The sequence below is a fragment of the Eptesicus fuscus genome, chromosome 4 (genome assembly GCF_027574615.1).
Source record: "Eptesicus fuscus isolate TK198812 chromosome 4, DD_ASM_mEF_20220401, whole genome shotgun sequence".
NCBI lineage: Eukaryota > Metazoa > Chordata > Mammalia > Chiroptera > Vespertilionidae > Eptesicus > Eptesicus fuscus.
The window spans coordinates 74,183,578-74,760,293 of record NC_072476.1 but is presented as its reverse complement, the minus strand read 5'-3'; the positions used below and the strand labels follow the sequence as shown (position 1 = coordinate 74,760,293).

The 576,716-nt window shown below is 43.0% G+C and overlaps 5 protein-coding genes and 1 pseudogene across 12 annotated transcripts; 3 read left to right on the top strand and 3 right to left on the bottom strand.

The window, feature by feature from the left end:
• Nucleotides 1–98,344: 98,344 nt before the first annotated feature.
• LOC114230216 (small nucleolar RNA SNORA48) lies at nucleotides 98,345–98,489 on the bottom strand (annotated as a pseudogene).
• A 32,435-nt stretch (nucleotides 98,490–130,924) lies between these two features.
• FOXD1 (forkhead box D1) lies at nucleotides 130,925–133,414 on the bottom strand. Its single transcript, XM_054714299.1, is given in 2 exon segments — nucleotides 130,925–132,894; nucleotides 132,897–133,414. Coding segments are annotated over 2 exon segments (1,401 nt in total). The 5' UTR covers nucleotides 133,027–133,414; the 3' UTR covers nucleotides 130,925–131,623.
• A 41,085-nt stretch (nucleotides 133,415–174,499) lies between these two features.
• On the top strand, nucleotides 174,500–181,779 carry BTF3 (basic transcription factor 3). 4 transcript variants are annotated; one of them, XM_008161928.3, is made up of 6 exons: nucleotides 174,500–174,627; nucleotides 175,203–175,271; nucleotides 178,654–178,767; nucleotides 178,880–179,081; nucleotides 180,515–180,571; nucleotides 181,479–181,779. In XM_008161928.3, the coding sequence occupies exons 2-6, from the start codon at nucleotides 175,203–175,205 to the stop codon at nucleotides 181,523–181,525; spliced, it is 489 nt and encodes a 162-aa protein (XP_008160150.1). In that variant the 5' UTR covers nucleotides 174,500–174,627; the 3' UTR covers nucleotides 181,526–181,779. The 4 variants fall into 4 exon arrangements, with proteins under 4 accessions (XP_008160150.1, XP_008160149.1, XP_054571151.1 ...); XM_008161927.3 differs by having other exon boundaries at nucleotides 174,500–174,865; XM_054715176.1 differs by lacking the exon at nucleotides 175,203–175,271.
• Nucleotides 181,780–203,929: 22,150 nt separating this feature from the next.
• ANKRA2 (ankyrin repeat family A member 2) lies at nucleotides 203,930–213,889 on the bottom strand. 3 transcript variants are annotated; one of them, XM_008161929.3, is made up of 9 exons: nucleotides 213,421–213,888; nucleotides 210,709–211,100; nucleotides 209,893–210,051; nucleotides 208,770–208,835; nucleotides 206,764–206,861; nucleotides 206,156–206,281; nucleotides 205,784–205,850; nucleotides 204,990–205,070; nucleotides 203,930–204,451 (listed from the first exon to the last, which is right to left on the bottom strand). In XM_008161929.3, the coding sequence occupies exons 2-9, from the start codon at nucleotides 210,995–210,997 to the stop codon at nucleotides 204,396–204,398; spliced, it is 942 nt and encodes a 313-aa protein (XP_008160151.1). In that variant the 5' UTR covers nucleotides 210,998–211,100; nucleotides 213,421–213,888; the 3' UTR covers nucleotides 203,930–204,395. The 3 variants fall into 3 exon arrangements, with proteins under 3 accessions (XP_008160151.1, XP_054571148.1, XP_054571149.1); XM_054715173.1 differs by having other exon boundaries at nucleotides 213,560–213,888; XM_054715174.1 differs by lacking the exon at nucleotides 206,156–206,281 and having other exon boundaries at nucleotides 213,421–213,889.
• Nucleotides 213,890–214,005: 116 nt separating this feature from the next.
• Nucleotides 214,006–229,315, top strand: UTP15 (UTP15 small subunit processome component). 2 transcript variants are annotated; one of them, XM_028139631.2, is made up of 13 exons: nucleotides 214,006–214,169; nucleotides 216,369–216,503; nucleotides 216,893–216,985; nucleotides 217,067–217,251; nucleotides 218,939–219,117; nucleotides 220,031–220,156; nucleotides 221,820–221,955; nucleotides 224,325–224,409; nucleotides 225,232–225,381; nucleotides 226,305–226,406; nucleotides 226,794–226,927; nucleotides 227,103–227,161; nucleotides 227,931–229,315. In XM_028139631.2, exons 2-13 carry the CDS (start codon nucleotides 216,414–216,416, stop codon nucleotides 228,134–228,136), a joined length of 1,545 nt encoding a protein of 514 aa, XP_027995432.2. In that variant the 5' UTR covers nucleotides 214,006–214,169; nucleotides 216,369–216,413; the 3' UTR covers nucleotides 228,137–229,315. The 2 variants fall into 2 exon arrangements, with proteins under 2 accessions (XP_027995432.2, XP_008160152.2); XM_008161930.3 differs by having other exon boundaries at nucleotides 216,331–216,503.
• A 17,646-nt stretch (nucleotides 229,316–246,961) lies between these two features.
• Nucleotides 246,962–510,721, top strand: ARHGEF28 (Rho guanine nucleotide exchange factor 28). 2 transcript variants are annotated; one of them, XM_008161933.3, is made up of 36 exons: nucleotides 246,962–247,163; nucleotides 287,716–287,759; nucleotides 337,058–337,205; nucleotides 339,586–339,879; nucleotides 361,015–361,198; nucleotides 366,064–366,244; nucleotides 369,445–369,517; nucleotides 380,251–380,303; nucleotides 380,881–380,941; nucleotides 417,484–417,605; nucleotides 421,084–421,358; nucleotides 425,923–426,130; nucleotides 429,406–429,517; nucleotides 433,101–433,143; nucleotides 435,940–436,063; nucleotides 436,409–436,541; nucleotides 442,661–442,716; nucleotides 443,778–443,826; nucleotides 445,778–445,922; nucleotides 445,999–446,120; nucleotides 447,365–447,505; nucleotides 451,164–451,411; nucleotides 452,606–452,728; nucleotides 453,940–454,057; nucleotides 458,500–458,754; nucleotides 460,219–460,295; nucleotides 463,385–463,563; nucleotides 464,659–464,750; nucleotides 466,682–466,864; nucleotides 468,574–468,702; nucleotides 471,985–472,085; nucleotides 474,875–474,913; nucleotides 475,011–475,058; nucleotides 479,399–479,884; nucleotides 481,453–481,753; nucleotides 509,486–510,721. In XM_008161933.3, exons 2-36 carry the CDS (start codon nucleotides 287,727–287,729, stop codon nucleotides 509,647–509,649), a joined length of 5,100 nt encoding a protein of 1,699 aa, XP_008160155.3. In that variant the 5' UTR covers nucleotides 246,962–247,163; nucleotides 287,716–287,726; the 3' UTR covers nucleotides 509,650–510,721. The 2 variants fall into 2 exon arrangements, with proteins under 2 accessions (XP_008160155.3, XP_008160156.2); XM_008161934.3 differs by lacking the exons at nucleotides 246,962–247,163; nucleotides 287,716–287,759; nucleotides 337,058–337,205; ... (4 more) ...; nucleotides 380,251–380,303; nucleotides 380,881–380,941 and adding an exon at nucleotides 397,886–398,232.
• The last annotated feature ends 65,995 nt before the right edge of the window (nucleotides 510,722–576,716 follow it).

Sequence of the window (576,716 nt, the reverse complement as noted above, 5' to 3'; positions counted from 1 at the left end):
CTGCTGGGCTGGTCACAGGCCTCCCGATAGTCCTGTTCAGACTGGGTGGGGTGGGTGGAAGATGGAGGCACTCAGGGCACATAAGCAAAGGCTGCAACAGGAAGGCATGTGGAGCTGTGGGTACAGCATCAACTTTAAAATATATAAAATAATAAAATCGTAATATGCTAATTAGACCAGACAGACAGATGACCTTCCAGACATCCTTCCAGACGAAGCCGGGGCTGCCAGGGCCAAGGTAAGCCACTGCGGCTGCAAGGGCTGAGCCCCTTGCACGGATTTCATGCATCGGGCCTCTAGTGTCTATATATCTTACAATTTTATTTGTCACTATAAATCAATAAAGCTACTCTGCCATCTCAGCACCAACTTTAAAATCGAACCTCTCCCATCAGTTAGGTCTGTCATCTGGATTAAGTTGGTTTGCCCCTCTTGAGTTTTTATGACAAAATGGGCAGAATAATACCTGGTAGAGTGGTTAGTTATGTGGATTGAATGAGATACATGAAGAATACCTACTAAGCTCCTACTATGTGCACAGCTGGAAGGGATTGTCAGGGTCCAGCCCCACTCTCTCATTCTGCTGTCTGGGTTTATGACAGTACTGAATGGCACTTAGATCTTTTGCTGTCAAAGCAAATCAGGAAACTCAAAACACCTCTCTTTGAAATGCTTTTAAAAAGAAGCCAGTGTTTGCCAATGATTACGCCTTGAGGATGTTGGTTTTTACCCCAGCAAGAGCCCACTGGGGTGTCACCTTGTAGACTTTCCCAGAGGGTCCTACTGTGATGGGAGGCCTGGCCCCTGGCCTCAAGGAAGGGCCTGTAGGCAGGGCGAGTTCCACTTCCTGCTTAGATTAAGGAAGTGGCCAGTTAGGACTGGTCATGGACACCTGCTCAGGAGATGCCATATGCAGACCACTGAGTCATTTCACGGAAGTCATGGGACAGCCATTGGACAAGAGCATTCACTCACCACCAACCTGCCTCTTGATGTCCCAAGTGAAATGTTCCTGATCCCAGTACCAACCCTAAGACATCCATGTTCCCTATCACTGCAACTCCCATCAGCCTAGCCAGAGATGTTGAGCCTGAAAGTTGCCCCAGTAGAAGAGGAAAGAGAATAATAATGTTTTTACTGGGCTTATCACATATATCATAACATTTCTAAAGTTTGAGCTACATAGATTAAAAAATAATAAAATGGAGCAATTCCACATATAAGCAAAGGTTGGGAGTAGAAATGGATGCAACCCCTATGAGAGGCACTTTGGCTATGTCTATCACAATCTCACATTTTGACAAATGAACATTAGATGAAGCAGTTCCACTTCTAAGGATTTACCCTGTACAAAATGACAAATGTTACTTATTCATTGCAAAATTATTAAAATATTTTAAACAACCTAAATGTCTATCAATAAAGGACTTGATTAAATTATGGAATAGGATATTATACAGATGTATAGGTACATGGTTATGCACATGTGTGTATACTTTCTATGTATATAAACATCTACATGAAATGTCAAAAAAGCAAGTTGCAAAATAGCATGTATTGTGTGCTACCATTTGTGCATACATGTACAAACAACTCTGGATGGATCTGCAAGAAATGAATTACATTGGTGGCTTTTGGAGAAAGGGACTCGGTAGCTGGGGAACAAAAGCAGAAGTGAGACTCTCCTTATTCATTCATTTTTTATGCAATTTGAATTTTGTAGGTTTGTGTGTGTGTGTGTGTGTTTAAGTTTGAAGAGCTTTATTTTATTTTTTAAATATATTTTTATTGATTTCAGAGAGGAAGAGAGAGAGGGGGAGAGAGAGAAACATCAATGATGAGAGAGAATCATTGATTGGCTGCCCCCTGCATGCCCCACATTGGGGATCGAGCCCGCAACCTGAGCATGTGCCCTTCACCAGAATCAAACCTGGGAACCTCCAGTCCACAGGCCGATGTTCTATCCACTGAGCCAAACTGGCTACGGCTGCAATTTGAATTTTGAACCATGTGAATATGGTAACCTATACACAACATTAAATTAAAAAAATAGTTGCCTTAAAAATAAATGAACACTTATCCATTGGTGAATGAAAGCATAAACAAAATGTGATATAAACATACAATGGGATATTATTCAGTCTTAAAAAGGAAGGAAATTCTGACATATGGATGAACTTTAAGGACCCTAAGTGAAATAAGACAGTCACAAAAAGACAAATACTGTATGATTCCACTTATATGAGGTGCCTAGAGTAGTCAAATTTGTAGAGACAGAAAATAGAATGGTGGTTGCCAGGGACTAAGGAGAAGAGAAACGGGGAGTTATCATTTAATGGGTACAAAGTTTCAGTTTTACAAGATCAAAATAACCTTGTAGATTGCATGCACTTAATGTGCTGAACTGTACACCTAAAAATGGCTGAGATGGAAAATTTCATATTATATACACTTTATCACCACTGACTATGTTGATGCAATCACCCAACCTAGGACTGCTCTGAGTGCAGCAAGGTAGTCAGCAGATTCCAGGGATCTACTTCTCTGTCTGGCCTGTCCCTTGGGCAGATTTTCTGATTTTCTGGTTGCAAAGCCAGATTATCTGGTTACTCTCTGCTTGCATTTTTTTTTTTTAATCTGAAAAGTAGGAACATGATTTCCCAGCCCTGATATCTTAATTGGATTATTACAGATTGATGCCCCACTCAGGTTCCCAGCCATGAGGATAAAATCACCCCTTTGGGATCATCTAACCTCATTTTGTGACCTTCCCCTCACCCAGGCTTTGAAGAAGACTATGAGTTAGTATTTGTGAAATGCTTTGAGTCCTCTAGATTTAAATAAGGATAAATAAAGAGGATCCTTTTGACTCTATTGGGCAAGCCTGGTTGCATGTCTTCTGAACCCTGATTATGATGGTCATTTGTACACAAAGCAGGGAGCAGAAAGCAGAGGTCATAGAACCCTGTGGCCAAACTGTGAAGTTGGCCCGAAAGTGTAGAAGCAGTTATCAATGTCCTGAGCCCCAGGCCACCGTCAGTGAGAAAGGTGGCAGAGAGGTGGGAAAGAAACAAAGGGCTCCTGCTCCTTCTCTCAGCACCCCTGCCAAATACTCTTATAACATCCTGCACCAAACGGGCAAGCCAAATAGGCCAAGCCATCCTCATGGGCTAAAATAACGCTTGTAGGTTACATTATACTCTGAAATTAACATTTGAAACCAAACTGCTTATTTTTGAAGTGCTTTTCACAAGCAGCCAACTTAATCCCTGATTAGTGCGGTGGGGAGTTGTCAGTCTTACATCTTCCAGCACCAGCCCTAATTAAGAGCCTCCCATTACCCCCCACCCCAGCCTTTCCTCCTCACTGCCAGGACCCAGAATGAAGGAGGGGAGGATTCTCTCCTCCCTTGACCCAGGTTGACCTGAGTGTGAGTGTCAAGGCTAGTGCCTGTTCTCTCTTTACATACTGAGTCTAAATTCCATTGCCTGGCTTTCCACGTCCATTAGGACTGGATGCTACCTTTCCATCCAGCCAACTTCTCACTTACTCGGCCTTGTCCCTAACCCCAGGGCCTGGAGGGGCCCTCTGAATCCTCCCTCATACCTCTCCTACAAAGCCAGGCACCAGTCCAACCCTCCACCAGCTCAAATCCAACTTTTCCTCCTCTGAATTCCTATGGCATTTATAGTTAACACCCTGCAATTTACTGAACCACTTAATTATACCTCTCGGGTGTGGTGATTATTTCTTGCATTTTAGTCTGGCCTTCTGAGTAGATATTGAACCCCAGTGGGGCAGAAAACATACTTTATACATTTTTTATTATGTCCATAAAGTACATAATAATAACAGTGGCTGTTTATTAACCACTTATGGTATACCAGACATAGTACTTTATATATGCTACCTAATTTTTTTAAATTGCATTTTAGAGAGAGAGGAAGGGGGGAAGAGAGAGAGAGGAAGAGAGAGAGAGAGAGAGAGAGAGAGAGAGAGAGAGAGAGAGAGAGAGAGAGAGAGGAAGGAAGAAAGGAAGGAAGGAAGGAAGGAAGGAAGGAAGGAAGGAAGGAAGGAAGGAAGGAAGGAAGGAAGGAAGAGAGAGAGAGAAACATCAGTCAGATGCTTCCTATAGGAGACTGACCGGGGATCAAACCTGCAGCCTAGGTATATGACCTGACTGGGAATCAAACCCATACCCTTTTGGTGTACAGGATGACACTCCAACCAACTGAGCCACCAGTGAGGGCTATGCTACCTATTTAATACTGACAACACCTCTAGTGAGTCATTCTCATATCTATTTCTCAGAGGATAAAACCAATGCTCAGAAAGAGTAGCAGAAAAAAAAAAAATTAAAAAGCCGAAACCGGTTTGGCTCAGTGGATAGAGCGTCAGCCTGCGGACTGAGAGGTCCCAGGTTCGATTCCGGTCAAGGGCATGTACCTTGGTTGCAGGCACATCCCCAGTGGGGGGTGTGCAAGAGGCAGCTGATCAATGTTTCTCTCTCATCGATGTTCTAACTCTCTATCCCTCTCTCTTCCTTCTGTAAAAAATCAATAAAATATATTAAAGAAAGAAAGAGTAGCAGGCCACGTGGCTAATAAGGAATCAAATCAGTGGTCTCCAAAGGTTTTAATCAAACTTTTTGACAGATACAAGAAAACTGAAGTAAAGAAAATACTTTCCTAGGATCATCGGTGAAAGGAGTGAACTAGAACTACTCGCAATGTTTCTAACAAATGTACGCTCCACCATAAAGGAAGCTCCGGAAACAGGGTCTTTCATCTGTTCTGTTTACTGGTGTATCCTCAGCCCTTTGAGCAGTCTGGCTCACAGTTGGTGCTCCAGAAAATATTTGCTGAATGAACAAATAAAATCTAATCAACAAACCTCTGTTGAGTGCCCACCAAGTATAAAGAATTGCTGAAGACAATTACTCTAAGAAAAACAATGTAAAAAAACACTCTAATTTGCTTGACTCCACTTCACTCACTACAAAATACTTGTAGAGGATCATTTGAAAAGAAAAATGTGATGCAAACCCAGGTCCTCAATTTGATGCCAAATTTGTCCTTTCAGACTCGGGAGGGCTGGGGGTTTCCAATTCCCTGTGCTTCAATCCTCCCTCTATTAAAACAATCAGCTACCAAACAGAACACAACGTTCCAAAATGATTTTTTGAAATTATTTAGATTTTTTTTGGCCTCGGTCATAACCATGTAAAAGTAATGAAAACAAAACTAAGACTTTTGGGCCTAATTACTGTCAAATTGTCATTCTCTCCAATTGCTTTGATGGTTTATTTCTTTTTGCAATTCAGTGTAGCCTACAGGAGTATGAAGCAGTACGGGCTGGCATCCAGTGGTGGCAGTGGAAATAGGAAAGGACGGATGGTAGAGAGTTTGGGGTTGGCTGGATGTGGTGCTGAAAGGGAGGGAGAAGACACAGGGGGCTGTGAGGGCTCCTGATGGGGCGTCCAGGCTCGTACCTTCATTGAGAGGGTCAGAGAAATGTGAGAGTCAAGTTCAGTTGGGAGGAAAGATGATGACTTTCACTGTCCTACATGCTCATTATGCTCCAGCCACACCAACCACCTTTAGTTTGTTTCTAAACCACATCACCCTCCTCTCATCTATTCAAATGAAAGAATATTTTCCCCCAGATTTCCCCGGGGCTGGCTTAGTTCCAGTGTCATCTCTTCAGAAAGGCCCTCCTGACCACCCCACCTGAAGTAGCCATGCAGTCTGTTCCTTCGCATGTTTGTTTTCGTCACAGCACTCAGCACTACCTGAAGTGTTTTTGTGTTCATTTCCTTCTCCACTGCAGTGTGAGTTCCAGGAGAGTAGAAACTTCCTTCGTCAGAGTCAGGTACAGAGAAAGCACAGGGGAAACCTCGGGTAGTGACGTTGGGGTCACAATGCAAAATGTAGGCCTTCAGCTCAGGGAAGAGGGTGGTTTGAAGATGTGAGCCTAGAATATGACCGATGAAGCCCAAAACAGGCACAAACTCTTTTTTTATGACCAATTTTGGATAATAAGCTCAAGCCAGTGTAAGAAAATGCTCCCCCAAAACATTTTTCTAGATCAAGTGAGAAGAGCTGAAGTGATCCATTTCCCTTTCTTTGAGAAAGGTTGGCCCAGCTTCTGTTGTTTCCAGCAAGATTGTATACATATGTGAAACTGGAATAACATTAACGAAGGGGGAAACTGAAAAGTAGAGGGAGTGCTCAAATATTTTAAAGTTTTGCCCAGCCAGTGTGGCTCAGTGGTTGAGCATCAACCCATGAACCAGGAGGTCACGGTCCTATACCCGATCAGGGCACATGCCTGGGTTTTGGGCTTAATCCCCAGCAGGGGGTGTGCAGGAGGCAGCCAATCAGTGATTCTCTCTCATCATTGATGTTTCTGTCTCCCTCTCCCTTCTTCTCTCTAAAATCAATAAAAACATATTTTTTAAAAAATCTTTTACGTCCTCACCTGAAAGTCACCTAAGCTACATAAACTTGGGTAGGCCTGAGCCCTAATTTAAGCAGGGAGAGAGTAGTTTGTCTCTCAACCTCCCACTGATTTCGTCCCTTTGTTGTTTCTAGTAAAAACCATTGAAAACAAAGCAAATGCCCATCAGTAGGAGTCTGATTAAATAAAGAAGTAAATGTGAGACATGAATACAATGGAACCCCATGTAGCCTGGCCATTAGAAATGGCAATATACCTACTAAAGCTAAACATACACTTACCTTAAGACCCAGCAGTTCTACTCCTGTATAGACCCAACAGGAACGTGTCTATATACCCACCAAAAAATATGCAAAAGAATGTTCACATCAACCCTATTCATAATAGCCCTAAACTGAGAACTACCCAAATGTCCATCCATAATTGACTGGATAAGTAAAATGTGGTTACAGTCATGTGATAGAATGCCACACAGCCATTGGGGGGGGGGGGGGGGGAGTAAACAATATAGAGAAGTACACAGATTATTCTCACAAACAGAAAGCTGAGGGACAGAGGAAATAAAGAAATCATCCTGTGAGATTCCATTTATATGAAGTTCAAAAGCAGGCAAAGCTAATCCCAGGCTGGTGGAAGTCAGGACAGTAGTTACCTTGGAAAGGGGTGGTGATTGGGAAGGATTCTGGGGTGCTGAAATATTATGTTTCTTAATCTGGGCACTGGTTACATGGGTGTGTTCACTTTGTGACACTGTACATGTATGATTTGTGCACTTTTCTGTGTGTATGTTATACAGCAAAAAGCGGGGTGGGCAAGGATGCAGATCTACATTTGTTGACATGGGACATGGAAATATGTTCAGGCCCTGTCACAGAGGCATATTCCACTTACTCAAATTGTTAAGGTGTAGATATCAAACCTACATGCATAGAAACTTACCCAAAGAATTGGTTCTTATAAATCAAGGATGGGGAACGTCCAGCCCACGGGCCATATAAGGCCCAAGAAATCATTCGGTCTGGCCCTGCCAAGGCATTAGGGGTGAGTTAACTAAATTTTTGACTAAATATAGCAGGCTAATTTTTAAGTTGATAATTGTGTATGGTCTTTAAATGATTTTATAAATATCCAAATGGCCCTTTGCAGAAACTTTGGGTCAGATTTTGAGATTTTTTTACTTTCTTCTTTACACTTTTCTGTATTTGTTTGCATTTTTACACAGCAAAAGGATCATTTTACACTCAGAAAGTTATTTTTATTTTGAAAAAAACTCCTCCTTGATTAAAAAGAAAATAAAAACCTGCTTTTTATATTCTCTAGACGCAAACCAGTAAATACCACAGCCTATCAACCAAGGGCATAATGTACGCTGTGTGCATCTTACACACTCTGCAATTGTCTTAGTTTGTAAGTGTTTCCAAAGCTGGTTCTGAACAGAGTAGCCACCGTCCTTCATGTCAGTGGACAGTACACATTTGTGGTAAAATCTGAGGGTGGATGAAGGGGCGAGGTCAGAGTATCTGAGAGCTCAGGGTAAATGCTATAGATTTTAGGCGATCTGTTCCTCCTCCCTCTGAAGCAGGGGTCCATTTGTTAAAGGAAAATCATCTCCCTACCATTAATCTTCCCTCTACCTCAAATCCACATGCTTCCCACGGAGTTACCTCTCTCTTTTGTCCACGGTGCTGCCTCCCTTTTGTCCTCCCTTTTGCTCAGGTCCAGAGGACTGCACCAGTTTCCCCAGCCCTGCATTATCTAGCTTAGTAGAGAGTTTCCTATTTCTCTCCCAACACGATTTTCCACCAAGAGCCTCCTCCACATGTTCACATGCTCAACACTCTTTAAATGGGGATAAGTACTTTCTTCTGCAATCAAAGTCCAAGCTTAAAATGTAAATAACCCTGAGTAGATTAACACCTGGCCTTAATAGTCACACCAAGGTGTAAAAGTCTAATATAATGTCTAAGGAGTAAAATTAGGTTGGGGGATGGGGATGAGGAAAGTGAGGCCTGAATCCTTCACAGAGCTGGCCAGGTTACCCATGGTAACTGCTTTTCCTTCACTGCAGCCCCCAGGCCTCCACCCAGGCCTGCTCAGAAGATCCCAAGCCACCCAGAAGCAGAAGGCAGCCACTGTGACCCTGGCCAGATCTATATCCATTCCAGACTCCAGATTACAATAATTTGGGAGAGGGTCAACCAAGTCAGAGCCCCAGATGGCAGAAGAGCTGCTTTAGCTTAAGACTCTTAACTCCTTTTCCTCGGGGCAGGAAAGGTTTGAGACAATGAAGGATGAGGCTTTCCAGGCCCAGGACACAACCTTGATCCAAAGCCTAGTCATGGCTTTAATTTTTGTAAATCAAAGCCTCAAGTTTTTCTTTACTTTCTTAGCTGAAGATATGTTTCCCAGGATGCATAAAAAGGTACCAAGTTGGAGATTGTGTGACATCGTGTGCCACTTAACCTCTTTGCAGGCAGGCAGAAATCACTGCTTTACTAAGCTCTCCCTCCCCTCCCCTCCCCCCAACCATTGTCTTCACAAGATCTTCCCATACTTGGAAAACATTTGTCTAATTATCATCACACACGATGGGCCTATTGCCAGCTGCTTTTTATTTTAACTTGAGATTCTTTCCAGGGTGTTTGTTTCTCTTTTCATTGGGGGTGGAGAACAGGAGAGAGAAGTGTGTCTGTTTTTACTATTACACAGAACTGATCAGATTTCCTTTATAATCACAATTAAACTTCCAGACCCAATCATATGAATACTTCACATTTAGAGGATTTGGATGCTCATTGATTTGGTCAGTCTCCCAAAACCTTCCAAGTCTGGAGGTGAGAAACTGATCCATGAGGATGAGCAAATCATTCTAGAGCCATAAGGAGCACAGATGGACTCGAAGAGCCCAAGTCAGAGTCCCAGCTCAGTGTTCTCTCCATCAGCTGAGACTGGGTAGCATGGGGCTAAGCCCCCAATATATTTGCTGTCGTCCCTCTAATAGAAAAGGTAAGCCCCAGAGCAGAGTCTTGGTCTCTTGTTCACCACTGTAGCCCCAGCACCTGCTTGGTTGGCATAGTAAGTGGCGGGGAGCAAATACTTGTTGAAAATTGAATTACCCTTTGCCATGCCCCTACAGTGTTGGGGGTGGGGTGGAGGAAGGGCACACTTCCTAGAATCTCTATAGGAAGCAGGGCCATAAGGTATTAAAACTGATCATAGCAGTGACAGCTATAGAAGGGGCTTAAGGACAACAATCCGGTTCACAAAGGAAGGTGTTTGTGCTTAAGGATGTATGGGCATAGCCAATACAGTTTTACTTCTTTTGCATTTTATTTCAGGGTTCCTCGTGGAGTCTATGGGGAGGAAAAATGAAGGGCTCAAACTGCTTACCCCACTTGCTGGCACCTCACTGGCCCAGACCATATAAGAGGTATGAAGCTATGCTAACAGGAATCTGGGGTCAAGTGACCAATAAGATTCAGGGGACTTGGAAGATATTTTCCTTCTGCTCCCAGGAGTCTGCTCTCCTGCCCCTTAAGAGCACAGAGCAGCAGGGGGAATGTCTGTGCAATTAAGTCTGGCTGGCCATCTTGACCCAGTACTTCAATTATAATATCTACTACTATACATTCTTTTTTAAAAATATATATTTTTTTTTATTGATTTCAGAGAGGAAGGAGGGAGGAGAGAGATAGAAACATCAATGAGAGATACACATTGATCAGCTGCCTCCTGCATGCCCCCAAGTGGGGATCAAGCCCACAACCCAGACATGTGCCCTGACCAGGAATTGAACCCAGGATCTCTTGGTCCATGGGATGATGCTCAATCCACTGAGCTATACCAGCCAGGCGTATCATATCTACATATTCTTAAGTGAGAGCATCTTCACCAGGCTCCCAAAACCTTTCAGAAATGGAGCCCTGAGATATACTGTAATTCACTGATCTGCTGCTGCAAACAATGGCCAGTGTGGCCCACCCCACCTCTCTAAGATTCACTGGAATAACCAGCTCTCCTTAATAAAGGCATATGTATTCCACAGGGGTTAATCCTGTAAATTAGTCAAACTTCAGTTAATAAGTTAACAGCTCATATAATAAAAAGAAAGTTATTTTACTATTTATTGGCATTCTCTTTCTTCTTTTGAGGAGGGAGAGGAAAGAGGAATAGTGAGAAAGTATTATTAACTGAAAAGAATACTGCTTGCTTTGTATGTGCTAGGAATTAACAGTCTATAATCTAGAAGGGGAAATAGGACAAAGACCCAAATGACTATTAAACACATCTATATAAGTAGTAGCAAAACAAATTACCATGAGACTCAGGGGAAGGAATGATTTCAAACAGCTGGAGAGTGAGTAGGGTTTGAGTAAGGCTTTGAAAGATTTTTGACCAGTGAAGATGGGATAAGGAAGGGTCTGCCATGTATTAGAAGGTTTGATAAAAGGTCTGGGGACAGGAGAGCTGATGGGATCAGGATGGTGGAGAAGAACTCAAGACAAATGCTCACAGGAGAGGAGGGCAGGGAGGGGAGTTGAGATTATCCCAAGGAAGACTCAGCAGCAAGGCTGAGACATGACCATCCATCTGCAGTGGGTCTGATGGCTTCTTGCTCTAGCAGCCTTGTGACTTAGTGGCAGTGGAAAGCCATGGAGGCTTTGGGTCAGATAAGGGACATCAAAGTTGGCTTCTTAGATGACTGATGTGGTGGCGAGTGCCAGGTGGGCTGGAGGGAAGAAGACGGACAGATGAATAGGAGGTGGGCTGGCACGCTGCCCCAATGGTGCAAATGAGGAATATGGGGCTGACCTGGAGTACTGGCAGAGGAAATGGAAAGAAAAGGCAAAAGTCACTCTGCAGAAGAGGAAAAGTATGAACTTGGAAAAAAAAGGGCGAGAGATGACTGGGGTTCTTTGTGTGAAGGAAAGAGGACAAGTAAATCCTGAGTTTGACAGCCTAGTAGAGCTCAAGATGGATGGGTTGGGCAAGACTTGGGATAAAGGATGAGACAAGCAAACGTCTGAGCTGGGGATGACTCTCTTAGAGACTTTGATCAGTCAGCAAGTGCACCAGAGTGCCAGAGGATAGAAGCAGAGCAGGAAAAGGAGTGGGTGGGGAGGCCTTTTGCAAAAGCTTGCCTTTTCTCCAGAACAATTCACAAGATTCTACTAACAGTAGTTGCACTGGGAGGCTGAGGAGAGACATTTCCTGCTATGCCCATTTGCTTTCTTTGAATGTTGAACTTCTTGTATGTACTTCCGATCATAATTAAATTTGAAAATGTTGGGATCCAGGGCACTGGTAACTGAGTGCTGTAGTAAAGAAAACCTGCGTTTCACCTATCCTTCACCTGCCTGGTTTGAGTTAGGGAATCTTCATGTTTCATTCCCTCCCACCCTTCATCCCTCCTCCCCCAGAGAGTTGAAGGTTTTATCAGGGTTTGGGCTTCCACTTCATTACCTCCACCCAAGAAGCAACCAAGTTCTCAGTTTTGTCTAAGACGCCTGGGGGTCACGGACATTTTAGTTGGGCCACGTCTAAGGTGGGCATCACTATGCCAAAATCTGGCAGAGGCTGAGAGAGGGTGTGACAAGTTGGGAAAGGAAGCTGTGGAGGGAAGTCCCCGCCATTGCTCCAGTTCCCACCGACCCGGGAAGCAGTGCCGGGATCCACCCTCTTCCTCAGTCCTGCTCACTTAGCCAGGCGGGCAGTGGGACGGCCTGGTTCCGTCCAAACGGTGTTTTACAGAGACTAGGTCGCACCTCCCAGCGTGTCCAACTCCCTGGGCTCACCCAGGTCTTCCTGAGCTTGGGACCAAGCCTCCACAGTCTCCCGGTGGGCTGGGGCGCACCCTGGCCCGCTCCCCCCCTCCACTGCCGCACGGTTGCCGACTCGTCCCCAATGTGTCCGGCAGAAAGCGCCCCAGAGGCCCCGCCGGCGACGTGCAGCCCAGTCTCAGGGGCCCGACTCCTGGGCTCCGAGGTCTGCGTGCCCTGGTGGTTCTGGCGGGGTCCGGGGCGGGCCCGGATTTGGAGCGGTGCGGTCAACTCGGACCCGCTCCCGGGGAGGCTGGGCCTGCCACCGCGTCCCTGACCAGCCGCGCACCGTTCGCGCTACTGAAGCCCCAACCCCGAGGGTTCGCGAGCTGCCTGCCCAATGGGTACGAACCCGGACTGCCCTAAATTCCTCTCTCCCCTCCCTTCTGGTCTGTTAAATTGACTAATAAACTCAACACAGCGTACTCTGTGCGGCTTCAAAAAACTCGGTAATTTCGTTAGAAAACGTTGAAATTCAACCCCGAAGTATTCAGCCCAAATGTTTAGTTAAAGTAACCCCGTGGGTTAATAAACTAAACAAAGGCAACCCATGCAAAACTGGAGCAATGAAAACCAGGCTAAATAAACGAAGGGAAGTTTATAAGAACCCTTTCGGAGGGGAAAAAAAAAGAGAAAAGGCATCGGGCACGAAGGTTTAATGTGAAGCATGTGAGCGGGGCTCAGCTTACAGGTACGCGGGCGGCGGCGAAGAGCGCTGTCAAGCGGCCTCCAGGGTTTCGGGCGGGTTTGCGCCTCCGGGAAACCCTACCCGGCGCCGCGAGCGGCCGGGCGGCGCGGGCGCTGGTGGCTGCGCGCTCCCCGCTCCGCCGCTAGGCGCCCCCGCGCGCCCACCCCGGCGGCAGCCGAGCGCCCGCCCGGGGACCGGGAGCGCCCGAGCCGGGGCGCGGCGAGCCACCCAGCGGGAGCGCTCTTCCACCGGGAAGGACGGCGTTAGCTCGCTTCACAATAGCCCCGAGGGGAGAGCCCTTTGCGTGGTGGGTTTGCAGAACCAGTGGGTCCCGCACCCACACGAGTTCCGTCTCTCGCCCCGCCCCGCCCCCTCGCCCTCCGGAGCGGGCAGCGCAGCAACAAAGACGCTGCCGCGCCACTGACCCCGAAGGAGCTCTGATGAAAAGGAGGGCAGGCCGCGGGATGGACGTTTCTACAATCATTTTCTTTTGTCTTTACGTTCCCCGAAAAGAAGCAGAGGGGGCGAAGGGAAGAGAGATCTGGGAAAGGCAAGACCCAGAAACCAGGAGCCATTGTATTTCTCATTTGGGAGAAAAGCTGCAAAACAGCTTGGCCTCTGGTCCACTTGGTGCCCAAACCAGGTCTGACTATGAAAAGAAAAGGGCGGAGGTTTATTTTTTAGGCCACTCTTCATTTCCCTCTCCCGGGCTCCGTCACCCTCGGCCCCTCTCCGATTCTAGAAGAGGCCGCCCCCGAGCCCTGGGGGCCGATGAGGGGCGCTCCGCTGCAAGATCAGAGGCGATACAGGTTCGAAGCGAAAAGAACCTCGAGGCCGCGGGACAAAGGCGCGGACCTCACACGGGGGGCCCCGCGCCTCCCCCCAGCTGCCGGCGGCTCCCGCCGCTTCTTTATTCCACGCGGTGAATCTTCCGCATCTCCTGCGGCCGCCCAACCACTGGGCCGACGCGGGAGCGCGGGGCGCGCTGCAGAGGGTTTGAAAGGAGGAGTGGGTTTTAATTTTTAAAGAGCATAATTGGGCTAAGGAGGGTTATTTTTTTCCTTGACCAAGGGGAGGAGGAAAAAAAAAAAAAGAGGAAGAAGGGGGGAAAAAAAGTCAGGCGAAATACAACACATTTATCTATCAACCGCTAGACAAGACAAAGAGGTTTTAACAACAGTTTGAAAAGAGCGGCCTGTGAATGGTTACTATTCAATTTGTATTTTATTCCCCGCTGGTCATGGAATTGAGATCAGAAGAAAAAGTGAAAACACATGGCTGAGGTCAGGGGATCAGAGAACCACCACATACAGCAAAGGGAAGGGAAAGCAATGGGAACTCGTGTGAAGAAATGGATTATATAAACAGAGCTTACCATCGCCTGCGCCCCATTATCCTATAATTTACCCTGCATGGGAGCAAAGAAATATATTAAACTAGTGATAGGTTTTACCATTTCTTTACAACCCAGCCTCGTGCCAATCAAGCCTACTATATACTTTCAGACATGTTTAGAATTCTTGAACTAATGTGTTTATTTTAAATATCACAGGGAAATTATTACATCACCCGAAAATAATGCCAGAGCGGGGGTCTGCCGCCCTTTTGAAGTCCTGCTGCAACGAAACATGATTTTAATTACATAATCACTTTGAAACTATAATTATACAATAAACGATGAGGATTAAGCGGGAAGTATAGAGTACATTAAAAATTGCTTAGGTCTTGAGAAAACAAACTGAACATACAGGGGGGAAAGAAAGAGATGAAATCCGAGGTCCCGGGGAGGGGGGTTGGTAAATCCTGCCTCTGCCTTCCTCTGAGCTGCCGCTGGGACCGGGACCGGTTCGGGGGAATGCGGGCGGGTGGCCCGGCCCGTGTAGCCGAATAAAAACCAGTAAATCTGAGACACAATCAAAGAGAAGCAAGAGGGCCGGCTTCCGGGCGTTTGCTAACCTTTCTACACCAAAACAAACAAACAGAGTCGTTGTTTTGGCTTTTTCCGAAATACATTTACATTGAAAACCATCCTGCAACGGAATGCCACCGGGAGGTGGAGCGTTGCCAAATACTGGTTTGTTTGCCCTTCCCTTGCAGGAGGAAAGGCACCCAACGCGAGCCTCGTGGTCCCGATGCTCAAAACGAGTTTATAAACAACAGCGCGTCGGAGGCGCGGACAACCCCGCGCGCCTGCGAACACCCCCCCGGCGCGCCCGCTTCTCCGGGCGCACACCCCGCCTCCGACCCGCTTTCTCGCCTGAGTCCCCCTTTCCTGAAAGTTGCCCCGTCGCGTAACTTGGTCTTTGCGTTTGCTTTCCTGGGGAGGCCGAGGGCAGGCGCACGGTTCTTTCTTGAAAAATTAGACCCTTGGCTACGTCCAGAGCCCATTCGCGCGCCTCTGCTTGACTTCCCTGATCTCCAGAGCTTGTCCACAGCCCGGGGCGCCGGGACCCAGCCCTGGACGCCGGCTTTCTCCTCCTCCTATCCCGTCGGGGGACGCTGCACCGGAGCCCGGAGAGGAGGGTTCTGGGCCACGGCACCGAGTCCCGAATGCATTTGGAAGCGCCCTGGGGCCTGGGGACGGAAATGCCCGATTGAACTGCAGAGGGAGAGGCTGGTGATTACCTTTTTCAGGGACACCCACTTTACCGCGGGTGCTGTGCAGGGAGAAGTGCAATCCCTGATCTGAGCCTCATCAGGCACCAAGGCCTCTCTTAAATGAGATTGCCACCACCAACATTCAGGCCAACCACAGGCAGCCCGCGTGGCCTTTAATACCTCACAGCAGGTGCCCGGAGTGAGGGTGGTGTGGAATGCGGGTGCCTGGCTCAGCCAAGTTTCACATAGAAAGGGTTAAGTGCTCCCAACCTCGGCAGACAGGGGCGCCCCGGCGCGGGAGGGCACGCCTGCTTTTTGCTCAAGCAGAAAATGACGATCGCAAAAGCAGCGATGTTTACATTCACTCGCAATCCAGAAGGTGGTTCCCCCGGAACTCAGACGCGAGTACCGGGCTAGAGAGGGAGAAAGTGACAGGAGTCTTTTGACGCCCTCGCTGGGGCCTCCGGGTGGCGTCCAACCTTGTGAGGGAGGCCCGGGCCGCAAAAGGCGCGAGGCGAACGGCTGTCTTCAGCTCCAAATCATTAATATTAAGGTACATCAGCATCGCATTAGTCTGCAGCGGACCATCAACGACCAAGAACAAAAGCAAAAGAGAAATAAAACAGTTCATCTGAAGAGTCCTACTGTGAACGTGTTTATTTCTTGCTCTGCTCAACCCAGGATATAATGTACTCACTGCCCGTCTGCAAACAAAAGCGCAGCGCTAGCCTGGCAGCGTGGAAGATCCCCTTTCAAAGCCCTCAAGGAAATGACACCCGGGCATGAATTCAGGGGCCATTTTATATGGAGCCTGCAACGCCAATTCGCCTTTCTTTCCCCCGTGAACTCGAGGGGAGGACAAGATTTAAAAAGAAAAAGGAAGAAAAGTCCAATTCCCCGGGAGCAATAGTAACATTAATAAATACTATGTATCTGCCACTTACTTAATACAGGCAATTTATCTATGTTATCTCAGTTATTATGGCAACTCTGCAGGATGAATGTTTTGATTCCTACTTTATTAACAGTATCAAACACTTACACAGGGTTTATTATGTGCCCAGCACTGTAGTGTTTTACATTCATTTGTTCTTCACAACAACCCCAATGCGAGTACTATCATTCCCAGTTTGCAGGTGAGAAATCGAGGCACTCAGAGATCGCCTGATCTGTCCATGGTCACGGGGCCATGAATGGCAAAGCAGAGATCGGAACCCAGACTTTGAAATGTTGGCCCGGGCACTACACCGCTGGGAGGAACTGAGGTTTATTTGGAACTCCAGAGGAGACGTGGAGGAGCCCAGAATGGAACCCAAGTCCTAGAGAGCAGAGAACACGGTGCGTCCCCCGCTTTGGGCCCTCCCCCTCCAGAGATGCTCCAGGGAGAGCCCAGCGCGAGGGCGGGGCCAAGAGCCGTAGGCGTGGACTGTGTGGGGCAAAGGGGTCGGAGCCAAGAGGGGTATGGTCCACGAGCACGGAGCTATTTCCTCTGCTGCCTGGTCCCCCGTCGTCAGGGCAGCAGTTTGTTTTCTGAGACGCATCCAAGGAACCTCAAGGAGGGGCTTTCTGCCTGGGATTGGGGCGCGATCCTGCAGAGCTCGAGATGCGTGGGGGCTCAGAGATCCAGCCAGATTGAGGGGAGAGTGCAGGGGGCCTGACCGGGAGGCAGGTCGGGCGCGCCCTGCACGTGAGGAGCCGCCGCTTCCCTTTGGGGCGAGAACCTCGTTCCTCCCACAGGACGCGTCCTGGCGGGCTTGGTGCGCCTTTTGTGGAAACGGCGGCGCACACCTCAGGGAGGCGCACAGCCGTCTGCGCTGGTTAGAAGTCTGCATCTCCACGCTGCGGACTGGAACTCAAAGTCCGAGTGCAGCTGCGAGGTGGGCTGGGGTGGAGAAAGGTCCGAGATATTGGCCAGGAGGGGGCGGTTTAGAGATTGTGTCTGCGACAGGTTACCCGCCAGCCTAAGGAATCGCCTCCGCCTTCCGGAACTCCCCCATCTCTGCAAGGTGTTATCAGCAGTGACCTGCAAATCTGCACCAAGGAGGCAAGGAACCACTCCTCCCATTTATTGGCCTAACCTGAGGGCCAGATCTGTCTGGAGGCTCTTTGCGGGGAGGGGGGTGCGGAGGGGACTTTGTCTTTTCCTCCTAGCAGCGAATAATTCTCAGGCAGAAGTTATCATCCCGCTTGGAGAAGGCACTCTGTCCATACTGCTTAGCACAATGCCCACCCCTCTGGGGGCATAAACATGACAATTCCCTCCCATTTTATAGGAGGAAGGCACGGAGAGGGTACACGATCTTTCCTGGTAGACACAGCCAGGAGGTGCCTGGGATGGATGTGTGGGCAGTCACCTGATGCCAGGCTGCCTTTCACTTCCCCACTGACCTCTCAGAGCAGGAAGTCACCAGCCCAATGTTTCAGAAAAACTCAGGATGAAATTTCTGGTCAGAACTGGGAATGGGGAGAGGGAGGAAGATCCTTGCTAGAAAATCCAAAAGAAAGAAGGTCCTCAGAAGGGCTGTGAAGTTCTAGCAAGAAAGGAGCTTTGAATCATCATCATTTTTCTACCCCTGTGAGAAGCTGATTATTTGAGTGCTGCTCGTTTGTCTGGTGCTATGCTGAGCCCTTTCCCAGCCATGTTTTCCATCTTGGCTGCACAGTTGGAATCGCTTGGGGGGAATTTTTGAAATCCAGATGCCTGGAGCAATTAAATCACAATTTCCAGGGGTAGGACCCAGCCGTGTGTGTGTGTGTGTGTGTGTGTGTGTGTGTGTGTGTGTGTGTTTAAGCTCCCCAGGTAATTCCAATGTGCAATCATATTTGAGAAACACTGCTTTAGGGAAAATTTCTCATTTAAATTCTCAGCAACCGCACAAAGTAGATACCATTATGATGCCCATTTCATAGGTAAGAAAGCTGAGGCTTAACGAGGATCTATATTCAGTCCAAAGTCAGCTCAGAGTCAAAAACAGGTTTCTCTGTTGCCAGAGAACAGGTATCCAACCTCTCTGAGCTGAGTTCCTTCTAATTTTAATACCTCTCCCCACACACCCCAAATTTTACCCCACTGCAGAGGCACCCTAAGGTTACAGCAGGCAGAGGCACCCTAAGGTTACAGCAGGCAGAGGCAGGAAGGCCAAGGACATTTCCCAACCTCAGGCACCTATGTTCAGGGTCTTGAGTAGAGAGGGAAGCAGAATGGGGACAAGAATATCATTGGTTTCCTTAGAAAAAGAAAGGACACCAAATGACCCTGGGTCCCAGGTGATGTGTGAGGGTCAAGCCCAGCCACATGGGTGTGGCATGGACACTGGGGGAGTCTGGAGTGAAATGAGCACTGAACTAGGAAACCTGACACAGGATTTGAACTCCAAGTCAGAGTGCAGCTGGCAGTGTCACCCTGGGCAAGGCTCTCAACCCCTGGGCCTCACTTTAAAAATATATATATATATTTATATATTTGTTTTGTTTTTTTAATTTAATAAATCTTTATTGTTCAGATTATTACAGTGTTCCTCTTTTTTCCCCCCATAGCTCCCCTCCACCTGGTTCCCATCCCACCCTCTTCCCTTACCTCCCCCCCACTGTCCTCATCCATAGCTGTACAATTTTTGTCCAGTCTCTTCCCGTACCCCCCACACCCCTTTACCCCTGAGAGTTGTCAGTCCACTCCCTTTCTATGCCCCTGATTCTATTATATTCACCAGTTTATTCTGTACATCAGATTTTTAATTTACTTGATTTTTAGATTCACTTGTTGATAGATATGTATTTGTTGTTCATAATTTTTTTTTTATATTTTATTGATTTTTTACAGAGAGGAAGGGAGAGGGACAGAGAGCTAGAAACATCGATGGGAGAGAGACATCGATCAGCTGTCTCCTGCACACCTCCTACTGGGGATGTGCCCGCAACCAAGGTACATGCCCTTGACCGGAATCGAACCTGGGACCCTTCAGTCCGCAGGCCGACGTTCTATCCACTGAGCCAAACTGGTCAGGGCTGTTCATAATTTTTATCTTTACCTTTTTCTTCTTCTTCCTCTTCTTAGAGAATACCTTTCAGCATTTCATATAATACTGGTTTGGTGTTGATGAACTCCTTTAGCTTTTTTTTTTTTAATCTGTGAAGCTCTTTAGCTGACCTTCAATTCTGAATGTCAGCTTGGCTGGGTAGAGTACCCTTGGTTGTAGGTTCTTGCTATTCATCACTTTGACTATTTCTTGCCACTCCCGTCTGGCCTGCATAGTTTCTGTTGAGAAATCAGCTGACAATCGTATGGGTGCTCCCTTGTAGGTAATTAACTGTTTTTCTCTTGCTGCTTTTAATATTCTCTCTTTGTCTTTTGCTCTTGGCATTTTAATTATGATGTGTCTTAGTGTGGTCCTCTTTGGATTCCTTTTGTTTGGGGTTCTGTGTGCTTCCTGGACTTGTAAGTCTATTTCTTTCACCAAGTGGGGGAAGTTTTCAGTCATTATTTCTTCAAATAGGTTTCCAGTATCTTGCTCTCTCTCTTCTTCTGGCACCCCCAGAATTCTGATGTTGGTACGCTTGAAGTTGTCCCAGAGGCTTCTTATACTATCTTAAAATTTTTGGATTCTTTTTTCTTTTAGCTTTTCCAGTTGAGTGATTTTTGCTTCTTTGTATTTCAAATCTTTGACTTGATTCTTGCGTTCCTCTAGTTTGCTGTTGGGTGTCTGTATAATATTTTTTATCTCAGTCAGTGTATGTTTAATTTCTAGTTGGTCCTTTTCCATATCCTCGAGGGTCTCTCTCATATCCTCAAGGGTCTCGCTAACTTTATTGGCCTTTTCTAGGAAATTCTTGAAAAAACCTTATAACCGTGGTTTTGAACTCTATCTCCAGTCATTTGTTTTCCTCCATTTCTTTGGTTTTTTATCTGTTTCTTTGTCTCCACATTTTCACTGCTTCCCTGAGTTGGTAGGGTAGCTTTGTATGCTAGTTGTCCTATATGGGCCAGTGGCTCGGCCTCCCCAGTTACCTGAGGTGGACACTCTTGGTGCACCTCTTTGTGGACTGTGTGTACAGCCTTGTTGTAGTTAAGTCTTAATTGTTGTTGGTATCAGTGGGAGGAGTTGACCTCCAGTCCAATTGGCTATGAGGATCAGCTGTGTCTACGCTGGGAGACAGCCTTATTTGACTAGACTTGCAAAATTGTAAAAGCTTCTGTGCTCAGCTTGGATGGGGCAGAGTTTCAGAGTGGAGCCTACAGCCTTGGCTTCCCGTCAGCCCCTCCCTATGAGGTTCCTAGGTCTCAGTGTCCCTCATTGTCCCTCGGTACTAGCTGCAAGCACCTCTGAGAGAAAGGCGCCCTGGAGTTTCGCCCACTGCCAAACAGTCTAGTCTAGTCTCTCCCCCAATGAATCTGGATTCCCAGATTCTCTCCCGGAACTGGGGTTCAGTGCAGTCAGAGCTGGGGTTCAGCGCAGTCTGGAGCGTTTATCTCCTTCCCGCTAGAGAACGCCAGCCAGGCACTCAGCTGCCCTGTCCTCTCTCGCTCCATCCTCTCCGCACACACACGCCCATGTCTCCGTACCTCAGGCTTTTACAGCTCCTCTGATTTTCCTTGTGGTTTTCTCTTTCCTTCTAGTTGTAGGATTTCCAGTCAGCCAGCTTTCCTGTGGTTCTGGATGATGTCCGTTCTGTCTTTTAGTTGTATTTTTGAAATTGTTGTGCGAGGCTGCAGTTTAGGTGTTTTACTATGCCGCCATCTTGGTTTCTCCCCTATATATATGTTTTTATTGATTTTAGAGAGGAAGGGAGAGGGAGAGATAGAAATGTCGTCACATTGTTTGGCTGCCTCCTGCACGCCACCTACTGGGGATGGAGCCCAAAACCTGGGCATGTGCCCTGACCTGAATGGAACCAGCAACCTCTGTGCATGGAACAACACTCAAACCACTTAGCCACACTGGCCAGGCCTCACTTTCCTCTCTAATAAAGTGATTGGACAGGATTCTTTCTAAATTTGCGTCCTGAAGAGACCAACCAAAGGACTTGTGTGCATGCATATGAGCCTAACCAATGGTTAAGTTCAACAGGGGGTTGAGGCATCTGTGGGGAGGGGTGTGGGATGGGAATGGGGGGATGAGGACAAATATGTGACACCTTAATCAATAAAGAAATTAAAATAAATAAATAAATAAATTTGCATCCTATGCACACACTTATGGTTATTTAAGGCTCCCATGTGAATAAACTCAATTCTGGATTAAATTATAATACAAATAACAATATTTTAGCATTTTCATTATCTCCCACTTGCTTTTCTTGCCTTCTCTGAAAGTAGGAAATGTTACCTGCTTTAATGGTTAGGGAAACTGAGTGAGGCTCAGGGTTATTCTGACTCCTCTGGTAGATTCTAGCTCTACACATAGAAACATATCTCCTCTCAGCCCCTCTGTTCATGGCTGTTGGTCACCCTACAGTTGGAGGATCCCAGGGCATTGGGAGAAGTCAGAATCGCTGACAGAATGGAAAACTGCGCTTGAGGTTTTAAAAGCACCCTAAAGCCGCTGCAGAATTCAAGCAGGGTCAGGGCAGGTTTTGTGTTTGGGAAGGAGTGGACGGGTAGAGAACTAACCTTCTACATGTCTTGTCTCTCAGCCTCAGTTTTCTCGTCTCTAGCCCAAGGATTACTTCTGATTCCCAGTGGGGCTACAGATTCATCAATGAATGCCTATACGTAGGTTTGAAAAGTCTGAGGGTCAGCATTGTGGTTTATTTTCCTGGAGGAGGGCCTCGTGTGCGGGTGCAAAGGGGGTCCTCTCCAAAGCACTTCAGCTCTCTACATATAGGGGCCTTGCACCGTGTCCTAATTTCTGACTGCTCGTTAGAATTACCTGGAGACATTTAAAAATAATCATGTTCAGAACTCATTCAGATCAATTAAATCAATAGCTCGGATGGTAAAGCTCAGACATGGGCATTTTTAAGAAGAGGCCATGATTCTAATGTGCAGCCAAAGTTGAAAGCAGTTGCTATCGACGCGTTTAACCCTTTGCACTCGCTTGCTTTTTTCTCAATTCCTTTATTCTAATGCTAACCGTGTCGAGTCACACTCGACATCCGAGTGCAAAAGGTTAAAGCATCCACAGATGCCTGGAGCTTTAAGAAAACAAGTATGGTTGGAGATCCAGACGTAAGATTGAAGCCATGTGGCTGCCCAGGAAAAGGGTGCAGAGTCTGGGAGAGCTGAGGACAGAACTTTAGGAACGCACACACCCAGAGAAGTGGAAGAAAAGGCTGAACTGGAGGAACTGGAGATGCAGGAGAAAAACCCGAAGGTTGACCTCCTGGCAGCCGAGGGAGAAGAGCATGATGTGGTGGACAGAGAGGTCAACAATGCCAGTGCCGCCACAGGCGAACTGAAGATTAGGGCTGAAAAGTCTCCATTGGATTTGACATCTGAGAAGTCTTGGGTGGCCTTAGCTAGAAGAGAAACATGGTGAGGCCAGGCAGCTGAACTGCAGTGAGTTAGGAAGTGAACGGAAGTGAGCCAAGAGAGACAAGGCCACTTCTTTCCCCAAGCCAAGGATGCAATTATGACTGGGACAGATCTCCTCCCCAGAAAATATAAGCTTCTCTTCACCACTCCACTGAAAATACAAAAATAATTTGGCTGCTATTTTTTAAAAAAATATGTTCTTGGTTTTAGAGAGAGTCAGGGAGAGATAGAAACATCAATGATGAGAGAGAATCATCGATTGACTGCCTCCTGCACGTCCCCTACTGGGGATCGAGGCCGCAACCCGGGAATCAGACCGTGACCACCTGGTTCGTGGGTGGGCACTCAACCACTGAGCCACATGAGCCAGGCCCCACTGCTGTTTTCGACGCAAGTCGACATGGGCTCTCCCTCACAGGTACAAACATGAACTCGAGCACTGAGAGTATTATATGCCAGAGGGAAGCCAAGCCAAAACTCGGAACCAGACCATAAAACCTACTGAAACATGCTCGATCCTCCTCAGAAACAGTGTCCAACTCAGGGCAGAGCAGTCTACTGGAGCCAGGTGGCAAACTAAGCAAAAGCAGCCGTGACTCCAGGCCACAAGAATCAGTGTAGAGGCTGCCAAGCCATGGAGGCCGGACTGCTGCCTGACAGGAAGCCGGTGGAGCAAAACAGCCCACGCTCCTCTCCCAGAATGGTTGACCACTATAAGGCAAGTCGGAGAGCCTACAATGAGAGAAAACCCACAAAAACACCAAAAAAGAAACAGAAGGAGCCCTATGTGAGCAGCCCGATGCTCTCAAGTATGACCAAGAACCTGAACAGCTGAGAGGAGGCTGGTGTCTTACCTTCACCCGCCTTGGGCAGGGCTGAGACCAGCCGTGCAGCCAGGCGGGAGGGGCCGCAGGCAGGTGGGTGGTCTTGTCTCCTTAGCTGTGCCTTCCTGTCTTTAGCCTCCTCTCCTGGAGGCCCTGCCCACTCTTCCTCTTCTAATCTGACCCAGTCATGATCCAAGGCGCTGCTGGGCACGCTAGGACCCAGCAGGCGTCCAGGCTGGGCCTGCAGCTACAGAGTTGTGGGAAAAATCTGGACAAACTCCACCACACTGTCTCCTCCAGTCGCCACTTGGCTTACTTTAAAAAGACAAGGCCAAATCAGAATAGCAGTTCCCTTTGGGGCTGGGATGCCTGGAAGGGGACAGAAAGGGGTGTTCTCTTTCTTGATTTGGGTGCAGGTTAGCGATTAGGGTTATAAAAATTCATTGAGCTTTATGACTTGTGCACTTTGCGGTTTGTATATGGACTGAGTGATTGTACTTCCATAAAAAAGTTGTTGTGTGTGCATTTTAAGGCAATGATGAGCATGCTCAGTAGCCCACTGTCTCCAGGCCCCAAAATACCACCCTGCTATTTCTCTCTCTCTCCAGGCAATGGCCTACAATTTTCCTCTTGCCCTGCAACCACCACCATGCAATTTGCACCTCACTAATTTCCTGGCTAAGCCTTAATGCTGTCTGGTCACTGCTCCACCCTCCCTGAAAGCAGCGATCTGATGTCAGTCCTGCCCAGCTGTTTACTGTTTGGGGCTTAGAGGGTCCATCTGATTGGCCACCTGTGACCAGGGTGATCCTTTTAGAAATTCAGCTTTAAGGAATCACACAAAGGGGTTGACGCTCTGGTGACACAAAATAACTGTGTCGCAGCTTTCGCAAAACCCATGGTGTGAATGGAACCGACATCGCTTTGGAGTTGCTCTGAGCAAGCGAAATATTACATTTCCTTTAGGTTTGAGGGGGTGTCACTTGGCAGGACTGAGTGATTGACGCTTTTACTCTCTAATTTTCTGCTCGCTGAAGCGTTAAAGCGACAACCCTAAAGTCAGGAGAAAGCCTGGGCACAGAGCACTTAATTCCAATCTACAAATAAAGAGCTTTTATTAGACCTTCATCCCTTCCCATTTTGCCTTAGATCTCAAATTGTCTTTTGTAGGGGCTTGCCAAAAAACAACTGTAGCTGATTGTGAAGTCCTTTTGCAGGTGGCAATTAAAACAGCTGAGTTCTCCTCCGTAATTAAGGGTTAGGAAGACTATATATAAGTGGTGAGTAAACACCAAAGGTACTTTATTTATGCTTCCTGATTCTTAAGGCAGGGTGGGTTAGTGGAAAAATTCACTTGGGTTAGATGTCAGAAGAGCTAGGTTCTGGTACAGTTGAGCTATGTGACCTCAGATAACTTAGCCTCTTTGAGCCTCCGTTTTCTAATCTATAAAATGAGAGGACTGGACTAGACAAGGGTTTTTATGCTGTTCAAAATGCTACTAATCAATGATATTTTTAAATAGCTTAAATATACATTCATCTACCTTCGTTAACTGTTTCTTTTTGTAAGAAAAAAATCCCGATCACCTGGAGATGAATGTTCATTAAGCAAATATTTATTTAACACATTCTATGCTAGCACAAAAGACTAAGTTCTTACCCTGAGGTGTTTGTGAATATTCAAATAGTGCATGTGGCACGTATCTTCTTGGAAGACAATGATAGTAATGAACATGTAACTCCCTCTGGTCTGAGCATGGACAAGGCATGAACTCCTGACAGTTCTGACCCAAGTTCATGTCCTGATTCCTCCATAGTATTTTGTTTAAAAGTCATCTCTGTAAAGTTTCAGTCTAAAATGTCTTACGAGGGTTTTCGAATGAGTTTAGAAAATTTGCTCAGTGCAAAATATATGCAAATTGACATTTGATTCACTATTTTTTATTAAACTTATTGGGGTGACATTGGTCAAAATGAACATATAGGTTTCAGGTGTGGGTTTCTATGTTACAAGATCTGTATATTGCACCGTGTGTTCACTTCCCAAAGTCAAATCTTCTCCTGTCACCATATATTAGGAACCTCTTCTCCCCCCACCCCCTTGGTTCACTATTGACCTTAAATTGCTCAAGATCTATTTGGCCATTTGAAGGTTTTCTGTGTTCACACACACACACACACACACACACATTTGTATTCATTCACATTGGATATATACATTTGTTTGTGCTTTTTATTTAAAAAAAAATAAAGCTCCCTACCTAAGAATTACAAGCATATTTTTACTGCGTGCACACCTGAATATATAGCCATATCCACACACTCTGTGGATACCTCAGACCAGGGGTCCTCAAACTTTTTAAACAGGGGGCCAGTTCACTGTCCCTCAGACCGTTGGAGGGCCGGACTATAGTTTTTTTAAAAAAAAAAAAAAACGATGAACAAATTCCTATGCACACTGCACATATCTTATTTTGAAGTAAAAAAAAAAAACGGCAAAAACACCAGCATGTGGCCCGCGGGCCATAGTTTGAGGACGCCTGCCTCAGACTGTGGAGCTGGCACCTGTGGCAAGGGTCCCCTGCCAGATCAGTCTCCACGAGCTCCTGCTCCAGGAAGCAGCACACTGGCAAGTTCCCCTGCCAGAATTTGCTACATAATTTGTGGGGCCCAGTGCAAAATTGAAATGCAGGACCCTTTGTTTAAAAGTTATTTAAAATTTCAAGAGGGCAACAGCAGAGCATTAAATCAAGTGTGGGGACCTTCTAATATTGCACACCCACAAAAGCAGCCCCGCCCTCTGCTTTGCCTGTCTGTGCTGCTGGGAAGGGGCATGCATCAGGGCAAAGGACTATGCGTCCAGGCAGCTCCCAGGGCACCGTCTCACTCTCACTGCCAGGAGCTCAGGTTCCCACCAGTCCTGCCTCTGCAGGCCAACAAGGATGGAAAACTAGGAGAGGAGGGCAGGGCAGGGTGCACTAAAGGTGGCTCATATTCAGTAGCAGGGAATGTCAGCAAGGACTGTCAGATACCACATCACCCAGGCCCTCACTTAAACAAAATAATTAGAGGTTGCAGGGATGGGTGGCAGGGAGTGGGGAGTGATGAGCGTTCAGGTTTCAGGCATCTGACCTTCCTCTCTATCCTCCGGGGCCTGGATTCTGAGCTCCTCATCGAGGCACTCCTTGGCTTGCAGGCAGAAGCGGCCAACCGCAGATTTGTCACTCACCTGACAAACAGAGGAACTACTTATCTCCTCGGGGTCCAGCCTGTAGACACTGGCAGCCCCTTGCTTTACAGATGAGAAAACTGAGGCCCGGAGAGGTGCCACGCTTCTCCCAAAACTGCAGAACCAGCTAGAGTCAAAGCTGAGGCCCAAATCCAGGCTTGAGTGCTAGTGCAGGCACTTCTTGCTAACGCATAGATAACCACAGCCTGATCGAAAAGTCCTCTGGGAATGTAGCCCATTTACAATGAGGAACATGCTTTAAAAGGTTCCGGCAAAAACCTCTATTTGAATTCTTCCCGTTGAACATGAGGAAGGAGGACCTAGGGTGTGAAGCTGCCAAGTCTCCTCAGCCTGTCTTCAATATGCCCAGCCCAACGCTCACAGCCCTTAAGCTCTCCAAGCTGCACGCCTCCCTCTTCGTCCGGCGTGAGGGGTTGAGGCTTCTGGTGTGAAGGGGTTCCAGTCACTGAGCAGGGTGGTTTCCCAGCTGGGGGAGGTGGGGACCTTGGAGCTCTCTAGAGGGTAGTCCCGAGAATGGGATGAGAAGAGGGAAGGAGAAAACAGGAAAGAAAACCCCCTTCTTTGGACCCAGGAGGCACATGCTCAGAGAATCTAGAATCCCAGATCCAGAAGGGATGGCAGACACAGGGCCCACCTCACTCTCCCTGACATTCAACCTAGAGCAGGCAGGTGACTTGCCTGGGTCACAGGCTAAAAGTCATGGCTTCCAATTTCCATCCCAGCCTCTTCCCACTTTGCCATTCTGTCAATGGTCCATCCACTCTTTTACTTTAAAATCTTTATCTTGGAGCTTTTTATCCTTCCAATGTATCTTTATTAAGCAAGTGTGTCCTCCCCCCAAAACAAACAAACAAACAAACAAACAAAAACTGCCATAACCTGTGCTGCAAGGGTGAGCTGCTGCCAGCCCTCTGGCTGGTGGAGATCCTTACCGGCGGGCTCTGAAGACCACCAGCATCTTCTAGGACCTGGGCTGCCTCCTGCAGGCAGGCTCTGCACCCGCCGCTCTAGCTGAGCTGGGCCAGCTCCACTTGCTCAGCTTCCTTGTTCTTAGCCTACCCTTGCTCTCCTCCCATCATTCCTGTATTCTGGCAGGTTTGAGGTTAGCTCCATGGGTGTTTAATGATTTTCCATGTCACACCCCACCCCGTTACCCATACCCCCGGGCCTCCAGTGTGATTTCTCCTCCAACTGCCGAGTGTCTGATGAGGGCTGCCTGCCCCTGGAATGCACTCTCTCAGGCAGGAGAAGTGTCAGCGTGCAGAGCAAGCCGAGCGAGGCGGAGCATGTGCCTGGGAGCCAGCCTCAGCTCGGACAATGGGACTTTTATTTCTGGCCTGGCTCAGCTGGCAGTCTCTCTCCCACTCTCTGTCTTGGTTGGGCTTTGGTTTAAAGTTACCCTTCCAGGATTAGGTAGGTGTTTTCTTTCCCATGCCACCAGGGAAGTTTCTGTTTCCGAAGTGGACTGTACACAGACAGGTCAGTTAGTCACAGGCCTCTGCTGGATCACCAGCATCGCTGCTCAGAGGCCTCGCTAAATCACCCAGGCACACAGAGGCCAACCTAACTTGCTTCTTGCCATGTGGAGAGGCACGCTGCAGTGCAGGCTAATTTTGAAATTATTGTTTTCTATTTGGTATATACTATTATAACCAACTCCCCCCGCCCCCAAGGTTTTCACAGAAAATCCTAGAAAAAGAACGGCTGGGGATGGGAGGGGTGTCTGCGTAAGCAGCCTTGGCTCTTTGCTCCTCATTTTTATGCCTCTAGTCACCATGAAGTCTGGCCATCCAGGACACCCACATCTCCCCTTTTCTGAAACTCCATGAAAAAACAAATGGAACAACAACAAGAAGTTTTTGGTTCCTTTTAACCCCATTGAGATAGGCCTGCATTTTTTAAAAAGAAATACTGGAAACCCTGGGGAGTGGAGGCTGGGAACACAGACTTTCTGTGAAATCAGTGAGGCTCTGTAGGAAGTCCAAAGGCCTCCGAGACCCTGTCCCAGTGTGGCTGGCACCACCTTGCCCCAGGCGTTCCCGTGGCAACGTGGCTGGCCCTTTTTATTTTCTAATTGGAGAAGCTGTGCCCCATAAACACCCCCAACTCAGATATGAGACCTCAGCTTCCACACAGGGGTGTCTTGTAGGAGCTTGCCCCCTTGCAGGCGTGCAGTCTGGTGTTAATTTTACCACACACATAGCTCCCCCCACACCATAAGAGTAAGCACATTAAGAACAAGGAGTGGCTTCTCTCAGCGTACCATTATTTCATATGGGACCTCATCTTTTTTTTCCTTTCTCCTTCTCTTTAGTACAAAGGTAATACCTACTTGTAGGAAGGGCACAAAGTCAACACAACACTAGAAAATGCATTCCTCTCATCCCTTTTCCCCAAACCGTCCTCCCAGGAATAGCCAGGACTAACAGTTTGGTGTTTATCTGTCAGATCACAGACACTGTCAATGACCTAAAGAAATACTCCAGGGACAAGCTTTTGCTTTTGGTGGGTTTTTTTTCCAGCTTTTGTTTTAAAACTTTATTAAGAGAAAATTTCATACAATAAAATACGCCCATTTTAAGTGTACAGTTTGATGGGTTTTTGGTGAATGTGTACACACCCTCATTACCACCACCACGCTCATGACATGGAACATTTCCAGTAAGTCTGCTGTGCTCCTCTAATGGCACTCTCCCACCCAGTCCCAGCACCCGCTGCTCTGCCCTCTGTCATTACAGATTAATTCTGCTTTTTCTAGAATTTCACATACTCTTTTCTTTCTTTCTTTCTTTCTTTCTTTCTTTCTTTCTTTCTTTCTTTCTTTGCAGTAGAGTGTTTTAGAGACTCTTCATGTTGTTGTATGTGTATCAATAGTTTGTCCTTTTCTTTCTTTTAAATTTTTAAAATCGATTTCATAGAGAGGAAGGGAGAGGGAGAGAGATAGAAATCTCAATGATGAGAGAGAATTATCGATCAGCTGCCTCCTGTATGCCCCCTACTAGGGATTGAGCCAGCAACCCAAGCATGTGCCCTGACCTGGAATTGAACCATGACCTCATAATTCATAGGTCGATGCTCAACCACTGAGCCCCACCAGCAGGGTAGCAGCCTGTCCTTTTCTATTGCTGAGTAATATTCCATTACATGCATGTAACATTTCTTCATCCTCTCATCTGTTGCGGGACATTTGAGTTGTTTCCAGTTTCTGGACTATTATAAATGGCCGCAAAAGCTGTTATGTTATTGTTTCTAATCATGAAAGGAGAGAGAGAGAGAGAGAGAGAGAGAGAGAGAGAGAGAGAGAACACATCTAAATTTAGCTCAGGCCTATATATTTCAGAACTTAGTAATCACCAGGCATATTTCCAAGGCAAATATCTTTATGTGAGCAAAAGTACAGATGAGCTATTTTAATCGTGATTATAATGATGAAAATTGTTAGCATTACACTTCCAATTTGCTAGACACAATTTTCAATGTGATCACTGGCAGTGACTTGACACTGTTTAGAAATTCTAAAAATGCCAGGCTCTTAATATGTTCTTTCTCAACTTCGAAATAATTTAGGGACATGTACTAGTATATATCAAGGATAAAGTATCACTGTTTCACAATACTGTAGTAATTGAGTCCTTTTTCTAAGAGAAATGGCTTTCGCAAAATTTTGTACTACTGTGGTCTGAAGTTGAGAAACAGCAGATTCAGAAGGCCCCCTGCCCTTGCTTTTGCCTATCACAGGCAACTCAGTACCTGCTTTTCAAGTGTAGGTTTTGTAAGACACCTGCAAACACATTTTCTTTCTTGACTGCATATGTTAACCCTTCAAGCAGCATAGAAGTAGCAGCCCTAAGGACTCCCTTATTGAAGGAGAGCTCACTGAATAGCGGCACCCATGGGCCCCCTCCATGTGCTCCTGCGAGCAACAGCATCCCAGTCAAATCCCGTGGTCAAAGTCTGTTTCCTCATGACTGTTTCAATCATAGTAAAGATTTATTGATTACTCCCCTCAACATCAATCTTGATTAGCTAGAAATAAAAGGAATTATTCATTCCATTAAATTGATTATTAAAATATATCAAGACTTTTTGTAAGCTAAAGGAGAGAAAAAGGAAGCAAAGAGCTATGAAAGGACTAGAATGCAGCCATTTGCAAGATAGTGACAAGGGACACAGAGCCTACGGAACTGGCTGCCTTGGGAAGCTAGTTAATTCTCTTTGGTTTCTGTGTGAGCTGCCTGATCAAAGCCACATGGGTTACTGACATTCATTGGAGAGTTCACGTAGGCAATGTTCTATTGGTCCTGCAGCCAAAGTATGTCTGTCCTCTGACTCTGCTCTACTTGCAGAGATCTGGCCTCCCTGGATGAGTCCTGTGGCACCTAAGTCAGCCCCGTGAAGGAACTGCCTGGGTGACTTCCTGAGGATGACTTCCCAGCCTCACTTCCTCCTCCATGGTCTACAAGGAGGGGCAGGCTGGCCCCACTGGTACCCAGAAGACAGGAGGGACCCTGCTCATAGTTTTGCCCAAGAAACGTTGACCTGTGTGCCTGCTCACACAGATCATTGGATTCCTGATTTAGATCAAGTTTTAGGAAATTTAATAAGAACTATTCCCAGGGACCCCTCAAAGACAGGTCTGCTATATATACATCTATTAATTCAAAAGAGCCATTAAAAAGGACCTTGAAAAAATATATAAAGTAGATAGCACCGAAACATGGTTTGTGTTACTCTGCTGACTTCATGAGGTAATTTGGATGATGGAAGACATGCCACCCCAAAACCAAAATCATCTAGTGAAGTGGTAGAATAAACCTACACATTCAAGCCATGACGTCCATGCCTCTAGCCAGGAATGCAATTTTCCCCTCTTTCAAATTATTCATTTCCTTTTTAATAGGTCACGTCTCATTTACCTTGATTTAGCATCAGACCAAGTACATTTATGTATTTGGTGTAAGGGAGAAAAAATGAGAAGGAAAAAGAACAGGAGAGAACTTTGTGTGAAATATGGTGACCCCGTCCTTAAACTCCACATCCATGCAGGTCAAGACTTGTACCATGTCTTTGATTCTTTTTCTATTGTGAAAAGAGTATAGGGCTCCCCTATGTTTATATACCTGAAAGAATAATGAGAAGCATGCTTGAAAATACTGTTTGATGAATAACGCTTTAGCGTGTGTCACTGTGAGGAAGTATCATAATGCGTATTTCACCACAAAACCAAGGAGAATATTTAAAAGAAAACCCCACTGTAATGTGAAAAAATAGACCGATCCCTACATCTGTCTACAGGATGAATAAATCACTAAACAAATATCTTAATGGCATTAAAATATAATGAAAAGGGACAATTCCTTAACGTGGTTGGCTTGAGTCTTCATTAGAAGGTTTATTTTCTTTGAGCGTATAGATTGTTATATGTCTACAATTGCAATTATGATAAATTTACAGGGAAAACATCACATGACTACATCATGTTAAATGGGCATTCTACACATGATAAGGAATAGAAATAAAGCACTGAGATGAGGAACAGGCTCTAAAGACCAACCTTGATGAAGGAAATGCCACAATCTGAGGTTCCAATTCTGACAGGAACTTTAGGTAACTTTAAAAAATCCATCTAGAACCCTAACTGCTTTCCACTCCACTACCCTTGGTGGTATACTCTATCTCATTATATTACTTCCTGTTGTACTTACAAGCTTGTAAAGTGAGCAGAACTTACTACACCTGTTGAATAAACAAATATTGGACCTAATGTAGTTCTTAAGATTCTACTAACTTTTATATAGCACTCCTTTTTTTTCTTTTAAATTACCACTGGTCTGGTTAGAGATCATTTAATAAAAAGTAAGGAAATTATTATGATCTGCAGACATGATGAACTTTTTTAAATTAAAAAGAACATTTTTCTGATTAAATAACTTATTAGAAAAATTTTTAATGTAAGCAAAAAAGAAAAAAAGTATCATGCTGTACACATTGCTTTTCAGTTTGCTTTTCTCTTAGGTTCATGTGATAGACGAGGTTCCAGACTAGCCTTCAAAGAAAGGGAAGTTTCATTCATTAATCCATTGGACAAACATTTCCTGCGCCTCCACAGTGTGCCTGGCCTGTTCTGGGCACGGGGCATACAGCAAGGAGCCCCTGCCTGTGGCTGACCTCCCTGGATTAGGACTTAGTATCTCACTGTGAATGTTTGTCATCTACCTCTTCAAACTTGGGGAACACACACTTCAGTTACTAGAAGAAGCATCTGATTGCAACCTTTTTTGGGGTACTATGCACTAAGTTATAAAATTACCTTAATTAAATGTGTTAGCTAATAGGACTTTATTACATACTAGAGGCCTGGTACATGGATTCGTGCATGGATCCCCCGGTGGGATCGGGCCGAAACCAGCTCTCCAACATCCCCTGAGGGGTCCCGGATTGCGGGGGTGGTTCTCGGGTAATGCACCCCAGAATCAGAATCGGGCTCCCTCCTCTCTGGTTCCGGGTGCATCATCCGAGAACTGCAGCTGCCAAGTCACTGCAGCTTGGCAGTTTGTCTGCCCCCTGGTGGTCAGTGCGCTACTGGCCAGTTGGCCGGTCACTTAAGGCTTTTATATATATAGATATTTTGTATAATTTCATTGAAACCAGAATATATTTATCTTTGAGTTTATATTATATTTTGTCTTCCTATTGTTTCATTTGGGGATCCCTGACATGCAATACAGTGTAGCACTAGTTCTTTAATGTCTAGCAAGGGGGTTAGGAATCTCCCTCATTACCACCAAGTTATGCCTAAATCATACCAACAATCCCAAGAGAGAACATTTCTGGGGAGGAAGCAAGCCTGTTCTCATACACTGAGAGAAACTGCTATTATGGCTTAGATAAGATTCTGGAATGAAAATATTTAAGCATAGTGTTTTAGAGAGAAAAGATAAATGCATTCTAGATTTTCTTTTCATGTGTTTCCGTGACTAGGGGGAATAGCGTGTATGCCTGTATGCATGCGCGCGCGCGCTTGCGCACACACACACACACACACACACACAGTTAAATCCTTGATTGTCAAGAGTCTAGCCGGTAAGGTACAGTGGTTAGAGAGCCAGCCCACACACTGAGGGTCACGGGTTCTATTCCTGGTCAAGGGCACATACCTGGGTTGCAGTTTCAATCCCTGGCCCTGGTCAGGGTGCCTGCGAGAGACAGCCAATACATGTGTCTCTTTCACAACATCAATGTTTCTCACCCCACCCAACACCCCCACCTCTTTTTGCTCCCTTCTACTCTCTCTAAAAAGCAATGGAAAAATATCCATCCTCAGGTGAGGATTAACAAGAACAAAAAAAAGATTCTAACCTCCTGGAACCCTGGAGTCAGCATCAGTTCACTGCCTCACACTCTAGTAGCTTCCTCTGAGGGGTAAATGCAAACCATTTCTTAATGCTCTCCCCCTCCCCCACACCTGATTGGTTATGAGAAGAGGCCGAGCCTCAGACCCTCTCTGGAGGCTGTTGGCTGGTTAATCCGTCCTCCAGGTCTCTGACGGGCACCCAGAGTCAACCAGCCCTACACAGAGGTCCCATTGAGGCTCAGCTCTGGCTAGCTGGCTGGCCTTGTTCGGATGACATTTAAACTGCCTGCTGACCTTGTTTGGCCCACTGTAGACTGTGTGGGCATTGGTGTGGGCCCCGTGGGAACACCTCTGCCCAATTCTCCACCTTGGACAAGAACTTTCTGGGCCCTGGCAGTGGAAATGAACTGCCTGGAGGACAAAGAGGCATTTGCTGGGGCCTGTAAAGGAACACCTCCTAGGAGACACGGCAGTTGCTCAGCCCTGCGGGGCTGGGCTGAGGTCGGGAGAGCAGCCTGGGGGGCAGGGCAGGGACTCTGTGCTGGGAAGAGGCAGTCCAGTGTGGGCCCGTGTGTCCCTGCATGTCCTTGCTGAGCGTGCCACACTGCAAAGCTAACATCCTCTGACCCTGAGCTGTTTCTGTAGCTATAACTAGTCATGAAACATTTAGGCAGGTCACGGTGACCGTGGCAGACCACTCTACTGTCCACTGCTCACCGGTGGAGGGGAGTGGCTTGTTTCCTACTTCATGTAAAGGGTGCTGATCTCCTGGCCCTGGGTTCCTGAGCTGAGCACAATCCACAGTGTGCACAGCTGTCACCTGGACCCCTCACAGCTCCCATAGGACTTAGGGATGGGCATTGCTCCACGAGGGCAGCTCCGTGTGGGAGTTCCTGGCTGTTGGCTGTGTTATGACTAGCAGCTGACTTGAGTCTCCCTGTCTACTTGCAGTGCTTATGCAGCTGTGGCGAGCCAACCTGCTTGCTTGCTATATTAGCTTCCTATTGCTGCTGAAACAAATGAGCACAAACACAGTGGCTTGAACAACACACAAGTATTGTCTTACAGTATAGGAGACAAGAAGTCCCAAATTAATCTTATGGGACTAAAATTCAGGGGGTCAGCCAGCCTGCATTCTTTCTGAGGGCTCTAGGGGCAAATGTGTTCCCTTGAATTTTCCACTCCTGCTTTCCATGGCTTGTGGCCCCTTCCTCCAGCCTCTGCTGCTATCATCCCTCCTCTGTCTAGGCCTTCCTTCTATAGGGTTCCTAGTGATTGCATCAGGCCCACGCAGATAATATGGGATAATATCACCATCTTAAGATCCTTAATCACATCTGCAAAGTTCCTTTTACCGTGTATGGTAACATATTCACAAGTTCTGGGGATTGGGATGTGGACACCTTTGTGGGGCCACTATTCAGCCTCCCACACATGCTTAGTCATCTCCTGGATATTTCTCCCCCTTCTCTGTGATGTTACTCCCTGTCTATGACTCCAAAACCCAGAGCTGGCAGCAGCACACTCTTCAGGGGAGTTCGTCCCCCTGCTTTTACCTGATGCTCTGATAAGAGGGTGCAGCTTGCTATTCCTGAGCCAAACTCAGAGGTCTGGTACCTGTAGAATGAAGCACCATGAAGACAGAGAACCTTGCCTGATGTATTTACCACTGAGCCCCATGCCGAGAACGGCACCTCCTGAAACGTAGTAGGTACCTAATATATACTTGTTGGATGGGTACATTTATTCAGCTTGCTTGGTGCCAGTTGCCCACTTCTACTCAGACATGAATTTTTAAAATTACTCAAGACAGAAAAGCTCTTATCTATGTGATACGCTTGCTTCCCCTGCCACAGGTCTCAAGGCTGGATGCCTGGTGGTGCCTTTATCAGAACAGGCAGCAAGGAAGAAGGAGCAGGTTTGGGAGGAAAGTAAGTTCTGTCTGGTAGGTACTGAGTCTGAAGCGCTGAGCAGCCAGTCAGGCTGAGACATCAAGCAGGAGGCTGGAAAGGTGGGAAAGAGAAACAGCAAGGTTGGAAACGGAGACCTAGGAGCCAGCCTCATTAAAGAAGTAGAGTAAGGTATAAGATGGATGAAACTGCCAAAGGAATGGACGTGGAGAGGAAAGAGGAGAGCTAATTCAGTTCATTTTCCAGCACCTAAAATTAGCATTGATGTCAGCAACATTTGGGATAATACTCATACACTTGCATGATCACACCCATGGACACAGATATCTTCAGATTTGAAAGTTCTAGTAAGGTCATATCCTTACCCATGACATCTTATTTCCTGTGTCCTCTAGCCCCAACTATCTCTTCAAGAATGAGGTTCCTGCGTTTTACTCACCCACTCCCATTTTACAAATCCGTCCTGTGATTCCCATCATACTTGTGAGCCATGCTCAGTGGCCCAGCTACTTCGTTCCCTGCACACCCTCCACCTCTACCACAAGTCATGCCAAGCTCAAACAGCTTTAGTGGTGGTTCAATGTTTCTGAAATATATTAAGAACATTAAAAATTTCCCATACTCTTTGATGCAGAATTGATTATACTTCTAGGAATAGATCCTCTGAAAGCCATCAGAGATGCAGATAGAAATGTATAGCTAAAGAAGTTCAGGTAGCATTTAATAGCAAAACATTGGACACAAGCTTTGCCCTGTAATAGAGGATTTGTTTTGCAAGGAATTGTGGTACATCCATTTTATTTGAAATTGTGTTGAAAACTAAGGTTATAAAGTTTTTTATTATGTGGGCAAATGACTTAGTAGAAAATAATGATAGAAAATTATAAATGCAATATAAAAATTAACTCTAGAAATATAAATATATATGAATCAAAGACTGGAGAGAAATGTGCTGAAATATTAGGATCAATTATTATTTGAAGAATTCGCCCAGGCAAGGATTTGGGATAATTATTTTCTTCTTTTTGCTTCTCAATTTTCACTCTGACAGGTATTAGTTTCATAATCAGAAAACAAAATGTTTAAAAAGTTCAAATGCGCCCTGACCGGTTTGGCTCAGTGGCTAGAGCGTCGGCCTGCGGACTGAAGGGTCCCAGGTTCGATTCCAGTCAAGGGCATGTACCTTGGTTGCGGAGACATCCTCAGTAGGGGGTGTGCAGGAGGCAGCTCATCGATGTTTCTCTCTTATCGATGTTTCTGACTCTCTATCCCTCTCCCTCCCTCTCTGTAAAATAAATAAATAAATGAAAATCAATAAAATATATTTTTAAAAATAGTTCAAATGTGTGGAAAATGTCATTTCTTAAAGTATCTAGTATTTGCATTGCTCTTTAACCATGAACCACAATATTTTGGGTGGTTTGTGAATGACTGACATCAATGCCCTGGCGACATAAGCCCACACTTCTTTCAGGTAGAGAGCACTGATGGACAGTCCCTTCTACGACTGTGGATGCATTCAGTGCCCGGGAGGTGCTCCGAAAGAAGACCTGGGAACTCAGGACTCTGTTGCCTTTCCTTGGAGATAGAAGTGGGAAGAGAGAATGTAATTACAAAAAGTTGGTCACTGGCTCTAAAAAAGACTCAAATTACTGACAGCTTAAAGTAATCAACCCTATGAAAGCCATAATTATCCCAATATTGTAAAGGTTTGGGGTTTTAAAAAAAAGAAGTTCTTCCAATCTGTGTTTCTGTCTGGATCTCTCTGGTTACATAACTAGAAAAGCGAATGAATCACAGATGGCTCTGCGAAGTGTTTGCTTTGAAGTCAGTTCAACTTGATTTATCTGGTCCGTGGTTTGAGGACGGGGTGGAAGAATCCAGCGACACAAGTGTCCGGGCCCCAAATGAGCAACAGAGCATCTGACCCCTGGGCACAGTGTGTGAGAAGAAGAGCATTTGCCCTTCTGGGGTGTTGACTCTGGTCCTGGCTCCTTGGTGGAGAGGGCGGAGGGTGTGGCTTCCTGGACTGCTGGCTGGGGGCTGAGGGCTGGCTGAGGCTGCTACTCATGCCCAGAGGTGTGACTCTGTGGCTCTAAGCCCGAACTGGGTTTGTCCTGACTGGTCCTTTCCAACCAGGGAGGCATCAGACCACTCTTAGCTGGGCCAAGTCAAGGAGGGCCTCTGGTTCCAGCCTCCATTGTGGGTCTCCGTATTTACAGATTGTTGTTCGGTTCATTTTCTTTCAGGTGGTTCATTATATCATGTCTCTCTCCACTTTTCTGAAAGGAATACTGGTAATTGACTCAAGAAGTTGAAGTGTCAAATATTTGTGAATGGTGGTATAAGGTGACCATGGGAGGCAGTGAAAGTGAGAAGATGTCATTGAACATTGAAGAACAATGAAGACCAGCACCAGGAAGGCATCAGAAGTCATCTAGTTCCGGGGCTGCAGACCCAGCAGGTTGCCTAAAGGCAGGGAGCAGAGGGGCTGTGGATTGCAGAATGCACACCCTTCCTGATGGCAGACTAAATAACAAATCATAGTCATAATTTATAGGAGAAAGAAAACACAATTGCAGGTTGGATTTGGCCCAAAGGTCAGCAATTTGACATTCTTGTGTGATCCTGCCCCTTCAATGTACAGATGATAGACAGGTCCAGGGAGATGACCCATTCAATCAGTGACCAGCTGAGCCAAGAATCCAGGCCAGGGATCGTCTGATCTGGATCTCTGCTGAGAAACTGACTTGATGGCAGCCCCTGTTCCCCCACAGGGGCCATGATAACAGTTTGACCACAAAGAAAGCACCTCATCAACCCCGCAACTTGTTTCAGGAAATGGCTAGCCTCAAAAAAAAACCTCCACCTAACATGAAACAATCTTCATTTGAAATGTCCCCACACTGCTGCTCATTTGCCCCCTCGCAGCCAATAAAGGACTGCCACGTGTGCCCAAAGACCAATTAGAAAGTCTCCCTGCTTCCAAAACTCCCACCTTAACAGAATGCTTGCTCCTCAGTGTCTCAGTATTTACTCTTTTGGCCTCATGAAGCCACTGTACTTTCTAATATCGTGAAGAAAAGTGACCTGCAAAAGCATTAACAGCCTATGTTCATTTGGTCCCAGACTTAGTTTTGCTTTTGTCACTGCCATAATCGGTGTTCTGCCACTAGCAAACTTTAACTTTCCAAAGCAGCCCGCATTCCTAGAATGCCAAGTGGCAATGTCTGCCCACCCCTCCACCCCCTAACCTACCCTCCTACCCGCCACCCCCACACTGGAGCTGCAGAAGAGGTGCCTGAGCCCAGGATCCTGGGGACCTGCCTGTCTGCCCCTAAGGTCTTACACAAGGTGTTCTCCTGGAGCCCTGCCCATCCAGGCTCCCCACCCCTGCCCCTGCCCCTGCCCGCCTCCTTGCCACCCAGTCATCCCTAGGAACCTGCCACCCTGTGAGTCACATAGCCTCTCTGCACTGCTGTTTTCTCTCAACTGTGAGAACAAAAACACATCCAGTCCATACCCACTTACTGAATATTTTCTCCGTGGCTCACGTTTGAGCAAAAGCCTAGTGACCAGGACCCCTCCTTTTCCTGGGCCCCTGTAAGAATCTGCTGAAGGCCGCCATCAATACAATCACTAGCATTTATCAAGCTCTTACAATTCCCCAGGCACAGAGCTAAGCACCTTACCTTCTTCCTCTCTTCAATTCTCACAAAAATCTTAGGCATTCTTATCCCCATTGTGCCAGTGATGAAACAGAGGTTCAGAGAGGTTTAACAAGTTGACTGAGGTCACACAGGGGTAGAATTCAGGTTCAAACCCAGGTTTAAGCTGGACTCTTGACCACCTTCCTGTATGACATGTCTGCCTTTCAATGGGCATGTCAGCCTCTCCCTCACCCCCATCCCACATTACAAACCCTGTCCCCAGGCTACTGGTATCTCTTAAGCCCCAATGGGCCTGGTATGAGTTTCTGGGGGTGGAGAGAGAGCAGCACCAATTGAGGTCTTCGTAGGTCCGACTTACTTTTACAGACACCACTCCTGTGATAGTGATAAGGGGGACCTATAATCTGATAGATGGAGCACCTGAATTAATCTGAAAAATAATCATGTTATTTTAAATCTTAGAACACATATACTCATGTGAGCAGGGAGTTAAGTGTCTTATATATGAATAGGGGGTTAAGTTTTTCTTAAAGTTTCCTTTAAGAAACTGTGAATCCAGCAAGCAGAACCAATAAGCAGGGTCAGACCTACCCATCAGGAGTTGAAACATCACCTCAACAACGTCCGCTCATCACCTGAGGACGACAGGACAATAGCTGATGTCTGCAGACCTCCAGGGCTGCCTCACCCTAGCGCCTTCCCCTTTATAATCCTGACCCCTGTACCTTGCTGTGAAGACAGGATTTGATGCTTGTAAGCGCCCTGTCTTCTTGGTTGGCTAGCCTTCTCAGTAAATTCCTAATATGATTCAACCCCGCCTTCATTATCAGACACAGCGACAAGCAGCCTGAGCCCAATCGGGGGTTCCCAGTAACAATAGCAACAATATTAAAATGCTCTAGCATCCTAATTTAAATATAATGCCACTGACGACATTTTGAAAAGCATTTTGTAACTTTGCTTTGAAAATAATATCTTATTTTTACTTGGCCCCCTTATTTTCTTACTTTGAAACTAATTTAATTTTTCACTCTGAAACATTTTGTAGAATATTGAAAAGTCCTAGGTGCTGGGCTTCTATAGTGCTTAAATGATTTTTTAAAAATATATTTTTATCAATTTCAGAGAGGAAGGGAGAGAGGGAGAGAGGGAGAGAGGGAGGGAGAGAGAGAGAGAGAGAGAGAGAGAGAGAGAGAGAGAGAGAGAGAGAGAGAGAAACATCAATGATGATAGAGAAGCATTGATTGGCAGCCTCCTGCACACCCCACACTGGGGATCAAGCCTGCAACCTGGGCATGTGCCCCAATCAGCAATCCAACCATTACCTCCTGGTTCATAGGTCGATGCTCAACCACTGAGCCACACCAGTTGGGCTAAATGATTTTTGTTTAAATCATTGGGATGGGGAAGAACACATCTCCACATAAATTCCACACCCTCACCAACATGTAAACCTTTCACTCAGTCTCCATAAGCATTATTTTACCCTGAGGAGGGTCAAAGCCTGGGAATGAAGCATGTTAGACATCGACAGTCCTTTATCCCTGGGAAGGTGTATGAGACTGCCAGGGCTGCCACACAAAATTCCACAGACTGCGTGGCTTAAACAACAGACGTTTATTTTGAGTTTGCTAAGCGCGAGCGCACGTGTGTGTGTGTGTGTGTGTGTGTGTGTGTGTGTGTGTGTGTGATGGAGGGAAGTGATAAACAACTTCTTGCTTTGTGTTTTGTTCTGTTTTGTTTTTGTTTTGTTTTGTGTAGAGTGGTTCAGAGAACTGCCCTGGTCGATCACCCATAGTTAGGCCTTTGGTTTCGAAGACCCAGGCCCAGGAAGGGAATTTGGCTGATAGCCTAGCAGAAGGGGGGGGAATAGAGGTTGTGAGCTTGAGGGTAAAAGAAGAGCCCCCCACTTGGTCTTCCAAGATTTGGAAGGGGTCTGTACAAACGACATTCCAGGAGTGGCAGAAGCCTGAGCCCACCCCCACACAGGGACCAGAGGCAGCAGAGTCGGGGTGCTCAGAGCCTGTGGAGAGGGACACTGGCCCCTGCGGCTCTGGGACCCTCCATGATAGTGCCCGAGGCCACGCCTGGCGAGGAGGGAAGGCCATGCTGGAAGCCACCCTCCTTTAGACAGAGCGGTGACTGCTGGATGAGGACAAGCCCTACTGCCCTGCGAGCCAAGGCTCCTTACCTGAGGGGATGCAGAGTCCCAAGGACTGGTCCTGAGGTTCTCACCATCTGAGAGTGGGTGTGTCCCAGATTTATTTTGATTTAGAAGAGTACATGTGACATTTCTTAACATTTGAATGTCACATTTATTTTGGCTCTTTTCCAATTTTTCCCATCGTGTTCAAGCTGCAGGATCCCAACTGGGTATGACAGACTAGTCAAGAGTGTATAGAAAGGGGCTTGGAATCCACACTGACCAACCCAGCCATTTCCCGTTCCCTGTTCCCCTCACAAGAAGTAGCTCAGGTATAAGTGCCACAGGTGGACTTAGCGGCCACATCCGCATGGGGCCCATTTTCCACACCAGGCTCCTCCTAAGTAGGAACCAGACCTTTTCCGGTTCTCTTGCCCCATCCTGTAATGGTCAGCCCAGAGCCCAACATCTGGAGGATGACAGCTCTGCCCTTACAGGGGCACTGATCCCAGCAGCTGGGATCGGAGCAGAGCTTTTATGTTAGAGCAACAGAGTCAGAAATTGCCTGGAACCTCTCAACAGGTGCCAGACAAGGAGTGCCCTGGAAGTTGGCAACTTTCTACCTATTCTTGGCGTGCCAGACCCTCAGCTGGCTCAGCGAGAGAGGACTGCTTTAGAGTCCATGAGACTTGGGTTTTGAATTATTTAACCTTGGATGAATTCCTTGAGTAAATTACTTAGCCTCCCTTAACCTCATTTTCTGGCTTTTAAAACAGGAAAAAGAGCTATTACATTATGGAATTTCTAAGAGAATTAAATGATATAACTTACGTAAAGCCCTTCGCTCAATCATCACTGGCCTCTGTACCCTCCATCCCCATTCCTGGCCTCCTTCCTTTCATTCCTCAGGGATAAGACCAGCATCCATGTAGAAGCACTTCCAGGCAGAGGAAAATAAGCACTAGAAATCATTATTAAAGGAAAGAAAACAGCCTGGACACTGATCCAGGCTGACTCTCAGACTTGTAACACACACACACACACAGAAATGCACAAATGACTTAGGATAAGAAATACAGTCCATTGGGGACTATACTTTGTGTCCCTTTGGACCTGGCCCCTGCTTTCCCCACCTGAAGCCACCCAGTTGAAAAATCAGCTAAACATGCAGGCTCATAGGCTCACAGGCTCACATGGGGCAGGGTGGCAGGATGGTTATGATCACAGACCTCGTTTAAATCCTCATCCACCATTTACTAGCTTGTGACCATGGACATGTCACATACCCTATCTGAGTGTATTTTGTCCCTTGTAAAATAAACTGTGTGACACCACAGGGTTGGGGCCTCACTACCAACTGGTTGGGATAAAAGTTCTGGCTCCCTATTTGGCCTTCTCTAACTCCATCGCAGTCAGGGCGTGGGATGCCTCATCACAATCTTGGGAAGGCGGTGTCTACATCTTTGTTGGCATGGGTGGGTTTTGCCTGGAGTAGACTGATTATTATCTAAGTTTTCTGTTTTGCTAGGATGCATCTTTCCTGGCCCTCTGGCTAGAAAGAGTAGGCTCTTTTTGTTGTTGTTTTTTATATCTATATCCATTGGTGTTTCTTATGTGCCAGCTTCTTCAACTCCAAGGCTAAGATTTATGAGATAACAAGAAAGCCAGGGAACTCTCCTTGATGTCATTCCTTGGGTCCTCTTGTCCCTAGATGGTCTTCCATCTTTCCTCCATCTTTCAGTCTTCTTATGATTGTTTTGTACATAATGTCCAGGGTTGTTTTGTTGTTGTTGTTGTATTTAGAGGCAGGGATAGGGAATAATGTTTCTATTCTACGTTCCCTGTGGTTGAAGTCACTCACTCTTCATTTTAAAGTAACTAGTATAACTAAAAATTTCATTGCAAGGGTTGGAAAATCCTACTGCTAAGAAATAGTCAAGATTTTATAGGAACCCATAAAAGCTGATGTTTGGGGGCCAAGACTAACTTTTCTAATAAAGAGAGACTTTATGTAAGTTTTCACTCAATGTTATTGTTTTCTTTGGGGGACCCCTTTGGACCTGTGATAGCTATGACATGTCATAAAAAGAATATTAAAAGTGCCAGGCTGTCACTGTGCTTTAAAGGATCTGATGATAAGTGTAAGGGGTTTTATTACATTTAGTAGCACTTGGAGGTTTTAGGAGGATCCGATTGCCTGGTTGCTTTGAGTGAGAAGGTACGTTATTCTAGGCCAAGGGCTCCATTACATCTGAGTGGTCTGCTTAGACTCCCCAGTCAATTACATCACTGATACGTTGCGTGTCAGGAATACAGGCGGCAAGTCTCAAAAGGTGAGAGGAAATTCCCTAGGTTACCTCCACATGGAACTGCTTACTAGTACACTGGGTACAGGTCAGAAATGAGCAGGCTGACTGGATAACTTAATGAGCCCCCAAGTAAAGTGTACGTTCCGTGAAGGGAAAGTGATGATCAGGAGAGTCAGTTAACATTCTGGGATTCCAAAAGAAATTTCAGAAAGGATCCTATTACTTCTAGTAAGCTACAAATTAAACCATCTCTTTAGAAAGGCCCACTCTCCACCTTAAAAACGCACACTCCGTGACTGGCTGGGATTCAGACTTGGGTGATGAAGACATAGGAGTCACACTGGAACAGTCCACATGTTGCAGGCGTTGAAATATTTAGCTAGTGGTGTTTTAGGCCAAGCACACTGCTGTCTGGAGCAATGGGTGGGAGTCTTGGAATGGGGGAAGGGAAGGACAATGAAAACGCAACCCATGTGTTCCCTGCAAGAGTGGAAAGCAACTCTCCTTGACACACATCCATTTTCTTTCCCAAACAGTCCTGGCAGAGCCTCGTAGTATCAACTAGATATTCCCAGAGAGTGCCCACAGCCCCTTAGAGATCATTGTTTTCTTATGTATATTACCAGCAAAGATTTCACTATTCAGAAAGAAAAGAATTCAATGCTGTTCAGTCTCAGAGTACTTGACTCTGATTTTATTCCATAAGGCTCTATTTTCCACATCTTATGTAATGTTACATCTTGGAAATGCATGAAACCTAAGTTCTAAATTCCCACAGACAGCTCTACCATGGCATATAGAATGGACTTAAAAGATATGCATGCTAAGCAGGTAGTCTTGCTAATATAAAACCCTTCCTTCAAAATCTAATGATTAGCTCCCTGGCTAGGACCATGCAGTCAAACCAAATGAGAACATTGACAGCCCAAGATTCAAAAAGCAGGACCATATCTAGAAGTAACATTTGTAAAACTGGACTTTATTTTTCCTTTAGCTTCTTCAGAGGAAATCCAGTGTTCTTCACATTTTAGAAGAGAATGTGAAAACACTGCAGTACTTACAATACTGTCCACTCTCAAAGAGTCAGACCCAATGTGACCAACGATATGAGGAGGAAGCATCTAGTAAGACCAAGAGGAAGGGAACAGTCAATCAGCGAACAATAGCTATGTGCTATTTTCATAGCAAAGTGCTAGGAACTGTAGGAAGAGACAAAAATGAACCAGATGGTACTCTGTGCACAGTAAGTCAGCTTTTCTAGGCCACCACACCCAGGAAGACTAACTAGTCCCTGCATACCTTAAAACATGGGCACTGTTTACCAAAGGTTGAAGGCTGAAGTGATGGGGAAAGCACAGCCCTAGAGCCAGGAACACTGGGTTTGAATCTAGTTCCATGACTTACTAGCTGCCTTCTTACAACCTCCATTTCATTATCTATAAAAAGGGCACTTATTTAGCATTTTCAATGCATAAGTAAAGCATAGTATCGAGACCAGTATATGAGAAATGCTTAATAACTATTATTTCCATTCCTCCATTCCTCCCTCCCTGCCTCCCTCCTCCTCTTTTGGGGAGTGCAGAAGTAGTTTAATCCCAAACAACCACTTGTTCATGAAAGATAAATTATATCATCTCATCTCTGTCTCCAATACACTGAGAGCTTCACGCCATGGACTCCTCTTAGGGGAATTTGGCATCTCAAATGTTAGGATCTTTCACTAGGGCTTGAGATGGAGAGGTGGAAGGAGTTCCAAAGGCTTCCCATCATCCACCCACCCTCACCAATCCCCCAACTCTGAATCAATTCTTGGTGAGCTTGATGTCATATAGGAAGCAGAGTACTGAAGTGGAGGGTGTGCTGGGTCACTTCCCTATACCATTGACTTGCCATGTGACAGAGGTAAGTCATTTAAACCAATAGAAACAGCAGCCACCACCTACTGCATTCCTTAAGCAATGACCCACTGGACTAAAGGTTCCTTGAGATAAGGACTGATATATCTGTGTCCCTCCTTCAGTGAAAACCAAAGTGCAAATAGTTGACACTCAACCTTTGTTGAATGTAAAATTGGAATCATTCTGCTTTGCCCATGTTTTTATGATCAAATGAGGCCATTCCTATAAAACTCTCTGAGGTTGTAAAATACCATGCAGATGTAAAAAATTAATATCTGCCTGGGAAGGAAGTAGCAAAAAGAGAGAAATGGGAAGGATGAAAGAGACTGGGGGTTGGGGAGGCTATTGGATTTGAAAGCAATCTGAAGCCACTCTGAGGTGGAGGAAAGAGATTTCAGGTACTTCAAGAATGGGAGGGCCCCTCCCCCTCCCACACTACCTGACAACCTTTCAGTGACTGCCCTGTAAGACCTACTCAAAGGTATTCTGTCCTATGACCAGCCTCAGGGTATTGGGGAAAGGAACTATGACAGTCATATAATATGGTAGAATGCCACTATGCCAGCTTTTCAAAGGTCATGTTTCATCGTGACAGTAAACAACATGGGAAGGTGGTTACAAACAATTTAAACCATTTTAAAAATAATTAGAATCTTAACTTAGTAAATAAATAAATAAGCATATAGAAGAAAAAAAACACTGAAAGGAGAAAGGCCCAATAAGTTAACAGTAACACATTATTATAAGTAATTGTAATAACTATAAGTAATCTTGTTGTCTTGTTTATACCTGCATATATTTTATACTAGAGGCCCGGTGCACGAAATTCACACAGGGCGGGGGGTGGGGGGAGAGGTGTCCCTCAGGCCAGGCTGCACCCTCTCCAATCTGGGACCCCTTGAGAGGGGTCCCTCTAACAATCCAGGACTGCTGGCTCCCAACCGCTCACCTGCTTCTGCCTGATTGCCCCTAACCGCTTCTGCCTGCCAGTCTGATCACCCCCTAACCATTCCCCTGCCAGCCTGATTGACGCCTAACTGCTCCCCAGCTGGCCCAATTGCCCCTAACTGCCCTCCCCTGCAGGCCTGGCTCCCCCAACTTCCCTCCCCTGCAGGCCTGGGTCCTCCGCCGCAACTGTCCTCCCCTGCAGGCCTGGTCCCCCCCCAACTGCCCTCCCCTGCTGGCCTGGTCTCCCCCAACTGCCCTCCTCTGCTGGCCCGCTCACTCCTAACTGCCCTTCCTGCTGGCCTGATCTCCCACAACTGCCCTCTCCTGCAGACCTCGTCTCACCCAACTGCCCTCCTCTGCTGGCCCGCTTACCCCTAACTGCCCTCCCTGCTGGCCTGGGTCCCCCCCAACTGCCCTCCCCTGCAGGCCTGGTCCCCCACAACTGCCCTTCCCTGCAGGCTTGGGTCCCTCCCAACTGCCCTCCCTTGCTGGCCTGGTCTCCCCCAACCGCCCTCCCCTGCTGGCCCTGTCACCCCTAACTGCCCTCCCTGCTTGCCTGATTGTCCATAACTGCCCTCCCCTGCAGGCCTGGTCCTCCCCAACTGCCCTTCCCTCCAGGCCTGGTCCCCCCCAACTGCCTTCCCTTGCTGGCCTGGTCTCCCCCAACTGCCCTCCTCTGCTGGCCTGGTCACCCCTAACTGCCCACAACTGCCTCCCCTGAAGGCCATCTTGTGGCGGCCATCTTGTGTCCACATGGGGGCAGCCATCTTTGACCACTTGGGGGCGGCCATCCTGTGTCTTGGAGTGATGGTCAATTTGCATATTACTCTTTTATTAGATAAGATAATCTTCAATGAATAAGTATGACTTTTACAATTGGAATTATATCTGTGTGAGGTAAGCAGACATTCTCTTACTGGTTCTTGCATCCCTCCTGGGAGCTGATTCAGATCCAAATCAATTGTTCCAGGAACCAAATCAATTGTTCTATTCAAGTCCCAATAGGCAAAAATGAGACCCATAATTCAGCATTTTGATTTTGTCATCTGTAAGGCTAGATCAAACTCTTTCCATTATTATCCCAGAAGTTGGACTCCTGGGTTCCAATCACAGCTCTCTCTAATAGCTGTGTGTCCTCAGACACATTGCTGTCCCTTTCTGGGCCACCCTCCTCCTCTATAGAATGAGGGAGCGTAACTGAGGATCTGGGACCACCTGGGCAATTTTTATACCACTCACCGCCTCTCCTGGCTCTTCTCTGTGTGTATTTGCTTCATTTCACGCCCCTTGACAATTCATCCCCAGGAAAAGAAGTGAAGCACAAATGAGCCTTTTGAGTTTTTGTTGACACTTCTAATTGCAGGTTGAAGACCTGGCTGTCTGGAGGGAAGGGTTCTGCTTGTTGGGGAAGTCACTAGGCCTGACCCGGCCTTGTTTCCTCTCCCGAATCAGGGCTGGCATCAGAACAGCAACCAACATTTGGTTGACATGGGACATAATTTTTAATCAGGGAAGGCAGAAATGAATACAAAGGCCTCCTTTCTCCAAGCAAGTTTGAGTATCTGCTGTTGGGTTTGTGTCTGTCTGTATTTGGCAGAACTGGTCTTGGGAAGATCTGGCATTTGTGACCAAAGGGTCAGTCTCCTTCCTTCCTCAGGATAAAAGCAGCACAAATTATTCAGATCAGGGAGCCATAACATGCCACAACCCCCAGACCTCCCCGACAGCCTGAGGGGGGGCACCCAACCCCCATGTGCCCCAGTCACAGCAGCTCATGGCCACTGAGCCCCGGAGAGCCACATGCCTCACATCTCCCCAGCTCCGGCCTCCTTTCAAAGGCCCTTTATTAAACCACCAACTATTTGCTGTCGAGACATTTAGGATGAAATCATTGTGTTAAACAAATAAACGCAGCTTCATCCAGATTTCTGCTCTGGGAGCAGAGTAAGAAAATAATTTCTGTCTGCTCGCCACAAAAGCGGCTGGAAAGGCCCAAAGAAAAATATTATTTTTACTCCATTGTGTGAAATATTGTCCTAGAGGATCTGACGCACTGAGCGTTTGAAGAGTTTGTGCTGGCCGGTTTCAGGGGTCCCCCGGGCCGGCCCCCTGGGGTTGTTTTCTGCATTAATAAACTTAGCATGATGTGTGTTAAAAGGAACATTCTGTTTGCTTAGTAAATAAGGGATGTCAAACAAGAAGCAGAAGCCTTACAGACACTAGGTGATGTGTTCCCAGAGCCCCGAGAGGGAGGTGGGGAGGGACAGGCACCCTGGATAAATGGGCATTGCTGGGGCTCCTTCAACGGAGCTGAGGCCTTGTTGGGAAAACAAACCAGCCTGCTCGAGTCTAAACCGGGCCATTTCCTCACTGATCCTGGTGGGAAAGCTGCACACTTTGCCCTGAACCAGCAGGACGCAGGCTTGGGAAGGAAAGTTCTCAAGTGTCCGTCAGCTGTGTGTGTGTGTGGGGGGGGGGGGGGGCGCAGGGGGGACAGGAGGGGGAGAGGATGGCGCCTGGCAGAGGTCCTCCCCCTCCACACTCCCCACTCATCTCTTGTAGAGAAGTTTTTTGGTTTGTCATGATCTCTCAAAGCTGGTGGGCGGGAGGGGACAGAGGTTAAAGCCATATCTTTAGGAATGATGACCTAGAGCTCCTGTTGTATGGCTCATATGCCTTTCTCAGATGTCACTGCAGCCCCTGAGCTAGTCCCCTGTCAAATTCCTGATGGGCCCTGGGGAACACTGACATCGTGGGAGACACATCGCCCTCGGCCTGTGATCCCTGCCTCTGTGGGGAACCTGGAAGAGCCAGGGCAGGATGTGTACCGTCTCTGGCTCAAGTATTTGCTATTTTCACAGGTGCCTCCCCCTGGCCCTGCAGCCCCCTCCGTTGTCCAATCCAATGTTATTGAAGGCTCCCCAGACCTCCCAGGCGTTTCATTTCCACCCGCTGCCCTACTGGCCTCTCCCCTTTCTCCCCAAACTCCCCATTCCCCTCTACGGTCCTGGGAGGACTCCTTTGACATCTATTTCTTCTGGAAAGTCTTGGTTCTCTCCTGCTCAGAAGGTCACACTGTGTCTTGAGGCTTTGGAGGAAGGTGAAGACAGGGAATGCTGAGTGCAGTTCTGTGAGAATCAGACTCTTAAGGGAACAGACATGGAAACCAGGAGGCCTACACCTTGGGCCCCATTCATCTCCCCTGGAGAGCGTTCATAGTTTCTGTTTTCTGAGCCCACCCCCAAGTGGCTCTGCTTCAGTTACTTTGGGGCGATGCTCAAACCTCAGAATGTTGTTAACTTCTGGTGACTCCAGGGGTGGGTGATTCCAGTGCAGCAGCCAATTAAACTGTGGTCCCAGTCCACATGCTCATTTTGTGGAGGAGTAAACTCATGTGTCCGAGGCCCCTATATTAGTTTCCTGTGGATGTTGTAACAAATTACCACAAACTGAGTGGCTTAACCAACAGACATTTATCTCTCACAGTTCCAGGGGCCAGAAGTCCAAGATTAAGGTGATGGCAGGGCTGTGTTCTTTCTGGAGGTTCTCAGAAAGGACCCTTCCACGTCCCTTCTAGCTTCCGCAGGCTGCTGGCATTCCTTGGCTTGTGGCCCCATCTCTCTCTGCTCTGTCTTTACATTGCCGGCCTCTGTGAGGACTCTGTGTTCTCCCTTCCATCTGTGTTATCTCCCTTGTCTACTTCAAATAAGCACATTTGTGATGACATGTGGTTCCACCTAGATAAACCAGGATCAGCTCCTCCTCTTAGAAGCACTGATCACATCTTCTGCTTTATATTCTTCTATCATATAAGGTAATATTCACAGATTACAAGGATTAGGACATAGACATATCTTTTGTGGGGCCATTTAGCCCACTACAGTCCCGTAGTCAGTGCAGATTCAGACTAGAACCTGGGTTCTTTTATTGCCATAGAATATGCCTGCTCCTACATCAGGTCCCTGGACCATACCCATCCCTTTGAAGCTGTCTAGTGTAGAACTTCTGTGTAGGGTTTTATACTCAGCAGATCCAAGTTCAAATCTCATCATTTTTTTATTTACCACTGGTTCCTCTTCTGTAAACAGAGGGTAATCACAAAGCCTTGTTTGAAGGATTAAATGAGATAATGTATGTAAAGCACTTAGTAGGACCAGACATGCAGTAAAGGCTCAGTGATAGTTAGCAATAGTATTATTGGTCTGGCAGGGGTTAAATATTTTATTAAAAATTATATTTCAAATCACATTTCTGATAAAGGATTAATATGCAGAACATATAGAAAACTCCTAAACTCAACAAGAAAAAATAAGCAATCTGGTTCAAAAATGGGCAAGGGACTTAAATAGACATTTCTCCAAAGAATATATACAATTGGCCAATAAGCACATAAAAAGATGCTCAACTTCAATAATCATTAGGGAAATGCAAATCAAAACTACAATGAGATGCCACCTCATTCCCATCAGGATGACTACTATCAAAACAACAGGAAACTTGTTAAGTGTTGGCAAGAATGTAGAGAATCAGACCCTTTGTGCACTGTTTTTAGAAATGTAAGATGTGGAAAACAGTCTGGCAGTTCCTTAAAAAATTAAAAATATAGCTACCACATGATCCAACAATCCCACTTTGGGGTATATATACACAAAAGAATTGAAAGCAGGGTCTCAAAGAGATATTGGTACACCCATATTCACAGCAGCATTATTCACAATATCCCAAACATGAAAACCAAATGTTCATCAACAGATGAATTGATCCGCAAAATATTATATATACACGCAATGGAATATTAGTCAACTTTAAAAAGGAAGGAAATTCTGACATATGAAGTTCTACAACATGAATGAACCTTGAGGGCATTATGCTAAGTGAAACAATCCAGTCACAACAAAGACAAACACTGTATGATTTCACTTACATGAGGCACCTAGGGCAGTCAAGTTTGTAGAGACAGAAAGTAGAATGTGGTTGCCAGGGGCTGCTGTAGTGGGAAAGAGGAGTTATTTAAGTTTCAGTTTTTCAAGATGAAAGAGTTCTAGAGATGGCTGGTAGTGATGGTGGCAATAGATGGTAGTGATGGTTGCACAACAATATGAAAAAAGTCAAAACCATAATATGCAATAAGTATATTGCTAGTGCAGCATTAGCAACCTACAACTAGACTGATATTGAACAAGAAAGTAAAGGTACTGAAAGTCCCTACTTGGAGGAAGGGGAGAAGGGGGGCACACTGGGAAAGGGGCCCAGAGTGCAGGAGGTGGCAGAGCACGTGTGGGACGATCTCAGGGAGCTGCACAGAGGTCCTCTCCCGGACCTCAGAGCTAAATGGACCTCGAGGAACTGGGGCTGCCACCTGCACAGCCTGGTGACACCCAGCATAGCTAACCCCAGCCCACTATTCTCTCCGGCAAGTCTGTTTTAATATCCTTCACCTGCCTGAGTAGGTGAGTCAAAGAAAGGCAGGGAGATTTAAAAAGTTACCTTGACAAGTGTCCAAAACAGAGGCTGTGTCATCTACTGGCCTTTGAAAGATTCCATCTTGCTTTTGCCAGTACTCTCTCCCCCAGCCAGTACTGAAGGGAGATTTTTCTCGTGGCCAGAGTTCAGAGCAAATCTTCCAGCATCATGGAGGTGCTGACCCTCCCCATCACGCTTTAGTAGGCAGCACAGTCACACTCTATTTGAAAAGGTGACCATGCAGGGCCTGGTCTCTCCTCTGACATTCCCCCTGCGCAGCCACCACCCCTGAATGCACACAAACTGCCGATGGCTCTCCCACCCAAGCCCCAACTATTCATCTGAACATGCCTACAGCTGTTTGCTTCTGTTGCACCTCTCACTACAGACCTCACTCTGGTCACAGACTCACCAATGGCACAGAGGGAATTAAAGAACCGCAGAATACCACCAAACGCCCGGGTTCAAAATGCAGCTGCCCTGGGCTGGAGAGGTGTGAGCAGGCTCCCCAGTACCTCCCATCAAGAGGCCAGCCTCTCTTCCCTGGAGGCCCTCTCCACCTGATGGAATACACCAAGCAAGGAGGGAAAGCAGCTTTAGAAGGTTTAGGAACCTTCCCACAACTTCTCCATCCCCCACTACCTCCCAGGGATTTCTTTTCCTAATCTTGGTTCATAAGCAGTAAGTTACCAGAAATCCTAGTCTGGCTCTGGAGAAAGTTCAAGATAGGAGCTGGGCAGAGCCTGAGTCTTCAGAGCACTCTATCTACCTTCACAGCAGGGCACGCTGGCTGGCTGAGCATCTTCCCAGAGCTTCACACTGGAGGGCAGCCCAGACCCAAATCCAGGCCTGGGAAAGTGTGTCCCGTGTGCACAGCATGTAATCAGAACGAAGTGAAAACATGCTCCCTCTGGTATGTTTAATGTGTCCGCTGTCCTCTGCTGGTTAGTGTCACTTGTTGCTTTTTTCCTGACTTCTCTTTAACTGGTTGTCTTTTCATATAAATTTCAAAGTTGTAGTCAAATAAACATTAACATCATACCAGAAAGGGCTCTTTAAGATATTGCAGGAAAAAAGAAAGATGAAGACAATAGTTTCTATCCTATATCCCACGCAGCTAATTTTCCTGGCACATGTGGCTGGTCGTCTTTGCATTGTGCTCTCTGCCAAGGGAGTAAGAATAGTGTCAAGTAGCTCCAGCTACGGATATAATCAGAATCATGATGTGGTCACAAGATTTCCGTGGAGGTGAAAAATAACACTAGAGCGTCGCTCAGCAGCTTGCAACCGCTGCACTCCCCTCTGCGGTGCTTGCCCCCAGCACGCACTGGAGGGTGTGATTCTTACTCACCAAATGTTCTCGAGGGAGTGTGAGCACAGCACAGAGCCATGGAGTAAATGGGGCCAGTTCTAAGACCCATTTCAACTCAGATATCTGAGAGTCTACAGGTCTTCAGTTTCAATGGTGGGAAAGTTAGGGGTCAGACCCAAGCAGCCTCCTGTGGGAGGGAGGTTCCCAAGAACTGACCAGACTCAGGGTTCAAGATTTCCTGTTTCAGAGAGAACTTCTTTTTTAAAAATACCTACCTAGCTTTATTTTTTTAAATTAGGGTTATAAATTACATATAATAAAATGTACTCTTCTTAGCCAGACCAGCGTGGCTCAGTGGTTGAGCATCGACCTGTGAACCAGGAGGTCATGGTTCAATTCCCGGTCAGGGCACAGGCCTCGGTTGCAGGCTTGATCCCCAGGGAGGGGCATGCAGGAGGCAGTCAGTTTATGTTTCTCTCTCATACTGATGATTCTATCTCTCTCTCCCTCTCCCATCCTCTCTGAATAAATAAAAATATATATTTTTAAATGTACCCTTTTTACTTTACAGTTTTGCATGTTTTAACAAACATACCAATCAGGTAACCACTACAATCAAGATATTAAACAGGCCCTAGCCTGTTTAATAGAGCGTCGGCCTATGGACCGAAGTCCCGGGTTCAATTCCGGTTAAGGGCACATACTTTGGTTGTAGGCTCCTCCCGGGCTGGGCACTGGTCTGGGCTCATGCAGGAGGCAACCAATTGATGTGTTTCTCTCACATCAATGTTTCTCTCTGTCTTTCCCTCTCTCTGCCATTCTCCTTTTTAAAAAAATATATTTTATTGATTTTTTACAGAGAGGAAGGGAGAGGGATAGAGAGTCAGAAACATCAATAAGAGAGAAACATTGATCAGCTGCCTCCTGCACACCTCCTACTGGGGATGTGCCCACAACCAAGTACATGCCCTTGACTGGAATCGAACCTGGGAACTTTCAGTCCGCAGCTCTATCCACTGAGCCAAACCGGTTAGGGCTGCCACTCTCCTTAAAAATCAACGGTAAAATATCCCCAGGTAAGGATTAACAAACAAACAAAAAGATATTACACAATGACATCATCCCCTCAGATTTTCTATATCGCTTTGTAGTTGTCTTAGTCCACTTGGGCTGCTATAACAAAATATCACAGACTGCTGGGAGGCTTAGGAACAACAAACATTTATTTTTCACAGTTTTGGAGCCTAAAAGTCCCAAATCATGGCACTAGCAAATTTAGTATCTGGCAAGGTTTTCCTGGTTCATAAACAGCTGTCTTTTCTCTGCGTTCTCACATGGTGAAAGGGGCGAGGGAGCTTTCTTTGCCTCTTTGTTTTTTCAATTACAGTTTACATTCAATATTATTCTGTATTAGTTTCAGATATACAGCACAGTCTTTGCCATTTTTTGTAAGAGCACAAATCCCATTCATGAGGGCTCCACCCTCGTGACCTAATCACTCCCAAAGGCCCCACCTGCTGATACCACAGCCTTAGAAGTTAGGTTTCAACATATGAATTTGGGGGGACACAAATATTCCGACAATAGCAGTAATCAATCCCTTTTTCCACCCCCAGCCCCTGGCAGCCACTACTTTTCCCAGAACATCCTATCTAATAAAGAGGGAATATGTAAATTGACCATCACACCGTAACAAGATGGCTGCACCCACAGCGGAGGCAGGGATCCCGTAACACAAGATGGCTGCACCCACAGCGGAGGCCGAGTTCCCGTAACAAGCCTTAACAAGCAATCAGCAGGGACCTGAGGCTGCGTGGTGCTAGGCCAGGGCAGGGGACCTGAGGCTGCGCCCCCCACCTGGTGGGGCTTGACAGGGGACCTCAGGCCATACCCCCTGCCCTGGCGCCAGGCTGGGGGACCTCAGGCCGTGCCCCCCACCTGGCAGAGCTTGATGGGGGACCTCAGGCCACATCCCCCACCTGGCAGGGCTTGATGGGGGACCTCAGGCCACACCCCCCACCCAGCACGGCTTGACGGGGGACCTGAGACTATGTCCCCCCACCCAGCGGGGCTTGACGGAGGATCTCAGGCCGCGCCCCCTGCCCTAGTGCCGGGCCAGACGACCTGAGGCCGCACCCCCCACCCGGCAGGGCTTAACGGGGGTGGGGCCGGCTGGGTCTGGGTCTCACGTAATTTCGAGGTGCACGTGGGTGGGCAGGGACTTGACTCTGGTTCCCATGGTGCACCCCAAACTCTGACAGGAGGAAGATTTTCATATACATTTTACTAATTTTCTTTCATCTCTGACACTTCTATAATAGAGAAAGGGCAAATAGCAATATTAAAATATTTCCTCTAATTAATTCCCTTTTAATGTGCACGAATTTTGTGCACTGGGTCACTAGTCATATAAATAAACAATTCACTGAGACTGGCTCCTTTCACTTAGTGCAGTGGTTGGCAAACTGTGGCTCGCAAGCCACATGCGGCTCTTTGGCCCCTTGAGTGTGGCTCTTCCACAAAATACCACATGTGGGCGCGCACGTACAGTGAGATTGAAACTTCGTGGCCCCTGCGCAGAAGTCAGTTTTCAGCTCTCAAAAGAAATTTCAATCGTTGTACTATTGATATTTGGCTCTGTTGACTAATGAGTTTGCCGACCACTGACTTAGTGTAATGCATTGAGATTCATCCATGTTATTGGGAATATGGTAACTTGTTCCTTTTTATTTTTTAATATAATTCTAGTTATGGAATTATTTGTATGCTTACCTTTTCACCAGTTGAAGGACATTTTTCTCCCTAGGTTTTGGTGATCATAAAAAAGCCACTATAAAAATTCATGTATAGGTTTTGACATGGACATAAATTTTTCATTCACTTGGTAAGTATCTGGGACTGAGATTGCTGCATGATATGATAAGTGTATGTTGAATTTTATTCAAAACGGGCAAACTGTTTTCCAAAGCGGCTGTGTCATTCTGCATTCCCACCAGCAGTGGATGCAAGTTCCAATTACCCTACACCTTGCCAGCATTTGGATTGTCAGTTACAGTTTCTTTTGAAACACACAACAGACTTGTTCTTTAGAAAAGGAAGCTGAGCCAGCGACAGTGTGTGACTTATTCAACTGACTAAATAGTTGGGCCAGAATTTGAATTCAGATTCTAGACAATCCTATATTAGGTTTAGCCCGGTGTTTTAACTTGCTCTAAACCCATCTCCTTCTACATAGCTCCACAGTAGTCAAATAACACAATAAGAAAATAATAAATAACCCAATTATAAAACAGGCACAGGATTTGAATAGACATCTCGTCAAAGAAGGTATGCAAATGACTGATAAGCACATGGAAGGATGTTCAACATTGTTAGTCATCAGAGAAATGCAAGATATCACTTAATATCCACTAGGATGGCTACAATAAAAATTAAAAAAACAAACAGAAAGTAAGCGTTGGTAAGGATGTCAAGAAACTGCAACCCTCATACATCGCTGGTGGTAATGTAAAATGGTATAGTCACTTTGGAAAACAGTATGGAAGTTCCTCAAAATGTTAAACAGAGTTACCATATGATTCAACAATTCCCATTCAGAGCTCTATACCCAAGAGAATTGAAAACATATCTTCACACAAAGACCTGTATACAAATGTTCATGGCAGCACTATTCACAATAGCCAAAAAGTGAAAACAACCCAAATATCCATCAACTAATGAACGGATAAACAAAACGCAGCATATCCATACAATGGAATATTGTTCCGCCATGAAAAGGAATGAAGTACTGTCACATATTACCCCGCGGATGAGAACATTATGCTCAGTGAAATAAGCCAGACACAAAAGGCCACATATTGCATGATCCCATTGGTATGAAATGTTCAGAATAGGCACATCACGGAGACAGAAAGTAAAGAAGTGGTTGCAAGAGGCTGGATGGAGGGGGGATGAAGTGTGACTGCTAATGATATGGGGTTTCTTTTGGGGGTGATGAAAATGTTCTGGAATTACATAGAGATGGAGAACACTCAACTTTGCAAATATACTAAAAACCACTGAATTATACCTTTCAAAGGGTGAACTTTATGATATATGAATTAAATCTCAATAAAGCCAAAACCGGTTTGGCTCAGTGGATAGAGCGTCGGCCTGCGGACTCAAGGGTCCCGGGTTCGATTCCGGTCACGGGCATGTGCTTTGGTTGTGGGCACATCCCCAGTGGGGGGTGTGCAGGAGGCAGCTAATTGATGTTTCTCTCTCATCGATGTTTCTAACTCTCTATCCCTCTCTCTTCCTCTCTGTAAAAATTCAATAAAATATATTTTTAAAAAAATAAATAAAAAAAATAAATCTCAATAAAGCTGTTATTAAAGAAAAAATATGTCCTGACTTGGGGAACAGTATGAGAAGAGGAAGGTATGATGGGGCAAGAATCAAACTGGGGGATGGAGAACCCAAGTTCACCCCTTATTTGCTTTATGGCCTTGTAAAAATCCACCTTTAATCCCCTTGATGCCATTTCCTCATTTGAAATATAGGGAAATTGGCATCCCCCTCAGAGTGTTTTTGTATGGGCCAGATAAGATAGTATCTATAAAAGTATCTTATAACCTATAAATTGCTATTTAAATGTTAGTTATAACCCTAAGGTCTTAAATTTTTCTCTGAAGTGATAATTCTCTTTCCATAAGATTTGAGCTACTTAAGGGTGACGTAGTCACTTTTGTAGATTCTGCTGCCCCCCCCCCCCCCCGCTGCTGCCCCCTGGCCCTCAGGGCTTAACAGTGTTCAGCATAATAAATATTCCATAAACTTATTCAACAGTTGAGCAGCAGCATAGGTCTGGGGCTATAAACATAAATAAGATTTAATTGCGCCCCTCAGGAAGGCCAGTGGGGTGAGGTGGAGGTAGGAGACTAAATATATAAGTAAAATACACGAGCACATAATTACAGTGAGATGAGCAGGTGAGCATGTGTCTACACCCACCCCTTTCAATGTGTGTCTCCTGGAGATAAAAGATGAGGACTTGATGGGTGGGGAATTTCTGTCTCACGCCATTGGGTCCTGCATGCTTTCAATAAAAGGAGAGGGTTGAACATGATTCAAATTTTTTCTAAAATTTATGATGTTGGCTATTTAAGGAAATAAAAACATCACTGACGTGCGATAGCTAATGGAAAGGGAACTTGAAAAATAGAGTTCTGCAGAGAGCCATGTTTAGCTCACACTCTTTCTTGGTAACCTCTCAATCATTTTGTCTTAAAAACCCCTATTAAAAACATCATGTAGCCGAAACCGGTTTGGCTCAGTGGATAGAGTGTCGGCCTGCAGACTGAAAGGTCCCAGGTTCGATTCCGGTCAAGGGCATGTACATTGGTTGCGGGCACATCCCCGGTGGGGCGTGTGCAGGAGGCAGCTGGTCGATGTATCTCTCTCATCGATGTTTCTAACTCTCTATCCCTCTCCCTTCCTCTCTGTAAAAAATCAATAAAATATATATTTAAAAAAAACAAAACACCATGTAATTCCCTCTAATACTGTGTTCAAAGTAAAGCAAGAGAGAAAGGAATAGCCCATGTATTTTCTAAGTTGTTCACAGGGCTCCAGCCCCGTGAGGGAGGCATTAGATGCACCCACTTCTACTAGATCAGATGTTGTTCATAATGAGTTCCTGGAAATCCAGTTGTCTTTTCCTAGGATCCCAGGATGTCATGACCAAAAGCATACATTTCAGTACCTCCCCACCTCTAAAGACTTGCTTAACGGGGGTTTTGCTGCTGCCTTTCATTCTTAATATTGAAATATTTCCATTGATGATTACTTGGCACAGTAAGTTTCAAAACTTTGGTATTTGGAATAGCTTGCTAATGTTTTCTTAAATTACACCCTCTTGTGGGTCCATAAAATCCCAAAGTTATTACAAATAAATAAATGGAGTTTCTCTTCATGATGTAAACCAGCTTTCAATGAAGTCATTGAGGGGAAGTTTAGTTTGGATGGAAGCAGCGCCTCCCGGGGCAGGATCTGCTTTCCACTCGCCAGGCTGGAGACACTGGTCAGCAGCTGCTCTCCGCAGCGGAGGCAGCAAACCCCTGCTGCTTCATTTCTTGTTTTAACTTCCAGTGGGAAACTCAACATTTTAAAATGCTCCTTTTCCTAACATCCTCTGTGTGTGGTGGCCAGTGCTTGGAGCTGGTTGAAGAGAGAGGCTTTGTCGGTGCTCACGGCCCACACCCCAAACTTGAGGTTATGGGGCAACCCAACAGTGTGCTTAGCATGACGCAGAGTTCCCTGTCCTCAGTCCTCTTTTTATCTCCCTCACTTCCGAGCCTTTAAATACCAGGTGTGCATGGATAACCTGCAGATTTCTATCTTCAGCCAGACTCTCACCCAGACACAGACTTTTATTCCAACTGACTTCCAGGCAGCTTCCCTTGGAAGTCTCAAAGGCACCTCAAATGTAGTAGTCCCAAACCAAACTCTTGATCTCTCTTAAAACCAGCCCTTCTCATGACAGACAATGGCAACTTCGTACTTCAAGGCTCACAGTAAAAGCCTTGGAGTCATTCTTGACTTCCCCCTCTTACACTCACATGCAGTCCACCAGCAAATCCTATTGTGCCTTCTTTCAAAAAGTGTTCACAATCCAACTATGTCTCACTATCTCCACTGGCACCATTTCTTGCTCAAATCATGGCAGTGGTCTCCTCATTGGTGTCGCTACGCAGTCAATGATCTTTCCCACCATGCCAGAACACTGTGATTTTTACATCCTTCTGCTGAAGTTTGAGGAATGGTAAGAATTATGTATTAACAGATACATGAAAGTATTTCCCCATGCATATGCCTCAGAGAAATAAATATACTAGGATTAGGTCATAGGCATAATATTGACTCAATTTCAATGTTGAACTTTACAAAGACTCCTTCTGAGGCTGTGTCTAGAGATATACCGTACAATTAAAGACTGAATTGTCTAGGACTGAGAAATGCTACTTCCACATTTCTTTTTCTTTTTTTTTTTTTTTTTAAGAAGCTAAATTATACATGAAACAAAGAGTTTGGTCACTGACATTTTATTCCTGTTTATATTGACACAGACCTTAAGTATCTTATAAGCTTGAGTTAAAATGCATGATTCTTATATTAAGAAGCTGAAAAATATTAGGGAAAACTGCATAGTTGGACTCTATTCAATGTGCACATTCCTGGAAGCCAAAATTTTGGAGGTGGGGCTACATAACCATAACAACTAATTTTGTATTTTAGTTTTTCATTACTAATAGTACTTCTCACAAACTGATTTCTAAGTTTTCAAAGCATATCATTAATTTTAGCATTGCATCATGGTCTTTATTTACCTTTCTTAAAAAAAAAAAGAAGAAGCAATCCTAATTCTTTTACAAGAATTCCTTAAAAACTAACATGACAATTGTTTCATTGCCCCAACAAGGAAATATGTTTCTAATTACCTTTCTCCAGAAGCTCTCCAACAACACAAGCATTATTATTCATAATTCTCAATAATCAATAAAATATTGGGCAAGCACTTTATTACTAAGGTTACATGCAAAGAGGCATAGAGAATGTTATCTGCGGTTTATCCAAGAATCCTAATGGAATACCTACTGCAACCACAAAACCATGCTGAAATCTATGGAGACAAACAGACTTCCCTCCCCTTAAAACCTTGCTAACTTGCTCTGCAAACGTGAAAAGCTGAGTTGATTCTCAGAGAAACCAGTGGGGAAAGAGCAGCGCCTTGAGGCAGGCTGTGTCTGTGTGCAGGCATCCTTCCTGGAGTGAGGCAGCATTTCCGGGAGAGGGAGCACTGCCTGCTCCCCCCGCGCCCCCCCCCTCGCCCCCCAGACTGAGCAGACCGTGCCTTGGCAATCGCACTTCCTTTCTTTCCAATTCCCTGAAGTCACGAACTGGGTACAGTTCCTCCGGCTCCCATTCATATAATTGCTGCTAAACCTTCCAAGGCTGCTGTGATATTTGTGATTTCTCCCACAATGTCCAAGGACTTCCCCCAATCCCTAACTGCCTACTAACTTTACCCTGTGTTTACTCAACCATATCCTTAAGGAGGCATGAGCTGCTGTAAAACTTACAATTGTGGTCCGGCATGCTCTCGCCTTTGTTTCTCTGGAACAGGTCCAGCAGTTACTGTAGACCTTTTTCAGCCATCAGGGTTCAACACTGTTTGCAAGAATAAAACGCAAATGGCAGGAGAGGCCACAGCAAAGCAAACAGCCCACTTAACGATGTTGCCTAACACTCTACCCAGAATAACCTGGCAGGACCCTCATTGCCAACTGCATGTGGGGAGGGGGGGAGGGGAGCGGGGGGGAGGGCAGGGGGAGTGGCTATGCTGCTCTCATTGGCTAATAGCATGTGTGAATGGGAAAGATATATTATCTGTGAACGCTAATGAGTTACTCAGAGGTTCTATGTGCCTTGTGAGTCTCCTCGTCCCATCCCCTCAATACCTGAAGTGCTAACCCCTTATTAAATCTTTTGACAGGAAAAAATGGCTGAAGACCCCCACAAAGGAGGTTGATTCAGCTTATTTTACCTAATGTGACTCAGATTAACTGTATAAATGCTCCATGTTCTAGCTCAGTGTGTCCCCATTGTAACAGTCAAGCTGAACAGTAGTAGTAACAGTTTCAGATATTCCTTTAGCTCATATCCAGACTGTATTTTGGATAATACAAAGATTCTGTATCTTTGCCAGAATTCCCATAAAATTAAGGTTCATTGTGAAACACATAATCATTTCACTACAGATAACTAGACACCCTAATCCAGTCAGAAGCTGTCATTCAAGTTAGTGATTTTCCATACTTCCAATGAAATAAACAATGGTTGGCTTTTGTCCACCTAGCATCTGTTCCCTTTTCCTAATTAGCACACTAATTACTCGTGGGGGAATTACACCTTCTCCCCTCCGGTGTAGTGTTGGTGGGACTACACTCACTTCCCATCACAGAAGCTGAGAGGCTAGGTCCTTTCTTCTCCCATCACGTTAGAATAGCCACTGGCATAACTGGAATAAGCATCCAACCAATTGGATGCCTCCTGGACTTTGAACCTTGAGTGACACAAGGGTGGCAACTTTGCCTTATCCAGACTGTTCCAGCCCTGGCCTCATTCTCATACTACAGGCTTCCTCCCTCTGGCTTTCTGTCTATCCCAAGCCCAGGTCTGCAGGCTGCCTGCCAATCTGTGAACACCAGAGAGCTGCCAATAAACTCCCCTTTACTTGGGTCATCCAGAATCTTGGTCTGTTCCTTACACCATAGCCCTCTGACTAACCCACTAACACAATTAAGGAAAACATACTTCTAAATCGACAAGTATCTTCTCTTTGGCCTACAGGAGATAGTTCAGAAACCTCCTAATTATTAGGGCTGTGGACAAAAATGGGGCTTCTATGGAAAGTAACCCCACAGGGCGATCTGATCATAAATTCCTAGCTGTGCAGGTCATGGTGGGGTGTGACGCCTCAGGCATATAACTTTTTAGTACAAGGTTTATCTTTGCCTTAAGCAAGTCCTGTCCATTGTTTCTGTGCATGTAGGTTAACTTATCTTTGAAATAAACTGCAACTATCCTCAAGAGAGCTTATAGTCTGGTTCACTATCCTGTAATCTAATCCCCACCTTGCTTTCTCCCACCTCCCTGTAATCTTCCTTATGTCCCCTCCTTAATTTCAAATGCATAAAAGAAGCTAAAAAACTGTTATTCTCTGGAGCATTTGAGATCTTGCTCCCCAGCATATATCTTCAGTTTGGCTCAAATAAACTCTTATGAAAATTCTCTACAGGTTTGGGTGTTTTCTTACATTGACAGGGCTATGTATTTTCATTAAATCTGCAGATATATGATCCGGCTTGCTCCACGGGCACTCCTGGTGGACTACACAATGGCCAGTGTCCTGATGTGAATCACTTGAATACTTTTCAACCTACTGGACTATTCTGGGATTTATTCATCAGTTTAAAAAGTAAGTCCAGAGCCTTCGTTTTTATTAACCGGCTTAAACTACTACACTGAGTGGCCAGATTATTACGACCACCTGACGTTTGTAGGCAAATTAGCCGTACACTGCATCGTATGGGATATGGAAGCCAAAAGCCTGTTCGAACACCTTTGCTGTCTGCAGTTACCAAGATAAAACGTCTCCAATTGGCACAGGAACACAAGGATTGGACAGTCGAGCATTGGAAAAAAAGTCATGTGGTCCGATGAATCACGTTTCCAGTTGCATCATGCAGATGGCAGAGTGAGAATTTTGTGGAAACAGCATGAAAGCATGCACCCCACATGCATGAGTACACCCTTCAAGCTGGTGGGGGCAGTGTTATGGTTTGGGACATGTTTTCCTGGCATGATTTGGGCCCTTTAATTCGTGTAGAACAACGTCTGAATAGCACAACATACCTAAGTATCATTGCTGATCAAGTTCATCCTATCATGTTGATGGCGTATCCCAATGGAGATGGCTTCTTCCAACAAGACATTGCATCGTGCCATGGTGCTCATATTGTGCAGGAGTGGTTTCAAGAACATGAGGGAGACTTTACCTTACTTAGGTGGCCCCCACAATCATCAGATCTCAATCCAATTGAGCATTTGTGGGATGAAGTTAAAAGAGCCACCAGGCAGCTGGTTCCACAACCATCAAATCTCACAGAACTGGACAGTGCTATTCATCAGGCATGGTGTCAGATTCCTCACATCACCTTTCAACATCTCGTGGAGTCAATGCCAAGAAGAATCGCCGCAGTACTGAAGGCAAAAGGTGGCCCAACGAAGTACTGATGGGGTGGGCATAATAATCTGGCCACTCAGTGTATGGTCCGATGAGACAGCCTGCATTGTTGGTTGCATCATAGCTCAGTATTCCTGCTTGAAAGCCATTGGTGGGTGTGATGCCCTTTTTCCCCCAGAACCAGTATGATGAGAAGCTTCCCATTTCACCTGTCCTTCAGAGTCATCTGTGGGGATATCAAACGCTCCCAGGTGTGCTCCTCTGAAGTGGGTGAGAGGTAAGCAGGGTTCCAAAGTGCCTGGGCGGAGGCACCGATGACAGGGAGGAAAGCACATCATCACCCAGAGAGCAGAGCACGGAGGGCCATGAGGCTTGCAGCTAGGTGAGTGGGCGCAGCAATTGCCCAGGCTGCCACTGTGATGAGGTTTGCACCTGAGAACCCTCACACTTGTGTGGGTTCCACCCAAGGGCCTCAGGGAGGTGCTAGTGCTGAGTGGGGAGGGGGGAGGGGGGTGGGTGGGGGGCGGACAGCAGGAGAAGAGCAGCAGAGGTGTCCTCAGGATCCCCATGAGAGAGGCATCTCTTTACCCTAAGGCTTTGTCTTAGGACAGCAGAAATGACAGCAGTAAAAAAAGAAGACTGCCCGAGTTGGCAGTTTGCTAAGCCTTATTTATCAGCCAGTCTCTTAAAACAGCCTCCCTGCTGCTTTCCAACATTTAAGAAATCCAGCTTCCACAGGAACAGCTCACAGGAGCAGGGTTCCCAGGGACAGAGTGCTGATTGGAGAGCTCTAGCTAGATCAACCAGCCCCGGAGACCAAGGCAGAGTGCAGATGCAAGGAATGGCCATCTGAGTCTCGGATGATGGTCACTGAGGGGCAGAGATGTGGCTGGGAGGTAGAAAAGGAGGAGCCAATCGATGAGTCCAAAACGCAAAAGGTCTGGGGCATGCAAATGTTGGAACAAGGTTCCCCATTGGCGCAGAGGAAAGAAAGAAGGAAAGGGGGCTGCTGCTTCCTGGCAACTTGGGTTTTTGTTTTGTTTTGTTTTTGCATTTTTAAATTGTGATATAATTCACCATTTTAAAGTGTATGATTTGGTGAGTTTTAGTATATTCATAATGTAGAGCAACCATCACCACCATCTAATTCCAGAACATTTCCATCAACTCAAAAAGAAACCCTATACCATTAGCAGTCACTTTCCATTCTCGCTTCCCCCGACCCCTTGCTACCACAAATCAACTTTCTGTCTATGGCTTTGCCTATTCTGGACATTTCATCTGAGTGGAATCATCCCATATGTGACCTTTTGTGCCTGGCCTCTTTTACTTAGCATAATGTTTCCAAGGTTCATCCATGTTGTAAGAGGAGATATAAAAAAGAATAAGGCCTGGCCAGTGCGGCTCAGCTGGTTGGGCGGTGTCCCATGCACCGAAAGGTTGCCGGTTCAATTCCCAGTCAGGGCACATGCCCGGGTTACTAGCTGGATTCCCAGTGGGGGCGTGCAGGAGGCAGCTGATTGATGTTGCACTCTCACATTGATGTTCCTCTCTCTCTAAAAATCAATAAAAATATTTTAAAAAATGAATAAGACACAGTTCTTGTCCTCAAGGAATTTATAATAGTCATAGAAATATGTGAGGGAACATGATGTGTTGGACAAAAGAGAAAAGTTGAAGATTATGAGGGAGAGGGAGAGGCAGAGCCAGCACAGACAAACTGCTCTGACACTTGAAAGTCAGCAAACCATATGTGGACACTCTTTCTGCCTAGACCTCCACAGTGGGAGGGGACAGGGGAGTGGGGACAGTGGTTCTTTGGATCTAATGAGCCTGTTTCCTTGTGGCCTTAAACTTAGCAAAGCCCCCTTTCCAGACAGTACTGAGATCACAAACCCTACTAGGCAATCCTCATGGAGGAATTACTTGCTTAGAAAAGCAAAAAGATGCTGGTGGCCTCTTTCAGAAATGTGTTATGTCTGTGTAATTAATTAAATCAAGTGGATCCTTCTAATTCTAAGGGCACTGATGACCCAGATACTTCTACTAATACATTTAGCCAGGAGATGCTGGAGGTGGGGGCCCTGTAGCAGGAAGAGGCTGGGACCAGCCTGGAAGGGCCACACACAGCATACTTCAGCCTGGAGGGGTTGCTTCCCCCAGGAACTGGAATTTTAGCACATTTTTCAAGATCCTTGTCAAGTGTTCTGAAGAATTTCGGTCACATAACTGTGTCTGGAATCCGCATTTGGCAGGTCAGCTGTTGTTCTGGGAGATACTATGATAATGACAGCTATCGTGGAAATGGCACTTTCTGAGGGACCTGTCATTTTGTCAGTGACTGTCTCTTCGGAGTAATGTTTTGTATCCTTTCATCTGAAACCACTTTACAAATATGGACCTTCTCGCTGCTGCCCTGAGGTGAGCATCCCCCTTTGAGGAAGCTGAGGAACTCTCCCGGAGTCTGGGGGAGAACTTGGAAAGCAGGCGTGGAAATCTGCCCCTTGCCCCGGACTCTCAGAACAACGGTCCCTTGCTTCACCCCTCCTCTGCCCCTTGGAAGGCAAGGAGGCAAAGGCAGCACCAACAGGAGGCTTTCAATGCTTAAAATGTTAACTAGCATTTTCCAAAACGTGTTTCTGGTTAGTTTAAAGAAGGGTAAACAAGATTTAATAGCTGGCAATGAATCATATTTTTTTTCTCTCTCAAAATGCTATTTGGATCTACTCAAATGCCTGTCGTTCTACTTTTGTACAAATAAATAAATCTCCTTTTCTTTTGTGCATTTTTCTCTGTCCTGCATTTCCTAAAATACAATTTGTTTGACGGATGAGTTAAGCGGTTCTGAGGTTTGTTTTTGGCTCTGTAGGCAACGAGGTTGTTTTCTCATCATAATTCAGTGGGACAAGGTTATCACCCCACAAACACTAACACTTCATTTAGAATCAGAGGTACCCCCACCCGCCACAGAAGAAAGCAATCGCTAATGTTCTCGATGTAAGTTTCAGTTGCTACATATGAAGTTTCCCTGTATTAACATCTCTGCCCTGCCCTTTCCCTTGCCTCTCATTTCAGTTTTGCCGGGTGTACTTGGTGCACACACACATTCTAAAGTGAAATTACAGTCAGACGGAAAGTAAAGTTGGAGAGGAAGTCAGTCATCTGCTTAGGCTTGAGGCTCTGGAACCAAGAATCGGACAAACAGGGACAAACCCTACTGCAATCTGAAAGCAAAACTAACCCAGAGAGTGTTTTATTTTTCTGAAATACAAACCATAGCGTCATGGATTTTTTTTTTTTAAAAAAGACTCAAACCTGAGAAATAGTTGCACTGACATTAAATCTAGTATGTATTTTCAAAAGTCACTGTACTAGAATGAAACTGAAATGTTCTCCAAATAGACTTTGAACGAAGCTGACATTTCATTTGGTTTCCGTTCCTGGTTAAACAGAGAAGTGCCTTTTAAGTAATTGCCCATTGTAATAAAAGATGGGGCAGGTCTATAAAAACATGTTGAAGGTCTTATTTTCAAGTTCTCCTCACCAGCGCAGCGCCTCTGTGAGCCTGTTTCAAATGCTCTAAGTCTGGGGTAAGGCTGAGGCTGCTGGTCCAGGGATTACACTTTGAGGATGAGCAGGGGAGGGGGCTGATGCGCTTGTAGTTCTTGTGCTGACTAAGCTGCATGACTTCTGAGTGACCCTTCATCCATCTCTTGGTGCCCATGGGGAGGGGGCCTGGCCATGGCACCTTATACCCACAAAGTACTTCAAAACACAAGCTCTGGATCACTCACATGATCACACCTTTCACCTTCTTCACCGTGATGTAAACTAAAAGTGAGGAAAGAAGTAAATCTGAGGGTGCTTTGGAAAATCAGAAACACTACAGCAATGTACTGTTTCACTATCACAAAGATCCTAACTTTGAGTTGGGCTTTTCCCACTGGACTTCCTGAGTTGGACATCTTAGCATAAAAATACAGATGTTAATTTAATGGAAAAAACTTCCTGTGTTAGGAAACATGAAAAATGGCTGAAAACTTGTATGTGTTAGGGTGTGTATCCTGGAAGAGTCCACAATTTTCTGGGCATTCTGTAAGTCAGTACAGCAGGACTGGCATCTGCTCATACATATTTGTGCCAATGTCTCTACCCACTGATGCCACAACCACCAGGCTGCTTCCTGGGAATCTGTGCACTCACACGGCCTGGCTGCTGGCAGTGCTCACTCCAACATTAATCAACTTGACATCTGGAACCAACCTGAGGCACCCCATCTGATTGCCACAGATGCCTTTACTTTTCAGCTGTCAGCAAAGAGATTATTCAGTTTAGGGTGCCAGGTCTACACCGCACAATCCGCATGGAGAGGGGCTGAGTGGTGTTTTAAAAAGGAAGCTGGATAATCTGGGAGTGTGGGCGACACAAAAATTTCCTTCAGTAATCTGTCAACTCAAACCTATACCAGGAAGGCATTTTGCCTGCAGCAGCAAAATTACTGTGGTTGGATAGACCTGGCTAGATGATGCTCTGCATATTCTTGGAGTACATATTTTGCCCATTTTACAAACTACAGTCCTACTGAGTTAACTATATAGCAGCAGCAGCAGCTACTTTTGAAACCCTTTAGCATCCATTGGTCTGTGGCAGCCAGGGCTGCATCCTTGAGTGGTGCTGGGAAAGGTGGGGCATTTTCGTATCCTTAGGTGAGTCCCACAGAAGCTGGGCACTGCTTAGTGAATGGCAACCTACGCACGGTCATCACTGTGACAGCAGCATGGGACTGGGCTGGAGGGTGCACTGTCAATTACAACCCTGTTTATTTTAGCATCCTGGGTATTCTAATATGGAAAAAAAGGCCCGGGACATTATCTAGAAGAGTGGCTTGTTGGAAACTGCTCTGTGATGGGTTAGGATAGAACAGGCAATCAGGAATCAAACTTTACCTCATCAAGGGGGGGAAAGTCTGTAGATGACACTGTAAAACGAACGGGAGACAAACGTCTGCCTGGATGGTCACCCACCATTTCACAGCACTGACTTCTCAAAGCCTAAAACCATGCAGAACCCAAGCCAGAGCGGAAGGGCATACCTGGCTTCCCATGTTCACTGATCTAATTTTCCTCTCTGAACACAGACAGCCCCATAATTAGAACATCTACCAAGCATAAATACAATGTAAACTCTGTACATGTGTGCCTGCATGTTAGAGAGGCTTAGGCTGAGATACGGTTTCAATCAAAACACTCCTGCGCTGATTAGAATGTGTAAAGAGGAAATCTGTTTATACCGCAATCTACTCAAAACTTGTGTTGGCAGCAACACTCTCAGCTAATAAGTGTCAATAGCAAAGCTCCATGGAGGGTATGAATTAAACTACTCACAGTTGGAGATGCAGGGCTCTACAATGCCATGTCCAGCTCATTCTGCTACGTCCATCATGACGGAACACTACGACCCCTTGTCTGAATCTCAGACAGCTAACCAAGAAGGCATGCTTGGTGCGGCCCCTCCCACGGCTAAATTCAAGTCCACCCCTGCAAGGAGAGGAGTTTTTGGCAAAAACTGCAGAGTCCTGCAATGTTTGGGGAAGGCATTAATATTTATTCTCTCCCTCTTAAAATAATGGTGGTATCATTCTGGATTTATAGTAGCATGATGAATAAGGTTATTGAATTAATTAAAAACCAACCGGGCATTTAATTTTTGAGATGCTCCATTTTTCATTTTCTGCTGGTTTTATAAAAATCAGAAACCAAACATTGTCCTTTAAGTCCACCCCCCCCACCCCCCACGTACTCATCCAAACCAATAGCTGCCCTGGTCTGATTAGTGCAAGATCCCCTGAGAGTCTACAGGACACAGAAGAACCCTTGGTGACACTCAAGAACCAGAAGGCAGAGGAAGAACACAGTAGAAGAGCTGACAATGGTGGACGATCACAGGTGAAAGATGGAGGCTGTATCTAGAGGTGGAGTGAGGGTGTGGCCTGGGATAGCCTGCTGGGAAGGGTACGGTGTCTCTCCCTAGAAAACTGTTCAAGAGCAGTCTCAGGATGATGTAGGCATGGCCAGTGGTGCTGGTGAGAGCCACAGAGAGATCCCTGGGTGATGCAGTCTTCTCCTTCAGGTTGGCTGTGGGGTAATCTACATTTATTGAGCGGGAGGTTTCAAAAGGGGAGGGGGCAGCTCACTGGCAATAACAATAACAACAATATCAGCAAACATGTGCTGCCTGCCAGACACTGTGCTAAGTACTTGACATTAATTAATTCATTCAATCATAACCATAACCCTAGGAAGTAGGTATTATTGCCATCCCCATGTTATGGATGAAGAAACTGAGGCACACAGGTACAGGAACTTCACAAGGTCATCCAGTAAGTTGTGAAAGCAGACTCATGCAGTTCACTCCACATCATGCACTTTAGCTTGAGTCTCTGTTGCCTCTTGAAAGTACCAGTACCCAGTGTATGGAGCACTGTTCTAAGCAGAGACTTTTATAACCATCACTCCACACTGCCTCCAACATGGCTGGCATCAACACGACCTACCCATGTGCCCTCTACCTATGTCTTCTGCCCCGCCTTATACTCTAAGTTTGTATTTGTGTACCCCTGTGCTGTCATTTGGGGTACAATATGGGGCCCCACCCTCAGACCAGGCCACCCTTCCCTTCTCTGGGTACTTCAGGCATTCACTCAGATCCGATTCACAGTTGGAGAGGCTGTGCACACCCAAATAAATACAGGGAAAGAGTCCAGGCAATTTTTTTTCTGATGATTCAGACTCAAGAAAAACTCCAGATAGCCATACAGTCATTAATAGAGCACTTTCACTATATGAAATCAGTGCCTTCACATGTGTTATTTCATGTAATTCTCATAGCACCTCAGTGAAGTGGCCACTGAGGTCTCTGACTTCAATAGGAAAAATACTTAAGATTCAAGAAAAGCTATGTGACTTGCCCAAGACCACACATCTAGTAAAAATCAACAACTGGGATTCGAAATCCATGCCTACATCAATCGAGATGCTGCAACATGAAACACCAATCTTTCCTTCAGCCCTTTACAAATAACAGTAACTTTAAAATACTTTTATATCTACCCTCAGCTTGCGGGACAAGAGTGGTTTTCAGCTCAAATGGACCACATGTGTCTATTCATCCATGCAGCCCCGAACAAGGTGGGACAGGCTCTATGCTGCTTCATTCCTTTGACCTCCCTTCTTGAGTAAGCTCAGTCTCCACATCCTACCCCGGAATGCATTTCTAGGGGCTGGAAGCAGAGGGTCTTCCATAAGGGGCCCTACTCTGTGAAATACCATTCCTCTTGTTCTCCTGAGAGCCCAGTGAGCTGACCTTCCAGGCACGATGAAAGATAGCTCTTTTTGGTTTATTTTCCCTAGATAGTTGGAGGAATGTTGTTCTGGGCCTGTGTTCAGTGGGTTTGTGTTTTTTGTTGCTGTAATGGTGTTTTGCTCTAGCGGTATTACCATATTTTGAAAGTTTTCTAAGCCATTGCCCATGCACCCAGGGGTGACTATTAAAATGATGAGGACATTTTTATAAATCACAAAAATAAATAAATGTATAAAAGCACAGTTAGAAAAATGGGCAAAGCTAAGTCAGCTAAAGAAACAACTGAAAGTGTGTGTTTTTTTTCAGAACCTAAAATGAGTTTCCTGCCTAAAAAAGGTTTACAGAATAAAAATTCTGTACATTTTAAGGAAAAAATAATTTTCATGAATATTATAAGTGGTAAATGCTGACTCTGATTTCACATTCAATCCATGTATCTAGATGGAAGAAATGGAGACAGAAAAAATTAAGCATATGTGCATTAGGAATAACTCTAGTGTTATATCTTATTTATGTATAATCATTGTTTTGCTAGAATTAAACATGCCTGACAATTTTTTCTTTTTACGTTGCTTTTCTTTAAAAATTGGTCCTTCTGTTTTTTCTCATCTAATAACTATGATATTTACCATATCTGAAAGTGTACCATTATAAGATCATGGCCAGAACCTTCTAAGAAATATTAGAAACTAGAGGCCCGGTGCACAAAATTCATGCATGGGCGGGGGGGGGGGGGGAGGGTATGTGTCCCTCAGCCCAGCCTGCACCCTCTCCAATCTGGGACCCCTCGAGGGATATCCAATTGCCCGTTTAGGGGATTGGGCCTAAACGGGCAGTCGGACATCCCTCTCAAAATCCAGGACTACTGGCTCCCAACCGCTCGCCTGCCTGCCTGCCTGATTGCCCCTAACTGTTTCTGCCTGCCAGCCTGCTCACCCTCTAACCACTCCTCTTCCAGCCTGATCAATGCCTAACTGCTCCCCTGCCAGCCTGATTGCCCCCAACTGCCCTCCCCTCCTAGCCCAATTGCCCCCATTGCCCTCCCCTGTAGGCCTGGTCACCCCCAACTGCCCTCCCCTGCAGGCCTGGCCCCCCCAACTGCCCTCCCCTGCAGGCCTGGTCCCCCCCAACTTCCCTCCCCTGCACGCCTTGTCCCTCCCAACTGCCCAACCCTGCAGGCCTGATTGCCCCTAACTGCCCTCCCCTGCAGGCCTGGTCACCCCTAACTGCCCTCCCCTGCCGGCCTGGTCGCCCCTAACTGCTCTTCCCTGTTGGCCTGGTTGCCCCCAACTGCCCTCCCCTGCCGGCCATCTCGTGGTGGCCATCTTGTGTCCACATGGGGGCAGCCATCTTTGACCACATTGGGGTGGCCATCTTGTGTGTTGGAGTGATGGTCAATTTGCATATTACCTCTTTATTAGATAGGACTAGACTTTCTGGATGATCTATTCTCCCTCCCACTCCTTATCCACTGCTGCACTGACCCCACCCACTCTGCCAGGAGCATGGCCTCGACTAGTTGGAGGCTTTGCTGACTGCATATAAACTTAACCCTTTGCACTCATTTGCTTTCTTCTCGATTCCTTTATTCTACTCGGGATTTAATTTTTTAAATACCCCAGATTTTACAAAGCACGGCAGTAGAATAAAAAACTGGAGTTTCTTTTCATACAAACTTATTTATTTGGATTTTTTTTATATTTCAAATTATTGATACATTCAAAGAGTAATTTTAATCTCGACATCCAAGTGCAAAAGGTTAATCCTGGTCTCTGTGGCTATCCCTGAAAACTCACATAGTTTTCCAAAAGAGATGAAAATGATCATCAAATGCTCTGTGTGCTGGGCAACATTTCAATGAACAAATGAATACATACATGGAGGGGGGGGGAATTAAATGCTTAATAATTTCATTAATAGAAAAAAATCAACCCTCTGGGTCTGGGAGAGACCACGCGCCCCCGGGTCCGGGTGAGGCCATGTGTCCCTGGATCTGGGTGAGGCCTCGCGCACCTAGGTCCGGGTGAGGCCACGTGCCCCTGGGTCTGGGAGAGGCCACGCGCCCCTGGGTCCGGGTGAGGCCATGTGTCCCTGGATCCGGGTGAGGCCTCGCGCGCCTAGGCCCGGGTGAGGCCACGTGCCCCTGGGTCTGGGAGAGGCCACGCGCCCCAGGGTCCGGGTGAGGCCATGTGTCCCTGATCCGGGTGAGGCCTCGCGCGCCTAGGCCCAAGTGAGGCCACGTGCCCCTGGGTCTGGGAGAGGCCACGCGCCCCTGGGTCTGGGTGAGGCCATGTGTCCCTGGATCCGGGTGAGGCCTCGCGCGCCTAGGCCCGGGTGAGGCCACGTGCCCCTGGGTCTGGGAGAGGCCACGCACCCCTGGGTCCAGGTGAGGCCATGTATCCCTGGATCCGGGTGAGACCTCGCGCACCTAGGTCCGGGTGAGGCCACACGCCCCTGGGTCTGGGAGAGGCCACGCACCCCTGGGTCCGGGTGAGACCATGTGTCCCTGGATCCGGGTGAGACCTCGCGCACCTAGGCCCGGGTGAGGCCATGTGCCCCTGGGTCTGGGAGAGGCCACGCGCCCCTGGGTCCGGGTGAGGCCACGCGCCCCTGAGTCTGGGAGAGGCCACGCGCCCCTGGACCCGGGTGTGGCTGGGTCCCTGGGCCCAGGTGAGGCCATGTGCCCCTGGGTCCGGGTGAGGCCTTACGCCCTGGGTATGGGTGAAGCCAGATCCTGGGTCCGGGTGAGGCCATGTGCCCCTGGATCCATCCGGGTGAGGCTGGGTCCCGGACCCGGGTGAGGCCACGCGCCCCTTGGGTCTGGGTGAGGCCACGTGCCCCTTAGTCCGGGTGAATCCGTGCCCCTGGGTCCGGCCGAGACCAAACCAGCAGGAGTCGGACCTCCGTTACCACCATTTGTCCACCATCCAGAGCTGAGGGGTCAGTGCTGACATGTACACATAAGGAACTGGTGGACATTGAAATTGGGTCTCAAAAGAACTGTTGGTCCAGAAAGAAACTCACTACAGACTGATTCATTTGCCTGTCAGCATAACTATTATTGCTCGTCTCACATTCAGTTCTTATAAGTATATATCTAGTGACATATGATCTCGCTCATCTAGGGGAAATGATGAACAACATAGACTGAGGAACAAGAACAGAACCAGAAACAAGGAGGCATCGATCGGACTATCGGGCCTCAGAGGGAGGATAGGGGAGGGTGGGGGGAGGGGGGAGAGTTCAACCAAAGGACTTGTGTGCATGCATATGAGCCTATCCAACGGTTAAGTTCAACAGGGGGTTGGGGCATGCGTGGGGAGGGGTGTGGGATGGGAATGGGGGGATGAGGACAAATATGTGACACCTTAATCAATAAAGAAATTTTTAAAAAAATCAACTGTTCACAGGCTGACAAAAGTTTTAAGATAAGTATTGTGTTTCCGATATTGTAGGGGCAGGCAGGGCTTTTGGTCTACAGATGGGGGGTGGGGAGGTGAATGTGGAGATGCCAACCTGCGTCTCACCGTGGGCAGGGCCCGCCAAGCTCCTCTGGCTGCCCCAACGGCGGGGCTGAGCCCTGTTTACTGGCACAGGGGCTGGGTAGATTCAACACTGGGGCTCATTATGAATGATTAGGGTTATAGGTCTTGGGCAAAATCTGAGGAAAGCAGATTTCAGAACAACTGGACTTAAACTAGCTGTGTTTTAAATGACAAAGCAGATGGGCCATGAGAATCACCCTACCCCATCCCACCTTAGGAAAGCAGGGAACCTCTTCCCACAGTGCAATACTGTGAAGAGGCAGGTGGTCAAAAAGCAAGTCTTCTGCCAACTACAGAATTGATAAGACTATGATCGCTTATGGAACATTCAGATCGCTCTGTGTGTGGTCTGAAAAATCAAACCAGAGTGCGTGTTTGGGGTTGGGGGTAGAAGGAGAGGACTGTTAGAATCAAAACAGCAACTGTATCCAGATTTGTTTTTAACTCTGCCAAACGCATGTGGAGTAACAGAATCAAACAATTTTCTCAAGCAGAAAGAATTATTTTCCTCTCAAACATCAACCAGGTAAAAATGGCCTCGGAAATGATTAGAAATGCAGTGGCTGTTCCACCGTGATTATTCTTTCTAATCACGTACAAAATTTCAAATACTTCAGTAAATTACTCACAGGCAATTAAGTCCTTTAGATTCATCCTGTGATGGTGGCAGTCTTGTTGGCAATGGTTGTCCTAGAGCAGCAGTTGAGCGCCTAGCAGGGGGAAAAAGCCACATGATTCTTTAGCTTATAATCCAGTTAGTTGATTTTCCCGAGACTACATGTAGGTACATCATGCTGATGCAAATAGCAAGACAAGTAGCTCTGGGTCAACAGCCAGAAAATGGAGCTCCTCAACCCTACCACAGGCAGAGCATGACCAGACATTGGAGTCGGCCTTTCCCTCCCCCACCGCACCCCTACACACACAGAGACATATAACATGAATTCCAGATTTGCCCTTCAGTCTTTTTGGTGCCGCTACAGGAACAGACGGAGCAGAAAAAGAAACACCAGGCTGAGCCAGGCCCCATCTGGCCGCTGACTTCCCAATCTCCTCTTCTAGTGTTCTCTCCCATGTGGCCAGAAGACCACCTGGGTGACCCAGAAACGAGTCCTGTGACCTGTGCCATTCCTTGCGCTCTAATGGTGCTGCGAAGACGCTGCTGTCTCCCTCCCTCGTTCCCTCAGCAGTACTGTCTAGTCCCTTCCCATTCCTTAATGGATATGAATATCCTACGTTTTCTAAGTCTTTTCTCCCCAAGTAAATTAGCAGCTCCCAAAGGGCAAGAGACACATAGGATTCTCTTGTGCCCTTTCGTTATTGCCAGTGCAGTGCTAAGCTAAGCAAACGGCAGTCTCTCTAAAACAAATTGTGTAAGGAGTCTCTTTGGGGTAAGTTTTTTTTTTTTTTAATATATTTTATTGATTTTTTACAGAGAGGAAGGGAGAGGGATAGAGAGCTAGAAACATCGATGAGAGAGAATCATCGACCAGCTGCCTCCTGCACACCCCCCACCAGGGATGTGCCCGCAACCAAGGTACATGCCCTTGACCGGAATCGAATCTGGGACCTTTCAGTCCGCAGACCGACGCTCTATCCACTGAGCCAAACCGGTTTCGGCTCTTTGGGGTAAGTTTAGTCAGTGGTACTAGATGGGCAGGAAGGACAAAAGAAAACAAATATCAGGAATGACAATTAGTAAGGCAAAGACAGCCTCTACTAAGAAACCCGGTTAAATTAAAACCCTCTGTTTATGATTGCCCTGGATAGGTGAGCACTGTCCTCTCAGATCATTCTGTTGCCTTTCCTCATGCTTTGTGGCTATGCTGACCACGAATAAAAAGTAGAACCAGGACCTTAAAATCATTGCTTTTCAGAACAAACCTTCTAGTTCATCTTTACTGACTAAACCTAGCTTCTAGAGGTCTTCTCACATCCTCTGTGGAATAGTTTTGCATAGAAAGTACTGAAAAAGCCACAGAATAAAATGTTCAAGGATCTAAAAAGAGAGCTTGCCCCTATTCAAACCTATAGTCAAGTAGTTTATGTGAATCAAAATTCTCTTCCTTTGGGGGGGGGGGCGCGCATTATTTGCTTTGGGGGCTTTAAGGGGTTGGGGGTAAGTTGGAATTTTCACTCCTTTTTTCTCTACAGACTCTACATAAGTCAAATAGGGACTGTAGGATGGTGGAGGGGATTCCGGGCTGGTCAGCATGGAGGGAGGGGGCTTATTTCCTCCACCTTTGGAAAACACGGACACTTTATCTGTGGGGACACAGCTCTGTTTCCCTGCATTCCCGGAGGAGTAGACTTCCACCCTGATGGAGTTAGCAAAGGTCACTTCTCTAACCCATAAGACTAAAACTTGGGGCTCCCTTTGTAGCGGAGTCCTCGACTGACCTTATGGCCTCCCACAGACAGTTTTGGCTGTTTCCAGTACTGAGGTTTAAACCAACAACCGACTATTGCTACCTTTGCACCTTCACCAAGACAGCCCTGGTCACACTCGGTACTGTGTGTAACTCACGGTTTTCTCTCCCAACTTCTCCTCCCCGTGAAAGAGTAAGTTGGCCTGGGATGAACAGGAAGTGGCTCCTTTCTGCCAGGACCCTGGGACAAACGCCCAAGCTAAGGCCACAGACATGTCTGTCAACAGCTTCATTTTCACTTTCCTTTTCTTTTTTCTGTGCCCAGTCTTTAGGCCAAAGAAGCCCCCACATCAGACATAACCTGACCCATCACCCCACCCCGTCCTGGCGCTGGGTTTGCGCTCCAGAGCAGACCAGGAAAAAGCCTGACGGTGGGAGGCCAGCCTGCACCAACCCCAGGCTTTTCACCGCCGGCGGGGGATTAAGTAACACCCGCAAAATCAGCATTTGCACACAAGCCAGGGGCTGATTACGGGGCCTCTCCGCCCGGGCAGCCGGCGCGATTTCAGAGCAATTTCTCCGATTACTCAGCCCCAGGACAGCGGGGCGCGGCTCCAGCGCACCTCCTGGGCGCGAGGAGACCCGGCGGCTCCGCGCTCCTCACCGGGGTGGGCCTCGGCGGGCGCTCACCCAGGGCCCCAAGAGGCTGCCACCCGCCAGCACCGCGTCCGCCCGGAGCTTCCGGCTCCACTGATCCGGTCCCTCTCCGCGCCCCCAACCCTGGGAGGGAGACTTGCCCCTCCTAACGCACCGACACCTCCATCCAGCCTCCATCAGCTACACAGCGCGCCCAAGACCCATGGGTCCCAGGCTCACGCCCCTTCCCTACAGTGGCGCCCTTGGGGACCCGGGCCCAAGGCTGCCGATCACCGAGCGAGAAAAGAGACGCCCGATGCGCCTGCAGGGCGGGAAGAGGGAACGGCTGTCGGGGTCTCGGCGTCAGCCCACCCCACCCCGGTAACACCGAACGCGCCCCGACTTTACCCCGGCGACCCGCCGGCTCCCCGCCGCTCGGCCACCTCCCTCCCCCAACCCCGCGCCTGCGCCTCCGGCCATCGCCAGAGACCAATTGGTTTTCGAATAGTTAAGATAAACCCTAGGATCTTAATTTCCTTGATGGGACCGGCCGCGAGGCTGTGTCAATGTCCCCTGACAGACGTAATGGAGGGTTATTAGCAGTACAAAGCCTGTCGGACCCGCAGCGTTAGTTCAAGGGAATATTTCGGTGTCGCACCGAAATTGCTGCGCATGTAAACCAATTTCCCCGACAGAAGGGTAAACACAGACTCGTTTGAACCGCGAGATGAAAACAGATGGGATATCGCAAACAGTTCTCCCCAAATACAACAGACTTCTGGGCCAATTACACGTGGTTAGCGCTGAATGGCAGAGGAAATAGTTTTCCTTGCTGCTAAATGTCACAAAAGTCACCCAAAGGCACCGAAGGAGGCCGCTTTGTTTTCGCGAAACTTGCTAAAATTAATCTGTGCTGGAGCCACTTGTAAAAAAAGCAGAACAGCCCCCTCCCCGTCCCGCCGCGGGGGGTCAGGCCTTTGTGCAGGAGCCGAAGGGTGGGGGATCCGAGCGCCGGGACCTCCAAGTCCGAATCTGCCGGAGGAGAAAACGGGGCAAGAGACAGGAAACCCAGCAGGCGCTCTCGGCCTCGGGGGCGCGGGGCGCGCGCGGGGGCTCCGGGCCCCCATGTGGCACCCAGCCCGGGCGGGCACGGCCCCCTCTTCCCGCCCCAGCTGCGCGCCCCTACGGCACCCGGGAAGCAGGAAAACCGGGTTCCCAGGCCGAGGAGGTCAGGGCGGCCCACGTGCAGGCAGGAGCACGGGGCCCGGCCACGCGGGCGCCAGCGCCAAACGCCCAAGGAAATGCTCCAGCGCCCCCGGGGCCGGGCCGCAGGGCCGGCGGGCAGAGGCCAGGCTCCCAGCGGGTCTGGGCCGGGAGGGCCGCGCGCCGCAGCCCCGCGGGCTTGGCGCCCCGTCTGGTGAGGGAGGGGGACAAATGGGGGGAGGGCGTAGAGGGGGGAGGCCGTGGGCAGGGCCGGGCCTGCACCCCCAGGACTGACTCTCGAAGGCGGGAGGCCTCAGAGAGCATCGGCCCGGCCCGTAGGGACCCTCCGCCTCACGCAGGGCGGGGGGAGGGGACGGGAGGGGAGGAAGGGCCGGGCGGGCTGCGCCTGCTCCCCAGCTCCCGTCAGTCGCCGCGAGGGGCCCGTTCACCGCGCTCCCGGGCCCCGGAGGCCGCCTGGCTGGGCCGCGGGCGGGAAGACGGTGCTGGCGGTGCGGCCGGAGGAAGCGGCTCGGGCCAGCCGCCCCGCGCCCCGGAGCGCGTGCAGGGTTCAGCCGTGTTTCGGTTGCCCCCTGACCTGACCCTGGGCGCACAAAGGCCTCCTGGGTGCACCGCCGTGGCTCAGCCTTCCCGTCGCTGCCAAATTAATGAGCCCACGTCAGGTTGGGTTTACAGCTCGGCCGGGAAGCAGCCGAGTGGAAGAGGAGCGCGGGCCGCTCCGGAGGTACCTGCACGGAGGCAGAGGCCGCCTGGTCCTGGAGGCCGGGCAGGGCGAGGCCCGCGCGGTTCCGCCCTCGACGCTCCACTCAGGTCCTTCCGCTGACTCCCGAGGGAACGGGCCTGCCCCAGGGCAACCTCTGGGCCGTGAGAAATGTGTGACCCGCTTTAGGGAAGCAGCACAGACCCCGCACTTAGCACCCCAGCAGCACGGGCCAGGCGGACCGGTGTGTCTGTGCGCCCTGGGCTGCGGCCCTTTGGGGGCTGAAGTTCGCGTCCCCAGGAATCCGTTCCTCCTGACTCCAGAGGGCCGGGGTGTCCCCAAGTGAATGAGTGTGGGCCGGAGGGAGAGGAGCGAGGGTCTGAGGCCAACTCCGAGAGGAGGCATGTTCAGTCTGTGACTGGGTGCCGGTTTTGAAAACCAAAGATAAGTGGAAAGGGGATTTGTTGTTTGTTTTTGAATAAAAGTCGATCTACTAGTTCATCCTGAAGTCTAGAAGACCGGCTCCCCATGCTGACAGCTCTGCTTTCTTATTGCTCTTTAAACACTGTGGGGAATTCCGTTCAAGAAAAATGACTGAACTTGAAGCTGGTAGAGCTTAAGGCATTGATTTATCTTATTCCTTCCAGATTTTTCAAATATATTAAGAGAAAGCGCTTTCATTTAAAAACACTTAAAAGGTCAGAAGAGCAATGCCCTCTTTCCCTGCAGCTTTGTTTGCTGTGGAGAACCAAGAAGGTTAGAAAGTGGGAGGAACTGGTGTGACGGTTGACTCCTGCATTTCCTCATCGCTGCCTTTCAGAAGTGGAGGGCCTGCTACACCCCTGTTCTTCTGGTGACCTTAGCAAGGGCAGCACTAGGTCACCTCTCAGAACCCTCCCTGCGCGCGCGCGCTCGCTCTCTCTCTCTCTCTGTCTCTCTCTCTCTCTCTCTCATCAGTTTCCCTTGTCTAGATTACACACACACACCGTCTGGCATTTTTTTAAAAAACAAACACTTTTTTTCTTAATTGATTTCAGAGATGAAGGGAGAGGGAGAGATAGAAACATCAATGATGAGGGAGAATCATTGATCGGCTGCCTCCTGCATGCCCCCTACTGGGGATCGAGCCCGCAACCCATGTGCCTTTGACCTGCATCAAACCTGGACCTTTCAGTCTGCAGGCCGATGCTCTATCCACCGAGCCAAACCAGCTAGGACACCTTCTGGCATCTTACGGGCACTTCTGACACTTGCAGACCTGGCTGCCCTGTCTGCGCCCACACCTTCCTCTGAAATCTCAGTGTACTTAGAAGGTCAAGTTGTCTTTATGAGGCCAAGTAGTCATTGCCTTAAAGATGTAACTATCTCAAAGAGTGCACACAAGTAAGCTATGATGTCCTCCAATTATTTTTCTAGGTAAATTATCTCCTCAACTAAAAATTTTAACCCCTGGGGACAATGACTAAGACCAATTGTCTGTGTTATCTCACAGTATAGTGCCAAATCAAGAAATGTTATCTATATTAGTTGATTCTACAACTAATTAGAATTGATACAGTCCTTTCTAAAATGCTCATAACTAGAGTGGTGGTGGTGGGGTACCAACAGCTCCCCTCTTTCATTCCTACTTCATTCTAAATTATGTATTCCAGAAATTGAAGCCTCCTGCCAATATCCATGTGTGTGAGCCATCTTGGAAGTGGATTCCCCAGCCCCATTCAAACCTTCAGATAACAGCAACCATGACCAACTCTTGACTACATCCTCATGAAACACCTTGAGCCCAAACTACCCAGCTAAGTAACTCCTGAGTTTTTTACTTAGAGAGACTTTGAAATAATAAATGATTAATTGTTTTAAGCTGCTCAGCTTTGGGGGTGATTTGGTACATAGCAATAGGTAAGTTAATACAGTAATTGAGTAAAGCTCCTCTTAAATTTAAAAGCAAAAAAAAAAAAAAGGACCTTACATGTGTAATCACTTTATGTTTTCCATAGAAGATACATCTGGTCCTCACTGCAACTCTAAGAAGAATATAGAGTGCCATTTAGAAAATTGACCATCAGACAGATTCACTCAAGGTACTCAGGGACAAAATTAATAGGAAAGCATTCAGGGTCTCTTTCACCAAGCCTTTACAGCAAGCATGTCAAACTCTCGGCCCACGGGCCGCATGCCTCGTTTCTTTGGCCCGTGTTTGCCTTTGAGTTTGACATGCTTGCTTTACAGTATCACTGTTTAGACGTTGGCTTAGGCAGAAATACCCTGAAAGCAATACAAAATTTTTTTAAAATTCCCAAAGAGTCCCTAACTTTAAAAAGATTTCCTAAGAGACAGTCAGCATTATGTAACACTCCTGGTATTCCCAGCCCCACCGCCTCTCTGGTTCTTAAAGCACACAAGAGTTTGTGGTCGTGGACCTTGCCCAAAATTGTAGCTCGTCATGGGTTTTGAGAACATTCATATATTCTGAACAGTGAAACTATTAATGATTATGGTGTTTATAGCTTGGGTTTAAACAGGAAACAAATCAAGATAAAAATCTCTGTGTGATAAGGCGCTCAAACCCCAGTCAATGGAAAGAAAGCTTCCTGCTGCACAGTGAGTTGTCTAGGTACCTCACTAGGCACTGGATCCGGACTCAGAAACACGATAAGAGGGAGATAAAACTAACAGAGCTAATGCATTTTTCATAGAACTAATACTGACGTGGTAAGTGTTAGTTTGGGACAATAATGAACGAGTGAGTGACTAAGCCCTATAGAGTTTGTTTTGGTTTCCTGTTCACTTTGAAAGAGCAAGCAGAATCTCTGGGGCCAAAACTGCTCTGACAGAAACCTCAGCTGATGACCCTGACTTGAGTTGGGACAAACACTTGCAAATGAAGTCTTTTCTGCTCCAGAGGCAGTGAAGGTGTAATATGTGTGGCCTTTCAGGAGTAATCATCAACAGCAGGGAACTTGGCAGAAAGACAGCCCGAGTGTGTTTTTTAGAAGCCGTATGCGTTCAAGTCTAAACTGGACTGCAAAGTACATATGCATCTGCAGTAGATGTTGCCACAGGTGTAGGATGTTGTGGTTTCTAACATCTTACATGTGTTCTCTAAACAATACCTCGAGTGTCTTTTTGTTTCTGGCCTGTGTGGTTTCCTGCATTTCCGGCAGCTGATCCTATGTAGAAAGGCAGCTGCCTGCAAAGAATTACTGAAAATTATGTATAAAGACATGCATGCAGAAGATGGTGTTGGCTCTGAAAGAAGCTCACCCTGACCTCAGAGTAGGATGGAGCCAGCAGAAGTGGTTGGTGAAGCTGAAATAAGTACATTGTTATTGACGTCCAGGCCTGAGCAGCTTCCAAGCGCCCCCAGGAATTCCTTCTGTTTCTGAGCCCTTAAGGGACAGAAATCTGAATTCCAAACGTGGGAATGAGCTGGAGAGGGAAGGGAAAGAAGGCCCCTGTTAGGTGAGAGCTTTTGCCAGCACTTCACAACCCATCAGGGAATGTCAAGAATTTGTTGTGTAAAAAAATAATAATAATTTAAATAAATAATAAAAAGAATTTGTTGTGTGAATCATCCAAAAAAATATTCATCCAAGCAAGCTTTGTCTCTCCAGCCATAATCCTGGGAGGCAGAGATATCTGTGGGACACAGCTAGTCGACAAACACCCAGGATGTAGAGCTTAAGATGCTGGACAGCCAGGTGCTTTGAAAAGCAAACACATCGACAATCCTGAGGCCTCTCTACATATAGCCAGTTCATTCAGACTTCCTCCCATGCCTGCAAAGCTGAGTCCTCCCTTCCCCACTCCCATAAACACCCTCTTGAGACTATGCAATTCCCATTCTGTGGATTCTTTCCCATTTCAGGTTTGCCTGATATTCATTCAGGCCTCATTTTCCTACATAAAAGCATTGAAGGGAGTGTGTGTGTGTGTGTGTGTGTGTGTGTGTGTAAGTAGGTAGTTGGTAGCTCACCATGTAAACTCCCTTACTAAAAACTGACCCTGTTGGGAGCCCTTAGTTTTAAAAACGTTAAAATCTTCTCTTTTTTCCTTTTCCAAAAAAAGTGATGGAAATGAGAGGCAGATTAAACTGTCTCCTGGCAGGGATATGGTCATCTACTTAGCTTCTGAGAATAGTGACCTGGCAAAATTCTAGCCCCTGATCTCATAGGCTGGGCGGTACTTAGTGGAGTACTTACCCCTTCTGTCCTGGAGTTGTATAGGAGACCAGGGAAAGGAGAGGTCAAAAAGGCAGCCTGCCCTGGCTGTTGTGGCTCAGTTAGTTGGAAAATAGTCCCATTCACCAAAAGGGAGCATACCTAGGTTGAGGTTTCAATCCCATTTGGGGCGTATACAGGAGGCAATCAATAAATGTTCCTCTCTCACATCAGTATTTCTCCCTCTCTCCCTTCCTCTCTTTCTAAAATCAATGAAAACATAACCTCGGGTATGGATTTAAAAAGGGGGGTGGGGGACAGCCAGAGGGGCAATCCCATGGCTATGCCACTGGGTAGGGGAGGGAATGGCTTTCTTGGAGTATCAGGGCCTCTTCTTCCATCTCCAATCAGTATCTCTCCTCCCATTTGTAGCCTCTCCTCCCATTTGTAGCCTCTCCCTTATTACCCAGCAATCAGCCACAGGGGAGTAGGATAGAGTGGTAAAGTAAGAGTCTGAAACCCTCCCTCAAGGGCATAGGACTTCCTTTGGACCCCTAGCCAACATGGCAGTGATATGAATTAAGGATTCAACCTACAGATCTGATATTGCAAAGAACTGACAAAGGTACTCTTTTCCTTTTACATTAGCAACTTACAGTAGTCGGTAGACTGCATGTGTGTCAGGCACACAGAGGAAGCTTACTGTGTAGAACATTAAGTCTATTTTTTCTTTAAAAAGCACATCAGATTACTTAGTGGACTTCCAGTTAAAAATAGCTGGTTACATACACACATTTGCCTCCACTCCTTCCAAAACTTCACTAAAGTGACAAGTAAGGGATTAAACAAACATACAAAAAACAAAGGTAAACAAAGAGAAGGAGAGAAACACTGACAACATGCTGGAAGCTGAAAAGCATTTGGAGGAATGGTAATGACTTAGCAGACCCACAAAGTAGAAAAGCTAACAGGCAATCTGACTGACACCATAGAATCCTCAAAAGGTCTAAGCCAGTGGTTCTCAACCTTTCTAATGCCGCGACCCTTTAATACAGTTCCTCATGTTGTGATGACCCCCAACCATAAAATTATTTTCGTTGCTACTTTATAACTGTAATTTTGCTACTGTTAATGAATCGTAATGTAAATGTCTGTGTTTTCCGATGGTCTTAGGCTCTACAGCAGCGGTTCTCAACCTGTGGGTAGCGACTGAGCCACCTGGCCAGGGCTATTCTCCCTTTTATAAAAAAATGAATGTTCTCATCCTTATTTTTTAGTCAGGAGGCTATATAAAGATAATAACGTATGAAGTATAAGCCAGAGATGCACAATCCAAACTCATCCTTTATGAGGACATAATACAGTACTGCACTACCTCAGGGTCTAGTTTACAAAGGCAAAGCCTATGACCTTGAGGGCCCAGATTCTTCTGTGTGTTTATCTTCCCAAGACATCTTGGACTTTGTGCCCTGATGGGCAGGCCGAGCTGAGTGAAAGCATCTAGGCTCATTTGTCTACAAATGGCAAGTGACATCAAAAGCAGAAACTCTGGCTTCTAGTGAGAACCTCCAGTGCAGGGAAGGAGAGTTTTCTCTGCGTGCCTGGGGAGAAACGCCCGCTGTCCATTTCCATGAGTACTCTCAGGGAGGACTGCTCCTCACCGACTCTGTCAGCACAGACTAGATGCCACCTTGGTAGACTGCATGACATGTTATAAATGAAATGTTACCGTGCCAGTGGGGTAACATTTGGAGCTTCAGCTTCCAGGCCATGGTCAACACTGCTGTTTTAAATTACAAGAGACCAGAAAAATTCTTTGCTCTGCCCTCTCTTCGTGTTAGAAAAAACATAGGTGTTTGTTTCTTGAATCCAGACAAGTATTAGTCTGGGTTTGTCAGACAAAGTGTGTCAAGTTATTTACATTTTTAATTCATAAGTTAAAGATTTGAGCTACAAATTATCAGAGCTAGAAAAATGTAAGAAACTAGTATGCATGTCTTATGAGTAATTCAGCATTTCTTTCTCATTTTAAACTGTTTCTTTAAGTCTCAAGTCTCTGACTTCATCTTGTTCATTTGTCTGAGAGATATCTTAATGTTTGTATCTACCAGGGCTGTTTCTGAGGACCAGAAATGCTGTTTTAGCAGACTTTCCCTCCAGGTGGCTATGAAAGTGAGCGAGGTTTGTATTCTCCCCAAAGCTGATGAGTGAGAGGGACTAACATTCTGCTTAGCAGGGAAGGCCTGTGTGGATGATTCTGCTGATGAGCATATAATCCGACGTTAAAGTTTAACAGCTACCAAAAAAAAAAAAAAGTTTTATTGAGTGTTAACAGCAGTTCTGTGGGGTTGTACTCTCAGGAATTTTTTAAAACACACAGTAGGAAGCTCACGGGAAGTTATTCAACTGGACAGCATGGCCTTTTTCAGGAAACTGGCTACAAGCTCCAGCAGAGGCATCCAGAATAAGGCTCCGAACAGTGCCCAGGCACCCCAGGCTGCACAAAGCAGCCAGTTTTGCTTAGGAAGGCTCCTGAGCAATGGCAGTTAATATTTAAACCAACTCATATTATTTGACGATGGCGCTTTTGCAGAGGTGTTATTTCTCTTAGTGCACTCAACCTGAGACCTCCCAGACAAGCAGAGACCAGAAACCTTCTCATTCCATTTCAAATGCAGAACACACTCACCCAAATTGGAGGAAGAGATCTCTGACATGTTCTGCCTTTCCCTTTCTACATGGTCTGCTTCATTTCCATGCGTTCAACACTTACAAAGCACCTACTCTGTTCAGACACTGTTCTGGAATGGCGCTTTCAGTGGTGATCAAAAGAGGCTCAAACTGCTGCCCTTTGGCACTTATACTTCAGTCCCATGAACTCAGACAATGTCAGAGGTGGAGCCTATCACCTTCAGAAGTTATAAACCCAAATGGCTCCAAGGGTCAGGCCAGGAGTAAAAATGCACAAAGGTGATAGGAAGGGGTGGCAACTATAGCAAACCAGAGAGTGTGTCCTGGTCATCCAAACACAGTTTTTTAGAACACTATGCAGTCTAAGCAAAACACCTTTGAGTATTAGAAGCCTCTAATAGCTGCTATTGAACTTGCAAATGTCCTCAGGCCAGAAATCAAGGCCCTGAAATGGTGCCTTGCTCAAGGTCAAGGAACCTGGCAGTGGCAAAACTAAAGCTAGAGCTCAGCTGTCCTGGCCCCGGCCCACTGCTGTTTTCCTAGGCTATGTTCCCTCTGGTCCCATAGTTCAACTCCTTGGGGTATCTCAGAAAGTTACTAGTGTCTGACATGATCTTGGTGAACAACTCATTCATTCTCTCGACAATTATTTATAAAGCTCTATCATGTGCCAAACATCAACGAAAGCTTGAGAGGTTTGAACAAGATCAATGTCAGAAATGGGCCGTCACCTCCCAGAGCTTAAGAGCACATGGCTTCAGCAATCTAGATGTATAATTAGTAGGAAACAATAAATTCCCTTTTTCTCCTTTGAGCACTTCTGAGGCAGTAGTTATGACTCCAGGCCTGGGTGCACACATGGGCTTAACCTGAACAAAAATTAAATGTAATGTTAGATAATTGACGTCATGTGTCCTTAAAATTAACAACTGGCATAAAAATTACTATGGAACAGTAACTGGGTACATATTAGGTGGTCAAATCAGACTTTTGGCTGTAAGTTTTAATGTGTAATGCAATGTCAGCTGCTAAGCTGATGCCAAACTTTGGCTGCTTTCTAACAGGCTCAGCAGTAGCATGGTCAAGTGCCAGGGCTATCTGTTGATTGCACAAACATTGATGGAGTGTCTGCCTACCAGGGCTTTGTGTTAGAGCACATGTGTAAGTGATATGGTATTCAAAGGCCAGTGTTTATGAACCAAAGATAAGTTGAAAACTATTTTTTGCTAAGAATTTCTCAGAAGTGTAGTAGAATCCTTTGAAAATAGCCAAAGCTAGGTGTCCTGGGTCAGCAATTCAGTTTGTACCACCTGCTATAGCTGGAAGGAGAAATGACCAGAGGTATGATCTATGGTGATTCATGGACTATGGCTAATGGTTTGGCTGGATGGCCAGGGACTTGGAAGAAATATGATTAGAAAATTGGTGACAAGGAGATCTCACTATTAGCCCTAGCGATTCACAAGAAACGTTTTTATTTCCATCCCTGCAATTGGGCTCTGCTAGTTTAGGAGTTTTAATTTCAAAAGGAACACAGCAATGATTCCAGTGAACTGGAAGCTGAGACCGCCACCTGAACACTTTGTGCTCCTTATGCCAGTGAATCAAAAGGCAAAGAAGAGGGTTAGTATATTGGCTCAAGTGATTGATTCGGATAACCATGGGAAAAATGGGGATTACTACACAATAGGGCTAAGGAACCATATTTTGGAATGCAGAAATAGGCACCTCTTACTGTTCCTATTTCATAGGATTCAAGTCAATGGAAAACGAAACATCCCAATTCAAACAGAACTGCTAATGACCAAGACACCTCAGAATGAAGGTTTGAGTCTCCTCACCAGGCACAGAACCATGACCAGCTGAAGTGCTTGCTTAGGGGAAATGGAGTGGGTAGTGGAAGAAGGCAATGATATATACCAGCAACAGCCATGTGACCATTGCATAAATGAGGACTGTAATAGTTTGGGTGTTTCTTCCTTATTTTGATATTTATATATTTGTATGTATATTAACCGAACATGTTTGTTTTCTTTCCCTCCCTCATCCTCATATCACCTAACCTGAAGTGTGTTAGATAGTAGTTAACTTTATCTTCCAATACTTAAGTTAAAGTATTATGAATCAGCTAGAAGGATTAACATCACCCAAAATATAAAAGAGGGGACTCTGAATCCTCTTCTGAGGAATTACTGTGTTTTTACTGTATGTGTGATGGTTGTATCATGTCAGGCTGAAGCACAACTTATTATGGTTCTCATTTGGAGATAAAATATGGCTTAAGGAGCTGTGTACAGTGCAAGTTGACAAGGGGTTGACTGTGGTGGCTTTGTAATGTGTGGACATGGCTAGACGGAATTCTATTTCCCAGAGTTTCACTCCCTGTATGTTTCCAGTTAGATGTGTCACAAGAGAGATTGTTGTGTGAGATCTGAAAGCAGAAGAGAAGCAGCCACCACTGCTGTTGATCTCCTGGTTCACCCTACTGGTGTGACTCAGCAGCCAAGCCTGCCACAATGCCACCCTCTCCTGGATATTCCTTCAGCTTCTCAGACTCCTGGGCCAGGTGTGTGTTAAGTCCATGATGAAGGACATCAACTTCTTCTGCAGACACTGATACCATCAAGGTCAGAAGCAGCTAAAACTGCCAGCTTATGCGTGTATGTTCCTCCTTAACCTTGCTCTACCCTGCTTTGCACTCATCTTCCCTTTCCAGCTGCCTACCCTGAGGACTTGGATTTCTAGCATCTGACACAAGACAACCTTATAGAAACTACTTAACCAGCTCCCACACGTTGTTTAAGATGAAATCTCTGTAACAAATCCCTTATCACATATATATCTCCCTGTGTGTTTGCTTCTCTGATTGAACCCTGCCTGATATAGTGGCTTAAAGAATAGGGGGATTTGTTTCCATCACATGTAACAGTTTAAAGGTGAGTGATCCAGATGAGCACCAGAGCTCTGCTCCATGTGAACATTCAGGAACCCAAGTTCCTTTCATTGTATTCTACTATTGCCCTAAGGCCATGTTCGGCAAACTATGGCTTGCGAGCCACATGCGGCTCTTTGGGCCCCTTGAGTGTGGCTCTTCCACAAAATACCACGGCCTGGGCGAGACTATTTTGAAGAAGTGGCGTTAGAAGAAATTTAAGTTTAAAAAATTTGGCTCTCAAAAGAAATTTCAATCGTTGTACTGTTGATATTTGGCTCTGTTGACTAATGAGTTTGCCGACAACTGCCCTAAGGCATTGTCTTCACCCACCTGGTCAAAGCTGAGGGTCTCCTTCCAAATTCCAGCATCAGGAAGACACAGAGGAGGGTACAGAGGAGGCTTGTTCAACATATAAGGCCCTCAAAGTGGCAAAAACTTCTGTCCACAAATTGTAGGTGAGAACTTCATCACATGGCCTTACACAACTTCTAGGAAGACTGGGAAATCTGATAATGAGGTAGTCATGTGCCAAAAAAGAAAGAGTAAAGGCATTTTACTAGCTGTTTCTACCACACATATATAGAACAGTATGACTATTACTATAGGTAATAGGTAATATTAATCTTCACTAATAAAAGAGAAACATGCAAATTGACTGTACCTCCACAAGCCATGCCCACCAGCCAATCAGGAGCAAGTATGCAAATTAACCCAACCAAGATGGCGGCAGCAATGGAGCTGGAGTGAGCAGGAGGCTTGGGTTGCCCCGGCAATGGAAGGCTTCCTGCCCACCCTGGCCGACCCTGGCCTCTACTCAAGGCTACAAAGTTTCAATTATAGAAGATAAATAAATCCCAGATACTTGCTTCCAACCGGCCCTGGCCTCCGCTCAAGGAGGCGCTGAAAAAAAAAAGAGAAAAAGAAAAGAATAAAAGGAGGGGCTGGGAGCTAGGGTCACAGGGGGGTGATCAGGCCAGGAAGGGACGGCAGTTGTGGGTGATCAGGGGTCAGGGCCATTGGGGGTAAGCAGACCAGCAGGAGGGCCAGTTGGGGATGAGCAGGCCGTCAGTAGGGGTCAGTTGGAGGTGATAAGGACAGTGGGGGGGAGTTTGGAGTGAGAAGGCCAACAGGGGGGCAGTTGGGGGCGAGCAGGCCAGTGGGGAGGGAGGGAGGGGCAAGCAGGCCAGCAGGGGGGGCAGTTGGAGGTGAGCAGGCTGGCACGGGGCCGTTGGGAGTGATCAGGCTGGTGGGGGGGGTGGCATTTGGGGGCGAGCAGGCTGGCGACGGGGGGCAGTTGGGGGTGAGCAGGCCGGCAGGCAGAGTGGTTGGGGCAATCAGGCAGGCAGGCAGGCAGGTGAGCAGCTGGAGCCAGCAGTCCTGGATTGTGAGAGGGATGTCCGACTGCCGGTTTAGGCCCGATCCCTGTAAACCAGCAGTCGGACATCCTTCGAGGGGTCCCAGATTAAAGAGGGTGCAGGCCGGCCTGAGGAATACCCCCTACCCCGTGCACAAATTTCGTGCACTGGGCCACTAGTATATAATAATGCTATATAACATATTATAATAATGTACTATAATATACGGTAATATACTATACTATCCTACCTAATAATAGACAAATATGCAAATTGACCGTACCTTCGCTATGCCCACGATTGGCCAGGAGGCACAGGGGGGCGGGATTCAGGGTGGCCAGGGTGGCTGATTGGGCCGGCGGGACGCTGAGCTCACGTTGCCAGTGGCGGCGCGAGCTCAGCGTCTGTGCCATGGCTGTGCTGCAGCACAGAAGGGGCCTCTGGGGCAGTGAGCTCACGTCCCGCCATGGACCATCAAAAGCGGGGGAGCTGGGTGCCTGTCTGCTCTGGCACCAGGCCTTTCAGAAGCCTTCGCCACGCCGGAGGCTTCTGAAAGGCCTGGTGCACCAGCGGAGAGGCACCCAGCTCCCCCATGATCTAAAGCGAAAGTGTGGGAGCTGGGTGCCTGTCTGCTCAGGCACCCAGCTCCCCCGTGATCGAAAGCAAAAGTGTGTGGGGACCCTACACGTGCATGATTTAATCATGCACTGGGCCTCTAGTATGTAATAACACATAATTTATTTTATACTATATATAATAAAATATATAACTTATATTATACTATTCTACCTAATAAAATAGTAATATGCAAATTGACCACACCTTTGCTACGCCAAAGCCACGCCCACCAGCCAAAGCCACGCCTACCGGCCAGTCAGGGTGAGTATGCAAATTACCCAACAAAGATGGCAGTTAATTTGCATACACTGAAGGAGGGAGGAGTGAAAACTGAAGACAACTTAGAAGGAAGAGGGAGGAAAAGCAGAAAGCAAGGTGGCTGCCAGAGGGAAAGCCCTGGGCGGGGCGGGGCGGGGTGGGGCGGGCTGCAGTGGCACGCGGGTGCAGGCGTGGCGGCTGCAAAGGTGGCAGCAGCGGCAGCGTACGCGGCCACAGCAGCCGCTTGCAGGATTCTTCCTGCAAATGGGCTACTAGTCCTATATAATAAAGAGCTAATATGCAAATGGTCATCATGCCCTCACGCCCTCATGCTGCACCCTCACACTGGAACTTCTCAGACATTCAACACTGGTGAGAGAGGAATGGGGACCAGCCAGGCTGCAGCCCGGGAGAGGGACAAGCCGCCCGCCCTGTGGTCCCAGGCGCCTGGGGCTGCAGCCAGCCCAGGTGAAGCCAGCTTGGGTCCTGGGTGCCTGCAGCTGACCAGAGGGAGGGAAGCCCAGGTCCCAGGTGCCTGCAACTGGCCAGAGGAGGGAATCCTGGGTCCCGGGTGAGGGGCGAGGCAGAGGCGGTTAGGGGCAATCAGGCCTGTAGGGGAACAGTTAGGGGCAATCAGGCAGGCAGGCAGAGGGATTAGGGGCAATCAGGCAGACAGGAGAGCAGTTAGGATCCAGCGGTCCCGGATTGTGAGAGACAGTTGGACATCCCCTGAGGGGTCCCGTATTGGAGAGGGTGCAGGTCGGGCTGAGGGACACACACACACCCCCACCGCCATGCACGAATTTTGTGCACCAGGCCTCTAGTATATCATATGGGTAGTAACAGATAATAGATAATGTAATATACTATGATGCAGACCTCAAAGTCCTAAAAACAGCATAAAAGAACCACTAAAAATGAGCTGTGTTACCCTGCAAAATAAGTCAGGAGCAGCCTGGTACAATAAAAAATTGAATTGAATGCTTCCAGATTTAAGATTTTTTTGTGTGCCAATAAATAAATAAATAAACTACTACTGTAACAACAAATGCCAGGAACTTTCCCAACTAAAAATCATAATTGATTACAAGCTGTTGCCTACAGTATTGAGTTACATTTTGCCTTACCAACAAAATGCCTCAGTAGTTAAAATGATTTTTTGTTTGAGATTCACATGGATTAAATAGCCTAGAACACATCCATCCTAGACTTCATCTAAGAGAGAGGAGATTTGGTTCAAATGTTGCTTCTCAGCATGTCAGGAAATGTTTTCTTCAATTAAGTAATCTTATTTTAGAGTTAACTCTGTGCCAAGAAAATAAACAATATATCTTTCATGAACACATCCACTCTGTTGTATAAAAACTTTTATTTTCTGGGAGGCTGCTCTTGGAATTTGTACATATAATGAGATCAGAGCTGGAAAAATCCTGTTTTCTTTAGCATTTAATGGCTTTGGAAACTATAAGGGAGCCATGTGACATGGTATAATGACAAAGTTCTGTGAACAAGTGAATATCAAAGATCAACAGATAGTCTTTACCCCCCAAAAAAACTGCAGTTTTACAGGAACACTGCATTAAGCACAGTGGGATGTTTCCACTCAATCTTGAGCTGCGTAAAAATTAGTTGCAAGAGAATCTGTTGCCGATCACAGACCAAATGCTGTTATGCTTTCAACACATTTAAAGGGATTAGGCATTATGGCTATGCATTTCTAAGATCAAGTTGCATTAATGGGAAGTCAGGCAAAACCCTTGAGGTCCAAGTGTCTGGCTATCTAAAGAATGGCATTGTAGCAGGTAAAATGCTAGAGGACTTCTTCTTGGAGCTCTGTGCTCCCCACTCCTAGGGGAGGGCTCTGGATGGAGGCTGGAGCAGGAGTTGTGTTTGCTCCACCTCCCACTGCTCCCAACACCCTCTGTCATGCTCCAGCAGTACCAAATGGCTCCCACTTCCCCTGATGGGCAGTGCTGCTTCTCTCTCCCACGATTTTGTGTGTTGTTTTCCACCATTAAAGCTCCTTGCTGTCCTACAAGACCCAGTTTCAGCATCACCTTTTCTATGAAGCCCACTCTCCTATTAATTTCTCTTTTTCTGACTCTTCCATGCCGGTGAGCTTCTTAAGAGCAAGAAGCCACCTTGATATTATCAATCTTACATTCCTGTTGCCTAACAAATCCAGACTCATGGTGGGTATCTGACATATGTTTGTGAAATGGCAAGTGAATGTTAAATCTAACAAGGTGGGAAAGGGAACCTCCCAATTAAGACAACGGGGGCTCCCTTTCTGACACAGTGAAGGGCAAGTCCCAGAGTTCGTTGGTAAAGAAGGTGAGAGAAATCCCTCTGATCTTTCTCATGCTCCTCTCAGTCTGGACCTGGGTCAACCAAGACCAATTAGTTAGCTTCCAGTTGCCAAACGAGTTGTATCCCTCATATTTGCCTGATGACCCGTGAAATGCACTACTAAACATTTGCTGGTAGGAACTACATGGCAGACCCTCCACACTTAGAACTGCAGTGGGATGGCCCCTTTAGGGACATGTACCAGGGTAAGCACTAGGGAAAAATAGCAACGCAAAAGAAAACTTTCCCAGACCTATGTGGAAGAGCTTAAGTTATTCAGAAGTAAAAGGTGCCTTGGCTCTGCCTAGCTTTTGTGGGCTTCTTAGTGGGGACGAGATCTACCCAACCACCTTACAATGAGGAGCCACGCTTTGAAAAGGTTTGTTTCTACAAAACCTTTTAAAAGCCTTAACGTGCCGTACCAACACCTGCCTTCTCTCCCACTGCTCCTTTGCAAGTGCTCTACCTGTCAGCCCACCTGGGCTTTTCTCTAGTCTAAAAACACACTGTGCACAGGGCCTTTCACCTGGGAAGCAGTCTCCCCATTAAAATTCTTCTTCCTGTCTAACCTCACCCATGACGTCATGCAGATAGCAGGTGCCCCCTGACGTGGTGTGATAAACAGGGAACTGCTCCCCTTGTTCTTCACCTGATTCTATAACTCTGATCCAGGGATTAGAAAAACATCCGGCAAATCCAGGCTGGGGGACACAATACAGGATCCTGGCCAATACACCTTAAGATTGTCCAGGTCATAAAAACAAGCAAAGACTGAGAAACTGTCACAGACCAGAGAAGTCTGTGGAGCCATGACAACAAAATGCCCTGTGGTTACCTGAACTGCGTCCTAAAACAGAGAGGAGGCATTCATGGAAACACTGGTGACATCTCCAAAAGTGTGAAGTGTAGTTGATGGTAATGTACCAATGTTGGTTTCTTAGTTTCAACAAACATATCATAGAATTGTAAGGTGAGGAAACTAAATGAGAGATATGTGGCAACCTTCTGTACTGTTTTTGCACTTCCTGTATATCTGAACTTACTCCAAAATAAAAACCGCATTAAACAAAAGTCTACTTCCTCTTCAAACTTTATCCAGATCTCACCCCTTTTGTGCTGCCTTGCTGAGTTCCCCCGTTAGCTGTGCCCATTCTTTCTTCTAAACCCTCCCAGCACTTTGCCTCCTCTTTAAACGGCATCCTACATGTTACATAAATGGCGTGTCCTGTTCAAATCCCCACCCCCACACACATGCTCATACTGAGATGCGAGCCACTTGAAGGTGATTTTTTTAACCTGAAGGGCCCAGCACCATGCCCAACACACGATAAATACCTAATGAGTGTGTGTGGGTGGAGGGGTGGATGAACTGCAGCAGCCTGTGCCATTGAAGTGTAGAGTACTGCGGGTTCATCCTATCCAGGCTTAGCTGAACAAGACATTTTCCAAAATTAGAATATATTCTGTCAGCTAAAGCAGTGTCTGTGAACCAAGTCATTACTATACAGGGGTAGGCAAAAGTAGGTGTATAGTTGTTCGTATGGAAGAATGGATAATACAAGAATAAATAATAATACAAGAATATACTCTGTTTTACATACAATGGTATACCTATTTTTGCCCACCTCTGTATATTTGTAAAACACCTTTTATTCTAGACTCTTTAAGTGATTTAGAAACCATGACTTATTAATCATCACACCCTCCTCACATGAAATGCTCTTGGCATAATTAAGAAATCCAAACTGTACATACCATAAGAGATTTGAAAAGTGCCTAATTAAAGATAGAATGCTGTGATCACCTTATCCTGGGCTTAAATCCACTGAAATTAGTGAGCATTTGGATTCAAAAGAGGAAGAATTGAGGCATTTTTATGGCTGTGGATTTGAAGGGATTTGGGGCATCAGTACACTAGGCTTGAATGAGAAAAACAAGCTAAAAATCAGGAATAAGATATTTGGAAGCCAAACAGAATGTCAGAATTAAGAAAGAAAATTGGTCCTAGCTGTTTTGGCTCAGTGGATAGAGCGTTGGCCTGCGGACTGAAGGGTCTCAGGTTTGATTCCAGTCAAGGGCACATGCCCAGGTTGCCAGTTCAATCCCCAGTAGGGGTTGTGCAGGAGGCAGCCAATCCGTGATTCTCTCTCATCATTGATGTTTATCTCTCTCTCTCCCTTCCTTTCTGAAATCAATAAAATATATATATATATATGTGTATGTGTGTGTGTGTGTGTGTGTGTATTATTTTAAAAAAAGAAAAAGAAAGAAAATTGGCCCAGCCAGCATGGTTCAGTGATTGAGCATCAACCTATAAACCAGGAAGTCACAGTTCGATTCCCGGTTGGGGCACATGCCCGGGTCGTGGGCTTAATCCCCACTGTGGGGTGTGCATGAGGCAGCTAATCAATTATTCTCTCTCATCACTGATGTTTCTATCTTTCTCTCTCCCTCTCCCTTCCTCTCTGAAATCAATAAAAATATATTTAAAAATAAAAGAAAAGAATTGGAAAAGAATGGAAGTATTCCCTGGAACTGCTAAACCAAGGATGTGGACAAGGCCAGCTCAGGGGATAGGACTGCAAGAGATATAAGAAATGTTGTCTAAGCCTAACTCCCTCCTCTCTAAAAAGCAGAGGCGAGACATGGGTTTGCCTGTAGGTGGTTTCTTTTGGAAGTGAACCCAAGTAACAGGAGTGGAGTGCTGGTGAGTATGGGCCTGGCTGGTTCAAGGTCTCATTGTGGAGTCAAATTCCTAGCATAACCTGCAGTAACTTGGAATGTACATGATTATGATAAGTTGCTATTATATTCATGCAAATGTAACAGTTAATGGAGGTTTAGCTAAATTTTGTATGTTTTAAGGAACATTTCAAAAGCAACTTTCACAGGTTTGAAAATCCTAACAGAGTAGATGGTAAACTGCCCTATGCAGTGAATTCTTTCTGAGAACCAGCTGCTGTTTCAAAAGTCTGTATATCAGCCAGGTCCAGAGGCCGTAGTACTTTCATCACTGGCACCATTATTTTCATTTCTAAACCAACCCTTGGATAAACAGCAATTGCTATTATTGTAACACTGTGTTAGTGGGAGGGCATTCATGGGTCCTCCCAGACTCTCATTTCACAGCGACCTGCTCTGTGACATAAGTGATTATATCAGTTGCTTGATTATGTATTTCCTACATGGAAGAATAGATAATACAAGAAAAAATAATAATACAAAAATAAACTTTTATTTTTTTATGTGCCTCAGGCATGAAACAGCTCTGGCCACCGACACAGGCATCAAGCTAGGATGAACTAAGGATGGTAGATCTGCTTTGCCCCTGATTGATATAAGAGCAACACCACCAATCAGGTGTCTCCTTGCCCATTGCCAGGGAGTAAACTCTGTTGTATGTATTCACAACTGTATACCTACTTTTGCCCACCCCCGTGTATTTGTAAAACACCTTTCATTCTAGACTTTTAAAGTGATTTAGAAACCATGACGTATTAATAATCGCACCCCCTGAGCTGTTCATCTAAACATGGTCAGGTTAAGGGGCTGGAGGTTTCTGAGGTCCAGAAAGAACTCCAGCCGTCAGAAACAGAACTCTTCAGAGAAAGCGGATCTGGACCTCGTTAGCACCACTGCGGCTGCCATTGTTTCTCTGGTATGGCGACTCAGATTTTCAGGGCGACTCAGGGCCATCACCCCTCTCTCTTTCTTTGCCCGTTGTTGTGTGCCATTGTGGCCATGGTGTGGAGCGAGATGAGAAAGGTGCTTTGAATGAGCTCTCTGTAGCTGTGTAGCATTCAAAATCCAAGCAAACTCAAAAATGCAGCCCCCAGAGATGCCTTTGGGCCACCCAGGCACCAGGAGCTAATGCTGCTGTGCCTCAGTGTTGAACCGAGACCCCAGCCTCTCCCCAGCACCTCTGCACACTCAGAGCTTCCCCGGGCTGCGTGCTTTGGGAACGAAGCCTGCATCTCGAGGTTAGTGATCTGGTTCTGTTTCCAACTGGCCAAGGACCTCAGATAGTTCAGTCTCCCGAGACCTCAGTTTCCTCGGCTATAAAATGTGAGTGGAGGAATAGAGGGTCTTTCAGCTCCAAGATGTTATGATATAAAAATCTTGCCAAGACAAACATCTTAAGTTTGTTTTCTTGCATTTCCACACCTCCCTCCTCTGTACTTGACCTGCACATGGAAAATATCTGATGCCTCACCCTTCCACACCCTCACCAGACACTTGAGCAAATCCGAATGTTGCTTTTATAAAAGAGCTTGTGCCATATTTTCTGCACATTTGTCTCTGCTTTTCCAGTAAAATCCCTGCCACCTCCTCAAATCACAGTGGGTAAGCATTGTATCAGAAAGATAGCTGATTCTCATCAGTTCCATTCAGTCTGGTTTCCAATTTGGTTACTTCAGACATCCTTTTTTCTGTGGATCAGGTGATGGCTTCTGGTCTACCTATTCACCTCTGATTTACCCTGGGGGGTTTTGAAGTAGGATGCTTCTCATTGGGAGGGAGAAATGTGTTTGGGGAATTCCTTTGCCTATTCTGGCCTGACCGAATTCCAGCTGACAACCTCTGGGAAGAGTCACAAGCCGGCATTTTTATTTCCACAGATATTGTTTGTCAACAGAAAGCTGTGAGGAGTTGGTTGGGGCACCATGGTTAAGAGCAGCTCTTTTGTTCCAATCTTAAAAGAAAATTAAAAATCCACTCGTTAAGATACCTCACTGCATCCAGCATCCACTGAAAATATGGTTGCTGACAGCCGTGTCAGCGTGAAGATACAGAGCATCAGAGTTAGGGAGGACTTTCCAGTTTAATGAGAATGTCCCTGCGCTGGTTTCCTCTGGGTCTGGCGCCCTTTTGGAGGCCTTAGGCAGAGGCCTACTGCTGATAGATTTGCTAACATTTAACTTGCCATCTCCTACTTCCCAGAGAGGTGCTACATTAGATGCTGCTAATTCATTGTACCATGATAGAGAAGGGCCAAGAACTTGGGTTGCTGTGCACCCAGCACCAAACTTCTCAGATATCAAGGCCTTTTTTCATCTCCTCATGCAAAGTCCTCATGCAAAAATCAAACCAAGAAAAAGAGAGCAAACACAAAGCACTTGAGTTGCATTTTTTTCTGCTTGAAGTCTCTCTCACTTTTACTTTTCATGTTCCTTTCAACATAGTTGTACCTCAGCCCTTCCTGACTTTGTTTTATTCTCCAAGATGGATTTTACTCTTTCCTTTCTAAAACATCCAGATGACCTTTGCTTTGGGCTTTTTCTACATCACCATATGTGAGATAATTGTGCCCAGAGGAATTACTTTCAGAGTGGCCTAAACACAAAAGAAAAACACACAGCCAACTTTTTCTCTAGAGCAGTGCAAACATTTCCTTAAACCTAAGTGTCTCAAGAGGAAAATTGACAGAATAAACCTTTCACCCAGCGAGTCCACTCTGTGTAGTGCTTGTACTGAAGCCTTCTTCTTGAATTTTTATATCCCTGATTTATCTACTGTTTTGCCAATAAAAGCAGTCATGCTCTTTGATTTAAGTTTTTTTTACAATGGAAAAGTGGCCAGAGAAAATGACTCAATTGAGTGTTTTATTAACGGAAAGAACTCATATGCCAGCAGCAACCCAAGCTCTTTGCCCTTCTCTATCGTGTTACACCGTAATGTAGCACCTCTCTGGGAAGTAGGAGATTGCAAGTTAAATGCTAGCAAATCAATGTCTTTTCAGATGTTAGGTTCACAAAAGTGCCAACCACAAAACATAAGGACCTTTCAACATTGAGAATTGACACCTATTCATATAACTATCGATTGCAAAGCAACTACCAAAAAGGGGGCATTACCTTAACATGCCTTATAGGGTGTTGGCTGGGCTGTGCTTCCTCTGAAGGCTCTGCTGGAGGCTCCTCCCTTGCCTCTTCCCAGCTTCCGGTAGTTGCTGGCAAGCCTTGCCTCTCCTTGGCTTGTAAATGCATCACTCCAATCTCTGCCTCCATTGTCACATGGCCTCCTCCCTGTCTCTTCTCCTCTTCTTAAAAGGACCAGTTATATTAATCTGCCTGGCTGTTAAAACAAAATATAATAAACAGTAGACATTTTTTCTCACAGTTCTGGTTCTGGAGGCTAGAAGTCCAAGATCCAAGTGCTAGCCTATTTGGAAGGACATGGATTTTCAGAGAACACTATTCAACCTACTATATCCCCCTAAACAAATGATAATCTCTTCTGTATTTAAATGAAATAAAATTTTAAAATGTCTTTAGAAACTGAAAGGAAAGCTCAGTGGATCCCTAAGAATCCTTTCCATTTGGTCATCTACCCCATTGGTTCTCAAAGTGTGATCTAAGGACCAATTTGCCCCAATTCAGCTTCAGGAGGGACTGACTAAAAATGCAGACTTTTAGCCCGGCCAATATGGCTCAGTGGTTGAGCGTCAACCTATGAACCAGGAGGTCATGGTTCGATTCCCGGTCAGGGCACATGCCTGGGTTGCGGGCTCAATCCCCAGTAGGGAGTGTGCAGGAGGCAGCTGATCAATGATTCTCTCTCATCATTGATGTTTCTATCTCTCTCCCCCTTTCCCTTCCTCTCTGAAATCAATAAAAATATATATTTTTTAAATGCAGACTTTAAGCCATGGCCAGGTGGCTCAGTTGGTTGGAGTATCATTCTGTACACCAAAAAGGTTGAGGGTTCGATCCCCCTTCATTGGGGCAAGAACAGGAGACAACCAATTGATGTTTCTCTTTCTTTCCCCCTGTTCCCTTTCCTCTCTCTCTCTAAAAAAAAAAAAATCAATAACATATCATCAGGCGAGGATTTTTTTAAATGCAGTTTCTTAGCCTTCACCCCAGATCTACTAAGTCAGACCTGCTAAGTGTAGAGGCCAGCAACCTGCATTTCAAACAAGCTCCTGGGGTTCTGTACACACTAAAATGTGAGAACCACAGATCCACAGTGTCAGAAAATGCCTTATATTCCCCACGCTGCTACTTCAATTCAATTCTTTTTTTCCTTTTCAGATGAAATTGAGAACAGCTGGTCAACAATTTTTTCTTGTATTTGAACACCATTTTAAAGGTATTTCTTTTTCCCCTCCAGACCAAATAATATAAATTCAAATAATATTAACTCCTTAGTCTTGATAGGATGTATTTTCTAATCATTAAATCATTTATAAATTCTGGTCAAATTCTTGTCATCTCCAGAATCATAGGCAATACCTTTGACTATCATGGGAGATACCACTGTTTTATATTTCATATTAGAAAAATCTGAATCCTACAGAAGTCACACTGAATCATCCTAATCAAAGTTATTTCCAGCCAGGGGGTGGTAGGGTGGGGGGGAGGTACATACTTAGATATTAATAGTCTATGAGATAGAGTCTGCCTCTAATTCCTCCTTCCCTCATGTCGGCCCTTTGTGTCTACTTTTTATGAGTGAGGAGCCTACCAGCTTATGGGCTGTTTGTGTTCAGAGCCCTGTGGGGAGGCAACAGGAGGATGTGGAGGTGATGAGACTGGGAAAGAGGGTGTCATGGAGGTAAGACAAAAAGTTGAACTGAAGCTTTTGCAAGAAAAATGACTTGAGAACCAGTCATTTCTTTTTGAGCATCACAAAAATGACACTTGGTGAGGTCCGTACACAGCATTCTGATTCTGTTAGAACCTGAAGGTTTGAAAACCCTTGAACCAATAGCTGCTAATTCTCAACCATGAATTTTGCTCTCACCCGTAACAAAACTCCATGCTGATTCATCATTCACATAAGCATTCAGCAAACATCAGTCCACATCCCCTGAGTGCTCCCAGTTTAGACATGGAAAGCCAGATTTATAGAATGTATCAAATTGTGCTCCAGTCCCTGGAATTTTGAACCATTCAATGGGTCACAAAGGCATCAAAGAGTTGTGTGGGCAGAATTGTTATTGAATCTTAAAACTGAAAGGTATCTTGCAAAAGTATCACATTATCTTATTAAACATAGTGTGAACTGAGAAATTTTCTGGAAAACTTCTCCAGGTTAAAGAAATGACTGTCCAAGTGAATCGTCATTTCCATCCCTATCACCAAACCTGGGATATTTCCGGAGTTGCATCTTCTCCTGAAGCTATCATGCTTTGATTCCAACTGGCTCCTTGGAGTACCCAGTTCCTCCTTTAAAATTCTGCCTGGGCACAAGGAAACCCCCTTTCTTTAGTTTCCCTTCATGCGGCTAAGACAGGCTGGCATTTAAAATTGACTTAGCTGAGTATGATGGGAGAACCAAAAGAAAATACAGACAACATCATCATAGGTTTCCCAGGTATAGAGAGTTCTGAGTCAATGTTGACAACAGCAGAAGGACTAGTACAATGTCAGAGGCAGATCTCTGCCAGGTGGTCTGAGGTCATAGCTTGTTTTCTGACCTCCAGAACCCTGGCCCTTCCTACCGGACTGGAGCTTCTAAAGACCAACCAAAAGATACTGGTCTCCTACGCCAGGTGCTGGGGGTTCCATGAGCACTCACTACTAGCAGAGGGAAGAGTCTTTTCTTCCTTATTGCCCCGTTGCCCACAGTACCTGGCCATATCGGGGCTTGATGTAATGTCTCTTGGATGAAAATTCACAAGTTTTCCTTATATAAATGATCAGAGCAAACCAAAGTCTTCCCACTTACTTCTCGTGTTAGATGTGAGAGCCACACTTTCCTCAAATTGTTGGGATTGTGACGATGGGCTTCATGACTTTGGTGATCTGCCCCACCCAATCTGGAGCAATTTAGGGCCTTTCTCTCAGGAGAAGTTCCTTCTTCATACACTGGACAACTCAACGTCAACATGTGGACATAAGACGGGGAGGCCTCATGCAACCAGAAACAGGAACTGCCTTGCAGACCTGACCTGAGATCAGCAGACCGCCGTCTTCATTTTGAAAGAAAGAGGCTGGGACCTAGAGGGTGATTAGTAGCTCTTCCAGCTCCCTCGGCCACCAGTGGCAGAGATGCACCCAGATCACTGAACACCCAGGCCTGTGTTTCACCTAAGCTCTCTTCATTGCTCTGCTCCTCTGCTTGGTGACTTCAGAGAAGCTGTGGGAAGCTGCTCTCACCTGGGGCCCACGGGCGGTCCCAAGTCTCCCTCTCCTGCCCTCAGAGTCTGATGGACCTCTTGCTAGTACCCTACTATTGTATCACTTGAAATGCATGATGTCTAAACTACTGCATTATCTAAACTATTGCAAAGTAATGGTTAAAAAATAATTGAAGTCTCAGGTCACAAGAACGAACAGTCAGGGAAAGAGGCCTGCACATCCAGGATCTGTTGACACATGTATAAAGATAAGAAACGAGAAAACTCCATGTTTAAACTCGGAAAGAGAACACAGCATGTGGTATTCATGTTATCATTGACTGACACTTTTCAATGAAAAACGTGATATTAATTAATTTGTTGGCCAGGATGAGGATAAGTGTTTGCTGGGCTCTGACTACAGTCGGTGTCTGTTCTTTCGCTGAAGAGGAATGTACCCGCTTTATGAATCGGCGTGCTTGTGGGACCCGGCTGTGGCAGAGGCGGTGGCCGAGACAGCCTGAACACGGGAAATCACATTGGAAGGGGAAGCTCTGGGCTGGCAGAAGCGTGTTAACCTTTCATCCGTGTCTTTGGGTTTAATATGTTAACTTTGTAGTAAAAGCTTCTTCTTTGAGCTCAGGGTTCATAAAAAGTGTTACTGGTCCTTGATGTTCCCAGTTGAGGATAGTAAGGAAAACAGAACCCTGAAAGCTCACATTGATTGAAGCAACGACGGAGCTGGTGGGGGTCAGCCCAGTGCCCCGGCTCCTCCCCAGCCTGACAGAACTGAACGGCTATTCACAGCTGCTGGAGCCCTTCCAAGCTGCGAGTGTAAATTTACTTGTATCATCTTTGCAGAGAGGAACTGTGTAGTCCCCAGTGCTTCCTGGTTGATTCGGATCGACTGTTTATTTGTTTAGTCCTGTAATGATATTATCCACAGGACTAGAGCCACACAGGGAGGAGGAGGAATTCCTGGAGGAGGGCGGCTGCGTGTGTTTATTGCCCTGTCAGTCCTTCACGACAAAAGACAAAAGTTGCTGTAATTTGCGTGTTCCCACACACACGATCCATATGGACAATATCGAGTATAGGTGCTGATGAAGAAAAAAATAGAGGATTAGCAGAAATCAAGATGCCAGCTGCCTTGCGAGAAAGGCAGAGAAATGCTCTCACAATGAGCCTCTGATTGAACACCGCAGTTCCCGAGCTGGAAGGAATTCTGAGATGTTATCCATCACCAGAGGGAAAAAAGAACCACCAGCTCTTGACTGACTTGGGCCTTGTGGTGCCTTGGACATTGAGCCTTTTTTTTTTTTTTTTCATGCTCAGCCGTTTCTGTTGCGTTAGCAGGTTTCTCACAGCACTGTGGATTTGGAGGGACCCTGGTTTCCCTTTTCCTCAGCACATTTGTTGATCATTCAGTTTCAATGCAGTCCTTAGTTGTGGGCCTATAATCCACGCCAACTCTAGTTCATCTTCTCGGTGTCAGACTGAAACCCCTAAAATGTGCTGCCAGTTTAGCTCCTGATTGTTTTTCTGGAGCCTGCAGTTCTGAACGCATTTACCTCAAGGACGTGCCTTTCATCCAAGACACACACTGCTCGAAAGGAAAGGGCAAAACGAATCCGCAGAGGCCGCGTATCACTCAGGGGCTGGCAAGCAAGAATGTGCCGAGGGACAGTTGTGCCCAACCTCCTCGCTGACTGTGGGTCCACGCTGGCCCTGCCACGTAGGTGCTGCTATCGTGCTGTTTGATCGGTGCCACCTGAATGTCTCACGCAGTTCGTTTGATGCCAGGACAGCGGAAGACACTGCGGGGAGGGCTGACTGGAAAATAAATGCCAGTGGGATGGATGGCTGCCACAGGCCTTGAGAAACAACACTCCCTGACAGGCTCCAGCCACCCCAGCAAAGTGATACAGCACTGCCAGCGGCCAGTGAGAAATGGTGGCACTTCAGACAGCCTGGGCTCATTTTGACTAGTGAGGTAAGGCAACCATCGATGGATCACGAGTGGCAGCGGTCCCAGAAAATCGCCGTTTGTGGTTCCCAAACAATGGAGACATTTCATGACCAACAACATGGGATGCGTATAAGGAGCCCCCTCCATCTTCCTGGCAGCAGCATGCACTGAAGCAGCCCAGCCCCTGAGGCAGACACCTCCAAGGTTTCTCTAGGGAAAGCCAAGTGTACATAATTGTAATAGGAACAATAGGATAAAGGGAAATAATGCTTCACACGTGAACCAGAGATGCTTAGTGATCCTCAGTGCCCCTGAGTTGCTGAAGAGGCAGCAGTTGAGAGGCAGATGCTGCTGCGATGTGGATGTAACCTCAGGCTGGTACCCACCAGCCTCAGGGTTCGCCTTTGCAGCTCCTCTAAGAAAGAAAGAAAACCTAGAAGAATCCCCTCACTTTGCCGACTGGGTGTGAATGGGAGGGGCAAGGATGGGAGGTGAGGGAATAAACTCGCCCTCGAGAACAGCTCAATCAGCTATGTTAAACAGAGGGACTGTTATAAAAGCGAAATATAAACGGCGCGTGTATTTTTAACGACCAGGACCAGGGTGCCCTGTGCAAACATAAGCAGCTCCTGCCTGCCGAGGGCTAGAAACGCGCCAGGCGCGAAGCTTGGGTTCCCTGCCACCCCCTCCTCAGGGGGCCTGGCTGGCCCTGCCAAAAATCATCATTTACAAATAAAGAGCTCTCAGAAACGGGCCCTACCTTTGGCCAAAGAGGAGAACCTCTTTCCCGATCAATATTGGGCCTGGAAGGGGGGAGGGGAGCCAAGACCAACAAAGGGGGCCGGCGGCCTGGGTTTGTTTGCCTGGCCCGGCCGGCCGGCGCAGGAGCGGCCGGGCGCAGCTGACCACGGGCACAGATAGGTTAATTTCCACATGGAGCTGCAGAAACCCTATCCGCGGGTTGCGAAGCGTGGGTCAGCCCAGGCATGTTAATCTGTTTAGCATGTGCGCTGCGCCGAGGAGCCAGACCACCGGGGCGCAGGAGGCGCGGCCGCAGTCGCGCTGCTCCGGGAGTTAATAAAGAGCTGAAGGCAAGGAAGTGTAGCGGGTGGCGGCGTCTCCGCGCCGGCCGCGCCCGCGGGCCCCTCCGGCCCCACAGGCCCAGGGCTCAGCGCGGGCCCGGAGCGCCCGCCCCCCGCCCCCGGAGTGGGGGAGGGGATCGCCTCTTCTCCGCGCTCGCACCGTGGGGGGGCAGGGGAGCGAGGGGTTAGCCATTTAGAACATTTTTAACTAATCAAAATATTTGCTGATGAGTATTTATTTTTACAAGAACTCGGTTTGGCTGGAGACTTCCCGAGCCACAATATGGGCTGCCGTACTGGGTTTGTGACGGAGCCAAGTGCGGTTAGGCTCATTGAATCTGCGCGCCCAGATCACTCGCTCCGGAGATGGTTCTCCGTTCTGGGGAAGAAGGCTTCCCAAGACCATCTTTCTGCAGATGGTGCTTAGAGCACAACCACATGTCCCCCAAAGCACGAGAGGCTGCGTGTGTTGTGTTTGGGCTGAATGGGAAGAGGAACGCACGCCCTTTCCTATCCAGGCAACAGAAGGGAAAAAGCGCAGACAATGTCGCCGTCTTGAGAAAGGAAAGCCACAGCCTGGAGGCCGGAGGGTAAACACCAACAACAGGCCTGGATTAACACCACACATCGATCTCAACACACGCCTCCCACGTGCTCATCTTTCCTTCCTCTCTCGTCTTTCTTCCTCCCCATACTCTAGAAAGAATCACGTTTAACTTCACTGAAATAAAGTTGTTGAGTCTCGTCAACCGGTTCATTCAAGTCATTGCAAAGCGGCTGGCCACTATCTAGGAAAACCCATGAAAGATTTAAGTCAAGCGTGAAAATGGACAAAGAAGGGTTCGTAGTAAAGAACTTTAGATTGTAACGGTATCTGCAAAAATACTGGACTCTAATTGTTTAAATGCTGTTGACTAAAAACTGGATTAAAATCCCTTCATAACAGTAACAGTCATTAAGAAAATGGACTGCTGTGGCGTGAACTCCTAATTATTAACCTCAGACAATTTAACAGTTAAGAAATACTCCCTAAAGAGGACTCCTCCGTGGCTGTCTTGGGGAAAGGGAATTGGGGCCTGGTTCTCCTGAAGGGGGCATGCAGGGCCTCCCTGCTGAGAAGTGCCTGCAGAAAGTGTAAATAGCATACATATTCAAAATCAGAAGTTGGATCAGAGAAGCAGAACATAAATTTACCCATCATGAAAAAGAAGACTTTCCAAGTGCAAGATGAGACAGAACTGGTTCCTATACATAGAAAAAAATATATATCTAAAGAGTTCTAGAGACTCTCAGCTCAGTATCACTTGGCAGTGCCATCTGGTAACTTTCAAAGGCCAACATTAATACCAGGATAAAGAAAGTAAAGTCAACTGTTAGGAACAGTGAACCCACGTCTTCCTCTATTCTATATTAGAGCTTTTAATTACATTTGGGAGCCACAACTAAAGATAGTTGGAGAATTAAAACAGTCTTCCTTCTTTCCTATACTTCCTTCACTTACCTGGTTTATATTGGTCGTTATGTGTTCTGATCTTAATGACTTAATGACAGTTGCCACCTATATAATTTTGGCCCCAATGCTCCTTCAAATCAAAATTAAATTATCCGTGTCTCCATGAAGTGTGAAAAGAGATTGTGGCTTCTTTTGATCAAAGAGATCCATGGCTCTGAATAAAACAGAAAAGAAAAGACAGCATTAATAAAAATTGCCTGCACTTTATATTATTTTGAAACTGGTTGGCAGAGATGAAGAAACTAAGGAAAGTAAACATTTCAAAAAAACAACAACAAACAAACAAAAAAACAACAACCCATAGCTGAAGAACATAAATTCTTTGGAATCAAAGAAGAGAACGTTTTTTAATATTTCCAACCCGAATTTTCTTTACTCAGTGTCTCCAGCCAAAAAAAGCACACTCTGCTCCTGCCAGTCAGGAGAAAGACATCAGTCAAGTACCTGGGTGTCCAGTAAACCAAGAAACCTGCCTGTCAGGAAGGTGGCATATTCCCATGCCTGGCCTAGGCTTCTGATGACCTCTCACCTCCCTGTGAGAGTGTCTCAGTCAGCTCAGGAAGCTATAACAAATACTATAGACTGTGTGACTTACATAAATAACAGACATTTATTTGCCATAGTTCTAAAGGCCGGGAAGTCCAAGATCAAGGTGCTGGCAGATTCAGTTCTTAGTGAGGGCCTCCTTCCTGGCTTGCAGACATTTCCCAGTGTTTTCACATGGACACAGAGCAGTGAGCTTTTGTCTCTTCCTCTTATAAGGACAATAACCTACTGGGGGGAGGGGACATCCTCATGAACTCATCTGAAGCTAATTATCTCCCAAAGGCCCCACCTCCCAATACTATGGGGGTTAGGGCTTCAACATATGGATTGGGGGGAGGGGCATAGGCACATATCATGGCAATGCAGCTATTGAACTGATAGGAAGGGGACACTGTAGGGCAAATCCCACCCCACATCAAGGCACAAACCAAGACCCTGCAAAGGGCCCACCTCCCCCTTTAAACCTTTCTCCATCTTCCTTTTCTGAAACTCTCATCCCTCTACTAGAATTTTTGCCATCCTCATTTAGTTCTGAGCCTAAGCTACTTTGGTTTAGTTATATTCCAAGGCCCCAAATGTATCAATGACAAGGGTGATATGATGATTACAGCAGCTAATGTTGATTTGACCTGTCTCATATGCCAGTGCTTTGGATTTATAATTTTCACAATAAATTAGGTAAGTGAGATAGGTATTATTAGTGCCCTTTTACCAATGAGAAAACTGAGGCTCAGAGAGATTAGGTAGCTTTTCACCAGGTTAATTAGTGGTGGAGCTGGGTCTCAAACCATTGGCTTACTGAGCCTGAGCTCTAACCAGATCACTGCCACATAATCCCCTCCTTATGCACACAGTGGGTCCCCCAAATTCTGTAGAGAATAATAATGTTAAAGTCTATTTCAATGTCCCTGGGTTCAAAGAAAGCCTAAAATTTTGAGTATCAACCCTTTTCTTACTGGGTAGAAAAATTTTATTTCTAGTTTCTACGATGTATTAATTCTTACTCCCTCCCCGTTTTTAAACTGAGGTCTTTTTCCATCACTTATAACTAGATTCTGTTTTGCACCTCCCCTGAGCCTGTGTGTTTCCATTGGTTGCAATGAGTGGTTGACAGCTTTAATTTTTAGATGCATTAAACATCCAAGTGGTGGAAAGTTTTATTTATCCCATTTGTTGTTCTAAAAAATCAAAGACTGATAAGATATAGGGGGAAAAATCAGACTTACATGGAACTGCGTTTTCCAGGGCCCCCAGTAGGTACAGGGAATCAGGGCTGGAAATGAACCCCAAGCTTGCTGAAGAGCTCCAAGGGGAGAGAGTACAGAAACCCCGTTAAAATGTCCAATGGGCCTAGGAATGGCCTCCTAGTAGACAATCCTTGGACTAAGAGTTGGATATCTATCAATCAGAGAAAAAAGAACAGGGCCGTGAGTCCGGGTTCGCTCACGGGTCTCAAGTGTTCAAAGCTGGTAATGCTGGTGGTTTCCCTTCTAAGTAAGTATACTCTCAAATTGAGGGGCAAATCTTGTCAAGCACCTTGGGTGCCTCTGAGGAAAGCATCACGGAGAAGTTCTTTGCTACAATGATGTTGCCTCATGCCATTACTAGAAAGTATTTTTTCCCAAATAACGTGATTGATGAACTAAATAGCTTTTAAATTTCAACGGATGCATGTTGTTTAGATAAGCCATTTGTCTGGGGTTCCAAATGAAAAAGAGGATCCATCCCCCAGAATTCCTCAAACACCAGGTGCCCTTATAAGGGCCAGACTCGCCTGGAAAGGAGAACAGAATGACTCTGCCTAGTGAATCCCCCAGGCTTCACATTCCAAAAGTGTCCCATTAAATGAGTCCAAGCAGTTGCTTCTGAAATCATAAATTCCAAAAGACAATGAAAGTTACAATCACGAGGGGTAACAGAAGCCAAACACATTAGGAACATGTTCCTTGAGCAAATAGCCTAATTCCGGACACGCGGGAACACATGGTTTGCCTCAAACATGTTTCATTTTGTCATCGCACTGAGTGCACAGTATTTCTCTTTGGGTGCAAGAGTGATTGATTTCGTTGGGAGAATTGTTTGTAAGAACATGAAAGTTGCCAAAGCAAACACGTTGGAGGGAAGTGTGGAGAAGGGGAGTAAGAGTATTTGGAGTAGATCTGGGTATGGGAAGTTCATGCAGAGGTGAGACAGTGAGATGTAGAACAAATAAAAACATTCTGCACACTTCATCTACATAAATTATGTTCAGAAATTCGTTCTGTGTAGACATTTGCTGTGCAGCTACAACGCTCCCTAGTGTGCCTCTAGAATGTGGGCACTCAGCCAGGTTTTAAGTGAATGATTTGTAACTTTTCCTCCACATAAATTAATCTATTAACATTTAGATCATCCCGATTTTAATCCACAAAAGTCATGTAGTCATTGAAAAAATTCCTCTAATCTATTTGTCTTTTATGATAGAGTTCTATTACTGACTTGTATTAAAATAGATTGTCTTAAGATTTGTTGACAAAGTAGAAAACATTAAGAATATTTCCTTTGATCTGTTTCTCTCCCATGAAAAAAGAAAAACTGAAAAGCCACCTAATGTCCTGGCTGCTGTGGCTCAGTTGGTTGGGCATCAATCCCAGGCACAGAAAGGTTGCTGGTTCGATTCCCAGTCAGGGTACATGCTCAGATTGTGGGCTCAATCCCCAGTAGGGGCCATGCAAGAGGCAGCCAATTGATGTTTCACTCTCACATCAATGTTTCTCTCTCCCTTTCCCTTTCTCTCTCTCTAAAGATAAATAAAAATATATATATATATTTTAAGCTGCCTAAATAATACACAGTAGCATTTAAAATTAGGTGAGTTTGAAATGTTCCTTTTGGTCATTTACTTTAAATGGTCATTTACTTTAAGTTACGCTAGAGATGATTTTTTTTTTAGCTTTTATCTGTCTGTAGATATTACCTTCTAAGAGATGTAAAGGTGTTATAAAATACTCATGATACTGCCCAGCCAGCATGGCTCAGTGGTTGAGCCCTATGAACCAGGAGGTCACAGTTCGACTCTGGGTCAGGGCACATGCCCAGGTTGCAGGGTCAATCCCCAGTGGGGGGCATGCAGGAGGCAGCCAACCAATGATTCTCCCTCATCATTGATGTTTCTATCTCTCTTTCCCTTCCTCTCTGAAATCAATAAAAATATTTTTTTAAATAAAATACTCAGATACTTAGATGCTTAAGTGAGCAGTTATGTCACAAACTAACACATGGAATTTTTTGTTTACTCCATTAGCATTATGTTTTCCATATAGCTATTCTTGGAGTACAAAAGGAGAACTTGTGAAAATTAGCGATAGACTATCCATATAAACATTCTCACTTTAAAATGACCCTCTAAGTACAAAATAAGTAATTTAAACCCAGAGAATAGAGACTTTTTAAACCATCATCCAAGGATATGTTTTTTATTGATTTTAGAAAAGGAAGGGAGAGAGAGAGCGAGAGAGAGAGAGAGAGAGAGAGAGAGAGGCAGAGAGAGAGAGAGAGAGAGAGAGCTGTTTTTAAAGGTCTCCCCTGATTCCTTCCCACATGGGTTTCTCCAATGAGCATCTGACCATGTCAGCAGGCTGCATCATAATGAGTAAGCAAGTGAGCAGAGAGAGGACCACCTAAAGAGAGAGAGTGTCTCAGCAAAATGGAAGACACAATCTCACACCCTGAGCATAGAAGTGACATCCCATGGCTTTTGCTGGATTTTCTTTGTTGGAAGCAAATCATTATGTCCAGCTCATATTCAAGGGGAGGGGATTACATCACTGGGAGCTATGTCGGAAGCTGCCTACATGTCCATGATAACTATTGGGGGTATGAACCGCATCCAGCACGGCCAGGGGTGAACCTGAGCAGGGGCAGTGAAGGATTAAAGAAAACAGACAAGAGAATACAGTTGGGACCAGGTGGATCACTGCCTGGATGAGGAAACAGTGACACAGTCTGTAAGCCAAAGTTTTATTTTATAGTCAGATCACACAAAGCAAAACAAAGGGAGTGGTCAACAGGTTTACAATGTTCTTGCCGAGTTTCAAATCTGTTTGGTTACTCAAGCCTTGTTTTGGCAGCACTTGCTGCACCTTCCACAGCCCATTAGCTACCTAGGAACAAGGGAGGACTATAAGGTCAAGCTTAATTGTGCTAGGAGGGCTCTGCCCTCCAAGCTGGGACTTGTATGTGGCTCTGCCACAGGTCAGTCCGAGGGTGACCCTATAACCGCTCCCTACAGGAGTACACTTCCCTTGCATCCTAGGCCCACCCTAGGTTCTCACAGTGTGATTCCTGAACCAGCAGCAGCACCTGGGAACTAGTTATAATTGCAAATTCTCAGGCCCAATCCAGCCCTCCTGCATCAGAAACTCTGGGAATGGGACTCTGCATGCTAACAAGCCCACCAGGTGATTCTGAGCATGCTAAAGTTTGAGAAATATTGCCTTAAAAGCAAAGGGAGCAGAGCTGGTTGGACCTCCCAATTCCTCTCCTATAAGACCAGGAACTCAGGCATGGGAAGGTCTACCCATATTGTCAGCATACTCATAATTGCTAATGGTTTTTAATAATAAGGATAATGGTTTTAAATAATGAGGACAATGGTTTTTAATAATAATCATAAACCAGGGGGTATCTTACAGTGGTACCTCATATGGCATAGCCAGATTTTTAAAAATATATTTTTATTGATTTTCAGAGAGGAAGGAAGAGAGAGATAGAAACATCAATAATAAGAAAGAATCATTGACTGGCTGCCTCCTGCACGCCCCCTACTGGGAATTGAGCCCACAACCTACTGGGAATTGAGCCCACAACCTGGGCATGCACCCCTGATCAGAATCGAACCCGGGACCCTTCAGTCCACAGGCAGAAGCTCTATCCACTGAGCCAAACCAGTTAGGGCTAGCCAGAAGATTTTTTACTTGGATTTAAATTTTTCAACCTAATGGACCTCATTCACATAACTCCAAAGGCTGGTATTTGGTAGGTTTGGGGACCAAAGATCACTTGAATAAAGCTTCAAAACAGCTAATCAGTAAAATTTTATTCAGTTGTCTAAATGCCAAATTTATTCAAATACCTTGATTCTGTAAGTGGGCTCTTCTTAAACACTGTACTTGCTCTAAAAATAAAAATAATTAAAAAATGACCACAGTGTAAGGTATGAGGTGGCTAAGAAAATCAATTCTATGCACTAAGTTCTTCTAGTAATTCAAACTCTGGGGTGAGTTAGTATCACAGCATGGAATGCTGTAGCAAAATCTCTACTCTGCCCCAATAATAAGATCACTTGAATAAAGCTTCAAAACAACAGTGTCCTTTTGGTCTCTTTATCATCCTCTCAAACTCATCATCTTTGGGAAGGCTCCATGGTATTGTAGATAGTTAATCTGCAGCAAGCATTGGGCAATGGGGAGACCAGATGGGAAAAAAATATTTCAGTGGTACAGGCACAGGCTAATAGGGCCCTGACCTCTGATTTTAACAGAAGAGAAGAAGGGAGAAAAGACAAATCTTTGCAGAGGAAGAATTGACCAGACTTAGTGACTGGCTGCATGTGAGAATATAATGAAGGGATAAAAAAGATGATTCTAAAAATGTTAAGCCTGGGTTAATAGGAAAATGGAGAATTGTGGATAGAAGTAAAGCAGTCAAAATGGGAAGCTAATTATGGAAAGACTAGAGGCCTGGTGCACGAATTTGTGCATGGGTGGGGTCTGGCCTGCCCATCCCGATTGGGCCGGCTGGGGGGAGGGGCCGCAGGTGGTTGGCCGGCTGGCCCCGCCCCTTGGTCGAACTCCTGGTTGAACTCCTGGTTGAACTCCCAGTCGAGGGGACAATTTGTATATTAGCCTTTTAAAAAAATATATATATATATATATATATATATATTTTTTTTTTTTTTATTGATTTTTTACAGAGAGGAAAGGAGAGGGATAGAGAGTTAGAAACATCAATTCAGTTGCCTCTTGCACACTCCCTACTGGGGATGTGCCCACAACCAAGGCACATGCCCTTGACCGGAATCGAACCTGGGACCCTTCAGTCCGCAGGCCAACGCTCTATCCACTGAGCCCAACCGGTTAGGGCGTATATTAGCCTTTTATTATATAGGATGCTTCTCTTAAAAGAAATAGTGGATATATTTAGCAGGTGTTGGAAATGTAGTACTAGAGTTTGGAGAAGATGTTGGAGATGAGATCTGGTTATCACTTAAATAAGAGAAGGCTTGTGCAACGTCTATAAGTGGCATCACCATGAATCATCAGAATTTGTCCTCACTATGCCTAGCTCACTATCTTCACTTTTCCCAGCTGGCTCCAACTAGTAGTGTTGCCCTCTATCCCTTAATCCCCTTCCACCCTTGATCAGTATGGAAATTAAGAACAGGCTATAGATGACTGAGACCTGTCTCTAAAATCCCTCCTCTTCCTCTTCCTCCTCTTCCTCTTCCTCTTCCTCCTCCTCCTTGTGTTAATCTCTCTCCACATATAAATTTCCAAAAATAATAGGACACATGTGTGTCAAAGTAGTAAACCACCAATAATATTTAGAACTCCAAATTCCTAGTGGAAATCTATATATATATAAAAAAAGGTAATATGCAATTTAGGCCGGGATACCGTAACTGTCACGACCAGCTCAGGAGGAGGGGCCTGGTGTGGACCCAGAGCCTGAGAGAACAACAGACAGGGCGGCCCGTGCCCAGCCCCAGAGCCAGAGAGAACAACATGCAGGGGGGCCGACCCCATCCCCAGCCCTGTGGTTAAGGCGCTGGGCTGCTGGGGCCGGAGCCGAGATACAAACCCGCAGGGGGCCAGGTTCAATTCTGATCAAGGGCATGTACCTAGGTTGTAGGCTCCTCCCTGGCCAGGGCTCAGGTCAGGGCTCATGCAGGAGGCAACCAACCGAAGTGTGCCTCTCACATTGATGTTTCTCTCTGTCTCTCCCTCTCTCTTCCACACTCTCTAAAAATCAATGGGAAAATATTCTCATGTGAGGATAAAAAAAAAGATAGAAAGAAATGTCATATCCTATGAAAGTGACATCTTGAAAATGCCTAAAAAAAAGTTGTCATTTTTTCGTGGTGAAGGGACTGGAGTCCGTGTTGATGAAAACACCTTGGTGGCTGCGGTAGCCAGCAGTGGCAGCAGCAGCAGAGTGATGGGGGTGGTGCCTTCCCCTGATCAGACCAGTTGCCTCCCGCAGAGGGAGGCCAGACTGCAGCTTAGGCCCACTCCCAGTGCACGAATTTTGTGCGCCAGGCCTCTAGTAAAATAATAAAAACACTCAAGGAAGAGAACAAGTACCATGATTAAAACACTGGCACTAGAACTCAAAACTTGTCTGAAATCCAGTCACTTATGATTTGGTCTGCCTATAGTAGGAATTTAGATTGTTTTGATGTCATGGTCCACTTACAGATTGTCAGGCCAGATCTCATGGACGGGATCTGCATTAAGCCCCTGGTGTAACTGTGCCAGTTGTTGATCATGAAGGCTGAACACATTTATTGCTAATGGAGATTTTTAACAACTTAACTAATGGTAGTACTGGTTAAGTTACCCTATGCTTTAATGGAGAGAATAAGAGAGTTATAACCATGTTTAAAACATTTCACTTATAATGGTTCAAAATTACAAACCAGGTGAGGTAAAGTATATTGCTTTGCTTAGAAAGAGATAAGTACTACCCTTAAATACTCAATACCTTATTTATCGTCCTATTTCCAAAATAAGACACACATTTCCAAGAACCAAATTAAAGCCTGGCTCTAATAATGAGGCAAATTTTTAAATCTTCAACGGAGCTTATGCATGCAAATGATGCTTCCTTCTAAGCAATCACCCTGGGAGGCCATAACAATACCAGAGATGCTGTCACTCCCAAGAACAGTTTGAGAGCTCTCCTTTTGTGACCAGTTTACACAAGATGATAAATCTTCAGGGACACTTTGGCTTTGCCAAAAAACTGTTTTACCTAACTTGATCATCTGCTTTATTCACAATATTTGATTCTCAAGTACATTTGGCTATTTGTAAAAAATCAATTCCACCCTCAAATGATAAAATTTTTCAAATGAATGGACAAATATTTTTATGTTCCAAAAAGTCTTCAGCACTGGGTCTATTAATAGAAAATACAAATAAAAAGGGATCAGTCTTTTTTTTTTTTTTTTTTTAGTTGTCCATGCCCATCAGTCTTTTAAACATTGCTTATATAGTACCTGTTGCAAGGACAAGGCTAAATTCATTGCTGTTATTAATTATGAGAAATCAACCAATGAAAGATCTTCTCATCAGCAGAGTTCTATTAATGAAACACTGGCTGAAGGATCTTTTACATATTTTTTTAACTTTTTATTTTGAAATAATTATAGGCTCACAGGAAGTTGCGAAATTAGTACATAGAGTTTCATGCACCCTTCAACCAGCTTCTGCCAATGGTGACATCTTATATAACTGCAGTATAATATCAAAACCAGGAAATTGACATTGTATAACTCTGTTATGTAAGGCTATATTGGTTATAAGAAGACTTGTTCATGCTCACCATTTGAACACGAATTCGTGTGTGTAGTTCTATGTAATTTTATCCCATTGATAAATGTGTGTAACCACAGTTAGCAAGGCACAGAACTCTTCTATAACAAGGAACTCCCTCCTGCTACCCTTTTATATATGAACCCCTTCCACCCTTTACCTGTCCCATGGCAACCACCAATCTGTTTCCATTCTATAGTTTTATTATTTCAAGGATGTCATTTAAAGAGAATCACCCAGTATGTAACTGTTTGAGGTTGACTTTTCACTAAGCATAATGCCTTTGAAATCCAGTTCGTTGCATGCTCCAATCATTTATTCCTTCTTATTGCTGAGTAATATTTCACTATATGAATATGCCAGAGTTTCACCCATTAAAGGACATGGATGTTGTTTCCTTTTGTTTTTATTTTGCTATTATTCCAAATAAAGCTGCTATGGACATTTATGTACAGTTTTTCTGTGAACATACATTTTCATAAATGTCCTAGAGTATGGTTACTGGCTGTATGCTAAGTGCATATTTTGTTTTGCAAGTAACTGACAAACCTTTTCAGGGTTACTCTACCATTTTATATTCACACCATGAGAGATCCAGTTTCACTGCATCCTTGCCAGCAGAGAAACTGTATATTGTCATTTTAAGTTTGGATATTCTGTTAGATATGCAGTTTTTTTCAACTTATTTTCAGAAATTACTGATTCAATTTATATGACTGGTGCTATGATAATTCAGCAGGAATGATTTTGTCTTCACAATGTCTTTCTGAGTATGAACTCTAAGACATATTTATATCAATTTTTAGATTTAAGATTATAAAAAGATGTGTGTTCTGCTTCAAATTTACCAATGTCCAGTAGCAAGCAATCAAAACCTAACTTCAGTCTCTTCCACCTGGTCTCATACATTTTCCCATGGCACGAACATGCCCATGCCTAACCATGCTCTCCTTCCCGGGGAGGTGAGGGAGGGGGGAAAGTCCTACTGGGTGCATTCTCTTGTTTTAATTGGGGCAGGAGGAGACTAATGATGGGCTATACTTGTTGTCTCTGGTTGGTAACCCACAGCATGAATTCATGAGAGAGCTGGCTTTGCGGCAGATTGCTAGGGATGCTAGGAGAAAGCCAGTCATAATTCTGCAGTTTCCCAGTGCTTCTTCCTTTCTAGAAAACAGCTTTTCTATTTTCAAAGTTAACTGGACTGAATGATGACCCATAGATGGGACAAAATATAGACTGCTAGGTTAGTTGCAAACACTTTACTTTCAAACAATTCAAAGCACACTTGGCAGGCTGTTGCATCACCCACTTGCACATCTGAGGTAGAACAAACTGGATGCAATTTACTTTCTTCTCAAGTTCATGCCATTCTTTGTGAAGAGGCCCAAAGTACTTACTACTAGTGTGAGGGGCTAAAATGGCAAGTAGGAAATAGAATCCAATTACAAAAGTAGCTTGTGGCTTCTGCTCTCCTTACATTCACCCACAATTACATCTTGAAAATGATGTGACTAATAGTTGCTATGGTAAAATATTACATCGTATTTATTTACTGACTTGTAATCATAAAATTACCTCTGCTGTTTGATAATGACATGGCTTTGGGGGGTTGGAGTTTTGAGGGGTGGTGAGGGTGTTTGTTTTTAATTTAGTTCTGTTTGTTTTTAATTTCCAAGTAAGGTAAACCTTTCCAGTGTCTGCCTACCCTCCTTGACCTATATAAATTGACTTACCATTTATATTGTCTTATAAATAGGAGTTTGAGCAAGTGATTTTCAAAAACCTACTGATGAGTAAAAGAAACCAAAGACTGTATAATTCCATATATTTGAAGTTCAAGAGCATTTAAAACTGATCTAAGGTGATAGAAGTAAGAATAGTGGTTGGCAGTGGGGTGGTGTTGACTAGAAAGGGGCATGGAGAAGTTTTCTGGGGCATTTAAAATGTTCAATAACTTGATCTAAGATATGGTTACACAGGCGTGTATATATATGTACAAGCCCTCTTGGCACCTTTATTTTAGAGCAAAGTGTGTTTCAAATTTTTGTAAAAATATCAGATAGCACCTTGTTACCAAGAAAATCCATCAAGTTGTGTGCTTAGGAGCTGAGCAGCTTATTGTGTTATTCTTTAGTTAAAATTTAAATTAGCAACCGAAATGAAAAAAAAAAAAAAGAGGTTTGATGGTAAAATCAGAGACAGAATAGATTTTTGGTTTTTCATTTCAAAATTTCCAGGATTTTTAAAATTTTGAAAATTATAATTTCCCCAATGCAAATGAGTCACTCTTCCCATTTCTTTTCTGTTCTGCCCCTTCCAACTTCTTAAGTAGTTAGATTTGTGTTGCAATGTCATGCATATTGTAACTGTTAAAATATTGTGAAGCAGGGTGTGGAAGCAGTAAAATTCTATTAAGATCAGTTTGAGACTTTAAAAATTCCATAATTCTTTTCACTCACATGATATCTTTCATTCCTTTTTTGATGTTTGGATCCAAGGAATTTTGCATGCTGTGGGTTGACATTTGGTTAATAGCATATTTTGCTGAGGTTCCATTTTCTAAATTAACAAGATCAAGAACAATGACCTGATGATATTTCTTTGTACATGTGACTCTTTTCCAAAAAAAAAAAAAAAAAGGGATTAGGGCAACAGAAAATGAGAGAAGAAATCAAACCCTCTTGGTCACCTTTATTCTAGAACAAAGTGTGTTTCAAATTTTTGTTAAAAATATCAGATACCACCCTGTTACCAGGAAAATGAACAAACAACTCCACACATACACAAAATATGTAGTTGCAATATGTCTCCTATTTCTCATTTCTATCTCTTGTTTCCCTAATATTTTGTGTCTTGGTTCCTTCCTACTAAGCCATGAAAAAGATAAAATCTGCATTTATAAACATATACACCATGCGGATTAACATCAACAGCTTTCTTGGGGTATTGAACCAAATCAGGTTTAACTTCTTAAGACATATTTGGGGATGGGCTAAGAGGGAAGGAAGAAGGCTGAGGAGAAGCAGAGTAACAACCTGTCTAGATAGCAGTAGGTGCTCAATACACATTTCCTTTTTATTGTTGATAGTATTACAGATGTCCCCCAACGCCCCCCTCCCAGCCCCTGCCCCACCTCCAAACCCCAGGCCTTCACCACAGAATTGTCTGTGTCCCCTGGTTATGCATATATGTATATAAGTTCTTTTTTCTTATAACAAATTATTTATGCAAGTGAAGAAATCCCAAAACAGAGTGTGCGACCAAGGCAGTGGCACAGAGGGGCACTGAGATTGCCCTTCCCAAATGCCTGAGTTGGAAATTCCATGTTTAAGAAAAGGGTGGGTGGGTGGAGGGTTTAAGACCAAGCTATAATAGACAATAGGAGAAACACCTACGAAGACAGATGGGGAGAAAAAAAAAATTTGCAGCCTACCGCATGCAAAGGGGTGCTTTCCTAGACGGGAACAGGAAACTGGGAGCCCTTTCCCACTCTCCGCTGCGCTGGATGTCCCAACGCAGTTGGTTGGGCCTTCAACTTGGGGCGAGGGTGCAGGGGCTGTGGTTGGAGGGAAAGGAGGGCCTGGCCACAACAGGTGGGAAGGTGGCGGACTTCTGCCTCGGGGAAGGAAATCGGCTGCGCTGCGAGGGTGGAAAGCAGTAGCGCTTAGGACTTGAGTCTTGGGGGTCCTGGCGCTCTCGCCAGCGCCCCGGGCTCCTCTAATTAGAGGAGGGACGCAGGGTGGCATTAGTTCCCAAGCGGTTTAATCGAGCCTCTCTTCAATGGCCAGGGATAAATGTAGCCACTGTTACTCTGTGCTGAATGGGTCGCAAAGACTCCCGCCCGCCCCCCAGCGTGGCCATTCAGGGCTCTTTTCACAACCTCTCAGCGTTTCAGTTCCCGGGCCTAGCGACACTCCAGAGCGCCCCTAATTAGTCTAATTAGAAAGGTGGATTGATAGATGGAAAGAAGACAGCGTGGGTTAGGGAGATGCTCAATGCTGCCAATCTCGGCTGGGTTGCCGCTTATTCTTTCCGGAAAGAAAGGGCCGCCTAGAAGGCGGTCGGAGCCGGAGCCCGCCCGCGCGGAGGCTCTGCTGCGGCCGGATTTGCGGGCCTGGCGGCCGCTGACCCCGCGCTCCCCACAGCCAGGGCCTGGCCGCAGGCACCTCCCGCTCCTCCAGGGAAAGTCTCCGGGCCGCAGGCTGCCGAGCCCGGCGGGAAGGGCCGTGGACGAGAGGCGCACGGGCTCTCGCCCCCTGAATGGCGTCTCTCCGCCTCTCCGGGCACCGCGGACACCGGTTTCTCATCCGAAAAATCGTGCGGAGGCGCGGCCCAGAGGCCCAAAGGCCGGTGCGGGGCCGCGCGTCCGGCCTTGCCACGTGGCCGCTCCCGGCGCCCTCCCTCCACGGCCCTGCTTTCCGTCGGCAGCGCAGTGCCTCCTCCCCATAAAGCCGAAACCCCAAGAAAGGAAAAACTGGTTTGGGGACGAGGCTTAATTGCGCGCGTCTCCGGCTGGGGTGCGTGCGAGGCTTCTGTGCCCTAGTCCCGGGGGGCAGGCCCTCCGCCCGCGCCGCCGCTCCTCGGGGTCCGGCCGCGCGCTGGGTCCTGGGGCGCTGGGGTGGGGGGGCGCCTGGCGAATTCCAGCTCCGGTCGCGGCCGGCGGGAGGCGGGGAAGGAGCTGCGCGGGTGGCTTGGAGAACACTGAACCTTTAATTGGGCCATAAATCAGATAGGGGAGTGCGGTGGAGTTTGTGCAGGTGTAAAAACAGAGGGGAAAGCCCTGGCCGGGCCGCCGAAGCGCCGGGGCAGGTCAGAACCTCCAGCAACTCACGTCGAGATAAGTCCGCTGACAACAAAACAAACAGTGGAGAGGCCCGGGGTGGCGGGCGCGCGGTGGCCCGCAGCCCGCGCGCAGCGGCACGGCGGCCGTCCAGTGGCAGGCGGCCTCTCTCGGCTTTTTGTTTGGGGCTTGTGTAGGGTGCGGGGGTAGATTAGGAGGAGAGGCAATATCATCTCCCCTCTCGCCCTCTGGCTTTCCGCACCGCATCCCGGCGGGCGGAGGACTGTCGGACAGTGAAGGTTTGGGGAGTGCGCGCTGCCTCACCCGCCCCTGCGAGGTCTGGGCGCCCGAGCTGTCGGGGTCCGGGGTCGGTGTGGAGCACCCGACGGGCGGACGGGCGAAGGCGAGCGACCACGGGCCGCTGCGCCCCCTCCCAGACTAGGCGTTACCAAGAGACAAACCCTCGGCTCCCGCTTCATTTTAGGGGCTGACGTGGGGGAAAACACTGCTGCTCCCCAGGCCCAAGGAGGTAACAAACCAAGTAGGAAGGGTGATCAGAAATTAATTCGGTGCACTGCTCGGGAGCAAAACTCTGTCAAAGCCCCCATCGGAGACGTTGGCACAAGCGGCGAACGGATTCACAGACAAAGGAAAACAATACACGTCTCGTTAGATCATTTTTCTGGACATTGTTTAAGGTCTGAAAGGGACCAAATCGTTTCAAAATGTTGCCAGTAAAATTTATCCTACGCGGAATGCAACTAATCCTTTTAGGTTCCTGTCAACTGTTTCCACAAATGGAATCCGATTTTTCAAATCAAAGATCCAAAAGTCCTTAGGGAGAGATTTATTACATGCCAGAGCTTTAGTTACAGAATAGAGTTACAATAACAACTTGCACCCACCAACTCCCTAAAATAAGGGATCCCATCCCACACATTCTAAAGACCTGTATGTGTGTGTGGGGGGGGGAGGGGGGTAGTTTGCTGGATTCCTGCTATGTATAAAGATGGACGGAAGGAGGGGGAGGGAAAGAGGCAGGCAAAGAAATATTAAATTCCTTAAATAGAAAAACAACACAGAGCTCCTCAGCATTTTATTTTTGGCCTCTGTACCCCTCATTACTTTTGAATAAGAAAACAAGACCCAAACCTGATGAATTATCCACAATCTCTTGCCCATAACTTAAAGGTGAGGTTAATACGTGAATAGTTTACAGACTATTGAGGTTTTCTAAATGGTTCTCATAAATGGATAAGTGAAAAAATCACCTTGTTAGCCTCCCCTCCACCCCGTTGCTCCCTGCTGAAAGGCTTGCTCCCGTAGCCCCAGGAGTGTATGCTTATGTTATTAAAGGCAACTTGGTGGCGGGAATTCTTTCATTTGTTTCTTATATTTAAAGTGGTAATAAGAAGATTTGCAATGTAGCAGGTGCTCAATAAATACTGCAGACTAATCCCACTTTTCAAAGCTTAGTGGTTGAAGAGATGACTGGTGGATAAGTAACTAGAGAAAAGAAACAGAGCAAGAGACTACAAGAGTGGATTTTAAAAAAAACCACTGGTTTGTTTATTTTAGGAGGGAGGAGAAAGTTATCTGTCCAAATACACATCTGGCTGAAGTAAGAGAAAACACAATGCCATGTCTTTTTCCCTCACTATTTCTAGAAAGGGTTACGTAACAATTTATTTCATAGATGGGGTGGGCATTTTGAAAAAAAAAAAAAAAAGATGGGTTTTTACATAGAGCCAAAGATTTTCCTTAGCTAATTTAAGGATGTTGGAATACTACGAAGTTTAGAAGTTTTTATTTCCTGGAAGGATAAGGATGTGGGAAAGAAGTCACAAAGGAACCATGATTCAATACATTTGCATAGGTTTTATGTTTTCCAAAGCACTTTCACACAAATTGTCCTCTTTCACTCTCACAACCCATGTCCACACTCCCAAAAACTATAAATGAGTGTGCAAAGTGACCTAACATTTAATTTCAACCTAGTCTTATTTCTCCTGTTGTAGGCTTTGGAGATCTTTTGTGTGTGTTTGTGATTCCCTCCCCCTCTCCACAGTCTGTGACAGTCATTTTCATATATATATGAAACTCTCTACGTAAAAATAATAAAAAACAAATAATCAAGTTACTTTTCATTCATGATAACCCTTCGTTGTTGACTCTTCAAAAATGTGTCATGCCCTTTTATTGCTGAAAATAGCTGCCTTTTAGTTATATTAACGGGAATTCCTAGGCAAGCATGCAAAGAAGCTTCTGTTTTCAGCCACAATTAATACCCGCTACCTCCTCTTTTTTCTTTGCCAGTCTGTTATTGACCAGTATTTGAAAATAAGAGAAAATACTCAGTTTGTGCCTGCCTGGACGCCTCTGGGACAGAGAGACAGAGAGACATGGCCTCAGATCCCTCCTCTACCACTGGGCCTTCCTGATCCTCTCCTGCTGCTCAGCAGACTCGCACTCCGGGACCTAGAGGTGCAGTTCATGTTGCTTGCATTCTGCTTCACAGAGGACATAGATTCTCCTTAACGCTAGCATCCTATGTACAAGGAAGCACCCTATCTTGAACAACAGAGTCACTCTCACTTTAAGAGTAGGAAAATACCTTTCCAAACCTCATTTCAAATTCAGAATTAGAATTTTCCAGGTTTTCTAAACAAAGCTTCTGATACTGACTGTTTTTCTTTTGGGGATGAGTTTTTATTGTCTTTTACAGTCTAGAATTTAAAAGAAAAATGTTCCTAAGAAAACCACTCTTTCGCTAGAAAAATCAATGCTAGCTTGCATTAAGCACTGTCCTTTTGGGGGGAACCACTATACATTTTTGTAGGCAGCCTGCGGCTCACCATTAGTCAGGTGCAATCCCAGCACTGCCGCCAGCCTGGATGTCCTGGTGAGGGACAAAGCACTGGCCCCAGCACCTGCACGAGGAAGCTGGGCTGCAGGGAGGCTTCTGTGGCAATGGGCAAGGATGGGCTCCTCACACCTAGGGAGAGATGTGATTCCAGCAGGTGGTCTGGAATTCCCTTCCCCCAGCAGCATTTTCAGGGAGACCTCTGGCCGGGCAGGTCAAGCTCCAGGTGGCATTGCCCTGGGGGGCTCCAGTGCAGTGGATTCATCGTGCAAGGGCTCTTGGGACCTGCTCAAGCCACATCGGACCCAGCTGTTCAAGGACAGTAACATGTTTGAGATGGAGTCCTGAGTGAGGGTGAGCATATTCACAGAAAAATGATTTGCTTTCTCATTAAATGTGAAGTTGGTTGACCTGACTCTTTAGGAAGGATGTGGCCCTAGGTCTGGTTATAAAGACCTACTTAGCAGTTTAGCAAAAAGCTCTGCCAGTTTGGCAGATTCTGACCACTAAAAATCAGTGAAAAATGCAGAGGAAATGGACAAATAGAACAAAGGTGAAAAGGTAAGCCGTGGTGTGTGTGTGTGTGTGTGTGTGTGTGAGAGAGTGAGAGTGAGAGAGAGAGAGAGAGAGAGAGAGAGAGAGAGAGAGAGAGAGATGTTTTAAAGAAGATTGCTACTGCAAAAAAAATTTGGGGGGGGGGAAGCGATGCTAGAAGAGTGCCATGTAGAACTAGTTGGAAAAGACGGACACATCCAAAATAATTAGGTATAAATTCCAAATGCATTTAAAACAAGGAGCTGGGGGACCTCTGGAAAAACCTGGGTAGAGATGGCAGGGAGGAAGGTCTAGGGAGAATCTGAAAAAGTGTATAATAAATAAATGACTCTTCTACACAGCAATCTCTAAGGAAATTGCCCCATCACAGTGGGGGTTTAACAAAGTGGCAGTGTAATGTATTGGAAATGGAATTAAATGCTAAAGTCCCAGTAGCTGTGACATTGGGCAAGTCACTTCATATCTTTTGAGCCTTGATATCTATATTTCTAAAACGGGGTCAATAATAAATCTTATCCTCTCTATTTCATAATGTAGCTGAGAGAAACATTAATGCAAGTCCTTTTTAACAGTTAATGGAATACCCAGGGAAGGGTTTTCTGTGGTACTGGTAACATCTGCTTCTTGGTCTGATGCTGGTTACACGGGTGTGTTTACTTTGTGAAAAGTGGGTGAAATTTGTGCATTTTTATGTATGTGTATTATACTTTGCTAAAACATTTCCTTTTAAAAGTGTAGCTCAAAACCGTTTTTAAAGTTGGGATGATGATGATAAAGACAAGGAAAATTATAAATGTGGATCTGAGCTCACAATCTACCCTCATTTCTCTTCCTAGCCATTGTATCACACCTGGAGACTCAGGACTCAAAAAGGGGTTGGTGATAGTGATCAGTTGTTTTCTCTCTGTGTGTCTGCTTGTTACTGAGTAGTATTTTCCTGGTAAAGAGGCAGGAGGAGTGAACCAGGAAGTTTCCTGCATGCCAGAGGGGTCAACAATAAAAAGCAAAGAGCCTAAGCAGTTCACATCAAGGGAAAGATGTGATTAGAGAGATGTAACATGCAAAGAAATTATCTGAAAAGTGAATTCAGTTGGGAGAGTACAAGCCCCAAAGAGCCCTGAGCAGCTGGTCATGATCAGATTCTTCATCTTTCTGTCAAATGTAATTGTATCTGAGTTGGCAGGGTATTTATTGCTAAAGTCCAAGGGCCAGATTTTACACTAAACATATTTACACATTTACATTTGTGGCCCTATAAACACTCCACGTTTCACTGGCCATGACATCAAACACATTTACCAACAAAAAGCATATGCCTAATTACAAAATCATAAGGGAGAGGGGAGGCAAGTGGCAGCTGATGGGCAATGAGCGTGCACGCCTGTGAGTGCATATGTGTAACCCAGCTGCAACACCAGGAAACCGGTAGAGACAAGAATGGATGCTGACAATGCCCGGCCCTCTTCACTTGTCTTCTGCTCCCCAGGCCTGTCCTTGCTGGTTCAGTTCTAAAGGCGGAAGGGGACCCCTGGCATTCCAATTAGACCCAAGGTGACCCCCTGGAGGAGCCCAAAGACAACAGGGTTGTTCCCAGGCAGATTTCTGATTTGGATTGAGTTTGATGCTGTTATGACCTGTAAGTTGCCCCCAAATGACTTTTTGCAGTCAGTAGTAAAAACAGGTGTGAGCAAAATGTGCAGCCAGCAGAGAGTTTTAAAACTAGAACTGGAGTCCTTAGTTCCAGGCTTTGCGTAGTAGGATCACATCCCTGCCCATCAACAGCAGTTGTAATAACACCGTTAGTTGCTCCAAGCTTGGTCCTCAGTCAAGCAAGGAAATCAGAGCCACCAGGGCCATAGAGAGGAAAACAAAACTGGTACAACCACTGGCCTCAAACAGCCTTTAACAAATGACACCGGCTGGTAGTCCATCAAAATAATCACCTTCCATCAGAATAACCACCTCCCCCAGCTCTCTCAGAGGGCAGGCTACAGGAAGAAAGGGTGGGTTAAAAAGAAAAAAGAAAAAAATGCTGGGAAGGGCAGAAGCCTTTCTCCCAAATGGATGCTTACTACACTTACTGGAAGAATTTTGATAATAAATATACCCAACATTTTAGTTCCATCAGCAGGAAGTTCGGGCAGGAAAGGACCAAACTTTCCTGCTCAAAGAGCAGGGGACAGGGAAGTAGGGATGTGCAAGCAGATACCTCAGTGAGTAAAAAATAGGGAGAAAATAGGTACTCATATTTTTTTCCTTCATCTCCCTAGTTTCTCTTTCTTTCTTTCTTTTCTTTCTTTCTTTCTTTTCGTTCTTTCAGAGGAAGGGAACTGGCTCTTAAATGCAGGGAATGGAGATGGGGAATAAACGCGTTGTTGAGCAGAAGCGCTAGCTTATTTTAAAGAAACAAAATAATTACCCAATAGAGAAAAAAGAAACCAACCAAGAAACAATCTAAGGTCATGACACCATGTGTGGTGCAAGGAGCAATTCAATCCATAAGGGCTTCATTACCTCCGCAATAGATAACATTTGGCTAAATCCAGCCGCAGATTAAACCTCCGCGGCACAACAGAGCCCTGAATGGAGAGGCTGCTTTTTGTGTGGTCCATCTCCGGGATCTGCCCGAACCATTAGCCCCAATAGATCCCTCTCCCTATTAACTGCAATTCCCTCCCGGCTGCGCTTCGGTCATTTGTCTGCAGGCTCTCCGGGGGCGTTGGAAGAGCGGGGGGGGAACGAGGAGACGGGGAGAAAAGCGTCGGGTTAATGAGTTGTAGCAAATCCACACTTTGTAGTTGGGAGGAGGAGAGCTGGTGGCCAATGTTTGTCCAACTGGTTTATTTTTCGAGACCCAGCCTATTGAGGAAGGCTTGTTCCAGCGGGCTCCATCCTCACAAACACGCAAACACCCTTCAAAGGGACCAGAGCCGTATTTGCATGCGAATGAGGAGCCCCGGGAAGAGCCGTCCAGGCCCGGCAAAGGCCGCGGTGGTCGGGCGGCCTTTGTTCCAGCACCTGCTCGCCTTCGCGGCCTGACCGGGCTCGCCCCGCGCTCCCGGCTCGCGGGGTCCACGTCCACGGTCCCCCCGCCCGATCCTCGCCTGCCCCCTGGCCCTCGCCCCGCAGCCCAGATTCCACTGCCGTCACAGCCCACAGGGCACCCGGCCCGCGGCCCTCGCTGCTCCGTCTCTCCCCAACTGCAGGCCAGGCCGGGCTGGCTTTTCCTTGTGGCTCAGAGCTCACTACACGGTGGTGGTCTCTCAAAGGGCGCGGACGGAGCGGGACCCGTCCTCGGGGACCCGGGGCGAGGCCAGCGCGGGATCGCCCAGTGCTTACCTGCCATTGCCTTAAGGGCACGGACAACCTGGGAGGTGCGGCCTGCCCCGGCACTTTCTTTTTAAAATGCGGGGATCTGAACTTAGGGATTGGCTGGGATTCCCTGCTTTCAGGACTTCTAAGCCTGGTGCAAAGAATGACACACAAGTGTCTGTGTTTTGCTCTCTTCATCAGGACTTTCATATCAAAATGTCACAGCTACACGGTGTAGAGTGCCTGAGCCCTTGGGTTCCGCCCGCTAACGCCTCCCCACCCGGGTGGCAGTGCCATCGGATGCCCTCGGTTCCCATGTCCCCTCTCCCTTAGCGCGGACTAGAATAAAAGTAACTTTTGCCTAACAATACTTTGGTTTATATCTGAATGTTTAGTGATAACTTTGAGGGTGAATGTGTTTACTTTAAACTCACTTAATTTCTTCCAAGCATTTGGGGGGGGGGGGAGGAGACGGAATTTAATTTTGAGGCAGTGAATCAGTTTTTTCACTCTGTCTAAAAATAAATGAGAGAGGGCAGAGCATCCAGAATGCATGTCACTGCAAAATACTGGCCTATAATTCAGTCTTTGATAACTTGCTAGGTTAAATTTGCCGATACCTGTTCAGACATTTGAAAAACTATTCAGTTTTTATTTACTCTGCAACTCACTGATATTAAGCATTTAAATTATGTTTTACACATGCCTTGGTTTTATTTGAAGCCCTCAATAACATTTGTAGCCATCAAAAGTAGTCTCACATAACTTCAAGATCTAAAAATTGCCTGCAGTAAGTTTAAAGAAAACACATAGAATCTGAAAAGGGATTATAAGTTATCTAAATTGTATATAGTTAGTTCAATAAACACCTGATGCATTTTCATTTTTATTATTTATTTAAACTAGAATTTTGATGTTTGCATTTTAGGATAAAAACTTCTTCTTTATGCAATTACTGGAATCCCTTCTGTTGAGGAAATAGTAGCTTTACTAGTAAATACCAGGACTTTCAAATACAACTTATTTTGTATATGTAAATACACAAAATATATTTGTATATATTTTCTTATTCAGGACTTGAAAGCTATTTAACTGATGATCATGTCTATTAAATTTTTAAAACTAAAAACTGTCTATTTACTTGTGATGCTTCTGTTACTATAATACTATGTTGCAGAGTTTTTACAGACACATACAATACTGTGCTCAAACATGAATGGAAACTGCTTGAAATGGGGAGCTCAAAAATAAAATGAAAAGTTCTATAAAGTTATCCTAGGGTAACAGTGTCTTTAATTTTAAGTCGCCTTAATAATCACCAAAATGGAATGGAATTTGAAAATGTATACCAAAGTGACTTCTTTTATTTGTAGTCATTTAAAAATAACTTCTGATCTCCTGCAATGAAATTTTTGTTAAATTCTCTTTGAAAACAGCATTTGCCTTTTCTATAATAGGTTCGTTCCTACTACTTCTCTCACATAGAAACTTTTTTTTTTTTAATAAAAAAGAAAGCAAACTAAGAAGGGGACAACTGAAGCAAATTCTTTTGGTGGGTTTTCTTTGAAAAGTAAGCATTTTATTTCTGAAAAAGTGTAAAAATCTTACATTAGAATAGTACAATTGCCCGTAAAAATTTACAATACTCCTTGTAAAGAATATGCAGTAAGTACAAAATAAAAGTTCCGCGTGTCTATTATGATACAAAACACAGGTTAAAATAAGAAATAATTTTGACTTTTTTCCTTGTGTAAACATGTGAATTGTTTGTTTGTGTAGTTTTTTTTTTCCTTTTCATGAAAAAGTACACCAGACAAGTATCCTCAAAGAAAAACTATTGCTTTGCTGGCATTCTTCAGGACCTTTACTACTTTTGTATTCGTATTTTGAACATGACTGGTTAATGCCTGGACCTGAGAATCTCTAGACCTCAAAAAGGCTTTAGAATGTTTAAGATTTCCCCAAAGTCAAGGAAGCCCCTTGTGCCTGGACAGGGCGGACCGCACCAGCACCCTCTTCCTCCCAACCCCGGCTGGAGGCGGCAGCACGGGGCGACTTTGCATAAATAGAAGGACCGGCGGAGCCCGAGGGCGCGCCGAGCTGCGGCCAAACAGTCTCCTCCGAGGATCCGAAGCGGCGAGAACCGGGGTGTGAGGTCGGGAGGGGCCGCGCCGGGAGGAGCGAACTAAACGCCAAACCCACCGAGAGGAGAAAAGGAGCGGGTTCCTACCTTCTTTCTCAAGCGCGCTAACAGAGCGTTACTAACAGTTTGAAATCCTAGCGGTAAAGGTCTCCACACTGGACAGGGCAGTCCCTTGGTGCAGGGTCCCCAGGGCGGCCGACGAGGAGACGGAGGAGGCGGCGGCGGCCGCGGCGGCCACGAGGGAGCGAGTGAGCGCGGCCGCGGGACCCACGGCCGCCTGAGCCGCGCAGCCGCCGCCGCCGGATCCGGGCGCGGGCGCGGGCGGCGTCACCACGGGCGAGGGCGAGGGCGAGGCCTGCGCGGCGGCGGCGGCCTGCGCGGCGGCGGCGGCGGCGGCGGGGCCCAAGCTGCCCCCGATGATGCTCTCGATGGAGAAGGGCGAGCGCGCCAGGGCCGAGGCGCCGGGGCCGCCCGCCTTGGTCGCGGAGGCCGGCAGGGGACCGGGCAAGGCGGCGCCGAGCGGGTGCGGCCGGTAGCCGAAGGCGGTCCGGGCCAGCTCGGCGGCCGCGCCGTGCGGGGGCGGCGGGGGCGGGGGCGAGTGCGGGTGGAAGGCGGCGGCGGCGGCGGCCGCGGCGGCGGCGAAGAGGGCGGAGGGCGGCGGGTAGGGCGGCAGCTGCAGGCCGTAGCCGCAGCCGTAGGGGCCGTAGCCGTAGGCGTGCGGGGGCGGCGGCGGCGCCGGCGGGAAGAGCGCGGCGGCGGCGGCGGCGGCCGCCGGGTCGCCCGCGCCTCCCGCGCCCCCGGCGCCGCGGAGCAGCAGCGACTCGGCGGCGGCGGCGGCGTTGGGCGGGAGCAGCGGCTGCCGCTTGAAGCGCTTCCTCCGGCGCAGGAAGCTGCCGTTGTCGAACATGTCCGCGGACTCCGGGTCCAGCGTCCAGTAGTTGCCTTTGCCCGGGTTGCCGGGCTCGCGGGGGATCTTGACGAAGCAGTCGTTGAGCGAGAGGTTGTGGCGGATGCTGTTCTGCCAGGCGGGGAACTTCTCCCGGTAGTAGGGGAAGCGGCCGCTGATGAACTCGCAGATCTCGCTCAGCGTCAGCCGCTTCTTGGGGCTCTGCAGGATGGCCATGGTGATGAGCGCGATGTACGAGTAGGGCGGCTTCACCAGCGGGTTCTTGGGGCCGCCCGCGCCCCCGCCGCCGCCGCCGCCAACGCCGCCCCCCGCGCCGCCGCCCCCGCCGGCCCCGGCCCCCGCGGCCGGGGCTGGGCCCGGGGCCACCGGGGAGCCTCCCGCCCGCGGGGCCAGGAGGAGGTCGTCGTCGTCGTCCTCTTCCTCCAGGTCCTCCAGCTCGTCCTCGGCGTAGGAGCGGCGCCGCCGCGCGGGGACCGCCAGCCGGGGCCCCCCCCGCCGCCGCCGCCCTCGTCCTCTTCTTCCTCGTCGTCCTCGTCCTCGCCCTCCCCCACCACGTCGATGTCTGTCTCCTCGGCGAGGCCGGAGGCATCGGACATCTCCGCGCTCAGGGTCATCGCTGGCGCGCGGCGAGGCGGCGCATAGGGGCGCCGGGCTCCGGGCTCCCGCCGCGCCCCGGCCCTGGTCCCGGGCGGCGGGCCGGGCCCCGGGGCGCCACGCTGGGGGTGCTGCCGCCGCTCAGGCTGCGTGTGCTCCGGCGGTGCCGGCGCGGCCGAGGCTGGCGCTGCGACTTGGTAACTCCTGCGCCGCCGCCGCCGCCGCCTCCCCGCGGCTCTGCGCTCCCGCGCTCCGCGCTCCCCCGGCCCGGGAGGGGCACTTGACCTTCCCCTCCGAGCGCCCCCGGCCGGGTCCCTGGAGGAGGGGGTGGCAGGGCCCTGGGAGAGCAGGTCGGACGCCCGGGAGGGTGTGGAACCGGGAGTCTAGGGACGGAGCTCCGAGAGTCGAGGGCTGAGACCAGGAGAGGGCGGACCTCTGCTCCGCTTATAGCGGGAGGGAGCCTGTCACATGGTGTGCGCGTCAGAGCGCTACCGAGGGACGCGCAGCAGCCGCGGAAATCGGCTCCGTGCGAGGGAGAAAGTTCACCCGCAGGCGGGAGCGAGGGCTGAGGAGACCGCGGGAGGGTCCCGCGTTCCCGGCCACCCGGGCCGAGACCTGAAGGACGGGCTGGCCCGCGGCGGTCCGTCCCCGCGGCGGGAGTCGGAGCTCCCCGCCGCCGCCTCTTCAGTGAGCGCTCAGCCCCACCTCCAGGTGCACTCCCGCGACTCGACGGTGTGACCCCTCCGTCCGTCCGTGGCCTGCACGAGCCGTGCAGCCCGGCACCACGACACCCCCTTGTCTGCGGTGGCCCCTGGGGAACGGCTCTAAGGTCTGTTGGGCTGTCCCCTCTCCCCTAGACGGGGCGAGTGCCCCCATCGAACCCGATGAGACCCCCCCTCCCCAGTTTAAGCACAATCATTGTTTATTGACCTTTTAACCTGCCTCCTTCAGTTCTTCTCCAAAGACGCTTGTTTTCCACCATCTGTTAATAAAAATGCAGTTAGCCTGGCGTTTTAGTCACTTATCTGCAATTGGATGCTCTAGAAACCTGGCAGCTAAACTAAGCCACTCTAATGAGAGGACCTGAAAATTTTAATGGGAATCAAGACATGATTGAATGCAGAGAAGAAATAGAAACACTTAATGAAAAACCAAATACAAAAATTTTTCAAAAAAAGTTTTTGTACCTAGAAACTCAGTCTTTTCATAATGGGGGAAGGGACTCGCTAGTTATAGGTAAGAGGAACTTTCTACTCAACACTTCGCACTAATCTCCAAATACTTAAATTACTATAATGTATACAAACATCTCTACTCAGGTGGGCTTAATAATAGAAACGATCATGATAAATAAAACATTTCAGACCTGTTTTTAAATTTTTTTAATTCACTAAGTATTTCCAATAACTACTGGTGAAAATTGAATTTTAAAAAAGATTCGAGTTCTAGTCAACTCAATTTTTCTTTTCAGGTGACAGTAAGCAAATAATTCAAATATGATTCTATTTTAAGTATACCTATGTTTGTCACCAATTCTAATTATTTTAGCTAGTGAAAAATTTTAATAGCTGTGAATTCACACTCCCATAGCAATACCTTTTGGATTTTGGCATTTCCTAAAACACTTCTATTTCAAAGTGGGGAATTGGCCTCAAATTTCTGGCTTTCTAATTAAAATGACCACTTGGCGAGAACTGAGAATCAAAACTCAATGGCTTTCTGTAGGAACAATCATCAGCTGCCCTCGTGTGTATCATTTCATCGGCCAAGTACTTTTCACATTTTGAAACGTTTCATTATTCCCCTTATCAATCACGGAGCCTCAAAAATAAACTATTCCCCCATTTAAGACTTCTTCTTAAATCGAGTTTTTGTTGCTGAGAACAGCTACCAAACAGTTACACTTACAAATGACCCATGAAGTTCATCATAGATTTGAAAGATCTATGAGAATGTCTCAAAGTTCTAAATAAATTATTTTTCATTGACTCTCGTTTGATATATGGCTGAACCATTTAATTATTGTAATGGGGTTTAGGATTAACCTGAGCCAACATTAATCAGCACTATTAATCAGGCATTACATTGCTTTGTTGTTGTAGCCAGGAGTCCTTACCAAGGAGTTCGCTTTTAACATTTGAAAGTTTAAGTTTCATAAGTACTGCTCAGTCCATATCTAAATAAACACCATGATTTTCGTTGGGCTGGGGGGGGGGGGGGGTTGGTGTGTGGCAAAGTATTTAAAGATGAAACGGAGAAGAATTTGTTCGCCGACCATTAGTTACTTTAGAATCTAAAGTTACAGCCCTCGTTCTGTTGTTACCACTGCCCTGAACTTGTCTGGCCAAGCAGGGCGCAGAGATTGACCTGGCGGTCTGCTTATAACTGTCTGAAGGTCCCTCCCCAAAGGGTTAAAGGGCTCTTCCCTAAAAACTTTTTTTTTTTTTTTAGAAAGTGGCACATTATCTTCTGACTATTCAGGAGAAAGTGTTGGGATTTACTGAAGGTCAGAGCGAAAGATCAACCCAGGAGGACCGCTGCAGGGTCAGAGTGTTAACGGAGATTTGGGTGAGCTTTTCTAAAGCCCCACATTTGGGCAGTCCACTTGCTTTGTTTGTTTTAGTTAAGCTGCACATTTGTATGTGATTTTTAGCTCTGCGCTCGTAAAAATCCCCCCAGCGCGGAAACCCAAGCGTTTCATTTCCCCCGCGCGCCCCCTTTCGCCCGCCCCCCTTGCCCCCTACCTCATTGCCCTCCCTCTCTAACGAGCACCCCGCTCTCAGCCGAGGCTGGGAACGCCACCCCACTCCGCCACGCCGGTACGAGGAACGAGGAACATTTCCGTGAAGCGGGCCGGGGACCACACGTTGACCCCGGTCCTGCGCGTCCTGCTGGCGAGGACGCAGGAGTTGGCGGGGCGCTACGGGGCCACTGGAGACCGCGTCGGGGAGGGCTGCCCCCTGGCGGTGGCAAGGCGCTGTTCTGGTCCAGGCTCTAGCCGGGATCCTGAGCTCGCCAAGATCCTTTCCCACCGAATTTTTTCCCCCCCCCTTTCTTTCATTTGTCTGCCCGCCTGCCCCTCCTCCCGCCCTCCCCACCCCCTCTTTTTTTTTTTTCTTTTTTTCTGCTACAAGGCTTCGGTCGGTTTGGGCGCTCCAGGAGCCCTTGAGGTTTTGTGGGTTTTTTTTTTTACCGGGATTGTGTGAGGGAGGAGCGAAGGAGATGCCACTCAGCCAGTTGCCCTCGGCCTCTGACCAAGAGCTCCGTGAGGTCCGGGGACCTCCTAAGATGGGCGGAGGCTGGTGGAGACCTGGGGTGTAAGCTCCCGGGGACGGAAACCCGGGTGACTCCTCTCCGCGCTGTCCCAGTTTTATGTCATATAGCGCAGCCCAGGAGTTGACCCATGAACATGAACCTGAATGCGTTTCCAAATGGCAGATACTTTGGGCGGCGTCCCTCCCCAAAGAGTCATTCCACAAGCTGTATTGAGATGCTACTTGGTGGCTGGCATTAGGCTCTGGAGAGAGAAAGAAGAAAACAGGAGTCCCTGGTGTGAGGGTGCTCACCGTCTCATGGGGGAGCCAGGTAAACAGATCCTTGTGCCCAATAGTGCTTTCTACTAGTAAGTCCCCTAGCTGAAAGGGAGCGGTGCTTCAGGATCCCTGCCCAGTTGTCTGTTCCATTCCTTCAAATGCGCTGCCCTCTATTGTGGCTGTAACTTCTCTTTAAAAAAATATATATGTGTGTGTGTGTGTGTGTGTGTGTGTGTGTGTGTGTGTGTGTGTGTATATATATATATATATATATATATATATATATATATATATATAATAGATTTTTTACAGAGAGGAAGGGAGAGGGAGAGCCAGAAACATCGATCAGCTGCCTCCTACACGCCCCCTACTGGGGATGTGCCCGCAACCAAGGTACATGCCCTTGACCAGAATCGAACCTGGGACCCTTGAGTCCGCAGGCCAACGCTCTATCCACTGAGCCAAACCAGTTAGGGCTGTGGCTTCTCTTTTTAAATTCAAACATCTGGAGACCAAAAAGAGCTCCTTGTTTTTTGCTTGTTTGTTTGTGGTGTGCTAAAATATACATAGAATAAAATTGACCAGTTTAAGTGTACAGTCCAGTCATTAAGTACATTCACATTGGTGCAACCATCAGCACTATGTCTAGAATTTTTCCATCATCCCAAGCTGAGACTCTACACCCATTAAAGAATAACTCCCATTCCTCCCACCCCACTCCACCCCCAGCTCCTTGGCAACCATGATTCTACTTCTCTCTATAAATGTGACGACTCTGGGTACCTCATATGAGTGGAATCATTACAATATCTGTCCTTGGTGTCTGGCTTATTTAATTTAGCACAATGTCTTCAAGTTCATCCGTGTTGTAGCATGTGGCAGAATTTCATTCCTTTTATAGGCTGAAAAACATCCCACTGTAGGTGTGTTCCACGTTTTGTTTATCTGCTCATTAAACCCACTGGTGGACATCTGGGTTGCTTCCTCCTTTTTTGTTTGTTTTGGATCTCCACTCACCTCGCTCTTTGTAACACTCTGCAGTGCAGTAGGCACTCAGTGGAAGCTTGTTCGTTCTCCTATGCCCTTTCACCTCAGAAACCCTCAGAGGAACCCACCCCATTGCCCTAACAGAGCACACACATGAGTGACGGTGCAGGAATGGTTTCTGCCGTGCCCATCTGAGTTTGTAACCTCCACCTGCTTATAGTTTTGAGACTTTCAGACTCAGACTCTGTACATTATGTTTCATTTTTAAAAGTAGAACTTAAAACATTAGTTCCAGGTGAACGTGTGATCATCCCCCATGCACATGCTTTTCACGTCATTTTTATGCCTTATTATCTGTCTTGATTCTTGGGGGCCCAAGATGGCCTTAAAAGTTTTCTCTGGTTGTCCCGGCCCTCCACTTGGCATTCTCCTGTGCTGTAATATTACCTGCCAGGAGTGTTGCTTCACACACTATGGCCGGGTCTCTTTTCCGCGTCCAGTACGGAAAGAGAGATGATCCGGTTCTTCGAGTAGAGGGGCTGGGGACTGAGAAATAAAAGAAAGAGACAAGACACAAAATGGAAGGAAAAAGCTGGGAACCGGGTGGGACCGCTGCCCTCTTCTTCTGGAGAGACAGTGACCCCAGAGCCCATGCAGCATGTTTATTTATATCCCAAATACCAGGGGGTTTCACCAAAACTTAAGATAAAAGGAGCTTGGGTGGGGCCCAGGTCCTAGTCATTCCCTCATTCCCGGTGCTCGGCTGGATTTACATATCAAAGCCCACTTCCCGACACCTGGGCAAAGATAAGAGTCAATGCTGATAACACCCTTGCCTTTTTGGCAAAGCGTGTTCCCAGGGCATGGCTTTGCCTGTCGCCTTGGGTTCAGCTGACAATTTAAAGAAATGCCCATGTGCCTTCCCAGGCTTCTCTCTACAACACATGCCACTACACTAATTTCAAGGTCACAATAACTGGTGAAGTGGGTACCTCCAAAGGACGGCTGCGGACACAGGTGTGGGGAGTTGCTGCTAGCTGTCATGGAGGTCTCAGCAGCTGAGAGAGCCTTTCTTCATCGTGTTCCAGTTCCAGAAGCCTCTCCCAGTGCAGTCCCCCAACAACATGGGCCATGCTCCTCCCCTCCCCCACCTCCCCCCCTCCAACCTGTGCTTCATGGCTGTTAGGTGGCCTGAAAATAAGCTTAAAACATGGTATTACTGGCTGATAGTGCAAGATGGCACCTCTCCCAAGAATATGTAAATTTTAACCTGGGAATTCTGCAGATAAAATGCCTGTCTCTAGTTTCAAATGGTGGGTCTTTAGGCAGTGTAGTTGGGAGGTGAGATTCCTCTGTGAAGAAGCTATTTTAGTGGCCTCCTGGGTCTCACTGGGCAGCCTGTGCTTGCACAACAGCTCCTCAAACAAGCATTTCATGGCCTGGGCAGGATTCAGAAATCCTCAAGAATTTAGAATGTCAGCAAAGGTCTAAATCTGTGTTTTATAACAGCACAGTTACTTACACGGACTCAGGCATTTTCATTACCACAGCCAACCTGGACTAGCCCTCTCACCCCAACACATACCAACACAGAGACTTATTTAGCTCTGGGTCTGAGTGAGTGGTTTGCAGTGGCACACATTTATATTTTGTACTCCAAAATCAAAAGTTCAAAAGGTTTCTTTAAAAAAAAAAAGTATTTGTCTTTTTAAAAATTCAATATTATTTTGTATTAGTTTCATGTGTACAGCATAGTGGTTAGACAATCATATACTTTACAAAGTGTTCCCCCACCCCAATAATTCCAGTACCCACCTGGCACCATTCATAGTTATTACAATATTATTGACTATATTCCCTATGTTGTACTTTACATCCCCATGACTGTTTTTGCAACTACCAATTTGTATTTCCTTTTTTTTTTTCCATTGATTTCAGAGAGGAAGGGAAAGAGATAGAAACGTCAATGATGAGAGAGAATCATTGATTGGCTGCCTCTTGCACGCCCCCTACTGGGGGACGGGGTCAAGCTCGCAACCTGGGCATGTGCCCTTGGCTGGAATGGAACCTGGGACCCATTAGTCTGCAGGCCAACACTCTATCCACTGAGCCAAACGGGCTAGGGCCCAATTTATATTTCTTTTTTTTTAAAATATATTTTATTAATTTTTTACAGAGAGGAAGGGAGAGAGATAGTTAGAAACATCGATCAGCTGCCTCCTGCATGCCCCCCACCGGGGATGTGCCCACAACCAAGGTACATGCCCTTGACCGGAATCGAACCTGGGACCCTTCAGTTCGAAGGCTGATGCTCTATCCACTGAGCCAAACTGGTTTGGGCCCAATTTATATTTCTTAATCCCTTCACCTTTTCATCTAGCCTCCCTACCCCTCCCCTCTGGCAACCATTGGTTCATTCTCGGTGTCTATGAGTCTATTTCAATTTTGTTAGTTCATGTATATTTGTTTTTTAGATTCCACATATACTAGTAAGTAAAACCATATGGTGTTTGTCTTTCTGACTGACTTATTATACTTAGTATAATATCCTCTAGTTTTATCTATGCTGTTGCAAATGTTAAAATTTCATTCTTTTTTATGGCTGAGCAATATTCCATTGTATATGTGTACCACTGCTTTTTACCCACGCATCAATTATTAGGCACTTGGCTTGCTTCTATAGCTTGGCTATTATAAATGACGCTGCAATGAACATAGGGGTGCATATATCCTTTAGAATTACTGTTTTGTGTTGTCTAAGTTTTAAGGACCCTCTGTACTGTTTTACATAGTGGCTGACCAATCTGCATTCCACCAACAGTGCATTAGGGCTCCCTTTACTCCACATCCTCACCGACATTTATAGTTTTTTGATTTATTGATGATAGCCATTAGGTGAGGTGATAGCTCATTGTGGTTTTAATTTGCATCTCTCTGATGATTAGTGACATTGAGCATCTCTTCATATGTCTACTGGCCATCTCCAGAAGTGTCTGTTCTCCAAAGTGTCAGATTCTCTCCCTATTTTAAATTGGGTTGTTTTTTGGGGGTGTTGGTGTTGAGTTGTATGAGTTCTTTATAAATTTTGGATATTAGTTCCTTATCTGATATATCATTGGCGAATATGTTCTTCCATTCAGTAGGTTGTCTTTTCATTTTGTTGATGGTTTCCTTTGCTGTACAAAAATGTTTTTGTTTCATGTAGTCTCATTTTTTTGTTGATGTTGTTAACCCTTACCCACGAATTTTTCCCATTGATTTTTAGAGAGAGTAGAAGAGAGAGTGAGAGACATAGAGAAACATCATTGTGAGAGAAACACATTGATTGGTTGCCTCCTACATGGCCCCACCAGGGCCCAGGCCAGGGAGGAGCCTGCAACCTAGGTACATGCCCTTGACCAGAATGGAACTGGAGGCCCTTTGGTCCGCAGGCCTATGCTCTATCTACTGAACCAAACCGGCTAGGGCTGTTTATTTTTTCTTTTGTTTCCCTTGCCTGATGAAATATATCAGAAAAAATATTGCTAAGAAAAATGTGTGAGATTTTACTACCTATGTTATCTTCTAGGAGTTTTATGGTTTCGAGTCTTATATTTAAGTCTTTAATCCATTTTGAGTTTATTATTGTATATGGTATAAGAAGATGGTCTAGTTTCTTTCTTTCTTTCTTTTTTTTTTTGCATGTATGTGTGTAATTTTCTCAATACCATTTATTGAGTAGACTGTCTTTACCCCATTGTATGTTCTTACTTCCTTTGTCAAATATTGCCCATAGAGGCATGGGTTTATTTCTGGACTCCCTGTTTTGTTCCATTGATCTATATGTCTATTTTTATGTCAGTACCATATCAAACTATAATACCATGCTGTTTTGATTACTATAGCCTTATAGTACACTTTGATATCAGTTAGCATGATACCCCCAACTTTGTTCTTTTTTCTCTAGATTGTGCGGCTATTTGGGGTCTTTTGCAGTTCCATATAAATTTTTGGATTATTGGTCCTAGTTCTGTGAAATACTCCATTGGTATTTTGATAGAAATTTTATTGAATCTATAGATTGCTTTGGGAAGTATGGGCATTATTTTATATTGGTTTTTAGAGGGAGAGGAGGGAAGAAAGAGAGAGAAACATTGATGTGAGAGTGAAACATCAATTGGCTGCCTCATACATGCCCTCTACTGGGGATCGAGCCTGCAACCCAGGTGTGTGCCCTGACAGGGAATCAAACTAGCAAACTTTTAGTGCATGGGACAACACCCAATCAACTGAGCCACACCGGCCATGGAATGGACATTTTAATGATGTTTTCTTCCTATCCATGAGGATGGTATATGCTTTTACTTATTTGTATCTTCTTCAGTGTCTTATAATTTTCTGAGCATAGGTGTTTTACCTCCTTGGTTATATGTATTCCTAGGTATTTTATTTTTTTATGCCATTGTAAATGGCATTGTTTTCTTCATTTTCTATTGGTAGTTCATTATTGGTGTATAAAAATGCAACCAATTTTTGAATATTTATTTTGTATCTTGCTACTTTACTGAATTCATTTATCATTATAAAAGTTTTTTGGTGGACTGTTTAGAGTTTTCTATATACAATTATCCTGTCATCTGTAAATAAGGACAGTTTTACTTCTTCCTTTCCAATTTGGATGTCTCTTATTTCTTCTTCATGTATAATTGCTGTGGCTAGGACTTCCAGTACTATGTTGAATAAGAGTGGTGAAAGTGGACAACCTTGTCTTGTTCCTGATCTTAAGGTAAATACTTTTAGTTTTTCCCCAGTGAGTATGATGGTAGCTGTGGGTTTGCCATATAGTCATATATGGCCTTTATTATGTCAAGGTATGTTCCCTTTATTCCTACTTTGCTGAGAGGTTTTATCATAAGTAGATGCTGGATTTTGTCAAATGCTTTTTCTACATCTATTGATATGATCATGTGATTTTTAAAAATATTTATATTGATTTCAGAGTCAGTGACCAACCTTCTCTATTACACCACACACACACACACACACACACACACACACACACACACACACACTTTATTGCCTGATGCCCAGATTTAAACCAAGATGGAACTATCGCCTCTCTGCTCTAAGTATGTAAACACACTGGAACCTTGATGTGCACTCTCAGGGGCAACCCTTCACCTGAGACCATGATCTGACACCAATCTGCGGGGAGAGAGGGGGTTTGGTGAAATAAAGAACAAATAGATGGAATAATTAGCAGAATGGATACAGCTGTAGGATGGATTGAGTTTGAGGATCATTTTGAGGAAGTCTTTCAAAAGCAGCTGGAAAGGACAAAATTCTGGCTCATGAAATCAATTTAGTGGTTTCCCATCAGCACTGAGAGAGGGCAGAAGAGGATGGGATGGGACAGGAGGGGATGGGATGGGATGGGATTGGGATGGGATGGGATGGGACAGAACAGAACAGAGTGGAATGGAATGGACTAGAATAGAACAGAAAATATGACTGCATGGCACACAATAGTAAGAATAATTTGTGAAACTTTTACTTCAGTTATTTTTTTTGTTTTGTTTTTTATATATGTGTGTGTACTGGGTTACTATGTAAAATGAATCACTTATTGTGGGTCACAATAAAAATGTTTGAAAGCTACTGTTTTAAAAGAACATATGTCACACTTTTGCTATTATTTTCTAACTTCTCTGGGACTTTGCTCACTAATGATGATCTTTCTCGCTTAACTGTCATCTCAGCTTACAAACATGTTCCAACCCCTTGTAGCTAAAAATAAAAAACAAGCTGTTTCTCTCTTCTGTGCCAGTGCAAACTAGTGCCCCCTCTCCCCTTCCTTTCACCACCTAATTTTTCAAAAGCCTGGTGTGTCCCCATTGCTTCCATGTCATCGCAGGCTTACAGACTACCTTCCTTCTGTTTGATACCTAGGGTCTGGTGGACACGGTTCCTCAGTGCAGGTGGGCCATGTCTCCTTTCCTGACTGTGCTCAGGAGGCATCAGACACTTAGCTTGTGAGGGAGTCAGGTTGGCAGTGCCGCCTGATTTGGTTGAGACTTCAGGTTCTCAGTCCCTTCTTCTGGAATACCCAATGCTTCTCACCCCATGACAGGTTAGCACTTTTGCTTTTCTTTCCTGGACCCTGTGCCCCAAATGAGGAAAGTACCACTGAATGGACTCCATGATTTCTCCTCTGCTGCAGGCCTACTGCACTAACCTTACTAATGAACTCTCAGCCATTTCAGTTGTTCTGAAAATCCTATTCTCACTCCTGAGTCACTGCTCTCTGTTCTGTACAGTTTATCTGAAGCTCATTCATTAGTGGCCTATTAAATTGACTCATGGCAGGATCACCTATTTTTCCTGATTGACATCTGGACCTAATGTCATGGAAGGCCATGAAAGGTGAGGGCCATCGTCTAGGAGCTAAGGTCCCTGATGGTTCCAACAAAAACACCAGCTGTATCAGATAAAATTTTGTGAACAAGGATAATTTTAAAGACAGTGCCCAGTACTATGTAACAAGTTATCCCAAAATTTGGTGGCTTGAAACAACCATTTTATTATGTTCACAACCCCTTTGAGTCAGGAATTCACAAGGGGCATAGAGGGGCTGATACATCTATGTACCACAATATTTGGGGACTCAACTAAGAGGGTTTGAAGGCTGAGTGACCCAGGACTGGAAACAGGAATCATCTGGAGATGTCTTTATAGACACCTAGAACACCAACACATGGCCTTTTCAGGTGGTCTGGGTCCTCACAGCATGGCTGACCAGTCTCCCAACAGAAGATATATTACCTTTTATGACTGTGGGGAGCCGGCACGGACATGGCATACTCAGCCCTAGGGCGCCTTTTGTGCCACGCCAGCTCAGCCAGGTTCAGTGACCCTGAGTGGGGGCGCCCCGGTGAAGGATTAGAAAAGACAGACAAGAGAATGAAAGCTGGGACTCGGTGGGACGCTGCTTCCCTGATGGGGAGCCAGCAGCACAGGCTACAGGCCACATCTTTATTTTATAGCCGATGCCACGAGGCAAAGTAAGGGCGTGGTCAAGATGTTTACAACATTCTCATTCCATCCTACTCAATTACATGCACCTGGTCAAGCTTTGTTTACTTGCAGCCTGTATCACTTAGGCACATGGGGCCACGTGTTCGGGCCATAGGTTCAAGCTTACAACTACAGCTGTTGGCTATAATTGTGCTGGGAGGGCTCTGCCCTCCAAGCTGGGACTTGCACGTGGCCACGAGAGGACTGTGCCCTCTCATTAGTCCAAGGCTTGAACCTGTCCAAACACTGTAGCCGCGCCCCACATATGACCTCATCTAGGAAGTCCATAGTAGTCTCACCAGCCACCCAGATTCAAGGGGAGGAAACTGTATTATTTTATTAGGGCTGCCATAACAAAGTACCACAGACTGGATGGCTTAAACAATGGAAATTATCTCACTGTTCTGGAAGCTAGTAGTCCAAAATCAAGGTGTTGGCAAGGTGGCTTCCTTCTGAGGGTTGCAAGAGAAGGATCTGTCCCAGGCCTCAGTCTTTGGCTTGTAGATGACTTCTATGTCTCTTCACATCACCATCTTTCTTTGTGTGCCCAAGTGTCCAAATTTCCCCTGTCTATAAGGAGACCAGTCATATTGGATTAGGGTCTACCTGAATGACTTCATTTTAACCTCTATAAAGACCCTATCTCATGTGATCAGTGCTGGGGCCCCGCCAGCAGGCGAGGGGATCCCAAGACAGGAGCTGGGCATGGAGGCCACGGGGGCATAGGCTACCAAGGAGACAAAACTGAACCTCACATCACCCTGCTTGGCCCCGGAAGATGGCTGGTTAGCCAGAGACGGGTAAGATTCCTCAAGGAAGGAACAACCTAAGACAGGCACAGTCGCAGAGGGGCCATCAGGAGAGAATTTGGGGATCAACAGAGGTGGGGCACAGACCCTCACCCCCCCAACATTGCAGGGGCCTGAATCCTAGCCCCTTCTGAGGGAGGTCTCCTGCCCCCATGGCTGCTTCGTGCTTCCCATGCCCAGCTCAGATCAGGACCCAGGTGACCGACAGAGACTTGGCCGACAGCAGCTGCCCTCTCACTCCAACAAGAATTGTTTGAGTTGTCTTGTACCCATGTTGTGGGGAAGTGGGTTTATGATATCTAAATCCAGCCTACCACCAGGAATGCTCAGGACCTACTCAAGAAGGCAAATAATCCCTTCCACCAATATTTACAGGGTAAAACAAGATTATTGTTAGAGTAATAAATTTGACAGTAAAATAGTAGTCAAGTTTTCAGGCAAATTTAAATTGGCCAGTTGAAACAAGTGAATATTCTAGAAAAAATAATTGTACTGGACAAAAAGGTGTTCCTAAAGTGTCAACTAAAATTTTTATTGGTACTTCATCTCACGATAAAATTGTGTACCATATAATGAACCTAAAACAGTAATATTATAGTACAAAAAATTAAAATTTAAAAGCCATCAAGACTACATTATAAAATTTTCAAAAGCCTCCTAACATTTAAATAAAAAAAGGAGGGGATAGTAGAGGAATATCATGTAAGGAAAAATATCCTGTAAGTAAATTACATCTAGAAAATTAATACTTTAGAAAATTAATTGTAAGGCTAAAAGCAAGACACCCATGAAAAACACACAAGGTGACAAAACAAGCCAGAGGAAAATCATTTGGGCAAAAATTGAAAAAGGATCCCCAGTCTAATTTATAGAAAATATTCCTTTATTAACTTTTGGTCGAGAATATGTTTGTATATTTTCAGAAAACAACTCCGAGACCATGTGGATTCTAGCAAGAGAGGAATCGACAGGACTACTCCAGCCATGAAGACAGAAGAGAAGCAGTCCAGAGACAGAAGACGCTGATGTGGCCTTCCCATACTAGCAGTTAGCAGCTGTGCATCACTGCAGATTGCCCAGGACCAAACCAGACAGAGTCGGACCTGCATTACCACCATTTGTCCACCATCCAGAACTGAAATGTCAGTGCTGACATGTACACATAAGGAACTGTTGGACATTGAAATTGGGTCTCAAAAGAACTGTTGGCCCAGAAAGAAACTCACTACAGACCGATTCATTTGCCTGTCATCATAACCATTATTGCTTGTCTCATTTTCGGTTCTTATAAGTGTATTTCTAATAGCACATGATCTCACTCATCTAGGGGAAATAATGAACAACATAGACTGATGAACAAGAACAGACCCAGAAACAAGGAGGCATGGATCAGACTGTCGGGCCTCGGGGGGAGGGTAGGGAAGAGTGGGGGTAAAGGAGGAGATCAACCAAAGGACTTGTGTGCAGACATATGAGCCCAACCAGCGGTTAAGGACAACAGGGGGGTGGGGGCATGTGTGGGGAGGGGGATGGGATGGAAATGGGGGGACGAGGACAAATATGTGATACCTTAATCAATAAAGAAATTAAAAAAAAAGACCCTATCTCCAAATAAGGCCACATTCTGTGGTTTTGAGGGTGAGGACCTCAACTTATGAATGTTGAGGTGATCACAACTTAGTCCATAAAAGGAACATAGATCCCAACATTCAATTGGAGTGTGTCAAAGTCACCACATAAAAAGTGCATGTGTGAGCCCTGGCTGGTTTGGCTCAGTGGATAGAGCGTCAGCCTGCAGACTGGGGGGGGTCCCGGGTTCGATTCCGGTCAAGGGCATGTACCTTGGTTGCGGGCACATCCTCAGTGGGGGGTGTGCAGGAGGCAGCTGATCGATGTTTCTCTCTCATCGATGTTTCTGGCTCTCTATCCCTCTCCCTTCCTCTCTGTAAAAAAAAATCAATAAAATATATTTTTTTAAAAAGTGCATGTGGGAGATATTGCTACTGCCATCTTTGGAAAATATAATCTATGTCATGATATTAAAAAGTTTAATGATGAGAGTTTGATAGTTTACATTATTTATTTTATGTGAGTCAGCTCACAGTATACTAAAACATATAACTTGAGGGGAACCCATTTTTTTTAAATCCTCACCTGAGGATATTTTTCCTATTGATTTTCAGAGAGAATGGAAAGGACGGGAGGAGGGGGTAAGAAGGGGAAGACAGAGAGAAAAACATCAACGTGAGAGAGACACATCAATTAGTTGTCTCCTGCGTGAGCCCTGACCGGGGCCAAGGATCAAACCTGCAACCCAGGTATGTGCCCTTGACAGGAATCGAACCTTAGACCCTTCAGTGAGCAGGCCAATGCTCTAACCACTGAGCAATGCCAGCCAGGGTGGGGGGAAACGCTTTTATATGTTTCATATTTTATAGTGATCAGAGAGCTCAAATACCAACTGTTTGGTTCCAAACAAGACACCTGGAGACTCTACAGCTGACTCTTTCCCTAGACACTGAAAGGCTGTGCTTCAAAAGCTAGTGCTTCCTCACAGAATGCCCAGCACACTACTCTTTCTGGCCCCAGGATTTGCTCTACTTAAGGTCCTTTGCTGTTTTGCTTTTTTGTAGTAGACACTCAATATTAGTGCCTTGACCAAGCTTGTCTTCTCTCAGAGGAATTCATGCCTGTTAGTTTTATTTTACTTGCAGAGTAAATTTAAACATGCATTACCATCAGATTTTAGGAAAAATAAATATTAGTAAGTGCCTACCATAACAATAAATTGTATCCTGCCTCATTTGTTGCCATCATTGTTACTACTTGAGATGACACATATCGTGCAGAATAAACTTTACCCATAGATGGGGCTGCTGCCAAACCCAGACTGGTATTTTTTTTAAAATATATTTTATTGATTTTTTAGAGAGAGGAAGAGAGAGGGATAGAGAGTTAGAAACATCGATGAGAGAGAAACATCGATCAGCTGCCTCTTGCACAACCCCCACTGGGGATGTGCCCGCAACCAAGGTACATGCCCTTGAGCAGAATCGAACCTGGGACCCTTGAGTCCGCAGGCCGACCCTCTATCCACTGAGCCAAACCGGTTTCGGCCAGACTGGTATTGATAACCACTCTTATTGCCCCAAGCACATCCGAAAAATGTCTGCAACACAAACTATTGAATAAGGATTGCACAAAAACCCAGTCTCAAAATCTAAACATTCCTTTCAAAAGTGGGGTAGAAAAAAATAGTGGGGTGGAGTGTTACCTAGTTACCCCACAAACCACGTTTCTCCTCGTCAGCCTTTCCCTTCCTGCTCGCCTGGGGAACACACATCACAGGGCCTACCCACGCCTACTGAATTAGAGTGTCTGGAGGTGAGGCCTAGGAATTTGTTTTGGAAGTTCCCCCATGTAATTAGGCTTATCCAGTAGGTTTGTCAACTATAGGGCTTTGTGATCAAATTCAAATTCCTTAAGCTTAGCCTAAAAAGGCCCTCGCCTCGGCCCAACTCTGCAGTCACATCCCCTGTCACTTCCCACTTCATGATTCCCCATTAGTAATCCTGAACTACCAATAGCTCACAATACTTGACATGCTGCTTCACTCCACTTGCTGGGCCCTTGCCCAGGCTGAAACCCTCCTCCTACCTCAACTGCCAACCTATTTTCCCTCCAGAATCCAGCTCCCGTGTCTGCTTCCCTACTTCACTTCCACCCCCATCCAGAATTCGTCCTCTCTCTCCTGTATTCTGATAGTACCTCATGCACACAGCATATTAGCACCCAGTGGGGAGACAGCTGTCTCTTCCCTGCTAGAGTGTGATCCACCTGAAGGCGGTTTGTGCCATCTTCACTTTAGCCTCTCAGCATCTAACCCCAGGCTGAATTAGATTAGAAGCTGCTGCTTTTGTGGGGTTAAATGGAATCCTTTGGCAAGCAGAGCTCCCTCGCATGCGTATGTGCTGCTCCATATTACTCTTTTCAGTCAGGCTGCTGTGTGTTTTATTAACCTACCTGACCCTGACATAATCAGGGAGGTTTCCTTTCAGCATTTAGCATAGTACACAAGCTCTTTCCCTCAGCAAGAAAGCAGATCTCTCTAAATAAGAAAATGGATTTCACCTGCTGTTACAACAAACTTGAAGGGCATTAGCATCCAACAAAAAAGCATTCAAACCAATGCCCTCCTGCCTCTCCTCGCATGAACACTTGCTTTCCCTCCTTCCTCCCTCTAATATTCATGCCCTCGTTTCACATCCCGACTACAGGGGCCAACATTTGCTTCATATTGCCTGCCTTCTCCCGGTTACCTCTCCTTTGCTTGGAACTTTGACCGAGACTGCAGCTGCAGCCCATAACTGACTCTCCCAATGTAACGCCTCCAGTTTCCAGCCAATAAAAGCGTCACAGGTTATATAAAAACTCAGTCCCAGCAAGCGCTTTGGCAGGACTCATCTGGAGACATGGGATGTGGTATTGTCCAACATTTCCATGACTGAAGTCCTTGCTTCTTGCTCTGGCTGGTTTCTGGGGAGACAGCAAGATGACACAGCATTGGTTCTCTGACTTTAGGGTGCATCCATATCACCGAAGGACTGTTACAATGTGTTGCTGTGCCCCACCCCCAGAAGTGCTGATTCAGTGGCTGTGAAGTGCAGTTTGAGAATCTCAAAAAAGCTCCCAGGTGATGCTCCAGGGACCAGACTTTGAGAACCACTGTGGTAGAGAGTGTTTGGAGGGTTGACCAAGTTATTACTGGCTTGTTAAGTCTAAATAGTGGTTCTCACACTTGGCTACATATTAGAGTCCCAGTGCACGAATTCGTACACAGGTGGGGTCCCTTGGCCTGGTTGCTGATCAGGGCTGCTCAGGGCTGGCCAGTGTGGGGGAGGGGTCGGCTGCAGGAGGTTGGCTGTGTGAGCACACTGACCACCAGGAGGCAGCTCCTGCATTGAGCATCTGCCCCATTGTGGTCAGTGCATGTCATAGCGACTGATTGATTAGTCGTTCAGTCATAATGGTCGCTTAGGCTTTTATATATATAGATACTAGAATCAACTGGTGAGATTTTTTTATTTTTTGAAAGAGTAGTGCAGGTTTTCTAAAAAATATTTTTATTGATTTCAGAGAGGAAGGGAGAGGGAGAGAGATAGAAACATCAATGATGACAGAGAGTCATTGGTCAGCTGCCTCCTGCACACCCCCTACTAGGGATCGAGCCTGAAACCTGGGATGTGCCCTTGACTGGAATCAAATCCGGGACCCTTCAGTCCACAGGCTGACAACGTTCTATTCACTGAGCCAAACTGGCCAGGGCAACTGGGGAGATTTTAAAATTTCGGCTGCCCAGATGTGCAGAGGGCCCAGCAGCATACAGGATGCAAGAACCCAAGTCTCCCATGGGCTCCTTGCTCTCCCCAAACCGGAAGAGGAGGCGGTGGCCCATTGTGTACAGCGCACAACAGCTGCAGGAGCTGGAGACATTCTTTAAGAGCAACTGTTACCCCACCCGCAAGGAATGGGAAACCCTGGCGGCCAGGCTGAATGTAAAGAAGCACCAAGTGCATTCGTGGTTCAGGAACCACAGGGCCAAAGACGCTAGGCTGCTGGGACTGCGTAGTCAGCAGGGCACCGGAGTCTGTTTGCCTGCGCCTGCACCTGCAGGCCCTGAGTTCCCCAGGGGCCCAGGTTTCTGCAGTTCCCCTCCGCACAGCCCCTTGGAAGTCTTCCCAGTAGCCGATCCCAACGTCTCCAGCCACAGCCACATCTGGTGGATCCCTGTGCAGGGTGCACAGAGCACGGTTCCTGTTGCTCCAGCTCCAGCCGGGGCCACAGGGCCCCTACCCTGTTGTGACCCCTGGATTCAAGAGCTGCACTCACCCCAAGACCCCTTGATGGAACCCTCCTCCTCCTCCACCTGGGTACAAAGAAGATGACTTTGTGGATTAGAAGGACTGGACGTTACTGGCTCTATAAGAGATTGTGTCCCTGCAAAGTCCTGTCGATTTCGTGGTGCCAGAGGGGACTAGGGCATCTTTGGCCAGTTGGTGCACCCACGTGGGTGTGGGAAGCAGTGCCCACAGGTTAGTCTACTGCAGCGTGAACGCACCTCCATTTATTCAACTTGGGGAAGTGGCCTTGCTGTGTTCATTGTGTGGCCACCATGTGTCCTGCTGCTCTAAGTTCCCCGTTGTGTTAATTAGGGCACACGTGACATTCCTGAGGGTTCTCAGGTCTAGGAACTCAATAGCTGCTCGCGGTGGATGTTCTGCTTTGGTGATCCTGCCGGAGAACTTCCCAAAGAACCCAGCCCAGCCTCGTAGGCCATTTAATTTGAATTGCACTAAATCCACAAATGTTTCTGACATCTTCCTACAGCACTGAGCTTTACAAACTAAGCATATTATTCCTTCATTTAGTTGTATGCAGAGTCTTCATGAAGTGTTATTTTAATCATTGAGGTCTGGGGTACATATTTTTATAGATTTCTAGTACTTCTTTATTGACTGACATTTTGGGTGGTATTTTAAAGTCTGCCATATTTATAGGATTCAGTTGACACATTTTGTTATCAGTTGATTCTATATTTTGAGCCAGGGACCCTGATTCAAATTGTTAAAATTCTATAACTTTTGGGGGCATTATTTGGGGCTTGATAATTTGAAATTTAATAAAGTGCATGGTTACCTTGTAAAAAAAGAGAAAAAATTCGGCTGCCCAGGCTGCACTCCATTGTAAATCAGAGTTTTTGAATGTATCAGGAAGATATCAGTATGTTTAAAAACTTCTCAAGTGCTTCCAATGTGCAGGCAAATTGAGAACCAGTGATCTAGACCAGCAGTTCTCCACCCTGGTTGCAAATTAGAGTCATATGGGGAGCTTTGAAAGCTTATTCCTGCCAGGAGCCCCAAGCCAATTAAACCAGAATATCTGGGTGTGAGGCCTGGCTGCCTTCCTTCCTTCCTAGTCTTCCAGTTTTTTCTAAAGTTTAGCCAGTGTTGGGAATTGCTAATCTGGACTTCAGTGTACCCCTATTATATAGTCACTAGAGGCCCAGTGCATGAAATTTCTGCATTGGGGACGGGGTGTCCATCAGCCCAGCCTGAGCCCTCTTAAAGTCCAGGAGCCCCATGATTGAGCACCCCAAAGAGGTAGGCCCCGCCCACCCACCACTCCACAGAGGGAGGCCCTGCCCACCTGCCACAGTGCTGCAGGTCGGTGGCCTGGGCCTCCCTCTGTGGGGCAATCATGGGGTAATGGTAGGGCCCCCAACCAATCCCATCACACCCACCTTGGCTGGCCTGGTGCCAGTACGTGTCATAGTGTGGTTGTCCGGATGGTTGTTCGATGTTCGGCCATTTGGTCAATTTGCATATTATGCTTTTATTATTATAGACTTCTGTTCCAAGTAATAAATCCCTTCTCGTTTTGTATAGAACATATTGGGGTAATCACTTTTACTTTTTGAAAACTAGAGGGGACTGGCCTGAATAATCTGGGTCGGGGTGAGGGCAGAGAACAAAACTTCTCTAAAATCACCCCAAGCAGCACTTCTCAGAGCCGCCTGGCCCTGCAGCATCCACATCAGTAGAAATGCACACGCTCAGGTCCTACTCTGGAAGTTCTGAGGGGGGGCTTTGGAATCTGTGCTTCAACAAGTCTCCAGGTGATTGACGCATGTTAAAGTTTGAGAACCACTCGCCAGGGAGATAGCAGTGGGAAAATTAAGATCTTGCTCTTCCATTTCTAATGTTAATTGACCTATTATTTTTTTTAACACACCTTTCCATACGACCTCTCAAAAGGAAGACTATGGCAACAGCAGTAGCAATGCCAGAGCCACCTGGTTTGATGCCAAGTGAGTCAGTGTGAGATGGCACAAACCTCTAGCACCCTCTGCTGGGTATGGACTTCCTCCCTGACATTTCATTTAGTCTTAATTCATGGATTTTGTGTACTTACCAGGATGGCCACAGGCAATCCCCAAATTCTAACAGCCATGAGCATTTAGTAGATGCTCCAAGATGGCACAGCCACCCGGATATGATTAAAGCGCTCTGGGAGGCTCTGAGGCTCCTGTTTTCCCATCTTCTGTTTTCCATTTCCTCGCCAGATGGGTCACATACTCTCCAATTTTTATGCAAGTCACACACATGAGCCTGTGCAACGAGAGATTGGGAGGGAGGCCCTGAATGACTGAACCCATCAGTATTTTACCAGAACAGGGCCTTCCTCTCAGCCTGGAGACCAACAAAATAGGAAGCAGCTCAGTTTTTTTCCTAGAACCTTTTATCAAGGATTAGCCCTCAGGGCCTATTTGAATGGAACTAGAGCACTTAGGAGATGTGGAGGGACACCTGTAAAATGAATAATCCCTTTGCCAGCGCTCTTAGCAGGAAGGGAACCATTTTATTGAGCACGTACTAATTCTCAGGATTTTACATACACAGTTTCACTTAATCCCCACAACATTGTGAAGTTAGTAGTATTCCTACTTACATAAACACAAACATATTGGAAACAAATTCAGAGAGATTGAACGACATTCCTGAAACCCCACAGCTAATAAAGTGAGATTCACCCTCTCACTGGTAAGCCCTCAGCCCACCTGGGTGTGGCTTTGCCATCCACACCACACACAAATGCCAGCTAGCCCTGGCTTGTTTCTACCACTGCACTACACTTCCTGATATAAATGGTGAAAATGGATACAATTTTCCAAAGAAGCCAGTATAAATGTGTGCTGGTTTTAATAGGATGCTCTATAAAAGTCAAAAGTGTGAGCAAAAAATACTTTATAAAGGGAATCCTAGATGTAATGGCATCAGAAAGCACCCTATTTCTAGTACTCTCTTGAATTGGTTTTCTCATTTTTCTGCTGTCCAACTTCTGACCCTATCAAGAACCTTCATGGATTCTCCATCTGAGCTGGCCAGGACTAATACACACCCTGCGGGAACCCCTTTCACATCCTGCGTGGTTCAGGGTTCGGGTTCTGGAGGAGGCCGCACACAAATGAGAGACTAGAAAAGTATTAATTTGGGAATATTGGGGGCCAGGCGGAAGCCCACCTCTAGGGGGAGGACTACAATGCGCTCTGGACTTGCAATCCCTTTTATTAAGGTTTGGGATCTACCCATAGCCAGTAATAGCCAATCAGCAAGGATTTACATAAGATTGACAGGTGGAAGTTGCTTCAGCTACCAATGTCTCAATCAGAGGACAATGGGCGGCTTCCGACAACACCCAACCTCTTTTAGCCCCCGGGTGCTCTACCCCTGACTGCTCTACCCCTTTCTCTCACACGCCATCCTAGTTCCCACCTGTGTGTGAACAATCCACCTGAGAAGGGGAGAGTACCTTCTTCCTTACAGCCTCCCAGCATTGAGCACTATATTCTTTTAAAATCTTTACCATGTAAATAGTAGCAATAAAAATCTCATTATTTTCACTGGCATGTTCTTAATTGCTGTTTAAGTTGAAGACATGTATATTTGAGGGTTTGTTATTTTTTTTCTTTGTTAATTGCCCTTTCTTTACCCACTTCTCTTTGAGTGGTTCTTATTGATATACTGGAAGCCCGATGCACGAAGATTCGTGCAAGAATGGGCCTTTCTTTCCCTGGCTGCCAGCACTGCCTTTCTGCTCCGGCCCCGGAGCTGCCTTCCCGCCTTCCCACGCTGCCCAGAGGCCCTGAGCGCCTGCATATGCAAATTAACCACCAGCTTTGTTGGGTTAACTTGCATACTCACTCCTGATTGGCTGGTGGGTGTGGCAAAGGTTGGTCAATTAGCATGTTACTCTTTTATTAGGTAGAACTCTTTTTTTAAAAAATATATTTTATTGATTTTTTACAGAGAGGAAGGGAGAGGGATAGAGAGTTAGAAACATCTATCAGCTGCCTTCTGCACACTCCCTACTGGGGATGTGCCCGCAACCAAGGTACATGCCCTTGACCAGAATCGAACCTGGGACCCTTCAGTCCGCAGGCCGACGCTCTATCCACTGAGCCAAACCAGTCAGGGCGATATAACTCTTTATTTACTAATGATATTAATCTGTCACATATGAGCAAATACTTTGTCCCAATTATCTTTTGACTTCGGTTGTTTTCATAGCACAGGAGTTTTTCAGTGGTCAAAGGTATGGTTTCTTCCTTCAGGGTCTTTCTAAGAAAGACCTTCCCCACACTGAACTTTTAAATTTATTTACCTACTAGAGGCCTGGTGCACAGATTAGTGCACTGGTGGGGGGCATGGCCTGCAGGGATTGGCCCACTGCAGGAGTGCCACTCATCCTGGTCAGCTGAGTGGCTGTGGATCCACCCCCTGAGCAGCTGCTGAATGAGGAAATTAGTCTGACCTGATATTGTGGAGTAATGTCTTGGGTAAAGGAGTGTTCTGTGTCCTGGAGGAACCTGGCAGAGAGCTTGGCACCCCAAAGCCACTCGGTGAATGTCCTTGATGTGTAATTCCAGGTCAGTGACACCATCAGGGATGTTCAGGGAAGCTGTGCTCCAGGATCCTCAGCCATCAGGACAGCCTCCCCAGGGGGTCCATACTCACATCCACTCTTGCCATCTGCCTATGCCAGCTCCCCGCACTCTTTCTAGAACACACCTTAGAGGGCCTGTCTTAGCTGGTGGGGTCAGGCCAGACTCTGGATTGTCTCAGGTATCTGATAGGTACAGAGACTCGGCCTCACCCTGGGCCTGCTTGCGGCTGCTCCCACTGCAGGAGCAGCCGCTCATCCCGGTCAGCAGAGTGGCGCTCCCACTGTGGGAGCACACTGACCACCAGGGGGCAGTTCCTGCGTTGAGCGTCTGCCCTTGGTGGTCAGTGCGCATCATAGCAACTGGTCCACCGATCATTCTGGTCATTCTGCCGTTCAGTCACTGGGCTTTTATATATATAGATATATACCTTGTATAATTTTTATGTCTCACTTTTTACATTTCGACCATCTGACATTTATTTTGGTGTAAGGTATGGGAAAGGACTCTAGAGTTAACTCCCCCTCAGATGGAGAGCCAGTTGTTCTAACACCGTCAATTGAATGATAACACTTTCCTCACTGATATAAAGCACCACCTTTATTATATATACTAGTAGCCCTGTGCATGAATCCGTGCACCAGTAGCTCTCTGTGGGGCCTGGCTGCTCCACACCAACTGCCCAGAGGCCCATCTGCGGCTGGGCACAGGACACTTGCCTCGTTGCCATGGCGACAAAGCAAACATTCTGCTAGGCTGCTCATGCTGCCCACTCTCAGCGGCCGCCCCCCTACTGCCCCCGGGAACTGGGGGACTCCAGCGGGGCTGAGAGGACTGGGCACCACCATCTTGTGGCTATGGGCGCTGCCATCTTTGTGATAGAGTAATGGTTAATTTGCATATTACTTTTATTATATAGCATAATTTTTTGCATGTACTCTTGCTTGCTTTCTAGACTCTCTATTTTTCCAGTGATCTATCTATTCTTGTGCCAGTACCAGAGTTGTTTAATTTCTGCAATTTTTATGTTTTAATATCTAGTTCATGCCTTATTTAGTAACATTTTCCCAAATATTTCTTGGCTACTATTGAACATTTATTCTTCCAAATGAATTTTGGAATTATTTTGTCAAAGCTTAACTTTTCCACTTACTGTTCTAGAAATACCTGGGTCCACCTCTCCTTGGCTCTTCTTTCCAGTATTCAATAACCATTACCTGTGCCTCCTGTTCACCTGGCACTGTCTAGGCACTAGAGATATAAAACTAATTTGACCCAATCCCTGCCCTCAAGAGGCTCATCACATATAGGAAAATAACACCAACAAATGGGGGCATTAAATCATGATGTCTCTGTGAGGAGGACTGAAAGGGGTAGAGTACCAAGGAAGGTTTGATGTATTTCCTAAGAGAAGGGGTAGAAAAGAAAATAGCAAGAGGTCACCTGTGCTTCACCACTGGGCCTGGTAAGGGGACTCAAGAAGTTGTCTGTGATGACTATGCAACACTGGAACCCTAAGATTTTAAAGTTCTTATGGGCTTGACACAAAAGTTTGCATCCCATCACTGACCAGTGGAGCAGCATTTCTGGTTGCTCCCACCCCATGCTAAAGATTCCTTCTACATCATGTCTTACATGCTGGCAAAAGTGCAGTGCCCTCCCCTAGTCTACAGCTCTTCATGTCTTTCAAAGCATTATTTGCCTGTTTTATGTCATCTAAAATTCCCAACAGCCTTGCGAGTAAATATCATGATTTTCATTTGAAAGATATGTAAATGGATGCTTCCCAAAGCTAACACATAAAGTAAGCAATGTTGTGTAAATGGATGTTCAGAAAGACTAACAACTGAATTAAGTGATCTGTCCAAAGTGCTAAGTGACAGAGCCCAGCCTAGAAGGAAAGTCTCAGTTTCCTGGGTCAGGTCTCTTTCTATCACAGCCTGTGGCCTACAAAGTATTCATTGTAAGAAGGTATGTCTAGAACTCCAGGATATCACTCCTCTACCCTTCACCCCCCACCTCTGTACTGAAAGGGGAATCCTCTTTCTTTCTAATTCTCCATCCAAACGGAGAGGAGAAAAAAGGCTTTGACAAGACTGGGATGAGGATCTAGATGGAGGATAAAGAAGTGGAGCTAAGGGGAAATGGGCCTCTCTGGGACAAGGTTCAAGGAATTGTGGCTGTCAGGGTTTCTGGCTAAAGTATCTCCAAAGGCTCCCTGGCTGGATCCCCAGTCACTACCACTCACCTACTTCTGACACCACCATTAGCAGCTTCTGAACAGAATTTATCTCTTCCTCTGGCAACTGAAGGAGAATTCAGACTCAACTTTTCATCTCTTCAGATATAGCTTTACACACACACACACACACACACACACACACACACACACACAGCAAAAGAAAAACAAAACAAAAAAGTAGAACACATACATACACACACACACACACACACAAAATCAAAACACATGTCCTTAAAGCATTTTTGTTTTGTGTTGTGTTGCATTAGTAGTAGTAGTAGTAGTAGTAGTAGTAGTAGTAGTAGTAGTATTTTAAGGATGTGTATTCTTACTAGCAGTGGAAAAGTGGTAGAGACTGGTGTTATTTCATTAAAGAGAGAAAGACATTTTCCCTATCCCAGTTTTTCTTTGGGAATATCTGGGATAGGAGATTAATCTGCAACTCTTGCTCACCTGGGGATTTCATTGTTGGAGCTGTGAGTTAAAGAGAGTGAATTTGGGGTCAACGTTGGGAAATAGGCTGGAAGCTGCCAAGACTAATATTAAGGTGGATGGGGGCTGAGAAGAGCTATGGGGGAGTGTTCTTCCCTTCCTCAGCCTGGACCAGCTGGAGAGGGTGAAAGACAGTGGAGGTGGGGATATGTGCCAAAAAAAGGGACAGGAAAGAAGGGAAATCTTAAGTCAAGAAATTGGGAGGGAATTCCTACAGCCAGACTCTGGGGCAGAAGGTGGGAGGATTTGGCTTCTCCGGCACATGGGTGGGGGGAGGGGAAGGAGAGTGTGGAGGGAGGGAGATGAAATTAAGTGACCTAGGTAGCTGAGCAAAGTCAGGCTTGTAAGGCCAACTGCAAAGCTTGCTTCTGTACCTAACGTGTATTCCATCTGCCAGTAGAAGCACTAATAAATGTTACATGTTGAAACTGTTGCACTGGCTTGTACACAATAATTCCATATGCCAACTGACTGGACTACATGAACACATCTGTCAAAAACAGGTCTCTTAGGCATAATTTAGGATGTTCCAAATCAGCTTTATAATTGTTTCAGCTTCCAGCTGGTATGAATTAACTCTCATAAGCCAGGTCTATTCTCACCGAGGAAAGAATTGGGCCAAATGTCCAAATAATTCAAGTCAGAAACACTCTTTGCCTTCATTATCGAAAGTATCAGTAGCAAGGCCTTTTTCCCCTCAAAATTATGCTGCTGATTGACTCGGTGTTAGATGTCACATTACTCACATGTGTTAATCTAGCCATTTTTACAAGATTCTGCTACTCCAACAACATTTACAATTTAGAATGTACGTTAACATGTATTAGGTGATTAGATCTCAGGTGCCAAGTACATTTCAGTTGAAAAGTCAGTGTGTGAGAACTCCTGAGATGGCCCTGTCAGATCTGTTCTCTCCCTACAATGGATGCATGGAGGAGGAATGCAATCCTCCCCTTCAGGGGGAAGCTTAGATGTAAACATCATGTGTAAGTCTGGGCACATATATAACTCTGGGAACTAGAAAATTTGTTTCTTCCTTTTTTCTTATACTGATTTTTTGTTTATGTTCTTAACTTTTTAAAAAAGTCTTTAGAAAAGGAAGTATAAAGAATGACTGAATGTCCTAGCTGGTTTGGCTCAATAGATAGAGCATCAGCCTGTGGACTGAAGGGTTCCGGGTTTGATTCCCGTCAAGGGCCTGTACCTCAGTTGCAGGCTCCCAGACCTGGTCGGGGGTATGCTGGGGGCAACCAATCAATGTGTCTCTCTCACATCGGTGTTTCTCTCTGTCTCTCCCTCTCCCTTCCACTCTCTCTAAAAATCAGTGAAGGAAATACCCTTGGGTGAGGGTTAAAACTAAATAAATAAATAATTTAAAATGATCAATGGAAAAATATCCTTGGATGAATAAATAAAAAGAATGAATGAAATAACAGAATCAGGATCTTCAAATGTCTTGGCATGATGGACCAATGGGAAGTCTCACACAATGAAATGTAGCAAGCATGAATGCAAATCACACCCAGGTCTCAGTAAACCAGAACTGGATTGAGGAGAAATTCAGCATATCAAGAGGAGGTGTGAAGAAAGGCTTGGGGATTTTAGTTCACTACTCAATAGGCATCAGCAAGTCATTGAGGCTGCCCTGGTGATGTCTGAGACTATGCTGGTATATGAATTCCGTCCAAAACAGGGCAAGAAATCCTTCCTCAACTCTGATTCAGATACTATGCTCAGATACAGATTTCTCATGTATATTAATAAAAGGGTAATATGCTAATTAGACTGGGAGACCTTCTGGACGTCCTTCCAGACAAAGCCATGGTGGCGGGGCCAAGGCAGAGGCGGTTAGGGGCGATCAGGCCAGGAGGGGAGGGCAGTTGGGGATGATCAGGCCGGCAAGGGGGGAGGTCAGTGGGGGGCAAGCAGGCCAGCAGGCAGAGTGGTTAGGGACGATCAAGCAGGCAGGCAGGTGAGCGGTTAGGAGCCAGTGGTCCCAGATTGCGAGAGGGATGTCCGACTGCCGGTTGATTGGGCCTAAATCGGCAGTCAGACATCCCCCAAGGGGTCCCAGATTGGAGAGGGTGCAGGCTGGGCTGAGGGATAACCCCCCCCCCCCCACCACCCACACACACCACCACCACCGTGCACAAATTTCGTGTACCAGGCCACTAGTCTATATATATAAAAGCCTAAGCAACTGGCCAACCGGCTGGTAGCTATGACACGCAATGACCACCAGGGGGCAGGCACTCTGACCGGTAGCTATGATGCACACTGACCACCAGGGGGCAGACGCTCAATGCAGTAGCTGCCAAGCTGTGGTAACTTGGCAGCTGCAGTTTTCGGGTGATGTACCTGGAACCAGAGAGGAGGGAGCCCGATTCCAGGGTGCATCACCTGAGAACCGCCCTCTTGCAATCCAGGACCCCTCGGGGGATGTCAGAGAGCTGGTTTTGGCCCGATCCCCACAGGCCAGGCTGAGGTACCCCACTGGTGCACGAATCCAGCATCAGGCCTCTAGTTTTAATAATAAATTGGAGTGGATCCAAACAGGGAACCCCACCTGGTAAACAAGACATAGTGTCTGCCCCTAAAGGGCACCTAATGCAATGGGGGAAACTGAGTCAAACTGAGTTCAAGGAACCTGTGAATAACTTTAGCCTCAGAAAGAATGCTTAGAGGAGCCATTCAGTATGGAGGGGATATAATTTTGGTTACCAAATATTTGAGGATGTCATATGAAAGAGATTAAATCTGTTTGGTATGGGAAAATTAGAAGCAATAAGTGAACTTGACTGGAAGACAGAGTTCTGCTCAATGTAAGGGGAAAAGATGCTCTTTAAGCTACCTATGGATATTAGTATATCCATTCTCAGTGGGAGTTAACAGTGCCCTCAATGGGGCAAAAATTGATTCTTGGGAAGGGCAAAAAAATGATATTACAAGGGTGTCTAGCCCTCCAAAGTCCAACCTTACCCAACAAAGTCTTATTCCTTAGTATTTAATTCCTCATGTTGAGCTTTCTTAGGTGTTGCATGAGCATCATTGACACTGACCTGGAAGATTCACAAAGTATGCAAGATCACTACTACAAAACTATGGTGAATAGATGGCTGTGATTGGAGGACTCTCTCTCAATTGATTGCTTCATCTCAGTTATATTGTTACAAGTGGCCTGCATGTGCTATTGTCTTCCACTGGCTGCCTGAGGATGTTGTCTATGTTTGATCTGCCTTTGTGCATTGCTTGAGCTTTGAGAATTAAATAAAGATGGCTTATGTTTTATTTAAATCCACAGAAGTTACTCAACCCATCATTAGCTATGTCAAATGCTGAAAAGAAAAAGTGTCAACAATATTTGAATATCCAGCATCTAGTTAAAAGCCATTTTTTCCAAATCAAGCTAAAGTTAAAAGTTAATGTTTAAGAAATTTACATTTTTTCAGTTGTTCTACTTTTGTTGAAAAAAATAAATTTTGAATAATTTTAAAACATTGATCACATTGCTATTATGTAGTTCTAAAATTGCTAATATGCATATATAGAACCATTAAAATTCATAAGTAAATAAAATATTGAAAGTTACTCAACAAATGCAGTTACAAAGATAAATGTTAATAGCTTTGACTTTCAATTTAACTAAAATTTTATTTTGTTGCTCTTAACCCTTCATGATAAAGAGTAAGCTTTATACTTATTCTTCGTATATATAAAGCACAGATATACATACAGTATACAAACAGATACACAGTATACCTGTGGAATTAACATTTCATGAGGGGTAATTAGAAGAAAATAAAAAGGCTTTTTAGGAGAGCAATATTTTTTGTTTGTTTGTTATTCCTCACCCAAGGATATTTCCTTGATTTTTTTTTAGAGACAGTGGAAGGGAGGGGGGAGAGTAAGAGAGAGAAACATTGATTGGTTGCCTCCTGCATGCGCCCCAACTGGGGCTGAGGATAGAATCTGCAACCCAGGTACATGCCCTTGACCAGGAATCTGACCCGTGACTCTTCAGTATGCAAGCTGAGGCTCTAACCACTGTTTGGGGCAGGAGAACAATAATTTTTTAAAAGTTGAGAAACTTAAAGCCATCTAAGTATTTCAGGATAAAAACATTGGGCTATTTGCTTGCCAGAATGAATCCAAGCCAAAATTTGAAAATAAGAATGGGTTTATTCACATTTTCTTCTTGTCCTTATGTCCTCTTTTTTTTTTTTTTTTTGCTTTTTTCACCCCAAGATACTGTACATCTGCTAGTAACAGAATCCCTTTTTCCCTTTGGGGGCACAATCCATTTCCTAGCTGTAGTGGTGGTAGGTGACCCAGGCCTGGCTAGCAGTGGACGTGTTACTTGAACCAGGACAATCCAAGTTAATCCTGGGACTTTTCCTGGAGCTAAGAATAGGACATCTTTTTCTGTAGGGTTTACATTTGTCAGGCTGTGAGCTGGAAGTTGTGGAGTGTCTCTTTGCCATAAGCTGGGGAAAGCCTACCAGAGAATAAAGCCAACCCAGCAGAAAGCAGGGCCAGAGAACAAAGCAGAGGTAGCCTTGAGGACCTAGGTCTAGTCATGCTTGAAGCTTTCTGAACCCTTGGAGCTCCTGGTGTGGTTTGAGGCTTAACCCAACTGGAGATGTGTCTCTGTCACTAGCAACCAGAAAAAACTAACCAGTTCATAGCTGTGGGCCAACTAAAAAAAAGAATGCTCATATTCCTGAAAGTATGTTGGAGTCTTGAATCAACCTCCAGGCATCTATTGGCTGACCATAAACACCACTGCATCTTGTGTATGCAAGAGCTTTCAGCTTGTCTGTAACCAATCAAAAGCAGTAAATATTTCCTATAGACTGTGTACCCATCATAGAACCGCCCCCACTTTCATCTTTCCCTGCTCCCTTATCTGTAGCCAATGTAAATTCTTTCAAACGTCTTATAGCTTTCTTCCTCAAAACGTGCCTGTCAACTCCAGAACGGCAGACATGCTTGTCTTTCCCCCCTAGCCATCCATGCCACTGGTGGTTTAGACTTCATGCTCCAGGACCTGGTCTTCTACTGGCTAGCATTGGCTCAATAAAACCTTTCTTTCAGAAAATATTTCAGCTGTGAAAGCTTTTTGTCTAACACATCTGCGTGAGATCCTATCATTATCAGTTCACTTATCAAGTATGTATCATTACCCTGGCCAGGTAGCTCAGTTGGATAGAGTGTCATCCCAATATGACAAGCTTGTAGGTTTGATACCCGGTCAAGGCATATGAATGCATAAGTAAGTGGAACAAATTGATGATCCCTCTCTCTCCCTTCCCCTCTTCTCTCAAATTAATAAAAACACACACAAGTATGTATTATTAAGATACTACATATTGAAAGGCAATAAACATGAATTTATACTTATGAAATTCTACTCTGACCTCCATGAAAAATGCCTATTGCTAATTTATGACAAATAGAAGATGAAATTGATTTAGATAACTGTATCACAAGGTATGTCTTTCACAGGTATTTTTAAAATTAAACTATAGCCCTAATGGTTTGGTTCAGTGGATAGAGCGTCGGCCTGCAGACTCAAGGGTCCCAGGTTCAATTCCAGTCAAGGGCATGTACCTTGGTTTTGGGCACATACCCAGTAAGGAGTGTGCAGGAGACAGCTGATCGATGTTTCTAACTCTCTATCCCTCTCCCTTCCTCTCTGTAAAAAATCAATAAAATATATTTTAAAAAATTAAACTATAGTATATTGCCTAATATATTTTAGAATTTGTTTGTAAGGTTCCAATCAGTACATTCATTAGCAACTAAAGCTGTTCAGTATTCCCCATGAGTTTCTCCATTTAATAGTCCCGTACTCAATAATCTGAAATTCAGTGAATTCTAGATTTTTCAACCTACTGCCAAATGCCTTGTCCTCAAAAAAAAAAAAAAAAAAATTCATAAAGCAAAGATACTAGCAACAAAAGATGGTTTACAATCAGTTAACATTGTCCATTTCTCTGTGGACACAAAGCAGACCAACTAATGGGAAGTGAAGTCCCAGTCTGTAGTGTATAATTTATCAGCAGCAGCAACTGGTAGTCAAAATGGGATGGTTAAGGAGTTTTAACTCACTAGGAATACTTATGTTGGGATACACTACACTTGAGGACATTCAAAGGATAGAGATGCAGAGACATCAGAAGACACAGGCTTGGGAACAAGGGGCCAGGGTTTGTAATACAAATTCAGAAGTCAACAGAAATTCAATTGTGGAGGCTCAAACAATGAGGAGGCTGGAGGAGAGAGATAAAAGCAAAAGGTCCTATAGAAAGTCTAAAGTCAAGCAGAGAAGGGCCTAAAAAGCATTGGAAAAAATTAAGCCAGTTTAGCATCAAAAAGTAAAAAAGAACAAAAGGCCACATTGCAAGTGCCTGTATCTTCACAGCTGTTGAGAAGGTGGGAAAGGAAGTCTTATAATCGAGGCAATCTTTGTTTAGGTTATATGTTATATGTTAAGTCATCTAGTGGGTAGGGCTTCATTTTGATCCTAGTTGATAGAAGACAGATGTCTGGCATCTGGTTCTATGACCAAGTATGGTCACTGTGTTATAGCAGCTGGCAGTCATGCCTGGCCCAATCTCTGTGGAGGAACAATGACCACTAACAGTTGTGCATCCAGATTTGGGAGGGACTGGGGAGTAGTATGAAGTATTTCACCTAAATTACATGGAAGAAAAGGGTTTGAGTTTGTCTTTTAATTTTTGGTACCAATTATCATAAAGCAGCTATAAATTTGTTATATTCCACACTTAAGAAATTTTAGCATGGAATATTGCCTCTGTAACTAATAATCTGTAGAGCTGTCATGATCTGTAGAGTCATGTATTCTGTTCATACCTAAACTACAGCTACCAGCCAAACAGGGCTGAAGGCTCTTAAAATGATCAACTTCACCCCCTTCAGAAGTCTCCATTGATTTAATGAATAGAGCAAGTCTGTAGAGAAGAACAGCTTTGGATTGTTTATAGCCAAACCTCTGAGAATTCCCTCTACCCACCCTATCCTGTTCCAGCTTCTCCACTATCATTTGTGGCTGTTTCCAAGTTTAATTCTCTTGTTTAACACTCTTCTGGACTCCTCATTCACTTCACAGTAAAACTCAGGCTTGCTTCCAGGATCCAAACCCTGTTGTTGAGGAGTTTTTATGGAGGTTTCACTACATGGGCATGATTGATTAAATTATTGGCCACTCGTTACTGAATTCAACCTCTAGGTCCTCCTCTCCCTGGAGGTTTGGTGATGGGGGTAGGGCATGGGACTGAAAAGTCCAACCCTCAACCTTCTAATCATGCCTTGGTCTTTTTGACAACCTACCCTATCCTGAAGCTACCTAGGGGTTCCTAGCACACTAGTCATCTCATTAGCGTACAAAAGACACTCTTTTAAAAATATATACTAAAAATAAATAAATAAATAAATAAATAAATAAAAAAAATAAATAAAAAAATAAAAATATATACTAGAGGCCTGGTGCATGAAATTCGTGAACGGGGGGGGGGGACCCCCCTCAGCCCAGCCTGCACCCTCTACAATCTGGGACCCCTTGGGGGATGTCCGACTGCCGGTTTAGGCCTAATCCCTAAACCGGCAGTTGGACATCCCCCTCACAATCCTGGACCGCTGGCTCCTAATCGCTCACCTACCTGCCTGCCTGGTCACCCCTTACTGTCCCCCCTGCCGGCCTGGTCACACCCAACTGCCCCCCGGCTGGCCTGGTTGCCCCTCACGGCCCCCCGCACCAGCCTGCTTGCCCCACACAGCCTGCCGTTCAGTCATTTGGTCATCCCTCACTAACCCCCCTGCCGGCCTGGTCACCCCTAACTGCCCCCACTGCTGGTCTAGTTGCCCCAACTGCAGCCCCTGCTGACCTGGTCGCCCCCAATTTCCCCCCCCTGCCAGCCTGGTCGCTCCTCACAGCCCCCCCCAACTGGCCTGGTCGCCCCACGCAGCCTGCTATTCAGTCGTTTGGTCATCCCTCACTAACCCTCCAGCTGGCCTGGTTGCCCCACGCAGCCTGCTTGTTCAGTCATTTGGTCGTCCCTCACTAACCCCCCTGCTGGCCTGGTCATAGGCAGCCATCTTGTGAGGGCATAAGGGTCAATTTGCATATTACCTCTTTATTATATAGGATACTTTTGTTATTGATTATAGAGAGGAAGAAGAGGGAGAAAGAGATAGAAACATCAATGATGAGAGAGTATCATCGACTGGCTGCCTCCTGCACACCCCCTACTGGGGATTGAGCCCACAACCCGAGCATGTGCCCTTGACAGGAATCGAACTCAGGACCCTCTAGTCCACAGTCCAATGCTCTATCCACTGAGCCAAACCAGCTAGGGCCAAAAGACACTCTTAACAGTCAAGGGTTTTAGGAGCTGTGGGCTAGAAACCTGGGACAAAGAACAAATATGTATTTCCCCTCAAACCACACAACTCTAATGTTGAAAAGTGACCTTCAATATGTATACGTCTTTGTATCATATATGTTGTGTGCTTTAAAAAAAAAACTTTTCATTGTTACGAATAGCAAATATGGAAAACTGCATACCACTATACAGGTGAGAAGAGAAATCCTTGTTCACTATGCTAGCAACATTCCATTTGTCAGGTGTCTCCTCCCAATTACAATCCCCTTTCTCCTCCCAATAACAATTACTATCCTGATATCCTATATTAGGGGTCCTCAAACTTTTTAAACAGGGGGCCATTTCACTGTCCCTCAGACTGTTGGAGGGCCAGACTATAGTTTAAAAAAAACTATGAACAAATTTCTATGCACACTGCATATATCTTATTTTGAAGTAAAAAAACAAAACGGAAAAACACCCACATGTGGCCTGTGGGCCGTAGTTTGAGGACGCCTGTCCTACATAATAGAGGGAATATGCAAATTGACCATCACTCCAATACACAAGATGGCCACCCCCATGTGGTCAAAGATGGTGGCCCTCATGTGGACACAAGATGGCCACCACAAGATGGCCAGCAGGGGAGGGCAGTTGTGGGTGATCAGACCAGCAGGGGAGGGCAGTTGGGAGGGACCAGGCCTGCAGGGGAGGGCAGTTGGGGGGAACCGGGCCTGCAGGGGAGGGCAGCTGGGGGCGACCAGGCCTGCAGGGGAGAATAGTTGGGGGGGTCCCAGGCCTGCAGGGGAGGGCAGTTGGGGGCGACCAGGCTGGCAGGGGAGGGCAGTTGGGGGGGGACCAGGCCTGCAAGGGAGGGCAATTGGGAGAGACCAGGCCGGCAGGGGAGAGCAGTTAGGAGTGACCAGGCTGGCAAGAGAGGGCAGTTAGGGGTGACTGGGCCGGCAAGGGAGGGCAGTTGGCAGCGACCAGGCCTGCAGGGGAGGACAGTTAATGGTGATGAGGCCGGCAGGGGAGGGCAGTTAGGCGTCAATCAGGCTGGCAAGGGAGTGGTTAGGGGGTGATCAGGCTGGCAGGCAGAAGCGGTTAGGGGCAACCAGGCAGGTGAGCGGTTGGGAGCCAGCAGTCCTGGATTGTGAGAGGGATGTCCAACTGCCCCTTTAGGATCGGGCCTAAACAGGCAGTCGGACATCCCTCAAGAGGTCCCAGATTGGAGAGGGTGCAGGCTGGGCTGAAGGACACCCCTTACCCCTGTGCACGAATTTCGTGCACCGGACCTCTAGTTTATGATAATCACTTCTTTTTCAACTTTATCACCTAAACCTGCATCCCTACTATTGTTTTACCTGTTTTCATTTGCCTATTATGTATCTTTTTATCTAAGGAATCCCCTTTCTCCTCGTTTCCTTTGTTGAAATACCAAATTAACTGTCTTGTCACTTTATATAACCTGAATTTTTATTGCATTCTGTAGAGTAATTTAACGTGTTTTTCTGTCCTTTTTATTTTTATTTTTTAAATTTATGGCTGCCTGGCCAGTGTGGCCCAGTGGTTGAGCGTGGACCTAGGAACTAGAAGTTCACAGTTCAATTCCTGGTTAGGGCACAAAGGTTTTGGGATCAATCCCCAGTAGGAGGTGTGCAGGAGGCAGCTGATCAATGATTCTCTTTCATCATTGATGTTTCTCTCTCTCCCTCCCTTCCTCTCTCTGAAATTAAAACATATTTTTAAAAAATTGATGGCTGGATCACCTTGTGGTAAAAAATCGATATATTTCTTTCTTTTTACTATATATTTTTTATTTCAGAGAAGAAGGGAGAGGGAGAGAGAATCACTGATCAGCTGCCTCCTGCATGTCCCACACTGGGGATCAAGCCAGTAACTGGGTCATGTGCCCTGACCAGGAACCCGTGACCTATTGGTGCATGGGACGACACTCAACCAACTGAGCCATACCAGCAGGGCTATACTAGTGTATTCTTAGCATGAGTAACACCTATTATGGGGTTTTGATTCTACCTTGTCCTACTGGATGGATGCAATGGTAGCAGCTCCCTTACCCCGGTTCTGCATTATTATCCGGAGATAGCAAATATCCTGAGATATTTAAACTTCAAGCACACAAAAGTAAAAATAACATAATGAACCTACATAAGCCCACTCAATATTTTTCATATATGAAAATATGAAATGAATACCTTTAAACAAATTTCTAAGCACCATTTCCCTATTTTAAATCCCTATATTTAAAATAGCCAGATGCATTTCCTGCAACTGAATGCAAACTCATACAGTTAGTAAAGATATAAAAGCCTCCCAAATTAATCTACACAATCAATCCCAATAAAAATTTTAAAATAATTGAACAAAACCTAAAATGTATATGGAATAAAGGTCTGCAAATATGTCAACCTAAAAAATTGGGGGGAAAAGGTACTCACCCTACCATATATTAAAAATATTGAGTTTATGTATTAATTTAATAATAGATGATGCTGGGTGATCGGCTTATGTAGGTTCATTATGTTATTTTTACTTTTGTGTGCTTGAAGTTTTCCATAATAATGTGAAAAAAAATATTCAGTCTGGCGTTCAAAAAGTTAGGGTTGGAGTTATAAATTTTGGGCTCACCAAAATAAAGATAACATTTAAAGCCATGGGATTGGATAAAACCATTTAGGGAAAGTATATACAGGAAGGAAAATGGGACTAAAATGTGAGCAACTCTAATATTTATAAGACAGTGAAAAAAAAAATAAAGTAGACTGAGAAGATGCCATGAGGCAAGAGGAAACCAGGAAGTGAGATGTTCTGGAAGCCTAGAGAATAAAATGTTTCAAAAATGTGGAAGTAGTCAAGCGTGTCAAATGCTTCCTAAAGGCTAAAATGAGAACCGAATTTATCTTTTGGATTTGTCAAAATGGAGGTTTAGACAGTTTGGAGAAATTTTGCTATAAAAGGGAACAAAAATATTTAGAGGCTGGAGAAAAGAGGTTAAGAAGAAGTATCTTGTTCCCTTTTCAGATACCTGATACTAAGGCATACTAGTGTACTAGTAGAATGATCTAGTTGAAAGGGGGAAAACAGAGATATTGGTTAATAATGCGGATTTTGTAATCAAAGAAAACATGATAATTTCAAGAGAAACATCAAAAGTGCTTTATGCAAAGTAATGTCCATCGCTAGCTACACATTTCCCCTATCTTTCAGGTAATTTGTGGATACCATCCCAATAGAACTTTTGTTTTGAGGCAAACCATTCAGAGACCCAATTTTCCACTTCTTTGTACGTTTTGAAGTACTGCTCAGAAAGTGCGTGTGCCATCGATCAGAACAAGTGGTAATCTGAAGCAGCAAGGTCTGGTGAATACAGCGGGTGGGTTAATATTTCCCAGGCAAGATCTTTTAACGTGTCTTTAACTGGTTTTGAAGTGTGTGATGGTGTATCATCATGAAGCAAAATTACTTTGCCGTATCTTCTGGCCCATTCTGGTCATTTTACGGTCAAAGCGTGGTTCAAATTGATTATTTTTTGTCCGTAGCAATCAGTATTAAGGGTTTCACCTGGTTTTAGAAGCTCATAATACACCACACCTTCCTGATCCCACCAAACTCAGAGCATTGTCTTCTTTCCAAAGCGATTTAGCCTTGCAGTCAATGTTGATGGTTGACCTGGATCAACCCATGATTTTGTGTGTTAGGGATTCTCAAAATAAATCCATTTTTCACTGCCAGTCACAATTCTATGCAAAAAAAGAGTTTCTTTCGTGCTGTTCAAGCAACATTTTACTGATGACTTTTCGGTTTTCCATTTGTCTTTCGTTCAGTTGATGTGGCACCCCTTTTCCTTCCTTTAATATCTTTCCCATTGCTTGTAAACAATTGGAAATTGTTTGCTGAGCAACGTTTAATCTTTCTGCAAATTGTTTTTGAGTTTGATATGCATCTTCATCCAATAATGCTTGTAATTGTTGGTCTTCAAACTTTTACGGTTGACCTGGACGTTGTCTTTCACATCGAAATCATCACTTTTAAAGTGTTTAAACCAGAATTCACAAGTATGTTGAGATGGAGCATGTTCACCATAAGCTTCCTGAAGTGTACGATAACTTTCAGCAGCACTTTTCTTCAAAATAAAATAATGGATTAAAACTTCCTGCAAATGCTCTTTTTGGCACGAAATTCAACATTTTTAAGTGTAAAAATATCTATGATGTTAAAACCTTCAGAAAATTTGACATATGAAGTTTTGAAGCTTGTTGTCAATACAACAAAATAGCATACATATCAAACCGCATATATATCAACATATGTAACTCCATCTAGTGAAAAAAATCCGAATTATTAACCGGTACACCTGTAGGAAGAAAACACTAACAGAAGAATAAAGGTGCTGAATGAAATAAAGTGGATGTCTTTCCTAATGCACTCCAGTGCAGAGGAAATATTTCTCCCATGTTTAACAAAACATGGAGTGAAGGCAATATTTATAGGTTCAGATACATACAGATGGATAGATTTGGTAGGGGAGGGGAAGATGAGGCTGTTTGTGCCTATTTTCAAACCTTTAACTCTCTAAGCCTCAGATCCCTCACCAGTAATATGTTAAATACCTACTTCATAAGATTTCTGGGATCCAACTACTATACCAAAGAGCCAACTCTGAATATTAAATTGTTATTAATATTCCTAGTTCAAGTCTCCATGAATTCTACAAAATTATCAATCTCTCATTTGCATTTAACAAAATACCACAACTAAAAACAACTATAATGAAGGTAACTTAATGGGATTGAGGGTGTCAGGGAAAGCTTTCCTGAGACATTTAAACTGAAAGCTAAGTGAGGTATAGACATTAACTTGACAAAGGTGGAGTGTTAGAAGAGTTTAAGGAGGTTTAGAAACAAGCAAGCAGAAGTCCATTGTGGCTATCAATCAAGAGCCACTACATGAAGCAACTAAAGGCATGGTAACATTTATCCTCAGTGATTTCCAATACCTCTTGTGGATCAAAATAGGGCTCTTAAGAAATGAACATAATATAAATATTTTAGCTCTTGCTGAAAGACTCAAGTCCAATTGAGACGTGAAAACAATACATGGACTTTGATTAAACCATAAACTATAAACCAAGGAGGGAAAAAGGTTTCCTGTTTCTTGCCTACTCTATTGACACAGGCTATGTTGAGTGCTGAGTAAATGATTCTTAGGCTTATTCAAGATCAGCAGTAAAGTGTGGGGCCAGTTACCCCTATTTGCCATAAACACTGGGAGCACACAGGAAATGGTAACATGTAAATTACTCTTTTTGCCATCCCTGAGCTAAGATAGCAACTTAGTAACTAATTTTTAGAGTAAAAAAAAACACACCACCACCTTTATATTAAAAAATGCTTTATATATTTAATATTACATTTAACATTTATAATATACTAGAGGCCCGGTGCATGACATTCGTGCACTGGGTGGCGGGGCTCGTTCTGCCCGGCCCGTGCCCTCTCGTAGTCTGGGACCCCTTGGGGGAATGCCCGACTCCAAGGAGGCGGGAGAGGCTCCACCACCTCCGCTGTGCTCGCCAGCTGAGCCGGGATTCTGGCTGAGCAGCGCTCCCCCTGTGGGAGTGCACTGACCACCAGGGGGCAGCTCCTGCATTGAGCTTCTGCCCCCTGATGGTAAGTGCGCATCATAGCTACCAGTCATTTGGTCGATTTGCACATTAGCCTTTTATTATATAGGATACTTGATATTTAATATTAGCAGAAGCATGATTCTGCTAAAAAATTAGCATTCACAAAATAAGCAGAAGCAGCTGAAGAAACCAGAAATCAAAGTATTTTCTTACTATTAGGGAACCTTTCATGATTTTCCACATGGTGCAAGTCTTAAAAGTTACAAAAGAACGCCTGGCTGGTGTGGCTGTGGGCCCATGAACCAAGAGGTCATGGGTTCCATTCTTGGTGGGGGCACATGCACGGGGTTTCCGGCTTGATCCCCAGTAGGGGGCGTGCGGGAGGCAGCCCATTGATGTTTATCATCAACGTTTCTATTTCTCTATCCGCTCTTCCTTCCTCTGTCTAAAAAACATATTTTTTAAAAAGTTACAAAAGAACAATAGACAAAAGTGGAAACCAAAGGAAAATAAAAAATAACCTGGAATATTTCCTGAAAACAGGTGTGTAAAAGGTGAATCAGAATCTTGTGTTTATGTAAATATTCAGAAAACATCACATGACTAGGAAGCTTAGAATGCAGTATAACATGAAGGGGGAAAAACTGCTCCTGAACAAAGATCAAGTTTCAAAAAGGGGAGTATTTCTATGTATTTTGTAACATTTCTATAGTACTGAACAACGTTGGCAGTTATTTTGACCTTTATTGTTAGGACAGTGACCCACATAGCTTAACAGTACAAACACCCTTTTCTGTGCTACACTTGACTCATATTTAATAACAGAAGCAACACTGTTTTTTGAGAAAATATCAACTGTTGCGATTATTTTTAAAATGTACTCACAGTTTAAACAGATTTAAATAAACTTTTCCAAAACAAAAAGCACCTACACGTTTTCTTGTTGCATAAATTGTATTTTCTCTAGCAAAGATTTTGAACATGCAAAGGCTTTTCATAGCTAAGACCACAAAAAGGCTGAACAGAGAGCATTTTTATTTAAATTTCCATTTTTAATACCGGTCGTTTTATTTTAAGGTTGTCTTAAAACTTGTCCTAGAGTTTAAAAAATTTCAACTCACACCAGTTTAGCCTCTCCAAACACACCGGGCATAAGTTCTTGATTGACTTGGTACTAGTTAAGACAGGTAAAATTTGTTCAGTTGTGACTCGCTAGTTGTCAAGTCCATGCCAACAGATATCAAGTAAACTCTTTGTCTGTTAGACAAGAGAAGTAAGGTAATCACGTACCCGGGTCTAAGGCCATCAGCCACCTGCTATGGGGCGGAAATGAACATTACCCGGCCCCATCCCAAGCCCGACTCAATTACTTTCTGAACACGCTTCTCAGATTTTTCGGACCCTGGTCCTGCAACAGACCAAACCACCTAGCCTTAGAAAGCAAAATTAGCTTCACTGTTTTGGACAAAACATTTTGGTGATGGCTCATTCGGGCCGACGGGTAATTTCTTAAAACTTTCGGGGTCACCCAGCGAGCCGAGAGCAAACGCTGGGCGCCCCAAGCGTTTCCGCAAACCTGAGATCAGGGAGACAGGGCCGACTTACTCAACTCTAACTGCACAAGAAACTGTTCTCTCTGACCCCCGGTATGGCTTCCCCCAGGCCTCCTCGCGGTGCCTCCAGCCCAGCCTTTGGCGTGGTCGCCGCCCGGGCAGCGCTGCACGCGAAGGGAAGAACGTCCACGCGCGAGAGTCACAAAACCCGCGTCCCGGGGCCGCGCTTGCGCAGCACCGCCCAGAGCTCGGGCCAAGTCCGTTTCCTGACTTCTCCAGGAAGTGGCCTCGCGTCACTTCCGGCCTCCCTCTAGCTGCCATCTTGCGTCCCCGCGTGTGTGCGCTTATTCTCAGCTGGTCTGCCCTAGACCCCCTGAGCGTCAGCCCTAGTCCCCCGCGCGGCCCCGTTTCCTCTCCAACAAGGTACAGAAAGGCTGTGGACGCCGGCGTGGGAGGAGGACGGGATCGGGGGCGGGAAGTGCCCGGAAGGAGCGAGACAGGGAGGGACAGGGCTGAGGAGAGGAAGGCGATGCGACGGACAGGCGCACCCACTCAGGCTGACTCTCGGGGTCGAGGTCGAGCCAGGGGCGGCTGCCCTGGGGGCGAGGCGACGCCGTCTCTTCCTCCACCTCGCGGCGGAACCAGAGGACAGGAGCCTCAGGTACCGCGAGGCTTTCGGAGAGTGGCCGGTCGGGCAGGCCCTGGCTAGGCCGAGGCCGAGGCCGGGCCAGGGCCGGGGTGGGGGGTGCTGGCCGGGCGTGGTTTAGACCCCATTTCCCGGGTCTGTAAAAAGGGGGGCTTTGCGGGGGGTGGGGGGAGGAAGGTGGGTGCTCTTTCGGCCCTCTGGACACTGAAATTGGGAGCCCTGCGGGGTGGATTGGGGATCCAGGCCTCGGCCCGTGCGGGACATTTGTTCTGCCGGTGTGTCGGGAAATAACGAGCGTGGAATGCTGGAGCGAACTAGACCTTTCCTCGCTGAGGGTTTCCTGTTTTTCTAGATGAAAGAAACTATTATGAACCAAGAGAAACTCGCCAAACTGCAGGCACAAGTGCGCATTGGTGGGAAAGTAAGTTTTAATAGTTTTGTGTGTGTGTGTGTGTGTGTGTGTGTGTGTGTGTGTGTGTGTGTAAGGTTTAGGGTTTTTTCCTTTTGCATTTCTAATGTCGATGGCGTGTGACTTTGTCTATAGAGGGCATTTCACGGAACTAGCAAATTGGGGGGAGGGAGCGGCGGGTTAAATGTGATGTACAATGTGAATCGTGCAGGTTGTATACTCAAAGGAAAAAAAGCAAGTGAGTGGAGATGAAAAACTACTTAGACTGCAAACATTGTACGTGTGTAAACATACTCCCCGGTGTTACAGTGTTTGAAGTGGAACAAAAGTGTTTCCTAATGTACTTAGTAAGGAAATGTGTCATTTCAGTGGCGTATCATCGTGGCCTTTATACCTCCGACTTGTTTTGGCTTCGGTTGTATACAGTCGCCTTACTAGTGAGTTGGTTTCTTTTGTAGATTAAGACCTTTTTTTTGTAATGCTTCCTTGGCTAATGCGCTCCAGTGCAGTAGTTGTATATTTCTGGGGCGTTTGAAGATCTTTCTTGTAAGTACATTTTGGAGTTTAAGAGCAGTGGACTATGGATTCGAAAATATTACTACCTAAAGTGGATGTCTTTCTATTTTTACTTTGCGATTTCGCTAAAACTGAGGGAATGAGAGTGTTTGGTGGGTTTTTTAATGATCAGTTTTTGGTTCATTGGTCTTTCCTGGTGGATACTGAGTCCGAGGGGATTCCTTTTTTGAACTTTGTAAGTTTTTAGATTGTTCTCTAAGTAATTTACATAAATCAGAAGTCCACTCTAGACCGAGGTCTACCTGGTTAAATTCTGCATTGTGAGCACATTCCTAGTATTTAACAAGGTGTGGTGTAGCCTGTTGGAACAGAGCATGTCTTCACTTGTATGGTAAAAACTTCTGTACTACAAATTTATTATCTATTAGTGGGTTCTTTTTTTCCCCAAACTTGACCCATTTACCTTTAAGTACAGTCTACTGTGAAATAGCCAAATTTGCACTAAGACTTAAATAGTAAGATGTACATCTGTTAATTACTGGACTTTGCCAGTAGTGTATGTATCTTCATCCACCCCCACCCCCCCATCTAGTAGTATTCAAGATCCCACACCTACCTGTTAACAACAGTAGGTATTTCTTGTTCTTTTTAGCAATCGTTGTAAGCTAGGTGTGACTTGTAAGCTAGGTGTGACGGAAAAACTCATTATAATCTTTGTGGATCAGTGTTTGGATGCTCTTATGGTGTTTTTAACCTTAGTTAATGTGCCTTTTTTTTTTTTTTTTTTTGGTTACTTTGATCACTAGTCCCTTTAACTTGTGAGAGAAATCATTCTAGGTAAAGGAACATCGGGGTTATCTAGGATTCTTAAGGCTGATGTAGGATTAAGCTTTACTTGTTAACTAGTTAATAGAGGAAGTATTTCTGTCATTGTAATATGGAAACATTTTCTTCACCTTTTAAGAAACCTGCTTATTATGGGATGTGAAATCAGGTGAGTGAGTTTTGCCTTAGAGAAAATTGCAAGTGTTAGATACTTCTAGGTAAGTGTTACAAGAGCTCTTCATTTCAGTATCTGATCAGAACATTGATAATAACTTAATTATTTCAGTGAAAAGTAAAACCTATATATGTAAAGTGTATGAAAACTATAGAAGGTGTGCTGGTTTTGTTTTTAGAATCTTATAGTAGTTTCTTAGAATGTCTTTTTAGAGAGGGTTCTCTGGGAACCAGGTTTCTACATGACCACTTCAAGGTAATTGTTATTTTAAAGGTTTTTTGAGGGCGTTGGTCACCAGTATTCCATGTAATTATTGATATTTTCTTCAGTTACACTATGATTTATTTAAGCCTTTACTATGCTGGATCCTGAGAATACAAAATTTAGGTAAGGTATCTAGGGGGCTTTAAGGCTAGTAGGGGAGATAGGCATTTTTTAAAAAATATTTTTTTCACATACATGGTGCAAGATAAGCATTTTAAAGATAGATGGGAGTGGTTTGGCTGGGTAAGGATATTAATTGTATAGTTTAGGGAAATCACGGAAGAGATGCTGGCTTATGCAAGATTTTTAAAGGATCAGAATTGGTATGGAGGCTGGGTACAGTGAGGTAGGTGGGTGGTGGTAGTCTCCCATGAAGAGCCTTGTGTACAATATAAATGTCTTAGCCCCGTGGTCAGCAAACTGCGACTTGCGAGCCACATGCGGCTCTTTGGCCCCTTGAGTGTGGCTCTTCCACAAAATACCACAGCCTGGACGAGTCTATTTTGAAGAAGTGGCATTAGAAGAAGTTTAAGTTTAAAAAATTTGGCTCTCAAGAGAAATTTCAATCGTTGTACTGTTGATATTTGGCTCTGTTGACTGATGAGTTTGCCGACCACTGTCTTAGCCTATATGGGAGTCTATGAATGTTATTAAAGAGTTTGTAAGCAGAATGTGGATGGTCACATTTGCCTGGTTTTTGGAAGTTTATAGGATATTTTAGAGAAAGGGGAGATTGGAGACTTGGCATGTACAAGAGACCACATGTTTTCCTGAAGCCTATATTCATTCACTCATCAAGTTATTGACTACCTTCAGTGAGCCAGGTACTGTTATAGATCCTGAGTTTTATAGCAGTAAATAGAATAGAAGCCTTCAAGGAATTTACATTCTAGTAAGGGGAGACAGACAATAAAATATACTTATCTTTATTAGTAATAAGTGTTATAAAGAGAAATAAACCTGGATAGATGGGAAATGGTGAGTGTGGGTCGTTGGGAAAGGCCACTCTGAATATGGTGACATAAGAGCAATGATCTTGAGTGAGAGAGGGAGCCATGCAGATGCTAGGGAAGAAGAACAGTATGTCCAAGAACTCCTGTTTGGCCTATTTTAGTAACAGTAAGGTTTATTTGGCTGAAGATGAGTTTGTGTGTGGTCAAGAATGGCATAGTAGGGGCAGGACAGATCAAGGTTAAGATAAGAATTTCAGATTTTACTTTTGCGTACTATGGAAGTTTGTACAGACATTTGTGTCATACACTGTCTTGCCTATGAATATTAATGGATGTTACTTTTTCTTTAATGTAAAAACAAAAGGTTAGTAATTTAGGTTGACACATGCCACCTCTTTGGTCACTTTAGAGCAGTTAATGTAAAAAGTAGGACTTCAAAAAGATCATTTATATCTGACAAGACTAGAATTTTAGAAATTATTAAGGATTTGTAGACAAGTCCTTTCCCGCTTCACCTGCCTTCTCACTGCATAAAAGTTTGTGGTTATGGTAATTTTCTTATACATATCCAAAGGTCAGAAAGGAATTTGAACCTTTCCATTTGAAAATGTCTGTTACAGTATAAATGTGTGCTGTGTTCTTTCCTTTATCTCCACTTTAGGGAACTGCTCGTAGAAAGAAGAAGGTGGTTCACAGAACAGCTACAGCAGATGATAAAAAACTTCAGTTCTCCTTAAAGAAGTTAGGGGTAAACAATATCTCTGGTATTGAAGAGGTAAGTGTCAAGTTTTATTTCTTTAGAAAAACAAGATTTATCTGAAAAATGCTTTTAATACTCATACATTTGGTGGGCACTGCTAATTAAAAATGTATTTTTTTCTTTATAGGTAAATATGTTTACAAACCAAGGAACAGTGATCCACTTTAACAACCCTAAAGTTCAGGCATCTCTGGCAGCGAACACTTTCACCATTACCGGCCATGCTGAGACAAAGCAGCTGACAGAAATGCTACCCAGCATCTTAAACCAGCTTGGTGCAGACAGTCTGACTAGTTTAAGGAGACTGGCTGAAGCTCTGCCCAAACAATGTGAGTTTTGCACAGGTTATTGATTTATCCAATAGATTTCTAAAATGTCGGATTCAAAGTGAATATGAATATCTTTAAATTTGGAAATGCTACCTTTTCTCCAAAAATATCAATTTTTACACTGATTTTAAGCAAGTATTCATAGTATATGCAATAATTTAGTATGCTGTGATTATTATACTTGTTTGTTTCCTACTAGCTTTCTTGGGTTGGATAAGAGACTTTAAAATGTTACCCTTTATTAGCTGGAAAGTATGAAAATGTTAATTTGGTGCTCTTTTGATAACTGGCAGTTTAAAATTAATTAAATATATATTATAAATTATCAGAATTCTTCAGTTGTATTTATATAACTGATATTACCAATAATCTTTAAGAATTCGCTTGCCACTATTCTGGTGTTTTTAATTATAGTATAATAAGGATTTTGTTCAGGGCAGAAAATCATGTAGTTGAATAATTGTACCTCAGGGGTATGGATACTTTATGCTAAAGCTCTCTGACTAAAATTTTGAAGGATAGGAATGTAGAAGCAAGTCAGGCTTATTATATGGCCTTTTAATTAGTCATCCATGTTTTTCTAGGCATTCACTCACTCTGCTTCACTTTATATATTGTTTTGTCACCTGGAAAGGCATAAGAGTTTTGTTTGTTTTAATATATTTTTATTGATTTCAGAGAGAAATGAAGAGGGAGAGAAACGTCATTGATGAGAGAGAATCATCAATTGGCTGCCTCCTGCATGCCCCCTACTGGGGATCGAGCCCACAACCCAGGCATGTGCCCTTGACCAGAATTGAATCCGGGACCCTTCAGTCCACGGGCCGATGCTCTATCCACTGAGCCAAACCGGCTAGGGCAAAGCATAAGAGTTTGTAGAAAGTCGTCTTGGGCTTTCAAAGCTGAAATAGGCGTTTGAAGCAGTCCACTGAACATCCTGGGGCCAGTACTGTGAGATTCCAACTCTCAAGTGTAGTTCACTTTCTGTTTAATAAAAGGAAGCTGGATGCTTACCACTCAAAGAAGCTTACTTTTTTTTGATCATTTTATTTTCATTTCAGTAAAGGTTTGTTGAGCATCTCCCTTATGCCATGCACAACACAACAGAGTATTTGAGAAAACAGCCTCTTAATTTGCCCCCCCAAGTAAAGCTTACCATAATTTGGTACGTGGGTTTACTTGTACCCTGGGGGCTCCCCATTATTCTCATTCTCAATGTTTGTGGTGGGCCAGAGGATTGAAAACCTAGGTATAGAATTTGGTTTGTTGGCTATTACTAGTGTTGTAGCTCATTTGTAGAATATTATGTTATTGCTAGTACTATAGATGAGATCCCAAATGTCACATGAATATAAACCTTTCATTTGTACTTCTTTTGGTTAATGTTTATTGAAGACAAATGTGTGAGTAATGTTTACATTTCCCTTTCACAGCTGTGGATGGAAAAGCGCCACTTGCTACTGGAGAAGATGATGATGATGAAGTTCCAGGTAGGAACCTTCACTTGTGGTTAAACTGGAGAATCTTAGCAAGGGAGGATAAAGAATCTTTATTCTATAGGAAAGACTACCTTGAGGGAGGTGGTATAGAGTAAAGAGGGGGTAAGGGAGACATGAACCTTACTCACTTAGAATGAGAAAAGTAGTGTACTGTTATTTCACCGGGAGTTGTGTTTGTAGATTTGGTTTTTTTCTATTTGGGATCCCAAGAAGTTGGAGGTATATAACCATAAGTATTGAATAAAAAGTATGCATATTGTTACCTAAATGTAATAACTACTTACAGACCACAAATGACTTGTTTCCTACTGTGAGATCCATAAATTTATAAGAAGGCACGGAGAAGTTATTCAGATATCTTGGGATATAACCATTCTAAAATCAGCAACAAAGCTGCTTTGGCAATATGAGGCATTTTTCTATCTCAGCTGTTACTGGATATATTTTTGTGTGGTAAAACAAATATTGGGGAGTAGAATCACTAGATCATAAATAATTCCACTTTGCACGGACAAGTGTCCTCAGGAATCCAGGAAAACTTTAGAATTGTGTGTCACAGTACTCTTTAGTTCTGCCCCCAAACTGACTAATGTGTTATATTGCTTAAGTTTAATTCTTGGAGTGCGATGAGAATAGGGAGAGTATATACATATTCTTTAAGCACAGCCATGGGCAAATTAATGACTTTCCCTCTTTCCCTTGTTTTAATTATATGCCAAAACATATACTTCAAAATGTGCCAAATGAGTAGTGGTATTATTGGAAATAAAAACTTTTAAATTTGTATACTGAGTTAACTGTAATATATATTTTGAGAACATTTTCTTATTTCCTCTTAAGATCTATATTTGTAGATTTGGCTTTTTCTGAGTTTCTTCCTTTTTAAATTTTTTTCTAGATCTTGTGGAGAATTTTGATGAGGCTTCCAAGAATGAAGCAAACTGAATTGAGTCAACTTCTGAAGAAGATAAACTTGAAGAAGTTTCTGGGAGCTGCTATTTTATATTATGACTGCTTTTTCAAATTTTGTTTATGGATCTGATAAAATCTAGATCTCTAATATTTTTTAGCCCAATGCCCCTGGACATTGCAGCTCTTTTCAGTTTTTGCTTATACATAAATCATTCTTTGCAGCTAATTAAGCTGAAGAAGCTTGGGAATAAAGTTTGAAACAGGTTAATAAAAATCTTTGCCTAGTATAGTTTTATTTTTTATTTCATTGACACTGATTTGTACACAGAAAGCAAAGTTGTTTGTAGAAAGCTAATCATGGCATGTAATATGACATAATCTTTGATGAAATTTTATTAAAGATTTAACATGGTAGAATCATGTAACAAAGGTGGTATAAAGTTTCATGTTTGAAAACTTCCCTCCAGTAGCCCTCAGGGCTTCCATGGTTTATATGATGGGCATAATTGTAAGATGGGAATAGAATACTCCTTCGTGGTAGAGCAAGGCTTTTTTTTCTCTTAATGTTGTCTATATACTGAGTGCCTTTTTTAAAAAAGATTTTTATTGATTTCAGAGAGAGAAAGAGAAACATCAATGATGAGAGAGAATCATTGATCAGCTGCCTCCTGCACGCCCCCTGCTGGGGACCAAGCCAGCAACCTGGGCATGTGCCCTTGACTGGAATTGAACCCCGGGCCCTTCAGTCCCCACAGGCTGATGCTCTCTCCACTGAGCCAAACCAGCTAGGGCCTTATATGTACTTTCACACTTAATTTTCTCTCATTTAATCCTTATTCTATGAAGTTGCTCCATTTGATAGATGTAACCAAAAGTTACTTAAAAAAGTGAAAGTAGTTAATCCCTCCTTGTAGGCTATTCTCTAAGATAACTGGAAAAAAGGTAGTAGGAATGTCACCCTTCTTCCTTAAGTCATAACACAAAATGAGTAGGGCTTCTTTTTTCTATTTTAAATTAACATACTGTAAAATTGACCTGTGTATGCAGTTTTAACGTGTAATTGCCACCATAACTAGAGTACTGAACAATTTCACACCAGAATGGCCCCTCGGTAATAGAGCTACTTTTAAAAATTTGTATTAGTAATTATAATGAAGCAATTTAACAGTTTTAAAGTCTGCATATCACTTAAAGAACACTGCTACAGTAACAAGAATTCCAAAGTCTCAATGATTTACAAAATTACATGTATCCAGAGTATTACAGGTTAGGTTGGACTCTGCTATATTGCTATATGTTCACTTGAGATCCTAGGTTAATGGGGCAACCTCTGGGGCACTCAGCTTTCTGCCAGAGTGAAAAGGTGGTAGGTCATGTGCTGGTTCTTTTTTAAAAAATATATATATTTTTATTGATTTCAGAGAGGAAGGGAGAGAGAGAGAGAGATAGAAGCATCAATAATGAGAATCATTGATCGGCTGCCTCCTGCACAACCCACCCCTGACCGGAATCAAACCCAGGACCACAGGCTGACGCTCTATCCACTGAGCAAAACCATCTAGGGCCATGTGCTGCTGCTTAAAACTGCTACAAATGTCACATATATAACTGACCAAAGCATGTGGAGTGGGTAAAGGAGGGCGGAGGATTGGGATGGTCTGGAGTGGGGCCTGAAGATCTCCATTTCTGATAAGCTTCTAGGCAATGCTGATGCTGTAGGTCCACTGGCTGTGCTTCGAGTAGCAAAATTGAGATTGACTTAACTCATCCCAAGAGATTGGGGTGACTGACAGGCTGACAAGCATGTGAAGAATGCCACTACCTGAAGATCCAGTTGTTTACCCTGAATCTGTATAGGTAAGGGACAAAAGTAAAAAGTGCACTGGGCTTCCAGGCTAGGCCTATTCCAGGGCAACTTGCTTCCTGTGGCAGATGCTGGCTAAGGTTAACCCTGTTTTGCCTGTATTCAGGCTTTGTTCCAACAACCTCTAACAAGGTTATTTCTTTGGTCTATTTAAATAATCTGGTATATGTTAGTCGTGGCTACGGATTAATAAAGGGTTTTCTTGTAACGTTTTCAATATTGAGATAGGGTTATGTTACAGTTACAAATGACTAAAAATTTTAGTTGTTACAAAGGTTTTTCACACTTGATGTTAATGGTTTGTCTGGCTGGGCTCCACTCCTCCCCCCTCCCCCTACTCCTACCCCAACCCCTCCGGGAGGAGCCTAACTTGAACGTTGGCAGTATCAGGACAAGGAAAAGAAATAGCTGGCTCTTCAAACTTAGGTTGGGAAGAGATGCACATCACTAATAACCACATTTCATCAGCCAGAGCAAGTCACGTACATAGTCAAGTCTGATGGCCAAAAGGATTGGGGAAGAATAATCCCTCCCCAGAGCAGGACAGCAGTTGTTTTTAACAGCACAATCTACCGCATTCTTTCTTCAAGAACTGATTTGAGAAACATCCGTTTATTGTTTCACTTATTTATGCATTCCTTGGTTGATTCTTGTATGTGCCCTGACTGGGGATCAAACCTGCAACCTTGGTGTATCAGGCTGGTGCTCTCTAACCAACTGAGCTACCTGGTCGAGCCAATCTACCATATTCTTAACCATTTTTCTTTGCCCACAATTGCTATAACTTATATGTTAAACACTGTATCACTTGCATTATATCTCATTGCTCAGCATAACAATCCCTTGAAAAGAGCCACCTTGTACAGACAAGGAAACCATCTTCAAGAGGTGAAATTGCTCCTGTGAGGTCACACAGCCCCTTAAGTGGTAGAATAAGTTTCAAACTCAGGTCTGCTCTTAACCTCAGGACCTATTGGAAAGGATTCCGGCCCTGGCAGGCTAGAGAAGCAGATGATTCTGATCTGGTTGAACTTTTGGCTGTTGTGACTACTTGCTGGCTATTGTCCGATATTAAGACTAACCCTGGGCCAAAGTAGCTTTCAGCTGGATCTGAACCAGAGATACACTAATAAAGAGAGAGACAATTTTTCTGAGAACTCAGGATTTATACCCTCTATTTTTTGGAGTAATCGAACTAGAGCACACTTGTGACAGCCGCATAATAACCATGTGTGCACAGGGCAGAAAGCTACATTCTAAATTTTGGAAACAAGTTTAGAAATGGGCTCAAGGTCATTAACGTTTGGACATGATTTCTGCTAATTATTTTTTCTCCATTACATAACATTGAATTCTTTAGTAAATTACCTCCTCTCCCCCCAAAAAATAAATATGTCAATTTTTTTTTGGGGGGGAGGTGGAGGAGTCTTAAGGGAACTAAGCAGTTTTTAGCTTTTCCAAGATAATAATTAGAAAAGTCTTCTATTCACATAAATTTTCATCACTCCAATCAGCACAGTCTTGAATGCCATTTTTGCAGCGAGTTCTGGGAATGCAGGCACAGTCAGCAAAGAAAACAGTATCACATCTCCTAAACACTTTGGCAGTGAACACTAGACAATTTTATTTATTTTTAAAAGCACAACCGTTAAAATATCAAGGTGGACTGGAAAATATGCTATTGGAAATGAAATGGCCCTTTGGATCTTAACAATATTAGAGAAAACTGTCCAAGGGGGAAATTGAGGATGTTCATTAAAGATTCTACACACTTAGGTGAAAGAATTTATACTTTGAAAGCAAAGAAGAGGACTACCTCTCTCCATCGGCCTGCAAATAAACACACTGACATGCTACATAAACAAGGAAGGGTCCATGTGAGTTTGCATGTTCAGTAAGCTGGGAAGAGAATCAGTATTTGCTAATTGGCAACTAGCAAGAACAAAAGGATCTGTTTATACTTTTAGCTTTTTGTTGCCAACACATTGTTAGATTAACATGCAACTCCTCAGCAGCATTTCTTTTTCTGCCTTCCCTGGTGACCAGGCAAAAGGCAAGACACGATCTCTATAGTGTACTATATTCTGATGCCTTTTTAATATACTGATTAAGGCCATGAGGTATTGGAACTACCATGGTTTTAATAACCCAGCCTTGCCAAATTGCAAGGCAATCAAGGGTGCAGTGTCACGTGAAACCGCCATTGAGAACACTGGGAAGCGGAAAGGAGAGTGGGAGGTACAAGGAAGTACCAAAGGTTAAATACATAAAAAAATCTCTGAGAGCTAAAGCATTCAACAGACTCTTCTTTGATCTTTACCAAAATTCCCCAAGAAATCTAAAAGGAATTCCATAGCAGACAAGAGTTGTCCATCAAGATTAGTATTCCCTTTGTTTAATCTTTGCAAATCTGGCTTTATTTGCTTTTTTAGCCAGAGAACTCGTATGTAAGCTACTGGAAATGATGGGATTGCTTAATTGTGAATGTAAATATCCTTAGGACAGTTTCTAAGTATGGGTTGATTTATGTAATTGAACCCCTTAGAATACCAATCACATATTTTCATTTTTTTTTTTTAAACCTCTGTACACTTTATTTTCCTTAACTGTAATAAAGATATAAAAGGATCTACCTCATATGCTTATCCAATCACATATTTTCATCTTTACCTGATTCATCTCAGCAATCATTGTTTCGTGTCACACACCTTGTCCACATATGTCCAAGTCTTCTGGTTGGGATACTTGAATATCAAGTTTTGAGGGGGATGGCTGGGCATATGGCCTATATTAAACAAAGGCATGATTTCTAATAGAAATCACTCATGCATGGTAATGTTTTAATTATAATTCTAAATTTTAGTGATTAGTTGCTGGTGCCTATTTGTCCACCTCACCACAGTGGGCAGCGGATTCATCTTCGCCATGGCTGCAGTCCAGCTTCCTGTTACATGCTGCGAAGCTGTTTCGCACTGTCGACATGGCCAGTCTGGAAGATGTATAAGACAAGTACTGGATGTTGCATCTACGACCTTGAACATCAAGCTTTAATAATATAACAATCTGCTTCCCCCTCCCCCCTTCTGCTTCTTTCCATTGTTCTTTCCCCGGTTATTTCTTCTCCTTTTCTTTCTTTTTCCCCCCATTCTCCAAAACTCTCTAGGCCTACTTAGCTGTATGTCTTGCAATACCACTGGCATTTGGGCAAACAAGTGTGAACTCCCTCCTGCCTGAGAAGGAATTGAAGGTGCCTGGGAGGGGTAGTCAGTAAGCCCGGCCCTGGTGTGTGCTTTGCTGTGGATTGATTGGTCCCATGAGCCCCCTCCATGATTTTCTTAGCTAGAGATAGGAACAAAGGTAACTTGGAACACCAACCTCTAGGGAACACTGTGGGTTACATTGAGATTACTGTTTAGATGCAATGAATCTGTGCACTCAAAAACGAGTGGGAGTTTGTCAAAATAATGTGATGCCGGTTTTTTAAAATGTTTAAGCACTATACAATTTTGATGGAAGTTAAGATGTAAATAGCAGACTGATAACATTTATATCTCAAACATACTTACACCTAAATTAACATACACCTAAAATAACATATCTCCAGAAAATTCTGGTTTGATGTGTGGAGTGGTAAACAGGCTGGAAATACTTTAGGGACCTGGTTTCGCCTAGGTGAGGGCTTGGTGGAGGTGCATTATGCAACTTGAAATTTTATAGTTGAGACCAGGTTGATATTTAAGAGGCAGATGACCCCACATGTATCCCTTAATTCATGAGATGCTTAACATTGTAATTGTGACTGATTTTTCCTCCAGTTACTAACAATATTTAACACCCACCCAACCCAATTTAACACTGAAATTCATGCTCTTCTGTCTGGTTCACCACTGTTTCGGTAATCTCCCTGAGTCCGGCGGACACTCCGTGAAGGTAGAAACCATGTCCTGGGTAGGCTTTGGAGTTGGGCAGACCTGGATGGGAACCCTGGCTTGTCTGTTTACCAGCTACATGATCCTGGGCATGTCACCTACCTTCCCTGCATCTCTGTTCATAAGGGTGATAACAGCAGCCACCTCGTAACATTGTTGAAAAGGATAAAATAAAGATGAGATGTGTGAAGTGTCTAGAGCGGTGGTGGCACATACTATGTGCCCAACCATCCACTATCAGAAGAGTCACCCATCTTGGAAATAATATGGGGGATAAATATACTCCTATTGGTGGTGTGAACTACTAACACACCAGTCACCTAGGGGAGACATCTTGCAGGGTTTCCCGGCACCCCAAGGGTAATCCCCAGACCGATCACAGCAGCCAGAACTCTGAGCACAGGGACGGCCACACAGGAAATCCAGGCGCACTGCTTGTGGGAGGCCAGCATGGCTCTGTCACAACAAAACACACAACACGGAGGAGAACACATCGCCATCTCAGGACAGAGGCTCGAGTTGGGGGTACTGTGTTAACTCACCAGGTGCCCATGGGTGTCTCAGCGTGCAAGGCAGGAGCCCAAATGACAGGGCCTTAAACACGTGCTGTGAGTGACAGTGGTGCTTTTCCTGCCTAAGCTTCTAATTCGATCTTCTGGGCAACTAGCCTCGTGATGAATGAGTGTTGCTCCCTCTCAACCCCATTATGAAATGAAGTTTCAAAATGAAAAAAAAAAAAACAGAGCCAGGGCGAGGACATGACTTCTGAGGCTTATGCTGATTACGTGGAATATCTCACCCTAAACCCAGGGCTTGCAGTTCCCTGTCCGGGGCTGTCTACCATGCCAGGGTTTCCTCACACCTGGATTTCAGGTCGCCTACATCAGAATCATGAAGGAAATGCGGGTTCTTGGGCTCCCCCCCAGACCTACAAAATCGGGATCTCTAGGGTTGAGGCAGGGGATCTGCATGTTTTCTGAGCACTTCTACACACCCAAGTGTGAGGACTGCAGCCCTATGCCAACGATGAAATGCAGGCTTCGGTCTGGGGTTCCAGCCAAGCTTTCCAAAGGGCACTGCTTGGCGGAGCCCGGAGCCAGCCGGCTTTGAAGAGCAGGAAGGGAGCTGCTTCTCTTGAGAGAGGCTGGCCCGTGGGGACTTGCCTGACGGGTTTTGTTGGCACGCCACGCAGAGAAAAGCAGTGCGCGGTCAGTACCTTCAGCAAACAGTGAGACTCACCCTTGATATTCCTGAGGCGACCCATTGACCAGAGTGCTGAAATACCTCTGAACCTTCTTCAAGAGCTGAAGTCTGCAGATGTGGGATTTCCTGGGCCCCCACCGAAGGAATTAGCCTTCAAACCCACTTGTGGGTAAATTGTACGTTTTTAAAGAAGAGAGATGGGATGGCCTCCTTTCATAGGAACCACTCCTAGACTCTAAGGCGCTTACGCCTTTGGAACTATATTAAATATGAAAATTAATTCTGTTACCTCTAGCACTAAGAGAGCTTCAGAATCAGCAGGCCTGTCATGTAACTGAATATTCATATTATGGGTGACGAAACTTAGGCTTAAAAGTTTAAGGGTCATAGCCAGTAGGTGGGGAAAACAGGGATCAGAACTCAATCAGACACTCCAAGTCTTCCTGCCACACCCAAGCTCCCCCAAGGAATCTCGTTCTGCCAGATCACAAACCCCTTGTAAGCCTTCGCTCCTTAAACCAGAATCTCCTGCTCCTGGGTCAATATTAATTTGTCCAAATCCACATCTGGAACTCTCTTCTGTGCATATAATTGGATGTGTAGAAGAAAGCTTTTAGCAGAATGATTTTTTATAATGCAATTTATAATAGGAAATGCTAAACACTAAACAGTGCTAAAACACTTCAATCACTTTAAATATTATATGATGGTTTCTCGAACATATAAAACAATTGTATAAAAACATTAAGCATGAAAACAAAGGCTGGGGAGTTAGCAGTGGATGTCTTTGGATTGTGGGTCATATATTCATTCATTTTTTTAGCAAGTATTTGTGGAACATCTGTGTCAGACAGTGCACTAGGCTCTGTAGATACAATGGTGAACAAGATAGACAGACATTTTATTTCATATGACAGCCCTTAAAGGTGTTCAAAAGGCTAATGCAAACACTAATGGTTGAAATAGAATTGGACATTAAAATAGACCTGATATTAAAATGACATTAGAACAACAAAACCTGTCTTTATTACCTCAGTGGCTCTTGTGTAATTGGAAACCATGCCGCTGCCTGAGGAAACTTCATGGGCTCTCTGGGCCCTAAAATCCTTCACTAAGCAGTAACAGCCAAGAGGGAGGGAGAAGGACTTGTGCAGATGCAAGATAAACAGAGGGGCTTCCCCAGGCCAGGGGGCCTGAGGGTGTGCAGTGGCTCAGAGCCCGCCAAGGGCATTGGGATTCTGAGGAGGGCTTGGGGCTGGAATGGTGAGCTGAGGTGCCCAGAAGCCTTGGGCCTGCACAATAGCATTTCCCCACTTGCTGTGAGACCTGACTGGATGCCAATTTATGTACTGAAGAGGGCAGCAGAGAGCAACAAATGGGCTCTAGATTCCTCTTAGGATCCTCTCAGCCCCACTAACCATTGATTGCCATCCTCACTGGCTCAGGAGCGGCATGGACAGAAGGAACTGGAAGGGCCAGGAGAGACCCCTATCTGTCCCATGCTATTTAGGGGTGAATGGCCAGACATTTTATTTTTTTAAAGAGTGAAGATTTTTAAAAATATACATTTTTTTTAAATTGACTTCAGAGAGGAAGGGAGAGTGAGAGAGAGATAGAAACATCAATGATGAGAGAGAATAATTGATTGGGTGCCTCCTGCACACCTCACACTGGGGATCGAGCCTATAACCCGGGCATGTGCCCTTGACTGGAATTGAACCTGGGACCCTTTGGTCCAAAGACCAACACTCTATCCATGAGCCAAACCAGCTAGGCTGGCCAGATATTTTAGTGTTTGGAGGTAATGCAGCCCCTGCCCCTGCCTTTGTGATTGTGTTTCCATTTGTAAGCAGTAGGAGGATTGTTTTAGCACCTTCAAATACACTTTCTCATTCACTTTCAGAGTGAGCCTGTAAGGTAAATGGGATTTGTAGGACTGTTTTATAGATGAGGAAACAGATGCCCAAACATGTGAACACTTGCCCAACCTTCCATAGCTGACTCCTGAAAGCAAATGCAGTTTATATTTCCCAGCTAAACTAGCCTTTCTCAGTTCCTGGACAGTTTCTCAGGGATCTGCAACTTCTCTATGAAGATACAAATTTTGGTTTTCATTGTGATGATAGCCTCTAACAGTCATTCTCAGCACATCCTGAATCATCTGGATGACCACAATTGAGTCGTGGTATATGTATCATCAGAATTCTCATGTCTATCCTTTGATCTGTGTTTATGAGATTCGGGTGACTTCATGGTGTACTCTATCACTGGGAGATTTTGCAGGAGGTTGAACATGGGAATGTGGTGGGAGAACTGAGTCATCTCAGGGCACACAAAATACAGGCATGTCAGGCTGAAAAGGAACTTGCCCCATAACCATGTACACATTTCCAGTAGATGTGCACTATGTACAGTCCCAGTCAGCAAAAATATCAACTTTCAACCATTCCATTCACAATAATTTTAGTAGTAAGTATGAGTTGAGGAATGGCTCTGTTCTGGAGTGAACAATAATTAGATTAGTTGCCCGCTGAATGTAGATTAGTATCTTCAAATACAAGAGAGATACTAGTCGCCCTAACTGTTTTGGCTCAGTGGATAGAGCATCGGCCTGACAACTGAAGGGTCCCAGGTTCGATTCCAGTCAAGGGCATGTACCTTGGTTGTGGGCACATCCCCAGTAGGGGGTGTGCAGGAGGCAGCTGGTCGATGTTTCTCTCTCATCGATGTTTCTGACTCTCCCTCTCCCTTCCTCTCTGTAAAAAATCAATAAAATATTTTTTTAAAAAGAGAGATACTAGTTATCAACTGATACCTGCTTTGCTCAAGTACAGAGTGTTGGTTAAGTGAAAGGCTTGCTTCTCCTGAGCTACAAACCAAGGCTGGAATGTACTGACACTCCTGTTTCGTATGCAAACAGACGTTCTCAGGAGATATATTTACAATCTTACAACATAGAAACAGACTAAATATATGACCAGACCTGAACTAACATTGTCTACCATTAACTTCAAATTGGCCATTTAGTTTCTGAAAGATAATACCATCCACTTATCCACTACATTAAATTAATATCATAAATTTGAACTTTATCATCTTTATGGTATTTGACTGTAATTTTGTTCTGCAATTATACAGTAATCTACAAACGTATAGTTTATCCATTGTTTTTATGCTTGTACATATTGAAATAACGTTATAATAAAAGTTAAAGGGATAGTAACATGGTGAGGAGGCCTGCAGTAGTTTTCAGAGAATGTGAAGGGGTCCATGAAGTATTTGGGTTGAAGGAGCCTACCCCAGAGGACGCTGTCCTCTCTCCTCCTGGCAACCTCACTGCATCCACTTCCAGGACAGCTCACCTCTGAGAGCTGCTCTACATTCCTTTCTTCCTCCTTCTTCTTCAGCATGGGCCCAACACTTCTCTTACCGTGACTCCACGCTGCGCTGCTGTGCCCGTCAGAGAACTCTCCTTGGGACAAGTTTTGAGATGTTAATCTAGTCCAATAGCCTTCCTTTACACTTGGAGAACCTGGGGCCTAGATGTGTGGCCTTGCTGTGTTGATGCTTTGGGGTCATTGACCCCCCCTTTGCCAGCTTCTGACTAAAGGCCACTGGTCAAGGCGGTGAAAGGAGAGAAGGCTCGTGGCTTCCATGTGGAGAAGCTTCGTTCCTCAGCCTGCTGCCTGTGGTGAGAGAGCTGTTGCCAGAAATGCACCATTGATTTGAATACTCAAGGGGCTAGAAATATTAAGAGCTAATCCAAACCTTCAGGATTGTTGGCTCCAACTCTAGCAAAGAAGGATAAACAAAATCATTCTAAACTGGAAAATGGTTCAGGATTATTTTTCTTTGCTTTTCCAGCTCATCAAAAATAAGCTTTCAACACAAGAATGCTTTATTAAAACTTTTCTAATAGGCCTCATTGTTTTGTTAACCAAGCTTATTACCAGCATAGCATCTTTATATCTGTGTTGCTAATTGACTTCTTTCAAACCAGGTTGACATTTTAGTTGCTTTTGAACCACCTTCTTTTTTCTTTTCATGAAATAGGTCATGTATTATTAGCTTCTTTGAAGATTGGCTGCCTTTTTAGGGACATTTTTATCATACTGACTTATGTGCTTATAAAATATGCAGTGAGGACAGATGGGCAGAAGGCTGGAGTGGAGAAGAAGGAAATAATTATCTGCCTAGTGCAAAGGGTGTCCTTGCAATATTCCATGTATGCCGCAAACTAGAAAAGGTCACAAAATAATGGTGTGAGCCATTTAAGTTAACACAGTTGTTTTGTGTCTGCTCTCAGCCTAGCAACAGTGATGCTATCAGGTAGGAATGCTGGGGAGCATCCAAGTGGGGTGGTACTGCTGGTGGAGCCCCCACAGACATTTTCCCAATCAACGTGCTGTCTGGATCGACTCCTGCGGTTCTTATTATGATTGCAATAACCACCGGGGAACTTTGATAAAACAAGGTTTGTTCCCACAAGTAAACTAATCGAGGCCGTGAGGAGAGTGAGGGGGAGAGAAATAGAGAGAGAGAGTGAGAGCGAGCCCTGGAAGTCTCTGGGGACCTAGGGCTCTGTCTTTATTGAGGTTGAGGTTGGGGTGTCTAGGGTTTTATGGCTTCACTATCAGTGAATTCTAAATCTAGGATTAAAATATAACCTAGGTTCTAGTATTATTATCTGATCCCCATTTAAAATACACTCTTGTACTGTATCTTGCTTCAAGCAAGCCATTATGTATTTCATCAAATCTCAGGTGCTTTTGAGGTTGAGGATTTTTGATCCTAACCCTCGGTGTCCCAGGGACATTTCACATTACTTCATCATGACTGTCCCCTGGTGGGCAGTTATAGTATGGCATGTCAGCAGCAGCTTGCTTACAGAGATGCATGGTGATTTTAGAGAGGTTAAAATGGGAAAATAAAGAGTGAACTTTAGAATTGTTGGAACGGTATTTTTTTAAATATATTTTTATTGATTTCAGAGAGGAAAGGAGAGGGAGAGATAGAAACATCAATGATGAGAGAACCATTGATTGGCTGCCTCCTGCACGCCCCACACTGGGGATCGAGCCCACAACCTGGGCATGTGCCCTTGACTGGAATTGAACCTGAGACCTTTCAGTCCGCAGGCCGACACTCTATCCACTGAGCCAAACCAGCCGGGGCTGGAACGGTATTTTTGCATAAAAGAAAAATTAGGGATGAATCCTTCATTTTGCATACATTTTCCATAGTAGGCCCTTAATGCCTCTGCTTCTTTAAAACATAACCTGGTTTGCTAAATCCTGGCTGACACACCATGTTGATGGAATATCACTGCTCCACAAAATGGGTGGCAGCTGCGCAGGCAAGCTGTGCTTGTGCCTGCCTGTCACCTGTGGAGAGAACATCGCTCTTATGTCGGTACATAGTCCTCATAATCTTTCTTTTTCTCCTCTTCCCTTTTGCAAAATGTAGATAACAGAAAACTATTTACAGTCTGCCTCTTCTCTTTTAAATACAAAAATCAATAGCAGGCCTATAAAGATAGGTTTAATGGTTTGTGTTCCTCGGTATTTCAGCCTGGAAAATGCCAAGGTTTAGTCCTCTGTTTGGTCCTGTTTTGTTTTTTTTTTTAAATATATTTTATTGATTTTTCACAGAGAGGAAGAGAGAGGGATAGAGAGTCAGAAACATTGATCAGCTGCCTCTTGCACAACCCCCACTGGGGATGTGCCCGCAACCAAGGCACATGCCCCCGACCGGAATCGAACCTGGGACCCCTTCAGTCCGCAGGCCGAGGCTCTATCCACTGAGCCAAACCGGTTTCGGCTGGTCCTGTTTTAAGCATGTTCAGAACATAAGCGTGGGAGGTCTGGCTCCTTCACTGTTTACTGGCTGAGCAACTCTTATGCCTCCTTGCATATTGGTTTTCTTGGTTGTCAAATGGAAGGGACTTGGTTGTCAACTCCAAGGGACTCCTGGTGAACCAAACGAGGTAACTATTTTGGTACTTATTAAAAGCTTTATACCAATGTCTGATGAGAATCCCTGATAAAAATACTTGGAGGGTGTTTTGACAAGCGCTGCAGTAGTGGAAACAAATCTTTTCAGTTTATTAATTTATTTCTTTTACTTTTAAAATAATTTGGAACAAAACTAAATAATTGGATCTAAGTCTATGTAGTACAAAGAGTTTAGCCTATTTTTAAGGTTCAAAAAAGATGACAAATTGCTATCATATGGGACTGCCATTAAGCCACTGGTGATGATGCTAAAGTCCCGTTCAGTGAGTAGACACAAGTTTGGTGCACAGGTTGCTGGGAAGTCAACCCCGATAGCAGCACATTTACCTGGCAAGTGGGTGGGGACCTTCTGAGTTGGAGCATGAACCCCTCTCAGACCTTTTGCAGCCAAACCCTTAGGACCCAGGTTGTCTCCAAAATGAGCCTTCTTGAGATGGAGGGGAAGCCTGTACGTTGGGGACTGTGGGGAGTGGGCCCGTCTCCCCAAAGCTAGAGGCTTTCCTGAACTCTTCTGTGGGTTGGTCACCTGGGAATCCCTCTCTCCTTGTCCTCTCAATAGACATGATATGAAATAATCTCTGCCAGGGATTATAAGTGTGTGTGACCCTGGACCTCGAGGTCCTGTGGCTTGTGGGAAATCTGTTGAGGTCACCATCATGGAAAGTCATCTGCAGCAGGAATGAAGATTACTGCTGGCTTCTATTACTTTGTGAGTGGTTTAGCCTATTTATAACTTACAGGGCAACATTTTAAAACAGTTCAACTATAAATTTACTTTAATTAGAGACTATGTTTATATATATCAATAATTTTATTTAAATGTTTTATAATGAAACCATCTTATATATGTATATATGTGTGTTATATGTATATATCAATATAAGTGTATTGACATTTGTGGAAAGTTGATTATTGAAAATGATTGTCAGTGAATGTAACAGGGAAATTCTTGTGCACAGTCTTTGGTCTCCAGAAACTTTGAAGGTCTAAGGATGACATAGGCAGCCAAGTTTACCCCCACCAGCTCAGTCACTTGGAATTCACCTACATCTGCCCTCCACCTAAAGCTGCCCAGGAGTCAGAGTCTGGGAAACCCTGTTGGTACTGGAGGTGCCGTGAAGCCATCAGCTGGCCACAGGGAAGGTATTACTGGGCGGCTCCTGGCATGATTGAGGTCCTGGGACATGATCCCAATTTGGCAGATCCTTTTTATTTAAAATTTTTTTCATTTTTATCTTTTTTTAAAAAAAGTAGAAATGTCACCTTTTTATGATCCAGACCTGAAGGCATTTTCTTCCCACCAGAAAGAGAAGAGACTTGGGTCACCTACAAGAAAAGGAACAGCCTTGACTACACGGACTTACTGTGAGTTACAGAAGAGTCCGGGGAGAAGTGAGACTTCTCTGAGGGAGGGCTGAGCTGAGCTCTCTCATTCTGTCTCACCCTTAGGAAGTGCTCAGTGAATGCTTGTGGGAGAGACAGGGAGCGGGGAAGGAGATTGGCAGGTTCAAGCCTTTAGGAAGCAGGTGTCAGGCTCAACAGGAGTAATTAGGTCCGGCTAAAGACAATCCAGAAGGATCTTTTTAGAAAGAGGACAATTTATTTCTCAAAGCAACTAATTTGTCACTATGCAGGGGGGTCTAACGTAGGCACAAGTGGTGTGCTGGCCAGACAAGTAAGACTTGTCTATTTGTAGGAGCATGAATTGTGTGGGGTGAAGGCTCTTTGCAGGGAAGGTTTGTGGAGAAGGTTGAGGCTGTGAGCAGTGGAGAGAGTGTGGGGTGAATGTCTCTGATGTCGGGCTGGTCCTCTGGAATCATACCTGAGCCCTGGAGAGAGCAGGGAGGGAAGAAAGGTAAAGGAAGGGGATGGGAGGGGAGGAGAAGAGACGCAGGACTGGGGCTGAAGGACCTGTTTTCATGGACTCCTTGTGCTCAGGTGGCAAAGTGAGACACAGAGTCTGGAAGAGGGCTGTCCTCCTTCTTTCTTTGTAACTACCAAAATTCTTAGCTTCAGAGACCAACTCTGCTTAACAGAAAAGGAATGAACTGAAAAGCTGTCCTGTGGTTCAGGAGTACCAGGAGCCTTGAGAAGCAGGCTGGGCAGGCCAGGAACGAGGGAGGCCAGGCAGCTGCGGGGCCACAGCCCCGATCTTGCCAGTGCGATGTGGCCATCACATGTAGTACAGCACCTACTGCTCCCGGAAATCGAATATTGCGGTGGTTGCCGCTGTCACTGCTGTGGACTCTACCCTTCTCACTGCTGTGGGCCAGTAGCTACCAATTCAAAAAGCTGGGCTGGGAGCATCTGATCGGTTAAACCTCCATCACACACTTGCACTTTAACGGCAAAGGAGGCTGGAAGGGGGCTGGGTAAAGGGGAAGCTGGGAAAGAAAGCTCCTTGATAGCCTCTTTGATGGGCAAATACATTAACTTGCTTGTTTAAGCTTTCTTAAGTGGGTTTTATTTTATAGCTGAAAACGCCCTAACAGGCACAAGAGTGTACATTACTTTTGTATTCAGAAAAGTAATACATTTTTTTAAATGCCAAGTTATTGGGGATTCTGACCTTGGCTTCCTAAAGCCACAGAAATAATTTTCTTCCTCAAATCCATTCCTTTGATATTTACTTTTGTTATCTATTCATTGACATTCACTATTATCTATTGCCTCATCCTATTACTTGTGGTTACATAATTTGTACTGTATTCTCTCCCAGTCAAGACCCTGTGGCACAGTGGCCATGACTCCAGCATTTGCACAAACCTTGACATTTGCGCTAGGCTTTCTCATAAGACCACAGTGGTTGATATATTTAATTTCTTCCCAAGCAGGAGGCTGTGTGAAAACTGACCAAGTACACAAGGCTCTCTTGGGGAGGGCCCTCTAACGTCTCATCAATATAGGCAAGGCAACATCATCTTCTAAAGAAACGTCTACAGTGTCAAAGAGATTGGTTTATTCTTGGGAAAGGGCAGTGAGGCCAAACTCTGGCACAGTTGGGTGAGTGGGCTCTTTGTTCAAATTGGACAGCCTGAAGCGGCTGAGGGACCTGAGACAGGGTCACACACCATTGACCTCGTTCTGGTTGACAGTCTCCTTGGTAGCAGGGCAAACACCAGGACAGCCAAGTAAGAGGGGAGAGGGAAGTTTCCCTAACAGACATGCATTACGAGGGTGGGTTACCTGGCTCTGTGGGTGAACTCTGGGAGCTGGCATGAGTTCTGCCCAGTCAACACCCGGCTCCCGAAGGAAATCCTAGAGCAAAGGAATAACAAGAAACCTCTTTGGCATTGGTTGGTACAAACTGTTGTCCTGGATGTTCAGGACTCTTTTATCCAAAAGGTAAGCAAGGAACGTAAACAATTGTGAGGCATCAGAAACGGGCTCTTTCAGAAACACAGATAAATAAGGGACTCAGTCACAACTGCCATCTCATCGAGTGACAAAAGGTGAATTACTCACAATAAGTAAGATTAGTATTTTGAAATTCTTTGGCACATAGGCTTAAAGGGGAGCATGTTTATCTTTACAAAAAAAAAAATCATGGCAGGTACCAACAGATCATGATTTCATAAGGTTCTTTTGTAGAGAAGGTGGCACTGTGAGAGGCAACTGTTTAGCATGTGCTTTGTAATGTACTGGTTCCACCAGCCAGGAGCTAATTGTCCCTACAGCAGTGATTGTCAACATTGACTGTACATGAGAATTACCTGGGAAGCTGTTACATGTTCCCAACCCAGACTGATGCACCAGAGCCTCCAGGGGAGAGCCAGGCCTCAGTGTTTTCTAAACTTCTCCAGATGATTCCACTGTGCATCCTCAGTTGAAAACCAATTGACCTTGGAGTGGAACTTGCTTTCACCCTCCTCAGCCCTCTGATTCTCCCAGGGCACAGAGGCTTCTGATGTGCCAATAATGAGGACCATTGTTAAACCCGCAGAACAATTAGCATATGAGAAACCCACTGACAGGCATATTAAAGGCTTGAACAGGCCCGTTAGAATACAATATTTTTAACTTGTCCTCAGGATGTATGGGAAGAGGGGAGATACTTTTGAGCAAAGCCAAACTGGCCCTGGAGGCGGGTTTACTATGTGGGGTCTGCAGGGCAGGGCAGGGCACCAAATCTGTGTGGTCTCCACTGCATTCTCAGGGACCAGCCAAATCTCGTACAGGGTACGGGCTGAATAAGTGGGTGCTGAAGGACATTTATTCCTGAATGACTGTTAGGGGAAATATCTTCTCTCAAACATTTGACCTTTTAGAAGAGAGATGGTGAACAAAAGATCAACTGAGCACCAAAAAGATATTTAGGATGCTTTCTAAGAATTGACTTTGGGATATGATATATATATACTAGAGGCCCGGTGCACGCATTCATGCATGGGTGAGGTCCGGCTGGCCTGCCCCAATGGGGGCCCATTGGGCTGGGCTGGCAGGGAGGAGGGGCTGCGGGCAGTTGGTGGGGCTAGTCCTGCCCCCCTCCCCCCCCATTGGGGTGTTAGGGGCCGACTGGGGGTTGATCAGGCCCAGATCAGGACGGTTGGGTGCCACAGTGTGTGTCATAGCCACCGGCTGTTCCGCCATTCTGGTCGCTGGGCTTTTACCCAACTATTCTCAGTGGATGTGAGAAGGGAAATGAACAAAAATACCTAAAAATTTATGATGCTTCTCAGGCTTATAAAGCAATATGAGCGAATCTGTCCGAATGGAGAGCAATTTCACTGAATTTGTGTTCATAAAAGAAGTGGGGCAAAGGTATCTATAGTGGTCTGTGCCCCACTTCACAGAGAGGAGAACTCAGCAAGCAAGGAGTTTGCACTGGTCTATTCTCAGTGTAATAATTGTGTCTGATTGAGATTTCAGACACAAATAATAGAGTTTCTTGCCTCCCGTCACTGGCACGGTAGCAGTGCAGGTGGATTTAGTTCCTGTGCACACGGCTCCCACTCTAACAGAGAAGGCTTCACTGTATGAAGAGGAAAACCATGCAAAGGACAGGAAAAACCTTCGAGGTTTACTTTAATCAAAGAACATTTACTCAAATCTCTTTGGGTTGTACCCCTTTTCTTAAATGATTGCACTTCCTGTCAACACGCACACTTAAAACATTTCAATCACATTACAGTCCTTTTTCATATCTTTATTGTATTTAAAAACCAATATGCACATAGTGTAAAACTTTCTAAACAATAAAAATTGTGAAAGGTTCCTGCTACCATTTTGAGTTTTATCAACAGAATCCACTATAAAGGAGTAAGGGTAAACTGTGGAAGCTCTCACTAGGCATGATAGTATGAGAAGGCTTGTCACGGGAAAATAATTGAATATTAAAGAAAAGAACACTTAATTTAAGGATTTTATAATAGCCAGAGTTTGTTCTGCTTTTCATGCTATTTTTTCTCACTTTACAACTATTTGTAAAACTCACTCAACAGATATGAATATATTCAATGTCACCCACTGCAAACTTAAATGTTCAATGATGTAACTTGCAGAAAATATCTAAATATATATAATGTATGTATATATATAGCCAGCTTGTTGTAATAAACACTTAAGCATGTAACTGTTTGTATGTATAAAGATAAAAAAGTACAATAATGATATCACACAGAACATTTTCTAAAAATCAGCAGGCTACCGGCATTTCAAAGAAAATTCAAAGCTACAAACTTTATAGTTTAATGGTTAACATCATCTACTACGTTTTTCTTTAAAAATATACATTTTCAAGCTATTGGCAATATATTTTTAAAGTTCAAGAATATTAAAATGATTAATCTTTTTCATTCAGATCTTCAGTTCACAGCTTTTTTCACTGTGAAGGGAATCATGTAGTCTAGTCAGAAGGGTGATGTAAGAGAAGGTTGTCACCAACATGTGGACACCTCTATCAGTTTGCTTCTCAGCTGATGAAAGAAGAGTGATTACAAGGCAATTACCGTAATCTCAGGCTGGCTTTCACTGAAGTATTAGAAAGGTCATGGCCACTTGTCTTTTCGATGTCCTATGAAATGAAGGCTACCCAATGTTCTGATTTACCATTTACTATTTATTAAGGGTCCCATACTTAGTGAAGTTACATGTTAATTTGGATATTTGTGTCTGGTAATTTCTGACTTGTAGAAATAACATAATTTCTGACTTGTGGAAAAGATCCCCCAATTGACAATTTATGTTGGACATCAGCCAGATCTGTGCAGAACCCAGTAATCTGATCTCAATGTTGCCAAAAATGCTCAGCTTCTCGACTGTTCTTGAAGACAGTTTTCATTTTTTATATTAATAAGTTGAATAAAGTCTTTGTCACAAGCTTATTTTATTGTATGAGTCATATAACATTTTGAAAAATTACATTTCACCAGTTTTGAAGTTCATATAGTGAGATGGCTGAGAGGATTAACCTGATGGAGACAAATTGATTTGCCCAAACAGCTCTTCTTGGCTTCTGCATGGGATTCTGAATGCCAACAGAATTTTAACTTTTCTGACTCTCTAATGCTTTTTTTTCCTTTCTACTGATATTATGCACTTGTTTTTATTTCTGGTTTGTACACCTTCAAGGAGTTGGTAAGCATTGGTGGCAGTGATGATTGGGGGCTTGTTTTTATGGTTTATCTGGTAATGTCTATTGGATACATAATGAAGACCTGCACTCTGTTGGGTGAGAAGTGACAGAGAATCCAATTTATTAGTCTTTTCATTCTGTTTTGTTTTTTGATTTGTTTTTCTATTTGTAATCTCACATCAATTAAGAATCATGTGCTCACTGGAAAGGAAAAGAACTTTAAGTTTTTGTTTCAGGTTTACTTCTGACTTAGTTGTAGATCTGAAGCTATGCAGTCTCCATGCCTTTGTGTCTGCAAGTCTGTACCTGAGAAAAGCCTTCACTTCCCTTGTGCAAATATGAAATACTTTCCTAACACTGGAGGGTGCCAAAAAAACACAGGGTCTCTTAAATTAAAGAAGCATTGCTCTGATTGGCTTATAGAAAAATAGTTTATTTTTTAAATAACATATGCAGGAAATAATATATGCAGATTTTCAGATTTGGGGAAATGCTTTCAGCTATTCCAGCAGGCAATAATATGTATCTTCAGCCCTGCTGAAGCCTCAAAGTCCACCAACCTTTTGATGAACTTCTTGCATTTATAACCTGCTGGAATTAGCCCCCAACATCTTGGCTTATCTCACCTCAGTCTGAAAGAAGCTATATAAATATTTTAGAATTTCGGCAAATTTTTATATGCAAGATGATTTAAGGGAAAATAAAGAAGACGACAAAATCTTTACTAACAAATTTTACAATAATGCAAAGCTGCAATTTTTGTTTTCTTGCTGGCCTTGAGCATTAACTAGTGGCAGTAAAGGTTATTCTTTACCTTTAACGTAATCTGCATAGATAGTAGAAATTCCAGGTCTCACCAGAATAACTTCTCTGCATTGTGTGAGTTTATCTCCTTCTGGAGTAATAATTTTGGTTTTAAAAAATAATATTTCTATGTATTTATCTTGAATGCGGGATAAAACATTTCGGTTAACATGGGACCATATATACAATGGTGTCCTATAAGATTATAATGGAGCTGAAAAATTCCTACTGCCCAGTGACCTCGCAGCGCAGCCGTGGTGATGTCAGGACGTCGCAATGCAAAGCATTCCTCACCTGTTGTGGTCATGTTGGTGTAAATCAGGCGTCCTCAAACTATGGCCCGCGGGCCACATGCGGGTGTTTTTGCCGTTTTGTTTTTTTACTTCAAAATAAGATATGTGCAGTGTGCATAGGAATTTGTTCATAGTTTTTTTTAAACTATAGTACGGCCCTCCAATGGTCTGAGGGACAGTGAACTGGCCCCGTTTAAAAAGTTTGAGGACCCCTGGTATAAATAAACCTGTTGCGCTGCCAGTCATATAAAAATATAGTATATACAATTATGTACGGCACCTACCAGTTGATAATGATAAACAACTATGTTACTGGTTTATGTATTTATTATACTAATAGAGGCCTGGTGTACGAATTCGTGCATTGGTGGGGTCCCTTGGCCTGGCCTGTGATTGAGGCCTGGCCTATCAGGGGGCTGGCCAGCCAGCAGGAGGGACGCCAGGAGGTTGGCCGGCTGGTTGGAGGGCCGGCTGGCTGGGGGGAGGGGTCAGGGGAGGTTGGCTGTGGGAGAGCAGTGATCACCAGGGGGCAGCTCCTGCGTTGAGCGTCTGACGGTGGTCAGTGCGCATCATAGCGACTGGTCATTCCTGTCGTTCCAGTCATTCGGTCATAACTATCATACAGATCCCCTTTCTCTCTCTTGGTAAGCTATCTCTAACCTTCAATTTAATAGGCTATGTATCAGTAAACTGAAATGACATTTTTAAAAATTGTGTTTGATTCTTTCTGATGTCCTCAGAATTCAGAAACAAATACTTTTCAATGACTCTCCTTACTTTTCATGACAAAATAGTTATTAGCATGGATTCACTAAGAATCTGTCCTTTTTACCAAGATATAATTAGACAAATAGATTGTTCAAACAAAGCCATACTCAAGGGCTATATTTGAGAACAATGCTCTTAGTCAGGCATAAGAAGTCCATATTAAGGAACAAAGGGTTCACTTTATCTGTGGAGTTAGTGCCAACAAAACCCTCCCCCGAAAACTGGCCTGGTGCCAGCCGCTAGGTCCCGATCTGACTGGTGGTGACGAAGGTCACTTCCTGGAAAGCCAAGGATCTTAGCAAATTTTGCAGACCTCAAGAAGGGAGAAATTTACCCCAATTCAGTGATACTGTAGGTGAAGTCTGGTGGAAAGATTTTCTTGGGCTTAGAGCAAATAATCTAGGCTGTTAAAAGTCTGAGACCCACCAAAACTGGTTTGGCTCAGTGGATAGAATGTCGGCCTGTGGACTGAAGGGTCCCAGGTTCGATTCCTGTCAAGGGCATGTACCTTGGTTGCGGGCAGATCCCCAGTGGGGAGTGTGCAGGAGGCAGTTGATTGATGTTTCTAACTCTCTATCCCTCTCTCTTCCTCTCTGTAAAAAATCAATAAAACATATATTAAAAAAAAAAAAAAAAGTCTGAGACCCCTTAAGAAAGTTTCTGAAGAGAGGGTAAATTTTTGGCCTAATTCATTTCTCTAGTTTTGCAGAGAAAACCTGAGGCCTACCTATATGATTAAAATGCTGTGTGTGTGTAAATAATCAGGGCAAACCTAACAAGATCAGCCTTCTTGTGATCAAAAGAAAAATATTCTAAATATCCTTCTAGAAATGACAATCAATAAATCTTTGTTGACTGACTTATATTCAACTTCTTTTAATTATCTTGTTTGACCTAATGGAGTGCCCTGGAAGGACAGACGGGTTAGACTAAAAATCCTAAAGGAATCCCTTAATAACCTTATATAATTAAAAAAAAACACCTAGCATGCAAACTAACAGAAAATGTACTTTATTTACTTATAACATCTTGTAAACAATCACACTGTGCACGTTTAATTCAATAATAACATTTTTTCCCCATGGATTTATAGCAAACCCTATATAAAGTCAATGAGTTAATACAAGAGTACAGATGAATAGGGTATAATAATTTCTGAAAATGTTAAATTACAGCACTTGATACAAAGACAGATAACTATCTGTACCATAAAAATTTACATGCCACAAAACATTAATTTATAATTTTAAATATGCCATAAAACACATTTATAAAAAAGCATTTACATTAATTTTATTATAAACCAGTGAATTACTCAGAAGAATATTTATTAAAACTTAGTAGAAATCAGTAAATATTGCAACTGAGGTAAAAACTTATAAGTAAACAAAACTATCATTTATAAGGGCCAAAAAGTAAAGGGAAGGGCAGACAATACTTTCTGACGACTCTGTCTACTCCTTGATGTTTTGAAGCAGCTTCAATAGATGTGACTCAATAACCTGTTGAACTAGAAGAGATAGGTGATCAAGACCATAGCATGTTGATTTAACATTTTTTTAAAAGAATTATCAAATTCAACTTAACATCCCAAAGTTTTTCCTAAAATAAAGTTATTTCTAAGTAGATACTTAAATACACTTAACATTTAGTTTCACTGACTTAGTAACTGCCCAAATCACTGAATTTTCAGTTCTTGGTTTTTAAATTTTGAAACTGAAGGAGAATTCAGAATATAAGGTTGTTCTGAGGAACAGAAAAAGGCAACTATAAGAACATTTTATAGTTTGCTATAAAAATATGAAACACAACTTGTAAATAGGTGTGTACTTATCTTCCAGCACCTAATTATTTGGGCTGGTAAAAAGTAATAGTAACAAGTTCATTTCTAGACTCTGTAGGAATTTGTTGATTTCGCCCACAGTTAAAAGTACCTGTCAGCAGTTAGAGTAACATTCAATGTTCTACGACTACAGCGATGAAAATGGTTTGTAGTATTCACAGAGCTTTACTAAAATGAAAGCTGAGCATTATTCTAAAATACTTACCACTTCGATAGCCCAGGGCTACAGCCAAGTCCATAGAATTATATCCAGAGTCAGTTTCTATTGTTGGGTCAGCTCCATTTTCTACACCAAAATAGAAAAATCTACTTAAATAAATGAAAACGAGGATATGTTTGTCTATTACTGACTCATGTGCAAATAGCAAGACAGATTTTCAGCAAATTTAGAGAGCATCTGCAGGATGGCCTGACAAAGACCAGAGCACATGGACTGCACAGAATTCACTTCGGTTGTCTGAAGGGAAGACCCTTCAAACCAACGGGCATCCTCTAGAGCAGCTGAAACTCACAAACAACCAGAGACAGAACGTATGCACAAAGATTCTGCAGACAGAGAAAACAAGCATGGATCCACACGTGGTTCCAGAGGAAAGCAACCAGGACAGATGCTCCAATTGCAGGCCTGCTGTGTGATGGAGCTGCCTCTCACACGGGCAACGCTCTGGTAGCAGGTGCACCACAGTGAACAGCAGCAGGATTACTGCATTTAACAGTAATTAATGACTCTGCTGAGTCACACCACAGGAGGCCAGGTCAGCCCTGGCTGAGTAGCTCAGTTGGTTAGACTGAGCATTGTGCTGCTACACCAAGGTTGCAGGTTCAATCTTCGGTCAGGACACATACAAGAATCAATCAATGAATGCCTCAATAACTGGAACAACAAATCAATGTCTCTTTCTCTCTCTCCCCTTCCCCCCTCCACCCCCTATAAACCATTAAAAAGTAAAATAAAGTCCTCATGGAATTTTCTAAATATTTTCATTTTTATCTGCTTACCCAAGAGCATTTTTACACATTTCACATGATTCCCATGTACAGCATAAAGCAAAGGTGTGCCTCCATTCTACAAAAGAAAAAGGTGATTTCGTTTTCTAAGGTGAGCAAGATTTGAAGAATTTAATGCTGCTGTGAGAAGTTTTACGAAGAATTGGGCATGTAAATGTAGTTTAAGGTAATTTCAATATTTTGTGAAGAATACTTAAATCAGAATTAGTAACAGAGTTTATGATATTAACTTTTTCTTCCAGGTGTTTAATTAAGTTAATGAATTATTCTTCCAAGTATTTAATAAACTTTATTATGTCTTCCAAAACCAAATAAATCCTAGAGTTTGTTATACTAATTTAAAAATCAGTGTCACAGACTCACCCAATCGTATTCATTTACATCAACTCCACAATCAAGCAGCATTTTGACAATATCTGTGTAGCCTTTACTGCACGCCAGAGACAGTGCACTTTCGCGACCTTTTCCTAAAAGCTGGGGATCAGCACCCTGGAGATACAAGACTCTTCAATTCATTTAAACAAGAATATTGTTGTTTCTGTCAATCATAATTACAGTTCAACACTTAGGTCAGGTAATGTCCTGGGGTTAATAAAGAAATAACGCAAACTTCTATTCATGGATGCTCTTGTTATCAAGGTTGTCTGGATGCTTCTATCTCAACCCTAACTATGCTTTCACCCTGGAGTCAAATGACATCTCCTCTATGAAGCTTCTCCTACAGGCTGACAGTACTTTTGTTCCTCTTGCACTTAGAGGGGCTGGGCTTTAAATGATCTCTCACTGTTTCATGTATGACTAGTCTTGCCTGCCCAACTAGATCCAAGTTCCACCAGAATGTGATAAACATTTAAAAATTGTTTGGATCCTCTACCATTATATCTAGTTGGCTGGAGATACCAAAACTTTACTAAAGACTTAACTGAATTTAAGTAACTGTACATATACATTTTCTGAGGCATTTTCCTTACATTCTGAAGTAGAAACTCTACCACAGCTATTTGCCCGTGTGCTGCAGCCCACATCAGAGGAGTAAATCCTTCTTCATCCGTGTGATTGATAACATTTTCTATTTAAAAGAAAAGCAATTTTTGTGATCTAATTTAACAACCACATATTAATATCACTATGAAAATACTGGCATTCTAAAAAGTTGGTTATGTTACTCAGTGAGGATCACTTTGTGCTGACTTTTGTTCACTGAAGTCCTGTTATATGTTGCTGTAATTTGCACTCTGACTGTATTAAAATGTGCCTCCATGTATACAATTAAGTTCAAATAGCATGTTATTTAAAGTATAACATATATACTTTAACTACCAGACATGACATATATAATGTTAGGTACAAGGTAATCCATAGAACACTGGGCTGGTAATTAGGAGACCAGAGTTTGAATCCTGCCTGTGTCATTTTCTAAAAGTGTTATTCTGGGCATGTCACTTAATTTCTCCAATACACAGAATAATACCTTACTTATCTCAACGTGTAGCTTATATAATAGTCCTTAGCATTATATAAATATATACTATTATAAAAACTCCAAAATCTTATTAAAGCTATCTTCTAGTCTATAACTAGCATTGCTGCATTTGAATTTCATTCATTCTTGGTGGTTTGCTAAAATAATATGTGAAGACTGAATACGTTGAAAGACAGTACATGTAATTCTGCCTTGAATTCCCTTTTATCCCCTAGATTCAGTCTACTAGTTATAAAGGCCACAGTTTTCCTTCTAAATTTATTTAGTAGCTTGAGGATGAAATCTTCAAATATTTATAAACAAACCGAAACATAATGATGAAGTAAACTTTCTTATAAAAGATGATTAAAAAATAAACATCTTTTATCATGCACACTGTGTTCAATCAGTAAAGTTGGGACAATTGTCTAACTTCTTGGAAAATGAAAATAAATGTAAAGCTTGATCTTTATCTCATTATACCAAAACTTATTTTATATGTGTCAAAAATTGATATGTAAAGAGAAACTACAGAAGTTCTAGATAAGACATGAATGAATTTATTTATAATTTTAGAGTACGAAATCCTTTCTAAGCAGGACATAAAACTGAGAAGTCACAAAGAAAAAAGTAAATTTACTGCTTAAGAAGTATTTTTATTCAAATGTTAAGCGTTTGTTTGAAAAATATCAAAGTCAAAGGAAAAATGACAGACTGGAAAAAATATGTAACATAAACAACAAAAAGCAAATTTCTTTAATTTTTATAAGGGTTCACAGAAATAAAGACAAAAGGAAATTCAAATATGCCATAATTTAAAAAATGTAAACAAAACCAGTATGAGATGCTATTTTTTAAATTAGTCTGATAATATCTTGTATCAGTGAGGGTATGGGGAAATAGAAATTCTAACTCTGGTGTGAAGATAAGACAAACATCTGGCAATAAATAGAAAAATTCATATACCTTTTAACCTAGCAAATATTCTTGAAGAAATTTACCCATGGATATACTTAAAAAGAATGCCAACAACATTGTTACATAATAGCAACAAACAGAATCAACCACCACCCGGGGGACTAGTTAAAAAATGAAAAACAAGGTATATGTATATGCAATACAATGCAAAATCTGGACCTACAAAAAGAATAAAATAGATCTTATGTGCTTATATGGAAAGATTTCCAAAATTTTAAGTGACAAATAAAGGGCAGTATTTTTCCTCTAGTGTAAATAAGAGAAAGCACATATGCATTCTCACATACAACTCCAAATATAAACGGAAATGTTTTCTGAAAATGTAAGAAAATTATATTTGCTTTTGGGGAAAAGGCTAGGCTGGTAAGAGAAGCTATAACTTTTATACATTAGAGTACTTAAAAAATATTACATGCCTGGTAAGATTACACACCTTTTTTTTATCTTTATACTTTCTTGTATAAAAAGAAAAAAATAACAACTCTACTAAATCCTATTAAATTTGTTTTAAATATATTTTAACAAATAGGCTATTACCTTGTTCAATACGAGTAGCCAGGTAGAGCATCTCTCCCTGAGCAGCTAACTGGTGAACAGATAAAGCTGAAACAATACCATAAAAAGCTTCATGTATATATGTAGGGTACACATGTATATATGTAGGGTATGTGTCCTTTAGATAACTGATAAAACAGTTTTGTCTGTAACATGAGGCACATGAATCACATGATCTCCAGATATTTTGAGCTCAAAAATTCTACGGTTGGAATATTTTAAGACAATCTCTTTATTTTAAACAAAATCAAATAGGCACTGTTCTAAGAGAGTTCATATTAAAAATTAGTATCACTCGATCCTTGACTGCAGTGGTATGACTGGGTGGCCTCTGATACAGAAAGAAAGCAATTGGGAGGCACGTACAAGTAAAACAGAAATGGCCAATAGGTGGAGTAAGTCACATGCTACAGCATGTGATTCAAAATCAGGAGGAATCTAATACCTCCAAAGTAAAGATATATATATTTTACCATACATTATGATATAGATACATTTACATTATATTCTCACATATAGTTCCTAACATCAAATTGCTAACTGGTTTTCTCTCATTAATTTACCCATACTATACAGAATATAGTTTATATAGAAAAGCTTCATTTTATTTCTTCTAGAATGAATATACATTTTTTTTTAAATTGTGGATTCAAAGTATTTTTTAAAAGGTAGTTTCATATTTACATTATTATATTCAAACGAAAACTTACAGTAGAAATCACTCAGTTTTTAGTACAAATAACTCGTGGGTCAGTAATCTAGTTTACAAGCACAGTGTGAAGCCTGGCACTCCAAAAACACAAAAACACTCACAATATCTTACTTCACACAAAGTTTAGACTAAATCGTTGTTTTTATAGACTATAAAGGTTTTAAGAATTAACATTTCAATCTGTATTTGTTTTAAGCATAGGAACATAAATTATGAACTATTTGAATATGCAGTAATATGTAAAAAAGTTTTAAATTACTAAAACTATGAGCACATCACTTCAGCTTTCCAAAATGAAATATGCACTTAACGAAAATATGTTTCAAAGCCAAACTGCTGAAACCATTATATTAGTAACAAGAAGAGTTGAATACATCAGTGGGAACTACTTACAATTTGCTAACAGAGGTGTGGTTGAGACCTCATTTCCTCTGTGCTTGTTGGTTAAGGTGGTTGACTGTTTTATGGGTGAGAAGTGCTTTGTTGTAGAGGGAGTGTAGACATGCCTTACTTGGATTCCCGGGGAAGGAGATGTATGGATATTGCATTCAGCTAAGTAAAATAAATTTAAACACATTAAAACAATATTGAAATGACAAAGCATTTCTAAGTTCTATGTCAATGTTTACATTAAAAACGAAAGACATGAAGTATATCTTCAACTGTTTCTCAAATGATATTAAATTATTTTTGCCATAAAGTCTGTACTACGAGAGTGAATGTTCCAGAAAAAATTTGTATTAATGTTGAACAATTTATTCTTGGAATAGTGTTTTTATTCAATAGCTTGTTGTAAAGTAAATCTATAATATGATGACAGACTTCACTGAATTAAAACACAGGAAGCTAATGCTAATCAAATATTCATGGAATAAGGGATATTAAGCTAATTCACTTGTAAAAGACACCAATAATATTTTTCTCCTATGATTTAAAAAGGAGTAATAGGAACTTTATTAGAGAATTTCCAAATAAACAAAGGTTAAGCAAGAAATTCAAAAAAGTCAACGTATACTTATGGACATTATGCAACATGAAGTCATTTAATTTTGGTTTCTGTGAGATTTTAGAAAATCATATTAAAAGATGACTTCCAAAATTTCTTCCTAAATTCAAAATCTCATGATCAGAAAGGAATGAAAAAAAAACACACCACTCTAAATAAACAAAAACAAAACAAATGCAGATATTTATACCATAACTTTCAACCTTTAAATAGGACAGATGCCACCTCCAGGTCCGAGTTAACCTGATCTTGAATATTTTTACTATCCTCTTCATTTAAGGACTTCACAAATCGAGAACACACGTTCATATCAAATCGGTTAGGCAATATGAATTTCATCCCCATGGCAACACCCTGAGCTGATCCTTCTTGTGCATTTGAGTCCAGCTGATGTTCTATTTTAATGTCTGGCAAGCCAGTTAGACTGTAACTGCTGGGACACTCTTCCACTATCAGCTGGGCGCCAAGATCCAGATTTGCTGATGTGGCCATGATTTCAACTGTAGTTTCAATAATTAAAACATTTCTTCATAATTTCTCTTGGTTTTTTAAGAGTGTCATCCAGTGTATTCTTGAAATCTGGGTATAAAAAGATCTGAAAGAAATTAAAAGTATTATATCAACTTAGGTAAAAGTACATGAAATAATCATTTTCAATCAAGTATGCAAACAATGCTCTTATAAACACCTATTAATAAGAGAAAGCATACAATGTTCATAGGTAGAGAACCCTGGATATAAATCCAAGCTCTGCCATTTATTAGCTGAGTGAACTTGTACAAGTTACTCAGCCTCTCTAAGTCTCAGCCTCACTTGTAAAATGGAGATACCACCACTAACCTCACAGAATCCTGGTAGACCAAATGAAATACAGTAACATTTCACCTTCATCACTAAGTTCCAACAAATTTTAATTACTTTTCTCCTCTTTCCTATTCCTGAATATTGCCAAATGGATAAAAGATCAGCTAATAAGAAAAAAATAAACTTTCATGTGAAAACTTTAACCTCTCATCTTAGGTTCATTTTTTAGCATGCTATGTTTGTAAGTGGCTCTCAGTTTGAATTTAGGATAGCATTCATGTTTGTACTCAAGTCTACTGGCATCCACAATAGCCGTAATTCCTGGATAGTGAAAGACTTTACAAAGCTTTAGTTATGATGAACTGAAGATATATTTCTTTATCAGTTTTTGTTCAAATCGCATGTTACCAAATTAATATAGATTTTTATGAAAATAAAGTGTGGAAGTTATAGATTGGCTTCCTCTGCTTTAGCATCTCTAGGACATGAGGATCAAAGGAGAGTTTTTGGATCTCAATCTTTGCAGTAAGTATTAAGAATACTTTTTTTTTTCCAAATATAGGTCATCAAGACATGAACTAAAAAAATGCTGACTCTCAATGCATAGATTATAAGCACACCATTTACTATTATTTTAAAATTAGTTTTCAGTAATCATTGACACTTCCCTATGGACCTTAATATAATTTTAAGAGAAAATTCACTATTTTACCTAAAATTGGTTCTAAAAAAAGAACTCCAAGATATATAATTGTTGCAGATTATATAATCACTGAGACATGAAAACAATAACATCCAATGAATTATTTCATGTTAGTTTCCTGCCTCTTAGAATTTTGAGAGGGTGCAGGGTGTTTAAAATGGAAGACTGTCTTAGGATCACAGTGAAGCAGAGGTTGGTAAACCACACATTTACTGATAAACATTCTCCAAGATTGATCCTTATAACAATCCATTGAATAGTCAGGGCAGGTAGTCATTATGTCCACCATAGAGAAGAGGAAATGGGAGCTCATGAATTATGAGGGACCTATCCAGCTCTCCTGACTCCATCACACTGTCCACTAAAATAAAGCAGCACTAAACTAATCCAAAACTTCCAAGACAGAAAGAGCTGAAGAAATAACACATTGTAATAATAATTTAAAAAAAGAAAGTAACAGATAACAAAGTCAGTACCCTTCAGCAGAAGGAAAGAAGGAAACCAGAGCAGAAAATAAGAATGAATGGTGTTTCTTCAGGTGGGAGCCAGCCCTACAGACTCTTACCCTGAGGTGGCCTAAGTGCAGCTCCCTCAGCACCCTGCATATGTTTCTATGTTAGCATTTATCATTCTCTTGAAAATTTCCATTTCAACTCCCCCAAGCTGAAAACTCCTCTAAGATGGGGACTACTCTTACTAATAATCTTTGCACACAAAACAGTGCTTGGTCCTATCAGGTACTCCATAAATGTTTTCTGATCTACACTTTAACATCTTCATATTCTTTTCTATCCTGAAATGACCCTGCATTATGCTCAACAAACATGTGCTGATTACATCTGGTGTTCCATTCCCAACATCACTACTAGCTAGCTGTACAACCCTGGACAGACAAAACATGTAAAATCTTCCGAGACTCGTTTTACTCCTCTATAAAACAAAAATGGTTGAAAGTAACATGTCGAATAGCCTTTCTAGCTCTAAACACCTTCCATGTAATAAATCAGGGTTTATAGAAGCAACTCCGGGCCTTTGAAGGGAGGAGTGCCAATGTACCTGGGGGAGGAAGGAGCAGAAATGGGACGCTAATCTTGGCACTGCTCTGGAGAGGAGAAGCAAAGTTGTCTGGTTAGGCCAAAATTTGGAATTTTGGGGGGTGAGGGGGGGGTGGGAGATGATCGGTAAGAGAAGGCGGTGAGAAAAACAGGTAAGGCCAAGGATAGCTGAGATCACCTCCATCTACCAGAGCGCAGGGAGGGAGGGAGGGAGGGAGAGGGAGCCGAACGAGATCCAGTGGGCAACGGTACCAGTCCCCAGGGGACGCCAACAACAGGTGCCCCGGTTCTCCCTAATCCGGGAACTGTCCTACAGGGAAAGGCGAGTGCTATGAAAATGAATGATGCCTCACAGGCGACAGGTGTCCCGGCGTCCCAGGACTGGAGCCCGCTACAGGGGAGACTGTGGTGGGGAGGGAAGCCCGCTCCGTCGCCAGCTCCGCCCGGGACGTCGCGGCGCGGCTCCGGTAGCAGGCGGGCACTCTGGCTCACCCGCGGCGGGCGGGTCCGGGGGACCGGGGCCTGAGGCCCGCCGGGAGGGAGCGCAGGGCCTCGCGACCACCTCCGACAGCCAACAGCGAGTGGGGCCTTCCCATCGGCGGCCACAGATTCACTACAGGCCCTCCAGCCCCGGCTTGTTTTGACCGCGACGTCACTTCCGATTTCTTCTTTCGCTTTCTGGGCAAACGCCGCGCCGCGTCCAGGCCGCCGGGAGGCTCGCCAGGTCCTCTCCCGCCGCCGCGCCGCGCGGGGCTGGGCGCCCGAGCGCTAAAGGGACGGGGTCATTTCAGTGGGTCACCCTGAGTGACTGGAGCGAAGCCCAGTCTCGCCCTAGGGTCACGCCCCTCCCGAAAGCCCCGCCCACCTTCCCTGCCCCGCCCCCCGCGACACCTGTGCTGCGAGAGTCCGCTGAGCCGGAGCCGTTACGTCATCAGCGGGCGACGGGCCTGGGCCTTTCCACTCGCCGGGTGTCTCGGTGACTTCTGAGGGTCCATGTGGCCGTCTCCCAGTGATTCTGGGCTGTCCGGGGAGGGGCCTAGCGGGGTCCAAGAAAGTCTCCTGAAGTCCGGGTGTTTCGGCGGACCCTCGGGGCCCATCGGAGGTAGGTAAAAGGCGGCTCCCGATGAGGGTAGCTCAGACCCACGCCGGATCTGCCTTGGTATCTGGCATGCTCCTCTGGGCTCCCCAGTCTTCGCTGGTGACCTCTTAACCAGCCCATGAGGATCCCCTCAATTTCTCTTCGACCCCGATTTCCCTCCTTGACGATCACACCCCCGTTACACTGCCCGCTGTAACTCGTCCCCGGACTAATCCGCATCTTCGCAAGTCTGTGCTTAGGAGGTACCCTCGGTTTCGAATACTCCGTCCTCCGCCCGGTCTGTTTTAATATCATACGGTAATTCAAAGCCCAGCGGAAACGCACACTTTGAATCTTTCTGGGAGCCACCCGGATTTCACATCACGTCTGGCCTTTGCACTGTGTCGTGCTCCTCACTCCCCCACCCCCCTTGCCGTCAATGCCGTTTCTTACTAATCTGGCAAACCACTGCTACTGCTGCTCAGCTCTCCTTCTTAATGTTAAACTCTTTCTCTCAGGACACAGTTATGTGCTCTTCTGCTTATGCTCTAGTTTGGGTAAAGTCCTGCAGGCTAGATCTGGCCTGGTGCTTGTTTTTGGGTAAGTCAGTGAGCCAAGCATGATTTTTACATATGAACATTTGCAGTCTATTTGATGATAGGAAACACTAACTTTGAACGTGAAGTGAGTGAAATATTCTCCTCCCTCCTCCAAATCCCATTTTCATTCAAAAATAAAAAAATTGTAGTCATAATTATTTTGGGGGTTTCATTGGAAATTTTCTTTCTTACTATATAAGTAACTACATGAATACCCTCTGTTTTCCTGTTGGCCCACAAAGCCTAAAATATTTATCACCTGGCCCTTTACAGAAAAAAGTTTGTCAACTCCTCTTCTATAGCAATGTTCATCTTATAGATGCCACTTGTGATTTTAATTTTGTGTTTTCCCATGGAACCCAGCACAATGCATCCTTTCCTTCATTCTACAAACGTTCTTTGTAGTTAGATATCTCTGATGGCCATTTGGAAGATGGATGAGGGAGTTAGGAAGACCTTATGTTGCAGTATTAGTAGATGAGAAGATCTGAATTAGGGCAGTGGAACTAGGTGGAGTGAACGTGATGAAGTTTAATTTGGGAGGTAAAGTCAGCAGATCTTTTTGGATGTTAGAAGTGAGAAGGAAGGGACAAGTCAAGGCTGACTCCAGATTCCTAGCTGGTGCCAATCACAAGCTGAAATGGAGAATATTCAAGTGTGAGGGTACAGACCATGTCTTTCAATCATCCTTGTATCCCTAGTGCCTAGAACAGTGTGTACTTGGATGAACAGAAAAGTTTTCCCCCTTTTTAATCATTGAACCATGTTTCATCAAAACAGCCTTTAAAATACGTTACACTTACAGATTTTGGTGTTACTACTGCACTATTTTCAGGCTTTCTGGGATAGATGATGAGTTGTACCATTGGAATCATTCACCTGATAAAATGGAATCTCTTGCAAACTGAGTAGTCTGGAAAGACATTTTGGCCTTAATTACATGTCAGTTATAAGTTTCATTCTGTTCTCTCACTTTAATTTAGATTTAATTCTAGAATTGCTTTATTGTTTTCTTATTGTTTAAACCATCTTAAAAATTAATATAATTTTGAGCTTCTATATCAGAATATTATCTTCTTGTTTTATTTTCTTTTAAGCCTTTAAATTTAATTTTAAGCTTCCACATTAGAATATTAGTTTTGTTTTCCTTTCTTTTTGGTATTTTAGGCTTTCAGAAAGTCAATCCCTGTCTTCTTAAAGATTAAATGTCATCTTAATTTAATTTCAGGAAACTTTTATATTTGCAATTTCACCTTCAGTAAATGAACATTCTAAGCCATCATGTTTCTCTCTGCTTTGGCTACTGGACAGCTAAGTTATATTTATTCCCAAGTGTTATAAATTGGTCAGTTAGGTGTGAGGACATTTGTATGTAGCCTCTGTGTATAGCTGAGTGGGATGATGCAGTATGGTAGCCCTATTTGTATTCTTCCTTGTTCCTTTAGATTATTCTTCTGTGTTATAATTAAATGGTTTACTGATCACTAAGCTACTACACAGCCTTTTGAAAGGATGCAGAGTGAAAATCACAACTATATATATACAGGTTTATGAGTAACATGTATATAAAATATTTTCTTTTTCAGACATAAGGCAGAGTCACTAAAATTATTTCTAACATCAGTTTCAGACTACTTGCTTTTGGATAAAAGTCTAATTGTATGAAATTATGGCTGGTTATAAGCCTGTAGCTATTCAGACATATCCTATACTTGGTGAAAAAATCACCCAGGATACACTGTACTGGAACAACTATAAGGTAAGTATTTATGCCAATTTCTCCAGCATGTGTTATACTTTGGATACTCTAGTAGAGAACTAATAATTAAAAACAATATCAGCAGCTTATAGTTTGGGCAGAAAATTTGATATTAGATACTTTCTTGGGATTTTATATAAATTGCTGCTTAATCATTTTAATCATACAAGTGCCTAGTACAAAATAGATGATTAATCAGTGACAAATGAATTAAATTTTAGAATTTGAATCTCATATGCAAGAAGTTTTTTTTTTTTTGCTTTTCTTAATCTAAGGAGGAAGTGATGTAAAATTAATTCTTCTAGATTATAAAGACTTAAATAGATATTATCAGTTGTAACTCTGTGAATACTGCAATTGTTAATACTCTGTATTATTTTTTTATTAAGACCCCTGTTCAGATCAAGGAGTTTGGTGCAGTGTCAAAAGTAGACTTTTCTCCGCAGCCTCCATATAATTATGCTGTCACAGCTTCTTCAAGGGTAAATACATTACATTTATTTTTATATTTATTACTAAGTGTTAGCCATCTGGTAAAATACCATGTTTTTTTTTTCTTGTAGATTCACATTTATGGGCGATACTCCCAGGAACCTATAAAAACGTTTTCCCGATTTAAAGACACAGCTTACTGTGCTACTTATCGACAGGATGGTAGATTGCTTGTGGCTGGCAGTGAAGATGGTGGAGTTCAGCTTTTTGATATAACTGGGAGGGCTCCCCTCAGGCAGTTTGAAGGCCATACTAAGTAAGAGACAGTTTAAAAAAAAACCTTTTTTAATTGAGGTATAATTTACATACAACATTATATTTGATATTTGTATATATTGCAAAACTGTCGCAAGGCTAATTCATTTTTTCCACCATACAGTTTTAGACAGGTGCTTTTTATGTGTTCTTTTTGTTTTGTTTTGTAAACTCTGTTTTCTGGGCTTTGAATAAAAACATAGAGCTGAAACCGGTTTGGCTCAGTGGATAGAGCTTCGGCCTGCGGACTGAGGGGTCCCAGGTTCGATTCCGGTCAAGGGCATGTACCTTGGTTGCGGGCACATCCCCAGTGGGGGGTGTGCAGGAGGCGGCTGATCGATGTTTCTCTCTCATCGATGTTTCTAACTATCTCTCTCCCTTCCTCTCTGTAAAAAATCAATAAAATATATTAAAAAAAACAAAAAACCATAGAGAAGATTATGTATCTTTAAATACTTTATCTTGGTTGTTGTAAAATAGTCTATTTCCTGGTTCAGTCCTAAGGTGCAGTTTGATGGGGCTTATGAATTCCCTAGAATCATATGTTACATTTTAGGAAATGGATATTTATCTAGGGAGACATTCTATAGTGTTCATTAACTTCTCAGTGAGATCCGTGACCCAATTGCAATTATAAACCACTGATCTAAAGGCAGCCTCACAACTATTAATGAGAACTTTATAAGCCTGAACTGTATTAGAAGTTCTTATTTTGAAGTTAAGTTGGAAGGTGGATTTTCTTTCTTCTTGGATTTAGTATTTTGCCCCTTGATAAATTGAATTGCCAAGGCAATTTTATATTATAACTTTATTTCAGAATTACCAATGTCATTTCTATAATTTGCTATCAATTTAAAATCTCAAGAATGTTTTTTTTATATTGTACTAGAGGCCCAGTGCACGGATTCGTGCGCCAGTGGAGTCCCTTGGCCTGGCCTGCGGGGATCAGGCTGGAACTGGCTCTCCGACATCCCATGAGGGTTCCTGGATTGCGAGAGGGAGCAGGCCAGGCCGAGGGACACCACTGGTGCACCGGGCCTCTAGTATGCATATAAGATCTTTGGTTAATCTCTTCCCATCATCCCTCCTCCCCTTTTCCCTCTGAGATTCATCAGTCTGTTCCATGTGTCCATGCTGTGGTTTCCGCTACTGCTCTGTGTTGAGTGTCTGCCCCCTGGTGGTTAGTGCATCATAGCTACCGGTTGGTTGGTCGGCCGGTTGCTTAGGCTTTTATATATATAGATTATCAGGATGGTCTTATCCCATCAGTGAAACATTTAAAATATAACAGAAATGTACTTAACATGATCCTATTTAGTGGCAGATCTTATTAGAATTTTTAAAGGAACTACCCATTTTGAAATTTTTTAAATTAAAGAAAAGTACCTGTGTACCAACATTTAGAATATTTTACTTTCATTGAGCAGCTAAGTGGAATTGTTAACATATTAGAAAATATAATTTTAAGGCTATTGTTTAATATTCTCATTAACTTCATAGTGCATGGGTATTTTAAATTTTAAGTTAGCTTGTGGACAAACATCTGTTTTAAATATTTTTTTTTCCTCTTAAGATTTCACCCTGCAATTACACCCTGAAACATTTGGGGAAAAGAAGTGTTTTAGGTTAGAAGGTGTCAGAAATGTATTTTTTCTTGCTTTTTAATAAACTGATCTTTTATCTTTCAGAGCAGTCCATACAGTAGATTTTACAGCTGACAAATATCATGTGGTCTCTGGGGCTGATGATTATACAGTTAAATTATGGGATATTCCAAACTCCAAAGAAATTCTGACATTCAAAGAACATTCTGATTATGTGAGGTGTGGATGTGCTAGCAAGCTGAACCCAGATCTCTTTGTAACAGGTTGGTAAACTCTCTCTCCCCCCCCCCCCCCCCCCCCCCCCGGTCCCTCCAGGGGTCCCAGATTGGAGAGGGTACAGGCTGGGCTGAGGGACAACCCCCCACCGTGCACGAATTTCGTGTACCGGGCTTCTAGTTTTTTAATAAACATATGTTTTTCTTTATCCAGTTGTTCTCTTTTTCTTTTTTTTGGTGATTGTTCTTACTGTCCTCCAAATGTACTTGGAAACATCAGGCTGCCTAGAAAACATAAGACAGTCAGAACTGTAATGGGTTTAGTATTCTGATTTCAGAGTCTCCAGCAGCTAGGAAACAATGTAGTCAGTCTTTGGGTGCCTGTGCAGATATTCCCAGATGACTCAGTAGTGACAGAAACCTGTAGATGGGAATAGTTTAAGATTCTGTGTAATATAATGGCATGCTTCTTCAGAAACAGTCAGTGTTACCAAAGAGTTTGGAGGTACTATATCTTTATGAATTTACATATGACTCTTTAAAAATTTTATCTAAGCTTTTTTCCATTTATATATTTATTTATTTTAATATGTTTTTATTGATTTTTTTAGAGAGAAAGGAAGGGAGAGGGAGAGAGATAGAAACATCAATGAGAGAGAAACAATCAACATTGAGTTGCTGTCTCCTGCACAACTCTCACTGTGGATCAAGCCCAAAACCTGGGCATGTGCCCTGACTAGGAATCGAACTGGTGACCTCTTGGTGCATGGGTCGATGCTCAACCACTGAGTAACACCAGCCGGGCTAAGCTTTTCTCCTTTAAAATTTTATGTTTGAATATACATACATGCTCACACACACACACACACACACACACACACACACACACACACAATATATATATATATAGTTTTTGTTGTTTTGAGTAGTGAAACTCACATAATAAAAATTGACATTCTAGGGTCATATGATCATACTGTGAAGATGTTTGATACACGAACAAACAAGAGTGTTGTCTCGGTAGAGCATGGTCAGCCAGTGGAAAGTGTCCTGCTTTTTCCCTCTGGAGGTCTTCTGGTATCAGCAGGTATTTCTTTTAAAAATTGCTTTCACCAGTATGTTGGTCTTGAATCAGATAATTTCTTTATCAGTTACTTTTTATAATTTATCAGTGTGCACTTGAATTGCCCATCTATATGTGTTTGCTCAAACAATTGATAAGTGGGACAGGCAAGCAGTTATCATTTATTGAGTACCTATGTGAACCAGATACTGTGCTATTATCTCTGATGCCCTAGATGAGCCAACAAGGTAGGTAGTTTTCTCCTTGTTTTGCAACTGAGGAAATAAATAAAATTTTTAACTAATTTGTCCAAGGCAAAGTGGTAAATAGATCTGAAATCCCAGAACTTGAGAGCCTGCTTATGTCCTTAACCCAGAAATCCAGGTTGTACACCTGCTGTTATTCTTACACAAGAGATCTATGGCAGTTTTTGAAAACACAGTTTCTTTCGGATCTAGAATCAGGCTTGTCTTTTTCATGTGACTCTTGATGAAATGGCCTTACCCAGGAAATAGCTCCAATGCTGGAGGAGGAAGTAATGTGAGGTCAAAAGAGGCCTTCCTTCATCTAGGGTGGAACTGAAGTGTTCTTATGTTGATCATAGTGCATCTTCAAAATTATAATGGAAGAAGTGAATTGGCTGTTTTCATTTGTCAAATCAAAATTAATGTATTGACATCTAAAAAAAAAACAACAACAAAATTAATGTATTGACCTTGGAAGCATACATAGATAGTATGTGTACTTTATAGCATATTAGAAAAGGGCTGTGTGTAGCTTTTAAAAAAAATTCTGAAATTATCCTGTTTTATACTCTTCCCCAGTACCTATTTGATTAAAAAAAAAAAAGTTGACATTGTCCGACGTATCTATTTGTCTTGCTGTTGTTTTGAGAAATGAAAAGTTTAAGATGAGAAGTATGATAGGTACCTGTATGCTAATTACTGTGTCACTAGTTATGTGACCTTGAGCAATCCCTTAACTTTTATCGATCTTGAAAAGGAGAGGTTAGGCTAGATCAGTGGTTTCAAACTGTAATCTCGGTCATGAGCTGCCACCTGTGAGGAGACAGGACCGCGAATGGGGTTCCAGGCTCTTGCACAGTCAGGATAGGTGAGAAATTTGTTCCCCCCCTCCACAGCCCTTTTTCTAGTTTATCTCTTAGACTTCTGCTTAAGATTTCATTAAGATGCTATTAATATTTCATTAAGATGCTGCATTAAAAAATTCTTTTTTAACCATTGGATTAAATTGTGTTTTAGGATCCTTCCAACTCTTAAAGTAAGAAAAAGTTATAGGGAAGTGTTTCAGTTACATTGGGGTTCGCACTTTTTTTGGAAATAAAATCTGCATTATTTACATGGTATTACAACATTTCTTTTGAAGAATGTTTTATTATAATTTGTTAAAATTTTTTGGTTTTACTTTTTATTTTACCAGGTAGTTTTGTGTATTTTGAAAATAAGAAATTACTTAATTGTCATAACAGCTCTGCGAGGTAGGAGCTGTTATTATTATCAGGTACAGACCCAGCAGAAGGTAGTCAGCTTTGAAACCAGGCAGTCTGGCTCTGGAATCCCTCACTTAACCTCTGTGCTGTGGAGTGTCCAGTGAAGAATGCTCTTGAGGTCTTAAATTTTTTAATCTATAGGCGGAATATCAAACTAATGATTATTTCTTTTTATAGGAGGCCGTTATGTTAAAGTCTGGGACATGCTAAAAGGAGGACAGTTGCTAGTGTCTTTGAAAAATCATCATAAAACTGTGACGTGTTTATGTCTGAGCAGCTCTGGACAGAGGTTACTCTCTGGTTCACTGGATAGGTTAGCATTTTCATTTTCTTTCTTCATCATTAGTATACTAGAGGCCCGGTGCATGAAAATCATGCACTGGGCTGGGGTTGGGGCGGGAGCGGGGGGGGGGGGATCCCTCAGCCTGGCCTGCACTCTCTCGCAGTCCAGAAGCCCTTAGGGGATGTCCGACTGATGGTGTAGGCCCGCTCCCCGTCAGTTGGACAGTCAGTCGGACATCCTTAGCACTACCATGGAGTCGCTCGCCAGCCATGACTCTGGCTTCTGGCTGAGCTGTGCTCCCCCTGTGGGAGTGCACTGACCACCAGGAGGCAGCTCCTGTGTTGAGTGTCTTCCCCCTGGTGGTTAGTGTGCATCATAGTGACCAGTCATTCTGCTGTTCGGTCAATTTGCATATTAGCCTTTTATTATATAGGATAAGTATATACTGCTGGAAATGAGTTGTTTCTGCAGTTTTTGTGATAAAATATTCTGCCAAATAATTTCCATGAAAAAAATTCTGTTGAGTTGAAAGTAGTTTTGACCTTTTATTTACATATAGAAAACTTTGATGTAGTTTATTGCTTTAACGTATATACTTAAGGAATTTTTATTCTCATCTGAGGATACATTTTTTAATTGACTTTAGAGAGAGGGAAAGGGAAAGGGAGGGAGGGAGGGGGAGAGAAAGAGGTATGAGAGAGAAACATTGATCCGTTGCCTCCTGTACTCACCCTGACCAATAATGGAACCCGAGACCCTTCAATGCACTGGATGATGCTCCAACTGAGCCACAACAGCCAAGGCATACTTAAGGAATTTTACTGAGCCATTCAAACATTGATCTTTTAAAACAATCTATACCCTGTAGTTTCTTTTAAAATCATGGTATATTCATATATTTTCAGTTATAATGAGTATATGTATATATTCTAGTTTATATTCTTTAAAATTTAAAACTTCATGTAAAAATTGATATATATTAATGTAGTCCAATTTTACTATTTTAAATAGGTATTAGAATTCCATTAGTTAATGTTCTAGAACAGTGCTGTCTAGTAGAAATATAATGTGAGCTTGTATATGCCATTTAAAATGTCATAGTAGCCCTGGCTGGCTTGGCTCAGTGGATGGAGCGTTGGCCTGTGGACTGAAGGGTCTTGGGTTCGATTCCGGCCAAGGGCACATGCCCTGGGTTGTGGGCTCGATCCCCAGTGGGGGGTGTGTGGGAGGCAGCCGATCAATGATTCTCTCTCATCATTGATGTTTCTATCTCTCTCTCCTTCTCCCTTCTTCTCTGAAATCAATAAATATATATTTAAAAAAATAAAATAAAATGTCATAGTAGCCACATTAAAAAGGTAACAAGAACTAGGTAAAATTAACTAGGTAAAATTCATTTAATTCACTGTATCTAAAATATTATTTCAATATATAATCACTATAAAAATTAATGAGACACTAGAAACAATTTTAGCATGTAATACATGCCCTTCGATAACAATGTTTTACAGTGATTAAAGTGAAACATACTGGTGTTTAACAGAAAAATATTTTTATACTGCTTCAGCTTTAAAATTAAATTAAAATTAAGTAAAATAAAAAATTTAGTTCTTCATTTTCACTAGCCACATTTCAAGCGCTCAGTAGCCACATGTGGCTAGAACTACAGCACAGTTCTAGAATTATATTCCTCTGTTGTTGGTCATTTTTAGTTCCTCCCCATTATGTAAAGCCTTCCCCCCTCAGTCTGTTTATTAAAAAGTATTCATTTTAAAGCTAGAAAATACTTCTAATACAAAGGAATTTATTCTGTAAATATATAGCAAATTCTCTCTAATGGTATTACTAGGCAACTTTGGACTAAAAGCTAGATAATTTGGCTCTGTTGGCAGTAGTTCTCGACCCATAGTGATTTTTTGTCCCTCAGGGGATATTTGGCAATATCTGGGGATATTTTGCTTTTTGTCACAACTTGGGGGCGGAGTGCTGCTGGCATAGAGTGAGTAGAGGCCATGCAATGCACAGAGCAGGCCCTTCCCCCCGCCCCCAAACAAAAACTTATCTGGCCCAAAATGTTAATGATGTGAAAGTTGAGAAAGCTTGCTCTTTTGCACTTGCATTAATACTTGTTCTTCACTCTCGTTTTATCTTCAGGCAACAGTGGTTCATGGTCTATCCTTCTAGTGGCCTAGTCTTTATACAAACATTATGGCTAGTCCTAATAAATAGTTCTTTTTAAAAGAGAGGATTCAGTGATGAATTAGTTTGTAATTAATATTCTAATCATTGTTTATCTTCATTGTGTAAATTTTAATATTCATATATTGAATTTTCAAAAAATGAAAAATTTTATACTCACTTTTAAGATATTTTTATGACAAAGCTTTCTTTTTTATTAGGAAGGTGAAAGTATATAGCACAACTTCCTACAAAGTAGTCCACAGTTTTGATTATGCAGCTTCAATTTTGAGTCTTGCACTTGCAGTAAGTACTTTTAGTTTCTTTTAAAGCTTCCCCTAACTTTGCCTGTTAAATGAAACTAAAATGGAATGGTAGGGTTTATCTTTGTATTCGATTAAATCTTATTTTCTTTTTGCCACATTAGAGTATTGAATTAAGACAATTACTAGAATATATGACTTGTCCCAGTAACTTAGCATGCTTTCAGATTTAGGTCCCACACACTGCTTAGCTTCAAACCAAGTGCCGTGCTGTAAGTTGATAAAACTCTTCAAAACATTTAACTCAAGGGTTGGCTCTCTGAGGGGGAAAAAAAAATCGAGGGGTGGGGACCGTGGAGGAAAGGGAACGACAAAATAAAGTATCTCCTTTCCTTTGTTGACTGCTCTTTCTGGAATGTCCACTGTCCAGTTTCATGAGCCATTAAGGAGGAGGATATTTGAATACATTCTATAGAAATCCAAATTGGGAGAGGAAAATTAAATATTTTCTTGAAAAGAGTAGAAAATAATGTCATTACGTAATCCTTTTTTCTAGTAAGAGGATGCAGAAAAAAATATTTTGGAGTTTTCCAAGATGTCATTGACTGCATATTATTATACAAACTGCCAATGATGATTTATAACAGGTATAAGTTCTGTCCATATAATATTATCCTAGAGGAGAAAATGATTTTGCTCTAAATTTTTGTCTAGATATTGTTAGGCAGAATATCTATATCTGAATGGAACTCTTGGTGAAAGTATGGATAAGCAGCAAACACATTATAAATGGTATTTTGAAGAAAAAGTATGATAATTTATGAGTTAGGAATAGATTAACCTATTTTTTTGTAATTGCTGTTAGCATGAAGATGAAACAATAGTTGTAGGAATGACCAATGGAATACTGAGTGTTAAACATCGGAAATCTGAAGCAAAGAAGGATTCTCTTCCCAGAAGAAGAAGGCCTGCATATCGAACTTTTATTAAAGGGAAAAATTATATGAAGCAAAAGGTATTTAAAAAAATATATTTTTATTGATTTTAGAGAGGAAGGGAGAGGGAGAGAGAAAGAAACATCGATGATGAGAGAGAATCATTGATTGGCTGCCTCCTGCACCCTCCCTACTGGTGATTGAGCCCACAATCTGGGCATATGCCCTTAACCAGAATCGAACGTGGGACTCTTTAGTCCTCAGGCCGACACTCTATCCACTGAGCCAAACCGGCTAGGGCAAAAGGTATTTTTTTTTAAGGTATTTAAAGGAGAAATTTGTTAGAGTAGCCAATTCCCTGCACATTATTGGAAAGTATAGTTTACATGGCATTTAACTTTATTTTGATTTTTTCTATATCAGATTTATCTCTAGATTGCTAGATTGGGAACCCTACTAATAAGTAATGGGGAATAAGGATATTAATACCCTTAATTGTAACAATGCTGTAGTACTTTACCATATTCAAAGCGATGTCTTTCACATGCCATCTGATGTGATCTTCTAAACAACCCTGAAAAGTTGTAGAGTCAATAACGTTCCCCTTTGGCATCTGAGAGGATGGGGAAGTTGTAAATTGGTCCAGAATTTCATTCCTGGGAACAGAATTGTTGACTGGATCATAATTTCTCTAAATCTTTTTTTTTTTTTCTTTCTACTAAACCATATTGCTTGACATGTAAAGAGAATTGAAATCAGTAATGTTTTCCCAGAATGGAGGTATTGTGTATGCATTGTAAGTTAAAATCATAGCAGAGTTATAGAGTACATTGATGTGACAAATTATTCCATTTTCACTTTATCTATATTATGGGCATGTGATCATTATTCATGAATAGTTCAGGAATGCATTGGTATAAAAATACCACTACAAACAAGTTTATTTTGAATGAAACTCTATACAGGTGTTGATTTTTCTCTTTAAATTTACTTTTCAATGCAGGATGACATTTTGATCAACAGGCCGTCAAAAAAACACCTAGAATTGTATGACAGGGATCTGAAAAATTTCCGGATTTCCAAAGCACTTGACAGAGTCCTTGAGGTAAGTGAGCAGTGAGTGTGTGTGTGTGTGTGTGTGTGTGTGTGTGTAAAATTCTTTTTATTAAGACTTTATTTTTTAAAACATTTAGGTTCAAAGCCAAACTGAAGGGAAGGTACAGAGATTTCCCATATAGCCCTTGCCTCCACACTTGTACAGCTTCCTCCATTAACAACATTCCCTATCAGAACGGTGCATTTATTACAATTGATGAACCTCCAGGGAGCATATTTTTAAAGGAATCATTTTATTTCTTGTCTTGTGTAGTACCATGACTCAAAACTGTGAAGATGAAATTTATTTAAGTTTGGCAATTATTAGTAAGTTCCAATACTGTAATTTCTCTTGTGCTGTCTTGTCTGCTCATGTTGATTCTGAAAATTTTTCTAGCCCAGTTGTACAATAAAGACACCTGAGATTACAGTTTCCATCATAAAGGAACTCAATCGAAGAGGAGTTCTTGCAAATGCCCTTGCAGGTCGGGATGAAAAGGAAATCAGTCGTGTTCTTAATTTTTTGATAAGGTATGTTTCATATCTATGAAACACATGTATTTTTACATCTAAAATCCTTTATCCCCAAATGAGAGACATTTACTTTTAATGCGATCTTTGTAGAGAACTGATAGAACAACTCAAATCAATTTTAAGATTTTTTTTTCAAGTTGGCATGTTTCAGTAAACAATTTTTGCTTTGTAGGAATCTGTCTCAGCCGAGATTTGCTTCTGTTTTGATCAATGCTGCTGAAATAGTTATTGGTAAGTAATTGTTAAAACTTGAAAAATCCTAGCATGCTTGCAAAAGTGAGATGTCAAAATATGAAATAAAATTTGGAACTCAAATAAAAATATCTTGTTTTTATCAATTCTTGATTGAAGATTTTTATGGAGAAAACACACAATAGTAAATCAATGCATTTTAACATGGAGTAAAATGTTTACAGTGCTTCAACTTTGAATTGCTGTTATTAGGGTTATGATAAAAAAAACTTTTTTCTTAAACATCTACAGTGACTGTGACTATTTTTTAATGGGGAAATGAAAATAAGTCAGAACTTCCATGCTCTACTTTTTTGTTGTTGTTAATCCTCACTTGAGGATATTTTTCCATTGATTTTTAGAGAGAGTGGAAGGGAGGGGGAGAGACACAGAGAGAGAGAAACATTGATGTGAGAGAGACACATCAATTGGTTGCCTCCCACATAAGCCCCGACCAGGGCCAGGGGTCAAGCCTGCTACTGAGGTACGTGCTCTTGACCAGAATCTTACCTTCAGTCTGCAGGCCGACGTTCTTTCCACTGAGCCAAACCGGCTAGGGCTTCATGCTCTGCTTTTTATAACTACTTCTTCTTTGAAATGTATTTATTCAGATAAATAGTTTACTTTCTGTAAATCATAAATTATAAAATAAGTACAGATCTTTCAGTGTCTTTGTATATAATATTTTTATGCTTTTCCTAAATATTATTGTTAATTTATTGTTTAGAAAGATATTTCTAGTTATTGTGTTTTCTCTCTCTGTTTCTAGATATATATCTGCCGGTAATTGGTCAGTCACCTGTAGTTGATAAAAAGTTTTTGTTACTTCAAGGACTTGTAGAAAAAGAGATTGATTACCAAAAAGAACTGCTAGAAACCCTGGGGATGATGGATATGCTTTTTGCTACCATGACAAGGAAAGAAAGCACTCCTGCTTCTGACGGACTTCTGGAGAACAAGAGGACAGAGTCCTAGTGCCTGCTTCATAAGACACAGGACTGCTAACTGGGGATAAAACTGATTCTATTAAATATTGGAAAGAGAATCTCTCTGACACGATAAAAAAAACTATTTACAGAAGCAGTTTTATGGAAGAGACCGTAATAGCTATGATTGGAAAATAAGTATCTGGTTTGTGACATGGTTTTCCATGTAATAGTTTGAATTATTTTGTGGCATCTGTGGCTAGAAGATCTCAGTTGTCTTGATCATAATGCACCTCCACGTTGGACAAGTTGATACTGGTTTCCATGCAGCGAAGTTCTGTACCAGCATTTGGGTAGGCATTCAGAACTGTGGAGGTAGCTTCAAATGGAATCATTCCAAAGACACGGGCTTATTTATTTTTTACCCATTCCTGGAAAAAAATGAAACAAATGGCAGCAACAAATAAATTATTTCTTTAATCAGTGCCCTTGGTTTTTCCAGGCCCTGCTGAGCTTGCCACCTTCTCCTTGACATCACTCATCACAGGTCAGATGCTCTCCTTTAGCTGGTAATAGGCCTGGAGCTGTTCCAAGTGGGCAAATCAGTGGCCAACTCTGAATAAAGACACTTGGTTAGACATGCATTCAGAGAGACTGATGAGGCAAATTTGGTACCTAGAAATTGTGCTCTCCACCCCAGGTTTTCTTTTTCTTTTTTTAATCTTGACTGCCCTTATCAGAGCAAGGTCTACAGAGAGGCCTTATTAGGACCATGTTTTTATTAATTCCCCTTAGTAGACAACCTTTCTACCAAGTTTTCTACTTGCTTCAGGTCAGTGGAATGAGAAAATTTGCCATTTCTCTTACAATAAATAGCCTTTCAGCCTTTTATATGTTTGAAATTTATATTGTAGCTACCTAAGTGTCTGGAAACCATTTTCTCTCATCTGTATTTGGATTTTTTTCTTCTTAAATAATTCTTTATTGTTGAAAGTATTATACATGTCTCCCTTTTTTCCCATTGACCCCTCCAGCCTACCCCCGCCCCCACCCTAGGCCTTCACCACCCTATTGTCTGTGTCCATGGGTTATTGGATTTTTTTCTTTACACAGTCATATGTTTCAGAACTCCAAGCCAGAGTAGCTTGCTTTGGAAAATAGCTGTATTTTTTTAAAGTTCGGTATAAATCACATTTTAAAATAAAGAGATTCTTATTTTTTTTCCTTGGCTTTCTGAGATGTATCAATTCCTGATGGATAATCACTGGTTGTTTTCACACTTGCTACCTCTCCCACCTTCCATCAATTCCTGTCCTACCTCAAGTAGTTAATTATCTGTAAGGAAATACGCCTTGGGCTAGAAGAACCTTTAGTTAAAGGAAGATTTTGTATTGGGAATCTCTTCTTAAAATCAGTTCTGTGAATTCAGGTTTTTATTTTATTTAAAGCAGAAGAAAGTATTTCTGTGTTCTGGTAAGGGGAATATGCTCAAAAAAGGGTCTAGTTTCCCTTTAAGCAGTCATACAGCACAATAGTCTATAAGAAACCAGGAGTTTGCTTCCCTGAGTAATTATGAGATCAGTCAAGGTCAGAAACTGTTTATGTTGAGAAGGGTTCATTTATATAAATAAATTTGTATTTAAAAGCTTTTTTAAAAAATTGAACTTCATAAGTGTATATACTAATAAAAATTAGAAGTTGAAATTCTATTTAAAACTAGTTGCCATCAAGTGTCTAACATGTGACAAGGGTTTCCCATACATCATTTGATTCTCACTACACCCATCCAAGCTTGATGTTCTCATTGAACATTGAATTCGCCAAGCGTGAGGTCCTCATCATCCCAGCACTCTGAACTGGTCTGCCTGCTGGGGCTGAAAGTCCTTCCCTTGAACGGAACTCCACTGAGAGTTGCAGTTGTTAGATGCTGTCTGCATTTCAATTGCTCCATATTAGTACATATAGCTCAGCTTCATAACTTAATGTTGGCCTCCTATATCACTGTATAGATGTGCCATAATCAGTTTAACCAGTTTCCTATCAATAGGCAATTGGATAGTTTCTGTTTTATAGTCATAAGCAATTCTACACTGAGCAAGCTTTTATATACATTTTTTGTGCATTTTGAGGAGTGTTTACTGGGGTAAATCAATATGAATTCTGATCCTAGAGAGCGAGTCTGTTTCCACCCCAAAGTCTGTTTGGTAATGTCTTATCCCTGCTGCTCATCACCTAAGGAAAGGCCATCTGCCTTTCCACGCAAGACTCCACGCACCAGTGTCCCTTCCCAGATGTATTCCTTGAAGACCCTCTCAGACAGGGTACTTTGTATTCCACAAGATAGTTAATAATTATGGGGCAGAGGGTACTATTTTTCCCACTGCACGTGGTGACACAGAAGTGACAAAGTTTAGGTGACTTGTCCGAAGTCATGCAGGTTAGTGGCAGATCTGGGGTTTGAACTCAGGCAGTCTGAGTACATATTCTCAACCACTCCAGGAATAGTATCTCATATTCTAGAACCATGGAATATGTCCTTATTCATCTTCATATTGACTTTTCACAATTCAAAGTTGGTGCTTAGTAAATGTGCTGAATGAACAAATAAAATGAACAAATGTTTATTGAATCCAGCTTGGCAATTCACAAGAAAACAATAGTTTGGTGTATGAGCTGAAATTATCATTTTTCTGAGAGCTATAACTCAATATTTCTGGACACATTCCTTTACGCCCATTGAAAATTTTAATCAAATGAAACTGAAACCATGCATTAGGGCAACTTACCTTAGCTCACCACGAGGTGGCAGTATTATTTTGAAAATTAAGATAAACCTACAGCCCTTTCTCTAAATCAAGTTGGTCTTCCTAAAGATTAAGGTAAGTTCTAGAACACAATCAAGATATTTGGTTATTGCTATGTTGATAAAGTGGGTTCAAAAACCACTTATAATTATTAGATGCTAACCAGAAACATGGGCATAAATCTCACCAAGGCCCTCTTAAAATGAAAGATTAAACTTTTCAACAATGTAGAATAATGGAAAGAACATGTGATTTATGATCCAGGGCAAGACATGGATGCTCTGGGTTTCAGCTTTCATATCTGTCAAATGGGCTAATATCACCTACTTTGCAGGATTCTTGTGAAAATAAATGCAATATATAAAAAGTGTCTTACCTGCCTTTCTGTATTTCTCACATGTCTGTGATTATGGAAAGTCTACTTTTCCTACACCAGTTGGGAGATTTTTCTTAGCTTCCCTGATGATTAACATCATTTGGATAATTTAGATAAGAGTTGAGTTAAAGTTTTCTTTTATATAAATGATGTTTTCTAAATAGATAAGCCATAACATGAGGGGTGTAACTGACTTGAGACAGACTGTTTACAAACATTTTGAAAGTAAATGGTATGATTTGCGACATACACAAATAAGACGTTAACCACTTACTCATGAAAGTAAGATGTCAATTCCCATGGAATCATTAGTGTTGTAGTAGAAGTTGCAAATAGAATTGTTTGTCTTTAAGCATACTTATTAATGCAGACTTCCCTTTATTCAAGTTAACTATATTAACTCAGACTGTGTGATGACTTACTTTATTGACCAGAAGGTTAAAAATATAAACTGCGCTAATTTAATGAGAGTTGCTAATTCTCTATAGACATCACTATAAGAACATTGGATTCATAAGAAGTGTTTTCTCAAGGTTGTTAAAAATATAGAGATATAATTGATAGACAACATTCTATTAGTAAAGTGCTCCCAGTGCAAAGAAACCATGATCCCTGCATCAGAGGCAGTTTCCTCAGAGGAAACAAGTAAAAAGCAGCAGTCAGATTTTTTTCTTTTATTATTGTTCACTTTAGAATAAAAGATTTTGAAGCTTGCCTGCCTAACCCATTCTTATCTTCCAATGGGTAAAGATCTAGGTAGAAACAAAGAATTGAAAAAGAAGAAAGTAGGCAATTGCAGTAAGTTTACTGACAGTAGCATATATTAATTTCCTTATTCTATAATTTCTAAGAGAATACTAAGAGTTTATACACATGGTTTTCTAACATAAGATCATTAGTCATAAACTTAAACATAATCTAGCAGTTTTATTTACTTGGGAGGAAATTACAAGTTATTTAAGACAGTGTAAGTCAGTACATTATTAATGATGGTCAACTTGTAAGGAGGATTCTGTAGAATCCTGCCTAGCAATATAAGGATGATCAAAACTGGAAAATATGGACAATAATAATAATGATGGCCAAATCCAATAATATGATTACTAAGGCACTATTCTCACCAATGTACATATATTAACTCACTTAATCTTCACAACCACTTGGGTAGGTACTATTACTATCTCCATCAAAATTACTTTTTTTGCAAATACATATTTCTATACTGTGTAAAGTTAGTACAAATTAAACAATTAGAAACAAGGTGGTAACTGTGAAGTGGTGGATGCATTAATTAGTTTGGTCATCGTCATCATTTCATTGTATATGTACATCTAATCATCTTGTTTTCCACTTAAAATATATACAATGTTTACTTGTAATTATACTTCAGTAAAGCTGGAAAGAAAGGATGGGCCACTTAAAAAATAACCAAGAGTATTTGACAAAACTTTTAACAAATATATATTTAACAAGCTGGCTTACATGGATGCTTTTCTTGAAAATATAAATGAACAAAATTGGTCCCAAAGAGGCAGAAAATTGAAACAGAACACTGACCAGGGTCGAAACTGAGAAGGTAACCCAAGAAGCCCTGGATGCAAATGTGTTATTAGTGAATGCTTCCAAACTTTCAAGGAATAGAAAATTCTAATGTATTCAAACTGATCTAAACTTAGAGAAGAAAAATTTCAACAGTATTTCCTGAAGCCAGCCTAACATCAATATCAACCCGACACCCCTCTCTTTGGCAGTTTGTACTGTTCTTCACAGTATCTGCTGTCCCTCCAAAGTAGCCGCTTACAGTTAGTTCTTCACGCCAGGGACGCGAGGCTCCTCCCAGGGGCAGGATGCTATGTCCCCACCCTGTGGAAGTCCCGTGGTGTCTCCTAATTCGCCTTGGCCTATAAAATAAGGGCAGCATTGACAGCGTACCACTTATAAACAGAAGTTTTAAAATCCTGTTCATGGTTCACCAGTTCTCTCTTGCCACGATGACCAGCAATGTGCCCGATGAGCTGCTTTATTCAACCCACCCCAGAGGAGGAGGACTTGGAGGAGGTTCACAGTGGACCTACACTGGACACATAATAGGAGTAAGGATTAAACCCTCGATACAGTACGCAACTGAGATTTGAAGATTTTTAAAAAATATTTTATTGATTTTTTACAGAGAGGAAGAGAGAGGGATAGAGAGTTAGAAACATCGATGAGAGAGAAACATCGATCAGCGGCCTCTTGCACACCCCCTACTGGGGATGTGCCCGCAACCAAGGTACATGCCCTTGACCGGAATCGAACCTGGGACCCTTGAGTCCGCAGGCCGACGCTCTATCCACTGAGCCAAACTGGTTTCGGCAGATTTGAAGATTTCTTGTTATCATAGCAAAGTCTAGCCTACCCTGTTTGGTACATTCTTGTTCCCCACAAAAGAAAATGATCAACTATATTTACTTATGAATGACAATGTTAAAATTTTCAATTAATAAGAAAAAGATTTCAGGCATTGTAGGAATAAAATACCCCCAAGTAAGACCTCTAAATAAGTATGTTCCCCACTGAAGACTAATACATACCTGTTTCTTCAGTTTTCTGTAGGAAGCGGTTATAGGGTTAAGCCCCGGACTGACCTGCTGGCAAAGTCGCAAACAAGTCCCAGCTTGGAGGGCTCAGCCCTCTAAGCATAATTAAGCTTGATCTTGTGACTGCTCCCTAGATCTTTCCTGGGTAGCTAGTGGGCTGTGGGAGGGGCAGCAAGTGCTGCCAAAACAAGTGAAACTTACAACAATATTGTAGATTACCTTGTTTGTCCCTGATTATAAATAAAGCACCAGCTTTGCAGTCTGGATCTGTTCTGTGGCCTCCGCCAGGCACAGAAAGACCCACCCAGCTCCCAGCTTTATGAATCTATTTCTGCGCCTTGTTTTCTTTATTTCTATTATTTCTCAATCCCTGGCCGCCTCCATTTAGAACCGGTTCGTTGGGAGATCCCCGCCATTTTGGCCCCCGCCGCATCAGGCCCCCGCAGTTTTCTCCCTGATGTCTTTTTCCTGTTCTAGGATCCAATCCAGGATCCTACGCTGCATTTATTTTTGTCTCCTTAGTCTCTTCCCACTCATGATGGTCCATTAGCCTTTCCTTGTCCTTCGTGATCTTGAAACTTTGATGAATACTGGTCAGTTATTTTGTAGCATGAGTATTAATTTGAGGATGTCTGATGTTTCTTCATGATTACATTCAGGTTACATGTTTTGGGCAAGAATACCACAGAAGTGATATTGTGTCTTTCCAAGAGTATCCTATCAGGTTAATATTCTCAGTAATATGCCTTATTACTGAGGATGTTAACTTTGAACCCTTCGTTAAGGCATTGTAGGCCAGGTTTCTCCACCACTTTATGATTTTTCCCTTTGTGACTGAGAACTATTTAGGGGAGATACTTTGAGATGTTGCAAATATTCTGTTTTGGCTTAAAGTTTCCACCCACTAATTGTGGTTTTGATTTGCATTTCCCTGATGATTAGTGATATTGAGCACCTTTTCATATACCTGTTGCCCATTTGTATATCTTCTTTGAAAAAATATTTGTTCAGGTTGGCTGCACATTTGAAAATCACATATGTATTTATTTTGCTGTTGAGTTGTATGAGTTCCTATTTTAAACCAACCTCTTATCAGATAGATGGTTTGCAAATATTCATGGATAAGCTATTTGTGAGGGACTAGTAGGGAAAAGATCTGCAAAACTTTCTAAAAACGAATTGATTATTCATTCTTAATTCAAAATATTATTTTAAATCTTAGGTAACATGATGCTAATTTAACAGAGAAGATATATTATTTCATTAATAATGAGAATTAAGTGGCTGCTCAACTTATATATGTTATTGCTACCGAGAAATGCAAGTGATTTTATTCCTATACCCTATGAAGTTTTTTGTTCAAATGTGTAAGTTCTTAGCTGTGGACCATGAATAGACTCTGGGGTGGCTAAGAACCCCCTGAAAAGCAAATTCACAATTTGGTGAATACGAGTAAATGGATATCATATTGGGATGAATAGCTGAGCTTTTTTCAGACTCTCAAATGTGTTTGTGACCACACTCCTCCCCACCAACGCCTTATGCTTTTAATCAACCTAGTGGACAAACATAGATCATTCTTTTTTACTTACTCAGACATTAAGTGCTGGGTTTGACAACATTTATTGAGGAGGACAGAATAAACTTTAATTCAAGTAGATCATTTTGGTTGGAGAATAACATGTCCATACAATGGATGAAAGATAAGTTTTCCTTTTATGCTGCCAAGTACACAGATTTGGATCAGCATTGTACCATGAAAAACAATTTCGAATTACAGAGAAACAGATTTTGATGCCAACAGAAAAGCAAATATGTGTTTGGTATGATTAATGATACTTTCGCACTTGGGGCTTTAATCTTGCGGTATGATGTTTACTTATTATGGTTTATACAATTTGTCATGCACGCAGTATCAAAGGGGAAAGTCAAACTGCGGTATGTTCAAGGTTTTATGGGATACCATTTACCATTTACATTCTTCTCTTAAATGCTTTGACCAGCTTCTTAATACCGCTTATATTATATGAAAGAGCACTGCTTTATTCTGAGGAACATTTGAAGGCCTTTATTTTGTATTTGTCATCAGTCTTTTTAGTGGCACATTTTAACAGTGCTGAAATGATTGCCAAACAGATACTCAGCTACACAAGTGTTGTTGGGGCAGGGGAGCTGTGTGAGAGGGATGGCCAGTGAGGTGGGTTGATAATGTATTTTGTAATCTTGGAATATATCACGAGTGTTCTTGGCAAGTAATAGAAATTATTTATAAAATTCCTAATAGAAATTTTAAGAGAATATTTGTTATCTAGAAAGCCAAATACAGAGTCTTACAGAGAAATTGTAAAAAGTAAATGCCATTCTGTGTTTCTCCTCACTTGGCTTATGTATGTCCTTGACCACTGTGTCATTCCATTGGCTGTACCTGTTTATCTTTTTTCCCCCTGTATCTCCTTGAATTTAAGGTACAACTAATTCTGAAGACCTCATACTTTAAAATTTAAAGATAAGGGAGTTTGCATCTACAACCTTTATGTTGTAGACAACTATGAAGTGTTTCAATATGTCACACATCTAATTTTTGCAGCCTCCATCCAGAATTCCCAAGACCCTATTTCACCTGTTGCAGTAGGTCCCCACTAATAAGTCTAGGGGTAAAAGAGAGGATTTAAGGTTGACAAGAGAACTTTTCCTTTAGAAGAGTTGAGTTTAAATGGGGTCAGCTCTTTTTCAGATTAAGCTGTGTCCCTGGTTCCTCGGCTGTAGGAAAAGCATACTGGGGTGGGGTTCAGAAGGGAAAGTAGGAAAGGATGTACGGAGTATGAGTCTGTAGTTTCTAGATATTAAGTCTTGATAGGAGCCAGTTGGAAGATGTTCCTTCTTGCCCCGGACTCCAGAGTTGAATTAGTAAGTCGTTCCTGTAAGGGGAGGGGTGAAGGTATCATTGATGCAGATATTGTTTATTCAACCAACAGTCATGTGTTCCTTCTGCCAGAGCTTGTACTAGGCATCAGAGAATCAAAGATGATTGAAACTTACTTCTGACCTTAGCAAACTCTCAGTTGAAGGAGATGGAGGCAGACATAAGCCATCAAGATACTACACAGTAAGTTTGGTGATCAAGAAATGCACCAAGAATAAGGGAAGTGCAGGTAAGGCACCTAACCCAGCTTGGCATGGAGGGTGCAGGTGTTGGGGAAAATTTTCTGGTAGGAGACACTGAGCTAAGGCTTAGAAGATCAGTAGAAAAACACTGAGATCTGCAACACTGTATTCAGAATTTGTGTGGCTGAGCAAATGGGCGGGGGGGCCTGGGGTTGGTGGTAGAGTCATATGGACCAGAGTAGGAGTGGTCAGCATGGTGATTGGGATTAGTTTGACTATCTATATATCTAAAGGCTAATATGCTAAGTGTCTCTCTGACTGTCCAACCAGTCGCTATGACATGCACTGACCACCAGGGGGCAGATGCTCAACGCAGAAGCTGCTGTGATGTGCACTGGCCATTTACAAAGAAACGGCACCACGGACCTGGCACCAACAAAGCAACAGTAGGCTTCCCCCAAGTGGGACACAGGCCCCGCCACCACCCTGGAGTGACACCCCACCAAATTGCAGCCAATGCTGCTGAGACCCCATGGCACAAAATGTGGCCCATAGCCACGCCCCACCCAGAAATGGTCACTGTGGGGGCCGGGTAATGATGTCACATAGCAACTCCCTGCTTCCTCTCCCTAGAGACAACTAGCCTCCTTGGAGTTTCTTCAGCCCAGGAACACGACTTGCTTTATAGCCAGGTGCAAACATTTTACACTTTAACCAAATGTCTGTGAAGCGTTTTCCTGTGCCTCCTCTCATTTGATCCTCACAGAAGTCCTGGAGTAGGTAGATAGGAGACTCAGTAGAATCCCATTTTCTTTTCATTAGCCGGAAAACGGAGATTTAGAAAGTTTAGAAACTTGACCCGACTGAAAAGAAGTTAGAAATGGTGGACCTTGAAAATGACTTCAGGTTTTCTCACTGTGCAGAATATAGTCAAACACTGATGCAGTTTAATATTTTACCCTTTGTTCTCCCTGTATTACTGTTCTACAATAATAATATGCTTCATGTTGATATTTACTGCTGTGTTGCTGACAATTACCTGAAAGAGAAGTTGGGGTGCTTCATTGGGTTGGAAAAAGTTTAGCTAAATCAGAAAGCAGGTCTAATTAAGCAAGTTTATTCTATATATATAAAAGGCTAAGTTGTCTTACACATGCGTAATACATATAAAGCTCTTGCTGGTGTCAATCACACGTGTGTGTTTTCATCTGTCATTATCAATCGTGAATTTGGTTGACACTTCTATTATAGAGAAAGGGCGAATAGCGATATTAAAATATATCTTCTAATTAATTTCCTTTCAATGTGCACAAATCTGTGCACCGGGCCTCTAGCAAAGAGCTATGTGGCTCCTGAGGGCTTCTGAAACTCACTGCACGAGACCAGATAGGGTATTGGTTATGAGTATGAACTAGATTTAAGTCTGGGCTTTGTCACTTATTAGTTTCTTTCTTTTTTTTTTTTTTTTTTTTTTTTAAATGTTATTTTCTTTCTTTTTTTTTTTTTTTAAATATTTTTATTGAGGTATTATATGTGTACATATCTTACTATTACCCCCCCCACCCCACACCCACACATGCCCTCCCCCCCCAGAGTTTTGCGTCCATTGTTTATGCTTATATGCATGCATACAAGTCCTTCGTTTGATTTCATAACTCCCCCACCTTTCCCAAACTTTCCCCCTGTACTTTGAAAGTCTGTTTGATGCTTTACTGTCTCTGTATCTATCTTTTTGTTCACCACTTTATAATGTTCTTTACTATCCCTAAATGAGTGAGATCATGTGGTATTTTTCTTTCATTGACTGGCTTATTTCACTTAGCATAATGTTCTCCAATTCCATCCAGGTTGCTGCAAATGATGAGAATTCCTTCTTTTTTATGGCAGCATAGTATTCCATTGTGTAGATGTACCACAGTTTTCCGATCCACTCATCTGCTGACGGGCACCTAGGCTGTTTCCAAATCTTAGCTATTGTAAATTGTGCTGCTATGAACATAGGGGTGCATATATCCTTTCTGATTGATTAGTTTCTTTCTTGGTAAAAAGAAGATACCACTATTATCTCACAGTATCTCATAGTGTTGTGAGGAGTAAATGAGTTAATAATAAGTAAAGAGCTCAACACAGTGCCTGGTATATGTTAAGAATAAGTGTTAGCTGTCATTATCATGATTCTGAGGCTGCAATCCACAGCACAGTGCCTGGTATATGTTAAGAATAAGTGTTAGCTGTCATTATCATGATTCTGAGGCTGCAATCCACAGTGCAATTCTCTGCAGCACTGGTGACTGAGACCAGTGGCTAATGAGAAAGTGGCTTTCCAGAAACCATTGCCAAGACTAGCTCTTCAGAAGGGAGAACAGTTTACATTGGTGTTTCCCAAGGGCAGAGTCAGGGAGGAACTTAGCAGAATTACGTGGGGAGCATTTTGAAAACACACAGGTCCAGGATGCATCCCAGAACTGCTGAATCAGAAACTCCAGGGTTGAGGCCTGGGCATGAGTCAAGGAAAAGGTTTCCAGGTGCTATGTCTGCTCAGGCTCCCAGCTTGAGGAACACGGATGGCTCTGCTTAACCTTGGGATAACCACTCGACAAGAGAATGTATTTAGAACAGATACATGCCAGGTACAATGTGCTGCAGGGTAGTTTTCCTGAATGCACAGAAGAAATCAAATCGTTTCTCTTTCCATCCTGCAATGTGATGCTCCAATGTGCAAATGTCAAGAGACAGGGAGAGGCAAAAGATAAAAGGATAGGAGCAAACAGAAGAGCTTTGCAACCAAAGCGGTTAAGGCATAGTGCCCTGTGCTTTAGAAATCCGACTCAGATAAAACAAAAGATGGTCTGAGGAGCTTTGGTAGAGCCCTTGTGCTTCTTACATCACAACCACCCATGGAAGCATTGATGCAGGTGGACTCCCTGGAGGAGGGGACACATATGGGACTGGCCAGATCTGGTACTGAAAAGGACAGTCCCATGTGGGTGTTTGTCAGGACACACTCTGAAACAGACACACTGGCTACAGTACACCCAAGGGAAGCTTCGTTAAAGTAAAATACACTTATTAAACTGTGAAACATGAAAAAGGAGAAGAAGCAACAATTATTAGGTGTCTAGAATGTCAGAATTTCAAATGTTCCCCACACAAGAAGCTTTCTATGTCACTTACCATCCCTGGGGAGATTTTAGTTCCCATAGCTTCCCTCCTAGCTCCGGGGTACTACCTTGGGCGAGTGACATGAACTCCACTGGCACAGGCTGGCCTGCATGTTGCCGTCGTAGACATTTCCTGACTGTCTGACGGGTGACCCATTGCTGAGATGACTCATAGGGATAGCCAATGAGATGTAAGTAGAAGTTGTAGGGTAGAGATTCCAGGGAAAATCTTTAAAGAGGCTAACTGAACTGGGAGGTATGCCTCTTTTCCCTTGATCCTCCCTCCTTCCTGTTGTGTGGAGTACAGATATGATGGCTGGTGCTGTAGCAACCACACTGAGGATGGAAGCCAGTGCTAAAGATGGTGAAGCAGGAAGGGAGAAGGAATCTTAGGCCCTGGTGACGATGAAGTGCTTGAATAGCCTAGGACTGTATGCCTCTACAGTCCTTTGACATGAAAGAGAAGTAAACCTCTATCTTATTTAAGCCACTGATATTTGAGTTTTCTGTTATATGCAGCCAAACCTAATCCTAACTAACATGACCCCTCTATGCAGGCGGGCTGCTTGCTTCACCTTTGCATGAAGGCTGCATGATCAGGAGAATCCATGTCTTCACTTTTACTCATTGTCATGGCTTATAATGTCCTCCTTTCTGCCTTTGCCATCTTCCAGGCTCACGTCCTCCACAAGGCATCTTTGGCTACCCAGCCTTCACTGGCCTCTGTCCTCTTTTTCTTCCCATAGATATTGTAAAGGGCAAAATTTTCCCTCTCTCCATAAGATTATAAATAATTTCCTTTTTGTTTTTGATTATTAAAATTACAGAAGAAAGCCATGTATATTGTAAAAAAAAAGCAAAGTCAAAGGGCTGTTCCCTAACCCCCAACCCACTCCTCTCCTGAGAGATAGCCACTATTAACAGCTTCCTGCCTGGGGATCGAACCTGAAACCTGGGGAGGTGCCCTGACAAGGAATCAAACCCACCATTTTCTGGTGTATGGGACAGCGCTCCAACCAACTAGCCATACTGGCCAGGATGCTAGGCATTTGTTCCCCATGTTATTCCAGTAGTCTAGACTGGGTAGGCAAACTATAACCTGTTGGTCAAATCCAGCCCACTACCTATTTTTTGTAAATAAAATTTTTTTGGAACGTAGATAAGCTCATTTGTTTACATATTGTCAATCACTGCTTTTTACTACAATGGCATAGTTGAGTGGTTGTGACAGAGAGCATACCTATAGCCCACAAAGCTTTAAAAAATTACTATCTGTCCCTTTACAAATAAAGGTTGCTGATCCCTGGTCTAGAGGGAGAAGGAGGGGGCTGTCTTGTAAGCTCTGAATTCGTCCACCAGTCCATCCGTCACATCTGTCAAGGCTGCTTCCCATGATCAACCATCCCATCTGGCTGAAATGATTTTTCAAAATGAAAAGCAACTAATTATTTGTGCTATGAAATAATATCGGAGCGTGATAATTGAATGACATTTTTGGGGGGAGGGTTCTGGGTAGGACAATTTAAAAAATCACCAATAATAATTATAGACATTACTTTTAGATTCTCCATTTTTTCCAACCCTTTCAATTTTCCTCTGTACTCAGTGGATGAGTCTTAAGTCTCCTCATGTGAGTTGGCGTCTGAAGGCCTCTGAGAGCTTCCCTGCCCTACTTGCCTGCTTAGAGTGCTATGGGAGAAAAAGCTCCCCATGATGTCCAACTTCAGGGCAGAGTAGGAGTGGGGTCTTTTAGAATTTAAATAAACGAAACAATAACAAAAGAGTTCCCATGCACTGAAGTTGGCATTGACTACCTAGGTCTTTTGAGTTGAATTTAGAAATTGCAGGATATTTAACTTAGGCAATTTAAAAAAATTCTTGGATCCTTTGGTGGCAAGATTCCAAACTTAGTTCTTGAGTTATATGTTATGAGAAATCAAATGGGTCTGAATGAATTTTATTTTTTAAAATTTATTTTTATTTTAAAATATATTTTTATTGATTTCAGAGAGGAAAGGGGAGGGATAGAGAGATAGAAACATCAATGATGAGAGAGAATCATTGACCAGTTGCCTCCTGCATGCCCCACACTGGGGATCGAGCCTGCAACCCAGGTATGTGCCCTTGGCTGGAATCGAACCCTGGGACCCTTCAGTCCTCAAGCAGACGCTCTATCCACTGAGCCAAACCAGCTAGGGAGGTCTGAATGAATTTAGGTGTGTGTTTTTTTTTGTGTGTGTGTGTGTGTGTGTGTGTGTGTGTGCGTGTGTGTGTGTGTGAACTGATTCATACCAATTTAATTTAGAGATTTTTCTGTCTTTTCCTTTCCTCTGCCTGCCCTTTGTAAATAGAAAAAACAGGATCTCGAGCCTTTTGAATGAGTAGTAGCTGCCCAATGCTATATGTGCATTTTGAGGCTTCCAAATTATGTCAGGTGCCGAGCACTGAAACTTCATTCTCATCATCTGTGTGTCACCAGAAGTCTTAAACATAATTACAGCGCACGTGACAGTGGCACACATTATTTCCCACCTGTATTACCAGTGACTAGTAGTTGCACCTCCCTAATTAAAATGGTGTTAGTATCTCGACTATCAACTCTGCTTTTTTTAAAGGGCTTTTATTATGTAACTAAAAACTTGCTCCAGGCTGGGATTTAATATGTTCATGTGAGTGTTCAGCAGGTGTTGGGGAATTGGAGAAATGCTAGATATTGAGTTGTTATGCTCCGTACTCCAGACCTGTACACTCTAGTGGTGCTTTTGGAAACAAAATTGCTGACTGATGGGGATTTGCAGACAGATGCACTTGGGGCATTCTCCAGATGGCCTGCCTGGTACAGAAGAGCAAAATGGGACCTTTGAGTTGGTTTAAAATTTAAGACATCAACTACAACTTGAGGACAGCTGGAGCCATTATGACAAGGAAAAAACCCAAACCAGTGATGCAAATAAACAATCACTTTCTGAGATGAAGACTGTTCTAGATCTTAGGGAAAACCTCTGCAGTTCCTTGGGTTTATTAAGAATAGAATTTACTGGCTCTTCACAAGTCAAAAAGGTCTAGTGCAGTGATTGGCTGTCTCCTGCATGTCCCCCACCCGGTATTGAGCCCACAACCCAGGCATATGCCCTGATCGGAAATCAAACTGTGACCTTCTGATTCATGGGTCAATGCTCAACTACTGAGCAACACTGGCCGGGAGAAATTAGAACATTTTCATTGGATCCTAAAAGTATTATGGTCCCTGGGCACTGAACCTGCTGTGAAGTCAGCCCTGTTTGAGAGTCTGTACTGTCCCTTTAGGGAAGACCTCACACTTAAAACTGGCTAGAAATTGCCTCATCTTTTCTTAAAAGATTGCAAAATATATTTTGTGAGTAGTTGGTGCACAATAAATATCAATTGATTAAAAATATTCAGAAATGTCAAGACCTCTTAAACAATGTGAACAGTTCTCTCCTTTTTGTCCTCATGCCAAACATGAGATTTACAATTATTTAATCACAGAATTATTGGCAAAGGAAATAGGATGAAGAGCAGGAAAGAATTAAGTAGGTAATAGAATTTGGAGTGCTTATAATCCATTAAAAAAGTTTAAAAATTGTGATATACATTTCCCTTCCTGCATAACTGATGTGATAGTTCACTTAAAAAACAAATGTACATGGGTGGACCTTGAGAACATTATGCTAAGTGAAATAAGTCAGAAAAAGCTAAGAACCATATGATGTCACTCACCTGTGGGATATAAAACTGAAACTCGTGAACACAAACAGCGGTGTGGTGGTTGTCAGAGAGAGGGGGTGGGGAAGAAGGGGGTCCTCATGAAAGGTGACAGGAGAAGATCTGACTTAGGTGGTAGGCACACGGTGTAATATACAGGTCTTGTAACCCCCACCAGAAACCTCTATGTTCATGTTGACCAATGTCACCCCAATAAATTTAATAAAAAAAATATAAGTGAGGAAACTGAGGCTCAGAGAAGTCATGTAACTGGCCCAATATCACCCAATTTCTAAACAGTAGGTAGACTCAACTCCAGGCTGTCTGACAGTGCACCCCACAGGCTGTCTGCTCTGCCAGGCAGCTGCCTCAGGTGAGTGGTGTTGCCCGACTTTTTCTCTAATATTGAATAGGTCCTACATATTCATTGCCTCAGGATACCATTGTGATCTACTCTATTTTCTTAAATCTTTAATCCATGTCTATTATTCCATAAAAAAGTAATCCTTCAACTGCGCTTGATTAGACCGAAAGGTAGGTCCACTTGGAGCACGGTACACCAGATCTGGTTTAATCATAGTGCCTGTCTATTTCACTTCAGCAAGGCTATCTGGGTGGATTCTGCCTTTTATTTTATTTATTTGTATTTTCTGATTCTTTTTTATAGTAAGTACTTATTGGCTATGTTTTTAAAGTAAACGAATAAATATGTACACTTAAAAAAAAAGCCCCTAACCCCCCCCCCCAAATGTGTCAGGGGATTATCTTTATATAAATATACAACTGGCAAAACAAAACAAACAAACAAAAATAGATGTAAAACACTCCAGAGCTAGGGTCTCTCTACAAATATTAAGTTCTCCAGAGGTGCCCTGTGTTAGGACTGTGGAGATTACTGGGATAAGAAAGAGTCTTTGTCCTTGAAATGAGACGTTGAAGAGAGGATAGGAACCTGTAATGGTCCAACATATGACATGAATATAATCAGGTGCTAAAGTGTGTGATAAGGTCAGTAAGCTCTGCCAACGTTCAGAGGCTGGCAGGAACCAGAACAACAAAGAAAGGATTTACACAGGAGGCCTGTCTGAGGTCTGGAAGGATGAGTGGAGACTGAATAAGACAGAGCTCAGCTGGGACACTGGCAGGAGACTTCCTAAGAAGTTAGCTTCTCAACTGAATTGACAACCTGGTTTCTTGTTGGCTGCATGTCCCCAGGTCTGGGGACTGAGAGACTATGGAGTCTTTGAATTCTAAACAAACATTGTCCCAGCCAAGCATAGCACTATCTCAGTGTCCTGAGTGACTTATATGCACAAAATCAATCAGATGCAAAGGGTTATTTACACAACTGATAGCTTCCTGACTCAGACTTTCTCCGCTTCTTTTAAGGTTGCTAGAGTACACTTTGCTTAATATTTGAACCTAGAGAAGTTGAAAGCCAAGTACTTATTTAAATATTGATCAAGCTCAGTGCTTGAGAGAAGGCAAGAAAACTGCAGATAGCATGATTGTATGTCTTCAGCTGGTGAGGGTTTCACAATGACTGGTTTTGCCTGTTTCTTTTTTTGTGGGGACGGAGTTTTGGGGCAACTTCTTAGAATAGATGTTCCTCCTCCACATTTTTTCCTATCTACATATCTGACAGAATTAATGAAGGGGGAAAAAAAAAGGTTGGGAATGGGGGTGGGGAGAAGACAGAAATGAAAATACACAGTGATTCCAGACTAGTGATGTAAAAAGGAGAATAACAACAAAGGCCACTAACACATCCATGTTTTTGCTTAACCAGAGTTTGCAAACCATTGCTGTCTGGTGTGTTGATTCAGTTCATCTTCAGTAGATGTTTTAGGATTGGAAAATTTTTAAAAAATTGGATTTCTTGGGGGGGGGGCGGATATTTTTGACAAGGATATGACTGTTTTTATTTTTATCTTATCTTGAGTACCTTGAAGTTCTGGCAATGGGAAGGAACTTCTTTTTTCTTTAAAAGGCAGTACATGAGGCCAGGCCTTGGGTTCAGATTCGGTGAAGCAGAATCAACTGGGATTGCAGCTTAATGTCAGGCGCGCCATGCCAGGTTGGGGTCTCTTTATTAAGCAGAATGCACCACCTTTGCCTTGGAGCAGAGCTAAGGACTTCAGACTTACGGCAGTGTATCCTTGCTGTCTTCTCCTGCCTCACTCTTGTCCTCAAGGTGGGCTGGACAAGGCGAGGATGTGAAAGGGGGCTGAGGTGGCCAGGAGAGGTGCTGGTGACAACTGGGGCATGTGCTCCCTTCTGGACCGGTGCCTGGGTGGCCAGCTTCCTCAGGCCATACCCGTGCCCTGGTCTTGTGGGCAGCAGGGCTTTGCAGGAAAAACAAACCAGAGATTCATGCTAATGACAAGAAAAGTCAAGTTGGGATTTTTGCCTTGAATGCTGCTATCATTGTCTGAAGTCTGTTTTACGAAGGCCTGGTGGATGGAGCGGGTTCTCCGCTTGGGGCTGTGATGGTTTTAACTGATAAAGCACGTGGGGTGGATGGCGAGGGAGTCCCTCTCACCTTGTAAAAGCAGGCTGCAGTTTGCATGGGAATGTCTGAATTAGGAAGACTTTTCACGGAGCCGCCTGGGTGTATGAACACCAAGAGGATCTCAGCTTGCCAAGCTCTGGCCCAGAGGAACACGAGCCTCAAGATTTTAAAGTAATACTTGAGCCACGTTGTGTCACAGGTGCGGTGGCTTTGGGCAGAGGGCAGCCTACGCCTCGCTGGGGCCGGGCACAAGTCCTTTCGGGAGCGGGCAGGCCAGCTCCTCCCTCCGGCAGCGCCAGGCGAGGCCCCGGGGAGCCCGGGCCGTGCGGGCGCCGCCACCAGGGCGCAACCTCGCCCTCCTCTGGCCGGGCAGGGCCGCGCCAGCCTCCGCCCACCGGGGCGCTCGGTGCCCGGGGAGGGAAGCCGAGGCCAGCGGGCCACCACCCCGCGGCGGGAGGGGCTGGCGGAGGCAGCCCAGGCGGGGTTTCAGGTTTCCTCCTGGAGCCGGTGTCGGGCGCGGCGGCGGCGGGCGGGCCGGGCCATGTGATGCCGGGCGGGCGGCGGGCAGGCCGGGATCCTGTGGCAGCCGGCAGGCGCGCGGGGCGCGGGGAGCGCGGAGCGGGGGCGGCACCAGCGCGGGCGCCGCCACCCCGGCCTGGGAGCGCGGCCGCGGCTCCGCCCCTCCGCGCTGGCCGCCGGGTCGCCGCCGGGCGTCGGCAGCTTCGGAGAGCCTTCCCGGCTCCGGGCGCCCTCGGGCAGGGCGCGGGGGCAGCACCTCGCTCGGCTGCGGAGGCTGCGGGGCCCCCGCTCCAGGTAAGTGATCTCTGGGCTCCATCCCCCGCGCCTCTCGGCAGCTCTGGGCACAGAACTTGGCGCCGCCTCACCTGAGTTCACGGCGCGGAGCTACTTTCTCCAGGATCCCGGGGACGGCGAGGGGCAGCCGAGGTGGAGCCGGGGGTGTTGCTGCGGACTCGGCGGCGCGAGGGATGGCCGCCGCCTCCCGGCCCTTCGGGGACGGCAACAAGTGCACTGGGCTGCACCGCCCGGCGCGGCGGCAGCGGCGGCGGGGCGCGAGGTCCCCGGGGCGGCACAGCCGATGCGCACCCGGGAGGCGTTGGCGGCCCCCCTCGACCCCGCCTCCGGGGACCGGGATGGGTGGGTGGGTGCCCGGCCAGTGCCCTCCGGACACCGGGGAAATAAATGGCACTCCTACGGCGGAGAAGGGAGATGCTCGAAAGCTGGGGGTCTCCTCTCCCCATCGGTGCCGCGGCTCCGGGTTGAGGGTGCCTGGCGGGGCCGGGTCCCCAGAAAGCAGACCAAGCACCAGCACGGACAGAGGCCATACCATTTCTTTCGTGTGTTAACATCTGCTGAGTCTTAAAAGAAATCTACAGTTAGGAGAGGCGGTCAGAATTCGGTTGGGTTGATTTCTTGATGCTTATTTTATAGATTTGTTTGTCCCTTGAACACCGGGGGGGTGTGGGTGGTGGTACCCTAACCTTCCCGTGCTTGGAGCTTCCGCAGGGGTCATGATGATGGGCCTGTGCTTGGCCGAGGAGGCACCCTGGCCTGACCGGGGCTGTGTGGGAGCTGGGCGCTCAGGCCGCCTTGGAAACCCAGCTCTGGTTTCCCAGACACCAATTAGATTGCCAGGAGAGAAGGCATCTGCTCCCTGGGAGCGCACAGCCTGCCCCCATTGGTAGCACTTGGGTGGGTCAAGCAAAGGCAGCCACATCTGTGTTTGCGCACTTCTTCCTCCTTGACCCCTGCCTGGGCTTCCACAAGTATCCGCAGACCCCGAGTTATGGAGGTGAACCAGCAGACCAGTGCCAACTGGGTAAGAAACACGGAAAAGTACGACGTTCAGAAAGAACTGATCATTTGGGGGTCCCACGGGGGTCTCCAGTTTTCTGAAACTTTGTCATCAAGTGTTCCTAGGCCCCGAAGCTGTCAGGGGAAGCGAAATCCCGTTTTCACAACAAAATAAAAAAAAGAAGAGGCCTGTCCTGGTTACGTTCTGTGGGTTGCTCTGTTGCCCTTGATTATCCAAGCAGAGTGGTAACTTTACCCCGGGGAAGGTTTTTATATACCGGTCCTGGGTTTTTGTGTACAGACAGGTTCTTAAAGCACGTAGGTATTTGCCCGATCTTGATTAATGGTCAAGCTAACCCCTTTGGAGTCTTTGGAGGAAAAGAAATGAACACTGCAAAAGCCTCTGGAATGTACACAACACAGTATTTCAATGTAATGTTCCGATGTGGACATTTTATGTGAGTGTGCTCGTTAACTTTGGTCAAATAAGAATTTGGAGAGCTGAATCCGACCGCCTATGTAGTGGTTAGGGAAACCGAGGCACAGCTGGCTACTGGGTGTGTGACTCAGAAGAATGTCCTGGCTGATGGGAGAACGGAGAACAGAGAATCAGTGTTTGTCCTGCTTTTGACTGTATTTTCTTCCTTATCAAAACCTGGCTGACCAAGAACAAGTTATGCGACAGGTGTGCCAGTAGCCTTTCCTTTGAAGCACCTGTCCTGTCCTTTAAGCAGTTTAGAAACAAAGAGGAAAACAGTACAGGCATAGCTCCCAAATACTTTGGGTTTGATTCCATACCTCCACAATAAAGAGAGTATTGCAATAAAGAGAGTTGCAATCTCTCTCTCTCTCTCTCTCTCTCTCTCTCTCTCTCTCTCTCTCTCTCTCTTTTTTTGCTGGTGGAAGGTCTTGCCTTCATTTGTAAAAAAAAAAAAAAAAAAGGCAACATGTGTGAGATGCAATAAAGTGAAGCATAATAAAACGAGGTATGCCTGCAGTTGGTAACTGAGGCTCTATGAAATTCCATCAGGGGCCTCACTTGGGTTTCACACCTTTTTAAAAGTTATGTGAACACTGCAGAAGACTTTGGCTGTGGCTAAGACTTAAATTGGGCAGGAATTTCAGGTGAGCTCTGATACATGACCTCCTTTAGTATATGCCATGTGAGAAAAGGAAATGTGTTCTAAACAGGTATTAAAGTAAATGGTGGAATATAATATTACTTTTATATTAAACATTCTGTACAAAACTGGTAACCACTATACTGGTTCTTAAGCTCCAACCTTAAGTCCTGCCAGGGTTCTAACCAATACTGACTCCCCAGAAAAGATTTATGACATAAATGTTGGAAAATACTTTATGATTGGGGCATGGCTAGGATGGTACTGCACAGATTCCAAATTATTCTTGAACTCCCCGCCTGACTGTAATTTTATCATGCTTTAATTTACTGATCAGATCTGGCAGATCTGGCTTATGTAGGTTTTGTCGAATTGCATTTGTACTTAGTGGAGCTGAGAAGCTATAGGATATCTCCCCCCCCCCCCCCCCCGTAACCTTAAATAAGATTTGTTATGAAGAGATGGGTCAAGCTGGGCAACTACTATTGAGAGTTCTAAGTTAAAAAACAACAACACCAGTGCTGTATTTGAAATGCACCAAATCTAGGGAATTTTGCCATGTTAGAGCTGTACTGTAAATATGATTCCACTCTGTAGGGCTTGAGTCCAGATCCCTTACTTAGGCAGAGCTAGGCTTGGTGATATTTTTCTTAAGAAATGCAGGTCAGGTTCCTATACCACCCAACATTTTGCCCTGATTGGATATATACTAGTAGTAGTCTGTCATTTTGTCCAGGATCTATCTGTATTCCTTAGTCCTTTCGTTACGTTCCCGGTATTAAAAAGTTCTCAGAAGCTCAAAGCAGTGTCACGCTGCCTTAGCCATTTTCACAGTTTCCTTCATGCTCCTCTTTCTGTCACCATTTTCTTGATGTATATCCATCCAACAAATATTTGAAGGCCCACTATGCTCCCGACGCTGCTCTTTGCTTTCGTTCTCTGGACTGTGGCTTTCATGTTTAAGGCAATACTTTTCTGGTTTCAGAGTTTTTGGGATCTGGTGCATTTTGAGTGGACTTTTGCACAGTTGATACTAAGATAATTTGGCTGGCAAAATGTCATGTAACTTTTTTATGTGATAATACATCTTCTTAATTGACTGCAGTTTTCCCCTTGAAATTTGATCTTAGGCACAATTGTAATTTGTTTATTTCTACCATTACTGCTCCTGGATTTCTTCTCCTGGATAACCAAGATAATGGGATTTGACATCATTTTAAATATCAGGGCAAGTATAAAAGTAATATAAGTGAACAGAGGGTTTTTGTTTCAGTGATCTTGGTTTTGAACACTTATATCAGATATATTTTTGTTTGTCTTCAGAGGTGTCTTCTCTTATTTTAGTTTAATCTTTTCCTTAGTTGTCAGTTTGAGGCTGGATTTCTGTAGAAAGTTAATGAAAAAGTAATATTCTTTTAACAGCAGAGGAGACATCTTGTGTCCGAGAGTGAAGGCCAGCGCAGGTGAGGTTGGCGACACCTTCACTTCCCAGGGCATGTCCAGAAGAGACCCTTCTAAAACCAGCGCTCAAATAACATTCTGCTTGTCTCAGGTAGATCATTCCGCCTTTTAAAAAATGCTTAAAATGTTAGTATGCTTTGTATACTTTCTTCTGGTATGCATAGACTTTTCCTTAACTTAATAAATAGGTGGTCAAGAGATCTATTACATATATTAATGGAATTTATGGTTTAGCTCCGAAATTCATTTTCAGACACAAGTGATCATGCCCTTTGTGCTTACGGCTTGCTCCTTTTCTTCCATCCTTTTATGATTTAAAGAAATTATCTCTCATGAACCATAACAAAGTGGTTAAGAGTGGGGACTCTGGAGCCAGACTGTCTCGTTAGACAGCCCGCCTCTGCCCGGCTGGGTGACCTCTCTCTACTTCAGGGTTCCATTTGTGAAATGGGGATAATCATTGTAACCTGTCCCCTTGGGGTGGTTGTGAGAATACAGTGAGTAAATTTACAGAGAGCTCTTCTACTAGCACTTGGCAGAGAGTAAGAGCCAGAAAATGTTGGTGGTTATATTTGTAACAGAAGGAAATGGACAAACCAGGTTTCCCAGGTTTCAGAAGGCAGTGAGATGTCAGCATGACCGCAGGGGGAGGCACCCGCGGCTTTGCGTTTGAGGCAGGGATAGAGACAGTTGTGTAACCTCGTGTGAGTGTGAGCCCTCTCTGGATCTCAATGTTCTCATCTGGTGAGACGGAATGGAGTAGACTTGATGGTCTCTAAGAACCTGCCAGTTCTAACATCATGAAATTTCCAAGTGAGGAGGGCATTGGTCAGGTCAGCCTTTCTGCTTTGGGCAACACTGCCAGGAATTCACTGTTCACCGGGCCCCCCCTCAGTGGGTAGTCAGTAAGCATTTGCAGGCGTTATCAACGGTTGCTACCGTTAATGTACCTCACCTTGGTCACCAGACAGTCATCAGGTTGAAATGACTGAGTTATCTTTCTGGATTTAGTCCAGGGAGATTTCAGACGTGAAAGTCTGGATCCCATGGACGCAGGTCAGAGAGTACCCTGCTCCCGCTCTCTTCTGAGGAGTCCCCCGTGGGGAAGAGAGGGGAGGTGGCTCTGGGAAGATGAAAGGTGAGTGGGCTGATTGTTTCTGAATTTCATGATAAAATTTCCACACCGGACACACAGGGAAACATCGCCATTGGCCTTGGCAGGGACGCTGTAAACCAGGACTCAAAGCAAAGGAGGTCTTCGGCATTGAGCACTGGTGAGGATCAAGAGGTTTTTACTGGGCTGGATGGTTCTTTCTGAGGCAATTTTCCTTCTTCCCTAATGGCCCTTGTTTATTGTCTGTGCGTTGCCACCTGACTCTTTGTCAATAGTCTTCCTCCTTTTCTTTCTTTTTTAAAAAATATTTGTATTGATTTTTAGAGAGACAGGAAGGGAGCAGGAAGGGGAAGAGAGAGAAAGAGAGAGAGAGAGAGAGAGAGAGAGAGAGAGAGAGAGAGAGAGAGAGATATTCAAATGGTAGGGGTGATTATGGGTTATTTGAGTCCATAACCTGGGATTCCAAGCCTAGTAGTTTATTGGAATTACTTGGGTTCAGAATCTCTCAGGTGTATAATTGGAAAATATAATTGTACATCAAATCATCACATGTACTTAAAATATGTACATGTACATGTGGATTAATTATCAAAACCAAGATGATTAACACATCTATCACCTCATATAGTTAACTCTTTCCTTGTGTGTGTGGTGAGTACACTTAAGATCTACTCTGAGCAACTGTCAAGTATGTAGTAACACTTTAACTATAGGCACCATGCTGTACATTAGATCCTCAGAGTTTGTAACTAGAAGTTTATACCTTTTGACCTACATCTCCTCATTTCCTCATGCCCCCAGCCCCTGGCCACTATCATTCTATTATCTGTTTCTATGAAATTGGCTTTTTTTGTTATCGTTAATCCTCACCTGAGCATATTTTTCCATTGATTTTTAGAGAGAGTGGAAGGGAGGGGAGAGAGAGAAACATTGATGTGAGAGAGACACATTGATTGGTTGCCTCCCGCATGGGCCCTGACCAGAACCAGGGATCAAGCCTGCAACCGAGGTACATGCCCTTGACCAGAATCAAACCCGAGACCTTCAGTCTGCAGCCCAACACTCTATGCACTGAGCCAAACCGGCTAGGGCCGAAATTGGCTTTTTAAAAGATTCCACATATTACTGATACTGTATTTTATAGCAGACAGTATTTGTCTTTTAAAGTCTGACATTATACTTAGTGTAGTGCCCTCCAGGTTCACCCATGTTGTTGCAAAATAATATTCCATCATGTTTATATACCACATTTTCTTTATCCACCCATCTGTTGGCTATTGTATATAATGCTACAATGAACATGGCGGGTGTATATAATCCAACCAACTGAGCAACCTGGCCAGGGAGAGAGCAGTTTTTTTAGTGGGAACTGAACATGATTGGTGTTTTATGACATTCATTTAAAAATGGTAGTAGGTTGTGTGCAATAAGGTTTTTAAAAGACAGTTTGGCCTTAACTGGTTTGGCTCAGTGGATAGAGCGTTGGCCCGCGGACTGAAGGGTCCTGGGTTCAATTCTGGTCAAGGGCATGTACCTGGGTTGTGGGCTCAATCGCCAGTAGGGGTTGTGCAAGAGGCAGCTGATCGATGTTTCTCTCTCTTCGATGTTTCTAACTCTCTATCCCTCTCCCTTCCTCTCTGTAAAAATCAATAAAATATATATTAAAAAATGTCTGAGTACAGTGACTTTATAGTATAAGTTAATATCTGGTATTGTCAACTTTGTTCTTTTTTAAGATTGCTGCAGCTATTCGGGGTCTTTTTTGGTTCCATATAAATTTTTGCAGTGTTTGTTCTAGATCTGTGAAATATGCCATTGGCATTTTAATAGGGATTGCCTTGAATCTATTGATTACTTTGGGTAGTATGGGCATTTTAATGATATTGATTCTACCAATCTTTTTTTTCAATGCCCTGTAGTTTTCTGAGTACAGGTCTTTTACCTCCTTGGTTAAGTTTATTCTTAAGTATCAGTTTTTTTTTGTTTGTTGCAATGGTAAAGCATGGTACTGGCACAAGAATAGGCATATAGGTCAGTCGAACATAACAGAGCACCCAGAAATTGACCCACACAATTATGCTTAATTTGACAAAGGAGGCAAGAGCATACAAGGAGTAAAAACAGTCTCTTCAATAAATGGTGTTGGAAAAATTGGACAGGTATATGCAAAAATGAAACTAGGCCACCAACTTACACCATACACAAGAATAAATTCAAAATGGATAAAATACTTAAACGTAAGCTGTGGAACCATAACAACCTTAGAAGAAGCCATAGGCAGCAAAATCTCAGACATCTCATGTAGCAATATGTTTACCGATACATCACCTAGGGCAAGGAAACTAAGGAGAAAATAAATGGGACTACATCGAAATACAAAGCTTCTGTACAGCAAAAGAAAACATCAACAAAATGAAAAGAGAGCCCACAGCATGGGAGAATATAGTTGCCAATGATACATCTGATAAGGGGTTAGTTTCCAAAATATATAAGGAACTCATGCAACTTAACAAACGGAAGATAATCCAATTTAAAAATGGGCAAAGGATACTAAATAAACACCTCTCCAAAGTGGACATCAGAAGGTCAAGAGACATATGAAAAAATCCTCAAAGTCACTAATCATCCTAGAGATACAAATTAAAATGACAATGATGTGTCACCTTACACCTGTCAGAATGGCTATCATCAACAAATCAACAAATGACAAGTGCTGGCAAGGATGTGGAGAAAAGGGAACCTTCATGCACTGCTGGTGGGAACGCAGACTGGTGCAGCCACTGTGGAGAACAGTATGGAGTTTCCTCAAAAAAATTAAAAATGAAACTGCCATTTGACCCAGTGATCCCACTTCTAGGAATATATCCTAAGAAACCAGAAACACCAATCAGAAAGAATATATGTACCCCTATGTTCATAGCAGTGCAGTTTACAATAGCTAAGATTTGGAAATAGCCCATCAGCAGATGTGTGGATAAAAAAACTGTGGTACATTTACACAATGGAATACTATGCACCTGTAAAAAAGAAAGAGCTCTTACCATTTGCGATAGCATGGATGGACCTGGAGAACGTGATGCTAAGTGAAATTAGCCAGTCATAGAAAGATAAGTATCACATGATCTCACTCATATGTGGAATTGAATGAACAAAATAAACTGATGAACAAAATAGATCCAGAGACTGTTGAATTTCAGAGGGAAGGCGGGGGTGAGGGAGTGAGTGGGGAGTGATTAAAGGGGAACTTATATGCATTTATGGATACAGACAATAGAGTGATGAAGGCCTGGGAGGGGTGGGTGCACGGTGGAGGGGGTCAAAAGGAAAAACAAACAAATAAATACAGGGGACATCTGTAATACTTTCAACAAGAAAGAAAGAAAAAAACAGTATGGGTGTAGCAAAAGCTGAACCAGAAGCAGAATTTGGGTTGAAATCTTAGCACTGAGACTGACACACATACCAGGTGAGCCATGTCACCTCTCTGGGCCCTGGTGACCTCATTGAAAACTCGAGGGGTTGGGCTAAGCCCTTCTCCATGGTGTGTTCCACCTCTCAGGTTCTGTGTTTCTATGGAGTATGAATGGTGTCTTACCTCTTTCCTGGACTGCTAGCATAATGCTTGATTCCAGGTGTGCTTTCAGACACTTTACTGGCCGCATCTCAAATGTTCAGGCATCTGGGTTTGAAGATGCTGTTTTAGTGCTGCATCTTTACAGGGAGAAATGATTGCTCAAATCCTGAGGTTTCCTTGTGCTGGCAGCTCATGCTATTGTTGTCTGAATACTTCATGAGCAGTGAGGTGGAATCAACCAGGAATAATCTAGTAATTATTTTTAATTGAATTCAAAAATGACTGAAAATGGGTATTCATTTTGTTTTAGCCATTGGGGCTTCATGTACCTAACTCCATTTAGGCTGGGTGGAGAATGTGTCCTGAAATTTACGGCATTTTTGATGGATGTCTAATTTTAGCTAAAATAACATTTGTAATGGTTCTCTCTCTTTTCTCCCTCTCCCTCTTCTCCTCTTCTTTACTCCCCCTTAGGCTCCACCCCCTTTTCTCCTAAGAAACTTGATTTCTCTTCTATTTGATTTCACAACCTATTTTCAAAAGGTGTAGCAAATTTCTAAAACCTATAGTATTTCATGTAGCTCCTAACTAGTAATATGAAAGAAAATAAACTTGTGCTCATAAAAAAGATGTCATTTTAGGGCATAACGTCCCTCTACTTCTTACAGAACCTCAAGATAAAGACATCCTATTATACTGGTGATTTGGACTTTGGGCATTATTCTGTTTGCACTTTTACTTGCTGGGTGTAGGGGCTTTAAACCCTCTTATCCAAGTGTTCTTTTCAAAGCTTTTCATCCCAGGGAGTTTGAGCCTTCTATTTGAGTTGAGTTTGGCTAGTAGTTACTATGAGGCAAGCATACACTGGGTGCTGGAGGCTTGGGGGTCGCTTTTAAGGAGTTCTCAGTGCTGCCAAGTTAGCAGCCGTGAAAGCAAATAAATATATTTTGATGTGGAGATGGTGTGGGGCAGGGTGTCCTCTGCAGCTTGAGTGAAGGCATTTTCCTGGGAGCCATACCTAGTATAATGGGAATCAAAGTACGGTATTGTCCAGTATTTTTTTTTTTTCTGTTCTAATGTCCTAAATACAAGCTATATTGTAAATAGGTCTCTGCTTCAGTGATGTTATAAAAACAAGTGCATTTAATTATTTGGCAGCGGAGAGAAACTTGAAGGAAAATACTCTTCTTTTGTATTTTATTTGTTTTGGCAAATATGCTTGTAGTTGAGTTTACACCTTAAATTTGTATAGAAAAACCTATCTTTGTATATAGTATCATTTTTCTAACTATAGACAGAATTCTGGAGTTGTTTGATCAAGGTTTTGGTGTTCTGCTCGACTTGTCAAGAGTGAACTGATTCTGATGTTTGCGTTGTCGGAACAGCGCTCCAGTCCAGGGCCAAGCCTCCACAATTCGGACTTACGTTGATGGCCACAGCATTAGCCAAAGCTAAAGGAGGGGAGGCAGCGGAGAGTGCCCGATCTCAGTGACCTTAGAGAGGACTGCTGTGAATACGGTGACTATGTGGCTAGGTATTTACTGCTGGGCATAGGATTATTTGAACAGCTCAGTACTTAAATGTTTTTAAAAATTCTTCTGTACCCAATGAAATATTGATAAACTTACGGAGCGTTTAAAGTAACAAAGCATTTAGATGATACTAATCGGATGAATCACCACTTCACGCGCTGTTTTGACAGGATATGTATCACATCTCAATAATTTCCTTAACATTTTTTTTCCTGCCAGGTGCCTGCTCTCTTTTTGTTAACGTATTCCCATAGAATTCCAAGTATGTGGTTGATTTCCATACTGGGACACTTTCACAGTTCCTTTTCCTTTTTGCCCCTTACTTTTGTTTGTGTTGAATTCAAGGTTTATTACAGGGCAGAGAGAATGGTAGCTATTTTGGAGACTGATGACATCCAGCCAGGATGCCTCTGTCTGGTGAGCAGATCTCCTTGGCTCCAGCATGCAGGATTTTACCGAGTGGGTGCCGAGACGTGCCTGCTGACAGACCCACTCAGAGGCCAGATGTACGTGAAGTATTGTTCTGTGGAGAGATTAGAGGGAATTTCCATTTTCTATTCCACAAATATACAATTTAACACACATTTTTAAATAAGCCTGAGCTATCTTGAAATAAATCAAATTAGAAAAATTTAATATTGGTCTCTGTTATAAGTGAGGTGCTAAATAGGACAATCTGAAGGAAGTGAAAACTTTGCTGCAGCCCCTGATTGAGAGGTGGGGACACAGGTCCCCCGCCCGGAGCAGCCTGTGTGGTGGCTGCCAGGGCAGGTGCTGGCGTAGAGCTCTGAGGTGCTGAAAGTGGCCGGCCTGGGGACTCCGGAAGGGAAGACGAGCCAGTGCATGAAGTAGCTTTTCTTGGCCTGTAGCATCTTGCGGTGGAAGTAGGTGCAAAAAATCTCCTCTTTGTAAATTAAGAAATTATATAAATAGGTACAAAGAAGAATTCTTAATTAGCTCAGTGACTTGTACAGCTATTGGGAGCATTCATGTGATGTGATTGCCTTTGGATATTGGGTCAGTATATTTCTGATTAGTAAACATGCATATAAATTTAGTTATGATTTTATATATATTTCATCACGTAATAAAAACACTTTTGTAAGTTGTGTTGATTTTTATCTGTGAGTTGTCAGCCACAGGATTTTTCATAGTCTGCCTTATATTTTTATGTGTGACTTAAATCTAATGGTTAGCCCACTGCTTGTTTTCTTTGATAGGGTAAGTTTATGGTTCATTTTCCCTATTGGGTATAGAATTATTGTAGGTGAAGTACAAGTATGCAGTAGGCAAATTTTTAAAAATAAAAATGGCAGTGGTTTCTTCCACCAGAAGTCTTCCCTTTCTTATAATGGGGATTACACAGTATAGATAGCGAGACTTACATCACTGGGCATTTAAAGGCCTATAACTCTGTAGTGTATCCCATGTAAAACGGAGGACTACAAGCAGACTTACGAAGACATGCTTGTAGGGGTTGACATTTATGTAGTGACAGGCAGTTCTTTCTATGCACATCAGTATAAACTTCTCTTTATGCTTAGGAAACTGGTTTTCTACATTTTTTTTTCTTTTCTTATTTAGGAATAACAAGTTGTGTGGGAATATACCATGTATTGGCAAACGAATCAATTGTTTAATAAATGTTAACAATAAAGTCAACGTTCCATTTTTATATTGTATCTTATTAGCAGGGCTGAATGTCAAAACCATATATGGTTAAGGTGAGATGCACATATAGGAAATAGCACTTCTGAAAATGGCCAGCCTAGGACACAAGCACTACGCTGTGCAAGATGACAAGGGGGTGTGTGAGCTGGTGATCAGGTGTGTGAGCTGGGCCTGGGTGGACACTCCCTGCGGGCTCTTGCCCCTCATCCCAGCTCCCTTTCTTAGATTCTTCTCTGTGTTTCTGTTGCAGGGAACTGGCAGGTACTAGGCCCAAGCCCACAAGTGATACTCATACCCCAGTTCTCAGTTTCCTCATCTGTCACCTTCTGTGATGCTATGAGCAATAATGTAAATAGTTGCATGTATGATTAAAAAAAAACACACACCTAAGAAAGTTAAACAGCCTTATTAAGTCTATTTTGTGGGCCTTGCATCAGAATGCCACTTAACTGTCAACTAGTTTGGCAGAGCTTTGATGGTTAGACTCTAGAAAATTTCAGCCAGGAGAGGTCAAATGATCATGTACTCTGTTTAAGCAGTACTTTCTTCTGTATTATTAATGTTCACAAAAATGAGCGAGTTAAAGATTTATTAATAGGTCACATTTGCTTAAAATGTAGTTATTTCTCAGCCTTCTGTATGTCCACTCTCAAAAGTGTCTATTTAGGTCCTTTGCCCATTTTTTATTGTATTGTTTATCTTCCTTTTGTTAAGGTGTATGAGTTCCCTGTAAATTTTGGAGATTAGGCCCTTATTGGATATAACATTGGCAAATATGTTCTCCCATGCAGCGGGATTTTGTTGATGGTTTCTTTTGCTGTGCAGAAGCTTTTTATTTTGATGTAGTCCCATTTGTTTATTTTCTTCTTAGTTTCTATTGTCCTAGGAGATGTGTCAGTAAACATATTGCTACGAGATATGTCTGATATTTTGCTGCCTATGTATTCTTCTAAAATTTTTATGGTTTCCCTTCTTACATTTAAGTCTTTTATCATTTTGAGTTTATTTTTGTATATGGTGTAAGTTGGTGGTCTAGTTGCATTTTTTTTGCATGTATTTGTCCAATTTTCCCAACACCGTTTATTGAAGAGACTGTCTTGACTCCACTGTATGCTCAGGCCAAGAGACATATGAAAAAATGCTCAAAGACACTAATCATCTGAGAGATGCAAATTAAAATGACAATGAGGTACCATCTCACACCTGTCAGAGTGGCTATCATCAACAAATCAACAAACTGACAAGTGCTGGCGAGGTTGTGGAGAAAAAGGAACCCTTGTGCACTGCTGGTGGGAATGCAGACTAGTGTAGCCACTGTGGAAAACAGTATGGAGTTTTCTCAAAAAACTAAAAATGGAACTTCCATTTGACCCAGTGATCCCACTTCCAGGAATATATCCCAAGAAACTAGAAACACCAATCAGAAAGGACATATGCACCCCTATGTTCATAGCAGCACAATTTACAATAAGCTAAGATTTGGAAACAGGCTAAGTGCCCATCTGCAGATGAGTGGATTAGCAAACTGTGGTACATCTACACAATGGAATACCATGCTGCTGTAAAAAAGAAAGAACTCTGGCCATTCGCAACAGCATGGATGAACCTGGAGAGCATTATGCTAAGTGAAATAAGCCAGTCAGAGAAAGGTAAGTATCACATAATCTCACTCATTTGTGGAATATAATGAACAATGTAAACTGATGAACAAAATTAGATCCAGAGATAGAGAAGCATAGAACAGACCGTCAAACCTCAGAGGGAAGGCAGGGGAGGGGGAAGGGGACAAGAGAGTAAAGGACTTGTATGCATGCATATAAGCATAACCAATGGACACCGACAGTAGCGGGGTGAGGGCATGTGCTGGGGGGTGGGAGCGGCCAGGAAGAGGTCAATGGGGGAAAAAGGAGACATATGTAATACGTTCAACAATAAAGAATTTAAATTAAAAAAATGCAGTTCTCAGAGTCTTAAAATCAAACTTGAGATCGGGGTGCAAACCTAGTTTTTCTTTAGATGAGTGTTTTCCACTCCTGGCTTCCTCATCTATGAAATGGAGATGATATCAACTTTCTAGATAAAATTGGGTGGTTTGCCAATGAAATGAAGTTATAGATGGTGATACTTTGGAAAGCTTAAAACCAAAACCTAACAACTGATAGCTCCCTTGTGAGAAGTTATTTATGGCATCCTTTGCTATTGCTGCAAACATACGTGTGGGAAAGCGGTGAATGTGATCAGTTGGTGCCACGCCAGCTCCTACGGCTTGTTGCTAATTTAGCACTTCTGCATTTAATAGTGTGGAAGGAAAATGTGGAGCCAGCTCACACGAGGGAGGAAAGCCTCAGGCCGGCTGTGTAAGAAAGAACTCATGAGTGGCCATGTTCTGGTAGGAGTTTTGGTTCTGTACTTGAGGTTGAAAAAAATAAAACACAAAAAATAAAAACTCTCAAAAAACCACTGTTTTTCTTTCCTTCTGTTGTTTAGTTAGAGTATAAAGACACTTGAAAAAAAAGCACGAGTGAGGCATTTTATTAGACCTCGAATCCCCCTTTCAGGAAAAATACCACCAAAACAGGCTTTTGTGAGTACTTCTCTCATATTGGGAATACATACATTTAAACGGTTTGTAAATGTTTGGCTCCCTCTTTCATTAAGAAATTAAGTTTCTCTTCTAATCCTTCCAAGCCAGTGACAAAAAGACCCTCCTCTCATTGGCTGGTGGTCCAAAGGTGATAGCAAGGTAATGAACTGGTTTCGCTCATTTAATTGGTATTCGGAGTCATGCTCAATTGCGACAATAACACAGTATTTTATTAGTTGATTCTTCCGACTAGGAATGTTTTGGGTGAAGTACACATGGACTATCCTGGAGTCTTGAGTTGTGGTGCCTCTTTGGGAGGGATCTGGCTCTTTAACACTAAAAAAAATTCCCACTTCTACATCTTGTGGAGGGAGAGCCCACAGCATTCCTACTGCAGCAGAGTGGACTTCACTTAATTAGCACGCGGTTGCCACAGGGAGGAGTAGGTAGAGCCACTGTGGAAATGCCTTTTAGCAGTTGGAAAAAGGAAGCTTACCAACTACCCGAGCAGTCCCTGTAGCATCTGAGGCCCTTTTACAGAGAGAGGACCTGGTGGGATTTTCATCAGCTATCCAAAGGCCTCTTTGTGTAATTTGGTTTGGAGTTCTGGAGTCTGATGATAATGAGGATGATAGCCATTTGTCAGTTGCTTTCCCTTTGTTCAGCACTAGGCCTGCTATCCTTAATCCCTCCCATCACCTCATCATCTCTGTTTTATAGATGAGGAAGCTAAGAAGATCTGAGAGGTTAACAACCTGCTCTAGGTCCAGCAGTTTATTGATCCCTGGTCTGGGGACCTTCTTTCTCTCTTCACTTGCCGCTGGCATTACCCAGAAGGCTGAGAGGGGAAATATCCGGCCTGTTCACCCATAAAAGACACCAGAAGAGCGTATGCTCGAATCAACGGATCTGAACAGTGTCACTGCCTCTACATTTCCAGATTTGACTGTATAGTGAAATGAAGGGCCTCCTCTTTACGCTTGTCACAAACTACGTAAGACAGTTGTCTGTGTTTGAGGGCCTGATTGACATAGCTTGTCATCCTAAATCTTTCCAGGATGAAAAAACAAAACAAAACAAAACACAAAACCCCCCCCCCTTTTTTTTTTTGCATGGAGTCTAATATCCTATTATGACTTCCAAGTTCATGGCTATTTCTTAGAGGAAAAGCTTCAGAGTAGGCAGAGTATTCTGGACCCAGAGTTCTGGCCTCTCAGTACCTGTGCTCCGTTCCCAGCATGCTTATGCTTTCCAGCAGCCTGTTTGCATTTCAAATGTGTTGTATTTTAAACTTGAAGGTGACTTCTCATTTAGTCACTCCCAAGGATTTATCTGTTTGCTTTTGTTCTGTTCTCTACCACTCTGCACTTGTGTTTTACTGACCTTGATTCTGTCCCCTTGGGCCTTCTCAATTTCCAGTGGCATCCCAGGGATGGGCAGTGGCCATGTCCCACCCTCCTCCCCGGCCTGGCCAGGGTACAGGCAATGACGGGGTACATTTTCTGCAGAAAAAAACTTAAAATCAATTTTAGTCAGTCCGGTCTTAATATCACCATGCATTCGAAATTCTAAACAAAATCTGTTGGTGTTACTTCTGCCCCCAAAATATTCTCTTGTCTAAGTTCTAAATAATAGGTTGCATTTTAATTTCTATGTAAGCTTCAAATAAGTGCATTTTAATGACTTGTCCTTCAGTAAACATTGTATTCAACATGGAATTTAATTCATACAGCTCCAAGGTTTATTTACTTATTTTATTTTTATTTTTATCCTCACCCGAGGATATGTTTACTGATTTGATTTTATATTTTTTATTGATTTCAGAGAGGATGGGAGAGGGAGAGGAGATAGAGACATCAATGATGAGAGAGAATCATCAATCAGCTGCCTCCTACACGCCCCCACTGGGGATCAAGCTTAAACCTGAGCATGTGCCCTGACCTGGAATTGAACTATGATCTCCTGGTTCCTAGGTCAATGCTCAACCACTGAGCAACACTGGTGGGGCACGTTTACTGATTTCGGATAGAGAGGGAAGGAGGGAGGAGAGAGAGAGCGAGAATGAGAGAGAGAGAGAGAGAGAGAGAGAGAGAGAGAGAGAGAGAGATCTCCTTTAGGAAATTTCTTAAACCCTTTTGTATTAGTTAGAATATAGTTGAGATACTTCAAAGGGACTTAAAGAGGGTTAAATATGACAAGAATGTCTCTTATGTGAAAGTCTAAGCTGGAGAGTAGGGTGGCTCATTCTGAGGTTATCCAGGGACCACGTTCCTTCTGTCTTGTTCTGCCATCCCCGGGGCATTATCCTTATTGGCATAGTTGCAGCCAGCTCAGCACCATTCATCTGCATCCAGCCAGTAAGAACAGAAAGAAATTGTGGAGAGCACCTTCCTTCCTTTGAAAAGCCCAACTCAGGCATGGTGTACATTACTTCTGTTCACATCTCCTTAGCCAAAGCGTCATCATATGTCCACACCTAATTCCAGAGGAGGCTGGGTCATAGTCTTCAGCTCAGCACTAGTGTAATGTGAGCCACATATGTAATTAGAAATTTTAATAACCATGCTAAAAAAATGAAAGAAGCAGGTGAAAATAACCTAATATACTTAACCGAACATATTTAACCCAATATATCTAAAATAGTATCACTTCAACATGTAGGACTAGCCATGGGTAACTAATGGCTACCATATTGGGCAGTGGAGCCGTAGCTGGTTGGCCATGTGCCCAACTAAAGTGGAAGGATCCTACCACTAAAATGAAGGGGAGAATGGATATCTGGGGTCAGTCTCTGTCAAATCTCTTCTTAACCATTCCAGTTGGATGCTAGTACTTGGTATTGCCCATGACATAATGTGCGTATAATCATCTGTTTTCGTCTGTTGTTCCCATTGGATTGAGCTTTTTAAGGGTGAAGGGTGAGTTTTCTTCTCTCCAGATCTTAGTATTTGGCAAGTTATAATGACCTGATCTGTTAAGTGAATGAATAAAGCGAATGAGGATTTCATTTAATTCCTCAGCTGTTCTCATTGTTCCTTGATGAATGCTTATGCTTTTCCTCACTGATGTGGATCACCCCCTTTCTTGTGCATCACAAGAATTTACTTTAATTTGGGGGTACATTTGCTATGAACTCACATCCAGAGATGTTTCTGGTTGGCATCCACTTTCTGAGATAATGGCAGGTCCTCTGCTTCCATGAATGATGCTTTGGAAAAGATGTCCAGTGTCCAGGAAGTTCATTTTCCTTGAAACAGTGAATCTTCTCCCCGGGGTGCCTCGGCACTGAGATGGGGAGAGTTTGCATTGTGAACCTCTGTGATGACGAGCTGTTTGCATAGCACCCAGTGCATTGGGAGTTCCTGTTCAGCGCTTGGGAAACATGCCATTTCCAGGAACTATTAGAAATAATATTTGCTGCTAGAAGACAGAGGCTGAAGATAATACTTCACATGTGAAAAAGCCAACAAGTGAGCGAATCTTATTAATGCTTCCTAGAATTAAATGAAACATGAATGCAGCTTTTCATTAAATGAGATGGTGGACTGAATGTTCCGTAAACAAGTTAAATGCGAGATGTCACAGGACGTTCCCCTTGCACACAAGCCTGCCTCGCATCCCTCACCGTCAGGTGGCTGCAGGAATGCCTTTCCTGGGCTGGCCCTGGAGATGTCACGGCCCTTCTCCCTGGAGCATGGAGGGCGGTGAGGGGAAGGGTGAGTGCACGGGACTGTGTCTCCTCCACTTTTCTTTAAGAGCATCCCTCAGCCTTTACCCCATCTCTCAGCCCCCTGCCCCCTGCACACAGAAGCCTCGCCTCCCCATCCTAGGAGTGGCCCTTGGGATGAGTTTTCTAGGCTGCTCATTCTTTTGGGGAGAGTCTCATTCCAACCTGGCAGTGGCATCCTTCAGGAAAATAACATCGAGAGCAGCCGTGATCTCTGCCAGCATCATCATAATGACATTACAGTCATGCATGTGCCAGGCTCTCGCTCAGGGCTTTGTGTGTTACTCATTTATCCTTCTAACAACCTTATGAAATAGCATTATCATGATCTTCATTTTATAGATGAAGAAACAGGCTTAGACTAAGCGACTTGCCTTGAGTGAGAAGCTTATAAGTTGCTAAACTGGGTTGGCACCCATATCTGAATGTATATCACGGGCCTTTAACCATTATATGGTCCTGCCTCCTAAATATCATGTATGTGGCTTTTTTTTCTTTTCTATTTGATACGTTTTTGGTGGTGGTTGGGTTGGGCAGAGAGGATGGGGGTGAGCACCAGGAACACCTGATCTAGAATAGAAAGAATTGAGGGGTGTTTGGATGAGGTTTTGGAACCAGGATGATTTGTTGGGAGAGCCAGGGGGAGCCAGAAATATCAGACTCACATTCTGAGATTGCAGGAGTTTTCATTATGATCCTCTATGATGAAGGAGCTGTAGCCATAAGGTAGTTCAGCTCTTGTGTTTTATCGATCCGGAAACTGGAACTCAGAGACTTGAAATTACTTGTGGAGGGTGAGCTTCTAGTGAATAAAATAAAGCCAGAACCACATACTTGAACCTGCTCTTCTGATTCCAAGTGAATTTTATTTAGTTACACTGTTTTAGTGCTACCTTTTAGAAGTGTGTAACCTCCCCTTGTGGGTTATTTATGTTATGTGTTTGTATTTGTTACTAGTAGAAAAACTGCCTGGGAAATATCAGAAGGGACTGTGTGCTTGCTTGAGGAATAAGAGCAGGGTGATGGAGAAGCTTGCATCGTCAAGGGTCTCAGGCTCTGCCGGCCAAAGTCCATGGCCAGGGCTCAAACCAAACCCCAGGCTGTGGCTGCAGCTCCAGTTCTGGTTCAGGCTCCAGCTCAGGCCCCCAAAGGTGCCCAGGCCCCCACGAAGGCTTCAGAGTGGAGGCCTCTATCTGCCGATGTGAGGACAGAAGGGCTGGTGTGCCTTCTGGGCTGCTGTCTTCATGGGGCTGGGGTCCTCCTGTGCTATTGGTACAAATACACCGGAGGCAGGATTTGTCAGTAAACAAATGAACAAACAAAAAGACCACAGTGTGAGTTGAAATCAGGTGTTCCAACTATCCTGAGGTCCAGCTTCCTATACTCCCTTGTCATTGACCAGCTTGCTCTCAAGCCTGTAAGACCAGGGAACTTGCTCTACCCCTATTGGTTCCTTTGACATCCAGCACAGAGTAGGTACTTGTGAAAGGTTTACAGAAGTGAACTAAGGATACACGTTTTGGTGCACAAAGAGAACCTTCAGTCCACACTTCTCTTCTGTTACACTAACTATTCTGAAGTTTTAGGGAATGGGGAGTGGGCTTAAAAAAGTATGATCTTTTCTCTCAAGAAGCTAATTGCCTAGTTGAAGAGAGAACGCTAGCAGAAAGGGAAAGATAGAATTTAGTAAAAATCATATGAACTGGAAGTGGGTTGTGAGTGCAGAGCTCGGCGAGAGAATGCGTACTGCTGGAGTAATCAGAGGTGCAATGGAGCAGGTAAAATGAGTTGGGTTTCAGTATTTACTCATTATCTACCACTTAGGTAGACAGAGGGGGCAGAAGAGCCAGTATAAGTAAAAGTGCAGGAGTGGGACTGAGTGTGGACCATAAGAGGGACAGTGTGCAAATCTGGGGGCGGGCAGAAGGAAATAGGATTAGCCAGGTAGGGTGGAGCCCCAATAAAGATGGTCGTAAGCCAAACAATTCCAAAGAGGCATAATAAGCCATAAAGAGTCTGTAGGTTCGTGAGTGACATGAGAAAAGTGGTTGAACTGGAAATTCAAAGGTGGTGTCAGAAATCTCTCTGAGAAGGTCACTCATAAGTACACAAGTACTTGGTAAGGATACTTGACATATCTGGTATCCTTTAAAGTTTCCACAAATCTCATTGAATCCCTACATGTCCAGGGGTGGGCAACGATTATTGTTCCCATTTTCCAGACAGGAAAATGGAGCTTCAAAGTAGGTGAGTGACCTGAGAGTCACCCAGTTAGGAGACAGCAGATGAAGGAGCCCAAATCTCCTCACTTTTGGCCCACTGGTTTTCCAGTGGTGTGTCCAGGTGCAAGGGATATGTCTTCCAGAAACTTAGACCATAGTTGGGGGAGCTGTTTATTGAAAAGGAAAGGATGGTGGCCGGGTGTAGCTGATGTGTACCAGGTGCTTGATGTACATTTGGTTCTATCACCCTCACAGTCTTGTAGCTACATTTTACAGATGAGGAAATCCAGGTTCGAAGAGGTTAAGTAACTTGCCCGTATTTGTTCATCTTGTTGGCTGCGGATTGGGAGCCCTCATCAGGTGTGCATACCTCTGTCCTGCTTTGGTTCTTTCCATATCTCGACACTTGGGCACGTTGCAGCTACTTCTGTTTTCTGCTTTGCTCAGGAATGCAATAGGGCAGATTTTTTAGGTGCTTATATATACACAAATTATTTTGGAATAAGTTTAATGAAAGCAGGTGTCTTGGCTTAATATTATGCTGTGTTCTATGAAGGTGAATGTGTATATTAAGAGTAAATGTTAAGAATGTCAAAAAGCTAATTAGGAAAAATGTAGAATTTTGATCTCTTTTGAGCTTTTGGGGATTTACACTTGTACTCCTTCTAAGCCCTCCTTTAACTTTTAGGATAGAGACGCAAGTCATAAGGTGCCAAGTGAGTGGAACTCTGCTTATGTCTCTAGGCCCCCTTGTTATCTTGCACACAGCTCTGGAGAAGGAACTTCACATCCTGCGCATAGTTTGCCATGTTCTCTGTCTTCAGTGCTTGTGCCGGAATGCGTCTCTCTGTCGTTCCCTTTAGTCTCGTTAATTTGTATTCATACCTTCAAGACTCTGCATGCCCAGCTCCTGGATGGGTGTGGTGTTCCTGCCCTGTGCCTACTTCTAGGAAGATGGCACGGGGTGAACGTGTATATGCAGTGTTTGGGGTGGGGTGCTGGGTGGGGGCATACTGAATAGACCACTTGGTACAATGGCTGGTTTGTAAAGGGAAGTTGTATGAAATAAGTGGGACTTCCTCGGCCCTAGTTCTTGGGTGCCAATAACAGAAGCAGACTTTGATGCCTAAATATGACCCTAACTGCCCCAAGTCATTAATTGCTTAAGAATGGACCCCTGCTTAAGAACCCTAGCCATGTACCCACCCTGACTGCACTGGGGCAGGGAGAGGGATGATGAATTCCCATTGGCTTCTGTAAGGAAGTGGGATTGCACTTCCTATCAAAGGAGCGAGGGGTGGGAAGGGTGGAGTCCGGGGGAGGGAAGGTGGTCCCCCAGATGAGGAGATCCAGGTGCAAAGGGGAAAAAAAGTAAGGACGCCAGACAACCAGAATCTACAAACGTCTGCTCTAGAGGAGAGAGGAAATGCTGTATGAGGCACCGAGAGGGCCTCTCGCAGAGCAGACTTGAGGGTAGAAACGTGGCCTTTCCTCTCTAGTCAGTGGGGAGCCGCTGAGGAGTTTACAGCAGGCACAGGGGGCGGCACCCCAGAACAGTGTTTTAACAAGTTGAATCTTTTGGTCATGAGCACCCTGGACTGGAGAGAGCTGGGGCTGAAAGTAGAGAGACCAGTTGGGAGATTAGTGTCAGTGTGCAGTAAACACAGAACTGAAAATCCGGAATTTACATGAGTCATTAGGGATTAAACTCGCTGACCTTGGGCAAGTCAGACTTTCCTTGCCTCAGGTGTCCACAGCCGGGTGGTTATATTGGCTTAGCCGGGAACAGGGTGGGGATGAACTCATCAAACCCTTTGGTCCGGATTCAGGTTGATCATGGAATCCTTTTTAGCTTGTAGCTTATTTCCACTCTTTGTGTGTCTGATAGTTTTCTAGGCACCATTCACTTTTCTTTTTCTGAAATGAAAAGTTGAGGTGTGTGAAAACCTGATGCTCACAGTCATCGGAGCACATCCTTGCTTTGTTGGAGAGAGATGTCACCCCCAGATTGTGTGTTCCTCTGGTCTTTGGCACGTTCTGAGCCAGGAATGGGACCAAGTGAAAGGTTGTTTGAATACTGATGTAAAATCACAGTGGGCAGGGAAAACCATCTATTTGGATTATGAACAGAATCTATACAGTGGCCCATTCACTTCTATGTTAATGGTGACCATTTGAGTGGAGTCGGACAGCATTTAGAAATAAAGGGAAAAGGCCTTCCACAAAGCTCTTTTCATAAATAGCTCTTGATTCTGTGGCTCTTTGACAAAAGTCTGTATCTTCTCCTAGAGTCTTGTCATGCTTCTAGCAACAACTAGGAGTTTGGCCTCACTGTAGTTCACAGGTCAACACATTTAATCCCCAAGTGGAGCTGTACTAGAGCTACTGTTTTTCAAAGATTTTTTTTTTTTAACCTGTTCAATATTGCATTTTTATCTTGAGAGATCGCTTCTAGATATCCTCACGTTGGAATTGTATTTTACAATGAGAGTTCACACATGATCTCATTTTGTTTCTTTGGGCCCATATGGGATAACTTCTGCTATCATAGTCTAACTTTCAGTGGGGTTTGTAAGAAAAAGAGATTGCTCTGTCTGGACCTCAAAAACTCACAAATAGAGTTTCATTGTCCCTTTATTTGAGTAGCTCATAGTGTTTTATACACATTAATTCATTAATCCTCACAAAAGCCCTGTGTGTAGGCAGTGGAAAATATTTTTTCCCTGCTGCAGTATTTACACACCGAGAAACCAAGTCATAAGGCAAAGGCGGGGCAGGGCCTGTGGACGGGAGCCAGGGGTAACTTGGCTGCCCAGTCCTTAGTCTAGTCCTCTCCCTTGACCATTAGAAAACTCAAACGCATTTTCCTTTGGAAAATAATTACGATTTCCAAGGAAAATAGCCCTGTGGACCAAATTCTACCTGGAGAACGGCACTGAAAGAGGGGAGAGTTTGGGGCGGTTTTATCATCAAATTGTTGATGTGGTTTCATTTTCTTGTGTTGTCACCATGCATTTGACTATAGCCAGAACCCACACGTTCAACATAGTGGCATGTGTTGTATCTAAAACCACATCTTAGACATACCCAGCTCATTTCTTTGTTGATGATGTTAGAGTAAGGTGGTCTCTGTTGTTCCAGCCTACGCTTGTGCCGTAGGTGGCAGGAAAGTCTTATGCTTTCATTTCTTACATTTCCACTTCCTCAAGAGCAGGGAACCATCTCTAACTCTTCTTTCCTTTAGCCTTTCATCTTCCCACTAGTGCTTTGAGAAGAGTAAATCAGTAAAAGGAGTGGGCAGAAAAAACCACAGACTTGGTACCTCAGTGCCTACACGACAGCTCTCCTGTATGGGCATCTGCGACTGATTGTGTCTGAAACCGAATTCCTGGTTTTCTTTCCCAAATCTGCACTACCTACACCACTCCCCATCTCTGTAATGGCAATGCCATCCTTAGCTCAGGCTTCAAACTTGGCAGACATCCTCTTTCTCTCACGTCCTATGTCCAATTTGTCAGGAAATCCTTTGGCTCTACCTTAAGAATGTGTTCAGAACCCAGTTACTGCTCACAGCCTCTCTTGCTACCACCTGTTCTGCCCACCATCTTCTCTTGCCTGGAATATTGCAGTGGCTCCAAACAAGCCCCCTGCTCTGCCCTTGGCGCCCTCTCAGTCAGCCTGAAGCATAGTAGTTGGAATGATACTGTGAGTATATATGTCAGATCATGTCACTCCTTAGCTTGGAACCCTCAAACGAACCCTTGTCATACTGAGAAGAGAAACCAAAGCCACATGGTGACCTAGAAGGCATTATATGATCAGGCCCTCCTTTCTTCTCTGTCCTCATCTTTTATTCCTCTCCTTTCCACTCATTCTGTCTCCGTGCTGCTCCTCGATCACACTCACAAATGTTCTCGCCTTGCTTCAGGACTCCACTCTCTGCTTCTGCCGCCTGAGACTCAGCCCAGACATCAGCCTGACTCTCTCCTGAATCTTTTGTCTTTGCTCAAATGTTACAACGAGATCTTCCCTGACCGCTGTATTTAGAATTGGACCCCACCTCTTACTTCTGCCACTCTTACCTCCTTTGTTTCATTTTCTAAATAAGACATATCACTTTTAAACGTACTATAAAGTTTTCTCTTTTTTTGTCTAAAAGAAATTTTACTGTAAGTTTCAGAGGGACTGGGACTTTGGTTTCTTTTGTTTAATTATACAGATAATCCTCCATCCCAATAAACCCATAATTGGTTGGAAATATCATAAGTCAAAAATACATTTAATACACCTAACCTGCTGAATATCATAGCTTAGTGTAGCCTACCTTAATTTTGTGCTCAGAACACATACACTAGCCTATAGTTGGGCAAAATCATCTTGCTGCCACTGTCCAGCATCACAAGAGAGTATCATATTGCATATCCCTAGCCCAGGAAAAGGTCAACATTGAAAATTAGAAGTACGGTTTATGCTAAAAGTGTATACCTTCGCACCATTCTTAAGTCGCATGGACCATAATAAGTCGGGAACCATCTGTATCTCCTTAGCATATAATATCCTGGTGCCTAGTAGGTGCTCAAATATTGTTGAATGAATATGTAGTGTTTTCAAAACAGTCACTTTTGCCCCTCCCCTCCCAGTCATAGTTGAAAAAAATATACTGATTGGACTTAGTTTTCTAATTAAATTTTGGGATGTATGGAGCACAGCAAAGGATGCAAGAGAAATCATTTCACTGGGGAGATAAGATAACCACATGAAACAATGAGCAAAAAGTGTTAGATTATAGAATAAATAAAAGATGTAGGAGAGGTCATTGGGAACATGGTGGAGGGAGGGTCTTAGAATTTGATACTGAGTGTTAGTACTACTCTAGGTGTTGTGCCTACTGGATTTCATTTGGTCCTCACAACAGGTGTTGTGAGACAAATGAGGCAGCCTAAGGTCATAGTATAGGTAGGTGTTTGAGCCAAGATTCACAGGTTATCTCTTTATTTTCTTTCTTTGCTACTTAACCTGTCCAATGAAGTTTTAAGCACTATACCTTTTATCTTCAGAGGTTCCATTTTGTCAAGTTGGCCTGGTCTTTTGAGATAGTATCCTGATCCTTTCTTATGTTTTCAGTTATTTTTTAATATCTTTATTTAAACGTACTTACATGACAGAATATTTGATGAGTCTATTATTTGAAGTTCTGAGGGTCTAATTTTGCTATATGTACTGTTTTCTCTTGATGAGTAGTTTTGTTGAGTGTTTTTTAATTTTGACTTGTGAGCCTATGACCAATGAGACTGAAACTGGGAGTCTTGTAATTCTGAGTTAACCCCAAAAGCATCATTACAAGTCTGGGACTATTTTGTGTATTAATTTTTCAGTTGAAGATTTCTAGGGAACATTCCGCCCCCTCACCCCCATTAAAGGCTTAGGTCGAGACAAAAACTCCCTTGTCTTTTCCTAGTGGTCATATTTTTCTATTATTGACTAGCCCTTTGGGATATTGCCTTATACAGGCACTTTTGTTCTAATTCCTGACCACACATGGATCCTTGACTCTGTTTCTTGCCCTCAGTGTCCATTAAACCCAATTTTCTGGGCTGAGCTCAGAAAAATTCTTCAGGCAAAGATTCTCAATAGATCATTGCTATGTCTTTTGATGAGTCTTAATTTTATGACTCTTGGAAAGCTCCCTTATTCTCTTGGGAGAGTTCAACTATACATTTAAAGTAATTCTTAAATTACTTAGTAGTCTAGCTAATACTTTGAGCAATAGGATCCTCAACTTGCTTAATCCAACATATAGACAGAAAGGAAGTTCATTTAAAAAATTTAAGTCAAGTTGTCCTTGTCAGCTCATCCTACAAGTGTACGCTGCCCATTCCCAGTGGATAGTGCCTTTCCTGTGTTCTCTGCTAGTACTCAGAGTTTCTCTTTACTCCAATGTTTGTTATGTGGTATTAACTGTTTAATGGGCTGTTCAATAAATCACTCAATTGATATAATTGAGTTTTCTAGGCACAGTCCACAGCTGGGGAGTATTGGCATTTTATTATACTCTTATCTAAAATGAGGATTTCCCCCACAAACATGTAATCTAAATTTATAGGCCACACACCTAGACAGGTCTGTAATTTATTCATACACACACACACACACACACACACACACACACACACACACACACATATTTGCATGCTCCCACAGGGAATTGCGTATTTTCTGTAATTTGGCTAATAGATCTGCTTGTCCCAAACTGTGTGTCCTGCTCTCTTTCTGTGTTCTCATCAGTTAGTGTTTTGAATCAAGGCATGGCCTGTTGGTAGCAAAGATTGAGACTTTATACCCATCATTACCCATTATCACTCTAACCTGGGTTATATCACTCAGTTAGTTAATCTTGCCCAGAAGAGAACAGGAATGTAAAGAGGTAGGAGACAAGAGTGGTAAAAGTGTGTTATGCATTTGTGTGTGTGCATGTATGTGTGTATGTTGGGTGTGAAGTTGAGATGAGCTCAAGTTAGTCCTGTTGATAATTCCTAATGTGATAAGTAATGATTAAGCACTAACCATTGTTTGGCATTGTCTTAGTCTGTTTGGCTGCTATCACAAAACACCACAGACTGGGTGGCTTATAAACAACAGAAATTTACTTCGCATTGTTCTGGAGGCTGGAAGCCCAAGATCAGGGTGCCAGCCCTCCTCCAGGTTGCAAACTTGCATCCTCACATGGGGAAGGGGCCAGGGAGCTCTGGGGGGTGTGTTTTATAAAGACACTAATGCCGGTCATGGCGGGTCTCCCTCATGACCTAAGCACCTCCCAAAGGCCCTACCTCCAAATGCCATCACCTTGAGGGTTAGCATTTAACATATGAATTTTGGAGGGTGGACACAAACACTCAGACTATAGCAGGCATACATACACCTGCATATTCGGTTGCTGCTAATGTTAGTTTTTCAGATCGCAGTTCTTTTCCGGAGCAGGTAGAGAGTAGTTCAGTTTATAGCATGTGAAGATCTGCCTTGATTTGGCATTTATGAAATAGGTTCTGCAAAGTATAGCATTTAGTTCCTAGTTCCTTTGTTAATAGTGCATTTTTCAAACCGTTGAGCTCAGTTTTACTTTAGGAAACATTGTTATACAAGAGTCATAGAAAACATGATCCAAGAAGGGGACTTTTTGTTTTCCTGAGGACTTGAGTAAATACTGCAAAGATGGAAAAGGCCCAAGTTCTACCTGCCTCACAACAGGCATTGCATTTTTTGGAGCACATCCAATTTTAAGAGTCACCCACTTGTCCAAGTTCAGATTGCCTAGAAAGACAGAGCCTTATTCTTTGGTTTCTCTTGTTGAGGAATATCAACAAGGAACTTACACACTATAAAATGAAACCATTCACTCCAATGGAATCTGTGCAGATTTAGATATTAAAATGTTTTTATAATATTTTTGAAATATTGCATTAAGACTAGTATTCTACTTTAAGTTTTTATTGAAAATGAATAGTAATATATATTGTGAAGTATGAGTTGGGTTATCAAATTCTAATTTAATTAAAATATTTAGGAATTCTAATGATATAAGAAAGTTTATATGCTAATGTCCCGGGGGAATTACACCAAAGACAGTATTTTGTACTTACTTGGTATGACTTTCTGGAATGTAGAAACTATCCTGTGAGGAGTCCCCTTTCTGGAGGAGACTTTTTGAGTCCAGCTAGCCTTTCTTTATAAGGCACACCTAAGCCATCAGAAGCAAAATTAAATCTGCCCAAACTTAAAGAAGGACGCTCTTCAGTGTTCAGGACTATATCCATTATAGTGCACTGAGCATCCCTGGGTGCTAAGCACCAAGGATCTGTTCTCCCCAGAATCTGACACCTCATTTTTTTCTCCATCCTGTGAGCATACTCAAGTTCCTATCAATATACAAACAGACAAAAGCCCTTTATTTCTTTTTTTTTTTTAGAAATATTACTCCCTTTATTCTTTGACATTCAATATTATTTTATATTAGTTTCAGCATAGTGGTTAGACAATTATATAACTTACAAAGTACCATATATAGTTATTGCAATATTATTGGCTATATTCTCTGTGCCAGGGCCCAATTTGTATTTCTTAATCCCTTTACCCCTTTCAATCAGACTCGCCAACCCCCTCCCATCTGGCAACTATTAGTTTGTTCTCTGTATCTATGAGTCTGTTTCTGTTTTGTTTATTTTTAATATTTTTTAACCTTCATCCGAGGATGTTTTTATGGATTTTTTTAGAGAGAGAGGTAGGTGAAGAGAGAAACATCGAGCGATTGCCTCCTGCACACACCCTGACTGGACCTGCAACCTAGGTGCGTTCTCTGACAGAATCAAACCCAAAACTTTTTGGTGTATGGAACGACACTCCAACAAACGGGGCGACCCAGCCAGGGCTCTTTGTTTATTTCGTTCTTTAGATTCCACATATAAGTGAAATCATATGGTATTTGTCTTTCTCTGTCTGACTTACTTCACTTAGCATAATATCCTCTAGGTCTATCCCTGTTGTTGCAAATGGTAAGATTTTCCTTAAAAAAAAAAAAAAATCCCCTTTATTTTTCTCTCCACTGCACTTAAAATGCTAACCAGTAACTTTCTAATTTCCAAAGACCATGGCCCCTTCTGAGTCCTTATTTATGTATTTCACATCTGTATGCCCTTTCTTTTTAAATAGAGTGATAAATATTTGAAGGGAGATACTTAAACTTTAAAAGCAAAACACAGCCTGAACTGGTTTGGCTCAGTGGATAGAGCATTGGCCTGCAGACTGAAGGGTCCCAGGTTTGATTCTGGTCGGGGGCATGTACCTTGGTTGCGGGCACATCCCCTGTAGGGAGTGTGCAGGAGGCAGCTGATCGATGTTTCTCTCTCATCGATGTTTCTAACTCTCTATCCCTCTCCCCTTCTTTGTAAAAAATCAATAAAATATATTTAAAATAAATAAATAAATAAATAAATAAATAAAAGCAAAACACAAAAGCCAGTACTAAGCATATAGAAAGTTCAGAGTGAATGTACTGAACTAAATTAAACATTTAGAGACTAGTCATATTTCTAAGGTTAAAACTTATTTTTTCTAAGCTTTGCTTTAAGGTCATATCCTATATAATAAAGAGAAAATATGCAAATTGACCCTCACGTCCTCACAAAGATGGCTGCCTATGACCAGACCTGCAGGAGAGTTAGTGAGGGACGACCAAACGACTGAACAGCAGGCTGCGTGGGGCGACCAGGCCAGCAGGGGGAGCAGTTGGGGGCGACCAGGCCAGCAGGGGGAGCAGTTGGGGGTGACCAGGCCAGCAGGGGTGGCAGTTGGGGGCGATTAGGCTGGCTGGGGAGGCAGTTAGGGGTGACCAGGCTGGCAGAGGGGGCCAGTTGGGGGTGACCAGGCTGGCAGGGGGGGCAGTAAGGGGCCAGCAGGGGGGTCAGTTAGGAGCAACCAGGCCGGCAGTTTGGGGGCAGCTAGGGGTGACCTGACTGGCAGTGGGGGGCAGTTAGGGGTGACCTGACTGGCAGCGGGGGGCAGTTAGGGGCAACCAGGCCAGCAGGTCCAGGATTGTGAGAGGGATGTCCGAGGGGTCCCAGATTGGAGAGGGTGCAGGCTGGGCCAAGGGGATCCCCTCCCCCCGTGCACAAATTTCATGCACCAGGCCTCTAGTTCCTAAATATTAAAGCATCAACTCTAGAATTTCTCTAGCTTTTACAAATTAGTATTTAGTGTAGAATTGGGTACAGTAATCTGGCTATTCTAGTTAAAGAATGTCTTAATTCTTATGAGAGGGAGAGTATTTTTCTTTCCTACAAAGACTGTACTGGTATGAAGCCTAGTTGGGTCTGGGCACAGGGCAAGGGGTGGCCCACAGCCACAGTTGTTGCTTGAAATACAGCTGGAAGCATGAAGGAGGTGGTGCTGTCTGCTCTGGTTATATTTGTTAACTTCTGAGGACCCCTCTCTGGCTAGAAACGCTTCCAGGTATCCGGATCATTTCCCCATACCTGTTCTTCCAGCTACTCTCTCTGCCTCCATCTTCTTCTCTCTCCAGTGTGTCTGTTCAGCAGTCTTTGGGTCAGTCTCAGGAAAAGGCAACCTTAGGTAAGTTATGGCCTCACTCAAAACCCTTCAGTGCTTTGCATTGTCTCTAGGAGGAGTTTTTTGACCAGGAAAATGTGATTTTTCTCATGGATCTCAAAACCTTAAATTAAGCCCAAAAGAAAACGAGTCTCATGATTTAGCAATTATTTTGTTTTCACCCATAAATAATATTTCCTACCTTTTCTCCCTAGGGTAGGAAAAATTCATATTTCTTCCCTAGGTTGGTTCTGAATTTCTTGATATTTTAAAATTTTAAATTCCCTTCTAGGGATAAAACCTTGCTACCAGACAGAATAATCAAAACATGCCACAATCTGGGAAAGAAATTCTAAAAATGTTATAAGCAATGATAATATCATTGGAAAATGGAGAGAGAGAGAAGAGAGAGAGAGAGAAGAGATTAAGAGAGAAAAACTACCTATCACCTATGGTAGCCACCACAAAAGAGAAAATTGTTTAGGAGACATTAATTCTAGCATGCATGATATTTGTAGTTGACAATATTGAGATAATTATAGATTCACATTTAGGTATAAGAAATAATACTGATATACTTTGTGTTCTCTGCCAGTTTCCCCAGTGGTAACCTTTTATAAAACTATAGTATACTACCATATTTTCCGGCGTATAAGACGACTTTTTAACCCAGGAAAATCTTCTATATGCCCAGTCGTCTTATACGCCGGAAAATACGGTACCTCAATCAGTATTGACATTGATACAATGCACTCATCTTATTTAGGTTTCTCAGTTCTACCTAAATTCATTAGTACATATGACTTTAAATTTCAATACAATTTTGTCACCTGTGTATCCACCACCACTGTGAAGGTACTGAACAGTTCTAAAATCACAAGGACCCCTCATGTTGCCCTTTTTCTCCTCCCCCTCCCAATACTCTTTTTGAAAAAAAAAATCCTCATCTGAGACATGCTTAGAGAGAAGAAGGGAGAGAGACGGAGAGACAAAGAAGGAGGGAGGGAGAAAGAGAGAGAGAGAGAGAGAGAGAGAGAGAGAGAGAGAGAGAGAGAGAGAGAGAACGAAAACGAATATTGTGATTAGTTGCCTTCTATACGTGCCCTGACTAGGAATGGAACCCCCAACCTAGGCACGTGCTCTGACCAGGAATCAAACTGGTAACCTTTCAGTGGACGGGATGACGTTCAACTAACTGAGCCACTCCGGTTGGGCCCAATACTCTTTTTAACCCTTGTCAACTACTAATGTACTTTTTTTTTTTAATTTCAAAAATATTGTATAAATGGGGTCTGTGAGCTTTTGGAATTGGCTTTTATCACTCAGCATAATTTTCTGAAGATTGATCCATGTCATGTGTACTAAATTTGCTCTATTTATTGCCAAGCAGCATGCATTGCTGTGATATGCATGTCTATATAGATGTACTTGTGCATAGCATTTAACCATTCCACTGTTGAAGGACATCTGGGCTGATTCTAGTTTTTCACTACCATATATAAGGCTGCTATGGACAATCATGTACAGGTGTTTGTGTAAACATAAAATTTTATTTCTCGGGGTGGCGGGGGAGGGTTCCTAATAGTGGAATTGCTGGTGGCAGTTGCATGCTTAGTTAAGAAACTGCCAGACTCCCTATATCAGTTTGCATCCTCACCAGCAACATGAGTGATTGTTTCCACACATCTTCTCCAGCATTTGGCAATGCTCTTGTTTGTTTGAATATATTTTATTGATTTCTTACAGAGAGAAAGGGAGAGGGATAGAGAGTTAGAAACATCAATGAGAGAGAAACATTGATCAGCTACCTCCTGCACACCTCCTACTGGGGATGTGCCCGCAACCAAGGTACATGCCCTCGACCGGAATCAAACCTGGGACCTTTCAGTCCGCAGGCCGAGGCTCTATCCACTGAGCCAAACCGGTTAGGGCTATGCCATTGTTTTTTATTTTAGCCATCTGAATGGTACGCATTGATATCTCCCTGTAGTTTCAACTTGCATTTCCCCAATGGCTAATGATGCTGAACATCTTCCCATGGGCTTGTTTGCCATCTGTATATCCTCTGCAATGAAATGTCTGTTCATGTCTTTTGCCCATTTTTCTAATTGGGTTGTTTGAGAGTTATTTATGTATTTTAAGTACTAGTTATTTGTTAGATATTTCCCCCCGGTCTGTAGCATTCTTTTCACCCCCCTCTCATGGGCTTTCACAGAGCAAGCTTTAAACTTTGATGTCTAGCATGATTAAAAAAAAATAGTTCTTGGCCTTTTGCATGTTCAACGGTCCATTAAGAATCTGATGAAAGCTATAAAACACTTGTCAGAAAAATGCACACGCACATAAAACTTTGCATCTAATTTCACGGAGTTCAGGGACTGTATAAAGTGATGGACCATACGTTATAAACTCATGGCTTAATCACTGTTGCATTAATTTACAGCAATGTGACTCCAGGGAGAGTTGCTCGTATCAAAGTTAAAAGCGGGAAACCCTGTAGCTTACAAAATCAGAGCAATTTCAGAGCCAGGCTTTACTCTCCCGAGAACTTATCTGAAATGCCCCTTTCTCAGCAATACATTGCTTGACTACTCTGGGAAATAGTGCCGATTGCTCCTTTAATTTTGTAGCTTGAACAGGTACACCATAAAAAACAATTTTCTTGTACTGAATTCAGACTTTTAGGCATTAGCAATGAATGCACGTGTGGGCTTTCAACTGCCAGTTCAGTTTTAGCAGCATGACTCTCTTTGTATGACTTACTATTTTTCTTGCTCTATCTCCTGTATAAAAATGAATGGAAAAGAAGAGAAATGAGATGCTGGTGAAGAAACAGGAGTCTGATAAATTTTGATATGATCATTATCTGTGCCCTGGCAGAGAATTGTCAGTATCATTGAACTTGATTTGCTTCCCCCATGAATGAAATGCATAAAGGAAAAGCACACTGTAGGGAAAGTTGAAAGATAATTTTGTTGAAAATTCTAACTGAAGGGTAACATGTACATTTGACCCTTGAAAAGCATGGGTTTGAATTATGTGGATCTACTTATATGTGGATTTTTTTTCAATAAATACTATAAATGTATTTTCTCTTCCTTATTTTCTGAATAACATTTTGTTTAGCTTACTTTATTGTAAGAATACAGCCTATAATACATGTATAACGTGTAAAATATGTGTTAATTGACTGCTATTGGTAAGGCTTCTGGTCAACAGTAGGCTTTTAGTTAAGTTTTTTGGGGAGTCAAAATTTATGCATGGATTTTCAATTGTGCGGGGGTCAGTGCCCTTACCCCCATGTTGTTTGAGGGTCAACTGCAATTAGGAATGTGTTTGCCAGATCTCTGGCAAAGGACCCTGGCCCCCTGTAAGTCTGCTGTTCACTTTTGTCACAGATTTACTGTGTGTATTTTAGGGATGGATTATGTATAAAAGTAGAGGGTTGATGGCCTTTTCTTCCTCCGGCTACCAAACCTGTTACTCCAAACTATCGGACTCCTTAGTGTTTCCTAAAAATAATATGGGTGTGTGGTTTTCTTCATGTTTAGCTCCTAATTCCTATCATGTAACTCATTTGCCACTTCATGCTTGCCCGACACGATCACGTTCTGCCAGGTCAGTGGTATTATTACTCCTTACAACCTTTAGCTTTTCATAGATATAGAGGTTATCCCAACCAGACTGGGAGGTCACCAATGCCAGGGGCAGTGTTTTTAACACTATCCCTCCCAGGTCAGCCGCATGGTGTGCTGCACACATAGTGATAGTGAACCGACTTTCGGACACAGGGCTTTAGAGATCTGTTGCTACTCAGGAAATTGATGCGTTGATAGGTTGTATCTTGCTAGAGTGATTGAGATTTGTATTGACTACAAATGGATAAATGCATAAATGAGGTTATAGAAGGGGATGTGCAGTTGATTTAGAAAAAGCTTCTTAAGGGCTTAACCATGTTGTGTGCAAATACATTCTGGGAAAAAGTGAGTGTGACAGCTCTGGCGGAACATTTTGTTAGCAGTTAGCTCACGCTCCGCTTTGTGCATTCTCTACTTTAGGCTGCACCAATTCAGACTGCCTGGCTCCCCGTCTTCCTCCCCACCACCCCCATTCGTTTGAATTAATGAGATCCTATTGAATAGTTACTGTTGTTTGCTTTCTAATCTTCAGACATCTCCCCACACTCTGAGGTCACCAAATAATGCTTCTTAGACCTGCATAACTCAGGTAGATAACTCTAGTCTGAGGCAGGCCCGTTGATACTGTTGTGTATTCAACAGCAGGTTTATTTCGAAAATGCTCTCTTTTTACCCATTTTCATTGTGTTAGCATTGAAGGTTTCTACTTAGACTTGGCCTTACCTCCCGGTTGTTTAACTGTTCCTTCCTTCTTCTCCAGCTAGGATAACAGTGGGGAAATACAATTATAATTCTACACTCGCAGGTTCCTGTAAGGAGCCATGCATCAGCATCTCCCTCTGACTGTAGAGGTTTCCAGCTGAGGTGTTAATAGAGTTGCCCCCATGATAATTGCTCTGCCCTTTGTATCTTCAAACTGCAGTGGGGATATTCAGCTCTATAAAACCAAATGAAATTCTGTAGAGCTTTACACTATTGTATTTATCTGGCCCAGTGCTCTTCAGTATTCCTGATGCCTCGAGTGTCCTCTGGGCTGTCAGGGCGAGGCTGAGCGGGGTAGGTTCATTGTAGACTTTCGTGGCCCCAATTCCTGCTGAATCATTTTAATCAGTCTAATGTTGAGAGGCTCTGAGTGATTTCATTTGAAATAGACTCAAATGCTTTCTAAAACCATCCCTTTGTGTATGTTTCATGCACAATAATAATAAATATGTAATAATTACAGCTAGTGTTAATTGAATGCATAGGATAGGCACTGTATTTTTTTTTAAAGACTTTATCAAATCTTTTAATCCTCCCAACAGTCTTATGAGGTAGGTACTATTACTAATTCTAAATTGGCCTAGGGAGGTGAAATAACAGGCCCAAAGTCACAGTTAGAACCGGGCAGAGCCGGTGTTCAAACGCAGCCTGTTCCCGAGCCTGTACTGTCAGGCATTTGCTTCCTTCTAACAAGCATATCTCGGTCTTTCAGACCGTATTTATGTTACAAAAGGACTTTGTGCTGAAGCTCAGGAGAGCATGGGCTCTGGGGTCAGAGGGCCTGGAGTCACACGCCAGCTCGACCACTTCTAGCTTCTCGACCTCTGCCAAGTGGCATAACTTTGCTGAGCGCTCCTTTCCTCCCAGGTGAAGTGGAGACCTGCGCTGAAGGTCCTCTTATCTGAGAGCCAGCGTCTGGGTAGCTTTTTAAAGGGAGGGTCCTTAAAATGGGGACTAAGATTTCATAGGAAGTGGAGGTGGCAAAAGGATTTGCCTGGGGTTCTAGTTTTTGAAAAGGAAACTAAAATTATGAAAATACGTATCATATTTGTTTTAGAAAATGTGTCTTAGTCCTTTGGCTAACAAATGGCATAACATCATGGTAAGGGGTGTAGGCCCTGGGCCAGCCTTCTAGAATGCCTGCCATGTTCTGTGTGACCTCATGCAAATTTAGTTTTGAACTTTGCTAACTCTTAGAACGAATATAAAATAAACTGTGTGCATGTGATTAATGGGGGGAGGGAGGGGGTCATGACTTTTATTGACAAAATTAATTGTATAGTAGGACATTTCTGCTATCACATTTGGTTTTCAAAGCATTGCTTTGGGAGTCATTTTTTATTAGGGAAGAGAAGATACTCTTATTCCTTTAATACTGAAATTATTATTTTTAAGCCTTTTTCTCATTATTTTTCTTTTTCACCTGTTAATGGATCTCTGACACATTCTCATTGATCCAATATTTCATGATTTGAGAAGCTCTCCTATATTCAACAGTACTTTTTTTCAACTCTATTTAACCATATTTTATGCTTTAAAAAATATTTCCAATTTTATTTTAAGTTTATTTATATTTTATTTATAACATCTGATAACCACATGAAGGTCAAAACAAGTAACTACAAAAACATCTGTTGATATGCAAGAAGGAATGGCTGGAGAGTAAGATGCTAGCATTAAGGGTGGGTGGAATGGGTGGGTGGAGAATGAATGGGGGAGGCAGTTGCTTGTTATCTTGTAAATGGTCAATTTATTTCTTTAAAAATTTATGTGTAGGTATCTTTTGCTTCTCAGCTTAACTTCCTACACATTCCTTTCAGAGCTGTTGTGTGAATCTCTGCGATGAAATTTGTAAAAATACTTAGCATGGTGCCTGACATACCATTATCCTTTCTAATGTAGTTACTAATAGTCTTGATAAATATTCTTTGAGCATTACCTGTTAATAGGTTTTGTAAAAGACATACAAGCCAATAATAATTTTGTGTTCAAAGACAAAATTTAAGTCATGGGCTTTATATTGAATTAATCTTAGAATACTTCATTTAGATGCAAAATCCAGAATTTCATAAAGTCAAGAACTGATTTTTTTTCTGTGTAAGTTGAATGTTATATTTTCTTTCCTCTTTAACTTAAAATATGTTTACCTGTTGAAAATTGCCTCTTTTTCTTTTGAGTTAACTAGCAATCAAAGATATTGGGATATTTATTCCTCATAATGTCTAAACATTGTATCTTGATGTTCTTTTCTTAAGACTTTTCCCCTCCTTTTGTGAGCAAACTTAAAAATTAAGTTTGGCCCTCAAATCATCCCCTGGCATCTGCCAGAAAAACTGTAAATATTTTGGCTTTTACCTCCGTAAGAAAGATTTTCAAAAAATGCAGTACAATTAAAGGAAAAAAAAAGTACTTAAAGTTGAAATTTTAAAATTACGGGTGGAGAACTCAAGCATTAGAAAGTAAAATGAAGTGGAGAGCATGGCATTTATACAGGGAAAAGCTACTGTGTCAAGAATTCAGGCAGTTGTAACTTGCCTCCAAATACAACTTGCTTAATTATTAAAGGTGATGTGAAAGGAGGCCCAGAGTGTGTTAGCCATGCGGCCTGCAGGAGAGCACAGAACTTACTGCTCTTTGCTGTAACAGAGGAATTGATTTTAGGAAAATCCAAGTGAAAATATATCTTTCAGCTTGAAGTTTATTTTATCAAGCGTATAATTTGCTCCAAATTATTTTTCTCCACAAGTCAACTAGGAAGTTTTGACAGGGGTTTCACTCTTCAGAATACATCTTCACATTTCTCCTCAAAAGTGGTTTCCTTTTGATGTACTTTATTATCAGACAAAATCTAACAAATATCACATGTTGAGTTGTGGAAAACATGGATACTTTCATATAGTAAATAAGTGTATGATAAGCCTCCCACACAGCTTAACTTGTTTTAATATACTTCTTAAACATTTTAAGTCTTGCCCTGACTGGTTTGGCTCAGTGGATAGAGCGTCGGCCTGCGGACTGAAAGGTCCTGGGTTTGATTCCAGTCAAGGACATGCACCTTGGTTGTAGGCACATCCCCAGTAGGAGGTGTGCAGGAGGCAGCTGATCAATGTTTCTCTCTCATCGATGTTTCTGGATCTTTGTCCCTCTCCCTTCCTTTCTGTAAAAAAAAAAAAAATAAAAAAAAATCAATAGAATATATTAAAAATTTTGTTTAAGTCTTCAAAGTTTTGCTCACAAAGGAATGCATGTTAGTTTGTTGCTTTATTATTGTCTGTATGTTATTTTCAGTCTTTTCATAATCAGTGCACTTACTGTAGAATGTATTTTTTAAAATTTTACTCCTTTTTAAAACCATTTTAATTTTTAAAAATAGCTTATTGATTTTTAGAGAGAGAGAAAGGGAAGAGAGAGAGAAACATCAGTGTGAAAATGTAACATTGGTCAGATGCCTCCTGCATGTCCCCAACCAGGGATCAAGCCAACAACCTGGGCATGTGTCCTGATTGGGAATCTAACCGGCAGCCTTTTGGTACATGGATGATGCCCAACCAACTGAGCCACACTGGCCAGGGCTAGAATGCATTTCTTTTGCTATCAACTAGAAATGTTCAGTGTTCTTATAATTTTATCAAGTTGAGTGAAATGTGAAGGATTGGAATTGGGTATGTTATGACTATAAATGTAAGTGAAAATATTGTTAATCTCTTGAGGCATAGTGTACATTTAGGGTAAAGGGTCATGGTATGTGGTAGCAGGTATACATTCATATTTTAAGTGCCTTCTTTATAATTTTTAATTTTGGGGAGATCTGCTTGTCATTGCTCTTGGATTAGTCATCATTTTTATTTCATAGTGACAAACAATTCATATTAGAAATGGGAGTCTCAGTTTTGTCATATTCTTGTTAGTATTGTATTTAATCTGAGGTTTCTTTCCTGGACTTCCTAAGCCATTCATCCAATATGTGAGGTTAGTTTCATTAAAAATCGATGATTATCATCCATAAGCCCATGTAAGTGGGTATACACAGGGTACAACATGTTGAAAATGAGGGCCAAGGAAGGGTTCCATTGCCAACCCCTTGGGCTTGTGAGACCCTTGGTCTTCTTTCAGGATGACTCATGAAATGTAACTTGTGACCTAAGAGAATGCCAGTGCCAGTATATAGATAAAGCATTGAGTTAAAGGATTTTATAAAAAATAATACAGGACTTTTTACATTTTCCTCCTGGCCAAGTTTGTTCTCTGGGGACTGCTATACCAAATGTCACAATTTGGATTTCTGTGTGCCTGCCTTCTTCAGAGAAGGCCCCCAAGTACTGGAGCTGGGCTGTGGCCCAGGAACCAGAGCCAGGGTTGGCCTAGTGAACAGAACCCTGTCCCACTTCTGTTCTCTGTGGGGCGGGGGGAGAGGATGTTGGTGAGAGTCCCTGTCTGCCTCATTCAGAATGCTCCTGCAGCCCACACTTCACCTTCTCCCAATCTTTAGGTCTCTTTTGTTCAGCTGTGAGCTCCTTGAGGGCTGGGTCTCGTAGTAGTGTTCAATGAACCCACCACTCCTACTTTTTTAATAAAATATATTTTTATTGATTTCAGAGAGGAAAGGCGAGGAAGGGAGAGATAGAAACATCAATGATGAGAATCATTGATTGGCTGTCTCCTGCACACTCCCTATTGGGAATCAAGCCCGCAACCTGGGCATGTGCCCTGATTGGGAATCGAACTGTGACCTCCTGACTCATAGGTTGACGCTCAATCACTGAGCAACACTGGTTTGACTCACCTATTTTTTAAGTGATCTATAATTGACACACAACATCTTATTAGTTTCAGGTGTACAATATGATGATTTAATATTTGTATATATTGCAAAGTGTTCACCACAATAAGGCTAGTTAACATCTGTCACCATAGATAGTGACAGAATTTTTCTTCGTAATGAGAATTTTTACCGTCTATTTTCTTAGCAACTTTTAAATATGCAATACAGTATTATTAACTACCAGAGGCCTGGTGCACGAAATTCATGTATGCGGGTGGTGTCCCTCAGCCTGGCCTGCGCCCTCTCGCAATCTGGACCCCTTGGGTAGGGTCCCTAGGCCTGGCCGGCGATCAGGGCCTATCGGGGCTTTCCTTCCCATGGCTGCCAGCAGCTGGCCCCGCCCCCGCTGCTGCCACTGCTTGCCATCTGTGCGGTGCTGCCCCTCCCTCCCCTGCCACTAGTCGCCTCCCTTTGCAGGGCAATTGTGGGGTGATGGCAGGGCCCCTCTGACCAATCACATCACACCTGCCTTGGCTGGCCTGGTGCCAGCGCGTGCCATAGCATGGTCATCTGGAAGGTCGTCTGGATGGTCGTTCTGCTGTTCAGTTGTTCAGTCAATTTGCATATTATGCTTTTATTATTATAGATAGTCTCTATGCTGTACATCACATCCCCATAACTTATTTTATAACTGGAAGTTTGTACCTATTTGACTCCCTTCAGTTAACCCCTTTTAAATGATGCTGGCTCCTTTTCTCCTAAGCTGGAAGCTGGTTTCTGGGTGTGGGTGTCAAGGGGCAGGCACACCCAGAGGCAGATGAGATGCATGCAGCTGGGGAAGAGGTGGGTTAGCATGACAGCGGCCTGCATTCCCCCAGACTGAAATGTCTGGCCCTCTCTAAGATTTGCCTTGTTCCACCAAAAGTGGATTCTGATCTCAGAGAAGCCTGTGATCCGAGCGATTAATTAAGGTGAAACTTTCAACCTGCTTATTTTGACTTTTCTTGTCTTTCTGAAATATAATTTCCATCTTGGGAGCAGTCAGTGGGATAATGTCAAGGGTGATAGATTTCCTTATGTGTGGAAATTAACACAAAATTAAGAAAGAGGTTCTGTTTTATACAGGTAGCATCTTATTTCTGTATTTTTATAATTTTGTCTCTGCAATTTTCCTGTCTAATGAGTTACTCCTCCTTCGGCAATGTTGATACCTGAAGGTCAGGACACAGCTCTGTTGGTTGGTTAAAGGAGGACTCCTGCAATAAATGCTCTTCTTATTGTTTGCAGATGCGGAAGCCATGGAGTTGAGCTGCAGCGAAGTACCTCTTTACGTAAGTTCCTAAGCATTGGGCTTCAGGTTTAAGTGGCCCTTTCTTAGACTTGAAACCCATGTGACTGAAGTGGGGAGAAAGGCTTTGCTCATTATTGAGCTGAGGCTTTTGAAAAACAACACACAGTGCTACTGTCTAGTTTATTTGCATGAAGCCCTTTAAAACTAGTTGGCTCCTGGTTTCCAAGTCTGGGTTTTAATTATGTTTCCCCAAGTAACTTTTTAAAAACTGTATTAGTTCTGGACTAAAAAATACGCAATTCATTCATATAGATGATTTTTGAACATATTGTTTTATGATAATATCCTGATAATAGCCAAGAACGTGTTCTGTGTGTGTCTTTTTGGGGGAAATGTTCAGTGATAATTGTGTCAGTTAAAAGCATGAAATAGAAATTCAAAGGAAAAGTGCTGGGATATATACATAGATTATTAAGTGGGGGATCGGGTGACAGAGTTGCCCAGTGAGATTCCTGGTCAAGGTGCCTTCTGGGTTGAGGGAGGATTCTGTTGTTGAGAACAGACACTGGGTGTAACAGGGAAGTGATGTGATTGTCTCGTCTTACAAAATGGCAGATGGTTTCCTCTTCCCAGCTTCCTTTTTCAGACAAAACCTCTTTTCTTGGAACCTGTGTTGATGGGGGTGTGAGTATGGATGTGTGTAGGAGGGCTGCCTTTTCAGGTGGCCTTTGAGTTATCCTCTCATGGAATACAGCAGGAGTACAGGATCTAGCATAAAGGATCTGACCTCAGTTCAGATTAATCCTTAATAGAACAATATCAAGGAATTGGAACAAGTTTAATCAGAATCCTCAGTCAATTAAAATATATTAATCTACTTCCTCATGCCATACTTTACTACCCAAGTATCCCTCTCTCTCAACCCTTCCCCACTCTTCTTACATGTATCCCACTGTATTCTCTGAAGAAACTCCCCAGGGGTCCTCAAACTTTTTAAACAGGGGGCCAGTTCACTCTCCCTCAGACCGTTGGAGGGCCGGACTATAGTTTAAAAAAAACTATGAACAAATTCCTATGCACACCGCACATATCTTATTTTGAAGTAAAAAAACAAAATGGCAAAAACACCCGCATGTGGCCCGCGGGCTATACTTTGAGGACGCCTGCTCTAAATGATCAAATAAATGGATGCTAAAATAATACCTACCCCCCTCCTGGGTTACCCAGTAGTCTATAGTATTCTCTTTAGGTTGTAATTTGCAGGTCATAAAATGTGTCTATAGACTGTTAGGCTTGGCCCAGCCATAATTAAAGATTAAAAAAAAGACTGCTCCAATGCTAAATTGTAAAAGTATCCCAAGTTTTATTTAAATATTTATTTTGTACCTTCTTCCTCCTCAGTTGTATTCATTCCATCCTGCTTCCCTACCTCAAACCAAATAAATCCACAAACCTAATCCTGGTAGAAAACCTTGTGGTTGGTCAACATACTGGTGTAGCTATATTGAACTTAGACCTACAGATTATGACCAGACTAGGGAAGAGTCAGTTAACATTGCCTAAGGAGAGAAGAGAGTTAAACAGACCAAACAAACATTTTTTTCCCTAACTGTCATATAATATATACTAATTAGAATAAAATGAAAAATAACAAAGTGTTAAGAAAATAAGTCACTCATAATCTCACCACCTATAAATAATGTTATGTTAAAATATTAATACATTTTATTGCCCTAGCTGGTTTGGCTCAGTGGATAGAGCATTGACCTATGGACTGTAGGGTCCTGAGTTCAATTCTGATCAAGGGCACATGCCTGGGTTGTGGGCTTGATCCCCAGGAATGATATAGGCAGCAAGTAAACTGGCTTATAGCTAACTAGTGGCCTGGTGCACGGATTCATGCACATTGAAAGGAAATTAATTAGAAGATATATTTTAATATCGTTATTCGCCCTTTCTCTATAATAGAAGTGTCAACCAAATTCATGATCGACAATGACAGATCAAAACACACGCATGCGATTGGTGCCAGTGAGACCTTTATATGTATCGCCCACGCGCAAGTCAACATTTATTTTTAAATTGCCAGTATGCGTTGTATGTACTGGCCGGTTGGTCGGTTGGATGGTCGGATGGACAGTCGGATGGTCACTTAGCCTTTTAGATATAAAGAGGATTATTGAGGCATGTGAGTGCATACCAGTGCCTGGCTGTCCACAGCCTGTGTAGACCCAGGTTTCCAGAATGCTGGGTGGTGTTCCCATGATGGCTGCTCTTTGTGGTGGTTAACTTAGGTAGATAAAAACCTATTAACCCCAGAATGCTTATGCAGAAAGAAGGTCCAGCAGCCATCAAAACTCGTAAGTGGGACTGAGGCAGCAAGGGCTCTCTTCAGAAGGGCTCCTTGGTCAGAGTGACAGAAATAGCCTGGAGAGGAAGCCGATGAAATCTTGTTGTCCTCAGCCTTTAAGGTAGACTATTCAAATGAAAGCCATTAAAAATCAACCAACCAGTCTGGCCAGGCTGGCTCAGTGGTTAAGCGTCGACCTATGAACCAGGAGGTCTGGGTTCCATCCTGGTCAGGGCACATGCCCAGGTTTCAGACTCGATCCCTAGTAAGGGGCATGCAGGAGGCAGCCTATCAATGATTCAATCTCATCATTGATGTTTTTCTTTCTCTCTCTCCCTCTCCCTTCCTTTCTGAAATCAATAAAAATATATTTAAAAAACAAACAAAAAACACACATTAATACATTTTATTAATTCTAAGGCACGTTTTTTTTTTTTCTTATTTTCATATCTGTGAAATTGAGATGCTCCTACATTGTGCATCCTGGCAGAAGTCATGATGTAGCTGTTATTACCTAAGCATGTGTGACCTTGGTCACATGGTTTATATTGTTCTCACTTCAGAATAGTTATGCACTTTGCTGGCACAACATGAATTAATTGCTTTCAAAATTACTTCACCATGGTTTGGTATTAAAAGGCAAAGTTACTGTGTATATACAAAGACATGGAACCAGCAGCATGGTACATGATGAAATCTGTATAAGTTAAAACAAAATTCTAACATAAAAAAATGGGCAGTTTTTCTTCTAGTGGCATATAAAATGCATATTATAACTGATGGCATCTTATATTAATTATGTATATTTTATATGTACATAACTGACCCTAATTATATATATAGGTTGTAACCTGATTTTTTTCACTTAACATTTTATGTCAATATTATTACAGATTGACCTAAGACAATCTGACCATTTGGCCTCATCAGTAAGGAGGTCAGTGAGGGTTATACTATAATGAAAACAAATCTTAAACCAAATTCTGTTGAATAAGTAATATGTAAACAGAGCAGACACAAAGGCTGTGCAGCAACTGGTTCCTGTATCTTGATGCCAGCCTCCTGTCTGCCCGCGGCCTTCGGAGGTTGGATAAATATGCACGTCTAGTTTCTCCCAGCTTACTATCATCTGGTTTATAAATCCTTACTATTTAAAAATTCACAGTATATTTTATTTAAAAAAAGCAAAAAGAAGAAATTGAAACTATGTTTAACCCTGTCATCGATGATAAGCATTATTGACTTTTATTTCTTTCTTCCAGAATTTTATCTATATTTGTGTAGAATTTTATCAAAGATTCTTTTGCATTTATTTAGATGATGTGTTTTCTTATTTGACATTGGATCTCTTAATTTTGATGCTTTCAAGAACTTCTACCAATCCTATTTCGTTGTTTTAACGGGTTCTTTTGTAAAAACAAATTAACATAACACTGGTAAGAACATAATTTAGGTAGGACCCAAACAAAACTAGAAATTGTAAAGAGTTATAACATTGAGATGATATCTTAAAATTACAAAACTACTAAGCATAATAATTGTATGCTAATGAATTGGAAAAGTCTCAGTAAGATAGGCTTTAAAAATGTAAACTACAAGATTTATCTCAAGGAGGATTAGATCACATAAATGGAACAGTGGTCATGAAGTAAAAAAAGTTGTTAGAAATTATTCCCCAACTTCTATCTTCCCTTCAAAAAGAGCACCTCATTCAGGTGGGTCCTATCGGTGATATTTTGTTTAATTTTTTGGCTTTTTATGGCAAACATTTTTTCCCCCTCACCTTTTTTGGCAAATATTTTTGTTTGCTTGTCTTCAAGAAAGAGACTATCTTAGTATTGGAGATGCAGGGACATTCCTGAACTCAGCCCCACACTCATTCAAACTTTGAAAATGAACTATGATGATCCATTGCGTTGCTATTGCCGGAAAAGAGAAATACTGCACTCTGATAAATTAGAGAAGAAGCAGGGATTGAAAAGACTGGTAGCCAGGAGTTTTATAGTATCGATCTGCAAACCTTAGGGATGTGAACGCTGCAAATCCAATTTTCAGCCTCTGAGCAGCTTTCTGCATCTGTACTTAAAGGGGCAAAAAGGAGTAGTTCTGGAGGGCCAAGCTATTTTTTTCACAATAGAATAGATACAGTCTTTGCCTGATTGGCATAGCTCAGTGGTTGAGTGTCTATCTATGAACCAAGAGGTCACTGTTCAATTCCCAGTCAGGGCACGTGCCCGGGTTGTGGGCTCAATCCCCAGTAGGGATGTGCAGGAGGCAGTCGATCAATGATTCTCTCTCATCATTTATGTTTCTCTCTCTCTCTTTCCCTTTCTCTGAAATCAGTAAAAACATATTTTAAAAAGGTACAGTCTGGGTTGAGATCTAGGCTTAATCTTTAGATTGAATGGTGACTTAAGCTAGGAAAGAGTTGTAGTGATGAAGCTGATGAGAAGAGTGGAAGCCTGGGGATGGGTACGTTGGTATAACTGACCACGATGTTTATAGCATAAAACTCGTGGACATCACTTTCGAGTTTGAAAGTCCTATTTGTTATTTTTATTTTGTTTGTTTTAGTTTGTTGCTTTTAGTCTTATAGTTGTCATTTTCTAGTTTGCACATAAAAAGAGATAGGAAATGATGCAAGTAGAGCTTGAAAGGAGAGATTTTCGCTGACTGGGTATTTGATTGAATTTTGAAAGAGGAAGAGATTTTGCATTCACAAGCTAAATTGTGTGTTTTTGCTGGTGAATGTTTTTTTGGTTACTTTTAAAATTGACTTTTCTCTAAGTTTTTGTTAAGGAAGGTTATAAAACAAATAATGTTATATGTTTATTATTCACTCCTTTTCACATTATATTTTAATTTTATATAAAGTGTAATTAGCAATAATCTTCCCAAAAGATCAGTTCAGACTGCTGTAACTAAAACAGAAGAGCTCTTTCTTGGGAAATTGTTGATTTCAAAGGCTTTTCCACCCTTTTTTGTCAATTGGAATAGTTTTATGTTAAATGATTATTTAATACTCATTATTAAAAATAAATAAAATTATTAAGAAGAAAGTAAAGATCACCTGAAATTTTATGTTTGAAAGAACTTTCCTTATGTGTGTGCGCGTGCCTGCACACACACACACACACACACACACACACACACACACACACGGGGTTCCATAAAAGGAAACATGTAAAAGCTGTTTTTATTATCTTGGGCAGATCTCATTAATGCTTCCCTACCCCCACATTTACATTTACTACCTCATTTTCTACCTCCAGCCTAGTGCCCTTTATGTATGGATTATGTATGTATATGTATACAACATATACATACATAATACAGATACAATCATTAATACAATAAAAAAAATCTGGATCATGTTATGTAGACTTCTCTATTTTTTCCAACTCAACAGTAATTTGTAGGAATTTCTCCATCATCAGGTATAGTTCAAATTTACTCTTTTAATCAGGGGTGGGGAACATCTAGCCCACCATTTGGTCTGGACCTGCCAAGGCATTAGGGGTAAGTTAATTAAATGTTTGACCAAATATAGCAGGCTAATTTTTAAGTTGATAATTTTGTATGGCCCTTGAATGATGTTATAAATATCCAAATGGCACAAAAAAGATTCCCCACCCTTGTTTTAAATGAATGGGTGTGGATCTTGCCACTTCTCTATGGATAGGTAATCACTGTGTTTCGGTCCTTGGCAACCATGAACAGTTATTCACTAGACACCCTTGTCCATGTCCTTGTCCATGTCCTTGTTCATGTGTCCTTATATATTAATACTTTTGTCTTGATGAAGTAGATTCCCAGGAATGGAATTGCTGGAGGAAGGGTGTACACATTTCAAATTTTAATGGATTGCTTGGCCAATTAGATGTCATAGTTCACATTTTATTCAGTGTTATTAGAAATATTTGATATCTAGTGCTTTAGCTTTAATGACTGGTAATTATGGCCCTGGCCAGGTGTCTCTGTTGGTTGGAGCGTTGTCATGCAAACCAAAAGGCTGGGGTTTTGATTCCTGGTCAGGGCACATACCTAGGTTTCTGGTTCTATCCTTGGTCGGGGCTGGTACAGGAGGTAGTGGGAAGCATCCGATAACTCTTTCTCACATCAGTGTTTCTCTCTCTCTCATCTCTCCCCCTCTCTAAAATCAGTGAACATGTCCTCAGGTAAAGATAAAAGAACAAAACAAAAACATAAAACCCCTGGTAATTATGAAATCGGGGGCTGTGTTCTCATTTTCATTGTGCACAGAAAGGTAGCTTTTTAAATTTTGTGTTATTAACTCCATAAAAGTTCCAAAAAAGGTATCTTGCTTTATTTAACCTCTCCCCGCCCTCCATGGTGCTTCATTTCTGCTGTTTCCCAAATTCTGGTTAATATAAGCACTTAATCCATGGAGATTTTGTAACATCTGCAGAGGGTGTGTCTGTGAACCCTTGCGTGTGGGCCCTCGCTCTCTTCCACCCTTCAGGGGTGTTAATTGTAGCAACTGCCTGAGAAGAGTATGATCATTTCTTTCTCTGGAAACTGCAAATTGTGTAACCATTTGGGCAGAGGAGTTTTCACTTCAGTAGCTTGTTGCCAGCTGGATCTGAGCTGTTTCCCGATTCCCTGAACATTTTATGTTTATATTATTCTTTTATTCTGAGTCACAGTCTCCTGCTGTTTGGTCCCAAGAATATTGGTTGCTGCTGGGCTCATTGTGTATATGAATTGAAGGTTCAATCTGATGTTTAGGGATCCGATTAGCACTTTCAGTAGCTGTGCTAAACTCTCCCATTCAACCTCTTCTATTTCTGGGGCTTGGTGTGGTTTTCTTGAATCCTTGGCCAAGTGCATGCCTCTTGGTCCCAGCCTTCTGTGGAGAGGCCCCGAGGACAGGTTCCCACCCGGTTTCCTAGCCCAGAGAGGCAGCTTCCTATTGAGGCGGTAAGTGACTTGGTGGCTTTGTTCTGCATTCACCTGGCAGACGCCTCCTTCCTGATTCCTGCAAATCTCTCCGGCTTCTGGTTCCTGTTGAAGGAAATCCTGTCCTCCAGCTGCTGCCCTTCTCTGCTGTGGCTGTGCGTCCCTGATGGGCCCCTGTGACGGCCACTCTTGACCATCAGCTCAGCGTGTTAGTACGCGGTCACACCTTCAGACCTTTGCAGATGCGGAAATGAAGGTTTCTAGAAGCAGTGACTTATTTGATCAAGTTAACTCAGCTGGTTTGACACTCAGGATTTTTAAATGCTGTGTTAGAAGCCATACGTTTATTATTTACTAGTGGCCCAGTGCACGGATTCGTGCACATTGAAAGGAAGTTAATTAGAAGGAATATTTTAATATTACTATTTGCCCTTTCTCTATAATAGAAGTGTCAACCAAATTAACGATCGACAATGACAGATCAAAACACACTTGTGTGATTGGTGCCAGCGAGAGCTTTATATGTATCACACATGCGTGAATCAAAGTTTATTTTTAAATTGCCAGTGCACGTCATATGTACCAGCTGGTCAGTCGGCTGGATGGTTGGATGGACGTACAGTGCGTCACTTAGCCTTTTATATAAATATAGATTTTTTATTTTTTGTGTGTAGAAAGTGAGTAGTAGATCCCACAATGAGCCTGGGGTTTCCCCACCTTCACTGGTTAATGAAAATGCCTTTCCCTATTGTGCTGGCACCACAACACCCTTGAGTACCTGGTCAATTTCCCCATTGGCCAGGTACTCAGGGTGTCATTTTGTCCTTTCCTGCCCTGCACTGTCCCCTGAGCTTTTCAACATGAAGAATGCTGCCATCCTGGACCTTAAAGTCTCTTATTTGTCTCACATTATTTGTCCTGGTTGAGGATGCTGCCTGTAACTAAGTCTGAGCAAGCCCTGATCCTCTAAAGCTCATCTGCTCACGAAAATTCTGGGCCCAATGACTTGATGGTCATTTGCCCCATCAAGTTCTCCAGCTCAAGTTAGTGGAAATTTCATTAACTCAGGTGTTAGAGGGTGTGGGTAAAGGTTTTTTGTTGTTGTTTAAATACATGTAGATAATTCTGGTTTTGAGAATGGAATCAGGAGGGGCTTTTGTCTGAAATAAACTTGTAGATCACAAGTTTACTTTGTGCAAATTTGTTTTTAGCGTATTATATTAACATGACCTGTGTCTCAACTTAAAAACAGCAGCCTGTGCAACTCAACTAATTGCCACCTGTTGGGTGGTTTCCATTGTTCAAGCTGGGCTGGCTGAAGTTGGCTCTTCTTGGTGGCTCTTGCTTTCTGCTCACTTAACTTGACCCTTCTCTACTGTCTCTGCCTGGTTTTGCTTTTACCTTTTTGCCTTTTCTCCTGTTTTTCTGTTGAGGGGAGAAATGAACCCCAAAACATGGCATGTTCTAGCCATAGAGCAGGAGAACCATGGGAGCTCCTTCACACTGCTTGGTCAGCAGCCACCAGATGTCAGCTCCTGGGAAGTCTGAGCTCCTTCGCTGCTGCCAGAGATTGCTTGATGGTTCTGGCAGGAACAGAGGGGAAAAACCACTTCTCAGACTTGAACAAAACCTCTGACTTAGAGATGTTATATAAATCCTCCATTGACTTCAACCCTGTCCAGATTCTTAAAGAAACTGTACCTCTTCCTCTCAACACAATGGCACTTTATAGTGTCCCCTTCTACAGTTACCAATGAGACCATAGACTTCTGACAAAAGGCCTGAAGGGAAAATGTACAACTACAGGAAACCGCAGGCAGCATGAGCCCAGCACCCATCTTTGAAGGAATTCCTTTGTGCCGGGGGGCTGTGGGTATATAAGTACCAAGTGTTCTTAATGTCTTATTGTCTCACTTCCCAGATTTCAGTGACAGTCCCACAGTTTTGGGTAATATGTAATCCTGTATTTTTTTCAAACACAGAACTTGAAGTAACTGACATTTGTTCTATTTGAGTTAAAAAAATTATTACCATCTTAAGCAAGAATTTTAGGCATGGTGGGTATAGGTCAGATTTTTGTCTGGGAGAGCTATAGAAGAAATAAGATGTGATTCAGTGAAAATGTTTTATTTACACACTAGAGGCCCAGTGCACTAGATTCGTGCACTTGGGTGGGGGGGAAGGGAGGGTCCCTCAGCCCAGCCTGCGCCCTTGCATTTGCAGTCTGGGACCCATTGGGAAATGTCCGCCTGTCCGCCCAGGGGGATCGGGCCTAAGCGGGCAGTCAGACATCCCTCTTGCAGTCCAGGACTCTTGCAGTCTGGGGCTCTTGCAGTCCGGGACCCCTTGCTCCTTACCGCCTGCCTGCAGCGGAGGTGGGAGAGCCTCCTACCACCGCTGCTGCACTCACCAGCTGTGATCTTGGCTTCTGGCTGAGCAGCGCTCCCCCCTGTGAGAGTGCACTGACCACCAGGGGGCAGCTCCTATGTTGAATGTTTGCCCCCTGGTGGTCAGTGTGTGTCATGGCGACCGTTCGTTCTGCTGTTCGATCAATTTGCATATTAGGGTTTCATTATATAGAATTCTGCAAAGGCAGCTTTCATGAAAGGTGTGATATATAGTGATGCATTATCAACAATTTCTTCTGCTCACCCCCAAGGCTCTGTGTGTGTGTGTGTGCTGAATAATTTGTTACTAATTCCTGCCTCCTTTTCTTTTCTATAATTTAATGCAGTCTGGCTTTACCTTGTTCTATTTATCAAAACTGATTTCATGAAGGTTGCGTCACTTATTTTGCTCTTGGTCAATCCAAGGTGTCTTTTTCTTAAGTCCTTTAGTTGCATTGTACTATTCCAAGCACTAAGGATATAGCCAAGATGGAAACAGACAAGGTTCTAGGACCCCATTCTCCCAGAACCCACTTGAGAGTGGAGAGATGGACAATAAAGTAGGTACACAAATAAAAACAGAAGGACTTCAGATAGTGGTATGTTTTAGGACAGTACAACAGTGTGATATGGTAGAGAATGTGTGGGAGAGAGTAATTCTATAGGGTGGGAGTCAGGATCCCTGGAGAGCCTTCTAGAAGAAGGATAAGAAACAAAGGCCCTAAAGTAGGAATAAACTTAATGTATTTGAGGGGCAGCAAAAGGCCAATGTGGCCAGCGCATCATGAGAGAGGAGACAGGTCCCAGAGGTGGGCAAAGCTAGGTCATGGAAAGCTTTGGTGGCCAAGGTAATGAAGTGAGAAATTGGTGGGAGTCTAGTGGGGAAGCTGTCTGATCTGATTTATTATTTTAAAATGTACTTTTGGTGTCCTCCAACTCTGCTGGTTCTCTTCGAGTTCTTTCTTTGTCTATTGAGCTTTCTTCTCTGCGTACGTGGGTGTTCCCCAGGGTCCACTCCTTTCTCCTCTTTCTAGGTGAGCTCATCTCTCCCTTGTTTCAACCATGGCTCCTCCTTGAAGGCTTGCCTCCTGACCTCTGCCCATGCGGCATCTTCGGTTTCCAGCTGGTCTGTTTGCTTTCTATTCAATTATCCAGCCTTAGCTTTAAGTCCAGACTGTTAAATTAAAAAAAAAGTTCTCTTCTAAAGCAACCCCTTTTCTAACTTCCTGATGCTGGTTACCATACCACCATTCTCCCAGGCAACTCAGCTTTGGATATGTGTTTTCATAATTGCTCCATTTCTTTATTCTCTGTAGTTGATCAGTCATGAAAATGTGTTGACAGACATGGCTGTCTCTTTTCTCTCCTCTGCCAGTATCCTAATTTATCTTTGGACTTCTGCCTTTAGCATCCTCAGAGTTGCCATATTCTCAGATTTTGGAAACACTTTATTCTCCCCGTTCAATATTGGTTGACCCCCTACATTCATCTCTTGTTTTTTAGCCATTTCATCTCTCTACATTAGTAGGCTTTCTTCTCTTATCTGCGGGACTTTTCCCAAGATGCTCTAATTCCATAATCAGGACTGTTGCTAAGGTAGGAATGGGACACCACGTTGTATCTAGTTTATGACACTGGAAAGCTGTGCATTTGGTATTTCCTTGGCAATTTTCTAAGGCTTGATTTCACTTTATGGGCTAGTTCATCGTTTTGAAATCTGCTTAGCAACAATCAGGATGTAGTTCTACCCCATTGTGTCTTGGGAATAGCCTGTGGGCTCAAGGGCTGGGCTTTCCAAAGCCAAGGGTAATTCAAAAGAGGATAACAGCTTCCTGCTTTAAAAAATGGATTATAATTTAAAAATTAAAATGCCATTTAGTAATACCAACATTCACATTTTAGTAGGACAAAACCATTTGGAGCAAAGTAAACACCTGGGTCCAATGAAATAGCTTGAACATGAAACATTTCTAATAAATCTGTCATATGCTAAACACTGTACAGTATAGTGTACTCTTTAATGATTTCTCATTTAATGTTTTACAGAAATGCTGTGTGGTAGGAATTAGCCTCCATTTATAGATAATAAAATTGAGGTTCAAAGAATTGGGTTGGTATTCCTTTATCAGCATTTATCTATTTGGGCGAGGAACTGTGATTGGCACAGTGAGATTGGCCATTTAGCTGAATTATGTTGGAACTTGGATTTGAACCACAGATCAGTCCAGGGTGCTCTCATTTATACTATAACAGTCCCACGGACACAGAGTGTTACCCTTTGTTATATCAAAATACCTAGTGTAGCCAGCCGGTGTGGCTCAGTGGTTGAGCATCAATCTATGAACCAGGAAGTCATGGTTGGATTCCTGGTCATAGCATATACCTGCATTGCACTAGGCTCCATCCCCAGTAGGGGGCGTGCAGGAGGCAGCCAATCCATGGTTCTCTCTCATCATTGATGTTTCTATCCCTCCCTCCCTCTCCTTTCCTCTCTAAAATCACTAAAAGTATATTTAAAAAAATACCTAGTGTAATGTTCAGTGCACTGTAGACTTTCAGTAGATGTTTGCTGATTGAATTTCTGCAGAATCATTGACTGGGAGGCAAGCTTGCTCTCTGACCCTTCATAAGAGCACTCCAGATAATGGCTGTGGTCATTGTGAAGGAGGGCCCTATTGACAAAATGTTTGATGATAAAGATGCTTGGGCACACCTGTGACATTGTATAAACTCCTTGCATCATAAGCTCTAGCCATACCCTCCTCCTCTCACTTCTTCATAAATGTCACACTTCTTACCTCTCAAGGTCCTCTAGGCACTCTACTTTTATTTTAGGGGGGTTTATTTAATGTCTCATCTGTTAATCTTGTCAATACCATGACAGCAGAGATTTAATTTTTTTTCTGTCCATTGACTTTTCAGTGCCAGTTCAGCACCATGCTCAGTGAATACTTGTTGAATGCATACACGGTTCTATTTAGTTCCATTCAATAAACTGTTCCAGGTTCAACCTGGAGCACAGTTTAGTTTTATTGTTTGCTCATTTCTCTCCTATTGTGTACGTTTTCCCAGCAGGTATGTAACTATCCCTAATTTTGGGATGGGCACAGTCATGTTGGCTTTTGGTGCACTAAGGGTGCACAGAGTCCGGGGGATGGCCAAGCAGGAGGTGGCTATCATCACAAAGGTCAGGAAATTGGGAGGTTTCAGGGGAATATGTTCTAGAGTTTAAATCTTAACTAAACTTTGAAGGTACTATATGGAAGATGTCAAAATTATGCAATAAAAATTAAGGAAGTTCCTACCTGAGAATTAGAATTTAACAATGAGAATGTTCTGATAAATAGTAGGGAGTGAAAAGATTACCTTTTCTAATAGGAGATGCGTGAAGAGTCCCTTAACTCAGGAAAGATGATCTATGACCCATATCACATGAACTCCCCTTTGGCATTATTTACTAGTACTCCTAATTCTCATAGTTGCTATGCTCCATGTCTTTGCGGGGGGGGGGGGGGGGGATATTTTTGCTACCTGTTTAGAGCACCTTGTTGTGCTCTACAAAATGTTCTTAGACTTTAACTATTTCATTAGAATCACACTACTAGTTTGCAGAGGAAGTGAACTTAGAGATGTGAGGTGACTTCCCATGAGTGCATTCGTGCATGGATTCATTCACATGACAGATTTTATGTGCCAAGTACTAAGTGAGATGTACAGGCAGGGACAGATGGAGGTTTTGTGGGGCCTGCAACTTATGCAATTTGAAGGATTCCTTTTCAGGGAATGAATACAAAACTATAAATACAAAATTAGATCAAAAGTGAGTCTAATGAGAAATTACAAAATTTTAAGAAGCTGACAAATTCCATAAATATGAAAAGTATTCCCAATTCAGCTTCCTCTTAGCCAGATTCTGAAAATTCCCTCACACACACCAATAGGAAGGGAAGTGGATCCAGTAGAGAGAGAGAGAGAGAGAGAGAGAGAGAGAGAGAGAGAGATTTAGGGAGAAAACTCAAAGCAATTTAGAAACAGTTGCTGGTGTAGACCATGTTAAAGAGTAAGTTTATCCTCTGTAAAATTCCTAAAGACTTTTGTGCCAACTTGGAATTTGAAATGACCAGGATGTGGAGCAGCTTATAGACGAGAGCTGGTTTCTATGGGTGATCAGGGATGTGGGGAGCATGATAGAGAATTTGAAAATGTAGGTTACTAACATGTAATAATGCATTTAAACATTGACATAATTGTTTATTGTTTAGAATATGGCTTTAGTGGCCCTGGCTGGGTAGCTCAGTTGGTTAGAATGTCGTCCTGATACCCTAAGGTTGCAAATTTGATCCCCAGTTAGAGCACATACAAGAAACAACCAATGAATGCATAACTATATAGAACAACAAATCGATGTCTCTCTCCCTCTCCCTCCCCACCCTCCCTTCCTCTATCTCTCTCAAATCAATTTAAAAAAGCTTAGAATATGGTCTTAGTTATTGAAAGTGGCTTTCTAGAAAGAAGAAACATAGCATCTTATATTCCTTTGAGAACAGATTACAAATCCACAGAAAAAATAAGATGATCACTGAAGCATTTATTTTTAGCAGATTATTTAATAAAGTTGCATCATTGAAGCATTAATCCATTTAAATGTCCTTGGCTACCCATAAATTAGATTAAGAATATTTGTAGGTCAAACAGGAATCACACATTTTTCCATTTAAACTCATAAAATGTAATATAAATGGGGTACTGCATATTTTAGTAAGGCTCTGAAAACATTTTGCATGAATCATAATATAAAAATATCACAAGGATTAGTGAATCAAGTATGAGCTGAATGACTTTTGGGGGGTCTGAGATTAGCTTTCATAATAATGTAGTTGTCTGCTTTTATTTTGAATTGTGACTTTTATGGCTCTTTACACCTATTTTTCATTAATGTTTTGGAAACGTTACATATGAATGAAATTATAGTTTAGCAGGAGAGTGCCCTCTTTAATAAAACTCAATGGCAAACACTTTTGCTAATCACACTAAAATGTTTGCATTCAGATTTTTATATACTAGATTCATTTGAATTGGGAGAAGAAGCCTATACCTCCTTGTGTATTCTTGAATTTTGAAAAGGTATTTATACTTGGGTGGGAGAGAATTAAATATGAAAATAGATGATATTGTGTCAAAACCACTAACTGAATTTAATGGTAAGCTTTCCCCCAAGCAAAACGGGGAAGAAAATAGGCCAAATTGTGGTGAGTGTTAAGTTGATAGTTGCCAGTGGAATTTCTGTGGGTAACTGCCATTGTGCTTTCAGTGGAAGCTGGGAGGACTGGGAAGGATAATCAGCCATCAAATTGTGTGTAGGCTTTGATTACAGAATGGGTACACAGAATAATTTTTGAAGCATTTTTGATGGCAGAGAGTTGAAAGCAACTTCAGCTTCCACCAATGAGTAGATAAACGATGGCATATTCATATATGCAACTTCCTCTCTCCCATCCCTAACCCCTGGCAATCACTAGTCTCTTCTCCACTTCTATAATTTTGTCACTTCAGAAATGTTTTGTAATGAAGTCACAAAGCATGTGATCTTCTGAGGATGGCTTTTTTCACTCAGCATAATGTCCTGAAGATCCATCCAAGTTGTGTGCAGCAGCAGCTTGTCCATCCTTGTTGATGAGTAGTATCCCATAATATGGCTCTACCATACTTTAACCATTCACCTATTGTAGGACATTTTGATTGCTTCCAGGTGCTCGCTATTGTAAATAAAGCTGCAATTAACAGGTATATAGGTTTTTGTGTGGACATAATTTTCATTTTTTTATGGGATAAATGTCCAGGGATGCAATTGTTAGGTTGTATGGAAAGTGTATGTTTAGTTTTTAAAGGAACCGACAAACTAATTTCAAGAGTTGTGTCCACACCAATAATGTATGAAAGATCTAAATTCTTTGCATCCTTGTCAACATTTTGCATGATCAGTATTTTTAAAGAATTTTAACTTATTGATTTGCCAGGATTTTTGGCCTGAATTAGATAGGAGACTGGTTGCATGAGATACTTTGATTACCGTTTTTTCTATGAGTTTTTCTTTGTTTCTGTCTGACATACTCAATAAGTGTAATATTAGGCTTTGATACCCCAAAGTGAAGACTGCTCATCAGTGTCCTCAGGATAACCATCTTTCAACCCACCGCAAGCTGTTTAATCGCTCGGGTTGGGATTTGTGACTGGCCAGCAGGTTCAGTGACCACCACAGTGTCACCACATCTGGCAGAAGAACTTTCAGATTAGCCAATTCAGCATAATCTGGTTCACTGGGACCTCATCCTGGTGTATTGTGGTTTCTTCACCATTTGCTAATATTCGATAGAGGCAGGGCAGAGGGGATAGGAGGTTCACAGACACAGTTTGGGTAGATAGGTAAAACACTTTCATGGGTGTGTTGAAGGATTTCATGTTTGAGGACTGGGCACTTAGACATTTTAGAACTGAATGCTTCTACTTGTGGCTTGTGACCTCTTTGCTTAGGTGGCATTTAACCCTATGAATTGCTTTGTCTTCATAAACCATGTAAAATAGAGGTGGAGTATCTTCTATCTATTGAAAGCCATTGACAAATGGGGACAGAAGCAACCAAGATAAGCAACCATTGAGTCAGGCTTATTAAAACAAACAAAATAAAAATCTTTAAAGATATACTACTCCTTAGTCTGTTTTGGCTCAATTATCAGCCTTCACTCAACCAGTGCTCCCACCTTCTCCATTAACCAATTTCACATTTCCTGCCTAATATCTCTCTCCTTCCACTTTTGGGTTAAATGTATGACATTTCAGGTAAGCATTGAGCAGCATCTGGCACAGAATAAGCACTCAGGAAATGTTTACTGGTTAGACTAACAGTCACAAACACTGTGATCAGCATCACCCTTCCCAATTTTTCTATGAATGAAAACCACCTGGTGGCCACTGTTCTAGCTAGATTAACCTCTCCGTGAATCATCTTGAGTATGCGTGCCTTTGAAAGAAGAGTTGGCCATTTGATTTTGTGTTGATTTTGGGGAAGAGAAAGGAAGAAGGATACAGGGCAGCCCATGAAAGGAAGCCAAGTTTTAGAGTGCCTGGTGTGTGCTCGGGGAAATCCAGTTTCTGGCCAGTTTCCTGGGATTGTGATTTCCTGGACACTTTTAGATGTTTGAAGAATATGTTTTTATAGACCATGTTGTCATCTCAGATGTTGACCTCTGATAACAGGAATGACATTGGCAGTGAGTAAACTAGCTTATTGCTAATTGCTGCGTCGTGTGAGTGCATACTAGTGCTTGACTGTCCACAGCCTATGTAGACTCAGGATTCAGGAATTCTGGGTGGTGTTCCCATGATGGCTGCTCTTTGTGGTGTTTAACATACATAGGTAGATAAAAACCTATTAACCCCAGAATGCTTATGCAGAAGCAAGGTCCAGCAGCCATCAAAACTTTGAGTGGGACTGAGGCAGCAAGGGCTCTCTTTAGAAGGGCTCCTTGGTCAGAGTGACAGAAATAGCCTGGAGAGGAAGCCAATGAAATCTTATTGTCCTTAGCCTTTAAGGTAGACTATTCAAATGAAAGCCATTAAAAATCAACCAACCAGCCTGTCCAGTTTGGCTCAGTGGTTGAGCGTCGCCTATGAACCAGGAGGTCACAGTTCGATTCCCATTCAGGGCACATATCAGGGTTATGGGCTCTATCCCCAGTAAGGAGCATGTTGGAGGCAGCCAATGAATGATTCTCTCTTATTATTGATGTTTCAACATCTTTCTCCCTCTCCCTTCCTCTCTGAAATCAATAAAAACATAATTATTAAAAAATTAACAAAACAACATTGACAGTGATTTTAATTTCTCTGTGTCAAAGTTAAATGTACCAAGGAGAAACATACAACATTTAAAACAGATTCTACTGAAGTTCATATGTCACTATTAGTCTGTTTTCTCACTGGAATGTGAGCTGTGAGGGCAGAGACTTTGCCTCTGCTTTTGAGGGCTCAGTCTCAGGTACTGGGCACAGTAGACATTGAAAAAATGATAATTACATAAAGGAAAATGACATTTAGTCTTAAATTTATAAATCATGACTTGTAAGGAAGCTCTAGGTCAACTAAGAAGTTTGGAGAAAAATTCTGGTGTGAGACTTTCACTCAGAGGAGGAGACATTTGTATAAAGGCCCTGGATAAGACAAAACACGGTTTCTTACAGAAAGTCAAGGTGATGCCTAGGGGACAAACAGCTTCCCAGACAATTTCCTTGGTTGGTATCCTCTTCACATGTTCTCCCTCTCCTTTCTCCTCTCTTTCTGCTCCTGCTTTACATTCAGCAAATATGATTATCTACAATGTATGAATAATGTGTGATTTTAATCCTTAACTCGAAGGACCTTTAATAGGGGTGTTTTCAGATTGGCAGCCCCGACGCTGCAACACTTGGTTTTTGTAGAGCTGGGAGTGCTGGAGTTAGGATCCTGACCTGGTTATCTGAAACCTGCTGCCTTCTCTTCTACCTGAGTTTGACACCTACATAGACTCCAGGTCCTCTCGCTTGGGAATGTGTGGCTGCCTACCTCATCCCCCAGGGGTACAGCATCACATGCCTTACCCTACATGGGCACCTGGCCAGAGCTGGACCTAATAGTTCGTGTCCCTCTAGGTCCTGGCCCTTCTTGGCTGATCTCATCTTGTAGTTGCCTATGATAAGAGCAGAGAGGCAAATTCAGAAGGTTGTATGTCTAGACGGTAACTTATCTTTGAGGTAAGGGTGATAGCGTATATGTATAAAGTGTGTAAGGAAGCAGTAGTTGGTAATAAGAGGGTGACTATGCATAGTCCATCCTGAGTTGGTGGGGATATTAGTTCTGTCTCTCATCTGACTGAGACATTCCTATCTCAGTCCAAGGATAAGAAGAAGAGCTTGGCAGAGTGGGCTGGCTCCGGAGTTCCAAAGAGCAGACCTACAAATTATCTTTGAGTACTGAATCTGAGCAGAAATTGAGGAATGCCCAGATATGTAGATATAAATTATTATCATATATGTTTGAATAGAGTTATATGTTCAATATAATGTAACCATCCCTCACCCTTGAGCAGTATGCTCATAGATTTCTATTAATTTTCTTCATTCATAAAAATTTTAAAAACTTATGTAAATTTTTTATTGTCTCCTGGTAGTGACTTTCCATTAACCAAATAAATGCATTAATTCTCTTATAATTAAACAAAATACAAACAAAACAAACACTGTATCAAATGCATACATTTTTGTATAAACAGGTATGTGTGTTTCTGGAAGATAGAAGTTGATGAGTAATTCTGTACAGGCTGGGAGTAAAACAAAATCCTAGAATAATGGACTTGGGAGAAAAATTGAGAGACTGTGAAATCTACCTTCTGCATTCAGAAATTATGAAGCGCCTATTGCACTTGTGGGAACAGCTGCCCTAATCCTCTGCAAATGAAAGTTCTGCCGATTGGTTGAGTAGCTAGGCGTTTCTATTGCAACTTTCATTGTCTGATAGGTTAATTAATGGTTAAAATGTGTTGTTTTTTTGTCTCAAGATAGTTTTATTTACTTGCAGCAAATAAAGGAGATGGGATTAATATCCAAAGCTCTGCCTCCCCAAGGGAAGCTTAACCATTGTTTATATACAGGGGTGGGCAAAAGTAGGTTTACAGTTGTTCATATGGAAAAGGACATGCAAGTTATGATTATTACAACAGCTTTATTAACTCAAAAGAATGTCACAATCGCACAGTAAGCCTACTTTTGCCCACCCCTGTACACTGGTCAATTACATATTGATTGCTTCTTTGCAGTTGGCTACTTTCAGCTGGTTGAGTTCCTGTCAGCTCATCCAATTTACAGCTGCATCTACAAAATATTATGCTACATCTTAACATGTAGCAAGAAATAACATTCAGGACTGTCCAGACCTTGAAAACGTTGTCCTATTTAGCATTACTATAGTCTCTTAAACTTTCTGATCTCAGTCTCACCACTTGTAAATGAGAGGTTCATACTAGATAACTTCTAGGATTTTCCAACTCTGATGTTCTATGATTCTACTGTCATTTCCCTTCTCCGGCCATTCTCTTACTTGACTTTCCTTTTTGTTCAACTTGCTGATTTTATGAGGGACATGATGCTGCCTCACCTTTTCCTTGTGTCATTATTTCATCTATCCCTCCTGCTTCTTTCTTAAAAAATATATTGTTTTTATTTTTTATTTCAAAGAACAATAATGCTGGCTCATGCTTTGCTTAAGCTCATCAGTGACAATAGGTATAAGCATTGTCTTTGTAGATCTATATTGAGATCCTGCTAGTTCTGAAGTTCTAACAGACATCTAGCCCACTCACCTTGTGTAGGTAGCGCTTATTCATCTCCTGGCAGGGCATGAGTTTACCTGGGTCATGGAGTGAGGGACCATGCTAGAGCACTCTGATTCTATGTCCTGTGTTTTCCCTTGGCTCTGGGGCCTATTTGGTTTCTTCTTTCACCTGTCAAAATATTCTAATATTTATTCTGAGTATCATAGACCTCTACTATTTATTTATTTTCCAGCTTTATTGTGATATAATAATCTCAATAAATTAAGATCTCAAATAATATCCTACATAATGTTATGTAATTATATAAATACTAGAGGCCCAGTGCATGGAATTCATACACTGGGGGGGGGGGGGGGTCTCTCAGCCTGGCCTGAGCCCTCTTGCAGTCCGGGACACCTCACTCCTTACTGCCCGCCTGCTCGCTGCTCCTTACCACTCAGCTCCCTGCTCCTTAGTGCTGCCACGAGGCAGGAGAGGCTCCTGTCACTGCTGCTGTGCTCGCCAGCCGTGAGCCCAGCTTCTGGCTGAGCGGCGCTCCCCCTGTGGGAGCACACTGACCACCAGGGGGCATCTCCTGCGTTGAGCGTCTTCTCCCTGGTGGTCAGTGCGCATCATAGCGACCAGTTGTTTGTTCTGGTCGTTCCGCTGTAATTGTTATTTAGGCTTTTATTATATAGACTAGAGGTCTGGTGCATGAAATTCATACCCTGGGTGGGGAAGGTCCCTCAGCCCGGCCTGCGCCCTCTCAAAGTCCAGGAGCCCTCAGGAAATGTCTGCTTGCTGGATGTGATGTTTTTATTATATAGATATTTTAAAATCTCAATAGATTGTTTAACTGACTTAAAATAACACTGTAAGTTTACATTGTACAGTGTACTAATTTGATAAATTTATGAATTACAAAATGATTACCATCACAGTGTTAGCTAATATCTCCATCATCTCATACAATTACCATTTCTTCTTTTATGATGAGAACATTTAAAATCTACTCTCTTAGCAACTTTTATATATAATATTATTAACTATAATCACCATGCTTTCATTAGATTCCTCAAATTTATTCATCTTATAGCTGAAACTTGGTCCTTTGACCCAAATCTCCCCATTTCTGCCATCCCCCAGCCCATAGTAACTCTCTGTTTCTATGAGTTTGGCTTTGTTAGATTTCACATGTAAGTGAGATTCATACAGTATTTGTCTTTCTCTTTCTAACTTATTTCCCTTACATAATGCCCTCAAGGTCCATCCTTGTTTTTGCAAATGGTGGGATTTCCTTCTTTCTCCTGGCTGAGTGATGGGAGCAGTAGTACTGGGCCATGTAAAGTACCTGCACCAGTGACTGACACATAGCTAAGCATCATCTCTGGGACCAGAGAGTGATCAGGGCCACATGATAAGAAAACAATGCATAGGGCAGGTCTCAAAGAAGAAAGCAGTGGGTCTCTAGATTTGGGATTTGAGATATAGTAAGGTGGGACATGTGGGACTTAACCTCTCTGGGCTGGAATCCTGCTGAGATTTAAAAGGTTGAGGGTATGAAGAGAAGTGAAACTAGAACTGGACGTGTCCATCTTTAGGAGACACTGAAGAATACAATGGACATTGAAATGTGTCCAGTGTCATTTCTTCTTTCATCAGAATAGGATGCCCAGGAAAGTCCAAAGTCAAGGGAGATAGTGTGTACAGATGAAGTTTATTTTGGGGGTACTTTTTGTGTTTTCTAACTCATCGATATGATGATATGCAATTTCTGGGCCATATGTCTATGTGTCTCTGTGTGTATATTATTTATTTTAGATAAACTTACATGCAATCATGTACACAAATCTTAAGAGTTCATGTGGTAAATTTTTACAAAATATACCCAGGTCATCATCAGCCAAATCAAGACAAAGAACATTTCTAGCACATCCTTGAGCCCTCTCCTCATTCTTGCCCTCCCCCAAAGGTAAACACTGTACTTCTCTTGCCACAGATTAGTTTCATGCAGTAAGAGACTTGGACTGAACATTTATCTTTGTAACATGTTAGTATTGAGAAAATACAACTTCAGCAAGATACAAAATGTTTAGCTTAGATAGAAAAAATATAAAGTGGTATCTCTGATTATATTATTTTTACCAGTAATTCTAAGATCATTCCTTATATAAAGTGAATGCTAAATTATGAGGTTAACTCATTCTTTTTTTTTTATTTTTTTACTATTTTATTTTATTTTTTTACAGAGAGGAAGAGAGAGGGATAGAGAGTTAGAAACATCGATGAGAGAGAAACATCGATCAGCTGCCTCCTGCACACCCCCTACTGGGGATGTGCGCGCAACCAAGGTACATGCCCTTGACCGGAATCGAACCTGGGACCCTTGAGTCCGCAGGCCGACGCTCTATCCACTGAGCCAAACCGGTCCCGGCGAGGTTAACTCATTCTTATCACTTATGTGAAAACATTTCTTCCTATTATGTGAGTCAGAGTTCTCACTTGCAAGCTGCATTACTCTGATTTGGGCAAAACATAAAGTAATTAGAAGGCCTGCGTTTGCTTCAGTGTGCTGTGTGGTGGAAACACCACTTCCCTCCTAACAGGCAGCCCCAGGTTCTTAGTCACCTTCTTTAGACTTTCTCCCAGTGTATGTTTTTCAGCATTATCCCTAGTCTGATCATGATAAAGGTAATTTGAAGGACTCTGATGGCGGGGAAAATGTTTGTTTCAACTGAATGAATGTGGCTTAAAATACTAGTTAATATTAATATTTTCTAAAGTTAGGAAAATATCTGTGACTTCTAAGGCTTTTTTAATATTATAAAATTCATGCTGAGGTTGTAAATCTCATTACTGAAATATGCTCTATGTTTCCTGTGCTTGGAATTTTCAAAGAAAAAGCACACTGCTGCTTGTTACCAGTGGCCTGTTTACACAATTAGAATAAAGTATATTCTTTTTTTGAATAGTTGGTGAACCCAGAGCTGAACAAATTGCTCAGTTAGTTCGTATTAATAAATTAATGGGACCTCATACTACCATGGCTAGAGTGTGGTTATACTCAGCTTTGTAAATGCAGGCCTGTTGTTACATTAACATGACAAGTTACTGAGTATGTTTGACTTGCCCTCATGTAGACCCCAGCCTGAGGCAGTTTGTCCCTCCTTCTCCCTTCCTTTCTTGGTCACATAAATGGTTTCCTGGAAATCTGCCTATTAAATGGCTCATGTGATTTGATTGTCAAACTACATCATTTCTCTTGTTTTTAATCGTGTCCTCTTTGCATTGTCGTCAGTCTCCCTGCTCTCATCCTTGTAGCTGCTGTTCTCTATCCTTTCTGGGAAATCTCTTTATAGAATATCAACATGATGTTTGGGAAAACTGGAATGGTGGCAATAACTTAGGTTGCATGCAATATAAACATGGCACCAATAATAATGTAGAAAGTGGTTGTGTTGTTGTTTATTATTGACTGTTCATTCACTCATTACTACTTTCATTTATCCAGTAAAAGTTTGAATGCCAACTACATGTCAGGTATCACCCTAGGTGCTGGAAATATATAAAGAAGACAGCTCATAGTTTTCTGGGCATAGATGGGTAAGAGAATGATAAACCATAATTATAGTGAAAGAGTCTTATTTGTAAGTTTATTGTTGTGTCAATTGGAGCAGCAAAGAACTGTTGCTATTGGTTATGGCATGTTATTGGATGTTGTTATACTGAAAATAGTATTTATTAAATGGAATTCTTCTGTATACTAGTTAAGAAGAGTTTAGATCTCCTCAAACTATATTCAGGTATGCAGAAGAAATGTAGTTTTTATTTTTTTTCATTTCTTTGTAAGAAAGGCTTGTCCTCCTGACCCCCTGTCCTAGGCAGCAAAAGAAAATGAGTCCACTCCAGTATATGTCATTTAATACAGTGATATAAGTGGTTCTTTTAGATTTTGCATGATCATTATTTAGATAAAATACTGCCTTTAGATATTTGGCTTCCTCTTCTGTTCCTTTCCAGGGTGGTTTCTGCATGTTTCGGGAGGGGAGTGAGATTGGGGGTCCCCTGACTTTCATGGACTTTTCTATCCTTGGGTGTCCGGCTGGGATCTGCTGATAGAGTTCGCAGTATGTAGTTCATGGTTTGGTCTCTTTCAGCTATCAAGACCCAGTGGTGCTTCTTTTTCTTTTTCTTCTTCTTCTTTTTTAAAAATATATTTTTATTGATTTCAGAGAGGAAGGGAGAGAGAGAGAGAGATAGAAACATCAATGATGAGAGAGAATCATTGACTGGCTGCCTCCTACACACCCCTTCTGGGGATTTAACTTGCAATCCAGGCATATGCCTTGACTGGGAATCGAACCGTGACCTCCTGATTTATGGGTCGGTGCTCAACCACTGAACAACTCCAGCTGGGCCCAGTGGTGATTCTGAGCTGACCTTGACTTCATCTCTTCTTTGATTTGCTGACACTCTTCTTGGACCCCTTTATGTCTTAGTCACATCATCCAGCCCATGGCCTTGGATGTCCCCCCTCTAATCCCTGCCTTGGGGACATTTTCTATTCAGGCTTGCTGACTCTCAACTCACTTCTGCCTGCATCCCCCTCAGGGATGCACAGGAACTTCTGGTCCCATCCATCCCACAACAGAACTCAAATTAGCTGGGGAAAGCCAGACGCTGCCCCTCACTCTGTCTGGCCACTTCACATGGCTGTGTTTACTCGCTCTAACCATTTCCTAAGCTGATGGAAGAACAGCCTCCTCAAATTACAGTGGGTCAAATGCCACTCATTCATGGAGTGCCCCGGAACTTATCTGACACCCTTTTCCCTTGCCAGAGCCAGAACCCAGAGAAGGGGGATCAGGGCATTTTTGCTGACTAACTTTAAGCTATGAAGAACCTTTGGGGGAATTTGAAAGGCCTTTGCTGGTTAAAAATAGCAGCTTTTACAAAATGAGATGATTCTCATATTTCCTCATAACAAATCCAAACTCATAGCATTAATCATTAGTTTTGAAAGAGATTAGATTATTTAATGCTAAGGTCATTGTTTTTGAGAACCTGGAGAGCAGGAAACTCTTGAATCTGGAATTCTTTCTTTTTTTTTGTTTTCTCCTCTGGCTGTGAAGGGCAAGGGAGGCTATGGAGGCTGTTCTCCCTAGTGTGTGGAGTGTGAGAGAAGCTGGGGGCCCTAGAGTAGGAAGGTAAGGCTCTTTCCTTCGCCCTGGTATCCACGGGCCTCTCTGAGGTATGAATTTCTACTTTAGGGCTTTGTGGATGCCTGTTGGTCAAAGACTTCCTTCTCATTTTTATTATCTTCTGGAGTCACTGCTTATACCAACTCATCCTATAAAAACTAGACAAAAGCTAGTTGATGAAATCTTTGAGATGTAGAGTAAAAACAGTAGATGGCTACTGAGGGAAAAATTCAAAGTTGTCTGTAGGACCCACAGTTTGGTCTGTGGATAAATGACTTTAAGTGTATCTCCCCCCAGAAACTGCCTCTGCTGGAATCTATGGGGGCCTTTGTCTAAAATGCACCTGAATTTGGCTTATCAGGCTAGTGGTTTTTGATTTAACATTGCCATACTTCAAGGTTTTATTTGTTAACTAGAGGCCTGGTGCACGAAATTCGTGCACGGGAGGGGTGTGTGTGTGTCCCTCAGCCCAGCCTGTACCCTCTCCAATCTGGGACATCCCTCTCACAATCCAGGACTGCTGGCCCCAACTGCTTCCCTGCCTGCCTGATTGCCCTTAACTGCTTCTGCCTGCCAGCCTGATCACTCCCTAACCACTCCCCTGCCAGCCTGATTGACGCCTAACTGCTCCCCTGCCGGCCTGATTGCCCCTAACTTCCCTCCCTTGCCAGCATGGTCCCCCTCAACTGCCCTCCCCTGTAGGCCTTGTCTTCCCAACTTCCCTCCCCTGCAGGCCTTGTTGCCCCTAAATGCCCTCTCCTGCTGGCCTGGTCATCCCTAACTGCCCTCCCCTGCTGACCTGGTCACCCCTAACTGCTCTCCCCTGCTGGCCTGGTCGCCCCCAACTGCCCTCCCCTGCGGGCCTTGGTTCCCCCCCCCCCCAACTTCCCTCCCCTGCAAGCCTGGGTCCCCCCCCCAACTGTCCTCCCCTGCAGGCCATCTTGTGGTGGCCATCTTTGACCACATGGGGGCGGCCATCTTGTGTGTTGGAGTTATGGTCAATTTGCATATTACTCTTTTATTAGATAGGATTGATGAGTGTCTGTGTTTTTTGACCTTGGAGTTAGTAGTTGTCAGTCCTGTGCCTTTTGCCTGGAAACCATGGAGGAATCTTGCTCTCACCGGACTGCATTCCCTTTGTCTGAGTTGCCCTTGGTGTGAAGGGCTTAGCAGCAGTTCTGACATGAGCCCAGTGCTGGTCCCACTCTAACCTGCAAAATTCTCTTCAGATCTGGGCACACAGTGTCTAATGACCATATCTGGGAGCTGGTCAGTTAGAGGCTATTGCTGCTATTCAGTGCTCATTGAAAAATAATGAAGCAGTAGCATAAATATAGCTGACATATGTGGGCTTAGAGATAGGGAAGCTTGTTTCTATGCTAAACTGTTCATAGATTAAGCAAAAGATTTATTGTGAATATGTAACAAAAGCTTTTCAGAAGGAAGGGAGAGAGATCATTGATATTCTTGAACATCCACTACATATCAGACACTGCTGCTTTAAAAAAAATCGAATTCCCAGGAGTTACTCAGTGTGCTAAGTCTGGTGTTTCCCTTTCTAAGACTCGGAGATTATGGATCTGTCCAAGATTGTGCAGCTATTTAATGGAAAACCTGAGATGGTCAGACTGGAAAAACTCCCTAAGTGTTTGTGGAGTGGAATAGAGCAGAGTGGCCTAGCTCTCTTGACCTGCAGCCGAAGCAAGTTTCCACATAAACATTTTTGTCTCTCATTTCCCGAGTATTTTTGAAAATATATAATGCTTTGTTTATCTTTTAGGAAGATCCTGTTTGCTTTGAGTAGGACATGGAATTAATGGGTGTGAATTGTCTTACTTGCATTTATTGTTGCATGTTTGGATGCTTGTTTAAACCATACAGTGCTACTCCTGATGTGAGTTCAAAATCCAGAAAAGCCCTGATGAGAAACAGTCAGACACAGGGCTGTCTATTTATGATAAATCCTTATTAACTCAGAATTTCAAAAACAAGACAAAGATGTGTGTGTGTGTGTGTGTGTGTGTGTGTGTGTATGAAAACAAGGCCAATCAAGTTTTAAAGTAGTAATTCTTTGATGACCTGGTTTAATGAACACATTAGGATAATCTCTCTCTCTCTTTTTTTTTTTTTTGATGTAGACAGTCCTTTTGAGAACTTAAAATAATTTAATCTCTTAATTAATCATAGATTCTCTTTTAAGAATATCAATGTGCTGGTCGCCTTTTCTTATATAATATGAAAATTTATTTCAGTCCACATTTTAATTTAAGAAAATTTTACATTTTTAAAGTGTCTAAGAAAGAGATAAATGTATTGTCCAGTAATTTTCCTTTACCTGTCCTAAGCCAGTTTCCACTCTTCTTCATAGACAAGAAAAATGAATATCACTCTCTCCCTTTTGGAGAAAAAGAATGTTTCATAGCAACAACAATTTCCTACTTTATAAAAACTAGTTTTTACATCTTTGGTCTAATTATACCCTTTTATGCTCACGACAAGGATCAGTTAAAGCTTATTTGTACGCTCTTCTAAATGAAAAAAGAAAAAAGGACTAAACAAGACAAAAATCCAGTTTCCTCATTAAGCTCAAGAGAAAGTTTCTTGTTTCCAAATCCGTTTAGCAGGCTAAGCCATTGTAAATCTCCTCCTACACTTCTCAGGAGCACTTTCGTTAACATCACAGGGGTGCGGAGGGCATTTTAAGCCCTAAATTGAGCAAAGAAATTGGCCTGGCAACTGCTTAGTCATGCATTAATTGGTCTAGAAATGGCTCTAGTGTACACATTAGGGAAATTAAAAGTGCTCAGCTACAACCAGAGCCCTGGCTCTCTGGAGTGGATTCCAGAATTTGCATTTGGGCCGCCTAGTATTAGGCTAGGAAACATTATCTTCTCTCCTACTTCCTTTTGAGCGTCTTCTCTCCAGTGCTATGTTGTCTAGTGGCTTACAAAGGTGCCCCTGGCAGGGACTGTAGGGGTATTAAATTAGGATAGGTCTGAACCTTATGTAATCCGTTCACCCATATTAAAAATTCTCATTCCGTTTCACATTCCTTCAGAATTTTGTGCCTACTAGGTGGATGATTATGCAATCCTAAAAAAAATCACTTAAAAAATGTACATTTTAGAAAAAGAATTGTACAGAACACAGTATGTACTGGCCACGAATAGACTTTCAGTTCCAAAGAGTTTTTGGTTTTTTTTAAAGGCAAGTTTGTTAAGGTATAAAGTGCACATAATAAAATTTAACCTTTTTGGTGTAATGTTCTGAGTTTTGGCCAAATGCATATAGTCCTGTAACCAATACCACAATCTAGATACAGTACATTTCCATTGCCCCCAAAACTACCCCGGGTGGCCTCTTTTTGTAGCCAATGCCTACTCTAACCCCAGTCTCTAGCAGCTGCTGATCTGCTCTCCTCTCTGTACTTTTACCTGTTCCAGGATGTCACGTAAGTGGAATCACACGTTATGTAGCCACCCGAGTCTGATTTTTACCATTGAGTATAGTGTAGTTGAGATGCATCCATTTGTTGCATGTCTCCATAGTTTATCCCTTTGCATTGCCGAGTAGGATTCCATTGTGGAGAGGTCCTACAGTCCATCTATTCATCCTTGGAAGGATATCTGAGGTGTTCCCACTTTTCAGTGATTAGGAATAGAGCTGCTATAACTATTGAGACACAGGTTTTGTGTGAATACAAATACAATTGTTTGTATAGAAAATAATATAACAATTAATAAATAATTATATAAGAATGAACTCTGTGTTTCACATACTCACAACTGTAAACCTTCTTTTGCCCCACCCTGTATAAGTTCATGCAATCCCTAGATAAACTCCTAGGGTTGGTATTGCTGGGTGATATGGTAAGTTTATGTTTTTCAAAGGGTAATTGTTAAGTTTATTTTACATTTTGTTATTATTTTCTAATAATTAAAGTGATACATGTTTATTATAGAAAACTTGAAAAATATGGAAAATTTGCCTACAAGGTAAAAAAACACCCTTCATCTAATATATCTTTCATTTTCACCTGGGTATGTGCAAATTTACTTTAACAAAAGTGTTAATATTTAACTATTGTTTTATGACCTATTTTTTCCTTCACAAATATTTTTCTGTATCATTAAATATTATTTAATGTAACTTTTAATGACTTTATAATAGCCAAGAAGTAAATTTGATGATAGGAGTATCATGAGTCATGCCATACTAAAAAAGGAGAAATTTTGGGATAAGGGAACTTAGAATTTCTCTAGTTGAAGCTGTTTGCACATGCCTAGTCATATTTGCACAGCCCTATGTTATGAGAATTCATTTAGGAACAGTTAGAACTGATATGGTCAATTGCCTTTGTGTGGATATGCCCTTTAGGATTGAGGCTTATGGGTAGGAATAGAATTTCTGTCTACTCCATATTATTTTTTTCTCTTGGGTAAATGCAATAGCTATTAACAATGCTTTAAATGGTGACTGTAAGAATATTATTGTTCTTCACTTTCATAAAATAATTTACATGATTTTTCTTAAGTGAAGTAAGATTAGAAATTATCATATATTAAATAACTAGCTGATAACTAAAGATCTTTTTTTATATGCTACCTGCATTACTGACTCAAGTGAGGTCTCTGTACTCAGATAGTCAGTGAGTTTGCTATTTTTGTTGATATTTGGGAAAACTTGGGATGTTCTTAGGGGGAAAAGAACATTCATTCATGTGCCTGGCTTGCAAAGCCCTAGGCATGTCACGTGTATTTTCCTGGTTCTCTGAAGACTAGGCTAACAATAGTTGGCTGGGCAATGAAGAAGAGTAGAAAAAGATCTGAAAAGATCTTTATTTGGATGTCTGGCAAAGCTTTCTTTACCTAAGTATTAACCCTTTCTTCTGCCAGGCCTCAACCTCAAGATACATATTTCTTAAGAAGGCTTTAATAATAAAATGCCCTTCAGCATCAATGACTAGTATGCCTCTAGTAATCAAAGAGACTGACCTGGGCAATGTGGGCTGCTTCCCCCATTGGACTGAGCTTGGTTGCAAAGACCAAATCCTTTAAAGTTTAAATGGGAGAGAGAGAGAGAGAGAGAGAGAGAGAGAGAGAGAGAGAGAGAGAGAGAGAGAGAAAGAGAAAAGAAGAAGAAGGAGGAGGAGGAGGAGGAGGAGGAGGAGGAGAAGGAGGAGGAGGAGGAGGAGGAGGAGGAGGAGGAGGAGGAGGAGGAGAGAGGAAGAGGGGAAGGAAGGGGAGGAGGAGGAGAGAGAATGACATGCCAGTGCACCTCTCGATAGAGTAAAAAACTCACTGCTAGCCCAGAACAGAGGAGCCCAGGGTTCAGTCTTGAGCATGAAAAGAAGTTCTGTGGAACGCCTGGGCTCTGAACTCCTTGCCTGCTAGGCATGGCTGGCCAACCTGTAAACAAAATGTAGATACTAGTTTGTTGTCTTGCTGATAGACATATCTAAGACCCAGCTGTAACAGCAACAGATAATACTTTCTTTTAAAAGAGTTGATTTGGAGCTTAGTTTAGTTTCATTTCTGTAAGGGAAGCATTTAAAAAGAATCTAGAATATACTTTTGAGTTAGTTGGGAAGTCAGGAGTTTTAATGGGAAATTGGTTGGTTCACAAGTAGGCAAATTAGTTTGGTGCAGGAGTGTACCAACCGGGTATGCGATCAACTTACTGAGCACAGTGTAAGTTGCTAGGAATACGGCCAGCCCGAATTCTATGCTAAGCAGTATTTCAAGGTGGCTTTGTATTCGGGCAACTTATCTAGTTCCTAAGGAAATGAGAGAACACCATATTTTATTTAATTTGTATTTTGGTACCTGTTAAGCAAACCAGGCATTTTTAAGTATGTCATGTTGACACTAGCCTCTTAAAGCTCTCCCGTATCCCTGCTGCCCAACAGTAGTTTCCTCTCAGTTTTTGAGTGATGTGAATCTAAACACATTAAACTTCAGTCTTGTTCTTTCTGCACACAGAGAGAAAGCTGGGTCTGAAAAGAACAGCAGAGCTTACACACAAGAAGGTCAGTGTCTGCACTCAGAGAAGAAAGTGTGTAAACTAGTCTTGTAATGGTTTTTAGCACTGTTCTGAATGGCATTTGGCATTTAGAGATTGGAAATATTTTAAAATTCAGTGCTTAATATTTTTTCCTTTGCAAATAGTTTTCTTTAGTAAATGTTATTATGCCAGTTGTTCTCTTGTCATGATCATTACAGAGCCCATCTGGTATCCATGTGAACTGGTTTAATGGGAGCAAGAGAATTTCTGGTTATACACCAGGAAGAACTTCTTGAAAAGCCAGGACAATGGGAATACTAAGAAGAGGAGGAAATAGCATCTTGGACATACATAAAGGGAACATTTTACAGTGCTCTTCATGGGGGAGTTTGGCTGCATCTCTGCTCAGAATTAGGGGGAAGGCATGAAATGATCTTTTGTGACCATTTCTACATTGTGCTTTTGTGATTCTCTAAATATAAGCAAAGGGGGAAAGCAAGCCCTGTGTGTCCAGCATGCGTTTGAATCATTTTCATCATGGAACCTTATCTGTAGGAATGACCTGTGACAACACTTCTGTTGGTGGAGAGAAATCTGTTTACCCGATAAGGAAGAGCATCCATATTTGGACAGTTTTATTTATTACAAATAATCTTGAATTGTGGTGTGAAATCTGCCTCTGGTAATTCTCTCGATTGGGTTTTGCCCCCGAGACACTGTATAGGAAAACTGCTCTTTCTTGTACATAGTCCCTCAAAAGTTGGAGAACAGCTTTCATGTCTCCCTAATAAGTGTTCTCTTTGCCAGAGTAAAGCCCTGCTTTCAACAGTCTTTCTTCACACGATGTGAGTTTGAGAGCTGTTATTACCCTGGTGACCCTCCCCAGCCCGTTACAATGCGGTGCCTAATAAAACAAAACCCTGGCAGGTTCTGGTCAATGCGAAGGGCAGTGGGACCGTTCCCTTCCTTGTTCTGGACGCTGCCCGGCAGTCTCAGCTGGCCTCAGCTGGTTTTGGACAGCTGTGTTATACCATCGACCAGCCCGAGGTTACTGCCATTGGGAGTCTCCAGGTCCTTCCCACATCAGCGACGACTCTTTGGTCCTCTTCCATCTTTGTTGAGCTGCTGAGTTTTCCTCAAGTACAATACTTCCATTGAGAGTTGGGAAGTTCATCTTGTTAGTGTTGGCCCTGTTCTTTGAATCTTGATTTGCAATAACTGACCCTCCCAATATTGCTCCTGTCATTTGTAAATTGGATAAGGACAGCTATTGAAACCATTAGTAAACATGTAGAACAGGATAGCCCTGCCTTTTTTTTCTTTTTTTTTTTTTTGAAAAGCTTCTTGTTGTTAAAACATTTTTTAAAAAATCCCCAAATAGTAAAGAAATGGTTGGGCTAGTGGCTGATTGAATCACAGGTCACAGTGGTGCCTCTACATATCTTGGATCAACTCCTTTGCTTTGCAAGTCTGAAAATTCAATTTTTTAAAGTCAGATATGATATATAAATCTATTATTGAAACCTGATTTTAAAGAAGTTCTTAAATTATAAAATATTAGAAATATAGAGAACAGTGCAGAGAATAATTTAACAAAACCCTCTTTAAACTTATCCCATAGAATGAAGACAAATGGAAAGGTTAATATTTTTTTCTCTTGTTCAGAATGCTGAAGAATATTCTCAGCCACAGAGAACTAGTATGCACCCTCCACCAGACACAGGGTACCCAGTGATCAGGCCAAGAGAAGGTGCCCATTGGGAAGCCTGATGGGATCAGTGAGTGAGGAGCTGCCACGTGGCCCTGGGTTAAGTGTGTTCTGCAAATCGTGTTTTTTTCTGTGGCTGCTCTTTCTGCCTTTCACCGTGTGTTCTAAAGGAGCAGTTTTGATGCAGGATGGTTGACCAAAGGTTTGTAAACTTGCCTTAAGAAACAAAAGAAGAATATGGCGCTGGGCATTATAATGTGAGTTATGCAGCTCAAAGTACAGTCAAGGAAACAGGTAATAAAGATGAGCAGAAAATTAGGAAATGGTAGAAAGCCCTGGGCATTATGAAGGGCCTGGTAAGTATCACTGGAACCTGAAAGTATTGACTCACCATTAGGTATATATAGCTAGAGGCACATCTTGGCATCACGGGTTTTGAAGAGCCTGTAGGGATTGGCAATGTGCATAACTGCATCTCTGTAAGGACTTGACTGTGAGAGGTTAGGAGGCTGCCTGGCTCAGCCTCCTAACTAGCTGTGTCACCTTGGGTACATTATTTAAGCACTCCCTGCCTCAGTTTCCTCATTTTTCAAATAGGTGTTATAATTGAACCCCTACTTCAAAGGATTGTTGTGGGATTGAATAAGTTAGCATGTTGGAAGCAGTTACAGCTGGGCTTGGCACATTGGTCAATAGTGATAAATAATGTCGCCTGTGTTCGAATGATGCTCTAATGATGAGGGTGACTAGGACATGTCCCCTGGGCTGTAAAGGAAGACTGTTGCAAATGCTGCTTTAGGGAACTGCAGTATCCACTGTGGGCCTTTACTGTCAAACTGTTTGAAATATTCAGATTAGTTGCTTGCGTCTTCTTGCCTCCAGGACAGTAATAAGGGTAGAAAAATTCTCACTGTCTAGATTTTCTATTTCTAAAAGTCATTTAGATCATAATCTTTTAATTTGTATTCTTCAAAATTATACCACCTTTTATTTAAATGCACAGTCAAAACATATTAAATTTCTCATTTAGTTACTGATCACATTATGCTTTTTTATATTATGTAGGCAAGTACCTTTCTTTCCTCAATAGGTGTCCAAATTATACTACGAAGCCAGTTTCATCAAAACTCTGTGGATTATATATTTATTTAGAGAGAGTGGAACTTCACAAGTTGGGGCTTGTGTTTGGGGGCTTGTAAACACCTAGGGCCCACACTAACAATTATTTTGATCTTGAAATAATAGCAAGCAGCAGATAGACCTGAACTCAAACCCCAGTCATGACATGCTAACTTGTACTGAGCCCCACTTTCTTAGATTATAAATGGGTATGATGAAAGTCACCTTGCAGTGTTATTGTAATGATTAAATATATTTCCCAACAGTGGTATGCAGTGGAATTCAATTAAAAGTAGCTTTAAAAACATCACTATAATTCTGGATAAAAATCAGTTTTACTGAGGTTTAAATGAGGACATTAACATACATATGATTTATAGTTTATAGTTTTAAAAATATAAACTTGTAGGTTATAATTCTGTTTATAAGTTTGCAAAATAAAAATTTATTGAAACCTACCTAATGTATCCTTAAACCCAGAGTTTTTAAAAGAGTAAGCTGCCCAGGCAGACAAGTTGTATATTCTCACAGAAGAGGAATTGGGATACAAATGCTTCTCACCCTGTTAACAAGGTGAGCTAGACGGCTGAGAGGGAGGGTGGTCCCTGGATGCATCTGTAGTCAGTACAGGTTAAACTGCTATGAAGAATTTCTATAAAGAGTGATGTCTTTAGTGGTTTCAAACTTTAGAGTTGAAAAAGAAAAAAGTTATTCTTGAGGTTACCCTAAAAACTACCCACCTGTTTAGAATCTTTTGGTCTTTTTACTTACTTTGTGTTGTGTCTTTAATCAAATAGTTGAAGACTAGCCTCTTGAATGTGTTTGGGACAGTTTGAATCTTTGAACTGGATTATTTTTACTGTAACGATCAGTTGAAATTCTTCAGTTTTTTTCCTTTCTCCCTGTCTTTAAGCTTTAAAACAAAAAACAACTCAAATCTTTTATCCAGAAATGTAGGAGGCTTTTGATGTTCTCTGTGATAAGAAGAATCCATTTTTAGCAATTGCGTGCTCCATGTGTTCAAGATTTAGCATATTGGGTTTCAGTGGGAATGCTTTAATTTCTGTAATTATTTGTAACAAGTTTACATATACTCAGAGGGTTACATGTGCTTTTATTATATGGTCAAAAGGTTTTGGATGTATGTAGTCTAGAAGGGGAATATAACTAGTTAAAAATGAAATATGAGTCCATGTCTATCCTGGAATGAGATAATTTCAGGGCTTACTATAATTTGAGGATTTCTTCAGTTAAATATCTTAAAAACACAGATTATTGTAAATCTCGGGGCTGTGCTTTTGCTTGGCGATTGAAGATTTTTTTCAGAGAGAAGGGGTCTCGTGTAATATTAAGTGCTCATTCAGGTTTAAGGAAATAGCTGGGACACTGGCACAGTTAGCAGAGTAGCTGACATGCTCTGTGTTTCATGTACTTCAGAAGATCCATAGTTACTAGTACCATGTGGCCAGCAAACTCCTCTTTGAGTTGTTGATTTTGGTAGGGTAGTTATGGAACAAGCATGAATGTGCCTCTCTGATCAGTAAATTGTAAGTCATATGCCTGTGGAAAACTTTTAAGTATTCATTAGTTGTGATGTGCTTTTGAGTAAACTCAAGAGGCCCAGGGTAAATGGCATAATCTAATCTACAGTCAGAAATATCCTATATCATTAGGAATGACATTTAAAATAACGAAACTTTTCTTTATTATGTAAATAATTCTTTATTGATGAAGCTGTTCTTTCCCAGCTCCTCTCTTTTCTGAATTAAGGGCCACTTGCAGGAGTACAACTTCTGACACTATGTTTGGGGTAAAATTGTTGAGAGAGTGTGTGTGTGTGTGTGCGTGTGTGTGTGTGTGTGTGTGTGTGTGTGTGTGTGAGAGAGAGAGAGAGAGAGAGAGAGAGAGAGAGAGAGAGAGAGACAGAGAGACAGAGAGACAGAGAGAGAGAGAGAAGGGGAGGGAGGGAGGGAGGGAGAGAAAGAGAGAGAGAGAGAGAGAGAGAGAGAGAGAGAGAGAGAGAGAGAGAGAGAGAGAGAATTATTCAATTTTGATTAAACCAAATTTGAGATTTAGTGACATATTTAGATCTTAGGTGTTTTCTGTAGTTGTGCCTGAGGCTATGGCAGAAATTGAGCCATAACCAAACTGTTCCTGCCTTCTGTCGCATGGAAAGCTATGAAACGTTTCCCAGTTACTCTTTGTAGGTGAGTTCTTGCCAATGGAATGGGAGTGAAGAGTTGAATGCCATGCTTAGGCCTGGTCAGCTGTCCATATTCTGTTTTCCTTTTGGTTGGAATAGAGCAGAATAACTTGGGATTCAAGTGTTGTAGGTGGCAGAGCTACAAGGTAGCGGGAACCTGGGTCCCTGGAAGGCTACTTGGAAGAGAGTCACCCAAGCAACAATACCTACATTGGGGTTATTACATGAGCAAAAATGAGCTTTTATTGTATTACACCAACCAGCTTTCAGTGTTTCTCTATTACAGTAGCCAGGTTACCTCTCTACATCCCCTCACTTTATCACTCAGTTTAAGGCACTGGAGCAGCTCCCTTCATTTCACATCCATGTCTAGGCAGGGGGATATAGCCCTCATTGGTTGTTTCTAACATATTGGCTGTATTCTTCACTGATCTATCATTTTTTGTTTCTTTCCCATTCACTTCATTTTCATTTCTTTCTCTTCTCTGAGGTTATACACCTGAAACTAATATAATATTGTATGTCAACTGTAATTGAAAAATAACAAAATACTTAAAAAACAAATAAATGAACAAACTTGTAAGCATTATTATTCACATCTCAGCCTCCATGGCCTGCCTCTCAAAAATCTCCCATAGACACACACACTCAAAACCTATATAGACTTATTAACCAATGTCACTCCAATACATTTAATTAATAAGAAAACCAGCCAAAGATCTGCCTGACCACTCAATCTAAATAACTCCCTAGGCATATCTGAAACTAATTTAATATTATACATCAAATAAATGAAAAATGAAAAAATATTAAAAAATAATAAGATAGCTCTCGGGGACTTGGTTTCATTCTACTGTTTTAAATTCTCTGTCTCCCAGTCATCATTATCTGATATTTTCTTGTTTATTGTGTTTTCTTCGGAGATGACTCTAAACTTGAGAGTAGGGATTTGCTCATTTCACTGCTGCATTTGTCATTCTCAGAACACTGTATAGAAGTGCTCTAATAAGGACTTAAGTTTGGTGAATAACTATATGAAAGTATATTTTATTTTGAATTAAGAAAAAACTGGTATATGAAATGGCATGCTCAGGTTTTTGGGAAACGCATCAATAGTAGGAAGCAATTTTTTTGTTTGTTTACAAAATGTTCTTTCATTTTCATTTAACTTTTTGAGTCCTTGCTGTGCATAAGATGCTGTCGAGGTCCCATGGGACCTAGAGATAGCCAGATGTTGGAGGGACATTTGGGATGAAATAATTCATTAACACCTTGACTATCATAAAAAGGGTAGTTTACAAATAAGAAAATAAAAAGAATTACTAACACTTACTGAAGTCTTACTTTATACCAGGTACAGGTATTTATTATCTCATTTGACTCTCACTGAAATATAAAGAAAGAGTATTAACCTTTTGCACTCGGATGTCGAGTGTGACTCGACACGGTTAGCATCGGTAGCAGCTCTTTTTATACTCTTTGAATGTATCAATAATTTGAAATATAAAAAAAATCCAAATATATAAGTTTGTATGAAAAGAAACTCCAGTTTTTTATTCTACTGCCACACTTTGTAAAATCTGGGGTATTTAAAAAATTAAATCCCAAGTAGAATAAAGGAATCAAGAAAAAAGCAAGCGAGTGCAAAGGGTTAATTCTTAATCCCATTTTACAGAGGAGGAAAGGAAATTAAGTCACAGAGAAATGAAGGTCTTTCTGGAGCGAATTAATGAATGAATGAATGGGGAGACTTAAGGGCTGGGTCTGGCCATTTGGGGCACTGTGGGCACTCCCTCACTTGTTTGTGTCTCTGAGGGTTGTGAGACTCAAATAGGATAGCATATGCAGAAGCGCCTTGCAAACAGTGAAGTGTTAAGGAAATGGATGGTATTATTCCTTTTCAAAATTTTATTTTTATTACAGTTAGCATTCAGCACTTTTGGTATTAGTTTCAGGTATACAGCATAGTGGATAGACATTCATTTAGGTTACAAAGTGTTCCCTCTGATAATTCAAGTGCCCACCTGGCACCATAGATAGTTACTATAATATTGTCAACTATGTTCTTTACGCTTATTTTATAATCACAATGGGAGGTATTATTATCCTTAACCAGATTAATGGCATGCTCAGGCTTTGGGGATTGTTCTCTGTGCTTGTTGTTACCAACGTTGTTCTTGTACTTGGGGCTTTGTGTTGAATTAGGACAAGGGGAGTGACTCCAATCGACTTCTGGTTGAATGGTACCTCCGGTGAAGCCAGCATTGGCAGCTCTGTATGTAGGTCCTGCTTTTTGCTGTCCGAGAGCCCCATCCAATTGACTGGAAGATTCGGAGTCCTAAGTAAGGGGCAGAGAAGGACAAGGTCAGAAAGTTGGGATCCTGCATTCTAAAGCCATTGCCGACTCTAAAGTTGGAGTGAGAATGAGAAAGGAATTGAGGGTGCCCTCCCCTCGTCCCTACATTGTTATATATATAACATAGGAAAGATGGACTTACCAGATGGGGGTGTGACGACTAGTTGGATGTGAGTAGTTTGGAAAAAACACCCCCCCCCCCTTTCTCCCCTTTATGATGTGTCCCAAAGAGACACATCCATAGTGCTTCTTTTGCCTTTAGTTCTTGATTTTGATCAGATGAAATGTTCTTTGTCAGCTTCAATATTCAGCTCATTTTCCTCCCCATGCTCTTCCCTTTTATAAAAGTCTTTCCAGATTGAGGTTCCTGGTAGTGAGAATATCTCTCTTCTGCTTATTTTCATTTATCGATTTATTTTCCATCATTTTTTCCCTTTTCCTGAGTCAGTTAAATTCCACGTTGCTTTGTTTTTTTTGCAGCTCTTTCTCCTCTTGTCATTGTCATCACTCCCCGGCCCACCGCTGCTGCTTTCTCTTTCCCTCCCCACTGAGCCCTCATCCTCCTGTCTTTGTCTTTCTTTCCATGCCCTCTTTGGAGCTGGGCTGCACTGAGCTCCCGTGCCCTTTCTTCATGACCCTGCCTCTCTTGTTTCTTTGGCTTCATTGGTGACCATGCTGTGACTGAGAGTGCAGGGAAGAGTAGCAGGCCCTGAGGTGCTCTGTGGTTTGACAAAGGTGATGGGAGTTTAGGTAGAGAGGAGACAAGAGAGTGGAGGACTATTGGTGTTGTGTGGGTAGGTGTTCGGGAACTATCTGACTTGTTTCCATAAAGGTTCTTTCTAGTCCCTGTAAGAGAAGTGGGGGCTCACTGGGGGGGGGGGCAAGAGAGGGTCTCAGAGGCTACAGCTCTTCCGACTAGTCAGAAGAATACTGGATGGAGGGTAAAGACCCAGTTCTGCCCTAGGTCTGCTGTGTGATGGGACCCAGAACAGGTTACCTTCAGTTTCTACGGTGTCAAGTAAAGGTTTTGTAAGGGTTTTGATCTAGATGCACTCTATGCCTTCTTTTAGCTCAATATTTTATAAATTTCTGAATCTATGCTTCTCTTAGTGAGGATTTCATGATTCTTTTATTTTGCATGGGGCATTGCTTGACAAAATCTTCAGTGCTCTTACGAGTGGCCTGCTGTATGTGTGTATATGCATATGTATGAGTGTGTGTGTGTGTGTGTGTGTGTGTGTGTGTGAGTGCATGTGTGTATGTGCCTCTGTGTGATGGGGATAGAGGGTGAAGGGGGTGGTTCTGGCACAGATGCTGGTCAGATAGATTGGAGGGGCAAAGGGCCAATACTCTTCCCACTGCTCAAAGTTGTTTGTCAGAAGAGCTGTAACCTCTGACCCCCCCCAGGGGGCCCTTCCTTCTCCAGACACTCTCTTTTTTTGTACCTTCATAAGAGAGACAGCCTGTGGAATACAGGAGCTGTGTGGTCTATCCTGAAGTAAGAATGCAGACAGTTGTGTCACTGTTCTTTGCCCAGGAGAGGTCAATTCACAGAAACCTAGGGCTCTGTATTTCTGGTAGAGTCTTGGTGTTGGTTTGGCACGTTCAGTGCTGTCCGCTGATCTGCACTGATCTTCAGATAACTCTTGGTTTGACATAAATCCTAGACTTCAGGTGTTAAGTAATAATCTTGTACAATTACTATCTGCATAGGTTCCACCTGAGTTTGAAATTATGTTTTTACTATGTTGCAAATGTAAATCTTGTTTGAAATATGAAATGCAAATATAAAACTTGTTTGAAATCTGAAATATAAAATGAGCTAATAGAACTTTATCTTCCAATATAAACTAACATTGGGGCCTTAGAGACCCTAAGCAGATAGTGCTTCAACCTTTTTTTTTTTTTTAAGTACATACAAATCTTTTCCCCAAAGTATTATGGAGCGCTTTAATATATAAACTTGATAAAAACTTTATTACCAATATATTCTCCAAGTTTAAGTTTATCATATTAATTAACTAATGCGCTGAGAACAATGACTTAGCCTGGCAGTTCAGGTCTTCTCTAGTGTATAAAATGTTAAAAAAAATTTTTTTTTAAAATATATTTTTATTGAGAGAGAGCAAGGGAGAGGGATAGAGAGAAACATCGATGCGAGAGGAACATCATCAATCAGCTGTCGTCTGCACACCCCGTTCTGGGGATCAAGCCCACAACCTGGAATCAAACCGGCGACCACTTGGTTTCTGGGTTGATGCTCAACCACTGAGCCACACCTGCTGGGCGGTCATTGTATAAAAATTTGGTAAATAGTAAATTTAAGTAAATGCATTATTTTTAGGTTAAAAGTAATCGAAAACATATTTTTCAAAATGAAATTTAAATGGGATATTAGAATGCCTAACATTCTTCCTTTAGAACCTAGGGTTTACTTGATCTCAGTTTGAAAACCACTAATGCTGATAATTGAAATAAACTGAACATTAATCCAAGGAGCTAGAAAGTAAACCAAAACAAGAGAATGAGGGAGAAATTAAAAAAAAAAAAAAAAAGAACACAAAACACACTTATCTAGAGCCACCCATTTATTTATTTTTTTTATATGGAAGCTACTAATGTAGAATTATATACCAGGTATCATAGATTCTAGCCTTTCAAGGCTAGATATTTAGTCCCATTCTTTCTTAGAACAAACAAACAAGCAAAGCAAAAACAAACCACCATTTCCTGGTAGTGCTTATTCCTCCTGAGCTGGAGCAGTTCTTGTCATCCTCGGACATCTCTGGTCCATACAAGGCTCTCGCTGTGGACCTGAACTGTGTCCTGTCCTTCCCTCCATTGTTTCAGGCTTTTCCCTTGGGACCTGAGAACATGTCTAATCCCTTGTCCGCATGACAGACCCTCACATATTTGCAACCGTGACCGTTTACACAGGAGTCTTTTCTTCTTTGGCAAAACAGCCCCAGTTCCTTCAATTGTTCCTCCTGTGACAGCATGGTTTTTGAGTCCCTACGGCATCCTTGTCATTTTCCTCTGAACGTGTTGTCAGTTTAGCCTGTATTTACATTAAAGTACTCCATGGCTCAGATATGTCTGATAGGTATAGAAGAGAGCTGTCCATACTCATTCTTTTTTTTAAAAAATTTCTTTATTGATTAAGTTGTTACATACGTGTCCTTATCCCCCCATTAGCCCCCTCCTCATTCTCCCCCCCCCCCCACTCATTCTTAATGGAATCACTAGATTTTCATCAGTGTACGGTTGGGCAGAATTAGCATTTTAGTCTCAGTGATGACTCATGCTTAGCTGATTTTTGACTAAAATCCCAACTGGTGTCCAACTATTTTAAAAAATATATATTTTATTGATTTTTTTACAGAGAGGAAGGGCGAGGGATAGAGAGTTAGAAACATCAATGAGAGAGAAACATTGATCAGCTGCCTTCTGCACACTCCCCACTGGGGATGTGCCTGCAACCAAGGTACTTGCCCTTGACCGGAATCGAATCTGGGACCCTTCAGTCTGCAGGCCGACGCTCTATCCACTGAGCCAAACCGGTTAGGGCTGGCGTCCAACTATTAACTGCCGTTTGCTTCTTTCTTTATTTTTGCATTTGATTATTTTGAAACCAAGTGCAGGACCTTTATTCCTCAAGAAATATTGGGATAATGTAAGAGTAGAGATTGCAATTTAAGTATTCTTATACCTAAATCAATATATTTACTCTTATGATCTGCTTAAAATGTCAGGTATTTGTTTTTAATTTCTAGGAGTCCTGTGTTTTTATGGAATCTGCGAGTGAGTGATTTAAAAAGGAAGCAAGCTGAGGAGCTTTTCAAAGCCTGTGTCTGGTCTCAGGAGGAATCTGGAGTCATTTACTGACCTCTGCCATGAATTGTGTTTTGCTCAATTTAGCTGTGTTACAGAACAAAGGCTATTTCAGTTCTATGCGGCGAATCATTCCATCAAGTGTGAAAGTCGTCGAGAATATTTGTGTTTGTTTAACTGAGTTTGATGTAGCGTTTGAATGATGGATACCTTTTAAAATAAATATTACTGTGTACATTTAATTTATGGTAATTATTCCTGTTTATTAGCAATCATGCTAATTGTGTGTCCTTGATAGTTTTTGTCTGTTTGTTCTATCACCTATTGTGAGAGGCAAGCTAAAGTCTCCCATTGTGATTATGGACTTGTCTATTTCCTCTTTTGGATTTGTTCATATTTCCTTTATATTTTGAAGCATACAGATTTAATACTATGATAACATCCTGTTCAATTGACACTTCTTATGATGAAAAGTTCCTCTAGCTTTTATAATATGTCTTGCTTTAAAAACTACTTTTTGGCTGATATTATTTTGGCCATACTAGCTTTGTTTTGGTTAGTGTAACTTAGTATATATTTTTACTTTTAAGCTTTCTGTGTTATTTTTTTAAGTGTCTCTCTTGCAAGCAGCATATAGGTATTGTTACTGTTTTTGAGTGTTAAAAAAATGTCATAATGACTATCTTGGTGTTGTATTGGGATCAGTTAGTTCATTTACATTTAATATAATTGCTAATATAGTTGAACTTGATAGAACTCTCTATTTGACACACGTTTTATGTTATTTATTTCTTCTGTCTTATATTTTTGATTAAATATTTTCTATTTAACTTTTTTCCTCTATAACTTGTTAATTATACATTCTTTTTACTATTCTATCAGTGGTTACTCTCAGCTTAAAACATGTATATTTGATATATTATAAATAGAATATACTTTTCCAAAACGGCTAGGTTCTTTAATTCCATCTCCCTTTTATATCATTATTGTCCAACATTATAGTTCTACAAATATTTTTAACTCCTGACATTATAATTATCACTTGTACATTAGATATTAATTATATTCACATATTTACCCATTTTACTATTCCTCATTTCCTCTTGCATTTCCATGTTTCTGTTGGAGATCATTTTACTTGTGCTTAAGTAAATGCCCTCTAGTATTTTAGTGCTGGCCTGCTGGTAATGAATTCCCTCAACATTTGTCTTAAATATTTTGATTTCATCTTCATTTTTAAGAATATTTTTGTTAGTAATGGAATTTTAGGTAATCAATTATTTTCTTTCTGGCTTCTATAACTTCTCTGGTTCTCCACTTTCTGGAGTTTTATTTCATTTATCCTCATTTCCATAGTTCTCTTTAAGAACGACTTCTCAGTTTTTCTGTCTTTATTTTCTAGTTGTTATCAGCAAACATACTGACCTAATGTGCTTTATTTCGTCTTGTTAGGAAATGGAAGCCATTCCTACCCCAAGGGCTATTTCTAAAGAAATGTCTTAAGTCTTCTAGGTCATTTTAGTTTACCTTCCTTAAAAAAAAAAAAAAAAAGACATTCTGTTATTTCTTCCTGGATCTAAACAATTCCAGATCCTGAGCTGGGACTGTTATTGATGGATGGAAAAACACTGAGAATGTGCACCTCAGTGTCCAGGACCACTTTCATCTTAAGTGCCATTGGAAGAGGAGCAGGCGAGTCGGATGAAATAGTTTCAGGTGGCAAAAACATTTAATATCTATTTGGTTCTTTGAGAAGAAATTCATAGATGTTGTAGCATTTCATGCAGAAAGCTTGGTCTTTGAGAATTATTGATAAGTTTTGCAAGTAGAATTTCTCTAGGGGGCTGCTTGATGGTAAAAAAATGTTGGTGTAATTTACTTGATGTTTTTTGTTTGAGCTTATATTGAGGTATATTTAGTATGATTATACTCAGTTCCGCTTTTCCTGTTTACATTTGTCATTCCTGTTTCCATGTTACCTGGCCTTCAGAGGTCTTGCAGGAGTACCTGAGTGCTTTTTATTTGGCCACGAGAAGGGAGGTAGGTGGTGCACCTTCACTCTTTAGAGGCTAAAGGGAATGATCCTGATGCTGATCTCACTTGGTTCACTTGGGAAAGTGGAAATTTTGATCTGCCTAAGGCCAAGGTGAATAAAAGAGGGAAGACCAGAATCCTATAAGTAGAAATTTAATCAGGCCACTAACAACGATGGCACCATTTAGTAACAAACTTTTATAAAAGTGGGCAATAAATTTCAGTGGCAATGGAAAATATGAATTAAATCAATGAGGACTGTTTATTATCTGTTAATTTAGGAAATACTAAAAAAGACCGTTTTGGCAAAGCTGAAAAATGATACGCTTGCCCAATACAGGTAGTGATGAAAGTTGATGTAACATTTTTGGAAAGCAGTTTTGCAATTTGTGACAATTCTTCACATTCTTGGACCATTTCTGGAATTTTATTATAAAAAGTGATTTAAAGCATAGAAACAACGTACATGACAATGTTTATTGTAGTATTTTTTTTTTGTAATGTTAAGCTACAAATACCCTTCATGTACAATAGGGTACATAATTAAATCACAGAGCATCAAATACTTGATGGAATGCAATTAAAAATAGGTCCAAAGATTGTAACAACATGGAAAAATATTTTTCACAGAAGAGACAAAGCATAACCATATGTGATGTGTATTTATGCCATGAGTATAGCTATGTAATTTTTAGCTGTGTATTGAACAAAGACTGGAAGGAAAGAGGAAAATGAGAAACTGTTGGTACATTAGGGTGGTATCCATATAGATGAAGCATAGATATCTTTAATTGCTATCATTTTGTTCAATAATAAAAAATGTTAGCTAGTCTTCTATTTTATGTGCTTATGAATTATGTTCAATATTGCATTAATTGGGGATTTAACTGCTTGAAATGAAGAATGTTTTTGTTCCTAATGGAGAGCTATTGTTTCAAAACTATTTATTGAGTAGAACATTCTTTCCCCACTGATTTGAAATGCCACCTTTATTACATAATTTCCATGCATCTGTTTCTGGACTCTGTACCTAGTGGTCTCCTTGTGTGCCACCATTGTACTGTTTAAATTTCCATGGTTTCCTTGTATGTTTTGAGAGGTAAGTTCTGATCTCCAGGCTTCCCCTGCCCCCTCCCCCAGCTCAAACATCATTTTTTCTTAAAACATTTGTTTCAAGTCTTATATATTTATTTTTCCAGATGAACTTTAGAATAAGCTTGTTGAGTTTCATTTGAAAAATTCACTTCGGGTTTTGATTAGAGTACATTAAATTTATAGATAAATTTGGGGAGGTAATTTTGCCTATTATGCCTCTTATTGTTTCCAGAAGTTTCTGTGAAATAGCCGAGTGTTTTTTTATTTGGGATACAGTGATTTGACAGAGAGGTGATAACACATCTCTGTTATTTCTGGGCAGAAGCAGAGTGATTCTGGTATTGATGCCAACAAATTCACTTAGGAAAGTTTATAGTTTTCAATTGCTTAAAACAAAGCGTGCGATTGAATCCAGATGGAGAAATGATGGAGACACACTGGAATTCTGTACACTCGAATTTATCTTTGCCAGTAATAAAATTAGTGGCCCTTTAAGTAAAGTGGCATATTTTCAGTGGCCACAGTGATGAGAAAGACCCCAATCATAGTGAAAAATTGCCACCTCTGGCTGATTATGTTGTACCTTGGTCCTCAGCACAATTGGAGAAGCCCATTCCTGCTGCTGAACTCCTTTGGAGCGATATTTAAACCTTTGAACTTTATCTAACTTTTCTGAATGAAAATGTTCTTTCATAGTCACATTTTTTTTAAAATTTAAATTCTTTATTGTTGAAAAAGTATTACATATGTCTCCTTTTTCCCTCATTGACCTCTCACCGGCCGCTTCCACCCCCCAGCACATGCCCTCACCCCGCTACTGTCTGGGTCCATTGGTTGTGCTTATATGCAGGTATACAAGTCCTTTGGTTGATCTCTTACCCCCACCCTCCCACCCTTCCCTGCCTTCCCTCTGAGGTTTGGCTGTCTGTTTGATGCTTCTGTGTCTCTGGATCTATTTTTGTTCATTATATTCCACAAATGAGTGAGATCATGTGATATTTATCTTTCTCTGACTGGCTTATTTCACTTAGCATAATGCTCTCCAGTTCCATCCATGCTGTTGCGAATGGTCAGAGTTCTTTCTTTTTTACATCAGCAAAGTATTCCATTGTGTAGATGTATCACAGTTTTTTAATCCACTCATCTGCTGATGGGCACTTAGGCTATTTCCAAATCTTAGCTATTGTAAACTGTGCTGCTATGAACATAGAGGTGCATATATCCTTTCTCATTGGTGTTTCTAGTCTCTTGGGATATATTCCTAGAACTGGGATCACTTGGGTCAAATGCGAGTTCCATTTTCAGTTTTTTGAGGAAACTCCATACTGTTCTCCACAGTGGCTGCACCAGTCTGCATTCCCACCAGCAGTGCATGAGGGTTCCTTTTGCTCCGCATCCTCGCCAGCACTTGTCATTTGTTGATTTGTTGATGATAGCCATTCTGACAGGTGTGAGATGGTACTGCATTGCTGTTTTGATTTGCATCTCTCGGATGATTAGTGACTTTGAGCATTTTTTCATATGTCTCTCGGCCTTCTGTATGTCCTTTTCGAAAGGTGTCTGTCTAGGTCCTTTGCCCGTTTTTTTTTTGACTGGGTCGTTTACCTTCCTTTTGTTAAGCTGTATGAGTTCACAATTTCTTTCCTGTCTTCCTCTTTCTCTCTTGCCATCTCCGTGCTCTTCCCTCCTCCCCTCCCCTTCTTCTCTCTCATTGGGTCTCTCTCTGTTGTTGTTGTGTGTTTTTTTTTATCACCCCCTTTCCTCCTTCTCCTGTAATTATACCGTGTCTTTCTGATTAGCAAATAATAAACTCCTTTTATGCTGAATATTATTCTTAATGCCAGGAATTCTGGGCATCTCTCTTTAATGGACAGGTGTAGTTTCTGATCTGACTGTTGTTTATCGTCTTTTCTCAATGTAAAGCATGGTATGGTCTTGAAAGGGAGGCATAACTGAATTGTAAAACTACTGTCTTGGATCACATTGAAAAGGGTTGTAGTTAAGCTCTTTCATAAGTTGCAGTTCTTGTTCACCCAACCAGATAAAATAGTAATATGATCGTTGTTTTGAATAGATATAGACTAGATATCCTTGTGATCTGTGAAAAACTTTGATCTATTTACACAATATGTTTTCTATTAAAAAAAAAATCAACAGGTCGGGCCAGATTCTGTCTGTGAGTAATTAACAGCCCCTTTAGCAACCAGGAGCATGACTAAAGCAAGCCGTTCTTCCTTTTTTAGGAAATGGAATTTCATCTAAGTTTCCTCTCTCAGTCATGTCAGACTGTTGTTATTGTTTTTCTTGCTTTCCAGATCCTCTTCCTGAACATTTTTTTGAAGCTATTGTATGGTAGATTTTTCTTGGCATGTTACTTTGTATTGATTATGTCTGTGCGTGTGTGTGCGAACTCACACGCAGAGACAGGACCATTCAAAATTGGGAACCGGTGACTTTTTTTTTTTAAAGAACTTCACAATCTGTGTTTATACCAATTCAAAATTTAAGATAATGTTTCATGTGTGGCATGAATCGCAAACTACTAGAAAAACATAGCCTTCTTATTTTTAACATTTTAGAAGAGCTGACCATGTGGTTACTGGAAAGAGGAGCTCCGGTCTGATTTTGGTTTTGATACTGATCGGCCTGACTCTGGAGATCCTAGGGAACAACATGCTAATGTCCATCAAAGGCAAACAGCTGTGAAAGAGACTGCCTTGCCTTTCTCTGTTCCCTTTCCTCGCATCCCAGGGTGAGGCGTGTTCGGAGGCGGGTTTGTTTTTGTTGGGCCAGCACGCAGAAGCCCAGATGCTCCTCCACACCGGCCGAGCTCAGGAGGCCTCCACAGAGGGCAACCCTTCCCGCCTCCTGGTCTCCATTTCCCGGCCACTCCCACAGGCTGGGCGGAATGCACCCTCTCCCTGGAGGTCCCCTTTGTATTACCCATTTTATGTTTGAGGTAAGGGAGTGTCTGGAATCCTCCAAAGGCCCAAGATCAACTGGCAGGCTCCTCCATCGCTGGTGCTCTCTAGAAAGCACTGCTGATGTAGCCCCTCCTCACAGCCCCCAATGGTCCTGTGTTAGACAGCACCAGCCTGCTGCGCCCGCTCCCTCCTCACGCCTTCCTTCCTCAGAGTGTGCCCTGGTGGCTCAGGGCGGCAGCGCCTGTCCTTGGGACCAGGGCTCTGTTCCAAGCAGAAGCTCTCGAGAGGAAGAATGAGGCCAGGCCAGATGAGAGCGAGGACTTGCAAATCCCTCGAAGAGGACCAATAGCTACTGGAAAAGGCACAGCGAGTGTGGGAGCATGTGGCTGTGTTTACGTGGCAACGTGTGCAAACATTTAAGGTTCTCACAACAGACTCTGATGTATGTAGTCCAGGGTAAGGCCATAGCTAAAGAATAATCATTTTGAATCTTTATGCCAGGGTGGTATCTCAGGTAGAGGAAAAAATGAATTCCAGCAATGATGCTCAGCAGGTAGCAATTCAAACAGAGTAAAAGACGAAGTGCCACGTTTTCATATCCCCTAAATGAAAAAGAAAAAAAACTTCACTACACTCTAAACTTCTTCAACGTTCAAAACAGAACAAACCAGCTCTGACACTCACATTTCAATATATCAGAAAGCACCCAAACGTTGCTGTTGAAAAGACGGATTCGTACTATTTGAGCGCTCTCACGAGAGGTGAATGTGACGAACTGCCCCGGGTGGACACAGGTGCCTTTTGTGTGGTTTCTTAGAGCCAGGATGAGGAAGTGTGATGATGCCCCACCTTGTTCGTTTTTCAGGGGCAGATGACGGTCTGTGCGAAGTTTGACAAAAATGTCTATCTTCCTAAAGATGCCGAGTTTTACTTTATTTATAACGGATCTCAGCAGAGACACGTGGTGATTGCCGAGCGCACGGAGGACAACGTTCTCCAGTCCAGCATTCCAGGTGAGGTGTCTTCTCTCCTGAGCAGTCGGGAAATCTGTCTGTGAGCATCTTCCCACCAGGGACAGAGGCTGGGAAGAAAGCCAGGAAGAGAAAGCCAGCGGTGCTTCCCAGGGATGAGTGGGTGAGAGTGTGTGTGTGTGTGTGTTAGGAAGGGTTAGCTCCCGTCCCAGGTTCTTCCAGCGGTGTCTGCAGCTCTCTGAGCAGCCTAGCCTTCCATCAACTCTCAAGGCTGGGTGTTCTTTGGATGCAGTGCAGTGGAGGTGACACTGTATCTCGGGATCACCTCCTGTAGTCCTAGGTCTCATTGCTAGGGATGGCTCAGGCAGACGGACGTTGAATCTGAATCTGTCTTCATTCTCCCTTCCTCATTCCCTGTGGCCAGTCCGCCAGCCTAGGGTCTGCCTCCCCCTGCTTGCTCCTTTTGGTGGCTGGGGTTCCTTACCTGGCACCCTGTCCATCCAGACACTTCCTTGCTGGATCGCAGGCTCCAGAACTTTCTCTTCCCACCACCCAACCGGTCATGTGCTAAAACCTGTAATTCTCCCAGATATCTTCTTCAATCACCATGATGACAGATGACAAATTACTGTGTCATGTTAATGTGTTATCATGAGCTAATGGCCCCTTTCAAATACAATTGCTTTGTGTTTTCACTGGGGTGTGGGTTGTACATTGGGACATCAAGCTCTAGCCGGGTTTCGTTGTTTCTGTTTGTCATTGGTAAGTTTTATTTAACTTTGGGTCTTTGAGTTACTCTTAAATCGTATCATATAGGGAACCGCGAAACATCAAATTTTCTTATCGGTAAGATTGGCCTCATTTTAGAGAAAAAATGTTCTAAGTGCTTCTGCAGTATGTCTATTATTTGCCAAAAGAAGGCAGACAGTAAACAGGTGAATGCAGGCGTAGTAAGAACTGTAGAGATGTACAAAGACCTGTCAGCTACCTGGGCTTGAATCCACCTGTTGTTCTGTGGGCACTTTTAAGTACTTCTCTCTCTGGTTCAACAACTCCCATCTTTACAATAAAAAAAAAGTAAAACCTCATTAATGATAGTCACTCTGACTGCGAGTCTCTCCTGCCTTTGTCCTTTTGCTTTGTCTTTCCTGCCTTGAGCTTCCCCGTCTTTTCTTGGTTTACTTTTGAATGAAGACTTTTATAGAGAAAGAATAAAAATAACTGAAGTGCCACTTCTAATCTCAACACTTTTATTTTGTCTTTTTTTTTTTTTTTTACTTACGCATGAAAGGGCGAACCTCCTTCCCACTCCTTGTGTGTTAAAGAAAATCCTTTTTATTATATTGTGGCCTGCTTAGAAGGTAAAAACCTTCCTTAGGTGACAGTGCCTTTCTCTGAACCTTAAATTTCCCTGGGTAACCGTTCAGAAGTATGTAGGACAGATTTCTGTGTGACATATTGGGCATGCGTGGGCTGGGGTGGGGGCTGCATTCTGTGCCGGCACATTAGACCGTTTAAAAAAAGTCAGTGTGAAGATGGCAGTAGTCCTTGCTTACTAACCTGGGATGCTCTTGTTCCCTGAGGCCTGGGCGCATCGCATTTGGGGGAAGGCTTTGGAGAGTAAGGCAGAGCAGGAATGACGTGCGTGCATTAGCCATATGCTTGGGGACCAGTGGTGACTGAATGCTAACCTTCTGTCCAGCTATGAGTACCATAATTACAGAGATTTGGTGGTACTAATTCCTGGAAATTCTGCCAAGGGTAGCATAAAAACAGAAGCTCACCAACCTTGGCAAGATGAAAGAGAGACGTGTAGTAAGGAGGAACAGACAGCAGGATTAGGTGACCACCCACAACAGGAGTGTTAAGAACACCCACAAGACCGAGAGGCCACTGTGAGAAGTGGGGGTGGGGGGCACCGAACAATATATATAAATGTTTCTCTTGAGTCGTCATTACCCATCCCGACTCATATTCAGTGGAGCTCTGTGGAATGAGGGTGAACTTGCGTCACCATGTTGCGCTATTTCATAAAACTGTCATCTAAATAAGTACATAAAAATGTGTGACTCAGGAGAGCAGAAAAGGGCAGAGACCTTTAAGATGACACACTTGAATTCAGGGGGTGGGGTAGATGGAAAAGGCGAAGGCATGCCAAATAACAGTGTCTGGTAATCTTCAGAGAATAGATACTGAAATGCTCAGAGTTCATAAAGGTTGGCTTTAAATCGGGCGTCACTGGAAGAAGATGGAGTTGGCTTTAATTTGGCCCTACAGGCTCGGCAACATGTAAAGGTAACTGGCTGCGTTCCTTTTCTGCCTTCGTCTCCCGGAGCATGTGGTCTGTGTAGGTGGTGCGGTGAGGCAGGTGGCAGCGTCTCGCATAGACTCCGGGTGAACTGTTCACTGTCTTGTCGTCCAGGCCACGGGCTTCAGGAGATGGTGACGGTGTCCGTGTGCCTCTGCTCAGAAGGTTACTCCCCGGTGACCATGGGCTCCGGTTCCGTGACCTACGTGGACAACATGGCCTGCAGGCTGGCCCGTCTGCTGGCCACCCAGGCCGATCGCCTCACTGCCAGTAGCCATCAGACCTTGCTGACCCCGTTTGCCCTGACGGTGGGAGCGCTGCCTGCTTTGGACGAGGAACTCGTGCAGGCGCTGACCCATCTGGAGTTGCCTCCTGGGTGGACTGTCTTGGGACATTCTTCACTTAAAGGTGAGTCTTCACCAGAAAATGTGCATGTCTCCTCTCTGTGTCAAGTTCAGAATATGTCTTACAATTTATTGTCTGTTTTCCTGGTGGTTTTTCCCACCCACTTGTGACCCAAGCCTCGATGTGATGGCTGGTTTTCCTGAGGTCCTGAGCCACTCATCTCTGGGCTGGTTGATGCTACTCTGTTCCAGGAGGTGGAGAGCTTTGCCTCAGGAGGAAAGGCTGTTCTTTGTGGGAGGCTTGTGAGTCAGCTGCTCTGGGCTGTGGCTGCACTTCCCTCAGCACCTTGCTGGGAGAAGGGGATATTACTGCCTGTGTCCAAGTAGGTGGAGTCATGGGCTAGGAAGAGCATGCAGCCAACTCTGTGGGACATTTATTAAAAAAAAATATATTTTATTGATTTTTTACAGAGAGGAAGGGAGATGGATAGAGAGCTAGAAACATTGATGAGAGAGAAACATCGACCAGCTGCCTCCTACACACCTCCTACCGGGGATGTGCCTGCAACCAATGTACATGCCCTTGACTGGCATCGAACCTGGGACCTTTCAGTCCGCAGACCGACGCTCTATCCACTGAGCCAAACCGGTTTCGGCAACTCTGTGGGACATTTAGACGAAATGTGGCCACGAAGGAAATGTAACCATTGTGCTGACATCTTTAAAAATGTCAGTGTCACTGCGAGCATTCATACTATCTTTGTACTAACTTCTGGAGTTACCTCTGGATGACTCCTATTTACAAAAAGATTGAATAGACTGTAAACACCAACCATTTGGAATGTGTGTGAGCAGAGATGATGTTGTACATAAGCCCATACTAGGCATGAGGCTAAACTGTTCAATAGATGCTTCTTATGTGATACAAATGACATAATTTTGTTGGAACTACAGAGATGTTGCTCTGTATTTTTTTGAACATGACATATACTATTGCTGCTTTCCTGTATTCTTCCCATGACTTTAGTTTTGTGGTTGGATAATGCTATTTTCAAGAGTTTTTGCTTCCTGATAAAATCTGGAAATGGATTGAAAATGGCAGACTGTTACAGGTTGATTTAAATTTGACCATGAATAACATTAAATGCACTACTGTAGGTGAAGAGGTATGATTTTTGTAAGCAGAATTATATGGCCATAGCTACAATCAAAGAGGATCTCTGTTTCTTTTTGTTAATCAGGGTTATACTAAAACTCTCCTGGACACTTACGAACGTTTCTTATTTAAGACCTCAAATGAGAGAAGTCACAAGCCCAAAGAAGTCACAAGTTAAGCATGTCTGACTCCTGTGTGCTGCACAGTATGATAGCTGATTGATAGGCGTGCAGGGGTGGGCTCCCTGAGGGAGTGGGTGGTGTCTGTTCTTCTCATCGTTATCCCCAAGGACCTAGCAAAGGGCTTGGAAGATAGCAGGTGCTCAAGAAGTATTTGTTGAATGAATGAAGGTTGTATCCTTAGACCTTCAAGGAATTGCACAACCTATATAATCTGTTTTAATTCTCCTACATACATACATAGGAGGAAAAAATGTTTCCTGGATAAGAAACTTTATTCATATTTATACATACAGATGTATATTCATATAAGTATATTCATTTATGTGCATTCATATGTGAATTCATTATATATACAGGGTGTCCCCAAAATGTATATACACTTTGAATGAATATAAAATTAGTGTTTATTAACATACAGTTCATTTTCAAAGTTTAAAAGAATCTACAGAAATGAATAATTTTTTTTGTCAATGCCTGTTTTCAAACTGATGACTGATTTGGTCCAGGCACTGCTGATAACGCAAAACAGTGGAATCGTAAACATCAAGAATCATTCGTTTGGTATTTGTGTGCCCTCAATTCGTCCATTGTTGCCAGTTTTGTGCTATAAACTTTATCTTTCATGTATCCCCATAAAAAAAAAAACACTTCAGGATAAATTTTTTTTGGTTCAAAACTTAGTCTGGCTTCACCTATTATTTCAAATCAGTTAAACCTGAAAAGGAGTGAAAATTAAGTGAGTTATCAGCTGTTAAAGTGTGTATACATTTTTGGAAACTGTGTGTGTGTGTATAAATTCATATTATATATATATTTTTTTGGCTAAGGATCTTCATTTTCTTAAGTTTCGTGGCTCTTAAGGAAATCCTAACAATAACATTTGAGGGTGTTTTATTATTTGGAAGGCAGATGATTTTTGACAAAGACCTAAAGCTTTCATAATTTCTCACTGGTTGCTGTACGCAAGGCCATAGTAAAGATCCTCAAAACTCACAGAGGCAGATGTGGGGCAGTCCTAGGGCTCCTTCCCTCACCAGCAACTCCCTCAGCATAGCAGCGTGGAGTCTGCATTGATTCAATATGTGCCTCTGGCAGACTGTTGAAAGTATGGAATATATAAATGTGCATGAATAGCTTAAACTAAGAGTCTCCAAAATGGGATTTATGTTACCCACATGCTATATTTACTTTTCATCCCCAAATCTCTATATAAAAAAGCCTAAGCAACCGAACAACTGGTTGACCTGTCGCTATGACATGCACTGACCACCAGGGGGCAGACACTAATGCAGGAGCTGCCCCCTGTGGTCAGTGCGCTCCCCCAGTGGGAGTGCAGCTCAGCTGACTGACCCATCCTGGAGGCCCACCAGCTGGGCGGCAGCCACTCACTCCCTCAGTAGTCCTGTAGGTCCAATCTCCAGAGAATGGGCCAGGCTCTGACAGACTAGCACCGTCGGTACAATCCAGACAGCTCTGTAGGCCTCCTGGAAGTTGGCCTCAAGTACTGTGGCCGCTTCCCTTCCCTAGATGCTCCGCAAGGAAGAAATGATATAAAAGCAGCCGCCAGGTGGCTCTCGACAACTAGCGCAAAAGTCAGCCGGACAGATCCTAATTCTGGGCCAGCAAGGGTGTCCTACTGCCCGCCCGGAGGGCGGATCGTGTCCTGGGCCCCCATCCCCTCGGAACGGGTGCCAGACGCAGGGCTCATGGCTGGCGAACACTGCTATGGCGGCGCAAGCCTCTCCCTATCAGGACTGACTGGGCGTGAGCCTGCGGCAGGAGCAGTGAGGCTGGGATGAGCAGGAGCAGCAGGCAGCATTGGACTGCCAGTTTCAGCCCAATTCCCACAGGCCACGCCGAGGGACCCCACCTGTGCATGAATTCATGCACTTGGCCTCTAGTTTAGAAGTAAATTAAGATTTCCTATCTTTAATTTGTGAATTGACAATAGCACATGCATGCAATTTTCTGAGCAGGGCTGTTGAAGTCAGGACACAGTGAACATCACTCATTCATGGAGTCACCAGGAGTTGGAGCTGACTCAACAGCATGTTTTGTGCACAGTCTGTGTTGGAAGTGCACGTTCAGTCATTTTTGCTGACAGAGACACTGTGCTACCCCCAGGTAGCTAAGGGTCATCTTATTACCTACCATTTTCATTGCTGTTAGGGTATGTATTCTTGTTTTCCAAGCCTCCATCTATCATGCCCTTTGTATTATCTATATCTTTATAACAGGCTGACTTATGCCACTAAGAGGGCCTTCCTGATCTTTGTCATACTTATATAGAAATACTAGCGTTCCGTTGCAGGAAAAATCCTGCAATAGGATTTCCTGCTGCACTCTACTCCGCCTTCTCCGCCAGCCCGCCTGCCTTTCCCTTCGCCCCCAGCCCTGACTTCGCTCCCCCCCCCCCCACCCCCCCCCCAACCCCCCGGCTTGCTTGCTTCTTCGAAGCTTTACTCCCTTCTGCAGCTCTTGGCTTCTTTCGATGCTGTCTTGATATGCAAATTAGCCACCATATTTGTTGTGGTAATTTGCATACTCGTCCTGATTGGCTGGTGGACGTGGCTTGGGTGTAGCAAAGGTGCGGTCAATTTGCATATTTGTCTATTATTAGATTAGATATATATTTTTATGAGAGGAAAACTGGAGCAGTTCCTTTTTGTGGTGGGACCTTGTATTCTATGGGAGAACAACTCAGGTGTCACAGCCATTAGAATAGCTTCTCTGGGGCCAGGTTCAAATCCTGATCCTGCTACCTCCTGGCTGTGAGACCTCCTGGACAAGTTATTTTAGTTCCGATGCCACCAAGTTATACTTTCTAAAATGAGGCACAATAGTACCCACTTCATTGGTTTATTGTGATGGTTGAATTAGATCATTCTAATTAGTGGTATAGCTATATGGTGAAGCCTCTAGAGCTGTGTCTGAATATACTAAGGTCTCAGTCTAAGTTGACTTTTGTGCGTGTATATGAATGGATTTCCATATATAGAGAATATATTGTATGTACATAGGTGGAAAGCAAATTGCAGTTGGTCTGGACAAATGAAGCTGCAGGCGCAGGGGTAAAATCCTGGTCTTGTAAACAATTCCTTGAAGATTTCTAGGAACTCTTTTAGACTTTCTATTAGAACAGTTTATAGTACAGGTAACATTGCCTGCAGCCTAGATTTGTAATGAAACTTCTCTATACCATCAGTGTTAAGGGACAGGGTTAATATTTCTTTTTCTTTTTGCTCCTCTGAATGGATGAATTCCACTACCCTATCTTCAATTTCACTGATTCTTTCTTCCATTAAGCTAGTCTGCTGTTGAACCCTTCTATTGTATTTTTCTTTCCAGTGATTACATTCTCCAGCTCTGTGATTTGTTTGGTACTTTTTAATATTTTCTGTCTCTTTGTTGAAATACTTTGTTTATGTATTGTTCTCCTGACCTTGGTGAGCATCTTTATGACTATGATTTTGAACTCCCTATCAGATAAATTACTTATCTTTATTTCATTAAAATCAGTTTCTGGATATTTACCTTTTTATTTGCAACATATTCTCCTGTTTCTTCCTTTTCCTTGATTTTCTGTTGGTTTCTGTGCATTAGATAAAAGAGACACCTCTCCCAGTCTTGACAGACTAGTCTTGTGTGGGAGATGAACTTCGTCAGTCAGCCCAGCCCAAGCTTCTGGTTGCTTTTAAACATTTGTCATTGTTCAAGTAGCTGTCTTTGTCCTTAGTGGCCCCAGTACCTGGGGCTGTACCAGACCCATCAGTGCCCTGAAGCGGGGGATAATCTCAGTCTACACCTAGATTTGGGCTGATAGAAGGCAGAAGCGGGGAAAGCATGCAGTCAAATATTTTCCAGGGAACAACTAGGAGGTAGGCTTTCATTTGCTCGCTCCTTCTGTGCTGAACTTTAGTGGGATAGTTGTAGCGAATGATCACGTGCACACCCATTAGCTGCTGCTTTATTCACTACAGTCCTTGAGAAGGCAAGCTCCATTGGCTATCAGAGCTGGGTGATCCAGGAACCTGTCCCTTGGGTGGCACCAGACATGTGTTCAAGATCCTTCCAGAGAGAGGCTGGTGATTTGGTTTTATGTTGGAGGGAATTGGAGTGAGAGGGGGAAGCTTACTGGCTCCCAGGTCCAGCCAGCCCCTAGATCAGTGATGGCGGACCTATGACACGCGTGTCAGCACTGACACAGGTAGCCATTTCTGATGACACGTGGCCGCATGCCGAGGATGAAACATTTGCTGCTCCTGAGGATGAAACATTTGCGACTAGAGTTAGTTTTTTCCTCAAAGTGACACACTACCCGAGTTATGCTCAGTTTTTTGGCGAAGTTTGACACACCAAGCTCAAAAGGTTGCCCATCACTGCCCTAGATGCATGCTAATTAGAAACGGAATGCTCTGGTAATAGGTTGTATGCAGTCAAATCCTTTCCAGGGAAGGACTGGGGGATGAGTGTCTCTGCCTGCATCCTCTACACTGAGCCCTGGGGAGGTGGCCATAGTGCATGCTTGTGTGACCATTAAGAACTGCTTTGTTTGCTGTAGTCCTGTGGGACTCGTAAATACAAGACCATTTGGCTTTCAGAGCTAGGTATTTTGGGAGCCTCAAAAGTTGGGGTACTAGATGTGTGATCCAATCCATTTGCTACTTAGGGAGAAGCTGGGAGTTGGGGGTTCTCTCCAGATTATATGGCTCTGTGCTGAGGAGGGGATTATGGATGAGAGTGCCTCAGCCTTTCCCGTTTTGAGGTGGTATCTTTTCAGTCAGGTAGTTTCGGGATTTGTCTCAGGGAATTGCTGCAGATGACATCATTTGGTGCTTCGATGAGAGGGGGGATGTTCAGGAGATTCCCATGTCACCATCTTGGTCTCTCTCCTCAAATTTAGTAGAGTTTTACCCTAAGCAGTTCAGACTCTCTTATGTGCTCAATGCATCTTTTTCTAGTATACATATTTCATTAATGTTGCTTGTCTTCAAGGTAAATGAGTTATAGTAACAAAAAAAGAAAGCGTCATGGGGCCCACTGGAGTTTATCATATGTTAGTGGGAGGGGCATCGTAAGTAGAAACAGTTTTTTTTTTGCTAGTAATTATTTCTTCGAATACTTATCCAAAAACTATTTAAAGCTTTATTATTCACACTTATTAAAGTTTTTTGTGTTTATTTATTTGTGCTTTTTTGGGTGTATAAATGGATGTTGCTGAATGAGTTGGTTTATGTCCTGACTTTGTCATGGAAAAGTCTGATTGAAGCATCAGTATTTCCTTTTCCTTGTCAATCACGGAGAGTTCTGAGGGGGGCCGGAGGGCCTGGAGAAAGCCCAGAGTTGGAACAGACTGTGAATCCTATAGAGAAAAGCAGAGCCTTTTCTTGGCCCTGCATTTTACCCATCATTACTCAATATGCAACTGCGTTATGTGTTCTAGGGAAGGAAATACCCCAGGTTTTATTTAATTTTTGTTCATAAATGAAATTGGATTCCTATTTTGTAAAACCAAACCCATTCTTTCTGTGAAGAAGCTTTCATGATAAAACCTGTTGCAGGGTCCCAGGACCCCAAATTTGCAGTAAAACTTTCAATACTTACAGAATAATTATTCAATAGAATTTCATAATTTATCTTTTTCTGTTTTTGGATTTTTGCTTGTTTGTTTTTTAGACAGAAATATTTTCCAAGAGATTGACACACTTTTGAAAATTAGGTTAACTAGGATAAAATATTCTGTTTTATTTAGTTATTACTCAGATAATTGTTTGAGTTAAAGTCTTCCCTTTCTGCTCAATCAAATTACTTTCCTTCACTTGTGTTCCCAGATGCTTGACATGGCTGGCAAGCACCAAGCTTTACGCCTGCATTGGGGAGGCTGCTATTTGAGTAAGAGCCCAAAAGGACTACAGATGCCATCTCAGAGCAGTGATAGCATTGCCCCTGGGAACATAGTAGCTCCTCTCCCAATGGAAGAGGTAGAGCTTGTCCTGTTTGTTTATTTACTTATTTATTGATTTTAGAGAGAGGGAGGGAGGGAGGGAGGGAGAGACAGAGAGAGAGAGAGAGAGAGAGAGAGAGAGAGAGAGAGAGAGAGAGAGAGAGAGACATCGATGTGAGAGATACACATCGACTGGTTACCTCCTACATGCACCCGACCGGGGTCCAGGGATCAAACCTGCAATTGAGGTACATGCTCTTGACCAGGAATTGAACCCAAGACCCTTTGGTCCACAGGCTGACCCTCTAACCACTGAGCAACTGGCCAGTGCACCTTCTCCTTTTGTAAAAGAAGTTTTTAGGGTAAGTCAATTGAGCTTTTGCAACTTTTCTGCAGGGCTGTCTTGGGCATAAAGTTAAACACAGCTGATGTATTTAGAGAGCCAACTTTTCATTCTGCAGATGGATGGTTGGTTGGAAAGCTGTCCCCAAGGAAAATTAACTGTTGGAACTGGTAGGACCTACTGGGGGTGGCTTAGAGAATTAATTATTTTAATTATTGATTCCAAAGATCACATTAAGAGTATACTTCTTACTGTGCAAATAATATCAATGGAGTTAGTAACCAAAACAGATTTAAAGTTGAATACAGAAATTAGAGAAATGGTTTATTAGTTGTAGAATCCATGTTATAAAAGCAAGTCCAAGTAGAGCATCTGTGCAAAAACAAGACATGAATAGTGAACTCAAAGGAAATGTAGAAACGTTGCCACAGGCCCGAGTTTAATGGACCCGAGCTGTGTAATGTGATGCTGTTACTAAGAAGAAGGGTAGTTAGCATGATGCTTTTTTTAATATTATTAATAGAGTCTTCATAAATTAGTTTTCTTTGAAGGAGAATGTTTGTTTTTCTACACTTATGACTATTAAAGAAAAAGGAAAGCAATGCAGAGGGCCAAAAGGACTTCGGAAGAAAATTGATAAGAGTAGGGGTTATTCAGCAACTGTTAAAATGTGTCTTGATGGTTTAGTGTTCTCTTAAGGAGTTTAAAGAGCAGTCATAATACTTCTTCTTATCTGCAGGAAAGCCATTAAGTGAGAATCAACAGTTCATTACGAAAGACTCAGTGGGAAATGCCAGATTTCTGTGACATCTACATTTTGTTTCAAGCCACACACCCGAAACCATCACCTTCTTTCTAGGCAACAGGAGAAGGGAATGTGTGGGCCAGCAATGTTTGACAGAGGAAAATATCTGTTTATCTTTCTTTGAATAGAGGAAAGAGATCTGTGACTAGTAAGAAGCAAGAATTGTTTAACACTTGAAATGAGCTTGGCTGGTGCTTTTATCCTTGAATACGGGTTGCTGGCTGTAAAGTAGGAAGAAAATAGAGCAAGGCTCCGGAGCTTGGCTCTGTTGGTTGGCCCCGACTTGGTGTGTCCAGGTCTAATTAATCAGGGATGGCACATTGAATTATAAGACTCGGCCCACAGACTATGTGAAATGTCATCTTTGTTTTTTTTGCCCCTAAACTTTGTACTGGACAGCAAGTTTGAAATAGCATCAGCTGAAATACCAGTGGGTAGGAAACCCATAGAGGACAGATTTATTACAAAATACAGATGTCCAGGTTTTAAAAAACATTTTCTGAAGCGTTTGGAAATTAATGCATTATGGATATTGACTGATTATGGGGTTTTATGTTTTTCTTGGGAAACTTGACATTTTTTCAAGCAGTTGTATATACACTCAGTATTTCTAGCATTCTATCTATCACTTTGGATAGTATTTAAAGGGACAAATATCTCCACAGTTGCTTTTCTGACATTTAAAACTGGTATTCTATTTCTTTAGTTGCTAAGGTAACCCACTGCAGAAGTGCTGGTGGTGGACAGAATGTACTTTAAAATAGGCCCACGGCAAATGGGTGAAATTGCTTTAGAGCACTTAGCCACGCACATGCACACAGATCTGCATCATTTGTGAGGTTTAACTCCTTAATTTAAACATGTTTTCTCTCTCTTCCACTCCCCCCCCCCCCCGTTTTTTTAAGCTTTTCGTGTTTAAGGAATGGCTTTTTTTTTTTTTTTTTAGCAGTAAAGAATTTAGTACAGAGTTGAACTCTTAAGGAAAAGGATACTCTTTCCTCTCTCAATTGAAGTGGTAGCTCATCTCCACAGTTTAATATTTCTCAGTCTGGGCCTTTGGACTCGCAGCTCCGGCTTTCAGTGCAAAGGCAGTGAGTGGACCCGGCCTGACCACAGCGGAGTGGCCAGTTTTCTGGTTGCGTTGGATATCAGACTCACACTGCAGACTTTCAAAGGCCATTTCCAAGATAGGATGAGTCTACACTTTTTCTGCTCGTCAGTAATAAAACCGGATTGCATTGTATTTTCATTTGTCTCCGACACAGAACAGAGTTCCTGGTGGGTGGGTTGGAGGGTGCCTGTGGTGTGAGGGAGAGTGGAGAATGCCTGGTGCATTTAGGCTGGCAGCAAATATCTAATGAATGCATGAATGGGGATGCAATCATAGCCTTGAAGAAACATTAACAGATGAAAAAAAAATCACTGCACAGTCTGGAAAGGGCGCATGACATGATTGCTGCTGATGGCACCGGATGAGCGCCTGTGCCTGAGGCCTGGGCTGAAGCACATTTGCCTAATGGCACAGCTGGTGTCCGACACTGATGCAATTACAGTGCCTCCTAAGCAGACAGCTAGTTCCCTTAAATTATGCTTTTAAATTATCACCCGAGGAAAACTGTTTTCAAATGTACCACATACCAGTTTAGTGACTGTTTATTATATTTTTTGGTATTAAAAGATCAGACAAATGTATATGACTGACAAGTCCCCCAATACTGGCTTTCCTCGTTCTCGAGAACTCTGTTCCTTGTAATATTTTCCTGGCAGACGCCTGACTATCCCGGGTAGAAGGTTGGGCAGATTTCACTTTCCTTCTACAGGTCATGCGGCTTTTAAAACTTGAGGACTAAGTGGTCTGCTCAGAGCTACCTCTCTGTATGCGTTCAAATCCAGACATGTCACCCCTTTAAGCCTGTTCCCCTTTGCACTTGACAGTGCTGTGTCTGGATTCGTAGTATCTTGTATCGATGCCCGTATTATAGAATTCAGCCTGGACATGTGAAGGCCAGACCTTAGATTGCCATCTTTGACTTCTGATAAAGACTTTCTCATGTTTCCATGGGGTCAGTACTAGTTCCATGAGGTAAAATAAAGTAGAACCCGCCTATGTGAGGTGTGAGAGCCATGAAGTGCACTCCATTATTGTGTATGCGATGCACGTTTTCTGGAATAACTGTGTGTGTGCGATCGGTGTCCTTCCAGGTTATTTTCAGTCAGGGGTGGTTGTCAGCTGAGTGTCCCAAGTGTATCCGCTGCAGAAAAGAAGATTCGGGGAACTAAAACCCGCCATGATGCTTGTTTCACTTCCCTTCTACCTTTTGGCTTTATGCACCATCCACGCCCGCCACGCCGGCATTGTGCTCCATGGACACACGTCCCGTTTCCATCTCTTTCCCATGAGCGTATTTATATTTGTAATTCCTGTCCTGGAGTGGCCAACCTCCGATCTTGCGTGGGAGGCTGATTTGTTTATGCACACACCGAAGCCCTGGTTAGACTGTCTGTCAGGGGTCCTCAAACTTTTTAAACAGGGGGCCAGTTCACTGTCCCTCAGACCGTTGGAGGGCCGGACTATAGTTTTTAAAAAAAAACTATGAACAAATTCCTATGCACACTGCACATATCTTATTTTGAAGTAAAAAAACAAAACGGCAAAAACACTCGCATGTGGCCTGCAGGCCGTAGTTTGAGGATGCCTGGAATGGAAGAAGCCGTGAACATGACCTCTCCTATTCTCATTGAGAGTCTTAAAAAAAATGTGAGATGCTGGGTTCTCTCTTCAACTTTCCATGTACGTTTTGGTACTTTATGTTTTTCATTCTCTTTACGTTTTATTCATCATTTTGGCATTTTATAAACATCTTTACACTTTCAAGCCATGGAAGGTGAGTAGGTTGGATTAACCAGCAGAGCAGTTTTCTCGGAGGTAGGGCACATTGTTTCTTTATTTCTGTTCACCCTCTTTGTGTCAAGCCTAGAACTGTCGTCATCAGACAGTGATTTCACAAATATTTATTTTACTCTGAACAAAAATGAGCTGACTATGTGCTTCTCAAAGACGAGGACCATGTTCATCATGTCCACAGGGCCTGGCATATAATGTTACTAGAGTAAAAGAGTCCGTTCACCCGTACCCATCAAAGCCCAATTAAATTCGAACAGGAGTTTATAGCAAAGAAAGTAGAGGTTGATTAGTTGAGGAAATGGTGCTAAGCCTGGAATCACAGGTGAGCTAGTGCTAACCACTGGCTTCCAGGGGATGAGTTAATAGGGGAAAATCACTAATCATGGTGGCTAACGGAGCTGGGGTCATGGGCTCTACTGATTGGTTGGGGCCAGGGTAGGGCATCAGATCCTGACGTCAAGCATGGCATTGTTCTGTCTGCTTTCCTGAGGGAGTGGTTCACAGGGTCATGGGCCTGGGGCTGATGTTATCTTTAATTTGACCAACTCTGTTTCTGTGGTCAAAAGACCTGAGGCTTTGTTCTTGCCACAGTTTGATACTGACCAGAATCTGATGTCCTAAGGACTTAACGATTAAGGAAGGGAGTGGATGGAAAGAAAGGAGAAAGGGTCATGTTAAAAAATGGAGTTTCCTGGAGAGAAACCAAGATGGCGCCATAGGTTAAACACCTAACCCGCAGCCGGGCACAACAATTTCAAAAATACAACTAGAGGTCAGAACGGTCATCGTCCAGAACCACAGGAAAGCTGGCGGACTGAAATGCCCACAGCTGGGGAGAAGGAGAAGGCCACGGGGACAGTCGGGGGAGCCGCAAAAGCCTGAGGTATGGAGAAACGGACGGAGACACGAGCACGCGCGCCTGCGGGGAGGATGGAGCCGGAGAGGAAGGGGCGGCTGACGGCCTGGCCGGCGTTCACTGGCAGGAAGGAGATAAAGGCTCCGGATTGCGCTGAGCGCCGGCTCCGACTGCACTGAACCCCGCTCCGGGCGAAACCCTGGGAAGCCAGGCGCAGGCTGGGGGAATGAATCTGGGCTGTGGGGCGCAGGCACAGAGGAGCGGCGGAAGGCAGAGCTCCAGAGGCGCGCGCAGGAAAGGGCGCAAAGGACGGACTGTTGCCTGCGCCACTGAACTGCCCTAGCGGGAAGGAGACAAGGGCTCCGGACCGGGCTGAACCCCAGTTCCGACTGCACTGAACCCCAGTTCCGGGCGAAACCCTGGGAAGCCAGGCACATGCTGGGGGAATGAATTTGGCCTGTGGGGCAGAGGCACAGAGGAGCGGCGGCTCCAGAGGCGCACACGGGAGGGCGCGCAGAGGAGGGACTGTTGCCTGCGCCACTGAACGGCCCTGCTGGGAAGGAGACAAAGGCGCCAGACTGCGCTGAGACCCAGTTCCAACTACATTGAAACCCAGTTCCAGGCAGCGGGCGAAACTCCAGGGCGCGTTTCTCTCAGAGGTGTTTGCAAGGAATACAGAGGGACACAGACACAGGAGCCTCATGTCTCCTGCACAGCAACTCTTCCTATATAGACAAAGAGGGTCCTCATGGACAATTGGCCTGGAGGACAATTCCTCCTAGTGACACCAACAACAATCAAGACTTAACTGTAGATACTCACTCAGTTTCGCAGCTGCGCCGCCCCCGCAGGCCGCCCGGCCCGGGGCACTGGGGACGCCGCGGCGGCAGCGGCGCCCGGAGCCCGGCGGCCGCCCAGCGCCCATCCCCACCGCGAGGCCCCCGCGCGCCTGGTTCCGCGGGCCGCGCGCTCCGCACACCGGACGGAGGCCCGGGCGCCCTCTCCGTGCACCTCCCGGCGCCACTAGACCTCAGTAGAGTTGACTGAATTCAAGGGATTAAGAAGAACAAATTGGGGAATTCGAAAAAGATGACGGCGGAGGTGAAGGCTGATGTGTTGCCTCACATGGCAGTTTCGGAAATACAACTGGAACATGGACTAGTGAGGGTGGCGACTGCTGCTCGCGTCTCCCCAGACCGGGCGGCTGCTCCTCTCAGTCAGCACCGCAGCCGGGGCCATGGGCTCGTGGGCGCCGCAGCAGCTGCTGTGGCGGCGGCCGCGGACTCGGCGCAGCGGCTCTCTGTGAAGGAAGAGACCATCTTTCTGCAGGAGGGGCGCATCCGCGCCACCGACCTGGCCGAACTGCGCAGTGAGATCCTCGAGGCCCCGGAGGCTGCCAACACCGATTTGGAGGATTCTTAGGAGTTCTCATCTTACATTCAAGCCCTTTAAGCCATTTTGACAGAGGAGAATCAAGAAGGCGGCTAAGTTAAACAAAGGAACTGCGAACTCCACCGCGCACAGCAATTTCAGGGGCACGAATGGAGGACAGAGCCTCTGCCATCCAGAACTACAGGAGAGATGGCTGAATGGTAGATTTATAGCTAAGAGGGAAGAGGAAACCAGCGAAATCGGAGGGGATGAGGTGTGGAGGCGCGTGGGTCTGGTTGGTGGCGGGGGAAAGGGGCTTTTGTTCCAAACCTAGGGGAGATTAGCTCTCCATCACACTGAAATCCAGCTTCTGGGGACCCGTGGGAGACCCAGATGCCTGCGGGGAGAGGAGGGACTCTTGCGGAGGTGCCAAGCGCCCCTGGGTCTGGGGGAGGCCGCGCTCCCCTGGGTCCGAGTGAGGCCAGGGGTCCATAGATCCAGGTGAGGCCTCGCGCATCTAGGCCCGGGTGAGCCCAAGTGGCCCTGGGTCTGGGAGAGGCCAAACATCCCTGGGTCCAGGTGAGACCATGTGTCCCTGGATCGGGTGAGGCCTCGTGAACCTAGGCCCGGGTGAGCCCAAGTGGCCCTGGGTCTGGGAGAGGCCAAGCGTCCCTGGGTCCGGGTGAGACCATGTGTCCCTGGATCCGGGTGAGGCCTCGTGCACCTAGGCCCGGGTGAGCCCAAGTGGCCCTGGGTCTGGGAGAGGCCAAGCATCCCTGTGTCCGGGTGAGACCATGTGTCCCTGGATACGGGTGAGCCCTCGTGCACCTAGGCCTGGGTGAGCCCAAGTGGCCCTGGGTCTGGGAGAGGCCAATCGTCCCTGGGTCCGGGTGAGACCATGTGTCCCTGGATCCAGATGAGGCCTCGTGCACCTAGGCCCGGGTGAGCCCAAGTGGCCCTGGGTCTGGGAGAGGCCAAGCGTCCCTGGGTCCGGGTGAGACCATGTGTCCCTGGATCCGGGTGAGGCCTCGTGCACCTAGGCCCGGGTGAGCCCAAGTGGCCCTGGGTCTGGGAGAGGCCAAGCGTCCCTGGGTCCGGGTGAGACCATGCGTCCCTGGATCCGGATGAGGCCTCGTGCACCTAGGCCCGGGTGAGCCCAAGTGGCCCTGGGTCTGGGAGAGGCCAAGTGTCCTTGGGTCCGGGTGAGACCATGCGTCCCTGGATCCAGGTGAGGCCTCGTGCACCTAGGCCCGGGTGAGCCCAAGTGGCCCTGGGTCTAGGAGAGGCCAAGCGTCCCTGTGTCCGGGTGAGACCATGTGTCCCTGGATCCGGGTGAGGCCTCGTGCACCTAGGCCCGGGTGAGCCCAAGTGGCCCTGGGTCTGGAAGAGGCCAAGCGTCCCTGGGTCCGGGTGAGACCATGTGTCCCTGGATCCAGATGAGGCCTCGTGCACCTAGGCCCGGGTGAGCCCAAATGGCCCTGGGTCTGGGAGAGGCCAAGCGTCCCTGGGTCCGGGTGCGACCATGTGTCCCTGGATCCGGATGAGGCCTCGTGCACCTAGGCCCGGGTGAGCCCAAGTGGCCCTGGGTCTGGGAGAGGCCAAGCGTCCCTGGGTCCGGGTGCGACCATGTGTCCCTGGATCCAGATGAGGCCTCGTGCACCTAGGTCCGGGTGAGCCCAAGTGGCCCTGGGTCTGGGAGAGGCCAAGCGTCCCTGTGTCCGGGTGAGACCATGTGTCCCTGGATCCGGGTGAGGCCTCGTGCACCTAGGCCCGGGTGAGCCCAAGTGGCCCTGGGTCTGGGAGAGGCCAAGCGTCCCTGGGTCCGGGTGCGACCATGTGTCCCTGGATCCAGATGAGGCCTCGTGCACCTAGGTCCGGGTGAGCCCAAGTGGCCCTGGGTCTGGGAGAGGCCAAGCGTCCCTGGGTCCGGGTGCGACCATGTGTCCCTGGATCCAGATGAGGCCTCGTGCACCTAGGTCCGGGTGAGCCCAAGTGGCCCTGGGTCTGGGAGAGGCCAAGCGTCCCTGTGTCCGGGTGAGACCATGTGTCCCTGGATCCGGGTGAGGCCTCGTGCACCTAGGCCCGGGTGAGCCCAAATGGCCCTGGGTCTGGGAGAGGCCAAGCGTCCCTGGGTCCGGGTGCGACCATGTGTCCCTGGATCCAGATGAGGCCTCGTGCACCTAGGTCCGGGTGAGCCCAAGTGGCCCTGGGTCTGGGAGAGGCCAAGCGTCCCTGGGTCCGGGTGCGACCATGTGTCCCTGGATCCAGATGAGGCCTCGTGCACCTAGGCCCGGGTGAGCCCAAGTGGCCCTGGGTCTGGGAGAGGCCAAGCGTCCCTGTGTCCGGGTGAGACCATGTGTCCCTGGATCCGGGTGAGGCCTCGTGCACCTAGGCCCGGGTGAGCCCAAATGGCCCTGGGTCTGGGAGAGGCCAAGCGTCCCTGGGTCCGGGTGCGACCATGTGTCCCTGGATCCAGATGAGGCCTCGTGCACCTAGGCCCGGGTGAGCCCAAGTGGCCCTGGGTCTGGGAGAGGCCAAGTGTCCCTGGGTCCGGGTGAAGCCAGAGCCTGGGTCCGGGTGAGGCCGTGTGCCCCTGGATCCATCCGGGTGAGGCTGGGTCCCAGGCCCGGGTGAGACCACGCGCCCCTTGGGTATGGGTGAGGCCACATGCCCCTTAGTCCGGGTGACGCCGTGCCCCTGGGTTCGGCCGAGACCAAACCAGAGGGAGTCGGACCTCCGTTACCGCCATTTGTCCACCATCCAGAGCTGGGGGGTCAGTGCTGACATGTACACATAAGGAACTACTGGACATTGAAATTGAGTCTCAAAAGAACTGTTGGTCCAGGGGGAAGCTCGCTACAGACTGATTCATTTGCCTGTCAGCATAACTATTATTGCTCGTCTCACATTCAGTGCTTATTAGTATATATCTAGTGACATATGATCTCGCTCATCTAGGGGAAATGATGAACAACATAGACTGAGGAACAAGAACAGAACCAGAAGCAAGGAGGCATCGATCGGACTATCGGGCCTCAGAGGGAGGATAGGGGAGGGTAGGGGGAGGGTGGGGGGAGGGGGAGAGTTCAACCAAAGGACCTGTATGCATGCATATAAGCCTATCCAACGGTTAAGTTCAACAGGGGATTGGGGCATGCGTGGGGAGAGGGGTGGGATGGGAATGGGGGGATGAGGACAAATATGTGACACCTTAATCAATAAAGAAATTAAAAAAAAAAAAATGGAGTTTCCTCATGGTTACCATCGTAGTAGTTTCATTCAGTGTTTATCTACTGAATGACTTAGATGCACAAATTGAGACCTCCATGAAGTACATATGTGTGGCTTTGGAAACCAGAGTTATTTATTTTAATGAATTGGATTTATGTGAATTAAAAAATTATTCTTTATAAACTTACAGTGTTGAATATATTTTAGTGGCTGCACTCAGGAGTTACAAAACATTACTAAACCCTACAATGTAGAACTACTTCTGAATTAATTTGTGTTTTAAAATATCATTTATTTCTAGATTATTGTGCCCATCACATTTTAGCTTTAATATGTTAAAATATTTTAGTAGTTTTTAATATTTTGCTGGCTGTTAAAGGCTATATCCTGGCTTAGCAGTAAGTAATATGAATTTAAAATAACTTGCTGAAGTCACAAACATTGTTTTTTGTTCTTATTTACTGGTGAAACATTTACCTAAAAGCTGATTGGGAAGACAGAGGTATAAATAGAAAACATATATTTTGTTAACCACTTACTTATTTAAGGTAAGAGATACCAACCCTGACTTTGCATAAGAATCTTGGGAATATTCAGAAAAGATGGATGCTTGGACTCTGACCCAGAAATTCTGTTTTAATTGTTCTGGGGAGGACCTTTAGCACAGCTGTGTATTTTATTGTGTATGTGTGTGTGTATTCAGTCTGACCAACAGTGTGAGATTTTTTTGGGGGGGTTGGGGGTGGGTGGCAGGGGGAGCTGTTTCCGCCACCAAAAGAGCTTTCCAAGTCTGTTCTGTTAGTCCAGCTCCCTGTTCTCTCCTTTCTGGCTCCATCCTCACATTGAGTTCAGTGGGAGAGAACAGAAAGCACTCTCCCCCCTTCTTCTCCCCCCACCCCTCCCTCTTCCAGAATCTGCCCACTTCTTGGGAGATGGGAAGGCAGGGGGAGAGAGATCTTCTAATGTTTGAAGGAAAAAAAATAAAAAAGAAACTGAGCGAAATGTTTTAAGAGCTCTTTCTCATCTATACTAATAATAGAGGAATATGCAAATTGTCTGGGACACCGTCAAGTAACAGTAATGACTGAACAGCAGGCTGCATGGGGCAACCAGGCCGTCAGGGGGGTTAGTGAGGGATGAACAAACGACTGAACAGCAGGCTGCATGGGGTGACCAGGTCAGCAGGGGGGTTAGTGAGGGATGACCAAACGACTGAACAGCAGGCTGCGTGGGGCAATGAGGCCGGAAGGAGGGGGGGTGCAGTTGGGGGCAACCAGGCCGGTGGAGGGAGGCAGTTGGGGTTGACCAGGCCAGCAGAGGGGGGCAGTTGGGGGTGATCAGGCCAGCAGGGGGGCAGTAAGGGGTGACCAGGCCAGCAGGGGGGGCAGTTAGGGTGACCAGGCCAGCAGAGGGGGGAAGTTGGGGGCGACCAGGCTGCCAGGGGGGTCAATTAGGGGTGATCAGGCTGGCAGGCAGAGGCAGTTAGGGGTGATCAGGCTGGCAGGGGGGCAGTTAGGGGCGATCAGGCAGGCAGGCAGGTGAGCAGTTAGGAGCCAGTGGTCACAGATTGTGAGAGGGATGTCCGACTGCCGGTTTAGGCCCGATACCAGGTATCAGGCCTAAACCGGCAGTCGGACATCCCCCAAGGGGTCCTGGATTGGAAAGGATGCCAGCTGGGTTGAGGACCCCCCCTCCCCCGTGCATGAATTTTATGCAGCGGGCCTCTAGTCTATAATAATAAAAGCATAATATGCTAATTAGACCGGACAGCCAAATGACCTTCTGGATGTAATTCTGGATGTCCTTCTGTATGAAGCCGCAGTGGCGGCAGTGAAGCAGAGGTGGTTAGGGGAGATCAGGCAGGCAGGTGAGCAGTTAGTGGTGATCAGGCAGGCAGGCAGAGAGGTTAGAGGAGATCAGGCAGTCAGGCGAGTGGTTAGGGGCGATCAGGCAGGCAGGCGAGTGGTTAGGGCAATCAGGCAGGCAGGCACGCAGGCAGAGTGGTTAAGGGCAATCAGGCAGTTGAGCAGAGGTGGTTAGGGGTGATCAGGCAGGAAGGCTGAGGGGTTAGGGGTGATCAGGCAGAGGGGTTAGGGGCCATCAGGCAGGCAGGCGAGTGGTTAGGGGCAATGAGGCAGGCAGACAGAGTGGTTAGGAGTGATCAGGCAGGCAGGCCACGGGTTAGGAGCCAGTGGTTCTAGAATGCGAGAGGGATGTCTGACTGCCAGACATCCCCTGACAGGGTCCCGGATTGCGAGAGGGTGCAGGCCAGGCTGAGGAACTCCCCCCACCCCCGTGCATGAATTTTGTGCACTGGGCCTCTAGTTCAATATAAAAGTTCTGAGCACAGAATCAGGCAAACAGCTTGAAATAGGAAACATTATGACATTATAAATTATTCTGCTTGTTATAGAGTTTCAGATTTTTAACAGCAGTCAGGAAGACAAGCTTTGAAAAGAGGTTATGCAATTTGGCAGAGGTGGAGGTGTTCAATTAAAATGAAACATCCCTCCCCCCTCCCCCCCAAATAAATAGGTCTCTTCCTGTTTGGCTGGTGCCAGGAGTTATTTGAACTAAAGGGTAACTACAACAGAATGACTAAGGATTGCTCTAATGGCAAACATTAAAAGGTGTGACCTATAATAACATCCTGGGCGCAAGATCACCCAGACACAAAAAGGAACTGAGCAGGCTGTGTCGTTCAGTCAACATTCCCATCAGGGCATAGAAGCTCATCTGCCCTATACAGGGAAGGAGGCTCAAAGCCCAGGCCCCTCACTCGGCCACTCCTCAGTTTCTCTGCCTGGGAAACCGGGCTGGCACATCAAAGACACCAAGGTCCTAAGAGTGTTCATCCCTGCCCTGGGTTTTTCAGGAAAAGGATATATGAAGTGCGGCACACACCAGGAGGCCTTCCGGAGTGCCTGAGACCGCGTGCAGGGTTGGCCAGTTTGGTTATTACTTAAGGAAAGTGATTTATTTACTGCCCCGTCCAAATTTAAAGTTATTATCCTACCTATATTAGGTTTGACTATGCCTTTCAATTAGCAAAAATTCAGGTTGGGAGATTGAAAAATAAATTACCAACCCCTCACGAATTCACATTCATTACTAGATAAAATATGAGCTAGTACAACCATTTTAGAAAACACAGAGCCGTAATCTAATAAATTACTGCATGCTTATTCCAACAGATCTTGAATGTTAGAATTTTCATGTTTACTTTGTTAAGATTAGGCTTGTTTTAAGGTGTGTCTTTTTTTTTTGAATATATATTTTTTGAATATATATTTTATTGATTTTTTACAGAGAGGAAGGGAGAGGGATAGAGAGTTAGAAACATCGATCAGCTGCCTCCTGCACACCCCCCACCAGGGATGTGCCCGCAACCAAGGTACATGCCCTTGACCGGAATCGAACCTGGGACCCCTTGAGTCCGCAGGCCGACGCTCTATCCACTGAGCCAAACTGGTTTCGGCTTAAGGTGTGTCTTGATGTCTGTGGAGTTCACAGCCCTAGGCTTTTTTTTTTTTTTAAATGTAGGCAAATTAGTTCTTTTGCATATTTCCAACATAACGTTTATCATGGGCGACTTGGATTCCAGACACTGGGTCATTGCCATAGAAATACAGGTGCATGAACTCTATACATACCAGGCATTTTAAACATACACAAATAACTGAGATTTTGCCATTCGACTCCACAAATACCAAATGACTTCAGTTTGCCAGATAGGATGCTGGATGTTAGGAATAAAAAGCTTCAAGGACCCCCTTAACCTGTAAGATGATACAGTTAGGAAACAATCATGATATATAGAGCGGCAAACACCACAATGAAACCCAGACACTCAGATACACCAGGAGCTGGGGTGGCTTTGGCAACATTGAAATAATCCCACAGATCTAACAGATGGGTGAAGTTTGGGGGGGACCATGGTCTCCAGTTTTCTGGACAGGTGAAACCCATTTCTGCCCAGTTTCTCACCAGATGACAAAGGGTGGAAACGGAGGCTGCTTTCCAGCGCTGGCCTCTGGGAGCCTGCCCTGCTGCAGTGGCACCATCTCCTCAGAGGGTGTCTGTTTCCAAAGTGTGGTCTGTTCCTAGCTCTTGTTTTCCCTGGAAGACTTGGCTGCATGTGAGTGAAAGGGGATGCGAATGTGCCCCATAGTGGTGGAAAGAACCCTGTATCAGCAACGAGGGGACCTGGCTTCAGCACCTACCGGCTACCCGACCTTGGACAGATGACTGAGCTCTCCACATCTGTAAATGAGGTGCTTGGATTCGGTGCTTATGGTGGTTCCTCTAACTCTGCCATTCTTATTATGTCTGATGCGTGGTCTCTGGTAAAATGTGTGAGACAGAGTTTGGAAACAGGGACTAACATGGGTTTGTCTTCTTTTCAGTTACGCTTCCCAGAGAGTCCCTCCTCCACCTGGCTGTGCGCTGGGGCCTGCCGAAGCTGTCCCAGTTCCTCGTGTGTCTCCCGGGGGGCGTCCAGGCCTTGGCTTTACCCAATGAAGAGGGTGCCACGCCAGTAGACTTAGCTTTAAACGGGGGGCACTGCACGCTGGCTGACAGCATCACAAAGTGAGTCTGGCTACTTGGTAGTTTCTCTTGTAATCTGTTTCTATAAGGTCTGCAAAGCGTTACGGAAAAACTGAAATAACCAAACCACAAGCTAATATTGGTTTATGCTTTACCTTTAGTTTTCATGCATAAAGTACATATACAGATATACAGGTATATTTGGCATTAACACTTTATGGGGGAGAAAGAGGCAGTTAAAAAAGTCTCAAAATCTCTATAGGCAGCTATACTTAATAATAATTAATAACATTGATTAATATCCCCTACTTATTTTTTGGGTTTCAGCTTACATATCACTCCTTCAGAAAAGCCTTTTGTATTATGGTCTTTTATGATTATTAATTCACAATAGTAATTATGACTAAAATTATTCACACTATTCACTGTAACTTAGAATTATATATATATAGTGATCACCTGTTTCATATGTCTCCCTCCTAAATCTGAGGGCTGAAACTATTTGTTTTACCCATTCCAGTGTTCAGCACATAACACCTACTGAAAGAATATAAGGTTTTTTTTTAATCAATGACTTACAGACAAACCCTAAAACACTATAAAGTCAATGGGTGGTTATCAGGATCTAGAGAAATAATTTATCAACTATAATGTTGTCATTTTGATGATGATAGCCACACTTTCAATGAATTATGAATATATTGTTACATGGTTCAGATTGGTCATTATTCTTAAGCTATGAAAAGATGATTCAGATATGGTAATTTTCTTCACTTAACATGTGGTAAAAAAAATCCCTCAGGCAAATGGGAAAGTATATTAAAAATTCCAAAGTGCTACAAAATATTAAATGTTGTCAGCATTATTATAGTATTAACTAGAGGCCCGGTGCACGAAATTCGTGCACTGGGGAGGGTGTCCCTCAGCCCAGCTTGCACCCTCTCTAATATGGGACCCCTCGGGGGATGTCCAACTGCAGGATTAGGCCCAATTCCTGTGGAATCGGGCCTAATCCTGCAGTTGGACATCCTTCTCACAATCCGGGACTGCTGGCTCCTAACCGCTCACCTACCTGCCTGATTGCCCCCTAACTGCTTCCTTGCTGGCCTGATTGACCCCTAACTGCTCCTCTGTGGGCCTGATTGCCCCCAAATACCCTCCCCTGCTGGCCTGATCACCCCCAAGGCTTTTATTAGTATAGATATGACCCTGCACAGAAAATTTTACTAACCCTGCTTTACAATAAGGGCTTGACGATTGAATCATTAGGACCAGACACCAAGATTTTCTTTCTTTGAATAGTGGAGGGAATACTTATCTTGTCTTTAAGTTGCCCAGAAATTAAAATGAGATAATGACTTAGAAAAGTATAAAAGCATCACATAAAGACAACTATCTTTTTAATGAAGTGGCAAAATGAAAAACACTTTTTATTCTCCCCTTCCTTCCTTTACAGCTTTTATTTAAACTTTGAAATTTATAAAAATTTCACTCCAATTTTCATTTCTTTACATTCAACATTATTTTGTATTGGTTTCAGGTTTTATATTAGTTACAGAATAGTGGTTAGACAATCATATACTTTACAAAGTGTTCCCCGATATTTCTAGTACCCACCTGGCATCATACCATCATTACAACACTACTGACTATATTCCCTATTTAAGTGATAATGGGTTTACAGGTTACTTTCAATCTTTCTTTTGTGTTTTTTTGTCCTTCCTTTTCTTTCTCACTTCTTCCCTCATTTTCTTTATATAGTATCTCAATTGGCCATCAAAGCTCAGTGAAGGCACTGGGACACGCTTCATCCATTTTACAGACCAGGAAACTGAGGCCAATTCCAGTTGGCTGTGGAACTTGACTCAGGAAGCCCTCAGAGCACACAGGAAGCCCTCAGAGCCATGCTCTTTGTGCTTCCTAAGGGGCAGCGGCCCAGCAAACAGAACAAACCTTCCAGTCAGGCTTCCGAGCCTCTTTCTCAAGCACCTCTTCATGCGGATGCTCCACATTCTTTCCTCTCCCCCCATTCTTTACTGCCCCCCTTTCTCCGAAGCAGGTGGAAGGCTTCCCACTCACTGCCTAGGCATGCTCTGCTATGGGGCAGGGTGTAGCGAGCTTGCTTTTGGGTCAAGGCAGGAGCAGTAGTCACTGCCTCTGAAGTGTGAAGGCCGCCTGAGCGAGGCCCATTAGCACTGGGAGCTTCTCTGAATCACGTCAGTCAGTCCAGTACCCTGCAGTGCAGCACCCCTTCACTGTGGTGGCTCCACCCCTCAACCCCCGCCTCAGGGGTGAGGGTCCTTGCCCCTCTGCCAGGAGTCCTTCCATGCCCCTTGACCCCTGGCTGGGCCTACCCACATCTTGGGGGCACTGCAGAACCTCTGTCTCTCTGCAGATGAAGCAGATCCCTGCCCTAGGTCTCCGCAAAGCTATGAATCTGTGGCCAGAGGCCTGGTCTGGGTCTCAGCAACCACATGCCTGCAATGTTCCCAGGGACCCTGGGAGGGGCTGGGCGAGTCCTGCCACGCTCCCCCCCAGGGTGGCGATGGCCCCCAGATCCCCCCAGAGCACCTGGCTCGGCCGGACTCGCCCCCCCAGGGTGGCGATGGCCACCCGGGACCCCCGGTAGCGCTTGGCTCGGCCTGGCCACACCCCCGCAGGGTGGCGATGGCCGCCCGGGAACCCCGGCAGCGCCTGGCTCGGCCCCGACACCCCCCACAGGGTGGCGATCGCCTGGCTCAGACCGCACACGCCCCCGCAGGGTGGCGATTGCCTGGCTCGGGACCCCCGGCAGTGCCTGGCTCGGACCGGACACGCCCCCGCAGGGTGGGGATCGCCTGGCTCCGGACCCCCGGCAGCGCCTGGCTCGGACCGGACATGCCCCCCGGGTGGCGATCGCCGCCGCCCGGGACCCCCGGCAGCGCCTGGCTTGGACCGGACACGCCCCCCCGGGTGGCGATCGCCGCCCCGGACCCCCGGCAGCGCCTGGCTCAGACCGAACATGCCCCCCCGGGTGGCGATCGCCGCCCGGGACCCCCGGAACTAAGAGGATTGGGCGCCGCCATCTTGTTCTTCTCAATGGCTGGATAGGCCACCCAGAGTCCCGCCCCCAGCCTCTCGCAGGCCCAATCATGGGCATAGCGGAGGTGCGGTCAATTTGCATATTTCTCTATTATAAGGTAGGATGGACTTGTTTGGCTCATAGAACTCAATGTAATTAATTTATGGTTTTATGATACATGGATCTTTAAAAATATATATATTTTTATTGATCTCAGGAAGTGAAAGAGAGAGAGAGAGAGAGAGAGAGAGAGAGAGAGAGAGAGAGAGAGATATGATGAGAGAGAATCATTGATTGGCTGCCTCCTGCACCCCCTCACTGGGGATCAAACTCTCAACCTGAGCACATGCCCTGACTGGGAATCGAACCGTGACCTCCTGGTTCATAGGTCCATGCTCAACTACTGAGCCACACCGGTGGGCCATACATGGATCTTGGAGTAGAAGTCAGAGCTTTCTTTTTTGGTGTGTGTTTTTTCCCCTCTCATTTGGTCAAATGATCACCAACCAAGGAAAGAACCCATCCACAGAGGATTGCCCTTTTCTTTGCTCTACCACGACCCAGCAGGACGGCTTCCTTTGACTTAGTCACTGTTCCACTGAGATCCTGGAGGCTGACTTCTTCATCTTGTAGCTTTTATCTTCCTTCTGGGTCCAAGACCAGAAGATAGTATGTGTTTTAAAAGTTTACACCTCTACTAAATCCATTCGTGGGTGGAATTAGAAGCAGACTGACTTCAGCTAAATTTAGATCTTCCATTTTCTAAATTAATAGCAGTGATCTGATTGCTCAGGCTCAGAGCCCATAGTCCATTTGTCTCAGCGGCTTGTCATTGGAATAGGAAGTTGTTTCCTGGATGACTCTGGAGTCCCTGCCAGTTATTAGTGCCAAGAGGTTAGGAAGATGCCCCAAACCTTAGAGCCGAAGTGCTCCTTATGGATCTCTTTTTGTCACTCCCTATGATGGAGATAACATCTGTTGGATTGGAAGTACACTGCATTTCTGAAAGGCACATGTTCATGGACAGAATGAGGTCACGAAGAGGAAAGAGGCAGAGCACTAGTTCTGTGACGCAAGGAACCTGGGAGTGAGCTGCTGGGGTGTGTCATGCCGAGGGCTGTAAGCTGGGAGCCACTCACATGTTCCTCCTGAGGTTTCTTTCTTCTTTTTATCGCATGAGCTGATAAGCCATCCTGAATACTATGATACTACCCCAGGAAGCCTACATGTAGCCAATAAATGTGGAGCTGTTCTTAGCCAAAACAGAACAGAAAATAAGCAGATATTCAGGAATTTAGTTTGGGAATATTGTTCCTTTGTTTATGAGAGTGTATTCAAGAGTGAAATATGATCCAGTTTATGCATGTTTTCATTTGCATGAGAAAATGACTTACAACAGCAGGCCAGTGTGTTTGGAATATCTCACTGTTTGTAACATCCAAACCTTACCATGTTCCCTGGAGATCATATCTGTTTTCCACTGTAATCATCTAATAAAGTGGTGGCTGCCTGCTAATTTGTTCTACTTGTGGCCCCATTAAAGGGAGAGGCATCTTTTCAGATTGAAAGGAGAGTGAAATATTGAGGTAAAGTCAGTACTGTTTCATTATTTACATAAATCTTGAATGTATTATAATACATGTAAATGGCTTTTCAATTGATATCCCCTCTAGGTGGAAAAAGAAAGATGGCTTTATTAGAACCTGTTTACAGGACTTTATGTACTTGCTGTCCGCAGGTAGCTCTCGAGGGTCGTTTTGCCAGCTGGGTTTGTGATATCGGGGCAACGGGGTGTGGAGGCGGGCGCTTCCAAAGCTGTGCGTGGGTTTTGATTTGTGACGTTCAGCTTGCAGGGCAGCCGTTCCCTGGGCTTCTCCAGAGTGCAGCTCAGCGAAGAGGCCTTCCTGCAGTATATTCACGCGTCGGGAACGCTGACCCTGACGCTTCACCACACGGCCGAGCATTTGTTGGAGGCAGACATTAAACTCTTCAGGAAATACTTTTGGGATAGAGCCTTTCTCATCAAGGTTTGTGCCCGTTATTTAGTGGACAGTAACCCGCGCCTGGAGAGTGCGGGCAGCGCTCATTGTTTGGGGAATAGCATTTTTCTAACAGGAGCTTGAGGGGGGGGGCAGGGAATTGGAAACTATTACACAGTAGGATGAAGATTATTATATAATATTTCAGTGGTAGAAAATAGGAATTTAGTATTCTTGTTTCTTTTGCTTTTTATGAGCTCGCTTTGTCAATGGCGGACTTTAAAAATTCTAACTGGATATTATTAATGTATTGGTTATGCTATAATTCTTATCTAAAGCAGTTGCATTTAGGGTAATTTTACTTGTGTAATGTCTACTTGTGGGTGTCTTGTGGCTTAGGTGTAGTTGAGCATTTGTCTCAGGGTACAGGTTCTTCCTGAGAGGGGTCTCGTCACTTGAAACCAGTTCGTTTTCAGAGAAGTTTCCCCCCTCCTACAGGGCCCACACACAGCACTGAGTGCCATCATAGCATGCCCTTCTCAGGGTTTAAGATGTTTCATCTTCACTATTTTTATTTTTTTGGGTGGAATCTGGAAGAATATAAAGAATATTTACATCTCTTAATTATTATTAAGCAAAATGTTCTTTTGAGAAAAAGGGCTGAGTTAAGTCTAGTTGAGAGTGCTCAGGGGCATCAGGGCCCACCCACAGATCCCGTGACCCTGTGCTCTTAAGCACGTCCATTCATAAGGCTCGGGCTTCATGGCGTATAGACTTTACAGAGCACACAGTTCAGGAGACTGATCTTGTTACTTACCACAGTTCTTGACAAATGTTTGCTTCATAAAATAAAAGATTTAGCTCAAAACATTATCTCTAAAATACAGATTATTGTTGGCTTTTTCCATATAGGGTTTTGTTTAATCAACTAGAATGAAACATACTCTTCAGAGTATGAACTGCTTCCTTTTGTTGAAATTTGGTGTGTAATTTTCTGGCATATGGTGTTTCCTATTTTGCTTAAGGGGACTTGTCATTTAAAGATACTAAGCCTTCAGCCATCCCTGGGCTTCTCCCCCGGCACCCGGGTGTGGCTGTCCCTGGGGAGCGGCACTGCTCGAGATGCACTCTGCTCCATGAGGCCCTTCAGGGCGGAGCTCAGCACCATGTGTGTCCTCAGATGGCAGCACGGCACCTGGTGACACACTCCTGAGAAGCATGGAGCAAGCTCCGTGTACAGCAAACATCGCTGAACTTTCTCTGCATTATAAAATCCTCCAACTTCTTAGTTTGGGTTTGTGATTTCTCATAACGCATTTGAGATAACACTGATCACCTTGGGGAAGATTTAGGAGGAGTAAATGTAGATGCTTCAATAGTCTTTCACAGTGGACTTTACAATAACAAAGACCAGATGGAAATTGCTTTCCAGTTACTTGGAGATTTTCACTTCATGAAAAACACTGAGAAAGTTTGTTTATGACATAATGCTGATAAAAGAATGAGTTATAATGGAATGGCCTTTTGTTCCAGGTCTTAGCACCCCTCTTTTCCTTCCTACCCCAAGTGGTGTGGCTGGGTAGTGAGTGGGGAGACTGGGAGGGAGCAAGGCTGAGATTCTTTAGAACATCCAAGGGCAGTAATTCTACCCTGCCCACCAAATTTTTTATGGGATTATTGAATCTAATTTTTTTTGTGGCATGTACTTCTTACTTGATTAGATGTTATTTTAAACGTGAGCAGGTGGTAATTGTTATATAGTTTATCCACGCCAAAGCTTTACACTTTGGGTAACAAATATGAGATTATGCATTATTATAAGTATTCATGCTTTCTTAAGTTCTAGATTTCTAAAAGTCTATTTTTAATATGTTTTTGTTGATTTTAGAGAGGAATAGAGAGAGACATCTATGATAGAGACACATTGATCAGCTGCCTCCTGCATTTCCCGCCCTCCCCCTCCCCCCCCACCAGGGATCTAGCCTGAAACCCAGGCATGTGCCCTGACTGGCAATCAAACTGGGGACCTCTTGGTTCATGCACTGATGCTCAACCATTGAGCCACACCAGCCAGGCTAAAAGTCTCTTTTTATATCTGACTTGATCTGAGGGGCTAAATTCATCCTTGGTGAACCACAGTATTGCTAAGGAGGCAACTTCAGTCTCAGGGTTTGGGTATTGCACAGTTATCTGCAGCTTCCAGAACAATGGCAAAACCTTGCTGCGGAAAACTATGTTTGCTGTGCCACGTCCAAGAGCTGTTCGGCTGACCCTACTCAGAGCCACACTTGTTCAGAGTTGTAAAGGATTCGTGTCCTCACATCCTATTACAGCTGGCACTGGTGGACTGGAAATTTGTAATGGATATTAAATGTTAGACAATGACAGGTTGGTGCTACATAGCCAAACTGTGAAGGGAGATATTAGATAATTAAATACTAGGCAAAGCTTAGCTATGTCTTTTACTCCAGTTTTAGTTCTCTCCCTGTAGTGGCATTTTGTCCATCAGAATGCTGAGAAATGATACACTTAATGTCATGCCAAGGGGTTGCAGGCATCTGTGTCTGTTGTAGGGTTGTCTAAGTTTGCCCATGTGTTCAATTTGGAACATGTGTTGAGGCAGTCTTGGGTTGTTTTACCATTTGATTCATTAACACATAATTCTGTTTTTCTTCACATTTTCAGTGGCCGTGGGAAATCCATCTCAATAGAAAATACAGAGGGCTCCAAAGAGGGCAGCTTCTCTGTAAGGTTCACAAACTTAGTCTCAGCCAGGGACAACCTGCACCTGTGTGTGACAGCTTGCAGCCCAAGGACCACGCTCAGCCATGTTGTCATGAGGGCTGTGGTCCTCTCCCATCATCTGGGCCCCAGAGATCCCTGTGTCTTAGGGTGTGGATGGGGGTTGGTTTACGTGGGCAGATGCATAAAACAGTGGCCATTCTTTCTGGTTTCAAGATTTTCTGTTCTCCGTCCCCCTTCTTGGTTCACGTATCACGTTCCTAGAACCTTGTTGTGACCTGGGGAAGCAGGAGAGGATTAGTTTCAGGGACAGTTTTGGCCCATGCCTCCAGGTTCCCCCTACATCTCTCACCGTCTTCCTGGGGTGCTGCCTATCTTTCCCGACCTCCCAGACCATGCCTCTGGGCTGTCCCTGCTCTGAGGTCCTTGAATGTGATTTTTATCTCTTAGTTGCAGATTTGAAGTCTCAGTTGGTAACCAGTGATTTTTTTCTCTTGCTTCCTTAGACTCTTGAAGAGCAAGAAACCAGGCCAGAAGAAAGATCAGATATGCCCTCCAGTGCTGCAGAAACCGAAGAAGGTATGCATGCTCCTTCTCTCCCTTCCCCCGCCTCTCCTCCCCCCCCCTCCCCCCGGGAGCTCAGAAAGTGCACAAGACTACCCGGCTCCCTGGGCTTGAAGTGCACAGTGAAGAAGAGACAGGACCAGGGGGATCAGAGGCAAGGTCAGGGTTATGGGCTTCAACGTGGCCCCTGGGTCCTCTGACAGCATCCCATGAAATACACTGTTTTCCCACTTCTGTTTAACAATTAGCATCTACTGAGTGCTGTTTGCCAGGTCCTGGGCCAGGTCCTCCCACACTCCTGACCTTCAGGGCACTCTCCTGACACACCCATTATCCCCCCCCACTTTCAAGTTCGGTTTGTTCATCCCATTCAGTCCTTCATCACTCGCTTGTTTCACATTGTGGAGCCTCTACTCTGTGCTGGGTAATGAGTCTTGAAGAAGATGGAGGCCGTGAAGGTATCTTTGTTGTCACAAGTGTTGTGGGCAGCACCCCTGGCATGTAGAAGTAAGGGGCGGGACCGCGGGATGTTGTGAGGGTACGCACAGCCCTGCCCGGCCTGGGTTGTCCTGCCCCATGGTTCACAGTCCTGAGGGACCTTCAGAGACTGAAGCTACAAATCTACTCGAGGTGGGAGTCCTGGCAGGAGGTATAATTTTTGCAACACATCGTCACTCCTCTTTTCCATGTCACAACACATGGAATCATGTTGATGCTGCGCTTGTGCGTAGCACCCAGCTCATTTGCCAGGATGTGGTACTTTCTTATTTTCTCCAACTAAGAAGTTGACCTGGGCGAGCAATCTCTACCTCAATTCAGGTTCTTTCCTCTTTACATCCAATATGTCTGATCTGTTAGCGAGTCCTGGTAATAAACACAAGTTGTGATTCTAGGGAACATTCTCAGCTCTATCATTGAATATTCCCATACTTGTTATATGGAATGGATTCTGACTTTTTTATTGTTGTTTTTGTTTTATTTTCTAAAACAGTAGTTCCAAGAATCTGACTACATCACTATGTCTTCTAGGGTAGTTAGGGCAAAGGTTTTGTAGATTGAAATACGTATTATCTTTTATCAATTTCCTTTTGCTTTATATGTTAGAGTATTGTTTTCATTTTTTGAAATTATATGTGAGGATAGGGTTATTATTTGGGTACATTATCTTGTAAATCCAGGATAGTGGAGGGGGCATTACAAATGATCTGTTCATGTAAAGGGGCAACACATCGTCACTCCTCTTTTCCATGTTGTAACACATGGAATCCTATTGATGCCTCTCAGTCTGAGAGGGCTGAGAGCCAGATGCTGGGGTAAGGAAGAGAAAATACGACGGGATCCTTGTCCCTAAGCCACCAATTGTTGACTGCTGGTTTATACCTTTGATTCTTCTTGTAATAGGCAACACAGAATAGTTGCATTCCAGGTATTTGTCAGGCAGTATAATCTTAAACTCTTTGACCCCATGTTGAGTAAAACTTCGTCTTGGAGAAGGAAAGTGTGTGGCATACTGTTGGATGCCTGTGTGGCCCGCTCACATTGCACACACTCCTGGGTTAAGCTCACCAGCTGAGCTTCCTACCCAGCTGCACCCATGTGGGCCCCTTGGAAGTGCCCTCACTGTTCTCTCCTGCGGGTGATGTGCTGGCCACACTGAGGGAGCTGCCCCTTGCCCGGCCTGCCCAAGGCGGTGGTGGGTAACTTCACACTTTCGTTGGGAGACCTGTAGGGGAAACCTCTTCTGGTCTCATGTCAGGAATGCTGGCTTCTTCTGAGCATTTGGCTGGCTTTACTGCTCTAACTGTAACGGATCAGGTTTCTTGCTTGTAGTTGGCTGATAAAAAGTTGGAGCTTAGTTTCTGGCCAGCCAGTTTCAAATGTGTAGGGTACTGCTAGATGCATTTTTGCATTACCGTTATTTCTTAAGCCCTCACCCTTATATTTCCTTAAGCCATTCTTAATAGCTTATGTTCTGAAAGTGCAGAATTAAAATCATTGCCTTGAGCTGTGATACATGGCTTTCTTATTGTGATTTTTTTTAAGTCAACTTCTGATTTTTAATAAATGTCTTTTGTCTTTTTATTCCCCTGTAATACACCATTGAACGAATTGAGAACAAAAATAAGGTCTAAATATGTACTTAAATTCTAAGTTCTTGCCCTTACAGGGTGAACAATTTGAGATTGGGGCAGGAAAACAAGCTGTCCCAGCAAATTATGATAAGTGCTACGGGAGTAATGTGGCTCTAGCACTAGGAGAACTCTGTGGAGTGTGATGGAAAGCATCCTGGAGAAGGTGGCCCTGGAGCTGTGATCTAATAGAGGAGAAATATATGCAATACAGAGTCCTGAGCCAGTTTATGCATGATGCATTGGCGGGGGGGGGGGGGCAGGTGCAGGTCGTTTTACAGTCCTGGAGTATGGTGTGTGTGTGTGTGTGTGTGTGTGTGTGTGTGTGTGTGTGAGAGAGAGAGAGAGAGAGAGAGAGAGAGAGAGAGAGAGGCCAGGAATACAGGCTTGAGATAGAGGCAGGTCAGCAGGACTTGTACAGGCAAGGAACTGGAAATCTACCCTGACAGGGAAGCTGTTTGAAGGAACCGAGATTAGATTATTATTTTAGAAAGGTCACTGTGAGAGTATAGAGAATGGATCAGAGAGGCCAGGGAGCTGCTGAAAGTAATGCAGAAGAAGGTCAGCATCATAGCAGTGGGATGAGTTTGAAGAGGTGGGGACAGCTGGGTTCTGTCCTGAAGGTGTTGTATGTCACATGGGTGTCACGGTGAGGGGAAAAAGGCAATTCCTGGGTGGATGGGCCTTACAGGAAGCAGGATCATGGCAAAAATGTACTCAGTTTTAGGTTGAGGTCGATGGGCCTAGGGGACGGACAAGTTAATACATACCTGGCTGTTAATACATACCTAGTTGGACTGCAGTCACTCAACCGAAAAGAAAAATAATTTGGATAGGTACTCAAGTCCTCTGACTTCAAACAATGTGTGTATTTTATAGATCCTTTAGACAATGCTTTTATCTGTATATGCTTGTTGGACATTAGAAACTGTATGCACATCCCAGCAGAGGGCAGTATTCAACTAAAGTGAAAATATTCAATTAGTTTTTTTGTCCATTCATAACCCTGGAAGTGACTCAACTGGAAGAACAAAACATTCTGAGCATAAGAGCTTGCTTTTTACCACCTTTAAACTTCAGAAGCAAACTTTCCCTTTGACATCTACTAAAATATTCTTTTTAAAAAATATTTTATTGATTTTTTTACAGAGAGGAAGGGTGAGGGATAGAGTGTTAGAAACATCGATGAGAAAGAAACATCGATGAGAAAGAAACATCGATCAGCTGCCTCCTGCACGCCCCCTACTGGGGATGTGCCTGCAACCAAGGTACATGCCCTTGACTGGAATTGAACCTGGGACCCTTCATTCCGCAGGCTGACGCTCTATCCACTGAGCCAAACCGGTCAGGGCTAAAATATTCTTAATAGCTTATGTTTTTCTGTTTCTCCTGCTGCAGTGGATAGAGGGGGATGCTCTAAGCTTGTAGCTGCCATTAATGAAAAGACTATAATAACTCTAGCCTAGAAATTTACTGCTCTGTTCCTGTTAGTGTGATACATGGCTTTCTTATTGTCTCTGAACCAATTATGTTCCATAATTTCATGATTGTAACTGCACTTCCAGAATGATGGGAAGTTATTCCAAATGAATTAAATGGCCCAAAGTTCATCTCATTTTTAATATGCTGGGATGAATAAGCTAATTATTATTAATTAATATTAACACTAAATTTATTAGTATTTATTAATCTCCCAACTGACTCTGTTTTGTCCCTTGCATTTTTTTGGTCCTTATTTTGTGCGTTACTATCCTACACTAGGATTTCCAAAGAACATTATACAGAACACTAATCTTGGAAGATGTTCTGAAAAATAAGGATTCTTTGACCAGATAAGTAAAAAATTCTGTATATGAGTCCTATGTTGGAGATTGAGAATACATTTAATGTTTTGTAGGTTCTAGTAAGTCTTGCAGTCAAGAAGCTGGTGTAATCCTGTTTAACCTAGCAGTTCTCTACATTGGTCATGAAAGAATCTCCTTTTCTCAGTTCTCAGCATCTCATGGAAGTGGTCTGGGGAAGGTAGTTTAGGAATGTTGCTTCCTCATCTTTACTGATCCTGTCCTTTCTAGACCTTATTTCCTCCTTTTTCACTGTCACGTGGGTTCTCTCCATCCATTTGTATAGTGATGCTCACGCTGGGACCGGGGCAAGGGACTGACTACTCATGGTCATGCTGAGTTTCCAGATCCCCCATGCCTCGCCACACAATTTTTATGTTGTTTGGGAAGCTATCATGCCTAGAGTCTTTGGGGCCTTAAAACAAAGAGAACCATTGCAATACCATTGACCATTCTGTAAATCCATTTTCTTTTTTATTCTTTTGTAGTTTTTAAAACTCCTTGCGTGATTTGCTGTCTTAACCTTTGTGTCACTGGTTTTGTACTTTGTTGGCTTCTCCCCATTAATTATCTTCCACATTCTCATTAACAACAACAACAAAAAAAAAAACAATAACAGGGGGTAAGGGTTGGAACATGAGTTCCAGGCACAAAGGAGAGAAGGTGAGGTCCTTTCCTTCAGGGCTGAGGCAGCAGCTGCAAGCAGGCTCGGAGGGATTTCCTCCTCGTGATCCCCTGCGGAAGGTGGGAGAGGCCATGGACCCAAACGTAAGGCACAGACTAGCGGACACATGGGAGTCCTGTAGGCTCATTTACTTGTCCATTCAATAAACATTCACTGAGTGCCCACTTTGTGCCAGGCACTGTTCTAAGCACTGGTGATGTAACAGTAACCAGAAAGGCAAAGAGGAAAAACCCTGATCTCAAGGAGTTGGCTGCCATTTAATTTCACTCAAGCATCTGTTGTGTGTCGGGCACTGTTCTACGTGCTGGGGCTTCAGCTGTGAGCTGAACATGGAACACACATTCCAGTGGCTATAGAGAGGGATATCTCTGGGGGCCAGGAGCCAGTTTTCCCCATTTTATACATGAGGAGGTGTAGCACAGAGAGGTCACATAACTTGTCTGAGGGCCCACAGCTTGCCCAAGCAGTCAGAACTCACTGCACTGTAGAATACCCACCACCCTTCTAGAACAGAACATTGACCTATTTAGCCTTTGGACTGGTGGTCTAGGGTTCTCACCGGCATTTGTGTGATGGAAAGTGCAGAATTAAAATCATTGCCTTGAATGAGCTGCCTTCCACAGGGCTGGCCTGTCTCACAAAGCTCTTGGGATGGGAGAGTTGGGATTCACAGGCACAGACACGTCTTGATGACACACAGCAGCAGGCGGACTGCTAACAACCTCAGCTCTGCCACGGACTCCCTTCCGAGCTTATGCAAGTGACCTCGTTGTGCTTTCTTTTGTGGAAAATGGTGGCGTGGGAGTGTCAGTTAATACTTCATTCATAGCAAGACTTAAATGAGAAAATAAAGATGGAGCACCTTGACCCATCTCTGACAACTGGTCGACTCTTGGTCATTATGAGTTTGAGCTAGACCACGTGGCTAGGGTGGACTCAGTGGTGTATCCACAAAACAGAATAGTATTTAGTGATAAAAAGGAATGAAGTGAAAGACAAGTGTCACATGATCTCACTCATATGTGGACTCTAATGAACAAAATAAACTGATGAACAAAATAGATTCAGAGACTTAGAAGCATGGAACAGACTGATGAATTTCAGAGGGAAGATAGGGTGGGTGGGGAGAGACTAACTGGGAAACATACAAACATATATACATAGCCCATGGACACAGACATGGTGAAGGCCTGGGAGGGGTGGGTGCGGGGTAGAGAGGTCATTGGGGAAAAAAAGGGGGACATCTGTAATACTTTCAATAATAAAGATAAATTTAAGAAAAAGGAGCAAAGTACTGATACATCGCAACATGAATGAACCTTGAACACATGATGCTACAGGAAAGAGGCCACTAACAAAAGGCTGCATATTGTGATTCCATTTATATAAAATATCCAGAATAGGCAAACCCCTCAGGATGGAACATAGACTACTGGTTGCCCAGGATTTGGTGAGAGTGGGGAGGTTGAGGATAAATGGGTAGTGAGTGATAATAGGTACCGGGTTTCAAGTTGGGGTGATGAAAAGGTTCCAGAATTGATTGTGGTGATGATTGCACAACTTTAATATATTAAATATCACTGAATTATAGCCTTTACATGGGTGAATAATATAGTATTGAATTATATCTCAATAAAGCTGTGACAAAATATATGTCTGGAGAGGAGTATATACTAAAACATTAACAGTGATTTTATTGATTACTTTTTCATAGTTCCTTTCAAAGTTTCTTAGTTTTTATTTTTGCTCAAAAGTGTCACAAATTATTTTTAAAAACTGTATTTCAAAAAAGATGGCTTAAATTCCTTCTGAAAGAATGCAGAGTACAAATATAAAAATGGTATTGTAAAGGAACATGCTTTTGAGTTGCTGAGGAGCAAGAATTTCTTCTCTCACCTGGACACGCTCTCCCGGCTGCAGATGCTGCAGGCAGTGGGGGCCTGGTTCGCTTGTTGAACTAAATGGAATGTTGAGGGCTGTGGACTGACAGGGCTCACGTAAATATTTCTATAGATAAATGCCTCAGTGTTTTTCCCAGTCCATGCTTATTCTTATCAGTATTCCCACTTTTAGGGGATAAAACCCCCGCATAATTGGGATACTGAAACAGAAGGTCAAGGTGTTGTAGCCTCTGAATTAATAGTGGTGGATAGTTTCTCACATTTGTTCCCTTCATCATTTTGAATCTCTGGCAGTTGTGACTAGGACATGTACACTAGGCTAAAACATTAAAGTGACACGTGGACGTGAAGTCGTTATAAGTGAAACACAAGTGCATGACGAGAGGAAAGCGCAGACTGGGTCTGACAGAGGTGGAGGGGTGGGAGGAAGCAAGGGGAAAAGCACTCATCGGTCTGATCCAGTTTGGAGCTGTATCAAAATAGTGCTAGTATTGGAAGTGTGTGAAGGAATAACTCAGAAACCAAGCAGCCTTCTTTCCCTGGCTCACCCCCAGGTTACCTAACCACCTACCACATCTCATTGGCTGCTTTGGGCTACCAGATCCAGGTGGAGGAGGGAAGCACTTATTCAGTATCTGTAGTGCGCCCTGCAATCTGCTTGGCTCTGGGGATCCGGGTATTGGGCCCAAATCGATTTGGACCCAGCCTTTTGGGGACTCATCGTCTATTGGGAGAAAAGGATTCAGTGAGAGACTATGAACCACCCTAAGGGTTCCTGTGGGCATTTGTGGGGCGAGTAGAGCAAGCTGAGAGCAAGGCCCTTGTTTCCAGTTGCGCTTTGATGCTGCCTTGCAAACCTAATCCAGTTGTGCACTTGACCGTGGACAGTTGAACCTGAGGGTAGGGATGAAACAACAGTAGTTGTCTGGCTGGCTCTGATCATGATTCTTCTTGCCTCCTTCCTAGGGGAGGAGTCAGATGGCACAGCAAATGGTATTTAAAGGAGAATACCGTGCATTCTAAATTTTCAATGTAAGCTTTTTCTTTGCTTAAGTCTAGCCTGGTTGGCCCCATTTTTCAAAAGGAGACAGGCTTGTGCACGGAGTTCAGATCTATTAGGCTAATCTGTTTCTTAAGACACTGATATAAATCTTACAGCTACTTAACCCTGTTTTGAAAACCCTGTTTGCTGGTGCAGTGTCACTGGTAAACATGATTATTAGAGATTATTTCTTGTTCCATTGCAGTTTGGCAATAAAAAAGGTAGTTTATGAAGTTGATAAGTCTGATTTACTAGTAGAGGGGGTAATTCTGACTTCTGGGTGGGCCTGGAAAGCAAGATTAATACGTCTTTAAAACAGAATAGCTTGGAGTTACTGATATCATTATCTGCTGAAGGTTGCTATAGCAATGAGTGGTTTGATTGCACAGTGCAGTTGGTGGTACAGTGGGTGAGTGTAAAAGGATCTGAGTAATTTAGCAGAAACTCTCCTGGAGCAATTTAATTAAACCCCAGTAGAATGAGTGCCAAGTTCTTTGAAAGCTCTAAGATGCAGTTCTGTATAGACCTAGATTAATTAATGGTACATTATTATCCTGAATTTACACTGTCACAAATATCTTAATGATTTTAGGATGAAGGTTTTATAACTTTGCAAATTATCTTTTAAATGATGGAATACAAATTTTATGAAGACTTGTCTATTTTAATATAGTTTTTTAAAAAAATTAAACAAAATTACATTAGACTACAAGGAAAAAAATGTAGGCTGGCCATGAACAAAACCTAGCTTTTTGGGAGGAGCTGGGGTGTGAACATACTACCAGGGTGAACACATTCTTTTTTGTTGCCTGCTGGACTACTAGACGACAGAGCCTTCTTCATTAGCAATCTTGAATAAAATGTGCACTGTTCTTCTGAATCACTAGTGTTGGTATAGAATTCTTTAGAAATGCAGAATCATCATAATTTAAGATCATATGGTCTGAAATGGCTTTAAAGGAATAGTCTATCAAGGACAAAATAAAAACGTGTGTGACTCTTGATATCTGTGCAGACGTGTCTGTTGAAATGTTGGTTCTGGTTACCCTCCCCTTCATTTTTAATGCATTGGTGATAACTTTCCCGCTTGCCTAATTTTTAGGGTTTGTGTATACATGTTTCAGAAACAAACAAACCCAACTATGTTACTATAATGTGGTAAACAACATAGTGGGTGCTTCACATCAGCTTTGTGCATCTGTGCAGTGGGATGAAAAGCTTTGGACATAGGCCCTTACACAGCAGGCTTTTGAAGTGTGAAGTTGGCCCAGTTGACACACATATTGCTGTCCATGCTGCCCTGCCGATGTTACTCTGCTGCCACCTAGAGGCCTTGTGTGGAGTGTGCATTTAAAGGTAGGCAGGATGCCGGGGGAACTAAAGCTGCCTGGGCTGTGTGTCAGCTGCCGCTTTGTCCTTATTCCCTGTTGAGGTCAGTTGACATGACCACACAAAATTGAGGCTCTTGCTTTTTCATTTTTCCTTGTAGAGCTGATGTGCACTATGAATTCAAGAACAGTACACTATTGTGGAGTGTTAATATCTTACAACTTGGTTGACAAAAAGCGAATTCAAAGTTTTTGTGATGTAGATCGTTAAAAACCCCTCACGCCAGTGAGAAAGTTGACTGCTCTGCTTCATCCTTGCCTTGAGGTGTAAACGAATCCCTTATACCAGTGATGGGCAACCTTTTGAGCTTGGTGTGTCAAACTTCGCCAAAAAAACTGAGCATCACTCGGGTAGTGTGTCACTTTGAGGAAAAAACTAACTCCAAGGCTCTAGTCGCAAATGTTTCATCCTCAGGAGCAGCAAATGTTTCATCCTCGGCATGCGGCCGCGTGTCATCAGAAATGGCTACGCGTGTCAGTGCTGACACGCGTGTCATAGGTTCGCCATCACTGCCTTATACATTTCTAAGCAGACACACGGAAGAAAACTCACAACATGTTGCCAGGCAGTGAGAAGAGCTTGAAAAAGCCCACGCGGAGGCCTGAGGCCCGCGGTGACTTAAATGAATAAGTGTGGCAGGGTCTACTTAATGGACCTGCTGGGAAAAGCAGTGGCGTTTCCCCAGAATGAGCTCCAAGCAGGGCCATGGGGGCAGGGGAGCTGAGGAGCCCAGAGGAAGGCCTTGGGGCCCACAATGTTGTGTATTAATACAAATTCGGAGCAAAGATTCTTAGCCATCTGCCCTTTTATTTTCCCTGGGCCCAAACCGGCTGTTGGTGGTTATTGAACGACAGTGGCCCTTGTTTACTGGCAACTGAGTGTTTGGGAAGAGAACCAATCAGTCAAGGCACAGAGAAAAATACCCGCTAAGTGAACCTTCCTGAACATCCCAGAACATCCTGAGCACCGATATTTCCAGGAAAGCCTTTATTCAGAGAGGGGGCACCGGCATGCCTGCGGCTTGTCAGTGCTGAGCCTGCCACCGTCCGGGGCCGAGCCGAAGGGCTGTGCTGGCGTTCTCGACTTTCCCCGGTGCCCCAGGAAAGGCCAGCCTGCATCTAGAATGAATGGTGCTCTTTTGAAACATGAAATCTCTGGTGTTTGAGGAAATAGGTGTACGGGATTTCCTCAGGTGGGTACAAGTCTTGGCCTTAGAATCTGTGCTCTTTTGAAGAGCCTTCCGTTAGTGAGCAGCCTTCCTCCTGTATCAAGGGCATTGATTTACTTAATGACCATTGTTTCCCCTTCAGGATTTCCTGTGAGAGCTCCTGGGCTTGTTTACATCTTGGTCCACACAGATAATCCCAGAGTGTGGCCAGTAAGGTTATGAGATACTCTGCTCTGCGGACAGTTGATTTTTAAGAAGCTTAATCTAAAAACCTGGTTTCATGCAGACAGTTCCTGGGCAGTTCATTTATATTCTTCATCTAGTTTCTTTCTTTCTTTCTTTCTTCCTTCCTTCCTTCCTTCCTTCCTTCCTTCCTTCCTTCCTTCCTTCCTCCTCTCCTCTCCTCTCCTCTCCTCTCCTCTCCTCTCCTCTCCTCTCCTCTCCTCTCCTCTCCTCTCCTCTCCTCTCCTCTCCTCTCCTCTCCTCTCTCTCTCCCCTCCCCACCCCTCCCCCCCCCCCCTCTCTCTCTCTCTTTAAAAAGAAAACTAAAAGCTTTCCTCAGCAGATCCTGATGAGAATTATTCCTTCTGCAGAAGTTAAGAATTTGGTGTCCAGTAGATCATCACCTGAACAGGAGGATGGAAAGGTAAGGACTCCCTGGCCCCCCCCCCTTTTTTTTTCTCGGTGCTGCGCCCCAGAGTTGAAGTAGAAGTGAAGATCCGGTGGTAGTAATTGGTTTACAAACCCCCAAGAAAAAAACCAACATACAATAAACACTCAAGGATGTGCCCCATGCCACGTTCAGAATAACTTGAAATTCAGTTTTCTTGATCGAATTTTCCATCTCTACTGTTTATGACCATACCTAGCTATCTTTCTAGTAGTATATGCAAGATGACATAACACACTTTTCCAACACAAACTTGTACTTCAGGACTGATAACCAGCCGTGTGCCGGTAGTGCGCTTGCTAGAGTAAACCTGGGAGAGATTCTTGGAGCAAAAGAAACTATGGAGAGCTTGCAGGCAGGTTTCAGCTTGGGACAGGTTTGTCTCGTATTTTTAGCTCTTAAACACTATCAGTTAAGGACAAGACTAGTTTTCTGTTTGGTGTGCATGTAACATGTCTTTACTGGTGTCCTCTGAGGTTGTTTTTCTAGTTTACAAAAACAAGGAAACATTAATATGGCATTAAAAACACACACCTGACTTTATCTCTTCCAGGGCGTGAAAAGCCTGGTGGTTCAACTGAGTGAGCGTGAAGACCAGGACAGTCCAGATGTGGGTAGGTTCCAAAATATTGCTTCCCCTTGCGCCCATGGGGCAGCACAGTCCCAGGTGGATGGAGACAAGAAGGAAATGTATTAAAAAAAAGAAAGTCTTCCTTCCTGGGAACCTTGTCTGTTTCTTGAAACCCACTCAGATCCATTTTCTTTGCAGCGTTAGTGATGCAATGACCTCAGAGGTTGAGTCTCCATTTATAATGTAAAAAGCAAAACAAAGCAATGAAGGCCTTTCCTGAGCTGTTTCGCTCTGAGCCAGCTGGGGCTGGGGACTTGTCCTATGTTACCTTGTTAGGCACAGCCCTCAAGTGAAGCGACTCCCCTCGTGGAGAGTGCCTCGTGGAATTGGGACTGATAACTTCCTGCCTCCTGGCCCTGGAATCCCCACGCTGACCACTATTTCATTTTGATACCTAGTGTGGCCCCTTGGAGCTGAGCGGATAGGATCGTACCCCTGGCCTCCTTCAAAGGCCCCGGGAGGCCCCTGGACAAGGTGAAGGTGGTTCTTCCTGTGGGCCTGGAAAGTCTCATCGGCTCACACGAGTGCTGGTTCATAGTGCCCTGAGGGCTCCTCTGCAAAGCTCTTCCCTAGACGTTTTCTAATTCTTCAGGACTAATCCAGGCCCAGAGTCCTCTTTTGAGGTACAGCCTGATGAAGCTGTTGGGTTTGAGGACATACATAGGCTGGGCAGAGGCCTCGCCTGGCCACCTGGCTGGTCTTTGAAGGCCTCTGCGCTAAGTGGAAAGCAGATTAGCACTAACTTTCCTCGGTGGTGTCTTCAGGCTCAGCACAGCTGAGGCAGTTCACATACCTGGAAAGCACAAGGGCCAGGCAGTCTTGGGAGTTGCAGAGGTGAGGCGGCGGCGGTGGTGGCGCAATGCTCAGGCTGGTGTGAAATCGGGAAAACCAAGACGATGCCCAGGGTGGCCCTGCAGAGCCTAGTGGTCGGGGTGCTCCCTGGAGGCCAATGGGGCGTTATGGGCACATTTGGCAGCTACTCGACAAAGCAGTGACAACAGTTGGGAAATCATGAAGAATGAAGCCGGGCGGGCGGGGAGGAAGCACCCTCAGGGGTGGTTGGCTGTGCTGCTGGTAGCTTGGCCACGAGCCAGCAGTGATTTGCTGGATCTCCTTGCGTGTGGAGCTCCTGAAATTGGAACAGACACTTAGACCATCCCCAGCAACCCACACACCTTTAATATTTCTGCTATATAAGGTAAGAGGAGTAATTGACTTCTGGAAGGGGGAAGATGAGAGATGCAAGCCGGCATGTCCGTCGGGATGGCTGCTGTGGCCACGAAAGCCGGGAGCGTGGCCCTAGCTCATGCATACAGGACGTCACATCCACCCAGTGCATCACACTCCCAGGAATGTTAGCTCCGAAGAATGTTTACCAAGGCAGATTGCTGGTGGGGAGGAGTGTTGGCTGGTAAAAGTATAAAATACCAGGATTATTTTAATTTTAGGCTTTGAAAACTCACTTCGTTCTCAAACGGGCATACTTGCTGGGTAAAGAAGACACGTGTTAAGGAAATTGTGGTAGCCTGACCTAATCCGGGTGTTTTGTCAGTAACATCATTGTATCTGAGGAGGATTGTAGGGAAGGATTTGAGAGAGAACCATGTGTGACATCAACCCGGTGATTTATGAAAGGGTTGTGAACGATTGTGCCTCGTGCTTACATTTGCTTTTTGTTAACTTAAACTTTTTTTGGATTAAAAAAAGTTGCCTGACTTTATGCAAAGAAAATGATAATAGATTTTAAAAGAACCTTCTGACTCAGAGAAGGGGGCAGCCAGCAGTGAGCAATATAGTCAGATGCCAAGCTGGAGTCTGCAGCTGAAAACCGCTTTTCCTCAAGGCCATTTTCAGCGTGCTTTGCTGTTTCATATGTGCGTATGTTCTGCTCAGTCTCTAGGGAAGGGCTGATACGTGTGGGGTCGAGGTATGTCTTTGCTGGCTTGTACTATTGAAAATGATGTGAGTTTAGTGTGATCTCATAGACTACATCAGTGCTGCTGTGATAGAACTCTGTGACGATGGACATGTTGTGAATCTGCACTATTCAGCATGGTCGCCAACAGCCACATCTGTTTCTAGAATGTGTGATGTGTAACTAGTGTGACTGAGGAATTGACTTTTAAACTTTATTTAATTTATTGCTCTGGGAGTTGACTTTGTATTGTTGTTGTTAACCCATCAGAGCATCAGGAATCATACTGGCCATTAGTTATCCACCGAGAATATTGATTTGAGGGTTAATGTCGAGTAGATAGCAGTTAGTAAGCTCTTCAGAACCAGTGCCCTCAGCCACCTCCTCGAGAAGTGATAATAGGATTCCATTTATGGTGAGTCAGCAGTGATGGGCCGCTCTCTGTGGATGCTGTAAGGGCCTGGTGTTTTGCTTAGAAGGGAGGGCTGGGACCTGACTCCATTGCAGTGGAGAGTGGGACGCCCCAGTGGTTCTTTCACATTGTTGGCAGGTAGAATGAGAGGAGAGGGCAGAGCATTTGGAGGAAATGGAAAAAGAGAAGGTAGGTGAAATGGATCGATACAGAAATTAAGAAGGAAGGAGGAAGGGTCCAGTTAGTCCCTGATAGAAGTGTAGAAGTATGGGGCTAAAAATGATTAAACACTAGAGGCTCAGTAGTGGGCAGCGGCAAATGCTGTGCCCAGGAGAAGGGAAGTGAGCATCTGGCAGGAACAAGTAGACTGCCTGTGGGAACACAGTAAGATGGCCACGCTTTGGCTGCCCTATGGGATTCCCAACTGCAGAGATGCACTAGCTGTAAACAGCTTGATTAGCTGCTCTTTGCAAACTCTACTTTTAAAAGGTTGAATCTGAAAAATTAAAACCATGGTTAGAATTCAGATGTCCAAGTCACAGTTGAGTTCGTGCTGAGGACTGTGACACAAGAGCGCCGGTATCTCAGGTGAATTGCAGAAGCTCCTGGAAGGTGACACCCCTGCTCTCCCAGCAAGTGATATTCCAGAGTGTGAGTAGGTTGTGTGTGACAGCCAGATGTGGTGACACGCATACCGAAGCTGATTTTCTTGCAGTAATTTATCAGCCATGGCTGCATTGGATTAAAGATTATTTGAAACTTACTTGGCTAAAATTGTACATTGTGTGACTGTTGGATAGGGGAGAAAGAGAGGATTTGGTGAAACTGACTTACTCAAACAAGAACTATGTAAGCATGTTGTAACTTTCCTTGTGGGGGGATGATGGAAGGCAGTTAGGGAGAGACCAGGGGAGATGGCGTTGTTTGGCATCATCTGTTTTGCTTGGGCCGTCCCAGTACCTTGAGGCTCTGGGCATGAAGCAGTGCCGTGTCTGCTGTTCCAGGTTTGGCTGGCACACGGTGGGCTTGGCATACGTGCCAGAGAAGATTTTAAATATAACATCTTGCTAAATAGCTTTTGCTGAAAAATTATTGTTTTTTAAAATCATAGTAGGAAAATGAGAAATTTTAGAATGAGTAGAAAAAAATGAAAAACATCCCTATAATTTTCCCACTCCCAAGGAGCTACTCTTAAATTTTGGTATATTTCCTACCAGTATTTTTTCCTGTTTACATAGTTATGATCATGTAAACAGTAGAATTTTGTGTCCTGCTTTATTCATTAAACTGCATATACCACAAGTATGCTCCATTTCAGAAGGTAGCTTAAACCGATTCTCATTATTTCCTACAAAAAAATAGGGATTATTTTTCCAAGAAGAAAGGGAAAATGTCATAGAGACTCCTGAGAAGTATATTATTTGATTTTAAGGAGTGGCTTGTTAGTAGGTGCTGAGGCTCGAATCTCAATTATTCTTAACACTTTGGGTCACTTCATTGCTCTTGCTGTTTGTTACTGATACATGATCTGAGAAAAAGCAAGCCTCTCAGTGGGTGTTGAGACTGGGAGGGTGGGCATGAGGGAGAAAGATGAACCAAAGTGGGATGTGGGAGGAAACCCTGACTTGATTGCCCAAAGCCCATCCAGACCAATTGGGAAGAGAAGGAAGCAGAAACAGACAGAAGCAAACGTTAGGATGCGAGGTGCTTCAGATTGCTCAACCTGAATGACGCAGACTTCTGTTACTGCAGACAAGACCAAGGAGAAACAAAGGCCCCGCACAGGAAGCTCAGGAAGGCGCCAGCATAAGGGAATCTGGAAGGAAATGATTGGAAGATCCAAAGAAACAGTGCCTCTAGTGCTAGTTTGGCAAACCTTCAATCAAGTAGGACTAATTAGATTAATATTTCTTTTCTTCTTATGTTAACTAAAAGTTTGGGAATGAAAGTAATGCTGTTAAGCTATAAAAACTTACAAAACTGTATTTTTAAATTGTTTGTGAGAATACAGTTTTGCAAATGTTCCCAACAAGATCTTAAGTGTGATCTTAAGATCTAGGACCCATGTCAGTGGGAGCTGGTCCTCTATTGGCTATTATTATTTTTTATTTTTTATTTATTTTTCTAGGTGAAAAGTACAGAAACTTTGTTGCAAGCAGACACCTCTAAAACCTAGTTCTAAATTCTAAGCCTAGGACTCTGTCCCTCCTGGACAGACAGAGGGGCCCCTGAGAAGGGTGGCCGCTGCTTTCTGTCTTGAGGCATTCAATCGGCTGCAGTTCTTTGTCTGAACCTGACCTTTTCTTATTAGTCCTTTTGCTACATTGAGTTAGTTTTCAAAGCTCAAAACCCACGTGGTGTCCCCCACTTCTCTCCCTCTTACCTTGTTGGTTGGAGTCACTTTTGATTTATCTTATAGCTCTCCCAGTGGTGTTGGCAGAGAAAGCCTTATAGCCCTCCCAGCTACTCAGGTCAGGGCTACTTTTGGCCTAACTTATGGTCACTTTAATTGCTCAGGCCCGAGATACCCCTGTCTGTTTTTGGTTTATCTCTGTCTTAATTGCATAGGCTAGATATATTTATATTTTATTGGATATTATTTGAAAACACAACTCTATCTATGTTGAGATCTCAAGAATGTTGCATGAACCATAAAAAAAAAAATGTAAAAAAAGGAGAGGAAACTTTAGCAAAGTTCCTACCCTTCAGAAAATAAGTTTTCAAGCCAAATGTTTGGCTAATGTCTCTTTTTTCTTTTTTTTTGAAATTTGACAATACTCTTTATTGTAAATTCCATATAGCCAGTTGATTCTTACAGTACACGTTTTTTTCTTTATTGATTAAGGTATTACATATGTGTCCTTATCGCCCCATTGCCCCCTCCCCCCCCTCCCCACTCATGTCCTCACCCCTCTGGTGTCTGTGTCCATTGATTATGCTTATATGCATGCATACAAGTCCTTTGGTTGATCTCTCCCCCTTACCCCTCCCCTCCCCTACCTTCCCTCTGAGGTTTGATGGTCTGATTGATGCTTCTCTGTCTCTGGATCTGTTTTTGTTCATCAGTTTATGTTGTTCATTATATTCCATAAATGAGTGAGATCATGTGATATTTATCTTTCTCTGACTGGCTTATTTCACTTAGCATAACGCTCTCCAGTTCCATCCATGATGTTGCAAATGCTAAGAATTCCTTCTTTTTTACCACAGCATAGTATTCCATTGTGTAGATGTACCACAGTTTTTTAATCCACTCATCTGCTGATGGGCACTTAGGCTGTTTCCAAATCTTAGCTATGGTAAATTGTGCCACTATGAACATAGGGGTGCATATATCCTTTCTGATTGGTGTTTCTAGTTTCTTGGGATATATTCCTAGAAGTGGGATCACTGGGTCAAATGCGAGTTCCACTTTTAGTTTTTTGAGGAAACTCCATACTGTTCTCCACAGTGGCTGCACCAGTCTGCATTCCCACAAGCAGTGCACGAGGGTTCCTTTTTCTCCGCATCCTCGCCAGCACTTGTTGTTTGTTGACTTGTTGATGATAGCCATTCTGACAGGTGTGAGATGGTACTGCATTGCTGTTTTGATTTGCATCTCTCGGATGATTAGTGACTTTGAGCATTTTTTCATATGTCTCTTGGCCTTCCTTATGTCTTCTTTCGAAAAGTATCTATTTAGGTCCGTTGCCCATTTTTTGATTGGGTTGTTTATTTTCCTTTGGTTAATTTGTATGAGTTGGCTAATGTCTCTCTATGCTCCAGGCTACAGAAGTTTATATGGGCCTCCCCACCCCCGTTTTTTTTTTCCTTTGGGGAGGGGGGTGGTCATTTCTCTACTATAAGCCAAAGCTTACCAGTGATATGGTTTTGAAATCAAAGGGTTGGGATGGAAAAATATCCCAAGAAGACCTTTGGGAATGCAAAGTTATTTGTAAAAATTGACTCAAATTTTATGTCTTTTTTTTTTTTTTAACTTCAGTGACATTTTCTTATTGCAGTTGTTGAGCTTTTAAAAATTGTTTTTGGTAGAAGAAATTGCTGATTTACTGGAATTTTGCTGAGTGTTATAAGCTCAATTTGGTTCTCTTATCACAAATGTCCTGCCTTTTATATTTGTGGCTTCATTGCTTTGATAAAATTCCCCCTGTGGAATGCAGGTAGTAAAACATTGTTTCATTAAATTAGAAATTAGAATATTTGTTGGAAGACTTTTATCCCATAAATTAGAAGAATCTTTTTTAGGTTAATATATACTATAACTAGGAAACATGAAGAAACTAAAGCCTTACTAGAGGTTTATAGTTTATCATATTGTCTTTTTTTCTGATTAAAAAACACACACACAACACCAGAGTGGCTCAGTTGGTTGAGCATTGTCCTGTGCACTGAAAGGCTGGCAGTTTGATTTCTAGTCAGGGCACATCTTGGTTGTGGGTTTGATCTCCCAGTTGGGGCACATATGGAGGGTACCTGATCCATATTTGTCTCTTTTCTCTTCTCTCCCTCTCCCTCTCCCTCTCCCTCTCTCTCTCTTCCCTCTCTCTTCCTCTCCCCTCTCCCCTCTCCCCTCTCCCCTCTCCCCTCTCCCCTCTGCCCTCTCCCCTCTCCCCTCTCCCCTCTCCCCTCTCCCCTCTCCCCTCTCCCCTCTCCCCTCTCCCCTCTCCCCTCTCCCCTCTCCCCTCTCCCTCTCCCTCTCCCTCTCCCTCTCTCTCTCTCCCTCTCTCTCCCTCTCTCTCCCTCTCCCCTCTCCCCTCTCCCCCTTCTCCCCTCTCCCCTCTCTCTCTCTCTCCCCTCTCTCTCTCTCTCAGCATGTCCTCAGTGGGGATTAAAAAATATAAAAAGCCTATCTTAAATTATAATTTCCAAGTCTAGGAAGCAGTGATGAGTCTAATGTCCTGCTTAATGTTTGCTCACCAAGGTTTACAGGAAAAAAAAAAAAAGAGAGAGAGAGAGAGAGTAGTTAAAGTTAGGAGTTGCTAATCTAAGCATTAAGTTATCCTATGGTTCTGAACTCCAGGTTTTAATTTCAGTGGAATTACCATGGAGCTGTAACAATACTGGAGCCTGGATCCACCCTTAGAGAGGTTGAATTTAATTGGTTTGGAATGTAGCCTGTGCTTCAAGAGTTCTAAGAGCACCCCAGGTGATTCTCAGGTGTGGTGGAGCTTGAGAACCAGGGACACACTTCCTTACTTTAAGGTGCTCTGCTCTGCTGAAATCACCCCGGACTTACTGGGTTTCCATATTTTTGGAATTTAGATTATAAAAGCAATTAATGGAAGCCAACTTGTATTAGGTTTGCAGACTTTTAATGATTATCACCATCAATATATTCATAGATGTGGGAAATTTGAAAACTTTGGGAAAAAATTATTGAAAAAATTTCCTAACTACTTGAACCTTAATGAGGTTATTAGAGATGCACAGATTGGGAGGAAGGGAGTTGGGTTTACACTAATGTTATAAGGGCATTATGATGATGCTTGATGTTTTTGGCATTAGTACCTGTAGTATAATCTAAATCACCTTTTTCATCTCACAAACCACCTTAATTTCTGAAATGTAATCGAGGGAGGGGAAATGGCAGTTTTTTTTCCCCCTCTGAACTCTAAGTTCTTCATTCTCCAAAATAATATCTTCAACTCCAAATAAACCAGTTTCGTGAATAAGTTAATTCCATAGGATCCTTCTCTAAAGATTCTATCTTGATATTTAAATCAAATGATTAGCTTATACATTTCAAATAAGTATAACATTTAAGGAAACTACAACTAATTATGAAACAAATGAAAAATATGAACTATATTCTGGAAATAGCATTTATAAAATTTTTATATGGAAAGTTAAAATTCCACTCAGAAATTTCTTACCTTTTCCTTGTTATGGAACACTTCAGGAAACCTGTGTGCACAGACACTTAATGAAAGAACTGCCCTCACAGAGGACTCACTGGGCTGTGGGCTTGATTGCAGTGTAAATGTGTTTATGTGCGTTTAGGCATGTTTTTTACTGAGTACCAGTGGTTAATCCCTTGGAAGGGACTTTAGAGCAATTAACATTCTGGTTAGCTTTCATGCCACTCAGTACAAGCTCTAACAATTTATTGGGACAATTTGCTTTAACTGTTTGAGTGGCTAATTAAAAAGGCATTTTTATGAAAAACGGCCCCTTACTCCAGACATGGGCAAGAAAGCCAACAGAATTTATTCTTTATATGAGGTTCTGCTGAAAACTATGTGTAATAAAATATAGAGTAGTGATGCAATTAGAGGCCAAACAGGAGATCCATCAGTAAATAATCTATTGTTGCTTCATAATATTTAAAATCGCAAACAAAAAATCAGAATAAAGAGTGAAGTTGAAGGTATCTAGATCTAGAACTTGACAAAAAAACTTCAAGTAAGCTAGCTGGGTTTCACCCGGGTTCTTGAGATTTGTCTGCCAAGAGGCTTTCTGTTGACCTGACTGAGGTAGATTCACCTGTGCACAGGTGGCACATGGGAGCTTCTCATTGGGGTTAACTCTTGGGAACTATTAAAATTATTTTCAGCATATAATCTTAATGTCTAATTAATTCCCTTAGAGTTACACAGCAACTTTACATAATAAGAAGTTAAGCAAAAAGAAATGGAATTTTATGCTTGACTTGAATACTATACATCTGAATAAGTGATGCAAACATTCTTTTAACATGAATTGCAAACATTGAGTCAACACAGATTCTGTACTGTTTGTCTCCATCTCTTAACATTTTTAAACTATTTTTTAGAACAGTATTAGATTTATAGAAAAGTTGTAAAGGTAATACAGATAGTTGCCATATGCCCATTTCCCCACTTCCCCAGTTTCTCCTATTATTAACATTATATATTACTATGCTACATTTGGTGACAATAGACAAGTGTTGATACATTATTATTGATTAATGTTTTTACTTTATGTAGGTTTTATAGTTTTTATCTAATTTTTTTTTTCTGTCTCAGGATGCCATATTACATTTAGTTGTCATGTCTCTTAGCTTCTCTTGGCTATGAGAGTTTCTCAGACTTTCCTTGTTTTTGATGATCTTCACAGTGTTAGGAGTCCTGGCCAGGTATTTTGTAGAATGTCTCTCAATTGGTATTTTTCTGATATTTTTCCATCATTATACTGAAGTTCTGGGAGGAAGTTCACAGAGGTAAAGTACCATTTTCATTACGTCATATCAGTGGTCTATACCGTCAACATTACTTATCACTGTGAATGATGACCTTGATCACCTGGCACAGGTAGGGTTTGTCAGGTTTCTCCATGGTAAAATTACTCTTTCCTAACTGTCTCCATACTGTACGCTTTGGAAGGAAGTGATGATGTGCAACTCATATTTCACGAGTAGGAAGTTATCTCTATACTTCCTTGTGGATTAAATATCTACATAGAATTATTCTATATGGGAGACTTGCATTCCCCCCCCCCCCTTATTCATTTATTCAGTTATTTATGTCAGTATGGATTCATGGATATTTTCTTTATACTTTGGGTAATAATCTAGCCCTAGTACTTTGTTTTTCAGAGTGTTCTAGCATTGGCCATGGAGCTCTTTCAGTTGGCCTCTGTATCTTATCTACATACTAGAAGCCCGTTGCATGAAGATTCGTGCAATAGACCTTCCTTCACCTGGCTGCCGGCACCAGTTTTCCGCCGGCACCAGTTTTCCGCCAGCACCAGTTTTCCTCTGGCACCTGGGACCCAGGCCTTGGCTCTGGCCACCCGCCGATCAGAGCGCCTCCCACCGGCCCGATTGGCCACCCAGAGTCCCGCTGCCTGTGCCTTCTGCCGGCCCCATCGGTCCCCCCTCAGCAGCGGCCCAATCGGCCACCCCGAGTCCCGCCCCCTGCGCCTCCCGCTGGCCCAGTCCTGGGCATAGCGGAGTGATGGTTAATTTGCATATTACCCTTTTATTATGTAGGATCCCTGTCATTGTGGGCTTTTTGTTTAGGGTGATGGAAGTATTCTCTATGATACTGTGATGGTGGATATACGGCGCTGCATTTTTCAAAACCCATAGAACATATGGACACAGAGTAAACTCCAATGTGTGCAAATAAAAAAAGTTAAGAACACAGACAATGGGGTGATGAGGGTTGGGTGGGGGGGGGGGCACAGGAATGGGCTAGAAGAGGTTAATGGGGGGAAAAGAGGACCTATGTAATTCTTTCAACAATAAAGATTTTTAAAAAATTAGGAAGTTGGAGGACCCTCTGGTGGAATGCAGAATGTGACAAATGACTCTAACTACTAAACATGTGTGAAATACCTTTCTATAGGGGGTGGGAATGCAGATTTGGAAACCAGTAGAGTCTGTAAGACTGAAGGCAAAAGAAACTACATAAGCACTGTCTTCTAGGTGATAAAGTTGTTTCCCACAGGGTACAGGTTAACAATTTGGGTTCCCTATAAATGTGTGCTGGAAATGAGCGATCAAGTGAGTGGAGTATGGATAGTAGGTGCCAGGTTTCTCACTCTTGGAGCGGGAGTTTATAGATAAGCGAGGGGTGGAGGCCAGGATGATTCATGTGCTAATAAATTAGAGTTGTAGACATCAGTATGCACTTACGATTAGTTAATATGGATATACATGGTTGTATAGAGAAATATTTGTAGATTTGTGTATGTGCATAGGTTAGGACCCACACATACATATATTTCCTTGCCCTGTTAGATGAGGGGACCTAGAAGCAGCAACGTTCCATCCAGTAGCATATACAAGATGAGCCATCCATTACATTTTATGTGAATTTTAGCTGTGAACTGTGGCATTGATAGTTTAGAGTTCATGTCAAAACTAATTATTTACATTCTTTGCTTATTTTATACCTCATAGTTATTTACATGTGAATAAACATGTGAAAATCTATAGAACAGAGAGTTGAACAGTGAATGTTAAAACTAATAAAAATTAGTGTGTGAATAAGTGTGTGGCATGTAAGGAACATTTTTGGTGTGTGGGAAAATTGGAATTGGAACATTATCAGAATAAACCGAAAATGTAATTATCGCTGTTGCTCTCCCTAAGTGTCTTGGCTCTTCCTACGATAAGGAATTGTTTTCTCCTTAGACTATAATAAGATACATTCCTACCCCTTTAATCCTTTCTCTGTCTAGGCTCATGGCTCGTGTCCTTGCTTCTCCCACTACCAGGGTCCCTCACATCCATTATCCACAGCTGCCTCTCCAAGATAAATGCAAAATTCCTCATGACTTATCCTTCAGAAAAACTTAGCCAACTTGTCCAAATTCTTTCCTTTCAGGTTATGCCCAGCACTTCGGTGTTAAAAAAAAAAGATGTTCACCATGGGTGTTTTACCTTAAGAGAATCCTCTAAGTAGAACGGATATCTGTAGCAATACAAAATGCTGGTGGAAGCTTTGACAATATAATTCTTTAATATGTTGCTTCAGGAAGAAAGTCTATTCTTTTCCTGTCCTGAAGGTATTCCCTTCTTATACTACATGTAGATACATCATAATACAAGTAATGTCCCTTGGTTGGATTTTTAGATCTTATTAATTTTTCTCCCTAGACAATAGAGTGATATAAAGAGGCATAAGCAGAACCTCTGAAGCAGGATGCAGGTTTTTTGTTGAAATAAATCAAAGTAATAAAGGTAGATGAGAAAAATTTTAAAAATCTTATTTTTAAAAGTAAGATGAATGAGGGTTCCATTTTTCCACAATCTCTCCAACTTTTCTTGTGGATAATAGTCATTCTAACATGTATTTCATTATAGTTGTGATTTGCATTTCCCTAATAGCTAGTGAAGTTGAACATCTTTTCATATGTCTAGTGGCTGTTTGCATTTCATCTTGGGGTAAGTGTCTGTTCAGGTCCTCTGTCCATTTTTTAAATTTGGATTGTTTGTCAGACAGAAAAAGTGAAGAACCATATGATTTCACTCATGTGTGGGCTATAAAACTGAAAGCAACCAATGAACAAACACGAAAAACAGCCCAAAACTCATAGACTTAGACAACAGTATGGTAGTTACCAGAGGGAAGGAGGGGGGCGGTTAATAAAGGGTAAAAGGGGTCAAATATATGATAAAGGAAGATGATCTGACTTTGGGTGGTTGGCATACAATGCAATGCACAGATCATGTAGCATAGAAATGTACACTTAAAACCTAAATTATTAACCAACGTCACCCCAATAAAATTAATTTAAAAAATTGAACTCATACAAAAACAAAAATAAGATATTATGAATGGTAGAATCCTAGAATTCCAATTTATGACAACAGTGATTGTACTGTGCTCCCAATTCACGTGTAATATATGTGAATTCAATTTTATGGGCTTGTTAAAAATATAAAATAGGATGGGGAGGTGGGGAGAAAAATAATAATTTAAATCTCAGGTGGCTCTACCCATGATTGCACTCTGTGAGTATAATGTCCCTGAGTGAGTGTGACACTGGGGATGCGATTGTGCTGTTCCCACCATGCATCTCATAAGTGAGCACCTCTTACCACATGGAGATGAGCTGTGCCTTTAAAGATCCTCATTTTCTATATAACATGGCTTCTCAATGCAAGCCAATCATTTCACCCGGTGCCAACCTAAAGTAATGCTGTTCTCCAATGAAAAACTGCTGGGGTTGAACTTAGATGACCTGGTGTCCTTCTAAGAGATTTTGGAGGAAGATTTTGACCATCTCTGATCTTCACCTGCTGCTAGAACCAGAGGCTCCATGTAATTGTCACGGTACTGGCTGAAGTTATCCAGAATAGGTTTGTCCTGGCGTTTGGGGTCTTGCCTCCTCTGGTCTATACTTTTTATGACTTTTTCAAGAACGGTGTCTAGCAGTGTTAAACACTGGTCCCTGGTGGTCAAACGAGGGAGCAGAAAAATAATAAATTCTCTTCTTTCTGCCTTGTATGATTTTCTGGAATGTCTTTACACATTGCCATGTCTTAGTTTTGAAAATCAAGCTATTACTTCTGAGGTAGTGTCTATAATGTAGAAGAAAAAGATAGTGAAAGGGCAACTTCATGATTTTTCTTAAATCTTTATTGTTGAAAGTATTATATACGTCCCCTTTTTTCTCCCATTGGCCCCGCCCCTGCTCCCCACGCCAGGCCTCCAGCATGAAAGGGAAACTTTAGACTTAATATTTATGCTAAAAGTTATTGAAAACTTACTTATGTTAAGTTTTTTTTATTATTATCTCATTTGGTCCTCACACATCTTTGAAGTGTAGAGGTTATGGTCTTGTTTTGAATAAAACAACTGAGGATCAGAAAGTACGAGTGACTTGATTGGGGCCACTAAGCAAGTAAGTGACAGAGCCAGTGAGCCCAGATGTGTATGGCTCCAAGAAAGCATGGTTTTTCTCTTTGGCTTGTGGTTCCTTAAAAATATAAGGATGTACATATAAGTTATGTACACAGTTATGACACAGTTCCTTAAAAATATAAGTTATGACACAGTTCTTGCCCTCCAGGCATGCGAGGCCCCATTGAAGGCTAAGAAAACTTACAAATACTATAATTCAAATCAAAACATAAATACCCCTCTATGGGGATTTACTTTTATCAAGGTTGAAAGGTAGGTGACCTGTTCTCTGATGAGGAGAATCGAGGAAAGTTTCCCTTCGATGCTGAAACTTCAAGGCAGCAGCATCTGTCCTGGATGATTGTAACCGTATGGAGGTCATTTTCTAAGGAAAGGATTTTCGAATTGAAGGAGGCACAGTAAGGCTGATGAAATCATTCGCACTTGCATTGTAATGGTTGTATGCTCTCTGGGGAGAAGTGGCCTTGGGGATATATCACTGAATTCTGCCAACTGCAATTGCAATCAGCCAGAGAAAGCAAAGAAATTAACTGATTGAATATGAATGAGATGTAAATAACATCTTGAAATAATTTAAATATTGGCACAATGGAAAAAAATAGTCTATTACTATAGAAAATGGGGATAAATGACCTACAGTCAGGGAAAGTTTTAGGGTGAGCAAGAAAAATAAGAAGGGGTGTATGAACACCATATTTTTACATGTTAACTGAACTGTATATGGCTGGTTAGTGGAAATCATTTCATTCTTTAAAATATATTGATTAAAAAATAAAAAATAAAACCTATAGAACAAAAAATAAGATATTGATAAGCAAATGAGATTAGAAAATTTCTTGTGGGGCTTTTCACATGTATTGTTTCAGTGGTTTTTGAATTTTTATTGTCAAAATAATTTTCATATCAATAATCAATTGATATGCAATTGATCCCTCTGGGCTTTGGGGAAAATTATATTAATACTAGTAGCCTTGCGCATGAATCCCTGCGCCAGTAGCTTGCTGCTGCCCTCCAGTAGCTCTCCGCCCACTGTCCCGCCCTCCTGTAGCTCCCCTTTTCCTCTCCCCCATAGCTTGCTGCCTTGCCTCCTCCTGTAGCTCTCCGCTGCCTGCTTGTAGCTCAATGCCCCACCCTCCTGCTGATCCATGATCTGGTTGTTACACTTCACGGCGTAATGACCATTTGCATATTACATCTTTATTATATAGGATGGATCTATCTACCTAGAATCTCAACTAATAGAAATGTGTTTTGCAGAGTTCTTTCATATCTCTCTTTGTCTGCATTGTCCTGAAGTTCTTATCTAGTACTGATGATCAAGCTAGGAGCAGCCTGCTCCAGTAGTTTGCTGACCTGGGATTTATCCTAGTAAGGTGGCTCTAAAACTTCATCTTGCATAAGAATGAAAGACAATAGTATCTCCTGGTCCAGCACTTTCATTTCAGTTTGGTGATTGTACTGGTTGGTGGAGATTCCCTTTTTTGATCTGTGGATATCTCTGAGGCAGCCCAAGGGTGCATGGACCTATGTACACCCCAAGCATTGCCGGGAGCCCTAGAGAAAAACGGGTTTTCACCACCCATAAGTACTGTCTGTTTTCAAATAGAGATACTGTTGTAATGAATAAAATATAAACATACTTAAACACTTTACAAGAGTTCATGTAGCTTTTTGTCAATGTACATGTTTACAATAAAGAGGATATAAAAATACTACAGCTGTTATATAAAGATTCCACACCCACAAGTTAAGACTAATAAGTGTAAATCATTCATTTATTCAGCACATGCCTACAATGTTTCTGGCACTGTTCTGAGCCCTAAAACAGAATGAATGGAAGCACCCATCCACAAGATTTTATCTGTTTTCTTATTAAAGATATATATGGACTAAAACTCTTACCTAATGTAAGGGTTGAGAGTATTTTATCCTTACAGTTGCACCTACTTGATGAATAAGAATACACAGTTATTCAAATAAAAAGGCACAAAGTAGAAATGTACTAATGTTTATTTTCACTTAGTTATAATGCTTACAATTATCTTTTAGTTGTATTTTGTCCTAGTTATATGTTATATAAGAACACAGTGGTGATTTATGTAATTCTGATTTGAATTTGAAATTAAATGGCTTTTCTCCTTTCTCCACTTCTCTCTGTGCCCCTCACCCAACACCTCTCAACAGATAGGATTAGCTGTCACAGAGCAGGTTACGCATCTATTTCCTTACACAGCATTGCACGATAGTGCCAACCATTTGGGAAATAATTGACGTGAAGAGATGAATGTTAATTAAGACACATATTGTCATGTTCCAAACCTGCAGGATGGAACAGATCCTCATATTGTTTGGGTCTCAGATGACCTCAAAAAACAAAACACAATACTTCTTGCTATCACTGCTACTTAAAGAAATGCTTAAAAGAGACTCCCCTATGAAACTTGGGGTACATTTTCCCACCACAGATCTTGGTTGCTATGCCTGAGCTTATTTGGGGCACGTGCATCCATGTGCTTCTAGGGAGTCTGGAAGTAAATTTGAGCAGTGTTACGCTTTATGGGGAGGCGGTAATGAGCTTCCACTGAATGCTAATTAGGGGAGAGTTGTTCAGGGAGACAGCCTAAGAACTGTTGGTTTGTGGTAAATTAGTCACTAGCTCTATTGAGGCCCACTGCAGGGTTAGATCAGAGCTATGATGGCGCCCAAATCCTTATGATCCACAGCCAAACTTGGTGACAATTTAAGAAAACAGCTCCATTGTGCTAAATAGTAGTAGATGACTTTGCCTGAATTTAATGAGAGGAGTGTAATTCTGTATGAAATCTAAAGCTCTCAACCGCTTCAGGATTAAAAAGGTGGGGAGACTGGATGTTAAGTGAATTATCAGAGCTGTTTTGGCTCTTAGAACTGAAAAGCTGCCAAACCAGCCAGTGGTATGAAAAGATAGATTGCTCTGGAAAAATCCTTGCCCTGAGTGTGGTGGCCTTCATTTGCGTGTGCAAGGCGCTTTCTGGCTGTCCACACACATAAATCTCAGCCTTTATCTAACACGGCACAGGGTGGCTTTTCTGAGAAATGATACTCTAGCTCCAGATCGAAACAATTGCCTGCGTTTGGAAGCTTTTCTTGAATCACAAGCAGCTCTTTCAATTCCCAGTTACCTTTCTTCTTCATTTCCATTTCCAGCCACCAGAAGAGGGGAGTTAATGATTCATTGGCTCCCAATGACCTTTTGAATAACTGGACTGTGATGTGCCAGTGCGACTCAGCTCCCTCTCTCTCTCTCCCTTTTACTTCCCTAGTTTGGCTTTAATATTTACAGCCTCCTTCTCGGTCTACATGCCTGAACGCCTGAAGGAAGCAAAACATTTATTGCCTCTCCCTCCCCGTGTTCGCCAGCTTTTCACTCAGCCCCGTTCCTTCCTTTTACATCACATGGGAGACTCGCCTCCTGGCTGGGACGCCCGGGTTCTTCCTGAGTCTCTACTCGATCTGTTGGATCTGTCGGTCTCACCGACACAAAACGATGGATTCTGACTCAGACTCACCTTTTAACTACTCGTGGCCTGCCTTCCCCAAAATGAAGATTCGACGGAGGGCGTCCAGACAAGGTAGATCACGGGCTCCTTTATTTTCCCCAGAGCCAAGCCAGGCATCTTCGTATTCTTAACTTTTCTTCTTCTTTGTTCCTTTGCCAGGCTGTTTTCTGACGAAGTATGTGTTTATACATGTCGTTATAAAACTCTCACTATGTAAATACATATAGACTCCCAAGATAACCCTACTCCTTCCTATGTTCCTTTCACTTTAAGTCTACCTTTCTACCTTTGTGCATGTGTAACTCCTTTTAAAAAGAAAAGTGAAGGGAGTTTAGTTCAAGGTGAATGTTTTGGGTTCACTTAATCAGTGTTACCTGGACAATAAAGAGTCCTGTTGATTTAAACGTGCCTGGCTATTGTGGGGTATGAAGAGAGCGATACATGCACTCGATACCCAGTTTCTGCTTCGTATGTGTTTTGGTTTTCAAGTGTGTGTTCATTTTTTAAAAAATATTTTGTACTTTAAAAATCTTTCTTTTGTATACTATTTTATCGATTCTCTAAGGAAGGGACTTTGTGAAGGTAATTTCAACAAGAAAGCCTGCATATCTCCAGGGGATACAGTCATGTAGTAAAAAGTTTAACAATAATTAGCAAGTATGCAAAATCATTTACTGCCAAAGGAAGAAGAGCCATTTATCTGCAGCGTGATTAACAATGGAGTGGGTTTACACCACCTATTTTCCCTCACCTGCACCCACTCTTGTGGGGTAGGCCTTAGAAACCAAGGGGCAAATTAGTGTTTGGTAGCGAAGGTGCCCAGAGAATCTGCTGATGGTCCTCGCTGGGCTCAGCAGGTGGCGATTGCTGCTTTCTGAGATTTGCCAGAACAAGAAAGGTAGTCAGTTTCCCCTTCCCATCTCCTGTCTGGTGCAGGGGCTTGTGTGGTTGTTTTTAATTTAAGGAGAAAGGAACATTTTCATGAGTTACAAGCAGAAGAGGTGCCTCTGAAAGTGAGACTTCTTTATTCTCTGGCGCAGAACGCCCTACTGCACCACCCCATACTTTGCCCCGAGAAAAATGGAGGCTGGCAGTTATTAACACACCTGGTTCTCTTCAAGGATCTTGTTTCCTTCTTCTAAAACAGAGGGGTGTGTGTGTTTGTTTGCTCTTTGGCTGGGATCAAGGCCAGCCACAGGAATAAGATGGCTTGAACATCTGGGGGAGGAGGGTAGAAAGCCTCAGCCTGAACAAATCTCCCGTGCTGCCCAGCTGCCATCCTTGAAACTCTGTCATGAGGAACTTAAAGAACTTCTACAGTGTTCTATTTTCCTGTTATTCTGTTTTAAAATTTAATGTCTTCTTTGTAGGGGTAAAGGACTATGTTGTATGCAACTTGCCATTAAATGGTTTGGGGTTGGGGGGATATACCTATGAGAGAGCATGAGTGTGTGCATGTAAAAGCAAATTTGAATACAAGTAGAAAATGGAGTGAAATGGTAACGATAGGTAACCCTGGGCAAAGGTGATATATCGGTGTTCTCTTCGAATTCTTTCAGCCTTTCTGCAAGCTTGGAATTATTTCTAAATTAGGAAACCTTAAAAAAACATTTAAATTACTTCTGAGAAGGAAGCTACACGAAGTTGCTAATACTTTAGAGTGAATATGATTAGTTTGGGTTCATTGAGCACGTCTTAAGGGCAGGTACCAGTTCTGTAAGACTGCTATCTCTTTTTTGCTCATTCCAGCCCAGTTAAGTTTGGGGGAATAATCTGCTTAATATATTTTTGTATTTCTACTGCCTGGCTGGCCAACTGGATGCCTATGGTTTTGGGGACCTGGGTAGCCTAACAACCAGAGAGACGTGGGGTTAATAATTAGGAGGCCAGTGGAGAACCTGGAGAGTCCAATGGAGTTGGAGGGAATGCATTCATCACGCTCTCCTTTGAAATCCCAAGTTGGAGCCCAGCCACTTGAGCTACAACAGAAAGTCATAACATAGCTATGTGTAAATTAAACTCGATTCAAGTGAAAGCAGGTACCCAGAATATGAGAATGATTAACTGTTTGCTGCTAATAAACAAAAGACAAGTGCAAATAGGTGGGTAGCAGAGAGCTGGGGTTCGCCAGACAGCGTCCACGACCTAGTTGTGAAGATGGGTTTGGTCACCCCATAATGTTAGCTGGACAGGGTCCCAGAACCATAGGTCACAGAGATGACCTGGTCCAGCCACCACAATTTACAGACAAGGGGGATGGGGCCCAAATACGTGAAGCGATGGGGAATGTTCACGTGTTCCACAGGCATCTCCAGAGTGCCGGGTCCCGGCATAGAGGGTGGGGCAACGCGGCAACCAGACAGATACCGCCCCTGTTTTCAGGGGTCTTAGCTTTGGGAATGGGTCCCTCGTCTCCCAGGACCCAGACCTGCCACCTCCATAGGGCAGAAGAAACACCATGAAGGCTGATGTTTTCCTTCAGTGATTGGTTTGTGAAGAGCTATCGTCTCTTGTCTCTTAGAGAACGACCCACTTATTTTAGCTTTTAAAACTAAGGTGAGTTGAGCTCTGTCTCATTCTTTCTTTTCCCCTTCTAATTATCACCATCATTCTCAGAATGTAGGTTCCAGTCACCTGGGAAATCACGAAGGAGGTTTTGTGGGCTTGAAATGTCTACCTTATTAACAAATTTCTCTCATGTTCAGTAAGAAATGTTCTCTTTCATTTTATATTATGCTTTCTCTTCCTGATCCTCCTTGTTTTATATTATCTTTCTTTTAATACCCTTTCTGTTCTTACTATCACTGTTCTTTGATAGACACATTTATACGTACACAAAACTGGCTTATTTAGAGAAATGTGAAAATGTAGAGGATTTGGTAATAAAAGGAAAACTAGATGAGCAGAAACCCATTAATCCTTACATATCAACTGAAAAGCATCTAGTACTTACTTATTCTTATGCCTTCAGGAGAAAAAAAGGGTACACCTCAGAAGCAGTGCTTTTGGTCCTGACCAGTGATGTAAACAGAAGGTGGAAGCAGTTACACCACGCTGCCTCCAGTACAGTCCCGGGGTCCTCGGAAGTTGCCCTTCCTCGATTCATGGGCAGGCCTGGGACAGGCTGTGCTGGGAGTCTAGTAGTTAATGACCGGAGTGGGCCAGACTCCACGACTGTTCTGCTTCACGGACTCCAGGAATGCCTGGATTTTTGTTTTGTTGGAGAGTTTGTTTTCAGTAGGAGATTCGACCAAGAAATGTAATGTGTATTACGCGAATATTTAAAAATATCATGATTAGACCTTACCCAAGTTTCCCATGATTATCGTTCAAATTTTAAAATGCGTTCTTTAATATACGTAAATGATCAGAACCTGGGGAATGTTGAACTTGGTGCCTTTCATCTCCTCGTGTAGCTTCTCTCATTGTCTCCTACTCCAGCTCATATCATACGCCTCTTAATGACACACAGGGTGATAGAGTGCTTTTTAAAAAAAGTTTTGTTGGTGCAGCACCAGTCTATGGTTGCCAAAGGAAGGATTGCCTATAGAAAGCTTAACCACCTTGAAGAGCTTAGACAGTGCCAAATTTTTTGTAGTCATAGCAAAATAACTAATATTTATGTGGTACTTTGTTCATCATAATAAGTAAGCACTGTTTACTAAGCTGTGGTAGTTACTTTACAGACGTGATATATGATTCTCAAAATAACTCTAGAAGATCGATATTATCTCTGCTTTACAGGTGAGGAAACTGGCTTAGAGAGTTTTAAAGTTATACCTAAAGCCATACCAGGAAATGCAGGGAATAGTAATCATGGTAGAATATGGAAGAAAACGAATGAATGACATATGTATAAGGAGTCATTCACATGTTATCTTGTAAGAGCCCTGTATGTTAGATGTGGGTGTCATCTTCATTTATTATTGGAGGGCTCTGAGGCTCAGAGTGGAGAAATGAGTTGCCCAAGATCAGAGCTAATAAATGGTAGAGCCAGGCCTACAACCAGGACTTTGAATTCAGAAGTTTTATTCTTCCTTTATGTTTCACCACTTCTTAGTAGAGGTAAGGAGGGGAATACCTCCTAGCTACTAGACTTCAATGGGTAGCTGCCACCTTATATACAAAAGGTGCCACTGTGTCTCACCATCTTAGTTTTCCTTCTCTTGTGAATCTTTGTCTGGGATTAGAGTTGGCAGTGGAAACTCTGGAGGAGAAAAATGGGAGTGCTGTTTCTACATCTTGATACACCCAAGCACATAAGTATCAAGTACTGACACAATCACTGGTTTGGGTGGGAAAAGATGGACAGCACTGGCTGGCTGGCTGAGGACAAGTTGAGGAAAGGATGGGGTGGGAGTGCTTCCAGTTTGTCCTGAAAAGTTCACAGCTTTGTCTCAGACAAAGAGAGAGAGTTAGAGGATTGTTGTGGGTTGGCTGGGAAAGGAGATGAAAATCATGGGGTCACTGTTTTGGCCTATTTCATGAGTTCATGGAGTGTTTGGAGGGCAGGTATGTAGTCTGAAAAATAACCCCCGACATAGTGGGTATTAAAGGTATGATGACATTTCAAAAGGTTTAATGATAATTTTTAAAGGTGAGTTACTTTTATCTCATGAATTTATTTGTTTTCTTCTCTTTCCTGCCCTCTCTCCTTTCATGAAGTTTCATTGGATACACTCATGTGCTTCCATGTATTTATGTGTATTCAATTCAGAAATTCCCCAAAGGATACCTGAGTACCATAGGAGGGATAAGTCACTACAGAAATCCTTACTAAGGAAGAGAAACATTTCATAAAGGTGACATAACCTGCTAAGATTGCATTGCGCACAATGGAGATAGTGTCCGACCTCACATACAGAGGTTTCAATTTCACTCTCTGCCTGGCGGCCTACCTTTGTCGGCAGAGGGAAGGAGGCCCATTATAAGCCCTTTGCCAAACCACATAGCTATGTATTCCTCATGGCTCGCTTTAGTTAAACAAATACTTTGCCAAATATTTGAAACTGTTTTTTTTCCCCTTTATTTCGGGCTAGTTCAAATTCTTAGGCAAGGTATATTTCTACATTAATCCCTATAAGTAGAAGAAAGGGAGGCACTATTCCTATTTAGTACCTCATGTTTGGGAGATTCCTCCCTACCACTCCGGTTTTGGGGAAGGATCAATGGTTGTGTGTTCAGATATAGTTAGGCAGGAAGTCCCAGAGGTCAGGACAAATTACTGTTGAAGTTCAGGGTGAAGAGACCAGTTCAACCTGAGGGCATCATGAAAGAGATGTCATTTCAATAGCTTGTGATGACTAGGGAGGTAGTCCCTACAAGCAGAAGGGGAGATCATGCATAGAGTATATCAAAGCCGTGGAAAATAGCCCGGGCTTGTGTACTATGGATTCCTGGTGGTACAGAAATGTAGAATGGTGCCAAATGTTGCATTGGTCTGGACGGTTAGTTTTGTCTGCCTAGCATCCTCCTCCTCTTCATTGCACAGCACCCGCATTCTTTAGTGAGTGGTCCTTCCACTGCTCTGGCCATGGGTCCACCTGCTGCTGTCACTTTCTCATGTGGCTTTGCTTTCCTGGAGGCAGTGGGCTCAGCATCCCACCCTGGTGAGCCAATCACAGCCCCTGTGCTGCCTGGCCACAGCTATTGGTCCAGAGTGAGCACGTGACTCAGAGTTGGTCAATCAGGGCCCTTCCTTGGGATTCTTCCAACTGGAGTTTGGAGGGAGATACCTTCCTTCTTGGGTGGCAGTGCTGGGGGCAGAGGGAGGCTGGAGTTGAAGCCATTAGCTGGGAGAAACCAATGTATAGTAGGAGGAAATACTGCAACCGTGGAAAGAGACGACATCATGAGATAGGGTCCTGCTAGATGCCAGGCCCTTGTTCTAGTCTCGGGGGCTCCCTTGCTGCCCAGTGCCTCCCTCTCAAGGTTTGGATGTTAAGTTCCTTCCGTTTTGTGGACTGCCCTCACGCCTCCAGTGAACCTTTCCCCTCCCCATTCATGTTTGTGTTAGCAAGTTCAGGTGACTATTTCTTCCAGCTAGAAATCTCCAATTTGTCCTTTAAGACATGGTTTGAGAGTCCATGGTCTGGAAGTCTTCCCTGAATCCCCTCAGAGTTCATTATTGCATCCTTTGCGCCATGCTGGCTTGTGCTTAATTTTGTAATAGCCCCCTCATGACTGTATTGCAGCTATTATTTAGTGTCTCTCACTCTGAGACACTGAACTCCTTAAAGATGGAGACTGGCTGGCCCGTTTTCACACCTCCAGTGCCTGGATCGTAGGAAGCGGGCAGTAAATATCGAAAGTGTATTGTGACACAGAGTTACTCACGGTTGTGTGTTCAGGTATAGTTAGGCAGGTATACTTTCAGATATAGTTAGGCAATATCTCAGATATTGCTTATTTTGTCTTTATTTCTTTATTTTGTCTATAATGGATCTAATTTTTCTTATGAAATCCTACCCTTTAGGCAGCAGGAAGGGAAAAGGCTATATTTTAGTCTAAGAAAATTTGGTCCTATGCAGTAAAGAAAATAGTCATTTTCTGAAACTGCTCAGTCTCTTTAAGTAAAATATTCAGCTTCTCAGATTTCTTTTTCCTCCTCCACTTCCTTGCCACTCTGGTATTGAATGTGACTTCCTGGAAGGGGGCGGGCAGTTGGTGGGGGAAGGAGGCAACATGTCTTCGGATGCTCTCTTGGTCCTCCTGGTCTCTGCTGCCGATCTGCTGGCCTGGGCTGTTCCCGCAGCCACGATTGCTTTATTACTGGGTCTTCTGGCGCCTGTGACCAAGGTCCTGCAGCTGTATCCTCTTGGTGTTGGTCAGAACCCGATGGTTTTTCTTCACTACAGAAATCTTAGAATCACTGCCCCTGGCCATTGGCTCAGGTGCTTCCCTCTAAACATCTTTTCAAGGATCCTTCCTTGGCACCAACGGTGGGCCTCGTACAGGCTGAGTACCTGACTCAGCCACTTCTTGCTCCCCTCAGAGGCCTGAGGGGTCTTAGGGACCCATTCTCACCACGTAAGCAGCTAGGAGCAGCCTGGGAAAGCTGGCCCTGGCTGGCCTTGCTGCCTGACCTTGCTCTGCTATCAAGTGTGCTTGGCGGTGGTTGTCCTCACGCTGGTGTGGGGCAGCCTGCAAGGCGTTCTCCTTTGGAGGAGCCCCAAATGGAAGCGAGAAAAGCCCGCCCACCCTCAGAGTAGCCCCTGGCCCATCTCTTACTGTTCCCCACAGGCAGGGAACCAGCTGTCTTATTCCTTTGATCTCATTATCCCTACCAGTGGGAAAGTCTGGTTATGAATGGTAATGAGTCTCTTATCCAGCTCTCATTCATACTAACCTACTTTGAGGTGCCCAGAGTTGCTCAGGAGAGTGGAACAAGATTTAGGGACCAAGTAGTTTTCAACCAGGAGGAACCCAGAACAATTCGGAGGAATGCCTGCATTCCTTGGCTTCATTATTTGAATGAAATAATGAAATTATTCATTCATTCAAAATGTTCTTGTTGAGAACACAAAAATAAGTGACAGTTATTTGAAAGTTGCTAAGAGAATAGATCTTAAAAGTTCTCCACACCGAAAAAAAAATGTAACTGTATAGTGATAGATGTTAGCTAGACTTATTGTGATCATTTTGCAATACATACAAATATTAAATCATTATGTTGTACAGTATACCTGCAACTAATATGCTCTGTCATTTATAACTAAATTAAAAGGAAAACAAGTGAGAGAACTTACATTTCAATGGAGAGTTCTTTATTTTGCTAGCATGATTTCTTGTCTGTAGTAGAACTCAGTTCTGTTTAGGATATTAAGGGGAATTAAAAACACACACGTTTCTAGAGATAGGTGCTGGAGAATTGGAGGGCTTCCGACTTTTCAAGTGGACAAAATCAGGTTTATGTGAGTAAGTCTTTTCATAAGATTATGCAGAATTTGAATTACTTGTAGGATTTCTTGTAATGATGACATGTAGTTTGTTTGTTTGTTGTTTCGTTTTGTCTAGTGTCACCTGAAGTGGCCTTGTTAAAGTCCTGCCACTTTATTTGGGGTCCTTCACTTCTGTCCTGGTGTTTGTTTAATGGGTTAGTTTTCTTACCCTCAATTTCCTCCTTTTCCCTTTCTGTAGATTAATTTGCTTTTGGCCTTAGACAACTGCATCCAGAAGGAAAGGAACTGCTGATTAAACGTAATCACACCAAAGTCTACACACCACACATGACTGAACATCTTGATAGTTTGGGGGGAAGCAAGGGCAGGCAAAGGTTGTTATTTACTTATTTAAGATCCTTCTCTCCCAACCATAAACATATGTCCTCCTGAAGGCTACTTTGTGCTACTATAATTAGGAAGGAGAATTTGGAAGGATTTGGGAGAAAACCATTGTTCTTTGAGGAATGTATTTTCTTCCTCCCTTCCTTTCTTCCCACTGCCCACCTCTTTTTCTTCTCGATGCATATTAAGGGGAGAGGCTTGTTTTCTTTTTCAATAATTTTGATGACTAGGTCTTTGGAAACAGCAGGATAGGACTTCCTTTAGACAGTGATGGGCAACCTTTTGTGTTCGGTGTTTCAAACTTCACCAAAAAACTGAGCATGACTCGGGTAGTGTGTCCCTTTGAGGAAAAAACATTATTTCGCGATATTTATAGTTTAAATAACATAAATGTTTCATCCTCGGCATGTGGCCGCCTCAGCGGCCGCGTGTCATCAGAAATGGCACTGACACGCGTGTCAGAGGTTCGCCATCACTGCTTTAGGATCTGACTTTAGAGTACCAAGTGGTAACTTGCTATGTAGAATGGGTTTAAACTGCTGTTCCAAGCGAGAGGGCTGGAGGAAGCTCTCACCCCAGTACCTTGGGGTCCCTTTACTCTGTCCTCCGCTGTGACTGCTGTTACCAGGAGGCCAACTGGATCTCATCCCAGAGCTCACTCTTCCTTTTACAGGATCCCAGGAGGGTGAGGTAAGGTCTGAGGCTGAATTGCACATTGGATTGATGTTAGAGACTTATCTAGCTTGGTAGACAAAGGTGCCCTGGGTTCTCCCAGGTTCATTGCGGTGCGGACTAAAATCTTCAGAGTAACTTTAGCTTATATGTGACCCACAGGAAATTCCTGGGCTGAGGATAGTTTTGGAATTTGGAAGGATCCGCTCTGTAACCTCAACTCTAACTCAGGATACGGAGGCCTAGAGATTTTCCAGGCCATGACTAATATCAGGAAAATCCCAAGAGAACCTTCCAGAAGAATAGGCAAGGGATAAATGGCAGTTTATTCCTGAAAATGTTTCCTCTCACCTGTGAGGGTGGGGTTTTTTCTTTCTTCTGGGGAACACTCAGACCATTGGTAAAGAGGACAATCTGTGAAGTGCAGAATATGGCAGTTTCCTTTGACTTGGCGGATTTGGAGAGGGTGTGCCGTTGCAAGAGAGGGTGTCTGTCAGTGTTGCTTGCATTCTGGTTCTATCACCTAATGGCGTGGGCAGGTTAATCACTCTGCTTGTGCCTCAGCTTTCCTGTCTACAAAATGAACGTGATAATACACGATGTGGTTATGAGGAGTAGGGTGGCAAATGGGTAAAAATAATGCTATGTACTCTCGGGTAAAACATTTCCAGCGAATACATTTACATGTATCTTATCTGATATGGTGGATTTACTGATAACCTATTTTGCATGAAATGCTGCAGCTGTTCTTTTACACAGGAGACACATTTTAAACACATGACTTGTTTTTTTTCCTCTTATTTTAGATGTAAAAATGGTTATTGTTGGAAATCTAGAAATTACAGAGAGTGAAGAGTTGAAAGTAAAAACCACCTGTAATCCATCATCTAGAGATAGCAGTTAACATCTTGGTTTAACTTTCCAGGCCTTTCTCTTGATTGTATTGTATATTGTGTGGTTAAATAAAATGAAATCACACATTTACCATTCTATGAATTTTTCTCAGCAAGATTCACACTGTCATATTCCGGCAGGAAATCTCGGGCGGTGGTTAACAGGCCCAGGAAGTGAACAAACACACTTAGGCACAAGTCAAACTGTAACACATTAATGAAACTTCCCAATGGGAAAATACCAGACATTGCTCACATACCATTTTCTTTGGCTTAAAATAGGATACTTAGTAACCCCAATTATTAAATAAAATACTTTGAACTACCTAGTAGAGTGCGTACCTGGAGCTGCAAGTTACTAGTTGTGTGACCTTGCGAAGTTACTTAAATAGCACCACAGTTCCACAAAACGGAAATAATAAATAGTATAGCTACACAGGGTTGTTTTGGAGATCAAATGAGTTAGTGAATGCAAATCAGGCAGTATCTGGTTCATAGTGAGTGCTGGATTCATCTGAGCTATAAGAGTAGTATTACTAATATAATTATCCAGCATGGAGCAGGTGTTCAATAGATGCTTACTCTTGGAGTACTTAATATTTTGTTTCTATCCTCTCCTTTTAATCCCTCTTCCTTCCTTCCTTCCTTCCTTCCTTCCTTCCTTCCTTCCTTCCTTCCTTCCTTCCTTCCTTCCTTCCTTCCTTCCTTCCTTTCCCTCCCTTCCTCCGTCCCTCTTTCTTTCTTCCTTCCTTCCTTCTTTCTTTCTTTCTTTCTTTCTTTCTTTCTTTCTTTCTTTCTTTCTTTCTTTCTTTCTTTTCTTTTCTCTCTCTCTCTCTCTCTCTCTCTCTCTCTCTCTCTCTCTCTCTCTCCCCCCCCTCCCTCCCTCCCTCCCTCCCTCCCTTCCTTCCTTCCTTGATCATCTTCCCAGTATCTTTACTTTGCAAACCTACCTGATCATCCTATTATTCCTTTAGTAAAAGAGTAGCCTAACTGATATTTTAAAGAGATTAAAGAGTACATTCTTGGGCTGCTACCAGAAGGCATTGCGATGGTGCCCCATAGGAAGCGCTCAGCATCTGTGGTGTTCTGCACAGTGGGAGAATGTGTTTCTAGCTTGGACTCCAACTAAGAAGTTACTTGACCTACCAGGAGGGGCAAAGTAGAAGATGCAGGACAAAACATAGAGGTAACAGGCAGGCAGGAAGAACTCTGGTGAAGAAGACAGCCTCATGGCTGTTTAGGGACTTCTGAGGGGATCTCCTGGGGAATAGTCCATAATGACTGTGCTTTGAGGAGATTTTAAAGAGTCATAGATGGAGGCTGAGGGACCTGGCAGTCAGTAGATACTCAGTACATGTTGATAAAGAGAATGAATGGATGAATGGGTGAAAGAAATAAGAAATTGACACTCCTGTCACTTCTTGGGGTAAAACAAGAATCGCTGGGCAATCCACAAGACTACCCCCAGAATTTGAGGAAATTTTACCAGACCAGAGGTAATTGTACCTGGCACAAGGAGATTCTTTTCTTAATGAGAAAGAATTCACTCCTTCAGAAAATATATGTTGAGTATCTACCTCGTGACATGGCTCTAGGCATTAGGGATACAGTGAACGAAGCGTTCTAAGTCACTGTTCTCATGGAGCTTACATTCTAATGGAAGGGAACAAATAATATACGGTAGATACAATGTACAAGGTGATGATATATGATATAAGGGAAAATAAAGCATGGCTTAGGGGGTGCTATTATATATATATTATATTATATTATATTATATATAATATATATATAATGGTCAGGCAGAGACTCTTTGATAAGATGACATTTGAGTAGAGAGCTAAAGAAGGTGAAGAAGGAAGACATCTGGATATAAAGGAGAAGAGCAATCCTGGTAGCGAGAACAGCAAGTACAAATGGCCTGAGACATAGAACAGCAAGGCCAGAGTGGCTAGAGTAATCGACAGCTTCAGAGAGGTTGGATGAGGGTGTGTTTAGTGTGATATTGTAATTTATAATGAGAAATACATATTTTGTCTTTGTCCCCATTTCTGGCAGAGAGCTCATAAAACCCTTGAAATGTCTTAAGTGATGAGTGTGATGAAGATGTCTTTTGTTATGTTAATGAGGTGACTTTTGGACCTTAGGATGGGGGTTAGTTGCCAGGAAAACCAACCTTAGGTTTAGAGGATTGGAACTTTTTGTCCCACTCTCCAACCCCCCCAGAGAAGGGATAAGGGCTGAAGGTTGAGATCAGTCTCCAGGGGGCAAAATTTTAACCAATCATGCCTATGTCATAAAGCCTCCATTAAAAAACCAAGCTGATAGGATTCAGGGAGCTGCTGGCTGATGAACATGGAGGTCCTGGGAGTTCGGTGTGCTCAGAGCACAGAAACTATGTGTCCCTTCCCACATACCTTGCCCTATTCGTCTCTTCCGCCTGGCAGTTCCTGAGTTATATGCTAGTATATCTTTTCATAATAAACTGTTTTTCTGAGGTCTGTGAGTGCTCTAGCAAGTTAATTGAACCCAAGGAGGGGGTTGTGGGAACCTCTGATTTATATAGTTGGTCAGAAGTATAGATAGCAACCTGGACTGTGATTGGCATCTTGAAATCCAAGAGGGGGTTGTGGGAACCTCCAATCTGTAGCCATTCAGAAGCACAAGTAAGAACCTAGACTTGTAATTGGCAACACCTATCTGGTGTCCAACAATTGCTTAGATGTTTGGGATCCCCCTCCACACTACCCCTCCCCTCACAGGAATTAGGTCCCAGAACCATTTGAGTAAGTTGCTGTAGGTTGTGGTAAAATTTGGCCTTTACTCTGAATGAGATGGGAAGCCATTGGAAACTTTTAGAGGCATGCTATGATTTGATTTCCTTTGTAACAGAATTGCCTTATCTACATTGTGGTGAATAGGCAATGGAGGGCAGAAGAGTAGAAGCAGGGAGACCATTAGGAGAGAGTAGTCTTGCAATAGTCTAGGCAAGAGATGGTGGTAGCATGCCTTGGATGTCAGTGGAGATGATCAGAAAAGGTCAGATTCTGGATCTGTTTGATTGTGAAAGATCAGTCAAGACAACTCCAAGGAAGGATAGAGCTGGCATTTACTGGGAAGAGCAAGTCGTCGTAGGAGGGAAAATCAGGAGTTCTGTTTTGCATCTGTCATGCTTGATGTGGCTGCTGGACCACTCAGTGGAGATTTTGAGGAGATAGTTATAATTCAGGGGAGAGGTCTGGGTTGGAGATGAAGAGTCATTCTGTAACGGTGTATGATGCCATGTTGTTAGATGAGCCACGGAATGAGTGGAGAGAGAAAGAGAAAAAGAGGATTGGTCCTAGAGCGCTGCTACCTGCCCAAATCTAGAAGATGAAGAAGACTGAGAAGGAAAGGCCAGGAAGACAGAGAGTGGTGTCCCAGAGGCAAAGCGGGGGAAAGGGAGCAATCGAGTGTATCAAATGCTGCTGGAGGTCACACCAGGCGAGACTCGACCACTGCATTCTGTAGAGTGCTGGGAATTGAACTCTAAAATAAGTCTTACTCACAAATACCGTTAGATTTCACTTACAGGTAGAATGCAAAGAACAATATAAATGAACAAACAAAACAGAAACAGACTCAATGATACAGAGAACAGACTGATGGTGCCAGAAGGGAAGGGAGTTGGGGACTGGGTGAAAAAGGTGAAGGGATTAAGAAGTACAGATTGGTAGTTACAAAATAGTCATGCAGATATAAAGTACAGCATAGGGAATATAGTCAATAATATTGTAATAACTATGTGTGGTATCAGGTGGGTACTAGCAATATCAGGGGGAATACTTTGTAAAGTATATGATTACCTAACCACTATGCTGTACACCTGAAACTAATACACAATAATATTGAATGTAAATTGCAACTGAAAAAATTAAGAAATAAATAAAATAATAATAAAGACTTAGGCAAAAAATAAAATAAAAAGTCTTACCTATTTTGTGGTGGGTAAGACTAAATCCTGCTGTGGTCATAAACTTCTAGGTTTAAAGCAAAACTAAATGAAAGAATGAATGAATGAATGAATGAATGAATGAAACCAACTGTCCAGCCATTGTTAAGAGATATCTTGGCCGAGAGGCCCTCTCTTGAGTTTCGCAGGCAAGAGCTTGGCACCCAGAGTGGGCCAAACCAGGTCAGCAGCAGGTTTGCAGAAGCTGCCTTAGCCGGGTTTGTTTATGTCTGGGTGTGGGTCTCTTACATAACCACGCAAGTAGGCCACATTTTCCTTTAGCTACAAGGCTCTTAGCTTCTTGAGGGTGAGTTGGATTTCTTATAAATCAGGTGGCAGAGGCCCTAGACTGGTCTGTGCCCTTAACTGTTTCCTGCCAGATTTGGGGTAGTTGTAAATGTCAGAGAAAAGGGAGGCATCTGGAGCTGCCTCTCTCTCTCCCCGCTTGCTAGTACCAGTTACCCTTCATTCTGTGGGTGAAATATACCTACGTTCAGTTGTCACCTAGCTGGAGCCTCTGTACAGCAAGCGAGCGCTGATGAAAATGCTGTTGCAGGGAGTCCTGGTACAGTTTCACAGATCACATTACAAAGCCCTGAGAATAGTGGGAGAGGGGCGAGCTGGGGATCCCCTCAGAGTTACTGTTTACCCTCTAGGCGCTCTGCAGTGAGAACCTGGCCCAAGTCCACTTCGTCATGTTAGAACACGGCAGTTTCTGAAATCCTCCCTTTATTCTTGAGAAATGCTGTCTCTGATGGTTTGACTTTATATTTTGTTTGTCCTGCTGTTGGACTCTCTCCTGTTTCATGAGATCTCACCCGTGAATCGTTGCAGGTAACTCTAACTCGGTAGTTTGACTTTGTTTATCAGTTACCATGTTCAGGATGGGCTTTTCTTAACACGAGCTAAGCCAGAAATGAAAGAGTTACAACATTTTTTTAGCTCTTTGCGTAGCAAATGGAATATCCTGTGAATTCCAATTGCCTTGGGTTGGTTCTAAACATGTAAAGTTATAACCATGGTTGAAACCATTTTTTAAAACATTAAAATTACATAAAGTATTAAAACTATACAACCTCATTTTCTTATATGGTAATGTCAAGCATTTTCCTAGTGCTTCCTTTGTGTCAGATTATGTTCTAATCATTTAAAGTATCATTTAATCCTTATGGCAATGCTAATAAATAGACATATTATCATTCCTATGTTACAAATAGGAAATGGAGGTACAGAAAGGTTAAGTAATTTGCCCAAGGTCACACAGCTAATAGATGATTGAGTGGGGCCAGGGCCCATGCTCTTAACTACTGCAATGCATTGCTCTTCACCAATTTAAAATTTGCAGCTATGTGAATGGGAGTTGAGTTAACTATTTACAAAATATCATTCACTCATTTTTTTATTCTTATTGAACTTTTTGGAGTGACATTGGTTAATAGAATTATATAGATTTCAGGTGCATGATTCAGTAATACATCATCTATATATTGTATTGTGTGTTCCTCACCACAAGTAAAAAAAATAGTATTAATTCAAGACAGCTGATTCTTACTGCAAATTACATCTATAGGCTCATTGAAAAAGAACCTGAAGGACTTTTTTTGGCAATAATTTTTCACTCAATTTGCTACTAAAGTGGTTACATATGGAAGCAATAAAATCATATATCTTGAAAATCTTACAAAGATCAGGTTTCTTAAGAAAACAAAACCATTGTAGCTTTTTCTTTGTAATGGGCTGAAATAGTGCAGCAATGAGCCACTTTAATATAGGTAGCTGATGTTTATTTGAAAGTACCTTTAAAGACTTTTTTCACAATAAATCTTATTCTGCTGGTCTGAAGCCCATTATTTGCAGTGATTATGTTGCAGTTAATAAAAGAGTAGAGGTCTTATAAGCCTGTCATCTTCTGATTTGTCAGTGTCTGTTCACTTCTAGATCCTCTTATCTGTTGGTGTCCTTTGACAAGCATGAGCCACGGCTGCCCCAGACAGTTATAATGCAAAGGACTTCTGGGACAATTTTGTAAATAGTTGCAATGAGTAACCCAGCAAATCTACATGGCAGGTTGTAGGCGACAGATCTAGAGAGGAGACAGATTTCCCCTTCTTACTGTTATATTGTCTGCGCCCCCTTCCCTCAAGCCCCCGCAAGACTTAGTGCATCCTTACCTAATGCACAGGCTGATGACACTATCCAGGCAAGTTTTCCAAAGTGTAAGGTAAATTCTTCTGGGCTCCATCAGACTTGGAGATGGTATCTTATTAGATGACATCGAATCACATTGTAAGGGAGATATATTTTTTTTCACTTTTCTTTTGACCTTCCTGCTCATTCAAGGAGAAAGTGGGTTTGTGGCCACTGCATCTTTAACATTGCCGAATCCTGCAGAATCTCCCTTTATGACAAAGAGCAGGCACTGTAGATGCTCAGCTCTCACGGGCAACTGTGTTTAGTCAGAATGCAGTTTCATTGTTTTGTTTTTATTATTTTATTATACACTGGCACCAGACCATTTGGGGTAATATTTCATTTGGTTCTATGTTTTAAAATTAAATATGTCAATTATTTGCAGATGTTTTATTAAATATCTTGCACAATTCCCATTTACAGTAAGGCCAGGAATTTCTTGGAAAATTGGTTTTATTTAAAGAGAAAAAGGAGAGTTAATCTAAAGACAAGTTGTAGAGCATAGAAAAATACAGGATGAGATATAGATATGGAAAATTGTGAACTTGGGAGAGGAATGACAAAATCTTGGTCTACTATCTGCTATGGTTAATTTTGTGGAGATCCACAATTTCTTCTTTGAAACTCTTGGGACCAGGCTTGTTTTGGAATTAGGAAGGTTCATATTTTTTGGTATAATGCTTGGAATATATATGCTATGAGTCCCATTGGAAACACTGGGGCAATGCCATCCATCATCAAGCACGATAATAATTCTGCAGCAGGAGGTATGACCGTTCACACTGAATGGGGGTAAATAGAGACTTTACATGACCTCATGTGGATTCAGATTAGATTTTGCCACCACGTTTTGAGCCAAACTTAGGGGGGAAAAGAAGTTTTGATTTTTAAAAATTATTTATTTATTATTTTATTTTATTTTTTTCCAATTTTTTTTATTAAGGTATTATAGAAGTTTTGATTTCTCAGAGATTTTCGGATTTCAGAAGGTACAGATAAGAGGTTATGGGCCTGTCTTGTAAATAAATCACATCATTTTCCAAAACACTGATTAAATTAATCATGCAGAAAACAAATTAGATTCCAACTCGGTCAAAGTAACCAAAGTAACTCTTCCACCTTTGAGTTTATTTTTACTGCCTGGGTATGATTTCCTTATAGATTCTGACCTGCCACACAGGGCCAGGTGGATTTGTGTGTGGAAGAAAAGTTGAATCCAAATGACTTTTACCTGTGTGTGTGAAAACAGAAGTGGTTCCTGGTCCTGCTCATCCTTGAAGGGAGGGTCGGTTGTGAGCACAGAGCTGGCTGTCTTGGTAGTTCAGAACATGGCTGTCGGATGGCTGGGCAGCACATACACTGGCACCAGACCATTTGGAGTAATATTTCATTTGGTTCTCTGTTTTAAAATTAAATCTGTCAATTATTTGCAGATGTTTTATTAAATATCTTGCTAGTTCCTTAGTCTAATGATCAATGAAGTTTTGATTCGGCAGTGATGGAAGTGGTTAAAAGGGGCATAACCAGCCTCCCAAGTGTGATGGCAGACATGCCAGGTGTGTTACCGTCTGTGAACTTAGGACATGAGAGCAGTTAAGCTGGATTAATTACCCTTCAGAGGACCATGTTGAGTTATTTATGATTGTTTTTCTAACATGCTGTAAAATGACAAACGAGCAAGTATTTTCTTACCTCAGAACACAGTGAAAGGATTTTGTCAGGTTTTTGATTTATAACCTTTGGAACATGCTTTTATTTTGTGTAATTAGAATAAAAATGTATAGTAATTGATCATAAAGGTTATCCTTGTGAAGTATTTGTGGGCTTTGTGTGTTATATTGCTAGCTATTTAAATAAATTGATAAGAGAAGACATGATAGATATGATGAGATAATGTTTTACATTTCCATTGTATATTTCCTCAAGGAGCTTAATAAAAATCTCAGTTGGGTGTTCTGTGGGGAAGAGAGAGATTTAGATGGAAGATCTGAAGCCAGGGCCATTTGGCTCATACAATTCATATATCTTTATAACTTCTGTAATGTCATGTGGGACCTTCTATGAAAGAATAGAATTTTTTATTCCTAGTACATCAGCCCAACAGTTATTAGTATTTAAAAAAAAATTTCTGATTCAGTTTCATGAGTTTACTTGGGTTTTATGCTATGACATAGGTAAGACACGTCATATACTATGACATGGAATAAGTGCCATTTCTGATGGAATAAAGGCAACATGATTCCTTTTGTATTCATGCAAGAAAACTCAATGGAATGTCAGTGAGGACATCATTTGCTATGGATATAACTTTGAATTCTATTAAATTAATTTACAGCTATTGATAATTTATTATAACACCCTATGATTAGTATTAATGGCCTTGTACATCACTAATGGCTTTGTACCTCATACTGAACATGGTTTAAACCACTACTAACAAAATATAATGATAGTTACAATGTTTATTGAGCACTTACTAAGTACGTAGGCATGTGTTAAATGCTTTACATGTCTGAACTAATTTAATCCTCATAACTATACAATGAGGAAGAATAATAATAATCCACTTTTACAGATGAGGAAGCCCTGTAAAGGTATCTGGAGATTAAGCAATTTAGCCAAAGACACAAGAAATGAAGCATTCTGGCTTCTCTATGTTTTATTGCCTTTAACTTTTGTTCCCTACAAATACAGTAACACCTCAACTCTCTGGGACTCCTCTTGGATCAACCTCATCTATTTGGAACAAAGCTGAGGACAGAGAAGCAAGCAAAAACATTTCTGTAACTGAAATGGAAGCAAAGCTGTGTCTGTGAGAGTATGCATATTGAGCAGGCAGTCCAGAGCCAGAACTGCGAGGCTGCGTGCCATCTCGGGTCCTTCAGTAAAGGGACTGGAGCCTGAACGCCTCAGTGGCACCCGAGGATCACAGTGCAGTCACTGATGCTTCCAAGCGATTCATAAAGTGAATTTTAGTTCAATCTGTTAGAAATTGAAAGCAAAAATCTCATCGATTTTATGAAAATCTCTCATGATTAGAAAACTAGTGCTTGAAATGGGCATATACTTATCTAGAACGACACATTCTTTAGGACGGTTTTAGATACTGAGAAGGTTTGGGTGTAGAAAATAAAATACTTGCAGGTAGTTCTGAATAAGTGGAGATAGCAAAGTGCCATCTTTAAAAAAATATAATCTTGATTTTTTTTCTTATAGTTCAATTAAGAGGGTAAAGGTTGACTGTAAAATTAATTCCTCCACTGTATTTCTCCTGTTTTCACTTTTCCTCCAGATCGCTCCTGTGATATCCTCAAAAAATCCAAGCAGCCCTCCACGTTCCACGCTGCCAGTGGGCTTTCTGACATGCTGAACGGTGGCGATGAAGTCTATGCTAACTGTATGGTGATAGATCAGGTAAGGCGTGACTGATGTTCCAAGGTGGACCTGCCCTCTTTCCAAGCCCGGGCATGTGAGAAATAGATTCAGCATGGCTGTGTTCCTCTGGAAGTTTTAGCCTAAGTGATGCAGCCCTGGTGATGCTATAGTGGAGACTCATCATGTGAGCATTTAACCGAGGTCCTTCCTTCAGCACAGCACATCTTACCCAAGGCGCACCACGAGGGAGGGGCCTTTTGACACTGCCCAGAGAGAGGAGAGCGAGAGCTCTTCTATGGGGCCAAAACAGGAAATGACAATTGGGAGGCCAATTTCTTCTCTACAGCTTGTCAAAAAAACAAGGTGTGTGTGATTTGCTCTAGCAGTATTTGTAGTCAAAGCCAGCAAGAGCTGGGTGAGCAAGAGCTTGACGCCAGCCCCATAGGATGCTGTCATATAAATTACTGGTTTAATCCCTAGGACACACCTATTAACAGGTTGTAGAGCTTTAATATTAAAGCAGAATGGTGTCGTGTTACAGGGAAGCTGGAACCCTTCAGAGCTCCCCGCCCACTCCCTGATAGAGATTTGTGAGTTAAATCTCATGAAGGCGGGTGGTTTGTGCATCTACATATGGATTTATCCTTCATTCTTTTCTGAAGCTCAGTGACCCTTGATTTAAAAAAATTTAATTTAAAAAATTTGTCTTTATTGTTAAAAGTATTATGGATGCCCCCCTTCCCCCCATTGGCCCCCTCTCCCCCACCCCCATCCCTCAATATAGTTATTGATCAGAAGATTTCTGCACACTCTAATTTATGGTAGATTTAAGGGATTCAAGGGTAATTTTGACAACATAATTTCTGTTTTATCCACTAACTTTAAAGCCTAATTCCCATATAAATGCACCATATATATGCTCCTTGAGCAATATGGTATTTTATCCTTTTTGTTGTTAGTATGCATATATTATACCTTATTACTTATAGATGTTTTCTGTGATATAAACATTTTTTTTTCTGTCTACTAGATCTCAATTTCATCTCCTAGTCAAATATCTCTGCTTTTTTCTTTTTGTGTTATAAAACACTATTACCTCACATGCATCGTAAAAATGCACAGGGTGGGACGATATTCAAAATGACTGAGACATGAGCATCAGGACATGGACATCAGGCTATGAAAACTAGTATGCGTTTTGGTATAAAGCAGCTGAATGTGGACCTATTTATGAAATCTAGAATGAAGCACAGCGTTTAGGACAAAGTGGGAGTTCTGGGGACATTCTCTGAAGATACAGGCTAATTGGATTTGGTGTGCTCTAGCCATGTTCTGATTTTACTGCCTTTATCTGTTGTCTTATTTCCTAAGCGTTTGCATGAAATGCTTCTTGAGTTATTTTTATTTTTATTTTTATTTTTATTTTATTTTTTTGGTTCTAAGCCTCAGTGAACACTGTAACATTTTTCACTTAGCTCAAGTAACTAAAATTGTACGACTCGCTATTAGGAGGAGAGAACCGTGTCTTTATGTATTCTAAGATACATCAAAAATACATTTAAAATACACTAAACATGAAGTTAGGATGTGATTGTTTGAGAATGTTTTGAGTGAGAGAAGTATCGTTCTAGTAATGTGAAGCATACACTTGAAGAGAACTCAAGCAGGCTAATTGGTAAACTGAAACATAGCAGAGGATTGCCAAATGCATGCAATGAAAACAGAAATGAAACTAAAAACCTGGATACAAATCACAAAGTTCTCTATGTCAGTGTGGTATAGTTAACATATCATTTATCTCACTGTCCCTATGTCCATTTGAAGAACAAGAACAGAGAGTCCAAATTCTGCATTTTTAAAACAATTTCTAGCACTATCTACAAAAAATCTTATCTGTTTCCTTTATCCTCTCGACATGGCGCAGAAACCTAAAAAGATTGCTAGCTTGTTTGCAATGCTGCTTCCTGTAAATTCTCAAGGTTATCAACCTACCTGATGAGGCAATTCACATGATAAAGCTACTTTGAAAATTACTCTGTCTTATTGACTACTTTGAAAACAACAGCATTGTATTTGAACATTATTTCAAGCCTGCTTAATTCAGTACAAAGAATCCCTGTATCCTCTCTATCAAAACTCCTCAAATGTTAATATTTTACTTTATTATCCTCTGAGTATGTGCTGTGTGTATGCAAATGCTTAAGACATATAAATATTTTTTAACTATCTGAGAGCAAATTGAAAATATGGTATCCCTCAGTCTTTTCTGGTGCATCTTCCTAAAAACGCGGGCATTCTCTTACATACGCATGTGTAGTTATCAAAACCAGGGAACCATCATCTCTAAAGTACTATTAGCAGTGTACAGATCTTATTCAATTTTAGCCAGTTGCCTCAAAGTTCTCTGTAGCAAAAGTAAATTCAACTACATGGGTTGTAATGAGTTGTCATGTGTTTTTAGTCTCTAATCTAGGACAATTCCTTAGTCAACTTTTATGACATTGATAATTTTACCAGTGATGTTATCTTTGGTCTACCAAATTTATTTTCAATAAAGTCACTATTTAAAAAAAATTAAGTATCTTGTGGGAGATAGTTTGAGTCATTGCAAATATCCTGTTATTCATTTGACTTGCACCCATCAGTTTGAGCATTGCGCGATTGTTTTTGCCTTAGTAAATTATCATTATGATGGTTGATTTAGGACCCTAAATTTCCTCCTTTTGCTTCATTTCTCCTTCACCACCCTATATGTAAATGGTGTCATTCTCTCTTTTTTTTTTTACTCTCTTCTCCCCCAGAAGTGATGCCTTTTGATGAGTGACGCCTCAGATCGCCTGTGTTTTTAAGCCCCTTTCTTAGACAGGTGCTTTGATCAACTGGGACTCTTTATCACATGTGGACTTTCTCTTCCCATGATAATTGTTAGATTAGTCTTAGGCCTGGGGCCATCTCCCTGTTCTCTCTGCCATGCAGATTTTTGCAGACTGTCCTTTCTGCAAAGGTTGATGGAAAGGGTATGACAGGTTGCTTGCTGAGATTCGGTGTTTATTTCACTATTTCCATGTAATTTGAATTTCAGGGCATTTTCTGTTTTCTAGCTATGCTAAGTCTATGCATCTTCTGTAATTTTATTCTTATTTTTGTTTGGTAGTGTTTTATATGACCACCACTATCTTGTTTACTCAAATTCCTATAAACTGCTTTTTAAATCAAGCTGCCTGCTCCTTAGTGTTTTTTTTTTTTCTTTTCTTGAGTATTTAAAGCATTTCCTCTCATTTTGAGTCAGTGGTTCATAAAATCTTAAAATGCTCAGTTGGTCTTTTTCCTCTTGTGAATTATGGGATAGCAACCAGGTGAACATGATAGAATTCTCTGCTTATATAAAACAAAACAAAAACAAGAGCAAATAAGACAACATAAATATAGTGGAAGGTTTTTAAATTGGGAGAAATTTATTCTTAGCTAAGCCTATCTGTCCTGCTTTTGCTTAGCAAATACTTCTTTTGTCTTCCAGGTTGGTGATTTGGATATTAACTATATAAACTTAGAGGGAATCAATACAGACACCTGCCCTGAATCCATGGGTTCTACTTTGACACCTCAGAGCGGCAAGCATATCCTTTCCACCGAAACCAGCCCTGGCAGGTTACATGAGAACAAAGAAGTGACATCAAATACTGAAGCCCAACAGTCCTTCACATCGCCATCTAGTTCATGTGCTTCCAACTTAAATCTTTCTTTTGGTCTTCATGGATTTGAAAAAGAACAAAGTCATCTAAAGAAAAGAAGGTAAGGTACTCTATTTTAGAGGAAAAATGTAGAAAATCAAAGAACCTTGTAGTGAAAATTGGGAAATTCCATTTTATTTTCTATTGTCCCCACCATTTTTGTCTCTACATAAAAATGTTGCCCTTTTGCGTTTCTATATTCTTTGATTTTAAAGTAAGACAGTTAAGGAAACTGGCAAAAAACAAAAAAGAAGAAACCCATAATGAGATACTTTGGCAATACCATATTTTAATGAAAATGCATATAATGAAAACTCCCATTTCCATTGATAGAAGTGAAAAATTGTCTAAGAACTTTGGAAACTAATTTGGTTATGCATTTTGTGACCCAGCAGTTTTACTTCTGTGTTTTAAGAGACATATATGCATTAGTACTTATAGAGCAGGAAATAACCCAAATGGGGAAGCTATAATAATAAAAGCCTAATATGCTAATTAGACCGGATGTCCTTCCGGACATTCTTCTGGACATCCTTCCGGATGACTTTCCGGATGAAGCCGGGGATTCGAGGGAAGCGCGGGTCCTGGGTGCCGGAGGAAAGCCAGTGCCGGCAGCTGGGGGAAGGAAGGCCTACTCTTGCATCGGGCCTTTAGTGAATAGATAAATTACAGTATAGTTACACAAAGGAGTGCCATACAGTACGGAAAATGAACTTCATCTACATACATGACATGCATCACAGAAATACAAAGTTCAACAAAAAGTAAGGCACACAAGCATCCCTGGGTCCGGGTGAGACCATATGTCCCTGGATCCGGGTGAGGCCTCATGCACCTAGGGTGAGGCCACGTGCCCCTGGGTTGGGGGGAGGCCAAGCGCGCCTGGGTCCGGGTGAGACCATGTGTCCCTGGATCCGGGTGAGCCCTCGTGCACCTAGGTCCAGGTGAGGCCACGTGCCCCTGGGTCTGAGAGAGGCCACGCACCCCTGGGTCCGGGCGAGACCATTTGTCCCTGGATCCGGGTGAGGCCTCGTACACCTAGGCCCGGGTGAGGCCACGTGCCCCTGGGTCTGGGAGAGGCCAAGCATCTCTGGGTCCGGGTGAGACCACGTGTCCCTGGATCCGGGTGAGGCCTCGTGCACCTAGGCCTGGGTGAGGCCACGTGCCCCTGGGTCTGGGAGAGGCCAAGCGTCCCTGGGTCCGGGTGAGACCATGTGTCCCTGGATCCGGGTGAGGCCTCGTGCACCTAGGCCCGGGTGAGGCCACGTGCCCCTGGGTCTGGGAGAGGCCAAGCGTCCCTGGGTCCGGGTGAGACCATGTGTCCCTGGATCCGGGTGAGCCCTCGTGCACCTAGGTCCAGGTGAGGCCACGTGCCCCTGGGTCTGAGAGAGGCCACGCATCCCTGGGTCCGGGCGAGACCATGTGTCCCTGGATCCGGGTGAGGCCTCGTGCACCGAGGCCTGGGTGAGGCCACGTGCCCCTGGGTCTGGGAGAGGCCAAGCGTCCCTGGTTCCGGGTGAGACCATGTGTCCCTGGATCCAGGTGAGGCCTCGTACACCTAGGCCCGGGTGAGGCCACGTGCCCCTGGGTCTGGGAGAGGCCAAGCGTCCCTGGGTCCGGGTGAGACCATGTGTCCCTGGATCTGGGTGAGGCCTCGTGCACCTAGGCCCGGGTGAGGCCACATGCCCCTGGGTCTGGGAGAGGACAAGCGTCCCTGGGTCCGGGTGAGACCATGTGTCCCTGGATCCGGGGGAGGCCTCGTGCCCCTTAGTCCGGGTGAAGCCGTGCCCCTGGGTCCGGCCGAGACCAAACCAGAGGGAGTCGGACCTCCGTTACCACCATTTGTCCACCATCCAGAGCTGAGGGGTCAGTGCTGACATGTACACATAAGGAACTGGTGGACATTGAAATTGGGTCTCAAAAGAACTATTGGTCCAGAAAGAAACTCACTACAGACTGATCCATCTGCCTGTCAGCATAGCTATTATTGCTCGTCTCACATTCAGTTCTCATAAGTATATATCTAGTGACATATGATCTCGCTCATCTAGGGGAAATGATGAACAACATAGACTGAGGAACAAGAACAGAACCAGAAGCAAGGAGGCATCGATCGGACTATCGGGCCTCAGAGGGAGGATAGGGGAGGGTGGTGGGAGGGGGAGAGTTCAACCAAAGAACTTGTGTGCATGCATATGAGCCTATCCAACGGTTAAGTACAACAGGGGGATGGGGCATGCATGGGGAGGGGGGGATGGGAATGGGGGGATGTGGACAAATATGTGACACCTTAATCAATAAAGAAATTAAAAAAAAAAAGTAAGGCACAAAGTACTTTAGTTAGATGTTGTTTTTATAAAATGCAAGCCAAACAAAATCAAACAATTTATTATTATAGGGCCAATACATAAGTGCTTAAACTATTTAAAAACAGACAAACAGGATAACGAAGAGGAAAAAAGTTCCCAAATTGAAGATAGTTATTACATCCAGTGGAGAAAGTAGGAAATGGGAATGGAAAGGAATGAAAGGGTTCAATGGTATGGCCAATGTTCACATTTCAACATTAGTTACCTTGCACATATTTTCAAAATATTTATTTGAAGTACAAAAGTGTTATTTATACAAAAGTATTATTAAAACAAAAGTTTTGATATGATATGATAGTATATATTTACGTGTGTGTGTACACATGTATGTTTGTATTTTTTGCATCTGTTTCTTGTCCATCCATTCATTGTCTATTTTCTTTAGGAAATAGACCAATTTCTGCTAATTTCATTTTATTCTGCTGTCCACTTTCCTTAGGTAATAGCTAATTTTTCTTCCCCAGGTCCAAGGCCTCTGATTATATGCTCATTTTCACACATAAAATCTGAATCAAAATGAATGTAGAACACACACACGTGAGTGTGTATATAATTACTTGCCCGTAACCAAGGTACATGCCCTTGACCGGAATCGAACCTGGGACCTTTCAGTCCACAGGCCGACGCTCTATCCACTGAGCCAAACTGGTTAGAGCTCAATATGTTCTTTAAGGAGAGAATTCCACGTTAGAAACCTCAGTGGTGCCAGGCCTGACCTTTACTTACTGCCAGGTTTGCTGGTGCCCAGTAGGGCCCATGAAAAAGCTCAAGGACCAGAGACTAATCTTAGTGTTTGGACTAGAGACACATATAGGATAGGACCCTGTGTCATGTAATCTATTAAGTTGTATTCAGTGGCTATTAAATAGCCTATGTGTGTGTGTTTTTTAAAGAAAAATAACCCAAATGAGTTATTCAAAGTTTTATTTTCTAGTTGTATTTCATAATCAAGCTGGTTTCATTATATTGTGCTTAAATTTTAACTTCAGAACTGTAACAACCAAAGAAAAATACATTAAAAAATGCACTGTTTGTTTTTCATTTGTTGCTTTTTGTTTTATGTACAAACAGAATAATAGTTACCAGAGGGGATGGGGCTCAGGGGAGGACTAAGAGGGTAAAGGGGATCAAATATATGGTGACGGAAGGAGATGAGGTTTTGGGTGTGAGCAAACAATGGAGTTTACAGATGTTGTTTTATAAATTGTACACCTGAAATTTATATAATGTTATTTACCAATGTTACCCTAATAAATTTAATTTTAAAAATTCACTGTGCAGTGAACATGCCGGTAAAAGCTGTTGGCCTCAGAGTTTGAGTGGTTTAGAATGTGAATGTTAAGGAATGAGCCAGGAATGTGGAAGGTCACATTCTTTCCTTTAAATTTCATGGTTATCACAGTTAAATGAGGAAAGAAAAGCATTATAGTTGAGCAGAGTTACTACCTGCTTCTGGGATGGATTTTTCATGGGATAATTTTTAAACGTTTCTAAACGTGATCATTTAATATGACACATTTGGGACCTCACTGGGTTCCTGCCTGACCTGGGTGGTGACAGCAGCTCTGGGTGAGACCTTTGCACATCTCTCCTTCCCGGTGCTCTGCCCCCTGAGCTCTCCGGCCAGGGACACGGAGAGAACGCCACTCAGCATGTGCTCACATGCAGATCCCCCAGAGCTGCCCCCAAACAGCCCAGTGGCTCTGTTTTGTCTGCATTATTTAATATTTGAAGGGTAATTATTTGGGGCTTGCCATAATCACATTTACAAAACAGAAATTAGATAACACTAACTTGAACCAGCTTTTGTTTCTTAGAGTACCTGAAATGGCTTTAGCTAGGTAGAAATGTTCACGTGGGGATGTGAAAATGAGGATATCTGGGGGAAGAAAAACAGTGAAAACTACTTCAATATAAATTTTATTAGAAATTGGCCCTAGCCGGGTAGCTCAGTTGGTTGGAGTATTGTCCCAATACACCAAGGTTGTGGATTAGATCCCTGGTCAGGACAGATACAAGAATCAACCAAGAATGCATAACTAAGTAGAACAACAAATCAGTGTTTCTCTCTCATTCTCTCTCCCTTCCTCTCTCTCTCTCTCTCTGTCTCTAAAATCAATAAATAAAAGTTAAAGAAAGAAATTAAATGCGTAACCATTATACTTCATACCAATGAAGAATTGGAATTCAGAGAAATAGAAACCAACTCTGTTGGCTTCCTTGGTCTTTTATTTATTGGCTTACCTTGTGCTCCAGTTCCAGCCTTGATGCCCTGGATGCAGACAGTGAGGGGGAAGGGCCTGCGGAGCAGGCACACCTGTGCTACACGCCCGTGTCGCAGAGTTCCTCCAGAAGCGGGATTCCCAGTGGGGATGAATTAGACTCTTTTGAGACCAACACGGAACCAGATTTTAACATCTCCAGGACTGAGTCACTTTCTTTATCAAGTAATCTTCAGTCAAAGGTATTCTGATTGGTATTAATGTGGCTTATTCTAAGCGGGGGAAATGTGTTATCTAAATCTATCCATTTCTGAAAGACAAATGATGTTTTATTCACATGTATAAACTTTTTTTTTTTTTGGAGACCTCATGCGCTGGCTGATTGAGCCTTTCTTTTTCATCTTTCCCACTCCAATCTGTATAGTCCTTACTTACGAGGGACGGTTTGTTTTCATTAGTTCAACACTAGTACATGTAACCTTTCACATACTTGGAATATTTTACCATTTTACATAATAATTTCTACTATCATCTCTTAAGCAAAGGGAGAAAAACTGGTAGTATTCAGTGGGTTTCTGATCAAACTTGTTTTGCCCACATAACATTTTGCTTGGCCTGGGGGGTGAGGTAAATCATGTTACTAAGGCAGATGATGTTTGTTTAGCATTCCTGGCTGCACGAGCTAATCTGGAACCCCATAAACTTTGTCAATTTTTCCATAGGAGACAGATTTTCTCTCACTGGCACTTTCACATGGGATTTCATTTTGTTGTGGTTTTTTATTTATTTTCTTTTTTCTTTTCTTAAATTGAATTTATTGGGATAGCACTAATTAAATTATACAGGTGTCAGGTATACAATTCTACAATACATCATTGTATTGTATACCCTTCCCGTCTTGCAGTGAAAGCCCTTTTGTGTTTGGATATGCTTTTTTCCTTTTTGATTTGTATTTTTATCCACTTTTTTTCTTCTTAAATTGAGTTTTCTACTATGCCCAAACAGCTCTTTGCCATGAACACATGGCTGTTATGAAACACTTTATGTTTGTAGTAGAGTATACAGTATACAAACATGTTTTACGTATGTACAAACATCTAGTTTTATCACAACTCCCCTCGGACATAAGAGGTTTGTTGAAATTGTTGAGCAGATGAGGTTCTGCAGAGATGAGCTGTCTTGTCTTGGTTACCCAGGATAGTGAATAGTCAGAACTCACATCCAGGCCTGAGTCCTCTCCCTCAGCTGTGAAGAACTGTCATAATCTTTTGAATCCAAAGATCATGTGATATTTCTGGATAGTCAGAAATGAGTATGCTTGTCGATGTAGATCCTTCTTAGTTTTGCATTTTGGATGGAATTGTGAAACACTCGTCATTACTTGGGATGAAAAGTAATTTCATCTTTGTAAAACAGTTCAATGTTGTCCACTTTGAAGAAGAATATGTCCTTTAAAGCAGCGGTCGCCAGCGGGTGGTCCGTGGACCCCTGGTGGTCTGTGAGGTCCAAAAGGTTGGTGACCGCTGCTTTAAAGTATAGCTTGCCTTGCCTCTGAAATTACCTTATGTTACCTTTTACCTGAGGGTTCTGGGTAATAATTATAAAAAATGACTACCATCTATGATTTTAGTGCAGAGGATGGCGTTGGGCAAGGGCCCTCTGTGGCGAGCTCACTGTTAGGGTTATAGAAAAGCTTGGACTGGCCTTCCTGACATTCAACCCCAGAAGGCCCTCCCTAATAAGTCAGTCAGGGGGGCCACGGCTCAAGGCCCCTTGAAGCAGGATCAGACATCTATTTTCAACTTTGCCCCAGGCTCTTTATACCGAAGAACTTAGAGAAACCATGCATTTTCACTTAGGAAGAACAGAAGAGACCAGTGCGTGGGAAGGACAGTTGCTGATGGCTCAGTTTTAGTAGTAAATTGTGCATTACTTTATTCATCCCTAATTTTAAGTGCTATCTTACAAATGGATGGGTGGGATGGATCCTAAGGCTACTAGGCCTCTCTCTGGTACATGGGAGTTGGGTTCCATAGATGGTTTTAGTGGTGTTCTATTGCATATTCATTTAAATTTTCTAGAATATGTAAGAAACCATGTTTTATTATCTTGCCGTCTTGCATTTTCACATACATTAATGTTATAACGGAAATTGTATGTAATTGGGACAACAAAATGACAGGTCATTTAACCTTTTGCACTCAGATGTCGAGATTAAAATTACTCTTAGAATGTATCAATAATTTGAAATATAAAAAAATCCAAATAAATAAGTTTGTATGAAAAGAAACTCCAGTTTTTTATTCTACTGCTGTGCTTTGTAAAATCTGGGGTATTTAAAAATTAAATCCCAAGTAGAATAAAGGAATCGAGAAAAAAAAGCAAGCGAGTGCAAAGGGTTAAAAGGAATAAAGATACATGAATCAGTGAAATTCAAACATCATCCTGGGAAGTGCTGGATAGAAATCTATTAAAAGGTAAGCACAGCCTAGGAAGATTTTTATAGTAACATTATAAACTTAAACAGCTATTTGGAAGTTTTTTAAACCCCTCCAATTATAAGTGGCTATTCCTCTACCTTCTAATGTTCATTAAGCATAGAGATATACACTGAGTGGCCAGATTATTAAGATCTCTGAACGCATAATAATCTGGCCACTCAGTGTGTGTGTGTGTGTGTATGTGTGTGTGTGTGTGTGTGGTCCGGCCAGCCTGGCCAGGGGGAGGGGACATGGGTGGTTGGCCAGCCTGCTTGCTGGTTGAACTCCTGGTCGAGGGGACAATTTGCATATTAGCCTTTTATTATATAGAATATACACTGAGTGGCCAGATTATTATGTGTTCAGAGATCATAATAATCTGGCCACTCAGTGTATATTAATATGGAATTTTGATTGAATGCTACAGTGTAAAAGAAAAATAACTGACAATTCAGGTGAAAAAAAGTCAAACTCATTAAATATACAGAGAAAAGTCATTTGACTTAATTTTTCACTTTTAACTAACTCGATTGGAATGTCATAATTGCATCCTAAAGTATATATAGGAACTATTCCCCAAAGTTTCAAAAAGACAATAAAAATTTAAAAGTTATGAGAGTCAAACAGAACTAGTAAGATTACAAAAACAGATCCAGAGACAAAGAAGCATTGATCAGACTGTCAAACCTCAGAGGGAAGGTAGGGGAGGATGGGGGTAAAGGGGAGAGATCAACCAAAGGACTTGTATGCATGCATATAAGCCTAACCAATGGACATAGACACCAGAGGGGGGGTGAGGGCATGAGTGGGGGGTGGGGTGGGAGGCAATGGGGGGGATAAGGACACATATGTAATACCTTAATCATTAAAGAAAAGATATATAAAAATAAAACTTAAATTGAAAAAAAAGATTACAACAGAAATGTTCAGGTTGAAACCTTTACGAAGATGCTGATTTAGTAACACTCATGGTGAACATATAATACTTTCAAGACTTGTGTAGCATTTTTAAAAAACTTTATTATCTTCTCTTTTAGGAATCACTACTTTCTGGAGTCCGCTCACGTTCTTATTCCTGCTCATCACCCAAAATTTCTTTAGGAAAATCTCGGTTGGTGCGTGACTTTACAGTGTGCAATTCAAGTGAAGGTGAGCATTATTTACCATGCATCTTCGCACGCATTCTATCCCAGGGCAGAGTTTTAGTAAAAGTACATAAAATATACAAGGGCAGCAGGCAAGAGTTTTCCATTTTATTTTCACAATTGATTTTTCTCAGTTTAGCAAAATCTTTTTCTCATTAGATATCAGACAAGTTAAAGATCCGGTTTTGATGAAATGACAAATTTGTACACATATCCCTGTTGATTTATTCTTTGAATAAAATGTATTCCTCAAATTGTATAAACTATAATTTATTCTAGGTTCATTATTGTGAGAGCTTTAGAGGATTTTATTTAAGTAAAGTATAAAAATTACTCTTCCCCTACATATAAATTGCTGAAATAATCTAACTCCTCAGAGGCAAACCATTACAAAATAGATTTTCTTTATTTAGCAAGGGATTTTAGGGAGTTGAAATAAGAGAACATATTTGAAACATGAGTAAATGTATCTCAAGGTTTTATGTGGCAATGTAAGCATTCAGAAATGTAATTTTTATGCAATGACATTTTAATTTAAATATAGTATATCTACAGAAAAGAGTGTAAATGATAAGCATATAGTTAGATGAACTTTTAAAAGTGAATTCAGATAAAGAAATAGGACAATTACAGGTAACTCAGAGCTGCCCCTCTCAGTGACTGCCCCCATTTTCAACTTGATTTTGAAATGTAATTATTTCATACTTTCTGTACATAATATATTATGTAAAATTGCATTTCAAGACATTTGGAAGTGTTCATGCTACTCTGTAATATATAGCATTATAATACAATTTTTGTCAATGTATTAGATAATGCTTTTTTTGGGTTATCCTTAAGAGTCTTAAAAGATTCAGAAAACAAGAGATGTGCTTAAGTACTCTCAACTTCTCAGTGTAGAATATTTAAAATAGGATTTGTTTTACACCTTTTCTTTCCTTTTTAAAATTCTTACTTTATTACATTGCTATTTTGCATTTTATGCTATGTAGAATAGTATTGTAAGCATAATCTTTGTGCTTGGAGCTCCCATCCTAAACAGGGCCTTAGGAATGGAAGATATTCAATAAATATTTGTTGAACAAATACAGTCAAAGATACTTTCAATACGAAACAAGTGCTACTAGGTGTGCCCCCTGCGTCCCCACCACCCCCGCCCACCCTCCAACTGCTGTCACCCTTTCTGGGGAGTCTTGTGGAAGAGGAGAAAGCAAGACTACTCATATGTTGTCCATGTTAATTTTGGAATGAGAAGATAGAGAAAAGGACTAAGAGAAGAAAAGGATACAATTATTCTTTAGAGGACAGGAAAAGATGGATTGCATTTGCCCTGGAGTTTTAATTTTATTTTAATAACATGAGTATATCTAAGATCTCCTGCTTTACCTAATCTTAGTGTAGGTTGGGAGTCCTCTTAATGGCAGCTTGATACCTTTCCACTCAGAGCCCTAGGTAACGAATTCACTTTATACCTTAACTATTTGGAAAACACCTTTAAGTCTTCTATGAAATGTGCAAAATGGCGGCCTTGCCTTTATATCTGAAATAGCCCTGATTTTCCAAGTCAGACCCTTCCAAGTTTGAAATTATTGAGCAGATGACTAAGAGCAAATTGATTGTTTATAAGGGAAAAGAGCCCTCCCTTGTTAATTCTTTAATGAATAAGGAAGGGTATCGCTGCCTAACATACAATCTTTAACTCTTGGCAGTTGAATTAGAAAGAATAAAAACTGACATCCTTTGGTTTTTCTGTGAATAAAAGCTTATCTTTAGACTGTATATTTTAAAACAAGGCTATTTGAATGAAGTTTTATATTCTCCAAAAGGTAAGAATTACAAACAGGTAATTTAGATTAAAGCTACACACTAAATGTATAGATTCCAACAGATACTCCTGTATGGTGGCAAATGTTTGGATTGACACCATTTATCTTAGTCAAAACTATTGGATTATGAAGAATAAATTAACTCTTAAGGAAGAAGGAGTACTTTTAATTGTGATCAAAGCACAGGTGTGAAAACGTGACCAGTTCAAAGATGTATTCCAATGTTTCAGTGTTTAGTTTGCTTAATCAGGGGTAAATTGATATTTGTGGGGTTAGAAATCTTCTCTCAATGAGTTTTGAATAGTCCTAAACATTTTCTCTATTTCAATAGACTCTGATTCTCCTTTTGCCCCAGTGAAAACTCCCATATATGAGCTATAATACAGTTATATAAAAAGAGGATGGTCTTTTTGCCCTTTTTATTTGTGATCTCTCTCCCTTGTCACTTCCAAAGGGCTACTAGTGTTATGTCGCATCCTTTTTTTTTTTTGAGCCAAGAGTACAATGGCAGCAATTTTATCACTTAATGCTTATATACATAAAACAAAATCCAACCCTATACATAATTCCCTTTGGTACATCATAGGTTTAGATAGAAAGGGACATTGTCAATATTGTGATGATAATTATAACCTTACCAAGATGGACCAAAGTGTTCTACATTTAGGAATCTGAGGAGTGAACTAAATGTGCTTTTGGAGATTACTGTGCACTGATGGATGGAATCTTTTTAGACTTTGTCCAGTTGGCTGAGTCTGGTTCTGTTACCTTATTAGCTCGATTATTTTGGACAAAAAGCTTTATTCTCTTGGTACCTCTTGTACCTCAGCCTATTTACAGTAAAGATACTGATTTCTGTCCAGAAATTAATTTGTGGAACATTTAATAGCAATAAAATAAAGCCTTCAAATTCTTCAAAGTAGATTTTATGTTACCTACAAGATAGAATAAGATTCAACATCGATATTAACACATTTCAGGGATATGTATTTATTAGTGTTCCTTCTTACATACCTGGCCCATCTTCTTTGCAATTAGTTTTGCCTCTTCAAGCTTCTGGATTGTAATGGTAAAGGATTTGTCCCTGCTCTGTAGATGGTGTGCTCCACAGTGGCTGTTCCCTCCATCAGTCTCTCTCACTGTCTAAATCAGTGGCTCTGCTCCAGCCCTGTAGTAAGTACTTCAGTTCCTTCCGAAAACCAGATGGCGCTGAGCTGCTTGCATGAGCCTGTCCTTCTACCCCCCAGAAGTCCAATGGGACAGGTGGTCTTCCCTTTCCCATGAGCCACAAGGCACATCTCTGAACTGGCTGCTGCTAGGATTTTATAAAAGCATTGCAGATCTATTTAAATGGGCTCTTCCTTAGACTGGCCTTCAAGACTTTCTTTTTAGCTTTGCTTAAAAAAATAGCTAAGGCATCTATTGATTCTGTATGTTGGAAAATTAGTGTTACAAATAAGGGATGAAGCTCTGGTGAGAAATTTATATAAAAAAAGAACTAGTTTTCTGCACTTCTGAAAACATTTGCTGCCCTTGCTGATGCTAACTTCGTTCATAGAATCACTAAATGTTGCCATGCTTTGGCCTCTTCCCCAAACTAGGGAAAGTGGTAAAGATAACCAGAGCAATGACCTACTTATATAAAGTGACGTATTTTCTCATAACTGGTGGTGTACATAATGACAAAATAGTGTGGAGTGTGTGCATTTCAGACTAACATGTGACTGCCTTGGTTTTCATTTTATTTTCTGTGTCTTGTAGAGCAAAGAGCTTACAGTTTACCAGAGCCGCCAGAAGAAAAAAGGTATTTTAACTGTTCCAAATTTCCAGAGGCACTGCTTGATCCACTTTTGGAAATGTGTGCACATCATCTTGGATACTTGTTTAATACTTTGTGAAGTTTCTATGCAATGGGCCTGCCTGAATCCTTGGCTTTCTTTGTGATCTGTATAGGTGGCTAGCTGCTCCTTTCCGTCCCCAGATGTGCAGGCCTCCAGACTGGGGACAGAGTATTCTATTGGGTTATTGTCAAAGCCAAACACTTATAACATATAGGACCACGGGGAGCAGTGTGAGGACCACCTGCTTTAGAAAGGCATCAGGCTGTGGTCTGCTAGCTTACTTGATTAAAGCATCATCCTGATACGCCAAGGTTGCAGGTTCAATCCTCGGTCGGGGCATATACAAAAAGCAACCAATGAATGCATAAATGAGTGGAACAACAAATCTATGTCTCTCTTTCTCTCTCTCTCTCTCTGAAATTAATTATTTTTAAAAGGAAATAAAATAGAAAGACATCAGGATTTGGCTAGGTAGGCCTGCCATGACAAGAGCTTTATTTACTTTGACAACAGATCCTGGGTGGTCAGTTATAGAAAGTGCCTAAACATCTGTTGCCTGTCTGTATGGAGTAGTGTGTAGGAGTGTTAAGTTTGAAACAAAGAATACATAATGTTGAAAGTGCTTTAAGCATCATCAGTTTTCTAATTGATATGCAGATTTGAAAGCTTTGTGCCTAAGCACCTCTCCTCCTCCTCCCCCAAATAACTGTCAACTGGAGTTTGGGAAGTTGACTAGGGAGCAGGCAAGACTGAGTTCTTTTGGCCTCAAGTAACTAACCATGCATGAGTCCCACTGTGAAATAGCCTGGGGTTATGTCAGAAATGGCAGAAATGTTTGGCATTAAGAGAATATATGAAAAAGAGAAAATGGTTTTAATTTTGGTGATATTAATGCTGAAACTCTGAAACCTTTTAATATATAGATCAAGATAGACTATTGTGATTTAAGTATTGGAATAAAAGTATTAATAAGGAAAAGCCTCCTTTTGTTTACTTTTATATTTTGAGACCAGAATAGAAACTTTGAACTGAGAAAACCAGAGGAAGACTAAGAATGTCCTTTAAGAATAGGATGCTGATGAAGATGGCAGATGACCGTGATGATGATGATGGCAGGAGCAGCATAACTGACCATTATTGGGTGTTTTTTTGTGTGGTTTGTGCTGTTTGGAGCTGCTTACAATTATTACTCCTTTTGAGCAATTTACTAATTCTGGAATTTGTTCATGATCTTGGTTGTCATTTTGATTAGCAGTCTTCTCTCTGCCATCTTTCTCACAATTGAAGAAGTAATGGACTGATTGTCAAGATTTTTTAAATAAAACACATTTATTTTCTATTAGGAGAGGGATGGAAAGCTAGAAAAACTAATGTCATAATTGGTTAAATATTAACCAATAAAATGCTTTAACTTGGATGAGATGTGTAGGGAGTTTTCTTTTCTCTCTTGATTCCACATTTTCTGTCATTCCGTGTTTTGTTTTTTTTTCCTTTCTATTCTTTATTGCCCCTTAATCCACATCCTGAAAGCAACTGACTTTCTCAGTCATATGCCTTAGTGAAGCGATTTTCAACCTCTTCCAACTCATGGCACACAAACCGATTACTTAAATCCTGTGGCACATGAAAAAATATATTTTTTGCCAATCTGGGAAAATTTTGATTCATTCACACTGGATGGCTATTGTGTTGGCTGTTGTCATTTTTTTTTTTAATTTGGTAGTCCAAGGGAAGAGAGGTCAGTGTCCCTGACTAAACAGCCAAGCATTGCATGTTTTAGAAGTTTCGGTGGCACACTGGTTGAAAATCGCTGCCCTGGTGTATCTAGTAGAGTAGATCTTTTATCTCACCTGTTCTGTTCCTGATATCTTGTTGGATATGCCAGGAAGAGCCCTGGCCATACCTATGGTTTGCTTTGCTCATGGTGTACATATTTACCTGAGGGTGCTCCTACACTGGCATTTTTATGTATAGTAATCACTTCATTTCTGGAAAAGAATGCAGCCAGGTAAAAGGGGAGCTCACTCCAGACCTTGCAGGCTCATTTCTGCAGAGCTGACACTCAACCTATCCTAACTTCTTAAACGCTGTATGGCATGACTCACTTATTTTATTGCCACCATCTGTCTTAAATTTACTACATCTGTTACTTTCTATTAAAAAAAATTTTTGAGCAGCTGAGTGTTCAAAGAAGTCACACTGTGTCAACTTTCAATTTGGATAGTGGGAACTTTTTAACATTTAGATGCCCAGTTTTTATTTAAAGAATGGTTATAGATATAATAAATTAAGGATTAAGATGTTTAGATATTTTAAATATCTACTTACCGATTAAAAAGGCAATACCAAGAGAGACTCTGAAGAATGGGGCTTGTAGAATTTTACTGTGGGTGATTCCACTGGGTATCAAATTGGTAATGGAGCTTAGGCATTCTTGTTCTGGGATGTTGAAAGAGTTTAAATTATACAGAAAAATTGAAAGAATTATATACTGAATACCTACCTCTACCACTTATATTCTGTAATTGTTAGTTGTTAGTCTGTGAGCTAGTTGCTTTATCTATCTACCTACCCATCTATAAGATATATTTTAATAGTTTCTATCTTTACCTTCAGAATAACAATTAAAACTGAACAAATCTATATATGTAAATATATGTATAAAACATGTATAAATATATATGTGTAAAAGCATGTGCTGTATTTTGCTCCCTCTTTAAATCTATAAGCCATGAATGAATACAGATTATTTTTTGTAGAATTCCGGAAGAAGAATGGGATAAATACATCATACCTGCCAAATCGGATTCTGAAAAGTACAAAGTGAGCCGAACTTTCAGCTTCATCATGAATCGGATGACTAGCCCTCGGAATAAATCTAAGGTAGCTAAGGTTTGGTGCCTATCATGCATAAACATAGATGGCTCAGTTTCTCAGCAGTTAGTATAGTTTCCCCTCCCCCTTTAAAATCATTTACCTCAGATTTTACACATATTTGAAAACCTGTATGTTTTATATGGAGTATTGCCTAAGTCATCAGAAATGCTAAGACAACTACATCTGGGTAACAGTACACGTTGGCATCATTGTACCCGTTGATTCCAGTCCTTATAGTCTGATAGAAATGTAGGGACTTTGTATGACTTCTCTAAGATGTTGGCTCTCAGCATTTCTCTTTTCTCATTTCCCCCCATTTTTCTGCTGCTGCTGCTGCTGCTCTATCTGAAGACAAAAAGCAAGGATGCCAAAGACAAAGAGAAGCTGAGTCGACATCAATTTGTCCCTGGAACTTTCTCTGGAGTTCTACAGTGTTTGGTTTGTGATAAAACGCTCCTGGGGAAAGAATCGTTTCAGTGTTCTAGTAAGTTCTCGGACCTTGTACGCGGGGTCTTTATGCTTTGCATCCCCAGACAGTAAGATCCCCGAGGCCAGGGTCATTGCTAAGCATATTCACATGGACATTTGTCTTAGTGCTGCACATACGATTTAACAACTTACCAAGAATGACCCACGATGGTTCGAGTCAGTACTTTTTATCCACAACCTCCCAGAACCCAGACTACATATCTCACTGCCAACTTAAATGTCTCCACTTGGGTGTCTAGAAACTTCTCAGATGTTACATGTCCAAAACGGAGCTCTGTTCTGCCTCTCCCGTGTGCCCACCTTCCAGCTGACCCTCTTCGTTAATGGCACTCACAGTGCCCAGAGCCAATGCCTTGTGAGTAGCGGCTTAGTGAATATTTGTGGAGTGAAATAATTATTCAGAGCCAAAGAATTCAGGCCCAGGCAGGTGAAATACATTTTATGATATTTGTTGGTGGCCAGAGTTAGGGGGTCGCATTGGGGATGGGATGGGAGCATAAAGGAAAGAGAAGAGCAGGGGAACGTTTCCATGTAAGTTTCTCTTTAAATTCCTAGGAAATGATTCAATTAAGAATCGAACTGTATTGATAGTTGTACATCTCAGGAAAATGCGATCCACACACGGCATTAAAGGCAGCTTGCCTTTTCTCCTCACAGTTGACAGTATTTGATGACACCAGCTCTACACGTGCTTGAGCTTTGCTTTCCTTGGCAAATACTTGATTTCTTTCTTTTATGGGATCTGAAATAGCATCAAGCAGTTCAGATGTGATTCAGGTTGCTCATTTTTTAGAAATTTGCTGTAAGTATTGCTGCGGATTGTTTCTGGCTTGCCTGCCTGTCAGCAGTCGGTTATAAACGGGTGCGATGGCACCCATTTCCTAGGGTGTCAGTCCACCCTGTTCGCAAGGCTGATCCCCATGATGGCTCCACCAGCCACATCACCATCTTTCTCTCCCCTCATTTGAAGGTAAACTCCTCAAGGGGGTGTTTGGCACTCCCCGCTCTGATGTCTGTCCCTGGCACTTCTTCCTTAGCCACCTGCATTTTGGCCTCTGTCTGTAGTATTGAACAGCAGTCCTGCTTTTGACGGAAACTTGGCATCGCTTTCTAGTCAGGTCTGAGAGTCTGTGCTCCTGTCCATTGTCCCTCCATTTAGGTAAACATTCTCTTTTCCATGGCACACTTCTCTCCTGTTTACCACGGGCGTCATCTCCTTTTTCCTGAGGCCCTGCACACTCAGTTCTTACGCATTTGTTCGCTCCCCCTTTATTGTTTCTTTGTTAATAGTCATGCAATCATTTGTTCTAAAAATACTATATTTAGGCCTAATCTTCCCAGATTAATGTCTTTATCCCTCACTTTCTACTTCCATATTTCCAGCTGCCTAGAGAGGCTGAGCAATCAGGTAGTTTGTGGCCACTCTTGAGAGTATGGAAGAACTACAGGGATAATAAACCAAGACTGTCCCAGTCAGGGTGGGCATCACCACCCAGAGGTTTCATGTGAAAGGTCGTCCTTCTTGCTGCGCTAATAGGACAAGCTCAGACCTTGGGCACCTTGACTCCTCTTCCCTTTTGTCTCCCCCGCCCCTCCCCAGTCCCCACACACCCCATCACTCTTTCCTTTCCTGTCTCCCTGGGACCACTCAGGTACATTCTCATCACCCTCTTTGGGACTGCTGAGAGCAAATTGCACTAATTTCCCTCTCCAGGTATTTTCACTTCCAATTATTCTGAATACACTTACCACATCAGTCTTTGTAAGATGCCACTTTCATCAGCCCACGTGCACAAAAGGGCTTCTCTCATGTTTGTTTCCTGGACGAAAGCCCAAGCTCTCTGCTGCCTGTGGTTCCTGGTCTGCCTCCTGCTGGCCAGTCCCAGGTTAAGTTCCTTTTTCAGCCTTACAGCCAGGGGCCGAGCCGGGCCTGCTGTCCTCTTCTCCCTTCCTGTGGGGCTTCCTGCCTCTGTTCCTTCACTTACGATTATAACCTCCCTTCTCTCAGTTTCCCCTTCTCTATGCCAGTCCGCATTTCTCACCTCGTTTTGGGAGATCTTCCCTGTCTGCTGTGGCCTAAATTCCTACACATCACGTTTATGACCTATTTATTCTGTTTAATACTGGATTATGTACAACCTCTTTTGACTTTAACTACTAAAATGGACTTTAAGTTATTTAAGGACTATAATCACACAATTCTTTTTGTATCCCCTACAGCAGCCATCACTAAGCTGGGCCCTTAGACACTCATATGTCGTTAATATATAATTAATAATATGTAGTTAGATACTCAGATGTAATTAATGCAGCTTAGGGAGCCAGGACTTGCTGAAAAGTAAACTTTTGTAGTATAGAATATGTTGGTTCATACTGAGTTGCCATGGAAGTCTTAGTGGAAGATGGAAATTGCTGAAAGTACATAGGATATGTTCAGCTTTTAAAGTAGTCATTTTAATGTAATAAAATTCATAGAAGATATAAGGTTTAAGGAAAAGCTTGGAGTTATCCAAAATTTACCACCTAGAGAACATTGCTACTTAATATTTTGATGGAGTCTCTTCTAATAAAAAGAGTCAGCTTGTTATGCTCATGTTTTATTTGAGGATGCTATCACATGTGCTAAGTTATTCCTTACTTAGTGTACGTTTAAGTTTTTCCCAGCATAATGTTGCACTGAGAATTCGTTTGCCCATATAACTGTACACATCTTTGATTATTGCCTTAGATTAAATTCTAGAATCAGTATGAATATACATTTGACTTCCTCTTTAACCCACAGTTTTTTAGAAGAAGTTTTAAGATTTACAGTTGTGGGGAAAGGGGAGTGTTAGAGTTTTAAACTTCATAGTAACATTAAGTGTTTTTTACATTGGATAAGAGAATATGACATGTCCAATCTCTGCTGTTTTTGATAAATAATCCTATTTCATTGGTGTAGTTTTGTTTTTAATCGTGAAAGTTAGTATTTCTAATCTTAAAAATATGATGTGAAACAAAATATTGAAAATCCTGGTGGCCCTAGCTGGTTTGGCTCAGTGGATAGAGCGTCCGCCTGCGGACTGAAGGGTCCCAGGTTTGATTCTGGTCAAGGGCACATGCCTGAGTTGTAGGCTCCATCCCCAGTAGGGGATGTGCAGAAGGCAGCCGATCAATGATTCCCTCTCATCATTGATGTTTCTATCTCTCTCTCCCTCTCCCTTCTTCTCTAAAATCAATAAAAAATATATTTTAAAAAATCCTGGTGTCCATAATTTTTTTTTTGGTTAAAGCCTGAGTTGTTAGTTTTTCATGAAAATTGTATTTTTATGAGATTTTCCTTGTTTATAAGTAGATTGCACTGCTTATATTTTGAAGTTACCCTCATTGCAGATTTCACTTTCATAAAATTAATTTCTAATGCCATTAAATGCCTTTTGCATCAAATTTTACTTTGTTTAAAATTAATATTACTCTTGCTTTCCTTTCCTTTGTATTTCCCTTACCTAACTCTGTGGTCTTGATTTGGGGTGTGCGTCTTTTATTTTGGGCATAGGTGCTCTGTAATGTAATGGAGAGGCCGTGTTTTATAACATTTACAGCTATCAACTATCCTTTATAGTTCTATGCTATTTTCCTTGATGTCTGGTTTAGCTATTTGCTTTTATCTTTTTCATAGATTTGGCAAGCAGATATGCTCTTTTATTATCTATTAATACTAACTTTAGGGCTATGAAAGGCTTATAATTACATACTCTTTTATTTCCCTTCTATTTACCCTTTTTACCCCCAGCCTCTGTTAGTATACTAATTCATCATTAAATTATTGTTTTTATATTATGGGCATAATCTTTCAGAAATAGTTTTCTATGTCAAGACTAATTTGCTCTTTGTGTTCAGCTCTCTGTCTCTCCTTACAACAATTTTTTAGCTGTGGTTCTTTGTTTAGCCAGTTCCACTGCTCACTTTACTCCTTAAAAAATAAAATCGGATTTATTTCTGAACTCTTAGTTTTGATTCTGCTCTTAATACCTTTCTTAAGAAGGTTATTGGAGTGGTCTGTTTTCTGAAATCTTGTACATCTAAGGGTGTATCTTTGCTTCTTTCACACACAAAAAGCCATTTATCTGGCCAAGTTCTTAGGCCAAATGTTTCCACCTCAATACTCTGTCAACACTGGTCCATTCTATCTGAGCATTTAAAATTGTAGCAGAAAAGTCTGGGGCCTGCTTGACCTTATTCCGTTGTGGGTGACCTGCTTTGTCTACTTGAGGACTTTTCAATTTTTAATCATACAGATATCGTCAGAATGTTTCTATAGAATAGGTGTCATTTAATTATTTTTTCTAGGAAACAGTGAGAGCTTTTGATCTGTCTTTTTTTTGGGGAGGGGAGGTGGGTTGTTAGCTTTAAAAGAAGTTTTTGTCAGTTGTCGCTTTGACTATTGCTTCTGATCTAGTTTTTCAGATTTTTTCCTTGGAGAAGTGTGATCTCTGTTATCTGTCTTTTTTTGTATGACACCTTCTATTTTATAATTATAACCTCCTTTTTCTCCGCATTCGGGAGGAAATCTTTCAAGTTTAATTTCAAAGTGCTGCTTTGATGTTCCTGTCGCATTGATTCTTCACACCCGGTTCACGTTCTGCGCTCGACCTTCTCCCTCCCTGCAGTCCTGTTTCATCTCACAGGGCGCGTCTTCCTCTCTGCTGCCGGCGGCCCTCACATCTTCCTCCTTCACGGCCCTTTGGTCCTATTTCATGTCTCTTCGGGAGAATACATTCAAAATATCTAAAAATTTCTCTCTTTCTGGATTTAACAGCACTCTGTGGCTCACTCTGCCTGTTCGTTTGCAGCATAATTTTGTGTTCGGGTAGCTCACAGCTTTTTTTTTTTCTTTAACGTTTTTTTATTTGCTTATTCTGGAATGAGGAGAGAGCCTCTGGTTTCCATGTTTGCCAGTAGGACCAGCTTGCGGGTCAGCCTGGGCCCGGCTTACTGGCCACTGAGGTGTTGGCTGAAATGCCTCTGTAGACCCACAGGTGGGAGGGTGGTTGGGTTCAACCTCCTGCACAGTGCGGCTTTGATGGACCTAAATGGGTGGGAGAATTCTTTCTCAGGAAGCTTCTGATAAGCCACAGGTTCCTGCATCTACACAGGGCACGGGGGTGGGTGGGACAGGGTGGCCCTGGCGCGTGGGAGGGGCGGGAGGGCAGGGAGACAGCAGCCTGGCAGGAAGCAGTCCTCGCGCAGGGGCAGTTTTCTGTGAGGACAACTTGGGTCTCTGAGCCAGTGGGCAGAAAGGGGCAGGCAAGGTGTTCCCTTACATCTTTCAGGAGATGAGGCCACGTTGTTCTTGGAGAAAAACACAGGCAGGCCACTAACTTTTCTCTTTTAGTTTGGCTGCCTCTAGTTAGTAAGCATTCCTGTTGGAGCTGATGATATATTTTTTTCTCAGTGGTGTTGTGAGTTTGTCTTTCTTTCCATTTCTATAGGCATTCTACCTGGTGTGGGAGTGGGCAGTTGCTACCTGCCAGATGTCAGAAATTGCTTACAATACAGGCCGATAATAGCAAACGAGTTCTCAGGCAGACACAGAAGTGTATGTTGTGCGAAACTCCTGGTGTCATAATGGATGAGTCCCTCTGCAAAAGGAGAGCAGTATCTCCAGGGAAATCAAACAATTAACAGTGTGCTTGTGCTTGAGTGGTGGGGCCCCACATCATTTAGTATTTTTTTCCTTAGGTTTCCTAAATATATATATATATATATATATATATATATATATACTTAAAAATATTTTATTATTTTTTTTTACAGAGAGGAAGGGAGAGGGATAGAGAGTTAGAAACATCGATGAGAGAGAAACATCGATCAGCTGCCTCCTGCACACCCCCTACTGGGGATGTGCCCGCAACCAAGGTACATGCCCTTGACCAGAATCGAACCCGGGACCCTTCAGTCTGCAGGCCGACGCTCTATCCACTGAGCCAAACCAGTTAGGGCATTATGTTTCCTAAATATTTTTAATGTGAATGTGCTATTTTATAATGACCAGTAAAACCACGATGTAGTCCTGTTCATTTCTGATTAACTTAAATAAGACAGACACTCTTCTATCTCCTCCCTTTGTTACAGACTGTACTGCAAATGTACACAAAGGCTGTAAAGATGCTGCGCCTCCATGTCCCAAGGTAACCGCTGTCATCTGTGCATGTGCATGTTTCTGTCTGGCTCGGTTGCTTCATATGATCTGTTTAGGTTGTGACTCTACTATTATCATCTAGATTTATTTCTAGAATGATCACTGCAGTGATAAAATCACACACGCTCAAAGGGTAGGGCTAGTCCCTTCACGGCGTGCTCCCAGAGCGAGAGGGAAAGCGCGGTCTGGCCACCAGAGTTGGGCAGTGAGGGTGGGTCTGCCTTTCTGCTGGAACCTGCTTGGCTTACCAGTGTGAACCCTGATTATTTGTAAATGAAGCCGAGAGCAGTAATTCTCAGACATCAAACACCATCAGAGTCACCTGCAGGACTTGTTAAAACACAGATTTCTGGGCGCCCCTTCCAGAATTTCTGACCCAGTAGGTCTGGGTTGGGCCTGAGAATTTGCATTTCTAACAAGTCCCCCAGAGACGCGGCTGGTCCTGAGGCTATGCTGAGGCTCGCCGGACTAGAAGAATGTGCTCTGTGTTTGGGGGTGGCCTTGAGTAGATGGGCACCTATCATCCTATTTCCTTCTTTCCACTTTGAAGACATGTTAGGAATGCATGTAAGAAAGCACGAGGATCTTTCAGAGGGAAACTTGGAGTCACAACCTCCATGTTAACTGCATCACACGCTGTGTCAGGCCAGAGTTGAGGGCGACGTTCCATTGCTCAGAGTTGTGTCCTGTAGGCAGGAGGAATAGCCAGGATAGAAAGAAACAAGTGGGGGAAAGGCATAGCTGATAGGAACTCCCCTTTCAGCCCGAGTCTGGACACGCGAGCTAGCGGTTTCTGGTTCCTCTAGGCTTTCAATAAAGCTGGGATGTTCATGAGACTCACGTTCATGAAGCACACACTCATTATAACTTAGCATCTCATTATCATAACATTTTTCTTTGTTGCCTTTAATGTCTTTTGCTTTGAATTCCTCTTTGAAATAATGAAAATGATGTGATAAGAATCCTATCTTGTGTACTAACTGTGTGGACATTCTTGTAGTTCGTTGGTGCTTTGATCTTATTTTATGTGTTTCTGATGTTCTTTACCAGAAATTCCAAGAGAAATATAACAAGAACAAACCACAGACCATCCTTGGAAGTAAGTGATGTGGAAAACTAGAACTTTTCCAATTTCATACATTCCACACATTTTTCCAATGTAAAATACCCCCAACTTTTGTTTTCTCATTTGCCCAATCATTTCTTCTTTCAGAACAAATGCTTGGCATAATCTTTAGTTACTAGTATACAAAGAGATCAAGAATGGTGTAAACTTCTATGGCAACCTAAAAGCCTTTGTACTACATTACTGTATGATTTAAAAAAATTTTCAATTACAGTTTACATTCGATGTTATTCTGTATTAGTTTCAGGTGTGTAGCATGGAGGTCATGATCTTTTATATTATGGAGGACTGTATGGAGGAGGTATTATGATTTTGCCTCAATTCTAAGATGCGATCTGGCATAACATGCACTACTGATTTAATAACCTTTTAGGGGAAAAAGAAACACCACATTAAATGTACATAATTTCATGTTTTCCTAGCAGTAGCACATATTTATCTACACAAGTACACACCACACACTTCTTAAGAATCACAAAGTTAGGGGGGGAATCTTCAAGTTTGGAATTTATAGATTCTTATCATTCTCTGTTTATTACCATAACAACCTGGTGTTTTTCATAGTTGTGCTTGAGGCTGGAATCTCCTTAGCTCCTCTAGGATGGCTGTGAAATGTCAAGGTCTATCCAAGTTTTGTTTGCATGTAGTTAGATTTGGTGGTTCTATATTTTTCTTGAGTTATATATGAAATTTAAACAATTTCTCCTGAACATAACTGCAGCCTTTGACAGTTCCTTACATTGCATGCAAGAACCAGCCATACCATCATCTCCTACGTTTGAAATCCTTTGATTTGTTGTGAGAGATTAGCAATTTCTTCTGCCTCACCTGGCGTTGTTTGCCATGTGACCCGCATTTTAAGTTTGTGGTCCCTTTTCATTTCAAGGCTGTAACCAAGTGTGACCCTTGTTTTTAAAACCACTTGAATTAGGGGATAAGGAGGTATGCATCTTCATGGTGACATGCGATTGGGAGTGATGTTACACAAGGTTGAGCTAATGCAGTCAGTACAACTGTGACATAAATAACTGGCTGTTCTGACACCAGGAGTCCCTTTGACCTGAGCTTAAGGTACTTCTCATTTTCATAAGGTTAAGCGTGAAAATAAAAAGCATCTTCAAATTAATAAAATACCATCTATTCCCTCTCTTTACTTGGGAGTCACAAGAATAACATTAAATCATGCATGTGTCAAATTCCTTGCAATATCCCCCCTTTGCTTGAGAAGGTGCCTGCGACAGCTATAATATTATAGGACTGAAATATTTTCTGGGAGTTACAGACAGTATCCAGCAAATGTAAATGCACCTATGGCCACAGCATTTTAGAAATGACTAGAAAGGCATTGAAGCACCATTTAGTTTTCAGTATGTGAGACCTGGAGAAGCAGGTCTCATTCCGATGAGCTTTTACAGTCCATGGGCTCAGCGTGGCTTTTATTTGCCTGAAATTCGTAGACCATAAAGACACAGACTCCCCAGCATCATTCCAATCCATTGACAGGCTCTGTGTGCGCGTGTGCTTGCCTATACACACACTATGCATTCTAGTCATAGTGCTAATGACACGTTGCGCCTCTTCGAAGCTGGGTCTGGGGAGTACAAGCAGTGGTTTATGAGAAAGCTGCCCCAGTGTTTCCCTGTCCCATTTCCCTGTTTGTTTGTGTAATCCCAGCCGCCCGCCCACAGTCTCCAAGTGGCTATGCTGGAGCAGGCCTGCAGCCCTGCTGTCAGGAGGGCGTGACATGGAAGGGACATTCGAAGCAGGTGTTGGGATGTGGAGGGAACTGGTTTCAAGGCTGAGCATGCGAAACGCTAAAAGTGGCCACTGAGTGTTTCGCTTTCTGGCTTTTAAGCGACTACCTGTACTTCCTGTAATTACTGCCCTCTATGAAAACACATGAAGCATCCATTCTGATTTCCAGATTCTTCATTTAGAGACGTCCCCCTGGCTGGTCTCTCCTTGCACCCTTCTTCCTCCATGCCCATCGGATTGCCGGCTGGGAGGAAAGACACCACGGGGCTGGCCCATCCATTGTCCAGAAGTGTTCCCGGCACCACCTTGGACAGGTAAGTCAGTGTGGTTTTACATCTTCTCACCTCAGAGCCGCTGTTGGGCTAACTCTTCTCCCTCCCTCCACTGCAGGAGGCCAGGGACATCCTTGGAGTCTGAGAGTGACGCGAACGCCTGGAGAAGCAGGTCTCATTCCGATGAGCTCTTACAGTCCATGGGCTCATCCCCCTCCACGGATTCTTTCTTAATGGAAGGTGAGAAAAACATGTTTGCATGTACTGGTGTTTCTGTGAGCATTTGCTAAAAGGAATATTTTCTGAAGGATATGAGATTGAAAAAATATTCTTTGTTCTTTTTAATTCTGTTTCATGGTGTCTCTTTGGTATAGGTTTTTCTAAAAAAAAAAAAAAGAAAAGAAAGTAAAAAGAAAGAAAGAAAGAAAAAAGTAAAGAAAGGAAAAGAGAAAATTTAGACCCAAAAATTTCCATAGAGTGACCAAGGAAATATGATGTATTTTTTAGTGGACATATGTCATAAATATAATGATGAGAATGGCATACCTTGTATATTTGTTATTCTTTTAAAAAGTTTTATAGCTATTAATGGAATTGAAATAGGATTATACATTAAAAAGATATATTTCAGTTAGTTAAGAAAGGAATTGCTTGGAACTCTGGGATATTTATTGTCATCTGTTGCCTTCCACTTCTAGGGGAATAAAGACATTTTTTTTAAAGAGCATATTTTGTAGGATATGACTTAATGTGGGGGTTTACTTATCATATCCAAGTTGTATCAATAAGTGAAAGAAAACCAAATGAAAGGAGAGTAGTGACAAGAGAAAGGAGTGGACTCTGCCCCAGGAATCTGTTTCTTTTATTTTAAACTTAAGACTTTAAATTCATTGCCATGTCATGTTTATTGCTCTGAGCTGGAATCATTTCTAGGAGTGCTATTTGGACAAACAGCTCTTCGTTTTCCTGAAGGGTGGTGTGTGTGTGTTGTCAAACTCTGTCAGAAAACTCTTGTGCTCACGTGGCTTGAGTCCTGACACTATGTGTCATGTTTATATTAAGGACTGCAAGCCAAGTAAAGAGAAAATAAAGTGGACAAGTACAAAATTCAAATTTGAGTAAATAGTACAAAACAGCCCAGGGCAAAAGATTCTGTGTTCAAGCACACGTGGACTCTGAAGGTTACCAAAAGTAAAACTGAAACAGAATGAGCCAAAACAAACAAACAGAAGAATCATCAAATGTCTTTTTTTTTTTTTTTTTTTTTTTTTTAGTATAAACACAACCATTGTGTTAATATCTGATTCTTCTTTGGTTTCATTAGCGCAGTCTTGGTTTTCAGATGTTTCAACTCTATCAACAGTATTTTGGCTTAGTTGTTTCTCTGTTTATAGCACGTTTATTTAGTGTGATGAATCCATAAACATGGGTACTTGTGAAGGTCTGTTTGTGTTCCACTTCTGACTTTTCCAAAACCACATTAGATGTCGTGGATTCTTCTCTGTGGAGCGACCTCAGCAGTGATGCCCAGGAGTTTGAAGCAGAATCTTGGAGTCTTGTGGTGGACCCCTCGTTTTGTAGTAGGCAGGAGAAGGATGTCATCAAAAGACAGGATGTCATTTTTGGTAAGCTTTTCAGATATGCTCCTTGGGAGGAAGCAATGTCATATAGAGGGTAAAACCTCGACTTTGAAACCATTCAGACCTGAGTTCAATTCAAATTCTACCTTTTTCTTTCTTTCTTTTTTTAAAGCAACTTTCTCAATGTGATTTTTATTTTTATATTTATTTATTTTTTAAAATATATTTTTATTGATTTCAGAGAGAAAGGGAGAGGGGGAGAGAGATAGAAACATCAATGATGAGAGAGTATCATTGATTGGCTGCCTCCTGCACGCACCCTACTGGGGATTGAGCCCGCAACCCGAGCATGTGCCCTTGCCCAGAATCGAACCCAGGACCTTCCAGTTCGCAGTCCAGTGCTCTATCCACTGGGCCAAACCAGCTAGGGCCACATGCTACCATTTTCTAGTTACTTGATCTCTGATAAATTGTTTAATTCACCTGGACCTCTGTCTCCATCTGTAAAATGGAAATAATGATACTCAGGTTTAAAATGTTGTGAGGATTAAATGAGGCATTGTGTGTACCTGATACAAAGCAGAATTTATTTCTTACACCCTTTTCAAGTTTATTTAAGCATGGCCTATATACATTTACCTCTGCTATTATAAGAATCACAGAAAAATTTCACATATGTTGATGTAGGGTGGACAGGGCTATTGTATATATGACCCTGTAATTTTCCTGCACGCACCAGAGGTTGCCAATCACGTAGATCGCAATGGGAGGGGCAGCACCTGGATTAGGGCAGTGTGTGACGGTGTGATGCCGTCCTGCCTATGGAGTTACACTCTGCTGACATTTACTATTTCATGCTATGTGAGGTAGAGGCAGTCTGAGTCAGGGGAAGTTCAGTTATGCACTAGTTAGGAAAAAATGAGGTTTAAAAAATTTTCAAGTACAAAGTAGATGCTTAATAGTAGTTCTAAGAAGACACCCTATTTGAAAGATAAGACTAGCTCTTAGTTTTCATTGATCCCATGTACAGGCAGACCTCGGATATATTTCAGGTTCAGTGCCAGACCACTGCAATAAAGCAAATATCGCAATAAAGTGAGTCATAATTGCTTTGCTGGTGGAGGATCTTGCCTTCAATCTGTAATAAATGCACAATAAAGCAAAGCACAACAAAACAAGGTATGCCTGTGTGCAAGTGTAGCCCAAAAAGTCCATTGACAAGTGAGGACCCCTTCTCACCTGGGTGGTTATGCAGGCTAGGTGAGGTGCTATGCAAGCACGCTTGAAGTCTGTCCAGAGCTGCATCAGTGCGAGTTACTATGGAAAGGAAGATGCTGCCAGTATTTCTCATGCAATTTATATTATACTGTAATTTTTCTTCATTTTTTCTCTTGATGTCATGTATTATCAAAAATAACCTAACCCATTTTGGATGAATTTACCATGTAGGGTAGTTCACAGCATGGCCTTTGTGTCAGAAAGGCTTGGATTCTGGGAAAATTCCTTCACTTTTCTTCTTTATTGTCTTTTAAAGATGAGGGAAATCATTTCTATTTTGGGGTCATGCTAGATAAGTGGACTAGAGCAGTGGTCGGCAAACTCATTAGTCAACAGAGCCAAATATCAACAGTACAATGATTGAAATTTCTTTTGAGAGCCAAATTTTTTAAACTTAAACTTCTTCTAACGCCATTTCTTCAAAATAGACTCGCCCAGGCCGTGGTATTTTGAGGAAGAGCCACACTCAAGGGGCCAAAGAGCTGCATGTGGCTCACGAGCCGCAGTTTGCCGACCACTGGACGAGAGGATTAAATAAAATGATATGGTTATGTGTTTAGCACTGAAACATGGTAGGAAATAATGTAAAGTTAGTGGGTTCCCAATTAAAGAGATTTTTGTTTATGATAAAATAATAAAGCTACATTTAGATTTGTTTACCCTCCATGGCTAATATTTAATTTAATTAATTAATTAATTTTTATTGTTGACATTTTAAATTCTTTCTTAAAACATGTGAGTTTGGAAAAACTAATCTAGGACTTCTGGTCTTCTACAAATTGTGAATTATTATTTTCTCTCATGTTGCATTCTTAAAGTTGAGATTTAATTTACATACCATAAAGTTTACCCCTTTACAGTGAACCTAATGGTTTTTAGTATGCAACCATCAACTGCTATCTAATTCCATGGGATTTTCACGGCTCCAAAAGGAAAGCCAGTACCCAATAGCAGTCATTCTCCATTTTCCCCTCCCACTTAGCCCCTGGCAACCACTACTCTACTTTGTGTGTCTAGGGATTTGCGTGTCCTGGACATTTCACATAAATGGAATTGTACAGTATATGATCTTTTGTGACTGACTTCACTTAGCATTATGTTTTCAAGATTCATTCATATTGCAGTATCAGTCTCCATTCCTTTTTATGCCTGAATAATATTCCATTGTATAAATATACCACATTCTGTTCATCTAATTATCAGTTGATGGATATTTTGGGTTGTTTCCACTTTTGGGGTCATATGATAACTTTATGTTTAACCTTTTAAGGAACTGCCAAGCTGTTTTCCCAAGCAGCTGCACCATTTTACATTCCCATTGACAAAGTATGAGGTTTCTGACTTTTCCACATCCTCACCTCACCACTTCTTTATTGTCCATCTTTTTTATTACAATTATCCTAGTATGTGTGTAGTCGTGTCTCACTTTGGTTTTGATTTGCATTTCCTTGATAGCAACTAGTAATGATATAATTATTGGCCACTTGTATATCTTTGAAGAAATATCTGTTTAAATATTTTGCCTATGTTTGAAGTGGGTTTATTGTTATTGTGAGAGTTATTTATATATTCTGGACACAAGTCCCTTACCAGATATATGATTTGTAAATATTTTTTCCCATTTTATAGGTTGTCTTTTTACTTCCTTGATGATGTTCCTTAATCATGATACATTGTTTTCCCCTAGAGCAGTGGTCGGCAAACTGCAGCTCACGAGCCACATGGGGCTCTTTGGCCCCTTGAGTGTGGCTCACCCACAAAATACCACGGCCTGGGCGAGTCTATTTTGAAGAAGTGGTGTTAGAAGAAGTTTAAGTTTAAAAAATTTGGCTCTCAAAAGAAATTTCAATCGTTGTACTGTTGATATTTGGCTCTGTTGACTAATGAGTTTGCCGACCACTGCCCTAGAGAAAGTGGAATTTTGGAGACTGATCCAGTAATAGAAAGGATCTATTGTTGTCTGCTTTGAGGAACTTTATTATATTTAATTCAATTTAATTCACCAAATTAATTGTGCTCCTACTCAATGCAAAAAACAACCCCTCCAAAATAAACAACACAACAAAACAAAACAGAAAAACTGAGACATTCTAAGTTATATTTCAGAGAGCACTCAGAGAAGAATAAGACCAGTTCCTAGCTAAAGGTACCTAAAGACGCTAGCTAGTTATGTTATGAGAGTTTCAGATACATTGGATTCTTATGTATTGGACTTGAATTTGTCTTCTTATATCTGGAAAAACAGAAAATGTTGATTAACTTAAGCTTGCATTAATGTTGAATTGATGCTGACTTTTATAGTGGAAGAAGGTTATTTTTAAACATTTCCTCTTTTTAATTTGTGTGACGTATAGTGTTTAGCAACTAACTTAGGTCAGTAGGGATTCCTGTTTAAAAGAATCCTGTTTCTGCTCGCGTGTTTCAGAGCTAATGCAAACGGAAATGCATCACATCCAGACCCTCTTCATCATGTCTGAGGTCTTCAGGAAAGGGATGAAGGAGGAGCTGCAGCTGGACCACAGCACCGTGGATAAAATCTTCCCCTGCTTGGATGAGTTACTTGAAATTCATAGGCATTTCTTCTATAGCATGAAGGAGCGGAGGCAGGAATCCTGTGCTGACAATGACAGGAATTTCGTCATTAACCGAATTGGAGATATTCTAGTCCAACAGGTAAGAGAGGTTTAAAGGTCCTAACCTCAAAAACTGAAAGGTTTGCAGATTCTCTACGGCATTAAACACCTGTGGAGAACTGGAATTAATTTCATTCTGATTGACAGATCATTTTGGTTGCTTTTCTTTTATTTGATATTAGTATATATGACTGATGCCTGACAGTTTCCAAAAGCCAGTGACTGGCCTTATCACTACCAGGAGTCACAGCTACAAGTAAATCCCTTTATGAAAATTCTATTTAAACTTCTTATTGTGATGGCTTTCCAATAATGTGGCTTCCCCAGTGGGCCTGTGATAGTCTTACCAACATCTTCAAGGCAAGCACTGGCTCGTTTTAGGAGGAGGCAGATCTATTACCATGAAAGCCCTGGAGTTCATGCCTGGGAGACAGAGATTGTTCTATAGGTCAAGCTTATTGAAACATCTATCCCACATCTCTGCTTCTCTCCATCAGTTAATTAATTTGCACCCTAATTATTCATCTTTCTCTTTTATCTTGGCCAATGATTAATTACCTGCCTCTTGATCTATTTGTGATGTGCTGACAGAAATCAAATTCCCAATGGAGGACTGAGTCCATGGACATGGTCCCTTAGCCAGTGTACATGCCCGCCAGTGAGAGGTCGCCAAATGTTGCCACATAATCCTTTCTTCAATCTTCAAAAATATTCAAACTATAAGTTGAAATCACAAAGACTACAAAAAGAATAAATTATATCAAATGTTTTTTATTTGGCTATTTGATAATTGAATTAGTTCAGTATAATATAATCACATTAGATTACTGTCTTCCCTTTACTTCTTGACCACTTTCTTTTAACTGAAAAAGAGAAGTGATTGTGTTCAGAAGTTCCATGATTTTATTCTTTTTTTATAGTGTAAATACTTTATTTGTTCATATGCCATGAAAAGACCAGTAAAGTATCATGAGCTGCTTTTATAAAACATTTCTAATATTGCTAAGAAGCAGGCCCATTAATAGACAAACAGAATATGCCAACATTATTGTCTATTTATAGATTAATAAACAGGCAATTATTTTAACACATGCTCATCAGCATTGAACTCTGGAAACCATGATCTTTATTCTTTATTTGCAAAGTATGTATTGAAATATATGAAAATTGCATTTTCCCTTTAGTGTTCAGAACTGACTCAATTTATAAATCATCACTGAAATGTTATTCTCAGTTTTCAGAAGAAAATGCAAATACGATGAAGAAAATATATGGAGAATTCTGTAGCCATCACAAAGAAGCTGTCAGCCTATTTAAAGAACTCCAGCAGAATAAAAAGTTTCAGAATTTTATTAAGGCAAGTATTTTAAAATTCTGTCAGACAGTGGCAAACCAGTTTGGGAAAATAGTTTATGCTTATTTTTTTATGTAACCTCACTAAGTTTCACATCTAGGTGCTGTTTTAGAAGGAAGTGCTAATAAGTTTGTGGTCAAGATGGAAAGTCTTTTTCTGTGTTAGTAAAATATTTCTTCTAAATCATTTTCTTTTGTAGCTTGTATTTGTGAAGTCATGTCCTCCAAGCTTATGAGCACCTTTGTAATATCCTGTGAAGCTCTTTCATGCCCTGACAAGTTAAAAGTCAGAAGAATCATAGTAAAAACAAGGACAGAATCCTTCCACTCCCACTGAATTAGCTTGAAGCAAATCCATGACTCATCATCATTTTATATGCATCTCTAAACAATACAGTCTTTTTAAAAATTACAGCGACATTATCGCGCTTAGATAAATGAACAGTAATTCTTTAATATTTTTCAACAGCTGGCCAGTATTTGGATTTCCTGATTATTTCATAAAATTGAATTGTTTAAATAAAGATCTGTCCAAGGTTCACAATTATTATGAGTTATTTCTTTTAATTTTTTTTTAATTTGAATGTTCCTCTTTCCTTTTTTTGCATCTAATTTATTTGTTAAAGAAATTTGTCCTTTAGCATTTCATGGATCCCAAATTTTTATCTAACATTTAAGAAATTCTAACAGATTCTCCTCCTTTTGTTTTCAAATTCTCAATATATACATATATTGAGAATTTGAAAACTTAAAGAATACTCTGAAATTTTTAGAAAAAGTTGCCCTGATTAGAGGGAACTTTAAGTTCCATGGTGAATAACAACACATAAAGAGGACGCCCTGTTGGAAAAATATAGTTAACGGCAAACTCATACTCAAACTCTAACTTTGATTTCTGAGTATTTTTCAACATTTTTGCTGTTCACGAATCTTAACTTTTATATGTATTTGAATTTACTCACATTTGGAATTAACTACAAATACATCAGAGCAATTGAAAACTTCTTGAAATCTTGGAGAGCTTGATTATTGAAATTAATGACAAAGTGTACAAGTTAATGACAATGCATCAATTTTCAATTAATAATAATGTGTATTGTATTGTGTCTGAATAGAAGTATGCTGTTGCAGATTCTTTGTATTATTAAATTCATATCTATAAAGAAAATACGAATAGAGTTTGTGAATATAAAAATATATCTATCTTTTTTAAAGCTCCGAAATAGTAATCTTTTGGCTCGACGCCGAGGAATTCCAGAATGCATTCTGCTAGTCACTCAGCGCATCACAAAGTACCCCGTCTTAGTGGAGAGGATATTGCAGTACACAAAGGGTGAGTGATGACTTCTGGGACAAACATTTGCCTCTTTCATTACTTTGAAACATGCCTGAGGTGTTGTAAAGACCTATACCGGTAAATGCTTGTGGCCTCTGATTCATAAAGATTTCCATTATGGAGAAACTGTTAAAGCCTTAGGATTTGGATCTATTTTGAAAAGTTACCTTTTATAATGTGGCTTGGCCAATAGTCTGAAGTCCTCCAAGCAGCCCAAACCAAGCAGGCTTCTTCATACTTTGACCCTGCCTTTCTCTTCTGCAGTCTTTCCATATCCAGATCTTCTTCATACCTCTTCATCCTCATCTTCCTGCCACCTTCCTGCTGTTTGTTGAAACATATGCAGTTGGTCCTAGCAACAAATGTCAACTCTCCCAACCACTGAATTATTAGATTGAGAATGATTTATGAAGGAGCTATTTTTGACCCTGTCAATTCGTTAAGTCCCAGGGAGTGACATCTGGGTATCCTTTAAGGAGCTATGAATGCACATGGCTGGACTGTAAGCTCCTAGAGGGGACTAGAAAGGCCTGTGTCTGTCTGGTTCACAACTGGATCTTCAATGCCTCGTGCAGCGGCTGGTCAAGGATAGCCTATCAATAAACAAACACATATCAGTGCAATGAATGCATAAATAAAATTGCCAGTTCCAAAGGTTAGCTTATCAATTTTTATTATTATTGGGGTTTAGTGTGTTGTAATAACATGAGCTGGGTTTGGAGTTATGTGAACTTGCATTGCTATTGCATATACTTGGTTCTGCCGCTCATTAGTTGGGCAAGTTTATTAAATGAGCCTCCGTTTTCTCCACTACCAAGTGAGAATAATGATCCTCATCTGACGGAATTGTGAGGATCAAGTGAGGTTGTCTCAGGAAGTGCCCAGTGCAGAGCCTGGTGCAAACAAGGGGCTCAGTAAGTGGGAGCTGTTTTCATTCTCCTCATTATGATCAGTTGACTTAGAGTTAATGAAAGTGGTGCCCTAGGATACTGTGTGAGATCAATGGGATTTTATACGCCAACGCTAAAAAAGTCAACTCTGACATTCCTTTTTGAGAAGGGGTCTAGGTGAGTAGGGGTCTAGGTGAGTAGCATCTATTCCTCGTGTCCCATTTTTGTTGATCCTTATAATATAAAAGAAAATAGAAGCACAATATACAGAGAAAAACCTCATAAATATTGTTTTCAGCAAAATAATGAAAACAAAATCAAGACTTTCATTGTGTATTATGTTCATACTAGTAGCCCTGCACACGAATCCGTGTGCCAGTAGGTCGCTGCCGCCCTCCTGTAGCTTCCCCCCTCCCCGCCTACCCACCTCATAGCTTGCAGCCCTGCCCCCTCCTGTAGCTCTCAGCTGCCCACTTGTAGTTCGCTGCCCCACCCTCCTGCAGATCTGTGATCCAGTGGTTATGCAGTCAGTCATTATGCCTCAGGGTATATCGGATAACTAGCATATTCCTCTCTTATTATATAGGATATACAATACCTCACAGACTAACATTTGTCAGATTGTATTAGGTCCACTCCAACAATCATCCCATGCCATATTCCTGGAAGAATGAATAATAGTGATTCCCTAGTGTGTGTCAACCAGGATAATTATGACATATGGCTCCTCACACACAGCTGTCTGACCTCCTTAGGTCAGAGCTTCCCAATGGTCAGTCTCTCTCTTTCTCTGGCTACTGAGAACATGGTTCACATGACTCTATTATGGCAATGCTTCTCAAACTTCATTAGGAGTTACCCTTCACCTGGGGACTGTTTACATGTTGTTTCTGATTCAGTTAGCCTGAGGTAGAACCCAAGATGTGCATTTCTAACAATACTCCCAGGTGAGTCTGATGCTGCTATACTTTGAGTAGCAAGCTATTGTAAGATAGTAATTTGTCCCTGAAGGTCAAGACTTTGAGCCTTTTCTTGGCCTTACCCCAAGTCACCTTGTAACTCAAGATTGACTTTCTCTACTCAACTTTCCTACTATGAAATATGCTCTTTAGAAAGAACTTTGGTGGGGGGCGGGGTGTATGCTGCTTATTGGGCAGTAGGCGTAGTAAAATAGTGAGGTGTGTCCTTTCACTGGCCATGAGAAAGACTCTTCTTTGTTGAAGATGAGTGTCTGCATCTATTCCTTGAGCTTTTCTGACAGATCCTCATGTATCTAAGACATTTAGGCCCTTTGGAGGGCTTGTTCTCACCCCACTGGACTGCTATTCCTTCATATTTATTTCTGCTGCTCTGGGCTCTAGAGAATCTTTGATTTTTCTCTGCCAATTTTTTTTTTTTTTTTTACATCTTTTAGCAACTTCTAACCTCCTGAAACGTTTTCCCCTTCAGTTCCTTTTGCCTCAATAAACATCAACTAGGTGGTTTTTTAAATCCTCAACTATAGAAAATAGCTACACTCGGTTTTATCTGGAGTTTCAGGATGCTGTTCCAGAAACTCCTGCAGAGATTTTGCTTAAGATAATCCAGAGATAAGAGCAGGTGGCCAATGTTTTAAAGAGTAACAACTAGACTCGGTGATCATCTACTCTGTTGGCATGAGCCACTAGGCACAGTGCCATGGTCCAGTTTTTTAGTTCAAAAATGTTTAATATGTATTATTGATATATTAGAGGCCCGGTGCACGAAATTCGTGCACGGAAGGGGGTTGTCTCTCAGCCCAGCCTGTACCCTCTCCAATATGGGACCCCACAAGGGATGTCCGACTGCCCGTTTAGGCCCGATCCCACCGGGCCTAAACAGGCAGTCGGACATCCCTCTCACAATCCAGGGCCTAAACGGGCAGTGGGACATCCCTCTCACAATCCAGGACTGCTGGCTCCCAACTGCTTGCCTGCCTGCCTTCCTGATTGCCCCTAATTGCTTCTGCCTGCCAGCCTGATCACCCCCTAACCACTCTGCTGCCAGCCTGTTTGCCCCCAACTTCCCTCCTCTGCCGGCCTGGTCACCCCTAACTGCCCTCTCCTGCAGGGTTGATCACCTCCAACTGCCCTCCCTTGCAGGCCTGGTCCTTCTCAACTGCCCTCCCTTGCAGGCTGGGTGCCTCCCAACTATCCTCTCCTGCTGGCCATCTTGTGGTGGCCATCTTGTGTCCACATGGGGGCAGCTATATTGTGTGTTGCAGTGATGATCAATCTGCATATTACTCTTTTATTAGATAGGATAGAGGCCTGGTACAGGGGTGGGGGCCAGCTGGTTTGCCCTGAAGGGTGTCCCGGATCAGGTGGGGGTTCCCTTGGGGCATGGGGTGGCCTGAGCGAGGGGCCTGTGGTGGTTTGCAGGCCAGCCACGCACCCTGGCAACCCAAGCGGAGGCCCTGGTATCTGGAATTTATTTTCCTTCTACAATTGAAACTTTGTAGCCTGGAGCGGAGCCAAGCCTGGGGCTCCCTCCGGGCCGGCAGCCATTTCTGTTGGGGTTATAATTGCAACTTTGTTGCCTTAAGCGGGTGGGCCCGGCCAGGGTGTGCGGAAAGCTTTGCTTCCCCTGTTGTTGGCGGCAACCCTGGCCTGCTCTCTCAAGCTCCATTCTGCCGCCATTTGTTTGAATTTGTTTACCTTCTATAATTGAAACTTTGTAGCTTGAGTGGAGGCTTAGGACTGGCAAGGGCAGGTGGAAAGCTTGGTTTCCTCTGTTACCTAGGAAACCTTGCTCTCTGTGGCTGTAGCCATATTGGTTTGGGTTAATTTGCATGCTCGCTCTGATTGGATGGTGGGCGTGGCTTGTGGGTGTGTCAGAGGTATGGTCAATTTGCATATTTATCTATTATTAGGTAGGATTTATCTTCCTGCGAATGCACTTGTAAAATGTAGTTTTGAGTATTTTATGGAGGAAGGGATCCAAGAAAGCAATGGAGTCTGAGGCCCATTCAAGGCATCCTGAAGCTCTAATTTATGAAAGGACTTCAACCTGGGCCTGTGGCTTGGTTAAGTTCTGAGAAGCTTGGTGTGGGGATTACTTGATTACCTGTGTCTGGGAAGGTAGAAGGAAGGCCTAACTTAGTATACATGGTGGGGCAAAAGTAGGTTTACAGTTATTCAGATGGAAAATAATTAATAAATAATCCAAGAATAAACCTTGTGTTTTGCGTACTCACAACTGTAGCTACTTTTGCCCCACCTTGTATGTAAGACATTCCCTGCTCTAGGAGGAAGGTCAAACCAGTCTCTAGAAATCAGACATCCTATTTTCACAGTGTTTCAGCTGAAGCACATCTGATAAGCAAATCTTTTATAATTAAATATTTTAATGGTTCTTTTGGGAGGAGGGGTGCACAGTGATAATGTGGTATTTGAATTTAATCCAACATTTTTGTTCAGAGACTTTTGCTGTTTGGATGATACATTTAACTGTATTTAAAAGTATAGGAAAAAACTGTCTCCCTTAGCTCTCTGGCTTATTGTATCATGTTTCTTTCTTTTTCCCATGCAGAAAACACGGAAGAACATAAAGACTTATGCAAAGCTCTTTGCCTAATAAGAGACATGATTGCAGCAGTGGATTTAAAAGTCAGTGAATATGAGAAAAACCAAAAATGGCTTGAGATCCTAAGTAAGATTGAAAACAAAACATACACCAAGCTCAAAAACGGCGATGTGTTTAGGAAGCAGGCACTGATAAGCAAAGAAAGGACTCTATTACATGACGGCCTTGTTTTTTGGAAAACTGCCACGGGCCGTTTCAAAGGTACTGTGGTACTCCCAGACCAATTTCTCCATTTTTCACACATGATATTCATTTAACAGAGGACAGCTTTTCAAAAGATAAATTGTTCAGAAATGTAGGCACAAACCCTGGGTCAGTGGAAAAATTCCTGTAGGATCGAGTTGTGAATACCTATAGGCAATGTGGCCAATGCTACGAACCTTTTTAGTGGCAGTTTGCAGCTCTAAGCAAAAGTCTTTATGTATATCTTATGAATGTCCAAGTTTGTGATGTTTGAATCAAAGGAACTGAGAATTCTGCTAATGGTTGGCACAGAAATGTTAATCTGGCAAATGTGATTTAAAGGGGGGTGGCACACCTGCACACCCAGCTCAGGACTAGCCGGCCATGGAGGGGAGGAGTGAACTCTGAATGTCACGTTCGGTACTGAGTAACATACTGCAAAAATAGACACGTTTACATTGGTGTAGATGCTTCCTCAGTACTAACAGCAATAACGTGACTCCACTAATCTGGTCCGCGTTATAACAGTTTATTCAGATTCTTAGGGGCTGATTCTGTAGCTAGCATCTTGCCTGACCTAGGCTTTCTCAACCCTGGCCACACTCTAGAATGGCCTCTGGAGCTTAAAAAATTTACTACTGCTTATCTCCTCCCAGAAATTCTGAGCTTATTGGTCTGGGATGAAGCTCAAATATAGGGGTGTTTAAAAACTTGCAGGTGAGTCTGCTGCACAGCCAGGTTAAGAACCTCTGGTCTGCTCTCCTTGTTTTTAATGCATCCAACATCCTCAGGTAAACACTGAGAGGTTGTCAGTCCTATTGGAGGATTGTCAAGTTTCGCCGGTGATTGCCACTAATGACTGAAATGGGATTTGTTGGTCAGCAACTTGCCACGTGGCGCCTAAACATTAACCACAATTAGAACATTAACCAAACTAAAATATTAAGCACTGTCTATAGATCCTGTGTGTCCGCTCATTTGCTCTTGATCCACTTTGCAGAATCATGAGTTTGATAGCTCTGTCAGAACGGTCAGTGGTATAGAGAAGATGCGTTCTTGTGAACAATTTGTAAGAGAAGTATAGGATCTAGATGGAACAAAATAGCAAATTTTTATATATAATTTGAGCAGAAGCTGCCCTCTAACATTTTTAATTAGCACTTCTTTTCCCCCATAAAATAACAGCTTGCTCCATTCTATTAAAACTTTTTGTTTAATTGGATATTTTTCTTCCTTTTTAAAAGTTACAACATTAAATTTGCTGGAGATTTAGCAATACTTACAGTGACACACATAAACATGCACACCTAAACACAGCTTGTCTGTTAAGTTATCTATAAAATATCTTTGGCTATCATAATGCAGGCATTTTTATCAAAGTTTCATAATTAGATGAAGTCTTTTTATTTTTGAAAATATTTAATGTTGGCATTTGAACTGTGGTTTGCTTCATTGATACTAACAAAGCTTTTTTCTTTGAAGATATCCTAGCGCTACTTCTAACTGATGTGCTGCTCTTTTTACAAGAAAAAGACCAGAAATACATCTTTGCAGCTGTTGTAAGTATATGGCCATGTGATGCATGTTTAATCCCACATCTCCTTGAAAAATTCCTGACATTCCTGGTGACATTATGTAGTCATGGGTGAGAATATGCCCCTGTTATATTCCCATTGTAATTAATGACTACAGTGTTTAGTAACAAACATCTAATTGGATTTAAGTAGCATGATGAGCATTGAGTTATCACAACCAGGATAGGTCGTTAGCTGGCTCAGCAGTTTAACCAATTATGATACACACACACACACACACACACACACACACACATGTATATGTATATATATGTGTGTATATATATTTAATCTTTATTGTTGCAAGTATTACATAGGTTCCCCCCCCCCCCCCCATTAACCTCTTCAATTATGAAAAGATTGCAGTAGTTTGGTACTGGCTGGTGAACAGGCACTGCCATAACTCCCCCCCGCCCGCTGCCGTGACCCTCTGCCATCTGGTTCTCTAGGTCAGCACATTGCCTCTTATCACATAGTGTGCAAGTTGTATAAAGATCAGAGATGCTCTCCCAAAGCTACACCAGCAGAAAACCAGAGGCCTTAACCAAGTCCCCAATTTCCTGATCTGTTTGGATTGTATATATTGCAAATTTCATGACCACCTACTGATTTGTCCAGCAACCCCTCTCGGCTGTGACCTGGGTACTCTGAAAGAAAGCAGAGTAAATAAGTGGGCTGTTTGACCTGTGGTTGGCGAGAAAACAAATTTACACCACTGCTTTATAGAAACGAAGGTTCCTCAAAACCAAAGACCTAAAGGAGAAGCAAATCCTGCCTCCTTGGGCCAGACAGCCTGATGGTGGATCAAAGAATTAGGCCCAGCATATGGACAACGGTTTTGTTTTCTACAACAACAGAGTGTACGGATTGAGAACCAGCTGTGATGCTTAGCTTACAGTATAACTTGAAATATTGGACCACATTTACCATGAAATGGGACTTTAGGGATGCAACCCACCAAATGCCAGGTTGAAGGCAGCCACAACTCAGCTCCTCTTGGTAAAATGTGTTTGGCAATGGACAACAGTGAGACGGTGCTGATACCGTTTCCTGAAGATGTTAGCCTAACATGTAGCTGCCAGCTAAGTCCTTGCGGATGTCAGGAAGCAAAAGAGGAAGCATTATCCTTAAAGAATCAAGTGCACCCTACTGTCAATCAGATGCTTTTTAGTTGCATCATATACATTTAGTTGACACAGCCCATGTGTCACAAATATCTTATGGTCAATAACTTGAGGGAATTGATGCATTGGCTAAGAGTATGCAAATATCTGTATTTCCTGGTTCTCATCTAAGTATTTTATAAAGTTATCTTCATGCTAATACCCACAGGTGAGATTCTCTGTCCCTTGTACTATTAGAAAGACTTCTTTAGTAAATGCTTGCTACGTGTTACAGAAGACATGACGAATTTGGAAATGGCCAGAAGATAAACAGCTGAAAAATAGCAAGAGGATGGAATAGCTGCCCTAAAAGATAATTCTGTTTGTTTTCAAAGAGGACTCAGCTGGAAATGGCAGTAGGACTCAAATATATAAAATGAATAGGAAAAAGCAGATGTTTTTACTAAATCCTGGAATGCTGAGTGTAGGAGGTTGTCTTGGCATGTAGATGTGCAAGTTGAAACGAGGAGGTGACCTTAAGGTCTTGTCATCACAGTGGAATCACAAATAGAATTGCTCAACCATAGAATCCGCCACCTTGTGGAATCACAGTGGATATCTTGTAACCATGGGGCTAAAGGTGGCAGCTCCTGTTCCTCTTCTGTGGCAGAGCCTTCCGTGCCTACAGCGATGTGTGCCTGCACACACCCTCAGATGTGGTAGGGCTGTGGGTGCTGGGAGAGCAAAGCCAGCACTAGAGTCAGCAGTGAGGCAATGAGCGGCATGTTCTGGTAAAGGCGTCGCTCCGTCCACGAGGGAGAAGCAAAACCACACACTGCAACTTACACTATAAACGGGTGGAAGCCACAAACCAAGGAAGAGTCTTCATATTTACCCCCAAAACTTCAGCAGGCATTCCTTTGGCCATTCTTCCGTCTACGGCTGCCTCGCTACATTACCATATTCAGTGTCTCATTCATCTCTGAATTCCTGAGACTTAGAGGGAACAGTGGTCACAGGAAGTGTTGGGAGAAGAGGTGACTTAATCATGGATTGGATGCCAAGTTGTATACTTCCTTCCTATTTTCCTCTGTTAGAATTAAGCTAAATCTAGTTCTACAGACATTTATTGAGGGCCTGCTCATGCAAAGCACTGTGTCAGACATGAAGATGAATTAGACCTATTCCTGCCTACCAAGGGGTCCCCTGGTTGGTAGAAATAAGAGAAATTTGCAGGTAGAACTGTGGAAGTTGTGTTGCTGCTCCTCTGATAGCAGGAGACACTGGTTATGCCAGGGGAGTCTGAAGCCTGGCTACCTCCTTCTTGCCTGTCATTTTCACATTCTACTCCTTGGTACCTGGAATTCTGTATCTGTCCCCTTATTGAAACGGTGTTGTTGTTAACTGCCAAATCCAAGGGACTCTTTAGGTCTTCCATCTCTCTCAATCTCTTCGTAATACTTGATATACTATTTCCTATCCCAAGCCTTTCTAGAAAAATTCCTCCACCCCTGACTATGGCATTTTGATGTGTGTGGTTTATTTTTCAGTGCTCTGATGGTTCTCTCTTTTTAAAAGTTGTCCTTATTTTATTTTTTGTTGCAAGGTAATTTTATTTACTTGCAGCAATTAAAGGAGTTGGGATTTATATCTGAAGCTCTGCCTCCCCATAGGGAGGCTTAGCGATTGCTTATGCACACTCTTTGGTCAATGACGTGTTGGTTTCTTTAAAAGTTGTCCTTTTAAACCACCAATTCTTGAGGACAAACACTTTCCTGTATCTTTTCTTCCCACCCTGTCTTCACCATAACTGTTCTATGGAGCTCTTGCCAACTTCCTCAGCTCTTGGGAAAAGACTGAAGTGATATTAAGACTTACCTAACACGGTTGCTTTCCTTCGCTAATGTGCTCTGCCAGACCTCACTTGGGATGGGATGCTGTTTCATCTGCACGCCCTCCTATTTTACGCAGGACCAGAAGCCATCCGTTATCTCCCTTCAGAAGCTTATCGCCCGAGAAGTTGCTAATGAGGAGAGAGGAATGTTTCTGATCAGCGCTTCTTCTGCTGGCCCTGAGATGTATGAGATTCACACCAATTCCAAGGAGGAGCGAAATAACTGGATGAGACGGATCCAGCAGGCAGTGGAGAGGTAACGTTTCCTTCTCCCCATAGGCTAGGAAATGGGCTGGTTCAAAGGGGAGCATGCTCTAACGGTATCTCCCTTGCACAAAAACTTTGCCTCAGCCCGAGCGGTCTGCTCCCCTGCACCTGCCTGTGATAGGCCCTCACCTGCAGCTTTGTCCTCCCAGCCTCCCTGCATGCAACCCCCATCCTCCCCTCTGCCTGCGGCAACCCTACCCATCTTGATGCAGCTCATGTTCATCTCCTTCGCGAACACCTCTTTGCTTCCATTGGCTCTTTCTTACCTGAACTTCTTTAACATGCTCTCTAAAGCATTTATTTGGTGCCTGTCATACACTGCCTTGTGGCTGTAATCATTTTCCATGTATATATGTTTATTTATTAGATTGGAAGCTCCTTGAGGGCAGGGGCCATGTCTTATGTTTCTCTGTGGGCTGAATTCTGAAGAATCATTCAATAAACATTTTTAGATTAGTGGATCTAAGTGCTCTAGGTCAATTTACTCCTCCTTACTGTGCACAAGCAGTTTTTTAAAAAATATATATTTTATTGATTTTTTACAGAGAGGAAGGGAGAGGGAGAGAGAGTTAGAAACATCGATGAGAGAGAAACATCGATCAGCTGCCTCCTGCACACACCCCCTACTGGAGATGTGTCCGCAACCAAGGTACATGCCCTTGACCAGAATCAAACCTAGGACCCTTGAGTCCACAGGCCAACGCTCTATCCACTGAGCCAAACTGGTTAGGGCACAAGCAGTTTTTATAAATGGGGGTGGGAGAGTGGGGTGATCATTTTTAATGGTAATTTGATTCATTAGATCTTGAATGATGTTACATAAAGTTCCTCATTGCCACTGCACCCCACCCAACCTGGCGCCCTACTCCCATTCCCTATGCTGCTGGCTTTGAGGGCTCTTACATTACGTGAGGTCCTTTATATGCTCAAGAAAACCAAATCCCTTGGCCAGGGGTCATGTCGAATTCTCTTTATGTTGACTTTTTCTTTGAATGATTCTACTGCCTCTTCTGTGTCTTTCTAATGACCCCAAAGGTACTTGGACTTGGTTTGAGTTGTCTCTCTTGACTGTTGTCTTTTAAAGCTGCCCAGAAGAAGAAGGGGGGAGGACAAGTGAGTCTGATGAAGAGCGGCGGAAAGCTGAAGCAAGAGTGGCCAAAATTCAGCAATGTCAAGGTACAGTGCTGGCACTTGTGGTTCCCTGGTTGTTGTGTGTGTCCGTGGACGTTGAGAAAGCCCAGGTGTCATGAATGGGAAGCTATGGCTGACTGATTAACCTAATTCCGTGCATGCAAGGCCTATTCCAGTGGTCAGCAAACTCATTAGTCAACAGAGCCAAATATCAACAGTACAACGATTGAAATTTCTTTTAAGAGCCAAATTTTTAAAGCTTAAACTTATTCTAACGCCACTTCTTCAAAATAGATTCGCCCAGGCTGTGGTATTTTGTGGGAGAGCCACACTCAAGGGGCCAAAGAGCCGCATGTGGCTCGTGAGCCGCAGTTTGCCGACCACTGGCCTATTCTAACCACTCTCAAAAAAAAAAAAATACTGGTACTAGGAGTGCTTAAATAAGGTGTATCTCTCCCTGCTTCCTCCTTTGTGATGAAGAACATAGTATTTTTAAAAGCTGCGGTACATATATACAATGGAATATAACTTGTCCATGAAAAATAATGAAATCTTACCATTTACAACAGCATGGCTGTACCAGAGGGGTATTGTACTAAGTGAAATAAGTCAGAAAAAGACAAATACCATATGCTTTCACTTGTATGTGTAATCTAAAGAAAAATATAAATGAACAAGCAAAACGGAAACAGATTTATAGATACAGGGAACATTTTGATGGTTGCCAGAGGGGAGGGAGGTGGGGGACTGGGTGAAAAAGGTGAAGGGATTAAAAAGTACAGATTGGTAGTTATAGAATAGTCACCAGGATGTAAAGTACAGCATAAGGAATGTAGTCAATAATATTGTGATAACTCTGTATGGTGCCAGGTGGGTACTGGAAATATCAGAGAAACACTTCGTAAAGTATATGATTGTATAACCACTATGCTGTACACATGAAACTAATACAAAATAATATTGGATGTAAAAAATAATATATTTTTTAAATGTTTGCACATGACACATATGAAACAGTAACTGTGAGGGGTGTGGCACCGGTGGTTCTAAGAACTGCTGTCCAGTGGTTTAGTTTTAAGGCCCAGCACTGTCAGGGCACAGTTGTATGACTGTGATTAAGGAACACAAGAGCTCTGGTCCTCAGTTTCCAAGTCCGTGAAATTCAGAAATTACGTCAACTCAGTGATTCTCGTCTCTGGCTGGACGTTAGAATCACTTGGGGTAGGTTGTTCAAAATTCTGGCGCCTGGGCCCCACCCTCAACCAATTCAGGAAGAATCTGTTGGAAGTGGGGTGCAGACATTAGTATTTTAAACTCTCCCAGGTGATTCTGAGGCAGATAGAGAACCCCTGGATTAGATGCTGGTTCTTATAACTGGCGACTTGTACCTCTTAATTCCTTCCCCTTTTTCACCCAGCTTGGTCCCTTTAAGCTTGAAGAATCCTGTGACATGTTGAAATCAGAGGAAAATGATGCATGCAAAGCTGGTCAAAGAAATGGGATGTTTAGGAATAGAAACATGAACCGCTGTGCTTGGTTTTGGCCAAGGCTGCCTGGAGCCGGAGCAGTTCCAGCCTTTGCACTGCTTTCCCTCGTGGGTTTAACTCATTACGGATGAGCCGCCTCAGTGTCATTCCCGAGCTTAATGTTTAGTTGTAAGAGAAAACAGCCCCAGCAAAGAATAGCTTTTGCAAGTTTTTGTGGAATTAGGGGACTGGGAAAGGAAACGGACATTTATTGAGGACCCCGTTTATAGGAAATACATGGGAAGCTCAGAGAATTAGGTCATTTGCTGGAGGCCGCAGTCACTGAGTGGAACAGTTAGGGTTTGAACGTGGATCTGTCCCACCCAACAAGGTTATTTTACCTGTTAGATCACACTGCTTGCTAATCGGCAACTTCTTTGTCTTGTAACGTGGATTTTCATAGTTGTTAAGTTCCTGTGATAACCTTCTACGGTAAATGCTATTTCGTAGAAATACTCTGTAATCAAGACCAACAAATCTGTACGTATTTGGAGGAGAAGCTGCATATCTACGCTGAGCTTGGAGAACTGAGTGGATTTGAGGATGTCCACCTGGAGCCCCACCTCCTCATCAAACCGGACCCCGGCGAGCCTCCCCAGGCGGCCTCCTTACTGGCAGCGGCACTGAAAGAAGGTAAGTTGCTTCCAAAAGGATGTGGTGTGACCAATTCAGAAAATGTTTACTGTGTCCCTACCATCAGCCATGCACTGTGGTCTTGGTGCTGAGGATATCTATATATATAAAAGCCTAATATGCAAATTGTGCCTGCGCGAGTTTGACTAGGGCAGTGGTCAGCAAACTGTGGCTCTCGAGCCACAGGCGGCTCTTTGGCCCCTTGAGCGTGGCTCTTCCACAAAATACCACGGCCTGGGTGAGTCTATTTTGAAGAAGTGGCGTTAGAAGAAGTTTACGTTTAAAAATTTTGGCTCTCAAAAGAAATTTCAATCATTGTACTGTTGATATTTGGCTCTGTTGACTAATGAGTTTGCCCACCACTGGACTAGGAGACTGATCGCTTGCTATGATGTGCGCTGACCACCAGGGGGCAGCACGGAATGAAGGAAGGCCCTGGTGATAGAACTTGGCATTGAACACCTGCTACCTTGTAGAGCCGTTAGTTATCTGTCTCTCTCTTCTCCAATCCGCAGACTTTCCTTACGAGTTATCAGATGCCCAGTAGCCCACAGAACAGAGAAGGTTATCAATTTGCTAAATTAAATCATTGGACACAGTGTTTTGGAAATGTTTATAGGGTCCTCAAAATAATACTATTCCACATGCTAGTTGAAAATCTTTTATGGTAAATAGAAAACTTCACTTAAAATCTTAGGTGTTTGTTTAAAGTGAGAATCCCCTTTTTTCTCCCCTGAGACTCTGATCCAATAGGTCTACCATGAGGAATGGGAATCTTTTTAAAGGCATGTTTGGAGAAATACTCTTTTTTTAAAAAAAATGATTTGAGAGAGAGAGAGAGAGAGAGAGAGAGAGAGAGGAAGGGAGGAGTGGAGAGGAGAGGAGAGGGGGAGAGAGAGAGAGAGAGAGAGAGAGAGAGAGAGAGAGAGAAGCATAGATGTGAGAGAGAACATTGAACCTATAATGTGGGTATGTGCTCTAACCAGGAATTGAACCATCAACCCTTTGGTGCACAGGATGACACTCAACCAACAAGCCACACCAGCCAGGACCAACACACAAGCCACACAACCCTTTGGTGCACAGGATGACACTCAACCAACAAGCCACACCAGCCAGGACTGGAAACATATTCTTTTTGAAGAATAACTAACATTTCAGGGTAGCAAGTCTTAAAATCCTAATGCCCAATATCATATTTAAATTAATTGATTTTTCTTCAGCACACTCATTTACTGAAAGTGATATATTTTTATACAAGTTTGGTTTTTTATTGAATTCTCTATCATAAAATGATGCTTAAAGTATTGCTTTAGATTGCAGGTTGGCAAACTTTTTCTGTGAAGGGCTAGATGGTAAATATTTTAGGTTTTGCAGGCTCCATAAACTTTCTGGAACACATTATTCTGTGTCTGTGCATGTGTATGTATTTTGACTCTTTAAAAATGTAAAAACCATTTTTTTTTTTTTGCTCCTGGGCCATATAAAAACAGACACAGGCCAAATATAGTTTGCCAACTTCTGGTCTAATTGTTAAAATACACCCACACACAGGGTGGGTTTGTGGTTGTGAGTATGCAACACACAGAGTTTATTCTTGTATTATGATTTATGAATTATTGTATTATCTTCCACATGAGCAGCTATAAGTGTACCCAGTAGATTCATATACCTATTTTAAAATTTACTTTCGTTTTCCTGCTTCTTAGCTGAGAGCCTACAGGTTGCAGTGAAGGCCTCCCAGGTGGGCGATGCCTGTCAATCACCCGAGGAGGGGTGTGGAGAAGCTGCCTTGCCCGATGTGCCCAGCTGTGACGCGCCAGGACCACCTACTGCTTGTAAGTGAAACGCGGGCCTTTGCTATGAGCCTACACACAATCCCGTGTGTGAAGTGGTTACATAACACGAAGGCAACGACTGTATTCCTCTTCGAAGGGGACGTAATGCATTTCTTAAAATTTGAAAAACCCCCGAGAATAAGTACACTAGCCTTCTTTACATGTGATAATGACTCTGTTGTTACAAGGATAAGGACTGAAGGAATAGTCAGCTGGTGGGTTGTATTGTTGTTGCCCAAGCAAGCTTTGTACCTCCCCCTAAACTTACTAATTTTTTATATAACTTATTGAATACAATTTTAACAGATATTTTCAACTTTTTTTTTTTTTTTTTTTTTTTAGAAAACAAGACCTTTAATTTAATCTCCTCTGCATCAGTGGAGAAAACAGAACCGAGCAGAGTAGGAACACACACACACACACACACACACACACACACACACACACGTGTGGTGGCAGGGTTAAAAGCAGTGGATGGACCTGGAGAGTATTATGCTCAGTGAATAAGCCAATCAGAGAAGGACAAGTACCATATGATTTCATTTATATGTGGAATCTAATGAACAAAATAAACTGACAAACAAAACAGAAACAGACTCATAGATACAGAGAACAGACAGCTGTCAGAGATGAGGGGTGGGGCTGGGTGAGAAAGGGGAAGGGATTAAGCAAAACAAAACAAAACAAAAAAAAAACACCTCTCATAGACACAGACAACAGCATGATTGCCAGAGGAAAAGGGGGGTGAGAGGAGGTGGAAGAGGGTAAAGGAAGGATAAAGGGTGAACACACAATACAGGTTATAGATGATGTATTAGAGAATTGTACACCTGAAGCCTATATAATTTTATTAACCAATGTCACGCCAATAAATTCAATTAAAACAATCTTCAAAAGAAAACGGAAAAAAACAACAACAACAAACAAACATAGCCGAAGTGCCAAAAGATTCCTGATTAATGTTGTCATACACTTCGGGTTAGAATTTATTTATTAAAATACTGTTTCAATATTTTTTAAATACAGAAAAATAGAATGTAGAGAACTGATTTAGGTAATTTCTCTAAACCTAATTATACTGTTTTTGTATAGTGGTAAGCTAAATATTTAATTTTCCAAAGGTTACTGATATAAGAGCATGCAAAGATATTTACAACTATAATTTTTATTATGTTCGGGTGATAAAAACCTTACTCCCACCAGGTCTTCCATGTCTTTTAGTAGCTAGAAATTGGAGGATTAAATTGTCTCAGAATTTCTCTACAAACATCCACTGGTTAAATAAGATGAATGGAAGCGGTACCGTTTCAAAACTCTATACATTTCTTTTACTAGCGTCCGTAATTATTTTCCCCCTCTTAAGTTCTGCTTTATCTAATCCTGGGTTTCTATTTTCAGAATGCGCACATATGTTTTTCATTTCGACACAGCCCAGATTCATCAGGGGAGTTGTACTGCCCTGGGTGATTTCCTCTTTAAAGAAGAACCTCATTATGCCATTAAGGAAGTTCTGTCTAAAAATACGTGTAGGGATCTGCCGCCCTCACCCTGGGACAGCTGGGAGGGGCCGTGTTCGGCGGCACAGCTGCTCCGAGCACAGGGCCACGCCTTCCCTCCCCGCAGAGCAGGCAGCCAGGGTTCTCCCTGTCGGTGTCCACATCTCCCAGGACATCTGCCACAACCACCAAGAGGCTGGTTCTGATGTCAGGCTTCACGGAGAGGAGGGGCAGGGGCACGTGGATGGGGTCCTGTACCCCCAAAGACCTCTTCAGCTCCGGGCTGGACTGGAACGCGGTACTGCCAGAGTTTGATTCTCTGTGTAACGTGGATGAGGACAAAATACCATCCCTACCTGAGGGTCTATACCGAAGGCTCAGCCCCGGGTTTGACTGTGAGACTGTGTCCTGCTAGGTCAGGCCCAGGTCCGTTGGAGGATATCGGCCAAGCAAGGCCCTCTGTTTGAGGCCTCAGTAGAGCTGATCAGGTGGGGGGAGTACAGTCTGCTCCCTATAAAGCTCTGCAGACCCTCTCGTGCCCTCTGAACTGACCACAGGAACAGAGGGACCTGGCCTAGATCGCCTTCCGCCTTCATGTGCCCCACCATCAGCTGCCTTCCCCATCGGAGGGTCCTCGTTCCTACGAGGGGGGAAGAGAGAGAGAGAATGGCTAATGCTTTTGTTTATGCTTTTGGCATCTCGCTAAGAGTTAAGAACAGTACCCAAGAGGGGAACCAAGGTTTAGTGACAGAAAAGCCTTTATAAAATGCCCCTTCACTATATACATGAGCAAGTGTTAACTGGCGTGGGCAAAATGAACGGACTTTTTAGCTGATATAATTTGAAGTCATTTCTGCTTAAACAAAAACTTCTTTGTATGAGAGGACTCTCGTTGAAACAAGGAGAAAACAGTATTTCCTTTATCAGAAATAAGGTTTCAAGATGGCACTGAGGAAAAAAAACACACATGAACAGAGTCACAACGTCTCTGTTTCATCAGCGTCCTGATTGGGCCTGGGTCCAGTGAAATTCTACGTGTGAGAGGGCGTTAGGAGGTTTTGTTTAATCCGTGTAAGGGGAGCCTATAATCCCACCAACGGAGGTTTAATGAATGGAGTGACATCTGTAGGTGGTACTTAAAAATATTTCTGGAGTAGAACTATTTCAGTTTTTATAGGTTAAATACACAGTAGCAACAGTGTTATAAATTTAGAGCATCAACAAGAGTTGCGAGAAAAAAAAATCCACTTGGAAATGGTGTTTGAAAACCAGTTCCCCTCCTGCTGTGGGGCGAGTCCTTCCCGCTCAGCCTTGTGTCTGGCCCGCTGCTCTCCACCGGCCACCGGGGAGCCTGGCGCAGACCGCGTCCCTGGCTCTGGGCCTGCCGGCCTGGCTCTGCCCCACGGTGCCTGTTTTCAACGTCACCCTCCCCAGGCGGCTTTTTCCTATTCAGTGCGAGTGAGACGGAGAGCCTGCCTTCCCGGGGTCACCACCATCACACGAACACCTCTCTGCAAGAAAAGAAGAAAAACAAAACGATGGGTGATAACGGATGCCCTTGGTCAGCTTGGTACCCGTTAGCCTGTAAGCTCCCTGAGGGCAGGGTCTCGGCGTTGCTCTGCGCTATTTTAGCGATTCTAGCACCTCCTGTGAGAGTATGCAATACGTGTGATCTCATGGTGTGTGTTAATTGGAAATGTGGGCCAGCTGTGTACAAAAGAGCCCAGTCCACTGGCTGATGTGTGACGATGTCCTTTTTGTTTCTGTCTCAACGGCACCCTTCCAGCACTAGTCACAGAAGGGACAGGAGGAAGAGGCTGTGGGGATGTGGATCCCGGGACCCAGGGTGTGGGAGCCGACTTGGCGGTCTCTGATGCAGGGGAGAAGGTATTGTGAACCGATTTGCTAGTAAATGGTACCGGTTACTTTGTGTAATAAAATAACCTCAGGTCCTGGTCTGTCCACGGCCCCAAGTGGTATGAACGTGTTTTCCTGAATTGTTCTCAAGTTCAATATTTATATTTAAACTTTCTAACTTATTTCTCCTTAAAATGTTCTTGCTCTTCCTATATCATGTAGGTGTAAACAAAGAAACACTTGAAAAGTTATTAAAAAGATTGAAAACTCCAGTGTTTATTTGTGTGTCTTCTGGTCTCCCTTTCACTTTCCGCGCTGAAGCCTCTAGCTTTTCACCACTACATTCAGCAGCTCTTGACCAAGGGATGTTCCCAGGCATCGGGGCCTTTATGCCACCAGGTGGCACTAAAGTGGCAGAAATAATTTTTATTTTGGAATCTTCTTTCCTTCCTTCCTTCCTTCCTTCCTTCCTTCCTTCCTTCCTTCCTTCCTCCCTTTTTCTTTTTCTGCCTGGGGCCTCTTCTTTTCTGACATCCTACCCACGTAAGTTATACACTCTCTTTTAAAAATTAAATGTGGGAAACTTCCTATTAACTTCAAATGAAACTGAGATGTCAGAAATAGAGAGGGACTAAGACGATGACTGTAGGAGGTGGCTAGTGGGCCTCCCCAGGATTGTCTGGGCCTGAGAGTTTAGTTTTATCTAAAATCGAATGAGGTACACTGCCAAATATCAATGTGTGTCAATGTGGGAAAATGACATGCCAGATCTTTATATATGTAACATTTTTATATAGCATATATATTTTGTATAAATACACAAATGGCTGAGAACCCAAATCCAAAGGTATTTTTAAAGATGGCCGTGGTTGTTTAAAACTTCACAGGCCAAAATGAAAATAGGAATGCAGTATTTTACTCCTCTCATTCTGACTGCATGCTTTCTAACATTTCTTTTTAAAATGTTCTGCTTTCCATCCTTTTCAGTGGGGACTTCCCTTTTAAGTCTGTAGCTCCCAACTGCTTTTACGTTGTTAGAGAAAGGAAGGGGAGGGTTTGAACACTGATAGTTTTCTCTTGATGGAAAGCTGTGGTGGCTGGGTCCCACCCTTGAAGTCTTTTCCTTCCATGATTCAGTAACAGGTAAGTGAGATGAAGTGTCTAGATTCCTCTTAGCATAAACTTATCTGAAAAATTTGCCATTAATAAGGTATTTTGATAAACTAAATGAGCTGACAGGGCTGGATCACTTAAAATCAAACTTTAAAAAAATGTACAATGTCTAGTTTATAATTAGAGACCTTAATTAGGTAAGGTTTAAAAAATTTTTTTTTCTAAAAGAATTTTTAAACATTACAAAATACCTTGTAAATCACCACCTGCAGTTCTGCACATTGACCACAAGGTGGCGCACCAACTCCATTAAAAAGATGATGTTAAACATTCCGGTATCAAACCTCGCGTGGTTCTTGGAAATAAATAACCACATGTTGCATAATTCATTTCTATGTTTCTAATTTTTATAGAATATAAAAACTGTATATCGAGCTATCATTTCATTACAAAAACCATGGAGTGTGGAGCAAGGACAGAACCAGGAATGCAGAGAGAATTCCAAAACTCACTACAGAAGGGCGGTTCTTCGCCCGTTATCTTCCAGAGGGTTGGGAACAGATCTCCTGACTAAACTTCATCCCCTTCTCCGTCCTTTGGCCTTCCCCTGTTAGAGGTGCTGGTGAATGACGACATCTTTAACTGGCTGTGGGGGAAGAGGTCTAGCTAGGTCATCACCAGCCTGAACTATTGATTTTAACAAGCCCAACGTTACCTGAGCACCAACAGCTGACTGTTTCTTGTAGTTTCAGTTTAAAGCTGCTCCGACAAGAGCAATGGGAGACTGTAGGCTCTTGGAGAGCAGGAATCTGATGACCTTTCATAACATAAAGTGTGACTACATACTGGGTATCCATATCTATTTATAGAATGGAGTGAGTGTCCATTTCATACCAGGCAGGTATGTGGATATAGCCTTGAATACACAGGTGAAACCTTGCTATTCATTGCCTGACCTTCTAGTGAGAAAAGACAGACAATAAATGAATAGACAAATGTTCCATTCAACTCTGGAAACCAGAAACCCTCATTATCCACGTGTGCCCTTCATGTGTGGGTAGAGAGACCCCATCCCCAGGGGCAGGTGGTCCCTCGTTGTGTCATTCATGGCCTCTGCTGTAGTGGTTCTACTGAGGCAGGCATGGAGGGCCCAGGGAACTCGGAGAGGTAGGATCTGGAGCAGGTCAGCTAAGGGCTCGCCTTTGAGCCACCTCCGGGTCCGGTTCCTTCTGCCCACTACTGGCTGTTGGGCTCTGTGAATCTCAAACATTGAGACAGGCAGCTAGAGACCAGGCATGATGCTCTCCAGCTTCCAAATCTGGATCCAGGATGCTAGGGGCCAGTTTGGTCTGGGAGACAACTTCCCTCGGGCACAAGAGAGCTCGATTTACAGTGGTTTTTTGCAGGCAAAGCTTGTCTCTTACCTAGAGTGTGCAGTGTTTCCTTGCCATCATCCCTTGTAGTTTTAGGGAATGGTTGGGCGGAAGGATGGCTTGCATCCCAAATACCAAGTTTGCGCAGACGGGGCTTTCACTACGCGATTGTTAGTTCTCTAGGCTTTGATTTCTGGGGGGCGATGGAGTCACCATAGAAGAGCTCAGAGAGAGTGAAGTGATTTACCCGAGGCCATACATTTGGGAACACTACAGAGCAGCTTTTCAAAAGTGGAGTGATTATTCATTTTCTTATGCTTTTGTATATTTTAGGAGGACTATAGAAGTTTTCCAGGTTCCTCTCAGTCAGAGGTGAGTTATGCATACCTTAAACACACCGCCATCCTCTCTTCTTTTGTGGATATAAATGCTTTTTCCAGAATTTGACACTTAGGATCTTATTTTTCAGATTATACAAGCGATACAGAATTTAACCCGTCTCTTATACAGCCTTCAGGTAACTACGCGCCTCTAATGTTTGACCCTGTGAATGTTTCTCTCAATGCACTTCACTTTATTTGATGATTCCCAGACTTTAACAACTAGAACATTTGTGAGGTAGTGAATGATCTTACAAGAGTGCCAACCCCCCACTCTAACTCAGTGAGGTGTGTTGGACTTCACCTGGTTTTGTCATCACAGGGCAACACCACTACTACATTTTATACCATTCTCTTCTGAAACCATAAAACAGTCCATATCTTAAAAAAAAAAAATACTGATGACTATGACCTGGCTTGAAGTCTACAGTGAAACTCTTAGGTGAGTGTAGCAGACTTCACATTTTCTGCTGAAAACTTAAATTCACACCTAAACATTTTTCACTTCCACATGTTGGCCTTAGGCCTTTAGAGCAGTTAAATAATTCATATGCTGCTCGTTCTTTGATTTGTTCATCCACCCAACATGTACAGAGTGCTCTCGCTGTGCTGGCACACGAAGGCAGAAGGACCACTGAGCCTGCTGTCCGGTGAAGTACCGTCTGTCCAGGAAGGACAGACATAGCATCCTGCTTGCGTTTAGGATTATAGGTTTGGATGGTCTCTTAGGGCACACACAAGAAAGGCTGAATGCACCTAATTGCTTAATTTGTGAATTAAAAATATTTTAGAATGACATAAAAGCAATGGTTGTATTGTACATAAATTTGTAGAATAATTTGTAGGATACAAATAAAATAACTTGTGATTCTACGGGGAGAATTACTAATGTCATGTTGGTATATATCTCTCCTGTTTCTTAGAATCATTTCACACAGAGTCTTGCGACATGTACCTTTCTGTGTCATCAGCGATTGTTCTATAGCACAGTTTATATGGTTACATAATGTTCCAGTCTATTAAAGCTGTTTACCCAGTTCCTCATAATTAATACTTTTGTATTAATAACACTCTAGTATTATCCTTATACACTAATTTCTTTGAAGATATCTGAGTGTTTCCTTAGGGAAATTACTGGAACATTTTTATTTTAGTTTTTTAATAGATTTTGTCAAAGTAATTAATCGATACCCCTCTCTACTTCTCAATTTGAAAATCGGTCAACGTATCAGATTATCTTAACTTGTTTGGATGACTCTTAAGCTTGAACATTTTTTCCTACTGGTTTATTACCAGTCATACTTCCTATCTCATAGCTGTTGAATATGAAAATAAAATAAAATTGTCTGATTTTAAGTTTTCACCAGAAAACAAAAATAAAGTCATGCTACATTTGACTTTTTCTTATTTGTACTTCAACTGCATCAAGACTTCTTTCTCTCATGTTCCTTTGATCATCTACCAATTCTTGCTCTGTGCCACTGTCTTAATTATTCAAGTTTTGGATTACATTTACATATATGACAGTGCCAGTTTCCCCTTATTACTTTCTATGCTTATCTGTATGTTTTTTTTCATAAAGAATTTTTGAATGACTAACAAGTTTTTTTCTTTCTACTGAGACTGTTTAATTAAAATCTCATTATACAGGGTGGGGCAAAAGTAGGTTTACCGTTCTGAGTACTCAAAACAGAGTTTATTCTTGTATTATTATTTATTCATTCTTGGATTATTTTCCATACAAACCTACCTTTGTCCCACCCTGTATTTATGAATTCAATTGTGGAGAATTGGCAATTTTGCAATGATTAGTCCTCAAGTCTTTGAACATGTTAGTCATCTCTTATTTCATGCTCTGCTGGGAAGCTTTGAGATTATCTTCCTGTAGGTACTGTTTGTTTGTTTTTCTGCTAAGTTTATTTCTAGATGTTTGTCTCGTTGTCCCTATTGTGAAAGGAATATTTTTTTTTATGCTTCCCCAGTGGTGGTTGCTGATATGAAGGGTCTTGATTTTTATATGTTTATTTTGTAACTGGCCACTCATTGAACCTTATATTTTAATAGTTTTTCTGTTGATTCTTTGGAATATTCCAGATAGGAAGTAAAAATGTGAAAGTAATGTTATTATGGCTATTTTTCAGTAATTATATCAGTTTTACATTCCTGGCTTGCTGCTTTGGCTAGATTGAACTTCTGAAACTGTATTAAGTAATAGTGGGAATAGTGAGCATCCTCGTCTTGTTCCAGATTTAGTGGGACTGCCTTTACTGTCTTACATTAGGCATGCTGGTTTGGGGTAGATGTTCTTAGAGATTGCATTTATCATGTAAAACAAATATTCTTTATTCTCCATTTTAACTGAGAGGGGATATAGTCAGAGTATGTATCCTCATTAACTTTGGGGAGATAAGAACATTGAGTATCCTGGCGTGTGTTGCCTGATGAAAACACAAAGTCATATCTCTTCTTTTCAACTTTGAATGCAGCCAGCCCTCTGTGGGTTCAAGGTTCAGAAGATCCAGGTGACCTAAATGGCCTAATCTTTGCAACTCATTAGGTTAAAGCAACATAGGATTCTCCTAACCAAAGCTTTTGAGCTGGTCTCAGGATGCGGGTTCTGAGAGATTTCTGTTCGTGGCACAGACATCTCTTGTGAAGCTGAGTTTCTTATGCATGCTTGAAGTTTATACATAAACATTTTTGGATCACATGAAAATGAAGTTTGGTGCTTGTATTAGGAGAGTGGCGTTAGATGAGATATTGGCAAAGCAGGAAGGCAAGGCCACAGAGTCACTCCAGCAAAGAGAAGTTTGGAGAAGCGAACTAAAGTTGAATTTCCCTAAAGTTGAAAAGCAAGTGCTGTTCTCTGTCCTAATTATCAATGTCAACGTTAAGTGTGAAAATGAATGCAATCCCATCTTCAAATTCTACCTCTCTGCTAAGAAGAAAATGTTCCTATCCGAAATGTAAGTAGATGTGAGGAATGGTAGCACTTAGTAGTCTAATTGCAGCCCTTACATGAGAGTTATCATTGCTTATGGTGGTTTTGACATGCAAAATATTGGATTTTTGTTTGTTTTACTGTACTGATGCCTGAGATTTGTTAGAATTAAATGGTGATGTACAGGCTACAGTTTGCCCACCAGGTCCTCAGAGTCCTGAGTGGCTTATTATCTCATACTTAAAGATCAAAGTAACCAGTACCTATTCTCAGTGATCACTGTTCTCTTTGTAATAACTTCTAAAATACATTAATCAAAGATTTGTGTGAATTTGAAATTTTAAGAATTCTTTTCAAATGTAAAAACATGAATTTTATTTCAAAAGACCCCAGTGAATACATTTTTGAATCTTATTCCAAGATAAGTACCAATTTAAAATATACCTTACTCTTTTAACCTTCAAAAGTATGGGAAACTGCTGATCTAACAAAGAACTAATGGTCAAATCCCCGTCTTCCCAGCATCTGTTACATGGACAGTTTTAAAAATTCTTAGGAAAGAAAAATGTGAACTTATCCCTAAAAGAGTAATAATTTCTCATAATGAGTCAAAACACACACACATACCCAGTATGTGGCCATTTCCAATTAGTCCCCTCTGTGCTTCTTTGCACTTTAAGTGGGAACTTTTAAAATGAAAAGCTTCCAAGGGTATTCACGGGTATTTTTTTTTTTTTCTCCCGTGGAATCCTTCCAAATCTTGGCAGTTACTTCCTGTGATGTGGCCAAAGTTTTCACAGGCAGATACCGTAACTCAAGATGTTTTTTTTTAATCTAGTTGGTAATATCCTCTGGGCTTTAGAGTATCTGTGTTTCCTTAACCGTTCCAGCTTCCTGTTAGCAACTGTTGAACCAATGAATTTCAGCTTAATGCATGGCCTTCCTGCTATCATACAAAGAAAGAACAGTAACGAGGCTAACGTGACCACCTACATACCCTAACTATATCAACTGCTATTCCTGGGCATTGTACTAGAAAAAGGTTATTTACCGGAAAGTCTGCAAGTGGTCGAGTTTTATTTTTATGTCTTCATATATGTCATGTAGCTTAAGTAACCTCTGGCTCGAGACTCAAGTAAAAGATACTACTGGGTTTATAGAGATTCTTAGATTCTTAACTTCTCGTGAATTCTGAGGGAGCGTGAGATTCAGAACAGGAAGGCAGCGTCCTGTGAATGGATGCACTGAGTTCTTACTCAGAAATATTATCCAAAAGCCAGCAACAAAGCCCACTTCCGGAAGCAGGGGGTGCCTGTTGCTTCTGTGCTTTGTTCTGCTGTGTATCACGTCCCAGGTCCTGCCCCTGGGAAGTGGAGACGAGCCTATCTGAGCGCCAAGGCTGTGCTTTGGGGGTCACGGAGCAGAAGTACAGCGATAGCAGGAGAGCACAATCCGGCCGGCCTTTGGTGTGGAGAGGTAGTGCCCACCCAAGAGCAGACAACACGGCAGCTTTCCCTCTCCCTCTCCGCCCCACAGGCTGCCTTGACCATCCAGGACAGCCACATCGAGATCCACAGGCTGCTGCTCCAGCCGCCGGACTGCCCGTCCCCGGGCCCCTCCTTCCGAGGCAGCCCCTTCCAGGACCCGGACAAGCACCGCAGCCTGGAGAAGCGGCGGGAGGAGCTGGCCGACATCCCCAAGCTCCAGCGCCAGTTCCAGCAGGACCAGCGGCGCTGGCAGCGCAGGTGCGACCAGCAGCGGCGGGAGCAGGAGGCCCGGGAGAGCTGGCTGCACGAGCGCGAGCGGGAGTGCCAGTCGCAGGAGGAGCAGCTGCGCCGGAGCCGCGGGGAGCTGGACCTGCAGCTGCAGGAGTACCTGCAGAACCTGGAGCAGCTGAGGGCGGGCCAGCGCCTGGTGGAGAGGGAGCGGGGCAGGATGCGCGCCCAGCAGAGCCTGCTGAGCGGCTGGAAGCACAGCCGGCAGAGCAGCCTTCCCGCGGCCTTCTCTCCGGGAAACGCGGAGGTACGGGGGATCTTCGGCGCTTGCCAAGGCGGTGTGGAGGGCAGCCGCTTCGGGGACAGGCTCACTCGCCCTCCTGTCTCTTTGCTTCTTGTGTAAGCGCTCACGAGAGCGATTCAACATGCAGAAGCTGGGAACTTCCCCAGACAGTGCACATGCGTCTTGATGTGACACAGGGGCATGGGGAAGGCCTTGGTCCTGTGGGATCATGGGCGCAGTGCAGATGGAGGCGCCCTTCCCCAAGGGAGTGAACGCAGAATCGCGCTGTCCCAGCAAGAGGAGGTGTGTCCTGGAGGCACCCCACCTGGAGCATGCTGATTTCCTTAGCGGGAGGCCCCCCTTCATAGGGTCTGGTCTTAGCCTTGTTTGCAGGTTTACCTGTTAGTGGATCCGTTAGCTGTTAATGTGCAGTATAGGTCCAGAATTTAGCAAGTGTAACACTATTCTCTTTTCCCATGCTTATGCTCCTTTTGTCATGTTGACCTAGTCCCATGGTCGGCAAACTGCAGCTCGCGAGCCACATGCGGCTCTTTGGCCCCTTGAGTGTGGCTCTTCCACAAAATACCACGGCCTGGGCGAGTCTATTTTGAAGACGTGGCATTAGAAGAAGCTTAAGTTTAAAAAATTTGGCTCTCAAAAGAAATTTCAATCGTTGTACTGTTGATATTTGGCTCTGTTGACTAATGAGTTTGCCAACCACTGACCGAGTCAATTCAAAATCCCTTTCACTCATAATGGTTAACAGGAGTCTACTAGCTAATGACTGGGCAGAATAGAGCTTTCCCGAAGATTCTGTGTTCCACGTGCACCCTCTCTAACCATGCTTGGCAATTCCGTTTGTCCCAGGAGTTTGCTTTTCTGTGTTGTGTGCAAATCTATGCTTTTTTTTTTTTATTGATAGTATGTAACACTGTAAAAGTTGATACGCTTATAAGAGAGGTCTGCTGTATCTGACCTTCCTTTCAAGTAGGCTAAATTACATTTATTGCGAATACATGTGTGCCTGAATACGTTTTCAGCTTTTTTATTTAACAAGAGTTAAATAAAATGCTGCTCTCTCTTAAAATAAAGTGGAAACATTTGAATGGCAGAGAGCACTACTGCTTGTGTGTGTGTTGTTAAGCCCCATCTTACTGATTTGAGAGAGAGAGGGGAGGGGGAGAGAGAGAGAAACATTGATGTGAGAGGGAAACATCAATCCGTTGCCCCCCACGTACAGCCCGATTGGAGATGGAACCCACAGCCCAGGTATATGCCCTGACCTGGAATCAGACCCGGCAGCCTTTTGGTGTACAGAATGATGCTCCAGCCCACTGAGCCACCTGGCCAGGGCTGGGGTTTTTTGTTTGTTTGTCTGTTTTGTTTTTTTAAAGATATGCTGGGCATAGTGAATTGAAGTTTTTGGGACTAGCTCATTAAAGAAGGGCTGGAAGGAAGGAACCAAGGGTAATGTTCTTCTTGATTCACTCTTATTAAAATGTTGACTGCTAAATGCTATTAGGAATAAATACTTTATAAAACGTGTTCAAATGCCTGGAGAAATTATTGGTTGTTTTTATTTTCTCACACAGGTAATGGAACTTAATCGATCTGAGAGTTTACACTATGAAAATTCACTCTTCATCAACGATGCTTTAGTACAAATGTCACTTAACACTTTCGACAAACCGACTCCACCAGCCATCCACCAGGACGCCACTTACCCCCCCAGGATATCTAACTCTGACTCGGAAAGGACTAGTGAAAATCAGGTAGACCTCAAGACGGATGTTTCTCAGCCCACGGGAGAAAACCATGAACTATGGACAGCCACTGAGTCCTGTCATCAGACAGCCCCCCTCCACCAAAGCAGCGAGGATTCTTGTCAAAATGGTAATTAACACTTTAAGCATCATCTGTATGGTTTCAACAAGAGGCTGTGCCTCTCACTGGTTGGCTCTTCTTAGAGCAAATCAAAGTGAGGCCCCAGAATGGGAATAAATTGGTGCAGATGAGCTGGCGTTTGTGGCATAAACTTTTCTGGGGAAGCCTGGGGACTGCCACCACTGTGAGTAACAAGAAGCTAGGCCATGTTTGCAGGGCTTACAGGAGGCCAGCCAGATGCTAGGACCAGACAGGGTTTTCAGGCCTGTGGGTTAAATGATAACTTTCTCTTTCTCTTAAGAGTGAAGCAACTTGATATCTATTCCTCACTGTAGATCCCATCACATCCAGATACACATACTTGTTGACTCTCAGAAATGAAAGATATGGACAGGGTTTGTGGTAGGACTTTATTGTCTATCAGGGCAATTCCCTGTAACGTTAGTGAAATCTGTATTGCTATTAAACGTCCAACATGAAGCTGGTAACATCATTTGTCATTGTAAAAAAAAAAAAAAAAAAGGTGTTGTGTCGCCATAAGTACCTCGTAATAACACAATTTGCTAATCCCATTAAAGCATTTGCCAAATATCAGTGAAAGGCAGCTCAGGTTACCAACTCCACATGAATCCAAAAGATTTAAATCTGAGTGTGTTATAAATTGTTTTCCGTGGGATATGAGGTAGGGAATGAGAAGAACTTGAAACCTCTCTACCAAAAAACAGATGGCACGCAATAGAATAAACAAATGGTTGGCCACATGGATGTGAACGGAATCACTGACAGCAACATGTTTCAGAAACATAAAACCAGCAGCAGTGCAGAGATCTTCAGAACGAGGCACAGGCTGGTATCCATGCCTGATACAGATTCTTAGTTTGTCAGGGGGATAACTTTTTAGCACGGGAAAGTTTTAAAGCTTCTTCGAATTATTATTACTAATCCAAAGGATGTTGATTTGTAGGAGTGGATCATTCTTTATAGTCACTGCTACAACATTCTTATTTCTTGCCAGCATATAGGAGCGAGTTAAATATTGCTTTAAAATATCACTGCAAATATTTTTTTAAATAAAAAATATACAATGGAATATTCATTGGGACCAAATAAAATGAAGAGTCAGAAAGAATTTATTACTTTGCAACTTGAGGGCGATGGTGACCACACTGCAGAATGCCTTTTCTAGGTCCATGTTGCTTGGCTGCTTTGACTCATTAACTTGCTGTTTCCAGTGCCTCCGATGATTTTGTCGGTGGGGTTTTGCATACTGGCGGCGGCATAATTCAAAAACTCAGTTTGAGTTAAACCACATTCAGCTTTTGTTTAAAAGAAGAATTTCTCTCATGCTTTTTGTGTATCTCCCATCTTTTTCTATGGCTTGTGCTTCAAACTAGAAAGCTTTAAACATTTGGCAGCACACTTGCAGGAGATAGAAAATGTACTAAGGAAATAAACAGTGATTATACACAAAACCAGGCCTCCACATGCTCGGAATTAAACGTAGCCGAGGGAAATGCTGAGAAAAAGCACTTATGCTTCAGATATTGTGTGTCCCATGTAGGGCCAAGGACACTCGGGCCATTGACAGAGGAGAAGCATCAACTTTGGCCTAAATCTCTCGGGGAAATCCTGGTGTGTGTAAGCAGGGATTAGATCAGAAATGCAGTGTGTGCTGTTAAGCGCCCGGAGTTTTGCAACTAGTTGAAAAACCCCTATTTATATTTGTTTACTTAAGCGTGATAAGCAGTTCCTGGAGCAGAGAAAAGAAAGTCAGAGATAAGGAGGTGATAGGGAAGTGGAATGAAAATTGGATATATATTCTTCAGGGGCTTGTCAGGGCCAGATAAAATTGTTCGAACCTCGCCAGAGCCTTCACAGCTCATATAATTGAAAGTAGCACACAATAATCCCCCGATGTTGGTCTTCCTCGACCCTGCAGGGCTCTCCCTGCATCGTCCTGGGGCGGCGCTGGGCTGGGAGAAGCAGGCCCAGGCTGTGCTGGCATCAAGGACAGCGCAGTGCCACCATCCCTGCTCTCACACCTGGCTGCCGAGTCTTTGGGTGAGTGGTCCCCACTCGTGAGGACCCAGAGCTCACCGTGTTCAGGCTAACAAAATCTGTCTCTCCTGTTCCTGCCGGTGTTTTTGTTAAATGTGCATTTAAGCATGATCCGATTAACGCCGCACTGAAGAGCTCATCTGTAGGCCGGCCCTACGGTCAGCTGTCCCCAGGCGACGCCTTAAAGACTGGCTTGCTCTGCTGTTTGGTCCAGCACTTGGTGCACATGAGCAGCTCAGCTCAGTGGAGATGTGAATTTCTGGAACAGGATGAGCCAAATGGAAAAGTTTGCCTGTAAATAAAATTCTCAAATGCGTTTAGCTGTCACCTAGACTGGAGTTTTCATCGGTCTGTTCAACCCAGCCTCGCCAGACGTTTCACTGAGCTCCGCGTGCTCTGGTTGTGACTGGCTTCTGAATTGCTCTGTCACCACCATGACCAACAGGTGACACTAACCTTCAAGCACTGCGCTAAGGTGTCACATGGAGAGACTCATTTCCCACAGCGGTCCTCTGCGATGGTTCTGTGATGATCTCCATTTGAGAGGGGAAACCGAGGTACAGAGAGGGTCAGTGACTGTCCAAGGTCACCCAGCTAGTAAGTAGCAGAGCCAGAGATGAACCTGGGGAAGACGGGGGCTCTGGAGTCCATGCTCTTAATCATTCCCCTGTAAGCTGTTGATTTCTAGAAGGCTGTTTGGAATTAGACGTTTTAGAGAAGCTGGAGTAGAAATAGAATACATCGGGTTGTAAAGCCTAGCAGGATGTTCAAGATTAAGAGCTGGGGGTGGTTGTTTTCTTTCTCTCCCTCCCTTTAATATTAGCATTTGGAAAATCTAAGTCTTTGGGATTGCCGTGGGCAATGCTTGCATGGGTTCTGAGCACCTTCAGACACCATAAATACCCGTTAGCTTCACTGCCAGGAAGACACCTTCTCGTAAGCATAGTTTCTCTAAGGATGCCTAATGATAGCCCCATGCTACTTGTATATATTTTTTGAGGTAGCACTTGGGAGAACTTTACTTTGCAGTTTTGGAAGCTGTTTCATGAACAAAATTCTTGGATGTTTGAATATGATACCCAAATTGGAATTTGGTTTTATTTATAGAGGGAGGGATGGTTAGTTTAAGAACTTAATCTGCACTCCTCTGAGGGACACTAGCCAAGAGTCCAGAAAAGGTGACATTTTTGAACAACGTAGTCCCTGTGGGACAATTGCTATGTAATTGCCCCCATGAAATGCTCAACTGTATTACTCTTCTTAAAGGCAAAACAAAGAAAGAAACACTTTATTCCTATGAGGTTTTGTTTTTTTTTCCTTCTAGCTTTAGAATTCTAGAACTATTTACTCAATGCATCTATTAGTTTATGATGTTTGCCTTTTTCATTCATCAACAGAGAAAACACTTCATGGTATGAAAATTAATCTGAAATCTTCTTATTCCCCATTTTCAATTATATTTTTATCTGTACCTCAATTTTTGCAGGCTACCTGAAATGTTTCTCTTCAATGTAAAGCATTATGGTTTCACCATGCATATGATACAATTTAAATTAAGAGCCAAATTTTATGAGTTAGTCATGTAGATATTGTAAAAAGGTAATAACTTTATGTTTGAATTCCAAAAGAGTGTTTCCCTTTGCTACATATTAGAATTTAGTGCCCATCAAAATATTTTCAAAATTCAAAGCATTTTATTCAGAATATTTCATCTTGGCAATGATTTTTTAAAAAATACAGACAGCTGTGTTGAACTCTAAAGGACTATTTTTTACATATGGAAAGAAAATAGAAAATTTCCCAATAAAAAGCAATGTTGTAGTTAGCATTTAAGTAAGTCTTTAAGAAGTGAGTATATGATAATTTCTAATGTTTTGCAACTATTCCATAATTCAGAAATGGCACTGTATTTATGTGGAAAGGAGCTTTGCCAAAGACCTTTAGGCAATTTCCCATAAAACTGAAATTGGCATTAGGTACTGTCAGCTTCAGTGACAAAGGTGTATTTGACAAGAAGGCTGTATGAGTTTGCTGGGGCTGCCATAATAATGTACCACAGACTGGGAAGCTTAAACAACAGAAATTCATTTCCTCACAGTTCTGGAGGTTGGAAGTCTGAGGTTGAGGTTTTCTTCTCTCTGGCTTCAATGGTCTTTCCCATGCATGTCTGTGTCCTAATTGCATCTTCTTCTAAGAATACCAGACCTGTTGGATTAGGGCCTTCCCTAATGACCTTAATGAGCTCTTTGAAGGCTCTGTCTCCAAATACATTTTGAGGTCATGGGGGTTAGGATTTCAATATATGAAGTGGGGAGTGGGGGCATACTTTAACCCTTACCATAGGATAAAATGATTGTAATTTTTTTTCATTGCAATATTTTTAGGTGTCATGAAGGCTTTGATTATTTATAAATATACCAAAGTTGAACTATAATTTACCTATATTGTGAGCTTTTTTGACTTGGCTAGAAAAGTGAGTTGAACTTTATTTTTTAAAAATGGCATAACAGTGAAATTGTGGTAAACATATGTCTATATGTTTATAGATATAGGTGTCTGTTATCAAGCCTATGTCAACTCATAGGAATTAGGGCAGCAAGTATTGAGTCTGCAGATTCATTAGGATGCATTTCCAAACCAAGGCCTTAATTAGGAGCTTTGGGAATTTTGAGCTCTCTTTATGATCAGGGAGGATATTAGATGCCTTTATATTGGATTGCTTAAAAGAAACCAGAGCTGAAGGGTTGGAAACATTCATTTTGACAACAAATTATTATTTAGATATATTTATGGGAGTTTGTAGAAGTCAAAATTGGGAAATCATTGGGCAACTCTTTATCTTCTACAATCTTGACTAAAATTTTGGGTAACATTTTAAAGGAAACCGTAATATTGCTTGCTCTCAGCAATCTACGTCTTGACAAGAGTATAAAGGATTAGGCTCAAAGGCTTACTTTTAATCTTTCTCACTGACTAGTGTAGATGACTGACTTTCTCCTTTTGCAGATTTTGTACCAGGAGAGGGAAACATGCCATTTGCTTGTAGAGCCTGGTGAGCCACTGGTGCTGCCTGCCAACTTCCTGATTGCATAGTTCTCTGGGGGCAGATTGACTGTGTGAGCCAACTGGGCCAGGGCCATCCCGCCTAGCGCACAGAGCCCAGGACACAGCAGGAGAGCAAACCAGCAGGTGGGTGGATTCAGAGGCAGCCAGCCAGCCATGTGGCTGCCTGTTCCTCCCCACCCTGGGCTCCAGTTTGGTTTGAACAAACTGCTGAAGTGGGAGTCCACTGAGTACAAAAGATTCCAGAGGTTAGGCCTGGCCTTGGGTTATCCTTAGCTTAAAACATGAAAAAAAAAAAATAAAAAATATATATATAATAAAACACTCACACACACACTTGTACATATACACACATATATGCCATCTATGGGCCACCTATTCTGCTCTACTACAGTGTGGCTTTTATTCTCAAAGTGATTAAGGGTTGGGTCTGGAAGGAGGGAGGTTTGTAACTATTTACATACCAAACATACCTAAAGGATGAGGCATGCTCCTGTCAGTCTCAATGACTTGTGGGATAGTGATTCAAAACTGGTAAAGGAAGCATCACCCTGTCCATGGATCAAAATCTGGGGACTGTCTCCTTCCTCACCCTTTGTCCACCCAGCCATGGAGATTGTATTTTGAGGGCTTGATTAAAATGTGGAGTGTTCAGCTGAGGACTGTTATTTTACATTTCCCGATGAAGAATGTGACCATCTGGTTCAGAGAGTGGCAAACTTTTTCTTAAAGGACCGCATGGTGAATATTTTAGTCTTGTTGGGCCATGAAGTCCTTCTTGCATATAGTCAACTCTGCCATGTAGCTCGAAAGCAACCATGGACAGTGTGTGAAGAATGCGATGGGCTGTGTTCCGGTGAAACTTCATGGATTAAAACAGGTGGTCTAACTTTGTTTTTCTCCACTTAAATTGAGGTTATAGTCCTCCTGGTTTGGGAAGCATTTCTTATTAGCACTTATCGTAATTGGAATTAATTGCATGTGTAATAATTTACGTAATGTCTGTCTGCCCCACAATAGAATCAGCTATGAGGGTAGAAAACTCCGTGTGTCTTCTTTAATTGCTCCATCACAAGCACCAAGCACAGTGTTTGGCATGTAATGAACATTTGATAAATATTTAGGACATGAATGAAGGATAAGGTTTGCATACTTTGGCAGAAATGAAAGCAACTATGAGCTTGTGCCACACAGCTTGACTTTACTGAGGCATTGGAAGAGGTCAAGCAAAGCTAGTAGAGCTATGGGGTGTGATGGTTGTTCATATGGGCCGGCTGGACAAGTGCCTCAGGCAGGCTAGCTCCCTGAATCAAGTGAGTTTCAAACTTTTGTAAGATGAGTGTATGTTAAATGGAGTTCTTTGTTTGTTTGTTTTTGACATTCTGTATTATTTTGTATTAGTTTCAGGTGTACAGCATAGGGATCAGATAGTTATATAATTTATGAAGTGATCCCCCTGATAATTCTAATACCCCCCTGACACCATACATAGTATTCCCTATGCTGTGCTTTACATCCCCATGACTATTCTGTAACTACCAATTTGTACTTCTTAATTCCTTCACCTTTTTCACCCAGTCCTCCAACCCCCTCCCATCTGGAATCCCTCAATTTGTTCTCTCTCTCTCTCTATGAGTTTGTTCTGTTTTGTTTGTTTATTTTGTTTTTTAGGTTCCACATATCAGTGAAATCATATGGTATTTGTCTTTCTCTGTGTGACTTATTATTTCATTTAGCCTAACACTAGATGGCATTCTTAAAATGTCAGGGTAACTGCAAGATTTTTTGCCTCTAATATCTTAGTGCAGTGGTCGGCAAACTGTGGCTCACGAGCCACATGTGGCTCTTTGGCCCCTTGAGTGTGGCTCTTCCACAAAATACCACGTGCGGGCGTGCACGTACAGTGCAATTGAAACTTCGTGGCCCATGCGCAGAAGTCAGTTTTCGGCTCTCAAAAGAAATTTCAATAATTGTACTGTTGATATTTGGCTCTGTTGACTAATGAGTTTGCCGACCACTGTCTTAGTGGATTCTAGGTAGCAGACTTTAACAATTACCAACTCTTCCTCATTAATGTGGAAATAACTTTGTTTACTCAAGTCCAGTCCTGTTGATCAGTTTGGGATTGGCACTCTGTACCGCTCTAGAGAGCATCTTTTTATATGAGTTATTTTTTCATCTAGATCATCATATGTATAGTCCCATATGGCCATGCGTAACAAATAAAAATGTAATGTTCTCCACAAAATGCTTTAATTTATTCTAAGCAAATAGAAATGCATCCATTGCTGTCATTTTAGGAGGATGGCACATAAACAATTTAGCATTTAATTGTTGTATTAATAACTATTAGTAAACTTATCTGTTCACTGCGGTATTTCTTTTTTAACCATAAGTAGCTCCAACACTACTATACTAAACATGCGTCGCTAGCTCAGCATCAATGAAACACTTTTGTAAATGCTTTTTCTTCTGCTAAATCCTATTTAACAGTCCAGTGTATCTCCCCAGGCAAAAACAATTAGTATTTGTTTAGGTAAATACACTCCTATAATAGGAACCAGTTCCCCTGGCAGACCTTCTACTTGTCAGCTTTCAAATATGGCATGCAATATCACAATTTTTTTTATAGCAATCTTAAAATTAAGTCTAGTGGCATCTTAAGAAATATATCCCTTTGCTTCCCCCCAGACGAACTGAAAGGCACCTATGTTCTCTCGGCTGGTTTTCCCAGACACAGCTGGCTGAGGGGAGAAGTCTCGTCCTGTTCTTCGCTCAGACCTTGAGCCAGATAATAATTAAGCTTGGGCCTGAGTTTTGATCTACAGAGATGTTAAGTTGCCATGATCAATCACTGCTGAGTTTCCTTGGATAGGGGGCCTGGGTATCCATTCTCTTTCTGGATGAGATAATTAATTCAATTTAATTTGATATGTTAATGTTCAGTTTGAAAATTTACCTAAGGAAAAATGTAGTCTTATGAGGTTTCCAGTTATGCAGATAGGACTCTGAGCCTTTTGCTGAGCAATTTCACAGTGAGGCTGTGCAAAGTTATTTTCATGGGGACTCCCTTCCACAGTTCTCTTTGTGCAGCTTTCATTACACTGCAGCCCTTTCTTCCTGCAGCAAAACATGCAGAATGTTTGGTTTAAATATGGAGTATTTGGATCCTCCTCCAGAAACACAGGAGACGCTGCTTCTCGGGGGAGGTGAGGCCATTTTGGAAGGAATGGTGCTCTAAGGCTTTGGAAGCAACATTTACAAGCAAAACATTGGCAGAGTTCATTTTTATTTAATGACCTGCTTCCTACCAGTGATCTTGGCATCCTGTACAGTGATTTGCAATCAATTAATCATACAGAATGTTGTAACACGGCAAGAAGGGCATTGCACTCTGAGACTCATAAATCCACCAGCAACGAAAACAGGAATTGCATGCTCAAAGCCCTCTTCATGTGAAACCCAGAATAAGAAGGTGGCTTTAACGCTAAGGTATCTTCGGGAAGCCTTGGTACGCTCTTGTAGATTCTGAATTTTGAAGTTCCTCTTTCTCAAGGATGGTGTGGCCTTTTCATGGGCTCTCAGAACTGGAGTCTGTACATGTTTGCCTCAATCACATTAGACCCTGGGCAAGTCGATGAGAGAATTCTGGATTTTTCTGGATTACTGAGAGAAGGCTATGGTTTTGGTTCTCCCCTACCCCAAATTCAGGGCAGTCATGCTCAACAGTGGTAGGCCATGTTTTTGGATATCTTTGTAGGAATGATTCAGAAAGGAAGCATGTTCCCCTCCAGGGAATACACTGACACTTGCTAGAGGCAGATGGCAGAAGATGGGCTGGTGTGATATTAGCAGTCAAAGAGGTTTCGCATACTTGGCTTTGCCAAAAGCTTCTGGAATCTGCGTGTTTAGGGTCTTAGGCTTGTATTCTTGTCATTTCAGATGTGCCCTTAAAGTTAACTGTTAAGCTATGCTGGATTTTTTATCTTATTTTAGCATAGTAAATATGGGGCTATTACATATTCTTAAAATTATATAAGCTTAAGTGTATGTATATTGTGTTGTCTGTACTCGCTTCCATATGGTTCTATTTGGAGGATGTTCTTATAACAAGAATATGGAAGCTTGATGTATATTCCACTTGATTACAATGGAGCCTTCTTTTAAGAAACTAAAGGTTTTCAAAGCTAGTATTACTTTCAATGAATAGGTTAAACGTCTGACTCTTGATGAATTTATTCCTACTGAAGTTGTGCTATTTTTGATTACTTGTTCATTTATCCAGATTTGCATGACATTATACACAAGTAGAACTCATCCTATATTTTTAGATGCTTGATGCTTCTGTTCAGCATGAGCTCTAAAATATATTCACCAAGTTTTGCATATGCAGACCACTTTTCATGGGCACATCGGCGGGTAGGAGAAAGCACAAGGAACAATTTTGGCCAACATGTGATGGTCTGTTGGTCTGTGTGTTGTCATGAGATCATATTTTGCATTCAGGCTCCAGTGTGAAGAAGTGCAGTTGCACACGGGTATCTCCCTGGGGACCATGCACTGGATCATACCCCCCTTGGAAGGAGACTCAGCAACACTGCAGGGGGTCAGGTATTTAGCTTTCTCTTAAGGTACTCAACTACCTACATAGATTTAAAAAATTTTAAAGTTATTTTATGCTGAACAAGCAGCCTGAGGTAAAGTATTGTGAAGGATCAAATACTAAATTCGTCTTTTATGAGCTCCCTCTGCTCTGAGAGGCCTTAACAAACATGGAGGGTAGGGGGGAGAGGCTGAATCTGAACTGTGTAAGCCTAGAAGCAAAGAAAGTACTGGGGAAAATCACATTCAAATTATCCTTCTCAAAGAAGTTGTCATTGCTCCTGGTAAGAATATGGAAGCATATTTGCAAATGCTGCTGCCAGTAAATTAAAATATTTCCTCTTTGTATTCATCAGATAAGAGACTTAGATATATTGATATACAGAGATATAGCAGATTGTGTTTGTCAGATTCAATTTCTTGCCTACTGCAGTACTTAAGATGTTCAGTTACTCACCCACACACACCTAGACACACCCACTTACCCACATAGAGACAGAATTAAATGTTTATTTTTATAAATCAAAGGGGGCTTAAAGGCAAAATATTTATTTTCTGAAAAAAACGTATAGTATTTCTATAAACGTAGTTCTGCAAATTTATAGCACTTATGGTAATGGTTATTGGTGATGATTTTCATTTTTTAAAAGAGATGATTATTTTCAGGGTGTGTTTTTTTAAGCGACCATTGGCTTTGAGAACATGATTCAAGAAAATTCAGAGCCAAAACCTGTTTGTTTCAGTAGATAGAGCATCAGGCCTGCGGACTGAAAGGTCCCAGGTTCGATTCCGGTCAAGGGCATGTACCTTGGTTGAGGGCACGTCCCCAGTGGGGGGTGTGCAAGAGGCAGCTGATCAATGTTTCTAACTCTCTATCCCTCTCTCTTCCTCTCTGTGAAAAATCAATAAAATATATTTTAAAAAAATTCAGAAAACATATTTCATGAAAGGCTTGATTAAATAACTAAATCAAGACTATCCCAGAAAATCCACTAGGGTTGAAACCTGCTTGGCAAATATTATTTTTGACCAAAATGACCAAGACCAGACATGTTTCTCTGAGTAAAGTAGGTGATGTGATATTTCCCTGTCATTCAAAGGTGAGAAGATAAAGAATCTACCTTCTCCCACCTCCTCAACCAAGTTTCATAAAAAATAGACTAAAAACATACTTTTCCAGTATAATGAACTTACATGAATTATCAGTACTTCATTTTTCAGTGAGGGATTTGAATGAATGAATATGTGAATGGATGAACAAATGAATGCATGAAAGAATGCAGTTGATTAATAGAACAATGGAGATGGTTGACCGGCATAGTGATTAATACAGAGGGCTTGGAAATTATGTCTGGGTTCATATTCAGCTCTGCCATTTGCTACCTGTGAAATTTCAAACAAGTGTTTACACTTACTTAGTGTGTCTGTTTTCTTATCTACAAAATTAGATTTCTGGTAGTGCCTACTCTGTAGGTGGTAGGAGAATTACATAATACAAAACATAAAATACTTAGAATTTTGGGAGTTCTCAATAGACATGGTTGTTATCAATGCTACTTCTATACTTTGTATTAAGAAAAGGGGTAATTCAGTAGGAGGTGCACTGGGTCACTTGAGCCACTGGACTGCTCCCCAAATGGTTGCCCTGGTGACCTGAAAGACTTACTCTGTCTCATTCGGATATTTTCTAAGAAGGCATGTCTCAAAAAATGTTCCATAACTCTACTGGCTCTTACTAGGTTTTACATGATAAAAGGTTCCCATAGTCAGGTAATAGTGAGAAATGCTGGTTTGGGGACTGCACAACTTTTTCAGAACTTTTATTGAGCTCCTGTGTACTATGAATCTCCAGAAGTGGCACTTCCCAATCCCATTTAACCACAGCAGTCTCCTCTCCAGCCCAGCACCTTGCAGGGTGACTATTTCTTGAAATACACTGGGAAAACATTGACGTAAATAGATGTTGAAATAAATTCATGGCCTATGGCACACCCTTCAAATACATTTGTTTTCTCCCTTGGTAACAGTTGAAATCTATATGTTGACATATCCCAACATAATTTACCATATGGGTTGTCTTTTGAAAACTAAATTCAACATGATGAGTTTAAGATAGAGCTTTGTTTGCCTGGCCAGTGTGGCTCAGTGGTTGAGCACTGACCCATGATCCAAGAGGTTTGATTCCCAGTCAGGGCACATGCCCAGGTTGTGGGCTTGATCCCCAGTGGGGAGCGTGCAAGGAGGCAGCAAGTCGATATTTCTCTCTCATCAATGTTTCTATTTCTCTATCCCTCTCCTTTTCTCTCTCTCTAAAATCAATAAAAAACATTTTAAAAAGATAGAAAAAAAAAAGATAGAACTTTGTTTTGGCCCCCAGGCTAGCATTTGGGCCTATGGATAAGAGTTCATGGACAGTCTTCTTAGGGCTTGTCTGGGTCCTCTCCTCCATTCTTTATTCCCAAGCTGATTAACTCTTACTCATCTTTCAAGACTTAGCTCCGGACTCTCCAGAGCCTCTCAGTGTGGGACAGGAGCCTCCCTGTGTGATCCTGAAGTGCCGAAGACCCTTTATTACTTTCCAACATATTTTGTCACTTTTCCCCCTTTAGACTCAAAGATGTTTTTTTTTTTTTTTATAATTTGATTGAGATAAAATTTGCATACAGTGAAATGCTCAGCTATTAACACTATTTTTCAATCAGTTTTTTGTAAAGAATATCATGGCACAGAATGTTTCCATCACTCCCGAAAGCTCCCTTATACCTCCCTCCAACCAATCCCCACCCCAGACGCAAATACTCATCTGCTTTCCATCACCACAGGTTAATTTTGCTTATTCTCGAGTGGCATGGAATCAGCACTATGTACCTTTTTGTGTCTAGGCCCCCGCGCCAGCATATTATTTTTGTGATTCATCCATGCTATTGCATAAATCCAGAGTTGGTTCCTTTTTTTTTTTTTGCTGAATAATCTTGCATTAATAAATTGACCACTTACTTATGCATTCTTCTTTTGATGGACACGTGACTTATTTCTAGTTTTTTGCTATTGTGGATAAAGCTACTGTGATCATTCTTGTACAAGGCTTTTTGTATATTATGTTTTCATTTCTCTTAGATAAATACCTAGGAATAAAATAGCTCTTAGAATAGGTGCCTGTTTAACTTTTAAGAAACTGAAACAGTTTTTGAAGTGATTATACAGACTATAAGCTTCCTGGGTGCTGAGACGAGATCGTGTTCAACTCAGTTCCCTGCTGTCTGGCCCAGTGCAGGGCCCGCACTGGGCTCTCAGTGCTTATTGAAGAATGAATGGATGAGAGGCTCGAACCAGTTTTTATTTTGACATGTCCTCTGCTAATCAATGAAGAATGAATGCTTTATCATCAAAGGAATGAATAAATGTGGACTCATTCTAGGCAGGCAAAAGTCAGGGGCAGTATGGCTCCCTTCCCCCTGCTGCTGGGGCTGAATTTCTTGTTTCAGGGCAGCAATACGTGCAGGTGAAGCCAAGTATGTAGACTTACAGGGGACCCCAGGAGGGCCCTGATCACCAGTAGCTGCCAAGCTTACTCCTAGAGTTAAAACTCCCAACACTCCCATTCGAGATCCTCCGTAGCCTACTTTCCCCGCACCCATCCCTTTATTCATCTTCATAAACTCATATTGCAGCCAAACTTGACAAATGTTTTATTTTTCCCTACAGCATCAAACTCCACCTGAAACACCTCCACAGGAGGCATCTCTTCCTTAAATAACCTGGTCAGCCTTTAAGGCTCAGGTCAGATGCTGTCTCTCTGAAGTCTGTCCTGGTCACCACATCTGGAAACTCTCCCTCCGGAGGGCCTCTGACATGGTGTCCAGCTGTGGGCAGTATTCATTAGCCAGTGAGCAGGATGTAGTTATCTGGGTTTGCATCTTCCTACTCTGTGAGGGAATAGGCTTTTTCGGGGCATCGTGCTTTGTGGCCCTCAGCAGTTTGGAAGGAACGGGGGCCGCTGGTCACTAAGGAAGTAGCTAAGACTACTCTTCATGATCCTTTCTTTTGCTGGCTGACTCCACTAAGGCAGGGGTGGGGAACCTTTTTACTGCCAAGGGCCATTTGGATATTTAGGACATCATTCCAAGGCCATACAAAATTATTTTGGGTCTAACATTTAAGTAGCTCACTTCTAATGCCTTGGCAGGGGCAGAGCAAATGATGGATCAGGCCTTATCTGGCCCGCGAGCTGACCGTTCCCCACCCCTGTACTAAAGAAAGGTTAAGCTATATGGTAATGCTATGGCTCCTTGAGAAGAGGAGGAGGATAGTGTGCCAACTGGGGATTTGTATCTGCTGGTAGATAATTAAAGGGAAATTAGCAAGTTGCTTTAGGCTCAAGTGTTAGTCACAGGTCACATGTCAGAAAGCACAGATATTAACAAGTAGAGGAGCTTCATGTGACATTTGTATGCATAAGCCAATTTAAAATTGGGAGAGATGGCTCTAAGGAGTAGAGCAGTTTAGCGTGTGATGCATGTTCTCTTTTAATTGCTCTTTTGGTAAAGTCCCAATTTTGCCTTTGTTCTGCGAACTGCCTACTTCTTTAATTGTATAATTTATAAAAATACTTATTTTAAATGTAACTTTCAGAAATATACTCTGATAACAAATATTAATGTGAAAAGAAGGCTAAGAGTGTGAAAACCTGCACCGAAGAAAACATTTTCTATACTAGAGGCCCAGTGTACAAAATTCATGCACGGGGGTGTGTGTGTGTGGGGGGGCCCTCAGCCCAGCCTGCAGCCTCTCCAATCCGGGACATCCCTCTCACAATCCAGGATCACTGGCTCCTAACTGCTTACCTGCCTGTCTGCCTGATCACCCCTAAATGCCCCCCCTGATGGCCTGGTCACCCCCAACTGCCAGCCTGGTCACCCCCAACTGCCCCCACCCCGAGCCTGGTCACCCCCAACTGCCCCCCTACCCCCCCCCGCCAGCCTGCTGCTCAGTCATTTGGTCGTCCCTCACTAAGCCCCCTGCCGGCCTGGTCGCCCCTCGCAGCTTGTTCGGTCGTCCATTCAGTTGTTTCAGTTGCAATGGTCACTTAGGTTTTTATATATATACTAAAGGCCTGGTGCACGAAATTCGTGCACGGGTGGGGGGTGTCCCTCAGCCCAGCCTGCACCCTCTCCAATCTGGGACATCCCTCTCACAATCCAGGTCTGCTGGCTCCAAACTGCTTGCCTGCCTGCCTTCCTGATTGCCTCTAACCGCTTCTGCCTGCTAGCCAGATCACCCCCTAACCACTCCCCTGCCAGCCTGATTGATGCCTAACTGCTCCCCTTCCAGCCTGTTTGCCCCTAACTGCTCTCCCCTGCAGGCCTGGTCACCCCTAACTGCCCTCCCCTGCAGGCCTGGTTCCCCCCCAACTGCTCTCCCCTGCAGGCCTGGGTCCCTCCCAACTGCCCTTCCCTGCAGGCCTGGTCACCCCCAACTTCCCTCCTCTGCCTGCTTGGTCACCCCTAACTGCCCTCCCCTGCAGGCTTGATCGCCCCCAACTGCTCTCCCTTGCAGGCCTAGTCCCTCCCAATTGCCTTCCCCTACTGGCCATCTTGTGGCAGCCATCTTGTGTCCACATGGGGGCAGCCATCTTTGACCACATGGGGGCAGCCATCTTGTGTGTTGTAGTGATTGTCAATCTGCATATTACTCTTTTATTAGGATAGAGGCCTAGTGCATGGGTGGGGGCCGGCTGGTTTTCTCTGAAGGGTGTCCCGGATCAGGGTGGGAGTTCCCTTGGGGTGTGGGGTGGCCTGGGCGAGGGGCCTGTGGTGGTTTGCAGGCCGGCCACGCCCCCTGGTGACTCAAGCAGAGGCCCTGGTATCTGGGGTTTATTTATCTTCTACAATTGAAACTTTGTAGCCTGGAGCGGAGCCAAGCCTTCTGCTTGCTTCATGGCGGCAGCCATTTCTGTTGGGATTTATGTATCTTCTATAATTGAAACTTTGTAGCCTTAAGTGGAGGCCTGGGCCGGCCAGGGTGTGTGGAAAGCTTGGCTTCCTCCATCGCCGGGGGCAACCCTAGCCTCCTGCTCTTTCCAGCTCTGTGGCTGCCGCCATTTCTGTTTGGATTTATGTATCTTCTATCATTGAAACTTTGTAGCCTTGAGTGGAGGCCTAGGCCGGCAAGGGCAGGTGGAAAGCTTGGCTTCCTCCATTGCTGGGGACACCTAAGCCTCCCTCCTGCTCTCTGTGGCCGTAGCCATCTTGGTTGGGTTTATTTGCATATTCGCTTTTGATTGGCTGATGGGCGTGGCTGGTGGGTGTAGCGGAGTGATGGTTAATTTGCATATTACTCTTTTATTAAATAGGATAGATATGTTGTACTTTTAAAATTACCATCATTTTTGAGTGGCATAAACTCAAGGCTTCAGTTGGAAACAATATTTCAGGGTTTGGCTTCCTGGCAAATGTTATTTCACAAATAAGACTTATAAGCCCTAACCAGTTTGGCTCAGTGGATAAAGTGCTGGCCTTTGGAGAAGGGTCCTGGATTTGATTCCGGTTAAGGGCATGTACCTAGGTTGCAGGCTCAATCCTAGGCCCTGGTCAAGGCCTGTGCAGGAGGCAACCAATCTATGTGTCTCTCTCACATTGATGTTTTTCTCTCTGTCTCTCCCCCTCCCTTCCACTCCCTCTCAAAAAAAAAAAAAAAATCAATGAAAAAAATATTCTCGAATGAGGATTAACAACAAAAAAAGAATTAGGAAAATGTTTCACATTTTTGAAAAAGAATTTTATGTTGTTCTGAAAACAAAGTTCTTTGACATCTCATAGTTCTATAGTTGATCAAGAGAAAAATACCCTCATTTACAGACCTTTCAAACATTGGATGCCTTCCTTTTTTGGCCTAGTAATAACATAATTATTAAAAAGTACGTAGAACTAATTAACTTGGGTGTGTTTGGCGTAATTGCTTGCCTTCTCCTGATTTAGAGAAAAACACTGGATTTTGTATGCTTAAGAATTTGAACAGCTGCTTTTCCCTCTACTGAACCAGTAAGAAGTAAATGCAGCATTAACATTCCTGGGTTGATTTCCTGCATTATTCAGCTGGCAGAGAAGTGAATTCAATTTTTCTTCTCTCTGCAAAATGAGAGGCATAACTCTTTCAGTGTGGGTAGGTCGGGTCCTGCAGCAGGCAGTTTCCAGGAAGTCCACTTTACTGGCATGGTGCTTAGCCGTTTCTGGTCGCTACATCCTGCAGAGGAATTCAGAGCCATGAAAATACTGCCCTGTCCTTGAAGCTGGAGACCTGCATGTCGTTTCATTTGGCGCACTTTTAAACACTTGTCCCTGTTTTTCAGCAGAGACTCCAGGATTTGAACATCTTAATTTGTTTTGATTTAAAAATTGAACTTGACATATTTTTTGTCTACTTGACTGTATTATGGACAATTTCAGACATGTTTAAAACTAAACAGAGAAGTAAAACAACCACTCAACTTCAAACATTTAGGTACTTATGGCCAGTCATGTTTAATAAGCTAGACTCCTCCCCCCCCCAAAAAAAAAACAAACCCACACATGCCTGTATTATTTTGTAGCAATACCCTAAAAATCATGTGCAAATACTTACTGATCCATAACATTTCAGTATACATCTCTAAAAGATAAGGCTCTATTTTTTAAGCTATTATCACACCAAGAAAAAATTAACAAAAATTCCATAATAACAATATATAGGCAGTATTTAAATTTCCAGTTGTTTCATAAATGTGTGTGTACTTTTTCCAGTTTTTTTTTTTTACTCAAGATACAAATAAAGACTATAGATTGGTTGTTCATTTTAATGCATTTTTAATATAAAACTTTTAATTATGAACAGTTTCAAACTTACAGAAAAGTATAGGAAATATGTATCAGGCATGCATTTAATAAATGTTAACATTTTGCCATATTTGCTTTAGATATCTCTTTGCCTTTTTTAAAGAAATGTTACAGATATGAAGTTCCTTTGCCTCATCTTTTTTTTCTATTTAGAGTTAGCCAATATTCTGTAATTGGTGTATATCATGTCCATAGTATGTTTTTATGCTATCACTACATATATATGCAGCTATCGATCTATATTTCTTTTTTAAATTTTATTTATTGATTTGAGAGAAAGACAGAAAGAAACATAGATGTGTTGCTCCACTTATTTGTGCATTCATTGGTTTTCTCCTGTTGTGTACCCTGACAAGGGATTGAACCCACAATCCTGGCATATTGGGATGGCACTCTAACCAACTGAGCTACCCAGCCAGGGCCATAAATAGTATAATTTTTGTTTTTAAAACTTAAATAGCCTATCCTTCTTCTCCTGCCTCCTCTCCCACCCCCCTCCTTTCCCTCTCCACCCGTCCTCTCCCCTCTCCTTCCCTTTGTCTCTCCATATATATGTATGTATATATGCGTATGTGTATGTCTTGTTTTTTTTACTCAATGTCCATATTCATAAAAGTAGCACCATTTTAAACTGTTGTATACTATTCCATTATATGAATAAATAAGAGCATTTTCATTACCCTACAAATGAGCAATAAAGATGTTTTCTGTTTTTTTCCTATTACAAACTATTCTCAGTAAACATCCTTTTATACACATCTCTTTGTGCACACGATTGAGAGTTTGTTTTGATTCTGATGCCTAGAAGTGGTAAGGATGTCTTTGTTTTTTGCCGGATATTACTGATTTCTCTGAAAAGTTGTGTGATACCACTTTCAGCAGCTGTGTAGGAGAGTTCCAGTTTCCTTGGCTACTCCCCAACACTTAGGACTGTTAGGCTTCTAAATTTTTTGCCAGTATCGTGAGTAGGAACTAGTAGCTCCTTCTTGCAACTCATACTTCCCTAATTACCAGTGAGACTTGGTACCTTCTTTCCTACCTCTCCATAACTGATCAACAGTATTTACACACACTGAGCTCATCGAATACCTATCAGCTTAATTTTTCTTCTTGGAAATTTCCCTTTCACAATCCTCTGTCCTCCTGTTCCCATATGCCCTTGTTGCTCCCTCTGCCTGCTATGTGGCTGTTTTTACCCCTCCCCCCCCAGGCTTTCCTGCACATCTCTCCTGTGTTGGATCTTATGTCCTCAGTCCCACTCTCTTTCTGTAATGGCATATTTCTTTATTTGGTAGAGCATATCTCCAAACTCCCTAAGAAAAGGTGTAATGAAAGCAACTTTTTTTCCAAATTAGTTGAAATGTCTTTTGCATTTCATTTGTTTATTTTTTGCTACTTTTACACTTGGTTTTTATAATATATCTGGGCTTAGAATTCTAGAAGAAAACAATTTTCCTTCAGAATTTTGAAAGAGTTGATTCTTCACTTGCCATGGTTGCTGTTGAGAAGTCTGATGCCATTCTGATTGCTAACCCTTTGTTTGTAACTTGTTCTCACTTTTTGGAAGCCTTTACAATTATATTTTTATCCCTTTCTGGATGAATTTTATAGTATGCCTTAGTGTGGTCTTTTGTTAAAATCATTTTTGCTGGTTATGCATTAGGCTTTTTCAATCTAGAGACATATTTGTCTTGATTCTGGGAAATTTTTTCTTAAAAAAAATTGCTTCTCTTTAGTTTTATCTTACTGGAACTGTTTCTGGTGATAAGTTTGGCCTCTTGAATCCTCTGATTGTTCTGTTATTATTTTCCTTCTATTTCCATTTCTTAATGTTTTTGTTCTACTTTCTGGGAGAGTTTCTTAACTCCTAATATTGCATTAATTTTTAAAAAATCAGCTAGCATATTTTTAATTTCCAAGAGATATTTCTTGCTCTCTTATAGTTCCTATTTTATGGACTCTTGTTTTGTAGCTAAAATATCTTTTAAATAACTCTTCAAAGATATTAATTGTTTTTGGGGAAGTTTTCTTCAGCTTCCTGTGTTTTGAGGTTAGGTCTGTCTCTGTGCTGGTTCTAGGCTCTCTTTCTTATTCCACTGTGGATTGGTATGAGGATTGAATTGAATGTTTGACTCAAGGGCAACTAATGTTAGTGTCTTAAGGAGAGAAGCCCTATAAAGCAAAACTATCTTGATTTTCCATTTAATTCTCAGAAGACAGGGTTTAGACTAAATAAAATTGTAAGGTACTTTCTAAACATGAGAATTTCAAATTGGCGATTCCCATGACTCTAATTAGATTAGGTAGAAATTTTGAATCAGGTATCCACTATTCCGTTCATCTTTTTGGCAATGCATATTAACACCTACTATTATAAACTGAAATTTACATTGATATTACTGGACTAGACATGCTACTTTTACTTCCTGTTTCTTTAATGTTATATTTTCGTTTTAAGTAAATTCAAAAGACTAAAGAATAGGAATCCAAATTCTAAGAGAACCTTATTAATTCACTGCCACAGTCAAATGCACCAGGGTATGGAGATCTCGTCTGAATTACATTTCACATAGGAGATATTAGATTATTTAGGCAAGAGCAAAGACCGTACCTGAATTTGTATCATTTTTTATCTATGTAGCTATAAACTCAAATGAACCTCATCTATTTTATGTATCTTTACACACAGATATAAATCCTTACATGGCACTTGCCAATGCCTTGTCATATAGTTGCATTAAAAGTGATCTAAGCACACTCAGCATCCAGAGGAGGCCTCTAATTTATTGCCTCAGTGTTCCGTTTACGTCAGATATGTAGAAGCTATGCTGTTGTAATAACAGAGAACCCTTATAATTTTATAGTCCAACTATGGACTTTAAAAAATGTATCATGGAACATTTCACATATTGGGTTATCTTAAAGCAAATCTAGGGTGTCCTGTCATTTCATCCAAAAATACTCTAGTATCTTTCTCTAAAAGACATGGACTCTTTTTTTTCCCATTCTTTATTAAGGTATTATATGTGTACATAGCTTACCATTACCTCTCCCCCCCCCCGCCAAAACTCTGGGGGGTGAGGGCATGTATGGGAGTGGGGTGGGGGGACTCTTTTTTTTTTTAACATCAATACAGTATCATTGTTACACCTAAAAAATTTAGTAATTTTTACTTAAAATCATACTGTCAGTACTTGAATTTCTCTGATTGTCTCAATGTTTCCTTTGGTTTGTTTGAATTTGGTTCCAAATAATTTCATATATTGTGTTTGGTTTGTTTATTTCTTAAGTCTCTTTTGACGTTCTCCTGTCCTTTTTTTTTTTTTTTTTTTAATCTTACAATTTGTTGAAAAGACTGGGTTGTTTATTTAAAAGACTTTATTTGGGGGAAAACTATTTTCTGAAAAATTTCTTATATTCTGGATTTTGTTGATTATATCCCTTTGGTTTCATTTAACATATTATTTTGCCCCTATATTCCCTATCAACTGGTAGTTTGGACTATGTTTGATGTTTGACTAGATACATGGTTTATTTTTTGGCATGAAAAAAATCTTCATAAATAGTGTTGTATATTTACTGTGTTGTATATGCTGTCTATTTCCTATTTGCATTCATTAGGAGGCTTACCATGTCTGTTTCTCTTTTTGTGTTATTAAGGTTGATCTGTGGGTTCAGATGTTCTCAGCTTGATACATTCCATTATAAAGTTTTCCATCAGCTTTTCTCCTAATGATTTCAGCAGCCATTGATGATTATTACCAGGGTCCCCTATCCTATATAATAAAGAGGGAATATGCAAGTTGACCATCACACCATCACAAAGATGGCTGCACCCACAGTGGAGGCTGAGTTCCTGTAATAAGCCTTAAGGAGCAATCAGCAGGGACCTGAGGCTGCCAGGCACCGGACCGGGGCAGGGGACCTGAGCCTGTGCACCCTGCCTGGTGGGTTTGACGAGGGCCCTGAGGCTGACACCCCCCCCCCATGGGGCTTGACAGGGGTGGGGTCGGCCGGGTCTGGGTCCACGCGATTTTGAAGTGCCGTGGGTGGGCAGGGACTTGACTCTGGGTCCCGTGGCATGCCCCAGACTCTGACAGGAGGAAGATTTTCATATACATTTTACTAATTTTCTTTCATCTCTGACACTTCTATTATAGAGAAAGGGAAAATAGCAATATTAAAATATTTCCTCGAATTAATCCCCTTTTAATGTGCACGAATTTCATGCACCAGGCCACTAGTAGACATTATAAACAGAGTTAAGAGTTTCTGAATTTGGGAACCCTCAGCTATTTTCAGTTTCTCACCCCTGATTTATTCTTGCATCTTGGTCATTGATTGTCTCTTTTTTAGTCTATAATAGGTTTATCATTCTCTAATGCAGTATTCCCCAAAGTGTGCTACATGAAACACAACACTGCAAAGTACATTGTGGGAACATCCTGCTGAGTTTGGGGAATGTCACATTCTGTTTTTTAAAATATATTTTTATTGATTTCAGAGAGGAAGGGAGAGAGAGATAGAAGCATCAATGACGAGAGAGAATCATTGATTGGCTGCCTCTTGCACGCCCCACACTGGGGATCGAGCCCAAAGCATGTGCCCTGACCGGGGATCAAACTGTGACCTGGTTCATAGGTCCACATTCAACCACTGAGCCACGCCAGCCGGGCCCATGTTCTGTTTTTCCCTCTGAGATTTATAATACAGGTGAACCTGTTAAAATTCTGAGGACTCTGTCAATAATCTTAATTTATCCAGCATTTCATCAACTTACTTGACCACTCTATTCTTTTATTATTAATGCCTATTAAGAATCCTGTTTAGAGAAACATAACTTTTTGAAATAAAAAGAAACAGTGTTTGAAATGTATCTCAAAGAAGAGGGGGAGGTAGAAGCAATTGCCCCATCCTCCCATGGAGCTTGCTGATCTGATTCCTTAGCACTGGCACCCTCTGGGGAGAAAGAAGAGTGTGAGAACAAATCAAAGTTCAGACAGCAGAGAGAATTGGCACATCATAACATGTCTTGTGTTAATATAATCACATCTTCATTGTACTGGTTGCTTCAATTGCTGTGTTTCTCATCAGCATTACCTATATAACCAACATAGGTTATTCCAAATACATTAATTACTGATAAGGAACTAAAGCCCAATTCTAATAGTCACAAAAACAAAAAAATTCAGTTGCTTTCTTACATTATAAACTTACTAGTACACATGCACACCACACACACACATGTGTGTGTGTACACACATACACACACACTCCCCAGAGCATATGCTGATTATTTTATTTCAGGTGCAGTATTGGTACATGAGGAATAGTAGAGGGAATCATAAAACCCATGGAGAGTGTTGGTTTCAGATAGCAATTCCAGAGTGGTTTTCATGCCAGAGGCTCACATCCTGTCTGTGGCTCACTACGGAAAATGGAGTTGAGCAAAATGAGGGACAGAGACCAATTTTCCTTTGCTCTAAAGACACCTCACGCTTTGTACAATAAGTGTTTTCCATTAGAAGGAAAATGCTGCGCATTAGTGCTCCTGAGAAAAAATAGTGATTGCCAGTAATGCCATCAGGAAACGATTTTTTAAATGTTTCACAGTATAAGCACGAATCAATCATTAAGTAGGGGAAACAACTTACTTTGCAGACTTGGAACATTAATGACAAAATTTTTTGGAGGTAGAGTTATTTTAGGAGAGTGTAAATTTTGATTTTAGGAACATGTACAGGGGATAGAGGAATAAGTGTAAGTCAGAATGCTTCATTAAAATAAACAAGAACAGAGCCAAGACCCAGAAGACATGAACCTCTGTCCTGTGAGTTTCGTTGGGGAGGGTGGAACAGGATGAGATGTGGCTAAGCGAGGCATCACCGATAATCTCAAGAGTGGACTCGGCATCCTTTTTGTTGTGCTGGGCTGCTGGTGCCTGGTCATGGGGTACACTGTGGAGCTACACTCAGACCTTGGGAGTTGATCTTCATAATGAAAAGTGTACTGGTGCTTTCAATAAGCTTTTGTTTAAAAAATTATCATGATTTAAGATGCTTTTCAGAAAATGCAGACAATGGCAAAGACTATGTTAATTAAATATTTTTAAATGATGGACAACCCTTTCTGACTTGTCACAAACCTGTTCTTATGACAACTTACCCTTATGTTGGCTGTTCATAGAGGGAAAGGTCAAGTACAGGTCTCCACTGTGGGCATTACCTTCCACTTATTAGGTAGCTTCCCAAATCCTACCCTGAGGACTGTACGAGGGCTCAGCTCAAATATGTGTTGTTGGGAAGATTGAAGCTAGAGGATGGGACATATGTCTGGAAATTACCCTAAGAACATTATTTTAAAATGCAACTTAGGGTAATAAATGTCCATTTCTTGAGCATAAAGCAGTTGAAAACTGCATGCATTCTTTGCACTTCTAGAAGATTGTTTGGTGAGTGACCGAGCCAGGACACAAATGTAAAAATTATGACATAGTTTAAGACGCTTAAGAGGCCTGAATGATGACCTCCTTTATGAACTGAAGCGCAGAGGAAGGGAAATGACTAGCCCAAGGTTACATTTTGCCTTGTGGTTTAAAAGATTTCATTCAGTTCTCAGCTTAGAAGGCACTTTGTTCACTTTTAATATGGCACATGGGTGCATTTTACACCTTGAGTTTATAGTCTGGTCTTGAAAATAACCAATGATTCAGTTGGCGCAAAAGAATAAGGATGACGGTGAGCCAATGAAGGGAAGGCCCATTTTATTTCCTGCTGGTGTCAGCTTTTCAGGAGCTGATTGCCATGGCTGTATGTCATCCCAGACTCTGGATTCACTCTCCTGATGTTCCAACAGCTGGTGAGCAGAGAAAAGTGTGAAAATGATAAATGCAAATGTCAACCAGCAGGTTGCAACTAAGGGCTAAAAACTGGGAGGTTGAGGGAACTGTCTCTGGGTATCAGTGCAGGAGGTTTCTGAAAACTCCATAATGGGTCTAAAGAAATTTCCCATGAAGGATGGAGTTTTAGGATCAGAATAAAAGTTCAGTTAACTAGAAAAAACCCTGCACCAAGATTCTACTGCTCCACTTGGTTTAACGGGGTATCTGGGCTTTCATGTCTTTCATCTTATGTGTCCTTATTTTAAGGACAACAATGCTCACTCTGTTTAATTTCCAGAGGAATGGGAAGGTAGTTCTTTTATGTCAACTAAGGGGGAAAGTTGTGTTGAGACACCAGATTGAAAAGTTCTTTGTAATTTAAAGTTTGTTTCATTATAGTAGCGTTTGGCTTTTAGTCGCCCAAATAATGACTGTATTACTATTTCTTTGCTCATTTAAAAAATGAGGTATTCTATTTTTATGTCTAGCAATGTACAGGCATTTTGGTCACAAATGAAATAGGATGATTAATTTTACTCCCCGAGAATTCTGCTTTCTGAATCAGTGAGGTTTTATTTAACAAATGTTTTTTGAGTTTGAAGTTCTATATGATGATTACACTCTCTAAGGTAAAAAGTGTGGAAAAAGGTGACTGACCTTGAGAAATATACAACTGCTGTGTTGGAGTTCTCTCAGGGTTGAAGTGGAGTAATAAAACCAGAAATCACAGAATGGTTTTCAATTTCAAAGACAGGCTGTCTGACCTTGCCTAAATAGTCCAGGTAGAAACCAAGAAGGAACACGGAGAAGGAAATTGAGTTCCCCTCCAGGTGACACACACCACAGCCACCTCCATTAATACATCTGGGATTACAACATGGGCCATTCACTTTAGAGTCCAGTAAGCTCTTGCCTAGAAATGTATTTTCATTCTTATTTGAAAAAACTCTGATTAAACTTCTATACCCCCTTACACACACATGCACACGTTAACTCCTCCTCTTCCCCCAATCATTCTTGTTTTTCTGTCTCCCCGAACTAGGGATATGGCAGATAAAAGAATTCTTTCTGATATATATTTGGCTCTTTTTGAACATGTTTTCTCTTGAAACCATTAAGGGGACTTACCAGATACCTAGACTCACCAGCATTTTAGATTCCTTGCTAAAGTGTTCACACTCAGAGGAAGGAAACTACATGGATTACTGGCTTCCATTGTGCCTGGCATTGTCCCATTTGTCAGTAATCACCTCCTGACGGCCTCATTCAATGGGTGATGGTTCGTTCTCTATGTCATATTCTTGTGCCCTGGCTGCCTGTCTGCTGGCTAGGAGGCAGCACTGCAGTGTCTCAGTGAGCTGTCGTGCCACATCTGCTGGATGGAAGTGTTGAGGTTTGTGTGTGTGTGTGTGTGTGTGTGTGTGTGTGTGTGTGTGTGTGTGTTTAGATTGTGTAATATTAAACATTAGGAGTTCAACTGGGAATATTTGTTTTTAGAGGTGAAATGGCCTTCTTCATTCAACGGTTGGGAAAAACAGTTGAAATCGTGAAAGTGTGTTGTGACCACACAGGCATACTTAGTCTCCTAATGCGGTGAGATAGGACATAGAACATTCTAGGTTGGTTTATATTGCTCTGACTATGAGATCATCGCCCCAGGGGGTGTGTGTGTTTACCTGGTTAAATGAGGGACGTAAGACCTGGGACAGTCCCAGAGGAGGCACTCTAGACGTGGTGGACGTCAGAGGCATCCTCAGTGGGTGTGTTTTCAGTAGTTAGTGAGTTCCAGTGTTTGAGGCACAGGATCTGGATTTGAGGTCAGTAAAATCAAGGCACTCCAATGTAAATGGGTTGCTTTTTCTTTGTGCCCCAGTGGCATCTAGATGCAGAGATGACCTAAACCTTTGAGCGGAGTGTGGAGTGCAGACTCTCCTCCCCACCTCCTCTTCCCCTCCCTCTCCCAGGAGCCTTGTGAGGACACTTTGCTCTTCATTCCTGCCAGGCCTTGCTTCCGCTTTCTCTAACAACCAAAGATCCTTGTCAAGAGGGCAAAAGTCACAAGCATTTTTGTCCTTAGAATGCCAGCAGTTATGTGTATCCATCTAAATAATAGAGGCTTTGAGTGAATGTGGCAAGGATTATAATGGCTTCTTGTTAATGACTGGAGAAAAAGCAGGAGGGCCCCCGGGCTACACATCTTCCCCACCTGTGTTTCCACGCACACTCTGCTGTCTGCTCCAACTGGAGCTGGTTATTTGTGCCACATAGCTGAGCCCCAGGGAGGATGGTCAATGGAACAAGTGCAAAGAAAATGGTTTGCAGCAAGAGCCTTTCTTTTCTTCAAATCAAAACCCCCCTTTGCCTCCCCTTTAAAACCATATATTAGAGGGTTTTACCAGAAAAAAAAAAAAGGAGGATAGACTGTGCCCTGCTGTTGCTAGGTAACAGAAAAAAAAAACCATAGTGATATTGGGATGATGTTCCCTAGGAACCTGGCTACTCTTGCTAAGTGATTTGTTTAATGTTAACAGATTTGCATAATGGTGAGGCTAAAGGGTTTTCATCCTTCAACTGCTTTCTCCACATCCCTTACCCACATCAACAAAATCCCAGATACATTATTTGTCTTGAGGTTAATTCTTGATTTTGAAGATACTTGAAGGAAGGTGCTATGCAGATACAAATATAGTTAATTGCATGTAGCTAGAGTATGCACTGTATTTCTAAGATTTTTGAACCCATTTTTAAAAAATAAATGGGTACCAACCTGACTGGTGAGGCTCAGTTGGTTGAGTATTGGTTTTGATTCCCAGTTAGGGCACAGGCCCAGATTGGAGGTTCTGTCTCCAGTTGGGGTTTGTACAGTAGGCAACTGATCTCTCTCTTCCCCCTTTCTTTTTTTCTCTCTCCCCCCTTCCTCTCTCTCTAAAATAAAAACATATTTTTTAAAAAAGTAAGTAAATAAATAATAAATAGGTATTACCCTTTCTCAGCAATAACAGTGTTTTCACAGCCCACAAATGGTGACAAGTCTGTTTATTTGACACGTCCCTAGGAGTATTTTATGAAGGTTATGTTTAGCCACAGGAGACATTTGTACACACAAGCAAGTATATCTTAATCGTACTAATTAGATCATTAGATGCCTGTTTTGTTTCTTTCTCACTGGATTCCACCATTCTCCTTGTGGCTGGCTGAGTCATAGTTCACCTGCCTTGGGGGTCTCATGCTGACTCCCCTGTGACCTGTGCTGTCTGTCTGTTGCAGATTTGGACATCTCTGAGGCTGAGTTTCCACCCCTCCCTGACTCAAACCCACCCGGCCCTGAGCTGCAGACGTTTATAGCAGAAGCAAAGCTAAATCTACAAACACTGACCAGGCAAGATGGGGAAACTGGAGACGGAGCCGAAGAAAATATTGTTTACCTCTAATTGTGTTGTCATTATTTTTCCCAACAAAACAGAACACTGGCATTTTGGGGAGAATTTTTATTTTCCTTTCCTGATATGTGTGTGACTGTGTCCAAATTGCTTTAAGAGTAGTAGTTAATATTTCATGCAGGTTCCTTTGAGGGGGGGCATGAGTCTAATAATTAAATTATTGAAAGCAGCTCTGTTTGTATAATCGTTAACTTACCATACCTAATTTCAGATTTCTGGAGGAGAAATTAACTTGAATAAGCAGAAATATTTTCAAAGTTCTGACTCTGGACTAAAATTGCACGTTGCATTTTCTACTGAACCATCTGGTTTTTGAAATGCCTTTTAAGACCCAGATGAAGCAATTTGAGTGGAAAGAATGATATTCATGATGGGCAAACTTTCACAATCACAGCAGTTGATTACAGATAGTGGCCTCACTGCCCCAGAGACAGAGGAGGCAGTGGGAAAGGCCTTTTCTTGGTTACTTTTCACATGTGAATTGCTCTTTGGAACATCACAGGGGTTGCTCCTGGTGGTGACCTGTCACAGTCACGGTGTAGCCAATGTGTGCTATTTGGACACTGTTCTGAGCAGGAGGCCTCTCTGCAATGGACACAATTTGGACTCTTATGACCTGGGCCACATGCTTTGCAGATGCACTTTCTCAGTCCCAGAAAGTTTTTCAAGCCACATCTTTCAAGAGAGCCCAGAGGCAAAGCTCCAGCGCGGTCAATTTTGCTGTAAATAGTGAAACTCCAGGAGTGCCCTCACTTCCCTCATCTGGTCCTGTCCTGCCAGGCCTGGGAGCACCAGCTACCACTCGCTAGCAGCATCTCTCCCTGCAGTTCTGTAAGGACAAGAACTGCTCTCTCGGCAAAGCTTACTGCCTGTTTGTGATTTTCCACAAAGGAAAGCTGTTACGTTCTGTCCTCAGAATAATATGGGTCTCTGTGTGAAAAAATAAACCAGAAAATGTTTTCAGCTTGTTCTTCGGAAATATTTGTACATGTTTCGGTCAGTGTCAATAAATGTCTTTTACCTGTCTATTTTACTTTGAAATTTTAATATCGTGTAGGACCATAGTAAAATACACATATCACACACAAATACAATCTCCCCTTATGAAAATGAGATAAAGGAGGAGTATCAATTCACCTAGAATTGTAGCACTTACCAGGAGGGAGCTATGATAGGAAGGGGGAAAATTCACCTAGGTTCTATTGTTTGCTTGTTTTTTTCCTACTTAAAGTGCCAGTTGAATATCTATTTGATATTTTCCACTTAGGCAAGTTAAATCTCAGTGTGTGTGTGTGTGTGTGTTTTTTTTAAAGCCTTTTGGGAGGCACTCTTTTTCTGACTCTTTTTGCTATTGGCCATTTGGTCACAATCATATTATATTAAATTCAGAGACTAATCTTCACAGAATGCATACAGCATATTAAAATTTTAGTCAATCACTTCACCTCCAAGCCGAACTCCTACTAAATTATAAGATGCATCTCCCATTCCTAAAGACATTTAGAGAAAAACAAACCTGTCTTTCCTCTCTTGCCAGCAAAGTCTCTTCCAGAATCTGTGTCCCTGGAATGAAAAACCATATAGATATTTCAGTCTGTATCCTTGCTCCAATAACTATAAATAACTTCTTTTTCCCCCTAACAGTGGATATGGAAATAACGACACATGAAAATATATAAAAATGTTCAAAATCTCCATGGCATTCTTTAAAAATATGTGTGCTCAATTGGTTTTTAAGCTCTGCAAAATCTGGGTATTCATGTCATCACCCTGGGAAGCCCTAGAACCTTTTCAGATACCTCTACTGTATTCATAGTTTCCTCTTTAATTTTATGATTTTTCAACTAAATATAACTGAGTTTCAAAGCTTGTTTGATAAGTTCTTCCTTTGGCCTCACTATGTAATGAGCTCAGATCTCAACAGAGATCACTATGTGGCTCCAACAGAAATTCCAGCTAACCTTTAGAGTAGAGTAGACCACCCTGTTTCCCAGCATAATAGGTTTTTCCCCAAAGGATCTACTTTTCCTGTGAACCAAAGAGCTTAAAGGAGACAGTCAGCTCTTTAGAGATTTGTTGTGGGGGAAAAGCAATGTTTTTGCTCCGTCCCAGGCTGCATGAGTTAATGTACCATCTCATTTACAGTCCAAGCTACTCTGCATTTCATCAGGACTGCATAATTACTGCACTCATGCAACACCTTCCAGTCCCCCTACAACTGGAACCCTGATCATTCAGAAAAGGGTAAAATAAAAATACTTGTTGCAGTGGTGTGGTGGCCGGTGTATGCGTGTAAGAGTTATGTAAGGTAAAGGCGAGCCTAATTAAATCATGGGATGACAGACAAAAAAGAAGACAGGAGTATGTACTCCTTCCTGTGACCTAGGTCCACCTGTCAAAGTCAGAATCCACCTGAGGTTATTAAGGTTCAACCCTCTGTCCACATTGAGAAGCATAGATGTTGAGAGTTGGATGCTGGAGCCAGATCTCCTCTTCACCTCTCTAGGTTTCAGTTTCCTCATCTATAAAACAGGGATGACTACCTTATAGAATTGTTGTGAGAATTAAATGATTAATATATGCGGTGTTATTAGGACAGAGCCTGGGACATAGAAATCACTAATATATGCTAGCTTGTATTATCATATCATTAAAAAAATCTCTTAATAATCGCCCAGTCTTGTCCCAGCCCTTAGGCAGATGGCACCTGCAGCCAGAATCAGTGAACAGAGAAGTCAAATGCCTGGAGAAGGCTTGTCAGAAGACTGGACTAGAGTTTCACAAGATTAGCTTTCAACTTATTTGCATCTCTAAACCTCCACTCAACTTATTTATTCAATAAATATTTATTGACGGTCTGCTAAAGGCCAAACAATCTGTTAGGAATGAAGTTGAGATGAATAAGCCTGCAAGTTGTTGGAAAAGACAAACACGTGAGCAGGTATAAAGAAGTACAGTTGCTATGGGAGCTCATAGGGAGAGCGTGTTGGGGCCAGGAATACATGGAATGGAGGGAGTTGTCCTAAAGCAGCAGTTGCCTGAGGCTTGACAGATAAGTAGAGAGTCAGAGAGAGGAGAAAAGACATTCTGAGCAAGGAGAGCAACCCAAACAAACGTCTAAAGGCACAAAAGGAAAGTCCTGGGAGAGACGGGAGCACACATTTGGAGGTACTGCAGGGCGAGTTCCTCCCCTGGATTAAGGTGTCCAGTGAGAACGTCCGTCCGTCTTTGCCTCTCTCGTACACTCTTGTACTAGTGAGGAGCACAGAAGTTTCTCTCAACTTGGTAACTGCTCCGGTTCCAAGGCGAGCCAGGCTATCAGGAATGTGTCCTCTCCCTATTCCCTCGCCCTTCCACACCCACCTCCACCGTACAGGGTTGTGGTCCGATGGCCAACTGGATAGCTGATTCCCGGACCCCAAGCCTCAAGAAACCAAGAATAACATGAAGATGCTATTAGAACAGAGGGGTCCAGAGGGTGCCTTGGGGTGCTTCTGGGTCAAACTGATGACTTATATGAGTCCAAGCACAGGTATAAGTGAAGGGGGGAAAAAGAAAAAAAAGTACATACTTTAGCCCTAGCTGGTTTGGCTCAGTGGATAGAGTGTCGGTCTGCAGACTCAAGGATCCCAGGTTTGATTCCAGTCAAGGGCACATGCCCAGGTTGCAGACTTGAACCCCAATAGGGGGGCGTGCAGGAGGCAGCCAATCAATGATTCCCTCTCATCATTGATGTTTCTATCTCTTCCTCTCCCTTCCTCTCTGAAGTCAATAAAAATATGTTTTAAAAAAGCACACACTTTTCTAATTTATTTTCTTATCTCCGTTTTATTAAGGTGTTTTTTTGGGGGGCATGTGTGTAGAGGAACATATTCCTTTATTTCTTCATCTTGCTTGACTGTGTTGGTTTCTATGCATTAAATGACACAGCCACCTCTCCCAGACTTGAAGGAGTGGCCTCATCTAAGAGATGGACCTTCCTGTCACCCCTGCCCTGGCTCTTGGTTGTCTCTGGAACCTTTTGGTTGTCCAAGCAGCCTGCTTTCTTTTGTGGCGGCTGCAGTAGTGCGTGTGTGCAAAGACCTGCCCTGCCTGTGTCCCCGTGGGGACGACCTCAGTCAGCCTCTTGATTTAGGCTGGGAAGCCTGACCCTCAGGCAGCAGCTTTCAACAGAAGCCTAAGTCCTGTGGCCACCAGACCAGGAGATCTGGAGGTGTCTCTTGGGCGACGATCACAAAAATAGGGGCTCTAGACGAGTCTGTAAATTCCTTTCCCACCACACCGAGGCGGAGGGAGAGGGCCAGGAGGGCGTCCCGGTTTATTCCGCAGGGCCCTTCGTGGGTCCCTAGGGTGGCCACACCAGAAGCCGGCCCCGCAGGCCAAAGCTCCCGGACAAGCAAACAGGCCAATTTTTCAAAAAAGACTGGGGTGTAATTCAGCCTGTCTGTGCAGCACCCTGTCTACCCATGGGACCTAGAGAGAGGGAGAGAGAGAGAGAGAGAGAAGATGGTGCCCTCTGAGGGGGAATGGCGCCTGGGGCTTCAGAAAGGAAGAGAGCACGCCACTGTGGCTCCTGAGTACTGGGGGTACAGACGACACCCCCCAGCGCCCCTGAAGAGTTTCCCTACACGCCCTGGCCCTCGGAAGGATGGGCGGGCCAGCGCTTTAGCAGCAAATTCTGTCCGAAGGGAGTCTGGTGCTTTGCAAGCCGCGTCTCTGCGCTGGGCCGGGCAGTGGGCCGCGCGGGCCCTTTAAGCGCCCTAGCGCCTCCCAGCCCCGGGGGCTCCTGGATGTCCCTGCCCCGCTGCTTTTCCACGCCAGGTGTTTGGGGGCGCCTCTCTCAGGTGCAGGGGGGCAGAGGTGAGGTGCCCAGACGTGGGAAGAACTTGGAACTTCTCACTCCTCAGGGAGGAACTGCAGGTTTGTGAACCACCTCCCCCCCAACACCGCCATCTGTGGTCCATCAGTGCCAGGGCTGGGGTCTCAGCCTCTCCCACCGCCCGAGGTGAGGCCGCTGCCCAGCCGGTTCCCAGGCCTTCTTCCCTCCGCGCGCAGGGCAGATGCGGGGCGGCGCCACCTTGGTCGCCTCCCACCCCCTCTCAGCCTGCACGCAGGGCTCCGTGAGGATGGAACACAAAGAACCACAATGGAAAGGGAGCAGAGGAGACACACTAAGGGAGATTCCAGCATAACCTGAGGATTGTTACCAGAGTTCTCCATGTTCTTAACTACCTCCCTCCCATAAACCAAGTGTGAGAGAGGCAGTAAAAAGATCATTTAAAAAGGCCAAACAGCCTTGAGCTTTGCTTGCTGACCCCTCCGCCAGGGCGGCGAGGCTGCGCAGGCGGGCGGGCGTGGGTGGGAGGGGACCACAGGCCCCGCGTGGGGTGGCGCTCCACGGGGCTCCCACGTGGGTGGAATCCAACGTGAGTAGAATGGCGTGGAGCTGTACGATCCTGCAACCTTGCTTCGGACCTAAGTTTACTTACCTGTGACATGGGGTAATAATAACGGCCATGCCTGGGGGAGTGAGAACTCAGTGCATTAGGCCCCGTACAGTAAATGCCACATGGCAACCCCTCTAGAAATGGTCGCAGCTGTTATGTGCTGGTGGCCAGGGTAGGAAGCAGGTGAGCGGGGGCATGCTCAAGAACTGAAACAGCTGGGGCATGACTTGAGTGTTCCACAGCCCGTCGTCCTTGCCCTGAGGGACGTCCACGATCCACGCCTGCTCTGTTGCTGTGCTCAGGGTAGGCGCGTCATGATAGGTACGGAATGAGGGGGTGAGTGGACCAGCACAAGTCTGGAAATTTGAGATCAAAGAGGCGGCAGAACTAGACCTGGAACCCTGATCCCGTTTCCATTGCATTCTTGGCCTCTGGCTTGTGAATTCAAGGCAATCACTTCAAGTTGATGATTGGACATCATTTTGGGTGAAGTGACTTGAAGGGGGACCACGGACCAGTAGTTTTTGTAGAGGCTTCATGGCTGAGGAACTTCAACATGCCCGTTAATTGAATCCTACTTGTGTGCCTACCATAACACGCTTTGGAAAGCAGAAAGTCGGGCGTTTTAGACACGGCCGGCAGCCAAGAGTCTCATACGGACAACTGCCTGGGACGAAGAATGAGCTTGGTGAGAAAGTAGGATTATACTTCCTTTGCTAATTTCACTGGACACGATAGTTACATTAGAGAACTGGCCCTCGTTTCTGCAGGAACTCCCAGCCCCCACCTCTTCTAGTGACCCCTCTTTTATTCATAAGCCTGTGGTCCCTGCAGGTTCCTGGTTTACTTGGCTCTGTCCCTAGGCACTCCGGGGATAAATTGTCCCAGGGCCAGTGTTCCCAGGCTCCACAGGATTCCAGTCGCCGAGGAAGGTTAGGGAAAGTCCTCTCGTTCAGAGACACATTGAGTGTCCTATTTTACATCATAAAAGGGATCTAATTTTTCTATTAAAATGTTTTTACTTACTCAAGAGTTTGTCTAAGTTCTTTCCCTCTCCCTTCTCAGCTGGTTTTGGGTCGTTTGCCTATTCAAAAAGAAAGAAGCAGTGAAGGGAAAGGGAGTTAGAACTCTGATGAATAGTTTACTTCTTGTTAGCAACCTAAGTTAAACATTTAATGACAGAAGCCAGTATGGACTGAATTGCCATTTGGGAGTAAATGCCTGGCTTCATTTTTCTATGCTTTCTTGACCACTGCTCCCCCCAACTACCCCGATGCCATGTATAATGTCTGAGCAGGTTTTCTGGATAGTTGTCAGTGCTTATTTTTATAACCTCTTACATAACAGCTTCAGATATAAACACAAACATAGCTCGCATCAAGGAGAGCATCTATGTAGGCCACAGAGCTAAAACAGACCCTCAGAAATGTGCTTGACATTTCCTTTGGCAGCAGTCATGGGCTCCTTGGAAAGCCTTGATCCTCCTCTCTGCTGCTCGCAAAGTCTAATTTGGGTAAGACGGTGGCAGGTGCCAGCAAAGGACAATAGGCCTTTAATTAAGGGCTGGAGAGCCAGAAGTCAGGAAACGACCTCCTAATGAGTTTCTTTTTCCTACTGGCATTTCTCTTAACTTCCCTACAAACAATAACTGCATGTTCCATCAAGGTAACTGTGGTCATTAATCTTCTGTAGCACAGGAATTTCTTGTAACATAAAGGTAGTAATAGAATTTTTTTTGTGTGTAATACCTTGAAAAATTAGTGTTAATGTGTATTCCTGGTTTGAACAGTTGATTTTTACTATGGTGATGCTGAATGTGATCCCACAACTTGTTCTCTCCATGCAGATACCCTCTGTGCAAAGTTCTCATTATATCTGACATTAGAATTAATGTAAACATATTTTGGTAATGGCCGTAGTTTCAGTCACTCGCTTTGAGGGAGATTTCGAATGCAGAGACTGAGCCTGCTAAGCATCGTTGCTATGGAGGCTGTATGAGCGTTGGATTAATTAAGGCCTTAGCAGATGTTGTGAAGTGTGCAGAAGGCACTGTTTTCTGCTAGTAATGAAAGAGAGTACGTGTATATGTGAGAGAGGGGAAAAAATTGAGACAATCAGAGACAAAGAAGTCAGACAGATGTGCTTGGCACTGGACATGTAATATTTCCCCCAGTAAGAATAACTGCTGATAACTCTCTAACACTTCTCCATTTTCTCCTCCACCCATGACTGACAGAATGCTAGAAATGCCCAAGCAATCCACCCGTTCTGCCCTTTTTGTCTGATTTATAAGAGGCATAGGGATATGCAAAAGCATGCTCTTGGATCAGTGGGTTGTCTGAACACTCAAAAACCAAACTGAACTGTGTGAGTGTTTTTTAAACTACCTGGCAAGGAGACCAAGTTTGCAGACTGGAGCTATATTTGTTGTCCAACCTGCTGGGGTTATTGTCATCACTGACTTGGTAGCCAAGATAGAAATTGGACTTGGGTTGTTTCTCCACTGCCCAATGCCTTGGAGAAATTATCATAGGAATACTTTCAGGATTAGAAAATAAATGACATAGCAATCTAGATCAGATTTTATTTGGAGGACATGTCATTGTTTTAGTTAGAAATAAATTTGTTGGTTTTTAACACCCTGTATTTCTATTTTCACCTGAAGGATATTAATATTAGGTTTAGGTCTAAGTTCAGCAAATTAGTTTCCATTTGACTCCTGCTTAGTGGCCCCAGTGAGGAGTGTCCCCATGTTGCCTCTTCCTGATAGACTAGAAGGAGTTAATGGGTTGAAATCATCCTAAGACTTTTCTGCTGGACTGGCAGCAGTTTGACACTTAGAACTGGTAGCCTTTGAAGCATGATCCTTTTTTCTTTGTCTCACATCTGTGGAAGCAGTATTGTCTGAAAATGGGGAATCAGAAAGCATCCACAGAGGTACTTTGTTTCCTGGGGGACAGTCTCCTTGTGGCCTAAGTCAGCCTCTTCCCACCCTTAGACCATGGAGGTGAGTCAGAGTAGAATGATGTAATGAGGAATTGCATAGCCTGATAGGGAGAGAGATGAGATAGAGATAGAGATAGAGATACAGAAACAGACACAGATAGACAGAGCTATCAACCAAAGCTTGTTATTTGATTGTACACTTATGCCCCTAAAGAGTAAGACATCTTACCCCATGCCCAGAAAATGTTTGCTCAGTCTTACCATGCCACTGATTACAGCCTTGCTCAGTTACGAATGGGGCTTTTTTTTTTCCCTTTTACTAGTATATCTGGGAGGTCAGACACCTTGCACTTATGTGCTACTGGGAGCTATAGAGATAGGGGAAGAGGGACAAATTGAATCAGTGTGAATTTATCACCATCTGGGGGGAAAATCTCAAGTTCGCATCTTCATTTCTGCATTGTTTTCTCCAGAAATGACCTGTATTTCACTCATCCTCAAGCTTGATTGTTAAATCTGTTGTATTTTCCACCTTTCTTTCAATTTGAGGATAATCTCTATCTCATGGTAGAAAGCCTTTACTGAGGCCACAGAAATAGAAAGGATTCGTATTTGCCCTTTGAATCGATGGTTTATTTCTATCTCTCTGGTCACTAATAAGAAAAATGACCTTTTAAAAATATTTTTTCTTTTCCCCAAGACATATAAGTAAAGGGGAAATTATATTCTGGGTAATTTGTTTACTGAAGAAGATATTGGAATGAGAGAAAAAAACAACAGTGGTTTGATGCCATTCGAGGGACATCTGTTAAGTGTCTTAGTAAAAGAGCAACAGTGGAAACCAGGAAACAAATGATTAAAAATTGAGCCAAGTAGGTATACAGTTGTTCATATGGAAAATAATACAATACTTAATAAAAATTCAAGAATAAACTCTCTGTTTCATGTACTACTATTATAAACCTACTTTTGCCCCACCCTTTATACTTGCTGCTCCAGCAACAAACTTTACTACTTCCCTTCTCTTGTGTCCTTCCAGGTGTTAGTATTAAAGCCAAAAGAACCCAATAGTCACCATGCTATAGACACAACCCACAACCGCAGCAAGCCACAAAGACAAGTAGGAAGCATAGAGACAGAGTGTACTGTTTTTCCTACTAAGCCATTAGTGAGTGGCCCAGAATTTAGGTCCTCTCAATCCATCCAACCATGAACCATGCATCACTATAAAGTCAGTGAATATTTTCTGTGTCCAGGACTCTGTTTGATTTGAGGGCCCAAGATATCACTCCTAAGATACCTACCCTCCAGAAGGTCACCATTTTTGGAGTCAGTCAAGACCTCCATTCAGCAGTGAAAGAGCAATGTAGTTCAAGCATCATCACCAAGTAGTAAAGTCCAACAATGAAATGAGGAGGCAAGCATACAGTGTTAGGAGTTAAAATTAGTGGGAGAACTCTGAGAGTGAGGACAGACAAGTAATTTGGTTTGTTTTTTGTCCAGTATGAAGATTTTAAAATGTTTGTTTTAATCTTGTCTCATCTGTTTTGGGAAGAGTGTTGACTTTGCATTGTCATGAGGGGCAACATAATCAGAAAACAGGGGCAGACCAGGCCTCAGGAGGTGTTTGGAAATGTGTGTAGGGTTTCTGTTGTTGTTGTCATGATAACTGAGAAGAATTGCTGGCATTTAGTGGAGAGGAGGAGCAGGGTAGCTAAAGGTCCTTCAATGGGTGGGATAGTCCCATCCGAAACAGTTGTCACACTCCAAAGCCCACTGAGAAACACTGATCAAATTCCAGCTTTTAGAGTATGTTATTTATTCACTACATGAATTCAGAGGTGGGAAAGCATTTATAAACCTTTCATACATTCTGAAAAGTGACTATTTATAGATACTAGTAATTTGGTGTCTTAGTTTTTAACTATAGTTCAGATTTCTAAGAAGACTTTCATAAAAATTCAAAGAGGAGTCTTAATGCATGCATTCTTAGAGAAACAATTTCCATAACATTGTCAACCAAAAAAAATGATAGACCAACACAAAACCGCAGTTAATGAGGCTCTGACATTTTTATAAAACACATTCTAACTTTAGCTGATTTAAATTAAAAAGCCCAGCAGTGTAGCAGAGAGCTGATTGATTTGGAAGGCATGGGTATGAGATAATGAGGGCTCTGCTGTGCTCTTCATGGTGAGGGGTAATAAATGATCTATTCCTGGCCAAAAGCAAAGAAGATGAGGCACTTTCTATATTTGAACTACAAAAATTTGCATTGCATTGAGACTAAAAGGTATTCAAATACTGCCTTTCTTCTGCTCACGGTAGCATATTTTCATATTAGTCTTGATAAGGAACAGGAAAAGGACCCTGGTAGGCATTTCATGTGCCAAAGCCAGGAATGTTGCTTTCTTAAATTTCCCAATATGCTTTAGACATACCAGCTTTATGGACAGACAAGCAAAAATTGGTTCTATAAGTGGGTTGGTCCTGCCTTGACCTGTCAAATGTGGGAGGTTTGAAAAGCTCAGGTCAGAAAGTTAAACCAATCTGCCTTCATTCTGAAATGTATCATCTGTTTTGGGAAGAGTGTTGTCATGAGGGGCAACATAATCAGAAAACTGTGAGTAGGAAGACACAATGACTGATAACAGGGCTTGAGCCCTTCTTCATTGAACAAAACTTTCATTCTTCAGTTTTCCCCATCCATAAAATGGTCCAATAGTAAAGTTCACCCTCTTCGCAGATGATTAATGAAGTGAGATGTAATGGATTTTAACTCAAGGATCAACCCCAAGATACTTTTAAATGCTTGGAATGAAACCACTCCAGGGAACATTTATCTGGAAGTTAGTTTGTCAGAAGCCTTCTGGTAGCCCAGTAAAAACTTACTGGGCAAGAGAACCCTTAATTTTCTTTCAGAAAAACTAGACGCTCATTTTCTTTGTTAAATGGAGATAAAAGCACAAGAGGGCTGTTCTAAGAGTCACATCAATAGATACAAAATTTGATCACAATGAGGTCTATCCTTTTTACCAGGTTCCATTCATTGGTCCAAAATAACTTCAGTTTTGACTCTTGTTTAGAAGTCATTGCCTCTCAAAATCAGAGTGGGAACAAGATATCTTAATATCTTGTTCTGGGCCCCCAAATATAGTTCCTGGTACTTCTCTTGAGAGGATATGTTGCTCCTGAACATGTAAAAAATTATCTTTCCATTAGAAACCTGGAGTATTGATAATAGCAAAAAATGATTGAAGCAAAACAGTTCCTTTGGCCCTTGAAATGTGAGGCATGTTATCCTAATTAGACTTTTTTTACTTTTTAAAATATATTTTTATTGATTTTAGAGAGGAATGGAGAGGGAGAGAGAGATAGACACATCAATGCTGAGAGAGACTCATGGTTTGGCTGCCTCCTGCATGCCCCAGGATCGAGCCTACAACCAGGCATGTGCCCTGACTGGGAATAAAACCATGACCTCCTGGTTCACAGGTCGATGCTTTACTACTGAGCCACACTGGCCAGACCTAATTAGACTTTTTTAAACAGTTTAATGTGGAGTAACTCTTGGAGTATTTATATTAATTTGTTCCATGGAGAAATACTCAGTTATCATTTTTTAGGTATTTCTTAAGTTGGTTGCTGTTAAGCTGTGTCTGAAAATAAACTCTCCTTGATTTTCCCTGTGAGATTCATCAAGAGATAGACTTTCAGGCAGCTGTCCATCAACATTGTTTAAGGAACTGTAGGAACTGTGCTAATTGCCAGAGGCCCTGCATGCTGGTTGGCAGCCTTGTGAAGCCCACTGTGGCACAACTGTCCCACCCTTTGGTCCAACCCTGCTTACAAAGGGAGAAAGGGCTTTGGCAGGGCGGGGGTGGGGATGGGTGCGGGGGTGGGGGTGGGAGTGAACTGTGAAATTCTAACTACTGTAGGCACAAGCCTGCTAATGGAATCATCTGGACAACATCAGGTTACATATTAGCATCTAGGAATGGCTGACATAATTCCAGTGAGCAGAGCGCTTCATTGCTGGCCCTAGTCATATAGAGTGTTGGGGTTTATGCTACCAGTGGAGGCATTTCGCCTCCAATACATTCAGCTGAGTTTATATAGAAGTTCCAAAGTACTCCTCCAGGGGGAGCAATCTGAAGTTACAACTAAGCATTGGGAATGCAGAGAAGTAATTTATGGTTAACTCATCCCAAAGTCATTAGATCAGTGGGAATGTGCCAGAGAGAGAGTCCTAGCCTTGTAGAAAGAAATTTAACTACATCATTTTCTCTACTTCATAGACATAGCTTAAATAGGATACAATAGCAACAGGGGCCTTAACAGATCTCAGGTGAATTTGCAAAATGCAATATGGAATAGTGGTTATGAGCCTGGGCTACTGATTACTACTGTTATGACCTTAAGTGATTTACTAATCTTTCTGTGCCTCAGTTTTTCATTTGTTAGTTGGGGATAATAATATTGCCTACCTCATAAGGTTATTTTGCGGCATATATAAAACTCTTAGAGAACTTTACCTGGTACATAGGAAACCCTCAATAAACCTCCATGACCATATTAATAGCTATTATTAGAACTTACTTTCAGATACTACATTTGTATAATAGCATTCACTAATCACACCACTCCCTTGAAGTAAATAATCTGATTCACTTCTAGAGGTCCCTTTAGCTGAGAAGTGAGAAGTGGATTGCAGACCCTTTATTAATTCTCACAACATCATTAAGAAATAGATAAGAGAGAGAAACCAAGATGGCGGCATAGGTTAAACACCTAACCTGCAGCCGGGCACAACAATTTCAAAAATACAACTAGAGGTCAGAACGGACATCGTCCAGAACCACAGGAGAGCTGGCGGACTGAAATGCCCACAGCTGGGGGGAAGGAGAAGGCCACGGGGACAATCGGGGGAGCCGTAAAAGCCTGAGGTATGGAGAAACTGGCGGAGACACGAGCACGCGCGCCTGCGGGGAGGATGGAGCCGGAGAGGAAGGGGCGGCTGACGGCCTGGCCGGCGTTCACTGGCAGGAAGGAGATAAAGGCTCCGGAGTGCGCTGAGCACCGGCTCCGATTGCACTGAGCGCCAGTTCCGGGCGAAACCCTGGGAAGCCAGGCGCAGGCTGGGGGAATGAATCTGGGCTGTGGGGCGCAGGCACAGAGGAGCGGTGGAAGGCAGAGTTCCAGAGGCGCGCACGGGAAGGGGCGCAAAGGACGGACTGTTGCCTGCGCCACTGAACTGCCCTAGCGGGAAGGAGACATAAGCTCAGGACCGTGCTGAACCCCAGTTCCGACTGCACTGAACCCCAGTTCCGGGCGAAACCCTGGGAAGCCAGGCGCACGCTGGGGGAATGAATTTGGGCTGTGGTGGCAGAGGCACAGAGAAGCGGCGGCTCCAGACGCGCGCACTGGAAGGTGCGCAGAGGACGGACTTTTGCCTGCGCTACTGGGTGGCCCTGCTGGGAAGGAGACAGGGACGCCAGACTGCGCTGAGACCCAGTTCCAACTACACTGAAACCCAGTTCCAGGCGAGAATCTGGGAGTCCAGATTCATTAGGGGAGGGACTGGACTGTTTGGCAGTGGGCGAAACTCCAGGGCGCGTTTCTCTCAGAGGTGTTTGCAAGGAATACAGAGGGACACAGACGCAGGAGCCTCATAGGGCAGGGCTGACAGGAAGCCAAGGTTGTAGGCTCCACCCTGTAGCTCCGCCCCAGCCAAGCTGAGCAGAAGCTTTTTCCTGCTGAGTGCCTCAGGTAGTGGCTGACCCACACTACATTGGAGACCCAGAAACGAGGGCATCTAGTAGTTGGTGTGAGATGACACCAGATTTCAATCACTTGCATAAGGGAGGCATTCTAGAGGCAGACTCAGTGAGCGCCAAGGCATTGCTGCATCAAGACCCGGCCCACAAACATGTCTCCTGCACAGCAACTCTTCCTATATAGACAAAGAGGGTCCTCACGGCCAATTGGCCTGGAGGACAATTCCTCCCAGTGACACCAACAACAATCAAGACTTAACTGTACAAAGGAGGACCAAGATGGAGACATAGGGCGGCAGCCTGATCGTTGCCTACCACAACAATATTGAGACTACGACGGGAGAGCAGAGCAGACACCAGCCAGAAAGACCGGGGGGCTGGCTGAGCAGATGCTCTACAACTAGAATAAAAGAGAGGGGTACGCAGGATGATGCTGATGCCGGTGACCCAAAGTCCACACTTTAAGAACTATGGCTCAGGCGACACAATGGCGGCCTGGAACGTGCTCGGCGCAGTTCCCCCGGCGGTCTCCGGCTGAGGGGACGGCTCCACTCGCTGCCGAGCACGGACAGACGAGCCCCTGGGAGACATGGGGTGGGAGACTCCGTGCTTGCTGACCTCCAAGTCCTTCAAGAATCTCAATGCCCCGAAGTGGCCAGGTGCGCACGCTCAGCGACCGGCCACCGTTGCAGACCCAAGGGCCGACGCAGCGACACCGGACCAGCCCACCGCCGTGCACCGGGCACACCGGAGCCTTGCCGAGCCCGCCGCCCAACGAGTTCTGCGGCAGCCGCCCTGGAGCTCTGAGAAAATGACCGAAGGAATTGCTGAGAGGGAATTGACCAACAGGAATTGGGTTCAAGAAGACGAAACCCCGCTGAGACCCGAGTCCAGGCGAGCCTGCGAGCCTCTGGGCTCAGATGTGGTCACACGCCTCTGGGTCTAGGTGAGGCCTCACGCCCCTGGGTTTGGGTGAGGCCACGCGCCCCTGGGTCCAGGTGAAGCTGGATTCCGGGTTCGGGTGAGGCCATGTGCTCCTGGGTCCGGGCGAATCTGAACCCTGGGTCCGGGTGAGGCCGTGGGCCCCTGGATCCGGGTAAGGCTGGGTCCCGAGTCCGGGTGAGGCCGTGCGCCCCTGGATCCGGGTGAGACCACGCGACCAGGGGTCTGAGAGAGGTAATGTCCCCCTGGGTCCGGGTGAAGCTGAACCCTGGGTCCGGGTGAGGCCGTGGGCCCCTGGATCCGGGTAAGGCTGGGTCCCGAGTCCGGGTGAGGCCGTGCGCCCCTGGATCCGGGTGAGACCACGCGACCAGGGGTCTGAGAGAGGTAACGCGCCCTGGGTCCGGGTGGCTTCGTGCACCTAGGGCCAGGTGAGGCCACGTGCCCCTGGGTCTGAGAGAGGCCACGCACCCCTAGGTCCGGGCGAGACCATGTGTCCCTGGATCCGGGTGGGGCCTCGTGCACCTAGGCCCGGGTGGGGCCGCGAGCCCCTGGGTCTGGGGGAGGCCAGGCGTCCCTGGGTCCGGGTGAGACCGTGTGTCCCTGGATCCGGGTGAGGCCTCGTGCGCCTAGGCCCGGGTGAGGCCACGTGCCCCTGGGTCTGGGGGAGGCCAGGCGTCCCTGGGTCCGGGTGAGACCGTGTGTCCCTGGATCCGGGTGAGGCCTCGTGCGCCTAGGCCCGGGTGAGGCCACGTGCCCCTGGGTCTGGGAGAGGCCAGGTGTCCCTGGGTCCGGGTGAGACCATGTGTCCCTGGATCTGGGTGAGGCCTCGTGCACCTAGGCCCGGGTGAGGCCACGTGCCCCTGGGTCTGGGAGAGGCCAAGCGTCCCTGGGTCCGGGTGAGACCATGTGTCCCTGGATCCGGGTGAGACCTCGTACACCTAGGCCCGAGTGAGGCCACGTGCCCCTGGGTCTGGGAGAGGCCAAGCGCCCTGGGTCCGGGTGAGACCATGTGTCCCTGGATCCGGGTGAGGCCTCGTGTACCTAGGCCCGGGTGAGGCCACGTGCCCCTGGGTCTGGGAGAGGCCATGCGCCCCTGGGTCCGGGCGAGACCATGTGTCCCTGGATCCGGATGAGGCCTCGTGCACCTAGGCCCGGGTGAGGCCACGTGCCCCTGGGGCTGGGAGAGGCCAAGCGTCCCTGGGTCCGGGTGAGACCATATGTCCCTGGATCCGGGTGAGGCCTCGTGCACCTAGGCCCGGGTGAGGCCACATGCCCCTGGGTCTGGGAGAGGCCAAGCGTCCCTGGGTCCGGGTGTGACCATGTGTCCCTGGATCTGGGTGAGGCCTCATGCACCTAGGCCCGGGTGAGGTCACGTGCCCCTGGGTCTGGAGGAGGCCAAGCGCGCCTGGGTCCGGGTGAGACCATGTGTCCCTGGATCCGGGTGAGGCCTCGTGCACCTAGGTCCGGGTGAGGCCATGTGCCCCTGGGTCTGGGAGAGGACAAGCGTCCCTGGGTCCGGGTGAGACCATGTGTCCCTGGATCCGGGGGAGGCCTCGTGCACCTAGGCCCGGGTGAGGCCACGTGCCCCTGGGTCTGGAGGAGGCCAAGCGCACCTGGGTCCGGGTGAGACCATGTGTCCCTGGATCCGGGTGAGGCCTCGTGCACCTAGGTCCAGGTGAGGCCACGTGCCCCTGGGTCTGAGAGAGGCCACGCACCCCTGGGTCTGGGCGAGACCATGTGTCCCTGGATCCGGGTGAGGCCTCGTGCACCTAGGCCCGGGTGAGGCCACGTGCCCCTGGGTCTGGGAGAGGACAAGCGTCCCTGGGTCCGGGTGAGACCATGTGTCCCTGGATCTGGGGGAGGCCTCGTGCACCTAGGCCCGGGTGAGGCCACGTGCCCCTGGGTCTGGGGGAGGCCAAGCGCGCCTGGGTCCGGGTGAGACCATGTGTCCCTGGATCCGGGTGAGGCCTCGTGCACCTAGGTCCAGGTGAGGCCACGTGCCCCTGGGTCTGAGAGAGGCCACGCACCCCTGGGTCCGGGCGAGACCATGTGTCCCTGGATCCGGGTGAGGCCTCGTGCACCTAGGCCCGGGTGAGGCCATGTGCCCCTGGGTCTGGGAGAGGCCAAGTGTCCCTGGGTCCGGGTGAGACCATGTGTCCCTGGATCCGGGTGAGGCCTCGTGCACCTAGGCCCGGGTGAGGCCACGTGCCCCTGGGTCTGGGAGAGGCCAAGCGTCCCTAGGTCCGGGTGAGACCATGTGTCCCTGGATCCGGGTGAGGCCTCGTGCACCGAGGCCCGGGTGAGGCCACGTGCCCCTGGGTCTGGGAGAGGCCAAGCGTCCCTGGGTCCGGGTGAGACCATGTGTCCCTAGATCCGGGTGAGGCCACGTGCCCCTTAGTCCGGGTGAAGCCGTGCCCCTGGGTCCGGCCGAGACCAAACCAGAGGGAGTCGGACCTCCGTTACCACCATTTGTCCACCATCCAGAGCTGAGGGGTCAGTGCTGACATGTACACATAAGGAACTGGTGGACATTGAAATTGGGTCTCAAAAGAACTGTTGGTCCAGAAAGAAACTCACTACAGACTGATTCATTTGCCTGTCAGCATAACTATTATTGCTTGTCTCACATTCAGTTCTCATAAGTATATATCTAGTGACATATGATCTCGCTCATCTAGGGGAAATGATGAACAACATAGACTGAGGAACAAGAACAGAACCAGAAGCAAGGAGGCATCGATCGGACTATCGGGCTTCAGAGGGAGGATAGGGGAGGGTGGGGAGAGGGGGAGAGTTCAACCAAAGGACTTGTATGCATGCATATGATCCTATCCAACGGTTAAGTTCAACAGGGAGTTGGGGCATGCGTGGGGAGGGGGGGGATGGGAATGGGGGGATGAGGACAAATATGTGACACCTTAATCAATAAAGAAATTTAAAAAGAAAAAAAAAAAAAAAGAAATAGATAAGAGAATACAGTATTTCAAAGAAACTACCAGCATTCTGCACAACTATAAGCCACTTTCCCACAGTGGAAAAGAAAAGAGGTATTTCTAGAAGCATCACTGTTAGAGATGGGGAAACAGTACTAGATCATCATTAGCTGGCTAGTTCTCTGGGCTTTCATGGTTCTTTTTCAGCTTCTTTCATGAACTTAGTGACTTCATCTGGGAAGTGCTGATGACTAATTTACCACCCTCAATAAGGGAGGATAAAGTAATGACAGTAATGACAGTTACTTAAATACAGTAGTCCCACCTTATCCACAGGGCATACATTCCAAGATCCCCAGTGGGTGCCTGAAACTGAGGACAGTACCGAACACACACACACACACACACACACCACACACACACACACGTTTTCTCCTATACATAGGTCTCTTGATAAAGCTTAATTTATAAATTAGGCATAGTAAGAGATTAACAATGACAACAATAAAATAGAACAATTATAACAATATATTGTAAAAAATTATGTGAATGTGGCTTCTCCCTCTACAAATATCTTATTGTGATATACACACCTTTTTATTTAAATGAAGCACTTTATGGACTCTCTTCGGCATCCACATTGTCAGCATCACTACTCTTGCACTTTGGGGTCATTATTAAGTAAAATAAAGGTTCTAGAACACAAACACTGCAATATCAAGATGGTTGATCTGATAACCAAGATGGCTACTAAGTGGCTGACGGGCAGGGAGCGTATATATGGTGTAGATACACTGAACAAAGGGATGATTCACATCCCAGGTGGGATGGAGCAGAATGGCAGGAGATTTCATCATGCTATTCAGAACATTATGCAATTTAAAATGTATGAATTATTTATTTCTGTAATTCTCCATTTAATATTTTTGGATCCAAGCTAACCACATGTAACTGAAATGGCAGAAAGGGAAACCATGGATAAGGGGCACTACTGAATGACTTTTTTGGTTTTCTACTCAGGAACTTTGGCTAGAGTTAACACAAAAACCCATAGAACAAAAGGGAATGGCATTTGCCATTGCTTTGGTAAAAGCTACTTTTTGGGCAAGATGCTAATTTTAATAGGAAGATGACCTTTTTGTCCCAGTATATTACATGTAATCAATAGGAATGGGACACTGGTTATTTGTTTAATACACAACATTCCCAAGACTATTTCATTTTCACTCTGTTTCCCTGAGCCAAGATTAATATATCCCAGAATAGACTTGGAGAGGAAGGAGTCACTTCCTAAGGGTGGGGACTTCTGTATGTCTCTTATTTGGGTGTCATAGGAATTCCCATTGGTTCTGTCTTCTGACCCAGAGGATTCTCAAGTACAATTTGTTAGGCCCAGTGTGATGTGTTGCTGATTGAGGCATAAAATCCCCTGAATCTGGAATAGAGTCTAACTGTCGAGTTCTAATTTTTTTCTTGGGCTTAAACTTGTTCCCACAGAATCCATAAAGAAGACCATTTTGAATCCATAGGTTATATATTATCAAAAGAAAAAAAAAGACACAAGATGCTTGACTTATTGAGCCCAGTACCTTTTCCTGAGCTGATAATCCCAATAGAACCATTCCTTTATGCCATAGATCTCATTCTCTTGAATCAAAATGAACTTGTCCTATGGCCCTTGTTACTTCTGCCCACTTGCCCACGTTATGATAGTGTATACTGAGGTACGGTAGCTGCTTCCATGTGGTTTGTTTATGCAGCATGGGTTACTCACCCTACTTGAGCTAAGCTGATAAACTCTGCTGATCCTAATGCAAACGGTGAGCCACACGTAACAACTTGGAAGCCTGGGAGGTGTAGAGTCGGGAAGATGAAAGAGAGGAGTGGGCCTTTGATTTTACCGAAGGAAGTTGGCATGTTTGTGCAGATTTTTTCTATGAGATGACATAACATGAATCCCGGTAGCAACATGTAATCTGGCTGCAGTGCTATTGGTATCGCTTAACTTCGCACTGGGAAAAGCAGCAGACAGACCAGGCTCAGCCAAATTCTTGTAGACATTTCGGCCTCAACTGCACCCAATGTGTCCTTGCCAGCTCTTTGCACCAAGTTCTGAAATCCATCTGCATGTGGAAGGAAATTTTCTCTCTCTGCTTCTGAATGACCCTCTACTAAAATGAATTGATATTCTCCTTCATAAGAGCTATTTGATGTCTCAGAAATATAACAAGTCTTTAAAAAAAAACCAATCAAGCTGTTTTATTTTCAATGAAAAAGTCTCCACCTGCCGAGAATTCTTTTTCAACCTGAAATTCAAAAACCACAAGCAAAGTAAGAGTTGTTCCAAGACTAATCCAAACCACCTCCCTGATTTGCCTGAGATGAAACCACCAGCCATCTAACAAAATTGGTCAGTGGTAGACAGCACACTAAATCCAGGACCTCCAGGCAAGACAAGTCCAAGAACTGAGTGGGAAGTGGGTAAATAAACAAAGGATAGGAGGGCATGCTGGGAATTGAATTTAATGACCAGGCCAGGGTCAGAATTGAGGTCTGGTCAGCATGTAAGGACTACCATCCACTGAGTACTCACAACATGCCAGGCATTGTGTTGCCACATCGCAGGCAGTCTTTCTGCAGGTACTTTTATTATCCTCAGATTACTCAGGAGTAGGCTGAGGCTCAGAAAGGTTAAGTGATGGCTCAAGGTCATTCTGTGGTGGAGTAGGTTTCATTCACCCATTGTCTGGCTGACTCCAAAACCCAAGTATGGTTTTAAGCTCCACTGCCACTTGAGTTATATGTACACAAAACAGCTCACTGCAGGCCTTGTATGCGGGGTACCCAGACCATTTTATGTCTGTTTAAGACTCCCTACTGGGGGTGTTCTTAGTGTTTTACCATGAAATTCAGTTCCAAAATGTTTATTATCCCTGAAAACTAGGGATAATAATAGCTAATATTTATTGAGCACTTACTAGCTGTGAGACATTATTCCAAGTGCCTTAAAATGTGTGACCTCATCTAATCACTGCAGCATGGTTGATGTTATTTACTGCATTTTACAGAAAATAAAACTGATTCTCAGAGAAGTAGTGTAACCTGTTCAAGTTCAAGTGATATTAGGTCAAATTATATGAAATTGCTATTTAGTGGGTCAAAACCAATCAAATGTAGGTCAACTTCATTTTAACTAGTGAAATTGGGACTTGAGTCCAGATCTGCCACCAAACTAAGTAGCAAAGGAATAGTCTGTGTGGTGAAGATGCACTTGTCTTTGTTATCTATTAGATGCACTTGTCTTTGTTATCTATTAGAAAACAATACCTCAGATCAGGGAGTAATAAACCATTAGAGACCACTTGTGGTGGCTTTGTAGTGCATGTACCCACATATGCTTCTAGAATGAACAGACACAAAAAGATGGTTGGTGTCTAAGTGGTGAAGTAGAAGCTCAGCCCTTGTACCCCACCTGTCTCTCCCATCTTCTTGTTTTATACTTGATTCCTTCTGCTTCTTTTCAGCTCTGCCCTATTTCTGCCTTTTGATCCCTGTCCTTGGATTCACCTCAGATCATGCTTGTACTATCATGACTTGTTTTGACCTGGCTCCTCCTCTGGATTGGCCCTGGGCATTAGGTTGCTCCATGTGACTCATCCCCTCTCATGGTTCCCACCTCTTATCTCACTCTAAACCTATGTACTTTTGCTCTTGATTTCACCCTCTGTGGCTTCTGGCTTCTTATCTCAGCCTAGCCCTGCCTGGGCAGCTGTTCACCCTGGGGCTGACCTTGATGTTCTCTTAGTTCCCAGTTTTCCACACCAGCCACTTTTTACTCCAGCTGATCCAACTTCCCTCCTTTTCCCCTAACCCAGTGTGTGTGGGCTGGTACAGGGAAGACTTTGAAGGTGTTGGTGATAAGTTTGTAGGAGATAGGAAAGCTCTTTTTAGTTCCAATAAGTAGAAAGTTCTTTAGAGAGTGGGCAACTTTTGTAAAGTCCATGAGAAGGTGGTGGCAGCTCTGGTAAAGAGTATGGTGGTGGGTGGGTAAGAAGGGGGAAGTGTAGGAATTAGGTTCTATTGACTACCTGAGTAGGCAAATCACTTACGTTCTTAGAAGAAACCATCAACTGGGCAAAAGAAACAAAGAGGAAAAAGGTGGAAGTAGGAAGAAGCTGATTCCCACTGTTTAACTACAAAGGAAAATGTATTAAGTCTTCCTTTTTTTTTCTAAGCAAAAGTAGTGACTGGGGTGGGACAGAATGGCATTCAGAAGGGGTGATAACAGTTTTGCCTCTTTCCTTCCTAATGGAACATTTCTTCCTTCTGGCTAGCCCTAGCATTTGGCTTCATCTCCATGGCCAACTATAAAGGGATGGAAAATTTTAAAGATCTGGGAACAAGGAACCAGAAGAAAGTAATTCTGAAAGATTTTAGCAGAGAGAAGCCAATCAACTTTATGGAAGAATGAAAAGGATCATAGTAGACATATTTGGGATGACTGAGAGGTGGCTAACAGAAACCACAAAGTGATGTGTAAACTTACCTGGGGCTTTTAATACCTGGCAGCTCTAAGACAAAGCAATTGATCTTATATATATTTATTTCCCTCTCTACAGGTCAATCATTCTTGCCCTCTCTGGGATATAACTACATGGATGGGTTGTAGTCACACAAAACTTGGGCAAGGCAGTGAAAGGAGATTTAGAGGATAATAGCAGCTAGAAATTTTAATTGTGAGGTGTAGGGGGTCAAAGAGCAACAAAGGCCAGAATCTGAGCCTGTCCATGCGAGCCCCAGAGGGTTTGAACGCCTCTGTTTCTATACTGACACCCTTCTTGGACTGAGCTCTTCCTCCAAGCAGGACTGGGAGAGTTCCCTTGAGTCTGACTCTATAGAGGAAGTTGTAGGATGAAGTAGTTACTTTGGTGAGCATAACATTGATCGGTGACTTAAGGAATGGGGTGTGGAGTCAGATGCCTGGCTTCAAATCCTAATTCTACAACTTCCTACCATTTAAGCAAGTATTTTTATCTACTCTTCTGTTTCCTTAGGGGAAGAATAGCTACTTCATTGGATCCAATAATAGCATGTATGTATGTAAAATGCTTGGCATAAAGCTTCATTCATACAAAACCTGAAAAAAGTGGTAGGTGATGTAATAAGCATGGTGATGATGGTGATGATGCTGGTTCCTAATTTGAGTGTCAGGTTGATAGCACAAAAAGATGCTTTAGTCTTCAACCTCAGAAACATTCTTTTCCTATCTATATTTAGCATTGTGATCTCCAGGTGCTCTCCAAAACAATGGTTTTCCTGCAGATGATGGGCCTCACACTAGACTCATAGATGCAGACAAGATGTACATTTCCTCTTTTTCACACAGACTCCAGAGCAGTGTTCTTTCCCTTCCTGTTCTTCCCACTCCTGAGGCAAATAGTGCTGCCTGACCTGACAAGGAACACCTGAAAGAGGGCACTGATAAAGTCCAACCCCTTCTTCCATTCTAGTTGGAGGGAAAAGCACACTCTATCAAAGTGATATGAGGAGGACCAACTGCTATGAGCTCTATGTTATTTCCTGTTGAGCACTATATTATTTCCATTTAATGTATACCCTTTTAGGCAGTGGGCTTATTGAGCAGAAGAGTAATTTAGAAGGGCCTGATTTTGAGACTGTTTCTCAACATGCCTTTAATGGAACATATTTAGTGTGCACTTACTGGAAGTGATGCACGTCTCAGTACTGGGGTTCAGTTGAATCACACTCATTAAAACATGCTTGAGCGTTCCATATGCTTGTGGTTAATGAACACTATATTCCTTTAGTTGTTCTGTTTTCTGTCTTATAATGTCCAGTCCTACCTGTGTTATATGTGAGAGAGAAGGGGTTGAGAGTGCTTTGGAGGCAATTTGTATATGAATCAAATTGACTGAGGAGTTAGTATGAGTCCATAAATATCCTTGAGCATGTTTATTTCATTTTGTATTCAAGGATGGCAATATTTATAGCTCCACTCAAAATGGATTACAATAAAGGATGGTTATCTACGGAACATTGATTATTTTCTTATGTTTTTACAAATTGAACATATACACAACTTCACCAGTATAGATAGAACAGTCACATCTCTCCAGGATTATTAGGGATTTAAGTTCTCCACAGTAAGAATTTTCCAGATGACTGAAACTTACTCCCTTTAAGAGTGAGAGCATATTTATTTTAACCATTTAAATGAAATATGTTTGAGTCCTGAAACATATTACTTTAACTTCCCAAACAGTGATTCTCAGCACAAGTTTTCTTGATAAGTCAGAATGAGGATTAAAAACTATAATCATTGTACTGATCCAAGATTCACCTAAGTGTTCTGATGGCCGTGGGTGACCATGTCTTTGGAATTCTGATTTTTAGTGTACTTCTTGCATTTTTCCTTGCTGTAATTCTGTTGGTATAACTTTGTGCTTATATCAATAGGTCTACTTCTATGCTTTCTCTTTAATTCAGCCATGTCTACTTAACTTTGGACTAAAGAGACCAGCTCAACAATCTTAGTCAACTTTTAAATGAAGCAAGAGTAAATAGTCTCTGTGTGAGGATTTCTTTGGAATAAAACACATTTTAGCATATGGACTTTGTGAGGTCTCTTTTAGCTATTTTAATAGCCTTTTGTGCTTGTTTTGGTGTTCTGGATAAGGGAAGTTATAGGATGCCTGAATTCTTGGTGACTGAGATGTTTCAAGATGCTGCAATCTTGAAAAAAGAATCTATCACTTTAGCTTAGTCTGCCTGTGTGTCTGTTAGCTCCTCCAGTGAATAGTCCAAATCTTCCTCATTAGGCCAACCCACATTAATTCCTCCCCTGATTCCCTAAGGGTATTTACCACTTTGATCTCTACCACCCAGTTAGTAGTTTATTACACATAGTAGACCCCTGGAATTCACTGGAGATATATTCTAAATCCTTAGTGAATCCTCAAAATTGCAAATATTATTATAACAATAATATCCCACACACAATGCAATAAAATATGGTAGAAAAATTTAAGTGTTCATTTAGACCCTTAATGACTCTATAAATATAGGACTTAAGTTACTTATAAAGCTAGTTGGATTTCATTTTAGGGCCATTTCTTACAAAGAAATAAAATTTTATTATTTTACCAACATTACTGCATGAGCCCTGACAGAGGGAAACAAAGCCCAATTTTGAGGGAGGGATGCTTTGAGTTACACTGGGCTTCTATATTCAGCTAAGTGATTCTTTGTATATACTGGTCTCTCACCTTAAATGATTCAAGTTTGCATTCACAAGAATTACAAAAGGTCATGGACCAAGGATTGCAACCTCAGATTCCTACAGGGCCATATGAATGAGTGAAGAAGGCAGGTTCACGAATGTATTCTATTGACATTTTGGTTCTTATCTATTCCAAACGTAGCTTTCTATATGCTGATTGTGGCGATAACATCAAAGGGCATGCTCAAATGTCATTTAAACCCCCTACGACTTTGTCTTTCACATGTCTAGAGTCTGGAACTTGATTTCCCAGTTTCCTTGCAACTAGGAGTGGACACAGGCAGAGATCAGGGGAGGGCTGTCTTTTGTCCATTTCATTCTTTCTGCCTGAAACATGCTAAATGCATTTCAATCATGAACATGAAAACCACACAAAAGATGGTAACACAGGAAGCTGGAAGGAGGCTGTGTTTCTGACAACTCTGTGGAACCCGAGTCCTTATTTAAGCCAATGTTTTTGAGTTCTCTATTACTTGCAGCTGAATATATTCCTGACCAGTTCACTGATTATAATTTTTATCATATTCTATATTATAATGAAACATTAAGCTGTGTTCTTTCATTCAAACATACTTTATCCTGTTAAACATGTGGTCATAGTCTTCCTTTCCACAGAACTGTCGCCACCCCCACCCTCCCATTTTTGGAAAAGCCAAACAAAACCCTGCAGTTCTCTCAATCTATTTCTTTTTCCTGTTTTTCTGAAGAGAAAAACTCTAGGTGAAAAGATGAATAGATGTTAGCTGACCTCTGACTCTGCTGGAGAAAAAGTAGAAAATGATGAGCACTATGATAAAATGGAAGATTCGTACCTCATCCAAAGGGATCTTGGAATGGGAATATGGACCCAGCATTGCCTGTTTTCCAAAAGGAAAAACATATTTTATTTTCAAAGAGAAGCTAGAAACATAGATATTTGTGACATATCCTATTTTTAAAAAATTTGGCAGCTTATTTATGAGTTTGTAAATATTCTTTAAGTAAAAAATGTTTAGGACAAGATATACATGAATGCCTGGACAATTTAGCTGGTTGCCAGTTTATATCTTCTGTCACAGGGAAGCTCATTAAAATTGCATATTGGAGAACATCAAGAATCTACATGCTAAATTATATTATTTATTGTTCCATCTATAAAATGTCATCTCTCCCACTCACTGTGGACAATCTAAAAGGAAGGAGCAGGCTAGATTTTTCATATTCCTTGGGACATCCTCCCTGTGGCTTTCTGGTGGGTCTTTGTAGGATATTTTTAAAGAAATCTGATACCCTGGTGCCCAACATTGACACACATTTATAGAGTGTTAACAGAGGGTACAACACCGTGAGAAACACAAAAGAGTGTGTGAGAAACAAAAGAGAAATAGAAGAAACTGTGAGTCTAATGGAAGGTACCACACTCATGTAACCTAGTAAACCCAAAGATTATCAACTCAGGGCAGGGCATGTTGCACAAATTGCATACGTATATCCTGAGGGAATGAGAAGTAGATGTGTTATTACTCAGGGAAACCTTGCAGGGTGTGAATCTTAAACTGGGTCTTGAATGGAAGGAGGATCCACCTTGCTGAGGTATAGCTACTCAGAGTCAAAACACAGAGCTTGTTGAGAAATGAGAAACGTTTCTCTTAAAAGAATTTGAAACAAACATCTTTTTTCTTAGAGTGAAAAAGCATCTCTGCATGAATTGTTTATTTTTATACACATAGCATGTTTCATGACAGGTGAAAATGGAAAATGTGAATGCTGAGAGTATGCCAGATATGTTTGTTAAACATTAAATGATTTCTATGGTAATGAATGCATGCTTACCGAGCTGTGAAAATTTCAAGTAAGATGAATTACCAAGTACCTTGTGCATTTAACAATGCTGGGATGTTATCAGGGTTGGGAAGTTAAATTTAATGCTCTACATTGAACATCCAGCCAAACACCTAAAGAATGTGGAACGAAAGCTAAGGGAGCCACACATCTTTAGAAAAATCCCCAAACTTGACCAACAACATGTGCTTGCTTGATTCCTCAAGTTTCAGTAGGCTGAGAGCCAAATTTTCTGAATTCATGTCATACCTGCTAAGGCTTCCAAAACTAATAGTTCTTGCTTTTGTTTGGTACACAGTAGTCATGGATGATATTATGACAAGATGGGGAGGAGGTCAGAAATGGACAAGACAGCTGTTAGAAGTCCAAAGTGGAGCTTAGCTGACCTTAATAGATAGAGAAGGCAAATCAAAGAGGTTTGTGAGGTTCTAGTCAGTATACAGCAGTGTGTTGGGTCCTGTGAGGGGGCCAAGAAATGTAAATGATCTGTGTTCAGGTAGCCTGTAACACAGGCATTTAAAAAATTAAGAAAATTCCCTATGGAAGCAGGTTCAAGTCTCACCTCCTTTACACCATATATTAGCTGTATGACCTTGAGAATGTTACTTAACCTCTTTGAACCCAACCTTAATGTCCTCATAAGTAATGTGGGGCTAGTACATCTTACCTCAGAGGGTGTTGAGAGGGTTCCATGAGCTAATGAAGACAAAGAGCTTAGTTGCTCCATATAGAATCCCCACACATTAAAACTTGGCTGGTATCTTTGTAGCAATGACAGCTTGGCATCATGCAAAAGGCTAAATGAATTAATTAAAGGTGATTCGTATACAATGACCTTATTATCCAAGCAAATAGTTATAAACCACAATTTTGCTCAAATGGTACCCTTGATTGTGTTGTGAAGGAACTCCTGATGGAGCCTCTGCTTGGTGGGTGCAAAGCAGGCTATGGCCTGCTATGGTCTTGTATTTTTGGAGCCTAGCACTGTGTCTATCCCTGGGTAAAATGTGTTAACAGATGATGCCCCTGGGAATTTAGCTAGAACTGATTAGAAGGCATGTCACCAGAGTCTTCAAACCCTGGAGTTTTAGAAGCTTGTAGCTGAGCATGATTAAAGGTCATGCAGTCTAAACACCTTATTTTAAGGAAGAAGACATCTCTCCTCTGCTCATGCTCCAACATGCACAGCAGAGGTGACAGGAGCAGCAGCCTGGGGAGTGGTTGGCTGTGTTACTCATCTTTTCGAATAATTCTTCCTCTGCCCGAACCCTCCATCCCTCCCCCATCACCCAACATTCCCTTTGCCATTACTCTGTCAGGGCAGCCCTAGTACCCACTGAGGACAGAGCAGAGGAAATGGGAGAGGATGGGCTTCGTGCAGGGATGGTTTTATAAAATTCTGGTCGAGGTAGAATATAAACCAAGATGATTTTCTAAGGATGCTACAGATAATGTGAAGGGCCAGGATTTAAAAACAAACAAACAAAAAACAAACAAACAAACAAACCTTCTTTAGGAGAGTGGGGAAGAATGAGCAAGTTGGCATTTTCCTTAGGATTGAGAAACATATGAAACGAGTCGTCTTATTTTAGTCTGTGCCACTCTGTGCTTTCTAGAAAACAATTATGTCAGAAAATTTCATTAATTTTATGTCTTTGGGTAATTCACTGACTCTAATTGGCTTTGAGAGTGTGGTGATTGCAGAGCTGCTGTGGGTAAGCACACAAATGAAAACAACCTTCTCTCAGTGTGATGAAATGTAATTGAATGATAACTCCAATTTTTAATAACCCCCCGGACATTAGCGCTCTATTGCTATTGGTTACAAAATAGCACATTACCCAAGTATGCATGAAGTACCATGGTGATGGCAAATGGAGGCCATTGCATTTGCCTAGAAATAACAAGGCAACAACAATAATAATAGCTTATAATCTGCTGAGGGTTGGGTACTATCCTGAAATTTTTGTGTATTAACTCACTGCAACTTCACAACCACCCTTTGAGGTAGGTGCTGTTATAATCTACATTTTGTAAACGTGGAAGCCAAGGCACAGAGATATTTAAAAATTTACTTACTTCACATAGCTAGGACACAGTAAAGCCAGTCAGAGAAATATTACCAACATCCCTTGCAATGATCATACATTGAATGTATTGGTTTCCTACTTAATTTCTTAACTACTTAGATTTTCATTTGGCTTCATCCTTTTCCATACACATTCCACGTATTAGGCTGAACTATATGAAATTACTTTTTTTTGCAAGTCAAATATCATTGACTATTAGCAGTTTCAGATGGTTCAACTTAACACTCCATGGCCCAGGGGTCATTCCTAGTTAATCAAGTTAAGGAAGACAATAAACACATTCTATTTTCCGATCATGGTCATCTATTCAGGAGGAAGGCATGTGACCAACATAATCCAATTAGGATGAATGTTACTCTTGCCTGGAATGTTAGGATAGTAGTTGTTATTCTCAGACATAAGGTCCAGAACTCCTATAGCTTAAAAATGAAAATTATCCATGGAACTTTCATACTTATCATAGCCATGAGAACTATATAGCATAGAGCTAGGACCTTGTAGGAACCACTCTTGATCACTGATCTCCCTACTTTTTCACTTAGATGAGACAATTAATCTTTTTGTTTAAGGCAACTGAATTGGCAATTGAATTGAGTTCTTACAATCACAGTTTCGTCATTCTTGAGTAGAGAGAGACAAAAGAGGATTGCCACTTTGTAACGGACATAAGTGTTGGAGAAGCCAGAAGTTTGTGTGACCCTTTATATCTGAGTCTACTGGCTCTTCAGCCAATAAGCCACATAATGGTGAGATAAGCCTGTCTTCATTACACAACCTGCTTTCCCTTTTCCCTGCAACCCTTTGAACTTCATCTCTGCAGTTTCTAAAGGAACATCTGCTTGACAAAGATGCAGAGTGAAATGAAATGTGCTTTTTTACTGACATAGAGTCCCTCCTAAACCAAGAGAGAGGAGGCTTAGACAGAAGAGGTCCCTCGGGTTATGAAAGACAGTGCATAGTATGAAGTTTTATATCTAGTGAGAGCTTATTTAGGAAAAGTGGGAAATGGGGAGTAGAAGGCAGTGTCCTTTGTCTTTTGTTATGGACTTACTTTGACATGTATCATGTCATTACCATGTAGTATTTTTCCATCTAGAATTAGCTGCCACCCATATTTTTCTCCACTTTACGGGAATTTGATAAGGATTAAGTAAGGACGACATCAGTGCTCAGGTTGCCCCATAAAAGGTAGACATTGGTGGTTGCCTACGGAATATCTATCCCATCCTTCCTGTGTCCTCCTAACAGAATCCTAACTCTGTGCAGAAATCCATGAGTAAGAATGTTTCATGGTATAATGTGTAGCCTGGGGAGAGCCTTTATATGAACTAAAGGAAGCCAAAGCCAATTTTGAAGATGGAAGTGATTGTCCCAGTTGCTTACAGGCATTGTTTTCCTGGTAATTGATGACTGCTCTGTCTAAGAATATAGAAATTATATATTCCTTTTTAAAAACATGTTTTTATTGATTTCAGAGAGAGGAAGGGAAAGGGAGAGAGAGAAACATCAATGATGAGAATCATTGATTGGCTACTTACTTCATGCCCCTTATTGGGGATTGAGCCCACAACCTGGATGTGTGCCCTGACCAGGAATCAAACTGTGACCTCCTGGTTTGTGGGTCAATGCTCAACCACCGAGCCACACTGGCCGGGCAGAAATTGTGTATTTCAGTGGTAATATGAGTAATATTCTTTGATCATAAGTGGTTTAAAATATGAAGGAGAGCTTTCAATCTTGTTCCACTGAAAGAGTGTTAGAAAACACATGCCATTCAAAATGGGACTGGGTCCCAGAGAGAGATTTTATTTCTGGTCATGGGTAGAGATGGGAAATTAGGAAAAGATCTCCTGGAATTTAATGACTTATATTCATTTACAAGAAGTCAGGGTCCTGTTGGATGAGGGTTTAAGTTGTGGAGCAAAAGGGCTGAGCCTGCTGAGCCGCTGGTTTCCAGTCTCACTTCTCAACAGGCAACCCCTCAGTTCCCAAGACAATTTTATTTCTTGTGAGGTAGGCAGCACCAATTCTTGATTTCAGGTTGCTAAACTCACAGTTTTTCTGTTCACCCTGTAGAACGTCTGCTGTGAGGCTGAGGACACTGTCACCAGCTGTGGAGGGAGCACATGCAGGATCTGGGAGTGAATGAAGTAAGACCAGATTAGGTCAAGGGTCGACTGTAGGTTGCAAGCACTGGCCATGGTGCCTGGTGGCCAAGCAGTTGGCATTAAAGAATGTTCTAGATGCCTTAAGTTGCATGGAGAAGAATGAGGCACTGGTCTTTCTGGTGAGGTGGGACGATCTGGGTGAGTAGGGAAGGAATATTATGTTCAAATCCTTCTTGGGGAATGCAGGCCCCTCCTGCAGCACACACATGGAAGCTTTTGTAGGCCGTCAGGTAGAAAGGAACAACAAGGTAAAGGGGAAATTCAGCTTGCTGTCTGAGAAGATGAGGAATGGGGCCTCGGAAGCCCTGTCTGATTGGCCTTGGAGACAGTGGGGAGCAGTTATAAGTCTCAGAAATTTTGAAAGCACTGTCTGACTTTCATCATTTTTTGAAATATCTCCAGAATCAGGAAAGTAGTCACTGCAAACACTTATTTTATGTCCTGAACTGGGAAAATGAGGAAATAAAATGGAAACTGCAGTTTTATTGTGTGAAACTCAGGCCAATTACAGTCATGTGCGTGAACGGCTCATCTCTTATCCCTCATGACTAGGATACACAATGAGGGTGACTCATGTAGAGCACTTGATAGGGTGAGACTAACCAAGCGTTACTTGATTCCAGTAAAAAGGCTGTTATTTATGTGCTCGATGTGTGTTACTTGTATGTCAGAGACATTTTGTCTGTGATGTAAATACTTTTAAGAGAGCTTTGCTGAGGAGACTTTAATGCTTTATAGATCAGAATGGACTAAATTTCCTGACAACAGGGCTCTTGGCCCACCCTTGGGTCTGGATTAGGCGCGCCAGAAGCAGGCTGTGCTGTAAGCACAGACTCTCAGCCTGTGAAAAGATCAAAATTGCCAACAGCCCAGAGTCACTGTGAAATCATCACAAAGTCACCATCACACTAATGGCATGATAACTGGCTTTTCATTAGGGCTTACTCCATGCCTGGTACCATGCAAAAAATTTATACATTGCTCTATTTAATTCACACAATTACCTTATAAGGTAAATTAGAGGCCCGGTGCACAAAATTCATGCACTGGGGGTGGGGAGGTCGTTCAGTCCGGCCTGTACCCTCTTGCAGTCTGGGACCCCTCGCTCCTTACTGTCCACCTGCTCACTGCTCCTTAACACTCGGCTTGCTGCTCCTTAGCACTGCCACAGAGGCGGGAGAGGCTCCTGCCACCACTGCTGCGCTCACCAGCTGTGAACCTGGCTTCTGGCTGAGCAGCACTCCCCTGTGGGAGTGCACTGACCACCAGGGGGCATTTCCTTCATTGAGCGTCTGAGTCCTGGTGGTCAGTACACATCATAGCGACTGGTCATTCTGGTCCTTCTGCCGTAAGGGTCACTTAGGCTTTTATTATATAGATTATTATTTCTATTTTACAGATGGAGAAAAGGACACCAGCATCACACAACTGATAAGAGGCAGAGCCAGGAGGCAAAGGCAGGTATGTGTGACCCCACAGGAAGCACCAGGCTGCCTGAGAAGCCTTAAGGGCACCCCAAACTCTTGAAGCCACTCTGATGGTAAGTCCTGACTGAGTGCTGTGGGGGAAGAACAAACTTTCCTCCACCCCCAAGGTTCTTCTGGCTGGCCTAATAATCAAGTAGACATGAGACAGATTAGCAAGAGAAAATAACCAAATTTAATACATATATATGTGTGGGAACCCCATATACATGAGAGAATCAGAGGCCCCACATGCAGGAGAGGTTCTAGATAGAAGGGGAACATGGGTATATGAGACATCCTGAGCTAGAGATGAGGTAATGCACTTCGGGGCTTCAAACGGTCATTGCAGATGATAAGAGCAAATGTTTAGTAAATAGACATTTGTCCTGTCTACAGATAGGACAAAGGAGGTTATCTTTGATGATCTCCATTACGGGCAAGGCCCCTAATTCAAGTTCATCCAGGCAGTCAGGGGAGGGGCAGAAGTTTCTCCTGAGCCTGCAGCTAAAGTTGCCTTTAGCTCAAAACTGTCTGCATATTACAGAAGCTCATCTTGGGGTGACTAGCTCCGAACCCCCACTGTGCCATACTGGATTCTTTCCCCTAGGTGACATTTAGTACCCTGGTGTAGGTCTGGTGGGAGGGAGTCTCCTAGAATTCACAAACTTGGCAAAGGAGGCCTTTTCACTTTTTGCCTCAGCATTTTGGAGAGGGTGACCTTTCCTGCCTGGCTTGCATGCACATCAGCCTGCAGAGCCAGGTGTCACTCTCTCAAAGAGAGAGCAGGGTGTCACTCTCTCCAGGAAGGCTGGTGTCTTTGAGCCACCTCCAGCTCAGGCGTGGAACCTCTCTGCAGGAGCTGTGATTCCCAGCCAGTGTCAGTCACCCCTGCCAAACTGTGTGGCTCATGCAGATGCAGAGGGTTGCCAATAAGATAAGAAATTGCTATCAGATTTCACCCTTCAAAGGTCTTCCTCCCTTTTCTCACTCTAGGATTGATTCATCTTGAGTTTCAAGATAGGGGAAGGTGAGGGTCAGGAGGAAATTTATAGGACTACTTTCCAGGGCAATTTCTAATGTTTGGCTATAAACATTTTCAGGAGGGATAAAAGCAGTTACTTTATCACTACCCGAAGCACACAAATGGTCCCTGGGAGGGAGCAAAGCTGCCAGCAAGGGAGTGTGGGAAGGCAACCTAACACCTCTCTTTCCTGTTTGCCCCCAGGGAGGGAGGGAGGCGGCCTGTTGAAAGTGTGAAGCACAAAACCAACCTCCCAATTTGTACTTAATCTGGCACGCTCTTTCATTGCCAGCCTGAATCCTTGACAATAGTTTCCATTTTCTCCCCATCTCTCAAGCAGTGAGCAACAAAGGAAAGACAATCTAAGAGCCCATGAAATGTTTTTATTGAAATCCTGTTCTCCAGAGAGAGATTGAGGAAGCGATTTAAGCAACCTTATTGCAAAATTAAAATCTATTCCCCTACTCCATGACAGGAAATGGGAGACAAGCCTATAAAACAACAACAACAAAAAAAAACACCTCCCCCACCCACCTAAAAAATAAACCAGTTTGCAGGACTGGAACAATAAAGAGATGTTAAATAATTATGCATAGCCCTAGCTGGTTTGGCCCAGTGGATAGAGGGTCAGCCTGTGGACTGAAGGGTCCCAGGTTTGATTCTGGTCAAGGGCACATGCCTGGGTTGCAGGCTTGATTCCTAGTGGGGGCGGAGGGGTGCAGGAGGCAGCCTATCAATGATTCGATCTCATCATTGATGTTTCTATCTCTCTCTCTCCCTTCCTCTCTGAAATCAATAAAAATAGTATTTAAAAAATCATTAAAAAATAAAAACATTATGCATAAAAACAGCAAAAACAATATGAGACTCAAAAAGGATCTTTTAAAAAAAAGTCTACATAATATTAACTCAGAAGGGACCTTCTTTGGAACATTCTGCATTATATTTCAGATTTTCTAATTAAAAAGATTCATCAAGCTGTGTGTAAAAGCCAGGAGGGGAAGTCCTTATCTCCAACACTATACCTATGAGAGCGCTTCCGATGCTGTACTGTTGACAGTGTTATGAAAGCATTTGGCAGTGCTACCAGGAAGATTTCAGGTGCTTCATATTTTGTTTGCATAACACTTGTTGTGTTAGTCCATAATTTAGTGGCATCTCAGTAAGTCTGCTTATTAATGAAGCTGATTAAAAAACAGACACAACATACCACCAAAGCACAGCTACGTTTCCTCTGCTCATCCCCATTCTCCAATCCCATGTGTGGCTGAATATTCTGCCGAGACTGAAGTGAACAGGAAGTGTGCCCTGCTGAGCTCTTTTTTAGGGCCTCCCTCCCTCCCTCCCTCCCACCCACCCTTCCTTTCTTTCTTTCGTCTCCCTTCCTCCCTCTGTTTCTTTTTTCTGTTTTGCTTGGTTTTGATGGTTTATTGATGGCTAATCTCTCACTAGATCCTCCAGGCATTTCAGAACCCGTGGATTTAGTGAATTTTCCACAGGAAAACCTCCTCCTGTGTTTTAATGCACAGCAGCTTGGGGATTGCACCCTAGAGTGGGCTGGGGTGGGCAGAAATACTTGGAATATGTAGGTACAGCAAAGCAAGGCTTTCTTCAGAAGGGCTTGTTTACTTTCCAAAACACACTTCTCCTCTTCCTTCTCTGGCTCTGTGAGTCTGCTAAGTGCCTCTGTTCCTGCAAGGATGAGGGATGGAGTGGATTGGGGAGAGGACCCCTCCTTCTGTCCCCATGTGTGCCGCCCTGCTGGAAATGGAGCTTGTGACTGCTAGTATCAAAGTGTTGTCTATGAACGGTGGTCATGGGGAAGGCAGAGTACAAAGCCCTGGGCATTCCCTGACTGACCCCCTTATGGGGATTGGTGAGGGGAGGGAAGAGGGGTAAACAGATGCGGGTTGGGTAGGGGGGTGGGTGGGGAGGGGTGGTAGAGTGGAAGGAGGCCAACAAGGTGGATGGCATGTAGAGAGGGCGATAGATCTCATTTACAAAGCCCTCGTCTCATCTCCTAGTCCTGACCTCTGGTGGTGGGGGTGGGTGGGGCCTTCCTTCATCCAAGCTTCCCCAAATCATGCTTGCAGATGTGGCAGCTCACCAGTGGCATCCACACTAACCAGATACAGAGCCCACGTGGCATGTGAACTCCCCAAATCTCAAAGCACACTGTAGAAGAGATGCAGAATCAGAGCAATACTTGATCTAAATGTCCCGATTTCTCTCTGAAGAAGCTTTTAAGCTTTTAGGTGGAACAAGGTTACATAAAATCAAGGTAGTAAGCAGAATTATTCCTCCAGGCATGTTTGAGTCAGAAAGAGGCTGAATTTTAAAAATAAAAACTGCTGCCTGGCTTAATATATTCACTCCTCTAACGAGCCACCAAGCAGCTATTGTACTCTCCCAGGCCGACGGACATATATCTTGCTGAGACACTTGCATCCAAAGTCAGGATATTGTCTGGGAAACCTGAGCCCACAGCTTGTGCAGAAGCCACCATCACCACATAATTCCTTCCAGAAGAATAGAAACCCAGGCACAAGGCAGCAGTGCAGAGTCCCCAAAGGACATGCTGCCATTTATTTTCAGCGTGCTTATTTTCCATTACACATTGTGCAAGGGGCGATTTTGAATGCTATCTTGCTTTCTTTTCATGTCCCTTCATTTACTGCACCCCGGGAGACAGTCAAAGTCTCCAGGCCACACTCTGCAATAAAAGCCCAGCAGGTCTGAAGGATACAGCATGAAGCTTCCCAGATGGCCAGGAAGTTCTGCTGACGGTACTAAAATTCAGGAGCTTCATCTACCATCCCAGGCAGGTGTGTTTATTTAGCAAAGGGGAAGCTGGAAATGTTTCCTTTGAGGATGGCTTCTCTCCTTCCTGTGCACAGAGAGCTGGTGTATTTTCCTCCCAACTGCCTTGATCCCTGGCTTTGCCACTTCTGGGTCTCAGACCAGCTTAGGAGCTTTGTTTGGATTTGGATGTCACTTCCCTCAGGATCCTTGTACCATCAGGGTAAGGAGGGGCCATTTATGAACTGTGATCTGAGGGCAGAATCTTTTTCCACTCAGAGCCTTTCCTGGACTGCCCCTGAGTGCATGATGACCCGAAACAGTCACACATTGGTTCCTGATGCTTAAGTGCAGGCACCCTCTCAATATATTCATAGCAAATAATATGTTTCCTCCCCCAGATAAACTCACAACCCCACTTTCAAGTGAAGTGGCTCACTCTGCATGTCACTGGAGATACTCTTCTGTTTCTATGAATTTCTGAGTTCTGAGTTAAGGTTGCTTTGGTGCATTCTGGAAAATGCCTCAGCTGTATCAAGATCAGTGGTTCTCAAAGTTTATAAGTATCAGAATCACCTGGAGGGCGTGTTAAACTAGCTTGCTGGACCCCTCCCTCAGAATTTCTGAGTAGGTCTTGGGTGGGGCCCAAGAATTTGCATTTATACCTAGTTCCTGGGTACAGTGGGTTGCATAGTGTTCCCCCCAAATGTATGCTCTTTCTAGGGCCTCAGAGCAGATATCATTTGGAAATAGGGCCATTGCAGGTGTAATTAGTGAAGCTGAGGCTATGCTGGAGTAGGGTGGACCTTTCACCCAATTTGACTGATGTCCTTATACAAAAAGGAAAAGAGACCCAGAGACAGAGACACAGGGGAGAAGGTCATGTGACAACAGAGACGCAGACTGGAGTGATGTGTCCACAAGACAAGGTGCCTGGCAGCAGCACCACAAACTAAGAGAAAGGATGGAACAGGTCTTTCCCTAGAGCCTTCAGAGGGAGCGGGTCCTGCTTATACCTCAGTTTTGGACTTCTAACCTTCAAAACTGTCAGAGAATAAATTCTGTTGTTTGAAGCCACTGGTTTGTGATAATTCATGTTGGCAGCCCTAGGAAACCAATATTCCAGAGATGCTGATGTTGCTGGCTCATGAATTTCACTTTGAGAACCACTGATCAAAATTAACCAGGTCATCTCCCCTTTCTTCAACTCCTAGTTCTTTCAATATTCGTGTTAAATTTTCTTTTCAGAATAATTCTTACCTTCATCTGGCAGCACCTGCTTAATTCCTTAAGAAGCATTTTCACCAGCTCCTGATTCCTTAATACTTCTCTCTTTCTTGTTCCTGACCCTTTTACCCCCATATAATCTGTGGGGCCCTCTTCAGCTACACTGTGGTCAAGTCGAATCTCTGATCCCCCCTCAACCTGATAGAGAACTGTGACTCGTATGGTTGGGTTTTCATACACTCTAATAAGAGAGAGACACAGGTAGCAGTAAGCCTTTGCAAGAGACATCAGGGAGCTGGAGAGATGGGGTGGGAGCGAGGGGATTTTGGTCTCAGGAAGACAAGCATTAAGAGGGATTTATCTGCCTTCAAATATATGAAGTGTTACTGTGTGTACAATGCAGACAGCCTGCTTTCCACCCCTCCAGGAAGCGGCCAACGCAAAGCAGGCTTAGGAAGGAGACCTTCCAGTGGGCAGAAGGAATTTTCTGAGGTTGAAGGTTTTAAGTCACTGGAATGTCAAGGGAGAAGTTTAAGAGCAGACACCTCTCCATTAAATTTGTTTTAAGTCGGGCCTTTCCTGGAGCCAGGAGAATGAACAAGAGAGACTTCTGAGGTGCTCTGCTCTTTGAGTCTACAACCTTGCAAAAGAAGGAAAATGCCCAGTTGGGAAAAAAATAGCTCAAGGAAGAAACATCTTTTTATTGGTATATCTATTTTTTATCCTAGATAGGGAATCTGCCTGTGTGTTTTTCTCCTTCTTCTTTTAACTTCAGCTTTATTGAGGTATAACTGACACGTAAAATTGTAAGATATTTAAAGTGTACATTGTGGTGACTTGATATATATGTATACGATGTGAAAGGAACCCCCTCCTCATAGTTAATGAACAAATCCATCACCTCACATGTTTATCTTTTTGTTCTTCCTTGGTGAGAACATTTAAGTTCTACTCTCTTTGTATTTCTTCTTTTATATTTTTAACTTAATGCCCAGAAAACATCCTTTTGTGCTAAATTAAGGAGTTAGATTAGTTATAAAGTTTGTATTTTAATCCTCCGGTATTATCTATTCTTGTCAAGTCCCATTTTTCAACCTATATGATGACACAGGCAGTGCATATTCAAGTTCTATTGCTGCAAACAAATGACCACAAATTCAGTGGCTTACAACAACACATACTTGTTATCTCAGAGTTTCTGTGGGTCAGGCAGCTGCGCACAGCTAACTGGGCCCTGTCCTTAGGGTCTCACAGGGCTGTCATCAGGGCGGCAGTGGGCTGTATTTCTTTCTGGATCTCTGGGTCCTATTCCAAGCTAACAGGGTTGTCAGGTTGTCTCAGTTCCTTGTATTTGTGGGACTGAGAGCCCTGCTTTCTTGCTGGCTATCAGCTGGGGGCTGCTTCTTAGGTCCTTGTATGTGATCTCCTCTCAGGTCCTATCTCAACACATGGCTTCCTTCTTCAAGGCCAGAAGGAGACCCTCTCTCTGTAAGAGTGACAGGCATCACCTTGACCAAGCTCTACTGAATGGAAGACAGTAATGGGTTCCACCTGCACTCAAGGGGAGAGGATTATATGTAAGGGGGTTGTCTTAGGATTCTGCCTACCATGTGGAGATTGGGAAGGGGCTCTTCTGCTCTTGCTTTTTCCCCAAGGACCCACTGCCAGCGGGGGCTGCAGCCCAAAGGCTCATACTGCATTTGGGATTTATCCGATTAAGTAAATAATCAAATGGAATTCCAATGGAATGCTGAAAGTGTGAAAATCTGTTTTACACACCAAGTGTTCACTAATGCTCAATTAGTCAATTGTTGGAATATTAGTTCTTTAATCAAGAAACTATTATAATCAGTGGTTTTCTTTATTTAAAAAAAAAATGTTGGCAGTATATCATAGCCAGACTGCCTGGGTTAAAATCCCGACTCTGATTTTAATAGTCATTTAGCCTCTCTGTGCTCAGTTTCCCTCATTTATAAAATGGTGATAATAATAATACTTCATGGAATGCTGTTGAGAATGAAATGAATTAATATATGTAAAGTGTTTAGAACAATGCCCAGCACATCATAAACACTGTATATGTGTTGTTAACTGTTATTTGAGTTAGGGCACCAGACATGCCATTCACATGCATGACACTCCCTGACATTCTTAGGACTCTGTACATTTCTTGGCTGTATCTATGACTCTGCTTCTTTTTCTTCCACTCAGACCGAAAGAAAAGAGACATTATTACAGGGCTAAGTTGTTATTACCCCCTTTTAGCAGGTAAAGAAATTGAGGTTCAGAAGTTGCCAATGAGAAGTTAAACCGAGAGTCAAACCCGAAGTCCTTCAGGCCCCCAAGCCTGTACTGTTCCGCTGCACAGTGTTGTCTGAGTGCCGAGCAACAGGAGAGGGAGAGGTACTGACGTGGCCCACGGTGCCCTCTGTGTGGAGAGAGAGGAGCCTGGCAGGCAGCACGGGGCCCCATCAGCCTTGACTAACTAGGTTGCATTTCTGATGGATTGGATACCAAAGTGCTTTGCTGAGTTTTAATTCTGCCAAGTACCACCACTTCAACACAGGGCAAATACTGTCAGCATGAGTTCCTCATTTTTTTTTTTTTCAAATAAAATTTACCTTGTTTGCAAGACAAAGTGAGGTAATTTTTGATAGCCCTGGGTAGATGTTATAGCACTTCTCAGATAAATAGGTAGGTGCTATAACACTTTACTCTTCTCATATAAAAAGTGTGGAGGCAGAGAGTAGGAGAGATTAAAAAGGAGACAAGCTGCAGGCCGAGAGGGAGACAGCGCTGATGAAGAGCATGCACCATCTGTGAGATGTTGTTATAACCCTTCGGATAGGAAAACCGCTCAACCCTGGAGACTCACATGTCACTCCAGGATGCTCTTCCAACTTTTTCTCAGGTCACTTTCAGAAATTAGACAAAAAGTGAGTAAACAGAAAGCTTCCTGATAAACAGAAGCCTACTGAACACATGGCGGAGAAAACAGAAGCACAGCCCAGTGATTGGCACTGGGTGGAACTCAAAAGCCTTCTTAACATCACGAATTTCAAAAGGTAGAAGCTGACAAAATGGACTTGGAATCACACATACTTGTTTCAATTTTCAACTCAGTAACTTAGCTATTAAACTGAGTCTTACATTGTCATTTCTAAGATGGAGATAGTAACATCAACCTTGCAGGTTAGATTAAATTAGACAGTGATTCAATTAGCACAGTGCGGTGGCTCATAGAAAGTGCTCATTAATGGGGCCTGCTGTTTCTGTACTCCTGCTATATCATAACTATTAAAATAAGAATGAAATATGAATAAATGTGGTCATTTCAGTGTAAGTATGGTTTAGAAAAGTCTTACTTAGGTAGAGTCCCATGCTTGGATTCCAGCATGTGGGAGACCAAGGAATGGTGGGACCGGGCAGGAGGGGGCATAGCCCAGATGTTATGTCCACATGTTATGTCTGGCACTGGGCACAGGTGGCATGCAAAGAATTCTGAGTTTCAGGAATAACTGGGTGATGACATTAGAAGACAAGCCAGGAGTTGTCTCTTGGGTGTGATAGATGTGACAATGGCACCTGCATGAGAGTGGGGTGGGGATGGAAGGGAATCCCTGTCTATACATATGTTCACAGGCCTAGGAAATAGTTGACAGTGTAGTCTAGGGCCGTGGTCAGCAAACTGCGGCTCGCGAGCCATATATGGCTCTTTGGCCCCTTGAGTGTGGCTCTTCCACAAAATACCATGGCCGGGGCGAGTCTATTTTGAAGAAGTGGCGTTAGAAGAAGTTTAAGTTTAAAAAATTTGGCTCTTAAAAAGAAATTTCAATCGTTGTACTGTTGATATTTGGCTCTGTTGACTAATGAGTTTGCCGACCACTGGTCTAGGGCAAGGCTGTGAGTAAAGAGCAGTGAGTCAAGGGCACAGACTCATAGGTTTGGTACCTATGGCCTCAGACAATTTAGTAAGCCTCTCTTTGCCTCAACTTTCTCATCTATAAAATCAGAGGATAGTGTTTCCCATGCAGACTTCTGTAGTGATTAAATGTGACAGCACACATCTGAAAGCCTTAGCAATGCTAGGTACACCAAAAATATTAACTCTCATTATTACTACCCCTATTATTCAGCAGAAAGTGGGATTCAGCAAAACCAAAACAATCAAAAACAAAGAATTAGAAGGCAGGAAAGGTGGATTTTGCATCCAGATTTGAGATTCCACCTCATGGGTATCACTGCCCCTCCTGTCCTTTTCAGAGTCAAGAATTCTCTTTATGTTCTGTCCCCTGTATGTCTGTCCATGTTGTTACCGAGACACATATTGGTGTAGAAGTGCGTCCAGAAAAGGTATTTTTAAGTTGCCTGCATCTTCTGTCTCTGGCAGTGGAGGGGGCTTTGAATGACTTTTGAAGGAGTTTAGAACTAGTCTGAAAGATCAATTGTTCTTTTAGGACCGTGATATCATTACAAAAAGGCCACATTTGACCAACCAAGAATCACAGTTTATTAATTATTTCCCCCAGAAGTGAAAATTATTAGCTTCTGATTCCTTGTAGTCTTCCAAATGTTCCAAATACAATGTATGGCTGAAAGCTAAGTTCAAAAGTCAATTTCAAAAGAAACCATTAGGCATATCCTGAAAGAAATCAATTGACTTCATTTGCTTGGGAAAGGCATTTCAGCATAAAGAGGCCAAAAAAAGAATGGTCGGCCCTTTGAAACAGACCAGTTTTTGCAGGGATCAGGAGGAAAAGTGGAAAGGCGGGTCTGCTGATGGCTAGAGATAAGTGTGAGGAGGCCTGTCCAGGCAGTCTGAGCATGAGCCTTGTGTCTTACACGGGAAGCTTACCATCTAGGGAGAAAAATGGAAATGATTGTCCCTGGCTTTCAACTGCGTGCAACTGTAAAGGAAAAACTCACTTCTGGTGTCTCCTTTACTGCTCACACAGAACACTTCACTTCTGACATTTCGATCACCAAATGTAGGGGGTCTTCCCTCCCCCCACTACCCCCCTCTCCCGCCCCCCACACACCAAGCAATTCTCAGAGACACCGGCTAGGTGTCCTAAAATTCATTTCAATTCAATCTGACACTGTCTACCTGGAGATTCCTCACTCATATTAGCCCTGAGACTCAGAGTTGGTAGATCTGGGTGCAGCCCAGGAGCCAGGACTTTTATAAAGCACTCTGGTTGTTCTGATAGTCATCCAGATTAGGAAGCCATTGGTTTGCATTGCAAGCTCCATTTCTCTAAGGAATTAAATGGAAATTAATCTTGTAAACAGTGAATAGCTGAACATTACCGTCATCTAGACCATCTGACCCCCTCAACTTCCCTGGGATAAAGGAGACTAAAATGAAATGAGCTAGTGGTGTGCACATACTGTTTGGCAAGGTGACAACATCTGGATCTTGGAGAAAAAACTATCTCTTTTTAGGAGGACATCAAATAGTAGAAACTCAATTTGTTTACCTGTGAATAGATGAGAACCCTTGGGACAAAGGCCTCATATTCTGTAAAATCGGAGTAGTGGGCAGATGAGATTAACTCAGAACCCCTCCAATGTGCAGAATTGGAGAGTGAGTGAGGACTCAGGGTGAGCATGGCTGGATCATAGGCTCTTACTTCCTTCTTTCTGGCTGCTCCTATATGCCAGGTGCAAGCAGTTCTCTTAGAAGGTTTAATCTGCACCCAGATGTTCCTCACTGTCTCCTCTCCATCTCTCTGGATCAGACTGAGTTAAACTGAGCCAATTCCCTGCCCAGAGCACATGTTCCTTTACTTCTCGTCTCTGCTGGTGAATGGGGCTTTATTTCCAATGACCCAAGATCCCAAGCCCATATCAAGAACAAAAGCTCAGAAAGGCACTGACCAAAGCCTGTGGCTCAAATTGTAATACAGTATCTTCCAGAAAACTGGGAAGAGCTATGTGGAAATGGGCTGGGAAGGATTTCAATTATCTGTTGTTCTGGATGAAGGATTCTGTTGGCTCAGAAAAGTGACCCTCAGTTTCAAGACCATTTGTTTTTTCAAAGATAGTGGTTTTCCCACATAATCAGCAATCATTTATCAGGTAGGTGCACACTTACTTCATTTCCTCTGTAGTTGGGTGAAGATACTCCCACTTGTTGAGTACCCACCAGGTGCCAGGCACTGGGTAGAATTCAACATATTAATTCTGTTATTTTACCTTTCACTGAGGTCCTGGGAGGTGAAACAACTTGACCTTCCCATAGGGAGTAAATGGCAGAGAAAGATTCAGACCCTGGTCTGTCTGCTTCAGTGCCCATGCTTCCTGTGTCTTTCATGACTTGAAGCACAAATAATGGATCAGGTTAAGGGAAATGTTTTAAGAGCTATGAAGATTGCTAACATTGTCAATGATAAGAGCCTTTCAGTAATATCCAAGTCCAATTCATTTTGTTCTTGTTGAAGCTTATTTGATTGTAAAACTATAAATGTCAATTATTTTTCAAAATGCTTAGAGATGATGCATGCCTACACATCAGCGTCTACTGGTGGGCCTTGTTTTTTAAAGACATTGGGAGAAAAATACAAAATTATCCAATTAATTAATGTGAGATTATTCTTGTCATGAGGATTTTGGTTTGCTGAAGGATTTCCTTTAATAGGAATGGGCTTTAGCAGCCCATCCTTTCCTGACCAGTTGTTAATTTGGTGCCTACTTGGAGCAGTGATTCTAAACCCCCATATACTGTACCCAGAGCTTGTGATGCAATGGCTCTGAGGAGAGGCGTGGGCTTTGGGAGTTTCCAAAGCTCCCAAGATGGATCTAATGTGTAGCCCAGCTGGAGAACTACTGATTTAGATTGGTGGGGGGAGGAGAAAACTAGGGGAGGAGGAGGCCAAAGCTAAAGGATTAGGAAGCACTGTGGGGTAAACCAACTCATTCCAGTTTGCTATGGTCTGTCCTGATTTTAAAACTGAAAATCCTGTGTCCCAGCAAATGACTCAGATCCAGGCAAAGTGGGACTGTTGGTCACCCTCACATACCACAGTGTTAAGTAAAGACAACGGTTCTCAAAAGACAGTCTCTGTCCATGGGAAAGGGATCTGTTTGCAGAACTTTTCTCTATACAACACTAAAACCGCATGGCTCTCACATAAAACACACATCCCATTTGAATTCTAGCAGAACAAAAGTGCATGTCTGCTTTCACCACATGCGTTCCCTTCGCTTTGACCTCTGGTGCAGAGCCTGACTGTTGTCCACAAAGAGTCAAGCCCCAGTCTGGCCCTGTGGAGTCATTCAAGGCCCTGTTATTTGAGAAAAGACTCGCTGATAGGTCTGTTGTTTCCTGTTGCCTTTTGGTAAATAATTCCCAACACCTGAAGATTATCAGAGCTCTTTGAAGTGCCCTCTGACTCTGATTCCCATCAATTTACAAGCGATGTGAGATAACTCTGAATTTACTCAAATTAATGTATAACTTTTAGAGGCACTCCACCCCCTGTGAGCATCCTGACTGGCTCTCAAGGCATCTCACTTGCTCCTGACTTCCCACGGGCTCCGGAATCTGGCCCTGGAGAGGGAGGCAGTCATTCCTGCTCCCTGAGCATGTTTGGCAGCTTTCGCAGTGAACACCAAGGAGACCGGGCTCTGCTCTGACATGTTTCAAGTGTTGAATCAAACTTCAGCTTTCTGGTGGGCCCTGCCTGCCCAGCCTAGGGCTGGTCTCCTGAAGGCCCAGCTATTAGCAAATGACCTGTAGTCACAGACCCGAATGGCCAACATGGTCAGCATGATGCCCTGTGAAAAATCCCACATTTGGGAACACATGACAGGAGTTGCAGGGTGCTCCTTTGTGGTCTGTCTCATGTATGAAGGGCTCACTCCATGCTAGCCAGCATGCCAGGGCAACACAGACAGGGCCATTCTTCATACTCGCAATAAACATGAGAGGGAGATATTACTACCAGTGATTTATAGAGGAGAGAGGAGGCTTGAGGAGAATGAGTAAGTTCCACAGCTGGTTAGTGACAGAGGTGAGAGATGACAGGGCTTGATCCAAGAGCACACATTCTACAAAGGGCAAAGAGAAGATGTTAGAAACACAGCACATAAAACAGATGAACTTAGACAGAAAAAGGAATTTAAAATATCAAGAGTGTAGCGTAATGGTTCCATGCCTGGACATGGAGTCAAACTGCCTCCTTTCAAATCTTGGCTCCGCTTATCTATAAAATGGGTTTAAATAAGTTAATCCCAGTTATAATAGCATTGAGATCTGCTCTTATTATTATCTTTATTGTTGTTGTTGCTATTATAGTATTATTACTTTCTTATGTGTCTTTGTTGAGGGCATACCTGAGCTCCTTGGTCTTGGGAAAAGAAGCCATTCAGAGCAGAGCATATTTTATTTCCTGTCAGATCATGGCACAGTTGTTTTCTTAACAATTTTTTGAAAAAGGGAGTAAAGATCCTCAAACCCCAAACTCTGATAATTTTCATTAAAGAAATGTTGAAGCCAGGGCTGTGTTCAGTACTTGAGAGTTGATGCTGAATAGTTTGCAGCTGGAGAACATTTTGCAAAGGGGACTTTTAATTGGCCTCCACCCCATTCTTGGGTCCAGATTCATTTTATACTCATCAGAGCCGCCTTGGATATGAAGAAACACCTCATCATAGGCTTAAATAGGCAGCTATAAATCATTTAGTTCAGCTTTCTCTGTTTTGGGAATCCCTTCTTTTGTCTCTCTTGGCCTATGAGTACCTCCAGTGTTCGGGCAGTCACCACCTCAAGATGAAGTCTGTATCACTCTCCACTAGCTGTAAGTGTTACAAATTCCTTTCTGAGTAAATCTGAAATCTGCCTCCCTCTAACCACATCTGCACATTGACTACAGTCCTACCACTAGGCCAGTGGTCGGCAAACCGCAGCTCGCGAGCCACATGCAGCTCTTTGGCCCCTTGAGTGTGGCTCTTCCACAAAATGCCACGGCCTGGGCAAGTCTATTTTGAAGAAGTGGCGTTAGAAGAAGTTTAAGTTTTAAAAATTTGGCTCTCAAAAGAAATTTCAATCATTGTACTGTTAATATTTGGCTCTGTTGACTAATGAGTTTGCCGACCACTGCACTAGGCAACTGTTAGCATTGCCACGTCCTCTTCCACAAGAGGGAGATATCTTCTAAGCTCATTGTTTAGATAGTTGGCAATTTTGTTGTTTTCAAACTTTGTTTCATAGAGAAAAAATGCTCCAATCTTGGAAGACAGGTCTTAGTTTATGCGAGGAACAATGCACTTACTGTGCGGACTATTTTTTGGACATAAACAACAAGCATTGCTTAACAGTTTTGTGCAAACATGTTCGAATGGGCTTAAGTATGAGATTTGGTGATTTTAGCCCAGGGCCAGACTGGCCACGGTTCAGGCTTCCAATTGAATCACTAGTTCATAATCACCTTTATTACCTGGCTTGTTTAAGTTGCTTCCCATATGTGTGTCTTTTACCCATTCAGGTACTAGTGGGGCCTGATCATTTCTGACTATTTCCATTTTCAAGGTGGAATTGCTATTTTCAGTTTAATGTCTTTGTCTGAAACCCAGAAATAGAGAAGATTTTCTGTGCAGAAACCTGCAAAGCCATTGCTTTCTAGGACTAAAATTAATTATGAGAGGAGAATTGCTCTGGTTTGAAAAAAAAAAAAAAAAAAAGGAGGGGGGCTATCCCACATTCACACTAATAACAACGTTCCTCTTTATATTCACTTCCCTTCTGCAATGGAGTTCAAAGCATGGCCCAATTAGATCATTTTTATGATTTTTGTTAAGTATGAGTGATGTGCTGTGTTATTATCCTGACTTTATAGAGAGGGAAATGAGGAGTAGGGAAGCCCGGAGCACAGGAAAGAAGGAGGAGCTGGAAATCTGGACCTATAACCTCATTCTAGCTATTTCTCACCTTGCCAGTGTCCTCCTACCTGCCCATTCTTCAAAGAACATTTCATGTAACTTCAGCTTGGTGGAGAAATCCTCTTCCCAACCACTTGTATGCCATGTAACTCTTGATTTGATTTGGCTCTTTTTTTTCTAGGTAGGTGTTATGGGGCATTGTGATTCAAAACATTTTGTTACAGCTGCCTATGCTTTCTTCTTAAAATATGGAATGGAAGTTCCTTAAGCCAAGGGACTATGTAATCTATTTCTTGCATAGCCCAAATAGCTCTTGCGTAAGTGGTGGCTACATAGTGTTTACTCAACAAAATCTTAGCTGTCTTTCTAGGACTTAGATGACAGGATATGCCACAGTAGGAATGACTGATTATTCATACCTTGAATGTGGCCTTGAAGAGGAAGAGACTCAACCAATCAACACAATCATTTAGTGCCCTCCAACTATAGGGCATTGTGTTACGTTGTGAAAACCACTCAAAGAAAGGCAGGATTCTGCCTCTGCCTTCAGGAACTTCTGGTTTCTTTGAAGGGGAAAGGACCCTACTGCAGAGGGGCTGGTCTATGCAACATGGAGATGTGGCTTTGAATCTCTGTTCTGTCACTTATGTGTGGTCTTGAGCAGGTTGTTTAAGCTGTTTGAGCCTCTGGATTTTCTTTTTTTTTTTTTTTTAAATATATTTTATTGATTTTTTACAGAGAGAAAGGGAGAAGGATAGAGAGTTAGAAACATCAATGAGAGAGAAACATCGATCAGCTGCCTCCTGCACACCCCCCACTGGGGATGTGCCCGCAACCAAGGCACATGCCCCTGACCGGAATCGAACCCGGGACCCTTGAGTCCGCAGGCCGACGCTCTATCCACTGAGCCAAACCGGTTTCGGCTGGATTTTCTTTTGTAAAATTAAAATAATAATATAGTGATAATAAATGAGATAATGTCTACAAAACCATTTGACACAGGGGCTCATACAGAGTTAAGAATCAATAAATAGCTGCCATTTAAATATTATTATTAACCCTTTCCACTCGCTTGCTTTTTTCTCGATTCCTTTATTCTACTCGGGATTTAATTTTTTAAATACCCCAGATTTTACAAAGCGCGGCAGTAGAATAAAAAACTGGAGTTTCTTTTCATACAAACTTATTTATTTAGATTTTTTTATATTTCAAATTATTGATACATTCAAAGAGTAATTTTAATCTCTATAATTTTTCATGGTGTGATATTTTTTGAAACATTCACCCACATGAAGACCTGGTTTACATTCACATGTTTCACAAATATAAATCATCTCTCTTCTTCCTCCTTTGATTTTTCTGTTAGAACAAACAACACAATCTTTGTGTTTTTTGTTAGGGTGAGGTGTGATTATATGGAGCTTTCCATCTAAACGTTGCTCTAAGTTAGTGGATAATAATCTACCCCTGGAAGTTAGTGTGCCATCTCTGAATTCTCCAACAAGATCATGTACTAGTTTTCTAATAAATTTCACATGCGTTATTGGTTTTTCATTTTTTCTTTTTTGGCATTCTTTGTACAATATATAGGAATTTACAACACTGACCTCAAGCCCCCAGAAAAACAATTTACGCCACCATTTTAGAGTCTTCCTCATAAAACAGTATGTGCCTGTGTAGTGATCAGCTATATCAACACCCCCCATAAACTTTGTATAGTTGGTCACGACCTTGGGTTTGAGAACTATTTCCTTCCCACCACCACGCACTCTCCTTTCTACAGACTCAGTCTCTGAAGTGTCCCATGTACTGAGCATTGTGACTATCCTCTTGTCTTTCCACGCAAGAAGCATTACATTTTCATCCCTGAAAGCCACTATCTCTCCTTTCATTAGCTTTGGATGTTTGATAACAGGTGGATTATTTTTCCTATTGGGCATTATTGTCTCTGTCAAGTGTGTTTTTTCCTTGAACAATTCCTTTGCAAGAGTGACACTAGTATAATACCTGTTAGTGAAGAAATGATAACCTTGAGAACCAGGTACTGAGTTCTTCAATCTTTCATGAAGCTCTAAAACTATTCTGCGAGTAAAAGGGAGATCAGGTCTCACCAACGTTTCAGATGTTATTCCTCCATAATAAGGGATAAATGAATGTACGTAACCACATTTTGAATCTGAGAGGACATATAAACGAATACCCCATTTTGTTGGCTTTTTAGGTTTATATGTGATGAAGTGTATCTTTCCCTTGAAACCAACAACAGCCTCATCAACAGCAATCTCTCTTCCAGGACAGAATCTCTCCCTAAATTTCATTTCAAGGTATGACAAGAAGCAGTTTACCTTCTTGGTTCTTGTTCTCAAATCTTTACTTGACTTTTGGTCGTTTTTCAAGTGTAACATCCAAAATATTTGCAAGAACCTTTCTCTTTTGAAAACAGATAGAAAAAATGGTATATGAGACTCAAAATCCATGGACCAATAACTCTGCAAGTTGGGGTGATTCAATACACCCATATTTAGTATTACACCAAGAAAAGCCTTCATTTCCTCTATCGTCACATCTTTCCAATTATTCCAAGTGGATCGCTGGGATAGTTCTTTCTGGCTAATTTTATGCCTAGCATACTCATTTGTCTCATCCGTTATATTTTTTATCAATGTCTCAGTAAAAAACAACTGAAAAAAGTCTATTGGTGTGGCACATCCAGAAGGAACTTGAGGTCCAACATGTAACTGACCAGTGGAGAAAGGGATTCTGCTAGGCTCTTGGTCATTCACAGATGTAGATGTCCACTTTCCTTTTTCCTGTTTTCCCCTAGAAACGTAACTTTCACTGGGTCTTATACCCAATTTCTCAATGATATCACCTATATTTCCATCACTCTCACTCGAATAAACAATTGTGCGTCTTTGTTTTGCCTTTATGAATTCAATGTCACTGTCACTGTTAGTACTTTCAGCCAGATCTTTGGGCAAAGCAAGGGACTTTTTCCTTTCTGTAGTTCCACTAGGACCAGCGATTTGTTCATCATCTCCACTCGCATCCTCGGAGAACTCACTTTCGTCACTATTACATTTTTCACTTTTTTCTTTGTTTTCGAAGTAAAATTCATCATCGCTGCTTTCTATGTCTTTGGAAAACTTATCCATCCCTAGGAGGGGAAATTCACTCAGAATGTGCGACTGCTAGGGGGCAAACCAATCATCCAACTAAACCCTGTGTCATGACAACATCTGTGATATGCTAATAGAAACCTAAACAAACCTAGGAGACGAAAAGATAAGGAAGGTTCTTTACCAAGGGAAGATGATGCAAGCACAAAAAGGCATGATGCAACGACTCATGCCTTGGACCCTCCTACTCAAGATTGCTGCCTATGCAAAAGATAAGCTTAGGTGGTGGCATCAGTTGAGATGGCATTTACATTTTACTTGTCCTTTCATGCTAATGAAAACAAGAAAAGATACTGGAAAAATAGACAAAAATCCCCCTTCCCCCCCGCGGTGAAACTGCGTGTCGAGTGTGGCTCAACATACAAGCTGCTACCGATGCTAACCGTGTCGAGTCACACTCGACATCCGAGTGCAAAAGGTTAAACTAGAGACCCGATGTATGAAAATTCGTGCAAGAGTAGGCCTTCCTTCCCCGGCTGCCGGCACTGGCTTCCCTCCAGCGCCCAGGACCCGGGCTGGCTTCCCTTGGGCCCCGGCTTCATCAGGAAGGATGTCCGGAATGACATCCAGTCTAATTAGCATATTACCCTTTTATTATTATAGATGAGCAAGAATGGCAGCTAGTCACTGTATTCTAAGGTGGGCACACAATAAGTAACCAGAAGCCCTTTTGGTACTGTTTTGTAAATCTGAAATGAAACAATGAAGTAAGTGTGTACTATCAAGTCTTCTGGCTTCATAATAACAGCCAACAGGTCATTATCTCAAGGCACATAGCAATGACGACAATGTATTGTTTTGGAATGTTTCTTCTGACTCTTTCCATGTCTGATTGCACAAAAAACAACAAATTACAGTGAGGAGAGATAACTATAAACCCCAAAGTTCACCTACACTGCTCTCCTTGCCACCACACCAGCCCACAAGGAGGCTTCCACTTTTGGACAATGTGCTTGGAACAGAAATCGCCCCTTCTCACCCCTAATTTCCTTCTGCCTCCCCCAAGCTAAACTTCTGGTTCAAATTCTGTGGTTCAGTTCCCCTGTGAGAGGCCACTAGACCCTTTCAGGTGTGCAATAAATCTTCCACCAGTGCACACATTTCAAACCCCTACAGGGCAGGCATTAACCCCATCTGTGGGGTGTTGGTGAATGTAAGTGTGCATGTACATGTGTGACAGAAAAGTTTTCATGATGCAAATATTTATGGACTTTTAACCTTCCTCTCTAATCTCAGTAGTGCCTTGGCCAAATTATCTTTTAACTGCTTTAATCTTTCTTTATAAATCACTCAATGCCTCTTCCTTTTCCACTCTAATCCATCAACCTCTTTCTTGTTTCTCAGGTGTCCCGAGTGGAGGGCAGAACTGTCCAGATTTGCTCCCAGATTGTGTCTGGGTCCCCCACAGTGTGGTCTGGCTCAGAGATGGATCTGAGAGCTTTAGGAGCAGAGGGCTTCCTCTTTAGATACACTCAAGTGCCCCTTCAACTGAAAAGAGACAACATTTCCATTGGGAGCCGTCAGGCAGCAAAGAAAAGACCCTTCAGGCTTTTTCACACAGAGGCTTCTCTAGGTTTTAATGTCTGAGAAAACTGTCTCAGGCAGCTGGGCCGTGAGGGGCTCTGTGGCTGAGATTGGTGGGGAAAGAGCACATGACAAAGGCACCACACTTTTCAGTTTCTCTCTCTCAAGATCCAGCCACTGGTGATTTAATCACACATTTCAGGATGCTTTGCATCTTATTAGCTACATATCTATACCTTTCCTTGATATATTTAGGAGAGGTTACTACTTTTGGAAATATGATTGCTTGGGACAGAAATCATCCATCCACTCTGCCCCCGCCTCCTCTCTACCCTCCTAAGCTAAGCTTCTCATTCAAATTCTGTAGTTCAGTTCCCCTGAGAGTAGCCACTGAACCCTTTCAGATATGCAAGCTGTGCCTACCCCTATACTGGGATGCGGCAGTATAAGCCATACTGGTACTCTAGTGTGTTTCTCTGAGGCAGGGACGAGGTCCCCCCAAACTTTAATTGCTCCATTTATGATCATGCTCAGTTCTGAGTAAGTATCCCTTCCAGAATTGATCAAAACGGTCACACAGAGCAGAGGCAGCCGTGGGCTGCAATACCTCATGGCTAGCTTGATGGGAACCCATCAGGGCACCTTGCAGAGTGGGAAGTGATTATGCTGAAAAGCATGAATGAGCCATACCTCATCCGATGCTTCTTAGTAAACAGAGAGAGCCAAAATGCTTTCTGGAATCTTAAAAAAGAGTTGAGGGATAAAGTCTAGGAAAGCCAATATATGTAGCAAGTATGTTTTGAACTGAAAGGTGTCACCTAAGAAAAAGTCCTCTGAATTTCTGCTAATGGAAGACATCATTTTTGGGGGTTTCAACTTCTGTTCCATGATAGCTGGCACCAGTGAAGTTATCCAGTTATTTATGTTTTAGTTAAAGCTGAAGGAAGATTCTATAATACAGAAAATGCAAATACTTGTTCTGATTATTTGAAGAGGAAGCATTTTTTAAAAAATGTATTTTTATTGATGTCAGAGAGGAAGGGAGAGGGAGAGAAAGACAGAAATATCAATGAAGAGAGAGAATCATTGATCGGCTGCCTCTTTCAAGCCCCTACTGGGGAATGAGCCCGAAACTCGGGCATGTGCCCTTGGCCAGAATCGAACCCGGGACCCTTCAGTCTGCAGGCTGATGCTCTATCCACTGAGCCAAACCAGTTAGGGCAGGAAGCATTTTTTATATCAACTAAGTACTGTAGTAACTTACTAAGAAGAACCACCTTTCTGGGCAGGGATCATGGCATAGATACAACACCTGTACTGCTCTACCCAGGCTGGACGTAAAGCACATCAGGTATCACTGGAGGTGGAATAACTACATTGCTAGTAAACTTTAGATTTTAGGCAACAAATGGACAGAGTCCACAGTATCTCTGAAGGATGAAGGGTTTGGGAATAAAAGTAGAGGGGAAGGCCTGTTAGCTCCTCCAGTGTTCCAGGCCAGGGGATTCCCGGGGGAGCGATAGACATTTATATCTAGGGTTCCATCTTTGGCCTGGCAGCCATTTTCATCACCTGTTTGAGGTTAGTTTCAGGTGAGGAAAGACTTGTGGAAGTTACAGCGCAGCATTTCTGAACGTGTGCTCTGAGGGCTACAAATTCTATAGACTTGTCATTAAATGCAATAGAAATCTGATCATACAAACTTGGAAACACTGATTTAGACAGCTCTAAAAGCGTTCCTTGCTGCATGTCTTCTCAGGGCCTTTTTAATACTGAGGTCCCTGTGAACCTCCAGGTGGAAGGGGGTAGGGGAGGAGCTTGGGTAGATACAGTCTAGTGCATATATCCTGCTCCAAAACGTATCTCGCCATAAAACCTCCTACTGCCCACAAAATGTCCCGGGAAATCTTTTAGAACTGGCGCTCCACAAAATATTCTGTGACCCACACGGTCCAGGTGACAAAAACCCAGGATTGGGAATTAGTTTCTCAGGACTCCAATTCTGGCTGTTTCATTTTGAGCGTTTATTTACTCTCTCTGAGCCTCAGTTTTCTCCTCTGTAAGAATGAGCTCGTTTTAATGGTCCTAGAATCCTGTGCTTCCTGTGTGAGCATTTCCTCACATTCATCTCTTTCTGACCCTAAGTGTGTCCTGAGGACTCCTTCTGGGGAGAGCCAACCCCCCTACCAGTGAAAGACCTCCCTAAAATGAACAAATAGTGGTAACCCACTACCACTTCTGTGGCTCACCCCTGTATTTATAGAACCAAATGGGTTTGCATTAAACCAACACACCACTAGCCAAGCCTTCCTGCAAAGAACATTTTATACTGTTGAAAGCTCTCTTGACAGATTGCTCTCAAAGAACATGAATCACACTTTGAACTTCAGATCCATTGCAAAACTCATCACATTTTCCACCAGGGCCAAGGAGAATTTTCAAGGTGGAGAGAGACAAAGTCATTTACCCTGGGCTGTTTGTCAGAATGATTAAGAAACTATTCTAGAGCAGATAGGACCTCATAAAATAGATACTGTCATCATCACCACCACCACCATCATCATCATCATCATCATCATCATCATCATCATCATCAAGAGAAGGTTCCTTTTCTAACATTCTTGCCAGACTGACTATTATAATTTAAAATGTTGCTAATTTTGGAAGTGAAAAAATGCTATTTCATTGTGGTTTTAATTTGAATTTTTGATAGTTGCATTTTTATAATTTTTAACTTAGTTGTATTTTTAAAAATAACATTTCCATTTACATGTTAGGATCTTAGTATGTTTTGAAATCTATAACAATAAAAGGGTAATATGCTAATTAGACCAGCTGGGGCTGTAGGGAAACCAGCCCGGGTCCCGGGTGCAGGAGGGAAGCTGGTGCCGGCAGCTGGGGGAAGGAAGGCCTACTCTTGCACAAATTTTCATGCATTGGGCCTCTAGTGAATAAATAAATGCCAGGAGAGTACCTAGTAGTCCATGAGCATAGGGATGATGTTAAAACTATGGGGCAGATAACAGGGTAATAGGGTCCGCAATGTGTGTGAGCAACACTGGAATACCCCCAGGTGTCAGGCACAGCCCCAGGTCTTTGCACTGCCCAGCCATTGTGCTAGCTGTATCGTCTTCCACCCAGCGCCGGGTGCCCTTCTGCCTTCCTGAGCCCACCATGACTTCTCGGAGTGGTCGTTCTTCTGTTCTGGGTGGGGGTGCAGGAGTCTTGAGTGCAAAATGTATTCTGTTTCTGCAAAGGTGGGATGCACCCTAATACTCAACCACTTTGTTTAGCTTTCAGAATCCCGACACCTATCCCTTATTTATCTTCTCTTCCGCATGTCTTCATGTGAGCTTAGAATTCTCACAGGAAGGGAATAACATAAACACCCATCTGTTTGACAGAGCAGAAGCTCATGCTTGAATGACTTCCCCGAGGAGACCCAAATCCTCAGCAAACTTTGAAGTCAGCCTCTTTGCCTCATTTTATCCTTTTCACCATCCTTTATGTCCCACATGATACTTACTCCAGGGAGGGGACACAGGGTATGTAACAGCAGACTCATGAGGAGAATCTTAGTGGTTCTGTGGCCCAGAAACTGTGTGTGGACAGACATTTTCCTAATGGTGATGTTCTCCTTACCACTGGACACTCTCCTACCAACCTAATTTTTCTCCTGCTTAAAAAAAGATTTGAGGTCACAGTGAACCCCCTGTCTGGCCTCAAGATAAAGGAGACTCTAGGTTTCCTTCTTCCTCTGCTCTCTGCATTAATCAGTAAGTTTATCATTTGGTTGAAAAGTTGGTCCACGGCTGATCTTTTATTTACAGGTTTTATTTTCCAATGTGAGGTCACAAAGTGATGTTTTCTACCTCAAGAGACTTAAAAGAGTGCTTCTCAAAGGGGTCTTATTTCACAAATGTATGTCAGGCTTTGAGATTTCATAGTGGGTCATGATTTTAATCACCCCCAACATGTGACTGTCAATGAAATAGAGCCATTCTCTCTCCCTGCTTTTACCTTGGCATAAATTGTTGAAGGTTGACCTCATCTTAGTGATGGGACACCATAGAGTTGGGGTGATTTGTGCACAGCTCTAAGACCTCCAACATGTGATGATGAGGACCAAGGACATTCAAAGGCTGGATATGGTATTAGAGTCTAGTGTGATACAGATGGTATTCAAGGTGCAGTTTGTACTGAATTGAGTAGTGTCTCTTTTATTATTCAAATTGACCAAAGCATTATTCATGCTTCCTCTTTCTCTTAATGATCCATTAATAAGGATAAGAAATAACAGAAGTTTGCCCTGGCCAGTGTGGCTCAGTTGCTTGGGCATCATCCCATGCACCAAGAGTTTGCTGTTTCATTTCTGGTTAGGGCACATGCCTAGGTTGTGGGCTTGATCCCCCCCAGTAGGAGGCATTCAGGAAGCAGCCCAGCACTGTTTCGCTCTCACATCAATGTTTCTCTTTTTCCCTCTCCCTTCCATTCCCTCTAAAATCATTTTAAATTAAAAAAAGAAATGCTAGAAGTTTGAAAAAGAAACTGAGGTTTGGGCCAATGTCCAAAACTGTCCTTTCTTTTATTATTTTTAAGTTTTTCATTTTAAAATTTTATTTTAAAATTACAGTTTACATTCAATATTAGTTTGTATTAGTTTCAGGTATACAGCATTGTGGTTAGGCAATCATATACTTTACAAAGTGTTCCCTGTCCCCCAATATTTCCAGTACCCACCCGGCACCATACAGAGTTATTGCAATATTATTGACTATTTTCCCTATGCTGTACTTTACATCCCCAGACTATTTTGTAACTAACAAGTTGTACTTCTTAATCCCTTCACTTTTTCACTCAGTCCCTCAACCTCCCACCCCTTTAGCAACCACCAGTCTGTTCTCTTTATCTATGAGTCTGTTTCTGTTTTGTTTGTTTATTTTGTTCTTAGATTCCACATAAAAGTGAAATCGTATGGCATTTGTCTTTCTCCGACTGACTTATTTTACTTACCATAATACCCTCTATGTCTATCCATGCTGTTGCAGATGGTAAGATTTCATCCAACATTTTCTTTATATTTCTCTCATTTAAAAAAGTGTCAGTCACCTCATGGACCCTGACTGGGCTGACTTTGGAAGAGTGCCATGCTTATAGTTCACACTAGCAGAGGAGCAGGGATGGAAAGATGTGAAAAGGAGAAGCAGCAGGTCCGGAGAGCTGCCCATCAAGGTTAACTTGGCCAACCCCAGGCTCTTGACCAGGATGTTATATACTACATGCCAGTGTGTGGCCTCTGAGAAGCACCACGTTTTCCTCATTGCTAGTAATGGGAGCCATTATTATACCTATCTCATAGGGTGGTTGAAGGCCTGAGTTAACACATGTAAAAAACAGTATCAGATATGTAGTAAGGGTGCAATCATGTCAGCCATTCTTGTTATTGTTATGATGATGACGACAATCAGAGTAGCTCCAGGAAGCTGCAAGTGGAAGCCCGCTCGCTGATCTCCTCAAAGGAGAGGAGCGTATTAAATGAGAAGGTGATTCACGGTACCACGAACCACTGGTTTCAGAATTACTGACCATCTGCAGCAGGAAACATGTTGCTTAACCTCTTTTTGGCTTTAACCTCGTAGCTGGTAAAAACAAGTTGAAAATATTATACCTCTGCCCATCTCCTTGGTTTTCTACAAAAATAAAATAAAATAAATTTTACAGAACGCTTTGGCACGGAAAATGCAAGCTATCATCATTGTGTTTTTCTTTTCAGCCATAAGGCGCTACGATTTTTCCCCCTGTCACTAACACAAGTAAAATAGACTATTTTTTTTTTTCCTTTTACTCTCTCTCCCTCTCTCTTTTTTAATGGCTTCAAAATGTTTGGAAGTGAGAGTTGCTTTTAAGGCTTACTGTGTTAAGCCAGATCATTTAGTCATTAGCTCACCAGCACAACTTGTATCCAGAAAGGTATCAACATAGAAAAGCACTCAGCAGGTAGTCAGAACACAACACAAAAGAACGCAGGAGATCTTTGTACAAACAATAGCAGAAAACACAGTCGGGAACAAAAATGGTCTGCCTAGGAAAAGGGAAGCTCAGGCGACACAAAGTACTGGAATGGCTGCCTGGGAGTCAGGTTGCCTCTCTGGAACAGGTACAAGATGATTGCAATTCACTGTGAACCTGTGCAATAGCCCTTGGTCTTCATCTTCTCAATCATATTTGCTAAAATTTATTGGATATTAGCTGTGCTCTCAGTGCTTTCCCAAGGGGTCCACAATGTCTTATCTCTTTTAATTCTTATCAATAACCCAATGGGGTAGGTATTATTATTATTTCCATTTTACAGTTAGCAAAGAGAAGCCCTGACAGACCTAGTAACTTCCTGAAGATGATAGCTATTAAGTGGCAGAGCCAGGATTGAGTGCAGATCCATGTGACTCTAAAGCTCACACTTGTAACCGTAATGCCATCTGCCTCCAACATTAATGAGTGGTATGTCCCAATAGCCGCTAGGGTACCTGTATTGAAAAGGTAATAAATATATGCACCCCTCTGTCCCCCCCTCAAAAGGTGGTCATCAGCTGTAATAGGGTAGGGAAACATCACATCTTATATTAGAGTTGCTCCATATCTTCCTTTCAATTTTGAGTTTGTGAACTGATGCCTTTAAGGATGAGACACTAGTAGAGGGAAAATATATCCTGGGCCCAGTATTTCCATGGTAAGTGAGCTAAGATGTAAGCCCACAAAGAGCTATGCATCACTGCACCACAGCAAACCATAAATAATAATGGCAACTGATAAAATCAAATTCATGTGCACCAATGTGATTACTTGAGCGTTAGCCTTTCCAGAGGGAGTCCTGCACATCTGCTGTTGTAACTCAAAAGAAATCAGTCTCCTGGTATTTCTAGTGGGCAGTTTGGATAGCTACTTTTTAAGAAGTCTGGAATAATCTTACATACTTTGGTGAATATGCAATTGACAGATAATTTATTTCCCATTCATCAACATCCACAATGAAGGAAAATATTGGAGTGATTAATATGATGATTTAATGGGGGAGGAAAAGAAAAAAATCAATCTGGAAACTTGGTATTTGGATAATTTATGGGCAGTATGGCACAGAAAAGGCTGCATCAGTTTTTGCACAAGTACAAGTCATGTGCCTCAGTAAGGAGCTTATAAATAAATATGAAGGCCTAGCAATCTTGAACTTCAGAATTAATTTCATCTGAAGCAATAAGGGACTCAGTTTCAAAGAAGAAAATCTAGGGCAGAATGCACAGCTCAGAAGACAATCTGAAATTAAAAGCCTTTCCTATTAGTTATTTTTATTTTTAAGCTTAAACATAAGAATACCAAAGTTCTTCACATATAATCTCTAAAAATTTAAAATAGATTAATTTTTATAGTGAAAAGGGCTTTAAAAATCCATCTAGTCCAACCTCCTCATATTATAAAATAAGAGAGATTCCAGAGAGCTGAATAGATTTATACATGGTTACATGTCCAGTCAGCCTTTCTTTCTAGTCACAAGACTTTAAACATAAAAGTGATAAAAGTGATAAGTGCTTATTGCAGCAAATGAGAAAAAGTCAAGAACAGAAAAGCAAAATGAAAAAAACAGCAACACACCTCACAATTCTTCCACTTAAATCCTTGTTCTGTTAGTATTTGGATGTATTGCCTCTTTTTGCTATTTTCTATACATTTATATTGGTTTGTGTTTCACTAAATGGGATTATACGATCCTTTTTAAATTCTGGTTTTGTTTTGGAGATTTTAAAGAAATTAAAAATAGCTTTATTGCTTCCTTATGACTATAAAAGTAATACATGTTTATTGTAAAACATTCAGACAATATAGAAATTACAATGAAGAAATAAGAATCACCTAGAACTCCACCATCCAAAGATAATGGATAATATTGATTTATTTTCTTCCAGAGTTTTTTCGGTGGCACCCTGGTCACCCAAAAGTCCCCCCGCCTCACCAACCTATGGGTTCATATGAAGTCTTTTAAAAATGAACACATTTTCTGGCTTCATGCGGGATCTCCATTGCTGCCTCAGTCTCTCCCACAGTCATCTCTGGGTGCACCTGAGGTAGCTCAGGGTCCTGCATGCAAAATATTTATGGTTTCTTTTTTTTAAAATCCTCACCGAGGATATGTTTATTGATTTTAGAGAGAGAAATATTGGTAAGTTGCCAGGAGGAAGGGAGAGGGGGGAGAAAGAGAGAGAGAGAGAGAGAGAGAGAGAGAGAGAGAGAGAGAGAGAGAGAGAGGAGAAACATTGATTGGTTGCCTTCCCTATATGCCCTGACCAGGAATCGAACCCTCAACCTTTTTTGGTGTATGGGAGGACAGTCTAGCCAACTGAGCCACCTGGCTAGGGCAAAATATTCATGGTTTCAAGAGACTCTGGAGCCTCCTGGGCCTTCTTGGCCCTCTATATGGCCTGTTCAGGATGCCTCTTTCTCTACCCCATGCTTTTGTAGGTTCTGCATTCCTCTTTTTATGAAGTCAGTGTGCTTAAAAACAGCTTCTCCCAGCTCTCCAGTCTTAATGTAGATCATCTCACACAAATTAATGACTAAGGACGTCTTGGCCTTAACTAACTTTAGCTCCCCGTGTAATCTATTTGCATTAATTTTTGGATATTTTGAGTAAACTTTTGTATGTGATGTACAGTATGGGTCAAAGTTATTATTATTTTGTATATGTATATCCAATGGTTCCATCATATTTATTGAAAATACTATACTTTCTCTATTGAATTACCTTCACACCTTTGTCAAAAGTCAGTTGTCTTGTTATTGTGGGTGTCTATTTCTAGACTCCATATTCTGCTGCCTTGATGTTTGGTATAGCTTGATGCCAATCCCACATTGTCATGATCAATGTATTTTTTTTATCAGTGTATCTTATAATCAGTCTTGAAATCAGTTAGGGTTAGTTTGCCAACTTTATCCTTTTTACCCCAAATTGTTTAGACTATGCTAAGTCCTTTATATTTTTATGTGAATTTGAGAATCAGATTTATAATTTTTATAAGAAACTAGAAGCCCAATGCACGAAGATTCATGCTAGAATGGGCTTTCCTTTCCCTGGCTGCTGGCACCGCCTCTCCACTCTGGCCCAGCCCCTGTCCACTCAGGCCCTGGAGCCACCTCTTTCCGCTCCAGCCCCACCTTCCCATGCTGCCCAGAGGCCCTGAGAGACCCGGGGTGGGGCAGAACGCCTGCGTCGTTGCCATGGCGATGATGCAAGCATCCCGCCCCCATCACTGGGCGCCTGTATGTGCAAATTAACTGCCATCTTTGTTGGGTTAATTCGCATATCACTCCTGATTGGCTGGTGGCGTAGTGGAGGTACGGTCAATTTACATGTTTGTCTATTATTAGGAAAGATAGTGCTGGGATTTTCATTGTGATTGTATTGAGTTTGTAGATCAATCTGGAGAGTGTTAGCATGCTAATAATATTGAATCTTATGATTCATGAGCATAATATAGCTCTTCATTTATTTAGATCTTTAATTCATCTCAGCAGTGTTTTGTATTGGTCTCATTTGTTCTTGATTCCTTTTTTTTTCATGTCTTGTTTCAGAGTAATTGAATATTTTTAATGATTCTATTTTATCTCCTCTGTCTTAGTAATTATTACCTTTTGTTTTGTTATTTAAGTGATTGCTTTAGAGTATATAGTATGTATCTTTAACTTATCACACTCTACCTTCAGGTGATATCATAGGACTTCACATGTAGTGTAAGAATCTTACAATAGTACACAGTATATTTCCATGTCTGCTCCCTTTAGCTTTGTGGTATTACTGCCATACAATTTACTTGTCCATCTGTTATAACCCCACACTTCATTGATATTAGTTTTGTTTAAACAGTGAATGATCATTTTATAATATTTTATTAATAAGAAAATAATCATATATTTATCCAATGTAGTTACCACTCTGGTCCTCTTGTTTCCTTTGTGTAGATCCATATCTGATATTCTTTTCTTTTTCTTGATTGATATTCTTTAATATTCTTCCAGTGGGGATTTGCTGGTGATAAATTCTTTCAGCTTTGTACATCTGAAAAAGCATTTATCTTAACTTGGATTTTCAATGATATTTTCCCCAGATATAGAATTTTAGTTTGACAGCTTTTTCCCTTTCAGTGCCTAAGAGATGTTGCCCCACTGCTCTGTTTTCCTGTAAGGAATAGGATGTCATCTTTATTCTTATTGTTCTCTATATAATGTGTCCTTTTTCTCTTGCTGCTTTGAAGATTTTTCTCTTTCACTAGTTTTACTAACTTGTACTTATTTGATTCTTGTGCTTGGGGTTTGTCAAGCTTGGAATTTGGGGTTTATAGTATTTATTGGTAAAATTTGGGCCATTATTTCTTCAAACATTTTTTTTCTGCACATGCTCCCCCTCCCCTCTGTCCCCATCCTTTGGGGACTGATTACATGTATGTCAGGTTTTTTGAAGTTGTCCCAGAGCTCACTGGTGCTTTGTTCATTTTTTTAAAAAATTGTTTTCCCTTAATAGCTTCTATTGCCACATCTTCAAATTCACCAATTTTTCTTCTGCAATGTCCTATCTGTCATTAATACCATTAAGTATATTTTTCATTTTGCATATTGTAGGTTTTATCTTTAAAAGTTTGATTTAGGTTTTTAAAATTTTTTCTAGTCACTCAATAAAGATGGAGGAAAAAAATCTTCCATGTCTCTGCTTAACTTCTGAACATATGGAATACAGTTATATTAACCGTTTTCATGTCCTTGCCTGATAAATCCAAAGTTTGTGTCAGTTCTAGTTCAGTTTTTTTGATTGATTATCCTCCTCATTATGGGTCATATTTTCCTGCTTCTTTGCATGACAGTTACTTTTTTTTTTTTTTGCTGTATTCCAGACACTGTAAATTTTACTTGGTTGAATACTGAATATTTTTGGGTTCCTATTAATATTCATGAGCTTGTTCTGTGATGCAGTTAAGTTGGTCAGAGATAGTTTGATCCTTTTTAGTCTGCTTTTAAGATATTTTGGGCAAGACTGGAGTAGAGCTCAGTCCAGGGCTTACTTCCCACACTGCGGCAAATCCTTCTGTGTATCTAATGAACTGTCTGTGGGATAGGCCCTACATGCAGTCCTTGGGAGTGCCTGGCCCTGTTGCTTATAATCCTGTTGATGGGTCTTTCCTCTCCGTGGGTAGTTTCCATTTTTGCCTGTGCTGATCACTAATCAGCTGAGTACTGAAGGGAGACCCTCTGCAGATGGCTGTGTGAAGCTCTGACCTCTCCAGTGCTTCGTTCTGAGAACACTAGTTGCCTTGGTCTCCCCAGAATCTCAGCTCTCTGTTCTCAACTCAGGAACCTTCTGGGCTCCCTCTCCCTGCACCATGGTCTGGGAACTCTCCAGGCAATTTTGTAGGGCTCACTTCGTTTCCTGTCTTTCAGAAAGTATCTTGAAAACCATTGTTTAATATATTTTGTTTAGTTTTTTTTCCCTACTTCTTTTTGGTAAATTCCGGCAGGGGAGTAAATCTGATACCTTTTATTACATCTTGGCTGCAAGCACAAGGTGCATTAACATTTTAAAGGTGTTTTCATACAGATTGCCAAATTGCTGTCCAGTAACTTCAGTCAACAAATGGCAGAGCAGCTAAATCAAGTGTATGTATCTTCAATGACCATTCTTTTATTAAAGCTGTGTCGGCTTGACAAATATTATGTTATAACATGCCATTCTTTTAATCACCATTGAAATGCAGTGCACTTTTATCTCTTTATCAGCCATTCCCATTTCCTCTTTGGTGGGCTTTACTGTTCATGGTCTTTATCATATCTTCTTTAGTTTCAAGGAGCACTCACAGGATCTGAGTCAGCACCAAGGGCAGAGAGGCCAGTCAAACACTTCAGATTTCTGTTCCAGAAAGGTGCTCTGTGTGCAGAGAGGCTGTGGAACAAGAGGAGGGTAGAATGGGATGGAGACGCTTAGCCAAGATGTTTTGAAAGCCAGAGAGCCTTTCCCTAACCCAGAACATTAACTAGGTCTTTGTTAGCAGCAAACAGAGGTGTAATTACACTCCAAGAACCAAACTCTGTTCGCAGTCCCTCCCAACAGTGAGCTGCCTGTGTGTTTGCAGGTGGTAGCCAGCATCTGGATTTACTCCAACCTTCTGGAAGTGACTGTGGGGTTTTGGCACGTAGAGCTGTGTTGGTCAGGTCTGCGATTAGTCAGCCCCTGGCCTGTAATGTCTACTTGTGCCAAATATTACTCCCTATTTACAATAAAGTTTCATTTATTTTTGGCCCATTTCATTAAAAGACTTTAAATTTGGTTGATTTCCCCCATCATCCTGCTTCAGAAGCAGATAGATCAAAGTAGATCCAGGGTTATCTGAAACTCCAAGTTTACTTCAACAAACTTTGAAGTGTTTTTTTTTTTTTAATAGCCTGCATGTCTTTGATTATGCTGAGTCTATACAAGTATGTGCAAGAATGCTTTCTATTAATCATGGCAATTTCCAAAATGAATAAATATTTTTGAATGAAACTGACAGTTATATTTGATTTGGCAGATCAACTGTAATAATCTGCAGATTATCCAATATCAACCTTCTCAATAATCTTTGAATAAGTATCCTGTGCACCAAATTAAAAAGTCAGAGTAATATATACATGTATGCATACAAACATATTCACACCTATCTCAGGGCCCTTTAACATGAAGAAGTAGGAGATGTTTAAGGCTATTTCAGCAATTCTTTTGTGTATTAGATTGCCAGGGCTGCTGTAACAAAATGCCACAGAGTGGGTGGCTTAAACAACAGACCTCTTTTTTTTTTTTTTTTTTTTTTTTTACAATTCTGGAGGCTGGAAGTGCAAGATCAAGGTGCCAACAGAATTGGTTTCTGGTGTGGCCTTTCTTCCTAGCTTTCAGACATCCCTCTTGCTGTGTCCTCACATGGCCTTCTCTGTGTGTGTGTGTGCCTCCCTGGTTTCTCTTCCTGTTCTCATAAAGACATTAGTCATATTGGATTAAGGCCCCACACTTACGGCCTGATTTAACCTTAATTACCTCTCTAAAGACCCAATCTCCAAATACAATGACTTTGGGGCTTAGGGCTTTAACATATGATTTGGGGGAGGGGCAAAATTCAGTCCATAACAATTTGAAAGGGGGTTCCTGTGCTTTTGAGGGAGGTGGAAGAAATACAGAAGAACTGTGACTTAGTTTCAGGTCTCACGATGTTTCTAGGAAGAACATAATTAACAAGGTACAAAGGGCTCATTATTTCAACCCCTGGATGGAGAAGTGGTGGTGGGTTTGGGAGAAGTGTTATCTTTGGGAACAAGAGAACTCAACAAGACACAGGGAAGGGACAGTGAATCCAGGGTCTGCTCTAGAAATAATATGGAATACTAAGGCTTTATTTACTTTCTTAGGGCAACTCTAGGGAGCTTTAAATAATGAAATGGGATTCTTAATTATTGTATCCTATAGGTTACAAGGTTTACAAGGAAAACAAAAGTCATCATAGAACAGAAATATTCACTAAAAACTAACCAGTTTAAAAATCAGTGACCACTCAGACATCACTTCCTGCTTAACACTGGTCTCTATCCAGTGATGCATTGAGCTGGCTCATATAGGCTCTCAGAGTGTACACATCTCTTCCTAAATCTGCATTCAATGACATATCATGGGTGTCATGGAGTTTGTCATGGTAGAGTATTTACACTAGACAATTGGAAAACACTATAAATTAGAGCTCTTTGTTTTTCTGAAAACTGGTTTTGAAAGATTTACCAGCATATCACTGGATTGATTCATGCTTATTTAACAACTAGTGGCCCGGTGCATGAAATTCGTGTGTGTGTGTGTGTGTGTGTGTGTGTGTAGGGTATTCCTCAGCCCGGCCTGCACCCTCTCCAATCTGGGACCCCTCAAAGGATGTCCTACTGCTGGTTTACAGGGATCGGGCCTAAACCAGCAGTCAGACATCCCTCTCACAATCTGGGACTGCTGGCTCCAGCCGCTTACCTGCCTGCCTGCCTGCCTGATTGCCCCTAACCACTCTGCCTGCCTGCCTGCTCGCCCCCAACTGCCCCCCGCTGCTGGCCTGCTTGCCCCCAAATGTTCCCCCGCCAGCCTGATCACCCCCAACCCCTCCCCCCACTGGCCTGCTTTCCCTCACCTTCCCTCCCCACTGGCCTGCTTGCCCCCAACTGCCCCCCTGCTGGCCTGTTCACTCCAAACTGCCCCCCCACTGTCCTGATCACCTCCAACTGACCCCCACTGATGGCCTGCTCACCCCCAACTGGCCCCCCTCCTGGTCTGCTTACCCCCAATGGCCCTGCCCCCCACCAGCCTGATCACCCACAACTGCCATCCCATCCTGGCCTGATCACCCCTAGGCGACCCAAGCTCCCAGCCCCTCATTTTTTTCTTTTCATTTCTTTTTTAGTGCCTCCTTGAGCAGAGGCCAGGGCCAGCTGGAAGCAAGTATCTGGG

Bases quoted from the DNA above. Each gene is read 5' to 3' on its own strand.
- ANKRA2 (XM_008161929.3), bottom strand. From the start codon at position 210,997: ATGGCCACATCAGCAAATCTGGATCTTGGCGCCCAGCTGATAGTGGAA. The intron at 208,836-209,892 runs GTAAGTAGTTCC...GTATTGTTTCAG, and splicing joins CACACCTCTGTTAGCAAATT to CTTTATCTGTTCACCAGTTA. The intron at 205,071-205,783 runs GTAAGCAGATAA...ATTTTGGTGTAG, and splicing joins ATGTGTAAAAATGCTCTTGG to AAAATGGAGCTGACCCAACA.
- ARHGEF28 (XM_008161933.3), top strand. From the start codon at position 287,727: ATGGAGTTGAGCTGCAGCGAAGTACCTCTTTAC. The intron at 421,359-425,922 runs GTAAGGTACTCT...CTTGTGCTCCAG, and splicing joins AGTCATCTAAAGAAAAGAAG to TTCCAGCCTTGATGCCCTGG. The intron at 445,923-445,998 runs GTAAGTCAGTGT...CCTCCACTGCAG, and splicing joins CCCGGCACCACCTTGGACAG to GAGGCCAGGGACATCCTTGG.
- UTP15 (XM_028139631.2), top strand. From the start codon at position 216,414: ATGGCTGGTTATAAGCCTGTAGCTATTCAGACATATCCTATACTTGGT. The intron at 219,118-220,030 runs GTTGGTAAACTC...TTGACATTCTAG, and splicing joins CCCAGATCTCTTTGTAACAG to GGTCATATGATCATACTGTG. The intron at 225,382-226,304 runs GTATTTAAAAAA...TTTTCAATGCAG, and splicing joins AAAATTATATGAAGCAAAAG to GATGACATTTTGATCAACAG.
- BTF3 (XM_008161927.3), top strand. From the start codon at position 174,734: ATGCGACGGACAGGCGCACCCACTCAGGCTGACTCTCGGGGTCGAGGT. The intron at 175,272-178,653 runs GTAAGTTTTAAT...TCTCCACTTTAG, and splicing joins AAGTGCGCATTGGTGGGAAA to GGAACTGCTCGTAGAAAGAA. The intron at 178,768-178,879 runs GTAAGTGTCAAG...TTTTCTTTATAG, and splicing joins ATATCTCTGGTATTGAAGAG to GTAAATATGTTTACAAACCA.